Source organism: Mastigoproctus giganteus, chromosome 3 (assembly GCF_048544385.1).
Source record: "Mastigoproctus giganteus isolate SK-2022 chromosome 3, ASM4854438v1, whole genome shotgun sequence".
In the NCBI taxonomy this organism is placed as follows: Eukaryota; Metazoa; Arthropoda; class Arachnida; order Uropygi; family Thelyphonidae; genus Mastigoproctus; species Mastigoproctus giganteus.
Window position 1 is genome coordinate 200,158,600 of NC_143577.1, and position 476,674 is coordinate 200,635,273.

Sequence of the window (476,674 nt, forward strand, 5' to 3'; positions counted from 1 at the left end):
GGCTCTTGGTTTTTTTTATTATTATTATTTTTATTTATATTTTATAATAATATTTTATTATTATTACCACTGGGGCATATCTGCGCGTGTAGCACAGTAGTATCGTCACCGTCCTCCCCAGACCGGGTGGAAAAGGCCTGAGTTCGAATCCCGTCGATGACGCGAGGAACTTTAATGGAATTTTTTCACTCTGGCTGAGTTAGTCAGTCTCAGGCGTAGATAGCAAGTTCCCCCCCGGAAACTGGGGTTTTTCTTCCAGCAAACAGACAAATCGTCCATAGAACACACGCAATTAACAGACATGAAGACACAGCACGGCATATGAATTTAATTATTCGGGTGGCCTAAATATAATAGTTTTGTACCACTGGCTCATTGCGCCCCTTATTATTATTATTAGCCCTCCATGTCCTGCACGGAAACCTGAGGCTTTTGCTTCACCAGCAAAAAAAAAAAAAAATCCTGAATGGTTTACTCTGAGAGAGAGAGAGAGAGAGAGAGAGAGAGAGAGAGAGAGAGAGAGAGAGAGAGAGAGAGAAGTAGAAGGTAATCACCAAGGAAGAGAAGAATGATGATATCCAGCTCTGGAACCTGGGTGTGCCAAGACACCAGATGTGAGCTCATGCGATTAAAAATTCAAGTGCCTAAACAGGATGTCTATACAGGGTGTTTCAGTGAAACGTTTCAGAACTTCTAAGAGGGGTAGGGTACATCCTGACAACTCGAAATCATATAGCAATGTGGGGTCGGAAATGCTTTCCTGAAGCGGTATTGTGCACAGAAGCACCATAAAAAGAAAAGAGACCGTAAGTGAGAAATCGTTTTAATAATACATGAAAAGAAGCAAAAGGTACATGGATTAAAGTAAGTGTTCGAAGTTTCTTCCACGGGCTACAATGCACGCCTCACATCTCCGACGCATGGACATCCGAACATTCTGGAATACTCCAGGCGAATTTCGAATTTCTTCGGCAGCTACTGCGATTCTTGCAACCAGCTCCTCAGCATTGTCAACAGGGGTGTCATAAACTAGCGATTTCATATGACCGTGAAAATTCCTTCACAAGGGAAGGAATTTTCAACACGCATAACGACCATATCTGGGCGGTCGAGAACCCGCATGCAATACGACGTCGTGCAGCACATATTCGATTTTCGGTCAATGTATGGGCCGGTATTATGGGAGATCACCTCATCGGACCTTACCTGTTACCGTGTCGTCTAACCGGACCTATCTACTTGATCTTTCTGCAGCAAGTATTGCCACAACTTTTGAGAGATGAACAGATTTCTGCATCGACGCAACAGACAATGTGGTTCCAACACGATGGAGCCCCTGCCCATTATAGCGGAGATGTTCGTAACTACCTGGATGTCACATTTGGTCAACAGTGGATCGGACGTGGTGGTCCCGTGCGTTGGTCTGCTCGGTCACCCGACCTATCATGTCTTGATTTTTATTTCTGGGGTCATATGAAATCGCTAGTTTATGACACCCCTGTTGACAATGCTGAGGAGCTGGTTGCAAGAATCGCAGTAGCTGCCGAAGAAATTCGAAATTCGCCTGGAGTATTCCAGAATGTTCGGATGTCCATGCGTCGGAGATGTGAGGCGTGCATTGTAGCCCGTGGAAGAAACTTCGAACACTTACTTTAATCCATGTACCTTTTGCTTCTTTTCATGTATTATTAAAACGATTTCTCACTTACGGTCTCTTTTCTTTATGGTGCTTCTGTGTACAACACCGCTTCAGGAAAGCATTTCCGACCCCACATTGCTATATGATTTCGAGTTGTCAGGATGTACCCTACCCCTCTTAGAATTCTGAAACGTTTAACTGAAACACCCTGTATAGACATCAACACGGATCGTTTTGTCCAAAAGATGTAACGTTCCGAGAAAAACCATAAAAAACTGCAGAACACCATGATGCTGCCCCCACTAAACTTCAATGTTGGGACAATACACTCCAACAAGATGCTTCTCAGGGAATCCACCACTATCGGGCACAACCGTCACAGTGTTAGCTCATGTATTATTATTCCTTCATCGAAAGCACAGATTTCCTTTGGTCTGACCTCCAAGAACAGCCTTAGACCAAGCTAGACAGCATCTGGCATTAGTCAGTGTGATTGTTGACTTGAGACCGGCTTGCACGACGGTTGTAACCCACTCAGTGTCCTCACACTGTACTTGTGGCCACATGTGTTCCAATAATCTTCGTGAGCATATGTGAGTGCTGTGACAATGCCGACTTGCGGCTATTCTTTACAGGGGTATTCTCTAATGTTCTGTCCCTTTCGAAGGTTTCCTATCCGTTTCATGGCTGTTTCACCATCAATCGTCGAACTAGCGATCTTCAATTCCGTTGAAATATCACGTAAAGTACACACGAATTACTTATATGGCACCCTATTATAATTCTACGCCAGAAGTCTGTAACTCTGCCCCAGGGGCTCACATCTGGTGGGTATGGGCTTGGCACACCCAGTGTCCTGAGCTGGATATCATCATTCTTCTCTTTCTTAGTGATTCCCCCCACTCTCTCTCAGTATAACGCGGGAATTTTTTTTTGTTGCACCATATCGCTAATAATAATAATAACTACATCGATCGCGGCATCTTGCTTTTGCAAACTTGTACTGTGTACTCAAACGCTTATGTGTCTGATAAGTGGTGGTTGGGAAAGACATGATTAATTGTCAACTGAGAGATGTTTGGATATTAATGGTAGGGCAATAGTGTGTATTACGCAGAACAGTGGACCTTTATAGGATGGAAAATTCCCTCCAGATCAGTTAGAATTAAACTTTCCTTAAGTTGAACAACTTTCCTTTAAACTTTATTAAAGATACTTTTAACCTTAATTTAATCAGTTCAATTACTAATAAAAAAAAAATTCAGACGGAATTTTCCAACAATTTTTTTTTGCATAAAGGCATAAATAGCTTTCAACTTGATTAACAGAATCTTTGTCCATTCTTTTTATATATGATCATGTGATATTATGTGTCCCTACTTTAGTTAACTTTAGTATATATATTTGTTATTTAATAGTTCGATTTGTAAGCAGATTTTTGTTTAATGCTTTTTATGTTCGCCCCTCTTGTTCATGGCTGTTGCAGGGCTAAGCATAATCTTTTAGTGTTCTTTCAGCTTTTCGTTTAAGAATTGTGCTTAAGTACTCATTGATTCCTCAAATATCCAGTCTAAATGATATGCTGGACATTTTGTATGATAAAGTGACTTGAAAAATTTCATCTGGGGCCCCTATATGTGCCAAGCCCTCTGCTATCGCCCTTCGTCGGCAGACGGTTGGGCACAACTCGATTACATAGGTTTCCCCACCTCCTACAGACAGAGAAACGAACCATTGTTATAAATTTGAAACAAAGAAACTCCCTTGGCTACATCCATATAACTTCATTTTAAACAATCAGGACTTTATGGTTATGTTGCAGTCCCAAAACCTTTATCAAAGCCGGAAATCGAAAGAAACGATTAGCTTATGCTAAGAGCCATCAACATTGAAGAACGAACTGTGGACTAATGGATTCAAATTTGAAAATTTTAGTTCAAATCATAGAGTTTATGTGAGACGATCAATTAAAGAAAAATTGACGGTGGTGGTGGTTACATTGTTATCTGAAGTTGCTGTTTTCCAGGAGTAAGTGACATCTTCAGAATTGAAAGAAATTTAAGAAAAGAAAGCCATAAAACATAATGCAGTATACTCTGTTTCGACTTTATGGAAGAAATTTTATATTATAACAAGGTAAAGGCTCGAAGCAACAGCTCTAAGCCGTACTAGAATTTTCTACCAACTGAACATCAGGGAAGGTATTGAAAATTATTTTATAGCTGCCCCAACCGCCTGACTTAAAACCAATAGAAGTTTTATGAGATCATCTACACTGTGAAGTCCGTGAAGTAAGTCTAATGTAACCGAGTGGTCAGGAGCATGAGTGTAGTAGCGACCGCTCTTTGAGTGGACCGGGATTCAAGCCTGACTACTAAATACGATCAACGTTTGTATCGATGATTCTTGTAAACTCCTCTGACCTGGTGGTCATTCTGAAGTGTAAACAAGAACATATTCACAAAATTTGTGGGTAAAATTGCAGATCGCTTGGAATAATGTTAGTCAAGACACTATCATAAAATTTATCGCCGGAATGCCAGTCTGTGGCCCTTGTGGGCCACAGACTGGCATTCCGGCGATAAATTTTAAAAGCAGACTTCATAGAATTGCATCCTTCCCTACACCGTGGGGAAAAGATTTGAGTTCGTGTCTCGTCGATGACATGAGGAATTTTTCGGGCTTTTTTCACAATGTGGCTGAGTTATTATTATTAGCCGTATGGTGCAAGGAAGTCTGAGGCTTATGCTGCACGGGACAAAAAAAAAAAAAAAAAAAAGATCTGAGAGAGAGAGAGAGAGAGAGAGAGAGAGAGAGAGAGAGAGAGAGAGAATCACCAAGAAAGGGAAGAATGATAATAGTCAGCTGAGGACGCTGGGCATGCCAAATGTGAGCCCAGATGTGAACCCCTGGGGTTAATTTAGTCGGTCTCTGGCGAGTGCAGCATGGTCCTTTCTCTTGGAAACTCAGGTTTTTCGTTCAGCAAACAGAAAATCGACCTCAGAACACACGCAATTTACAAATATACATGGAGCAATATGGTCTTAATCGCTTTTGCTCCTAAAACCCTCCTACAACTATCTATGCAAAGCAGTGATAAAATCTCATGGATGGTATTTTGATGAAAATTCAGATTGAAATAATTAATATTATTATTTAAATATTTTAATGTAAATTTTTAAATAAACAATCTTAAAATGCTTTGTAGTGTGTTGTTTTTTTATATTAAATCTTACATTATCATAGCTAATATCAAAAAAAATTAATGAAAACTGTAGCTTAATTTTCAGCACTCACTCTTATTAAGCTAAGCTATACATACGATCAAGTTATTACATTACAGCACATAAGGACTCCTTAAAAAAAGCAAGAGTGAAAACTGTAGTCATTCTCAGTTGCCCTCGTGGGTCACACTTGGTAGGATCGTTGTCCTCCCCACACCGGGTGGAAAAGACCCGCGTTCGTGTCCCGTCGATTGCGGTAGGAACTTTTTTGGGCCTTTTTCACAACGTGGATCAGTTAGTCAGTCTCAGGCGAGAGTAGCGTGGTTTTTTACCTGGAAACTTGAGTTTTTCTTCCAGGAAACAGAAAATCTACCTCAGAACACATGAAAATTACAAACAATATACAGTGAGCAATATGGCTTTAGTTGCTGATTCTCCTGTAAACCGTACTACAATAACATACTCAGTCGTTCCAAACTTTTAGGTGGGTGTACAAGTTTTTTCATTTGTACTAATGTATATGTATATATTTTTTCGAAAGAGAAATATTCTGATTTTGTTATTTGTTGAATGTTTTTATTATTCAGTGTATTGTTGAAAATTAGATTTACGCAGCATCACAGAACCCGAAATGTTTGCCTGAACGCCGTTCTGGATCCCGCCCCGATATAATATCATCTATATGAGTAAACCTACTCCTGCTCTGATTTTCGTGAAGTTCCGTCAAATTTTCGATTTCGATCTTGGGGTTGCCCTAATGTACCTTCTGATTAATATCAAATATTCTTCTGCCGGCCCTATCGTTGTAATGAAATTCATCACACATCGCTGATTGTTGTTGTAGCGCACTCCTTGTGAGAGGCCGTGCCTGCCCTGCAGTAATAGACTTCTGCTGTAGTCCCTTAGCCATGTGTTAATCGTCTGCCACCCGTTCCACCACCACGATTGGAATTTTCTGGACAGTACGTGTGTATGGCTAACTGGTATCATCACGTTGCTATCATCCCGCGTGTGTGTGTGTGTTTTTTTTTTTTTTTTTGGTAAATATCCTATAGCTTGTGATATATGACGTGGCGGTTATGGTTATACTTTAATGTCCATGTGATTATCCCATATCCAATGAGCTTCAGATAAAGTGGAACTCTGTCGTTGATGTTCAGCAAGCTTTCGCGGTGTCTGCACTCGGGGTTTTGGAATCTCGTTTCGCTATCTGGTACAGAGTGCGGCGCGTGTTGTAACTTGGTCGGAAAAATATCTTAATTCACACATAAGTAGTCGAAAGTTAAGTAAGTGGTCTAGTTTCGTTTTTCAATTCTTTTCGTAAAGTTTTTCGTTTCATATTCTTTTCGTAGGCATAGCCCCGTAATTTGACAGCTGTGTTTTTTCTTCAGGAGTAAAACATATACAAATTTAAATTAAATTAAGCAGATAATGCTTAATTTAATTTGTTTCATGTTTTTGTGGACTTTCGAATAATCTTATAGTTTCATGTTAACTTTTTTACTTTATAAAACATTTTTATTATTTATTTATTTATATATTTGGACAGACGATTAAAATTTTTTAATCCATTTAGTATAGTGTTTTAAAAGTTAAAAGTACTCCCGGACACAACTATGGATGTAATTTTATAGAAATTTTCAGTGTGTGTATATATATATATATATATATATATATATATATATATATATATATATATAAATGTGGAAAACATTTTCTTTTTTGAACGGGAGCGGGTGAAAAATTTATAAATCCATGACATGTCATATTCAGCTGTTTCACTTTAAATTAATATCTAACTTCTGTTGTGAGTGACCTGAATGTCAGCACTTTCTTTTTCCCTTCAGAACTTTTTTTTATTATTCCCCTGCACTACCCAGAAAAGAAGTATACCTAGAAAAGAAGTATATTTTGTTGGTACGAAGAAACAAACTATATCATAGCCTTTGGCACTTGTGAAATAGGTGATCGACGTTGTGCGGACGTTGTCTATTCTGACCACGGGTTGAATACGTGAATAGTAGACGTGGCAGTGTCCGATCTGGCCTTGAAGGCACGGCATAGTGACTTATTTAGGTTTCGGGTATTGTAGAATTGTTAGTGTATGTTAAACATAAAAAAAAAAAAAACACTGACAGTATGATTAAACATGAAGAATTAGCTGCTGTGTCCATATAAAAACAGTCTAAAGTGCTTAAAGGAGATGATTTCTCGTTTGTTATTAAAAAATACTATTGGAGCTTTTTAATTTAACCTTAAAAAAAAGTTTCATTAGGTTGACTGGCATCCACTTTTTTAGATATGAATATAGAATTCTTAACCCATGGTGTCCCTCAACCAGTTTACATCGGTTGTTACAATTTTAGAAAATCGCTTATATAGTTTCTATAAAAGATCTTTATAGTTTTAATCTTTTATCATTCAGAAGCCGTTTAAAGTACAGTTAAGAAATATGAATCATATGAACGCCAACTGAAAAAAGTATAAAAAATTTAAACATCAATGCAAGTACCAGATGTTCAGTCTCCTGCCACACTTTTTAGAGAATATTCTGGCTAATTTTTTCACACTCCTGTGATTTACGCGTCTTGAGTGTTTTCAGTGTTTCTGGCAATAGAGAAATAAGAATCTTTACCCCTCCCCCTCTTCCCAAAGAAAACAATTCAGTCATGAGATTTGGTGATATCGAAGTTTGTCATTCTGTTGGATCTCCAGTTCCAATCCATTGATCGGGAAATTCATCCATGTATAAACTTGCTTCACTGTTGAAGTGCAGTGGGGATCACTCTTGTGAATAAATTTTATTTGGTATGTCATCTTTTAGCTTTGGGATTAACTAACACTGTGTTGAGATAGTAGATTCTTGTTGTTTTTGCTAAGGACAGTTAATATATATATATATATATATATATATATATATATATATATATATATATATATATATATTTTTGATATTGCTGCAAAGATATGTACTGTGTAATTGTCCCTTTCACTTTTGATTAACCAATAAGTTTTTTTGCTTTTCTATACCAGCAAATTGTGCCAATTCATTCATCCTGATGGATGAAATATTACATCATCACTGAAGGTCAGTTTATTCATAATCATATCATTAGTCAGTTTTTTGAGCAGTCCTGAACAAAGGTCATGCTGTTCTATGTCTGTTGATTTCATTTGCTCCACAACCTGAAACTGATATGTCCATGTGGAGATGAAGTCATTTTAGAATAACTTTGCCAAATAGTTGTTTTAGGTAGGTTAAGCTGGCTAGGTCGCCACAAAGAATACAGCAGACTGTGCAAAAATTACTGGCTAACATTTTCAACATGTTCTTTGATTGAAGATCTGCTGGTACTTTTTCCTTTACAGACACAACCAATGTTTACAAAGTGGTTGTACCTACCAGTATTGGGTGGGTTACTCTTGAGCAATCTAAAAGTAAATAAGGCACCTGAGGCTTGTGAGAGTATTCTTGCATTCAGGGGAGGTTCCTATAGATTGGAGGTGTGGAAATATCTCTTCTATTCACAAAGGGCAACATGAAAGCTATACGCCTGTAAGTTTGACTTATTTTCAAGGGAAAATGGAGTCAGTGGTTAAAGAAGTACTGCAGGATCACCTTAACAGAAATGGAATTAAACGGAAATCGCAACAAGTTTTTTAAGGGAGAGGGAGGTCCTATCTGACCAATCTGATTAGCTATTATGACATAGTAATAAAGCAACTGAATGCAAACAGTTTTGACATAGCACATTTAGATTTTAGTAAAGCTTTTGACACTATTCCTTACAAAAGACTGCTGTACAAATTGGAGCAGTGTGACATCAGGAGCAAGTTACTGGTATTGTTAAATGTGGGGGTTACCAGATATAGAATTCAAAGGCTAGGACAAAATAGGAAAAACTAGGACATTTTTTAGTTTTAAAAATATGGACAGTTTAGAAATTATATTTATTATTAAAAAATTACAATAAATATTTATCGTTATTGCCAATCATTTTTATTAAGTTTGGATTACAAAGAAAGTAATTATAAAATGTTTCATATTTTACAATCCATTTTCAAAATTATAAGTAACCAACAAAATACTATTAACAGTATTTGGCCCTTGTGGGTTGCACAGTTGGTAGAATTGCTGTCCTCCCCACACTGGGTGGAAAAGATCTGAGTTAGAATCCTGTTGATGACATGGGGAATTTTTATGGGCCTTTTTCACAATGTGACTGAGTTAAGCAGTCTTGGGAAAGGGTACATTGTTTTTTTCCCCAGAAACTCAGGTTTTTCATGCAGCAAACAAAATCAACTGGAGAACACATGCAATTTACAGACAGTATATATGGAGCAATATGGCCTTAGTTGCTGATCCTCTTAAAACCCTATTGCAACAATCACAGTATTTGTTTCCATTTTATTTCTAATATTGCTTCATTGATTACTAATTAATGAAAATACATGTATAGGTTCCAATGTGGGCAAAAATAGAAAATGCATATGAGCAATTTTTAAAATCTCAGAACCTTGCATTGATTAAATATTCAGCCCACTTTCTGTGGGATAATAAGTTTTCACAATTATCATCTTTCTATTTCTCAGAAACAAATTCCTTAATATTCATAAATTGGTCTACTATCATTGATTTAGCATTAGTAGAGGCATATGATGCAAGAAAGCAAGCTTATGCAGCATCAGCCAAAAAATTAAAAAAATACTTCCACTTCATCCCTCCATTCTTTTGAAATACCTGTCCAGCTGAGCCTTAAATTTATTTAGGCTATCAACTTCCACAAAAAGGGATGGAAGTCTGTTCCACCAACCAACTACCCGCTGGCTAAAGGCAAATTTCCGCACATCTGTCCTACATCTGTCTTTCCTCAATTTGAATTTATACCCTCTTAGGTAATTATTCTGAGGAAGAATCCCATCAGATTGAGCATGCTCAAACCATTCAATGCTTTATACACCTCTATCAGATCACCTCGCCGGTGCCTAGTCTCCAGACACTGTAATTTGCAATACTTAAGCCTTTCTTTGTAAGAGTAACCCTTTGTTCCATTCACTAATCTTGTTGCCCTTCTCTGTACTCATTCCAGCAGCTCTACATCCTTCTTGAAATGAGGCCTCCAGACCTGTATACAGTACTTAAGGTGTGGCCTGACCTTATATAATCACCTCCTTATCCCTGCTAGAAAAATTCATGTATATCATTGACAAGACACCATGAGCTACTCTTGCAGTCCGTCTGCACTGCTCAGAGAACTTCATATCTGCCTGCACAATTACCCCCAGGTCCTTTTCATTCTCTATCACTGGCAGTATAGTACCACAGAGTTGATACGTTGCTCTGGGGTTGCTGTTTCCTATATGTAGTACTTTACATTTGTCAATGTTAAACTTCAATTGCCCATCTGCTCAACCTTTCCAGATCCTGTTGCAGCAGCATAGCATCAGTACTGTCCTTAACAACCCTGCCAAACTTTGTATCGTATGCAAACTTGGACATTAAGCTTGATATACCATCATCAATATTATTTATAAATACAGAAAACAATAATGGACCCAACACTGAACCCTGAGGGACTCCACTAATAACATTAGTCCACAATGAGCAGTGTCCACTCTGTCTTCTCCCCCTCAACCATCCCTTTATCCATAGCAGCAATTTGTCTCCAATGCCACTGCTCCAATTTGTGCAGCAGTCTTCCATGTGCAACAGTATCAAAAACCTTTTTAAGATCCAAGTATATAATATCAAAGTTATTTCCTGCATCCAGCTCTTTTGTGACTGCATCATAGTATCCAATCAAATTGGTCAGGCAAGACTTTCCCTTAAGAAAAACCATGCTGTGTCCGAGCTATAACTTAAGTCTTGTCTAGATGATCCTGCAGTGCTTCTTTAACCAGTGCCTCTATTAATTTTCCTGGAACAGAAGTTAAACTCACAGGTATATAATTACTTGTGTCAGCCTTTGATCCTCCTTTGGGAATTGGGGTCACATTTGCATATCTCCAGCCTATGGGTACCTTTCCTGAGTCCAAGGAAGCCCTCATAATTATGGCTAAGGCTGTGCTTACTTCCTTTGCTGCCTCCTTAAATATATAACTGGATAGATCCCATCTGCCCCAGGTGCCTTTCTTATGTTTATCTTCAACAATTTCTCCTCCACTTTACTCTCAGTTATTACAAGATTATCTAGCTTACTGCCAGAGTTAAATACGCCTCTGGCATTCCCCTCTCTGAATAACTCCTCATGTGTGAATGTTGATGCAAAATATTCATTTAGTTTGTTAGCTACCTGAGCAGGATCATCAACAGTTGAACCATCGATATCAAGTGGACCAATCTGATTCAACCCCTTCCTTCTAGAGTTTACAAAAGTAAAGAACTCTTTGCTGTTGTTCTTTGCATCCTTTGCCAAAGATTTCTCATAATCTGCCTTTGCCTGCCTAACTTCCTTTGTGACTTGGTTACAGACCAGCTTATATCTATCATAAGATTCTGTGTCACGTGTTAATTTATATGTATACCATGCATTTTTTCTTCTCTGCCATGTGTCTCATTAGTTCATCTGACATCCATTTAGGCCTAAACCTTGAAAAATATTTCTTAGTTGGTATGTAAAGCCTAGTAGCTTCCAAGATAAGTTCTTTGAATGCTTCCCATTTTCAATTTGCTGTTGGTAGCATCATCAGTTGGTCCCACCGTATAGAATTTAAATACTGTCTCTGACCATCGTAGTTGCCTTTACGAAAGCAGTAACCCTTCCCTTTACCCCTGATGGAAGTTACCTCTTTGAGTAAATCACACTTCAGCACACTGTGATCACTGCCACCTAGTGTTTCCTTTATCTGCAGATTCTTAATGCATGAAGAATCATTACTGATAATCAAATCAAGTATATTACTCCCTCTAGTTGCCTCCCGAACATGCTGCTGTAGAAGACAATCATCCAATAAATCCACAAAAGCCTTGCTAGTGTGTCAGTGACCAACTGACAAATTCCAGTCAATATCTGGGAAATTAAAATCCCTTATTATAAGACTCTCTGATTTACTGGCCCACTCTATTTCCCTGTACATTTTCTTATTACACTCATCAGAGTCATTAGGCCTATAGCACACTCCTACTCTCAATTTTGATCTCCCAATGCTTATGACTCAACACCAAACTGACTCGACACTGCACTGTCCAGCGATGTCGACTGGCTTCACTTCCTTGGATTTTATGTGTTTCTTAACTAATAGCATAATCCCTCCTCCCTTCCTATCCTATCTATCCTTTCTGTAGATGTTCTCCCCAAATTTCAGTTCTGCCTTCCTTATATATGTGTGACACCACATCTCTGATATCCCAACAATATCCGTCTTTTATGCTTTGAGCAATACCTCAAATTCATCAAATTTATTTACCAAACTCCTAGCATTGGCGTACACGCAATTATACATGCACCTGTTCCTATTCTTAGCTACCCTAAAACAGCCTATGTGTTTACTTGTACCGCAATGACTCCCATCAGTCTCTGAAACATCCTGTATCTTGTTTTCCAGGCTTCTGCTCATTTCAATAGAAGCAGTGCAAGAATCACTTTCACCTCTACCAGTGGCTACTGTTAATCTATTAGTCCTTGTATCCCCACCCCCAAGCTAGCAGTTTTCCGAACCACCTAACACTTCCTCGATAGCATCAGCAAATATTCTTGCACCCTTTCTATTTAAGTGTATCCCATCTCTGTAGAAGCAGTCTCTCCTTATTGAGCCTTGCACAATCTTTCCAGGTCCGAATTGATCGACAAGGCTCTCATCATATACTCCCTCCTATCGTGTCTGGGCAGAATTGCAGACACTTTCAAATTCCACCCTAATTCATGGCTTTTTTTTTTCAACAGTGACCTGTACTTTTTAGGTAATTCTGCCAGTCTTCTACTCTTAATATCATTAGTGCCAACGTGTACAACTATATCACCTTTTCTGCCCTTAAAAGATGATATCCGCTCTACAACGTCATCAACCTTTGCCCCTGGCAGACATACCCTGGTCCTGTTCCCCTATCTTTTTACAAAGCATGTTCCCCATTTCCCTGACAGTAGTCACCAACAACTACTAGTTCCTGTGGGACCAGCACCTTCTGCCTTGGGGGTTGCTGCTGTGTTGCATGACCAAGTGCAAGATCTGGCGTTGATGTGGGCAGCTGAGAGCTTGATGGGCCCCTCAATTTAGATCCTTCGAGGGCATACACCCTGTCCTTCAAGCTCTCATATAGTCCCATAACAATGCTGAGTTGTCGCCTGATTTCGTTACACTCTACAAATTTAGTCACATACACCAACCGTTTATAACTGATTGAATAATGAAATAAAATAAAATGAAATGATAAAAAAGGCTGTAAAATAATGACCGGGCGCATAGATTCTGGGACCGCAAGTGGCTGGAAAGTCTGTGGATTGGATCCTCTGGCAACAATAGTATGAATAGAGACAGGGGAGTTAGGCTTCATCCCCTTTTTGAGGCGGTGGTTTTGGCCAGAGATAAGCGTTTTAGTTTTCCACGTCCCCAGACCACTTCCAGTTCTGGTACAAGTGAAAGGAATGCTGAGTATGCGCCTGGTCATCCACGTGTACCGTGAACCTGGTATTTAAGGATGTGTCGCTGAAGTCTCACTATTACTGAGGAAGGAGGTAGACACCTCCGAAAGCTCTAATAGTGTTTTCATCGTCTTTTTATCGCTTTTATATTTTAATGCATTTTAACTTATTTTATTTATTTTATTTTTGTTATAGTTTAGTTTATTGTAAATAATTAAAAGTTTTTTTTTGTAAATATTATTTTACAGCCTTTTTTATCATTTCATTTTATTTTATTTTATTTCATTATTCAATCAGTTATAAACGGTTGGTGTATGTGTCTAAATTTGTAGTATGAATAATCCCAACCTTAGAGGCCTTATTGCAGATATTCGTTACACTCCTTGCATCGCGCGCACACACACAGACATCCCCCATGGCAATATCATGTCCCGTACCCAATTACTCCACAAACATCATGCAAGCAGTGCATTTTAAAAGGCTGTGATTCAGAGGGAAATTGCCCCCGTCAGTTCTCCTCTGAGCCACAGCACTCACCCTTGAGCCTTTTGCTTTGCTGCTCTGGTCTGAGTCATGATTTTGATTTAATTTTAATAAAATTTCAATTTCAGTACAAAAGTATGACCCTAAACTTGTATCCCAACACAGTTATAACGCTACATATATTTTTCAGTATAAAGTATTTTCTACGAGTTCCGTTTATATAACTTCCGTATCAAGTTATGTATTAATTATGTTACTTTTGTAATCTAAGTCGTTATATGTATTTAGTTAAAAGTACAATTTAATTGACAACAAAGTTTAACAAAATTAATAGATTTTACTGATTAATTGACTATATTATATACTATACTTACTAATGCTATCTAGTTCGGGATATAACATATCGTATAACAAAGGCGGCAAGATACGAACGGTAAATCTACGGACACTTAAGTATTAATTAACTTCCAAATCTCGCTGTCTCAGTTCAGAATAAACTAACGATCCTGACTAGTTCTATAAGGTACTTATAGAAAATAATTTGATGTAACAATTGGTCAATAAAGCGGCTAAATATGGCTAAATAACTTCTTGTTCAGCGGAGCTGCAACTTGTAACACGTGGATTTGATACCCTTACCAATACTTTTCTGCAATTACAAGGCTGAGTAAAGAATAAATATATCAGATTAATCAGAAAATCACAAAATAATGCTGTACTAGTAAATTTAAATCAAAAGTTTTAGAAAAACAATAATTTCAAATCAATAAATAAGAAAATCCACTTAACGGCTTTGAACACGTCTGGCTCCCACTAGCCTGATTTTCAATTGTACGAATGATAATGATACAGTCCACTTTGATAATTTTGTGATAATACACCACTTAATGCAACTAGCCCAGAATAATTAATGAAAATTCATTTTATGATGAGATGATCTTTTTAAATTACAAACTAGGACGCAAGTGTAAAATCAGTGAGGATGCCCTTAAAAACTAAGACGACCTCAGAAACAAGGATGTCTGATAACCCTGGTTAAATGGATGGTTGAGTGGCAGATTCTTCTTGGAAAATGTTTCTAGTAGCGTCCCTCAGAGTGCAGTGCAGGTCCCCTCGCTGTTTATATTTGTTAACAATTTCGATGAAGGCATATCAAGCTTATTGTCTAAATTTGCATATGATACAAAGGGTGGTAACGGGGATCAAGATATATTACTGCATCAAGATCTAGAAAAATTAGGCTGAGAAATGCAATTGAAGTTTATTATGGTAAATGTAAGGTAGTAGAGAAAAAAAGAGAAGAGTGGTAATTCTATAGATGACATGAAGTTCTCTGAGTAGTGCAGATGGGCTGCTAGTACAGCTCATGGGGTTCTGTCAGTGATATACGGGAATTTTACCAGCAGGGATAAGGAAGTGATCATCTCATTGTATAAGGCAATGTTTAGGCAACATTTTGTGTACTATGTACGTGTCTGAAAGTCTCATTTTAAGAAAGATGTGGATCTCTTGTAATGGGTTCAGAGAAGAGCAATCAGATTATTCAGGAAAACAAAAGATTCCGCAGTACTCTTACCACAGAAGACTTCAGTTTTGCAAATTGCAGTGCTTTAAAAGGAAATCACCAAGAAAGAGAAGAATGATGATATCCAGCTCAGGACCCTGGGTGTGCCAAGCTCATACTCGCCAGATGTGAGCCCCTGGGGTTATTTTTGAAGTGTTTGAGAGTTTTACATGGATTGAGTGAACTTAATGATGGTGATGGAGTATTCTTTGGTCAGTACACAAGGACATAATTGGAAAATATGGCTGCAGGATAGAATGAAAATTTGCCTTAATCTGGAGAGTAATCGATTGTTGTAACAGACTGCTATATGGTGTTGTGGAAGTGGGTAAGTTGAACAAATTTAAGGAAGAATAGACATTATTAGAAGGGATAAACAAATGAGGTGGGCAGGGTGTTTTTTTTTTTTTTTTTGCTAATATTGCATAATTTTGCTACCTTGTATTATTTGCCACTGCAACTGCTAAAGTAATGACAATAATCTCTTCCATGCAATGAAAGAAGTATTATTGCACTTTCATCATGACAGATTTTGTTTCATGAAATGCTAACACACAGCTGCCATCCCATGCCTGGTTGCCATTTTGCAGTCTTGAGGATTGTAGCTCTACCTAGTGGCAAAATGAACACTAGTCTTCAACTTAGGCAGCAGATTGAAACTTTGTGTTGATCTTTCTAGCTGTTATATAGGTGTTTCCTGATGTATTAGCTGAACTTTAGGGATATCTTCTATAGCTCATTCAGAGTAAAAATATTATATAACTCATAGGTCATTTAACATAATTCAGTTACTGAATTAAGTTCTAGTATAGTGTAACAAGCTGGTGTGGGTTTGGTTGAGTGATGGTATGCTTACTAGGGCTGCCCTTGGTGTTGGTGGGGGGGGCGATTTCCAAATAAGGAAGGTTCCATAAATTCCCAAATCTAAATGAGATTTCTTCTCTCTCCCTCAGTCCTAAGCAGATAAAGGAACCACTAGGTGGCAGTGATCATAGTGAACTGATGTGGGATTTACTTGAAGATATAATTACCATCAGGGGTAAAGGAAAGGGTTTTTGCTTCTGTAAAGGTGACTATAGTGGTCTCAGACAGTTTTTAAATTCTGTACAGTGGGATCAACTGATGACGTTACTAACAGCAAATTCTAAGTGGGAAGAATTAATTAATGAATGAATTAATTAATTAAGCATTCAAAGAATTAATCGTGGAAGCTACTAAAAGTTTTCATACCTACTAAGAAATTTTTCAAGGTTTAGGCCTAAATGGTTGTCAAATGAACTAATGAGACTTGTGGCAGAGAAGAAAAATGCATGGGATGCATTTAATTATCAGCCGACACAGAAGCCTGTGGCAGATATAAGCTAGTCTGTAATCAAGTCACAAATGAGGTTAGGCAAGCGAAGGCAGATTACAAGAAATCTTTGGCAAAGGATGCTAAGGAAAGCAAGTAAAGCAAGGATTCCTTTACTTATATAAACTCTAAAAGGAAGGGAATGAATCTGATTGGTCTGCTTGATATAGATGATTCTACTGTTGAGGATCCTGCTCAGATAGCAAACAAACAATGAGTATTTTACATCTACATTCACACATGAGAAGTTATTAATGATTTTATAACATAAGAAAGGCACCTGGGGTGGATGGCATCTATCTAGTTATATTAAAGGAAGTGGCAAAGGAACTAAGCAAACCCTTAGCCATAATTATGAGAGCATCCTTGGACTGAAGAGAGGTCCTCATGGACTGGAGATGTGCAAATGTATCCCCAATTCACAAAGGGGGATCAAAGGGTGACACGAGTAATTACAGACCAGTTAGCTTAACTTCTGTTCTGGGTAAAGTAATAGTCACTGGTTAAAGATGCATTGCAGGATCATCTAGACAAGATTGCAGCAATAATTCAGACACAGCATGGGTTTGTTAAGGGAAAGTCTTGTCTGACAAATTTGATTGGATATTATGATGTGGTTACAAAGGAACTGGATGAAAAATAATTTTGATATCATATACTTGGATTTCAGGAAAGCTTTTGACACTGTTGCGCATGGAAGACTATTGTACAAATTGGAGTAGAATGGTATTAAGGGTAAGTTGCTACAATGGATAAAAGGATGGTTGAGTGGGAGAAGACAGGGTGGTAATCAATGGGTGCTGCTCTTTGTGGACTGAGTTATTAGTGGAGTCCCACAGGGTTCGGTATTGGGTCCACTGTTGTTTTGTATATTTATCAATGATATTGGTGAAGGTATATCAGGCTTAGTGTCAAAGTTTGCAGATGATACTAAGGTTGGCAGGGTTGTTAATGACAGTAATGGCTGTGTGCTACTGCAACAGGATCTAGAAAATTTGGGCAGATGGGCTGAGAAGTGGCAACTGAAGTTTAACATTGACAAATGAAAAGTACTGCATATGGGTAGAAGTAACCCCAGAGAAACGTACCAACTGTGTGTAGTACTACACTTAAGTTGGTAGAAAATGAAAAAGACCTGGGAGTAATTGTGCAGTCAGATATGACGTTTTCTGAGCAATGCAGACAGGCTGCCAGGGCAGGTAATGGAGTTTTATCAATGATAGACAGGAATGTTGCTGGCAGGGAAAAGGAGGTGATTGTCCCTCTGTATAAGGCAATGGTCAGGCCACGCCTCGAGTACTGCATACAGGTCTGGAGGCCTCATTTTAGGAAGGATGTAGATTTGCTTGAGCATGTACAGAGAAGGGCAACAAGATTGGTGAGGGAAATGAAGGGATCCTCTTACCAAGAGAGCATTAAGTTCTGCAAATTGCAGTGGCTGGAGACTAGGCACCTGGGAGGTGATCTGATTGAGGTGTATAAGGCCTTGAATGGGTTGAGCACGCTGAATTGTGATGGGATCCTTCCACTTGTTCAGATTACAAACCTAAGGGGGCATAAATTCAAATTAAGAAAAGACAGACGTAGAATAGAAGTGCAGAAATTTGCCTTCAGCCAGCGGGTTGTTAATTGCTGGAACAAACTTCCATCTGTCGTTGTGGAAGTTGATAGGTTAAATAAATTTAAAGAGGAACTGGACAAACATTTAGAGGGAATTGTTTTGTAAATTTATTATTTTATTTTATTTTTTGGTTGATGCTGTATAAGCTCATACACTTGCTTTCTTGCATCACTTACCACTACTACTACTAACAAGGAGGGCCAGATAGTTTCAACATTTAATTCTTGCACCTGGATCCCTGTGAGCTCTAGGATGGACCCTGCCATGTACATTTCAGCTAGTGACACATTTTTTATAAATTTACTGTAGTGTAAGCAGTAGGAGTTAAACTGCTGTAGTAGAATGCTAGCAACAATATCCACATCACAACACATTTCGAATGGCAGGAGGCTCGTTCCTATACACGAGTGAATGGCAAACATGAGAAATGATGGTATGGAGAAGACGACTTTTTTTTTTTTTGCATTACAGCAAAGGTCTACGTATACAACTGTATGCTCAATTTCCCTATGACATCTGGCTCTGTTCTACCAGATGTATAAGGGTTTTTTCCCCCCCAATAATGGGTTTTATCTTTTGTTGAAAGAATCTGCTAAGGTTGGGAACTTTTTTTTGTACTGGTTCTGCCGTACATCAACTACAATATATTCAAAAAGCCTTTAATACCAGTAGGAGATCTGTAGACTTATTAAACAATATAGCATTAGGCATATGCCTATGATTATCAAAAACCATTCCTCTAATGTTTACTTGCAATTACCACAGTAGAAATGAGCTTATAACTTGTCTTGATCATCTGAGTGTATTCCAGTACGCACTACAAAACTTGATGCCAGAACATATTATGCTTCAGCTGCCTCAGACCCCATATAATATTCACAAACATAGCAGAATGAGTCTGGTATAACTCACACTTTTGTTTGTACCCATAGCAAACTGCAAAAAAAAAAAAAAAAACCACCCCTTATTACAGTAAACTTTCAGAAAGGGGCCAGATTTTAATATTTTCCTGGTTTTAGAGAGCTATATCTAATGGTTGAGTAGCACAACTCAATAAATTTCAAGCACAAACTAGTGAACATATTTAAGTCTTGTAAACATTTATAATGATTATCGTGTCCTTTTGTCTACATTTGCAGCCAGTAGGATTTAAAGATTTAAACTGTATGGATAATGCAGTGGAATTAAATCTCACAGCAGGGAAAACTTGCCTTTGTACTGCATTATTTTCAATAGCTTTAGTTATATTATAACTTTGAAAACTGATTTCATTTACTGCATGGCAGATCGCATAGAACAACTTCTTTACAACTGTTTTGTCTGCGTGTTAGTCAATAGAGTCCACCTGTTATCTGAGGAGGGACCAGTTAGTCCTGAAAGAGGCTGTATTTTTTTTTAATGTGTTTGTTGCTATCTAAATGTGAGAGAACTCATTCAGTGTGCCCTAGTTTTCAGAATGTTGAAAAAATCAAACATTCTTACACATCCCAACTTGTATTTCAAAAATTCATACATATAATGGTTGAAAATTAAAAGTTTGGAATCTATTACTAAAAGCACTTTTATGCTGAACTATAAATCAGAAAAATTTTTAAATTTTGTAAAAAGTTTATTCATGTACATAAACTAGTATCAACACAAGCAAAAAACAAATAAAGTTTTTATTCATGTACATAAATTAGTATCAACACAAGCAAAAAAACAAATAAAACTATGGGCCAAGTCTATAAACAAAAGTGAAGTATTACAGCAAAGCATTCAATTAGTGTGACTATATCGAGTAGTTATTAATTTCAGGTGTCTTTACGTTTATAGTATTCGTTGGTTGACCACTCATGCATTATGGCACAGTGTTGGATGCATTTTGAATGCAGATATGTTTTGCAGCATGACACTTGTAATAGCATTTTATGCTTATATGTATAAAGGGAACGACAAGTGACCAACCTTTTGGAGAGGTTATCTGTTTGAAAGTAGTGCAGTACAAAGGTAACTGGTTGCAAAGGCAAGTTTGTTCTGCTGTGAGTTTAAGCCATTGCATCATCTGTATGGAAGAAATGTCACAATTTTTTTTTTTTTTTATGGATTCTTAAAGACAAATTAAGAAATATTAAGAAAGCAATTGGCACTCTTTTGTTGATAAGTGTGCTGGATTGCTTTCTTAATATATCCAAATTGTAAAATGCTTTTTTTATTTTTTTTTTATTTTGTAAAATATGCAGAATTTTTTAAATAATTCCGGATTGTGAAGTGCTGGATTTTAGAATTTTCTGTATACAAATACTACTGTTTCTTATGTATCACAGTACTGGTGTTCACAGTTTATGTAATGTACACTGAGTTGACTTTGCATTAGCAAACCTAATACCTTATGGAGGCTACCCTTTGCTGATAATACAGCCGTAGACATCTTGATATGGACTCGATAAGGTGTTGCAGGCTGTCTTGTGGTAGTGCTATCCATGCATTGCACAGTGTGTCCAGTAATGCCCACACATCATTGGGTTGGTGGTTCTAGCATCAAATATCCCTCTACAGTAGCTCCCAAACATGCTCAATTGGGTTGAGATTGTGTGAGTTGGGTGGCCACGGAAGGACAGAGAATTCATTTTCATTATCCCGAAACCAGTTTGCAACCCGCTGGACCTTGTGGTGTGGCTCTTTACCTTGTCGATAGATAACTTTAGTTGTCTAGATGCACTGTCATCATGAGGGGGTGTACTTGGTCAGCAACGATAGAATGGTAGCCATTCCAATCAAGGTGTACATCAACAGTGCTCAGAGGACTCAGGGCATGACACTAAATAACAAACCATACTACCAGTGTCTCCAGTGTGTCAAACATCAATGGGGTATTCATGTGCCATGGCCTTATGTTGCTTTCTCCTCACACAGATATGCACATCAGAACAATAGAGATGAAACAGGGATTTGTTATACCAGGTGACAGATTTTCACATGTTAGTGATCCAATCAGTGTAGTTTCATGTGTTTTGCAGTGAGCATGGGTACCTGTGATGGCTATTGACTGCTATTGTCTACTTGAACTAATATCCAGTGCGTAATCATCCATGTAGATATTTATGCTGTTCTGTCTTGCTGTTCCTACATTGTGCTAGGTGGTTAGCTAGGCCACTGTGTTGCATCGCTGTTATGTTATTAGATGAGATACACTGTGCTCACCATGAGTGTGAACACATGGCTGTCCCAGATGTGACCTCTGGCTGGTTGTTCAACTGTTGTTCCACCTGTTGTGGTAGACTCATGACATCGCAGAACACGAGCACTTAACCACGTTAACTGTTGTGAAGATGTTTGTATGTCTTGCCCACACACAGATTCCATGTTCGAAGTCAGATTTTTTTTTTTTATATGAAAACCCCAAACACGAAAGGTATCAAAACCTATAGTACTTAGTACTGTGCATGCATGGGTTGAAGGAGAAGTATGGGGGGAGGGGGGTGCCGGAAACTTTTTCCTCTAGAGACTAAACATGGGTTTCACCACTTCAAGCCTCCAAGATAGACCTTGATGTTATCCAACCCATTCTTCCTTGCAGACACTCAAAAACTGATCGCCACATGTGCAAATTGCAATCTTATATTAGCTACTCCTTACTTTGAGCCACAAATAAGAGAATGTGGCTAATGCAAAGCCAACTTAGTATACAGGTGATCCCCGCTTAATGCTGATAATTCGTTCCGGAAAAACAGAGCTAAGTGAATTCGCACTAAGCGAGCGCCGCATTCCAATAAGGTAACATATGTATTTGTGAGTTGCGGTCGGTGCCATAGGATATTTCCTAATCAATAATAAACGGTAGTGAAAAGATGCACAAATGTCGGTCAAAATATTTAATATTCAAATATTTGTATATATAAAATATTCTGCATTACATCGTATATAATTATGTGGCAACTACTTACATATCAAAAGTAAACTTAAAATTCCAATTAAAATCATGAATTTAATTGATCTAAATCAATTTAATTTAATTGATGAATTTAATCATGAAAAATGTGTGGATTTTGGGTTGAACTTTGGCCCTCTTCCAAATAAATTAAAAGGGGTATTAATTTTAAATTCCCCGCAGCGTTACCACCCAACAATAAAGTCAACCGATCCTTCGCCGCTTTGAAACCTGGCATGTTTTTTCTTCTTTCAATATGAAACTTCTTTTAGACATTCATTTCCACAAAAGTCCTGTTTCATCTATGTTAAAACTTGTTGAGAAGTATAACACATAATACCCCTCTTCAATAATTTTAAAAAGTTCTTTTTTGAAAGTTTCAGCTCCTTGATCTGCACTAGCGGCTTCTCCCTGGATTTTAAATCTATTCAACCAGCCCTTACCAGTTTTAAACACTTCCACATTTTTTTTTTTTAGGTGAGTTTTCTTCAGATTATCGTATTGGCTAATCTCTCTCTCTTTTTTTTTTTTTTATAATATTTAACTTAACTGAATTCTGCATTGGATATTATCTTCAATAAAATTAGTTTCTTTCCATTTCAATCCTAATAGCCGGCCTAGCCCTAGTTGCTTGCAGTGAAACAGCTATCTTTCCCGCTGCTAAAATTAATTCTTTATTTTTTTTATAATTGTTCTTACAGTTAAACTTGCAAGTCCTAAATTAAGGCACACATCCGCTTGTCTTTGACCAGAATTGATTCGCTTCAAAACGTCTAATTTAATTTTCAAATTCAGTCTTTTTCTTACATTTATAGTCTTCGTACTGCGCCCAGACGTTGCTTTTTCATTCCTATTGGTCATTATTAAAATGTAACTGCGTTGGTTGCATTAATTAAGATACAATGTTCAAGTAAACTGTCCATTAAGCACGATGTCTAATACTGTATTGAGTGATGACTGGACTTTGGATAAATGAATAAATTTTCTGTTTATACTCCGGCACGACAATCAAGTCAGTAGAGTTTACAATAAATCGTCAATACAAATATTTATCGTATTTAGTAGTCACGGGCTTGAACCCTCGTCCACTCAAGGAACGCGTGCGATGCACTCTCGCTCCTCACTACTCGGCTAAATGCATATAACGCAAATATTACAAGCAGTATACTTGATAATTTTTTTAAAATGTTGATCTCAGAACTACGTAACAAGTCACTGTACTGCAATTAAATTAGCGTGCGAGAAAATTTCGCAAATCGGCGTGGGAAACGTTTTAATGCTGTTATGCTATTCATTTTCAAGCTATCGACTCCATCAAATGAAACGATTTCGTTTAAATATGCCAAAAATGCAATCTGTAAAAGAGCGTTATAGTGATCTGTGACAGCGTTATAGTCAGATATGGGTTATAATATAAGAACAGCATTATAGCGAATCAGCGTAAAGCGAACCACATTATAATGGGGGCCTGCTGTATATGAAAATATAAAACCTTCAACTGCTGCCAAAATGTTTACACTAGGGAAGAAACCAACACAGTCTTAGCACAAAAAATACATATAAAGAACAGTTAAATACAAAAAATGTTTTTTGTTTTGTTACATTGTGTTACCTTTGACTAGAAAATTTAATGCTGAGTGGTTTTGTTTATTGTATTGGTGCCTTGTAATGTTCTTGTAGTAAATGGATGGCCATTGCACAAAACAGAAGGAATTGGAAAGTTGCTGGAGAGGCCTTCGTCCTGCAGTGGATTGAAAATGGCTGATGATGATGAATGTTCTTGTTGTAGTCTCTGTTTACTGTAGAACTCCATCTGTTTCAATGAACTGTAGCCAGTATGAAAATTCAAACTGCAGTTGCCAAAGATCTTGCAGAGATCAAAACTATTTGCAGTATCATGTATAACAAGTTTCAGCAGTTTATCAATAGGATAGGAAATAGGTTAATATACATTTTTATTTTTTCAGTTTATCTTTTATATTATTTGATTGTCTCCTGCTAAATACAAAATTTGCTGTTAATTTGTTGAGGTTCAAAATAGTGGGAGGTTTACAAGTGAAGTTGTCGTGGAGCTCCCTAGCATATAATAATTCTTATTGCTATATACCTCCAATGACTTTGTCAAGGGTCAATCAATCAGTATTAAAACATAAAAACAATATATGGGCTCTCTGTTTTTGTAATAATCTGTATGCAAGCAGTAATGTAAGTTATGTACAAAATACGCATTAAATAAACAATACTTTATTGTTACATGATACACACATATTCCAATTCATAAAAAAAAAAAAAAAAAAAAAAAACAGTTTAGCTTTTTTTGGACAGTCTTTTCTAATACACACACACACACGCGCGCGCGCCTGATGATCCAATTCATTTCAGAGGCTGTCTATAGGATCAATGTCAGGACTCTGGGCCCATCAGTCCAAATGCTCATATTCTCAAACCAGTCCTTCACATCACAAGTAGTATAACATGGAGTGTTGTCCAGCTGATACAGGTATGGGCTTTCCTGTATCAGCTGCCATAACACAGGTAATGCATCTAGATAATGGTAATGCATCTGTCCAGGACATCTAGATAGACCTCAGCATTCATGGTTTTGTCCAAAACAATCAGTGGTCCCAGGCCAAATTTCACTGTTGAAAATACCGTCCAGAAGGTAGTTTCCTCCAGGCATCCATCGCATCCAGTCACAACCATCAGACTGGTAAACTATGTACCAAGTCTCATCACTCCAAAGCATTCCATTGGCCTACAGTCCAAAAACAGTGATCCTTGCATGAAGCCAGATGGTGTCTGGCATTAGCTGAGGTGATTAGTGGCGTATGGATAGCTATATGACCATAATAACCCAAATCATGCAAATTTCTGCCCACTGTACTGGTACCAACGTGTTCCAATTGTCTCACTGCAAACGTTTTGTGTGTTACAACAACATCATCATCAAGCTGCATTCCAAGCACATGATTCTTTGCAGGGTTCTCCAATCATGTTCTGTCAGCTTCAGAGATTTCCCGGGTCATTTTGGACATTTTTAGCTCCAGTGTGCTTCCATTTGCAGATTATATCATCAATAATTGACCTAGCGAATTTCGGTGCCATTGAAATGTCATGTATAGACCGAATGATTATGTAGAACCCAATTATCATTCTGTGTTAGAAGTCTGTTAACTCCGTTGAGGTCAGAAACTTGCATTCACAATTGTAGTACTGTCTCCTCGAAAACCTACAAGCATATTTGTGGTTGTGTCTGACACATCGTGCTTGGATAGGATGTGACCAACTATCAATGGAGTGGTGTCTGGATATTGATGGTAGGGCAGTTATATATACAGTAATTTCAGACATTTTTATATCTACAGTAGTTTTGAAAGTTGGCATAGCATGCTGATATTTGAAAGTTGGCATAGGTGCTTAACAAGCTTTGAGATGATATGGACTTGCACAAGATAGGGACGTGATAATCCCATTATATAAGGCGTATGTTAGACCACACTTGGAATACTGTGTTCAAGTATGGAGACCGCACCTAAAGAAAGACATCGAGCTTCTTGAAAGAGTGTAAAGACGGGTAACTCGCCTGGTGAGATCTGCAAAAGGGCGTCCTTATGAAGAAAGACTTCGAATATGTGGGTTGCAGAGTTTGGAAACTAGACATCTTAGAGGAGATTTGATTGAGGTGTTTAAGGCTCTGAGAGGCATCAGTAAAATGAATGAGGACGAAATTTTCAAGATTATAAATGATGCTAGAACTAGGGGACATAAATTCAAGTTACGGGGGAAATGTTTAGATTGGACTGCAGGAAGTTTTATTTTAGCCAGCGAGTTATAAATTACTGGAATAAGTTGCCTTCATGGGTGGTAGAGGCCGACAGTTTGGGGAAATTCAAGGGTCATCTGGATGGTGCCTTCGGGTAGGGGAGGCACGTGGGATGATAGGTTTAATTTTACTTTTTTTTTATTAATTATTATTATTTATTTATTTTTTTTTGTTTTTTGTTTTTATCATTGTTTTGTTCGGATTTTTTTTTTTTTTTTTTGCTGGTGCAGCATAAGCATAGGCTTTCTTGCACCATGCGGCCATTACTAATACTAATATATATTACTTAAGGGTAACTTGGTAAGCAGAGAATAGGGGCTTCAACGTCTCGGGGTGCTGAAATTCAAAATTTTTATTATAATAACATTTGATAAAAGTATCTCAAGGGTGCCTAAAAAAACACTAGTGCCATGCCTGCTTAAGGGATATTTTAAGTGAAATAGAATTTTGGAATAAATAGGATGTGTATGGAATGAATCACTGTACCTGCAGAAGAGGTGGAAGTCCTCTAGAATTGGTTTGCAAATATTGTGTTAGTATGGCCCTTGTGGTTAGTGTAGTAGTTATGATTGCTCTCCCTCCATTCTGTACAGAAAAGGCTTGAGAACTAATCTTAACAGGAGGAATGTTTTTTTATGGGCTTTTTATCATTGTAGTTCATTTGGCCAGTCTTAGACAAGGTTACATGGTTCTCCCTGGAAACTTGGAATTTTTCATTGAAAAAATTGGCGTAAACAATGGAATATTCATCTGCAAACATAGACAACGACACAGACAGCACTATTGCTACAAAGAGGCAGCGAACTGAAATACCATCAGGGCCTGTCCGAAGGTTCTTAATTATACACTCCACCAGCAAAAAGCCAATTGGTAAAATGTCATCCTTCTTTATACAGAAAGGGTTAGATGGGTTAGCAGGTTCACCCAAATCAGTTAAGAGGCTCCGTTCTGGGGATCTCTTAATTGAAACTAAAAATGACAGGCAGTCTGAACAGCTACTCTCCGAGTAACATCAATCGGAGGAATACCAATAACAGTGACACCACACAGAACACTCAATTCATCGAGAGGTGTAATTTCAGAGTGGGACCTTCTCAACATTACCGAGGAGGAAATCTGCTCGGAATTGAAACCACAGGGAGCTATTGCCGTTAAGAGAATTAATGTGCGTAGGGATGGGAAACTTGTTAAAACCAGAAACATTATCCTGACATTTAACTCACCTGTCTCGTGATGAGATTAAAGCTGGCTACATCAACTGTCCATATGTTCCAAACCCTTTACGGTGTTTTAAATGCCAGAAATATGGACATTCTCAAATGGCCTGCCGTGGAGTCCTTGCATGCGCTCATTGCGGTGCAAAGGACCCTGAAACAACAGCATGTTTAGCCGCAAAACCCACCTGCATTAACTGCGAGGGAGAACATCCAGCCTATTCATGAGCATGCCAGAGGTGGAAAGAAGAAAAAGAAATTCAACGGCTGAAGGCACAACTAAATATATCATACCAGGAGGCAAGGAAAGTGGTGAAACCTCTGAATATCAACAAAGCTACTTATGCCCAGAAGGTAGTAGGGAGATGTTCCATTGGAACTCAGACGGACATGACCATCCCTCCAAAAGAATCATTTACTCTCATTGCACGTTATCTTTTAAGTCCTCAAAAACCTGCACAGAAAGACCATTCAGCTGCCACTATTAGTACTCCTAATGCTCCACAAGTAAAAAAAAAGAAGCAATTGCAAAAGAAAAGAATAAGAAAGTTGAAGTATCCCCTAGTACCCAAGAAAACATGGATGTTGAGGAGAAGGAGGTTCAAGAAGATTCAGTCTTAGAGCTCTTTGCTGAGGAGGATATGGACACTGGACAGCATCCAACTTTCCCCAGGAAGGATAAAGCCAGGACTGAAAAAGGTAAGCCCTCAGCACCCCGGAAGCCGCCTGATGGACCCACCAAGCCAAAATAATAGCTAAATTTCTACAATGGAATTGTTGTGGATTCCGACGAAACAATGATGACATCAAGGCCCTTCTGCAAAAGCATAAGCCAGTCTGCTTTTGCTTACAAGAGACATACCTGAAGGCAAATGAAAACCCTTCCCTTCGTAACAATACTATCGTTCGAAAGGACAGAACTGGGGGTGGACCTGTTCATGGGGGGTGTTGCTATACTTCTGGGCAACCATACCCCATTTCAAACTATTGCGCTCACCACCAACATAGAAGCGGTAGCGGTTCACCTTACGGTAGGGTTCTCATTAAACAGTCTGTTCAGTTTATTTTCCACCTGGGACTGATATCTCCCAGAAAGACCTTGATGATCTCATTGTGCATCTGCCTACTCCTGTCTTATTCCTGGGCGATTTCAATGGACATAACACCCTGTGGGGTAGTTAATGGAAGGGGATGTGTCATAGAGCATATGCTCAATGACCTATCCCTTCTAAATGTGGGAACTAACACCTTTTTCCGCATGCCTACCCGTACGTTCTCTGCTATTGACCTCTCTATATGCTCCCCGTCTCTGCTTCCTTCAATCACTTGGGAGGTAGAGGAGAACCTTTATGGAAGTGATCACTTCCCTGTGGTAACCAGCCTACTTAAAGGGATGCCATGCCCACCTTTTTAGGTTCCCGTGATGGAAGATTGATCAGTCTGACTGGAATACCTTTCAACACCTGGTAGACTTTAACATCAGTACAGTCAGTCAGGAGCCTATCAATGATGCAGTAGCGTACATCACAGACAGCATTGTCCATGCAGCTACAACTACAATTCCGAAAACATATACCCGGTTTCCGCCATTTCCAAAACCTTGGTGGAATACTGAATGCACAGCAGCAAAAAAGGCACAAAATAAAGCTTGGGAGATATTCCGATGATATCCTACCACAGCCAATCTCTTGGCCTTCAAACTTGCACACGCGAAAGCATGATATATTTGTCGTCAGAGCCAAAAGGAATTGTGGATCCGCTTTACATCCACTGTTATCTAGTCAACCAGCAGTAAAGCTATCTGGGACAAAATCCGGAAAATGAAGGGTAAATATACATCGCACCTTTCATCGGTCCTGGAGTGTAATGGATGCGTTATTGCAGACCCAACTGCAATAGCCAATGTACTTGGGGAGACCTTTTCTGCCATCTCGTCAACATCTGCTTACTCCCTAGAATTTCTGGTGTGGAAAGATAAACTTGAAAAGCAGCCAATTAACTTTAAATCTAAAAGGTCTCATCCCTATAACGGACCCTTTACCACGGAAGAGTTAGAAACAGCTCTAACTCTTACCAGGGCAAGTGCTGCCGGACCAGATCTTATTCATTATGATATGATCAAACATCTGTCTGCAAAATCCATGGACCAACTGCTCTTTCTATATAACAGAATATTTTAATAAGAGCAGTTTCCGGATTCCTGGCATAAGGCAATTGTGCTTGGCTTTCCTAAGCCAGGAAAGGATCCTAAAGTCCCAATGAATTACCATCCTATTGCTCTGACTAGCTGTCTGTGCAAAATTCTGGAGAGAATGGTCAATGCCGCCTGTCTTATCTGGTATTTTGAGGCAAATGGGCTCCTCTCCAGATTGCAGTGCGGCTTCTGTAGGAATAGGTAAACTTTGGACCATTTAATCAGGCTCGAAACTTCCATTCGAGATGCCTTTTTAAAACGAGAACACCTGGTGTCTATGTTCTTCGATATGGAAAAAGCGTATGACACAACTTGGAGATTTGGAATTTTAAAAGACCTCTACGGCATTGGCCTTAGAGGTAATCTCCCCAATTTTATTAAAAACTTTTTATGTCATCGTTCTTTCCAGGTCCGTGTAGGATCTACTCTCTCTCGCTCCTTTAGCCAAGAGGAGGGAGTACCTCAAGGATTTTTTTTAAGTGTTACGCTTTTTGCCATCAAAGTGAATTCCATCACAGAACAACTTCCTCCAACTGTAAACTGCCCTCTATGTTGACGATTTTAGCATATTCTGTCATTCCTGCAACATGAGGGTAATTGAGAGGCAACTGCAACGTGCCATTGACCATCTGAACTCATAAGGTGGGCAACGAATAACGGATTCAGGTTCTATCCACAAGATACTGTTTGCATGCATTTTTGCAGAAAGCGTAATCTTCGCCCTGAACCTGAACTGAGTCTTGGACAAATGCTATTCCAGTAGTACCTGAGAGTAGATTTTTGGGGCTTATATTTGATAGAAAGTTGACCTTTCTACCCAACACGTCAGCTATGTGCGAAGTGCACGAGAGGCTTGAATATCCTATGTGCAATCTCATGTTCTTGGGGGGCTGACTGATGTACCCTTTTGTGCCTCTATCGTGCACTCGTACGATCTAAGTTAGATTATGGGTGCCAGGTATACGCATCCTCTAGACTCAGCGTACTCCGATGGTTGGATCCATCCACCATCAGATGATCCGTATTGCCACTGGAGCATTTCGAACTTCTCCTGTCCATAGCCTATATGTTGAAGTGAATGAGCCCTCGTTATTGCTTCGCAGGAAACAGTTGTCTCTACAGTATGCTTTGAAACTGAAATCCCTGCCAGACCATCCGACATGGCCACCCGTTTTTGAGCCATGTTGGGAAAATCTGTACAACATTCGCCAGACTGCCAATCAGCCATTCGGTATTCGTATCCAAAGGCTACGCAATGATTTGAATATCACATTAGACAATGTTGCCCCTTCACCAGGGCAACCTTCTTCACCCTGGCATGCTTGTGTCCCAAACTTCAAACAGTACTCCATCCACCGTCTACCTGCAGCCCTTTTTAGCACAGCGCTCCAAACATGCTAATTTCTTGCTGGTCAGAAATGTCTGTTGGATCTGCAGCTGTTTTCCCAGACACCACGGTATCTGAGCAGATCTCCAACGAATGCAGTGTGTTCACTGCAGAGCTGCACACGGTTGAGCTAGCCTTAGATTGTATATCAACCACAAAAAATATATTAAATATACCGATTCTCTGAGTTCATTGCAGGCTTTATCATCGATGAGGTTCAACCCTCATCCTGTCGTGACCCGGATACAGCAGAAGCTGCACTTCCTTGCACAATCTGAATTTGATGTTCGTTTCTGCTGGATCCCAGGCCACATTGGGATCTCAGGAAATGATACAGCAGACTTTGCAGCCAAATCAGCGAACCTCTAACTCTTGCCTGTTAGTCCCCTATACAGACTACAGGCAAGTAATTCGAAAGAAACTGGTATCCCAATGGCAACACTCATGGAATGGGCAGACTGCAAACAAGTTATACGAGATTAAGCCTGTAATTGAACACTGGCAGTCTGGTCTGTGCAGGAACTGAAAAGAGGAAGTTGTTCTATCTCGGCTCTGCATAGGATGTTGTCACTTGACACATTGCTATCTGCTGAGGGCAGACGACCATCCTATGTTTAGAAATTGTGACACCATTTTAACAGTCCGTCATATTTTAATTGAATGTCTGTCTTTTTATAATGACCGCCGTTTGTGTTTTAGCCATTTGTCTGAACCTTATACACTCAGACAGATTATATCGGACAATGACAATGTGTCAGCTATTACAACTTATTAATCTAAATTACTGTATCTAGAATGTTTTATCATTTTATGCTTTATGAATTTTTTATATTGTATACTCTTTTGCAATAATATACAAACAATTGTAATATTATAGTTTTATATTTTACATCTTTTTGACTTGGTGCATTATAGCCTTAGATGCTAATGCGCCATAAAATCCTAAAACAAAACAAAAACTGATAGCCTGGTTGTCCCATAGGTAGGCCATAAAAGTAAGGCAGACATGCAGCAAAATGTACAAGAATGTTGCTCTGCAACACTACAAAATCTTACATGGACCTTGACATCAAGGCTCAACTAAAACAGTACAGGTGGAAATTGCAGAAACATCCATTCTTTGCCCATCACTCTGTGCCCCCTCCCCCAAAGATTGCCTGCAGAGCCCATTACTTTCATTCATGTATAGGTGAAGGGTGTGACACACTGGTTTCACAACAGCCAGCAGAGTCTGTATATCTTTTTGGCATGATGAAACTGATGTCTCGATACTGCAGCTGCTTACATTTTGATTAGCTGCATCTCTGAACTATTTATTTCAAAGGTGTTTCAGACCCTTATATAACTTTTAGAAAACTTATTCAGTATGTTTTTCTTCATGAGTTTTAGGCTTATGCAGTGCTGATTCACTGCATAAACCTAAAACTCATGCTTTTGTTCACATTATTAAAATTTAAACAGAGAGAAAAAAAAAAAAAAAGTAAAGTGCAGCCATTATCAACCCACTGCAGGATGGAAGCCTCCCCAACAATTCACGCTGAGGGAAATGGACCATAATCTGCCACGCTGGTCCAGTGCGAGTTGGCAGATTGACCGTATTCAGCAGTCAGGGGCTTGAACCCTGGTCTACTCAAAGAGCGTGTGCTACTGCACTCCCGCTCCTGACCACTCGGCTACGGAGGCTGTTGCCACTCGGCAACGGCCTCTGTGGCAAACAGAGAGAAAAGTCTGTCATTATATAATCAGACCTTCCAAATTGGTTAACCTTAAGACCCAATCCTTGTTTGATATCAAGGTCAGTAAGAATCTGCAGGTAAAAGACTAACTGGGTGGCACTGACAACAGCGTGCTAATCTAGAATTTAATTAAAGACATAACTACCATCAAGGGTAAAGGGAAAGCCTTTTGCTTTCATAAGGGTGACTACAGTGGTTCCAGACAGTCTTTAAATTCTATGTTGTGGGACTATCTGATGATGTTACCAACAGCAAATTCTAAATGGGAAGCATTCAGGGAAGTAATTGTTGACTTTTCATAAAGACTAAGAGATATACCATTCAAGGCTTAGATCTAAATGGATGTCAGATGAACTATTGAGACACAATGCAGAAAGGAAAAGAGTGTGGGATGCATATAAATTATCAGGTGCCTATGGTAGATATAAATTTGTCTGTAATCAAGTCACAAAAGATGTTAGGCAAGCTAAGGCAGATTATGAGAACTCTCTGGCAAAGAAAAGCAGCAAAGATGTATGCTTTAATTAACAGTAGAGGGAAGGGAATCACATTGGGCCATTTGATGTCAATGGGTTAATCATTAATGACCCAGCTCAGGTTGCTGACAAATTGAATAGGTATTCTGCATCTACATTCACACTTCAGGAATTCTTTATGGAAGGGGATGCCAGAAGTTTATCAAACTCTAATGGAGAGCTAAATGATTTTATAACTGTAAGGAAAGTGGAAGAGAAGTTGTTGTTGTTGTTATTATTGTTATTATTATTATTATTGTTATTAGCTATATGGTGCAAGGAAGCCTGAGGGTTATGCTGCATCAGCAAAAAAAAAAAAAAAAAAATTCAGAGAGAGAGAGAGAGTGAGAACGCGCACATGCAAGAACTCAGGACCCTGGTTGTGCCAAGCCCATACTTACCTGGGGCTAAAGCTCAACGTAAAAAAAAAAAAAAAAAAAAAACCAGCTCAGATGGATGGAATCTGCCCAATTATATTAAGGGAGGCAGCAAAGAAGCTAAGCAAATGCTTAGCTGTAATTATGAGAGTATGCTTGGATTCAGGGGTGTCCCTATGGACTGGAGATATGTGAATGTATCTCCAATTCATAAAGGGAGATCAAAAGGTGACAAGTAATTATAAATTACTTATAAATTATAAATAACAAAATATAGTGAAATCACCGGTTAAAGAAATAATGCAGGACCTCTGGGCAGGAATGCAATTATATTGCAATCACAGCATGGATTTGTTAAGTCTTGTCTAACCAGTCTTGGTCACTGTGTCATAGGCTACTATGACACAGTGACCAAGAAACTGGATGCAAAAAATTTTGTTACCATATACCTTGATTTCAGGCTTTTGATATTGTTGCACATAAGATTGTCAAGTTACTGATATAAATAAAGGGATGGTTAAGTGGAAGAAGACAGTAGTTTTCAATGGGCATTGCTTTCATGGTCTAATGTTATTAGTTGATCCTCCAGGGTTCAGCACTCGACCCATTGTTATTTTCAATATTTATTAATAATATTGATGAAGGTATATCAGGCTTAATTTCCAAGTTAGCAGATAATACAAAGGTTGGCATTGTGGTTAACGACAATAATCAGTGGAGTTACTGCAACAAGATCTAAGAAAATTGGGTTGATGGTCTGAGAAATGGCAGTTGAAGTTTAACATTGACAAATGTAAGGTACTGCATATGGGTAGCAGTAATCCCAGAGTAACTTATTATATGTGTGCTACTAAATTCAGGTAGTGGAAAATGAAAAAGGTTTGGGGGTAATTGTCCAGTCAGTAATGAAATTCTCTGAGCAGTGTAGACTTGCTGCCAGGATAGCTGATGGGGTTGTGTCAATGATATACAGAAACTTTGCTAGCAGGGATAAGGAGGTTATTATCCCTTTGTACAAGTCTGTGGTTAGGCTGTATCTTTAATAATACAGGTGTAGCAGCCTCACTTAAGGAAGGATGTAGATCTGTCTGAATGGTGCAGAGAAGAGCAACCAGATTGTTCAAGGGAACAGAAGGGTGCTCTTACTGAGAAAGGCTTCAGTTCTGCAGATTGCAGCATCTGGAGACTAGGCACTTGCAGGGTGATCTTATTGAAGTGTTTAAAGCCTTGAATGGATTGAGTAAGCTGAATGTTAATGGTGTTTTTCCTCTTGCTAAACCACACATTGGGGGGGGCATAAATTCATGTTGATGAAGGATGGTTGCAAGTTAGATGTGCAGAAGTTTGCTTTCAGCCAGTGAATGGTTGATTGTTGGAACAAGCTTCCATCTGTTGCTGTGGAAGTGAATGGTTTGAATAAATTCAAGGAAGAACTAGACAAATTCTTGGAGGATACGGATAGGTGAAGCGTGTAGTTTTTTTTTGCTGATACTATATAAGCTTGCTTTCTTGCATCATTTGCCACTTCTATTACTGCATTTTGATTACATAAATAAAAGAATTTAAAAAAGCACAAAGGCCTGCATTTGAGTATGAAATAAACTTGAACATGTAAAAATGCATAATTTCATAAAATCAAAAATGCAACTTATTATACTTATGACAGTGTTGTACATTGTATTCTACATTTGATAGAAAAGTAAGCTATAATGCATGGAAAAGTACTTTATACAGTAATGTAAAATCTCATTACAGTGAACTTCTCAAAGGGGGGGGGGGAGTTGGGTATACTAATCATCATTGTACAGTAATTACCTTCTAATTTCATCTGTAAATTATTACAAAATATATATGTGTAAACATATCTAAGTTATTTCAAAAGAACCATTTATTTTTTTAAATAAATTTCGTTGCACTTTTCTAATATATAGAAGTAGCAATTTCTTTTTTATTTTACTTAAATGTCAACTTTATGAAAGTAAAAAATATTTGTTCAGAGTCATTTTTTAAGCATATTCTATTTATAAGGCTTACTTTATCTTATAAAATAATTGTTCACACTTTCAGAAATAAGGCACAATAAATGTAACTTTGTGCTTATTAAATTCGTTGATTTTTGTTTTTAATATTTGATATTTTTTCATGAATCAATACAAAATTAAACTAGTGTTCATTAAAAATGTGTATTCAAGTTGCACCAACTTAAATTACATTACTACTTCTAGGGTTTTTTTTTGCCAAGGCTGTGACCATGCTTAGAGTTCCCCTCCCCTTAGCAAAAAAAAAAGTAAATAGTTATGAGAGTTTGTCATCTCTCACAACATATCATTGTACATAATCTGCTTTTATTTAGGGGAGTTTAATGTATAAATCAGAAAAACTACTGGTGTGCGATACCAAATTGAATTTGGGCAAGTTGCTGAAAACTGTGTAAAACTTATTTAAGAGTTGTGAAACTGAATCCTTATGCTGCATCTTTTAAAATTTTTACATATTTTCTTCATTTGAAATTTCCCATATCCATATCTACAATATGAGGGTTGTTCACAGTTTTATTTGTAATTTTGACATAGGTAAACCAATATATTTCAAGCATAGATGGATATTGAACCACCTATGCTTGAAATAAATAATTCACTCAAATGAGATTTACAAAGCATTACTAATAAGGGAAGTTGGCCAGAACTTGCAAATATTTTTGTTAAAATGGTATTTGTTGTAACTGAATTTTACTGTATAATAAAACTATAAAATAATTTCTCACTTACAAAATATACTGTGCACAGTTGATGAACCAATTCCAAAAGTTTCACACAATTCAACTCCCATTAGACTTTTTTTAATATTGCAATATTTTTTGCAATTTTTTTTTGACTACAGCTACAGTCTGTCGGTCACTCTTCTTTTCAGCAGCATATATAAGGACAAATGCTGTCAAAATTCAAATTTGAAAGAGGTTTATTTTTAAAATAAACCTCTTTCTGCATGCTATTCAGCAATGGGATTTGCTGAATAGCATGCAGTGCTTCTGAAGCCCATATTCTGCAGTTTTGAGTGTTGACAGTCCCATCGAGATAAAAATGGGCCTCATCTCCCCAAAGAATGTTCCATGGCCAGGCATTGTCCACTTCCATTCTGGCCAAAAATGTTAGAGAAAATGCCATTCATTTTCAGGATCATCTCTTTGCAGCTGCTGCTGGCGACTGATCTTGTATGGATAACAGTGAATTAGTTTCAGAAGAATTTTCTACACTATGGAATATGGGATCCAATTGCCTCTCTACTTCCCGTGCACTACTACTAGTTTAGTAACTATATCCATGGATCGGTCAACGATAGCCGTCACGACTTCCTCTGCTACCCGAGGTGAAACAGGCTTCCAGGCTTGACAACAAAGGACCCAGTTTCCTCAAATTTGTTAATCATCCTAACTGCCGCAGCTGATAAAAGACCTTGACATAAATTTTTACAGCATCTAAATTCATGCAGAGCGGCTGCTGCATTGCATCCATTAACGTAAAAGAACTTTGCAATTAGCATTAGCATTAGTAGAGGCATTTGATGCAAGAAAGCAAGCTTATGCAGCATCAGCCAAAAAAAAATAAAAAAATAAATAAAAAATAACCACTTCCACTTCACCCCTCTGTTCGTTCAAAATACCTGTCCAGCTGAGCCTTAAACTTATTTATCCTATCAACTTCCACGACAAGGGATGAAAGTCTGTTCCACCAACCGACCAACCACCCGCTGGCTAAAGGCAAATTTCCGCACATCCATCCTACATCTGTCTTTCCTCAATTTGAATTTATGCCTTCTCAGGTGATTATTCTGAGCAAGAGGAAGAATCCCATCAGCATTGAGCATGCTCAAACCATTCAAGACTTTATACACCTCTATCAGATCACCTCGCTCGTGCCTAGTCTCCAGACACTAATTTGCAAAACTTAAGCCTTTCTTCATAAGAGCATCCCTTTGTTCCATTCACTAATCTTGTTGCCCTTCTCTGTACTCGCTCCAACAGCTCTACATCCTTCTTGAAATGAGGCCTCCAGACCTGTATACAGTACTCAAAGTGTGGCCTGGCCATTGCCTTATACAAGGGAATAATCACCTCCTTATCCCTGCTAGAAAAATTCCTGTATATCATTGACAAGACACCATGAGCTACTCTTGCAGCCCGTCTGCACTGCTCAGAGAACTTCATATCTGCCTGCACAATTACCCCAGGTCCTTTTCATTCTCTACCACTGTCAGTGTAGTACCACAGAGTTGATACGTTGCTCTGGGGTTGCTGTTTCCCATATGTAGTACTTTACATTTGTCAATGCTAAACTTCAGTTGCCACCTCTCAGCCCATCTGCTCAACCTTTCCAGATCCTGTTGCAGCAGCATAGTGTCAGTAGTGTCCTTGACAACCCTGCCAACCTTCGTATCGTCTGCAAACTTGGACATTAAGCTTGATATACCATCATCAATATCATTTATAAATACAGAAAACAATAATGGACCCAATACTGAACCCTGAGGGACTCCACTAATAACATTAGTCCACAATGAGCAGTGTCCATTGATTACCACTCTCTGTCTTCTCTCCCTCAACCACCCCTTTTATCCATAGCAGCAATTTGCCTGCAATGCCACACTGCTCCAATTTGTGCAGCAGTCTTCCATGTGCAACAGTATCAAAAGCCTTTCTAAGATCCAAGTATATAATATCAAAGTTATTCCCTGCATCCAGTTCTTTTGTGACTGCATCATAGTATCCAATCAAACTGGTCAGGCAAGACTTCCCCTTAACAAAACCATGCTGTGTCCGAGCTATAACTGAAGTCTTGTCTGGATGATCCTGCAGTGCTTCTTTAACCAGTGCCTCCATTAATTTTCCTGGAACAGAAGTTAAACTCACAGGTCTATAATTACTTGTGTAAGCCTTTGATCAATCTCCTTCCTCAGCAGCATATGTCTACTGTGCGGCACATCCTTAAATAGCAGATCCACGGCCCACCGGAACCAGAAATGGCTCGGGAGTACGCTAGCTGAAACTGTTCATCATGTCCGAGAACAAGAACAACGGTTTCCAGGAGGGGGTGTATACATACCCCCTCCCGGAAACCCTGTTAATCCCTATTAATAGTATTGCTAGCTGCCCCAATACGTAAGCTCTCAAGCCATTTACGGTCCCAGAACCCTTGTGCATGATCTGTGATGACAGCATCCTCTGGGGAAATTTGATGTTGTTTCTCCCAGAAATGTTCTGCCACAGCAGACTTCCCATAATCTGCGGACTTTATTGCGTTTACATGCTCTCCCAGCCGGTCTTTCAATCGCCGCCCTGTCTCACCCACATAACACACCCCACAATCCAGGCATTTGATTTCTTACACCACACCACTGCTGGCTTCTTTGGATATTGGGTCTTTAACTCGAGATATCGCTGTGTACAACCTCCAACCTGGGAATTGCACACAGCGTGTCTGACACCCCCGATTTATACGCGCAATGTGGTCTGAAAGGCCCGGATAGTAGGGAATGTATTCAGTGCTCACAGGGGCGAACTGCTCATTACGGGTGGACTCTACTCCTCTAATGGCTCTGTCCAACACCCTCTGAGGGTAGCCGCACTTCTTGAAGTCTGCTGTGACCCAAACAATTTCATTATCTTTATCCTCGAAGGTGCTGCAGTGGGACCACACCCTGTCTATTAGAGCCTTGACCACACTGTTTTCGTGTTGGCTGGCCTGTGCCGAGGTATAATGGGTATATTGACCCCAGCACATTGGCTTTCTAAATACCTTGGACTTAAGCCTGCCACCTTCCTTAATAACCAACACGTCAAGGAATGGTAAGGTTCCCTCTGCTTCCACCTCCGAAGTAAATTTGATAAAAGAGGAGCAACTATTAAGTACATTAAGTACCTGATCCTCCGTCGCCCTTTGTATAATGGAGAATGTGTCATCAACATATCTCCTCCATCTGTGCATGGGAAATTCCAAATCCCCAAAAATCCTGACTTCTAACTCTTCCATAGCTAAATTGGCCACTATGGCACTAATGTAAAAGTTAATGCACCTAAATTGTTTAAATAAAAAAAAAACCTACTGCCACAACAATGCATCTACGAATCCATGTCAGCCGAGGCCTATTATATATCATTGAAAAAATGCCATGAGATGTCCTAGCAGTCTGTCTCATATCTGACTGCGAACCACCTCCAGGTCTTTTTCATTCTCCACTATGCTGAATTAAGGCACGATCAGGCAGAGTGAGATGCATTGTTAATAGTAAACTTATAGAATACACTTGCGATGTTTGCATTGTGCCTTTATAGCTCTCTGCTGATGGGAAAATTGAATTAACTCAGATCTACCTATTGAATTAACTCTGAAATTTGCCTAGACTTGTTGCACTCCTGCAACAGGTCTAGGCAGATTTCATTTTTCTTTTGTTAACAGACTTTGGTACCCATTTACAAAATATTTCCTATAATTTAACATGTCTAAAATGGTTAAGACTCTTTGAATATCCTAATGCTTGCATCATTGCATATGTGGTTATCATCCTGCCTTTTTGAATGATTTCATCCAAAATCTTGGTTTTTTTTCTTTTCTATTTTTCTAGTATACACAGACTTTGGTCTTATGCTCCTTGGCTGGTCACAAATGTCAGCGACTCCTCTTTTAAAATGTACATGCCAAATCTATGAACATTACTTATATCAGTAGTGTTGTCGGTATACTTTCCTGAATTTTTCATGAATCTGGACAGATGAGTTTTTCCATGACTGGCAAAGGAAGTTTCTCACTTATTGTTGGTGGAAATGGATGTTCGGTTTGACTATTCATAACTTAAAATTTATAATAGACAGGAACTTTTATTTTAGCATGCTTGTGTTGTAATGTCTATATTAGCAGTATATGAAACTTCATGATGCTAACTTAATTACAAAAAAAGACTGACCATTATAGATCAAAAGTAAAAACTGTATGCTGAATATTCATATTCTTTATTCTGATAGATATTTCATTTTTTTTTTTTTTTTTTATTAGACAACCTACACTAACATGCCCAGTTGATGGTTATAATACATGGTTACAATTACATTAAAAATTAAATAAACAGTTGCTGTGGTGAAGAGTGAATATGAAATTTAACAGTGACGAAGACTAATCATTTAGAATAGCGGTTCCCAATCGGTGGTTTGTGGAAGTGTTCCAGGGGGTTCGCAATAAAAATTCTCTAATGGCGTCTGCTTAGATTTACATAGGTATATTATGGTAAACTACAAAATTATAACTAGTAATAAACAATAAAGTAAAATCAAATTAAATAAAAAGGAAAGAATTGCCACAGAAAGAAACCACATCTCCCACAATTCCTTATTAGTTTACTATCTTACAGTATATCATGTTAAATAAATGTTTTCCATGCAAATTTTTTTTTTTTTCTCAAGGACCATTGTTATGTACAGATACTTTTTTTTTTTTTTTTTTTTTTTAAGAACCTATAGTACTTAGTACCGTGCATGGGTTGAAAAGTTGAAAGAAGATAACTTAAAATTACAGTTGAGATTAGACATGACAACAGACTTGAACTTCTGTTGATTGTAATTTTTCAGGAAATACATAAGAAGGAGGGTTGTTCCAGAAAATGGAAATTGAATGAATAAATGAAGAAGAAGAAAAGTTGGTTCTGTGAGTTTGAAGTTGGACTGTAAAAGGATGTTGACTGGTTGTGGCATATGTTCGGATTGCTTTGAAAGAGAGAGCAGGAATTATAGAAGCCAATTCAGAAGAACAGTGCCTGTGGAAGTATCTATACAAAGGTCTATGAGACAGAGTGGAGAGACTCTGTTAGAGATGAGACTGTTGCACGGTAGCACAATGGTATTATCACGGGCCTTCCCACATTGGGTGGAAAAGGCCCGGTTTCAAATCCCATCGATGATGCGAGGAATTTTAATGGGCTTTTTTCACTCTGTGGTTGAATTAGTCATTTTCAAACACAATAAATACCATAATAAATTTTTTTTTTTTTTTTTTTGTTAGAGATGAGACATTAATTAATCTAACTACCCCCTTTTGAATGGAATCTGGAAGCCTGAGAGAGGTTTTGGGGGTACTGCCCCAGATGTGAGAACAATATTCCGTGGTAGGCCGAATTTGCGATTTCTACTGAGTCAACAACAGCTTGGAAGAAAAGTAATGCCAAGATAAAAAGAGAAAACCAAGTTTATTAGATGCAGAGGAAGCAATATTTGTAATGTGCTTTATTCCAAGAAAGATTAGAAGTCAGGGTAATAACCAAGATCTTGCATAGAACTCAGAGCGTCATCGAAGATAAACATAGGAGCAGAAGAATCCTTTTTGAGAGATATAAGACAGGACTGAGTTTTAGAAGGATTGAAATAAAGTTATCTTTGCCCCACTGGAGAGTTACTTGGAGATCAGCATTTAAGGGAATGGTAGTGGATATTCAAGAAGTTGATGCTGTTTGAGCAGGGAAAGGTTTCCCAAACTGGAAGGTGGAATGCAATGTGCTATTGTGAGAAAAACGATGGATAGGATTTCCAGTCAAAGGATGAAGGTCATTAATATACAAGAGGATAAGGGTAGGAGAAAGAACTGAATCTTGGGGAACACCAGCATTAATGGAGAAGTTAGAAAACAGAGAGCCGGCTACCATTAACCAGTGAGCGGTCAGAGATAAAAATGGATATCCAATTACAAAAAACAGCAGGTAAACCATAGGGTGGAAGCTTATTCAGAAACCTTTATGCCAAACATGAACAAAAGCTTTTGAGATGTCAAGAGCAACTGCTTGTGTTTCACCCAACTTTCCATTGAATTTGTCTATAAATGGGTAACATAAGCCAGAATATCACCAGCGGATCGACACTGACGAAATCCACACTGGCGATCGTTGATTAGACGGAATGTTTCAAGATAGTTTAAGAGTTGGCCGTTAATTGATTTCTCCATTACTTTAGAAAAAGTAGTAATTGCAATAGGATGATAATTAGATGGGAGGGAACCTCCCTTTTTAGGAACTGGCTGGATATGAGCAGATTTCCAAGCAGAAGGAAAAACACCTTTGGAATAAGGAAGTGAAAAAAGTGGCAAAGAACAGAAGTAAGTTCAGGAGCTCAGGTGTTTAGAAGTGGAGAAATACCATCAGGACCTGGAGCTTTCTTAGCATCAGATTCATCAAAGTCCTTCTGACATCCTTTTGACGGAAGACCATAAGAGGCATTGAATGGAGTGTACTGAGAATGGTTTGAGGTGATTTACCGAGATCATCAATAAGTGAGTTGGAATAAAAATAGGATGCCAGCAGGTCCGCTTTATCTTTGGCTGATGTGATAACAGAACCATCTGGTTTTGACAGAAATGGGAACGGAGATGGGCAAAAATTGCAGCCAATAGTTTTGGCAAGAGGCCAGAATGGTCGGCTACCATTGGACAAGAAGCAAGTTTTCTACTCTTAGCCTGTTCGAAATCTAGTTTGGACTGATTAATAACTGTTTTACAAAGTATAAATGATACTTAATAATAAAAATTATTATTATTATGCTATGTTGCTTATATAAACGTATTACTGGAAATATTTTGTAATAAAAATTCAGAAATATAAGATTTCAGAGAATATAGGCTTAGTGGTTCGCTTTAAAAATTTTACGTTGAAAGGAGTTCGCGAGTCAAAAAAGGTTGGGAACTGCTGATTTAGAAGATACATAAAAAAAAAAAGAAAAAAAAAAGTGCTATAAATCTGAAAGATGGTTAATATCCTGATTTTTAGCAAAGCTGCTGTGTATCAAGATGCACTCTAATGTCAAGAGTCTTGGGTTTAAATCTTATCAGAGATTGGAGGAATTCTTGAGGCTTCTGTTCAGTTGAGGATGTATTTAGTCAATTTCAGGTGGAGAGAGAGAGTAGCATTTTATCTTATGAGTTTTTTGGGATTTTCAACTCAATAAGCCAATTTGCACGACAAATCAGCCTGCAAGCACACTTGTACAGACATATTATATAAACAACAAATCATATGAACTGACATACTGTTGATTGAGTTGCTGATGTGTCAGAAAAATTTCCAAGTGAAGTCTGATATTAAGTGCAGTTGAAATTTAGGCCATCCATCCAATGGGTTTATATTAAAACATTTCTTAGATCAGGATGTTATCCAAAGTTTACAAGACAATATCATATATTATTTCATTAATTTATAGGATAGTTAAAAGCAGATTTTTCAACAACTTAGGTGCATGGGAATCATTTTAATTCTATTCACTGGAAAACTTTCGAGTTTTTAATAGAGATACCAAGTTAAAAAAAAAAAAAAACAAATACTGTTAATTTAAGGAAGCCATTGTGGATTGTAGCTGATTGCATCAAGTTGTTTTAGAGCACAGCAAAGGTGGCAGGGGGATTCATGTGATTAACATCAGGTTAATGTTTCTTTTGGTAGATGCTGTGTTTTAAAATGGTATGAATAGGTCCAGTAAAGGATCTATTTGTGCTGAAATTTATTTATTGAATTTGAAGAAAGAATGTAGTGGGAATATATTTTGTAGTTAGAATAGCAGCCAGTTTGGTATCTCTTTATGTAGCTTATTTTTATTATTTATTTATTTTTTTTTTTTGTTATCAGTATGACTTCAGCTTAGCCATGTCTGATATTTAAACTTCTCAGGTGGTTCTGATGCTTAGTACTATTAAATATCAGGTTTTAGGAATGGAATTGGATACCAACTGTAAAGCAGAGGTTTAACTGCCCTTTGTGTCAGATATCTTGAGTTTAAAGATTTCCATTATATAATGGGTAATTTGCTTCTGGAGGGTGTGATGCTTAATTCTTTCATTTCTATTTGTTATTCCAAGCCAGATGTGTGATGAAATAATGAAAACCAATTTAAATTTAATTTCAACTAGTTAAAATTAATTACAATCAAGGCTGCCATTTTAATTTTTATAAATCTAAGGTGAAAATGATATTAATAGTATTTCTGCTATTTCAAAATATACAATTCTACTTTGTTTCTTAACATCAAATGTTGCAAAACAAAACTAATGAAATAGTGTCATCCTTCACTCACATATTGGTAACATGTTACTTGATATTTAACTTTTATTGCCACTTATTAATTCATTTTTTAATAAAATGAATGGAACCTTTTCTTTACTAATTTTAATACCATTATAAATATATCTTAATTTTTCTTAAATTATAAATGTTAAAAACTCAGTAGAAAAACAGATTACTTATTTATAAATATTGAAAACAGCAAATTCAATTTGTAACCAAAATATATATATATATATATATATATATATATATATATATATATATATATATATATTTTTTTTTTTTTTTTTTTTTAAGAAAAATCGTTGTAATTTAAGTGAATAAAATTACAAGTTTGGTAATGTATGCATGATGTTACATTTCAGGCATGTTTGATTATGCTGGCCAATGTGATTTTTACCTCCACTAAAATATCAGCTGTTTTCAGTTCATTTTTATACTTAGATTTTGAAATTTTTATGGACAGATTGTCTTTACTGATAATATGTATATCTTACTAGAATTTAGAAAAATAGATTACCTGCAAATCATAACGTTTTGTATGTGCTCATAGATGGCAGTATTGTTGGTGAGACTTAACAAGTTCATTTGTTTGCCTCTCACCCCTGTTTCAGTAAAAGTATCAGTATATATATACATTTATCTGCATATGTTGCATATTGTTTGTTTCTTGTGTGTTTTGCTTAGCACTGTATTGTTAAAATGCTTAAGTAGAAGCATTTTAACAAAGGAGGCTTTTGAATCCATCCCTCTGGAAATTTCTGCAGAAAATCAGCAATAATAATGTGTGCAGATTCTTTGTACTTTGGTTGCAAATTGGTGAAGATCAGGACAAAACTTGAGCTCCACATTACCTGGACCACAAATGAGGATTTGGCCAAGGGCTCACATCTGGTGAGTATGGGCTTGGCACACCTAGGGTCATGAGCTGGATATCATAATTCTTCTTTCTTGGCAATTCCCTTCTACTTCTCTCTCTCTCTCTCTCTCTCTCTCTCTCAGGATAACTCAAATTTTTATTAGGTGCAGCATAAGCCTCAGGCTTCCTTGCGCTATATGGCTAGTAATAATAACTGAGTAATTTCTCAGTAATAACTGAGAAAATTAAAACTGTCTTTTGCTGTTTCTATGGTGTAATAAGAACTGTGCAGCCATGTTCAAGATTTCTATTTATGCATGACAAAAATATCAGGGATATCCAGAAAAAGCAAGCACAACATCAAATATTTTAACTTACTTTCAATAAGGGCTGTTCCATATAATGAAGACCTGCCAATATCAGATATCCCAAAATCATGGGACAGTGGAACAAATTATTATTATTATTATTGGCCATACAGTATAAGGAAGCCTGAGGCTTATGCTGCACCAGCCAAAAAAAAAAAAAAAAAAAAAAATCTGAATTACCCTGAGAGAGAGAGAGAGAGAGAGAGAGAGAGAGAGAGAGAGAGAGAGAGAGAGAGAGAGAGAGAGAGAGAGAGAAAGGAATCGCCAAGAAAGAGAAGAATGGTGATATCCAGCTCAGGACCCTGGGTGAGCCAAGCCCATACTCACCAGATGTGAGCCCCTGGGGATAAATAAGATGTGAGCCCCTGGGGATTCTTCTATTGTAGAATTTTCTGGACTGTTCACTTCAATAGTTTTGGCATCCCAACCAGAAAATTATTACATGCCATGCCCCACTTAATTACTACAAAGTGTAAAGTTGAAAAATTTGGAGCGTTTGGAAAAGGATAATTTTTTTTGGAAAATAAATCAAATTAAGTCAATTAAGCAAATTGTGTTCAGTAAATAGTTTAGCAGTCCTGGTTGCATTGGTTAGCTTATTTTAAAATTTAGATGGAGATTTTGTAAGTTATGACTTAATATTTGTAGAGCTTTTGTATAGGTGATTTGGTGTGAATATTGTAACTAGTAGTGTAGTGCATGGTAGTAGAATTGTTGAATTTTAATTGTGGTAAATAAGTAGCTCAAGGGTTCTAATCACATAGGTTGGCATTTTTTTTTTAGCTAAGAAATTTTATTTCTATAAGGCTATGACTAATTTAAAACTCTACTAACATAATGTAATACGTATTATTGCATTTAAGTATCTATGAGTTTAGTATAGCATTCTCAAATTACATTGAACTTAAATGGAAATCATGCCTCAGACTAGAGCAGCAAAGCAATGGGCTCAAAGTAGGATTGATGTGGCTCGGTGGAGGACTGAGGAGGTTGGTTCTAGAAATCATGGTCTTAAAAATGTGCTGTTTGTGTGATGTTTGCGAACCTATCAGGAACGTGACATGACACAGCCAGAGAGGATGTCTTTGTGTGTGTTCAGTGCAAAGGGTGTGAACTCAGCATCTTCATGGGCATTTATGAGAGCTTGAAGAATAAGGTGGATACTTGGCCGGTTGAATGCTCTCAACAGTCATGTGTGGATATGTGTACAGTTGGAATGTAGTGTTACACGAGTGTGTGTGTGTGTGTGTGTGTGTGTGTGTGTGTGTGGCCGAAGAATTTGGAACTCATGGGAATAGATAAGTTATTTGGAAATTTTTACTGTATTTTTGATTAATTAATATATTAAATTGTTTTACAAATAGTTTAATAGTCTTAGTTATATTTGTTAGCTTATTTTTAAATTTAGCTAGTGATTTTGTAAATTATGACTTATTATTTGTATCACTTTGTATTGGTATTGTGCAAATATCATATCTAATAATGCAGCGGAATAGTATAGTTTAATTGTGGTAAATAAGTAGCTCGGAGACTTTAATCACTTGTTAGGCATATTTTTATTTTTTTTGTTTTTTAGGTAAGAAATTTTACTTTTTAATAAGGATATGGCTAATTTAAAACTGATCATAATGGTATAGCGTAATGTATATCTTGAACTCGATAGTGTAAGGTATAACTTAAAATTTGATAGCATAATAAGTATCACTGCACTTAGGAATCTATTAGCTTAGTGTAGTATATTAAATTGATTTAATTTTATTAATTTTCACTGTTGATCAATTAAATTGTATTTAAACAGAAATCATACCCTCAACTAGAGCAGCAAAGCAATAGGAACAAAGTAGCTGGAGTACTGTGCATTGGGGAAGGGGTGTTATTCTTCTGTGAATCACAGACCAACAAAATGCACAGCTTGTGCAATGTTTGCTGATCTTTCTGGAAAAGGACATGATACAGCCCAAGGGGATGTCCTTGTGTGTGTTTGATGCAGACAGTGGCACCTCCGTAGCCAGGTGGGAAGGAGCAGCAGTGCATAGCACATGCTTCTTGATTAGACTGGGGTTCGAGCCCGTCACCACCAAATAGGGAGGATGTGGAAAGGTCAGGGAATGACCACCGCATATTCCGGAGCAATATGGCCTTAGTTGCTAATGCTCCAAATAACTAACTAACTAGAACTAGATGCAGACAGTACGAAGAAATTAGGTGCAAACTCAGTGTTCCGCAAGGCATTTGAGAGTTTGAAGAGTAGGGTAGATGCCCTTGAAGAATTTAAAATGGGGTCCCATCAAGCTCTCAGCTGCCCAACTCAATGCCAAAACTCTCACTTGTGCATCAAGTAACACAGTGGCAATCTACTGGTTCCACAGGAGGTGGTTATTGTTGGCGACTCTGTCAGGGGATTGGGAAATATGTTGTGCAAAAAGAATAGGTGGAATAGGATCAGGGTATGTCTGCCAGGGAAAAAATATATGATGTAGGGCAGATATCATCTTTCAAGGACACAAGGTGATATTGTTGTACACGTTGGCACTGATGATATTAATAGTAGTAGATCTGATACTACTCTTAATATCAAAATTGGTCAGAGAGATTTGGACCTCTCCAAAACCAAGGATCATGGCTTCAGCAGTGTAATCTTCTTGAAGAGGGTGTCAAGGTGTCTTTTTATAAGACGAGGCAATCTAACATAATGACCTATTATTCCATGGGTGGCGCTTTGGTTTTTTTTGTACAATGTCCAGGAATTAATGAAAGAGTTACATTTGGAGCATGTCTCTGAGCAGTGGAGGCTTTTCAATAATTCATCCAAGGTCAGGTTGAAACCAGTTTTACTCCATAATGGAAATAAGTATCCATCTATACCATTGGCCTATGCAGTTCATGTGAAGAAACATACGAGAATCTACTGGTTCTTTTGCAAAAAATATGCTATCAAGAATACGAATGGAATATGTGTTTCGACCTAAAAGTGGTAGCTTTGCTGACTGGGTTGCAAGGTGGATACATTAAATACTGCTGCTTTTTTATGAATGGGTCAGCTGAGTGAAGGATTTCCCGGCTGACCCACTACACAAGGCCAGAAAAATGTAGCACATCCTTCTTTGGTGGATAACTCAAAAATCAATCAATTGGTGGATAAGTCAAAAATTGATGTACTTCCATTGCATATCAAGCTATGCTTGATAAAAAAAAAAAAATATTTGTGAAAGTGACGGACAAAAAAAGAGGATTTTCCTATTTGAGACAAGTTTCCTCGAATCAGTAAGGCCAAGATAAAAGGGAATTTTTGTGGGTCCTCAAATCAGATTGCTATTCCAAGATGTGGAATTCATGAAAAAAATTAAATGCTACAGAAATTAGTACCTGGAAGGCATTGGAAAACATCTGCTGTAAGTTTTTAGGCAATGAGAAATCACAAAATTACAGTGAAATTGTGGATGAGCTAAATTTAGTGTACAGAGTTTGGATGCATCATGTCGTTAAAGCTTCATTTCCCACATTCCCATTTAGACTCTTTTCCTGAAAATTTGGGAGTGGTCTCCGATGAACATGGTAAAAGGCTTCATCAAGATATTTCTCTAGTGGAAAAAAGATACCAGGGAAAATGGAGTCCAAATATGTTGGCAGACTGTGTTGGAAACTCATAGTGGAGACACCAATGGAAGATTATAAAAGGCAAAAAACAACAAAATAAATGTTTTGCTATCAGATAAACGATTTTGTAAATAGAATAAGGTTAATAGACCCATTGTTCAATATTTAGTATGTAACATTTTTTAAAAATATATGAAATCTTTTTTTACCATAAACTTAATTAGTTTGACTCTAATCCACTCTCCCTTAAAATTAGTGGATGTTACAGCAATATGGTTACCATATTTGAATTCAGCAATGTCAAATCTATGAGAATCAACCTGAATTTTAACAGGGAGCAAAAAAAATCCTCTTGACTAGTGTAATCAGTGGAACATATTTTGGAAAGGGGTGCATGCATATCCTATCACTTTTTTACATTAGATTCAAATTCAATAATTCCATTAATAATTTATATCACTATTTTTCTGAAATATTTAACATTTAAAAAAGTGCCTATTGAAACTATTGCAATGCTTATTCACATTTATTTTTTTTTTACCTTTTGTAATTGCAGGAATTTTAAAAGTGTAAATATGGATCCCCAGATAGCCATCTTTGGTATAGGCATATTTGTAGTTTCAGCTATAATAGTGTATCTCATTTCTGTATTTGGCACTCAAGAAAAATCCTACGAAGAAGCAATTGCAGAGCAGAAACGACTTAATCAAATGGAACTGCAACAACCGAAATTGGATAAACCAAAGAAAGAAAAGAAATTCAAAAAATGGGGACGGCGAGCAAAAGATAAAAATGAACATGTAGCAGATGGAGAAAGTGAGAAAGATGAACCAATTAACATAGAGTCTGATTTTAAACCTGATGAATCATTTGAAGATGAGTTAGAGATTGAAGTGAAGCTACCAAAGCCAAAGAAGAAAGCCAAAACTACTTCTTCCAGGAGTAGTCCTTCACCAAGAGCAGATTTATCCAGTTCAAGCAAACTAAGTGAAGAGGAAGACCACATATGCAGCAGTTTCAATACTGATTCAACACCTATTTCCAAAGATACAGAAGAAGAAGAAGAGGAAGAAGAAAAAAAAGTTGAAAGTGAACACAATTTACAATTTCATAGTTTGGATAAAATAGACAAAAGAGACCAGGAGAAACCTGAACAAGAGGATAAACCATTTCAAGTGAAACAAAACACCATTGTTGAGAATGTTTGCGCATTCCAGGAAAATATGCAATCAACTGTTCATTCTCCGAGCAAGAGGAAGAAGAAAACTGATCACTTAGAAAAGGGCAAGTTTCTTTCTTTCTTTTTTTTTTTTTTTTACTGATCTTTCTTTCAGTGGAATTAGCAAATAGATTATTTCATGTAAATGATATATTGAGAATGTTAGCTAGTATGTTATCCAGTTTTATTTATTGATATACTGTGAAAGCTCTTTATAGCAACCCCCCAGGGTAACAAAAAAAAAGGTAATGATATTGAAAGGTTGTTATATGAATAGTTCATGAAAACAGCAAAAGAACAAAAGTCTGAACATTTAATATAATTATGTTAATACAATATAGTATAATCCAATTCAGAATATGTACCACAATTTTAAACAAGAAAATGAAAATTGTGTGTTTTGGACTTTAAAATAATCTGACAAAATGTGCTGTTTCAGTAGAAGAGTTTGCTTTAAAAGAGAATTTATTAAGGTATATGATAGTGATACGTTCACTTTCACAGTTGAGCTGTGCTTCAAAAAAAAAAAAAGATGCATAAGCTCCAATCCTTGATAAGCATCCTTCAATGAAATTTCTTTGCTGAACCATAGTAGGTTTCTCTTCATTTGTGAAACATACATCTGCATCCACTTTGGTAGTCTTCAAAACATATTTCCTGTCTAAGTTTAGGCAATGATGCACACCCTCAAATTTCCCTTGAAGAAGCAAGGGAAAAGCTTCATTTGTTGCATCATTCAAGGCAACAAATCCAGCGTGTTTGCAACAGTTGGTGAAGGCTATATTGTGAACTTCATCTTATATGAAACACAAATACATTGGCTGCAGCAAGCCAATTTGTAGTTTTGCTTTCGATACTACAGTAGCCTCTCGATTTTCCAGGATAGATGGTAAAAAAATATTCCTGGATAATCGATTTCCCGGTTAATCCAAAAATATAGTAAATCCTCAAGATATGTAAGAGATACATTCCAGGATTTCCTACTTAAGTCGAGTTTTACGTAACTCAGGAATGACTAATAAAATATTGCTGCTTTATCTGGGGACAGCGGTGAAGTAGCTGGAATGGCACATAAGAAAAGAAAACATAAAAGGAATAAAAAAACGCATGTTATTGTACTGTAAAAACTGGTATGTATTTCATAGCCTTGGTTATTATAGTTGACCTTCATTGGTGCCGACCGCTTCTCGTATTCTGTCTTTCTCCTTTATGATTGTGTTCACCATTGCCACTGACAAATCTGAATTCCCTGCTATACTTGTTAATGTTTGGCCATTTTCATACATCCTTATTATTCTAATTTTGTGATACAACTCGATCGCTTTCCTTTTCTTGGTAGATTTACTAGTAGCGCTGTCACTTATTCTCTTAGTCGGACCATGATAACGGTCAAAATGGCACCTCCGTAGCCAGGTGGGCAGGAGCAGCAGTGCATAACACACGCTTCTTGATTAGACTGGGGTTTGAGCCCGTGACCACCAAATACAGAGGATACGGAAAGGTCAGGGAATGACTACCGCATATCCCCGGAGCAATATGGCCTTAGTTGCTAATGCTCCTAAAAACCAAATAACAACAACAACAACGACGGTCAAAATGAAATTTTCGGAAAAGAACTTCAAGCGAAAACTCACTATTATCACTCACATTTTACTAAAGCACATTTCTGGAGGTCACTGCCATAAAATAATTTGCATTTCCGGGTTATTGGGCATTTTCTGTTAATGCAATCTATTATAAATGGGGTAGTAAACTCGATCTTATTGAATTTGCGATAATACAGATAGCTGGCATTCTGCGAGTTTTTTCATTATGGTGAAATATGTGTCACTTCAGTCATAAAAAAAAAAAAGAAATAACGAACGTAAGTTGGGGACTTACTGTATCGAAAAATGGTAAGCAACCTACATAAAAAGTATGGCGATAGATAAAAAAACAAAAAAAAATGTTGTCTCGCACTACTTGCACGTCCAATATAATGCCTCTGTTTTTTTTTTTGCGATGTAGATTTTAAAACTAATAGCTTTCCTTTATTTTTTACAATGTCGTGTTTGGGTTGGTCACCAACATTATAACGGTTCTTTAGAGATTTAATGGATGCATTGTTCTCAAACTTTTGAATAATTTCAAGTTTTTGTTTAATTGAAAGCACAACTCTTGTGTTTGCCCAACATTTTCATGATTTCTAAACAAAAAAAAAAAGTTACTATAAAAAAAAATTTCGACATGCATAACAAAACAAAATTTGTCCATTTGCAGTGCAATGGAACACAGCAATCGACGCAATGCTCTAAAACAAACTAAACATTTGGTTTCTTTCCTTTTTTTTTTTTGAGCGGTGGGTGTGAAGACAGAAGGGGTTTCAGGATAATAGGTACACTAATCTCCCAATGGCGACTTATAACGCTGCTTCTTGTCGCTTATTTATGTCTTGCAAAACATCTGTTTATACATATTCTATTTATTACTTGAATTTTTTGATTTCTGGTTGGTTTTTTTTTTTTTTTTTTTTTTAATTTGGAATCTTGACGTGTCCTGGTTAATCCGTTTCCCGGTTAATCGAGAGTCTGCCATATTTTGTTTAATAGAATTCTTCATTAGTTTTTTTTAAAGCACTGGATTACACCCTGATCAAGTGGCTGAAGAACTAAAGTCATATTAGGTAACATGTATTCAACAGTGATTGCACGTAGGCCATTTACTAGGCAATGAGGGGTATAGTTATCCACAAACAGCAAATTTTTTCTGTTTTTTTCTGCTCATCTTGTGATCTATGTCTGATCCATTCTTTGTAGATTTTTGATGATATCCAAGTCTTTGTGTGTTCATTACATAGTTGGCAATGTTTTAAAACCTTTAAATTTTAAATTCTCTTTAGCATTGAAGATGTTTTGATTGTAAAAATGTCAACAAAGCATTTTTAAACAATTCTTATTCTATTCCTTCATAGCTTCAGTGGTGATGGATGCACATTTGTCTCAACTTTTATAAAAAGACAGCCTGTGACAAGTCTTCAGCTTGTGGAAACATTTATCGGAAGACAATCTTCAGTACCCATCTGATGTGCAAATGATTCAGTCTTTGTTTTTAAAAGATTTCTGTCTATGGGAACATTTTTTGCTTGTGTTATCATTTGCCAATCCAAGAGTACCCTTTCACGATATGTACTTTTCCATTAGTGCTCTGACCCTGCACTCATGTAGCAGATTTTTCTAAGATTTCATTCTTATTTTGACCTTTCAGAATGGTGAACAGTGTACTCTTAGGGATGCTGAACTGTTTTAAAATGTTGGTCTTAGAAAGCATGCTGTTATCTGCAGAGTCTAAAATCTTAATATTGTCTGTGATTGGCATATTGATAAGTATACATATTGATGAATACACAGAATATGCATACTGTATAATGAAATGAATTTCTAGTTGAAGTTAATTTTATTACTCCAACAACAAATTTGAGAATTTGCTTATGAGCATAGGAAATCACCAATGAATAATTCTCACATAAATGCAAGCTTATTGTTAGTTTCAATAAATTAGCAGTTTTTCATTTTGAAATGCAAATATTATAATAAAACCAGTTAAAAACAAGATAGATAGGTGGAAATTTTTGGGTCTTTATAGAAAAGTTTGGCTTTCTTGTTTGTTATAATGAATGTAAAATAGCATTAGGTTTTTGAGACATTGGCCAGGACTTACCACTAGGGCTTATAATACCGGGATCCCAGTCATTTTTTCCATTATTGAAATACCGATATTGATACAAAAAATACCGGTGTTTCGGTACTAATTAAAAAAAAAATAATAGTTTTTAATTTAATCACATAAAGGTTATAAAATCATCTTTATGTGATTATGGCGTCATTATCTCTACTAGCAAATGTTTGATAAATCATCGATAGGACACCATGCAACATTGCAACCTGTTCACAATTCTCGGACAACTTCATGTCTGACCGTATTGTAACTCCCAAGTCCCATTCCTCCACTACTGACTTTAGTTCAACTCCACCAAGTGTATAATTTATTTTGGGGTTCCCCAGGTGTAAAACCTTGAATTTTGCTGAATTAAAGCATAGCTGCCACTTTTCTGACCATCCTGGAAGTCTTATCTAGGTCACTCTGAAGAAGCTCTGCTAGGCAGCGATCATTAACTACAATACTGATCTTTACATCATCTGCAAGTTTAGGCCTCATGCCCTCCCATCCCTTCATAGATGTCATTTAAGATAATTAAAAACAACAGTGGTCCCAATACTGATCTTTGGGGAACCCCACTTCTTACATTAGCCAGGTGGGCGGGAGCAGCAGTGCGTAGCACACGCTTCTTGATTAGATCGGGGTTCAAGCCTGTGACCACCAAATACGGAGGATGCGCAAAAGGTCAGGGAATGACCACTGCATATCCCCGGAGCAATATGGCCTTAGTTGCTAATGCTCCTAAAAACCAAAATAACAACAACTTCTTACATTAACCCAATCTAAGGAATAACCATTTATCACAACCCTCTGCCTAGTGCCCCCAAGCCATCGTGCTATCCATCTAAGAATTTTTCCTACGATTCCAGCCTGTCCAACTTATAGAGTAACTACTCATGTGGGGCTGAGATCCAAATAAACAATGCTGAAATTATTCCCTAAATCCAGCTCACGAGTGACCTGTCAAAATGGCTACCCAGATTTGTTAAACATGATTTCCCTTTATAAAACCATGCTGTGTATCCTATAGAATTCTATTTCCATCTAAATGATCCTGAATTCCACCCTTGATCATTGGCTCCATGATTTTCTCTACTATTGGAGTTAGACTGGCCGCTCGGTAATTTCCTGTTACACTCCTAGAACTGCCTTTATGTTCCAATTTACACCAATCCAACGGAATCTCTCCTGAGTGCAGTGATGCTCTCATAACTAGCCTTAATGGTTTAACGCACTCACTTGCCATCTCCTTTAAGATAATAGGGTATATGCCATCAACCACAGGAACCTTACTCGCCTGTAGGTGCGAAAGTTCTCATTAAATAATCATTTGAAATTTCAGCATTACTTATTACATTTTTTTCCAACTTCACTTCCATAATGTCTCATTGACACAAAGTTTTTTTTTTTTTTTTTTTTTTATGTAAATAACGTAACTGTTGTTAAACAGCAAAGTAACTGTTGAGTTCATCGCAACTTCAGCTGTGATATCTAATACTGTCCCACGTCTTTAGAACTTTAGAATATGTGAAATTTGTAAATATATCATATGTGGTGCATTATAATCTTAGGAGTTTTGTATCAATAGAAACAGTTAAATTGAACTTATGTTAAAGCAGCATGTTAATTGATTTGCCCACCACCTCAGAATTGCAAGAACTAGCAGGTCTCTTTCACTTGAATTCAGTAATTATATTTTCTACTTCAGCATTACAAAAATAGGAGTTTCACATCAAGATCATGCTCTGTATGCAGCTAAAAAATATATATACGAGGTGCTATCCAAAAGTTCCCAAAATATATTTATAAAATAAATTAGGCTTGCCCTGGGTATTATTCACCACTGTCACTTGAGAGCACAAACACCGATCTCAGCTCTTCTCCCATGATTTGAATGCATCCTGAAAGTCCTTCTTTGTCATAGTGTTCAGCACCGCCTGCGATTCAATTTGGATATCCTCTATGCTGTCAAATCTTTGACACTTCAGCTTGATTTTCATTCTTGGGAAGAGAAAGAAGTCACAGGGGATGATTGTCATGTTGTTGGATGCCAAAAATTGCACCACAGTGAGAGATGTGTGGGCCGACACATTGTCACTATGAAGGATAGTTCTTTGTGCCCCACTTCTCTGGACGTTCTCTCCTGACGGCTTCCCTTACCCGCCTCAGGATGTCACAGTAGAACTTTGCATCGACAGTCTGGCCAGGAGGGATGAATTTATTGTGGATAATCCTGTCAATGTCCAAAAAATAGATCAGCATGGACTTCACATTGCTCCTCACTTGTTGGGCTCTTTCACTGGGATGATTGTTACTTGGTTTCTGGGTTATACCCAACTCTTGTAACCAGTGCTGACCGTAGAAAGGAAGTTTTGATCATTCCTGGCTCATTCTTGAAGATCTCTGCCAACTTTCATGCAATGCTGCTTTTGATCTTCACTCAGTAACTGTGGCACGAACTTGTTCGCAATCCTTCTCATGTTCAACTCGTCTGACAAAATCTGCTGACACGTATGATAGTCCTACAATGCCACAAATATCATGGATGATCAGCCTTCAGGCTTCACGGATCGCTGCCCAAACTTTTGTGACATTTTCAGGGTGGTGCTCAATGATGGACGTCCAGAGCGATCGTCATCATCAACCAACATTAGACCATTTTTAAAATGGTTAAACCAGTAGTAGGTGAGTATATGGCCTAAAGCATTGTCACCAAAAGCTTGTTTCTATTTTTTATGGGTTTCTGGTGCTGTATTGTTAAGAAGGAAACAAAACTTGATGCAAGCACGTTGCTCTCTCGCATCAGATTCACAAAGGATGCATGCAGTGTTACCTAGCGCCACAATCTGTATTAGACGTAGTTCCTGCGCAACATTTAAATTTTGGGTAGCACCTCATATGTGACCCATTGCAATAAAAACAGTTACAGTGTAATTAGTCTGTTGGTTGTGTGTTGTTGACCATAAAAGTATAAATGTAAGTTTATTAAATATATTGGAATGTTTAGAAAAAACTGTTTTAAAATTTGGAATTTCAAATTTTTTTTCCAAAAAAAAAAAAAAAAAGTTAAAGTTATAAGATGCTGAAGCACATCTTTCATTAAGCATTTTATATTCATTCCAACAAATTAGATAATTCCAAAATACCTCTTCCAGCTCTTCATCTAAACAGTGATATAAACTGCAAAGCACACATCTATCCCAGTGATATAAACTGCAAAGCACATGTGGCTAAGCTGTTGCAGCACCATGAATTACAAATATTCTAGAAAACATGATTTAAGATTGCTTTAACCATACTAGATCACTTATCACTGTATGAGACTGGTAAATTCAGTTACTTCAGCTCAAATACAAGTAGAAGGTCTAAAATTGAAATTGGTACCTTCAACAACTTCACTGCTTCAGCTCAAATAAAACGGAAAACAATCTCTAGTACAAAGTTCTTGGCATACTTCACTTATATAATCCAGCTGTTAAAAGGGTTTGGGTATATTCTTCACAAATATATTCATGACTATTAGCACCAGGTTTCAGTCTGCACTTTAGCAAGCATAGCTCTCGAATAACTTGGACAACGTCTAGCATTAGCATTAGTAGAGGCATATGATGCAAGAAAGCAAGCTTATTCAGCATCAGCCAAAAAAAAACAAAAAACACACCACTCCCATTTCACCCCTCCGTTCGCTCGAAATACCTGTCCAGTTGAGCCTTAAATTTGTTTAGGCTATCAACTTCAACAACAAGTTATGGAAGTCGGTTCCACCAACCAACCACCCGCTGGCCAAAGGCAAATTTCCGCACATCTATCCGACATCCGTCCTTCCTCAATTTGAATTTATGCCCTCTGAGCTGATTATTCTGAGCAAGGTGAAGAATCCCATTGGCATTGAGCATGCTCAAACCATTCAAAGCCTTATACACCTCTATCAGATCACCTCGCTGGTGCCTAGTCTCCAGACTCTGTAATTTGCAAAACTTAAGCCTTTCTTCGTAAGAGCAACCCTTTGTTCCATTCACTAATCTTGTTGCCCTTCTCTGTACCCGTTCCAGCATCTCTACATCCTTCTTGAAATGAGGCCTCCAGACCTGTATACAGTACTCAAGATGTGGCCTAACCATTGCCTTATACAAGGGAATAATCACCTCCTTATCATGAGCTACTCTTGCAGCTTGTCTGCACTGCTCAGAGAACTTCATATCTGCCTGCACAATTACCCCCAGGTCCTTTTCATTCTCCACCACTGTCAGTGTAGTACCGCAGAGTTGATACGTTGCTCTGGGGTTACTGTTTCCCATATGTAGTACTTTACATTTGTCAATGTTAAACTTTATTTGCCACCTCTCAGCCCATCTGTTCAACCTTTCCAGATCCTGTTGCAGCAGCATAGCGTCAGTGGTGTCCTTAACAACCCTGCCAACCTTTGTATCATCTGCAAACTTGGACATTAAACTTGATATCCCATCATCAATATCATTCATAAACACCGAAAACAACAACGGACCCAACACTGAACCCTGAGGAACTCCACTAATAACATTAGTCCACGTTGAGCAGTGTCCATTGATTACCACTCTCTGTCTTCTGCCACTCAACCATCCCCTTATCCATAGCAGCAATTTGCCTCCAATGCCACACTGCTCCAATTTGTGCAGCAGTCTTCCATGTGCAACAGTATCAAAAGCCTTTCTAAGATCCAAATATATAATATCAAAGTTATTCCCTGCATCTAGTTCTTTTGTGACTACATCATAGTATCCAATCAAATTGGTCAGGCAAGACCTGCCCTTAACAAAACCATGCTGCGTCTGAGCTATAACTAAATTCTTGTCTAGATGATCCTGCAGTGCTTCTTTAACCAGTGCCTCCATTAATTTACCTGGAACAGAAGTTAAACTAACAGGTCTATAATTACTTGTGTCAGCCTTTGATCCTCCTTTGTGAATTGGGGTTACATTTGCACATCTCCAGTCTATGGGTACCTCCCCTGAGTCCAAAGAAGCTCTCATAATTATGGCTAGGGGTTTGCTTACTTTCTTTGCTGCCTCCTTTAATATAACTGGATAGATCCCATCCACCCCAGGTGCCTTTTTTATGTTTATCCTCAACAATCTCTCCTCCACTTTCCTCTCAGTTATTACAAAATCATCCAGCTCACTGCCAATGTTTACTTTACCTACATCATTCTCCTTCCTGAATAACTCCTCATGCGTGAATGTAGATGCAAAATACTCGTTTAGATTGTTAGCCACCTGAGCAGTATCCTCAACTGTTGAACCATCAATATCCAGTGGACCAATCTGATTCATCCCTTTCCTTCTTGAGTTTAAATAGGTAAAGAACTCTTTTCTGTTTTTCTTTGCATCCTTTGCCAAGGATTTTTCGTAGTCTGCCTTTGCCTGCCTAACCTCCTTTGTGACTTGGTTACAGACCAACTTATATCTATCATAGGCTTCCATGTCACCCATTAATTTGTATGTATCCCATGCATTTTTATTCTCTGCCACATGTCTCATTAGTTCATCTGACAACCATTTAGGCCTAAACCTTGAACAATATTTCTTAGTTGGTATGTAAAGCCTGGTAGCCTCCAAGATTAGTTCCTTGAATGCTTCCCATTTTGAGTTTGCTGTTGGTAACATTATCAGTTGGTCCCACTGTATAGAATTTAAATACTGTCTCAGACCATCATAGTCGCCTTTACGAAAACAAAAACCCTTCCCTTTACCTCTGATGGTAGTTACCTCTTTGAGTAAATCCCACTTCAACACACTGTGATCACTGCCACCTAGTGGTTCATTTATCTGCAGATTCTTAATGCATGAAGAATCACTACTGATAATCAGATCAAGAGTTTTGCTCCCTCTTGTTGCCTCACGAACATGCTGATGTAGAAAACAATCATCCAATAAATCCACAAAAGCCTTGCTAGTGTGCGAGTGACCAACCCACAAATTCCAGTCAATATCTGGGAAATTAAAATCCCCCATTATGAGACTCTCTGATTTACTGCCCACTATTTCCCTGTACAATATCTTATTATACTCATCAGAGTCATTAGGCGTATAGCACACTCCTACTCTCAATTTTGATTTCCCTATGCTTATGTCACACCAAACTGACTCGACACTGCCCTGTCCATCGATGTCGACTGGCTTCACTTCCTTGGACTTTGTGTTTCTTAACTAATAGCATAACTCCTCCTCCCCTCCTGTCCTGTCTATCCTTTCTATACACATTGTATTCCCCAAATTCCAGTTCCGCATTCCTTATATCTGTGTGACACCACGTCTCTGATATCCCAACAATATCTGCCTTTGATGTTTTGAGCAATACCTCAAATTCATCAAATTTATTTACTAAACTCCTAGCATTGGTGTACACGCAGGTATACATGCACCTGTTTCTATTCCTAGCTACCCTAACACAACCTATGTGTTTACTTGTACCGCAATGACTCCCAGCAGTCTCTGAAATATCCTGCATATTGTTTTTCAGGCTTCTGCTCATTTCAATAGAAGCAGTGCAAGAATCACTTCCACCTCTGCCAGTGGCTACTGTTAATCTATTAGTCCTTGTATCCCCCCCAACTAGCAGTTTTCCGACCCACCTAACTCTGCCTCGACAGCATCAGCAAAAATTCTTGCACCCTTTCTATTTAAGTGTATCCCATCCCTGTAGAAGCAATCTCTCCTGTTAACAAGTACAGTCCAGGCTGAAAAAAATTCTACCCCTTGAGCCTCGCACAATCCCTCCAGGGCCGAATTGATTGACAAGGCTCTCATCATATACTCCCTCCTATCGTGTCTGGGCAGAATTGCAGACACTTTCAAATTCAAAAGAAGACTAGACTAAGCCAATTTAATCTCATTTATTTACACACAATAAATAATTAAGTCCGGTATGGGTAAATAAGTAATTTACATATACTGTACTATTATCTGTAGCAATACATTGCAAGTAAGTAATCTTTTCTCTCACACACATTGTACTCAAACAATGTCCTTACTTTGACCATAGTGTGTCGAGAGAGAGAGAGAAAGAAAGAAATTAGAAGCATTTAAATCTAACTGGACTAACCAGTAAATATTCTCTGCTGCTTTTGATAGTTAGATCTAACCCCAAACAAAGTTTTAGCTGTCCATCTTCCTGTGCTATCTTTGGTAGGCCTGCAGAACAGAACCTGTGATTCATTAAATTTATTTTGTTTGATATTTGTATCCAACAAATTCCTACTGTGGAGTTCCCAATTAACACATTTTTTTTCCCTCCCACATTAGGATCAGTGTTGTAGATAATTATTCTAGGTGTTTAGACCTGACGATCTTTCTAACACCAGTTCAGAGTTCTTAAATGTACAGTTTACATTTAAGAACTCTTAGGAATAGTACCATTATTTATAGTATTATCCCCAGTGTCACGAAGAGATATAACCCAAAGTTCCCATAGTTTGTCTTGATTTATGAAATAAAGGCCCTATTGACCTCTTCATTTAATCTGCATATGCAGCCAGGACAAGCCTTAATGACATATTCAAGTTATTAATGAAACCTATGAGTCCTTGATCACATTGCTGAACAAATGCACTGGAGTTAATCTGTGTATTCCCAAGGTTGATTAATCCACTTCTGGATTAGTCACTTGATTCTGCAGGTTATGGATTTTACCCATCATATTCATTGATATTGATTGGAAAATTAAATGCACTAGGTATAATCCTTATGGGTTTTGATAATTAACTATATAATATCGGTGTAAATACACCATAGTTAATCCATAGATTTGAGCTACGATTGTAGCGTAGAAGGCATAGTTTTATTATTATTATCATTAGCCATATGGTGCAAGGAAGCCTGAGGCTTTTGCTGCACCAGCCAGAAATAAAAAAAAAAAAAAAAAAAATTCTAATTTACCCTGAGAGAGAGAGAGAGAGAGAGAGAGAGAGAGAGAGAGAGAGAGAGAGAGAAGTAGAAGGAAATCACCACGGAAGAGAAGAATGATGATATCCAGCTCAGGACACCCTGGGTGTGCCAAGCCCATGCTCACCAGATGTGAGCCCCTGTGGTTGCCTTCACAACAAGATAGCTACTATTGAATTACTTCAAATAAATAACGCTTCTCTAGTAGAGAAGACTACTGTTATTTATTTTCAGCATACCACCACCCAGACGATCGTTTCGAAGCTTTTTGGTTTCGTCATCAGTGGGCGGGTAGGTAATACAACAAGCCATCTCAGTTGCAAAGTTATATCCACATTATGAGAAATGCCAGAAGGGTGTGGTGGTAATGTATTTGGAAAATGCACTAGGCATAATCCTTATGGGTTTTGATAATTAACTATATAATATCGGTGTAAATACACCATAAGTTGGCTTGTTGTATTACCTACCCGCCCACTGATGACTAAGCCAAAAAGCTTCGAAACGATCGACTGGGTGGTGGTACGCTGAAAATAAATAACAGTAGTCTTCTCTACTAGAGAAGCGTTATTTATTTGAAGTAATTCAATAGTAGCTATCTTGTTGTGAAGGCAACCACATTATGAGATAATTAAAACGATGCCTTCCATGCTACAGTCGTAGCTCAAATCTGTGGGTTAACTATGGTGTATTTACACCGATGTTATATAATTGATATTGATTGTAATCGTCCCACTGAACTCAAAATTTGAGCATATGTACATCATATTGAGAATGGCATTTGCCCTTTTAAAATCAACATTAGCCTCCTGACTGTTCTCTTCATCCTGAGTTTCTCAATCTTGATTACGCAAAACCTGAGTATCTAATACTGGAGTTAACAAAAAATTGTGCATGGCCTGAACTTCATGTGCATGTGCATTCAGTGCTGGAGTCACTGACATGTTCTGAAAAACTATTACTTGAGTTTGTTAAGGCTCATTAACGTTTTGCTGTGAAATTAACATTTTAATTGCAGTTTCATCTATATGACAAAGTATTTTTTTCGTCCAATTCAGAAACACGAAACATTCCAAAGCCTTAGCGCCTGTGAGAAAGATTATACAACTTCTTATTATATTCCCTTAGTAATCAAATCATGAAGATCCAATGATTCCTAATTCCATCCAAGCATTTACTGCCAAGATCTTTAGTGATCTCCTCAAGAAGGTCCCTCATATGATTCTTCATCCACACTTACCAAATTTAAAGAATTTAAAATCATTGAGATCATGGGAGACTGTACTAGTCAGACTATCTGATGACCCGTGGCTTTTTTGTCTAAGTATAGACTCATATTCACCTTAAGAAAGGTGCCAATCTGTCTGTAAATTTCTATATTTCTGAAAAGTCTTAGTACTACTAGGATACAATAGTTTTGACCTAGAATGTACCTTCTATTCCTTAGTTGGCCATGTTAGTGAATAGCCACACTACATTCATTATGCTGACAATCTTAAAATTTTTAACTTAATAATTTATATGAACTGAAGCCCCTCCCATTGGAGGCTACCCTGTGATGTTATTACCAGTTCATTGGGCCTAACACACCAGAGCTTAGGAGGAGTGTCACTACTTTATAATTATCTAGGCAGAAGGGCAAAATGGCTGAATTATTGAATTACCTAATAACATCTAAATTGATTAAAAAAATATATTTTCCTCACAGTTTTAATTTCTGATTACACCATCAGACTCTAAATACTCTTAAGTGTCTTAACCCATCTTTTTGCAATAAACTATCCTCTCCTAAGCAACAGAAAAGAAATAGCGATTTTCACCTTGACCTTTTCTGTATTGGAGCCATGCCTTTGATATACAGGCAGCCACTGGATCCCATTATTACAAATATGCTCCAGATATGCTCAGAAAAAACCTGCTGAAGATTATTTCAGAAATTCAGACTACTCACCAAGTTTTTATGCACTAAGTTCATTATTTGTTTGTCCCTTAACATGTTAAAACTGACAAATTTTTAACATCCTGCAGAGTTCAAAAGGAGCACACAGGCTTCAGTTCAGAAGCACACAGTCTTTATTTCAACTTTTTTTTATTTGTAGGGACGGTAACATTCAGATATTTTCTGTTAAACTCTGGCTACTTGTGCATATGACCAAATAGTAAAGTACTGTTCAATTATTAACATATGCTACTTGTTCCTACATATGCATTTTGTTCCTTCTGTAAATAAAGAACTAATGGTCCTGAGCTTGAACTTGTGATACTGCCATTAGTAAATGTTATGCTGAAAAATGTCTTTCTGGTACTATCTGTTGATGAAAGGCAAGTTACAGCAGTTTCATACAAATATACACAACCACTTAAACTTTGGGGTGCATTGACTTCTTAATTACCCTGTGTGTATGTGTCATATGTAGTGGCAGTGCCAAGATTTTCTGGGGGTTCCAGAATTTATTGGTGGCATGGCTCTGGTATTTCAGAGTTATTTTTGGTATATTAGATGATGATATTTTGACAATTTCATTGTTTTGTTGGCATTTTGAGGTGCTGACATTCTACCATGTTTGTATTTTGACCCATTTGGCAGTTTTTACTGTGTCTGTTTGGTTTTTGGTAATATGATTATACTTTTGGCAAGTTAATTGCCTCCTGTCAGAGGCAGATGCTGCTATGAGGAGCATGGTAACTTCATAATAATTACCAATTTTTTTTATGGTTTTTACTGCATTAATACAGTTAAAGAATTTAAGATTACTGTAAAATGTATTTTAATCTATGCTACCATGTTGTTGCATTTAACATAAAAAAAAAAAAAAATGAAGCTTATTACATTTCCTAAATCTACTTGGTGTGTATGGACATTGAGAATCAATATTGGGCCCCCCATCCTAGGGAATACAGCCTTATGGCCTGCCTTTTCCCCCTCTTAATTCTCTAATAACTTTGTCAATAGTTCAATTGTCTCTCTCACTCCCAGTGACCCTGTTGATACCACATACTAAAAGCTTAATGAGAATAAAGTGTAGCAACATTCAATACTGCAATTATTTTTCAAGAAAGCAATGCTGAATTTAGGTAGTCTGGAATCCTATTGTGCACAGGCTTGCAGAGCGTTTAATCTTAGGAACTTACTTGGCACCTTTTTTTTTTTTGTTTTCGTTTTTTAATTTTTGAAATAAAATCAGATCTCGTATACATTTCACCACTAATATTCTTGGTGATACAGTATTTTACATTTTTGTTTCGATTTACAAGAACTATGAGGAGTTAACTGTTTGTTTGCTTTTTGATAGATGCTATGTGAGGTTTTTTTTTTTTTTTGTCTCCTTAATTAGTTGGAGTGTACAAGCCTTGCTCATCCAACAGCCATAATTTGGCCCCCTTCCAACCTGCTTTGAATGGTGAAGTACAAATCTTAGGCAATATATCTGCACCAAAGACATAATGTGGTTGTTTTTGTCTCTCTCGCATGCGTGTGTGCATGTATTTTTCTGAAAGTTGCTCTTTTTTCCATGAAGGATTTGCTAGATGAAAATCGTGAAATTGGGTATGATACAATTTGAGAAATTTCAGACGACAAAAAGTGGGATAAATTATGTAAGTCCAAATTTATAAAACCATTTTCAATTCAATAAAAAGGCCAAAAAGTAAATTAAAAAAAAATTTATTGTGCGAATAAAAACATGGCACTTGTATAAGCATTCAGAAATATTCTGATCTGAGGAAGTGATGCAATGGGAGGAGCATTAGACTTGAGTTCTTCACAGACCATGAGAGAAAATACTTGGGAATGTGTGGGTGAGGCCAACTGAGAAACACACCATGTAAAGGGTGGAGAATCTCAGTGGGCATATATAGAAGTAGCTCTGTTGTTAAGAGCTACTTATGTATAGCTGCTCTTGCGTTCCCATCAGCTGGTGCAGTGTCTTAAAGTGGCAGCATGAGTGTGGACCTCGTGGCTCTTCATTGAAGCATGAATATGTGGTTTCGGCCTCCATAGCAGAGTGGTCAGTTGCGAGAGTGCAGTAGCACATGCTGTTTGAGTAGACCAGAGTTCAAGCCCCTGACTACCACATACAGTTGATTTGCCAACCCGCACTGCAATTTCCTGCAAATAATGATCCAGTTTCCTCAACGTGAATTGTTGAGGAATCTTCCATCCTGCAGTGGGTTGATAATGGCTACAGTTTACTTTTTTTTTTTTTTTTTTTTATGTGGTTTCTATTGCAAAATCAAAAATAAAAAAGTTCAAAAATTCTCACACCATGGGGAAATTATCTGATTGTAATTAAACTATTACATAAGCTTAGCTTTTGATTTATGAAGAAGTGTGTGGAATGGTTCACTGCTATGAGTTCATGGTTCTTACCAATAATGTCTTTGATTATACTGTATGTCTTCCAGTTGTGGGAAACTATAGTGCTCCCATTTGTGGTTACAGATGTTATTGGTATTAGAGTGCTGGCATCTTTCTTTTGGCAAATTGGGCATAGCCAGTCTTTTTTCTCAGGATCATAGGCACCAAATAACCACGAATTTCTTTTATTGAGGTTTTTGCCTCAGTGATATTTGGCTTTCACTAAAACAGTTTCATTGATTTGGGCAGTGTAGCCAGGTACTCCTAACTGAACAGGTTCCTGCAGCAACTTGGAAGAGCATGTTTCGAAGATATTGATAGTAGCACATTGCTGTTCCGTAGTCAAAATGCACTTGGTACACACTTGTTACTGAAGTTTTAGTTTCTCAGTGATATATCACATGCCCAGGGGCTCAAATATGGGCTTGGCAAACCCAGGGTCCTCAGCTGGATATCATCATTCTTCTCTTTCTTGGTGATTCCTTTCTACTCCTCTCTCTCTCTCTCTCTCTCTCTCTCTCTCTCTCTCTCTCTCTCTCTCTCTCTCTCTCTCTCTCTCAGGGTAACTTGGGAAATTTGGCTGGTGCAGCATAAACCTCAGGCTTCCTTTGTGCCATAGGGCTAATAATAATAATAATAATATGGTCAGACAAAGCTGAATAATATGGGCAAACAAAAATGAGCACACTTCTAAAAATATCCAAATTGCATACTTTTTCATTTAATTAAGTGCAATTCTGATAGCATGCAGTACATTATAAATCACTTTTAATTAACTTTTTGTTCTGAAAATATTGTAAAACATTTTCTTTATCTTTACAAATGTTAGCCGAGAACAAAGCAGTCATCTTAACAACGACATGAAGAGGCAACAATAGACAACAGACACTGCAGCTATAAACTTGAATAATGACCGCAATAATTTTACGATCACAACATAACCAGTAGCTCATAACATTTTCAAGTTGTCACATCAGGGCTAGTGGGAAGAGAATTTTATTATTTTCAAATGTTTGGATGGGGGCCACAGTTTACACCCAGAACCAATGAATTAACATAATCAGTAGATCAGAATATTTCTGAATGTTAGTGTGTGTTTTCACTCCTACAGTGTCCAAAGTATTTGTCAGGTGTAATGCAACAGAGTTTGTTCCATTTAGTGGAAGAGTGCATTAAGGGTATCTGTCATATCCTTAAATTGAAATCTGTTTATTTTTATCTTTCGGTTTTTTCATATCTGTAATAACTGCCTACTAGGATAGACTTTTTTTTTTTTCTTTAAAATGAGCACCCTGGTCAGATATGAATGAGATATGAAATAATAGAGGATAGAAAGATAGATTTAAATGCAATAAAGAGAGCAGTAATTGCAGCAAATGAAATTAACACATGCATGCACAGTAATTGCATTAGTCTTGTGCTCCCAGAGCAACTTCTCAGAAAGATGTAATTGTTATAAGCGTCTACCACAAACTATATTAATGCAACAATGTTTCATTTTAAAATCGCTTTTGGTACTAAGAAACATTTTGCTGTTTAAAATAATCAACAGCACAATATGAACTTTTATTTGATATTGTGACAAAGGAAAAAAAGCTTTGTTTTACTCTAATAGATATCCATTGATTTATTCAACTATTGCATAAATCATTATGTAATCCAAAAACCTTTATCTGGGGGAATCATTTTCCATAGAAAATAATGTAATGAAGGCTTGCTTCAATGTAAGCAAAATGCATTTTGCTTACATTGAAACTATATCAGATTTTTTTTTTTTTTTTTTTTACCCTTTTTCCTACCAAGGATACACTTTTATGAATTATAAATAACAGATGAGTTTGACTGTGTACTGTAACTGCACTGTGAAACTCGCTAATTATAACAACAAATTATAGTAGCAAATTAGAACAATATATAAATTGTTCATCAGTTTATGTGCACTTTCATTTCTCTGAAATGTTAACAAAATTCTGAACAATTTTTGTTATTCTAAATGCAATTTTGTAGTCTAGAAAAGGATGTCATGTGCTGTTGTCAAAAACTTAACTGCAAGTAAATCACAAGATATGAGAGAGAGAGAGAGAGAGAGAGAGAGAGAGAGAGAGAGAGAGAGAGAGAGAGAGAGAGAGAGAATTGGAGATAGTGGGGTATGCTAGAATGAACATAATTGGTTCTAGAACCTCGTTTGTTATAGTATCTGTTCATTCTAGCATACATTGAAATATATGTATTTAGGGATGATCTGTTCCAGGCCCACAGTCTAGAGCAAAGTTACCATCCAATACAACAATTTAAACAGGAAAAATATAATACAAAATGAAAAATATGTGTAAAAAATAATATAAAATTAATTTATTTAACTTTTATGCACTGTACATAAAATTTGAGAAGCATAAGCAATGTTTCCTTAGTGAAAAATATGAACAAACTCTCCCTAATAAAAGCATAAACGCACATGAAAGGATAAACAATCTTTCCCTAGTGAAAACTATAATCAAACTTTCCATAATAAAAGCATAAAAAATCTTTCACACATGAAAAGCATAAACAATATTCCCCCAGTGAAAATATAAACAAACTTTCCATAATAAAAATCATAAAAAATCACATAGAGGTGGAAGGAAAGGAGTCGTCATTCCTACTCACTTTGGGTGAGTAGGAACGATGACTCCTCTCCTTCCACCTTTTTTTTTTCCACCACCTTTTTTGTCCACCTTCTTGAAGAATGAATCCAGGGTTGACTGTTTTATCCCAGATTTTTAGACCCTCCAAAAGTGGGCCATCAAGGTGTCATTAAAATGAATAAGGCCCATTTCCACAGCGGAAATATTCGGGTGATAATCTTTTATAAGTTTGGATAGTTTATTCCAGCAAGAGAACACCTCTTTAAAAGTCCACGTCCTCCTCATTGATCTCCAGGCCCATGGAACTGCCCAGTCACAGAATTTCCAGCATAACGGGCTCTTTCTCCAATTATTGAAAACCTTTGAAGTCACTTGGAGCCAAAGTGTCAGGCTACAATGGCCTCCAAGCCGAATTCAAGCACCTAACAGAAACCTCCCAAGTAACCACACTTTTCAAAACATTTCCTGAATAGTGCCTTAGTGTAGAGTTTTTTTTTAAAATTTGCAATCACCTGCTGTTCCATAGGCTGGAGAAGAGGCGTCGTATTAGGTGGCAGGAAGTGAACCTTGATAAAACTGAACTCATTTGGTAATTTTTCCATCAAATTTGGAGGGTGGGCTGGAGCATTGTCCATGGCCAAAAGAACCTTCAATGGAAGAAGATCCTTCTTAAGGTAGTCACAGACAGTGGGGCCAAACACCTCAGTCACCCAGTTGGAGAAAAGACTTTTGGTCACCCAAGCTTTGTGGTTGGAATGCCACAAAACTCCAAGGTGATTTTTCCTGATCTTTTTAAAAGCTCTGGGGTTCTCTGAATGTTACACGAGCAGTGGTTTGACCTTGCAGTGATCCGAAGCATTTGGCACAAAAGAGCAACGTAAGCTGGTCTTTCATTGACTTATGGCCAGGCAAGGTGGTCTCCTCCTCCGTGATTTATGTTCTGCATGGCATTCTCTTCCAGAAAAGGCCAGTTTCGTTGCAGTTAAACATCTGCGAAAGAAAGCCTCCATCCTCAATTATTTTCTTAAATTTCTCACGATATTGCTCAGCAGCATCTCTATCTGCACTGGCAGCCTCACAACATTGTGTAATCCAGTCCTTTTCCTAAATCCGGTAAATCACCCTTTGGTGCCAAAAAAACTCCTTCACAGAACCAGTACTTGTACTAGGAGCCTTAGCACAAAGTTTCTCAAACAATTGTTTGGCCTTTTCACAAATAATCGCCTCACTGCCACTGTCACCTGCCATTTGTTTTTCATTAACCCACACTAATAGAAGAGTTTCCATGATATTACAACGCGAATTGCTTAACCTAGAGATTTCCTTTATGACGTGTGCACTTTTTATTTCTTCCTTGTTTTTTAAAATTGTACTGATTGTTGATTTAGCTATACCATATTCAGCACTTAGATCTACACTTTTTCCACTTTCTCACTTGGAAATTATTTCTTTCTTAATGTCTAAGTTAATTAGAGTGCTTTCTCACTATATTTTGCTGGCTCATAGCTAAAATTATATAGCAGAATAATTAAAAAATATATTTTCACTGCTAAAGGGCAAATAAGCACAAAGCTAAACTAATAACTGAACCTTACAACTGATAACAAAGATGATAACTGACGCTCTAATCAAAGCGGGGGGTGCCTCCGTAGCCAGGTGGGAAGGAGCAACAGTGCATAGCACACGCTTCTTGATTAGACCGGGGGTCAAGCCCGTCACCACCAAATACGGAGGATGCGGAAAGGTCAGGGAATGACCACTGCATATTCCCGGAGCAATATGGCCTTAGTTGCTAATGCTCCTAAAAAACCAACAACAACATCAAAGCGGGAAGGACACATCATGCGCATGCATGTGCTATGTCGGCTGGTAGTATTCCTCCGCATTCGTTGTAGCATCTGTGTTCGTTGTAGAATCCTGATTTTATTGATAAAACCTGTTCATTGTAGCATGCCTGACTGTATTTACTTTTTGTAAGTTTTCCACAAGCAGTTAGCACACAAGCAGTGGTTTGACCTTGCAGTCACCTGAAGCATTGGCAAAAAAGAGCAATGTAAGCCAGTTTTTCATTGCCTTATGGCCAGGCAATCTCTAATTGGGATAATATAGGGGAGAAACTGCACATCTGCTGTAATTACTCTAGGATAAAAATTTTATAATTTTAATTTTTTAATTGAATATACTGGAGAAGGGAATAGAGTAGCTTAGTGGGTTTCAAACTTTATGTAATTGTGCTTTCCATGGTCTTAACATTTTTTTAATTGTATCCTCCTCCGCTTTAAATAAATGAATTTATTAGCATGACTTATTTTTTCCCCCTCTGACGTCTCTTCCTTCCCTTACAGTATATCCCACAGTTTTAAAATCACTGCAGTTCCACTCTGGAAGGTAGGTATAAATCTTTGCTGTTGTTGGTGGCTGTGGTCTAATTAGCAAATGCATTGTCTAATTTGACAATAGACATTGCAATTAGCAAGTAAAATGCATTTTTTATGTCTGTCCTAGTGAAATGATGACACCAACATTATATCCAAAACTGCAATATAAACAAGACTCAGCATTTTGAGGTTGTGCTGTGTTAACAAATTAGATTGTACAAGTCCCGAGAAGTGAATTACTAGTTTGGTATTGTTATGTTTGGTATAATTACTACTTTGGAATTAATAGTATTGTGAATTACTAGTATGCCATGTGGTGTTAGTCAGTGGTTTGTAAAGGAAAAGGATTTACTTCAGCCTATATTGGTTACATATTTCATTTCAGTTTAGATTACATAAACAAGACTTTTTTTTTTTTTTTAATTTAGGCATGTCATTGGGTTTTACAGCCAGTAACTTAATGGCAATTATGAAAGAAGCTGCTCTGAGTGATGAAGAAAGTCAGGGACTCATTGATTTATTATTAAATAAACAAGGTGAAGCGTCTTCATGGACCAAGGTATGTTTTAAATATTATGAGATGTAAAGTTTGTTCCAACTAGGTGAATACAAAGTAAACTGGTTTCACTGCAGTCCTTTAATTCATTATATTTTTGAAGTTAATTCCCTCTTCTTTCCCACAGTATTGTGCTTTTCTGTCATTTGTCCTTTTTTCCGAATCAATTTATTAACTCGTTTTGCTTATTTTTTACAAATTTCTTTGCACATTTATCTTTGGGCTATGTAATTTATTTGGAAAAACATGTGCTTTTTGCTGAGCAAAAAGCAGTTTTTTGGGTGGAGGTTATAGGGTTTTTTTTTCCCCCTAGAAGGAAACCATTTTATCTCTTAAATAACCAAACTGGTTTGTAGAACATGTATATGATGGCATGGTCAAAGACAGAGTTGCCATCTTGGTAATTTTTATTTACTTTTGACATCTACTTGCTCTCAGGAAAATGAAATACAGGGAGTGTCTGCAATAATGCTCTTCAAGTTATGTCCATCTGTGATAATGCACAATAATATGTGTTTCCACATCAATAGTACTGGCAACCATATGAAATAGTAGTGAAATTTGCATTATGAAGTCTCTTAAGTAACAAAAATTTTTGGTGTGTGCCTTTTCTGTGTTGTTTATTTTACATTTTGAAAAACTATTAATGCAACATAACAATAAAAGTAAGAATTATGAAATACAGTAAACCCCCGCTATTCGCGGGGATTACGTTCCTGAGAAATGCTGCGAATACTGAGTTATGGCTCCCATAGTAATAAAGGTGTTCCGTTCCAAAGTATGAAATATATAAGAAAAACTAGTCTAAAATTTTGTCTGTTTGTATTATATGCACCTTCATAATATGACTATGTACATAGACAGCACATAGTGAAATGCAAGCATATGGCATCGAAATGAAAATAAGAAACAATTTAATATTAAATGTAATATTTATTAGAAATTTCAAACAAATCTTTCAAACCAGCGGCTTTGCTAGCTAAAAAACTTATCCCACCAGTGCTATCACCAGTTTCGCTAAAGTGTTGATAAAGGAGTTTTGCCTTTTTACGAATGATGAGTGAACTTAACGGAATTTTATTTTGAGTTCGGTCTTCTATCCATAGATTTGAAGCCTTTTCCATTTTTTCTAATTTAACATCACTAGTTAGAGAGCAAATTTTTGAAGCAATTAGCGCGTTTTCACGGACAGTACGGCGGATTTTTTTTTTCCGATTTTTTGATTGATCGTACGGTTGACTCATTGATTTTATAATGTTTTGCCACTGAGGAGACACTTTCACCATTAGAAATTTTGTCTAATAAGTCAATTTATTCACTAATGTCATCACCTTCTTTGATATTTTCAGATTTCCTTTGTTATTCGTAGCCATATTTTTGTACGGGTTAGAAAGAACTTGTCCACAATAAAGTCACTTTCTTCCGTTAACACACTCGAAAAAGTCTGTTTTACACTGCAAAATGGTAGATTTATCACTTTTGTAAGCATATCAATTTAGAAAAAGATAAATTTTATTCAATTTATAAGCATATAAATTAAAAGCAAACGACGAAATCTTCCATGACAAGCGCATAACACATACTGAACAAGGATTAGCGAGAAATATCCACGCTTGCGATTTTGTCACCCCTCTCTCCCCACCCACTGAGCGCTTTTTTGACTGGGAAAGATAATTTTAGCCATGCCCATGTTTTTTTATGGTGGAAAATGTTCACGGCGCTTTAAAATTTGCATTTTTTTAGGTTTCATTTTATATTAAATCAGCGACCGCGAATACAGATACTGCGAATAGTGGGGGTTTACTGTATTCATTGCTATTTGGCCTTGTTGAAATTTGTGATTTGGAGGGTTGTCTTTTATTTTTTTGCAGCTACCACAATTTAAACTTTTAAGTTAATGCAGTGCTGTTATTGTCCACAATAGAACAAAATTTACATACACAATGCATTTCCCTGGTGTTGCACTATTTTTCAAAGGAATGGCATCATTGAAGGTTAATATGTCGTTCACTTAAAAGATGAGACACTGTTATGACTCCCTCTATCAGGTCTTATTGGCCTCCCTTAGACAGCAGGCAGTTTCTCTTAAATATATACTCTTGTCTGATTATCACCAGTGATTATTCATGCATTAAGAATCTGCAGGTAAAAGAACCACTAGGTGGCAGTAATCACAGTGTATTGATTTAGGATTAAATTAAATATGTAACTAACATCAAGGGTAAAGAGAAGGGTTTTTGCTTTCGTAAAGGTCACTACAGTGGTCTCGGACAAATTTTAAATTCTGTACAGAATTCTGTACCAACTGATGATGTTACCATCAGCAAATCTAAATGAGAACATTCAAGTAATTAAACATAGAAGCTACAAGGCTTTTCATATCAACTAAGAAATACTCTTCAAAGTATGGGCCAAAATGGATGTATAGGCCAAAATAGAGAAGAAAAATGCATGTGATGCATATAATTTATCAGGTTACACAAAAACCTATGGTAGATATCAGTGGTTCTTCAAACAGGCCTCTGAGGTTGGGTATATTCATACTGTAGTTTTTAGTGTTTTGCACCAACCTTGCGTAGAAATAAAAATAAAAACACCAAGGAAACTGAACTTTTGATAACTGTGTTTATAATAAATACAATAACCTGTATTTACAATAAATTTAACTTTACAATAAACTATACATATGGATTATTAAAATCTGCTACATTACAATCAATAAATGCATTAAAATATACTAGATTAAAAGCGATAAAAATCGTAGCTTTCAAAGGCTCCAGCCTTCTTCTTCAGCGGTGTTTTCTTGTTCTGCAGTACATCTTTAAATATCAGTAGGTTAATGGTACTCCTCACGTGTTTTCATTCACACGTGTTCCGTTCTCTTGCGTTGTGGAACCGGAAGTGGCTCGAGCGGAAGTCATACGGAACCGTTCATCCCTTCTGAGGATAGTGGTCTCAAAGATGGGATGAATCCGCATACCTCTATCTCTATTAATGTTAATTGTAGAATCATTTCATATCATTGAAAGCTACGATTTTTATCGCTTTTAATCTAGTATATTTTAATGCATTTTATTGATTGTAATGTAGCAGATTTTAATAATCCATATGTATAGTTTATTGTAAAGTTAAATTTATTGTAAATACAGGTTATTGTAATTTATTATAAACACAGTTATCAAAAGTTCAGTTTCCTTGGTGTTTTTATTTTTATTTCTACGCAAGGTTGGTGCAAAACACTAAAAACTACAGTATGATATCAGTGGTGTCGCACGCTCATTTAGGTTGGGTGTGCTTTTATTTGGGGTGGGGGGGGGGAGTTTTATGCAACTTGTGCTACAAAATTTCACATGTTAATTTGAATGTATGATTGCATTTCTATTGACGTGTGAAAGTTTTAAGAGTGCATAGCGCAGCAGTGCCCTTCTTATTTGATCCAATGCAATTAATTGTAGAATATTTTGAATGCTTTAATTTACCAACTACAGTAATATAATTTTAACTATACAATCCATAATTATGGACAACATAAAGGTTCCCCGTCAAATAAACAATAGCTATGTGTTACGCGTGCCGTTTATGTGAGAAGCACAGAGGGTTTACACTTCATGGTGAGAAGATTAGAATATCATTGGCAAATACTAGAGTGAGGCTTGAATTATGTATTTTGTTGCTTTTAAATACAACCGTATAATATGCACAGAAATCTGAAAAAGTAATCACTTGGGAAAATATTATTTTTCCGGATTGAATCAGAGAAAGGCTTAAAAACCCCACTTATTTATTTATCTATATATCTGTATAGATACACCATAGATAACTCTTAAAGAAAAACTATGGTAGTGTGAAAGTCATCATTTCACCTGTATTTCATATATTGTGCTCATCGTTCACAATGAGTTGCATATGTATTGCACTACCTTGAATAAGTAACACTTCAATAATAAACATGGATATGTGTTTTTGTAACGGTCGGCTCCTAGAACATGAGTTCATCTCTGTGGAGAACAGTACCACTGTAAGAGGGCCAGAAATGTGAGTAGCATAGGTTTGTGTGTGTGTATTCTATTATGTTCTGGCCACTTGGCTACCCAGAAACATCAATCACTTGGACAGATGATTCTGGGTACTCATCCACACCATGGGAAGGTGGGCCAGATTTCTCTGGGGGGGTCCACTCCAGAGGGGAGGAAAAAAGAAAATTCCCCGTGGTGCAAAAAAAATAATAATAAAAAATAAAATGAAATCAATAAAAAAAAATTAAAAAAATTCCCTGTGGTGAAATAAAAAAAAAAAATTACATAATAAAAAAAATTCCCCATGGTGAAAAAAAAAAATCTTCGCTAATAGAGAAGACTATTGTTACTTATTCTCAGTGGGCACTGCAACCCAGATAGCACCGTTTCAAAACTAGTTGGCTTTTCATCGGTGGGTGGACAGGTACCCTGGTATTGCAAACATGATAACCCAACACACAACTGGGTTGTCGTGTTTGCAATACCAGGGTACCTGCCCACCCACCGATGAAAAGCCAACTAGTTTTGAAATGGTGCCATGTGGGTGGTGGGTGCCCACTGAGAATAAGTAACAATAGTCTTCTCCATTAGTGAAGCACTTATTCGAGGTAGTGCAATACATAGGCAATTCATTTTGAAGGATGAGCACAATGAGATACAGATGAAATGATGCCTTTCACACTACTACCATAGTTTTTCTTTAAGAGTTATCTATGGTGTATCTATACCAATATTATATAGATATAGAATCTTAAACTCTTAAAATATTATGCCTAGTTGCATTTAGTTTTATTTACTTATTTATTTATACACCAGTTCCAATCTCCTGTTTTGCGTTAGGAATTGTGTTAGCACATCATCATAAAATGAAGGTTTTTTTCCTTCAGTTCCACCAGCAATGTCTTTTCAATGGTGAGTAAACTTAGGCCACATAACCTTTCCTGCTTTTGTGTTCCTCTATAATACGTATGTATTCTCTTCATAGCCGAAAACGAATGCTCAGCTGTAGCAGTAGAACTCTGACTCGTCATGATAAGTTTTGCTAATTTATAAATTTCCTTGAATGCAACCTGAAGCTGATTTTCTTGTATTAATTTTAATAGGTGATGCACTGGTTTCCTCGCAAATTCATCAAAAGAAAAGAGTATTTTTAGTTCATTTTTCAAGCGAACATAGTCAAAAACTGATCTGTAGAAATACTTTACTTTTTCTAGAATACTATCAGGAAAAGTTTTCACATACTGATCATATTTTGCTACAAAGGAGCTGAAAAAAATTCAAGTTTCGAAAGTGAAGAGTATCTTTCTTCCATCTCCTATTACATGTGATTGACTATTCCTTGGTATAATTGAAGGCATGTGCTCTTCTCCTCTTCTTCAAATCCTTTTAGGCTTTGGCTCCTCAACTGTATGCTTTCTCTTTGCAGAGACCCAAATATTATCAAAACCATGTTCTTTGTCATTCTTAAGATGTTTCATAGTATCATGCACCTTTTCACTACTGTACAATGTCATAGGAGGAAGTTTACAGTATATTAGTCAAGACATCAGTATAGCCAAAAAGAACAGAAAAATTTCTAGCAACAAAATTGTTTGAAAATCTTGCAAGAAATACAAAATACAGAAATACATAACCATGAGTTTTGGTTACAGCATCTACGTTCCATTCCCCATAATTCTCTACAATGTGTTCAAAAAAATTCAATAAGCTGAATTCTGTGATGTTTTATTGTGTTTGCTAAACGGGAAGTAAAGTTCCATCTGGTTGGTACGATGGAGGGTAATTTTTTTAGTAACAAAATCTTGCAAAGCATTTACTCTTTTCGATGATTTAGAAAAATATATTGCCAATCCACTGATAGTTTTGAAAAACAATCTACGTTCCTTGATATTTGAGAGGCTTTGCTTCAGAACTAAGTTCAAAATATGGACTTAGCAATGCACAAATAATGTAGGGTCATCTAGACAAGGCTGCAACTATACTTCAGACACAGCGTGTTTGTTAAGGGAAATCTTGTCTGGTCAATTTGATAGGATATTACAATGTTGTCATAAACGAACTGGATGCAAAAAAATAATTTTTATGTTGTATACAGTCCATTCCAGTTATTTGGTACACATTAGGACTAGTGCATTCTGGCCCGATTAAGCGGCTGCCCGAATTATCCGAAGTTTCATGTAAATAGTTAAAAATACAATGTACTCCCCCCCCCCTTTACAATTGGTTCACTATACAATCAAATCAAGTTAGAACTGATTTGATTGTATACCGTTCACTATATGATGTGCAGTAAGCACCTGTCATTGTGATCACATTTGTGAATTGAATTTTAATTCTATTAAACAGCGATTCTAATTAGCAAAAATAGGAGGAATATTATTCCCAGGCTATAAAAGCAAAGATATATTAAGCACAAATTTACCCTTTATTACCTTACCAATTAAAAAATTAAATGATACGTGAAAATCGGAAGAATATACGTGATAATCGGAATAATTAATACATACTGTAATATGTACAAATGAACTAATTGACATTTCTGTTCACTGACATTTGTGGTTAGGGGTTAAAATTTTAAAACAGTAAAAAGATAAGCAATCAATAACAAAGAACACGGCACACACAAATTGCAAGTAACACAATACGTGCAAGTGAGAATGGAGTAACAAGTTACAAAGCTTTAAAAATAGGAATGAAGAGAAGATCTGAAAGTTAATTTTTTTTATTTGATTGAAGATTTCGTGGAAGTGTAAACACATTTCACCATAATAGCCCACAGAATTCCAGCTGTCGGTATTATTGCAAATTCAGTAAGAATACGTTTACTGTCCATTTACGATAGATTTCACTAACAGAAAAACCCAATAAACAGGTGACTGCTAATTGTTTTTATTGTTTTATGGTTGTGACCTCCAGAATTTTGACCGAACCATGTGGTACCATCGGAGACAATCGTAGGGTAATCGCCAGTGTTGCAGTCTCCTGCCCCGATTAAATGGCATGCTGTCCTAATTAAGCGAAGTAAACCCTGGCTATTTTCTCGATTGGTTTCTGTTTTTTAAGATTTGCCCCAAATAAACGCTGTCCCGATTAACCGGTGGCTCAAATAACCGGAATCCACTGTACTTGTATTTCAGGAAAGCTTTTGACACTGTTGCCCATAAAAGATTGCTGTACAAATTGAACTGCATGGTGTTGCTGCTATGGATAAAGGAATTGAGTGGAAGAATATAGATGGACACTGTTTTCTGTGGACTAATGCTTTTAATGAAATATTAGCCATATGATGCAAGGAAGCCTGAGGCTTATGCTGCACCAGCCAAAAAATATTCCAGAGAGCCTTCCAGTCTGACTGGTTGGTGCATGTAATCATGGCTGTGTATTTCTTTATCTTAGAAGCTAGGTGCTGCAAGTGGGGAAAAATGTTAGCTTCGTGGCTATCAAAATTCTGAGGTATTTAACCTCGGAGTCTTCTTTATTAGCGAAGATTTTTTTTTTTATTTTTTTATTCACCTCTGAGTGGAGCCTGATTGGTCTCTTTGCAATCTTGATTGTTGGAGGTCTTGTAATCTGTAAAGGATTGACTTGGCCATTTTCTCTGGAAATGGGGAGTTGATGTAGGGCAGCCCAGTTCCTGTAGTTTTCTGATTGCATGGTTGGACCTGGATTCCAGCTGGCCCTAGTCTGAGTATGGATTATAAGGACGAGGTTATCAGCATATGCCATTGAGGAGGCTTGCTCAAAGTTTATCCCCAGGAACTCGTCCAGGACAATGGACCAAAAGTATGGTCCCAGGACAGAGCACTGGGGGCAGCCCTGTGTATAATTAGCTTGGTGAAGTGCTGAAACTTTGCAGAAACAGTAATCTTTCTGTTGGTGAGGTATGATTGTATGCTTTTGTATAAGTTGGTTGAGATGTTGTCCTGAAGTATATAGTATATGGTGGCCCTCCTAAGGATGCTGGGCCACCATATACTATCGAATGCTCCCTCGAAGTAATCTGTTATTGCCATAGAGTACTTTGAATATGTGGTTCCAAGTAGTTATTGCCATAGAGTACTTTGAATATGTGGTTCCAAGTACTCTATGGAACCACATATTCACCACCCGATCTCAATTGGGCGGTGAATTGCATCCACTGTACTGGTCCCTTGTTTGAATCCGAATTGGGTTCAAATTGAAGTTAGGTTTGTGGCTATGTAATGGCTGTTGAGTCTGTAAAGTAGCAGTCTCTCCATCAATTTAGCTAGCATGGGGAGGAGCGCTATCGGATGGTATGATTTTGGGTTTTCTGGTGGTTTGTCTGGACTTTTCATGATAATCTAAGATGAGTATTCTTTCAGGTTGCAGGAAACTCTCCTCACTCAGAGCAGTTGCAGTGGGTAGTACTCTGCAAATTTTTTGATATCTACCTCCAGTAGGTCATGGGCTTGAGTCTTTCCTTCCTTAGTCTTGTGGAGGGCAGCTTGAAGTTCATCCATTGTAAATGGTTCTTCAACATTGTCTGAGGAGTAGTCATTGTTCTTTTGGGTTTAGTCATATGTCAGAAGATTACTGTGATTGGAAAAGAGCATGCTTAAAAGATTCTTGATTCAAGTCACGATAATAGCTCCATCAGGTTTTTGTAGGCACATTTAAAGGTATACAAATCTCCAGGGGTTATTATTTCCTGTTGTAGGGACTAATTGTGCCAGGAGGCTCTTCTGCTTTTACATATTATCTCAATATATGTATATCTACAGGTTCTCTAAACTTCTCTGGCTGTGTCCACTTCTGTCTAAGGTAGTGTGGCTTGAATTCTTTGGAATTTGAAATTTCTGGAATGGTGGACAGCCTTTCTGAGATTACCCATTTCTGCATTCCTAAAGGGCTTCCTTTTAGGGATGGATTCAGTGCATGCTTCTTGAATGGCTTTGGTTGGTGTTGCAAAACATTGTTTGGTACATCCTGCGTGATAAGAGAAGTATCTTTAGATAGTTTTCTGTTGAGGACTTCTTGAAAGAGTCCAGTTAGCTTTCTTTGTGCAGAAGCGAAATGATGTCTTGCTGTTATAGGTGGAGTTCTGTCAACAATCAGAAGAGAAAAGGTGATGGCTTGATAGTCAGACCTTGTCCAGGATTCTTGTACTCTCCATTTGGTAAATTTTTGGGCTGTTGAAGGCATGGCCAGATATATGTTTATTGTACTCTCTCAAAGTGTGGATCTGAAGGTAGGGACATTTCCAGGCTGATTGAATACCTGGAAGTTTACTGCAGTGATGAAATTTCCGAGGTCCTTGCTGCTATGGGTCCCAGTCTGATCAGGTGTGGTACTGTACCAAAGTCGAGAGCAATAGTTAGCATTCATAGTGGTGAGAATTTTAGAGCCAGGTAGAGTATTCAGTGCTGTCTGAAGAAGATTTGTGACTATAGCTGGCGCCTCATTTAGAATAGACCAAAAGCACTTGCAGGGATCCTAAGGTTGTGGAAAGTTCTGTGCAGGTACTGATAGAAGTGCAGAGGGATGTTATCTTAGTAATGGTTATTTCAGTATTTTTGACTGCTATTGCAGCCCTGGGGTTTCAGTTGTGTACTGGATTATTCTATAGTAGGACAGGTATCCAATTACATTGCCATTGTATTTATAAAGTTCCTGTGTAAGAATTAACCAGCTCAGCATAAAGCACTTGTGCTTTATGCTTGAGCTGGTCGACTACATGTTTTTACCTTCAAATTAATGTTGCACATTAATTTGAAGAAAATTTACCCTCTGGGTATGTTCTGTTTGTGGGATGCCTATCCATAGTTAGTTCTGTTTCGATAAGTACTCTTTGCTTTGATATTGGTGGTACAGGCTGGATCTCTGATGGCGTGTTTGTGTGGCAGCTTGTTACCCTTGCAATTTGCTGAAATAGTGAGTGGTCCTTGTTAGGGCATGTGCTGAATCCGTGCCTGTGTTGGACACAAGGGCCACAGGTTGATTGCCGTTGTTTTTATCTATGCGTTATGACTTTCGTAGTCCAAACTTTAGGCATTTGAATCACTTTGTGACTGGAATGCGTTCTTTAAACCAATGGTAGCCCCAGCACACAAAGGCTCTTTCCTGTCAGGTAAGAATGCACCAGGCATCCAGAGATAATTCTACAATTCAGTTTACTTTTGATGGCAAATTAGTATTTGGTATAAGTTATGTTGTGTAAGTTATTATTAGTTATGTTGGGATAAGCCCCTGGTCTGTGTGCTCCTCACTCAGGTGGGAGTGGAGGTTTCTATAGTATAATTCTTCTTTTAGCTCTTTGGTATTGATTGTTTTGTCAATGCCAAACGAAACAGTTGATGGTTCCTTATGCTTGGGAACCTCTGCTTTTAAACCGATTGATGTTGTTGTTATTTGGTTTTTTGGAGCATTAGCAACTAAGGCCATATTGCTCTGAGGATATGTGGTGGTGGTGGTGGTGGGGGGGACATTCCCTGACCTTTCCACATCCTCTGTATTTGGTGGTCACGGCCTCAAACCTCTGTCTAATCACCTGGTCTAATCGTGTGCTACGCACTGCTGCTCCTGCCCACCTGGCTATGGAGGTGCCCGGATTGATGTGATGCTTGGGTTCTGCAAAATAGAAATTGCCTCTTCCCTTGTAGTTGTAATGCTGATGGGATTCTTCCTCTTGCTCAGACTACACAAATTGAGGAAGGATGGTTGCAGAATAGATGCCTTTAGCCATCAGATGGTTTATTGCCGTAACAAACTTCCATTTGTTGTTGTTGTTGTGGAAGTTGATTGCTTAAATAAAGTGAAGGAAAAACTTTACTATTGGAGGGAATGAATAGGTGAAATGGGAGTTGTTTTTTGATGTGAAAACATCTATAGTGGTGCCTAACAATGGAATGTAACGGAAATGCAAATGTTGTGGTCAAATTGCACCTATTGTTGCAATCATACTAAGGAAGTATGTTTGTAGAATAGTATGATGATTAACATTTGTATTGACGATTTATTGTAAACTCTACTGACCTGTTGGTCATGCTGGAGTATAAACAAGAACATTGTGACATTGAGACTACATCGGCACAATCATAAGGAAGTGTGATTGCGATGTGACAATCACACTTCCTTAATATGACATCACAGTCATACTTCCTGCAGTTGCTACTGCAGTAAGCATTATTGCAACAATACAAATATTTGACCACAATATTTGCACTTCCGTTACATTCCTTGGCTTTGATTTCGCTGACCTCTTCCAAGCCAGAAATGTTTTCACATAAAACATCTTTTGTGTGTACAGGGTACACATGCTTTAATTTTTTTTTGCTGATGCTCTATAAGCTTTTTTTTTTTCTTTGCATCATTTGCCACTACTAATGCTAAATATATGGGAGTTGAACCTTTTTGGAGATACCATTTGTTTTAAATGGTGCAAATTGTTGTGAAGGCAAAGTTTCTTCTGCCATAAGTGATAAGAGCATATAATCAATGAAAGTCTTGCATTAATATTGTTTAAAAGTGTTGCTATTTATTGTGAAAGATGTGCAAGTTATTTGTTATTCAGGGGAATGAATTATACCTGTCTAATGCCAAGAACTGGAGAAATGAGGAATTCCTCATTGTTAATTATTTACCTGTTGCTAATCTTCAGTTATCTTGAATAGCAGGGGAAATCCCAAGACCTAGCAAATTTATTATGGCATAAATGTAATTACACTATGTAAACATTATAAATTGCCGACCGGGCTAGCCAGGTGGGTAAAGTGCCTGCCTGGCAACCCAAAGGTCGCGGGTTCGAATCCCGCCCCGGCTTGGATCAAAGTACTGCAAAAACCTTGGGAGGTGCACTATGGCCACAGAAGCCGATGCGCCAACAACTACCAAAAAAAAAAAAAAAAAAAACCATTATAAATTATTATTGTGTGTTCACTTTAAAGCAAACACACAACAATTTACAGTGGGAGTGTAAGAATTTTTATGGTTCTGAGCAAAATCTTCATTCTGCCAAAAGCATTTTGGAGGAAGGGGCGGTGCTAAAAAAACTAGACAATCTGGCACTGCCTATTCTCTTAGATACATATTCTTTCAGTATTACATACAAAATTAATATCCATGATATCTAGTTCACATTATGCTCCAAAATTCAGGTAACAGTTAAGCACACAAGGACAGATGTTTTCTGTATTTACTGTGCTAACTTTCTCACACTGGTATTTGTCTGGAGGAATCGGACAAGAATCAAACCGGTAGCTAACCTAACCAGTTTTCCTGTAGATAAAAAAAACTTTCTTATTATAGCAAAAAAGCATTCAAATATATAGAAATATTGAATATTTTGCAGAAAAAAAAGGTGAATCTTGAAATAGTAGAAATAATATGCTGAATTTTGGTCTTGTTTGCCTTTAAAAATCAATATCAGTACATTTTGAAAGTATTTGCATTCAAAATGATCAAAACTATAAAGTGATAACTGGTTCTATAAGGATATAAATACATACTTCAACTATAAATAAGAAAGATAAATTATATACAGAATCAGGTTTCTTGCAAAAAAAGTAAGGAAAAAAAAAATAAAGGCAGCCATTTTTTTGTTAATTTTCTTTAATTAATACAAGAAAGCAAATATAACACAGAAGTATACTGTTATGAAGTTAAATTTGTCTATTCATTGTTAACATTAAGAATATCAGAGTGGGTCTAAAATAATTCCACTATTACAGTTATTATATAACTTTTGGAGGAATTTAGATAAATCAAAATGAAAGGAAGACTTGCAGATTTAAAAAAAAAAAAAAAAAAGTGTTTAATTTGATGTATCATTTTGCTACATATATTCCACCTAACAGTAAATTTCATACAGCACTTAAGTTTTTGTATGCTGTTCAAGTAAAATTCTTTCACCTGAGAAGCCAACCATCTCTTTATAGCTGCTTTAACTTCTTTGTTGGAGTCATATATGTCAATGTTTCTCAAAGGGTGTGCCACGAAATTTAGAAATTTCTTCTTCTATGACTACGTAGGTGTGCCGCGAAATTTTTCTTCTTTGGAAAATGTGCCACGAGGGTAAAAAGATTGAGAAACACTGATATATGTTACCTCAGAGATATTCTTTTAAGTTTTGGAAACAAAAAGAAGTCACTTGGAGCTAAATCTTTTCTTTTAGATAAGGTGACTTTTGTATTATAGCAATGTAATATTTCATACATAGAAATGTTTGAATATTTTTCAGAAAATAAAGGATGAATTTTGGTGTAGTTACACTAGCAAAACTATTTCAAATACCAGTGATGAAATTCTCATGAATGTTGCATGGCTGCACGATAAAGCAACATTGCTGCAATTGTGCAAGGCCTTAGTGAGTTTTTTTTTTTTTTTTTTTAACTTTTCTAGTGTCTCAGCGTGCTGGACTGTTTTTGTAAATATTCAGTGCGGATAAAACCCATAGTCCCAATAAACAGCCAGTGAAGTTCAAGCATTGGCCAGCAATGTGATGTTGACTGGTTGGTGCTTGGATTTTTTTTTTTTTTTTTATGTGAATGTAGATGTTTTATTGGAAAATATTTTGGACTGTCGTATTGTTTTCTGGATTAAAGCAGTAAATCTGACATTAGTCTCCAATCGTAATAACGTTTAAAAATGCATCCTTTTCACATTCAAAATGGGACAGAATTTGTTAAACTCCTGCTCATTTAATTTCTTTCACATATCTTCTGAAGTCTCATCTAGTACATATCATTCTGTCAGTTGACATTTCCAATCATCTGGAAATGCCGATTGACAAAGCTCATGCATTAGCATTAGTAAAGGTATATGATGCAAGAAAGCAAGCTTATACAGTATCAGCCAAAAAAAAAACCCTTCTCATTTCACCAATCTACTAGCTCCAAATGTTTGTTTAGTTCTACCTTGAATCTATTCAAGCTATCGACTTCTACAACGACAGATGGAAGTTTGTTCTAGCAATCAACCACTCGCTGGCTAAAGGCAAACTTCCACACATCTATCCTACAATTGTCTTTTCTTAATTTGAATTTATGCCCTCTCAGGCGATTATTCTGAGCAAGATGAAGAATCCCATCAGCATTGAGTATGCTCAAACTATTCAAGACCTTATACACCTCAATCAGATCACCTCATAGGTGCCTAGTCTCCAGACACTGTAACTTGCAAAACTTATGCCTTTCTTCGTAAGAGCAACCCTTTGTCCATTCACTAATATTGTTGCCCTTCTCTGTACTTGTTCCAGCAATCAAGTTACTTCTTTGACTCTGATCATTGACAACAGCTTCACCAGCTTACCACTTCAGACTCATAAAACCTATTAACACAGTGCTGACATCAACAGTTTCAACATTATATATAGCTAATAATTGTTAAATTTTAAGAGATCCAACATTTTCAGCAGTCAGAAATTGGCTGATGCTGTATTGTTTGCCTTTTCTGTAGATATTTCCTAGGCCTGATCAGTACCTGCACATTTGACATGTATGATCAAAGAATGCTTCCTGTTTAAAAAAAAAAAAAAAAAAAAGTAACTTTTAAGCAAAGAGCAACATAAAAGTGCTATTATCACATACTAACTTTAACTATTAGAATAATAGTTTTTATTTTTTTTAATAAAAAATTGTTTTTAATTTTAAAACAATCATATAACAAAAGTGGCAAAGATAACTCTTGTTAAAATTAACTGTGGAACCTTGCCGTACAGCAAGTTTCCATAGCTAATTAATAGTGTGTTAATTAATGCATTTGAAAATGTGGAGAGAGGCTCTGAATGAATATGCACTAGCATATATTGTTCATAGTAACACACACACACACACACACACACACACACACACACACACACACACACACACACACACACACACACACACACACACACACACACACACCTCCAATATGGAGGCCTTCTAATTGAAGCTTCCAAGTCAGAAAAATTGTTAAAATTAATATTTAACAGTATTCCAGTGTCAGTTACACCCCATAACACTCTGAACACCTAAAGGCGATATCAGCAAATGGGACTTAACTGTCTCTGAAGAAGAAGTAATACAAGAGCTTAGTGAACAAAGTGACTATTGCATGCAGAATAATGACCAAAAAAAGATGGTAACCTACTACCAACCTTCTTTAACTTAAATTTAAGTCCCCTTACATGTGTTGTCCAAGAAAAAGTAAGGATGCTATCAGCATTTAATTTACTCAAGTTAATTATTTAAACACTTCAATCAGATTTCCTCAAAGGTACATGGTTTCCAAGTGATACAATTTGCAGAAATGAAGTTTTTTCATGGTAAGAGTATTCGTTCGTGTCCTTGACTAATTGTACTTTGGTTCTCTATGCTAAGAGATCCATCTTGAATACTACATACAGGCCTGGGCCTGTATGTAGTATTCAAGATGGATCCTTACTATTGCATTATACAGTGGTATAATTACCTCTTTGTCCCTGCTGAAAAAATTCCTGTATATCATTAACAGAACACCATCAGCTGTTCTATCAGTCTGTCTACACTGTCAGAGAACTACAGTTTGGACTCTACAGTTACCCCTAGGTCTCTTTCATTTTCTACCACCTTGAGTGTGATGCTACACAACTGGTATGATATGCTAGGATTATTGATGCTCATATGTTATACCGTAATTTAACAAAGTTAAACCTCATTTGCCATTTCTCAGCCCATTCAATTTTTTTTTACGTCTTGTTGCAGTAGTATGTAGGGCTTACAATACCGAGATCTCGTTAATTTTTTTCCAGTATTGAAATACCGGTTTTTGGGTACTAATTTAAAAAATAATTCTTTATGATTTATTTACATAAAGGTTATAAAATCAATAACAATAAATCATTGATATTACTGAATTTGCAACTAAGTGATTGTTATACACAATACAAATGTAACGGAAACCTGAAAATGCAACGAAACTGATCCGGTTTATGAGACACTTTGTTGCACACAAAAGAAAAAGTAAATATCGCATGTTAATGAATAATTTTAAAGATTTTTGTATTATAAAAATCTAAAAATATTTTTCTGTTAGCAAGGTAGTTTCATAACAACAATGAGTTACGGTGAGTCATGTCATACTTATCACAAACAAAAATAAGAAAAGTAGTTAATTTTTAGAAGCTCACCAACCAAAAATGATAAATATTTATAAAAGTATATTGCAGTAGAATTTCACAAAGAAATTGTCTTGCAATTAGTCCAAGACTCTCTGGAACAGGTCGATTGAAAAATTTTTTGAGTTGAGATGTGTGCAGAAAGCTTTAATTGATTTAGATTATTATTAATTTAATATCTGCAGCCGTATCTACACTAATGACTATAAAGTTAGCGGTAGATGCACTATGCCACAAAGCAAAGAAGCAATCTTTTAACTGCAGATACTGCCATAAAATTTGATGGAAACTCCTGGCAATCAAAATTCTGAAATAGCTATAGAACTGCATATGGCATTGAAACTCCATATTTCACAGAAACATACAAATTATCACAGGTTCTTCAGTATTTGAAAAGTGGGACACAAGATGATAGTGAATTATTTCCCAGACTCAGCAAAGATACTGTAGTGAAATTAATACTTCTCTTAATAAAATGTCTTTCATCTTTCAGAAAATGATGAACAGAATTCAACCTTAGAAGACCAATATGGAACAGAACATCAGTGGTCTGTTCCATGCAAATTCTGTGTAATAATAAGAAACTGCCTGACTCTAATGAGATACAGTCATTAAAAAATAAACTTGAGTTGGCAATTAATGAAAGACTTAACTGTTCCTGCTAAAAAAGTTCAGTCTAGAAAATATGGTTAAAAAAGGAAATAAGATTTTTTGAAGATGAGGAAATAAAGGAGGTAAATCTGCAACTTGTCTACGACTATCTCAGTACAATAACATCATCTAGCATAAAATCCAAAAGGGCGTTTTCTGCCGCTAATCAAATTATATACCAAAATTAAATCCAGTTTAAATGATAGCGCTATTGATTTCTTATGTTTCTTCAGAGCCTACTTTATTCGGACATTTAGTGTGGATGCTTAAACATAACTAAAATTTGCAGTATCAATAAGTATATATTTTTTTTTTGTTTATAGAATAACTATATTTTTAATAATTTTTTTGTCAGAATATTTATTATTGTAATATTTTGATTTAAAACATGAAGTCAAGTAATTACTTTATTGCATCTAGTTTTCATCAAAATTTATTGAGAAAAATGTTTGATTTTGGAATACCAGTATTAATACTAGTATCTTGGTTTCATAAATTGAAACTACCGAAATACTGGTATTAAGAATTTCACCGGTATTGTGAGCCTTAGTAGTATCTCTTGATCCATTAGCTATCCTGCTTATCTTTGTATAATCTTCAAACTTAGTAAGCATATGCCTTCATCAAATCATTAATAAATATTAAAAATAGTAAGTAAGGAATTATATTGGGAACTTAGTATTCAAACTGGAGAGACTGAGGAACTCCACTAATAACATTAGTCCAAGAAGAGCAGTGCCCATTAATAATGACTCTGCGTTCTGCCACCCACCTGCTCCTTTATCCATAGTAGTAACTTGCTGCTAATGTCACACTACTCAAATTTGCACAGCAGTTTTTCATGTGGAACAGTATCAAAAGCTTTCATGAAATCTAAGATATGATGTCAAAATTGTTTTGCTTCCACTTCCTTTCTCAATATCTATAATTTATCAATGCCTATAAATATTCACGACAGAACCTGCTTTAGACACAAAAATACAGTTATTAATGAGCAGATTCTTAAACAAGAGTTACCTCCTGCTACAATAAACCAAATTAGAGTACACGCTAAGGATAGGATACAGAAAACTACACCAACCAACAATAGTAACGTCAAAAAATACTTCAAAATACATCAAAAAAATTTCTGTCCCATATGTTGAACAGTGGCACAAATGGCTTAACAGATTCTTTAAAGATACCGAATTTAAAATTGTGCCCAGTCCAGTAATATGGAAATTACACGCTATACTGAACAATCGCTCAGTCCTTTTCTCTTTTGCAACACAAATAAATGACTTGGTATAAAACATTTCTTGCAGTGATTGCGACTTGTCTTATCAGCTCTCAACTCAATGCACCCTGAATTTGAGAGTAAAGCAGCATGCATCTTCAGTCCATGCTTCTTGTTCAGCAGCATCAGAATTGGCTGTTAATGAAAACCATACATTTTTTTTAATGAGGCCAAAATACTTAGGTGTCCAACGTAATTATATTTTACTATTAATTCCAGAAATCATTGGAATTAAATTACATGGGAATTCTATTAACATTGCCATCCATATCTAATCTCCAATTCGTGGTCTTTTCCATATATGCACGAAGACAAATAATCTCTATTTAAGATTCTGGCTCACACATACTCCGCATTATTTCTATTCCTGTGATCCAAGACATATTTACCCCAGGGACTCGCATCTGGTGAGTATGGGCTTGCCGCACCCAGAGTCCTGAACTGAATATCATCATTCTTCTCTTTCTTGGTGATTCCCTTCTACTTCTGACTCTTGCTCTCTATTTCTCTCTCTCTCTCTCTCTCTCTCTCTCTCTCTCTCTCTCTCTCACAGGGTAATTCATACTTTTTTTTTTTTTTTGGCTTTGGCATCATAAGCCTTAGGCTTCCTTGAACCATATGCTGTTAATAATAATAATATGGTCAAAAAGCCCCGTCAGCTTCAGGAAGGAAAGTAGTTTCTCAAAATTTATGTTAAAATTTATTATTTTTAAATTTATTTTTTTAATTGTTAATTTATTTTATTACTGTAATCACTTTGCATTAATTTGATATTTGTTTTAATTTCTGGAGAGTGTCATACGAAAGTGTTGTTGTATCATATTGAAGTGAATTTCTCTTTTTCTTCTACAAAGTAAAGGAGAAGAATGTAGTTACAAACCTGAAAGTTTCTGTGAACTTTGCAGTATTGTCTTTCACGAAAACCTTTGATCTATATTGGGCTAAAAACTTTTCAGCCCCCTCCCCATATAAGTAATTTTGGCTGAGGTAAAGAAAGCCTGCACGAGAAGCACGCAAAAGTTCGACGAAATTTACTGGTAAAAGTACTTTGCCGTAATGGCATTTGTATTGTTGCTCGCCTGGTAAACAGATGGTGGGTGTTATTGGTCTGGAGTAGAAGTTGAATCCCACGGGAACTTGAAACTCTCCCGAAGTGGAGGTGGGGGGGGTAACCTGACCTTTTTTTTCTTTAGAATCACTAATTGAATCACGAACAGAGTCATATTGGAAGTTCTGGCGTCGTAAAAAATGTTTGTACATAGTTTCACCGGTAAATCTTTTGGAAGTTTGCTGTGCTTATCATGTGGGCTTCCTTTGCCTTTTTTTTTTTTTTTTTTTTTTCTTAATAAACGACTTATCCACTAGTCCACCTAAAGAAAAAAAAAGGTCAGGTTACCCCCTCCACTTTGGGAGGGTTTCAATCTCCAGTGGGATTCAATTTCTACTCCTGACCGATAACACCCACTGTATGTTTACTGAGCAAGCAACAATACAAATGCCATTACAGCAAAGTACTTTTACCAGTAAATTTCATCAAACTTTTGCGTGCTTCTCGTGCAGGCGTTCTTTTCTTCACCGTAATTTTAATTGTGTGTATTGTATATCAAGCAGTACTTTGAAAAAAAATGACAAAGGTAAATTGCTGCTAATATGGAATTTTTTAATGAAAGAAATGTAACAAAAATTTTGACAAAACACATTTTCTTTAGAGGACTATAAAAAATTTCTATACTCCCAATACGAGCAGCCCTTTTTACTTTTGCAAATGATTTAAATTACTTTTAATCTTGTTCTAGAGCAGGAACTTCTCTTGGCTTCTTAGCGATGTCATTTGCATTTGCTTTATGATTCACTTTTTTGGCTGTCATTTTATGTATAAAAAATATGTAAATACAGGTAGCCCTTGTTTTGCACTGATTCACAATAGCGCCGATCACCAACCACAATGCCATTTTTATTTATTTATTTTTGCAATTTTTTTATAAATTTAAAGTTTAAAATCGTCAGCACTGCTCACGTGATTTAGGACAATCTGAGCCAATTAGCGCATTTGTATCAGAGATGAGAAAGATTCCCGCCCTCAAAGTAACCACTCGTGGATGCGGGTAGTAAAGGTCCATGCGGTGAATCATTCAGTTGGTTGTTGTTTACGCTATTTACACTTGTTGAAAATTTATTATGCTAACATTTTTTTTATTAATTGTCCTGTTAATAAATCATGTTATAAAGTTTTTAATTTAATAGAATAAAGACACGCCATGTCTGGTAAAAGTAGTTAATTGAATCCTGGTCATATGAATGACCAGTATTCAATTAACAGAGGATAGAATCTGATGAAAGCCACCCTAATGTGTGTAGGGCTATGAATATGCCTCCATCGACTATTACTACAACTATGAAGAATGCTAAAAATAAAACAATTGATGCAAAGTGGCAGGTAAAATTTTTTGTGCCCGGAACCTAACGCTGTGATTTCCAATTGACTCCATTATATAAAGGGTTCCATTTACGCTTGTCCTCCCAGGAACCTAACCCCGACGTAAATTGAGGACCACCTGTATACATAAGCACTTTTTGTAACTTTCTTTTAAAAATGATTTTTTTTTAATGAATTATTAGAATTAATAAATTTTTCTTATTCAGAAAAAAGATCCTATGGCATTGTTGAAGAAACAGCTTCAAGAAAAAGAACAGGCATTGGAATTGGAACAGAAACAAACTCAGTCTACCAATGCAAAGTTGAAAGAACTACGCCAGGAAATAACACAAGAGAAAACTCGAGCAAGCTCTGCAGAGAGAATATTAAAAGAAAAATTGTCTCAACAGCAGCAAGATATTCAAGCCCTCCAAAGCCATTTGAAGCAATCACAAGAGCAATATTTAAACGAAATTTCATTACTACAAAATAATCTAGAACAGGTAACAATTTTTCTCTCATATTTTTTGTGCATTGTTATTATTATTATGGCCAGCTACATAAAGTTTTAAGGGGGTGGGGAGGATCTTAGAGATCGTAAAGTCGGAGAACCACTGATTTTTAGGTGGTTTCAAAGGTATTTCAGGTCCGTCCATCTTTATTGCAAGTTTATTTACTTTTTTTGTGATTTTAGGTTAATATTTTATCAGTATTAAAAAAAAAAATCTTTCCTCCTTTATGGGATTTTTTTTTCTGCCCTGTGATGGACATCAAAATCCTTGTGCTATTTGTGATTGATTGTGTCCAGTTACTATTATTACTGTTGGCCAAGGAATTCTCTTATTATCCTACAGGTGCTCAGCATCGTGGCTTTCTGGAGTTCTGTGTAGGTGTTCTCTGAGAAGCCTATTGCTGCTAGGTTCTTATGGAGGCTCTTTGGTACCATACTGATGGTTAACACTATGATCAGGATGGTAATTACTTTGTTCATATGTCACATTTCTTTGACTTCCTGTCTTAGGTCTGTTTATTTCATGATCTTTTCCTTGTAGGTTTTCTGGTGGTTGCTGATGTTGGGCATTGTTATGTTGATCAGGCAGGTAGATAGCCATTTCCTTCTTTTTGATGTGTGTTATTATGGCATGGTCCCAATATAGTTTGTGAGTAGGGGGTCTATAATATGACCCGAGGTTTGTACTTGTAATATGGTATGCTTTGACACACACGTCAGCAATGCAGGTAGCATTGTCTGTGTTATCTGTCAGTCCAGGGTCCTTGGTGATGTGGATCCTCGGATGGTGAACATGAATCCTTCCATCTCAGGGAAGAGCCTCCTACTCATCAGCCATGCTTTGTAAGCCATCTTATCTATGTAGTCTTGATGGAGGTTATTGTAGTGTCTTCCATTTACACACTTTCTTTTGTTTGTGTGAGTTGGATCTCCTTGTTAAGGTTGTGCTGTGCGTGTCTTTGTCTATCTTTCTTATGCTGTGGTAGATTGGTGCTGTGTTTTCCCGGAAATAATTCTGCAAGTTTTAATCGCCGTCGCCTTCTGTTCAGTAAGGTCAGGCAAGATCCTCTCTGCTTCTCGGGCTATGGTTAGGTCTCAATGGCAGCTCTTGGTCATCGTTAGTCTTTATTATTATAAAACTCTTTCTCCTTTATGGGATTTTTTCCACCCCATGAAGGGCAATAGTACCAAAGTGCATGAGGTGGTTGGTTGGGTCTGGTTACTATTATTATTGTTATTACTGTTTGTCAAGAAACATCGCTTGCTATCCAACGGATGTTCATAATTGTGGCTTTCTGGAGTGCCATGTTAAGTGTTCTCTGGGAGGCCTATTGCTGCTAGGTTCTTATGGAGGCCCTTTGGCACCATGCTGGTGCCAAAGAACCTGCATAACTTTTGGCCCCTGGGTGCCAGTCGATTTGTGACTGAGCGATTTCTCAGAGATGTCACTGTGATATTCGACAAAACGAATGCTAGTTTTCTTTTACGTTCCTTTCCTTAAGGAATCCTTTTATTTAGTAGCAGTTCTGGTATCAAAAGTGCTGGTAAGGAGCAAGAAAGGAAAGTAACCTTTCTTTATTTTTCATAGTTTTATACTAACTCCTAATCTTTGCTTGGTCACTCCAGGCATTGCTCCAGCCTCCCCGTGGCAAGGTCGATAGCCTTGCAGAAAGTTAATCTGCTAAGGTCTTCATGGACACGAAGAACATTATGCATCTGTTGAGTCTCGGCTCAATTTCTTCAAGGACAGACCAAACTGACTTTGACACAGTCCATCCCAAGAGACAATGAACAGAAGGATCCAAAAAGGAATCGCCGCTGTTTTTAATAATACATTCCCAAACAAGTCAACTGATAGGTGCACTTTCTCCATTTCTTATTCAGAAGTATCTCGAGAATGCTGCTGCATCACCTCAAATGGTGAAAAGACTCCGCTGTGGAGATTCTCTTATAGAGACTACAAAGGGTAAACACTCTGAAGCCCTACACCGAATATCAAACTTGCAGGTATTACTGTCATAGTAATTTCACATGCCACCCTAAATTCCTCTAAAGGTGTACGGCCCCGAGTGCCAAGCGATATTAGTGACCACAGCGCCTTTTCATAGTGATTATCTGATACGCTTTACTGTAAATACGTTTCTCCTGAGTTTTGCAAGTCTGTTAACTCTTGAGCATTATAATTAAATTGATCTTTGAAATTATATAACCCAGAAAGGAAAGTACCTTTCTTTAACCCCCTTTTTTATTTTTCGTTAATACTAACCTTCTCTTCGCTTGGGTCACTAGGTGGCACCGCTCTTGCCTCCACGTGACGGGGCTGGTAACCTGGGAGAAAAAGAATCTCCTGGGGCCAAAAAGAGCACGTCATGAGTAAATCAAACTCTGACTTATCTGGGCTGCCAGACGCACCCCAGACATCAAAAAAGAAAGATAGTTCTATTGCAGGAACTTCAAAACGGCAGAAAACTGACTCTGACATCTATCCTTCTCCAGCTTTCCTGATCATGCACTCAACTGGTGAAAATGCAATTGGCAAAATCTTGCCATTTAGAATACAAAAGGAATTAGAAATCAGAGCTGGAGCTCCTAAGTCTGTAAAAAGACTTAGGTCAGGAGATATTCTGATTGAGACCTCTAATAGTAAACACTCAGAGCGGCTCTTGAATATTAATCTCTTTGCTGGAATACCAGTTACTGTGACACCCCATAGATCACTGAACACCTCTAAAGGAGTGATCTCTGACTGGGATTTAATAGATGTGTCCGAAGAGGAGATGCTTGAAGAACTTAAAGAAGAAGGCGTTATACAGGTCAAGAGAATTTCCACCAGAAAAGGAGTTCTGACTCCTACACGCAATCTCATTCTGACCTTTAATACACCACATCGCCCAGGCATCCATTAAGGCTGGATATCTGGTCTGTAATGTCAGACCTTATATTCCAAACCCACTACGGTGTTTCCGATGTCAGAAGTACGGACATTCCCAGACACTTGCCGGGGAACTCCTGCTTGTGCAGAGTGCAGGTCAGTTGAACACAACTGCGAAGCCTGTACTGCTCTCCAACCGATATGCCCAAACTGCAAAAAAGATCATCCCACTTACGCTAGAACATGCGATCGCTGGAAAACTGAGGAACTTATTCAGGTTTATAAAACCAGTCATAATGTGTCCTATCAAGAAGCAAAGCGAAACGTCTCACCACCAACCCTTGCAAATAGATCTACGTATGCTCAAATCACCAAAAAAATTCCAATCAACCGCATCACAAACTGAACTAACAGTACCCCCAAAAGAGTCTTTCTCGAACTACGTAAAAACACTTACAATGCAACTCAAACTCAGGCAGTCAATACGCCAGTTTCTATACCAATCGAAAATCTCCACTCCCCAGACGAAGGACGCAAAGAAAAACAAATCGTAACTTCTGGTCACCAACAGGAAATGGATACTAAGGAAATACCCCTAGATGACCCGGTCCTACACATTTTTGTTGAAGAAGACATGGAAACAGAAAGGCCCTACTTTCGAAAGAAAGACAAAAACAAGAGTGAAAAACAGAGAACCTCAGCACCAAGAAAACGCTTGGAAAGTCTAACTAGAGATAAACAATGAACACAATAATTCAATGGAACTGTCGTGGTTTCCGTGCCAATATTAATGACCTGTACGACCTTACCTCTAAATACACACCAATATGTCTCTGCCTCCAAGAGACGTATCTCAAACCTCAAGACACACCAAAACTGTCTTATTACAATATCTTTAGAAAAGATAGAACCAATCAAAATACTGCACATGGTGGTGTAGCTGTTATAACAAACCCATATGTTCCTGTCAAACAGGTCTTACTGAACTCTCCGCTTGAGGCAGTAGCGGTCCGTGTAGCTGCTGACATCCATATTACAATCTGCTCCTTATATATTCCACCAAGCTTTTCCATCCAACAAAATGATCTAAACAACCTCATAGCTCAACTCCCCACACCTTTCCTCATTCTGGGAGACTTAAATGGTCATCACACACTATGGGGTAACAACAATATCGACCAAAAAGGAAAACTAATTGAAAAATGTTTAGACGATAACAACCTTCTCCTTCTAAATGACAGGTCACCTACTTATGTTCACCTTCCTTCTGGAACATATACTGCAATAGATTTGTCTATCTGTTCTACAACTTTGTATCCTACTCTAAAGTGGACGGCAAACAGTGATCCACTGCATAGTGATCACTTTCCCATTACAATTGAATTACTAAATAAACCCTCTTATCAACTTACTAGAATTCCTCGGTGGCTAATTGATAAAGCAGACTGGGAGATGTATAAAAAATTAGCTAAACTGGACCCTGAAATTATACAAAAATCCCCAACCAGGGAAGCGGTTTAGTATGTCACAAAAACTATACTACACGCAGCAGGACAAGCTATACCAAAATCCTCCTCAAAATTACCCGAACACCCAAAAATATGGTGGAATGACGAATGCCGTGCAGCAAAAAGAGACCAAAATAAAGCTTGGAATACTTTTAGGCGCTATCCAACCACAGCTAATCTCATTCAGTTTAAACACGTTAGAGCAAGAGCGAGGTATGTTAGACGCAGTAATAAAAAGGCCGCTTGGATTTGCTTCACTTCAACCATCAATCAAGCAACTCCCACACATAAAATTTGGAAAACAATCAGGAAAATGAGTGGTAAATATCAAACGACACCTCAGCCTATCATGAAATGGAGAGGGCAGATCATTTCTGACCCTACCCAAATTGCCAATATACTAGGGGAAACTTTTGCCAAAACATCAGCAACAGAAAGTTACATACCAGCCTTACATACCAGAAGATTCAAAGCAAATTCAGAAAAACAAAAGTTAAACTTTTCTTCAAAAGCAGAAGAACAATATAACTTACCATTCACTATCCACGAACTACATAGAACCTTGTCAACATCTAGGCGTAGTGCTGTAGGACCAGATAATATCCATTATTCGATGATACAGGAACTAAGTGCTGAATCACTGCAGTAACTTCTTGATCTGTTCAATAGGCTCTACCGGGAAGACACATTCCCTAAACAATGGCACCACGCTACAGTCCTTGCATTCCTTAAACCAGGAAAAGACCCGACAAACCCTACTAGCTATAGACCCATTGCTTTGACCAGTTGCCTTTGCAAAATTCTGGAAAAGATGGTGAACCGTCGACTCATATGGTACCTGGAAAATTTCAATCTCATACATTCTGCACAATTCAGCATTCGACAGAACAGATCAACACTAGATATACTAGTAAAACTAGAGAATTCCATTCGGAATGCATTCCTTAGATTGGAACACCATGTAATGGTTTGCTTTGACATCAGCAAGGCCTATGATTCCACGTGGAAGTATGGAATACTCGGTGAATTACACCGCCATGGACTTCGGGGCCATCTCCCGATTTTCATACACAACTTCCTAGACAAGCGAACTTTCCAGGTTCGATTTAAAACTTCACTGTCGGAACTATTTTTTCAAGAAGAAGGAGTTCCCCAGGGCTCTGTACTTAGTGCTACACTCTTTATAATTGCGATAAACACCATTGCTGAACAACTTCCAAACACTATCGATAAGGCACTGTTCGTAGATGACCTTAGTATTTCTTGCCATGCAAAAAACATGAATACGATCGAGAGACAGTTACAAGGGACAATAAATAGGATCAGTACATGGGCACAAACCAATGGTTTTCAGCTTTGTTCTCAAAAAACGTTGTGCATCCATTTTTGCCGACAACGTAAATTGCACCCACACCCGGAACTACAACTGAAGGGACAACCAATAGCAGTTCAACCCAGCATACGATTCTTAGGAATCACCTTAGATCATAAACTTACATTCCTGGAACATATTAAAAGACTAAGAACATCCTGCCAACAAAAATTAAATATCATCCGGGTTCTCTCAGCAACAAAGTGGGGAGCTGATTGCCTTACCTTATTACGGTTATACAGATCTTTAATAAGATCAAAACTTGACTATGGGGCACCAGTGTATAGCTCAGCAAGGCCTAGTGTCCTTCGCTGGCTTGATCCTCTCCATCATAGTGCAATATGCATTGCTCTAGGAGCATATCGCACGTCTCCAATACATAGTCTATATGCCGAAGCTCACGAATCCCCTCTCTCTATCAGAAGGCAACAACTTATATTACGCCGTGCATATAAAATAAGATCTATGCCTGAACACCCAAATTGGGAATTACTTTTCACCCCCCAACACAGCAGGTTATACCATAACCGCCCTACTGCTAACCGACCGTTAGGTATAAGAATAAGACATCTTCTAGAAGAACTTAATCTGAGTTTTGATAATATCTCAAATACCCCTCCACTATTCCTTGCTCCGTGGAGCATTACTCCACCTTTATGTGATAAATACCTTAATAAATGGGATAAATCTGCACTACATAAAGAAAATTTCTTGCAATTGTACCTTGCAGTGGTGGAGCAGTTTCCAAACTTTGTTGTAGTTCATACAGATGGGTCAAAGAATGACACCCACGTTGGAATCGCCGCAGTTTTCCCAAACATAACATTGGCCTACCAACTGCCACATGAGTTCAGTATATTTTCTGCCAAATTATTGGCAATTCAGGTTGCACTGAAGCATATCGAGACCTCCAATATTGAAAACAGTATAATTTTCTCTGATTCTCTAAGTGCACTTCAAGCCCTGGAAAACACCATGAACATCACCCACCCAGTCGTAAAAGAAATAACAAACTCTTTATATACCTTATCTGAGCTTGGAAGAACCATACATTTCTGTTGGGTCCCAGGACATTGGGAATTCCAGGAAATGAATTAGCTGACAATGCCGCAAAAGCGGCCGACTTACCACCTGATGTACAGTGGAGAGTTCCACATCAAGATTATAGACGAATAATACAGGAAAAATGCATGTACCAGTGGCAATCAACATGGCAAAACCAACTTGAAAATAAGCTTCGAAGTATCAAGCCAAATCTTGAACAATGGCCTTCAAGCCTCAGTGCAATTCGACAACAGGAGGTAATACTAGCTCGTCTCTGAATAGGTCACACTAATATTACTCATGGTTACCTTTTAAGAGGGGAGATTCACCCCCAGTGTGATCACTGTAAAACAGTGCTTTCAGTGAAACATATCCTTGTGGAATGCACAAAATTTGCAATAGAACGCCAGAATCACTTCAATCCAGCCACAACTGAAGAACCACTAACGCTTAGTTCACTTTTGGGCAATAAAACAGATGTCTCAAAGATTTTTAACTTTCTCAAAGCAATCAATGTATACCACCTCCTTTAGCTAGTCAACAATCAGTTTCCTGACTCTCGATCCATAAAGAAATAGCATAAATACTAACCTATGTATGGCGCATTATGGCCATAGATGCCCATGCGCCAAAAAAATCCCCAAACAAACAAACAAACAAACAAACAAACAAACAAACTAAAGGTGTGCTGTCTGAATGGGACTTGATAAATGTTTCTGAAGAGGAATTAGTCAGTAGAACACTGCATTCCAACATAGTGTTCTACTGACCTTTTCAACACGAACCCTTCCAGCTACAGTTGAGGCTAGATACTTGAACTGCCATATCCAACCTTTTATCCCTAATCCTCTCAGGTGCTTCAAGTTCCAAAAATTTGGCCATGTAGAAGGGATTCAGTGTGCCCCAACTGTTGATCCAAGGAACACACACACACACATACATACAGACTGCACAGCACAAACACCAGTATGTCCAAATTGTAAGGGTAACCATCCAGCTTTCTCAAAAGTCTGGAAAACAGGAAAGAAAATACAAAAGTATAAAATAGAACACAAAGTGACTTACCAAGAAGTAAGGAAACAAGTTTTACTCGCTGTACCCAAATACATATCGGAAGGAACTCAAACTGAAGTATCCATACCACCAGCTATATCCATTTCCGACTGGGCTTGTGCTGTTCTGGCGAGTCCACAACAGTCCCCTAAAGAACATGTCAAAGACCAAGCAAATAATACCCCACTCACAGTACTGCCAACTATTAATCTATTGTGTTCAGATTCTGAGAGTCTGAGAAACCCTAACCCAGGAGTTGGGTAACTGCGGCTCTTTAACTTTTAGCCCACATGAAGCACAATTTGAAATGGAGTTAGAGGACTTAAAAATCATGGACATGTGTAGTGCAAGACTAAAATGCCTTAAAACTGAAATTGAGGATTTAGAGAGGCAAAAGGCTGCCCTTGCAATTCTATACAAATGGACAGTGATAGATGAGTTGAAAAAGCAAGGCCAAATTGTGTTCAATGCTTGGAGTAGCTTACTGGGCATGTATACAAATTTGAAAATATTTGTGTTTGGACTTCTCTCAGTTTTTGGTTTGATGAATTTCTGCAGGCAGTATTTTCAAACATGAACTATATTAAAAATAAATCAAGAAATGGTCTGAACAGTGCAAGTCTCTCAGCATGTTTAATGATGAAAATTACAGCATATTCGCCCGATGTTGAGAGACTCACTCAAGAAGTTCAGGAGCAAAAGTCACATCAATTCGTATCTAATTGGATGTTTGTTACATTTTTTTCAGTAATAATATTTCAAAATATATATATTTTTAAAAAAGCACCTTCCCACTATTCCATTTTTTTAAAAAACTCTCCCCCCCCACCTCCCAGCTTGAGCTGAGGTGCGGCTCTTTGGATTTTCTTTTTTTTTTTAATTAGATCAAAAATAGCTCTTCACTCAAAAAAGGTTGCCAGCTCCTGCCCTAACCCTTGTAAGACTTGGAAATCAAAGCAGATATGGAAATCGATGACACACCAACAGTGATAAAACCATCTTAGAGATGTATGCTGAGGGAGATATGGATACTCTATGACCCATATTTGCGAGAAAGGATAAACTAAAATTGGAACGCTATAAACAGATTGACTCTAAAATGATGATCAGAAATACTTTATTCAGAGTCAATAAGAATAAGATCGGCCCGAAACTGTGATTTATTATTTTTCTCAATTTTTTACTGTAAAATGTGAATGAAAAGAAAACGTGTAGTTTTAACATTGCAACAAAAAATAGATATTAATAATAGAATTAGAAAAGGTGAAAATTTAGGAAATCTCTCCAGAATTTAATTTGGGGACTTCAACAATTATGACATCAAGAAGATTTCCAATACTATAACAGAATTTGTGTCGATTATGGATAATGAAGGAGGATCTAGCAGGAAAAAGACTATGTTGAAACTTGAAAATGCCGTTTAGAGAGTGCACTTAATTTGTGGTTTCTTCAGAAGTGAAGTTTAGGTGAACCAGTGTCTGGCCCGCTGTTGTGTGGAGGAGCATTAGATTTTAATGGAAAATTAAGAGGTAATAAAGATTTTAAGGTAAGCACGGGTTGGATGAAAAACTTTAAACTGAGACACTGTATATGTGAACTAGATATTCAAGATGAGAAACTTTCTGCAGATGAATCGGCAGCAGTATCCTTTGAAAAGTAAGTTTGCTTCAGTTATATCAAATTACGAGAACGAAAATGTTTATAATGTTGATGAGACGGGCTTATTATAGAAAGCATTACCAAGAAAAATATCTAGCCACTAAAAGAGAAATTCCTGTACCAAGTTTTGAGATGAGAAAAGTGCGAGTTACAATTGCTATGCGTACAAATGTTACTGGGATGCACAGATTGTCCGTGCTCATTATTGGTAAGTCAAAAAACCAAGAGCATTTAAAAATCTTTCTAATTTTCCTGTTTTGTATAAAAATAATAAAAATGCCTGGATAGATATTTCTGTTTTCCAAGGTTGGTTTATAATTTAATTAATCATAATTATTTAATTTAATCGTAACGTAGGATTAAATTTATTTAATCTTACCTTACATTCTTTATCCAGAAAATTTGGTTATCTGGAAGTGGTCTGATGTCAGTTATTCAGGATAACTAATGCTCTACTGTACTTACATGGTAAACTAAAATCAAAATGCACATAAGCAATACATAAAGCAGAACTAACTGGAAATCAAAAGAAACAGCTTTACCAAGCAAGGCTGCTTTGCAGTGTGTAGTTAGAAGCAACTCTCAGTCAGGAAATGACAGTTCCTAAAGTGAAGTTTTATAAACAGCACTTCAATGAACTTTAGGGAAAGGACATTTCCTTTCCCTTAACATTGCTGGACAGGAGGACATATAAAGGATATATTTTTGTAATATGCGAGAAATGCTGCATGTGACTGTCATTTTGTGGCTGTGGACAGGAAACTTGTATCAGTAGAAACAGCTACAGAAAATTAATACAGATATTATTCATATTACTTATGGGCACAATTACCCTTTAGGCAATAAACAGACATTTTAAAAGTTTTACCTTGTCACGAATTGGAAATGCTTTGTGGTATTTCCAGTCTAGCCAACAATTCAGTCGTCTTTTCCTTAATTACACTATTGGTTAAAAGTCAATTTTTAATAGTGAAATAAAAGAACACACTTTTGAAGGCATACACTGTGAATTACAGTTGATTTCCATATTGAATTGAAGAGCATTGAATTTTTTCTTTCAATGGAGTCTTAAATGCCTAAATATCTGCCAATAGATAACTGCTCTCAGAGCATTTGGAATGAATTGTGCTATTCTGAGGGAACAAAGCACAACTCTGGAGAGGGTATCAAAATATACAGACCACTATAGTGAACAAGTGCTGAGCAGACTACTGTTGTGAGGACAATTCTATCTTGTAAAAAGAAGAAGAAGAAAAGAAACATAACATATGCTCCTTACTTATACAATGTTTCACTTCTCAGGCTGGCATGGTTTTTTAATTTATACCTTGTAGTGGAGTTGTTTCTAAATAGCAAATGAGCAAAAGTATAAGATCCTCTTCACATTGGCCGCCTTCGTAGCCAGGTGGGAAGGAGCAGCAGTGTGTAGCACACGCTTCTTGGTTATACCGGGGGTTCGAGCCTGTCACGGGCTTGAACCCTGGTCTAATCAAGAAGGTATCCTGGAGCAATATGGCCTTAGTTGCTAATGCTCCTAAAAAAAAAAAAAAAACCAAAACCTCTTCATTATTGAGAACTTGGAACTATTGAGTTAATCCATATGTTTATTATCCAAAACCTATAAGTAGCCACAACTTTTAAATGCCTCTGATATTAATTCAATGTGTGCGCTACTTAACTTTTTTTTTTAATTCCTCTTGACCATTAATATCCTTGTAAATAAATTTTTTTTTTAGTGCAGATAAATTGATATTAATATTAAATAAAAAATTATATATTTTTTGTTATAAATCAGAATACCCTTTTATTTCTGATAAAACTGTTGAAATTATGTTCTGCTATGAAATTTTATATTTATTTATCATTTTTAGTGTTCTAGTGACAAAAGCAAACCCTTTACTGCCTTTGCTCACCTGGGAGAGTGAATACATTTCAGGGCTTGCTTCCTCCTCTTTGTCTCTGTGTATGTTTGAATTTTCTAAAGATATTTTATAAACATGGGGAAATATTTCAACTACATTTCAAAAATACAACTGCTAACTATTTGTTAAGAAACTCATGTAATTTGTAAAATTACAAATAAAAGTAAATAAATTTAATGATTGTGAATATATGTATCATGTTTACTACTGTAGGCACAAAATGGTATTAGTGAAGAAAAACAGATTGTAAACCAGCTTCAAGAGGAAAATGTGCAGCTCAAAAATATGTGTGGAGGGTTAGAATCAGAGTATGTCCACTTCTTCATTTTCACAATTTTAATTGATGAGATGATTTAAGTGCTTTATTTAATAATATTATATAGAGTTTTTTCCATTTATGCGTTTTCAAACTTAGTAACCATGAATTATGTGAAATGAACTGTGCGGGTAGAATATTTTATTCACGTTCCCTAATGTTTAGTGTTTGTTAAAAATAGTCTTGTTATATGGAACACCATCTTGATAGAAAAACAAACATTCAAGGTTTGGTGGTCATTTCTTTTCTGTTCCATTACTTTCTCTCTCATAGTTTTGCAGGAGAAAAGTTGTTGTGGTTTATATATATAAAATATGATAGTACAGAAGAAATAAAACTGAAAGATATAATGAGAAGACAGAAGTGTAGAGACCATGAAAATAAATTAAATTTAGAAACCAAAATAACAGGCAATAACAAAGAGAAATTTAAAATCAAATAATAAAGCTACTGAAGAGACTAGATTAAAATAAAATACCACATTTTCAATAGAGAACAACATGCCAAATGCTGTTGGAATCCTAATAAGTAAAAACAGAAAGGTCAAAAAATTACATTAAATTGATTAACAGAATGTTGAATCACCAGAACCATCTGAATAAGCTGAGGTATAAATAGTGAAATATCACATATAAAATAAACAGAAAAGAAAGAAGAAAGAAAATGAAGAAATGTTGGCTGTGAATCCCTAACTCTTCAGATTGCAGCTGCGATATCATGACCGACAGATGGGATTCCAGATAATGACGGAATTTGTAAATTGGTCACTCATGCACCATAAAGACTTTTGTGGATTTGCTGAATGATTGTTTTCTACAGCAGCATGTTAGAGAGGCAACCAGAGAGAGTAATACGCTTGATCGGGTTACCAGCAGTGATTTATTCATGCATTAAGAATTTTCAGATAAAGCAACCACTAGTTGCTACTGATCACAGTGTACTGAGTGGGATTTACTTAAAGACGTAACTATCATCAGGGGTAAAGAGAAGGGATTTTGTTTCATAGAGGTGACTACAGTGGTCTCAGAATTCTGTATAGTGGGATGAACTGATGATGTTACCAACAGCAAATTCTAAATGGGAAGCATTCAAGGAAGTTATCTTGAAAGCTATTAGGCTTTTCATACCAACTAAGAAATACTTTTCAAGGTTTAGGCCTAAATGGATGTCAGATGAACTAATGAGACTTGTGGCAGAGAATAAAAGTGCATGGGGTGCATATAAATTATCAGCAGACACAGAAGCCTATGGTATATATACGCTAGTCTGTAGTGGTCGCAAAGCAGGTCAGGCAAGCAAAGGCAGATTACTAGAACTCTTTGGCAAAGTATGCAAAGAGGAACAGCAAAGACTTCTTTACTTATGTAAACTCTAGAAGGAAGGGGATGAATCAGATTGGTTCAATTGATATCAATGGTTCAACTGTTGATGATTCTGCTCAGGTGGCAGACCAACTGAATGAGCATTTGCATCTTCATTCACACGAGGAGAATGCCAGAAGTTTATCAAACTCTTACAGGGACCTAAAGGATTTTGTAGTAGCTAAGAGCAAAGTGAGGAGAAATTGTTGAAGTTAAAAATAAGAAAGACATCTGGGATGGAAGGGATCTATCCAGATATATTAAACGAGGTGGCAAAAGTAGTAAGCAAATCTTAGCCATAATTATGAGAGCATCCTTGGATTCAGGGGAAGTTTCCATGTACTGAAGATGTGCAAATGTATTGCCAATTCACAAAGGGGGATCTAGAGGTGATTACAGACCATTTACTTTAACTTCTGTTCCGGGGAGAATAATGGAGTCGCTTGTGAAAGATGCATTGCAGGATCATCTAGACAAAACTGCTGTAACAATTCAGACATATCATGGGTTTGTTAAGGGGAAAGTCTCATCTGACAAATTTTATTGGATACTATGATTTGGTTACAAAGGAATTGGGTGCAAAAAATAATTTTGATATCATATACTTGGATTTCAGGAAAGCTTTTGACATTGCTGCATATGGAAGACTACTGTACAAATTGGAGCAGTATAGTATTAAGGGCAAGTTGTTACAATGGATAAAAGGGTATTTGAGTGGGAAAAGACAGAGTGGTAATCAATGGATGCTGCTCTCTTTGTGGACATGGTGTTGGGCCCACTGTTGTTTTGTATATTTATCAATAATATTAATGAAGGTATATTTGGCTTAATGTCAAAGTTTGCAGATGATATGAAGGTTGACAGGGTTGATAATGGCAGTGTGCTACTGCAACAGGATCTAGAAAAGTTGAGCAGATGGGCTGAGAAGTGGCAACTGAAGTTTAACATTGACAAATGCAAAGTACTGCATATGGGTAGAAGTAACCCCAGAGTAATGTACCAACTTTGGGTGGTAGAAAATGAAAAAGACCTGGGAGTAATTGTGCAGTCAGATAAGAAGTTTCTGAGCAGATAATAGGATATTGTCCACGATATCCAGGAATTTTGCTAGTAGGGAAAAGGAGGTGATTATCCCTTTGTAGAAGGCAATGTACAGGTCTGGAGGCTTCATTTTAGGAAGCATGTATAGTTGCTTGAGTGAGTACAGAGAAGGGCAACAAGATTGGTGAGGGGAATGAAGGAGTGGTCTTATCAAGAAATGCTTAAGTTCTGCAAATTGCAGCATCTGGAGACTAGACACCTGTGAGGTGATCTGATTGAGGTGTATGAGGCCTTGAATGGGTTGAGCAGGCTCAGTTCTGTTGGGATTCTTCCTCTTTCTCAGATTATGAACCTGAGGGGGCATAAATTCAAATTGAGGAAAGACAGTTATAGAATAGATGTGTGGAAATTTGCCTTTAGCGAGCGGGTTGTTGATTGCTGGAACAAGCTTCCATCTGTCATTGTGGAAGTTGATAGCTTAAATGAATTCAAGGAGGAACTGGACAAATGTTTAGAGGGAATGGATATGTGTTTTTTTTTTTTTTTTTTTTATTTGGCTGATGCTGCATAAGCTTGCTTTCTTGCATCATATGCCTCTACTAATGCTAATTTTGTTAGTCAGCCAGACAAGTGCTAAAGCTATTTATTTGAATGGCTGCAGGAGTTATACTGCCAAGAAAGTAAAGAGGTCGTCATAATGTTAAACAAACCCCAAAACCTGTTGCACTGTAAACTAAAAAGTTTACAGTCCAACAGTTTCTCCTTAAAAAGGCAGAAAATATAAGTTAACAAACATTAAGGGAAAGTCTTGTCTCTTAGGGGAAAATCTGATTTCAGTGTTGGGCCTACTGTTTGTTTTGTATATTTATCAATGATATTGGTGAAGGTATATGAGGCTTAATGTCCAAGTTCTCATATGATACAAAGGTTTACAGGGTTGTTAATGACAGTAGTGGCAGTGTGCTACTGCAACAGGATCTAGAACAGATGGGCTGAGAAGTGGCAATTGAAATTTAACATTGACAAATGCAAAGTACTGCATATGGATAAAAGTAATCCCAGAGAAATGTACCAACTGTGTGGTACTGCATTTAGGGTTGTAGATAATGCAAAAGACATTATTGGTAAGTCAAAAAACCAAGAAATAATAAAAATGCCTGGATAGATGTTTCTGTTTTCCAAGATTGGTTTATAATTTAATTAATCATAATTATTTAATTTAATCGTAATAAATATCATATCTGACTTCATATCTGGGTAATTGTGCAGTCAGATATGAAGTTTTCTGAGCAGTGTAGACAGGCTGCCAAGAGCAGGTCACGGAGTATTGTCAATGATATACAGAAATTTTTCTGCAGGAAAAAGGAGGTGATTATCTCTTTTTATAAGGCAGTGGTCAGGCTACGACTTGAGTACTCTGTACAGGTCTGAAGGCCTCATTGTAGGAAGGATGTAGAGTTGCTTCAGCAAATACAGAGAAGGGCAACAAGATTGTCGAGGGGAATGAAGGGGCGAATCTGAGGAGGCATAAATTCTAATTGAGGAAAGAGTTTTAGAATATATGTGCAGAAATTGCTTTTAGCCATTGGGTAGTTGATTGCTGGAACAAACTTCCATTTGTCTTTGTGGAAGTTGATAGCTCAAATGAATTCGAGGATGGACTGGACAAACATTTAGAGGGATTGGATGTGCGAAATGTTTTTTTTTTTGTTTTTGGCTGATGCCACATAAGCTTGCTTTCTTGCATCATATGCCTCTACTATTACTAAAGTAAAATATATATCAGTTACATAATGAATACCAAATTGAAGAACCAAGTAAATAATTTAAACTTATGAACAGACAAAATAATTCTTAAATAATAGGCCATATAATAATAAAAGTAGCAATAAAATGTACAAGGACTGAGTAAAAAATAAATGATTCCATTGGAATACATATTTAAAGTGTAATAGTATCAAAAAAAAAAACCAATAAAGATATATAATGAGAGGACAGAAGTGTAGTGACCATTTAAAATAAATTAAATTTAGAAAACAAAAAGCACAGGCAATAACCAAGAACAATTTAGAATCAAATAATAAAGCTGCTGAAGAGACTAGTTTAAAATAATTTTTAAAATTTTTATATACGGTGGATTCTGGTTATTTGGGACACATTGGGACTATTGCATTTTGGCTGATTAAGTGGCTGCCCCAGTTATGTGAAGTTTCACATAAATAGTTAAAAATGCAGCTTTACAATTGATTTTCTGTATGACCAAGTCATATTACGATGGACTCACCATAGTAAAGTACCATTCACTATACGATATGTAGTAAGTGCCGGTCTTTGTGAATTGAATTTTAATTCTATTAAACAGTGATTCTAATTAGCGAAAATAGGAGGAATATTATCCACAGGCTATAAAAGTAAAGATATATTAAGTACAAATTTACACTTTATCTTACCAATAAAAAATTAAAATGATATGAAAATCGAAGAATATTTTCCACAGGTTAGCAAAATAAAAATAAATTTGTTTACTTGCATAGCTTAATATGTACTGTAATATGTACATACTAACTAGTTGATATTTCTGTTCACTAACCTTTGTGGGGGAAGGTTAAAATTTAAAACAGAAAAAAAAAAAAAATAAAATAAGCAATCAATAACAAAGAACATGGCACACACAAATTGCAAGTAACACGATATGTGCAAGTGAGAACGGAGTAACAAGTTATGAAGCTTAAAAAATAGAAATGAAAAGAAGATTCTGAAAATTTATTTTGTTTATATGATTGCAGATTTTATTGAAGGGTAAACATATCACCATAATAACTCAGAGTTCCATCTGTCAGTATTATCACAAATTCAAATTCAATACGATAGAGTTTACTATCCATTTATAATAGATTGCACCTAACAGAAAAGCCCAATAAACAGTGGACTAATTGTTTTTATTGTTTTATGGGTGTGACCTCCAAAAATTAGACCAGACCACATGGTATAGTCGGAGACAGTTGTAGGGTAATCTCGAGTGCTGTGGTCTCCTGCCTCGATTAAATGGTATGCTGTCCCAATTAAGCTTTGTAACCCTGTCTGTTTTCTCGATAGGTTTTGTTCTTTAAGATTTGTTCCAAATAAATGGCTTCCCCGATAACCAGTGGCCCAAATAACTGGAATCCACTGTATGTATTATTTGTTCTTTTAAGTCCTAGTTTTTACAACAACATTCCTGGAAAATATATTTAGTTTAAGTTTCTTATTTTAAAGAGTAAGAGATTACCTCAGTCTTTTGAGTAGAATGCTTTTAATTAATTCTTTCACTCACGGTGAAGGTGCCTCTGTAGCCAGGTGGGAAGGAGCAGCAGTGTGTAGCACACGCTTCTTGATTAGACCGGGGTTTGAGCCCGTCACCACCAAATATGGAGGATGCGGAAAGGTCAGGGAATGATCACCGCATATCCCATATCCCAATATGGCCTTAGTTGCTAATGCTCCTAAAAACCAAAAATAACAAATAACACTCATGGAGACATAACCAATTTGATGCACAAGGGAATCGAAAGCTGAGAACTCCGGCTTTCTTAAGATTTTTTACTAATCTTAAGAAACTTCTCTGCATATAAAAATAAATTTAATGTATTAAAAAAAAAAAAAACAACAAAAAAAAAAGAACAGCAGTGGATCCTGGATTTGATTGTATGAGAAATGCTTCAGTCTTTTCTTTTCCTTGTACCACAGTTCTCAGGGTAGGGTGCTCAAAATTATGGCCTTTAGGAATTGAATTAGTAGCTACATCATTGGCATTGATATTGTTGATTGTTTTGTATTGCTAGAATGCATTTTTTATTCAGGTTTTATTCTTTTTTCTGTATATTTGTTTTAATCTTCATTTTTTGTTTTTCCTTTTTTTTTTTTTTTTCTTTTTTGCGAAGTTGTGTGTATATTTTTATTGAAAACACATTGGAACTTTTTGATTTTCATTGCATACAAAAAAAGAAAATAAATAAAAGGAATTTCCACACTATTTATAATTCTTTATTTGAAAAGGTATCATCATCGAAGCTTTCTTGTTTGCCTATTAGAAAGTATTTTGTCAATAAAAAATTATTTTTTGGCAACAGCAATATAAACTCAAAAATTATCAAAAAAAAAAAAAAAAATTGTTTGCCCTATATTGCATGCAAAAAAGTGCCATTATTCATAACGAAGGATGAAATCTGTGTTGTTATAACATCTTTATTTGACATAATAAGAAAATTTCAAAGAAAGTTATTTATTTGAAACTAAAATTAAGACTAATAAAAATTAGTGTCAAGTAGAAATAGGAAATTTTCATTTGGTGCAAATGGTGAATGCTACTCGTAATGGAGTGTTTTTTGAAAAACAGATTATATAATGTTTAGTAATCTTCTGTTTACTTGATCTAGTAAGAAAACTTCAAAGATTACATGTTGACAAAAACTGGGGCCAAATCAAATTTTGTATCCATCTTGCATTTCTGTGCACAAAAAAAAAAAAAAAAAAAAAAAAAAGTAAAGTAATGAATTATTTTTTGAAATTTTTATTGTTATGAGATCTTTCCTTGATTTCTCCTATTAAAAATTTTCCTTGAACCTTTGTATTGGAATCTGCCTTAAAAATCAGAAATCTTCAGGCCGTTTAGTTTCACACAAGGAAGATACTGAGTGCCACTCATGGTAGATTTTTATGAACTGTGTAAGTATGCACCCTTCAAAGGTTATATATGTTAGCATCTGTGTTATAGACTGACAAAAATTGGTCTCAAACAAAAAAAAAACACCACATCCACCTTACCTTCTGTTGCATGCAAAAATAAAGTGTGTATTACACATATTGTTTCTTGCCCACTGTATTGTAATCTTTCTTGGATGTATATTTGACTTAATAGCACATTTTAATGGAAAAATCCAGTTAATGATGGAAGAATCCTTTAGCAGCTGCTTGATTTTTAAATTTCCATAAAATACTGTCAAGTTTCAACCTTTGATTCATTGAAATAGATGTGATTTTTTAAAAAATAACTGCTGTGAATATTATAAGTGAATATTATAAGGTATTTTGGGATTTAAAACTAGATAGATTTTAGTTTCAGAAAAAATCAAAGAAATTTCACAAATGTGAGTGCACTATCAAGTTTTTAAAATTGGGTTCTTGTAGGTGCTATGTGACCAGATATGTAACAACCTGATAATTACTGCTGTCATATGCAATACGTTGCATTTAACATTGCTAAATGCAAGGTGCTGCATATGGACAGCAATAATCCCAGAATAACATAAGAGTTGGGTGTTATCACACTAAGGTGGTGGAGATTGAAAGAGAGCTGGGGTAATTGTATATTCCAGTATGAAGTTCTTTGAGCAGTGGAGAAAGGTTGCTAGGACAGCTGATAGGATTCTCTCTCAACGATATACAGAAATTTTTCCAGAAAGGACAAGTATGTGCTTATCCCATTGTATAAAGCAATTGTTAGGCTGCATCTTGAGTACTGAATACAGGTCTGGAAGCTACATTTTAAGAAGGGTGTGGAACTTTTGGAACAGGTGCAGAGAATACCAGCAAGATTAGTCAAGCATATAAAAAGGTATTCTATCATGAAAGACTTCTGCTCTGCAAATTGCAGTGCTTGGTAAGTAGGCATATGTGAGGAGGTCTGATTGAAGGATTTAAGGCTTTAAATGGATTGAGTAAATTAAATGCTGGTGACATCTTTACCCCTCCTCATACAACACAAATCAGAGGATATAAACATAACTTGATAAAGGATGACTTCAGGGTAGATATGCAAAAATTGCTTTCAGCCAGAGAGTAATTGATTGTCGGCATAAACTTCCATCTTTTTTTTGTACAAGTGGATAGTTTGAATGAATGAAGGAAGCAGTAGACAAATTATTAGAGGCAATGGGCAGAAGATGTGGACATTCTGTTTTTTTTTTTTTTGGCTGATGCTGTTATAAATTTGCATTATTTGCCACTATTAATAGTAATACTAACCTTGGTGGGGCCTTAACAGAACAGAAGCCTCTCAGAGGTTTCTGTTCTGCTTAAGACACCAAGATATTTTTGTTTTGCCGTATGCGAGCAGGCAAATGTAGAGGCTTTTTCCTTATTCTATACTATGAGGGTGAACAGCAAGTTTCAAATGTTAATTTCTCATTTCCCTCCTTTTGTTTCTTCTCCCCATTTCCCTTCTAGGGCAGTCCCCTTTGGAACTTTCCTTACCTTTGGTTCAAGCTGACACCCTCCTCTCAGTACAGATGTTACCAATAAATTTCCATTTTACAAAACTGATTGGCGCCTCCGTAGCCAGGTGGGAAGGAGCAGCAGTGCGTAGCACACGCTTCTTGATTAGACTGGAGTTCGAGCCCGTCACCACCAAATACGGAGGATGTGGAAAGGTCAGGGAATGACCACCGCATATCCCGGAGCAATATGGCCTTAGTTGCTAATGCTCCTAAAAACCAAATAACAAACAACAAACAAAACTGATTACAGTTTCCTCCTTTTCCTAAAAATATCATTCCAATTCCCTAAATTATTTATTGCACCTAGGCAGCCCCCATCAGAGAATCTGTTTGTCTTGACATTATACTAAATGCAAAAAAAAAAAAAAAAAAAGTTAACGAAACAGTATACCCGAAGCAGTATAGTTCTATACATGACACCAAGGCACACTTTGATTTAGCCAAAAGGCCGAGAAGTGCACGGCAGCAATACAATCATTCCAAACATGTCTGTTTATGAGGAGAAGAGAGCAGTCTTACCAGAAGATAAGAAATGATATTGGTTGCTTGAGCCACTACTCATCTCAGTTTCCCTTATCATTCACTGTGTGATTCTTTTCCTTTGTATGATTCCTTTTGCTTCAGAGGCAGTACTTTTGTGTATATCCACTTTAGTATTCCTTGTCAGAGACTTCCTAATTTGGAATTGCCTCTTTTTGATCTCCTCTGGCTTAAATCTTTCTGCCTCATTCTGTCATTCATTTGTTGCCCCTCTCTTTCTGCCAAAATCATCTGTTGTCTCTGTCATTCTGCCAACTCCAATAAGTACTGTTAATTCTGAACTTTGGCAAGTGGGGAGGGCTTTTGCTTTCATAATGATAACTGTAATTGTATGTTTTTCATTCTATATAGTGTGACCAATTGATGAAGTTGTCAGAAGCAAATTCTAAAAGGGAAGCATTCAGAAACTAAATCATAGAAGCTACTAGGCTTTTTATACCCATTAAGAGATAATGTTCAAGTCTTAGACCTAAATGGATGTCAGGTGAACATAAGACTTGTGGAAGAGAAGAAAAATGCATAGGATATATATAAATTATCAGGTGATACAGATGCCTAAAATAGATATAAACTAGTCTGCAATCAGGTTACAAAGGTGATTAGACAAGCTAAGGCAGATTACGAGAGGTCTCTGACAGAATGCAAACAAACGTAGCAAAGACTTCTTTACTTATATAAACATTAGAAGGAAGGAAGGAAGGGGATGAATCACATTGGTCCACTAGATACAAATGGTTTAACAGTTGATGAAGCTACTCTGGTTGGTGACAAACTGAATAGGTATTTTGCACCTATTTTGATACAAGAGCAATTTTTTAGAAATGGAGATGCTTGAAGTGTGCCAGATTCTAACACGTAGTTGAATGATTTTGTGATAACTGAGAAGAAGGTGGAAGAGATTGTTGAAGCTAAATGAACAACAGGCACCTGGGAGTGGACGATCTATCCAATTATGTTAAAGGGGGCAGCAAAAGAAGCAAGCAAACCTATTAGCCATGATTATGAGAGCATCATTGAATTTAGGGGAGGTCCCTGTGGACCTGAAATGTACAAATGTTTCCTTCACAAAGGGGATCAAAGGTGACTTGAGTAATTTCAGACCTGTTATCTTGACTTCTGTTCCAGGGAAAATAATGGAGTTACTGGTTAAAGAAGTAATGCAGAGCTGTCTAGACAGGAATGTGATTAAACTGCAGTCACAAGCGTGGATTTGTTAAGAGATACTGTTGTCTAACCAAATTGATACTTAGGAAGAGGCAGAAGTATAATATAGCTCTGCATTTAGCTGGTGATATGAGTCAAAATAATTCTTACACTCACCTCAATTTCTGTTGCTGCAACAGTTGATGTTGACAAGATGTCCTGAGGGTAGCAACATTTCAAATGAGTAGGAAGATAAAACTAGGATAACAAGTCAAAATAACTTCAAAAGGCGTGTCAGGGTAGTAAACTATAGAAGAACACTTAGTTTTAACTGTGTCTAGAGTAATGTTAGGAGTTTTGTCAATAAAATGGCTGAATTCAAATTCCTGATTAGGACAACTAATACTATGTCTGATTCTATGTTTAATACAACTAATACTGTATTGACGTAGTATTAGTTGTTAAACACACCACAAAGAATACTTTTCTCCGTGGTGCATTTATATCCCAGTCTTATGTGCGACTTCAATCTGCCTCAGATAATTGGAATAACTGGGAGATAAACACACCACAGAGAAAAGTTTTTTTAAATAAACTAGATGATTATTATTTGTACCATCATTTACCACTACAATACTAGTATTCAATCAAATTTCTTTAATTTAGCTATTTCAAATTTCATCATGGAAATTAGAAACAGTGTCAGTTTTGTTTAGTTATTGGGTCTGTTTGATTTAATTGCCTCACTTTGTCCTTTTCATACTACTAAAGTAATTAAGTATTTCATGTTCAAGTGTGCTTTATTAAACTTTTAGTTAGTAGTTTAATTAACCATATCAAATTTTTTTCATAATACTTACGGAAACTGGGTGTATGCATCATAGGTAGCAGTTTATATTTCACACCTTACTGTCAGGCTTTCAGACTAGGTGAGGATGATGTTTGAAAGCCTCTTGTTTTAATCATCAACTCGGAACTAATGCAAAAGTTTGTTCTTTTCTCAAAGGAGATATTAATATTATAAATTATTAATTATTACCTTTTAATTTTGACTACTCCATTCACAGTGGATCATGCATGTTTTAAATTAATTCATAATATAAATAGCCTTTTTTATTTAATTCCATTATTCATTACAAGTCAGTTACAATAAATATATGATAGTCTATTAAATGAAGTACTTTAAAAATGTATTAGTCATTAAAATAATCAGCATTAAAGACAGCACATTAAAGATCTTAGAATAGTTAACTTTTAACTATTAATTATGTTTAATCTCTTTCTTTTCATAAGGATAGAAAAGAATGACCAAGAGGTGAGTCGGCTTCAGAAAGAGTTAGAAGAAACTCATGAAGCTTGCAATCAGTATCAGAAAAGGGAAGCTGCAATGCAAAAAGTTAAGGAGGATCTACAAAAACAAATTACTTCTTTAAAGGAATGCATCAGTAATGAAAAGTCTACCTTTGAACAGCAGCTAAATAATTCTCACATAAAACTGAAAGAAGCAGAAAATAAATTGGCACTTCTAAAACAAGACATCAATAGAGGAAATGTAGAATTAGATAAGTTTAAGAAAGATAAAGATGCTTGTCAAATGAGCTTTGAGAATGCTGAAAGAAGAATTGTTGATAAAGATAAAGAAGTTAAGGAGTTGCAAATAGCTTTAGAAGTAAGTGGAATAGACTTTAGAAGTGTTTTTTTTTTGCATAAAAATGATAAAAAATAAAATTTGTATTTATATATGTTTCGTGCAGACGCGAAATTATGTGCTGTTTTAATCAGTTTGTTCATAAAGGTGTTTGTGTAAAGTTTGGACAAGAAAGTACAGCAGACTCTAGATTTACCAGTATTGGATTAACCGGGACAGTTCAAGACTCCAAATGAAAAAATAAATCAACCAGAAAACTTAAAATTCAAGTAATAACTAGAATAGGTATAAACAGATGTTTTGCAAGTCATAAATAAGCGACAAGAAGGGCGTTATAAGTCGTCATTGGGAGATAATGTACGTACACTGGTGTGCAAAACTTAAGGACCAACACTATTTCTAAAGGTTACAACCACAAAACTTAAGATACTCTTTACTGATGAGTAGTTTGTCTCGGCAACGATTCGGGACGTCAGCTAATCTGACGAGAGGTTGGCACATGGTATCACCCCCGCAAACATCACTGAAAGGGATCGCTTTGGCGGTCGAGGTGTTCTCGTCTGGAGAGGCGTTATCTTGGATGGACATACACAACTCCAGATACTGGAAGGCGGTACTGTAACCGGTGCACACTACTGTACTGAGGTAATCCTTCCCTATGTGCGTCTGTTCCAAGGTGCTATTGGCCCCGAGTTCGTGTTTATGGATGATAATGCCAAGCCTTATCACACTGCAGCTGTTTATATGCTTTTGGAAAGTGAGGACATTGTTCATATGGATTGGCCTGCCTGTTCTGCCAGTCAAAATCCCATCGAACATATATGGGATGCTTTGGGGATACGCTTATGGCGCTGACAGAGGAATGGATATGTTACTGCAAGAACTTATCAACAACATTGTCGTGTGTGTGTGTGTGTGTGTACACTGTGTCGGGGTGGTTCCCAGGCATATGCCCATCTCCACCTAACTCGTTTTTAATACAGAAAATCTGTAAAGTGGGCCTGATAGATAAGATAGCTAAGAAATAGAATATCCAAAACAAGAGAAATTTTGAGATAGTTACAATTTTAAACAAACAAAACCAACAAAAAAAAAAAAAAAAAAAAATTTGTATAGGAAAGATTAAAATGTATTGAAGAAATGTTTGTGTGTAGTGTGTTGTTAATGTCAGGTCACTTTGCCATCAGAAAGCAGCTGACATCAACAGTTGCAACCTGATGCCCATCCCTGGCACGTGGAGCCGGACCTGTTTCTACTATTATTAGCTGTAGTGCCAAAGCACAATTCAACACCCAACAGAGGAAGTGCAATACTATTGGATGCCAGCTAGTATTGCACTTCCTGTCCCTACTTAGGACACTGCCTGTCCTAAGTATGGACAGGCAGTGCAAAGGGTGCCTCCGTAGCAAGGTGGGCAGGAGCAGCAGTTCACAGCACACACACTTCTCGATTAGACCGGGATTCGAGCCCGTGCCCACCAAATACAGAGGATGCGGAAAGGTCAGGGCATATCCCCGCATATCCACCGCATATTCCTGAAGCAATATGGCCTTAGTTTCTAATGCTCCTAAAAACCAAATAACAAATATTTTATTTGGTTTTTAGGAGCCACCCCTAATGTCAAAGCCTGCATTGACATTAGGGGTGGCCATATCTCCTACTGAGGACCACTTCTTCCCTTTGTTCCATTTTTGGCAATGATGCATCTGTATCATTGCAGCCAGTGCTATGTTGTCCCTCTGTACCATTTTGTTTCTGTTGTTGTATCAGTTTTGTTTCCTTCATTTCTGTACCTCACAAGGTTCCTTTGTTATGCTTTTCCCATATCCAGGCCACTCCTATGAGAAGCTACAGGTGAAAGCAAACCTCACTGGTCAGTAAATTTTGCACACCAGTGTATTTTCTTGTAACCTACACTGTCTTCACACCCACTGCTTAAAAAGAGAGAGAGAGAGAGAGAGAGAGAGAGAGAGAGAGAGAGAGAGAGAGAGAGAGAGAGAGAGAAGAAATGTTTACTTTGTTTTAGTGCTGCTGCTGTTGTTGTTATTTGGTTTTTAGGAGCATTAGCAACTAAGGCAATATTGCTCCGGGGATATGCGGTGGTCATTCCCTGACCTTTCCGTATCCTCCATATTTGGTGGTCACAGGTCTAATCAAGGAGTGTGTGCTATGCACTGCTGCTCCTGCCCACCTGGCTATGGAGGCACCTTGTTTTAGTGTGTTGCAGCGATTCTTGTGTTCTGTTGCACCGCAAAAGACAGTTTGTTTCATTATTTATGTAAGGAATGTCAATTTTTTTATAGTAAATATTTTTTTTTGTCTAGAAATCATAAAAATGATGGGTAAATGCATAAGAGTTGCACTTTCAGTTAAAACTTGAAATTATTCATTCAAAAGTTTGAAAACGGTGCATTTTGAAAACGTTTTCAAAAGTTTCAAAACGGTGAAAAACTAAAGGGAACTTATTAGATTTAAAATTGACATCGTAAAAAATAAAGGGAAGCATCGTATTGGACACGCGAGTAGTACATGCATAAGTTTTTTTCGTTTTTTATCTGTTGCCATACTTTTTTTATGCAGGTTGCTGAACATTTTTCGATACAGTAAGTCCCCAACTTAAGTAGATTCAGATTTACGTTACATTATTTATATTTTTTTTTATATGACTGAAGATTTCAATGACGGGGGACACACATTTTGCTATAATACCGTAACTTAAAAACCGACAGAATACCAGCTATCAGTATTACTACCCATTTATAATGAATTGCAGTAACAGAAAAGCCCAGTAACCTGGAAAGTGCAAATTGTTTTTATTGTTTTATGGTAGTGACCTTCAGAAATGTGCTGTATTAAAATGTGAGCTAGTGTGGGGTGATAATAGTGAGTTTTTACCTTAACCCTGTGAACTTCTTTTCAGAAAATTTAATTTTGATTTTTATCATGGTGCCGACTAAGAGAATAAGTGACAGCGGTACTAGTAAATTTATCAAGAAAAGGAAAACGATTGAGTTGGATCAGAAAATTAAAATAATAAGGATGTATGAAAACAGCCAAACGTTAACAAGTATCACACAGAATTCAGATTGTCAGTGGCAATGGTGAACACAATAAAGGAGAAAGACAATATAAGAAGTGGTGAAGGGATTGGCACCAATGAGGTCAACTATAATAACCAAGGTTACGAAACACATCAGTTTTTACAGTACTAACGTGTTTTTTTTTTCTTTTTCCTTTTATGTTTTCTTTTCTTATGTGCCACTCCGGCTACTTCACCGCCATCCCCAGGTAAAGTTTTTAATTGAACTAATTAAAAATATATGACTATTTTTCTTCATTCTTTGGAGGATATTATGTGGGTTTTGTAATTTTGGCATATCGAGGATATAGTAGCAATATTTTATTAGTCATTCCTGAGTTACGTAAAACTCAACTTACATAAGAAGTCCTGGAATGTATTTCTTACGTATGTCGGGGACTTGCTGTATTTTTGGATTAACTGGGAAATCGATTATCCGGGGAAATTTTTTTTTTTTTTTTTTTTTTTACCATCTATCCTGGAAAATCGAGAGCCTGCTGTATAATGATTGTTGTAACGTTCTAATATTGTGCCAACATTTGTGAAAAAATTAATGAAAAATTGTTCATTTTTCATACTGTGATATGTTCCATATTTTGAGGAGCATGAGCAATGAAATACTGTGCTTGCTGAGACAGTTTTGTCTCTTCTACTTAATGCATTGGAATCAGTATTGTTCTAGAAACAAAAACTACAAGTTGGTTATGAAGTCTTTTCCTGCTTTTTTAAAATTAATAAATTGAACTGTAGGTCATTTTGAAAAGCAATTTTTTTTTTTTTTTTTTTTTTTTTTGCATCGTAATCACTCTATGTGGAATTTTAAACAATTATTGCAAAATTTGACCACAGAGGTAAGCATAAAAGTGATTAATTTAGAAATATAATACAATGACAAATTTTTTTACTACTGTTTATTGTCAATTAAATCTCTGCATAAACATAGGGCATTATGTTCTCTCCAGCTGCCTTCAAAGTTTGTTTATACTCTTGGCACAGCCACTGCATCAGAAGCATTTACAATAAATAGTGAATACAATTTTTAACCATATTTAGCAGTCACACAGGCTGGAACCACATTCCATTCGAAGAGCATGTTTTACTGCACTCTTGCTACTGACCACACACCACTGAAATGTTTCCAGTGGAATATTTGCTATCTACCTCCTGATAGATTGTGTCCTTCAAATATGAAAGAGTTGAAGGAGAAACTCTGTAAACACTGCATTTCAGATATCCCCACAATCAAAAGTGTGCTGGAGTCAGGTCAGGCAGTTTTGCGGCCGGGGATGGTATAAATGACTGATAATTCACTCTTTTGTAAAGATTTCTCAGCTGTTTGATGTTATTTTAAGTATGGGATGTAGTACCATCTTTCATTAAAAATTTTATGAAATACCTCTGTGATTTATATACATGATTTACCTTTATGTAAATCATGTACATAAATCATGTTCATTGGGGATGAAAATTATCTCTGAGACAACTTATCTCCAGTAGAATATGATATATTGTGGGCCATTAATTTTGCACGGTTCAAAATTCCTTTGATTGTTGATGGTTTCAAAGAAAAAGGTGCTGATAATAGTTTGATCTGTAAATCCTCGCCTTACCTTTAATGGGTGATTAGAGTGATACATCGACTTGCTTTTTGACTTCAGTAAACCTTTTTAGTCACATTTAAAAAATATTATTATTATAGTTACTTGTTTACTGATATTTATCTTTTAGTTTATACTTGTTTCATACCTTGACTTAGTGACCTAAATCATTAGGCCACTGAAAATTTTACTTTTTATGACCAGGTTTTGGCGCATTATAGCCTTAGTCGCTAATGCGCCAATAAAACCCAAGCAACAACAATAACAACTTGCACATTTTTGCTAGCTTGAATTTAACAATTTGTGCTCTCCAGATCTGTCAAGAAGAAAATGTGCTTTGCCGATCCGCAGGAGGCAAAATAACTATTCTGGAATCTTGCACTATTTGCCAATCATCCAAAAAGTGAAATAACAGCAGCTTTGATAGTCTTGTGGTTCCAGTCAATGCAGATGTTTGATTTTATAAGGAAACAGGTGGGGAATCCATCTTTTAATGGCTCTGTTCCATGTGCGGGAATATTGATGATGTTGAGATGTATGGTGAGCACTAGATAATCTCAATGGACATGATCGGGCTTGTTGTACCTCATCAATTCTTTGAACTACTTCTTTTGATGCTGAGTGTCAACCACTTCTAGGCTTAGCAGTTGGTAATAATCTCTTCAAAATTCTTCATAATATTTAATACAGTTCTTTTCAACAAGGAGGCCTTGAGACATTTTTCTGTCTCTGATACTCTCTACGTGCTGCAATAACACTATTGCCATTTTTTTAAATAAACTTTAAAAGTATTTTGTGCTAAGGCAGCACAAAAACACTCAACTGCACTTGGTTGCTTGTGTTAGAGCTACAGCTTTTATGGTTTTTAGCTTGATGATGAAGGATAAGACCATAATGAGCAAAGGCTTGAATTCTCTGAGCCAAGAGTCATTCCTTTTTATGACAAACACCAAAATTAATTTCTTTATTGGAATGAACTTGGCCTCCTGCTGGTCAAACTTCAAACAATTTTTTATTTTCAAAAATCTCACATTTACTGAATTTTCAAACTTTTAAAAGTGGGAAAGAACTGTAATCACCCCATATTTAATGATGGACTTCTCAAAAATGTTTTCCTGGAGCATTGAGTAAGAACTGATGAAAGTAGCCGTGTAGTTAGTTGGGTGAGCGACTATGAATACTTGGTGGCATAATTTTAGTGGCAGCCATGTTTTGTGCCATGTTCTTAGTTGACATTTATTTTGTAATATTTACAAACAGTATGTATGCGTGTCACCTCAGGCATACAAACAGTATGCCTGTCACCCCAATTTTAGGGCAAGTAATGGAAAAATATTGATCATGTGTTCTGTGCATATCAACAAATAGTGCTGAATACATGAAAGCAATAGTTTCAAAAACTTGGAGTGCTGAAAATGTGCTACACCATTTGTATTTTATTAATATTCCATGCTTAATTCATATTGTTTTTGGCATGCTATGACTTCAGCTAGGAACTGGTTTGAAACACTTGCTCAAACAGTATGATAAATATTTAGCCATATATATGTGTTCTAGATATGATAGAAAAAATATTTATCAGATTGGCATCTAAATCATATTATAATTGGCATTATTTTAAATTTTATATCATTTTATTAATTGGAATTAAAGTGCTAAATTATATAGGGGACTATCGGCTACTGTTTATATCTTACCTTTACTTCCCCCTTCCTGTTTGTTTATTTTTACATTATTTTACGTTAATTTTTCACTCTACATTTTTTGCCATACTACTGGCTTATGTTTTATGTTGTTTTATCGGATATATATATATATATATATATATATATATATATACAGCAGGCCCCCGTTATAACGCGGTTCGCTTTACGCTGATTTGCTATAACACTGTTCTTATATTATAACTAGTATCTGACTATAATGCTGTCACTGATCACCATAACGCTCTTTTACAGATTGCATTTTTGGCATATTTAATGAAATCGTTTCATTTGATGGAGTCGATAGCTTGAAAATGAATAGCAAAACAGCATTAAAACGTTTCCCACGCCAACTTGAGAAATTTTCCCATGCTCAGTGAAAATTTTCTCACATGCTAATTTAATTGCAGTACAGTGACTTGTTACGTAGTTCCGAGATCAACATTTTAAAAAATGATCAAGTATATTGCTTCTAATATTTGCGTTATATCCATTTATCTGAAGTCTAGTCTAATCATCACTCAGTACTGTATTAGACATCGTGCAAAACGGACAGTTTACTTGAACATTGTATCGTAATTAATGCAACCAGGGCAGTTACATTTTTGAAGAGTTAATAATGGCTGATAAGAATGAAAAAGTAACAACGTCTGGGTGCAGTACGAAGACTATAAATGTAAGAAAAATACTACTGAATTTGAAAATTAAATTAGACGTTTTGAAGCGAATCGATTCCGGTCAAAGACAAGCGGATGTGTGCCATAATTTAGGACTTGCAAGTTTAACTGTAAGAACAATTAAAAAAAAAATAAAGAATTAATTTTAGCAGCGGGAAAGATGGCTGTTCCACTGCAAGCAACTAGGCTAGGCCAGCTATTAGGATTGAAATGGAAAGACTTTTAACTAATTTTATTGATAATATCCAATATCCAATAAATAAGATAATATCCAATGCAGAATTCAGTTAAGTTAAATATTATTAAAAAGAGAGAGAGAGAGAGATTGGCCAATATGATGATCTGAAGAAAACTCACCTAAAAAAAAAAAAAAAATGTGGAACCATTTAAAACTAGTAAGGGCTGGTTAAATAGATTTAAAATCCGGGGAAAAGCCGCAAGTGCAGAAGGAGCCGAAACTTTCAAAAAAGAACTTGTTAAAATTATTGAGGAGGGGTATTATGTGTTATACTTCTCAACAAGTTTTTAACAGAGATGAAGCAGGACTTTTGTGGAAACGAATGTCTAAAAGAAGTTTTATATTGAAAGAAGCCGACCGGGCTAGCCGGATGGGTAAAGTGCCTACCTGGCAACCCAAAGGTCGCGGGTTCGATTCCCGCCTCGGGCTTGGATCAAAGTACTGCAAAAACCTTGGGAGGTGCATTATGGCCACAGAAGCCGATGCGCCAAAAAAAAAAATATTGAAAGAAGAAAAAAGCATGCCAGGTTTCAAAGCGGTGAAGGATCGGTTGACTTTATTGTTGGGTGGTAACGCTGCGGGGAATTGAAAATTAATACCCCTTTTAGTTTATTTGGAAGAGGACCAAATTTCAACCCAAAATCCACACATTTTTCATGATTAAATTCATCAATTAAATTAAATCAATTTAGATCAATTAAATTCATGATTTTAATTAGAATTGTAAGTTTAATTTTGATATGTAAGTAGTTACCACATAATTATATACGTATGTAGTGCAGAATATTTTATATGTACAAATATTTGAATATTAAATATTTTGACCGACATTTGTGGATCTTTTCACTGCCGTTTATTATTGATTAGGAAATATCCTATGGCACCGACCGCAATTCACAAATACATATGTTACCTTATGGGAATGCGGCGCTCGCTTAGCGCGGATTCACTTAGCACTCTGTTTTTATGGAACAAATTATCAGCGTTAAGCAGGGATCACCTGTGTATATATATATCTTTATATTTTTTTATTATTTTTTATTTTTTACAAATTCCTCAAGAGCTATTAGAACCTATAGCACATAGTGCTGTGGGTTAAAAGTTGGGAAGATGAAAAAATATGTGTTGATATTAGGCTTGAATTTCTGTAGGTTGTAATTTTTAGGAAAGTATGTATGAAGCGAGTTTGTTTCAGAAGTTGAACAAATAAATGAGGAAGAAGAAAAGTTGGTTCTGTGAGTTTGAGGTTGGATAGTAAAAGGATGCTGACTGGTTGCGGCATATGTTCGGACTGGTTTGTAAAAGAGAGCATGAATTATAGAAGCCACTTCAGAAGAACATTGTCCATGGAAGTATCTAAGAAAAGATATCATGAATGTCTATGAGACAGAGTGGAGGAGACACTTTTTTAGAGATTGTCATTGATTAACCTAACTGCCCTCCTTTGAATGGAATCTAGAAGCTTGAAAGAGGTTTTAGGGAAACAGCCCTAGATGTGGGAACAGTATTTTATGGTAGGGTGGATTTGCAATTTGTAAAGAATGAGCAGCTGTTTGGAACAAAAGTAATGCTGAGAGTGAAATAGAAAACAGTTTTTTTTTTTTTTTTTTTATTGCTTATGCCAAGACATATTAGAAGTCTGGGTAATCTCTAATAGAGATGTGATCTTGTCTAGAAATCTTAGTGTCACCAAAGATAAACATAGCAGCAGCAGAAGAAACCTTTTTGTGACATAAGACAGGAGTGAGTTTTAGAAGAATTGAAATCAACTAAGTTGCCCCATTGGAGAATTACCTGGAGATCAGCATTTAGGGAATTGGTAGGGGCTATTCGGAAAGTTGAAGCTGTTTGTGCAGGGCAAGGTTTCTCAAACTGGAAAGTGGAATGTAATGTGCTGTCATCATCAAAATTATGGATAGGATTTCCAGTCAATGGGAGAAGGTCATTAAGATACAAGAGAAAAAGAGTGGTAGAGAATTGAAACTTGGGGAATACCTGCATTAGTGAAGTTAGAAGACAGAAGGCAGTCTACCGTCACCTGCAGTGAGTGGTCAGAGAGAAAACTGCATACCCAATTACAAAAAACAATTGCCAAACCATAAGATGGAAGCCTATTTAGGAGACTTATGCCAAACATGATAAGAATACCTTGAAATGTCAAGAGCAACTGCTTCAGTTTCTCCAAACTTTTCCAGTGAATTTGTCTATAAATGGGTAACGTAAGCCAATATATCACCAGTGGATTGACACTGATAGAATACATACTGGCGATCATTGATCAGATGGAAGGTTTCTAGATAGTTTAGGAGTTGACAGGTAATAGATTTCTCCATTACATTGGAAAGCGTAGAAGTAAGTGAAATGGGACAATAATTTGATGGAAGAGATTTGTCATCCCTTTATAGGAACTGGCTGGACATGAACAAATTTCCAAGCAAAAGGGAGAACACCAGTGTAAAAAGGCAGTACAGAACAGCCCAGGAGCACAGATTTTGAGAACAAGTGGAGAAATACTATCAGTACCTGGCACTTTCTTGGTATCAAGACTTCAAAATTTTTTGACATCCTTTTGACGGAAGACCACAGGAGGCATTGAATGGAGTTTACTGGAAATAGTACTAAGTAGTTTACCGAGGTCAATACACAAGTTGGAAGAAAAGTAGAATGTTAGCAGATCAGCTTTATCTTTACCTGAGGTGGCAATAGAACCATCTGGTTTTGATAAAGGTGGGAATACAGATGGGCAAAAGTTTCAGCCAGTAGCTTTGGCATGAGACCAGAATGTCCAACTACCATTTGGACAAGAAGCAAGTTTTCTACTTTTAGCTTGTTCAAAATCTAGTTCAGACTGATTAATAACTGCTTTACAATTGTTGCGAGCTTTGGTGTAGGCAGAAAATGAACCTGGAGATTTGGATAAGAGCCAGTTATGATATACAACATTCTTCTCTTGAACAACCTTAGACATTTATTGGAAAACCAAGGTTTACATAAAGGATGAAATTTTAAGATAGAGTGTGGAATAAAGGATTCCATCCCTAAAAGAATAATTTCACTGACATGATCTGAGCAATGTTGACATCAGAAGTTTTTAAACAGTAATCCAACCAAGGAAAAGAAATCCTGCAGATCATCCCCATTTTGTATTCTTGTAATGCCAAACAACACACTAGGTTTGGAATGGCCATGAGAGAAAGGCTCCATTGGAGAAGAGACATGTACCACTCACCTTGACCACGTACTCAGAAGGGTTGTTAGTTAGAAAAAGATCAAGGGTGTTGGCTGTGTTAGAATTGTCTGGTATTCATTTACCTACTAGAATACCAGACAATCCTAACACAAGAGTATTAGGTAAATGAACAATCTGTGCAGAGTCATTAGTAATTGCAAAAGCTTTCGCTTCTCAACCAGCTGGGTCTGTGTGACTGGAAAATGAAAGCCAGCTGGAGTTGTGAACATTAAAATAACCAAGGAAATTTACCTCATCGTTAGGAAAGTTGGAATGCTGAAAGTTAAGTTTCAGATAGAGGAAGTCAACAAATTCCATGTGATAAATAGAGTTGTGACCCCGGGGGCTCACATCTGGTGAGTATGGGCTTGGCACACCCAGGGTCCTGAGCTGGATATCATCATTCTTCTCTTTCTTGGTGATTCCCTTCTACTTCCTAGCCGAGTGGGTAAAGTACCTGGCCGGCAACCCAAAGGTCGCGGGTTCGATTCCCGCCTCGGGCTTGGATCAAAGTACTGCAAAAACCTTGGGAGATGCAATATGGCCACAGAAGCCGATGCGCCAACAACTACCAAATCAAAAATCAAAAAACCCTTCTACTTCTCTCTCTCTCTCTCTCTCTCTCTCTCTCTCTCTCTCTCTCTCTCTCTCTCTCTCTCTCTCTTCAAGGTAACTCGGGAACTCTTTTTTTTTTTTTTCCTGGTGCAGCATAAGCCTCAGGCTTCCTTGCACCATATGGCTATTAATAATAATAATAATAATGATAGAGGCAACAGATGAATTTGACAGAAATGGGGCAGAGATTTTAAGCCAGAGAAGATTAAAAAGAAGAGTTTTCAAATGTCTTTGACAGGGAATATCAGAGCAGACATATGCACATGTACTCATGTGAGCAAAAGGAATTGTACAGCAAATAATTAGGAAAACTAAGATGAGATGGTTGAATCAACTGATAATTATGATTTTGTCAGAAAAAATGTGTGGTATGGCAGACTAAGTGGAAGTGGATGTCATTGAGATCGGAACTGAGACCATGTATGTTTTTAAAATGAATGAGGAAGTTTGACTATTCATGATGACAGGTATTTTCAGCTGCACAGGTATTTTGAACGAACAGAGGGGTGAAATGGAAGTGGTTTTTTTTTTTGGCTGACGCTGCATAAGCTTGCTTTCTTGCATCAAATGCCTCTGCTAATGCTATTGATGTATTCAGTAGTAAGAAAAGGTAGGGAGGACATTGTGTGAAGTAACCAAGTTTTTGATATGATGAACACATGGCTAGAATATACCCAGCTGGTTGACATAACAGAGGGTTAACAGTGTCTCCCACATACACACTATTCAGACTCCATCCAGTCACTATCTGGCAGAGTAGAGGCAGTGAGATTATAATCTCCATATAATTATATGCTAGCAGATCTGGAAGCCTCCTATAGAGTTATCATTAAGTTTGGTCTGGTGGACTATCTAGTGGCTGGCGTGCAAACACCATTTTTGAGCTGTACCCTCGAAATATAGGAAGATTGGATCTCTGTATTATGTTCATCATACCTTCACACACACACACACACACACACACACACGCGCGCGCGCGCGACATCAATCATACTGCATGATGGAAGAGATGGAGAGGTTGCCGAAGCTTTGCACTTAAGACTAAACATGGGTTCCACCACTTCAAGCCTCTAATAAGCAAAGTGGTGGTATTTCACTGGTTGCTGAATCATTGGTACCAATGAATCATCATTGGTAACTCAGAGGGGCAGCAATTCTTCATGTTATGTGGATGCCACACCTCGACCCCTTCTTACATTGGTTTGCACCTGGGTGTTCATATTTTGGGACTTGCACATGCGGTTTATACCCAGAGTTACTAACAGTCCCGCCATTATGAAGGTGCAAGCAGAGGATTTGGTTGTCACAGAATGACCAAACTTTTCTGAAATTCGGTCCACTTGATTTGAGTGTTACCCAAATATCAGTTTCATCAACGTTTTAGACTCCCAGGTTTCAAGCCCAGCTTGACATACCTGAAAGAATGTGTGACAGCCTTAAAGACCATATGTAGCAGTTATAGATGTTTCTAGAGTTAATCTTTTGATGGTTGTATTTATTCAGTGGGCTGCTTTTTACAAATGTTTAAAATGAATAATTTTTTAGCATCTAAATTATTAGCAAATTTGTTAGAAATTCAGAGGTCTCCAATGGCAAAAAAAAAAAAAAAACCAACTGACTTCCAAGAAAGTATTCAGGCATTTAATCAACATGAACTCCTTTTTACTCACTAAAAGTCTTATTTTTCATTAAATGTGTTTTAATCTTAATTTTTAAAATGTAACTTTTTTTTTATTTAGATCCAATTTCATCCTTTTGTGTAAAAAATTAAAAAGCCCAATAACTATGCTTGAAATGCATGCTTTTTAATCCAAACAAGTTATGAAGTGTATACCTTACTTTTAGATTTGTTTGACTTTTTAAATTAATAGCTTTTCCTGTTACCAATTAATTAATAATTGTAAATTAGTAATTAATTGATAATTAATATTTTATCTATAATAATATTAGTGAAAGTTCATTTCTACCTGCAGCCAGCTATTAAGTAACTAGGAATTGGCATCATTAAGTACATCTCATACTGTGAATACCTTCATGAGTTACAATGATATTGCACCACCTTGAATAAGTAATGCTTCACCAATGGAGAAGACTACTTTTACTTATTCTCGGCGGATACCACCACCCAGATGGCACCATTTCAGAGCTTGTTGGCTCCATCGCTGGGCGGGTAGGTACCCTAGAGATGCAATGATGATAACCCAGTTGCAAAATATAACTCCACAAGATGAGAGATGCCTAGTGGTGTGCAAGTAATTAAGATCATAGAGCACTTTACGGTTACAAGCCTCAGATTGCGAAATAGTTAATTGACGTGTAAGTGCACCATTTATACGTGCAGCTAGCTACTAAGTAACTAGATATTGAAATCATTAATTACTTACTTAATTACTTGCACACCACTAGGCATCTCTCATATTGTGGAGTTATACTTTGCAACTGGGTTGTCGTCATTGCATCTCTAGGGTACCTGCCCGCTTACCGATAAGGACCCAACAAGCTTCGAAATGGTGCCATCAGGGTGGTGGTGGTATCTGCCGAGAATAAGTAAAAGTAGTCTTTTTTCATTGGTGAAGCATTACTTATTTGAGGTAGTGCAATATCATTGTAACTAGTTGTGAAGGTATTCACAGTATGAGATGTACTTAATGATGCCAATTCCTAGTTAGTAGTTGGTTGCATGTAGAAATGATGCACTTGCACTAACTTACACATCGGTTAACTATTTCACAACCTGAGGCTTATAGCCCTAAAGTGCTCTATGATATAATAATATATAAAAGTAATTATTTTCAGTTTACTGTATGTACCTCAACCTAGTATTCACTGTACATTTTTTATACTTTTTAATCACAACACATGAAATATAACACATTTCATGTCTGTGTGTAATAATTAAATAAATAGCAACTGTACCTCAGGTCATAGTATGCAGATTCTATGATTTTATAATGTGCTTTATGTATTTCTTCTGGATTTTATTAATAATTAAAATATATATCACGCATTTCAAATTTCTGTGGTGATTAATAGAATAAGTAAGTAGTAATAATTTACGTTGTATATATTTAGTAAACTCAAAGGGCTCTCCTGATTTATTTAGTTAAAAAATACAAGACAGCAATGGTATAAAAATAATGGGCTTCTCAAAGAGCAAATTTTATGCATAAACTGAGAACATTGTTTCTGCACATTTTTCATATTGATCATTCATTCTTACAATCAGTGTATAGCAACAAGCATAATATTCAGTGCTGCAGCTACAGTATAGTCTATGCAGATACATCTACAGGTAGTCGATGCGATGATATGGTATGATAAAGTATAAATAATACTTTCCAGATTTCTTTGTCTGATTTTAATGAAATTTGGAATGTGTTGACAAATCCTTTTAAAAGAGCTAAATATATAAAGTTTCATGAAAATCCATTCAGTGTCTCATCTTCAATATACAATATATGGGTAGCTATGTGATGTGTGTGATAAAAGGAAATAATTGCTGGAATTCTGTTTGTCCAGTTTTAATGAAATTTAGGATGGCTTGAAAGATCTTTCAATAGAGCCACTTTGTTCACTGTAGCAAAGTTATTACATATAAACAGATGGACATGGTGAGGACAATAGGCACTTATGCATATATGTATACATTCAATGATCATTCACTGAATTATGACCACCCATTCTGCAATGCATTATGCTGCCTAGCCCACAATATAAAAAGCCAACAGCTTCCTATGCTGGAGCAGTGGTAATTTTCATCTGGTTGTGCAAGTCAAAGTGATAAAGTAGCAGTATGTAGTAAAGATATCACAGAATTCAAAGGACATGACTGTGGGAGCCCATGCATCGGTGTTGATTGAGTCAAACTATCTCCCACTGACAGAATTCTAAAGGATTAAGCAGCAAAGTGGATGTTCAAGGTAAGTGAAGGGTGTAGCGTGTTGTATGGGCTCAATGGCAGAGTCACTGTGCAACAGTTGACATTGCAATACAATATGAGGAATGCAAGAAGAGTATCCTAAATGATGATGCACCACACACTTAGATGTATGGGGTTCCACAGCAGATGGCCCAAGAGACACCTCTCCTCACCGCAGATCATTGACAGTGAATGCTGTGTTATCAACAAAATGCTGGTCAGGCACTGGTGGACTGGAAATGAGTGTGCTGGACGAATAAGTCCGAATATCTAGTGCAATACACAAACAGATGCCTCTTGTGATGTGCAAGCAACACAGGTCCCATGGATCCCTTGTGCGAGATGCCCACTATCCAGATTCAAGACAGTTGGTAGGTTGCATAAAATGGGGCATGTTTTGCTGGCAAGAACTAGAACTCCTGGTGCGTATGGACTAATGTTTCACTGGTGAGGTCTACCGGCAGCTCTCTGGAGACCATGTGCACTCTTCTGTGTTGCATTTTTTCCTGGACTGAAACAGGATCTTCCAAGATGATAATGTGCCATGTCATTGGGCCTGCACTGTGCATAAGTGGTGCAAGGAACACAGTGAAGATATATCTCCCACTTTGACTGGCCTCCAATTGAACACCTGTGGGATGTTTTGGAACAGGAAGTAAGGTGAATGGATATGCATCCATCTTTTGTTCTGACTTCCATCATTTGTTCAGAAAGCCTTGCAGGCAGCATGGCTTCAGATCCATTCAACCATCTAGTGGAGTCAATGCCTAGGCAAATAGTGGTTGTTATCCATGTAAACAGTGACACAGTATTAGGCAGTTGGTTTGCAATTCAGTGATCACTGAGTGTATGGTAATGTGCCAAAAAAAAAAAAAATTATTACCTTGCTCATTAAGTTAAAAAAATATTCAACTGCGTTCTACACCCAATGTGTAGAGTTTTGCATTGTTTATAAATTGATTTTTAGTTTTTGATGGCCTCTTACATGAACAAGTTTCTCCCTCTCATGTATGTGATGTAGTATAGGGCTGAGGTTTTCAGAGTGTGGAGCATGCTCCCCATTTGGACACACTTGGTTTTTTTTTGGGGGGGGGGGAGCTTGTTTTCAGAAGCACTTTTTTTTTTTAACAAAATATGGACAAACCATCTCAGTAATCTAGATACAAAGAATTATGTATTTATTTCTATTGTTTGTATTTTATTTCTTTGAGATTAAATGTATGAAATATATATTAATTTATATTATGAGTATACATAATATAGAAGTCTATATAATATCAGTGTAGATACACCATAGATAACTCTTAAGAAACTATGATGGTAGTGTGGGAGGCATCATTTGATCTGTGTCTTATATTGTGCTCTTCCTTCACAACGAGTTGCCATGGTATTGCACTACATCGAATAAGTAATGCTTCATTACTTATTCGATGAGCCTATCATTGGTGAGTGGGTGGGTGGGCAGGTACCCTGATATTGCAGATATGACATCCCACACTGCCATTGTAGTTTCTTATGAGTTATCTATGGTGTATCTACACTGATATTATATAGATATTAAACTCTTACTCTTAACGTATTATGCCTTATGCATTTAGTTATTTTTAAATATCATATAAACCTTTTGGCATCTTTCATATTGTGTCATTATCTTCACAACTAGATTGTCATGTCTGCAATACCAGGGTATCTGCCCACCCACCAATGATAGGCCAATAGCTTTGAAACGGTGCTGTCTGCGTGGTGGCACTCACTGAAAATAAGTAACAATAGTCTTCTCTATTAGTGAAGAGTTACTTATTTGAGGTAGTGCAATACCATGGCAACTCGTTGTGAAGGAAGAGCACAATATGAGATACAGATCAAATGATGCCTCCCACACTACCATTGTATAGGCAGTTCTCACTTTACAAGTTCCTGGGTTTACGAGTTTTTTTTCCCAAGTATCAACAAAAATTGAAAATATGAACATTAATTGTAAAAAATGAATGTTAAACATTCATAAATACTGCATTCCAAACCACGTGCGTAGCAATACAATACAGTGTACCCCACTTTATGATATTAATCAGTTCCAGAGACACCATCGTATTATTAAAATATCGTAATGTGAACCCAATAACACATTGTTTTTTGGTAATTCGTTTCAAGATCTTGGAAGTTGAAATTTTCGCTGTATAACTAAGGCCATTTATCTCTCTAAAATGTCATTTTTAAAGTCACTAGCATGACCTAAAGGCCATATAAAAGGTTGTGAACGTGGTTTGTAAATTGTATTAGTTACCAATTCAAATCATTAAAATGCATCGTTATCATATGTTTTGTTATAAGAATCAATTTTAAACGCCTTTGTGATATTTTCTAAAGCACATTTCTGGAGGTCATGACCATAAAACAATTTGCAATTTCTGGTTTATTGGCCTTTTCTATTACTGAAAGCAATTATAAACGGGTAGTAAACTCTATCTTCTTGCATTTGCAAAAATTCCGAAAGCTGGAATTGTGTGGTTTTTTTTTTTACGTTATTTTGGTGAAATGTGTTTCCCCTTCACTGAAATCTTCAATCGTATAAAAAAAATGTAAATAAATTTTCAGAATCTTCTCTTCATTCCTTTTTTTTTTTTAAGCTTCGTAAACTTGTTACTCCACACGAATTGTGTTAGTTGCAATTTGTGTGTGCTATTAAAAAATGCCTATGCATGCAATCGTGAAATTTATAATTAAAAGAGAAGATTATCTTGGAAACAAATGCCTCTTGAAACATTTCTGAAGAAGATGACTCCGTGTGCAACAAACCAATGAGTGCCGAGCCAATGATGAGTGATCAACGAGTGTGCATTTAGTCGATGATGATGAAGAATAAACATTCTTTAACATTTGTAAGTCATAAATAATTTCTCTATTATTATAATTTGCTTGATTTTACAGCCTACGTTTTCATTTCTTTCGATAAATCATCATTGTTTAAACATAAACTAATTAGCTAACTAATTTCATTGTTGAGAACGTAACCCCTATTTTTAACATTGTGTATATGGGAAATAAATTCCAGCTTTACGAGCACGCGCTAGGAACGAATTAACTCGTAAAGTCGAGAACTACCTGTAGTTTCTTAAGAGTTATCTATGGTGTATCTACACCAATATTATATAGATATTAAACACTCTTACTCTTAACGTATTATGCCTTATGCATTTAGTTATTTTTAAATAATATAAAACTATGTATATTCATGGATATATTTTAGGTCAAATCTGTTTATTTGCACTTGTCCTGGAATTTGGGGGGGGGGGGGTGCATGATATTCATGAAAAATTTTACCCTATATCCTCTTTACTCTATGAAAAACTTATGAAAATTTTTACCTAATGCCCTCTTTTTCCCTATACCAGAGGTTTGGGAATCTCTGGTTTCTCTATGTGAATACTGCATGAAAATGAAATGCTTTATTCACCACAGTTTAGAACTGTCAAAGATGCAGAGAGATGAATAAGATATAAATTTGGTGTTGCGTTATTCATTCCTGTTTGTTCTGTGTAGATTTTTCGCTGGATTTAATTATGAAAAATAAAGAATTTCAGTATTTGCATAGAGAAAATATTTCTTACAAATCTTTCTCCATTTGCCCTGTGTTTTAATAAAAGCCCACTTTAAAAGATGTGATAGGAATTTCAGTGTTGATTGCATATTAGTGTGGTACTGTATGGCATCATCATTGAACATTTGTAGGGTTTCCAGGTGCAGAGGAGTGTAGGACTATGTTTCTTTGAGGTATGTATGGTGTATTGATGTTATTTGTATTCTTTTATTTTAATAAATTTATAAAGCATGATTTTCTGCATATCATGATATTTTTATAAAGTATGCCTTTGTACCGCAATTTATTTTGTATTTTTGACTTTATTCAGAAAGCCGAAAAAGAGTCAACAGACTTCAAAAATCAGTTAGATCAAATACAGATCTCCCTATCTGAACTCAAGCAGCAGTGTTCTGATCAGTCAATACAAATGGAGTCTCTTCAGCATGAAAATGTGAGACTTGAAAACCAGTCGCAATTATCTACTCAGAGGATAGCAGGAGATGGAGATGAAATTCCACAACAGAATGGGGATGTTTTTAGCAAGGTATCACTTTTTAAGTTATTGTAATTGAAGTAGTAATGTTTGACTTTTCTTTTTATAATTAGAGAATAAGTAAAGGAGGAAATTTGAATAGAGGATTTTATCAAACAAGTGCCATAATAATAGAGTACAGTACCTCTTAAAACAAATTACCTTATAATTAGAGTAAAAAACTACTCTAGATCTTAGAATAAGTGTTTTGTAATCTAACACTTAGGGTTCTACTCTGAATTCTTAGCTGAATCCTATCAGCCTTATTCCTTTATTTTAATATTCCTTATAATAAACTTTCTGCATAATGTCCTTATTACAATATACAGTAGATAATATGCAGTGCATATTGAACCAAAATTACAGTTAGGAACATTTAACAATCAGAAGACCTTTTCCCCACATGCTAAATGATACAGATTCAAAATTTGAGACTAGTTATAAGTGGTAGGATGGATGTGCTCATAGAATGTCTAGAATAAATAAGATCGGTTTTGGGATAATATGTAGTCAGTGGATTTTTGCATTTCTTGGACTCCATGCCTTGCACAAATTGAGAAAATCATTAGAAGGGTATATTGGTTTGGGAGACTGATTTGTTCCCAGGGAGATTCTGAACTCTGGGTTGGCACTATTTGAGATCATATATGTAGTTGGTGTTGAAAGCCATATATTAGTACTTGGTATATGAGTAGGTACAGTGGCACCACTGTATATTTGATGCAGTGGCACTGCGTAGTGACCATTTTAAAATGTACTCTCAGTTTTATTAAAATTTGGTGGTTTAAAGCATAAAAAACTGAAAATACATCTTACCATAAGGAAGAAGAGGTAAAGATGATTCATTAGACACATATTTTATGTTTGTGTGGTAAATATTTTGGCTCTAAGATTAAAATAAAAGTTTAATGGTTAGCACGTAATAAGTAAGCCATAAGTAATTCGAAGAATACAGAAGATTATGCAGTGGTTAATGCTATATGAAAGGAGTTTAAATTTTGAAATAGGAGCGAATATTTTAAAACATAAGAAATTTATTCATTGGGGTATAAGATTATGTGAATCAGTATGAAAATATGTTTAAGAAAATGATAAGGAAATGTTCCAAGCTTGGTTTGGAGGAAAATTATTTTAAAATATTGACATAATTAATTGAAAATATTGGACATTAGTTAGACATTGAAGAAGGAGGAAGAGGGATAATAGTGCCATCTTATGAGTAAATTCATTGACTGAAGATATAAAAATTAATTGTGTAAATTTAATGAAAAATACATTTTACGATTTGCTAATGCTGCCATCTATAGTCTAATTTGTTTCTATATATTATATATTTTCAGTTCAACTATTGTTTTACTGTAGTTTAGCCATGCAAGTACTAGACTTTATTTTATTATTTTTCACTGCATAAGGACCACTGCTGTGCAAATCTATTGCATCGGCAGTTTGATTTTAGTATCATTACGTCGTTGCATGGATTGCAATGACGTAATGATACTAAACGAAATACTAAACGAAACGTTCAAAATGCAGTGATTCCTTGACTATTACGGGTGTCGTGGTCCTCCATCGAGATGGGTCATAATGGTGAGTCTATTTTATTTTATTAATTATTATTTTTAGTTCATTTGGTCACGTATTGTTGGTAGTCAGTAGGTAGTATAGTCAGCAGTAGGTCAAGATCATGGAATAGCAGTCATAAAATAATTCAATTCAAATCTGCTAAAAATAAAGGTAAAAAACATAATATCAAAAATAATATACAGGTTGACCATCACTAATCCGGCAGTGTTGGGACCTGCGGGGTGTCAGACCACTGGTGGTTATATTAGCACATACAGTTTACCCAACAGCTAACACCTCATCCTACCTTTAATTAACACATTGACTGCCAAGCTAGTTCCCCAGGAGCCAAAAAATATTTAGGAAATAATTTGATTAGTAATTCTAAAATAAATATTGTAATGTTAATGTTATTTTCTTGGTTAAAATATCAAAAAAGTCTTTTGTGTGTGTGTGTCGTATATATGTGGCCAACCTGGCCCAGTAGGTTACTTTATTTCTTGAGAAGCCGTGTTGGCTACGTACATGTGACGCTATTACGGCATACATAGGAAGGTCATTTGTGATTAGTTTATTGCAAGCGCTGCAATAAAACTAATTGCGATAAAATAAATTCTCAAATGTCGCAATAAGTTTGTGAAAACAAGTTTGTTAGCGCACTGTATTATCCATATTGTGTTGTGTTTTTGTGCAAGTTTGTACAAGTGTGTTGTAAAAAAAAAAAAAAAAAAATCTAAAAAGGAATGGCTAAAAGAAAATTACTAAAATAAGAGGAACTGAGAGAAATTGCTGGAATTTACAACTAAGCAGAGAAACTTCTCACAGACACACCGCTGTCAAGTTTTTTCAGAAGTTCAACTTTATCTGTTATGGACAATGTACGGTGTTTGTGATTTACACCACGAGAAGCACTTCCTTTATGCATTGAAACCATGGCTGGGATTAAATGTGAGCAGGTTATAATAATAAATGCACAAAAACAAGTATGAATAGCTTGCCAGTGTTTACAAGTTTGCGGCGACAGCTGATGCTGCAACCAACACCACCAAAACAGTAGTGTTGTCAAATTTCTCTGCCAACCGGAGAAATTTGAAATTACGTTTGCAGAAATTATGTCTGAATTAGCGGTGGAACCAGATTAGTGATGGTTGACCTGTATTAAAAGTATTTAATATCACAATTTCAATGATTTTAACGTCTTTCTCAAGGGCCAGGTTCTACACACACACACATATATGCATATGGACATGGATGGATAGTATGGGAGTGCATGACGGCCCTTAGGTTTAACTGACCGAGACACCTTGAATCGCACTTTATGGCAGGAAAAAAATTCCTACCAGAAAATAACTTGTAGGCTGAGGAAACCCATTGTAAATGGAAACACTCTTGAAGAAGAAGATATGTATGTATATATACCTATATATATGAAGTATGTAAAATATTGGGGTGAAAAGTGAAGTGGTAATGGAGAAATAGAAATAAATATAAAGATCATATGACAAATGCACCCGAGTGCACAAAGTAGCAACAAAAGATTCAGAAGTTTATATTATATGTGTGAGATAGAATTGATAAGTCTGTTAAAAAGTGCTAAGATGGATGTGTAAATTACACAAAATGCCAAACTAATAGGAGAAGTATAGGAGATATTGTAGGCAAGAGAAAGAATGAATATCCTATATGATATAATGAATTAAAATTATAGGCTGAACTGCAAACCCAATTAGAGAAAAGGGAACTGAAAAGCAGTAATGATTAAATAAAAATTATTAAATTAATTTAAGGAGTAATAGCCAGCATCAGATATGGATGGACAGTTTTGATTATAGGTCCAAAAAAAGGGGGTAGAGAAATTATGAAATTAAAATCTTATGTTAGCTAAAAGTAAATATTGATACATAATCAGGTATTTCATCTAGGAACTACACCTGATCATGCATCAAAGAGTGTTTCTATATTTGTCCATACCTGTGGAAGAAAAGCACATTTAAGAATAAAACAGAGTGAGATCAAATAGGGGTTAAAGCAGTATATTTTTCACAAAAATATGGACATGGACAAGGTAGTCCCAATGTAGCGTATGTTTTATAACAAAATAAATTAAGGTGAATTAAGAAGTAAAGTGGTAATAAAATAAAAATAATTGTTTACAGTGCTACCTATATGCAAAAATAAGTGGTTATAAGTGATTTAGAATAAATTTAAGGATAATATGTGTATAAAGTTAGTGTAAGCAAATAGTATAAGACAAAGGTGCAAATTGAGGATAGGGTAAGGATAAAAGTGTAGATAAAGGCGAAAATAGCGATAGATTGAGGACAGTAGGAACGTTCATATCACCCTCATATTGATTTTAATAGATCGTATAGATATTAGTTTCATAATTTCCCTATCCCTGTTTTTTGAACCTATAACCAAAATTTATAACCTGATGCTGGCTACTACTTATATTAATTTAATCATTTTTGCTCTACAGTTCCCTTCTTTCTAATTGACTTTGCAGTTCAGCCTATAATTTTATTTAATTCATTATATCAGATAGGATATTCACATTTTTTCTCACGCCTACAACTTCTGCTATCCTTCTCCTATTAGTTATGGTATTTTATGTAATTTATGCATCCACCTTAGCACTTCTTAACAGATTTATCAATTCTAATCTCTCTCTCTCTCTCTCTCTCTCTCTCTCTCTCTCTCTCTCTCTCTCTCTCTCTCTCTCTCTCTCTCTCTCAAGGCAGAATGCGCTGATCCCACAGGAACTAGTAGTTGTTGGTGACTCTATTGTCAGGGAAACAGGGAACATGCTTTGTAAAAAGGATAGGTGAAACAGGACCAGGGTATGTCTGCCAGGGGAAAAGGTTGATAACGTTGTAGAGCAGATATCATCTGTTAAGGGCACAAAAGGTGATATAGTTGTAATGTTGGCACTAATGATATTAAGAGTAGAAGATGGCAGAATTACTTAACAAGTACAGGTCACGGTTGAAAAAAAGCCGTGAATTAGAGTTGAATTTGAAAGTGTCTGCAATTCTGCCCAGACATAATAGGAGGGAGTATATGATGAGAGCCTTGTCGATCAATTCGGCTCTGGAAAGATTGTGCAAGGCTCATGAGGTAGAATTTTTTTCAGCCTGGTCTGTACTTGTTAACAGGAGAGACTGCTTCTACACGGATGGCATACACTTAAATAGAAAGGGTGCAAGAATATTTGCTGATGCTATTGAGGCAGTGTTGGGTGGGTCGGAAAACTGCTAGCTTGGGGTGGATACACGGACTAATAGAGTAACAGTAGCGACTGACAGAGGTGAAAGTAATTCTTGCACGGGTTCCATTGGAATGAGCAGCAGCCTGGAAAATAAGATGCAAGGAATTTCAGAGACTTCTGGGAGTCATTGTGGTACAAGTAAACACATGAGTTGTGTTAGGGTAGCTAAGAATAGGAACAGGTGCATGTATACTTGCATGTACACCAATGCTAGGAGTTTGGTAAATAAATTTGATGAATTTGAGGTATTGCTCAAAACATCAAAGGCAGATATTGTTGGAATATCAGAGATGTGGTGTCACACATATAAGGAATGCAGAACTGGAATTTGAGGAGTACAATGTGTACAGGAAGGATAGACAGGATAGGAAGGAAGGGAGGAGGGGTTATGCTATTAGTTAAGAAACACACAAAATCCGAGGAGGTGAAGCCAGTTGACATTGCTAGACAGTGCAGTGTCGAGTCAATTTGGTGTGACATAAGCATTGGGAGATCAAAATTGAGAGTAGGAGTGTGCTATAGGCCTAATGACTCTGATGAGTATAATAAGAAACTGTACAGGGAAATAGTGGGCCAGTAAATCAGAGAGTCTTATAATGGGGGATTTTAATTTCCCAGATATTGACTGGAATTTGTGGGTTGGTCACTCACACACTAGCAAGGCTTTTGTGAATTTATTGGATGATGTCAGCATATTCGGGAGGCAACTAGATGGAGTAATACTCTTGATTTGATTATCAGTAGTGATTCTTCATGCATTAAGAATCTGCAGATAAAGGAACCACTAGGTGGCAGTGATCACAGTGTGCTGAAGTGGGATTTACTTAAAGAGGTAACTACCATCAGGGGTAAAGGGAAGGGTTTTTGCTTTCGTAAAGGCGACTACAATGGTCTGAGACAGTATTTAAATTCCATACAGTGGGACCAACTGATGTTACCAACAGCAAATTCAAAATGGGAAGCATTTAATGAACTTATCTTGGAAGCTAGCAGGCTTTACATACCAACAACTAAGAAATATTGTTCACGGTTTAGGCCTAAATGGATATCAGATGAGCTAATGAGACATATGGCAGAGAAGAAAATTGCATGGGATACATATAAATTAATGGGTGACATGGAAGCCTATGATAGATATAAGCTGGTCTGTAATCAAGTCACAAAGGAGATTAGGCAGGCAAAGGCAGATTATGAGAAATCCTTGGGAAAGGATGCAAAGAAAAACAGAAAAGATTTCTTTACCTATGTAAACTCTAGAAGGAAAGCGATGAATCAGATTGGTCCACTGGATATTGATGGTTCAACTGTTGGTGATCCTGCTCAGGTGGCTAACAAACTGAGTATTTTGCATCTATATTCACCCATGAGGAGTTATTTAGGAAAGGGAATGCCAGAGGTGAAGTAAACTCTGGCAGTGAGCTAGATGATTTTGTAATAACTGAGAGGAAAGTTGAGGAGAAATTGTTGAGGATAAACATAAAAAAAGGCACCTGGGGTGACAAAGTAAGCAAACCCTTAGCCATAATTATGAGATCTTCTTTGGACTCAGGGGAGGTACCTGTAGACTGGAGATGTGCAATTGTGATCCAAATTCACAAAGTAGGATCAAAGGCTGACACGAGTAATTACTGACCTGTTAGTTTTCCTTCTGTTCCAGGGAAATTAACTGATTAAAGAAGCATTGCAGGATCATCTAGACAAGACTTCAGTTATAGCTTGGAACCAGCATGGATTTGTTAAGGGGAAGTCTTGCCTGACCAATTTGATTGGATACTATGATGCAGTCATAAAAGAACTGGATGCAGGGAATAACTTTGATATTATATATTTGGATCTTAGAAAGGCTTTTGATACTGTTGCACATGGAAGACTGCTGCACAAATTGGAGCAGTGTGGCATTGGAGGCAAATTGCTGCTATGGATAAAGGGATGGCTGAGGGGGAGAAGACAGTAGTAATCAATGGACATTGCTCATCGTGGATAATGTTATTAGTGGAGTCCCTCAGGGTTCAGTGTTGGGTCCATTGTTGTTTTCTGTATTTATAGATGATATTGATGATGGTAATGTCCAAGTTTGCAGATGATACGAAGGTTGGCAGGGTTGTTAAGGACACTACTGATGCTATGCTGCTGCAACAGGATCTGGAAAGGTTGAGCAGATGGGCTGAGAGGTGGCAAATGAAGTTTAACATTGACAAATGTAAAGTACTACATATAGGAAACAGCAACCCCAGAGCAAGGTATGAACTCTGTGGTACTACGCTGACAGTGGTAGAGAATGAAAAGGACCTCGGGGTAATTGTGCAGGCAGATATGAAGTTCTCTGAGCATTGCAGACGGGCTGCAAGAGTAGCTCATGGTGTTTTGTCAATGATATACAGGAATTTTTCTAGTAGGGATAAGAAGATGATTATTCCCTTGTATAAGGCAATTGCCAGGCCACACCTTGAGTACTGTATACAGGTCTGGAGGCCTCATTTCAAGAAGAATGTAGAGCTGCTGGAACGAGTACAGAGGACAACAAGATTAGTGAATGGAACAAAGGGTTGCTCTTACGAAGAAAGGCTTAAGTATTGCAAATTACAGTGTCTAGAGACTTGGCACCGGCGAGGTGATCTGATAGAGCTGTATAAAGCCTTGAATGGTTTGAGCATGCTCAATGCCGATGGGATTCTTGCTCTTGCTCAGAATCACCTGAAAGGGCATAAATTCAGATTGAGGAGAGAGATGTAGGATAGATGTGTGGAAGTTTGCTTTTAGCCAGTGGGTAGTTGGTTGGTGGAACAGACTTCCATCCCTTGTTGTGGAAGTTGATAGCTTAAGGCTCGGCTGGACAGGTATTTCGAATGAACGGAGGGGTGAAATGGAAGTGGTGTTTTTTTTTTTTTTTATTTTTGGATGATGCTGCATAAGCTTGCTTTCTTGCATCATATGCCTCTACTAGTGCAATGCTAATGCGCGCGCGCGCGCACACACACGCACACACAGCCGACCGGGCTAGCCAAGTGGGTAAAGTACCTGCCCGGCAACCCAAAGGTCGTGGGTTCGATTCCCGCCTCGGGCTTGGATCAGAGTACTGCAAAAACCTTGGGAGGTGCAATATGGCCACAGAAGCCGATGCGCCAACAACTACCAAAAAAAAAAAAAAAAAAAAAACGCACACACACACACACACACACACACACACACACACACACACACACACACACACACACACACACACACACACACACACACACATGGTGGAATTAATAAGTTAGATAAGTGCAAAGATGAAAGCATAATTTTTACAAAATGCCAAAAGCTAATAGGAAAAGGATAGCAGAAATAGGAGATATTGTTGGTGTGAAAAAGAAAGAAAAAAAAAAAAATGTGAATATCTTATACGTTGTAATGCATTAAGCAAAATTATTGGCTGAATTGAAAAGCCAATTAGAGAGGAGCAACCTGTAAAGTAAAAAAATTAAGTCAAAATGATTAAACTAATAAAAGGAATAGTAGCCAACATCAGATATTGGTGGGCAATAAGTCAAAAGGGGGTGCTAGAGCAAATATGCGATAAAATTTGATGTATTTTGTCACTTCACCTTTTTAATCTTTATGCCGAAGATATCATGCATGAAGCTTTGGAAGATTTAGAGACTGGCACCAAAATTGGAGGACTGAAAATAAACAACCTTCGTTATGCAGATGACATTGTGTTAATCAGCAATTCCAAGGATTATTTTAAAGAAACTCAGAGGAGAGTATGTGAAGCAAGTAAGAAAAAGGATTGTTTCTGAATGTGTGTAAAACTAAAATTTTGGTTTTTGGTAATGTCGGTTCCAGTAAAGTTAATTGGCAAAGATATCGAAGAAGTTGATGAATTTGATTAATAGCGTCAAGAATAAATAAAAATGGTGACTGCTCAAACAATGTAAAGAGATGACAGGCAACTGCTAAAACGTTGGTCACTGAACTGAAAATATTATAGAGAGAACAAGATTTGCCCCTAAAGATGAAACTGAGAATCATTGATTTGTTAAAATTTCCAGTTGCCACTTGTATTGTACACGTTGGCACTAATGGCATTAAGTGTAGGAGTTCTGCAGACTTACTTAATAAGTATTGGTCAATTTTGAAAAAGAAGTTGCAAGTTAGAGTTAAATTTGAAAGGGTCTGCAATTCTGCCCAGACACGATAGGAGGGAGTATATGATGAGAGCCTTGTCAATCAATTCAGCTCTGGAGAGATTGTGCAAGGCTTATGGGGTACAATTTTTCTCATTGTGGTCTCTGCTTGTTAACAGGAGAAATTGCTTCTACAGGGATGGGATACACTTAAATAAAAAGGGTGTAAGAATATTTGCTAATGCTATTGAGGCAATGTTAGGTGGTCGGAAACCTGCTAGCTTGTGGGATTCACAGACTGATAGATTAACAGTAGCCACAGGCAGAAGTGCAAGTTTCTTGCATTGCTTCTATTGCAGTGAGTAGCAGCCTGGAAAGCAAGTTGCTGGGGATTTCAGGAACTGCTGGGAGTCATCGTGGAACAAGTAAATACATGGGTTGTATTAAGTAACTGAGAGTAAGAACAGGTGCATGTATACTTGCGTGTACACCAATGCTAGGAGTATAGTAAATTAATTTGATGAATTTGAAGTGCTGGTCAAGACATCAAAAGCAGATATTCTTGGGATATCAGAGACGTGGTGTCACACAGATATAAGGAATGCAAAATTGGAATTTGGGGAGTACAATATGTGCAGAAAGGATAGCAGGATAGCAAGGGAAGTGGGGTTATTCTGTTAGTTAAGAAACATAAAATTTAAGGCAGTTCATCCAGTTGACATGTGTGACAGTGCAATTGAGTTAAGTCAGTTTGTGAAATAAGCACTGGGAAAGAAAAAATGAGGTGTATTAGCAGTAGTAGAGGCATTTGATGCAAGAAAGCAAGCTTATGCAGCATCAGCCAAAAAAAAATAAAGTAAAATAAATAAATAAAAAATAACCACTTCCACTTCACCCCTCTGTTCGTTCGAAATACCTGTCCAGCTGAGCCTTAAACTTATTTAGGCTATCAACTTCCACGACAAGGGATGGAAGTCTGTTCCACCTACCAACCACCCGCTGGCTAAAGGCAAATTTCTGCACATCTATCCTACATCTGTCTTTCTTCAATTTGAATTTATGCCCTCTCAGGTGATTATTCTGAGCAAGAGGAAGAATCCCATCAGCATTGAGCATGATAAAACCATTCAAGGCTTTGTACACCTCTATCAGATCACCTCACTGGTGCCTAGTCTCCAGACACTGTAATTTGCAAAACTTAAGCCTTTCTTCGTAAGAGCACCCCTTTGTTCCATTCAGTAATCTTGTTGCCCTTCTCTGTACTTGTTCCAGCAGCTCTACATCCTTCTTGAAATGAGGCCTCCAGGCCTGTATACAGTACTCTAGGTGTGGCCTGACCATTACCTTATACAAGGGAATAATCACCTCCTTATCCCTTCTAGAAAAATTCCTATATATCATTGACAATACACCATGAGCTACTCTTGCAGCCCGTCTGCACTGCTCAGAGAACTTCATATCTGCCTGCACAACCACCCCCAGGTCCCTTTCATTCTCTACCACTGTCAGTGTAGTACCACAGAGTTGTTACATTGCTCTGGGGTTGCTGTTTCCCATATGTAGTACTTTACATTTGTCAATGTTAAACTTCATTTGCCACCTCTCAGCCCATCTGCTCAACCTTTCCAGATCCTGTTGCAGCAGCGTAGTGTCCTTGACAACCCTGCCAACCTTCGTATCGTCTGCAAACTTGGACATTAAGCTTAATATACCATCATCAATGTCATTTATAAATACAGAAAACAATAAAGGACCCAATACTGAACCCTGAGGGACTCCATTAATAACATTAGTCCACGATTAGCAGTGTCCATTGATTACTAGTCTCTGTCTTCTCCCCCTCAACCACCCCTTTATCCATAGCAGCAATTTGCCTCCAATGCCACACTGCTCCAATTTGTGCAGCAGTCTTCCATGTGCAACAGTATCAAAAGCCTTTATAAGATCCAAGTATATAATATCAAAGTTATTCCCTGCAACCAGTTCTTTTGTGACTGCATCATAGTATCCAATCAAATTGGTCAGGCAAGACTTCCCCTTAACAAAACCATGCTGTGTCCGAGCTATAACTGAAATCTTGTCTAGATGATCCTGCAGTGCTTCTTTAACCAGTGCCTCCATTAATTTTCCGGGAACAGAAGTTAAACTCACAGGTCTATAATTACTTGTGTCAACCTTTGATCCTCCCTTGTGAATTGAGGTTACATTGGCACATCTCCAGTCCATGGGTACCTCCCCTGAGTCCAAGGAAGCTCTCATAATTATGGCTAAGGGTTTGCTTACTTCCTTTGCTGCCTCATTTAATATAACTGGATAGATCCCATCCACCCCAGGTGCCTTTCTTGTGTTTATCTTCAACAATTTCTCCTCCACTTTACTCTCAGTTATTACAAGATTCTCTAGCTTACTGCTAGAGGTGAATACACCTCTGGCATTCCCCTCACTGAATAACTCCTCATGTGTGAATGTCGATGCAAAATATTCATTTAGTTTGTTAGCCACCTGAGCAGGGTCATCAACAGTTGACCCATCGATATCAAGTGGACCAATCTGATTCATCCCCTTCCTTCTGGAGTTTACATAAGTAAAGAACTCTTTGCTGTTTTTCTTCGCATCCCTTGCCAAGGATCTCTCGTAATCTGCCTTTGCCTGCCTAACCTTCTTTGTAACTTGGTTACAGATCAACTTGTATCTATCATAGGCTTCTGTGTCACGTGTTAATTTGTATGTATCCCATGCATTTTTCTTCTCTGCCATATGCCTCATTAGTTCATCTGACATCCATTTAGGCCTAAACCTTGAACAATATTTCTTAGTTGGTATGTAAAGCCTAGTAGCTTCCAAGATAAGTTCTTTGAATGCTTCCCATTTTGAATTTGCTGTTGGTAACATCATCAGTTGATCCCACTGTATAGAATTTAAATACTGTCTCAGTCCATCGTAGTCGCCTTTACGAAAGCAATACCCCTTCCCTTTACCCCTAATGGTAGTTACCTCTTTGAGTAACTCCCACTTGAGAACACTGTGATCACTGCCACCTAGTGGTTCATTTATCTGCAGATTCTTAATGCAGGAAGAATCACTACTGATAATCAAATCAAGAGTATTACTCCCTCTAGTTGCCTCCTGAACATGCTGATGTAGAAAACAATCATCCAATAAATCCACAAAAGCCTTGCTAGTGTGTGAGTGACCAGCCCCGAATTTCCAGTCAATATCTGGGAAATTAAAATCCCCCATTATAAGACTCTCTGATTTACTGGCCCACTCTATTTCTCTGTACAGTTTCTTATTATACTCATCAGAGTCATTAGGCCTATAGCACACTCCTACTCTCAATTTTGATCTCCCAATGCTTATGTCACACCAAACTGACTCGACACTGCACTGTCCAGCGATGTCGACTGGCTTCACTTCCTTGGATTTTATTTGTTTCTTAACTAATAGTATAACCCCTCCTCCCTTCCTATCCTGTCTATCCTTTCTGTAGACATTGTACTCCCCAAATTCCAGTTCTGCATTCCTGATATCTGTGTGACATCACGTCTCTGAAATCCCAACAATATCTGCCTTTGATGTTTTGAGCAATACCTCAAATTCATCAAATTTATTTACTAAACTCCTAGCATTGGTGTACACGCAAGTATACATGCACCTGCTGTTCCTCTTAGCCACCCTAACACGACCCATGTGTTCACGTGTACCCCCATGATTCCCAGCAGTCTCTGAAATATCCTGCATCTTATTTTCCAGGCTGCTGCTCATTCCAATAGAAGCAGTGCAAGAATCACTTTCTCCTCTGCCAGTGGCTACTGTTAATCTATTAGTCCTTGTATCCCCCCAATCTAGCAGTTTTCCGACCCACCTAACACTGCCTCGATAGCATCAGTAAACATTCTTGCACCCTTTCTATTTAAGTGTATCCTATCCCTGTAGAAGCAGTCTCTCCTGTTAACAAGTACAGACCAGGCTGAAATAAATTCTACCCCTTGAGCCCTGCACAATCTTTCCAGTGCCGAATTGATCGACAGGGCTCTCATCATATACTCCCTCCTATCGTGTCTGGGCAGAATTGCAGACACTTTCAAATTCAACCCTAATTCACGGCTTTTTTTCATCAGTGACCTGTACTTGTTAAGTAATTCCGCCGGTCTCCTACTCTTAATATCATTAGTGCCAACATGTACAACTATATCACCTTTTGTGCCTTAAAAGATGATATCCACTCTACAACGTCATCAACCTTTGCCCCTGGCAGACATACCCTGGTCCTGCTCCACCTATCCTTTTTACAAAGCATGTTTCCCGTTTCCCTGACAATAGTCACCAACAACTACTAGTTCCTTTGAGACCAGCGCATTCTGCCTTGGGGGCTGCTGCTGTGTTCTGCAATGACCAAGTGCAAGCTCTGGCATTGGTGTGGGCAGCTGAGAGCTTGATGCGCCCCTCACTTGTAATCCTTCGATGGCATCCACCCTGTCCTTCAAGCTCTCATATAGGCCCATAACAACGCTGAGTTGTCGCCTGATTTCCTTACACTCCTTGCATCACGCACATACAAAGACATCCCCCATGGCAGTATCATGTCCCATACCTGACTTCTCCGCAAACATCAAGCAAATAGTGCATCTTAAAAGGCTGTGATTCAGAGGGTAACTGTCCCCCTCAGTTCTCCCCTGAGCCACAGCATTCCCATTAGCTTGAGCCTTTTGCTTTGCTGCTCTGGTTTGAGTCATGATTTCGATTTACTTTCAATAAAATGAAAGTTATTTGGTGGTGACGGGCTCGAATCCCGGTCTAATCAAGAAGCGTGTGCTGCTCCTTCCCACCTGGCTAAGGAGGCGCTGGAGGTTAGGCAATTTCAGTACAAAATTAAATCCTAAACTTGTATCCCAACACAGTTATAACGCTATTTATGTTTCAGTAACGAGTGTTATCTACGAAATATTTATGTTTCAGTAACGAGTGTTATCTACGAAATATTTATGTTTCAGTAACGAGTGTTATCTACGAAATCTCTTTATAACTTCCGTATCAAGTTATGTATTAATTATTTATTTTTACTAATTATTTATGTTACGTAACCTAAGTGGTTATATGTATAGTTAAAAGTACAATTTAATTGCCAATGAAGTTCGACAAGATTAATAGATTTTACTGATTAATTTTCCCGTAACAATGGCGGCTATTTACGAACGGTAAACATGTGGATTTGATACCCTTTCCGATACTAAGTAATACCTACAAAACCTCTATCTAACTTACTTTAAACTTAAGTACCGTAAATAGGAATATAAAGCTACTCTAGAAAATAAGTTAATATGTCAATTTAAACTAATAAAGCAGAAAATAAATCAGAAAAAACTTCTCTGTTCCAGGAGCGGCAGAAAGGCACGTCAATTATAGGACAAATGACTCTGATGAGTATAATGAACAAATATACAGAGAAATGGAGTGGGCCACTAAATCAGAATGTCTTATTATGAGTGCTTTTAACCTCAGATATTGACTGGAACTTGTGGGTTAATCACTGACTCACTAGCAAGACTTTTGTGGATTTACTGGATGATTGTTTTCTACAGCAGCATATTCAAGAGGCAACAGAGAGAGTAATACTCTTGATCTGATTATCAGCAAATTTACAGGTAAAGGAACCACTAGGTGGCAATGATCACAGTGTACTGATGTGGGATTTACTTAAAGATGTAATTACTATCAGGGGTAAAGAGAAGGGTTTTTGCTTTTGTAAAGGTGACTACTGTAGTCTCAGATTTTTTAAAATTCTATACAGTGGTACCAACTGATGACATTACCAATGGTGAATTCTAAATGAGAAGCCTTCAGGGATTTAATCTTGGAGACTACTAGGCTTTCCATACTAACTAAAAAATACTGTTCAAGGTTTAGGCCCAAATGGATGTCAGATGAACTAATGACTCATGGCAGAAAAGAAAAATGCATGGGATGCATATAAATTATCAGGCGACAGAAGCCTATGGTGTGTGTGTGTGTGTGTGTGTGTGTGTGTGTGTGTGTGTGTGTGTGTGTGTGTGTGTGTGTGTGTGTGTGTGTGTGTGTGTGTGTGTGTGTATAACCCAGTCTCTAATTAAGTCACAAAGGAGGTTAGGCTGTTGTTGGTATTTGGTTTTTAGGAGCATTAGCAACTAAGGCCATATTGCTCCGGGATATGCGGTGGTCATTCCCTGAACTTTCCGAACCCTCCGTATTTGGTGGTGACGGGCTCGAACCCCGGTCTAATCAAGAAGCGTGTGCTGCTCCTTCCCACCTGGCTAAGGAGGCGCTGGAGGTTAGGCAAGTGAAGGCAGATTACTGGAAATCTTTGGCAAAGGATGCAAAGAAAAATAGCAAAGACTTCAGCAGGCTCATCAAAAGAAGTCTTTGATGAGCCTGCTGAGATAGCTGACAAACTGAATGAGTATTTTGCATCTACATTCACAAACGAGGAAGTCTGTAGGGAAATGGAGAACAGAAGCTTATTAAACTTTAACAGGGAGCTGAATGATTTTGTAATGAAACTGACAGCGAAACAGAGGAGAAATTGATGAAGGTAAACATAAAGGCATGGCATCTATTCAGTTATAATGAAGGAAGTAAGCAATCCTTTAGCCATAATTAGAGAGTCCAATGAGAGCATCATTGGACTCTGGGGAGGTCCCTATGGACTGGAGATGTGCAAATGTATCTTCAGTTGACAAAAGGTGACATGCGTAATTACAGACCTGTTAGTTTAACTTCTGTTCCGGGAAAAATAATGGAGTCTGGGTTCAGTGCTGGTTAAAGAAACATTGCGGGATCATCTATACAAAACTGCAGTAATAATTCAGATACAACATGGGTTTGTTAAGGGGAAGTCTTGTCTCACCAATTTGATTGGATACTATGATGCGGTCACAAAGGAACTGGATGGGAAAAAATAATTTTGATATTTTATATACTTGGATTTTAGGAAAGCTTCTGATTCTGTTGCGGATAAAAGGCAACTGTACTAATCGGAGCAGTATGGCATTAAGAGCAAGTTGATACAATTGATAAAAGGATGGTTGAGTTGGAGACAAAGGATAAAAAGTTGCGGATAAAAGGCAACTGTACTAATCGGAGCAGTATGGCATTAAGTGCAAGTTGATACAATTGATAAAAGGATGGTTGAGTTGGAGACAAAGAGTGGTATCAATGGACACTGCTATTCGTGGACTAATGTTGTTAGTGGAGACCCACAGGGTTCAGTGTTGGGCCCATTGTCGTTTTGTATATTTATCAATGATATTGATGAAGGTATATCAGGCTTAATGTTGTAGGTTGCAGATGATACCAAGGTTGGTAGGGTTGTTAATGATGGTAATTACAGTATGCTACTGCAACAGGATCTATAAAAGATGGGCTGTGAAGTGGCAACTGAAGTTTAACATTCACAAATGCAAAGTGCTGCATATGGTAGCAGTAATCCCAGAGAAATGTACCAACTGTGTGGTAGTACACCCAGGGTAGTGGAGAATGAAAAAAAAACCTGCTTGTAGTTGTTCAGTCAGATATGAAGTTTTTTGAGTAGTGCAGACAGGCTGCCAGAGCAGGTAATGGGGTCTTGTCATTGATATACTACAGGAATTTTGCTAACAGGGATAAGGAGGTGATTATCCCCCTTATATAAGGCAGTGGTCGGGCCATACCTTGAGTGCTGCATACAGGTCTGGAGAACTCATTTTAGGAAGGATATAGAGTTGTTATAATGAGTACAGAGAAGGGCAACAAGACTGGTGCAGGGAACAAAGGGATTCTCATATGAAGGAAGACTTAAGTTCTGAAAATTGCAGAATGTGGAGACTAGGCACCTGCGAGGTGATCTGATTGAGGTGTATAAGGCCTTGAATGGTTTGAGGGATCAGTATTGATTGGGATTCTTCCTCTTGCTCAGATTACAAACCTGAAGGGGCATAAACTCAAACTGAGGAAATTTGCCTTTAGCCAGAGTAGTTGATTGCTGGAACAAACTTCCATCTGTTGCTATGGAAGATGATAGCTGTAATAAATTCAAGGAAGAAGTAGACAAACTTTTGGAGTGAATGGATGGATGAAATGGGATTTTTTTTTTTTTTTTTTGTGCCTGATCATGTGTAAGTTGCTTTCTTATGTCATATGCTTGTGGTAATTCTAAAGACACCCTTAACACATTAAGAATTTTGAAAGATTTGATTTGAAATCAGCCAAAAATCTTTCACATTCTCTCTCTCTCTCTCTCTCTCTCTCTCTCTCTCTCTCTCTCTCTCTCTCTCTCTCTGATGGGGGGATAGGTTGTTTTGTTGTACTTAAGGCTCTGCCTGTACATACTTCTTTTTTTGTTCTTATTCTATTGCTTTATGCTCAATGATAAAAAGTTTTTAGTTGTCTCTTTTTGTAATATTGGTATATCTAAAAATTGGCTATCCAAAAACCAGACTTGTATTTGAAAGAAAGCAGGGAATGAACGGGGAGGGGGAGATTAAAATTTGTGTTGCTGTCATATTATTTTCTTGCTAATGTAATACAGGGAAAAAATACTTTTAATGATTTTTGTTATAAAGTACAGTAGACCTGTATCATTATTACAGCCAGAAAATTTCAGAAGTATTTAAATAAATATGGTACAAACTTTCAAATCCAACAACCTACTAGCCAGATCATTTTGGAATGAACCTTATTGATATTTGTATCACTTTGTCTGGCATAGCTAATACTGTACTGTAAATATAAAATGAAGTGAAAATTATGCATTAATAAAGCACATCAATGACATGTAAGGTAAATAAGATTGAGGGGAAAATAGAGCATTCTTCCTCTCATATATATATATATATATATATATATATATAGAAAAATCACTCCCAGATCCATGAGTTATTTCTAAGATGCATTTCACAAAGGGAAAGATTACTGTTTCACTAGTGTGTTTTTCTTTGTGTGCATGTAAGTTTATAAAATAGGAGCATAGATTATTGTACATCTGCATGTTCTTTTTACTAGGATGAACAAGTATTCCAGAAAAAATCAATCAGCTTCAGTGAACATGAAAAACTGTAAGTTATAATTTTTATTAACCACATTTTTCTTTTAATTGAAAAAAAAATTTTAATAGTGCTCTATTCTGTGTTATTTCAAAGATATGTAAATTATTCATATCAGTCCACTAGTTTATTTTCCAATCAGTAGATAGTCAGTATAGTGAAAGTATATTTATAAGAGCAGTTTGGAAATACATAGATATTTTTAAATCTAACTGTACTGAAATCAATTTTTTTGTAGGCTGTATATTGACTACGATGATTCTAAAGAACTTGTTCCTCGGTAGATCAGTGGCTTTCACATTGGTTGTAACATTGAGTATTAACAGAAACGATAATTTTGTTTTAATTTTTTTCCACTTTCAGCTTCTGCTTAGAAATGCAAAATCTTAATTAAGAAGAATCCAGCTGGCCTCAAAAAATACTAATTGCTTGGAGTGCTCTATCATTTGAAGCTCTTTTAAGGCTGTCATGAATAAAACTATTTTGAAATTTTTTTATTATTATTTTTTTTATTTGGTGAGATGCAAATGGATTAAAGTTGCTGTGTGTGTGTGTAATATATATATATATTTTTAATTGCTATAGTGATGTAAATGAGATTGAAGTAAAGGGCTCTCATTGACACAAAAGAATACTTTTCGTATTGACATCCCTGTCATGAACATTTGTGTTATACAATTTGCCAAGAAAGTGGCCTCATCAAAAAATGCAATAAGAACAGGCATATGATGTACATTTGTGTCATTCAGTATATTTTTGAATACACTGAATGGAACTTTTAGCACAGTCAGTGATTGCATGTTGAAAAACAAAATCATACTGATGAATAGTGAAATTATTTCTATTAGAAATAGTGAGAAATAGAAAACTGAAGGATCTATACAAGAGAACACCTCTAAGACAGTGCTGCTGGGAGAGCCACCAATATGGCTTTTCAATCCATATATACATTCAAGAAGGACAACTGACTTCTTCATGCTTCTGCCTCCTGCAAATTATCAGTACATAACTCCAATTTCACAGATATAAGAATTCTTGGAATCCTTCCGCATCCAAACCAACTATTCAGGGAAGTTCAGGTAAACAAACAAACAATACCCCTCCCCACAACTAATTCACAGCTACATTCAACTAGTACCAGCATCAAAGAAATTCATTCCTACAAATGCCCAGCATCTAACCCACCCATCTCACAAATGTCTTTCAGTACCCTCTGTCATTCGTCTTTAGTTTCCAAGAATGACTTTATTCCAGGAAGTCTGCCAGAACTGTCAGCCAGAGGAAGAGACCCAGTCAGACCACCCAAGCAGAACTTTTCTACTGTTTAGCTGAAGGCTCAGTTCCTAGGCCAAATTAGTTTCACTGTTACCCAGAACATTCAACCTTCATGCCAAATCTTTGCTCTTTACATTCACCATATCATTTAGTGTATTGTTAGTTTAATTTCATAAATTATGTAAATTGTTATCTTAACTTTAATGTCCAATGAAGAGAATCCTAGTGAAGGATGCCTTTCCTTTAATGTACAGTTTAATTCTATTGTCTTGGTTACTAAATTAATTTGAACTTAATACAGATCAATAATGAGTATAATAAAAATTCTGAAATGACAGACAGCGAATAAGCCAAGCTGATTTATGTGAAATATGTATATCATGCATTCATTAATAAACTTTATTACTAATTCATAGTTTATTATTCAAAATTTATTTACTGTAATTTTTTTTTGTTTAGGCATGTAGCTCACAGTGATTGTGTTCCTCCATATATATCACTTTTTTGGCCTTTACCTCATAATTTTCAAATTTGTTAATTTTTATGAAATTAGCTATGACAGTGTAAGGACTAATAAAAAAAAAAAAAAAAAAAAAACGAATACACTTAAAAGTATTTTAAGATTTTTTTTTTTTTTTTTATTATTATTAAGCATTGAAAAATTTACACCAAAAGTATTGAAATGAGTAATAAACAATTACAGGCAACTCTCAGTTTACAAACATTTGCTATAACAAACGTCACAACTCATTCAGAATTTCTTGAAAGTCGCCAATAGATAGAATTTCTTATAAAATGAAATGTCAAATGTATAGTGAACATAATTGTAAGATTTAAATAAATAAACCTTTTTTAAAAAAAATTTATTTATTACAATAATTATCAGAAAATTATATGATAATTACGCTGAATCGTTCTTGATTAATAAAATCTAGCCAGTAAAAAAAAGGTTGGTTTGCATGCCATGCCACGTATCATGTTTTCTCATGGGAAAGAAATCACACTGTGAACACACAGCAGAAAATGCGCCCAGCCGATCTTTGGTGTCACACAACACATGGTCAGTTGCTTTATAGACACCAATAAGTGTAGTTCTGCATTTGACAACTTAAAAATATATTTTTAAAAATTTAAGCGATCATTGGTCCAAAGCGAAATAGTGGTGCTGATGGTAGTAATAAAAGACGCAATATTAGTTTAGAAACTAAGCTAGACATCATAAAAAGGACAGAAAGAGGTCAGAAGCAGGTGGACATAGCTCATCATTATGGTGTGAACCGATTGAGTATTGCACCAATTATTAATGCAGCTTTAAATCAATTTCTGAGGGGTTGGCAATCTTTGAAGAAGAAGATGCAAATATGGAAAGAATTGCAAAACTGAAAAGAGGCATTTATGACTGTCTAGCATGATACAGTGAGTTTTGAAGAAAAAAAAAACTAACTGTTCAATCTTCTATAAAAACATATTTTAAAAAAGTGGAAACCCAGCTGTTTTTTCATTATCAGATGCCTTTCCATCTACCTCATCTGCACCTAGTGTCACTTATGTGGAAAATATTGAACTCTGATGAAGATATTGACGAGTAAAAGTTGAATACATATGTATGTACAGTACATATATTAAGTTAGTACTCATCTTCTTTATTTCTATTTTGTAATTATTTGTTTTTAATTAAAATTAACATGTACGATATGTTGTTTTTTTATTCTTTTCTTATTTTATTTTACATATCGTATACAATAAACCAAAATGCACGCATACATTATAATAAAACATATTGTATAGACCATTCGATGTTTAGTGCATGGTTTTAATGCTTTAAAATGGCTGCTAACGTATACAATACGTATCATAAAACCTCTGGAACAAACGTAAAAATGTATAACGAACAATGTCTTGGAATGGAACTCGTTCGTAAACCAAGAGTTGCCTATATATTTATTTTTGAACAAAATACCTCCTGAGATTTTATCACTGCCTTGCACAAATGTGGCATTTTGACAATTAATTTTATAATAGTGTCTTGACTAACATTATTGCAAGTGATCTGTAAGGTCTCCCATTAATATTTTTGAAGATGGGCACACTTTTTAGACTTGATGGTCTAGATGATCCTATAAAAGCTCTAACGGTTTTAAGTCAGGCGATTAGGATGGCCACACCATAATTTGCAATGCCCCATCTTCTTTTAGTTGCTAGAAAGTTCCTGCACCTCTTAGAGCTGTGCTTCAGGTCATTGTCTTGTTGTAATATAACATTTCTTCCCTGAAGTCAAAGTACACAGGATGTATTATGATCAAGAATGTTTTTATAGCCTTCTTTTCTTAAAATTTTTTCAATTCTGATGATGGAACCACCATAGTGCTTTTTTCTGTAGCTGCTAAACAATGCAGCACCATTTTTACTTCAGTTGATCATCTCTCACATAAACTCTACACTTGGATCCAAAAATTTGAAATTTAGATTCATCCATCCACAGTATGTTTTTCCACCCTTCAGTTGTTCAGTATTGATGGCTCTTAGCCCAACCACACATTTCTTTCAATTTTCTGGTTTCAGTAAGGGTTTTCGGACTGCTACCTGACCACAAAGTCCTGCTTGTTTAAGATTAAGTTTTACAGTAGAGGTAGACACAGAAGTTTCTCTGATCCTGTTGAACTTGGCTCAAATTTCAGGTGCAGTGAAGTCATCAGTTGTATTTAGAAATCGATGTTATTGTCTTATCTTGTGCTTCTATAGTTATGCATGGTCATCCTGATCGTGGTTTGTTCTTTAAACTGCCGGTCTCCTTGAATCATCAAAAGGTAGTTTGTACTCCTTTAAATGAAATGCCTAGTTTTTTGCCAGTACTTCTCATGGAATAACTTTTTTTTATAGAGTTATGATAGCATTTTTTTTTTTTTTTTTCGACACTCAGTTCCTTATTTCATGCCATGTTTATCATGAAGCACACAAAACTTACACCGAAAGCTGTTCTTCGAATGATGGGTTTTTGATTTTATAAGTTACAGCTCTTGCTCTTCAATTTATATTATTCAAAATACTCTAAGAACCATCTACAATCTTCTGAAATATAGAAATAGTGCTCCCAATTTCTAGAATATTCTAGAATCAACTGAAACATTCCACCATTCGGGAATTTTCAACACATTTCTAGAATATTCTCAAATACTCCAGAAATTTCTTAAATATTATTTCGGTTTTTTGATTTTTATGCATAATAGAACCTATTTCAATCAAAATTGGTAAAGAAGTTGGTCCTATTTTAATAAAAACTGAAAATTAAGAAAAATGAAACAATTCCAAACTTTAGGGTGTGTGTGTGTGTGTGTGTGTGTGTGTGTGTGTGTGTGTGTGTGTGTGTGTGTGTGTGTGTGTGTGAGATCATGCCCAAAAAGTAAGAATTTGAGAGCCTTTAATCAGTATTGAAAAATTACTTATGTATTATTTCAGTATTGTTGGGATATCAGGGATGTGGTTTCACACAGATATAAGGAATGCAGAATTGGAATTTGGGGCGTACAGTGTGTACAGGAAGGGAGGAGGGGTTATGCTATTAGTTAAGAAACACATAAAATCTAAGCAAGTGCAGCCAGTTGATATGGGTGGACAGTGCAGTGTTCAGTCAGTTTGGTGTGATATAAACACTGGCAAAACAAAATTGAGAGTAGGAGTGGGTTATAGGCCTAATGACTCAGATGAGTATAATAAAAAACTGTACAGGGAAATAGTGGGCCAGTAAATCAGGAAGTCTTATAGTGACTGAAGTGGTCTGAGACAGTTTTTAAATTCTATACAATGGGACCAACTGATGATTGGGGATTTTAATTTCCCGGATATTGACTGGAATTTGTGTGTTGGTCACTCACACACTAGCAAGGCTTTTGTGGATTTGTTGGATTATTGTTTTCTACATCAGCATGTTTGGTAGGCAACTATAGGGAGTAATACTCTTGATCTGATTATCAGTAGTGATTATTCATGCATTAAGAATTCATAGATAAAGGAACCACTAGGTGTCAGTGACCACACTGTACTGATGTGGGATTTACTCAAAGAGGTAACTACTATCAAGGGAAAAGGGAAAGGTGACTGCAGTGGTCTGAGACAGTTTTTAAATTCTATACAACGGGACCAACTGATGATGTCACCAACAGCAAATTCTAAGTGAGAGGCATTCAAGGAATTAACTGTTTAATTAATCAATTAAGAAATATTGTTTGGGCCTAAATGGATGTCAGATGAATTAATGAGACATGTGGTAGAGAAGAAAAATGAATGGGATATATAAATTAATAGGTGACACAGAAGCCTATGGTAGATATATAAGTTGGTCTGTAATCAAGTCGCAAAGAATGTTAGGCAGGGAAAGGCAGATTATGAGAAATCTTTGACAAAGGATGCAAAGAAAAACAGCAAAGAGTTTTTTTTACTTTATGTAAACTCTAGAAGGAAGGGAATGAATGAGATTGGTCCCCTTGATATTGATGGTTCAGCTGATGATGATCCTGCTCAGGTAGCTAGTGAACTGAATGAGTATTTTGCATATAAATTTACACAGGAGGAGTTATTCAGGGAGGGGAATGCCAGAGGTTTATTAAACTCTGGCAGTGAGCTAAACGATTTTCTAATAACTAAGAGCAAAGTGGAGCAGAAACTGTTGAAGATAAACATAAAAAAGGCACCTGGGGCAGATGGGATCTATCCAGTTATATTAAAGGAGGCAGCAAAGTAAGCAAGCAAACCCTTAGTCATAATTATGAGAGATTCCTTTGACTCTGGGTAGGTACCCATGGATTAGAGATATGCTAATGTGACCCCAATTCACAAAGGAGGATCAAAGGGTGACACAAGTAATTACAGACCTGTTGGTTTAACTTCTGTTCCAGGGAAATTAATGGAGAAACTGGTAACAGCACTACAGGATTATCTAGCCAAAACTTCGGTTATAGTTCAGACACAGCATGGGTTTGTTAAGGGGAAGTCTTGTCCGACCATTTTGATTGGTTACTATGATATGGTCACAAAGGAACTGGATGCAAAGAATAATGTTGATATTATATACTTGGATCTTAGGAAAACTTTTGATACTGTTGCACATGGAAGGCTGCTGTATGAATTTGAGCAGGTGGCATTGGTGGCAAATTGTTGCTATGGATAAAGGGATGGTTGAGTGGGAGAAGACAGAGTGGTAATCAATGGACACTTCTGTTTGTGGACTAATGTTATTAGTGGAGTCCCCCCAGGGTTCAGTGTTGGGCCCATTGTTGTTTTCTGTATTTATTAATGATATTGATGAAGGTATATCAGGCTTAATGTCTAAGTTTGCAGATGATACGAAGGTTGGCATGGTTGTTAATGACACTGACAGTATACTACTGCAACAGGATCTAGAAAAGTTGAGCAGATGGGCTGAGAGGTGCCACATGACGTTTAACATTGACAAATGTAAAGTACTGCATATGGGTAGCAGGACCCCCAGAGTAATGTATCAAATGTGTGGTATTATACTCAGGGTGGTAGAGAATGAAAAGGACCTGGGAGTAATTGTGCACTCATATGAAGTTTTTTGAGCAGTGCAGATGGTCTGCAAGAGTAACTCATGGGGTCTTGTCAATGATATACAAGAATTTTTCTAGCAGGGAAAATGAGGCGATTATTCCCTTGTATAAGGCAATACAAGGGGGATAATCACAAGGGGACAATGTATAAGGTCAGACCCCACCTTAAGTACTGTATACAGGTCTGGAGGCCTCATTTTAGGAAGGATGTAGAGCTTCTGGAACAAGTACAGAGAAGGGCAACAAGATTAGTGAATATAACAAAGGGTTGCTCTTACGAAGAAAGGCTTAAGTCATGCAAATTACAGTGTCTGGTGACTAGGCACCTGTGAGGTGATTTGATTGAGGTGTATAAAGCCTTGAATGGTTTGAGCAAGCTCAGTGCTGATGGGATTCTTCCTCTAGCCCAGATTAATTGCCTGACTGGACATAAATTCAAATTGAAGAAAGTTGTAGAATAGATTGTGGAAATATGCCTTTAGCCAGCATGTGGTTGATTTCTGGAACAAACTTCCATCTGTCGTAGAAGTGGACAGCTTAAATAAATTCAAGGCAGAACTACGCAAACATTTGGAGCAAATGGATAGGTGAAATGGGGAAGGTTGTGTGTTTTTTTATTATTTATTTATTTATTTTTTTTGTGATTTTGAAAGATGTTTGTTTAGTGAAATATTTATTAACCCAAAAAACAGTATTATATAAAACATGTCAAGTGAAACTGATTTTGGTTACAGTTAACTGAAAAAAATAAAATAAATAAATAAACTTTTACCATGCGTAGAGTTTTGTAAATTTATTGAAATGTGATCATATCGGTGCATGCTTAATAAGAGATGTTTGGGAATGTTCCAGGCTTTAACAAAAAAAAAAAAAAAAAAACCCTTCAGGCCTAGTAAAGCATTAGTGAAGATGACTAAGCTGAAAAATATCTCATTAAATGTGTATTGAGTTTATTACATGTAAAAGAGTTTTTTTTTTTTTTTTTTTTCCCCCCCCATTAACTTTAGTTAAATTTCAAATGAAACACATCAAATTGCTCTCACTATCGAGATTTTCAGTTATCTGAATTTAAGTTATGCACTTCCATTTTTGTAAATTTAGGGATTGATACTAATACTTCTGCTAAACAATAGAACACACTGGCCATCCTATATGCCCAGGGAGCAATGCGTAGCAGCCTGAACAAATGGTATTTGTAATGATGGTACAAAATTAGTACAGTGTTATATGCCTTCTTAAATGGAGGGTGTCTCCCTAGCAGATTTTTGGGAGAATAGAGAAGGTGTATATGTTGACCACACCACTGTATGTCACACATGACTCTATGATTAGGCAGATTACTGTGAATTAAAAAACAAAAAACTGGAGGATGGCTGTGACCTAGAACAAGCCTGCACAGTTATCAGTGTCAGTCCAAAGCATTTAGGCACCCTGGGTGGAAAGACTTATGTGCCCCTCCCCCTTCATAGGTGGTAAATTTGCACAAGGAATTTTAATTGAATTTTTTTAAGCTTCAAAACTGCAATAACATAATGAACTGTAATTGAACAACATACTACTTTCAAGGCTGTATCATATCTTATCCATTATTTAGTTAATGATCAGAATGAGATTATAAAAATATCAGTATAATTTTTATATTAATTTTCTAATATACAGTAAACCCCCCTGCTATTCGCGGGGGTTACGTTCCTGAGAAATGTCGCGAATACCGAAAACACGAATACGGAGTTATGGCTCCAATAGTAATAAAGGGGTTCCGTTCCAAAGTATGAAATATATAAGAAAAACTAGTCCAAAATTTTGTCTATTTATGTATTATATGTACCTTCATAATATGACTATGTACATAGACAGTACATAGTGAAATGCAAGCATATGACATCGAAATGAAAATAAGAAACAATTTAATATTAAATGTAATATTTATTAGAAATTTCAAACAAATCTTTCAAACCAGCACCTTTGCTAGCTAGAAAACTTATCCTGCCAGTACTATCACCAGTTTCGCTAAAGCATTGATAAGGAGCTTTGCCTTTTCACGAATGATGAGTGAACTTAATGGAATTTTATTTTGAGTTCGGTCTTCTATCCACAGATTTAAAGCCTTTTCCATTTTTTCTAATTTAACATCACGAGTTACAGAGCAAATTTTTGAAGCAATTAGCGCGTTTTCCCGGACACTATGGCGGATTTTTTCTTCCGATTTTTTGACTGATCGTATCGTTGACTCATTGATTTTATAATGTTTTGCCACTAAGGAGACACTTTCACCATTAGAAATTTTGTCTAATAACTCAATTTTATTTGCTAATGTCATCACCTTCTTTGATATTTTCACATTTCTCTTGTTATTCGTAGCCATATTTTTGTGCGTGTTAGAAAGAACTTGCCCACAAAGTCACTTTCGTCCATTAACACACTCGAAAAAGTCTGTTTTACACTGCAAAACGGTAGATTTATCACTTTTGTAAGCATATCAATTTATAAATTGATAAATTTATTCAATTTATAAGCATATAAATTAAAAGCAAACGACGAAAACTTCCATTACAAGCACATAACACATACTGAACAAGGATTAGCGAAAAACGTTCGCGATTTTGTCACCCCCCCCACACTGAGCGCTGTTTTGACCGGGAAAGATAATTTTAGCCACGCCCATGTTTTTTTTATGGTGGAAAATATTCATGGCGCTTTAAAATTCACATTTTTTTAGGTTTCATTTTATGTTAAATCAGCGATCGCGAAACCGCGAATACAGATATCGCGAATAGCGGGGGTTTACTGTACATCATTCATGCAGCCATAGCCTACTGTGATAGCGAATTTCCTTTTGTCTTATTGGCAAGCACTGAGGAGGCTCAGATTTGTAATTAGCCAATGTCACCATGGTATCAAAACACTCATTATTAATAAGGGATTTATTTCAAAAAGATTTTTTTAATATCTTGAAAAATATTGCTTCTAGGATTTCTTACATGAGAGGGCGGGTGCAACACAGTACATTAGATTGGGCAGACCTTCAATGAAACAAGATTGCAGGCGACTGGAGCAAGAAACAGTTCTAGTGGCAACACTATCTTATACGATATACTCATAAGATAAGACACAGCCGCATTTCGGAGATTTCCGAGAAGTACCATGCCTGGCGTACTCTGACAGAGCATGCCTGCTAATGAGTTAATTTTTAGATGAATCAAACAGTCATATATGGTGCCACCCAAAATTTAGCATCCCAGGTGACTGCCCGAGTCACCCTGTCCTCTGGCTGGTACTGACAGCTATCACTGAAAAAAAAATATTGGAAGATTGAAGAATGATCTAGCAAGATAATGATTCCACATTGTCAGTGATGTGAAGGAAGCCATCAGATAATACTACAAAACAGCATACAAAAGACTTCCTATGAGAAGGTTAAAAAAATTTGGTATGCGGATTTTTTTTATGACCATTGAGCTATCCTTACCTAACCTAACGTAACCAAGAAAGACTTTGGGTCTCCAAATTGCCTTGTTTGGAATGGAAAGAAATGGAAACTAGGAGACCTGATTTAAAGACTTAAACTAGGTGTTTAAGTCTTTAAATGTATTGAATAAATTACATGCTATTCTGGCTCATTCCTTTATTGATTTCCACTTTTCCCTTGTTTAGTAGACCTTGTACCATTTCTAAATATACCTTATTTTTCTTTTCCATCTTATATCCTGGATACATCATTTTAGCCTTCCTCTTCAGTTTCTGCTGTTACCCGTAAACCTAGATTTCCATTTGTCATTCTCACTTCCCATTTCTTACCATTGTTTTAATTGGTAAGAAAGGAAGGGCAGAGACGTATGACCAATACTAATATTACGCCATATATCACAGTTCACAATTTGAATTGTTTAGCTAAAACTTGTTGAAGTACTGTAAATTTTTCATTAAATTATTTAGCAAAATCTTGTCATTGCCGTACTCACCTTTAAATCTGTAAATTAAGAAAATGAATTCATGGAAGGTGAAAAGAATTAAAGTTAAACTATTTAAAACATACCCTAAAGAAGAAAAGAACTCTTTCCCAGGTTGTCATCTTTAAAAGAATCAGAATAGCGTACTAAATACCAAGAATTTGACAAGATACTTTTGACATCATCAGTTGGTTTCGTGGCAAGAGAAGACGGTAATAGGCTTTATAGTGATCAACTCCCAGGATGTATCACTATATTGCATATGGGAAATTTAATAGATGTTAAGTGCCACATTGGCAAACAGTTTGTCAGTAATTTAGCTTTCAGCACTTTGTATGATGTTTTGTCGAAACCACTCAACGGCTAAAGCTTCATACTGTATTAATTTATAGAGTTTAATCTAACTAGAGTTGTTGCTGACTCTATTAAAGGAGTGTGATTGCAAGATTGTGTATGTTGACTAAATTCAGTTATGGAGTGGTTTGACTGTAAACTGTTATTGTGGTGGTAAGCCCTCTATTTGCTGTTCTGGATGATCCAAATTTGACAGTTGTGCTACCAATATAGCACGTATCGCAGTTTTGTTGGCATTTAATGAGATATATTATGTTATTTATATTTATGTCCTGGAGATTGTATTTGTATGTTTCTTTGTATCTGTTGAAAAGTTCCCAGTCTATTGTATGAATAGAAAACTAGCATAGTATTAGTGCCTGAAAGGATATTACTAAGTTGTCGAGCGAACTGACTGTGGTGAAAGTGCGACTTTGGTGCACTGTTTATTATTGTTTGTTTTGTTTATAGTAGGAGGATTATTTATTTTATTTCTTACTTCAGATATAGTGTCTTGTATTAACTGTATTGGGTATTTTCTTTTTGTGAAGGTTTTGGTTAGATATTGTAATTCTGCTTCTATATCTTCTGGTGCATGACTATATTTTATTGCATTGTAAATCTGCTTGTATAAAACTGAGGGCATGTTTTGTACTGTATGGATGATGCAAATAAAAATATAAAAATTTTGCTGTGTGCATTTTCTTTCTATATACAGGGTGTTTCAAAAGTGATGGTAAATAATTTAAGGATGAAAAGTACAAACTAAAATAAGCAAAAAAAGTCCCAGTGAACATTAGGCCACAAATGAACTGTTTTTGAGATAATGCATATTTTCTGTTAAGATCCGCCACTGACTATGGGAGCAGTTTAGCAAAAAGCTGTGAACTGCTTGTACTCCATGTGCGAAGCGCCCATGCTCTCTAAGGCATTGATGTACTCTGATGAATGTGCACTGTTGGGCTGCCTTCGCCGGGGAAATGCTTCTTGGTACAAATGTGCAGCCTCGAGTGCACTGCCATTGGCTTTACCATACACGAAGTGCATGTCTGCATACTCTTTGTTGCTGTAACCTCTTTCCATGTTGACTATCCTTTGACAAGTACTAGTATGGCTGCTATGTCTCAGAGCATTGAGAGAGGGAAAAGGAAGGAAGAGAATTAGCATAACCAAACTTAAACAAGTCTGTGGTGGATCCCAACTCTACAGTTCACCTTGTCAGTGGTGGATCCCAACTAGAAATGTGCAATATCTCGAAAACAATTCACTTAAGGACCCATGTTTACTGGACTTTTTTTGCATATTGTACAGTTCGCCTTTAAATTTTTGACCATCAGTTTTGAAACACCCTGTATACATATTTTTAGTTTGTGTTCAAATTTGTAAATGGTCACATTAAGCAAATTAATACTATGGTTTTCTTCCAACTCTAAAGTATATTTAAGCCTATCATGCACAGAACTGAATTTTTTGTAGGAGATTGTCAAGGACAGTTTTGTTGGTGACTAACAATATGTCGCTGGCACAACCTATAAAAAGCTTAATGTCAGAAGGAAAATGGTTAAGGATTTGGTCCTCGACAGCTGCTAAATAGATTTCTGAGAATGAGGTTGACACATCTAGTCCCATGAGGAGTTCATAAATTTGTTTGTAGATCTTGTTTTTGAACCAAAAATGTCCTTTAATGAGAATTAGTTAACTCTAAAATGCTACTAATATTGAGAGATGTGCGCTCTTTCAGTGTGGAGTCGACTGATAATAATTTTCCATTTCCCTAGTGTATAATCAACATCTATGTCTTGTGTATAATGAGACAACATCGTAAAATGCTAGAATATTGTTGTCAGATATGTTGATGTATTAATTAATTTAGACCTGATTAGTGTTTTGCACTCTGAATTTTGAGAATTTCATTAAAGGCAAGATAATTTTGACTAGGAACAATGATAAATTAGCAAATGCAGATTTTCTGTACGAAATTATTGGGTGTAATTTTGTACAGAGAATCTGTATTTGCTAATTTATCATTGTTCCTAGTCAAAATTATCTAACTTTTTTTCAACAGATACAAAGAAACCATACAAATACAGTAGTAAGAAACATACAAGTGCAGGACATAAATAACATCTCATGTTTATTTGTTTTTGGTGCATTATCAACTAAGGCCATATTGCTCCGGGGATATGCGGTGGTCATTCCCTGACCTTTCCACATCCTCCGTATTTGGTGGTCATGGGCTCGAACCCCGGTCTTATCAAGAAGCGTGTGCTACGTACTCCTGCTCCTGCCCACCTGGCTATGGACGCGCCACATATCTCATTAAATGCCAACAAACTACAATGCATGCTATGTAGGCAGCACAACTGTCAAATTCAGATGATCTAGAACAGCAAATACCAGTGCTTACTACCACAGTAATAGATTACAGTCAAAACACTCCATAATTGAACTTAGTCAACATACACAATCTTGCAATCACACTCCTATAATAGATTCAGCAATAACTCTAGTCAGAGTAAACCCTAATTATAAATTTATACAGTATGAAGCTTTAGCCATTGAATTGTTTTGACAAAACCCATTGTACGAAGTGCTGAATTATTGACAAACCTTTTGGCACTATGGCACTTAACTTGTTAAATTTCCCATGAGTGATACAGTGGTTCATCCTGGGAGTTGATCGCCATAAAGTCTGTTATTTTCTTCTCTTGCCATTAAACCAACTGTTGATGATGTTGAAAGTCTCTTGTCAAATTCTTGGTTTTTAATATGCTATTCTGATTATTTTATAGACTGGAAAACATGGGAAAAAGTTGTGCACTTTTGTTTTTCTTAGGGCATGTTTTAAATAGTTCTGTGTATTCATTTTCTTAATTTACGGATTTAGAGTTGAATACTGCAATGATACACTCTTGTTAAAATAGTCTTTTGCAGAGATTTCATCTTTTTGATTTCTTCTGACTTTTTTGATTTGTTATATACAGGATATAAAGTTGATCTGCATTAAGATTTCCTTATTTCTGGTTTCTAAAAGTTGATATTTATATTATTCTTTGATAGTTATATTTTGATGAAATTAGTAAAGTTATAAAAGGATTAATGAGGATTTATTTAACTTGCTTGTGGTTATTGTCACTTAACTCAATGGTAAAGTTAGTCAACAAAGAGATTAATTATGCAAAAATAGGTGAAAGTTTCTTTTATATGAAATATGGACATAACAGATTTTTTTGAAGTTTTATGAATATAAAGTCTTGTAGTTTTATAGTTTTACTTTATTACTCTGTATAACTTTACTACTATGTAACTTATTGCTTTTTATAACTTATAATATGAAGCAAAAAGTAATGCTTTATTATATATTTTAGGCTGGAAGAGAAGGATATAATTCTCAGACAACTACATGATGACTTAAATAATCATAAGACAGAAATTATTTCATTGAAAGAAAGTTTAGATAATGAGAAGAAAAAAAATAATGTAAGTTATCATTATTAGCTTTCCTTACTTTTATTTTTTTAGCATTTTTACTGTTATAGTTTTTCTGCTGAGTTCAGCTGCTTAGGGAATAAGTTTTTGATTTGTTACATGCAAGATATGTTCTTGATTTTATATTCTCTTTTGTTCTCTTACCCAAACGTTTCTGTTCTTTTCAGGTCAGTGGGAAACCATTTTACTATTTTTATAAAATGAAACATCAAAATCTACAATTATTATAAAACTGAAAAGGTTGTTCAGAAATTTAGCCTGCAAGTGGGCATCCCTTTGCTGCCTCAGTGTGTCAGAACCATTTAAATTTGAATGGCTGTCAGTAGTAATTTTAGCATTCCTCATGTAATGTTTTTACTTTCTGTCAGCATCAGTTCTGTTTGAATTGAAGAAGTATAGCCATAAAAAAATCAGATAACAGGCTTCACTGTTATTTTTTCCCTGACTTCACTTTTAGTGCACTTTATGTCAAGTGTGACTGCTGGATATAATAACTGATATTTTCCTGGCATCTCTGACATTTGTTGAGCGTACTGGCTTTGTTACACTTACTTCTTCCCACAGTAATACTCGTCCACTTATGAAGGCAATGCAGACTGTGATCGTCACTGGAAGCAGTGAAAATGATGACTTAAAATCACATGACATATCTGATTGTTTTGAAGCAGAGAAAATGTAATCTCTATACAGAAAAGTATAGAGATTACATTTGCATGCTGCTTATTTTATTTCAAAGTTATTATTTTAGGAAAGGGAGTAGAAAAGTCAGAAAACGACATGTATAGTAGTTACAATTGTTTTTTTTTTTTTTTTTTTTTTTAAGTAAACTACTATACTATGAACGTTATCTATACATTAAAAATGTTTTCCTCCTAGTGATATTTATTGAGGCTAATGGGAGAAGAGGGTGGGGCAGTTATGTCACTACAAATGTGCAGGTAAATAATTACAGTGTTGTTTTCAATTGAAAGACAACTGCCTCTAACGTTCACCAACCTCGTGCACGTGCTTCACTGTCTAATATATGACCACGCCTGGCATCATTTGATGTTCCATTGTAATGTCAGCCAGTGAAGGGACCCAACATAGTTTGTATATTTGTAAATAGTGTAGTATTTTTTAAATATCTTAAATATTTGTAGTTTGTAAATATTTTAGTCCTGCTCTTTCGAATGCAACAGCATTCCTCATGCATTATGAGGAATTCCTGAAGCAAAAGGCCTTTTCCTAGGTGACCTATGTAAACACAGGTAAATAATTACATAGTGATATTTATTCCACCTTGAGAATGCTGTGTGGTGGGGATATAGTAGTAGTAGTAGTAGTAGTAGTAGTAGTGGCATGTGATGCAAGAAAGCAAGTGTATGAGCTTATGCAGCATCAGCAAAAAAAAAATCACACCATTCCCTCCAAATGCTTGTCCAGTTCCTCCTTAAATTTATTCAACCTATCAACTTCCACAATGACAGATGGAAGTTTGTTCCAGCAATTAACCACCCACTGGCTAAAGGCAAATTTCCGCACATCTATTCTACATCTGTCCTTTCTTAATTTGAATTTATGCCCCCTTAGGTTCGTAATCTGAGCAAGTGGAAGGATCCCATCAGTATTCACCGTGCTCAAACCCATTCAAGGCCTTATACACCCCAATCAGATCACTGCGCAGGTACCTAGTCTCCAGCCACTGCAAATTGCGGTGGCTGGAGATATGGGAGAAGAGAAGGGGTTTGCGGGTCATGTGGTACTATTGGGCAGGACAATTGTGTTACTACAAATGCACAGGAAAATAATTGCATAAGTCATTTCCTGATTAGATATCAATCAGTGCGTTTCGACAGGTGTGTCTTTTACATAGAAAAGATTTTTGAGTTACTCGGTCACTCCATGCCTCTACTACATTTTGTACATTTTATGTAGAAAAGTGTGTGCGTGGGTTGGTGAGTCAAGTGAGCAGGGGGTTGAACCCCCTAGTTATTTATTAAAATAGTAATAATACTAACAAGATTTTTTTTTCTTTTCTTCATAAATGTTCACAAGCATTAATGTTAAACTTTTCAAGGATTGTATAAAAACTTCATGGGCGACTGAAAATCAGAACCCGGTTAACAAAAAAGAAAGGAAAAATAAAAAACTGCCACCATTACGACTATAATATTTTAACATTATAGTGCAGAGCATTCCATTTACCAGAAAAAAATTTTAAATTCAGTGAGTATTAAGCTATTTGAACTATAAGCATTTTAAAATGTTTATTGACCTTTTATTTCAGAATTTCACTGTAACACTGGCTAATCAGAGGAAAATCAAAATGTGTTCTCTTAGTCATTGTTGCTTTTATTTTGTGCTTGCCATATCCATTATATTGTTAAAATAAAGAAAGATATTCAAAATCCACAATTGACCTCTTGGATTATTCCAACAATATTGAATGACACACAGTGTGCTGCATGCTCACTTGTGAGTTGTTTTCTTGTAGACATTGCAAGAGTGGGTAGTTGACATACGTGAATAGTGCTAGTAGATGTTTTCCTTTTAAAAAAAATGCATTATTTATGGTTATCGTATAGTTATTATATATTCACAGATATCAGAACAGAGGTATAGCAGAAACTAAAAAGATCAATACCAGCTAAACAGTAATTATAAATTAATTCATTTTGGAAGTAAGATGTGATGTAAGATAAGATATTATTTTAAAGTCCTGTATCAGGACTCCTGTTCTTCCCCCCCCCTTTTGTCTAGTTCAATTTACACAATGACGAAGAATTGGAGAGAAGTGTACTTTTTCTCTCAAGGGGATCAAAAGGTTCCCCCCCCTGTAATCTTTAGACCAGTGGTTCCCAGTCTGTGTGCCCCAGCACATTGATGTGCTGCAAGATTAGGAAAAACACCACCCAGTTCATCCAGTTCAGTATGTGGCCCTGGGTGTCAATTGAAATTTGACAACCTCTTTAAAATTTTATTCATATGTGTATGTAAGTTTCAGGTTTCCAGGCGCCCTTTGATCGTTGGCACCCGGGAGCAATGCACCCCTTGCACCCTTGGAACTGCCCATCCCTGCTTGTCAGGTTAAATGCAGATTGTAAGATGCACAATTTAAGATGGAAAGTTGAATGATGAAATTTGTTTATGCATACAACCAAGTTGAAAGTTCAAAAAACAATGGAGCAGCAGAATATAAAAACAGATTAAAAAAAAAGTTTTGTTTGGGATTTAAATTGGGAAATATCTGTCTCTAGATGCAGGTTAAACAACTGCATTTGTAGGGGTATATTATGAAAATTTGTAGTGAAGTGTATTTTACTGTTATTGTATTACAGACCTAACAATAATATTGGAAGACTACCATACTTTTTCACAAATCATGTACTCCTGTTTGCAAACAGCATTTCAGCATTAAGATAGCCACGAGTTACGTGAAGGAAACATAACTGATTATGTCATTACAGAAAGGGACTTTAACTAATTATTTGAAGATATAAGGGATTTGAGATTTGAAGTGACCATCTTTTATCAAGTAAATTAAAAATTATAACCAATGCCAAAAAAGTGTTAAAAGGGAACAAAAGTTAAATCTCTCATATTTTCTAATAACCATTAACAGAAGATTTATAAATTTTCTTGCTCAAAGGTTAAATGCCATTCCTGATGATAATATGATTTTACATGAAGAACGACAAATAATTTTGCAAATTCTGCAAGAGTGATATAAGGAGGAAGTCTGTAAAGATAATATATTCAAAATTCCACGACATATCCAAGGAATTAATGCAGTAGTTAGAGAAATGTAAGAAATTTTTGCCAAATAAAGAGTAGTAAATCAAGAGAGGTCAACCTTTTCTGCAGTGTACCATATCATGTGGGAAATGCATCATATTGTAGGCACTTACCTTAAAGAACTAAAGATTTTTAAAAAAAAAAAAGTCCCAAAATATGTTAAGTAGCCTTTGTTACCTATCAGCAGCACACCACACTACTAATAAAATAATTGTTATTCTCTCTCCCTGAAACAAAACTGTTACATTAGCAGAGAGCAGCAATCATTGCAGAGAATACTTAAGAAATATGGGACTGGTTCTGTATAATGACTGCACACTTAAATTATAATTTTAAAAATTTAAATATTTCTATGGTCCATATCAGTTTGGTGCAAGAATTTGTAAGACAGTTTCCCATATGCAACAATTTGGGCTATAATAGTTTGGTGTACAAGACAGTCTGGTGGGTGAAGTTTGAGACAGTTTGGTGCATGACATTCAAAAAAGACGTGACAAGGCAAGACCAAATATGCAATCTTTTAATATGCTGTGCTGTTAATGGTCTAGATCGGCGTGTTCCAATCCGATCACTGGTTCAGTCCAGGATTGTGGTCTTTTATGTAGTTGAGTTCCGCGTCCGTTTCTCTAGATTCAGATATAGATATTGTTCTTTGTTAGAACTGCGTAGTCACATTTTGTGATGGCATTTCAGCTTCCGTGATCAGGCAGGCTTAGTTCTGGTCTCCATCCTTAGTCTTGTCATAATATAGTGTTGCTTTGTTACTCCTCTGCAGTTTTCTTTCATGTTATCCAGTTTCAGGCTCTGAGTCTTCATTCGCGTTTTGATTGGGTTGTGGGTTCATTTGTTGAGATTGTATGGTTCGACACCTAGCGAATAATTCCTGGGCATAATTAGTAAAGGCTGTGTATGATTCTCTGTCATCCAGGATATATTGTTCCCGGTCTTTGGGGGAAGTGTTTCAATTTTGTCACCAGTTGACATCGGAGGTCGTCATATTGGTGGCAGTCAAACATTAGGCGAGTCCATGTTTCTTGTTCGCTGCAGGTGCAGTTTGGATCGTCCGCTATTCCCAGTGCACTTAGTTTGGCATTTAGGGTGCCATGTCCTGTGAGCAGGTAAGTTGCAAATAGACTTGGTGCATACCAAGTTGGGAGCTTTGGCTGGAATCTGCTCACAGTGGGGAAAAACATCCAGGTTATCTGGCCTTTTGTAGAGGTGTCCCACGGCATTTGCCACACCTGCAGCAGGTGGGCCTGATGCCTTCTTTTTTCTGCCGCACGGTTGTTTCCTGGGTTTGCATCCAAGTCCTGGTGTGTGCCAGCATTACCCTTACTAAGCTCGTAGAGTATGCCTCTCCTAACCACCTCGAGGTCTATGGGGATAGTTCCAGCTATGATTTGTAGGGCGTGAGTGCTCACTGTGGTGCAAGCATGGGTGGCAGTGAGGAGCATTATTCTGTATATAGAATCTAGAATTCGTAGTTGACAGCAGTGCTGGCCTTTTTGTACCATGCACCCGCTGCGTAGGTCACAATTGGTAGAAATGCTGCTTTGTAATAGAGCATCGTTGTTTGTTGTTTTAGTCCCTAGTCTCGCCGCGCAATCCTGTTTATCCTGGCGGTGCAGCTCCGTATTTTTCTTCTGAGATAATTGAGGTGAGGTTTGAATGATAAGTGGGTATCCAGTATGACTCCCAAGTATTTAAGTTCTGTGCTTAGCTGTACGGTTGTGGTGCCAATCTTTATTTGAGGGTGGCCTGCGGGTGTCCATTGCTCCCTTTAAGAGTATAGAATTTGTTTTTGTTGGTGAAATCTGGAGTAGGTGTAGTCTAGCCCAGTCCTGGAGGATTTTCAGGGTGCGATTTGCAAGTGTTTCTAGTTGTGCTCTAGAATTAGCGTCTATTGTCAGGACGAGGTCATCCACAAAAGCCTGCAAGTGGACCCCTTCCAGGTCTTTATGTAGGAATTCATCCATCAGGAGGTTCCACAACGTTGGTCCTAGGACTGATCCCTGTGGGCAGCCTCTGAAGATTTTCCTTCTTATTTCTCTGTATGGAATGTTGACCTTTATTTCTCTATCAGTGAGGTAGCTCCGGAGCACATTGAACAGGTTGCCAGGCACCTCTGCCTGCCGGAGCCGACCCAGGATGCTCGGCCACCATAAGGTGTCGAACGCTCCGGCAAAGTCAATGGATATGGCTAGGAAGTATTTTTTCTCCTTTTCTTGTGCTTGAGTAATTAAGCTTTTGAGGGCATCAACAGTAGATTGACCTGATTTAAACCCATACTAGTTTGGTGAGGGTAGGTTTGCCAGTTGGTAATGATGGTTTATTCTTGATAGTAATAATCATTCAAAGAGTTTGCTAATGATGGTGAGGAGAGCTATTGGTCTATAGGAGGATGGCTGTTTTGGTGGTTTTGTTGGATTTTTAATTATTAGTTTGACATTGGCCGTTTTCCAATCCTGCGGGTATGATCCTGCTTTCAAACACAGGTTGAAGAGATGGAGCAGTAAGTCTGGTTCTGTTTCAGCAACTTTTTTGATGATTTCTGGGCCAGGAGATTTCTTTGCTGTTATGCGTGAGGCAGCCAGGATGAGTTAGTCTTTGGTGAATTGTGGTTCTTCATTCTCTGTTTGGTAATTGTCATTGCTTATGCAGGTCTGAATTTGTTCCTCCGTTTGTGGTTCTACCTGGTGATGTAAGGTGGCATCTAAGATGTTGTTTATTGATGCTTCCCATGAACAAGTTTCGTCTCCTTGTGGTGTGACAGTGGTTGTAAGTACCTCCCCTCTGGGGAGTTTGTTCATGACTACTTTGTACAAGATACCCCAGGGGTCAGTGTTTCCCATATTTGTCACTAGCCTTTCCCAGGATTCTCTTTTGGTTTTCCGTATAAGGGCTGTATAGGAGTTTCGTGCTTCTCTATATAGATTTCTGAATGCTTCTGCCTCCTGCACAGGCCATGACCGTCTAGCCCTTTGGAAGTTTGTCCTTTTGTTCTGTACTTCCTTGTGGAGTTGTAATTCATTGCTCCATCATGACACAGCCCCTGGTTTCGGCCGTTTTCTTTTGATCGAGATGTTGGCAGCCTCTGTAACGATTCCTGTGATGGTCATCTGTAGGTCATCAGGGTTTCTGGCAGTGGTTAGTTCTTGTATTCTTCTATTCTTGTTCGCTGTCAGGGTTTCCTGGAATAGGTCCCAGTTTGCCTTTTGCAATGCATAACGATATGGAATTCTTTCTGCAGGTGGTTGTTGATGCAAGTTCCTGTTGAGTTGATTGATCAGGACCCTATGGTGGATGTAGTCCAGGCATCCGGATCGTCCAATCAGTGATTGCCTGCTATATTTCGGGTGGTGAGGGAGACTTTTATTGTTGTCTCAAATCGGAGGTTACAGAACGTTGGCAGCTGCTTTGGTCTGTTGAGGATGGCGATGGAAGAGCTCGCAATGAATTCCTCCAATAACTGTCCATTCCTGGTACCTTGCCTGTCGGGGTATGGCTGTACCAAGCCAGGGATTTGCAATTTGCATCAGCCCCAATAATTTTTTCTCCTCTTAGTAGGTTGGTGGCGTGTTCCAGGTATCTAGTAGCTGTAGTGATGTCCTCATCAGGTCTGCAGTATAGGGAAATGACATAAAAGGTGCCAAGTGCGGTTGATGACTTGGGCACAGGTCGTGCACAGGTGGGATATTTTGGATAACTAGGATTGCAGCCCATGGAGTGATTTCTTCTGCCTGTATTAATTTATAGTTGAGTGGATACCCTCTGAGTTTGGAGTGGGTGTGCGGTTCGTGCAGGATGATGATGTCTGCGTTAATTTCGTCAGCCTTCAGCCTAACCTGGTCGGTTACGGCCCTTGCCCTCTGCGCATTTAGTTGGATGAATTTAACTGTTGTAGTATTATAAGGTTTAAGGTGTACTGCCATAATCAATTCTGGATTGGCTTAAGCTTTTGATTTTTATACAGATGGGGCATTGGTTGTCTCTAAGTGAGTGTGCTGCATCCAGTTTTTGGCTTTTGCAGTTGGCACATTTTGGTTCTTCGTCTTTTTTTGGGCAGTCCTTGTAGTTATGGCCTTTATTGGCACAGTGGCCACAAGTTGGGGTGGTTTGGCTGCAAGTGTGGGTTGTGTGGCAAAACTTGCATCACCTGTAAGATTTGGAAACCACTGTGTTCATGGAATCTGTGGCTTTTCCAGTTGATAAATATCCATGTTTGGTTTGCACGGACTTGCCATGCTATTGGGCTGAGTTCCACAACCCAGTTCTTGGAGTTGCCTGTCATGGGTTTGATAGTGTATCTAGGGGTAATTAGGTCCTTCATGTTGGTTTCTCTTTACCAGTAGCGTAGCTATCCTTTTTCGGGCCCGGAGGCAAAGAACATGTTCGGACCCCTACTTAATTAATGAAAATTGCAAAAGGAGGAGACAGCCAAAGACACTGGACCTCTAAAGGCCCCGGGCCCTGAGGCAATTGCCTTGCCTGCCTACATGGTAGCTACTCCACTGCTCTTTACCAGACACCTGTTTGGCAATGAGGAAACTGGATATTTTACTAGACGGGTGTTTTGTAAAACATCCAGTCTATTCTTTTAGCTCGGATGTTTTATAACATTAATACCTATGCTTTTTTTCCAACAATTGAGTTAAGATCATCTATTTTATCAGTGGTTGGTAGGGTTTTAACCTAAGTGTTTTTTAGGGATCTTTTTAGTTGGAGGGGTGGGTGTGGTGAGTGAGAGGAAAGGTTGTTGTTAATGTTTAAGCTTATTTTTAATTTTGTTTAAGGCATTTTTAAAAATGTGGCTATGACTGTTTTCATTCTGTATTTCTTTGTTTTCGTTAGTGTTTACCAAACCTCAATCCTGTTTAATACCACAACCATCGACTTTAGAGAGAAGCATTGTAGTTATGTCCTAAAATGGCTGATACTACATAAGCTCATATGCTTGCTTTCTTGCATCACATGCCTCCATTACTATTACAGATGTCTAGTAATGAGGTTAGAAAGCAAACTCTTCTACAGTATCATAGACACACCTCCAGTAATGAAAGTAAAGACGTCTCACCATTACTAGCCCCCAAGATGCAGGTGCAGTTACCTCCCCTAAGTAGATTAAAGATGATTAATCCATTAACCCCTATTGTTAACAAAGCCTATTGGTAACTAGATTATACAAAAAAAAAAAACAACCTGGTAATGAGTTTTTAAAGCCTCTCTGTGCGTGGGTGCAACACACACACACACCACACACATGACAGCAAGTGAGTATATATTTTTCCCACATTTATTCCCATCTTTTACATAATTACTAAAATTTACTACAAATCTGTCCTTAATGTAATCAGTAAGTAAAGAGGAAGTTTTCGCTACAAACCCGATATCCATGGTGAGCATCAGATTTCAGTGCTGCTTTGATATAGGAAGTGATGAGTGTCACTGTGGAAATGAGTAAAGCCAATGCTCTTTAACAGATGAATGCCACAGAATTTTTTAGCATCACATTCTGTGAATAAATTATGAAAAAAAAAAAAAAAAAACCCAGTTACATATGCAAGTGCAGTTGTATAAAGAGTGTCAAAATTGATATTGACACACTTTATGCAATAATATTTTTGTTAGCCATATTGCATCAATTCCAACACAATCAGTGATGCTGATCAAAATATTATAAGTTAAATGTTCCGTTAATGCTTTTTACCTATAATTTCTGAGTGCTAATTATATTTTTATAGGAACTTAGAGAAAAAAATTGGAAAACTATCGAAGCTGTTAACTCTGCAGAAAAATTAGCAGAAGAACGAATTCAACAGCTTCAAAAGGAAGCTGAAGGAAAACTACAAAGTGTAATTAATAAACAAATTCAAAAGACAGAAACAGATCAAAATTCATTAAGTCAGAAATTAAAAGATACAGAAGAAAAATTAAGGATAGAGAAAGATACTAATGAAAAACTAAAACAAAATGAGAATAAATCTCTGGAAAGGATAAATCAAATACAACAGGACTATCAGAAAAAACTAGAAAAGATGAATGAAATGTCAGAAGTTAAAGTTCAAGAGATACAAAATATTACTCAGGTAACTGTTTCACTGTTTTCTTTATATACTGTAGTAGTATAATTTTATTTACTGTAGAATATAAGAAAAAGATATGCAGTTTTTTTCTTCTTCAGGGAAGTTGTTTTAAAATATTATATAAAAAAAAGAAACAGAAAAATAGGGTACTTTTTAAATAAAAAAAAATTGTACTAAATGAATTTTGAATAATAAATTATTTATTAATAATAAAGTTTATTAATAAATGCATAATACATATATTTCACATAAATCAGTTTGGCTTATTCACTCAGTCATTTCAAAATTTTTATTATATTCATTATTGATCTGTATTAAGTTCAAATTAATTTATTAACCAAGACAATAGAATTAAACTGTACATTAGAGAAAAGGCACCCTTCACTAGTGATTGCTCTTCATCAGTTAAAGTTTAAAAGATACAAAATATTTAAATTATAATATATCTAAATTACCACTCTTATACCACGTGGAGTTTTAATATATTTTTTATTTAGGTGTTACCTAAACTAATATATATTGAGTAATCATTGAATTATGACCACCTACCTAATACTTCGTAGGTCCTCCTTTTGCCCTCAGTACAGCAGCTATCCGATGTGGCATTGATCCAACAAGATGTCAGAAGAGTTCGGGAGGTATGGCCAACGAAGCTGTGTGTAATGCAGTCAGCAATGCAGGTATGGAAGTGATTGGTGTATCCAGATGCCTGATGTGCCTTTTTGTAGTGTCCCAGTGCTCTATAGGATCGATATTGGGGGAGTTCAGAGGCCAATCGATATGATGGAAGTCAGAACTGTGTCCCTCAAACCATTCCTGCACAACAAGTGGCCAATGGCTCGGCGCATTGTCATCTTGGAAGACACACCGTCGCCATTTGGTAAAAAGTGTAACATAGCGGGGTGTACACAGTCAGTAAGCAGTTGACGATAGTGGAGACCACCGATACATTGTTCGACATGCACCAGGGTTCCAAGTTCCTACCAGTGAAACATGCCCCACACCATACAGTCGTCTCCACCGTCCTGCACTTTTGATACCATGCATGATGAATCATGAGCCTCATGTTGTTGACACCAAATCCATACACGACCAAAACCGTGTGGAGTAAATAATGTGACTCATCCGACCAGCACACCTTCCAGTCTTCTAACGTCCAACTTGCATGCTCTAGTGTGCGATCCGTGGTCATGCCAGATATTGTTCCGGGTTGGCCCATGTTTTATTGGGTAGTCAACTCTTCAACAGTGCTGCACCTGTTTGTCTGTACGAGTCATCAGACCCAGCGCTCACCTCTAACATCAACCTTTTGTTGACCTTTGCAGTTTTGTTGTCGGGTTGTTTGACCATTTTGACGTCAGTCCTGGTACACTTTAACTACGGTGGCTCTCAAACACCCCACCAGTTCAGCCTTTCAGGAAATCGAGGCACCAGCTCATCGAGCACCCACAATCTGGCCTTTATCAAAGTCTGATAAATCTTTCCTTTACCCATCACGCTTGGAATTTTACTACCTACTGAACCACTGACACCTTATCTATGCTACGTAGGTCGACTAACTACTCATTCTCGTACCTCACGTGGTCAATGGATCGTATTCAGTTTTCATAGGGGTGGTCATATGATCACTCAGTGTACACTGATGATTTGTATGTGCAAGATACCTGAAATGTAACTCAATGTATATTACTTTAGGTAACACCTAAATAAAATATATATTAAAACTCCATGGTATAAGAGTGGTAATTTAGATATATTATACTTTAAATGGATAGAAACCACGTAACGTCCTTCCCTAACCATATTAATACAAAATATTACTCTGGTAACTGTTTCACTATTTTCTTTATACAGGGTGTTTCAGTTAAACGTTTCAGAACTTCTAAGAGGGGTAGGGTACATCCTGACAACTCGAAATCATATAGCAATGTGGGGTCGGAAATGCTTTCCTGAAGCGGTGTTGTACACAGAAGCACCGTAAAGAAAAGAGACCGTAAGTGAGAAATCGTTTTAATAATACATGAAAAGAAGCAAAAGGTACATGGATTAAAGTAAGTGTTCGAAGTTTCTTCCACGGGCTACAATGCACGCCTCACATCTCCGACGCATGGACATCCGAACATTCTGGAATACTCCGGGCGAATTTCGAATTTCTTCGGCAGCTACTGCGATTCTTGCAACCAGCTCCTCAGCATTGTCAACAGGGGTGTCATAAACTAGCGATTTCATATGACCCCAGAAATAAAAATCAAGACATGATAGGTCGGGTGACCAAGCAGGCCAACGCACGGGACCACCACGTCCGATCCACTGTTGACCAAATGTGACATCCAGGTAGATACGAACATCTCCGCTATAATGGGCAGGGGCTCCATCGTGTTGGAACCACATTGTCTGTTGCGTCGATGCAGAAATCTGTTCATCTCTCAAAAGTTGTGGCAATACTTGCTGCAGAAAGATCAAGTAGATAGGTCCGGTTAGACGACACGATAACAGGTAAGGTCCGATGAGGTGATCTCCCATAATACCGGCCCATACATTGACCGAAAATCGAATCTGTGCTGCACGACGTCGTATTGCATGCGGGTTCTCGACCGCCCAGATATGGTCGTTATGCGTGTTGAAAATTCCTTCCCTTGTGAAGGATGCCTCATCGGAAAACAACACTTCAGCAGGAAAAAGGGGATTTGTAGCACATTTTCCAAGGTATCACTGTGCGAAAGCAATACGAGGTTGAAGAAACTTCGAACACTTACTTTAATCCATGTACCTTTTGCTTCTTTTCATGTATTATTAAAACGATTTCTCACTTACGGTCTCTTTTCTTTTTATGGTGCTTCTGTGTACAACACCGCTTCAGGAAAGCATTTCCGACCCCACATTGCTATATGATTTCGAGTTGTCAGCATGTACCCTACCCCTCTTAGAAGTTCTGAAACGTTTAACTGAAACACCCTGTATACTGTAGTAGCATAATTTTATTTACTGTAGAATATGACAATGTGCAATTTTTTTTCTACTTCAGGGAAGTTGTTTTAAAACATGATTATATAAAACAAAGAAACATAAAAATAGGGTACTTTCTAAATAAAAAAAAAAAAAAAAATTGCATTAAATGAATTTTAAATAATAAATTATTTATAATAAATTTTTTTAATAAATGCATAATACATATATTTCACATAAATCAGTTTGGCTTGTTCACTGTCAGTCATTTCAGAATTTTTATTATATTCGTTATTGATCTGTATTAAGTTCAAATTAATGGTGAGATATAGTCCTCATTCAGATCTGTCTCAAGTTTCGCAGGAGATCCACTCTCTCCATGAACATGAATACGATATCCCCTTCTGCTGGACTCCCAACCATGTTGGAATTAGGGGAAATGATTTGGCTGACACCAAATCAGCAATTCCCAATAATAATTGCTGCATGTCAGTCCCCTATACAGACAGACAGACTACAGGCAAATAATACACCAAAAGATACTCCCAATGGCAGGATTCATAGAATAGACAGACTACATATAAAGCCTGTAATTGAACCATGGCAGTCTAGTCTACGCAGGAATTGTAAGGAGGAAGTTGTTCTTGCATAGAACACAGTCATCTGACACATTAGTATTTTCTGAGGGCTGATGACCCTCCTATGTGCGAGTCCTGTGACACAGTTCTATCTACTAGACACATTTTAATTGACTGTTCTGATTTTAGCATTTTATTGCTTTTTTATCCATCTGACTGAACCTTATACACCAGTAAGATTTTATCGGACAGTGACAGTGTGTCTGATGTCTTTAAATTTTTACACCTTATTAATTTATATAAATGTATGTAAAATTCCGAATATATATACTTTTAATACATATGCCATTTTTTACCATTATATGACTTGTGACGAGGTAACCTTTTTCAAAGGTTACCAGAATTTATTTATTTTTTAAACTGGTATAATTATGTCCTGGCTCATAATAGCCTTAGACTCTAATGCCACAATAAAATCATAATCAAATCAACTTTGTGCCATAAAGTCCATATATAAACATAAACCTAAAATGAGGCCTCCAGACATGTATGCAGTACTCAAGATGTGGCCTGACCATTTCCTTATACAATGCGATAATCACTTCCTCCTCATCCCTGCTGGCAAAATTCTTGTATATCATCGACAGAACCCCATGAGTTGATCTGGCAGCCTGTCTGCACTACTCAGAGAACTTCATATCTCACTGCACAATTACTCCCAGGTCATTTTCATTCTCCACTACTTGGTGTGTGGTCCTACATAGTTGGTATATTAATTTGGGACTGCTGCCCCCCAAAAAAGTACCTTGCATTTGTCAATATTAAACTTCAACTGCCTAATTTGTCCAGATCCTATTGCAGTAGCTTATTCTGATTACTGGGATTAACCACTCTGCTAATCTTCATATCATCTGCAAACTTAGAGATTTAGTCTGATCTTTCCCCGGGGGCTCACATCTGGTGAGTGTGGGCTTGGCACACCCAGGGTCCTGAGCTGGATATCGTCATTCTTCTCTTTCTTGGTGATTCCCTTCTACTTTTGACTCTCCCTCCCTCTCTCTCTCTCTCTCTCAGGGTTACTCGGGAACTTTTTTTTTTTCCTGGTGCAGCATAAGATTCAGGCTTCCTTGCATCATATGGATAATAATAATAATAATAATATGCCTTCATTAATAAATATAATAAACAACATAATGGGCTCAGCACTGAACCCTAGGAGACACACACACACACACACACACACACACACACACACACACACACACACACACACACACACACAGCCATCCATTTACCCATAGCTTGCCTTTAATACCAATTGCTCACATTCTAGGTAAAAAAAAAGTCAAACACTTTCTCAAATCCAAGTACAGTCAGTCCTCGTATAGCACGATAGTTGTGTTCCTAGAAACCCTCGTGCAATATAAACAACAGGCCCTATGGGAAAAATAGGGTTAGGTGCTGACCACCCAAGATTGAACACACGTTTGTAACCAAAACATTACCAAATACAATAAAATATTGCTAATGCTTTTGCTTCTATCGTAAGCAAACTTGTTTTTTGTTTGATTTTCTATCCAAACAGATGACAGCTGTTCCATCTCTTCCAATTCTTTGTGTCTTAATCAAATGGATTTTAATTACCCTTTGAGTTGTTCTTGCTATGAAAGTTTTTATTTTCTCTGCATTCTTTGTAATTCTCGGTGTTGCCTCATTTAGGCCTGTAGCACGTTCAATATCATGTGGTCTTTCATTTCGTTCAAAGCCTTTCACAATTTCATATTTTTTCTCTATCCACAGAGGCGGACTGGCCATAAGCCTTACTGGGGAAACCTCGGTGGGCTGGAGGCCGGTGTTGATTTTGGCCATAAACCATAGTATGAGGCCACTATAAATTTTCCCGGGTAAGAATTTTTGATCCAGTCCGCCTCTGTTTATCGATATTGCTTTTCTTTTTCTCTCTGAATCTGCAGTGTCTTCCCGCTTCCTTTTCACACCTTTTAAGTATTTAACTCATTTTTAGGGAATAAAGCACAATTACAAAACGAGGAGGCACGCTTGACACACATAAACAAAGCTGCGCACGTGTAGCAACTGAATAAACAACACCGTAAAGGCAGAGATACACTATTAACACCTCACATTTTACTAAAGCACATTTCTAGGGGTTACTACCATAAAACAATAAAAACAATTTCCAGTTGCATTTCTGCTAGTGGAATCTGTTATAAACTGGTAATAAACTCGATCTAATTGCATTTGTGATTAAGGGGAAATTTGTGTTATTATGGTGAAATGTGTTTCCCCTTCACTGATATAAAAAAACAAATACATTTTCAGAATCTTCTCCCCTTCACTGATATAAAAAACAAATACATTTTCAGAATCTTCTCTTCATTCCTATCGTGTTGCATTCAGTTGGGGTGATTCCGCGTTTGACTGCCATTTCTTGTAAACACAAAGTCGAATCGTGCATAAGTTAATTCGTTCGTGTTATATAAGATATCGTTCCCCTATTTATAAATCGTGTATGATCGAATTCGTGTAGTGTAAACACGTGTTATACGAGGACTGACTGTACATGAAGTCAAAATTATTTTGCATCCAGTTCCTTTGTTACTGTATCATAGTATCTAATCAGTTTAGTCAGATAAAATTGCCCCTTAACCCAACATTAGCATCCCCCCCCCTCAGCAGAAAATATTTGTTGGTGATTGTAAGTTTGTGTACCTTCTATTTATTGTCTTTGCTCTTGTATTTGCTTCAGCTTGGACTAATTTATATTATTGACTTTGTATAAACTGTGATCCCCTTTGAGAGGCTGCCATGCCCTTTATGTCACCCCCCATCATGACTGGCTGCATACTAATGTAACTAATAAAACACATTTTTTCTCACAATGTTCAGTTATGTATTTTCAGTTTTTTATTTGAATCATTACAAGAGCGGGTCAATAGGTTATGCACAATTACTCACACATGCATACAGATGAGGGGGAATGCATGGTGTACATTTGTGTTGCCAATTAACCATTAACACATATAATATCATTTTTATGGTGTTTTTAGATCTGAAATTTTGGATGGACAAAGTGACAGCTGTTTCCAGCAATGGGGTGTGTGACGAATTGGTCACATCTATTCATCGAGAACTCTTTGTACTCATGTAAACCAGACAAGTAATGTCTTACAAGTGATGTAAGACAAGACAATTGAATTATGGCTGAGAGTTCCAGTGGTCTTGGGAAGATGATTTTGACATCAAGGACAAACATTGGTCTGGAGGCCAATGTCTGTCACAAACAGTAAAAATTAACTCGTTGACTGGCTCATTTGGAATGACAGTTTTAAAGTGGTGGATGCTTAACCTATGAAAATGTCAAAGGGAAGTGGTTTGATCATCATCAGCAGATTGGGGTACAGAAAATTCTGTTCTTAGTGGGTGCCTGAGCTGCTCACACGAGTGTGATGGCTGTGAGGAAAGAGATTTGTGAAGATCTTTTGGTACTGGTGGTCCTGAGTGCTTTAAAGGAGTCATCACATATGATAAAACATGGCTCTTCCATTATGACCCACAAACCAAACACCAATCCATGAAATAGACATACTTGACATCACCTGTAAAAAAAAAAAACCAAAACTTTCCAAATCATCGACAAAACTTATGGCCACCTTCTTCTAGGATCAAAATGACATAATTTTTATCGATTCTTTGGAAGGTGGAAAGAAAGATACTGCTTCTCCCTTGAAAAACTTATTTGAGCTATGAAAACCAAAAGATCTGAACTGAATAGGCAAGATATAAAGTTTCATAAGGATAATGCAATGTGATGACACTGTCAAAGATTTCCCATCATTTTATTCTGTAGACTGAAGCCATACATATCTCTACAAACTTAAATCTGGCAGCTATTAATAGTTCATGTTTCTGTTTTGTGGTACACAAACCTATTTTTAAAATTTTAAGCGTAATTAAAATAATTAATTGGATCAAATACCTGCATAGTAAGGTATTTGAGAGTGATGTGGAACTTATTTCTGACATTAAGCTTTGGTGTAAACGTCAGCCTCCTTATTTTTTACTAAAAGTGCATTCACTACCAGGAAAGAATACTAGAGAAAATGCAGCAAGTAGTTCTTTGTGTGATATATTCACGAAGTTGAAGGATTGTATTTTATGTATGTGAAGTATGGTTACAATATTTCGCATAATGGTGTTACGGCTTATAGTGCATTACTTATTGACCCACCCTTGTACATTAAAATGGATCTTTTGTTTATTATTATTGCTATTATACTGATATTAATCCAAATATTATTGGACAAATAATTCATTTTCCTGCAGTAAATAGGTGGCCACACACAAATAGTTTTTCCCTCCAATTTAATTCTTGCAGTAATTTCTTGCTAATTAATTATTTTTTAAAACTTTAAAAACTGGAAATTAAAAGTTTACAATTTTTTGATTATAGCAGGCCATACATGAGCATTTTTATCAGTGATTTTATCCTGCAGATCGTGGCAGTCCAGTCCTGTGGTGGTGGAATCACTTGTGTATGGCTGCCAAATGCCACAGGAACCTTAAAAAGAATAGAGGAATGATTTTATGTAATTATTTAAGTTTCCATTTAGTTCAGCGTGGAATAAATAACAACAAAAAATTTTTTTTTCTTTAAAAAATGTTAATTTCTGTGTTTTCTGGATTAATATGTAGTGCTGGAATAATCTCAAAATTTTGTGCAATACACATCTCTACAATTTTAAATCTGGCAGCTATTAATAGTTTGTTTTTATTTTGTGGTAGACAGACCTATTTTTAAAATTAAGCATAATTAAAAAAATTAATTAGATTAATATTATAATTAATAATAATAATTTGCATTTTTTAAAACAAGTCAGAAGTTACACAAGTTACACAAACCTGAATTATTCGTTTTTATATTTTAATTTTTTTTTTTAGTTGGAGAAACTCCCCACACTCCATTCCTCAGCATTTTTGATTTATTTTCTGTTAAAGAGATTTTTAGCTGCCATCAGTTGTCCATGTGAAAAACATGGTGATGTTAAGTCAACATCAACCTTAGATAATGCCTTTTGTTTATTGTCATACTAAAAACCAATTTCACAGGAAACTTTGTTGAAAAATGAAGTTATATTCCTCTTCGTTTGAATACATATGAATATGTGGAATATATGCTTTCATTCCAGCTCTGTTCACCTGTGACATGTTCACAAACCAAACATTTCTTTCTTATTTCTACTACATGTAGTCTTGTGATATAAAAGTAGGCATTCATTTTTCGTATCTTTCCTTTCTTAATTGTGAAGCCTTTAACTTATTATTTTCATATTTTTCAATTATTGCTTTGTTTTCTTCGATATCAGGATTTTTAAGTGCTGCTTCATACTCAAGATCTTTTCTTTTCTTCTCAGCCTTTCTGATACAATCTTTTTCTTTTCTATTACTGCCATTATTAACAACATTGCTGATAGCTGAAGAAACTTTTGAAAAAATTGAATCGTTGCCTTGAGACACGTAGAATACTAAAAATTAAAAGCACTATAAATATTCTTTTATATATAGAAAAATTTAAAGACTAAAAAATTAAGAGTTTGTAAAAGTGTCGTTGGGACAGACCTTTTACGGGACAGCATCACTTTTTAGTATGACACCATAGCAGTTAGCCCCGCCTTGAGACAGACCTGTCAATCACTTTGTAGTATGATGCAATAGCAGTTAGCCCTGCCTTGTGGAAAGCAAAAAGTGTGCACGTGAAAAAGTAAAATATTCTTTTATATATATAGATATTATGTTTTAACAAAACTTTTTTGGTTCATTAAAACTTGAGTATTTCTAGTGGCCAAAAAGCATTTAAAAAAAAGTTGAATTATTATTAACAAATAATAAACTTAACAGTTAGTGCAATCTACTGATAAAAGATAAAACATTAGTGTAATATGTGCACAATTTCAAAATACTAAAATACGTTTTTTAAAAATTTAAGGTTAAAAGTCCATCCCCTGCCAGGAAATGCCATACCACTCATGTTATAAAAGTGGGCCATACTACTTCTGGGTTAAAAAAAATCCACGCTGTGATTGCAGTATAGGTGCATTCCTGTATAGATGGTTCTGCATTATTTCTTTAATCAGTGACTCCATTATTTTCCCTGAACAGAAGTGAAGCTAAGAGGCCTGTAATTACTCGTGTTGCCCTTTAACCCCCCCCCCCCCAGTTTTAATTGGGAAACATTTACACTTCAGATTCAGGGGAGGTCCCTTTGGATACTCAAGATCTTTTCTTTTCTTCTCAGCCTTTCTGATACAATCAACTGAAGTTTAACATTAACAAATGTGAAGTACTGCATATGGGTAGCTGTAATCTCAGAGAAATGTACTAACTGTGTGGTACTACACTCAGGGTAGTGGCGAATGAAAAAGATCAGGGGATAATTGTGCAGTCAGATATGAAATTTTCTGCGCAGCGCAGACAGGCTGCCAGAGCAAGTCATGGGGTCTTGTCAATGATATACAATGGTCAAGCCACACCTTGAGTACTGCATACAGGTCTGGAGGCCTCATTTTAGGAAGGATGTAGAGTTGCTATATGAGAGAAGGGCAACAAGATTGGTGAGAGGAACAACGGGGTGCTATTACCAAGAAAAGTAGAAAAGGCAAGAAAGTTCTGCAAATTTCAGCGTCTGGAGACTAGGCACTTGCAGTGTGATCTGATTGAAGTTTAATGCCTTAAAGCTTAATGCTCATGGGATTCTTCCTCTTGCTCAGATTTCGAACCTGAGGGGGCATAAACTCAAATTGAGGAAAGACATTTGTAAAATAGATGTGTGGAAATTTTCCTTTAGCCAACGGGTAGTTGATTGCTAGAACAAACTTCCATCCATCTGTTATTGAGGAAGTTGATAGCTTAAATGCCGACCGGGCTAGCCAGGTAGGTAAAGTGCCTGCCTGGCAACCCAAAGGTAAAGTGTAAAGTGTATTATTGTCATATGGCACCAGGGGGTTTCCCCCATTTCCGCGTTGCTTTCATTGCGAGTGAACCAGTTCGCTGGGAAATGCCAGAGATTTAAAAGTGGGAGGGACTTGTTCATGTGTAGTGTCGTGTAACATTGTTCATCTGGTCATTTAGCCACTAGACCCCTGCTGAGGCCCAACGTTGCCCCACTTACGCCCCACGGAGGCAGACCAGGAACCCAGTAGACTCAGTTTTACTCTGGCAGGTCCTGCCGCTTATTTTCCTGAGATTTCAGCAGCTAGGACCTTAAAAAAAAAAAAAAAAAAATCCATTAGGTTAGTGACGACGCACACACACATGTACAATTACATACACATGTATACATACATATATGCGTTGGCGTGGGGGTATGATCGCTAAGGTTATGCCAAAAAGGATTTTTGGCATGTTAATTTTTGTTGTGTGGGGCTTTTGTTAGCATAAAGATAGAAGTGGGGGGGGGAGACAGAAGACTGGGGGTCAGAGACAGAAATATGGGACCAATAGAGTAGGTAGCCCCAGTTTTCGGTGAGGCATGCCCATGCCCCACTAGAGTAGAACATGTAGGGTGGCGAGAAGGGGAGGGAGCGAAGGTCGTTCCCCCCCAAGGATGTGGGAATAAAAGGTGAAGGGGGCTAGAGTGCCCTCTTCAGGTCGCCGTCAGTCTGTTGGCAGTTATGCTGCTTTTTGTCTCTTCTCTGTCGTCACTCATGGGGTAATCCCTGTCCTAACGTCTCTTCCAGTTGTCAGCGTTCCATTTGGTCGAATCTGGTATCCCGCGAATTTCGATTTTCTGTTTCATCTGGTAGCGTTTCTTGTCGGTCTCTGTGTTGATTGCTATAGATTGCAATTAGCATTTTCCTCCTAGCGAATAGATCCTGCGTGAAGAGTGAAAGCGCCCTGTATTCTTCCTCTGAGTCCAGGAAGTGGGACTCCAATCCCTTCGGAAGGTATCTGATTCTTGTTATGAGAATCCCTCTGAGGTCCTCATATTGTGGACATTCATAAGCTATGTGGCTCCAGCTTTCGCTCTCCCCGCATGTACAGCTGGGATCGTCGGTGAGACCCAGCCCGAAAAGCTTTTCATTGTAGGGGCCATGTCCTGCTAACAGTGTTGTCATGTGGTACCCTGGGAAGTACCACACCGGTTGTTTTGGATATACCTTGCGGATGTCCGGTAGGAATTTTTTTGTCACTTCTCCCTTGGTGGTCTCAGTCCACCTTCTCTGCCAAATGTTTAGGAGGTGGGTCTGTAACCTGACTTTTTCATTCTTTAGGCTGTTCGCTGGATCAGTCGTGTAGCCCTGGTGGGTGGCAGCCACTCCCCTGGATAGCAGGAACAGCAACCCTGCCTGGATAACCTCCAGATCCATGGGGAGCACTCCGGCAAGCACCTGCAGTGCTGGGGTGCTTACTGTGCTGCAAGCTTATGTTATTGTGAGTAATATGGTCCTTTGGATCGTTTCAAGTGTTCTTCTGTTCACAACCAGTGCCGCTTTGGGAAACCACACCGCTGCTGCTGCATAGGTGATTGCTGGTAGGAAAGTTGTTTTGTAACTTTCAATATTGACAGGGTTCTCTTTTTGAGACCCCAGTCTTTCTTTGTGATACTGGCTACCATCCCAGAGTAGCCCCTGATTTTTCTCCGGATGTATTTCAGGTGCTGCTGGAAAGACAAGTTATTATCCAGGATTATGCCTAAGTATTTTAGCTTGCTCGCGAATTTTATGGTGGCATTTTCAATTTTATTTGCGGGGGCCGCCACAATTGTAGTTTCCTTCTGAGGAGGATTGATGAGGTTTTTTCAGGTGAAATTTTTAATCGGTTTTTGGAAGCCCATTGTTGTAGCTGTTGTAGTGCCCGGTTTGCCAACAGCCCCAGTTGGGCCCTGGAGTCTGCCTCCACTGTCAAGGTAAGGTCATCTGCGAACGCATGCGCTCCCACGGGTCCCAGGTCCATTTCTAGGAACTCATTGAGGACCATGTTCCACAGGAGTGGCCCCAGAACCTGCGGACATCCTCTGTGCACCTCTCTCTCTCTCTCTCGTAAGTTTCTAGTACTGCACGTTTATCTCCACTCTTCTTTGGGTTAGATAACTTTTGATGACTTTATACAAGTTTATCAGCACTCGGGCCTTCCTCAGCCTCGCCAGGACACTTGGCCACCAAAGTGAGTCAAATGCCCCAGCAAAATCAATGGAGATGAGCAGCAAATACTTTTGTCTGCAGTCCTGTACTATCTTGAGCAGGGTTTCCAGTGCATCCATAGTTGAGGTCCCTGGTCTGAAGCCATACTGGTTTGCGGATTGGAGGCCTGCTGTTTCATAGTGATTTGTTATTCTTTTATGGAGCAATCTTTCAAACAGCTTGCTGGCCACTGGGAGCAGTGCAATCGGTCAATAGGCCTTGGGGTTTTCTGGATTCTTTGTAGGATTTTTTAGTATTAATTTTAGGTTAGCTATTTTCCATGTAGTTGGGAATAGGCCCTTTTCTAAGCATCTATTGTATAATGTGAGGAGTAATTGTGGCTGAAATTCCACTGTTTTCTTCAATATTTGGGGCTCAATGAGATCAAGGCCTGGGCATTTCTTGTTTCTGATTCAACGTGCAGCCTCCCTGAGTTCATCCAGGGTAAAGGGGAGTTCTATCTCTTGACTGTTGTAGTTGTGGTTTTCATATATGTGTGTTGCTTTGCTGGTAAGATTGGCATTTCTAGTTTTAGGAATATTGCATCTAGGATGTTATTTATCGACTGCTCCCAAGTGGTGGTAAGATTTCCATGCTGGGTCCTGGTGGTAGCAGTCACCTCCCCCCCTGGGAAGCTTATTGGTAGTTACCTTATAAACTACTCCCTAGGGGTCTGTTTCCGGTTGTGGAGACTAGGAGCTCCCAAGGTTGTCTTTTGCTTTTCTTGATGGGTTCGGTATATTGGTTTCTGGCTTGTTTATATCTCTGTCTTAATGCTTCGACTTCATTTGCTGGCAGTGTTCTTCGGGCTCTTTGAAAGTCTTTTCTTTCTTTCATCATTCTCCGCTGGAGGGCTGCAATCTCCCAAGTCCACCAAGGGACCGCTCCCATTTGAGGATGTTTTTTCCTGTTGGTTTGATTGCTTATGTCAATCAGTTCCGTGGTTGCCTTCTGTAGGTCATGTGGGTTGTTTCGTGGATCCAGGGACAGCGGTTTGTTACGAATCGCTGTAGTTAAAAGCTCCTTGTATTTCGGCCAGTCTGCTTTGGCGACAGCATATTTGCTTTACTATTTTTTCCCTTGTCAGTGTTCTAGTTATTTTGCAGGTGATGACTTGGTGGTCCGAGGTGGTCCATGCTTCCTCCACCCTCCAATCAGCCACGTGGTTTGCCAGGTTTCTAGTTGCCAGGGAGATATCTATAGTGGCCTCCCAGAGGGTGTTGCAGTATGTTGGTAACTGGTGCGGCTGATTCAATACTGTGAACTGCGAACCCAGTATGAAATCCTCGAGCTGTTGCCCGTTTGCAGTTCCTCTTCGGTCAGCAGTGGCACTATGCCATAGCGGGGAGCGACAGTTGACATCCGCTCCTATAATTTTTTTCGTTTGGTAGGGTGTTCTGGAGGTGATGTAAGTAGCTAATTGTGGTCTCCATTTCCTGTCCTGGCCTGCTGTAGAGGGCTACAACATGAAGGGAGCCCAGTGCTGTGATAATCTGGGCACAAGCAGCCCAGGCCGTACAGAGTTGGGTTATTTTGGTTGCGGTTATTTTGGTTGCGGTTATGTTTGCATTTCTGATTAGAACCGCTGCCCATGGGGTGTCCTCTTCAGTATGGATTACCTTATGTCGGAGTGGGTATCTCGCTACCCGCCCTGCGTGGACGTATGGCTCTTGCAGAATAATTACGTCTATATTTTCCTCGTCAGCCTTGACCCTGATTTGGTCTGCCACTGCTTTGGCTCGCTGTGCATTTATTTGTATTATTTTGATCATTGTTTTATTCTTGTCCCAATAGTTGATTCTATTTTGGTAGTTGCTCTTGGCTTTGAGCTAGGTCGGGCAATTGGGGTCCCTGATTGAGTGGGTATGATCCAGCTTCATGGACTTGCAGTTTGCGCAGGCAGGCTTCTTTGTCTTTGTGCGGGCAATCCTTAAATCCGTGTCCATTCTCGGTGCAATGTCCGCACGTTGGGACCATTTGGGAGCATACGTAGGAGGAGTGGCCGAACTTGCAGCATATAAAACATTTGGGAACTGCCACTCATTCCTGAAAGCAATAGCTGCCCCATTCTAGCTGCCCCACTCTTGTCCTATCTTTTAAGACTTGCCATGCCTCTGGGCTGAGTTCAACGCTCCAACTATTATTGATTCCGCCTCTTGCCTTTACGTGGAATTTAAGTTATTACATTATGCAGTTCCTTATCTGGTATTTTCTTTTGTATGTTTTTGTAGTATAGTTCTTCCACGAGCTGTGCGGCCGTAACTTCCGGGTTTACATCAAAAATTAATATTGATGGTCCTTTCCTTTTGGGTGGCTGGGCCGTAAGACGAAGGGAGTCTATTTTAGGGTTTTCTATTATGCTCTGTGCTTCTTGTCTGGTTTCTGTTTCTATCACCAGCCCTATGTCTCTTATTTTTCACATTCCTTTAATTCTCATGTGCCTGAGGTCCTCCCACATGTTGTTGATTATCTTTGTTTTAAGCTCCTCGCTTGTGGATATTTTACTTGCCTCCTTAGGTTTAAGGATCACTAGGTTTGGTGTGGTAATAGGGCTCTCTTCCTCTGGTGCCCCTCTGCAGTCGATTGAGCTTCATTTGTTAATGGAGTCCTCAGCGCTTCCGATTATGTCGAGGCATGCTGTGGCACTTGTTTGGCCCCGCATTTCATATAGGCTTGTAGCCTTGTAGTAGTTTTTTGGCTTTCTAGATATGTATCATAGAGGATTGTCTCCATTTTGTAAAATATGGTCACTATTTGGGACCTCAGACCCATAGATATCCTATTTGGGTCTGAAAACGGCCCTAGAAAAATATTCTCTAGGGCCGTTTTCAGTCTGAGGGATTGTTCATAGACTGATCCCTCCAGCAGTGCATGGTGCAGCTGTTGCTCCTGCTGTTTTTCATTGTTTGCATCTCTTTGTGATGCTGTTGGTTCAGGTTGTTCACTTGTTTCGGCCTGCGAGCGGGTTTCCCTTTCGAATTTAGGGTCCACTTCCTTTCAGTTTTTCCTCTTGCTTAAGGTGGTCCCGGAACGGGCCTCCTCCATCTTGTCTGGTTGATCTATTATGGCCAGTTCGTCGCTTTGTTTCTGCATCCGGGAGTCCTTAATTTTTTCGTGTCTCCCTTCCATTGTTACGTATTCCGAATAATCGGGAATGCTTCAGTATATTCTGGTAGCTCTTTTAAAAAGATGGCAGTTGTTACCCACCACAAGTTCGTAGGTTTATCTGTTGCTACACAAACAGTTTTCAAAGATATTGTCTATCCCCCACTTCACTTTGGAGGGGGGGGGACAACAGCCGAATGCAAAAATACCCCTAGAAGAGTGGAACTGCTTCTCTAGGGAGCGGCGAGCACAATGGTGGCATTCAAAATACAGTAGTGTGGTCGAGAAGATAGTTCGTGCCTTATGACAGGAGAGTGGGGGGGGATACACGATATCCCATATTAGCTTTCTTCATAAAATCACTCAGTTTGTTGAAAGGTTGGGACCCAGTCACTGTCCATGGTTACAGTCGCTATAGCACCTCCCTAGTCAAGGTGTCAGGTTGAGACATGGCCGCCACGTTATATCGGCAGCCTCTCTATAGCCCTGCCGTCAGCCACATGGTGACCATGCGGTCTGACAACAAAGGATACAGATAATGTTTCAACCAGACGATGTTCCCAAATAAATGACAAAAATATCTCACCAGCGTGATCCTCTGTTCTTTATAATCCTGTGTGCATACTTTTCTTGGGTTAAATAACACTTAAAACACATATTTAAAATCAAAAATTACGGAGCTGACTAAAACACGTCCGCACGGTAAGACAGCCATATTGGCTTCCAATCCGAAGGTTGCGGGTTCGAATCCCGCCTCGGGCTTGGATCAAAGTAAAATGCAAAAACTTTGGGAGGTGCATTATGGCGCTTACAACCAACACCTAACAAAAAAAAAAAAAAAAAAAAAAAAAGATAGCTTAAATAAATTCAAGGAAGAAGTGGACAATCTTTTGGAGTGAATGGATGGGTAAAAATAGGATATATATTTTTTTTTTTCTTTTTTTAGCTGTTGTTGTATAAGCTTGCTTTCTTGCATCATATGCCTTACTGATGCTAATTCCAATATTTAAATCATTCATATCCAGTGGAATTAAAGAATTAATAGAAAGGAATTAAATATTTACTCAATTAATGAAAAAATTATAGAATATAGACAAAGATGGAAAGAATATGTAGAAAGAATGGAAGATAATAGATTCCCTAAATTAGCTTACACATATAGAGCAAAAGGAAAAAGAGACAGAGGAAGACCGAAGAAAAGATGGGCAGATCTCTTTGAGATCGTAACAGGCGGATCATCTAATCCGTGAAGGAAGCCAAGACATCCAGTGGACCAATGTGATTCATCCCCTTCTTTGTAGTGTTTACATAAGTAAAGAATCCTTCCAGCTTTTCTTTTTGTTTTTTGCCAGAAACTTCTTACAATCTGCCTTAGGTAGCCTAACCTCATTTGTGACCTGATTACAGACTAGGTTATATGTACTGTGGGCATCTGTATCATCTGATAATTTATGTGAATCTCATGCATTTTTTTTCCTGTTATGTCTCAGTTCATCTGGCATTCATTTAGATCTAAACTTTGACCAGTTATCTTTTAGTTGGTATTAAAAGCCTAATAACTTCTAAGATTACATCCCTGAATGCTTCCTATTTAGAATTTGCTTTTTTCTCCATTGTATTGAATTTAAAAACTGTATTACATAAGCTAAAGCCTTTGCTCTGATGGTAGTTACATGTTTAAGTAAATCCTGCATCAGTGTTACTGCCTTATAGTGGGTTTTTAATTTACTGATTCTTAATGCATAAAGAATTAAGAATACATTCTTAATGCTTTTTATGCTATCTTCATCAGTGAAGATAGAATATTAGAGTTGGAAAAGGAATTAGAAAATGTGAATTGTAATATCATCGGTTTGGCTGAAACAAGAAGAAAAAATGAATCACATATACGTTTATCAAGTGGAAATCTGCTGTGCACCAATGGAAACAGTGAAAGGAGTGAAGGTGGAGTTGGCTTTCTGGTCCATAAAGATATAAAAAAACAACATTTTGGAATTCAGAAGTACATCAGCAAGTTTGCCAAGACTGCTTCTCAGGATTTCTAAGAGGTACAAACTATAGGTTACAATGATTTATGCACCAACATCAAACCATGATGATGAAGAGGTTGAAGAAACATACACCGAAATTGAGAGACTTCTAGATGAACAGAAACTCACTACACCATTATTATGGGAGACTTCAGTGGTTGGAAAGAGACAAAACAGCACAGAAAGGGAAACTATAGGAAATTTTGGAATTGGTGTAAGAGATGAGACTTTGCAGGATCTCGAGGAATGTCAGTAATGAACACTTTTTTTTCAAGAAAAAGGTGAACAGAAAGTGGACATGGAAGAGCCCAAATGGATTAACAACTAATGAAATCGACTTCATCCTCACTAACAGAAGATATATCTTGAATGTATCAGTGATACATTCAATTCATACAACAGAAGATATATCTTGAATGTATCATTTTGAACAAGGTAAATTGTTGGAAGTGATCACAGAATGATAAGATGCACACTTAGATATAGATGTAAGAAAAGAAAGTGACTCGAGTAAATAATTCAAAGGTATTTGAGATAACAGAAGAGGAGAAAAAGCGGTATGTACTGGAACTTAAGAATAAGTTTGAGCTTCTGCAGACCTTTCGGGACCAAGATATTAACAAGGAATACAACAAATTTCTGAAAGTGATAAAGCCCAAGAAACGTATAGGTAAAAAGAAATCCAAATAAGAAAAAATTAGTCAAAGTCATTAGGTAGAGACTGAGAGAGGACTTAAGGAGATTTAACACAAGAAAAGTAGAACAAGCATTAAGGGAAAACAAAGGACTTAAATCAGCAGCTATGAGCAGTAATACAGAAAGACAAATGATACTGAAACTGAAGAATAGTGAAGTTGTACTTATAAATAGCAGAGAAGGTATAATTCAAATAGCAGAAGACTACTATAAAGTATTATATAAGGAGCAAGGGAATGATGCCAGCAGTGGGGAAGATGGATCACAAATTAGCAACACATACAACACACCCAATATCCTCCTTGATGGATATCATGTCACTAGCTGTAATAATGATAAAAGGCTGGAAGTGAAGAGAAGGATAAATTTCAGACGGATATAATTCAGGAATTATAGTTGCATACTGAGGAGCAATATCCAAATTTGTCTGAAACGTAAAATAAAGAACCAGCGTATACTCCCCACCATGACTTATAGAAGTAAAACTTGGACACTCACCAAAAGAATTGAAGAGAAGCTGAAAACTACACAGCAAAGGATGAAATGAATTATATTAGGAATCATATTGTTAGATAAGAAGGGAAACACATGGATTAGGCAGCAAACAAAGGACAAATAGAGGACATTCTTATCAAAACTAAAGAACTGAAATGGATTTTGGCAGGACACATGATGACAGATGGACTAAGAAAATGACAGCATAGTCCCCAAGAGGAGCTAAAGGAAACCTGGAAGACAACAGTCAAGATGGACAGATGAAATTCATAAGTTCGTGGTTAGAAAATGGATAGCCATTGCACAAAACAGAAGAAACTGGAAAGTTGTTGGAGAGGCCTTCATCCTGCAGTCTATTGAAAACAGCTGATGATGACTGCACGAAGGGCCACTGCTGATAATCAGATTAGCATTAGTAGAGGCATATGATGCAAGAAAGCAAGCTTATGCAGCTTCTGCCAAAAAAAAAAAAAAAAAAACACCACTCCCATTTCACCCCTCCTTCGTTCGAAATACCTGTCCAGCTGAGCCTTAAATTTATTTAAGCTATCAACTTCCACAGCAAAGGATGGAAGTCTGTTCCACCAACCAACTACCCGCTGGCTAAAGGCAAATTTCCGCACATCTATCCTACATTTGTCTTTCCTCAATTTGAATTTATGCCCTCTCACGTGATTATTCTAAGCAAGAGGAAGAATCCCATCAGCATTGACCATGCTCAAACCATTCAAGGCTTTATACACCTCTATCAGATCACGTCGCCGGTGCCTAGTCTCCAGACACTGTAATTTGCAAAACTTAAGCCTTTCTTCGTAAGAGCAACCCTTTGTTCCATTCACTAATCTTGTTGCCCTTCTCTGTACTCGTTCCAGCAGCTCTACATCCTTCTTGAAATCAGGCCTCCACCTGTATACAATACTCAAGGTGTGGCCTGACCATTGCCTTATACAAGGGAATAATCACCTCCTTATCCCTGCTAGAAAAATTCCTGTACATCATTGACAAGATACCATGAGCTACTCTTGCAGCCGCCGACCGGGCTAGCCGAGTGGGTAAAGTACCTGCCCGGCAACCCAAAGGTCGCGGGTTCGATTCCCGCCTCGGGCTTGGATCAAAGTACTGCAAAAACCTTGGGAGGTGCAATATGGCCACAGAAGCCGATGCGCCAACAACTACCAAATCAAAAAAAAAAAAAAAAAAAACTCTTGCAGCCCATCTGCACTGCTCAGAAAATTTCATATCTGCCTGCACAATTACCCCCAGGTAATTGTGCAGGCAGATATGAATACAATATCATTCTCTACCACTGTCAGTGTAGTACCACAGTTGATACGCTACTCTGGGGTTACTGTTTCCCATATGTAGTACTTTACATTTGTCAATGTTAAACTTCATTTGCCACCTCTCAGCCCATCTGCTCAACCTTTCCAGATCCTGTTGCAGCAGCATAGCATCAGTAGTGTCCTTAACAACCCTGCCAACCTTCGTATCATCTGCAAACTTGGACATTAAACCTGTATACCATCATCAATATCATCTATAAATACAGAAAACAACAATGGACCCAACACTGAACCCTGAGGGAATCCACTAATAACATTATCCACAATGAGCAATGTCCATTGATTACTACTGTCTTCTCCCCCTCAGCCATCCCTTTATCCATGGCAGCAATTTGCCTCCAATGCCACACTGCTCCAATTTGTGCAGTAGTCTTCCATGTGCAACAGTATCAAAAGCCTTTCTAAGATCCAAATATACAATATCAGAGTTATCCCTGCATCCAGTTCTTTTGTGACTGCATCATAGTATCCAATCAAATTGGTCAGGCAAGACTTTCCCTTAAGAAAACCATGCTGTGTCAGAGCTATAACTTAAGTCTTGTGTAGATGATCCTGCAGTGCTTCTTTACCCAGTGCCTCCATTAATTTTCTGGAACAGAAGTTAAACTCACAGGTCTATACTTACTTTTGTCAGCCTTTGATCCTCCTTTGTGAATGGGGGGGTCACATTTGAACGTCTCCAGTCTATGGGTACCTCCCCTGAGTCCAAAGAAGCTCTCATACTTATGGCTAAGGGTTTGTTCACTTCCTTTGCTGCCTCCTTTAATATAACTGGATAGATCCCATCCACCCCAGGTGCCTTTTTTGTGTTTATCCTCAACAATTTCTCCTCCACTTTCCTCTCGGTTATTTCAAAATCATCTAGCTCACTGCCCCAGTTTACTTCACCTCTGGCATTCCCCTTCCTGAATAACTCCCCAGTGTGAATGTAGATGCAAAATACTCATTTAGTTTGTTAGCCAACTGAGCAGGATCATCATCAGTTGAATCATCAATATCCAGTGGACCAATCTGATTCATCCCTTTCCTTCTAGAGTTTACATAGGTAACTTTTCTGTTTTCTGGTTTTCTTTGCATCCTTTGCCAAGGATTTATCATAATCTGTCTTTGCCTGCCTAATCTCCTTTGTGACTGGTTGCAGACCAGCTTATATTTGTCATAGGCTTCCATGTCACCCATTAGTTTATATGTATCCAGTGCATTTTTCTTCTCTGCCATATGTCTCATTAGTTCATCTGACATCCATTTAGGCCTAAATGTCGAACACTATTTCTTAGCTAGTATGTAAAGCCTAGTAGCTTCCAAAATAAATTCTTTGAATGCTTCCCATTTTGAATTTGCTGTTGTTAACATCATCAATTGGTCCCACTGTAGAATTTAAATACTGTCTGAGACCATCGTAGTCGCCTTTACAAAAGCAAAAACCCTTCCCTTTACCCCTGATGGTAGTTACCTCTTTGAGTAAATCCCACTTCAGCACACTGTGATCACTGCCACCTAGTGGTTCCTTTATCTGCAGATTCTTAATGCATGATTAAGATCAAGAGTATTGCTTTCTCTTGTTATCTCTTTAACATGCTGGTGTGGAAAACAGTCATCTAGTAAATCCTCAAATGTCTTGCTACTGTGGGAGCGACCAGCTCATAAGGTCCTCTCAATATCTGGGAAATTAAAATCCCCTGTCATAAGACATTCTGATTACTAGCTCACTCTATATGTCTCTACATTTGTTCATTGTACTCTTCACAATCTTTAGGCCTATAACAAACTCCTCATTTTTGTTTTTTTGAAAATTGCTCTAGCCATCCACATCCACCAGATGCACTGCCGTAGGTTTTATGTGCTTAACTAAGAGTATAACTCCCCCCCCCCCTTTCTATTCTTTCTGTCCTTTCTGTACACATTACTCTCCATATTGAAATTCTGAATTCCTTATCAGTGTGACACTGTCTCTGATATCTCCACATCTGCATTTGATGACTTGACCAGTACTTCAAATTCATCAAATTTATTTACTGTGCTCCTAGGATTAGTGTACATGCAAATATATATGCAACTGTTTTTATTCTTAGTAATCCTAACACAGCCCATGTATTTGTTTGTCAGGGCCTCCATTTGGTCTTATAATCCTTCCTTTCCAGACTGCTGTGCTGTGGCTTTGAGTGGAAGAAGTGCCTACCCAGAACCAACATTTGTGCCCACCAAATATAAAAGGAGTTGGCTAATATAGTCTTTTAGTTATGCCTAGCTCTTTAGTGATGAGGTGACAAACACCAAAATAGTCATATGAAGAGTGGAATTTGGGTTCATATGCTGGTCAATAGTAATCCATTCAGCCAAATTTAGTTTGTACTACTCTTGTTTTTTTAGTGTATCTTGCACTTAGTATGTTAATATACTATTTGTTTGTGCAAGTTCAGATGACAGCACCTTATGTGTATTTTGTGTGATGCTGTCAGAGGATGCATTTCTCCTGTGATAGTTCATGGTTAAAAGCATGAGATTTTTGTCAGGAGAAACGTTTTACAGGGATTGAATACCCTTAAATAGAGGGGGTACAAGAATATTTGCTGATGCTGTCAAGGCAGTGTTAGATGGGTTAGAAAACTACTAGTCTGGGGGGGGGGGGCATATACAGACTAATAGATTAACAGCAGCTGCAGGCACAGGTTAAAATAATTCTTGAACTGCTTCTATTTGGATATATACAAGCCTGAAAAGCAAAGTGTCAAAGATTACAAAGCTTGCTGAAGCCAAAATGCAATAATCATGCAACAAACATGAGTTGTGTTAGAGTTATTACTGAAAGCAAAGCAGGTGAATGTATACTTGGTTATATGTTAATGTTAGAAGTGTAATGAACAGATTTGAATATGAAATGCTTTAAGTCAAAATTCAGACATAGAAGAGATACTGAAAACATGGCACCATTCGGACATAAGTGCTGTAGAATTTGAATATGGTGAGTACAATATATACAGGAAGGACAATGTACAATATGTACTTGTCTAGGTGGTACGTACCGGAAGGTCACCTTCTACTCTGCATAATGTCTCTTTGTTTTAGACTCTCTCTCTCTAAAGCCAGTCGTGTGTAGTGATGTGTTGGGTATGTTGTTCGTCTTGTTTGACTGGCCTCTCAGTTACTGTTAATGTTAGAAGAACTGGAAAGTTGCAATCACCTGGAAATCAACCTCCCAGCAGCCATCCCAGGGATATGGTCCCAGGTCGTTTACTGAACACAATCTATGACAGCCCAGCTTGCCTGATGTACAATTTTTGTTTATGAAGGGGGGAAGGGGTAAAGATTAGTACTGGCAAATGATATATGAAAGCAAGCTTATGCAGCATCAGTGCAAATAAATAAATAAATAAATAAAAAAAAACAACACTACACAGTTCCATCCGGTTCCCCTTTGTTACGCATCATTGTATCCATTGAGATTGGTTAGACAAGATCATTCCTTAACATATCCATATTGTGGCTGCAGTATAATTGTATTCTGTTTAGGTGGTCATGCATTACTTCTTTAATGAGAGACTCCATTATTTTCCCTCGAACAGAGGTTAAGCTGACAGGTCTGTTCTTATTGATTAGCATTAGCAAAGGCACATGATGCAAGAAAGCAAGCTTATATAGCATCAGCCAAAAAAAAACCCCCTATTTCACCCATCCACTTGCTCCAAATGTTTGTCAAGTTTTGCCTTGAATCTATTTAAGCTATCAACTTCTACAACGACAGATGGAAGTTTGTTCCAGCAATCGACGACCCGCTGGCTAAACGCTAACTTCCGCACATCTACTCTACAACTATCTTTCCACAATTTGAATTCGTGCGTTCTCAGGCGATTATTCTGAGCAAGAGGAAGAATCCCATCTGCATTGACCATGCTCAAACCATTCAAGGCTTTATACACCTCAATCAGATCACCTTGCAGGTGCCTAGTCTCCAGACGCTGTAATTTCCAAAACTTAAGCCTTTCTTCGTAACAGCAACCCTTTGTTCCATTCACTAATCTTGTTGCCCTTCTCTGTACTCCTTCCAACAGATATACAGCCTTCTTAAAATGAAGCATCCAGACCTGTATATGTTACTCAAGGTGTGGCCTGACCATTGACTTATATAAGGGGATAATCACCTCTTTATCCCTGCTAGAAAAATTCCTATATATCATTGACAAGACACCAATAGCTACTCTTGCACACAGTCTGCACTGCTCAGAAAACTTCATATCTGCCTGCACCATTACCCCCAGTACCTTTTCATTCTCTACCATTGTAAGTGTGGTACCATAGAGTTGATACGTTACTCTGGGGTTACTGCTTCCCATATGTAGTACTTTACATTTGTCAATGTTAAACTTTATTTGCCACCTCTCAGCCTATCTGCTCAACTTTTCTATATCCTGTTGCAGCATTGTACTATCATTAGTGTTGTTAACAACCCTGCCAACCTTAATATCATCTGCAAACTTGGACATTAAGCCTGATATACCATCATCAATATCATTTATAAATACAGAAAACAACAATGGACCCAACACTGAACCCCGAGAGACTCCATTGATTACCACGCCGACCGTGCTAGCCGAGTGGGTAAAGTACCTGCCCGGCAACCCAAGGTCGCGGGTTCGATTCCCGCCTCGGGCTTGGATCAAAGTACTGCAAAAACCTTGGGAGGTGCAATATGGCCATAGAAGCCGATGCGCCAACAACTACCAAATCAAAAAAAAAAAAAAAAAAATTTGATTACCACTCTGTCTTCTTCCACTCAACCATCCCTTTATCCATAGCAGCAATTTGCCTCCAGTGCACAACTGCTCCAATTTGTGCAGAAGTCTTCCATGTGCAATAGAATCAAAGGCCTTTCTAAGATCCAAATATATAATATCAAAGTTATTCTTTGCATCCAGTTCCTTTGTGACTACATCATAGTATCCAATCAAATTAATCAGACAAGATTTCTCCTTAACAAACCCATGCTGTGTCTGAGCTATAACTGAAGTCTTGTCTAGATGATCCTGCTTCTTTAACCAGTGCCAACATTAATTTCCCTGGAACAGTAGTTAAACTAACAGGTCTGTAATTACCTGTGTCCTCCTTTGTGGATTTGGGTCACATTTTCACATCTCCAGTTCATGGGTACCTCCCCTGAGTCCAGGGAAGCTCTCATAATTATGGCTAAGGGTTTGCTTACTTCCTTTGCCACCTCCTTTAATATAACTGGATAGATTCCATCCACCCCGGGTGCCTTTCTTGTGTTTATCTTCAACAATTTCTCCGCCACTTTACTCAGTTATTACAAGATTATCTAGCTTACTGCCAGAGTTGAATACACCTCTGGCATTCTCCTCCCTGAATAACTCGTGTGAATGTCGATGCAAAATATTCATTTAGTTTGTTAGCTACCTGAGCAGGATCATCAACTGAGCTGTTGAACCATTGATATCAAGTGGACCAATCTGATTCATCCCCTTCCTTCTAGAGTTTACTTAAGTAAAGAACTCTTTGCTGTTTTTCTTTGCATCCTTTGCCAAAGATTTCTCGTAATCTGCCTTCGCCAGCCTAAACTCCTTTGTAACTTGGTCACAGACCAGCTTATATCTATCATAGGCTTTTGTGTCACATGTTTATGTATATGTATCCATGCATTTTTCTTCTCTGCCACGTCTCATTAGTACATCTGACATCCATTTAGGCCTAAATCTTGAACAATATTTCTTAGTTGGTATGAAAAGCCTAGTAACTTCCAAGATTAATTCTTTGAATGCTTCACATTTTGAATTTGCTGTTGGTAACATCATCAGTTGGTTCCACTGTATAGAATTTAAATACTCTCTCAGACCACTGAAGTCACCTTTACGAAAGCAAAAACCCTTCCCTCTACCCTTGATGGTAGTTACCTCTTTGAGTAAATCCCACTTTGAGCACCCTGTGATCATTGCCACTTAGTGGGTTCCTTTATCTGCAGATTCTTTATGCATGAAGAATCACTACTGATAATCAGATCAAGAGTATTACTTCCTCTAGTTGTCTCCCGAACATGCTGCTGTAGAAAACAATCATCCAATAAATTCACAAAAGCCTTGCTTGTGTGTGAGTGACCAACCCAAAAATTCCAGTAAATATATGGGAAATTAAAATTCCCCCTTATAAGACACTTTAATTTACTGACCCATGCTATTTCTCTGCACAATTGCTCATTATACTCATCAGATTCTTTAGGTCTATCACACACACACCTACTCATTTTTCCTTTCCCAGTGCTTATGTCACACCAAACAGACTCAGCATTGCATTGTCCACCCACATCAATTGGATGCACTTCTGGGCTGACCATTGCTTTATACAGGGCGTAATCACCTCCTTATCCCTGCTATAAAAATTCCTGTATATCATTGACAAGACACCATGAGCTACTCGTGCAGACCGTCTGCACTGTTCAGAAAACTTCATATCTGCCTGCATAATTACCTCCAGGTCCTTTTCATTCTCTACCACTCTCAGTGTGGTACCACCGAGTTGATATGTTACTCTGGGATTACTCCCTCTAGTTATATTAAAGGAGGCGGCCAAGATTAAGAAACCTAAAGAACTCTGCATGCTTGAATGTAGATTTAAAATACCTATTCAGTTTGTCATCAACTTAGTCAGAAACATGAACAGTTAAATCATTGATATCAAGTGGACCAGTGTGAATCATGTCACCTTTTGATCCCCTTTGTTGAATTGTTGATATATTTGTACATCTCTAGTCAATAGGGACACCTCTCCTGAATTGAAAGATGCTCTCATACTTATGACTAAGGGTTGGCTTACCTCGTTTGTTGCCTCCCTTAATAGAATTGGATAGATCCCATCGACCCCAGATGTCTTTCATGTTAAGCTTCAACAATTTCTCTTCCACTTCTCTCTAAATTATCACAAAATCATTTAGCTCCCTGTTAGATATTGGTGAACGTCTGGCATTCCCCTCCCTAAAGTACTCTGCATGCTTGAATGTAGATTCAAAATACCTATTCAGTTTGTCATAAACCTAGTCAGAATCATGAAAAGTTAAACCATTGACATCAAGTGGACCAATGTGAATCATCTCCTTCCTTTCACTGTTAATATAAGTAAAGAAGTGTTTGCTGTTTTTTTGCCAGAGATTTCTCATAATCTGCTTTAGCTTCCTTTGTGACTTCAGTACAGACTCCTCTGTATCTACCATAGGTTTCTGCATTGCCTGATAATTTGTGCATCCCGTGTTTTTCCTTGTCTGCCATAAGTCTCAACATTTTGTCTGATATCCATAGGCCTTGGACAATATTGCTTAGTTGGTATAAAAATCTTAGTAGCTCCTATGATTTATTCCCTTAATTCTTGATTTAGAATTTGCTTTGTAACTTCATCAGTTGTTCCCACTGTATAGAATTTAAAAACTGAGACCACTATAGTCAAACTTATGAAAGCAAAACCCTTCCTTTTATCTGCAAGTACTTGCTTCCCTTTCTCTTTACCTGACAGTAGTCATGTCTTTAAGTAAATTCTACATTCTACCCTGTGATCACTATCATCCAGAGAGTCTTTTAGCTGAAGATTTTTAATGCATGAAGAATCACTGCAGGCAACTGAATCAAGGTATCGCTTCCTTTTGTTGCCTTTCTGACATGCTGCTGCTGTAGAAAACTGTCATCCAGTATGTCCACAAAAATCTTGTTGTGTGAGGCTAACGCATAAGTTCCAGTCAATATCTGGAAAGTTAAAATCCCTCATTATAAGACATTCTGATTTACTGGCCGACTCTATTTCTCTCTACGGTTGCTTATTATACTCATCACAACTATTAGGCTTATAACACACTCCTACTTTCATTTTGTTTTCCCAATGCATATGGCACACTAGAATGACTCAACGTTGCACTGGCCACCCATGTCAACTAGATGCACTACTTTAGATGTAATATTCTTAACTAAGAGCATAATCCATTCTGTCCCATCCTGTTCTGTCTGTCCTTTTCGTACACATTATACTCACCATAAGCAAATTTTGCATCCCTTATGTCTGAATGACATCCCAACCCTCCGATATCTCCATAATATCTGTATTTGATGATAATCACTATTTCAAATTAATAAAATTTATTTACTCTACTCTTGCCATTATTGTGCAGCAAATATTCTTGCACCTTTTCTGTTTAAGTGTATTCCATCCCTGTAAAAACAGTCTCTCCTTTTAACGAGCACAGACCTTGCTGGGAAAAATTTTACCACTCCAGCCTTACAGTCTCTCAACAGATGATTGGATTGACAAGTCTTTTAATATGTACTCCCTCCTTTGTATTTGTGATCAAGATTGCAAAAACTTTCGATTTAATCCTAACTCGTGACTTTTTCACAACATTGCCCTGTACTATTTTAGTAAGTCCTCAGATTGTTTACTCATAATGTCATTAGTACCAGCAAGTACAATAATATCACATTTCATGCTCTTAAAGATGATATCTGCCCTATAGTGTCATCTACTACACTAAAGAATACGCTATTGACATTAAGTGTAGGAGATCTGCGGATTTACTTAGCAAGTACAGGTCAGTGTTGAAAAAAGTTGAAAGTTAGGGTTAAATATGAAACTGTCTGCAATCCTGCCCAGACACGATAGGAGGGAGTATATGATGAGTCTTGTCAATCAATTTGGCTCTGGAGAGATTGTGTAGGGCTCATGGGGGTAGAATTTTTCTTAGTGTGTTCTATGATTGTTAACAGGCGAGATTGCCTTGATAGCAACAGCAAATATTCTTGCACCCTTTCTATTTAAATGTATCCCATCCCTGTAGAAGCAATGTTAGATGGGTCAGAAAACTGCTAGCTTAGAGGGATTCACAGACTAATAGATTAACAGTAGCTGCATGCAGAGGTGGAAATGATTCTTGTACTGCTTTTATTGGAATGAGCAGCATCCTGGAAAGCAAGTTTCTGGGGATTTCAGGAACTGCTGTGAGTCATGAAACAAGTAAATACATAGGCTGTGTTAGAGTAACTAAGAGTAAGAACAGGTGCGTATACACCAATGCTAGGAGTACGGTAAATAAATTTGATGAATTTGAAGTGCTAGTTAAGACATCCTAGGCAGATATTTTTGTGGACTAATATTATGATCAAATGGGATATCAGAGATGTGGTGTCACTCAAATATAAGGGATGCAGAATTCGAATTGGGGGAGTACAATGCGTACAGAAATGATAGACAGGATAGGAAGGGAGGAGAGGTTATGCTGTTAGTTAAGAAACACATAAAATCTAAGGAAGTGCATCCAGTTGACATAGATGGACAGTGCAGTGTTGAGTCAATTTGGTGTGACTTAAGCACTGGAAAAGCAAAAATGAGGGCAGGAGTTTGTTTTAGGCCTAGTGACTCTGATGAGTACAATGAACAATTATACAGAGAAATAGAAGGCCAGTAAATCAGTTTCTTATAATGGGAATTTTAACTTCCCAGATATAGACTGGAACTTGTGGATTGTCACTCGCACACCAGCAAAGGTTTTGTGGATTTATTGGATGATTGTTTTCTACAGCAGCAGCATGTTAGAGAGGCAAAAAGAGCAAGTAACGCTCTTGATCTGATTATCAGCAGTGATTATTCATGCATTAAGAATTTACAGATAAAGGAACCACTAGGAGGCAGTGATCAGTGCACTGATGTGGGATTTACTTAAATGTTTAACTAACATCAGTGGTAAAGGGAAAGGTTTTTGTAAAGGCAACTACAGTGGTCTCAGATTTTTTAAGCTCTACACAGTGAGACCAACTTATGATGTTACAAACAGCAAATTCTAAATGGGAAGAATTCAAGGAAGTAATTTTGGATGCTACTAGGCTTTTTGTTCCAACTAAGAAATACTGCTCTAGGTTTAGGCCCAAATGGATGGCAGATGAACTAATGAGATTCGTGGCAGAGAAGAAAAATGCATGGGATGCACATTAATTGTCAGGCAACACAGAAGCCTATGGTAGATACAAGCCAGTCTGTAATCAAGTCATGAAGGAGATTTAGGCAAGCGAAGGTAGATTGTGAAAAATTTTTGGCAAAGGATGCAAAGGCTTCTTTACTTATATAAATGCTAAAAGGAAGGGGATGAATCAGATTGGTCCACTTGATATCAATGGTTTGATTGTAGATGATCATTCTTAGATAGCTGCCGGACTAATTGAGTATTTTGTATCTACGTTCACACATGAGGAGTTATTCAAGGAGGAAAGGATCAGATGTTTATCAAACTGTAAAAGGGAGTTAAATGATTTTGTAATAACTGAGAGCAAAGTGGAGGAGAAATTGAAGTTAAACACTGAACATAAGAAAGACACCTGTGGTAGATGAGATCTATCCAGTTATATTAAAGGAGGTGGCAAAGGAAGTAAGCAAACCCTTAGCCATAATTATGAGAGTATCCTTGGACTCAGGGGAAGTCCCCACAGACTGGAGATGTGCAAATGTATCTCCAATTCACAAAGGGGGATTAAAGGGTGACACGAGTAATTACGGACCTGTTAGTTTAACTTCTGTTGCAGGTAAAATAATGGAGTCACTAGTGAAAGATGCATTCCAGAATCATCTAGACAAAACTGTAGTAATAAGTCAGACACATGGGTTTGTTAAGGGGAAAGTCTGGTCAGACAAATTTTATTGGATACTGTGATGTGGTTACAAAGGAATTGGGTGCAAAAAATAATTTTGATATCATATGCTTGGATTTCAGAAAAGCTTTTGATACTGTTGTGCATGGAAGGCAACTGTACAGATTAGAGCAGTATGGCATTAAGGGCAAGTTGCTACAATGGATAAATGTATGGTTAAGTGGGAGAAGACAGTGGTAATCAATGGACACTGCTCTTTGTGGACCAGTGTTACTAGTGGAGCCCCCCAGGGTTTGGCATTATGCCCATTGTTGTTTTGTATATTTATCAATGATGTTGATGAAGTTATATCAGTCTTAATGTCCAAGTTTGCAGGTGACACAAAGGTTGGCAGGATTGTTAATGATAGTAATGGCAGTGTGCTACTGCAACAGGATCTAGAAAAGTTAGGCAGATGGGCTGTGAAATGGCAACTGAAATTTAACATTCACAAATGCAAAGTAAGTACTGCGTATGGTAGCAGTAACCCCAGAGAAATGAACCAATTGTGTGGTGCTACACTTAGGGTAGTGGAGAATGAAGTTTTCTGAGCAGTGCAGATGGTCTGCAAGAGTAGCTCGTGGGGTCTTGTCAATGATATACAGGAATTTTGCTAGCAGGGATAAGGAGGTGATTATCCCTTTGTTTAAGGCAGTGGTCAGGCCACACCTTCAGTACTGCGTACATGTTTAGAGGTCTTATTTTAGGAAGGATGTAGAGTTGCTAAATGAGTACAGAGAAGAGCATCATGATTGATGAGGGGAACAAAAGGGTACTCTACGAAGAAAGGCTTAAATTCTGCAAATTGCAGCTTCTGGAGACTAGGCAAGTTAGGCAATCTGATTGAGGCATATGACCTTGAATGGATTATTGAGCTGGTTCAGTTCTGATGGGGTTCTTCCTCTTGCTCAGATTACAAACCTGAGGGGGGGGCATAGATTCAAACTGAGGAAAGAGGGTTGTAGAATAGACGTGCAGAAATTTGCCTTTAGCCAGCTGGTAGTTGATTGCTGGAACAAACTTCCATTTGCTGTTGTGGAAGTTAATAGCTTAAATAAATTCAAGGCAGTACTAGACAAAAATTTTTTGAACAAATGAATCAGTGAAAGGGAAGGGTTTTTTTTTTTTTTTTTTGGCTGATGCTTTATAAGCTTGCTTTCTTGCATCATGTGTCTCTACTAATGCTACTGTCCCTGGTAGCCATACCCTGGTTCTATTCCACCTATCCTTTTTCCACAATATATTTCCTGTTTTCATCACAATAGAATCATCAACAATAACTAACTCCTATGGAATTAGTGCATTCTGCTTTGTTGCCTGATGCACAAGTGAGTATCTGGCATGGCATTGGGTGGGCTGCCGAGAGCTTTTTGGTCCCCACCTTGCCAGTTTAATTCCTTTGAGGGAAACCACCTTGTTCTTCAAGCTCTCCTAAATGCTAATGAGAATGCTTGTTCACGCTAAATTTTCTCATACTCCTTTCACTGAACATAAAGGAAGACATGCTCGGTGGCTGTATAAAGTTCCATTCCAGATAGTCTGCATAAGTGGCACATTATGATGTATCTACCATTTATAACTTTTATGATATATAAAATAAAGATAATTTATTTAAAACTATTGTGGACAGTTTTACAATTTATGGAAAAAGCAGCTTGTTTTCAATAAGCTTGCGCTACTGAACATACTCTGTATACTCGGAGCTTCTCGATTATTTTGATAATGCAGAGTTTACAAGGCTGTGATTCATAGGAGAACTTCCCCTTCAGTTCTCCAAGCTACAATCAGAGTCCATTGCTTTGCTGCAGTAGTCTGGGGCTTAACAAGCTTATCTAAGTATGTAGATGATACGGAGATTGGTTAAGCGGTTAATGATGGTAATTGAGATCTAGAAAAATTAGGCAGATGAGCTGAGAAATGGGAAATGAGGTTCAACATTGGTAAATTCAAGGTATTGCATATGGGCAGCAGTAATTCCAGAAAAACGTAAATTATGTGGTACCTCAATGTGGCAGAGAAAAAAAGGTTTCACCTCCTTGCCAACATATTCAGATTATGCAATTCTTCCCAGACACGATAGGAGGGAGTATATGATGAGAGCCTTGTCGATCAATTCGGCCCTGGAAAGATTGTGCAAGGCTCAAGGGGTAGAATTTTTTTCAGCATGGTCTGTACTTGTTAACAGGAGAGACTGCAGCAACAGGGATGGGATACACTTAAATAGAAAGGGTGCAAGAATATTTGCCAATACTATCGAGGCAGTGTTAGGTGGGATAGAAAACTGCTAGCTTGGGAGGGGGATACAAGGACTAATAGATTAACAGTAGCCACTGGCAGAGAAGAAAAATGCATGGGATACATATAAATTAATGGGTTACATGGAAACCTATGATAGATATAAGCTGGTCTCACAAAGGAGATTAGGCAGGCAAAGGCAGATTGCGAGAAATCTTTGGCAAGGGATGCAAAGAAAAACAGCAAAAAGTTCTTTACTTATGTAAACTCTAGAAGGAAGGGGATGAATCAGATCGGTCCACTGGATATTGATGGTTCAACTGTTGATGATCCTTCTCAGGTGGCTAACAAACTAAATGAGTATTTTGCATCTACATCTGCCCATGAGGAGTTATTCAGGGAGGTGAATGCCACAGGTGAGTTAAACTCTGGCAGTGAACTGGATGATTTTGTAATAACTGAGAGGAAAGTGGAGGAGAAATTGTTGAAGATAAATATAAAAAAGGTACCCGGGATGGACGGGACTATCCAGTTATATTAAAGGAGGCAGTAAAGGAAGTAAGCAAACCCTTAGCCATAATTATGAGAGCTTCTTTGGACTCAGGGGAGGTACCATGGAATGGAGATGTGCAAATGTGACCCCAATTCACAAAGGAGGATCAAAGGGCAACACAAGTAATTATAGACCTGTTAGTTTAACTTCTGTTCCAGGGAAATTAATGGAAGCACTGGTTAAAGAAGCAGGATCATTTAGCATTAGTAGAGGCATTTGATGCAAGATGCTGCATAAGCAAGCTTATGCAGCATCAGCCAAAAAAAAAAAAAAAAAAAAAAAAACCACTTCCACTTCACCCCTCTGTTCGTTCGAAATACCTGTCCAGCTGAGCCTTAAACTTATTTAGGCTATCAACTTCCACGACAAGGAATGGAAGTCGGTTCCACCAACCAACCACCTGCTGGCTAAAGGCAAATTTCTGCACATCTATCCTACATCTGTCTTTCCTCAATTTGAATTTATGCCCTCTCAGGTGATTATTCTGAGCAAGAGGAAGAATCCCATTAGCATTCAGCATGCTCAAACCATTCAATGCTTTATACACCTCTATCAGATCACCTCGCTGGTGCCTAGTCTCCAGACACTGTAATTTGCAAAACTTAAGCCTTTCTTCATAAGAGCACCCCTTTGTTCCATTCATTAATCTTGTTGCCCTTCTCTGTACTCGTACCAGCAGCTCTACATCCTTCTTGAAATGAGGCCTCCAGACCTGTATACAGTACTCCAGGTGTGGCCTGACCATTGCCTTACACAAGGGAATAATCAACTCCTTATCCCTGCTAGAAAAATTCCTATATATCATTGACAATACACCATGAGCTACTCTTGCAGCCTGTCTGCACTGCTCAGAGAACTTTATATCTGCCTGCACAACCACCCCCAGGGACCTTTTATTCTCTACCACTGTCAGTGTAGTACCACAGAGTTGATACGTTGCTCTGGGGTTACTGTTTCCCATATGTAGCACTTTACATTTGTCAATGTTAAACTTCATTTGTCACCTCTGAGCCCATCTGCTCAACCTTTCCAGATCCTGTTGCAGCAGCATAGTGTCAGTAGTGTCCTTGATAACCCTGCCAACCTTTGTATGGTCTGCAAACTTGGACATTAAGCTTGATATACCATCATCAATATCATTTATAAATACAGAAAACAATAATGGACCCAACACTGAACCCCCCGAGGGACTCCACTGATAACATTAGCCCACAATGAGCAGTGTCCATTATGTTATTATTATTTGGTTTTTAGGAGCATTAGCACTAAGGCCATATTGCTCTGGGGATATGCGGTGGTCATTTGCTGACCTTTCCGCGTCCTCCGTATTTGGTGGTGATGGGCTCGAACCCCGGTCTAATCAAGAAGTGTGTGCTATGCACTGCTGCTTCTTCCCACCTGGCTACGGAGGTGCACAGTGTCCATTGATTACCACTTTGTCTTCTCTCCCTCAACCATCCATAGCAGCAATTTGCCTCCAATGCCACACTGCTCCAATTTGTGCAGTAGTCTTCCATGTGCAACAGTATCAAAAGCCTTTCTAAGATCCAAGTATATAATATCAAAGTTATTCCCTGCATCCAGTTCTTTTGTGACTGCATCATAGTATCCAATCAAATTGGTGAGGCAAGACTTCCCCTTAACAAAACCATGCTGTGTCTGAGCTATAACTGAAGTCTTGTCTAGATGATCCTGCAGTGCTTCCATTAATTTTCCTGGAACAGAAGTTAAACTCACAGGTCTATAATTACTTGTGTCAGCCTTTGATCCTCCTTTGTGAATTGGGTCACATTTGCACATCTCCAGTCTGTGGGTACCTCCCCTGAGTCCAAGGAAGCTCTCATAATTATGGCTAAGGGTTTGCTTACTTCCTTTGCTGCCTCCTTTAATATAACTGGATGTATCCCATCCACCCCAGGTGCCTTTCTTGTCTTTATCTTCAACAATTTCTCCTCCACTTTACTCTCAATTATTACAAGACTCGCTAGCTTACTGCCAGAGTTGAATACACCTCTGGCATTCCCCTCGCTGAATAACTCCTCATGTGTGAATGTTGATGCAAAATATTCATTTAGTTTGTTAGCTACCTGAGCAGGATCATTAACAGTTGACCCATCGATATCAAGTGGACCAATCTGATTCATCCCCTTCCTTCTAGAGTTTACATAAGTAAAGAACTCTTTGCTATTTTTCTTTGCATCCCTTGCCAAAGATTTCTCGTAATCTGCCTTCACCTGCCTAACCTCCTTTGTAACTTGGTTACAGATCAACTTGTATCTATCATAGGCTTCTGTGTCACGTGTTAATTTATATGTATCCCATGCATTTTTCTTCTCTGCCATATGTCTCATTAGTTCATCTGACATCTTTTTAACAATATTCATTTGACAACCTTGAACAATATTTCTTAGTTGGTATGTAAAGCCTAGTGGCTTCCAAGATAAGTTCATTGAATGTTTCCCATTTTGAATTTGCTGTTGGTAACACCATCAGTTGGTCCCACTGTATAGAATTTTAAATACTGTCTCAGTCCATCATAGTTGCCTTTATGAAAGCAATAACCCTTCTCTTTACCAATAATGGTAGTTACCTCTGAGTAAATCTCACTTCAGCACACTGTGATCACTGCCACCTATTGATTCATTTATCTGCAGATTCTTAATGCATGAAGAACCACTACTGATAATCAGATTAAAAGTATTACTCCCTCTAGTTGCCTCCCGAATATTCTGATGTAGAAAACAATCTTCCAATAAATCCACAAATGCCTTTCTAGTGTGTGAGTGACCAGCCCCCAAATTCCAGTCAATATCTGGGAAATTAAAATCACCCATTATAAGATTCTCTGATTTACTGGCCCACTCTATTTCCCTGTACAGTTTCTTATTATACTCATCAGAGTCATTAGACCTATAGCACACTCCTACTCTCAATGCTTATGTCACACCAAATGGGCTCAACACAGCACTGTCCAGCGACGTTGATTGGCTTCACTTCCTTGGAGTTTGTGTTTCTTAACTAATAGCATAACCCCTCCTCCCTTCCTATGCTGTCTATCCTTTCTGTAGACATTGTACTCCCCAAATTCCAGTTCTGCATTCCTTATATCTGTGTGACACCACGTCTTTGATATCCCAATAATATCTGCCTTTGATGTTTTGAGCAGTACCTCAAATTAATCAAATTTATTTACTAAACTCCTAGCATTGTTGTACACGCAAGTATACATGCACCTGTTTCTATTCTTAGCTACCCTAACACAACCTGTGTGTTTACTTGTGTACTGCAATGACTCCCAACAGTCTTTAAAATATCCTGCATCTTGTTTTTCAGGCTTCTGTTCATTCCAATAGAAGCAGTGCAAGAATCTCTTTCACCTCTGCCAGTGGCTACTGTTAATCTATTAGTCTTTGTCTCCCCCCAAGCTAGCAGTTTTCCGACCCACCTAACACTGCCTCGATAGCATTAGCAAATATTCTTGGCACCCTTTCTATTTAAGTGTATCCCATCCCTGTAGAAGCAGTCTCTCCTGTTAACAAGTACAGTCCAGGCTGAATAAAATTCTACCCCTTGAGCCTTGCACAATCTTTCCAGGGCCGAATTGATTGACAAGGCTCTCATCATATACTCCCTCCTATCGTGTCTGGGCAGAATTGCAGACACTTTCAATTTCAACCCTACATCACGAAATTTTTTTCAACATTGACCTGTACTTGTTTAGTAATTCTGCCGGTCTACTACTCTTGATATCATTACTGCCATTAGTTATGGACAAGTACCCAGTTCCTGATACTTGGTCAGGTGTAGTCTCCTAATGAAATACCTGACTATGTATCAATAGTATCAATATTTACTTCACCTGGCATCAGATTTTTGAATTTTTGTTATCCCTATATTTGGCTTATAACTAAATTTGCTCACCCATATCTGATGATATCTGTCCCACCTTTTATTTTATTTGATTAATTATTTGGTATTAATCATTTTACTTTGCAATTTCTTCACCTCTAATTGGCTTTGCAATTCAGCCTATAATTCTCTTAATTCATCATAACTTATAGGATATTCACATACTTTCTCGTTTTACAAGCCTACATTACTTCTTTTTTTCTGCTATCCTCACCCTTCTAGTACTTGGCACTTCGTGTGTTTTTCACTTCTATCTACACAAACTTTATCAGACTTCAAGTCTTACATACTTATATAAACGTTTGCATCCTTTACTGCTGCTTTGCATGTTTTGGTGCATTTGTCATACCTAGCTTATTTATTTTTATCCATCAACTGAAACTACATGTTTAATACTCATGATTTTATATATTACATTTAATATATATATATATATAATACAATTCCTAATGTTCCTTACCTATGCACAAGTTCTCTTAAATAAGAGAATTTATGTATGAGTTTACTGAAGAATTATACTATTTATAAGTAGCTGGCTCAATTTCTTTCATTTGCTGCATAATAATATGATGTACATATAGTATTAAACTTTGTACCAAAATTTATTATAGGAAGGACCTACTTGTATTAGATCAAGCTATTTTGAAGTTACTCCAACAATTTTCCTTGCAGTAATTTTTCATACATAATTCTGTAATTTTAGGAACTGAGGTTTGAAGTTCATACTGTACAAGGAAAAACAAGGGAGGCTTTAGAGAGGATATTTCCAACCATACAAATTCAGAAGAATCTAGTAAGTGGACTCCAAAAACTGTTTTAAGTTGAACCTAAGAATTAGTTCACCCTGGGTTTTCTTGTGTTATTTATTAATGAAATTACAGTATAAAAGTGATTAAGATACATATATCAAACCTACCTATGAATATAGGTAAATTTAAATTATCGAAGTCATAATTTAAGTCATTTAAGTTGAGTGAAGTTATAAATATATAATGATTGGTGAATTAAACTGAAATTTAATGTAAGTTTTGAAGGTCATTAGATGGGATGGAAAACAAATTATTCAAATAACAACATTGTCAGCTATGTTACCAAAGGTAAAAGCTTTTCCTTTAGTAAGATTCTTTTAATACCCATGCTATGCATAGAAAAATGCATAATTAATAGTAAGGAATGAATAATAAATTTTTAGGGTAGAAAGCCTAAAATTCTGAAAAAATTCAAGCTATGATATTATTTAGTGCAAATGCATCATTACTACGTATTTGAATTTTAAGACAAATTGAATTTTGCCCATTAGACATCATTATTATGACATCTCATATTGTGAAATCCTTCACAATGACTTGCCTTTTTACACTTTGAATAAGTAACACTTCCTCTTATGGAAAGTCTGCTGTTACAAATCATCAGTTGAGTATCATCACCCAGACTGTACCATTTCAAAGCTGTTTGGCCTGTCATTGGTGAGCTTCTTAGACTAATAAAATTTTATTAGTAGAAGTACACCTTCTGGCATCTGCCATATTGTGTAAATAAGTCACAGCCAGGTTGTTAGATCTTGTACCTTGGGTAACTTGTCCACTGATTAGAAGCCAAATAGTTCCCCATTGTTACTCATTCTCAACTGAGAATGAGTAACAATGGGGAAGTGTTAATTACTTGAAGCATAAGAGGAAAGCAACTCATTCTGGAGGATTTCACAATAAGAGATGTTATAATAATGATGCCTAGTCTACAAACTTCAGTGTATCTAAAAATTCGGTTGTGTAGTAATGATGAATTTGCACAAAGCAATGCCATAGTAAGAAATGGTTCTTGCAGTCTCACTTCCTGTGAGATTGTTTGACTCCCCTGCATCTTCTTGGCATAACTTTACTGATAACACAACATGAAAACAGAAATTTACACTGATATGTAAAGATAGTTTCTAAAACTGAGTTTTTGATATTGTGACTCTGATCAGATAAATTACATTACATTGTGACTGTGGTCAGATTTGAAAGTGTAACATGTCAGTGTGCATAGGTTTCTGATAAATTTTGGCTTTAATAATATACACTGATGAGCCAAAGCATTATGACCAGCGAGTCGTTATGCAAATCGAAGCAACAGTTGAACTATGGCACGTGTGCGGATCTGGACACAGTATAAAAAACACCTGATACTGAGCTCCGTTAATCAGTGTTACCCTTGTCTTCAGATGGGAAAGGCAGCGGACTTAAGTGAGTTTGACAATGGCCAGACGACTGGGTCATAGCATATCTGAAACGGCACAGCTGGTGGGATGCTCATGGTCAGCAGTGTTTAGTAACTACTGAAAGTGGTCTAAGGAGGGGAACCCACAAACTGCTGGCGAGGTGTTAGACAGCCATGGCTCATCGATGCTCGAGGTGAATGAAGGCTCTCCCAGATGGTACATTGCAAAGAAAGTCAACTGTGGCGAACTCGCTGGTAATTGGAATGTTGGTGACAGGCGTAATGTAGTAGTAGCAGTGGCATGTGATGCAAGAAAGCAAATGTATGAGCTTATGCAGCATCAGCCAAAAAAAATCACACTATTCCCTCCAAATGCCTGTCCAGTTCCTCCTTAAATTTATTCAAGCTATCAACTTCCACAACGACAGATGGAAGTTTGTTCCAGCAATTAACCACCCGCTAGCTAAAGGCAAATTTCCGCACATCTATTCTACATCTGTCTTTTCTTAATTTGAATTTATGCCCCCTGTCACAACACACACACAGTACATCAAACCCTGCTGAAAATGGGGCTGTGTAGCCGCAGGCCACTCCAAGTGCCCATGCTAAACACAGTTCACCAGCAGCAGCGCCTACAATGGGCATGCGAGCATCGAAACTGGACCTTGAGTGATCGGAAGAAAGTCATCTGGTCCAATGAATCACATTTCCTGTTGCATCATGTGGACGGCCAGGTACATGTGCATTGTTTACCTAGGGAAGTGATGCTGCCTGGATGAACCATGGGATGAAAAAACAAGCAGGCAGCGATATCATGCTTTGGGTGATGTTCTGCTGGGATACCCTGGGTCCAGTCATCTATGTGCCGGGCACTCTGATATATACCACTAACCTAAACATCATTGCTGACCAGGTACACCCTTTCACGGCAACAGTTTTCCCCTCTGGCAGTGCCATCTTTCAGCAGGATAATGCACCATGCCACACTGCCTGGGTTGTTTGAGACTGGTTCGCAGAACATGAGGAAGACTTCCAGGTATTGTCCTTGCCTCCAAATTCCCCAGACATCAATCCCATCGAGCATCTGTGGTTTGTGTTGGAACAGCAACTCCGATCTGCAGCATCTCAACCATCTTACAGGGGTTAAAGGATCTGCTGGTTACGTGTTGATACCAGATACCACAAGATACATTTAGAAATCTTGTAGTGTCCATGCCTCCCTGGGTACGAGCTGATTTGGCTGCACGTGGAGGACCAACATCATATTAGGTAGGTGGTCATAATGTTTTGGCTCATCAGTGTATGTGCAACTGTGTTGAACAAAGCACTGACAAAAGACATAAATTGCTCTTTATGTCAGTTCTTTTAAGGGAATCTGGCCACCACCCAGTGGGGTGGGGTGTGTGTTTGTGTGCGCGTGCGTGTGCGCTGTCGATTTTCTGTGATAGATGGTAAAAAAATATTCCTGGATAATCGATTTTCCGGTTAATCCAAAAATACAGTAAGTTCCCGACATACATAAGAGATATGTTCCAGGACTTTTACGTAAGTCGAGGATTGCGTAACTTGGGTATGACTAATGAAATATTGCTGCTATATCCCCCGATATGCCAAAATTACAAAAACCATGTAATAACCTCAGAAGAATGAAACAAAATAGTTATGTATTTTTAATTAGTTAAATTAAAAACTTTATCTTGCCAATAATGGTCAGGGAATCACTGCATATCGATCGCTAGACAAATCGCCGCAAAGGCGAGTCGATCGAAAGATCAGTCCGCCACCCGATCCCCAGATGAAACCGCCAATGCAGAGGACTTGAATAGCGGTGGAAAGCAGCAAAAATTAAAAAATAGAACAGATACAAGCACTCCAGTGCAAAGCCAGACTACTGACAAAAGTAATCTTAACCAGATTATATAGACGAAAAATGGACTATGGATGGCAGCACAGGTGCAGCGTTAGCAATTTGCCCATTACTGTCATGTGATATAATTATACATATATTTGAATAACGTTTAAAATAGTTAAACTGAATCTTTCGTACTAAAAATAAAATAAAAATGTGTAAAGCAAACATCAGAGGCAGCAAAAAGCATATTCCTCTACATGATGCTTGAAATATAACCATAAAAGTAAATTAGAATAAGAATTAAAAATAAAAATAATGCCAGCAGCATGGCAAGACAAGAGCGAAAATAGTCAAAATTAAACATAACAATCGTGGACTGATCTGTCGATCAACTCGCCTTTGCGGCGATTTGTCTAGCGATCAAAATGCAGCAATTCCCTGACCATTATTGGCCTTGTGGTCCTCTGTTGAGATGGTGCATAATGGTAAGTCTATTTTTTGGTTTATTTTTGTTTTATTTTATTGTAGTGGTTTACATATCTGTTGGTGATATTTCACATAAATTTGGACCTGGTGTCCGTCAGAGGGGTTGCCATTAAATTTTTTACTTAATTGGCTTTCGAAATTAATGAATTATTATTTTATTATCCTTACATTTAGATGTTCTAAATTATCTTAGTTTCTGCTGCAATATTTTTACTCTTGTTACCCCTCTCTTCCCTTCCTGTTGGTTTGATTGTTATGTTTAATTTTGACTATTTTTGCTCTTGTCTTGCCATGCTGCTGGCATTATTTTTAATTCTTATTCTAATTTATTTTTATGGATATATATATATATATATATATATATATATATATATATATATATATATATATATATATTCAAGTGGTTTGTAAGCTATTATTCTTATTGTAATTGTGATCAAATACTTGCTTATCTTGCACAAGCTGCAAAGGTATTTATAAATATTTTTATGTATTGACATTTCTAAGTGTGGGTAGTTTCTGCCCGTATTCCATGACTGGTTATACAGCAAGTGGAAGGTGAAATTAGGTAAGTACTTAGGACAGCAAAAGACACTCCTGCTCTCGTATTGCACTAACAGCATAGAGTGTTGGGGGGGAAAAATTTAAGGGGAAGGATAACAAATAGAATATGATTGCAGAAAATACATTAGTTGCAATTTACCATCCATATTAGTGATGGCCCTGAATTAGGTAGGTATTCGCTATTTGGTTAGGGTTATCTTTGTTTCTTTGTGTATCCAGAATTTTTTATGTCTACTTTTAATTTTGAAATGACCATCAACTCTAATAGCCTCACTAGCCTTAAGAGCTCAATTTTTTGCAATTTAGAATATCATTGACCAACAATTTTATGTTCTGAATGGTATTTACCTTAATCGTCTTATTCATATTACAAACTAAATTTTTAAATTTTAACAAATATTAACCATCAATTTTATGTTCTGAATAGTTTTTACCATATAGCCTCCCTGTTATTAAGAATTCAAATTTTTATTAAAATCTAAAATTTAAAATATTCACCTTATAACTACAGTTTTTATTAGTTTTTTATTAATAGACTTACTAGCTTTAAGAACTCCATATTTATTTTCATACAATTTATTTTCTGAATAGTTTTTTATTCCAAGATTTACTAGCTTTAAGAATGTATTTTTATATACGTTAAATTTAAATTTTAAAATATTAACAATTATACTTACTTTCTGAGTAGTATTACAATAAAATAGGCTCACTGGCCTTAATAACTGAATATTAAATTTAAAACTAATGATCCGACTTACGTTTTTTAAAGGTTTTACCTATGCATTAGAAATTATTAGATAACTGGCAGATATATGCTAAACAGTATCTCTTCAGGATGCCACACCATTTCACTAATTCAGTAAATGTACTGAAATAGTACATATATGCTGCCATTAATGTTTCAATAGTTTCCTGTCCAAATTTTTTTTTTTTATTTTTTTTATTATATAAATTTAAATATTAGTTTTAGGGCCAAAAGTTTACAAACGTAGATTAATTTTAAGTACAGAAAACCGTGGCATCTACGTTAGGATACCTATTCTTTAAAGTTATTGACGGTAGTTGCCATTTAATTTAAGACAAAGGCCAATTACCACGTAATCTTACTGCAAGGACTTGCAGTATAATTGCAGATCTTTAATCCTATAGGAGATTGGAGGTTAAATTTAGGAATGACGATAATCCTCTTTTTCAATGGTGGTAATAAGTTTTGGTATTTTTTGAAAATATTTGACCTAGTTAATTGGAAAAATATTTTCGAAAAATACCAAAACTTATTACTACCACTGAAACAGAGGATTATCATTATTCCTAGATTTAATCTCCTATCAGATTAAAGATCTGCAATTGTAAAACCATAGCAAAATAACTAGAAACAACACAAAATTGTTACACAACCATTCCAGGTACAAAAGATTTATCAATACAGACTATCAACATGTCCTCTCAGGCGATTTAGAAATAATAGAAGATAAAGATTTAAGGACCCTTATGAAACAGGGATTTAAATATAGGCCCAACTACAAAAATAATTGGAATAAAGTAAAAAAAAAAAATGTATACTGTGACCTATTATAGTTTAGTTACAAACTATCCATTAAATATGAAATACCAATCGAAGATTTCAACGGTTCGATTAGAAATGTACTGGACGACAGCACAAACCTTATCAAAAGCACTTAACAAACGGCAACAATTAATTATGTAAACATTAATAGCAAAATTAGAGAATTATAAAACAAATTTATAATTACTGGCGTGGATAAAACCACCAATAACTTTGTGATCATATGTAAAAAAGTTCTATGCCGAAACACTAAAAAATGAAGTAACTATAAGCAACACATACAAAACAATTAGTAATAATATGAGAAGCACATTGAACAAGATTTTAGCATTACACAAAAGAGCAAAAGTTAGAATAGACCAGGGGTGGGCAAATCTGGTCTATTAAGGCTGCATGTGGCCTTCTAAGATCTTATGTGCGGCTTTTGTCACACAAAGATGAAATAAAATCATTAAATAATCCTACTACTTTTAAACTAATATTTTTTAAAATTAAATATTCAAAACGTTTTAATAATAAAAAGCTATATATTTTTTTTTTTCACAATATAGAAACGTTATTCAGATAATTGAAAAAAGGAAAATACAAATTTTTTGATCTAAAAAGTAAAATATATCATGTTTAACTTTTCCTATTTATTTAAAAATCGTTTTTATGTACCACAAATGATAAAAAACAAAAGCTATTTAATAAAAGAAAAAATTCTAATCCTCTGTTAAGTTTGTTAAAATAAAAAAAAATATTTTAACAGAGTTAATAATTTGATGAAAATAGTTTTTTATTTTAAAATTTAAATTGTGACATTGTGATTTTTTTTATTTGTTGCTTTTATGTGCATATTTGTAACTGTGAATATTTTGACAACCGTATGTATTCTTGTCTTGAATTTTGTAATCCTGTAATTTCTTAGGTTTGATTTCACAATTGCTTAATTTTTAGATTGCTCATCATGTCCAAAAATGTTAAAAGAAAGTTGAATGAAGAAAACAGAACATTTAAAGAAGATTGGGAGATGCAGTATTTTCTTATTTCTGTGAAAGACAAAATGGTTTGTTTGATATGTAATACAGCACTAACAACATTAACAAAATACAATGCAAATCAACATTATCTATCTCACAAGGACCATAAATATGTAAAATTAGAAGGAGAAGCCCATAATTTTCTGCACTTCAAAAAATGAAGAAAGAAAAACAGCACCAGGAAAAGGCTTTTGGTGCTTTTATTAAGCAAGCACTTCCTAATTCATTTCACAAATATACATGGTCTCAATTCTAATCTTAACGATGTCCATTTCCACTTGCAGTCTGCCAAACCCCATGTACTTTTTCTGACAGAATCTCAGTTATCGGTTGATTCAACTACTGCTCATCTCAGATGCCCAAATTATTCGCTGTATGATTCCTTTTGCCTCAGAGGTGGTACTTGTGCATATGTCCGTTCTGATATTCCCTGTCAGAGACTTGGCAATTTGGAATCTACTCTCTTTGATCTTCTCTGGCTTAAAATCTCTCTACCTCATTGTGTAAAATTCATCTGTTGTCTCTACCATTCTCCCAACTCCACTTGGAGCTTTTTGACTCCAATCACTTGGAGCTTTTTGACTCCAGTCACTTGGAGCTTTTTGACTACTTCTCTTTGCAACTTGACTTTCTCCAGTCCAACTTCCCTAACAGTGAGGTAATTATCCTTGGTGATTTTAATGTTCACAACTCCAGCTGGCTTCCATTTTCTAGTCACACCGACCCAGCTGGTCGAGATGCTGAGGCTTTTGCAATTACTAATGACCTTGCACAGATTGTTCATTTACCTACAAGAATACCGGACAACCCTAATTCAGCCAACACGCTCGATCTTTTTCTCACAAACAACCCTTCATGGGTGAAGTACTTCAAGTACATGGTTGAAGTGAGAGGTCCTTTAGGCACTTCAGATCACAACTTGGTGATTGTCTCTTCTCCAATGGAGCCTTTATCTCATGGTTATTACCAACCTCATGTTGTTTGGCATTACAAGAATGCCAAATGGGATGACCTGCGAGATTTCTTTTCTTCTTTTCCTTTGGTCAGATTACTGTTTCAAAACTTCTGATGTCAAAGTTTGCTCAGATTGTGTCAGTGAAATTATTGTTGCAGAAATTGAATCCTTTATCCCACACTCCACTTTAAAATCTTGTCCTTTATCTAAACCTTGGTTTTCCAGTAAATGTGCTAAGGCTGTTCAAGAGAAGAATGTTGCATATCGTAATTGGCTTGTTTCTAATTCTTTAGTTTCATTTTCTGCCTACATCAAAGCTCCAACAATTCTAAAGCAGTTATTAATCAGTCCAAACTAGAGTTTGAACAGGCTAAGAATGGAAAACTTCCTTCTTGCCTTAATGGTAGCCGAGCATTCTGGTCCCTTGCCAAAGCTATTGGCCGCAACTTTTGCCCATCTCTGCTCCCACCTCTGTCCAAACCAGATGGTTCTGTTGTCACTTCAGCCAAGGATAAAGCTGACCTGCTAGTATCCCATTTTTCTTCCAACTCATATATTAATGATCTTGGTAAAACACCTCCCACCATTCCCAACACGCTCCATTCAATGCCTCCTGTGGTCTTCCATCAAAGATTGTGCAAGGCTCAAGGGGTAGAATTTTTTTCAGCCTGGTCTGTACTTGTGAACAGGAGAGACTGCTTCTACAGGGATGGGATACACTTAAATAGAAAGGATGCAAGAATGTTTGCTGATGCTATCGAGGCAGTGTTAGTGGGTCAGAAAACTGCTAGATTGGGGGGATACAAGGACTAATAGATTAACAGTAGCCTCTGGCAGAGGTGAAAGTGATTCTTGCACTGCTTCTATTGGAATGAGCCGCAGCCTGGAAAATAAGATGCATGATATTTCAGAGACTGCTGGGAATCATTGGGGTACAAGTAAACACATGGGTTGTGTTAGGGTAGCTAAGAAAAAGAACAGGTGCATGTATACATTGCGTGTACACCAATGCTAGGAGTTTGGTAAATGAATTTTAGGTATTGCTCAAAACATCAAAGGCAGATATTGTGGGGATTTCAGAGACGTGGTGTCACACAGATATAAGGAATGCAGAACTGGAATTTGGGGAGTACAATGTCTACAGAAGGGATAGACAGGATAGGAAGGGAGGAGGGGTTATGCTATAAGTAAAGAAATACATAAAATCCAAGGAAGTGAAGCCAGGTCGACATTGCTGGACAGTGCAGTGTCGAGTCAGTTTGGTGTGACATAAGCATTGGGAGATCAAAATTGAGAGTAGGAGTGTGCTATAGGCCTAATGACTATGAGTATAATAAGAAATTTTACGGAGAAATAGAGTGGGCCAGTAAATCAGAGAGTCTTATAATGGGGGATGTTAATTTCCCAGATAATGACTGGAATTTGGGGTCTAGTCACTCACACACTAGCAAGGCTTTTGTGGATTTATTGGATGATTGTTTTCTACATCAGCATGTTCGAGAGACAATAGAGGGAGTAAACCTCTTGATTTGATTATCAGTAGTGATTCTTCATGCATTAAGAATCTGCAGGTAAATGAACCACTAGGTGGCAGTGATCACAATGTGCTGAAGTGGGATTTACTCAGAGGTAAATACCATTAGGGGTAAGGGGAAGGGTTATTGCTTTCGTAAAGGCGACTACGATGGACTGAGACAGTATTTAAATTCTATACAGTGGGACCAACAGATGATGTTACCAAGAGCAAATTGAAAATGGGAAGCATTCAAAGAACATATCTTGGAAGCTATTAGGCTTTACATACCAACCAAGAAATATTGTTCAAGGTTTAGACCTAAGTGGATGTCAAATGAACTAATGAGACATATGGCAGAGAAGAAAAATGCATGGGATACATACAAATTAACATGTGACACAGAAGCCTATGATAGATACAAGTTGATCTGTAACCAAGTTACAAAGGAGGTTAGGCAGATTACGAGAAATCTTTGGCAAGGGATGCAAAGAAAAACAGCAAAGAGTTCTTCACTTATGTAAACTCTAGAAGAAAGGGGATGAATCAGATTGGTCCACTTGATATCGATGGGTCAACTGTTGATGATCCTGCTCAGGTAGGTAACAAACTAAATGAATTTTGCATCGACATTCACATATGAGGAGTTATTCAGCGAGTGGAATGCCAGAGGCGTATTCAACTCTGCCAGTAAGCTGGAGAATATTGTAATAACTGAGAGTAAAGTGGAGGAGAAATTGTTGAAGATAAATACAAGAAAGGCACCTGGGGTGGATGGGATCTATCCAGTTATATTAAAGGAGGCAGCAAAGGAAGTAAGCAAACTCTTAGCCATAATTATGAGAGCTTCCTTGGACTCAGGGGAAGTACCCGTGAACTGGAGATGTGCAAATGTGACCCCAATTCACAAAGGAGGATCAAAGGGCAACACAAGTAATTATAGACCTGCGAGTTTAACTCTGTTCCCGGAAAATTAATGGAGGCACTGTATAAAGAGGCACTGCAGGATCATCTAGACAAGACTTCAGTTATAGCTCAGACACAGCATGGTTTTGTTAAGGGGAAGTCTTGCCTGACCAATTTGATTGGCTACTATGATGCAGTCACAAAAGAACTGGATGTAGGGAATAACTTTGATATTATATACTTGGATCTTAGTAAGGCTTTTGATACTGTTGCACATGGAAGACTGCTGCACAAATTGGAGCAGTGTGGCATTGGAGGCAAATTGCTGCTATGGATAAAGGGGTGGTTGAGGGGGAGAAGACAGAGAGAGTGGTAATCAATGGACACTGCTCATTGTGGATTAATGTTATTAGTGGAGTCCCCCAGGGTTCAGTGTTGGGTCCATTATTGTTTTCTGTATTTATAAATAATATTGATGATGGTATATCAAGCTTAATGTTCAAGATTGCATACCATACAAAGTTTGGCAGGGTTGTTAAGAACAGTACTGGTGCTATGCTGCTGCAACAGGATCTGGAAAGGTTGAGCAGATGGGCTGAGATGTGGCAAATGAAGTTTAACATTGACAAATGTAAAGTACTACATATGGGAAACAGCAACCCCAGAGCAACCTATCAACTGTGTGGTACTACACTGACAAGGTATGTTCGTGTCAGACCTTGTCAGTGTAGTACCACACAGTTGATAGGTTGCTCTGGGGTTGCTACATATGGGAAACAGCAACCCCAGAGCAACCTGTCAACTGTGTGGTACTACACTGACAGTGATAGAGAATGAAAGGGACTTGGGGGTGGTTGTGCAGGCAAATATGAAGTTTTCTGAGCAGTGCAGACGGGCTGCAAGAGTAGCTCATGGTGTATTGTCGATGATATATAGGAATTTTTCTAGCAGGGATGAGGAGGTGATTATTCCCTTGTATAAGGCAATGGTCAGTCCACACCTAGAGTACTGTATACAGGTCTGGAGGTCTCGTTTCAAGAAATATGTAGAGATGCTGGAACGAATACAGAGAAGGGCAACAAGATTAGTGAATGGAACAAAGGGGTGCTCTTATGAAGAAAGGCATAAGTTTTGCAAATTACAGTGTCTGGAGACTAGGCACCAGCGAGGTGATCTCATAGAGGTGTATAAAGCCCTGAATGGTTTGAGCATGCTCAATGCTGATGGGATTCTTCCTCTTGCTCAGAATAATCACCTGAGAGGGCATAAATTCAAATTGAGGAAAGACAGATGTAGGATAGATGTGAGGAAATTTGCCTTTAGCCAGCGGGTGGCTGGTTGGTGGAACAGACTTCCGTCCCTTGTCGTGGAAGTTGATAGTCTAAATAAGTTTAAGGCTCAGCTGGACAGGTATTTCGAACGAACAGAGAGGGGTGAAGTGGAAGTGGTTATTTTTTATTTATTTATTTTTTTTTTTTTTTTTTTGGCTGATGCTGCATAAGCTTGCTTTCTTGCATCAAATGCCTCTACTAATGATAATGCTAAAAAGGATGTCAGAAGGGTTTTGACGAATCTTGATGTTAAGTAACCTCCAGGTCCCGATGGTATTTCTCCACTTGTTCTCAAAACCTGTACTCCTGAACTTACTCCTATTCTTTGCCCACCTTTTTTTCACTTTCTTATTCCAAAGGTGTTTTTCCTTTTGCTTGGAAATTTGTCCATATTCAGCCAGTTCCTAAAAAGGGTGACAAATCCCTCCCATCCAGTTATCATCCCATTGCAATTACTTCTACTCTTTCTAAAGTAATGGAGAAATCAATTAACCGCCAACTCTTAAACTACCTAGAAACCTACCGTCTAATCAACGATCGCCAGTATGGATTCTGTCAATGTCGACCAATGGTGATGTTCTGGCTTATGTTACCCATTTATGAACTAATTCAATGGAAAGGTTCGGTGAAACACAAGTAGTGGCTCTTGACATCTCCAAGGCTTTCGATCGTGTTTGGCATAAAGGTCTTCGAAATAAACTTCCATCTTATGGTTTGGCAACTGTTTTTAGTAATTGGTTATCTAGTTTTCTCTCTGATCACTCACTGAGGGTGATGGTAGATGGCTCTCTGTCTTCTAACTTCTCCCCTAATGCTTGTGTCTCTCAAGGTTTATTTCTTTCTGCCACTCTTTTTCTCTTGTATATTAATGACTTTCTTCCATTGACTGGAAATCCTATCCATAGTTTTGCTGATAATAGCACATTGCATTCCACTTTCCATTTTGAGAAACCTTGCCCTGCTCAATCAGCTTCAACTTCTTGAATATCCTCTACCAATTCCTTAAATGCTGATCGCCAGGTAATTCTCCAGTGGGGCAAAGACAACTTAGTTGATTTCAATCCTTCTAAAACTCAGTCTTGTCTTATGTCTCGCAAAAAAGGATTCTTCTGCTCCTATGCTTATCTTTAGTGACACTCTGATTTCTAGGCAAGATGATATATCTCTTTTGGGGATTACCCTGACTCCTAATCTCTCTTGGCACAAGCACATTACAAATATTGCTTCCTCTGCATCTAAAAAACTTGGTTTTCTCTTTCATTCTCGGCATTACTTTTTTTCCAAACAGCTTTTCACTTTGTACAAATCGCAAATCCGCCCTACCATGAAATTTTGTTCCCACATTTGGGGCGGTGCCCCCAAAACCTCTCTCAGGCTTCTAGATTCCAATCAGAAGAGGACATTTAGGTTTATTAATGACTCCTCTCTAACAGAGTCTCTCCACTCACTGTCTCATAGATGTACTGTTTCTGCTGCATGCTTCTTCTACAGATACTTCCATGGGCACTTTTCTTCTGAATTGGCTTCTATAATTCCTGCTCTCTCTCTCTCTTTCAAAACAGTCCGAACCCCGTGCCACCACCACCAGCCAACATCCATTTACTGTCTAACTTCAAACTCACAGAACCAACTTTTCATCTTCCTCGTTTATTCATTCAACTGCCATTTTCTGGAACAACCTTCCTTTATACGTATTTCCTGAAAATTACAGTCTACAGAAGTTCAAGTCCAATGTCAACAAATATCTTCTTTCGTCTTCTCAACCTCCAACCCAAGCACAGTACTAAGTACTATAGGTTCTAATACCTCTCGTGTTTGGGGTTTACATAAAAAAAAAGAAAAAGAAAAAAAAAAAGGAACTTCTGCAACCGATGTTACATACAAAATAGTGCATGCACTTGGAAAAAAGCAAACCATTTAGTGACATCGAAATGATAAAAGAATGTATTGTGGAAGCAGTAGTATGTTTAGATCTGGAAAAAGTTGACAAATACAGACAATTACCTCTCTCAAGAAAACCTATAACAAATAGACAACATGAATTAGCTCAGAATATAGGACAACAACTTCAGGTAATAATTCACTCTAAAAATGTATATTTTTCAATAGCGTTAGATGAAACCACTGATAGAAATGACTCTGCTCAAATGTTATATTTTATTCGTGCTATAACTGAAGATTTTCATTGTTACGAGGAACTACTGGCTTTGGTTACGCTCACTGGAAGAACTCGTGGAATTGATATTTTTAACAACTTTAAAGAAATGTGTCTTGAGAGAGGACTAAACCTTGGTAACCTGGTGAGTGTATGCACGGACGGTGCACCTTCTATGAGAGGAAAGTAAGGATTCAATTTCATTGTTAAAAAAAGAAAAGCCCAATTTAGAAAAGTTAATTTCGTTCCACTGTATATTACACCAACAAAACCTTTGTGCTAAATCCTCCACATTGAGCAATACTTTGGACAAAATTATTGCAATTGTTAACTTTATTCGAGTAAACGCTTTAAGACATCGCCACTTTCGAAGCATGCTTATATTGGATGATGAGACATATAATGTTGACTTGCCATATTATTGTAAAGTGCGCTGGTTATCAAAAGGACAAATTTTAGTAAAAGTTTTAGCTTCGCCAGAACAAATTAAAAACTTTTACGAGGAACAACAAGAATGTGATTTATTAGATGAAGAATTTTGTAGAAATGCTGCGTTTTTTCGTGATATTATGGAAAAGCAAAATGAATTAAATGTTTATTTGCAGAGCGAAACACACACACACATATATATATATATATATATATATATATATATATATATATATATATATATATATATAGATATATATATATATATAGATATATATGACATGTGGCAAAAAATTCAGGTATTTCGAAAAAAATTAATTTTTTTCAAAACTCTTTTCTCTAAATCAGAAATATCTGGGGAACATTTCCCTCATCTAAAAAATATGTTAATGGAGCAGAAATATGTTGTATGTGACACTTTCAAAGACTACATAACCGTATTGGACATGCTAATTGAAGAATACAATGATAGATTTTCTGATTTCGAAGAATATACTTTAGAAATGAAATTGGCATATGAGCCACATTTAGTTGATATCCTGACGGCACCCACGGAACTACAGATGGAATTAATCGAATTAGGAGAAGATAATATGATAAAGACTTTTTTTTGATACAAAAAAAGATCCTATTGAAATATGGAAAAATGCAGTTGAATACCCACGATTACGTCAACATGCTCGTCGACTGCTGTCTTGCTTTGCAGCTACATGTTGTTGCGAATCAACTTTTTCATGCCTTACACAAATTAAAAGTCATTTAAGGACTCAGATATCTGATATTCATTTAGAAGACCAACTCAAGTTGCATACAAGTAAGATGGAGCCTAATAACCAGTTGCTATCTAATAAAAAACAAACCCAAAAATCTCATTAGTTAATTATCAAAAAAGATGTTTCGGCTGAAACCAATGCATTCTGATGAGTTTAGCTCATTAAAAATGTGCAATTGAAGTAGTTTTAGCCGAGACATCTTTTTTGGTAAACAACTCAACCACCAAAGCATCAAATCTTCAACTCATTAGTTAACTCATTAAATTATTTTTTACAATAGTACAGTTTTTTTCTAATTATTCTTGTATAATACACAGAGAGAATGTTAAATAATTGCTATAAATTTTCATTTGAATAACAATTTAGAAAATAATTTATCTTTAATTATATTTTTTTAAATTTTGTATTCATATAAAATGTAGGTGGATGTATTATGATGTGAATATTGTAAATATGTATGTTTTATTGAAATTTATTTGCCTTTTCTATAGTTATATATAATAAAATTTAACACTGATAATTAAGTATGTTTTACTTTTGTAAGTAGTGGCTCGAAGGATCGGTGCGGCCTTTCCACTATTTCCGAAAATGAATATGACCTTTTATTCAAAAAAGGTTGCCCACCCCTGGAATAGACAATACTAAGATTCCATTCTTATATATGATACCCAAATTCCATAAAAAACCAGTTAGCTTCAGATTTATTACAAGTGCAAGAAATTGCTACACCAGTGTCATAGCCAATAAATTCAAAAAAAATACTAAAACAAATATACATGAACATTGAAGAAAATTGGATTATAAATAGTAATGCCGAAGTGATAAAGTATATAAAAGAACACCAAAACACAACTAAAATAGAACACATGATTTCTCTAATCTATTTACAGCAATTCTGTTAGACAAACTCAAAATAGTACTTGACACATACTATAGAGAGCATGAGGAAAAATTAAAAATAAAAGACAGCCTTTGGGCAGTATACACAGAGTTCTACCTATTAAATAATTACATACCCGATGGCAAATACATGTATAAACAAGTAATAGGTGTCCCAATGGGATCAAAATTCTCAGTTCAAGCAGCGAACCTCTTCCTACACCACTACAAAAAGGAGTATAACAAAAATAATTATTACAAAATTAAGACATACAGATACATTGACAACATGATTTCCTTTGACAGCAACTTAGAAGAGGTCAAAAAGGATATCTATCCTAATGATCTAACCTTAACAAAACAGAAATAACACCAAGGTAACATTTCGAGACATTAATATTAAGGCGGTTAACCAGATATAAATAGGAATCTATGATAAAAGACAAGAATATAATTTCGAAACAATACACCTTAGCCATTGGAGTTCAAACATACCTATTAAAGTTCAAAGAAACATAATTACCTCACAAGCCATAAGAATAATCAAAATCTGCAATAACAGTAGACTTAAAATGGAAGCACTCAGAATTTTAAAAGATAAGCTTATTAAGAACAATATTTCATACAGGTTCATAGATAAAAATTAAATGACACAATATGGGTAGATTAGCAAACTCAGACAGAACCATTTTGTATATGGTGTATATATTTTTGTAAATAAAATTAATCTTTGCTTACATGGACTATACAACACCTCAGTTGTATAACTTTTTGTAACTAGTAACTAATTTAGTCTTAAATTTTTTTTTTTTTTTTTTGTTCGGCTATTATGAGACTATCTTAGTAGAAAACCATTACCACATTGATAGTTCTTGGACCGTGAGAGGTCACCACCTTTGTTCTTGACTAAGGCAGCAAACTCTGTCTTTCTGATTTTGTGGTTCGTGCTGCCACGGGGAGGATGGCAAGTCCTTGCAGCAAGATTACATGGTAATTGGCCTTTGTCTTAAATTCAACGGCGACTACCATCAGTAACTTTAAAGAATAGGTAACCTAACATAGGTGCCACAGTTTCCTGTACTTAAAATTAATCCACGTTTGTAAACTTTTGGCCGTAACGCTAATATTTAAATTTATATAATAAAAAAAAAAAAAATTGGACAGGAAACTATTGAAACGCTAATGGCAGCATATATATACTATTTCAGTACATTTACTGAAATAGTGAAACGGTGTGCATCCTGAAGAGCATATACCGTTTAGCATATATCTGCCAGTTACCTAATAATTTCTAATTTTTAATGCATATGTAAAACCTTTATAAACGTAAGTTGGATTTTCTACTCAGAAATGCCAATTGACGCCACTTGTGAAGACAGCCTACTATCATTATTTTGGCTGTAAAGTAGGGGATGAAGACAAACCCTGCATACCTCATATATGCTGCAACGCGTGCTGTAAATCTCCGTGGATGGTTGAATAACAAAGGACATTCATTGCTTTTTTGCCATCCCAAAGATTTGGAGGGAGCCTTCAAATCATGTAAATGACTGGTATTTCTGCATGGTGCCTCCTCTTCAGAATGGCTTGTCAAAAAAAAAGGAAGTGGACTGTGGAATACCCCAACTTCCCATCAGCTATCCGACCAGTGGCACATGGGGATGGTCTGGAGTCTGATGAAGATGGGGACAGGAATGATGGTCAACCTGGGCCTTCAACATCACAGGATCCTGATTTTGTGCCAGAACCTGAGTTGCCGAGTGAGTCGCACAGAATCACTCAAGGTGAACTAAGTGAGCTAATTCGAGACCTGGAGCTATCGATAGATAAAGTAGTGCTTCTGGGATAAAGGCTCCAACATCGGAATCTTCTGCAACTAAATGTCAAGGTGTCTGTGTACAGGAGCAGGCAGAACACTTTGACTCCATATTTTAAAAAGTGAAAACAACCTTGTTGCCTGCTGTGATGTCAATGGTTTGATGACAGCTTTGAATTTAGAGCACAACCCACAGGACTGGAGGCTATTCATAGACTCATCAGAGCTAAGTTTAAAAGCTGTTTTGCTCATCTAGGCCATGCTGTCCACATGGAGACTCTCCCACTTTACCTTGAAGTAGCCAAAAGAGGCTTATATTATAGATTTAAAAAGGGCATACCCACAGAATTTCTGGAGATAGCCCTTGATACAGCCAACACCTTCAATGCTAAAAGAAAAAGAATAGCCACAAAGCTCCATGAGCAATGTCAAACAAAGTGGAAGCAGGAAACCAGAGGTCTGGTTACCAAAAGGTTTCTGCCAAGGTAGCAATGGTTAGCCCAAAGCCACCAATGTGGTATGCCCGTGGACTTTTTACATTTATATTGACAGGTCATGTCTCCCTAAAGGTGAAACTAATCTCCTTAGGGCTGACTGATGATCCAAACTGCATCTGTGGTGAGAGTGATGACTGGGCAGATTAGCTGAAAAATATCAGTAAGCTAATAGCAAGGGAATGCAATGTAGAATGTAAGACAGAATGAATAGGCTGGCCACTGAGTGAACTAGGAATTATGGTAAAAGGGGCATAAATGGTAGCTTTGGTGAAAGAAAGAGTGACCTAGCATGAGGGAAAGAGAGAGTGTATGGGAATGAGTGGAAGAGCAAATGTAATTGGCCGAAAGAATACAGAGTTAATAACAGCAACACAAATGCTATCACTGCATTCTGCCCTGGCCTGCAAAAAACTTGCAGCTAGGCCCACACCACAACTGAAGCATAATAGTAAGTTGAGATGCCCAGAGAGAGCAGTGCAGAAAGCAAAAGTTAATAAATGAAATGAAAGCCAGAAGAATGAATGAAAGTGTAAGTTTGTGAGAAAACAAAAAACCATAAATGCGACAGTTAAGTACACACTAACCATAGTTTTAATTAGTATTTAAATTTACACTACACAGCATTGCATCCCCCCCCACTAGTGTATGAGAAAAAGATGAATGAGTGAGTGAAAAAAAAAAAAAATAATAATTACACACACACGCGGTAGACCCTCAATTTTCCGGGATAGATGGTAGAAAACAAATCCCGGATAATCGATTTTCCGATTAATCCAAAAATACAGAAGTCCCCGACATACGTAAGAGATGCATTAGTAGAGGCATATGATGCAAGAAAGCAAGCTTATGCAGCATCAGCCAAAAAAAAAAAAAAAAAAAACCAAGATAATTCACCCTTCTGTTCATTCCAAGTACCTGTCCAGCTCAGCCTTAAATTTATTTAGGCTATCAACTTCCACAACAAAGGATGGAAGTCTGTTCCACCAACCAACCACCCGCTGGTTAAAGGCAAATTTGAATTTATGTCTTTATGTCTTTTCTCAATTTGAATTTATGTCCTCTCAAATGATTATTCTGAGCAAGAGGAAGAATTCCATCAGCATTGAGCATGCTCAAACCATTCAAGGCTTTATACACCTCAGTCAAATCAGCTCTCAGGTGCCTAGTCTCCAGACACTGTAATTTGCAAAACTTAAGCCTTTCTTCCCTTTGTTCCATTCACTAATCTTGTTGCCCTTCTCTGTTCTCGTTCCAACAGCTCTACAGCCTTCTTAAAATGAGGCCTCCAGACCTGTATAAAGTACTCAAGGTGTGGCCTAACCATTGCCTTATATAAGGGGATAATCAACTCCTTATCCCTGCTAGAAAAATTCCTGTATATCATTGAAAAGACACTGAGCTATTCTTGCAGACCATCTGCACTGCTCAGAAAACTTCATATCTGCCTGCACAATTACCCCTTTTCATTCTCTACCACTGTCAGTGTAGTACCACAGAGTTGATACGTTGCTCTGGGGTTGCTGTTTCCCATATGTAGTACTCTACATTTGTCAATGTTAAACTTCATTTGCCACCTCTCAGCCCATCTGCTCAACTTTTTTAGATCCTGTTGCAGCAGCGTATTGTCATTAGTGTCCTTAACAACCCTGCCAACCCTCGTATTGTCTGCAAACTTGGACATTAAGCTTGATATACCATCATTAATATCATTTATAAATACAGAAAACAACAATGGACCCAATACTGAACCTTGAGGGACTCCACTAATAACATTAGTCCATAATTAGCAGTATCCATTGATTACCACTCTCTGTCTTCTCTCCCTCAACCATCCCTTTATCCCTAGCAGCAATTTGCCTCCAGTGCCACACTGCTCCAATTTGTGCAGCAGTCTTCCATGTGCAACAGTATCAAAAGCCTTTCTAAGATCCAAGTATATAATATCAAAGTTATTCCCTGCATCCAGTTCCTTTGTGACCACATCATAGTATCCAATCAAATTGGTCAGGCAAGACTTTCCCTTAACAAAACCATGCTGTGTCCGAGCTATAACTGAAGTCTTGTCTAGATGATCCTGCAGTGCTTCTTTAACCAGTGCCTCCATTAATTTTCCTGGAACAGAAGTTAAACAACAGGTCTATAATTACTTGTGTGTTGCCCTTTGATCCTCCTTTGTGAATTTTTGGTCACATTTGCAATCTCCAGTCCATGGGTACCTCCCCTGAGTCCTAAAGAAGCTCTCATAATTATGGCTAAGGGTTTGCTTACTTCATTTGCTACCTCCTTTAATATAACTGGATAGATCCTGTCCACCGCGGATGCCTTTTTTATGTTTATCTTCAACAATTTCTCCTCCACTTTCCTCTCAGTTATGACAAAATCATCTAGCTCACTGCCAGAGTTTAACTCACCTCTGGCATTCCCCTCCCCGAATAACTCCTCATGGGTGAATGTAGGTGCAAAATACTCAATTAGTTTGTTCGCCACCTGAGCAGGATCATCAACAGTTGAACCATCAATATCCAGTGGACCAATCTAATTCATCCCTTTCCTTCTAGAGTTTACATAGGTAAAAACTCTTTTCTGTTTTTCTTTGCATCCTTTGCCAAGGATTTCTCATAATCTGCCTTTGCCTGCCTAATCTCCTTTGTGACTTGGTTACAGACCAGCATGTCACCCATTAATTTATATGTATCCCATGAATTTTTCTTCTCTGCCACGTCTCATTAGTTCATCTGACATCCATTTAGGCCTAAACCTTGAACAATATTTCTTAGTTGGTATGTAAATCCTAGTAGCTTCCAAGATAAATTCTTTGAATGCTTCCCATTTTGAATTTGCTGTTGGTAACATCATCAGTTGGTTCCACCATATAGAATTTAAATACTGTCTCCAACCACCTTAGTCACCTTTACAAAAGCAAAAACCCATCCCTTTACCCCTGATGGTAGTTACCTCTTTGAGTAAATCCCACTTCAGCACACTGTGATCACTGCCACCTAGTGGTTCCTTTATCTGCAGATTCTTAATGCATGAAGAATCACCACTGATAATCAGATCAAGAGTATTACTCCCTCTATTTGTCTCCCGAACATGCTGATGTAGTTGATTGTTGGGACAAACCTCCATCTGTCGTGGAAGTGATAGCTTAAATAAATTCAAGAAAGAAGTGGACAAACTTTTGGAGCGAATGGATGGGTGAAATGGGAAGGTTTTTTTTTTTTTTTTTTTGCAAACATTCCAGGAATTCTTACTTAGATGAAAACATTCCAGGAATTCTTACTTAGATGAATTTTACATAACTCAGGAATGACTAATAACATATTGATACTATATTATTATTGACAGATCTGAATTCAGCGAGATATTTGTTAATGTTTGACCATTTTCATACATCCTTATTAGTTTAATTTTCAGATCCAAATCGATCGCTTTCCTTTTCTTGGTAGATTTATTAGTAAGCGCTGTCACTTATTCTCTTAATCGGCACCATGATAACAGTCAAAATTAAATTTTCTGTAAAGAACTTCACAGGGTTAAGGTGAAAACCCACTATTATCACCCAGCATAAGCTCACATTTTGCTAAAACACATTTCTGGAGGTCACTACCATAAAGCATTAAAAACAATTTGCACTTTTCCTGTTATTGGGCTTTTCTGTTCATGCATCTAATTATAAATGGGTAATAAACTCAACTTTATTGCATTTTGCAAAAATACCAATAGCTGGAATTTTGTGGGTTTTTATGTTATTATGGTGAAATATGTGTCCCTTTCACTGAAATTTTCAGTCATATAAAAAAAAACCATAAATAAATTGTGAGGATCTTCTCTTCTTTCCTAGTTTTTTGCTTCTTACTCAGTGTCTCACTTGTCAATTTGTGTGTGCCGTGATCGTCATTATTGATTGCTTATTTTATTTATTTATTATTTTTGTTTGTTTTAAATTTTACAATACTAAAATTAAAAAAAAAATAAAAAATTACGTAAATCCATAGTTGCGTAATTCGGGGACTTACTGTATTGAAAAATGTTCAGCAACCTACGTAAAAAAAATTATGGCGATAGATAAAAAACTTACCACGCACTACTCGCGTGTCCAAATACGATGCTTCCCTTTATTTTTTGCGATGTTGATTTTAAGTCTGATAGCTTTCGTATATTTTTTACGATGTTGCATATGGTTTGGTCCCCAACGTTATAATGGTTCATTAGAGATTTAACGGATGTACTGTTTTCAAACTTTTGAATAATTTCAAGTTTTTGTTTAACTGAAAGCGGAAAAAAAAAATTTTTCGACATCCCTGACATAAATAATGAAACAAAATTTATCTTTTTGTGGTGCAACGGAACACAACAATCGACACAACACACTAAAACAAACTAAACATTTTTTTTTTTTTTATTGGCGAGTGTGAAGAGAGCGGGGGTTGCAAGATAATAGGTACACTAATCTTCAAATGACGACTTATAATGCTGCTTGTCGCTTATTTGGACTTGCAAAACATCTGTATATTACTTGAATTTTTTTTTTTTTTTTTTGTACTTGGAATCTTGAAGCGTCCCGGTTAATCTGATCCTGGTAAATCGAGACTCTGCTGTGTGTATATATATATATATAATGGGGGGAATAAAATAAAAAAAAGTATAAAAATTGAATGCAAGTAGAGTGAGAGAATGCAGATTATGAATGAAGTGAATGTGTGTGTCTCACCCACCACTTCGCCTGGTGGGTTCCCCACTGCTAGCTAACATGTCCTACCCCCAGAGCGGTATGGGCAGTTTGACTTTCCTACCGGATTTGACACTACATGGACATGACAATCATCACCTATGAAGACACACTGCGGCTTTGCTGCCGACATGCCATTTGGCGATCTGAACTGCATACTCTAACCTGGTTCCCTTTAAAACCCCATCCCATCTCAGCGGAGGGAGGAGACAGGTTTCTGTCTCCTCTCCACTCACCTCTTTGGGGATGCCTACTCTATCGTTCCCATTCTTCTACCTGTTTCCCCCCCAGGATTCAGTCCCCCCCTCACTAAACTGACAGAGTAGACCCCCTAACAATGCCTCCAAATTCTAATCAACATCTAAATTCTACTGCTTTCTTGTAAATCTTTTTCGGCCAAATAACCCCCCCCCCTTTTTTTTAAGGCCTTGCCACTGAAATCGTTGGAAATTAGGCAGTAGAGCCTACCAGAGTACTTAAATAATCTACTGGGTGCTTGACCTGCCTCCTCGTGGCAAAGTGTGGGTGACAGTGGGCCCAATGGCTAAATGGTCATAGAAACAACAGAACATAACACTACACAACAGACTACTCCCCACACACTTTTTTTAATCTCTGGCCTCCACAGAGTTGTGTCACTTACAAAGAATACAATGCGGAGATGGGGGAAACCCCTGGTGCCATCGGACAACTAACACACTTTACTTTACTTTACTGTCCACGTGAAGGAAACATATGAGAATATGAAATTAATTCTGGAAGCAATGAAGTTACAAAGACCACCAATGGCAGATCTGTGGAGACCTGAAGGTTGGGATATACGAAGTACTCCTGTCTCCTGTGTGAGTGGGACAGTTCGGCTAAGTCCTCACGCTATAAGAGAAAAGTCTGGCCTCTATGGGAAAATCTACGCCCCGGGGAAAAAAATATCCAGCACAATCTTCTGGTTGATCAAAGCAAAATTCTTCTGTCCTCTTTACACATCAAACTGGGACTCAAGAACTTTGTTAAGGGGATGAACCAAGATGGAGAAGCTTTCAAGTACCTGAGAGGGCAATTTCCACTGTTGAGTGATACTAAGGTTAAGGAAGGAATCTTTCTTGGTCTGCAAATTCGTGAACTTTTAAAGGATGAAAACTTTGAGTGAGTCCTCCAGGGTAATGAGAACACAGCTTGGGAAGCCTTTAAAAGTGTTGTGCATGGCTTCCTGGGAAACTGAAGAGCTGGAAACTATGTTGAGACTGTGAACAACCTTCTAGAAAAGTATCATGAATTAGGCTGCAACATGTTTGTTTGTTGTTTTGGTTTTTAGGAGCATTAGCAACTAAGGCCATATTGCTCCGGGAATATGCAGTGGTCATTCCCTGACCTTTCCACATCCTCCATATTTGGTGGTGACAGGCTCGAACCCCGGTCTAATCAACAAGCGTGTGCTACGCACTGTTGCTCCTTCCCACCTGGCTATGGAGGCGCGTCTGGAACATGTAACTGAAAATCCACTTTCTCAACTCTTATCTGGACTTCTTCCCTGACAAGTGTTGTGTGGTGAGTGATGAGCACGGTGAGCGATTCCACCAAGACATTTCAGCAATGGAAAGAGGATATCAGGGTAGGAATTCTTCTATGCTTGCTAACTACTGTTGGCAACTGTGATTTATGTTGTATCAAGAAAATGTAAATATGAGATTGTTTTAATATTAATTTTCAGTCCGACTACTACTGAAATTACCATATTCTTAGACAGTAGTGAAAGTACTGCATCTCAAAAACTAGAGCTAATAAAAATTTCTGAAGTCGCATTCGTTTTTGTCGGAACAAGATAACAAGAGATGCCCCAGAAGTGGATACAAGTGAAAAGAAGGCGCTGTCATGAATAGACCACATTTTGAGAAAGTACTTTCAGTTCCTGTGCAGTTTTCTTGTGTGCTTGTTTTTTTACGTTTTAATTAAAAACAACTGTGATTTATGTTGTATCAAGAAAATGTAAATATGAGATTGTTTTAATATTACTTTTCACTCTGATTACTACTGAAATTACTATATTCTTAGACAATAGTGAAAGTACTGTAAAAACTAGATCTAATAAATCTCAAAAACTAGATCTAATAAAAAATTCCTGAAGGCATATTCATTTTTCTCGACCCAAAATTAATATAGTTCGCCTATTTTGAGAAAGGAAACAAATTCAAAGAATTTTTTTTTTGTTGAATAGTGATAATCTGTTCTTAGGGGAAAAACTGGTATCTAGAATTTAAAATTCACTAGTCTGAAATTTGCTTTTTTTTTTTTTTTTTTTAATGATCTCACACTTCATTTGTATAATCATTTCAGATGTAAATGTGTTTTTTATAATTTGTCTAATATGATATAATGGTCCTTTGTTTTGTACTTCTGCAGCCACATAGTGAATGGTTAAGTGAATTTGAAAAGCAAGCCAGTTTAGTTTTGCAGTCTCTTAATTCTACAAACTCTTCTGAAGAACTTGAAAAGTTACTTAACAAATTAAGAGTGCTAGAAAATGAGAGAGATGGTCTAGTCCATCAGGTGAAAGTTTATAAAGAAACTGTCTCAGAAACAGTAAGTTGGGATTCAGATATTTAATTATATAGGAATTCAAGTCAAGTTTTGAGCTATTTAAAAAAATTAAATGTTATTAATTTTAAAGTTATTTTCAAATTTTATATTTTATAAATATATATACTGTATTTATATAAATTGTGAAGTAAAAGGGATTAAACTTATGAGTATATTCAATTCAAAACACATTACAGTGTATTGTAATCTGGTGATATGCTAATTTTAAATACTTATTACATTCCTTTTTTTTTTTTTGTATCAGATGATATTAGTACTATTCAATGTCATAAAAATGTGTAAAGACAGTGACAATTAGAGCATTATTATGAACCATTGTTATGAATGAAAAATTTCTGTGTATATGATTGCATCTGGAGTTAGTGTTCATTGTTATGCTGAACTATGGAAACGGGGAAGGGAGCAGACAACTAACTTTCTCTTATCCAACTTTTCATTCTCATCCTAGAAAAAAATAAGATACCAGGTGAATGGAGAAAAGGAATCCCTATCTCCACCTGCAAGAAAGGAGAATGGCAGTTGTGATCAAACTATAGACCTGTCTGTCTCCTCAACCATGCCTACAAAGCATTTATTAAAATTTGACAAAACCGACTAAATAAAACAATATGGAGATATCATGGAAAAGGAACATGTGAACTTTAGAACAGGAAGGAGCACTGGTGAGATTCATCAGTGCTGTCTGCCAACTTTGAGTGTTTGTAAGGTTGGCAAACCTAGTTTGGGACAAAAAAAAACCTGTATTGCTTCTTCATAGACTACAGACATGCCCTTTGGCTATGTGAAATTAATCATTTAATAAAGACCCTAGCAGATAATGGTATAGACACTGCCACCATGCCAAACTTCCTAACTGATATTTAATAGAATTCAATATATACAGACAACCCCAGTATAGCACTATACTTCTACAACATGGTTTTGCTCTGATATGATTGATAAATTTGTGGCAAACCTTGCATATCATGGTATTTTTGAGCTGTTACGTGGGGGGGAACCCTGATATTATGCTGATATAATTTTCCACATTTCCATTCTTTTTTGTGAATCTCTGCTGTTGACTTGCTAGTCGTTATGCAAAAAAAATATTATCAGGAAATCCCCATGTTAGGATCTGTGCTATTGAACGTGTGCTTGTTTTAGATCATAAAAATTGTGGTGACTTCAAAGCATGCAGTTCATGACTTTTAAGGTTTTTGTAAGGTTATTTTGGTTTGTATTTGATTGTTTATAAATTTTTCTGGGTATGTTTTACTAAAATTTTTTCTTAAGAAGCGTATTTGAATAATTTCTTTGTTGTGAATTAAATTCCAGCCCTAAATTATGCCTAAGGAAAGTAAAAAAAAAAAAAAAGCACCACTCAAAAGAAACTTTAATTCTCTAGAATCAAAGATACAAATTTTTGATCATCTTAAAAAAAGGGTAAAAGGTATCATACATTGCAGAAAGTTATAATTTATAATTTAAAACAATCTGGACCATAAAGAAAAATGAGCAGAAAATTAGAATTGCTGTTGCTACAGGATCTTTCATTTCTGCAATATGACAGGCCATTCCAAAGAGCCAGTAATTCAGAAAATGGAAGAAGCACTCAGTATTTGCATTGACAATAGCAGTAAAAAATGGATCCCATTAGATGGCAATGTAATTAAACAAAAGGCACTAAAAATTTATGACCATTTAAAAGAAAATGGAGAATCTTCTGTTAACCCAGAGTTTGTTGCCAATAAAGGTTGGTTTGAGCTATTTAAAAACCACTAATCATTACATAACATAACATAAGAATTCATGGGGAAATTCATTTATAATGAACCTGTCAAGGAGTATGCAGAGGAATTTCAAAAAATTTTTGAACAGCATGGATACACACCACATTAGGTTTTCAGTGCTGATGAGACAAATTGTTGGTGGAAAAAAAAATGCCCAACAGAACAGTTTCAAAAAAAAGAAAACTGCACCAAGTTTCAAGGTATCAAAAGATCATGTAACGTTACTTATGTGCAGTAATGCATCAAGAGATTGCATGATAAAACCTGTGCTAGTTTATAGATCCTCTAATCCTCATGCAATGAAAGGTGTAAATAAAAATGTTATATTGGAAAGTAAATAAAAAAGCTTGGGTAACTGCTGATTTATTTAAAGAATGGTTTCTAAATTATTTTGTGCCAGCTATGGAAAACTATTTAAAGCAGAAAAATCTAAATTTCAAAGTTCTATTACTATTGGATAATGTGCCAGGCTATCCAAAAGATTTAAGTCATCCAAACATTGAAGTAATGTTCCTACTATCTAATACAACTTATTTAATTCAGCCATTAGATCAAGGCATTATATTTATCTTTAAATTGTTATATCAGGTTACAGTGGATTTTGGAAAATATTGATTCTGAATCTATTGAAGTGATGGAGTCATGGAAACTTTTTTTTTTTTTTTCAGTTGTGGACTGTATCGGAATCATAGCTTTATCACTCAAAGAAGTAAACCATTAACATTACATGTATGACCAGAGTCAATTCATTCAGGAAATATTGTCGAACCCTGCAGAAAATGGAATCGGTGCGATAGTAGAACTTGCTAAGTTTGTAGGATGTGAAGGTTTTGATGATATGACTACTGAAGATGTTCAAGAATTACTGTTAGAAAAAGAGACTGGTGAAGTGGATTTGGTGAAAATGGTACCTCCGATACCATTTCTACCAAATGATAGCGCAGATAAATTCTGAAGTTCCAAATTTTACAGTAAAATGCATATAACTTAAGGAATAACTTAATCAAGCAATTAGAATCTTATTTTTCGAATGCAGATCCTTTGACTGAAAGGAGCACAAAGTTCAAAAGGGAGCTTAAAACATGCTTAGCTCTGCATCATACACAAAATCTAAATGCTGCAGAAGAAATTCAGAAGGTGAAGATATTCTGCAACAGAGAAAATGTTCTCATTTGATTGTGCTTAGCAGTGATGAAGAGGAAGAAAATTAATGAACATACATTATCTGACATGTGTATCACAGTTTGTAAGATGTTTGTTCAGTTATTACTATTTTTAATAAAAATTAAGTTTCCAATAGTTATAAAAAGAATGTTGTATATATGTTATCTTTTGGAATGTAACCACCCTTTTAGTACTGGTTCCTAGTCCCATATAACACGGTTTTGCACTACACAAGATTTTATAGGAACCTGAATACCATGTTATATCAGGGTTACCTGTATTCTATAAATATTCTATAGTTTTTATTCCGTATATTTCCATATTCTATGGAATTATATGGAAATCATAGCATGGATTCTTTAAAGGGAGACATTGTTTGCAACCTGGCCTGATGAGGCTAGTGGGAGCAGACATGTTCAAAGCTGCTAAGTGGATTTTCTTATTTATTGATTTGAAATTATTGTTTTTCTAAAAACTTTTGATTTAAATTTAGTAGTATAGCATTATTTTGTGATTTTTTTGATTAATCTGGTGTATTTATTCTTTACTTGGCCTTGTAATTGCATAAAAGTATTGGTAAGGGTATCATATCCACGTGTTACAAGTTGCAGCTCCGCTGAACGAAAAGTTTTTTTAGCCATATTTAGCTGCTTTATTGACCAATTGATACATCAAATTATTTTCTATAAGTAGCTTATAGACCTAGTCAGGATCGTTAGTTTATTCTGAATTGAGACAGCGAGATTTGGAAGTTAATTAATACTTAAGTGTCCGTAGATTTACCATTCGTAACTTGCGCCATTGTTATACGATACAACTAGGGCTTGCATAAAACTGAGAAATTTCAAAACCAAGTTTAACAGAAGTTTACCCTTAAAACCAGTTTTAAAACCGATTTTCTCAGACTTAGGAAAAATAATTAAAAGCTTATAACAAAAGTATTTATTTTATCTTGGGTAGATTGTACAAATCGTAATCAAATCTTTTAAACAAAATCTATCACCTCTTATAGTAAAAAAAAAAAAAAAAAAAAAAAAAAAAATGCTCCAAAAAGGTAACCAGCTTGAGATTATACAAAATTACAAATTGTATTCAAATCCTTTGAATAAAAACTATCTTCTTGTATAGTAAACAAAAAAATAATAAGCCCTATAATAATAATAAATAAATAAATAAAAATGATGTGAAAAAAAAACAGCTTGGGGAAATTACTTTACTATTTATTGCTCAGCTTTTTTCTGAAAATGATCCTTTAAAAAAAACAGTATATTAAGCATTTTTCCTGATAGACTTGACCTTATTTTTGTGTTAGAGACCAGTGATCGAAAACACTCTCTCAGATTGGACACTTGTTGGTTTAATGGTCAGCAGTGCTCTATAAACTTTCTCCAGCTTTTCACTTCTACTGCTAGTTGCCTCCAAAATTTTAAATTCTTTGCTGATTTCCAATTTACTAGGATATTTTGAAGGCTCTTCAGTTAATCTCTTTATTACACTATCATACTCTCGCATGAGTGTATCTCCGACATCGAAACTAGATGAGTCTTTGTTTTCTTCTGAAAGAACAGTTCGTTTATTTTCAGTTTCTTCATTCAACGCTCAGAATGTTTTGCAAATAATCTCTGATAAATCTCTTCAGCATGCTTTTTCAAAACTTGCTTACTTGGAAAATCAAAAGTTCTTGAACCTGAATCTTCTTTCCTAAACTTTTTGGAGTTGTGTAGATAGCTCAGCAAAGCCACAGTTTGGCAATTTCATCTTGCATTGTAACGCTGCAAAAGGCTCTGGTGAAACTTTAAAGCAAATGGATTTTCTGCTGTATCAAGCTTAGCAAGCAGAAATTCTATTGAAGACTCTGCTTTAAGTAAGTCTGTCTTCTGAGGTTATAGCTTTCAGAATCATTTCAACTGGTCACAAAGTTTCACATAGCAATTCAAGTGTTTTCCAGTCATCATCAGACACAGCTTCGGTTGACAGTACTGCACATAGAGCATTTGGAATGCAATTTTTCAATTTCAAAAATCTCTCAATCATATAGAATGTGCTATCCCATCTAATCTTGCAATCCAATATAAGTTTATATTCTTTCCCATTAAATTTTGCTTTACCAAAATTTTGTAATATGTCATTTTTGGTAGGCGATTTTCGAAAAAGCTTGCAAATTTTTCTGACTTTGTTAATAGTTTGTGCAATAATGGCCATTGGATTGAAGAAATAAATGAGCTCATCGGTAAAATCGGTTTGATAAAGCATGCCTTGCTGTCTTTCTTCAACTTCTTCATCATCACTACTTTCTTCATTATTTTCATTTTCTTCATTGTCTTTGGGAGACTCAGAGACTGTGGCACCATAATTGATTGTTTTTTCATAAAGTACATCTATAACTGACAGATGTATACAATGGGCTATACATCGTTGATGATTAGGCGTAATTTGCTTGCCAAACTTAATCATCATTGCTGCTCCATTGGTAGTGCAGGCAACAATATCCTCATCCAAGTTCAAACCAAATTCCTTCAAGTGTCCATTCACAATTTGCTCAGTTCTTCTGCTATCAAGTGAACCATTAATCTCAATAAGACCTAACGACCAATGATTGTCTTTTGAATGCACATTTATATTCATATACCTTTTATTTTGTATAGACGTATATTCATCTAGAGTCAATGAATACCGTGCACCCAAAACCAATGAATTTTTGAAATGCTGAATGAGTTCTTTCTTAGTTTTATAATAATTCAGAACCATATTTTTAATTCCATTCACTGAGGCTGGTGGTAATTTATCGTATTTATTTCTCTGAAGGTGAAGGCTTGATTGTATAAACTCACTCTTGGCAATTGAATTAAAAGAAAATCCATCTAAAGCAGCTAATTTTGAAATGTCTTCTTCCATAGATTTTTTAACGATAAAGTTTTCTAATGTTCTTACCATTTTTACGGGAGGTTCACTGTTATTTTGTTTAATGTCAATCTGATGCATTTTCTTTAAATGCAACATCAAAGATGATGTAGATCCTCCAGACGACTTCATTATCTTCTGACATTTAGAACATTGTGCTTCATCTTTGCTTTTTCGAGCAAAATAATGCCATACATTTGATTTCATCTTAGACATATTAAGAGTAATTAATATTAATTAGTAGGAATTTATATCACCGACAATTTTAAATAAAAATATTGAAGATAACAAAGGCACAATACTATGCGTCACTCCCGCAAGCACTGAATGACGAGGCAAGTTTCAAAAGATACAAGTGGGAAGATAAAAGGAACCCCTCCTAGATTTGGGCCACTTGCCCATGAGATTCGTACCTAAATATAAAATAAAATAAAATAAAAAACATGTTTAAAACATAAAGCAGTTGAACGATCCAGACAAACGAACAAACAAAAGAAAATGTGTAACAAAAAACTATATTCGAGGGGTAACTAAAAAAAATATTCAAATCTGGTTTTAGAAGCTCGATTTCGGTTTTAACAACTCAATATGAAAACCGGATTTAACCGGTTTATAAAACCAGTTTGCAAGCCCTAGATACAACGTTATATCCCGAATAGCTATAGTATATTATAGTATATAATATAATATTGTCAATTAATCAGCAAAATCTATTAATTTTGTTAAACTTCGTTGTCAATTAAATTGTACTTTTAACTAAATACATATGATGACTTAGATTACAAACGTAACATAATTAATTAATACATAACGATACGGACGTTATATAAATGGAACTTGTAGATAATATTTGATACTGAAAAATATATATAGCATTATAACTGTGTTGGGATACAAGTTTAGGGTTAGAATTTTGTACTGAAATTGAAATTTTATTGAAATTAAATCGAAATCATGACTCAGACCAGAGCAGCAAAGCAAAAGGCTCAAGCTAATGGGAGTGCTGTGGCTCAGAGGAGAACTGAGGGGGGGCAGTTGCCCTCTGAATCACAGCCTTTTAAAATGCACTGCTTGCATGATGTTTGTGGAGTAATTGGGTATGGGACATGTTATTGCCATATGGGATGTCTTTGTGTGTGTGCGATGCAAGGAGTGTAACGAAATCAGGCGACAACTGAGCGTTGTTATGGGCCTATATGAGAGCTTTAAGGAGTGGGTGGATGCCCTCGAAGGATCTAAAATGAGGGGCCCATCAAGCTCTCAGCGGCCCACATCAACACCAGAGCTTGAACTTGGTCATCGCACAACACAGCGGCAACCCCCCAAGGCAGAATGGGCTGGTCCCACAGAAACTAGTAGTTGTTGGTGACTCTATTGTCAGGGAAACGGGGGTACATGCTTTGTAAAAAGGATAGGTGGAACAACATCATCAACTTTTGCCAGGGACAAAGGTTGATGATGTTGTAGAGCAGATATCATCTTTTAAGGGCACAAAAGGCGATATAGTTGTATACGTTGGCACTAATGATATTAAGAGTAGGAGACGGCAGAATTACTTAACAAGTACAGGTCACTGTTGAAAAAAAGCCGTGAATTAGGGTTGAATTTGAAAGTGTCTGCAATTCTGCCCAGACACGATAGGAGGGAGTATAGGATGAGAGCCTTGTCGATCAATTCGGCCCTGGAAAGATTGTGCAAGGCTCAAGGGGTAGAATTTTTTTTCAGCGTGGACTGTACTTGTTAACAGGAGAGATTGCTTCTACAGGGATGGGATACACTTAAATAGAAAGGGTGCAAGAATATTTGCTGATGCTATCGAGGCAGTATTAGGTGGTTCGGAAAACTGCTAGCTTGGGGGGGAAATACAAGGACTAGTAGATTAACAGTAGCCTCTGGCAGAGGTGAAAGTGATTCTTGCACTGCTTCTATTGGAATGAGCAGCAGCATGGAAAACAAGATACAGGATATTACAGAGACTGCTGGGAGTCATTGCAGTACAAGTAAACACATGGGTTGTGTTAGGGTAACTAAGAAAAAGAATAGGTGCATGTATACTTGCGTGTACACAAATGCTAGGAGTTTGGTAAATGAATTTGAGGTATTGCTCAAAGCATCAAAGGTGGATATTGTTGGGATATCAGAGATGTGGTGTCACACAGATATAAGGAATGCAGAACTGGAATTTGGGGAGTACAACGTCTACAGAAAGGATAGACAGGATGGGAAGGGAGGAGGAGTTATGCTATTAGTTAAGAAACACATAATATCCAAGTAAGTGAAGCCAGTCGACATCGCTGGACAATGCAGTGTCGAGTCAGTTTGGTGTGACATAAGCATTGGGAGATCAAAATTAAGATTAGGAGTGTGCTATAGGCCTAATGACTCTGATGAGTATAATAAGAAACTGTACAGGGAAATAGAGTGGGCCAGTAAATCTGAGAGTCTTATAATGGGAGATTTTAATTTCCCAATATTGACTGGAATTTGTTGGGTTGGTCAATCACACACTAGCAAGGCATTTGTGAATTTATTGGATGATTGTTTTCTACATTATCATGTTTGTGAGGCAACTAGAGGGAGTAATACTCTTGATTTGATTATCAGTAGTGATTCTTCATGCATTAAGAATCTGCAGATAAATGAACCACTATGTGGTAGTGATCACAGTGTTCTGAAGTGGGATTCACTCAAAGAGGTAACTACCATCAGGGGTAAAGGGAAGGGTTATTGCTTTCGTAAAGGTGACTACGATGGTCTGAGACAGTATTTAAATTCTATACAGTGGGACCAACTGATGATGTTACCAACAGCAAATTCAAAATGGGAAGCATTCAAAGAATTTATCTTGGAAGCTACTAGGCTTTACATATCAACTAAGAAATATTGTTCAAGGTTTAGGCCTAAACTGATGTCAGATGAACTAATGAGACATATGGCAGAGCAGAAAAATGCATGGGATACATATAAATTAACACGTGACACAGAAGCCTATGATAGATATAAGTTGATTCTGTAACCAAGTTACAAAGGAGGTTAGGCAGGCGAAGGCATATTAAAAGAAATCTTTGGCAAGGGATGCAAAGAAAAACAGCAAAGACTTCTTTACTTATGTAAACTCTAAAAGGAAATTGATGAATCAGATTGGTACACTTGATATCGATGGTTCAACTGTTGATGATCCTGCTCAGGTAGCTAACAAACTAAATGAATATTTTGCATCGACATTCACACATGAGAAGTTATTCAGTGAGGGGAATGCCAGAGGTGTATTCAACTCTGGCAGTAAGCTAAATAATCTTGTAATAACTGAGAATAAAGTGGAGGAAAAATTGTTGAAAATAAACACAAGAAAGGCACCTGGGGTGGATAGTATCTATCCAGTTATATTAAAGGAGGCAGCAAAGGAAGTAAGCAAACCCTTAGCCATAATTATGAGAGCTTCCTTGGACTCAGGGGAGGTACCCATATACTGGAGATGTGCAAATGTGACCCCAATTCATAAAGGATTAAAGGCTGACACAAGTAATTATAGACCTGTGAGTTTAACTTATGTTCCAGGAAAATTAATGGAGGTACTGGTTAAAGAAGCACTGCAGGATCATCTAGACAAGACTTCAGTTATAGCTTGGACATAGCATGGTTTTGTTAAGGGGAAGTCTTGCCTGGCCAATTTGATTGGATACTATGATGCAGTTACAAAGGAACTGGATGTAGGGAATAACTGTTATATTATATACTTGGATCTTAGAAAGACTTTTGATACTGTTGCACCTGGAAGACTGCTGCACAAATTGGAGCAGTGTGGCATTGGGGGCAAATTGCTGCTATGGATAAAGGGGTGGTTGAGGGGGAGAAGACAGAGTGGTAATCAATGGACACTGCTCATTGTGGAGTCCTTCAGGGTTCAGTTTTGGGTCCATTATTGTTTTCTGTATTTATAAATAATATTGATGATGGTATATCAAGCTTAATGTCCAAGTTTGCAGACTATACAAAGTTTGGCAGGGTTGTTAAGGACAGTACTGATGTTATGCTGCTGCAACAGGATCTGGAAAGGTTGAGCAGATGGGCTGCGTGGTGGCAAATGAAGTTTAACATTGACAAATGTAAAGTACTACATATGGGAAACAGCAACCCCAGAGCAACGTATCAACTCTGTGGTACTACACTGACAGTGGTAGAGAATGAAAAGGACCTGGGGGTAATTGTGCAAGTAGATATGAAGTTCTCTGAGCAGTGCAGATGGGCTGCAAGAGTAGCTCATGGTGTCTTAACAATGATATACAGGAATTTTTCTAGCAGGGATAAGGAGGTGATTATTCCCTTGTATAAGGCAATGGTCAGGCTACATCTTTTGTACTGTATACAGGTCCGGAGGCCTTATTTGAAGAAGGATGTAGAGCTGCTAGAACGAGTACAGAGAAGGACAACAAGATTAGTGAATGGGACAACGGGTTGCTGCATGCTCAATGCTGATGGGATTGTTCCTCTTTCTCAGAATAATTACCTGAGAGGGCATAAATTCAAATTGAGGAAAGATAGATTTGCAGAAATTTGCCTTTAGCCAGTGGGCAGTTGGTTGCTGGAACAGACTTCCTTGTTGTGGCAGTTGATAGCCTAAATAAATTTAAGGCTCAGTTGGACAGGTATTTCGAACGAACGGAGGGGTGAAGTTGAAGTGGTTTTTTTTTTTTTTTTGCAGATGCTGCATAAGCTTGCTTTCTTGCATCATATGCCTCTACTCTAATGCTAAATTTTGCTATATATATATATTTAACAATTTTTTTTTCAGTTATTAATATACTGGCATAGACTGTAATAATCAAATAGACCACAGAACACTTTATTTTGGTAGGCTTTGCACAGAAATATTCTTAGCAATATGGATGATCTAAAATGTCATTCATGCGATTTAGCCTGGTGTACATGGGTTGAAGAGTAGAAGGAAGCGAACCTATATTATAACTAAACTCACTTCCTTATATAAATTTTTTTTGATGATAATTAGTATTTCTAAATATTATTACTAAAATACGTGACCATAGATTTGTGGTCGAAAAAAGAAACTTTAAAACGAGAAGCAAGTACTTCTAGTATTGCAACTGTGGTCAATAAAAACAAACACGGATATTGTCACACTTCAAAGTGGCCGACCGGGCTAGCCGAGTGGGTAAAAGTACCTGCCCGGCAACCCAAAGGTCGCGGGTTCGATTCCCGCCTCGGGCTTGGATCAAAGTACTGCAAAAACCTTGGGAGGTGCAATATGGCCACAGAAGCCGATGTGCCAACAACTACCAAATCAAAAAAAAAAAAAAAAAAAACACTTCAAAGTGAGGATGAACAATTGCAGCCTTTTGTTCTCCAAAAATCTGAAGTGAAAAAATAGGAGCCAACTAATAAAAGAACAAAACGAAAGTATAATGGCAGTTATTTGAATATTGGCCTTTCAGGTGTTGGAAATAAAGGTTGCTCCTGATGCACAGTGCATCATATGTAATAAAATATTAGCAACACGTCTTTGGCTCTTGGTAAACTTGTGTTAAGTTTTCTGTGAATATGTTGTGAGATGAAGTGTTCTGTAACTGAAAAGATTGGGAAATGCTGCATTAGAGAATAATAATAGATTATAATAAATTACTTGTCTCTCTTTTAACAAGGGGGAAAAAAAAAAAAAAAAAACTGAACAGTATGTAGCCAGGGGCTCACATCTTATGAGGATGGGCCTGACTCACCCATATTCCTGAGCTGGATTTCATCATTCTTCTCTTTCTTGATGATTCCCTTCTACTCTCTCTCTCTCTTAGAAAATTTTTCCTGAAAATTTCTTGGAATTTTTTTTTTTTTTAGCTGGTGCAGCATAAGCCTCAGGCTTCCTTGCACTATATGGCTAGTAATAATAATAATAATAAACCTGAATGACTTATGATGCAGTAACAAATAAACTGGATTGAAAAATAATTTTGGCATCATATATTTATAAAGTATATGGTGTCAAAATTATTGTAAAGCTTTTGTCAAATTTGTACAATAGTCTTTCTGTACAAATTTGAGCAGTGTGGCATTTGGGGCTAGTTACTGCTATAAGTAAAGGGATAGTTGAGTGGCAAACAACAGAGGATAGTTATAAATGACACTGCTCTTCCTGGACTAATGTTATTAGTGGCATCGCTCAAAGTTCGGTGCTGAGCTCTGTTTTTTTTTGATATTTGTTAATGATATATTGATGAGAACCTATCAGGCTTATTGGCCAAGTCTGCAGGTGATAAAAAGGTTGGCAGGATGGTTAATTACAGGAATCACGCTATGCTAGATCTAGAGAAATTGGGCAGATCGCCAAAATGGTGCAATAGATATGTAATATTGATAGATGCAAGGTGCTGTGTGTGGGCAGTAGTGCTCCTGGAGTGGCATGCCAATTCGGTGGTGCTACACTTAGGGTGATAAAGAGTGGAAGAGACTGGGAGTGCTTGTGCAATATGAATTTCTCTAAGTTGTGCAAAGTTTCCTGGGACAGCTCATGGAGGTTCTGTCAATGATATACAGGAATATTGCTAGTGAGAATAAGGAGGTGATTATCCCATTGTATAAAGCAATGTTTAGGCCACATCTTCAGTAAAGTCTGGAAGCCTTATTTCATGAAGAATGTGGAACTGTTAAAGCACAAACAAAAGTGAGATTAATCAGGGACATGAAAGGGTATTCTTACATAGAAAGATTTGAGTTTTCTAAATTGCAGCATCGGAACTAGTCACCTGCAAGGAGATCTGATTGAAATATTTAAGACTTTAAATTGATTGAGTAAACTAAATGCTGATAGCACACTACTCTTTCTTGGATGATGCACACATAAGGGGGGTGCAACATCCAAGAAAGAGTAGTGATGCACACATAAGGGGGGTGGGGACAATAAATTTAAATTAAAAAAGGATGGTTGCCCGATACACGTGAAAATTTGCTTTCACCCAGAGAGTAAATGACTGTTGAAATAAATTTACATCTAGTATTATGGAAGTGGATATTTTTAGTAATTTAAGGCAAATTATTAGAGGGCTTGTAAGATGAGGCAGTAGTCCCTCCCCTTTTGGTGATTCTATATAACTTGCTTTCCTGCATCATTTGCCACTATTAATACTAATTTAAAGGATAGAGTACCATGTTTGACTGTTGAGAATGCATTATTGAACTCCAGAAGTAAAACATCCATTTTGTACCCTGGTCTTATATGGTTTGAATGTAATGGCAATTGTAGAAAGTTTTTTTGGAATAAAACTAAATTGGAACTAAAAAAAGGCTGAAGAAAAAAAAAAGGTCAGCTTATTGGCATCCATTATTTCAAGCATTTTTGCTAAACTGTCAAAATCGATTTGGTAGTTTTATATTAAAAAAAAAAAAAAAAAAAAAAAAATATATATATATAATTTTTTATTTGTCTCTATTTTTAACCATCTAGTGCAGTGGTTCTCATACTTTTTTAATGTGAAGACACCCTAAATCCATTATGAAAAATTCCTTGCATCCCCCATCACTGGGTGCAGGCAGAATATTTTGTAAGGTGGTACATGTGGAAGGGCAATGAGGGAATTGTTTTTTGAAAAAAGCATGAAAAAAATGTTTGGCTTTTGGAACAAGATTTTTAAACACATTTTTTTTTTAATTTAAAAATTGGCCTCATACTGCATTTTATGCACATTTTCTATGTTCATTACTGTCTTGTTTTTTTTTTTTTTTTTTCTCTTTTTAATAATAATAAAGTTTTCATTGCCACTGTTTTAAAGCATTTGAAATAGAAATATTAACTAAAACATTAACTTTCAAAACATACTCGAATATATGCACAACTAGGCATGCTGATACGGCAAAGGAGGAATGCAAGCTAAGGGCCAAGGTTCGCTAAGCGAGTATGAGCATTTGCAACAGTGCTGTGCTGTTTCAAATACAGTGTACACGACAGACGGCTCAGCTCAACTCGGCTGTTCTGTATATGTAGGTGTATGTACAAACACTGCGATGAGGTCAGCAATTATTTCATGATGACTTATAATTTACACAGCTGCATGAAAATCAACGACCTTTAGTAGCCACGGCCACGATGTAAGCCGATGCTAAATTTGACTTAGGTTGCCACAGCACCCACTTTCAGAACCACTGATCTAGTGGGTGCGCAAAAATAATGATAACAGCAAGTTTCTGGATGTTTTTACTTCGTCAGTCAGTTTTTTTTAGGGGGAAAAAGTGGGAACTAATTTAAAATGGAAAATATTTTAAAAAATTCTGAATTCTGACATTATATTGTGTAATAATATAAAATAAATCAATCATGAGAAACAACATTCTTATTATTCAAAAAATATATTTCCTACCTTTCTGCCGAGCCAAAAATTGAGTCATGCAGCAGGCGAAAAAGAGAAAATCCAGAACTTTATGGGAAGTTCATTAGAGTTTTGTAGAGAATTTTTATAGTTAAACTTTTTCAATTAAAAAGTAATTAATGGGGGAAGTTAAAAGCAAATGTTTTGCTAGAAAAATACTAAAATTTACACTTTGTAATTCTAATAGACATTTAAATTTATAAGTTTTTTTTGTGTATAGAATAAACCAAGCATGTCACCTAGAGGGTTAAAGATGGCAATGATATGTGTTTGTTTAAACTATGTCAGGTAAGAAGAATATATAGCAAAGAGTAACTAAAAAAGTAATAAGAATAAAGCATATATGTAAAATGTTTATTCATACTAGGTTATGTCTGCTTGTTGTTATAGTAGTCCAGAAGGAATTCTATAGTAAAGTCCATTTGTTTGAGGAAATACTATATGTACTATATTTATAAATATGTGGTACTTCATAAATGTAGAACATTTATTTGCACTAACACATCACATTTTATATTTGATATAGTGAATGAATTTTCAAAGCCACAGTATTTTAAAAACACTAGATGTCAATGGCATGGTTTTTTGGTTTCTTTGAACAAGAAATTAAAAAGAAAAATGCTGAAATGGAATGTACCAGTGCAAAGTTGTGGATACTAATATTATTAAAAGAATTAAATAGTGTGGCTAACATGATAAAATATTGAGTATGGGTTTTTTTCGCCAAGGTAACATACACTTTGAACAGTTGGTTGCCGTTAATTTTGTTAATTAAATTCAATTTTTTATCTTATTTCATAATTTATAATTTGTGGCTTTCAGTACATTAATATGTACACAGGGGAGTACAGATCTCCTTTAAACCAAATCAGTATAGAATGATATATATTTAGATATGAGGATTCCATTTATATAATTCTTTATTTTCTGAATTTTCCTTTTCCTGCAGTATACTTAAATCCTTTGAATTTGCATTGAAATTGTTTTTTTATTTCTGTATAGGAAAATATGATAAAAAAACTACAAAGCAATGCTGAATCAGAGGTTGCAAGCTGGAGACAGAGGTTAGAAGAAAAAGAAATAGAATTGCATAATGTAAGTTGATTTTTATTGCTTCATTTCATTTTGTTAAATATATTGACAAGTTTATATTCTGAAAACTTTTGGCCTTCTTTTTTAGGTGGAAAAACAAAAAGAAGATCTGCTATTAGAAAAGAGAGAATTGGAATCTAGTATACAGCAATTACAGGGAGCAGAAGAGGTAAGAAAAAATGAATATTAATTCATGTACAATTCAAATAATACTGGAAGTTCTATAAAATTCAGCCCATTTTACAAAAAAAAAAAAATAATAACTTTACAATCTGGAAATATTAAGAAAGAAATTCAAAACTCTTAATTATAATTGCATTTGTGTTTATAAATTCAAATAAAAAAGGTGACATTTCTCTCTTTTAGTGCTGTTGCTCATTCAGTGAATTTCTTTTGCACTGGTCATAAAACATTTATATAAGCTGGCATCATCATCATATGTTAATGTATAATGTGGTGGCACCCGGGCAAGCGCCCATCTTCACCCAATATCGTAGTTCCAAAAAAGAACTACTACTACTACTAATAGGGGGGGGGGAAGCCTCATCGTCACCAGGAGGCATACACTCAAGCGGGACTGCCTCTGGTGCTCGTCCCTTGGCACCTGTAGCCAGACCTGGATCAGCTCTGTCGGTATTAAGTACCTTCTCCACGCCCATTGAATGTAGTGCAATCCCAATGGGTGTTAACTTCCCCACCTCCTAGGGGGCCCAACCCAGGAGGTCCTAAACAAAAAAAAAAAACAATAATAATATCAACAGCAATATTAACACTATTAAGAGTAGAACAAAAACTTAAAATCGTCAGGCCACATTAAGTGGCAACAATCAACAATGTCAACCAGTATACAGAATGCTTAAAAAACGTCCACCAACACTTGTAACCTTCTTCTCTTCCGAAATACTAACTCACAAAAGTTACTAAACTTATTAAAATTCGACTTAGTGTCTATGTAATGAGGCCGAAATCCTCTTCCAAAATATAATAATCCATTCCTGAAAAATTGGCGATATTCCTCATACAATAAACATTCGTACAATACATGATCCCAACTTTCCTTATTATGACCACAATTACAATATGGCTAGGTTTCTAGACCAAGATCATATAACTTACTCCTTAAGGATCCATGTCCCATTAATATATAGGATGTCAGCATATTAGGAAGAAACCACTGCTTATTCTGGTATTTAAAATGAACTCTTGTAATAAATAATCTGTTAACCCCCCCCAGGGCGCCTCCGTAGCCAGGTGGGAAGGAGCAGCAGTGCGTAGCACACGCTTCTTGATTAGACCGGGGTTCGAGCCCGTCACCACCAAATACGGAGGATGCAGAAAGGTCAGGGAATGACCACCGCATATCCTGGAGCAATATGGGCTTAGTTGCTAATGCTCCTAAAAAAAAAAAAAAAACTGGTACCCCCCCCCCTCACACTTACATCCCATCTGTCCTGCCATATTTCCAGGAGTTTACCAACAATCTCCTTTTTTCCCCTCTTTAACTCCCACTGTCACATCATTAGTTATTCCAAGACATGATATCTGCATTCTTTTCCTTAAATAGTAACAAAAGGCTGTATGTAACAACTGACAATCTAACGGTGATACTCCTGTAATACTTGCAGAGCATTTGTTGACACTGTCCTGCAAGCTCTTACCATTAACAACAACATTGATCTTTGAAGTGACATCAATTTACTTCTAAATTTGACATTGGATATAATCCCATACAATATCAAAGCTGCATAGGTTACAATTGGAATAAAAATAACTTTATAATATAGCCCTAGAACTCTCTTATTTAATCCCCACTCAGTTCTTGTCATCCTTACAATAGATGCAGTATAATTCTTAACTTTACTTTTTAGATAATCCAAGTGTGGGAAAAAAGATAATTTATCATCTAACAGAACTCCTAAATATCTATTTTGAGATACCAATGGTACCTGCTTCCCATTAATAAGCAGCCTGGGTGGGGGTCGTCTGTAATCAAGTTTCCCTTTGAGCAACATCATTACAGTCTTGCTCGAGGAAACCACCAATTTATTATTTGTAGACCAATATACCAGACTATCAATTATATCCTTAAATTTTAGTTCCAACTAATTTCTGGAATTTCCCTGCACTGCCAAGACCATATCGTCCGCAAAAGCTACTTTGTGGCAAATCTTGTGATTCATTGACAACGAACCAGGCATGTGTTTTGTTGTCAATGAATGTTGTTAACGCTGATGGTCTATGATTTATATCATACACCATCAGGCATCTCTCATATTGTGGAGATATACTTCACAACTGTTTTGTCATCATTACATCACTTGGATACCTTACCCACCTTGTCATCATTACATCACTTGCTCACTTACTTACCCACCGAAGAAGGGCCAAATAGCCCTGAAACGGTGCCGTCTGGATGGTGGTATCCACTGAGAATAAGTAACAACAGTCTTCTCCTTCGGTGAAGCGATACTTATTCGAAGTGGTGCAATGTCATGGCAACTCATCGTGAAGGTATTCACAATATGAGATGTAACTTAAACGATGCCGCCATTGCAAATTTGCTAATCTACAAATGATGCTGTGTATAAATGATGCAAGTGCACTAAGATATACATAGTCTAACTCTTTCGCAGCTTGAGGCATAAGCCCATAATGCATGAGAGTCCCCCTTGTTTCTTATCATACATAAATTCCTTACATTCCTGGGCACCTCCGTAGCCAGGTGGGCAGGAGCGGCAAAGCCAGGTGGGCAGCGCACTGCCGCTCCTGCCCACCTGGCTTTTTGATTAGACTGGGGTTTGAGCCTGTGACCGCTCCTGCTTTTTGATTAGACTGGGGTTTGAGCCCGTGACCACCAAATACGGAGGATGCGGAAAGGTCAGGGAATGACCACCGCATATACCCGGAGCAATATGGCCTTAGTTGCTAATGCTCCTAAAAACCAAATAACAACAACAACTTACATTCCTTATTCAATACAGCAACCACTACATCTTTAATTTCATGACTAGCAACATAGTTAGACTCTTTATCAGCCCTCAAATAATGGTTGTATCAAATTTCTCCTTAAATTTTCTGTTCTTACCTCCAGCTCCAGTACCCTCTTCTACTATTTGGTTATCTGTACCGTCATCATTACTTTTTCTCTGACTAGCATAGTTGCCAACTATACCAGCATATGACTGATGCAGACTCTGCTCAACTACCTTACCCATTCCTGAATATCCTCTGAACAAGGCGTTAAGAAAAGCAACTCTTGTTTGTAACTCTTAATTCTTTACCTTCAGCTTCTCGTTAATGCAGTTGTCACAGCCTCCATATCCAACCATTTGTCTAGTTTGAAGTTTGACTTAGCCTTAGTCACTTTATTAGAATCGTGGGTAGTATAATCTACCACGATTTTCTTTAGTTTAACCTTCAGTTCATAAATGGTGGTTATGTCACCATATCCAACTTGCTGCTCACTAATATTTATAACAATTATCTCACTCTCCCTGACATTTGTAGCTACACTCTTCCGATCACAATCCTCAAAGAAGCTATCAAAACTCCCCGAAGGAAAATCTGTCAATTTGACCATTTTAGGATCGTCAATCATTTGTAACTCCTCAATCCCCTCAGTGATATTCTCAATCAAGGCTCCAGAATCCATACTCAGTCCTGAGCCTTCACTAACTACAGGGGTTCCTACACTCACTGACACACTTTTCTCCCCTGTATCACCAATCACGATTTCCCACACTTCCTGACACATTAATCACACCATTATCTTCACTTACTGGGGGGGGGGGTGAAACCGTATTTCTCCTAGCTTTTGCAACTTTTGACTTCAAATACTTAGCCTCCAACATGTTTTGCGCTGAATCAGCAGATCTAGGTAACCTTGAAGAAGAAGAAGTTGGGGGGACTGGAATCCTCCTCCCTTCCACCCCCTCCACGTTGCGACTTCCTACAATAAGATTTACCTTCCATTATCCAGAATCACCGTAGCAAATTAACCAAATCATCAAACAATATCCCTGTATTTCTCCCACTAGTTCGAATCCAATTCTAATACAGATACACTGTGATTATCAGTAGGAAGAAAAATGCCTAAAACACCTATTCACTGACTATATTTCTATACAATCTCTGCCTCAACTAAAATTAGTATCCCCGTCCCCCTTACACTACACTTGACAAGTATCCGCCAGTACAACACTCACTAAATATTGATAACACTGTTGAAAGATTCCTTCTTTGGCTGTACTAATGCTTAATTCCACTTTGGCAACTGCTGTAATTAATTTGAATTTTATTACTGCCCTTCAGTTAGCACTCCAACTTCATACCTAGAATATCTTTATCAAAATAATGCAATATGACCGCCTCACACTACAGCGCTCTTAAGTGCAACAGTCGCAACACTGTAAGTACAAGTCACAACACTGTTAGTTTGTTGTTAAACTAAACTGAAATCTAATTAATGGAATAAAACAATGGTTAAAAAAAAAACTTAGTAACACAAACCAAAAACGATGGCAAAGTAATTAAACCAAAAACTGATTACACACACACACACGGTCACAAAATACACCAACTGCACTTGCACACTTATCCAGGTGAATAGCTGTACCAAACGTGTGTATAAGCTGGCAGCTGGATGTCACTTTTAAACAGCCAAGAGTGGAGGAGTTGTTGAGAGAGCGGGCGCGAGAGCACAAAATGTGTGCGCTTTTTTTTTTTTTTTTTTTTTTTTTTTAATATCTATGGCTAATTTCTTCCATAAAGGAATTTTTGAGACCTGCAGAAATTAGATTTAATTCCACATTGCCAAGGTAAGATTTCATAACTGTATTCTAAAATGATGTCAGACTGGTCAGCTCTTGCAAGTGCCCTTAATACAAACTGCTCTTCGGCAAGAGCAGTTTGTATTAAGTTGCAAAGTTTAGCTAATAAGCAAAATCACTAAAATGCAGAATTGTCACACGGTATTATATTCTATGTTGTAAATTGATTGGATTTGTATATATGATGTAAATTGATAAAAAATTATGCATACCTTTTAAATTATTCCTTAATATGCATTGAAAACTGAACTTAGCCTGTTACAACGTAAGAATGCTCATTGGTGAAGACAGGATATTAGAGCTGGAAAAGGAATTAGGAAATGTGAATTGGAATATCATCGGTTTGGCTGAAACAAGAAGAAATGAATCACTTATAAGTTTATCAAGTGGAAATCTGCTGTACACCAATGAAAACAGTGAAAGGAGTGAAGGTGGAGTTGGCTTTCTGGTCCATAAAGATAAAAAAAATAGCATTTTGGAATTCAAAAGTACGTCACCAAGGGTGTCAAGATTCAAGGTGTCAAGTTTAAACTCAGGATTTCTAAGAGGTACAAGCTAAAGGTTATAATGATTTATGCACCGACATCGAGCCGTGATGATGAAGAGGTTGAAGAAACATACACTGGAATTGAGTCTTCTAGATGAGCAGAAAACCACAATCCACTATCATTGTGGGGGACTTCAATGCTAAGGTTGGAAAGAGACAAAACAGTGCAGAAAGGGGAACTATAGGAAATTTTAGAATTTGTGCAAGAAATGAAAGAGGTGAAAGACTTGTGGAATTTGCAGAATCTCAAGGAATGTCAGTAATGACACTTTTTTTAAGAAAAGGGTGAACAGAAAGTGGACATGGAAGAGCCCAAATTGATTAATAACTAATGAAATCGACTTCATCCTCACTAACAGAAGATATATCATGAATGATGTTACCGGAAGTGATCACAGAATGGTAAGTGCACACTTGATATAGATGTAAGAAAAGAAAGGAAAAAACCTGACTCAAGTAAATAATATGAAGGTCTTTTGGATAACAGAAGAGGAGAAAAACAGTATATACTGGAACTTAAGAACAAGTTTGAGCTTCTGCAGACTGCTCAGGACCAAGATTTCATATCGACAAAGAATATTACAACTTTCTGAAAGTAATAAAGCCCAAGAAACCTATAGGTAAAAAGAAATCCAAAGAAGAAAAAAATTAGTCAAGAAACATTTGTCATGATGAATTAAAGACGACAAATGAAGAGCAAGATAAACAAGACTGACAAGGAGAAAATTGAGTAAACTGAGTTATGCAAAGTCATTAGAAAGAGACTGAGAGAGGACATAAGATTTAACACAAGAAAAGTAGAACAAGCATTAAAGGAAAACAAAGGACTTAAACCAGCAGCCATGAACAGTAATACAGAAAGACTAATGATACTGAAACTGAAGAATAGCGATGGGGTACTTATGAATAGCAGAGAAGGCATAATTCAAATAGCAGAAGACTACTATAGAGAATTATACAAGGAGCGAGGGATTGATGCCAGCAGTGAGTGGGGAAGATGGTTCGCAAATTAGTAACACATATGACATACCCGATATCCTTCCTGATGAGGTAGAAATGCGTTGAGGAAAATGAAGAATCATAAAGCTCCGGGGGAAGATGAAGTTACTGTAGAGTTGCTAAAATTGGGAGGAAGACATGACACAAAAACTGGCAAGAGACTCTTCACAAAATGCATTAGAAAAGGTGTGGCGCCTGAGGAATGGAATAATGCAATCATAGTTTTGCTGCGTAAGAAAGGAGATAAATCAGAAATTGGAAATTATAGACCAATTAGTTCGTTATCCCACATCTACAAGTTGTTCACAAGGGTCATTACTAACAGATTAGAAAGAATACTTGATGAGAATCAGCTGAAAAGACAAGCTGACTTTAGAACAGAATTCTCAACTATGGACCGCCTTCACATAATATCACAGCTAATGGAGAAAGCAAATGAATATAAAACCATTATGCCTGGCATTTGTGGATTATGAAAAGGCATTTGACTCCACACAGCGTAAGGCAATGTTTCAGGCCTGGAAAGACAAGGCATAGATTCCCCATGTATTATGATTTTGAAGAAAATATAAGAACGCTACCTCCTTTATTAGACTAGACAAAGACAGTAGCAAATTTAATATTGAGAAAGGAGTTTGACAAGGAATCACTATCTCTGAAGTTGTTTACTGCTGCCCTTGAGGAAGCTTTCAGAAGATTAGATTGGTCACAGAAAGGAGTCAATGTGAATGGAGAGTACCTAAACCATTTATGATTTGCAGATGACATTTGACATTGTGATCGTAATCCACGATCCCAAAGAATTTGAGGAAAATCTTAATCAGTCGTACAAAGTTAGTAAGGATTTTGGACTAAAGATGAATATGGTTAAAACAAAAATAATGATGAACAAGTATGCCACAGAAAGGGATATAATTATTGAAGGAGCAGTATTTGATTAGGCGGAGTCATATATTTATATGGGACAAGTCATTAGCTGTAATAATGATAAATGGCTGGAATCGAGAGAAGAATAAATTTTGAATGGATAGCATTCAGGAAATACAGTCACATACTGAGGAGCAATATCCCAAATTATCTGAAACGTAAAATAATGAACCAATGTATACCAAAAGAATGGAAGAGAAGCTGAGAACTACACAGCGAAGAATGGAATGAATTATATTGGGAATCAGACTGTTAGATAAAAAGAGAAACATGTGGATTAGGCAGCAAACTCAAGTAAAGGACATTCTTATCAAAACTAAAGAACTAAAATGGTCTTGGGCAGGACACATAGCTCGAAGACATGATGACAGATGGACTAAGAAAATTGCAGAATGGTACCCAAGAGGAGCCAGAAGACAACGAAGGAGATGGGCAGATGAAATTCAAGAGTTTCTGGGTAGTAAATGGATGTCCATTGCACAAAATAGAAGGAACTGGAAAGTTGCTGGAGAGGCCTTCATCCTGCAGTGGATTGAAAATGGATGATGATGATGATGCATTGGAAGGTGTTTCTTCAAAATTGCTCAACCAATAGATATACATCTGATATTCAGAAAATTATAAAATTTGGCACCTCTTAATACCCAAGGATGCTGTATTTTGAAGAGTTTATTGTAGTAATAGTAATAATTCATTTTATTTAACAATAAATCATCCTTGGGTAGTGTATGTGGACACTTGTAAGCACATTGTGAAAAAAAGCCAGTATACTGCCACAAAAACTGCATGGCCCATTTTACAGTTAAATTGCTATAGTGGCTGTGAAAAGAGTTAAAACAGGAGACCAGATTTTTTTAAAAAATGGAGCACGTCCTCAAAACTGGCAATTGTGACATGATATTGTGTAGAGTGTATATGAATTGTAATCATGTGGTTACTGCATAATTTATTTTATAAATGTATCTGTGTCTATCACAGATGACTTTTGATTTATGTTGCTGTTGTGTATTACAAACTCATGTCGAAACATTATTTTAACCAGAAAACATTACGAAGTACATTAAAAAAGTTTAAATTTTACTATCAAAGTTTGAGTGAACAGTTGGGCTTACTACCCTAATCACCTTCCAAGTACTTTCTTTCTGCTCACACTTGCTCCATTGATCTTCCCAACCTTTGAAACATTCTTTGAAATTGGGTTTGTTTAGCACAAATAGGACTGCTTCAGCATTTTCTTTGATATCATCCAGTGTAGCAAAATTATGACCCTGAAGCCCCATTTTCAGTTTAAGCAACAGCGAAAAGGTCAGACAGTGCAAGATTGGCGGAGTAATAGGAGACTATTAATGACTTTTTTTTTTTGCTGCCAAGAGTTGAACTGTCATCACTGTGACTGGGCACATTATCACCTCAACATAGTAAACAGCAGTAATGCTTTTCCATCTAGTCTCAAGTTTGTGGTGCACCATGCCCTCATTGTCAAAAAAAAAAATGAGCATGGTGATGGATTTTTTTTTTTTTTTTTTTGCATGAGACTTCTTGGGCTGTGGGGACATTTTTGTGTGCCATTCAGATGATTCCACTTTGGTATTGAGATAGTAGGAACTTTTTGAACAGATCACTTGTGATGGCTTTCCTGGAGTCCCTTTGATTGTCTGACAGCAAGTGTGAAACAAAACTTTGTGCGTGTGCACACACACACACACACACACACACACACACACGGTTCATCTTCCAGTGTTGTTTCCTCTCTGTTTTTAAACTGATTAAACCACGTGTAAACTGCTGTTTTCTTCAAAGCATCATCTCCATAAACTCATTTAATGCTGGCAGCATCACTGTAGCACTTTTCCCAAAGTTTAAAGAAGTTGATGGATGTTAGCATACTGCTCAAACTGTGACAAATGAGTGAAACGATTGAGCCCAGTTCCTACTAGTCATGTGTGCACACCAAGGTCAGTGTCAATGTCCCACAAAACTTTATGGTAGCATAAATTTAAATACCAGCGTGTGATTCCAAGAACTTTTTGAATGTACTACATATTTTATTATGAGTTTTCTTTAAATAATTTTAACCTGAAACATTATCCATTGTCTTACTTTTAAAACAAAACATCAGAGATAGGATTTATAAATGTTTCAGTCCCAATAGTGTCAACAGTTATTTCCTGTTGAACAGACAACTTTAGTAACATTTAATAAATTTGATTAAAAAAAAAAAAAAAAAAAAAGTACTACTTTTGAAATGGTGTGTAACATGAAATTTTCATTTAACTTCTAAATAAAATGGCACTGTTGGGTAAAAAATGAGATACCTGGACAGTGGGCTGTCTTGTCACCCTAAGTTACAATTAAGTTGAACTCCTCTGGCTATAGTTGATTGAACAGGGTGTGAAAGTAATTTATATCAGCACAATTATTGTATTCACCAACATTGCTAAATATCTTTAATGGATCAGGAAATGTTACATCATAAGAATGTGAACAAGCTTTTGCGCTAATAAGTGTTCAATTCATAAAGAATTATTAAATATATCAGCCAAATATGTTAATATGGAAGAGAAGTATTCCATTCCTTGCTTTGTTAGTTTTAACTAACAAAGCAAGGAATGAAATTATTTATTTATGTATGGTGGAAATTAGTTTTCTTCCACAAACAATAATTAGCATAATCGTGATCTTGACACCAATAACAATGTAATATTGATATCTGATGTTCCCCCCCCCCCCCCCCAAACATTTTTTGCCTTCAGTGAGTGGGTGGTTGATTGTTGGAACAGGCTTCCAGCTGTTGTTCTGTTATTGTGGAAGTAGATGGTTTGAATAAATTCAAGGTAGAATGAAACAAATTCTTGGAGGGTATGGATGGGTGAAGTGAATGGGTTTTTTTTTTTTTTTTTGCTGATGCTGCATAAGCTTGCTTTCTTGAATAATTTGCCACTACTACTACTACTATGTTTAAAGTGTGAAGCACTTTGGGAAAGTTTACCAAGTCCTGTCTGTAGCCAACTGGTCAGGAGAAGGAGTGCAGCAGCCCAGAGTTCAAGTCCCTGACTGCTAAATACGGTTGATCTGCCAACCGTATTTAGCAGTCCAGGCATGACAGATTATGGCCCATTTCCCTCAGCATGAATCATTGAGGAGGCTTCCATCTTGCAGTGGATTGATAATGGCTGCAGCTTACATTTTACCACAATACACTGTAATTGAAACATTAGAGATTCTGTTGGAATGTTGCATAATCTTTCTATAAGATTATTACAAAGTGGTTTAACAACTTTAAACAATGAGGAAGACAAGCCTCAAATTAAAGAGGATCACTTAAAGTTTTGAGAAGCCTATAGCTACAGATTTTTGATATGGGCACCAGCTCTTATTCAGCAAACAACCCACTGAAAATGAAGCTCCTCCCACAGTGCTTCTGGCCTTCAGTTCAACCACATTTTTTGGTAATGGTTTGATAGACATCTTTCATAAAACTCTAAAGATAGAAATGGTGTTAAGTCTTGGGGCCCCAAATGACCATACTATCTCCCTTGGAAGTGCTGATCAGGCATACTGTCCCTTCTCAATGATAACGAGATAGTCATCCATTGAGACCTTCAATTCTGATTTGTGGTATAAAAATTCTCAAATATATTGAGATAAACAATCCTGTTGATTTCCCCCCCCCCCCCATGAAAAAAGAAAGGCCCATAAACTTTTCCTGCTGAACTCAAAGCATAAAACACAATGACTTTTGGGCTATCATAAACATTTTCAAATAAGTTTCTGGTTTTTTTTGTGTCCCAAACACAAACATTGTGCATGTTGACATAGCCTAATATGAAATGCTGAATTCATCACTAAACATGATATGCTATAGCTGGTCATTGTTGTTGTTGTCATCATCATGCTTTTCCTGGATTTCCAAATGAAATTGTGGAAATGCTTCACTTTGTCTCATTTGTGATTTCTTACACCACTTGAGAGTGGTAAGGTAACAATGTACCAGTAGCGAAAGATGGATATTCATTTGGAAGCCGTGCGAAAGCAATAAATTGTTCTGATTAAGAGTGAACACAAGCAGTGGCTATCACACCTGAGGGAATAGGAAAGAAGAGGATAGAAAAAACTTGCCAGACTATAGATTGAGCATAGCTACCTACTCACATAGGATGACCCTCCATTATGTTGCAACTGTCAAACCCAACTCAAAGTAAAACGTCTTATCACGGAATTTGCAACTTACTTAATTTTCTTATGAGAATGACAAATAGCTTTTCTCTTCTCATCTGTATGCCTATAATAATTAACATTACGACATGTTCTGGGAGGTTGGTGTATTGATTATCTTTTCACTTTACTAAAAATGATAAAAAATATATTATCTTGTTTGAAACTATGTGTTTAATAGAACAAACCTATTCCATTTAAGACTAATCTGTGCATTATGGCCTTATTTTTACCAACAGCCACCAACCATGAACCATTAGGCAAAATTTCTTGTGCAGTATGTTTGAAACCATACTAAATTTACATCTGTCATATATTTTTTGAATTACAGAAATGAAAGCTAGAATATATAGTATATTTTAAATGTCACTAAGTTGGACCTCACTGGCAAAAAACATGCTGCTGTTGGATGAAAAACAGTTAGACCCGCAGCAGCATTCTGACCAATTTCAGTTGAAATTTCCAGCTGTTCATAAAATCCTATGTAGTATAATATGGAGCTTTGTGGAATATGTACTGTTCTCATGCATATTGTTTTGACTACCATATAATTCCTGATTTTCTGATACCACAGATTTTTCTTACTGAACAATGGTAGTCAGTTATTACACAATGTAATTGCAATTTGATAATTGTAGATTTCTTAAAATACCATTTATAATTGACTTAATATGATAGCATAGCTTAATTTATTATGGTACTCACCTTTTTTTATAATCTGCAATTAATGTTTGAATAGGGTGGATGATAATTTTAATTTAAATTGGGAGTAAGTAAGTTGGGGATTTTTAAAAAACAGAAGTTAAAATATGCTCAAGGAAGTAGAAGTGCACGTCTTCGTCCTTGGTTGTTAATATTAAAGTTGAAAATAAATGGTTAACACTGGAGGCCAATAGCAATAACAAGTGGCTTTCGTTATCCACGTCTTCAGTTGGCAATGATGGGTTGAGAGTAAACGCATGTATTTAAGAAAGCTAAGTTTCCGTGATGCTCCTGGTTACATGTGGAAATCTCAGGTGCATGAGATTCCAAGCCGGTGCGATATTGTAAGGTAGTTTGGTATTTAATACTTGGAGATTGGAATGGCGGCGGAACCATTCTATGACTAGGGCTTCATATTGGAAGATTTTAAAACTGGATTTTAATTTGATAATGGGAAGGGCTGAGTCTACTAAGGGGGTGTGATTGTGAGATTGAACATGTGATGCTAGTTCTGTGTTGGTTTGACCTGTCCTAAAGCTGTTGTAGTGATAGTACGCATGTGTGTTTGATGTTTTAATAGAACCATATTTTGAAGTTGTGCTACCAATGTAACATGCATTGCAGTTAGGTTGACATTTTATTAGGTAAACAATATTGTTCATATCGCTGATATGATATTTTTGTGTGTGTCTTTGTATGAATTAAATAATGAGCCAAGTTTATTATAAGTTGAGAATGTGAGGGTGATGTCAGTACCTTTGAATATGCGGCAAAACTGATTGCAAAAATTACTATGGTAAGGAAGGATAATACATAAATTAGTATTAGAGGCATGTTTGGGTGGATTGTTAATATTATTGTGGACGGTGAAAATGGTTTGTTGAATTAATTGAGTGGGGTACCTTCTAGATGTGAATTTTGTTGTAAGATATTGAAGTTCATAGTTAAGATCATTTTGTGTAGAACTGTATTTTATAGCATTGTAAATCTGATTATAAAGAACGGCTTTTTTTATGTTAAGGGGGTGGTACGAATCAAAATGTAGGTACTTTCCAGTATGGGTATTTCTTCTAAAAATTCTTGTTCCGAGGTTCAGAAAATTAATTTTCTGAACCTCACCATATATAGGAATGACACTAAACTCGGAACAAGAATTTTTAGAAAAAATACTCGTACAAAGACACACACAAAAATATCATATCAGCGATGATATGAACAATATTATTTACCTAATAAAATGTCAGCCTAACTGCAATGCATGTTACATTGGTAGCACAACTTCAAAATATGGTTCTATTAAAACATCAAACACACATGCGTACTATCACTACAACAGCTTTAGGACAGGTCAAACCAACACAGAACTAGCATCACATGTTCAATCTCACAATCACACCCCCTTAGTAGACTCAGCCCTTCCCATTATCAAATTAAAATCCAGTTTTAAAATCTTCCAATATGAAGCCCTAGTCATAGAATGGTTCCGCCGCCATTCCAATCTCCAAGTATTAAATACCAAACTACCTTACAATATCGCACCGGCTTGGAATCTCATGCACCTGAGATTTCCACATGTAACCAGGAGCATCACGGAAACTTAGCTTTCTTAAATACATGCGTTTACTCTCAACCCATCATTGCCAACTGAAGACGTGGATAACGAAAGCCACTTGTTATTGCTATTGGCCTCCAGTGTTAACCATTTATTTTCAACTTTAATATTGACAACCAAGAATGAAGACGTGCACTTCTACTTCCTTGAGCATATTTTAACTTCTGTTTTTTAAAAAACCCCAACTTACTTACTCCCAATTAAAATTATCATCCACCCTATTCAAACGTTAATTGCAGATTATAAAAAAAGGTGAGTACCATAATAAATTAAGCTATGCTATCATATTAAGACAATGTAATTGCTTAATGTAATAGTTTATGTAGCTTAGCGTTAATATTTCTATGATACATTTTGAAGATAAGGATATGATAAAGAAGACCACAAGTGAAATACATTGTTTTGATAAATTGTATAAATAATTTCATTGCTATGCTGCCTTTTAAGAATTAACTATTTAATGTTGATTTCTTTTCCTTCCCCCAGGCCACTGTTGAGGTATGTGGAGTATAGACTTTCTTAGAAAAATGTATTTCATCCAGGTAGAAGTTTTTTTATATTATAGTTGCATGCTGAATGATGATCTGGTGGCATTTTAATTTTTATTCTGTAGTGAGACATTAAGGTGACTTAGTTAAATGTCTCAATAGATGCTGATTATAGTTGCCTGTGACCTGCTTGAAATATGTATTTGTAGGAAAGTGTCACTTTCTAATATCATGTTAACTTGATACTTACCTTAATAAACACAAACACTTCCTTAAAATAATACCACCAGAGATGCACCATTCATTTTATTGGCTGATATCTGCCTGGATAGTAACTAGCATGGAATCAAAGGTACACAATATTTCAAAATATCTTTTTTGCATATGCACACCTGCCAGCTGTGGTCTTTGGTTTTGTATTTGGGTGAACATATTGTAAGATTAGGCCCTATAAGCAGTCCCAAGAAACATATGATACATTTTTAGTGGCAAACTAAAAATGCACTGTATGGTTCTCGTATTCAACTGGAAGACCCTTCGTACTGAAGTGGCATATAAATAAAAGTTTATTTATTTTATGAATTTGTTATAAAATTTATGAAAAACAGGCTTTTACAAGTGGTTTTTTTTAATTTTTTAATTTTTTTTTATGAATCTCTCTCGGGTTTGTTTCTCAAATAAATTTTGTTTAATTTTTTAATTGGCATAGTGAATTTATTTCATACAGACATTATTAATTCTAGTCATGATTGATATAACTATAATTATAAAAAAGTACCTGTAGTAAAATTAATAAATACACTGGTTAGCTGTCATATTATCTTTCCTAATCTCTTTTTCTTTTAAAAATATTCTGGTTAAAGCAAGCCAGAACTAAAGCTAGCGAGTCCATTTGCTGAGGATAATTTTGATTAGTTTGAATTAGTTTTGATGTATTTTGCTTCCCAGTGAATAAATTGTTTGTCTAGATATGTGAACAAAGTGTATACTCTGTCTTTCATCTGTATTTTGTTTTCCGGTCTTAGGGAATAGTCAAGTTAATTGTTTATTGCTTCAGATAGCAGAAGGTAACAAGAATGAATGTAAAATATATACATTTCAATTTTAAAATTCAGAAAATTAGGTTTTTGATATGAACAGATACTGAGTATCAATTTCTTCCAAGCAAAGGAAGCCATTGCCATTTTCACATTAAGTTAGTAGATGGTGAACCACATCTCATATTTTTACAGGTGTATATATATATATATATATTTATTTATTCATATTGGAGAAATTTTAAATAAAAATTTATTTTTTTTATACCTTGTAATTTCGATGCATGTCGTCGAACTATCAGCAAAATGAAAATTCACTGCGGAAACCCTTTCTGTAGTTTTGAAATTTTCTTTTTTCTGTTTTATTTTTCTTAGTTTCTAATATTTTTTAAAATTAATTAATTAACGTAGCTGCCAACTTGGATTTTTTTGACAGAGAATCATGTTTTTATACTTGACTTGACCCTTCTCCACCTCACTATCGTAATATAGTTGGCGACAAAGAGTTTCTTCATCTTTTTTTAAAACTTAGTTTTTATTCATATTTTTCTTTTTATAAAAAATAATTAAGCTATATTAAAATTGAGTTTATTTTGTAATTTGCAAATTTCTGCTCATTTTTGTTAACAAATTGGCTGTAAGATGTGCTGAAGTAGTCAACATTGCAAAATAGAAATTCTTGTTGTTCTCTGTTATGCAATCATTTCATAGTATTTGTGCAGTGTGAAGCTATTTATTGTTTTCTCTCAGTAAGGTGCCAAAGGAATAAGACAATTTCAGAAGACATGCAAGATTTTCTATGGTTTGTAAAACCTGAAAAAGTAACATTTACCTATCTATTGTATGTAGATGATGTATGTAATTGGTTTTTAAATTTCAAGTGGTGAAAAATGCAATATAATCAGACATATGAAAACAAATAAGCATAACAGCATGCAGTGCACAGAAAGAAATGGAAAATATAGATGTTGCATTTCATGGTGACAATGATGTCATTCATGCTGAATGTTTATTTGCATCTTTTCTCATAGAACATAATCTTGCTCTGAGTTGTGCATGCAGGCATGCTTTTCAGAAATCTGTTTTCTGATTCCAAAATAAAATGTTGTGGAAGAACAAAAACAACAGGCATTGTTAGTGAAATTGCATGGATAGTGAGGGAAGAGATAGTGAGACTCTGAAAATGGGAATTTTCGCTTGCTGCAAATGGCAGTAATTAGGGACCTTTTGTAATAAAAATAATTATCAAATTGAAAGCAGCTGCTCTCAGTGCCAGCATTGGAAGGTGACTCTACAGGGTACAATATTGGACATCTTCTGAACAACCTGAAAGCATATGGGATTCCTTCAAAACACTTTCTGGAACTTAGTGTTTATGATGTGCTTGCTATGGCTGGAGTAGCAAGAGTATTAAAAGAGGCAATTGAGTACTTGGTGGTAATAGGCTGTCCTTGTCATCTTATTAATTTAGTATTAGTAATGGCCGCATGGTGCAAGATAGTCTATGGCTTATGCTGCACCAGCCAAAAAAAAAAAAAAAAAAAAAAAAAACCCGAATAAAACAATGATAAAAATAATAAATAAATAATAATAATAATTAATAAAAGAAAAGGAAATTAAACCTATCATCCTATGCGCTTCCCTCACCCTATCTTCCCTCACCCTGGAAGGTACTATCCAGATGACCTTTGAATTTCCTCAAACTGTCAGCCTCTACCACCCATGTAGGCAACTTATTCCAGTAATTTATAACACCCTGGCTAAAATAAAACTTCCTGCAGTCCAATCTAAACATTTCCCCCCGTAACTTGAATTTATGTTCCCTAGTTCTAGCATCAGGTGCAGGTATACTTGCGTGTACACCAATGCTAGGAGTTTAGTAAATAAATTTGATGAATTTGAGGTATTGCTCAAAACATCAAAGGCAGATATTGTTGAGATATCAGAGACGTGGTGTCACACAGATATAAGGGATGCAGAACTGCAATTTGGGGAGTACAACGTCTACAGAAAGGATAGACAGGATAGGAAGGGGGGAGGGGTTATGCTATTAGTTAAGAAACAAATAAAAACCAAGGAAGTGAAGCCAGTCGACATCGCTGGACAGTGCAGTGTTGAGTCAGTTTGGTGTGACATAAGCATTGGGAGATCAAAATTGAGAGTAGGAGTGTGCTATAGGCCTAATGACTCTGATGAGTATAATAAGGAACTGTACAGGGAAATAGAGTGGGCCAGTAAATCAGAGAGTCTTATAATGGGAGATTTTAATTTCCCAGATATTGACTGGAATTTGGGGGCTGGTTACTCACACACTAGCAAGGCTTTTGTGGATTTATTGGATGATTGTTTTCTACATCAGCATGTTCGGGAGGCAATTAGAGGGAGTAATACTCTTGATTTGATTATCAGCAGTGATTCTTCATGCATTAAGAATCTGCAGATAAATGAACCACTAGGTGGCAGTGATCACAGTGTGCTGAAGTGGGATTTACTGAAAGAGGTAACTACCATTAGGGGTAAAGGGAAGGGTTATTGCTTCCGTAAAGGCGACTACGATGGACTGAGACAGTATTTAAATTCTATACAGTGGGACCAACTGATGATGTTACCAACAGCAAATTCAAAATGGGAAGCATTCAAAGAACTTATCTTGGAAGCTACTAGGCTTTACATACCAACTAAGAAATATTGTTCAAGGTTTAGGCCTAAATGGATGTCAGATGAACTAATGAGGCATATGGCAGAGAAGAAAAATGCATGGGATACTTACAAATTAATACATGACACAGAAGCCTATGATAGATACAAGTTGATATGCAACCAAGTTACAAAAGAGGTTAGGCAGGCGAAGGCAGATTACGAGAAATCCTTGGCAAGGGATGCAAAGAAAAACAGCAAAGAGTTCTTTACTTATGTAAACTCTAGAAGGAAGGGGATGAATCAGATTGGTCCACTTGATATTGATGGGTCAACTGTTGATGATCCTGCTCAGGTAGCTAACAAACTAAATGAATAATTTGCATCGACATTCACACATGAGGAGTTATTCAACAAGGGGAATGCCAGAGGTGTATTCAACTCTAGCAGTAAGCTACAGAATCTTGAAATAACTGGGAGTAAAGTGGAGGAGAAACTGTTGAAGATAAATACAAGAAAGGCACCCGGGGTGGATGGGATCTATCCAGTTATATTAAAGGAGGCAGCAAAGGAAGTAAGCAAACCCTTAGCCATAATTATGAGAGCTTCCTTGGACTCAGGGGAGGTACCCATAGACTGGAAATGTGCAAATGTGACCCCAATTCACAAAGGAGGATCAAAGGCTGACACAAGTAATTATAGACCTGTGAGCTTAACTTCTGTTCCAGGAAAATTAATGGAGGCACTGGTTAAAGAAGCACTGCAGGATCATTTAGACAAGACTTCAGTTATAGCTCAGACACAGCATGGTTTTGTTAAGGGGAAGTCTTGCCTGACCAACTTGATTGGATACTATGATGCAGTCACAAAAGAACTGGATGCAGGGAATAACTTTGATATTATATACTTGGATCTTAGAAAGGCTTTTGATACTGTTGCACATGGAAGACTGCTACACAAATTGGAGCAGTGTGGCATTGGAGGCAAATTGCTGCTATGGATAAAGGGGTGGTTGAGGGGGAGAAGACAGAGAGTGTGGTAATCAATGGACACTGCTCATCGTGGACTAATGTTATTAGTGGAGTCCCTCAGGGCTCAGTGTTGGGTCCATTATTGTTTTCTGTATTTATAAATGATATTGATGATGGTATATCAAGCTTAATGTCCAAGTTTGCAGATGATACAAAGGTTGGCAGGGTTGTCAAGGACATTACTGACACTATGCTGCTGCAACAGGATCTGGAAAGGTTGAGCAGATGGGCTGAGAGGTGGCAAATGATGTTTAACATTGAAAATGTAAAGTACTACACATGGGAAACAGCAACCCCAGAGCAACGTATCAACTCTGTGGTACTACACTGACAGTGGTAGAGAATGAAAGGGTCTTTGGGGGTGATTGTGCAGGCAGATATGAAGTTCTCTGAGCAGTGCAGACGGGCTGCAAGAGTAGCTCATGGAGTATTGTCAATGATATACAGGAATTTTTCCAGCAGGGATAAGGAGGTGATTATTCCATTGTATAAGGCAATGGTCAGGCCACACCTAGAGTACTGTATACAGGTCTGGAGGCCTCATTTCAAGAAATATGTAGAGATGCTGGAACGAATACAGAGAAGGGCAACGAGATTAGTGAATGGAACAAAGGGGTGCTCTTATGAAGAAAGGCATAAGTTTTGCAAATTACAGTGTCTGGAGACTAGGCACCAGCGAGGTGATCTGATAGAGGTGTATAAAGCCTTGAATTTGTTTTAAACATGCTCAATGCTGATGGGATTCTTCCTCTAGCTCAGAAAAATCACCTGAGAGGGCATAAATTCAAATTGAGGAAAGACAGATGTAGGATAGACGTGCGTAAATTTGCCTTTAGCCAGCGGGTGGTTGGTTGGTGGAACAGACTGCCATCCCTTGTGGTGGAGGTTGATAGCGTAAATAAGTTTAAGGCTCAGCTGGACAGGTATTTTGAACGAACAGAGGGGTGAAGTGGAAGTGGGTTTTTTTTTTTTTTTTTTTTTGGCTGATGCTGCGTAAGCTTGCTTTCTTGCATCAAATGCCTCTACTAATGCTAATGCTAATCATTTATAACCTTGAAAATTTCGTCCTCATTCATTTTACTGATGCCTCTCAGGGCCTTAAACACCTCAATCAAATCTCCTCTAAGTTGTCTAGTTTCCAAACTCTGCAACCCACATGTTCAAAGTGTTTCTTCATAAGGATGCCCTTTTGCTGATCTCACCAGGCGAGTTACCTGTCTTTGACCCTTTCAAGAAGCTCGATGTCTTTCTTTAGGTGCAGTCTCCATACTTGAACACAGTATTCCAAGTGTGGTCTAACAAAAGCTTTATATAATGGGATTATCACGTCCCTATTTCTACTTGCAAAAGTTTGATAGGACACCATGGGCCTTCCTTGCAACCTGTTTACAATGCTCAGAGAATTTCATGTCTGACTGTATCGTAACACCCAAGTCCCTTTCCTCCAGTACTGGGTTTAGTTGAACTCCACCAAGTGAATAAGTTATTTTGGGATTACTGTTTCCCAGGTGTAATGCCTTACACTTTGTTGGATTAAAGCATAGTTACCATTTTTCTGACCATTCCTAAATTCTATCTAGGTCTCTCTGAAGTAGCTCAGCTTGACAGTGATCATTAACTACATTTAGACATCACGCCCTCTATCCCTTGATTGATGTTGTTTATGAAAATTAAAAACAACTGTGATCCTAATACTGATCCTTGGGGGAACCCCACTTCTTACATCAATCCAATCTGAGGAATAGCCATTTATCACAACCCTCTGCCTCCTGCCCTGAAGCCATCCTGATATCCATCTGGATGGATTCAGGGCAGGAGGCAGCAAAGAACAGGAATAAGTTCGGGAGCACAGGTTTTGAAAACAAGTGGAGAAATACCATCATGACCTGAAGCTTTCTTAGCATCAAGATTTGTCAAAAATCCTTCTGACATCCTTTTGACAGAAGACCACAGGAGGCATAGAATGGGGAATGGTGGGAGATCATTAATACATGATCTTCCAACTTATTAAGATCATTAATACATGAGTTGGAAGAAAAATGGGATGCTAGAAGGTCAGCTTTATCCTTGGCTGAAGTGACAACAGAACCATCTGATTTTGACAGAGGTGGGAGCAGAGATGGGTAAAAGTTGCGGCCAATAGCTTTGGCAAGAGACCAGAATGCTCGCCTACCATTAGGGTAAGAAGCAAGTTTTCTACTCTTAGCTTGTTCAAAATCTAGTTTGGACTGATTAATAACTGCTTTACAATTGTTGCGAGCTTTGGTGTAGGCAGAAAATGGAACTGAAGAATTAGAAACAAGCCAATTACTATGCAACATTCTTCTCTTGAACAGCCTTAGCACATTTATTAGAAAACCAAGGTTTAGATAAAGGACGGGATTTTAAAGTGGAGTGGGGATTCGATTCCTACAAGAATAATTTCACTGGCAGATCTGAGCAAATGTTGACATCAGAAGTTTTGAAACAGTAGTCCTACGAAGGAAATGAAGAAAAGAAATCTCGCAGATCATCCCATTTTGCATTCTTGTAATGCCAAACAATACGAGGTCGGGAATAGTCATGAGATAAAGGCTCCATTGGAGAAGAGACAATCACCAAGTTGTGATATTAGGTGCCTAAAGGACCTGTCACTTCGACCGTGTATTTAGACTGGTTGTTTGTCAGAAAAAGATCAAGCGCATTGTCTGTAGCTTTAGGATTATCTGGTATTCTTGTAGGTAAATGAACAATCTGTGCAAGGTCATTAGTAATTGCAAAAGCCTCAGCATCCCGACCAGCCGGGTTGGTGTGACTAGAAAACGGAAGCCAGCTGGAGTTGTGAACATTAAAATAACCAAGGAAAATTACCTCACTGTTAGGAAAGTTGGACTGGAGAAAGTCAAGTTGCAAAGAGAGGAAGTCAAAGAGCTCCAAGTGATCAGTGGAGTTGGGAGAATGGTTGAGACAATGAGATAAAGAGATTTTAAGCCAGAGAAGACCAAAAAGAGCAGATTCCAAATTACCAAGTCTCTGACAGGGAATATCGAAACAGACATATGCACAAGTACCACCTTCGAGGCAAAAGGAATCATACAGCGAATAATTTGGGCAACTGAGATGAGGAGTAGTGGAATCAACCAATAACTGAGATTCTGTCAGAAAAAGTACATGGGGTTGGGCAGACTGCAAGTGAAAATGGACATTGTTGAGATTAGAATTGAGACCATGTATATTTGTGAAATGAACTAGGAAGTGTTTGGGAGGTTTAGATCTTTTCGCAGATAAGTTTACTCTGTTAGTTTGACTATTCGTGGTGTATTCAATAGTAAGAAAAAGTAAGGGGGACATGCTGTATCAAGTAATGAAATTTTTGGATATGGTGTATACATGGTAAGAATATACCCAGCATCGAAAATCCCCCCCCCCCTGCATCACACTACTCTGACTCCCTCCCGTCACGATTTGGCAGAGTAGAGGTTGCAAGATTATACACTAGTTGATCCAGAAGCCTCCTAAAGAGTTACCACTAGGTTTGGTCCAGTGTACTAACTAGCAGCCCACCTGCCAACATCATTTTAGAGCTGTACCCTCAAAATGTAAGGAAGATTGGATCTTGCCACAGTGTTCATCATAACCTCAAAAGTCATCATTCATACTGCATGATGGAAGAGATGGGAAGGGTTGACTGGAACTTAGCTCTATAGACTAAACATGGGTTCCACCACTTCAAGCGGCGCTTCCGTAGCCAGGTGGGCAGGAGCAGCAGTGCGCAGCACACACTTCTTGATTAGACCGGGGTTCGACCCCTGCCCACCAAATACAGAGGATGCGGAAGGTCAGGGAATGATCACCGCATATCCCGGAGCAATATGGCCTTAGTTGCTAATGCTCCTAAAAACCAAATAACAAACAAACCACCACCTCAAGCCTCCAATAAGCAAAGTGGTGGTATTGCACCGGTTGATGAGAGTCATCTACCACCTAGTATTGCCTGGTAACACAGAGTGGCGGCATTCCTCCATGTGGTGTGGGTGCCACACCTCAACCCCTGCTTACAATGGTTCATACCTTGGTGTGAGCCATTGTAAGCAGGGGTTGCACAAACACACAGTCACCCACTGTGTGTTTGTGCATGGAGGTTATACCAAGGATTACTAACAATCCCACCATCATGAAGGTGCAAGCAGAGGATTTGACTGCCACAGACTGTCTGGACTTTGCCGAAATTGGGTCCACTTGACTTGAATGTCACCCGAATATCAGTTCCATCTGCATTTTAGACTCCTAGATAGCAAGTACAGCTTATCTGGCATATCTAAGAAAATGTCTATGACAACCTCAAGGACCAAATGTGCAATTTTATATTACCAGTGGTTTTCAAATTTTCCACTTCCATTTGGAAAACTTTCACTCCCATTTTCCACTTCTGCTGCCATTTCGTTTACCATGTTCATTTGGGTGGACCATTAGATTGTCAGAAGCTGAATTTTCAACATTGCAAATTGCCATTCATGTGGAGTATGATGCCTGAAATTGGGTGCTGTTGGCAATGATGGTTACAAGAAGGTAATTAAATAAGTCTGTGGGGATCTGGTGACATCAGAAAAATTCCAGAACACAATGTTGCTTAATCTGCCTTTTGCACCATTCTGTCTGTCGTGGTGTAGGGAGAAAGCTGCTGCTTGTGGACAAAAATGGTATTGTGTTGATGTTGACTTATGTTTTGCTTTAGGATCCAGTATTGGTTGTTCTGGGGACAGGTAATCCAACCTTTATCAGTAATGGCATACTGGTCCAACACCCAGAATCATATATGGTAAGCCATTGGTTATGATAGCCATTCACTGATGGTTCCCACAACTCTATGATTGGTTCTCTTGTGTCAAATACAGTACCCTGTAAAGGGCCAGATAGTGTGAGTAATATGTTGTTGTGTGGGGTTATGTTGTTCACCTGACCACTTAGCCTAGGGTACCCTGGCCCTATGATTTTAATTCCTTCTCCACCTTAATCCAGGGCTTTGCCCATCCCTCCATAACCACACTTTCACCTGGTGAGCCCTGTGGGACACCACTGATCCCTAGCTACCATACCAGGCATGGGAAGCTGGGTCGGGTTATTAGGGTTTCGATGCTGTTGGTGTAAACACAGGTGTCACCAGTTGGAGGGCTCAATTTTTTTTTTTTTTTTTTTGGAAACAAGCATGGGGGTAACAATGAGTTTTGGGGGGGGGAGAGGAAAGTGAAAAAGAGTGGATGATAGGATGACTTGGAAATGAAGAATGCAGAAACAGGAGCATCCATGCAGAGGCAATTACCCTTTATGGGGGAGGACTGTAAAGAAAAGTGGACAGTATTTAGACTGGTAGGGCTCATCAGGCAAAAGTGAGGTTGTGAAGAGATGGGCAAAACCCTGGATAATGCAGAGAGGGAATTAGTCATAGGGCCAGAGTGCCCTATGTTGAGTTTGTGTCACCATCTTGGCATTTTTTGTCAGAATTTCTACATCTTGCACTGGCCAGACCAGCTGAAATCATCCCATGACATGCCACTTAAAAAAAGGAATCAGCCTAGCATCGGTAGAAGGCAATGGGGGGGGGGGCTTCCTGGATAGGTTGACATCCAATTGCAGTCATGATGGGGGGTGACTGTCTACTACAAAGACACAGCTCATTCACACTAATCAATTATACACCTCTCATACTTACATGCACACAGGACTTTTTTTAACACGTATTACCTTTTTTTTTTTTCTCCCCCACTCACATATTGTTGCATACAGACTAGGCCACAGCACCCTGAATATGGACACCACAAACTTTTTTTTTTTTTTACAGGATCACATAGTTTACATATATGACAAAATTATTCATACTGGAATCATGCATCTTAGCCTACATTTTATTTATATATATTATCCCCAGGGTCTCACATCTGGAGAGAATGGGCTTGGCACCCCCCAGGGTCCTGAGCTGGATATCATCATTCTTCTCTTTCTTGGTGATTCCTCCTTTCTACTCTCTCTCTCTCAGGGTAACTCGGAAATTTTTTTAGCTGGTGCAGCATAAGCCTCAGGCTTCCTTGCACTATATGGCTAGTAATAATAATAATAATAATATACACAGTAGAACCCAGATAAGAAGTTTTCCAAGGGACTGGAGGTTTAGAACTTCTTACGTGGGAAAACGTCTTAGAAGGGAAAATGACCTAAGGGTATGAAATGTTAACTACACAAATAAAAATGAAAAGATACACATACATAAGTTAAAGATGATTTTTAAGTACTATTTCAGAATTTATAAATATTTTACTTTGCCTATGGGAAACACTTTTAAACTGAGGATTTTTAATTGCTTAACATTCTGTTCATTAAACTCATTACCAATTTGGAAGAGTTTCAACATACCTTAAAAGGTCACAATTACAGTAAAAGCAGCAATCCACTAATTAATTCAGAACTGTTCACAACCATCAGAGCTTAATGTGGTTGACGCATCCAATTATGGGTATTGATGAAAACAGTTGCAATACACTTCCATTATATCAAAATGTTTATACTGAACATTTGATTAGAGTACTTTATACCAGAAGTACTCTACTCGAACAAGTTAGTGCATAGCATCAGTTTAGTTCGTAGTAAATCACTGAAGTAGATGAAATCGCATTGTTTCTGTTATATCTCATATTGTGAATGTCTTCACAACCAGTTGCCCCCATATTGAACTACCTAGAATAAACAATGCTTCAACAATGGATTCTCAAATAGGCAACACTTTGTCAATGGATTCTTGGCTGATACCACCACCCCTGGGTGGTGATATTCCCCGAGAATAAGTAACATTAGTCACATTAAACAACACTTTACCATTGGTGAATTGTTGCTTATTGGAGGTAGTGCAATATCAGGGCAACTTGTTGTGAAGGCATTCACAATATGAGATACATGTATATCAAAAAAGATGCCATTTCACCTACTTTGGTGGTTTACAATGAACTAAAATGATGCTTGGCACTAACTTGTTCAATTACCAAATGTTTATTTTGTGTAATTTTTTTTAATATTAAAAATAAATTCTATATTTAAAAAACGCATTAAGTCGGAAAACGTCATTATAACAATACACTTGCATTCTTTATAACGAACTTTTTATGCAAGACAACTTTTTACAAGGGAAACATCTTATGTGGGAAAACAATACATTACAACATATAGAGTAGAAATTGCGACTTAAGAAACCAAACCTAGTACAGGGGAAAACTTCTTATACAGGAATTTCCTATCCAGGTTCTATTGTATTTATTTTATTATTATTTTTTTTTTATCATATTCTGGAAGGCACATGTATAATAAGATTTAGTTGCACAGTCTGATTCATTCCAACATTCATTTTTACTTGTCACAGTACTCCAGATATGAAAGACTCAATTTCCCCCCCCCCTTCTTGCGCAGGCTACATTACTCAGATTCGGCAGTTGCATAAATTGATTTGCACACAGGGTGGGACTAATGTTCTTGCCTATGCAATCAGACAGTCAGAAAAAAAACTTTGACATGTATGTGCTTGTCCCTCAGTCATTTATGCTACCCTGCCACAGATGCCATAGGTTGATGTAGGAACCAGAAGTTGTATACCAGAAGTACGAGAGACAAGGGTAGGACCTGAATTTTAGGTGGTCATAATTCACGATCACTGAATTATGACCACCCCTTCCATAACGGACTGTGTCACATAGATCACAATATAAAAAGCCAAACAGCTTCCAATGTTAGAGCAGTGGTAATTTGCATCTGGTCATGAAAGTCAAAGTGATAAAGGAGCATTAAGGTTATTATTATATTAAAACCACTCTTATACCATGTGAAAATTAATAATATAGCTTATTAACTGTTTACCTATATTACTATACATTAAGGTGATGTTTCAGGTATCTTACTGATAAGCTTGGTTATAAGCTTGATTACAAGTTTGGTCTAATATTGGGTATCAATTTTTCAGCAGCAGCTCCTCTAAACATGCCTTTCTTTCCTGGCCTCGGTGCCACATCTGCATCCTGATCTAGCACCAGCAGGCTTCTTCCTTGGTCCCAAGGTGAAAACTACCCTCAAAGGAAAGATTTCACGATGTTGAGGACAACGAAAAATATAACTGCCAAACTGAACATAATCTCTTTGGACACCTTCGTTGACTTTTTTTCAGAAACATTTAGCATTAGTAGAGGCAATACGATGCAAGAAAGCAAGCTTATGCAGCATCATCTAAAAAAAACCCCTCCCATTCACCCCTACATTTGTTCCAAATGCCTGCCCAGCTCAGCCTTAAATTTATTTAAGGCTGGGCTGGGCAGGCTTATCAACTTCCACAACAAAAGATGGAAGTCTGTTCCACCAATCAACTACCTGCTGGCTAAAGGCAAATTTCTGCACATCTGTTCTACAACTGTCTTTCCTCAACTTGAATCTGTGCCCCCTCAGGTTCTTAATCTGAGCAAGAGGAAGAATCCCATCAACATTCAGCTTGCTCAAGCCATTCAAGGCCTTATACACCTCAGTCAGATCACCTCGCAGGTGCCTACTCTCCAGGCACTGCAATTTGCAGTGCCTGGAGAGTAGCCTTTCTTGGTAAGAACACCCCTTTGTTCCCCTCACTAATCTTGTTGCCCTTCTTTGTACTCATTCTAACACATCTACATCCTTCCTAAAATGACTCCTCCAGACTTGTACACAGTACTCTAGGTGTGGCCTGACCATTGTCTTGTATAACAGGATAATCACCTCCCTGTCCCTGCTAGCAAAATTCCTATACATAATTGACAAGACTCCATGACCTGCACTGCTCAGCAAACTTCATATTGTACTGCACAATTACCCTCAGGTCTTTTCCACTTCCCTGAGTGTAGTACCAACTGTGTGGTTTAGAATGGCAAAATAAGTGCATTCAATCAGGTGGTGATTACTTTGAATAAAAATAAAGCCACTTTTGAGCTCCTTCACTTTGGGTACTTTTTATTGCACCACACCCCATATTTACAGGGAACACATATACAAAATTTTTCAAGTGTTGTAAATCTGGAAAAGGCATGTTGTCTTGTGCTGTATGTGGATGTCATTTTTCAGTTTAAAGTGGTAGGAAACACAATATCATCAGACATTTGTAAAAAAAAAAAAAAGTGTAAGGAAAATATGCAATGCTTGGATAGAAATGCAAAAATAATCTAGTATTTTCTAGAGATGACAATGATGTCTTATGTGCCAAATGTTTATTAGAATATTTTATCATAGAACATAATCTTCCTCTAAGTTGTGCTTGCGTGCTGATAATTCAAGCATGTATTGTTCAGAAAAATATTTTCCAATAGTAAAATATCAAAAAAAAAAAAAATTACGATCATGGAAGAACAAAAGCAGTGAGCAGTGTTATTATTAAATTGTACAAATAGGGAATGAAGAGATTGTAATGGTCTGTTAATAGTAATGGTCTCTACAGGCTACAACATTGGACAACTTCTGAACAACACGAAAGCACGGTGAATTCCTTTAAAATACTGTTCTTCATTATCAACACTAGGTGTTGATAATATCCCAATTATTGGTAGGACTAGAAAACTAACATAGTATCAAGGGTATTAAAAGAGGAAATTGTGCATTCAGTGGTAATAGTCATCTCGTTAATTTATGTGCTGCTGGTGCCTCCGTAGCCAGGTGGGCAGGAGCAGCAGTGTGTAGCACACGCTTCTTGATTAGACTGGGGTTCGAGCCCATGACTACCAAATATGGAGGATGTGGAAAGGTCAAGGAATGACCACCGCATATCCCCACAGCAATATGGCCTTAGTTGCTAATGCTCCTAAAAACTAAATAACAAACAACAATTTATGTGCTGAATGGGGATTTATGTGCCTTCCTGCAAAAGAATGAATATATGGTGCTCATTTACTACTATCTAAAAAGAAATGCTAAAAGGAAAGAAATTTAAATAGTTTCAACTAATGTATGCAACTGAAGTAAAAGATATTTTGAAATGTGAGTACACATTGATTTGATTAAATATATAACTAAACTGGTAGAAAAGTGTCAACCTCTGGCAAGTCAGGGGCTCACATCTGGTGAGTATGGGCTTGGCATACCCAGGGTCCTGGGCTGGATATCATCATTCTTATCTTTCTTGATGATTCCCTTTTACTTCTGACTCTTGTTTTCTCTCTCTCTCTCTCTCTCTCAGGGTAATTCAGAATTTTTTTTTTTTTTTTTTTTTTGGGCTGGTGCAGCATAAGTGTCAGGCTTCCTTGCACCATATAGCTAATAATAATAAAAAAAGGTCTATTTAAAGAAGAGGTTAGAAGTGGTGAGAAAAGCCATATGAGCACTTTTCATTGTTACCAAATTGAGAAGTATAACAAGCAGTCACTAGTGAGTGGAACTGATATAAGGTTAAGATCTAAAAGGTTTGTTTTTTGGTTTGTTTTTGGTTTTTTATTGGCGCATTGGCGATCTAAAAGGTATCCATTTCATGATCCAAAAGAAGTTTTATAAGAAGACAAAGAACACCTCAAGGAAAAAACTTTTGGATTGCAGACTTCTGGTAAAAGCAATACTAAACAGGCTAAGCAGTCTGATAACTCTAGGCATGTTATCCTCACTTGTGTACAAAGTTTGTTCATGTTTCTTTCTTCTGGTTTGAATAAAGCAGTTTGCTTGGTTCTTTTAAATGTTATGCCAGTGTTTGAATTTTCAAACATAGCTCTTTAATCCAACATGCCTCACATCCATGAACTGAGGTCATCACTCTTAGATATGTTGAAGAATGTTATGTGCAAATTTATTTTATCAGCTGTTTTCAAAATTTACACTTCCATTTTGGAAATTATTTATTATATCAGACTAAAGCAGAATGATGTCTGACTTAGTGATAGACATGTCTGCTGCCAAGATTGTGTAGCCATCTGATATTATTTCCAGCTATTACCTTATCTGCGGTTTTTGCTATTTTTTTAGGTTAGTAGTCAATTTATCTGGGATTGTTCTTTATTTTTCGAGGTTAGAAGTGTTTTCCGGTTCCTCTGATTCTATATCATAAATGTTAACCTCAGGTATATTATTATACTCATTTTAGTCTAACTGAAGTTCCAGTTCTAGTTATTTTATTTTTTTCTTTCATTTTCACTTTAAGAAAACAAGAGTCTTCTTTAAAACAAGAGAAGATTCTGTTCTTTTGCTCAGTGAAGAAGTACTTATGACTGCATATAACTACATGGTGCACATGCAGCCATGTAATCACGAAATGATTGTCTTATAAATGCTGAGGTAACAAGTTAATGTGTCAAGGAAAGCAGTGGGGATTACCAGGACTGCTGGGAGTCATAGTGGAACAAGTAAATACATGGGCTGTGTTAGGGTGACTAAGAGTAGAAACAGGTGCATGTATACTTGCATGTACACCAATGTTAATAAATTTTATGAGCTTGAAGTGCTAGTCAAGACATCAAAGGCAGATATTGTTGGGATATCAGAGACATAAGCAGTACAGAATTGGAATTTGGGGAGTACAATGTGTACAGGAAGGGAGAAAGGGTTATGCTGGTAGTTAAGAAACACATAAAATCTAAGGAAGTGCATCCAATTGATGTTGGTAAATAATGCAATGTTGAGTCTGTTTGGTGTGACATAAGCACTGCGAAAGGAAAAAGGTGTGTAGGCCTAATGAATCTGATGAGTATAATGAGCAATTGTGCAGAGAAATAGTGGGCCAGTAAATTAAGTGTCTTATAATAGGGGATTTTAATTTCCCCCCTTATAAGATACTCTAATTTACCAGCATGGGTACTAGTACCAATTTGGATACATGGTCAATTTTGACATTGACCTTGTATCCAAATTGGTACTAGAGGGAGTAATACTCTTGATCTGATTATCAGTAGTGATTCTTCATGCATTAAGAATCTGAAGATAAAGGAACCACTAGGTGGCAGTGATCACAGTATGCTGAAGTGGGATTTACTCAAAGAGGTAACTACCATCAGGGTTAAAGGGAAGGGGTTTTTGCTTTTGTAAAGGTGACTACAGTGGTCTGAGACAGTATTTAAATTCTATACGGTGGGACCAATTGATGAGGTACCAACAACAAATTCAAAATGGGAAGCATTAAAGAATTAATCTTGGAAACTACTAGTCTTTCCATAACAGCTAAGAAATATTGTTCAAGCTTTAGGCCTAAATGGATGTCAGATGAACTAATTAGACATGTGGCTGAGAAAAAAAAATGCACGGGATGCATATAAATTAACAGGTGACACAAGCCTATGATATAAACTGGTCTGTAACCAAGTCACAAAGGAGTTTAGGCAGGCAAATGCAGATTACAAGAAATCTTTGGCAAAGGATGTAAAGAAAAATAACAAAGCGTTCTTTACTTGTGTAAACTCAAGAAGGAAGGGGATGAATCAGATTGGTCCACTTGATCTCGATGGTTAAACTGATTGATGATCCTGCTTAGGTAGCTAACAAACTGAATAAATATTTTGCATCTGCATTCACACATGAGGAGTTATTCCGGGAAGGGGAATGCCAGAGGTGTATTAAACTATGGCAGTAAGCTACTTAATTCTTGTTATAACTGAGAGTAAAGTGGAGGAGAAATTGTTGAAGATAAACATAAGAAAGGCACCTGCGATGGATGGAATCCATCCAGTTATATTAAAGGAGGCAGCAAAGGAAGTAAGCAAACCCTTTAGCCATAATTATGAGAGCTTCCTTGGACTCAGGGGAGGTACTCGTGGACTAGAGATGTGTAAATGTGACCCCAATCCACAAAGGAGGATCGAGGGGAGACACAGGTAATTACAGACCTGTTAGTTTTACTTCTGTTCCAGGGAATTTAACTGGTTAAAGAAGCATTGCAGGATCATCTAGACAAGACTTCAGTTATAGCTTGGAACCAGCATGGGTTTGTTAAGGGGAAGTCTTGTCTGACCAATTTGATTGGATACCGTGATGTAGTCACAAAGGAACTGGATGCAAAGAATAATTTTGATATCATAAATTTGGATCTTAGAAAGGCTTTTGATACTGTGCCACATGGAAGACTGCTGCACAAATTGGAGCAGTGTGGCATTGGAGGGAAATTGTTGCTATGGATAAAGGGATGGTTGAGTGGGAGAAGGCAGACAATGGTAATCAATGGACACTACTCTTTGTGGACTAATGTTACTAATGGAGTCTCCCAGGGTTCAATGTTGGGTCCATTGTTGTTTTCTGTATTCATTAATGATATTGATGATGGTATATCAGTCTTAATGTCCAAGTTTTCAGATGATATGAACATCGGCAGGTTGTTAATGACATTAATAACAGTATGCTGCTGCAACAGGATCTAGAAAAGTTGAGCAGATGGGCTGAGAGGTAACAACTGAAGTTGAACATTGACAAATGTAAAGTACTGCATAGGGAAGCAGTAACCCCAGAGTAATGTATCAACTGTGTGGTACTACACTGACAGTGCTACAGAGTGAAAAGGACCTGGGGATAATTGTGTAGGCAGATATGAAGTTTTCTGAGCAGTTCAGACGGTCTGCAAGAGTAGCTCATGGTGTCTTGTCAATGATATATAGGAATTTTTCTAGTAGGGATAAGGAGGTGATTATCCCCTTGTATAAGGCAATGGTCAGACCACACCTTGAGTACTGTATACAGGTGTGGAGGCCTCATTTTAAGAAGGATGTAGAGCTGTTGGAACAGAGAAGGGCAACAAGATTAGTGAATGGAACAAAGGGTTGATCTTACGAAGAAAGACTAAAGTTTTGCAAATTACAGTGTCTGGAGGCTAGGCACCTGCGAGGTGATCTGATCGAGGTGTATAAAGCCTTGAATGGTTTTAGCATGCTCAATGCTGATGGGATTCTTCCTCTTGCTCAGAATAATCGCCTGAGAGGGCATAAATTCAAATTGTGGAAAGATAGTTGTAGGATAGATGTGCAGAGGTTTGCCTTTAGCCAGTGGATGGTTGATTGCTGGAACAAACTTCCATCTGTCATAGAAGTTGATAGTTTAAACAGATTCAAGGCAGAACTAGACAAACGTTTGATAGAGTGTATGGGAGAAATGAGAGGGGCCTGTGGTTTTATTTTTATTTATTTATTTTTTTGGCTGATGCTATATAAGCTTGCTTTCTTGCATCATGTGCCCTGCTAATGCTAATGTTTCTTAATTGGTCGTGCATCATTTTCAAATTTAAAATATTCTGTGTACAAGTTTCCAGTACTTGGTGTTTTTAAAAATAAAGAAACAGATGAAGCAGCAGATATTTTGCAGCATCAGTTCTGTCAGTTTCACTGTGAGAACCTCCCAGACACGATTATGAAAGAATAAAGAATTGATGTACAGTGGTCCTTGATTGGGGAACTGATAAGTGCACAAAGAAGCTTGAAATATGACAAATTATCCCAAGTTATGCTTGGCATTTTAACAATTTCTCATAGCCATACTGAGCAAGAGAAGCAGTTATGTTAAACAACTAAAAACCAAGTTCAGATCTTCTTTTTTTTGACGTCTTTCTAGACATCTGTCCCATTCTTATGAACAAAAATTTAACTTGTCATTTCTGAAGAGGACAAAGTTTGCAAAAAGATTCTTAAAGCAGTCATAATGAGATGGTTTTTAACAGGTAATAGATACAGAAATCCACAGACAATCCAAGTTAAGCTATTGTTTTGAAGCGTACAGCACTGGTAAACAGTTATTTGGCTGTAACTTAATATAAAATGCATATCTTCTCAGTGAAATTAATTGCCAGTTTAGTGTCAACTTCAAAAACATCCAGCTTTTTCCAAAACATCTAATTTCCTCCTACCTAGTTATCTGATCTCCAGCTTTTCGAGTCTATAGTTTTCAGCCGCTTAACTGTAGTCTGCCGCCTCTGCCTTTGTACTGTCATGAGTAACATACCCCTTATTAAAGTTTCCAACCTCTCCTGATTACTCATTCTCAGATATATATGAGCTTATTTGCATGCCATGGGTTTAAAGTCAAAGATGCATTACAAGATCATCTTGAAGTATAATAATATACTAAATGGATCACAACTCAGAGTTTTTAAAGAGAAAATCATGTTTTACCAACCAACCTAATGAACTACTATGACATGGTCTCACAGAGATTTGGATACATGGTCAATTTTGACATTAACCTTGTATCTAAATTGGTATTATGGGTAAAATTCTTGAGTGATATCAATAAGGGAATGAAATGGTATGATGGCTTTTTTATGACCATTGTAAATTTGATAGCATCAGATAATGAGCATGCATTCCAGATAGTATATTTCTGTTAACCAAGGAACTAAAAAGGATTGGTAGTGCAATGGGAGATGAAATGCAAAATACTAATGCTAGTTCACTGCAGACGCAATGGATGATGTTAGCTTTAGCCAATAAAGAGCCAGGTGGGCAGGAGCAGTAGTGCATAGCACACACTTCTTGATTAGACCGGGGTTCGAGCCCGTGCCCACCAAATAAGGAGGATGCGGAAAGGTCAGGGAATGACCACCACATATCTTCGGAGCAATGTGGCCTTAGTTGCTAATGCTCCTAAAAACCAAATAATAAACAAACTAACAATAGCAAAAGCCAATAAAGTAAAAAGTGACGTGTACTGAAACAAAGGCGCACCAACAAACACAATGCAGTTGATGGCTTCACTGGTGTGAAAACTTTGATATGCACTTTTTCTAGTTATACAGATTTCATTAATCTCTGTTGTTGCAATCAACTCCAACATTAGTACTCTGTTCTCAGAATGACTCACCAATGATCTTCAGCTTTAACAGCTAAAGGTCATTGGTCAGTAATTGTAAAATGATATGATTCTTGTAAAAAGGTTAATAAAGCCTTTCACTTGGAAAATGCTCACTGCTTGCTTCTAGAGTGTTTATCAGTATTAGTAAAGGCCAAGAGATGTAAGAAAGCTAGAATTTGTTGCATTGAGAGTAGCAAAAAAAAAAAAAAAAAAAAAAACCCCTTTGTGTACACAACTTATATCCCTTTTATTGTACTGTTACAAATCCAGTTATCCCTTAAATTTCACTAGACTGTCAACTCAGTCACCCAGGAAGGCAGTTTGTCTTTCAAATCATACTTGGAACTAATATATATATCTGCAGTTTTTCATTTCTATTTTAGTGCCATGTTTCTATCCTATCCCCACTGATGTTCTGATTGAAGTGTTTATGACCTGTAATGCAAGGTGTTCCATCATATACGCACATATCTGTATGTTGTATATACATACAGGGGGGGTGGATAAAATAATGGAAACACCTGATGAATGTAGTACCTTTTGTTAATGGCTGTATGATGTATTTATGAACATGCAATGGTGAATTTTTTCCCCCTTTGTTGCTTCTTGCAGGTGGTGTACTGTGAAGGAAAGGAAATAAAAGCTTATGTTTATTTAGAGGTGATATAAAAAAAAAAAAAAGTACACAAAGAAAATAACCGGTACCTGTCTGAATTCCAAAGAGTTAAAATGATTGGTGCACATTTTACAGGGGTAAAATGATTTGTTTACTGTATCCAGAGCAACTGTATTGAAAGTGATGTCTGCATTCACCAAGTATGGAAAAACAAAATCTGATAGGACAAATTATGGCAGAAAATTGAAGCTGACTGAAAGAGGCCACCAGACACTGAAAAGGATTGTAGCCCAAACACATAAAACTGCTCCCTCAAAAATAATTGTAGCACTTCATGTGTCTTAGCAATCCAGTTTCTAGCAAAACAATTCAGTGAGAGCTTCATAAAGCTGAAATTTATGGTAGAGCTGCTATTGCCAAGCCACTTGTTACTGAAGATAAAGAGAATTTGATGGGGTAAAGAGCTCAAAAACTAGACACTTTGATTAGAAACATGTCATATTTTCAGATGAATCGTTTACACTTTTTCTAACATCAGGTTGAGTTTGTTTGGTGAATGTTAAAAGAAGCGCATCATGCTGACAGTCTTGTGCTAACTGTCAAACATGGAGGGTGGGGAGATCAGCAATAGTTTGGGTATTCTTTAGTTCCTCTCATCACCCTGAATGGATAAATTACTGCCACTGATTGCCTTGATATTACTGCAATAATTAAAGACAAACACCAGCCAAGGAATTAAAAATTTACTATAAAAATAAAATATACAGAAATAAAATATAATGAAAACACTATCGGAAGACTAAAATAATACAATAAATTACGATAAAATAAACTACGATAAAAACGTTAAAAATATAGTCAAAAATACCGAAGCAATAAAATTATCTAAAATAAAATGGATTAAAAGCGATAAAACCTGAAGCTTTTGGAAACTGCTGTCTCCTTCTTCAACAGTATACTATTACTGCAATGACAATATCCTTAAGAAGCAGGCACATGGCACTCATGCACGTGGTCCATCAGACACATGGTCGGCATTCCCCACACGTGTATCGGAAACGGAAGTGGCTCGGGAGCGTGTCAAACAGAACCGGTCATCCCGTCTGAGGACAACCGCCTCAGACGGGGGGTGTAAATGTGTCCCCCTGTCCCTGTTAATAGTAATACGACTGGATGAACCGATTTGCAAGCTCTCGAGCCACTTGCGTTCCCAAAATCCATGGGCACGGTCCGTAATGACCACGTTTTCAGGGGAGATCCGATGCTGCTTCTCCCAGAAATGCTCTGCCACAGCAGACCTCGCATAATTAGCAGTCTTAATAGCAGTCGTGCTCCCCCAGATGGTCTTTTAAACGTCGCCCCGTCTCCCCTACATAACACTCCTCACAATCCAGGTACTTAATCTCATAGACCACACTACTAGTATAGTCCTGGGCTACGGGATCTTTAACTTGAGACACCACTGTGTGCAATCTCCATCCCGGAAGTTGCACACAGCGGGTCTGACACTCCCGCAATGCCCGTACAATGCGTTCTGAAAGGCCCGGATAGTAAGGAATGTATGCGGTAGCCACAGGAGCAGGCGACTCTCTATGATTGGACTCTACCCTATAAATATATTTGTCCAAGACCCTCTGGGGGTACCCACACTTTCCTGAGGTCTGCCGTGACTCTGCAAATTTCCATTTCCTTATCTTTGGGGGTACTACAGTGGGTCCCCACCCTATTCAACAACTCCCTGGCTACACTATTCTTATGATGATAAGCCTGTGCCGAGCTGTAATGAACATACTGGCCACTGCACATAGGCTTTCTATAAATCGTTGTCTTTATTCTAGACCCATCTCTGCTAACCAGGACATCTAGAAACAGGAGGGACCCAATTTTTTCCAGTTACGACTTCTAGAATAGAGACTGCTAGTTCCTTAAGTGCTAATCTTCAGGTAATTGTCCAGTAGGGAACTCCTAAAACTCAGCCCTGATCGAATTTCTGGTAAAAAAAAAAAAAAAAAAAAAAAAATATATATATATATATATATATATATATCTCAGTAATCACTGAATTGTGACCACCTATCTAATACCAATTTGGGCTGCTGTTTGCATGGATAACAGCTGCTGTTTGCCTAGGCATTGAATCTACTAGATGCTGAAGTTGTCTATAGGGATCTCCAACCGTGCTGCCTGTAAGACTTTCCACAGTGTCTGAGTAGATGATGGTTTTGTGTCTGTACACCTCACTTCCAAAACACCCCACAGGTGTTCAGATTGGAGGTCAATCAAGATGGGTGATATCTTCACTGTGTTCCTTGAACCACTTGTGCACATTACAGGCCCAATGATATGGTGCATTATCATCTTAGAAGATTCCGTTTCTGTCTGGAGGAAAAATGCAACATGGCAGGGTGCACATGGTCTCTTATGAGTTGCCAATAGACCTTATCAGTGAAACGTTGGTTCATACACACCAGGGGGGGGCCTAGTGTTTGCCTGCAAAACATGCCTCATATTAATCAAACACTGCCACCTGCTTGGATAGTGGGTACAATGAATGATGGGTTCATGACTTGTGTTGCATGAGGTATTTGGGCTTGTCCACACTCATTTCTAGTCCTTTAGTATCCAACCAAATTGTTGTTGACACCAGGATTTGCATTTGACAATGATTAGCAGTGAGGAGAGTGTATGGAAGCATCCGAAGCACGAGCTCCAACAATCATACATTTCGAATCTCTGTGATATCTCAACTACATTCCACGGCTTCTATTTTATCACTTTGACTTGCATGACCAGATGCAAAATACCACTGCTCTAACATAGGAAGCTGTGCTGTTTAGCTTTTTATACTGCAGGCTATGTAGCATAGTCCATTATGGATGAGGTTGACACAATTCAGTGATCTCTCTCTCTCTCTCTCTCTCTCTCTGTGGTCTGGTTTGGTCTGGTCCCCTTTACATCGACTCATAGTTCACAATATCTTTCACAAATATTCAGAATTTTTTTAGCGGTACTTATTACTCATGGAGCAAGCAAGCAAACCAAGCAGTTATTGCTTTTTCAGTTATGAGAATCCTTTGAAGCTAGTCTGTGGATTTATTCACTTTCTGTGAATATTATCTATAAACATAATCAGTGTTCTCCCCTGGACCTATTGAATGGGTGCACCACCCGGTGAACTTAACTGAACATCCATCTAAAATTTAAGCAGTTCTCTCGGAACCGTACAGTACTGCTCACTGATCTCGATCAGTACAGGCTGACCTCAATTAATGCGATTAATTCGTCCTGCGAAGGCATCGTGCAAAACGGAAATGCATTAATCAAATATAATAATCAATAGGAAAAATTATAATTGGTCCTTGACCTTCAGGAATGTCCATAAAAAAATTTAAAAATACCTTTTAAATAACTTTTTAACTGTATATCATGTAAAAGATAATGAAAATAATTATGAAATTAAATGCTTATTGCATAAAACAGTGGTTCCCACCTGTGCGCCACGGAATATTTTAAATTTTTGAGGGAAACACAGCGATACTCAACATCTGTCGGATACCGCGCAAACTACTAGCTCGAGGTAGTTCACAGTTTCAACATTTCTTATTAAGTTTTGGACTGAACTACTTAAAAATTCTAATTTTTAAATGAGCCAGATGAAAATGTTACCATGAAAGAGATAATGGTAAAAGAACTAGATGGTATTTCTCTTAGTGTAGGTGCATCATGAAAAAATTACTGAGACGCTAAGGGCGCTGTGAACTGAGAAAGTTAGAGAAACCTCTAACATAAAATACACAATGAAGAAACAATTTGTTACGGAAATATTTTAACAGTGTTGACTTTCTCTTTTCATCAATAAATTTCCGATAACCGACAACATTCTTCTCTGGGCCTTGGTGAAATAAATATCGCAGAGAACCTCAAACAAAAGGTTTGAAGTTCTCTGTGATACGAAAGATTTCATCTAGTTCTTTTACCATTATCTCTTTCATGGTAACATTTTCATCTGGCTCATTTAAAAATTAGAATTTTTAAATGCATGTCTGCACTAACTTTATTAGCGGGAGACCTAACCAGTCTTCTTCTGATGGTTGGTGGAACACAGAGGCAGGCAAATGTTTGTTTCTTGCCCATTCAACGTGTGGTAAGCTTAACGCGCGATTCAAATCTTTTTCACCTATCACAAAAAAAAAAGTTGCGTTGACTGGAAATTTGCATTGTGTAAAGCGAAAAGTGGTATAATTTTTTCAAATAGCAGTAACTGAAAAACACGTTAATCGAACTTGCATTATGCGAGGCCTGGCTGTATTAATTCGAACATACTATACAATGGAGGTCAATGCAACAGGAGCATGTAATGTTAAATTATGCAATTAATTTTTGCTCTGGATTGCTTAAGTCACATTTATAGATAATGGAAAATTTTATAATATTGGAAAGTATACACTTCCCCACCCAGCTACTTCATAATGCCACCTGGCTGGAAAAATTTTCAGGGTAGAACACTGATAATTATATCAATCATGACTTTCAGTATATGTTAGATTTTACCATCACATCTGTAATGGACTATGCCACATGGCTAGCAGTATTAGACAAGCTTAACACGGGAATATACATAATCATGTAAAAAGGAAATAGAAAGTTAAACCTTATATCATATATAAATTTTCACATGATTTTTCATAGAATATTATAAAATTGTGTAAAAGTCTTTCAACATGCAAATTTTATGTCTTCTAGAAATTGACTTAAATGATATTTTTCATTTTAGCATTAGCAAAGACACATGATGTAAGAAAGCAAGCTTATATAGCATAAGCCAAAAAAAAAAAAAAAAAAAAACCCTTATTTCACCCATCCACTCGCTCCAAATACTTGTCAAGTTCTGCCTTGAATCTATTTAAGCTATCAACTTCTACAATGACAGATGGAAGTTTGTTCCGACAATCAACCACCCATTGGCTAAAGGCAAACTTCCGCACATCTATCCTACGTCCGTCTTTCCTCAATTTGAATTTATGCCCTCTCAGGCGATTATTCTGAGCAAGAGGAAGAATCCCATCAGAATTGAGCATGCTCAAACCATTCAAGGCTTTATACACCTCAATCAGATCATCTCTCAGGTGCCTAGTCTCCAGACACTGTAATTTACAAAACTTAAGCCTTTCTTCCCTTTGTTCAACCCTTTGTTCCATTCACTAATCTTATTGCCTTTCTCTGTACTCGTTCCAACAGCTCTACATCCTTCTTAAAATGAGGCCTCCACACCTGTATACAGTACTCAAGGTGTGGTCTGACCATTGCCTTATACAAGGGGATAATCACCACCTTATCCCTGCTAGAAAAATTCCTGTGTATCATTGACAAGATACCATGAGCTACTCTTGCAGACCATTGCACTGCTCAGAAAAACTTCATATCTGCCTGCCCAATTACCACCAGGTCCTTTTCATTCTCTACCATTCTCAGTGTAGTACCCCAGAGTTTATATGTTACTCTGGAGTTACTGCTTTCCATATGTAGTACTTTACATTTGTCAATGTTAAACTTCATTTGCCACCTCTCAGCCCATCTGCTCAACTTTTCTAGATCCTGTTCTAGCAGTGTACTGTCATTAGTGTCATTAACAACCCTGCCAAACCTTCGTATCATCTACAAACTTGGACATTAAGCCTGATATAACATCATCAATATCATTTATAAATACAGAAAACAACAATGAGCCCAACATTGAACCCTGAGGAACTCCACTAATAACATTAGTCCACAAAGAGCAGTGTCCATTGATTACCACTCTGTCTTCTCCCACTCAACCATCCCTTTATCCAAAGCAGCAATTTGCCACACTGCTCCAATTTGTGCAGCAGTCTTCCATGTACAACAGTATTAAAAGCCTTTCTAAGATCCAAATATATGATATCAAAGTTATTCCCTGCATCCAGTTGCTTTGTGACCACATCATAGTATCCAATCAAATTGGTCAGACAAGACGTCCCCTTAACAAACCCATCCTGTGTCCGAGCTATAACTGAAGTCTTGTCTAGATGATCCTGCAATGCTTCTTTAACCAGTGCCTCCATTAATTTCCCTGGAACAGAAGTTAAACTTACAGGTCTGTAATTACCTGTGTCTCCCTTTGAACCTCCTTTATGGATTGGGGTCACATTTGCACATCTCGAGTCCATGGGTACCTCCCCTGAATCCAGGGAAGCTCTCATAATTATATTTAAGGGTTTGCTTACTTCCTTTTCCACCGCCTCTAATATAACTGGATAGATTCCATCCACCCCAGGTGCCTTTCTTATGTTTATCTTCAACAATTTCTCCTCCACGTTACTCTTAGTTATTACAAGATTATCTTGCTTACTGCCAGAGTTTAAAACACTTCTGGCATTCCCCTCCCTGAATAACTCCTCATGTGTGAATGTAGATGCAAAATAATCATTTAGTTTGTTAGCTACCTGAGCAGGATCATCAACAGTTGAACCATCGATATCAAGTGGACCAATCAGATTCATCCCCTTCCTTCTAGAGTTTACATAAGTAAAGAACTCTTTGCATCCTTTGCCAAAGATTTCTCGTAATCAGCCTTCGCCTACCAAACCTCCTTTGTGACTTGGTTACTGACCAGCTTATATCTATCATAGGCTTCTGTGTCACCTGTTATTTTGTGTATCTCGTGCATTTTTCTTCTGTAACATGTCTAATTAGTTCATCTGACATCCATTTAGGCCTAAACCTTGAATAATATTTTTTGGCCTAGTAGCTTCCAAGATTAATTCTTTGAATGCTTCCCATTTTGAATTTTCTGTTGGTAAGGGCTCACATCTGGTGAGTATGGGCTTGGCACACCCAGGGTCCTGAGTTGGATATCACCATTCTTATCTTTCTTGGTGATTCCCTTCTACTTCTCTCTCTGTCTCTCTGGGTAAATTCAGAAATTTTTTTTTTTTTGTCTGGTGCAGCATAAGCCTCAGGCTTCCTTGTACCATATGGTTAATAATAATAATAATACAGTAAACTTCCGCTATTCGCGGTATCTGTATTCGTGATCGCTGATTTAATATAAAATGAAACCTAAAAAAATGTGAAATTTAAAGCGCCTTGAATATTTCCCGCCATAAAAAAACATGGGCGTGGCTAAAATTATCTTTCCCAGTCAAAACAGCGCTCAGTGGGTGGGGAGAAATGGGTGACAAAATCACGAGCGTGGATGTTTCTCGCTAATCCTTGTTCAGTATGTGTTATGCGCTTGTCATGGAAGGTTTCGTCGTTTGCTTTTAATTTATATGCTTATAAATTGAATAAATTTATCAATTTATCACTTACAAAAGTGATAAATCTACCGTTTTACAGTGTAAAACAGACTTTTTCGAGTGTGTTAACGGAAGAAAGTGACTTTATTGTGGACAAGTTCTTTCTAACCCGTACAAAAATATGGCTAACGAATAACAAGGAAAATGTGAAAAGATCAAAGAAGGTGATGACATTAGCAAATAAAATTGAGTTATTAGACAAAATTTCTAATGGTGAAAGTGTCTCCTCAGTGGCAAAACATTATAAAATCAATGAATCAACCGTATGATCAATCAAAAAATTGGAAGAAAAAATTCGCCATAGTGTCCATGAAAACGTGCTAATTGCTTCAAAAATTTTCTCTGTAGCTCGTTATGTTAAATTAGAAAAAATGGAAAAAGCTTTAAATCTGCGGATAGAAGACCGAACTCAAAATAAAATTCCGTTAAGTTCACTCATCATTTGTGAAAAAGCAAAACTCCTTTATCAACACTTTAGCGAAACTGGTGATAGCACTGGCGGGAAAAATTTTTTAGCTAGCAAAGGCGCTGGTTTGAAAGATTTGTTTGAAATTTCTAATAAATATTACATTTATTATTAAATTGTTTTTCTTATTTTCATTTTGATGCCATATGCTTGCATTTCACTATGTACTGTCATTGTACATAGTCATATTATGAAGGTACGTATAATACATACATAGACAAAATTTTAGACTAGTTTTTCCTATATATTTCATACTTTGGAAGAACCCCTTTATTACTATGGGAGCCATAACTAAGTATTCGCGTTTTCGGTATTTGCAACGTTTCTCAGGAATGTAACCCCCACGAATAGCGGGGGTTTACTGTAGTTGATCCCACCGTATAGAATTTAAATACTGTCTCAGACCACTGTAGTCCCCTTTATGAAAGCAAAAACCCTTCCCTTGTGGTAGTTGCATCTTTGAGTAAATTCCCTTCAGCACACTGATACTGCCACCTAGTGGTTCCTTTATCTGCAGATTCTTAATGCTTGAAGAATCACTACTGATAATCGGATCAAGAGTATTACTCCCTCTAGTTGCCTCCCAAACATGCTGCTACTGTAGAAAACAATCATCCAATAAATCCACAAAAGCCTTGCTAGTATGTGAGTGACCAATCCACAAATTACAGTCAATCTCTGGGAAATTAAAATCCCCCATTATAAGACACACTAATTTACTGGCCCACTCTATTTCTCTGTACAATTGCTCATTATACTCATCAGATTCATTAGGCCTATAACACACACACACCTACTCTCTAATTTTTCCTTTTCCAGTGCTTATGTCGCACCAAACAGACGACTGAACATTGCATTGTCCACCAACATCAATTGGATGCACTTCCTTAGATTTTTGTGTTTCTTAACTAACAGCAAAACCCCCACTCACTTCCTGTCCTATGTATCCTTTCTGTACACATTGTATTCACCAAATTCCAATTCTACACTGTTTATATCTGTGTGACACCACATCTTTGATATCCCAACAATATATGCCTTTGATGTCTTGACTAGCACTTCAAGCTCATCGAATTTATTAACTATACTCCTAGCATTGGTGTACATGCAAGTATACATGCATCTGTTTCTACTCTTAGTTACCCTAACACAGCCCATGTATTTACTTGTTCCACTATGTCTCCCAGCAGTCCTGGAAATCCCCATTGCCTTGCTTTCCAGGCTGCTGCTCAATTGCATTTCAATAGAAGCAGTGCAAGAATCACTTATACCCCTGGCAGCGGCTACTGTTGATCTATTAGTCCTTGTATCCACCCCAAGAATTTTAGTCGATATTCACTTATTTCTCTGTGTTGAGAGAATGCATCTGAAGGCTTTTCTTTTACTTTCCTTGTTTTACTGACTTTTTCGTATAACATGGCAAGAATGATTCAGGTTCTTCAGTTCATGGTGAAAAAAAATTCCTGAGATTGTAACAAGTAACTTAAGGAAAGCGAAGGCTGTCAACTAGCAACAGCACTGAAAGACATCCAATATCTAATGTTAATGGTGCAGCCAAATGCAACTGAAAATTATTTGCATGTCAACTTGCATAAGACCTCTTTTGCTGCAGGTTATACTGTATCAAGGTGTAGGATCTTGCAGACGTAAAGAGGAACTTTGTCAAGAAATAAGCAATTTATATTCTTTTAATCAAAATCTGCAAGACCCTCTTTTTATCATGTCATGTTGCTTTTTCAATTGAGATTTAAAAAGCAATATGCCATGATAAAAGCGAATTGTTCAGTGTTCGATATGCACTGCAATTGAACACCGAACAATAAAACTAACTGTGATGACAATCAAGGTTCAGCCTGAATAGTGATTCTCAATGGTATTACATCTGAAGAGAAGTTAGTGTGCAATATCAGCTCTCCAAAATTTGGGATAAGGGCAGTTTTTATGATGAAGTATCACCATTAATGGATGCATATCCTCCATGTAGTGAGGGCAGAACCATGACTGCTCATCAATATGGAGATGAACCTTAAAGCCTTGTGTGAGGCTTCACCAGGATGCAGCTGCTCTTTAATTCCATAATGTTTTCCAATAGTCCAGTTGGTTGATGAATTTCTGGAAGCAAAGGTACCCACTGAGGTAGCTTGCAAGATCCTCTGATCACAATCCAATTGATTATGCCAGAGAAGTTCTGGGGGAGGCAAATTTCAAAACCTGCTAAAATATGCCCTTAAAGAGGGCATATTTTATTGTCTGTTGATATCCTGAACACTGGTGAAGGGTATGGGCAAAGTGGGGAATATCCCAGGCTTTGCACCTGTAGAGGCCTTGCAGCTGAATTTTTGAACAAAGAGAACTAGCAGTGGGGAAATGGTAATTAGTTGTGGTTACAGTAGACTGTAAATATAATGGCACCCCAAATAACAGAACATTCGAGCTAATGGCACATTGAGATCGGATGTTTACATATAGCCGAAAAAGAAAACAACAGGTCACATGATTACTGTATTTGTTTATGTTCGCCATTTTGAAAGTGAATTCTATACTGATATCACAAATTATACCAGTGCTTTACATTTATTTTAAATTAAAAACCCCTCACCATGATTCCTAAAGTTAATAAACCTCATACAGAGAAGAAAAGAACAACAACATTAAAGCTTAGTGACAAACTTGATATAATCCAAGCTATTACTTTAGGATCACCCGGAAAGTTAGTTCATATTAAGTCTGTAAATTGCGTGTGTTCTATGGTCATTTTGCCTGTTTTGCTGGATGGGAAACCTTGCTATCTACAGCCGAAACTGACCAACTCAGCCACGGAGTGAAAAAAACCCATAAAAGTTCCTCACATCATCGACGGGATTCGAACCTGAGCCTTTTCCACCCGGTGTGGAGAGGATGGTGATGGATACAACTGTGCTACTCGTGCAGAATAAACTTGATATAATAAAGAAAATAGAACGGGGCGTAGGTAGGAGTGTATTAATGACAGAATATAACTTTGAATCATCAACATGTTTGCTTATGTGTAGTTAATAAAATTGCAATCTTAATCTCTCTATTTCTTATTTAGCCTCATTATTTCTGTATTAAATATATTAAACATAAAACTTCCTAGATAACGCAAAAATTGAAATAACGGCACCTTGAATCCCCGAAAGTGCCGTTATTCCTAAAGTCTGTTGTATTATGATTTATATTACATCCAAAATCATGTTGTGCTGTGTGTGCGTATTATATCTGTAAAATGTGTTTAGTTTGTAAGCTGTTTGGGGCAATTAGCTCATTGAGTTTCTTTTATAATAGAAATTGAAATTTTAAGTTTGATTGTTCTTTAACTGTTTTAAAATCACTAATCAAGACTGGCATCTAAACTGATTGCCAGATGGCCAACAATTTGGGGAAACCTGGTAAGGCTTAGACATAAGGATTTGAGATGCCTCAACACCCCCCTGGTCAGTCCACACTTGCTTACAAACATTGTGTATGTAACCCAAGATTCATTAAGATATACAGTATAATGCTGTAATGAATGCATAATTTTCAAATATTTATTTTTCCCTTTAAATGCAGATGGTTACATGTCACTATATCAAAGCTTGTTTTGCAAACACTACAGTTGAAATTCATTTCACAGTGTTATATGAAGCAGCCTAATGCAAATGTAAAGAAACCACAGGACTAAAATACACTTGAGTTTCCCTACCACTAATTATCACTGAGTTATTAATTTTTAGCCACAAATAGGAAATGGCAATTCTTTAACATTCCAACAAATTTCCCCATGCCATAAATTACAGAACACGAATATGCCTTAATACTAAACAACCTTATGAATTGTACATTGCCATGCTCATTTTAAAGTTTGAACACAATAAGAATTTGTATTCTGTATAGTGAAATCTAAGTATTTAAGGAAAAGAAAGAAAAAAAATGCTTTGTAACATTGTGTTGGCTGGCCCACTCAGATGTGGTTTAACCAGTTTATTAGACTTTTACTATGGTTGTAGGATTTGCTAAAGTTCTAGAACTTGAAGCATGAATTTTCTTAAATGTAGTTTTTTCCCAAATTGTGATCTTGCTAACCCTTTTTGCCCACAGCCTCTGGATTCACTCACAGCCATCAATCTTGAATAACTTGTTGGAAAAGGGCTTGGTGTGAGAGTTGAATAACTGTGAGGAGGTAATCACCTCCATTATTAATCCTTGTGTAACCAATCATACAAATTTCATACCATTATTCATGATAAGAAATGTGTATGATTTTCATGAATTGATGATTATTCTTTCAAGATGTGTTTTGTTGTCTTAGTATTGGCAAATTATGCAAAAAAAAAAAAAAGCAAGCTTGTACAGCATCAGCAAAAAAAACTTCACATATATCACCTGTATACCCCTTCTTAATAGTTTGTGTAGTTCTTTCTTGTATTTATTTAAGCTATCCATCTACATAACACCAGATGGAAGTTTGAGCAATAAAGTACCTGCTGTCTGAAAGCAAATTTCAGCACATCTACCTTGCAACCATCTTTCTTCAATTTGAATTTATGCTCCACATGCATGTAATATGAGTGAAAGGAAGGGTTTCACCTGCATTTAGCTTACTCAATCCATTCAAACCTTAAACACCTTAATCAGATCTCCTCATGTATACCTCTTCTCCACATGCTGAAATTTGCAGAACTAAAGCCTAGAACTATAAAAGTAACCAGGTTCTCCTTTTCTGAAGATATCTTCTATCATTAGAATGTTTTCTTTGATCATCTCAGTCTTAATAATATTTGGCATTAAAATGTGAAATGGGATGAACTGAAAATTTACAATTTTCAGTTCGTCACATGATTTAAAGTTTGCCAAGTCTTCCCTTGGCAGACTAAATCTATGAGGGCTGGTCAATAAAGAATGATCATAATTTTTCATGAACAACTATTACTGCTTGCTATTTCTAGCTGAGCTTCAGAATTTAAGACAACCCAAGCTGCACACACACAGCAACTATGCAGTTGACTCTTGCATGTGGTGAGGCTTTGGCTGTTGGTCATGTTTATACCTATTCAGTTTCTCCTACATAACAATGGACATGGAAACAGTATGCTGCCTTCAAATTTTGTTTCCGTCTCAAAAAATGTCAGCTGAAGCATGCAAAATGTTAAGAGGCTTATGGTGAATCTGTGCATCCATATAGTACAGCTTGCAGGTGGTTTAGAATGTTTAAAGATGGAAGTGATTGAATCACAAAAATTAGCAGTCCTGGAGCACCAACCATTGTTGTCACAGAAACTATAAACATTGCTTCTGTAATTGTGAGGAAGATCGTTGTATAACAGTAAGGCATCTGGCAGAGATATTGAGAATATCAGTAAGAAGCACGCACAGTATTCTTTACAACCATTTGCATATAACACGTGTTTATGCATGCTGGGTTCCAGACTACTCACACCTGAGCAACAGCAAATTTGCATGGAGGTTTGTCAGGAGCTGCAAAAGATGATTACTGAAGATTCTACACAAGGTGAGAATAGCAGATGACACGAGGCTTCTTCATATTGACCCAGAGAGTAACAGCAAAGCTCTTTCTGGAAATCTGTGTCATCACCAACACTGGAAAAAAGGTAAAGTTCTGGCTTCTGCAGGAAAGGTTTTAGTCATCTTTTTTTTTTTTTTTAATTCAGGGAATTTTTTTCCAACAGGTCATGTAAATTCATACAACTGTTACAGGACCTTACTATAGAACTGTACTGCACACTTTGTGAGACCACATTCGTGGCAAACAACCAAAACTTCACACAGGTGGGTGGATGCTTCATCACTACAATATGTAAGGTATATTAGTGTCATGCAACACCAAGGGTTCTCCCCATCTCTGTGTTGTTTTCATTGTGGGTGTATCAGTTTGCTGGGAATGCCAGAGGTTTAAAAGTGTGTGGGTATTGTACATGTGTAATGTCGTGTACCATTGTTCATCTGGTCATTTAGCTGCTGGAGCCCAACTTTTGCCCCATGGAGGTAGACCAGGAACCCAGTAGACTTAGTTACTCTGGCAGGTCCTGCTGCTTAGTTTCCTGAGATTTTGGCAGCTAGGACCTAAAAAAAAAAAAAATATTATATGTATGTGTATATACTGATTTTGCTTGTCTGCATACAGCATACATTGTATGCCCATTCACATACAATGTATGCTGTAGGGGGTTTGATATTATGTAGCTGGATAGGCCGAGACTGGGCAAAGATTATTTTGAGTGTTGTTAAATTTAGTGTGGCGTGTTCACGTTTTTTATAGGTAGAGTAGAAGGGGAGACAGAAGACGGGATTGATATGGGAGCAATAGAGGAGGTGCCCCCAGTTGGTCAGTAAGGTATGCTCATGCCTCACCAGACAGGAAGGGGGTGACAAGGTGCCCCCCCCCCCCCCCCCGCCATGATAGGGTTGAAAAGGAATCAGGTGCTTGATTCTGATTACCAACGAGGCTTGATGGCAGCGAAGCTGCATGGGGTCAGATCCATGTGTCCCTTTTGCAGGTTCAGGGTTGAAGTTAGTCACAGAGTTGTAGACCATGTCCTTTTATTCTCATTGGAGGTGTGAAATTTGCACAGAATAGTAGCTTGTCCCATTTTATATTGTTGTTGTGTTGCTTGTTCCATTCTCAGTTACCTTTTGTTACCTGTTCCTCCTCTACCATTTTGGTCTGCATTTATTACTCCATTTAGTTTCCGGTTGTGTTGTTATTCGCTTGTTGGGCCAGTGTGGCTCGGTGTCTGTCAAACAATTTCTGTGCAAATTCAGTGAATGCCATATATGGTTCTTTATCATCCAGGATGAATTGTTCCTGGTCCTTCGGTGAATATAGTCTTATCACCAGCTGGCAACGGATGTCGTCGTATTGGTGGCAGTTGAACATTAGGTGCGACCAGGTTTTTGGATCACCACAAGTACAATTTGGATTTTCAGTTATTCCCAAAATTGTTAGTTTGCTGTTTAAGGCACCATGTCCTGTGAGTAGGTATGTCACAAACAGACCAGGTGCATGCCAGGTTGGTAATTAAGTTGGAATCTATCTACATTTTGGAAAGAACTTCTTTGTTATCCAACCTTTGATGGAGACATCCCATTGTGCCGGGCACGCCTGCAGCAAGTGGGTCTGGAGTCTCCTTTTTTCTGCAATTCGGTTATTTCCTAGATCTCCGTTGAAGTCAAGGTGTGTACAAGCATTGCCTTTAGTGAACTCATGGAGGGGGCCTCTCCTCACCACCTCTAGGTCCAATGGGAGGGTTCCAGGCGATGCCTTGCAGGGCATTGTGCTTGCTGTGCTGCAGGTGTGAGTAGCATGATTCTATGTATGGAATCAAGTATTCTTAGGTTTTCGGCTGTGCTGGCCTTTTTGTACCAGTCCCCAGCTGCATATGTTGTGATTGGTAAGAAGGCTGCTTTATAATAAAACATCATCATTCTCTGTTTCAGTCCCCAGTCTCTTTGGGCAATTCCGTTTATTAAGGCAGTGCAGTTTCTTATTTTTCTTCTTAGGTAGTTTATGTGCGGTTTGAAGGATAAGTGTGTATCCAAGATGATGCCCAGTTATTTGAGCTCTGTGCTGAGCCTTATTGTTCTAGTGCCAATTTTAATTTGGGGTTGTATGCGGGTGTTCAGTGTTCCCTTTAAGAGTATGGGGTTGGTCTTCGTTGGTGAGATTTGTAGTAAATGGTGTGTAGCCCAGTCTTGGAGAATTTGCAGAATGCGGTTTGCCAGTACTCTGCAAACTCTCCGACTGGGCTACACACCATTTATTACAATGTGTAATAAACCTCATGCTCCTACTGTCATTGAGTACTTAGCTAGCATTAATGTCAAATGTGTTCCACATCTGCCCTATAGCTGTGACCTTGTGCCCCTCCCCCAAAGTTAAAGGAGCTGCGAGGAAAATGTTTCCAGTCATTAGAAGTTGTAAAGACATCAGAAGCGATTCTCAAACAGTTGTCAAAAAATAGTTTCCGCCATATTTTTGAAGAATGGCAGAAACATCAACATAGGTGCATTTCATCAAATGGCACTACTTTGAAAATTACCATCAGATATGGATGATTAATAAAGGTATGTTGTGGAAAAAAAGATTATCATTCTTTATTGAACAGCCCTTTTAATTTATATTTTCTCCTGTTGCAACACTGAAATCATTCTCTTCTGGAATGAAAGCCATTAATTTTCATTCCAATTTAAACCCTTGTCCCTTTTTTAATCCTTTGTTTTTCCTCAAATGTACTTAAGACTGTTCATCATAAGAATTAAGTATACCATAATTGACTTGTTCCTGGGCCTCCTTTCTCAGTCTATAATAAAACTTACATAGTTACAAATGTTATTAATAGATCCATAATTGATTTGACAATTCCAAAAACAAAAGATACTTGTGCTGTTTGTATCATTTGTACTGTGATTAAAGTACTTTTCAAGAAAAATAATGAATAAGCATTCTGATTCTAATTAGGTACTGTGTAGCCACTGTTGATTCAGCTATTCACATGTTTATACTAATCTCTTCTGTATTACTGTGTTTCCAGTTGCAAGCTAAATTAATTGAACTTCAAGCCAAACTTCAAGGTGAAGAAAATGAAAAGAAAAATTTAGTGCAAAAATTTGATGAGGTAGGTCAACCTACATTTTCAAATAGCTTGTGAAGATTGTGAAATTTATCATTAACATTTAACTTTCATGTCACATATTATCTCTTTAATATCCAGGTTATCCTGTTTGAGGATCTTTTGGAAAAGGTAATATACTAGTGAATGGAATATGTGCATGTTCACTATCAGGTTCTGCATGAGGAACATATTTCTGTACTGCATGAAACTAAGGCATGCAATATATTTTTTATTACTTCTGTGTATTCATATTTGGTATTCCCTAAATTTCATAAAAATGGGTGTGCAAATTGAATTTTTTTCTTTACTTTTTTCTTTTTAACTGAAACTTTCACTCTTAAAATAAATGTATGTATCTGTATTTTTACTTGCTGAAAACTGGCTCACACAGTAGAAGCATAAAATAAATACAATAAAATAAAATAATAAAATTGTACATCAATATAAAAAAACTTTAATTAAATATATATTTTAAATATAAGTGAATATTTAACAGCATATACAATATAAAGTTCGAACAAAAGCGCTTAAAGCTGAAATAGCATTTTCTTTGTAATAGAGCTTTAATAACATTCTTTCTTCCTTAATGGTAATTATCATGCTAACAGGTCAAAATTCTACTATACAGAATCCAGATTGCCCACCCTGTAATCACCTGCAATGTGCCATTATGCATAAAATCACTGATTCATCTCTCTCTTCTTTAATGGAATTGTACCATACATAAACATATCATAAAGCAGATTTTCAAGTGTGGGATATATGCGTACTTGATCATCCCAGCTCACAGTATATAATTATGAAAGTTTCAGACCATCTATGGCACTACCACTCTTGCTTCCTACCAACAGATCCCCTATCATTGGCCTTCAACCAGCAGTGAGACTATCAATTGAATGCATGTTGCCATAAAAATAGCAATATTATGCCTTTTATGTCATTCCCACGATGCTACAATGTAGCGATATACTGAATACAGTATCTAAACTTAGGTACACTGTCAAAATGAAAGTAGGGACTTACATCAATGGGAGGAGCTTTCCATGTTAATCCCTTTGATGGGAGCATTACTTTGGAGAACATAGGTGGTTGATGCTCTAGGAGGTGTGAAAATTTAATGATTAGATCTCCAGGACAGGACATACTTTGAATCGAGGAGTGTGAATATTCAAGAATGTGACTGTTTATAAAACTTCTCTTTGGAAACTCATATGAGGTGTGGCAATAAAGTTCCAAGACTGGTGCAATGAAAAGAACACAAAGTGAAGGAGCTCAAAAATGGCATTATTTTTATAAAGTAATCCCACCTGACTGAATGCACTTATTATATATCTAAAAGTTTTTGAAAAGAGTCAGTGAAGGCATCCAAAGAGATGTCCTCGACATCCTGAAATCTTTCTTTTGAGGGCAGTTTTCACCTTGGAAAAGAGGAAAAAGTCTGCTAGTGTTAGATCAGGAGAGTAGGATGGATGGATGGTTGATCTCTGCAGTGCCATGTTTTATCAGAAATGTCTTCACAACAAATGTGGAATGGATGGTTGCATTGTCATACAACAAGAATCAGCTGCCATTTTTTGAAATTGCAGCCTTGCCTGGGAAATGCACTTCAGTAGTCTTTGAAGCACCTTTACATAGAATGCAGTATTGACACTCCCCCCCCCATTCAGGTATAAATTTGTTGTGAACCACACCTTGATTGTCAAAAAAAAAAACTATCAGCATTGTCTTGATTCTGGACTTCTGTAAATGAAACTCTTTAGGGCTTAGTGATGATTCTGAAATGCACTGCATGCTCTAATGCTTTGTCTCTGGGTCTAATACTGAACACCTGACACTAATATCTAGAGAAAATACATTAGAATAAATTAAGGTTGTTTTGACAACTTTGGATGAAGTCTTTATAGGAAAACACTTCTTTGTTGCTTCTGCTCATCTGTGAGGCTGTGCAGAATTTGATAAATTGTCTCCTTATTCATATCCAGTTCAGCCATCATTCTGAAGGTCAAACAATGATCTATTGCCGCAAAATTTCCCAAAGTTTTGCAAACTGTGTCCTCATTTCGAGAGGTTGACAGATGCCCACTTAGTTGGTCATTGCAAACATCCTCACATCTGTCTTTGAACCGCTTACACCATTCAAACACACTTGTATAACTTAACATTTTATCACCATAACAGTTTTTAATATTTCATACATTTCTGTTACAGATTTTTTTATTTAGTTTGAAGCAAAATTTGATATTTGTTCCTTTGCTCCATTGCAAAATCATGATGTGATTTTGCAATGATAGAGTCATTAGCTGAAACCTCTACCTGCCACCTGATCCCCTGCTTCCCATAAGGACTCATTTAGCTGCACAAAGAATTCTGTGGAATAACATAAGATTAATTTTGCTTTACTCAATTATATTCTTATAATGTACCATTTACTACTATCGAACTCAAAGCTATCCAAAATCTCCGAAATACTTCTGCTGTACCAGGTGGCATTTATTACACTATTCTGGCACCTTAACTCCAGTTCAATATCCACATTATTGCAATTTTACAATAAAATTTTTGAAAAGAATGTTTATCTTGTAGTAGTAGCCATAATAAAACTGGAAAAAGATGCTTCCTCACCCAGCAGATATCAGTTATAACAGGTGTGCAGCAAATATCCACATCAAAGCCAGAGAACACATTTAAAATTGTTTTATTTAAAAAAAAACACATTGTAATGATAATTTTTGATATTGAGACACATTCAACACCACCTGGAGATGTCTGATCCTCCAGTACTTCCACAGTTCTTGGCCTCAGAGGTAACCTGCCTCAATTTATTCAAAGTTTACTCCATCTTATATCCTTTTGAGCACGTTTCCAGAATGCATTATCCACAGCATATACACACAAGGTGTACCTCAAGGATTAATTTTAAGTGCAACTCTTTCTGCATCAGTTATGTATCATTTATGTATCAGTAACATAACTTGAGACATTCCAGCAATGATGGAAGATTACATGTATGTGGATGGTTGTGCTATTTGCTATCATTGAAAGATGGCTACAATTGGCAACAACTAAAATAGAAACTTGGACAGAATACAATGGCTATGGATGTACTGAAAGGAAAACTACATCAGTACACTTCTGTAAATTGCAGTCTCCTCTCCTAAAGCTAAAAGTCACAGAAATAACCATATCAAATGCCGTAAGGATCTTAGGTTTAGTTTCAGACACCAAACAGAATTTTCGTTAACATATTACCTATCTGCAAACTATGTGCCTCCAGCAATTAAACATCCTCTGGGCAGTACCCAACATTTTTGGGTGCTTACAGACAGTCAGTACCCAGTTTATACCATATTTTATTCAGATCATGATTAGACTCTGGAACTGTAGTAACAGCATCTTAAAATAACTCAATGCCATCCAAAACAGTGCACCTAAATCTGCACTAGATACCTACAGAATCTCACCGTTCACACGATCCGCCATTTTATCTTAGAAGACAAAGCCTATTCTGCCATTACACTACCAAAATACAAAGTCTTCCATATTACCCTTGTTTGGATATATTGCAACAGTCCTCTTAGGCCAACATTGTACGAAGCTAAGCCCAGTTACCTAAGCCTGCAATATGTCTTTGAGAAATAGTACATAAGTGAAAAATTTATTTCAATAGAATTCATGCCCTTGGGATAGAAATCAGCTAGATGTAGATCTCTACTTTGCCCCATGGTAAAAAAAAAAAAAAAAGATATTCCATTATCTAACATCCATGGCTACATTCTAATCATACTTCGAAACACACAAGCAAACTCCTGGTCTATCAGGATAGTTCTAAGTTCCATTTGCATGTGGATGCAGAAGTTGGTTTCCCTCATATGTAGTATCAAAATTCCACTGTTAAGTGCAGCATACTTTCTCTAGAACTATATGCTATCCAACTTGCATTAATTGAAATATATCAGCTATGCTATTTGGTTTTTAGGAGCATTAGCAACTGAGGCCATATTGCTCCGGGGATATGCGGTAGTCATTCCCTGACCTTTCCGCATCTTCCGTATTTGGTGGTCACGGGCTCGAACCCTGGTCTAATCAAGAAGCGTGTGCTATGCACTACTGCTCCTGCCCACCTGGCTACGAAGGTGCCATATCAGCAATCATCACTTTCTACAGTAATATATTGTGATTCTTTCAGTGCCATCTCTGCAGAAGAGATCAGGATGCTTCTTCTTAAAGGAGAAAACACTCTTCTTATCATCCTCTCCTACAGGAAATCTGCATTCTGATCAACTGCTGTCAAATAAATCTCTCAGAAATAATTCCAGAATTATTTCTGAGAGATTTATTTGACTCAGAGAGTTATTAAACTCAGAAATTTTCTGGATCCCAGGACACTCAGGGACTGTGAACATTGACAAAGCAGATAATGTATCTAAGTCAGCATCACAACCATATTATAAATCAGTAGTAGTACCTTACACTGACTACTGACCATTTGTTAGAAGAGCAAATGAAGGTGAATGGGGGTGGGGGCCCAGGCATGAAGAAACTAAACCCACAGTAAATTACATGAAAACCTAATCCACTAATGTGGGACTCCAGTAACAGACAAAATTACAGAGAAGTGATATTTGCTAAATTGTGAATTTCTCACGTATCTTATGCACTGTTACCAATTAGCCAGTGAAAATCCTCCTTGCTGTACGTTATTCCAAGTTCAACTTTCAGTGAAATATATTCTACTGGCATGCCCTTGGTACAGAAATTCCAGATTACTTTGCTTCCAGAGTTCATTGAATAATCAGAATGCACATGATTTTATACAACAAATTTTGCTTTGATAAACAACTAACAAAAACATGAATTAGATAAAGATACCTAGTTAAGATATGGCTTAGCCTTTGATGCTTTGTTTTGATATTGATCCCTTGAGCAATAATAATTCTGTTTTCTGGGTTAATTTGTTTTAAAGAAGGTACAAACCACAGCACATCATTTGGTACATTGGTTGTTATTTATTGATAATGATTTAATACACTCCATTTCCAACAAAATATGTTTTAGAGTTTCTTTCAGTTAAAAAACCTTAAAACGTTTTGATAATTTCTTGGTCTGATGGTTGGCTTGGTGCTGTTGTATTTGGAGGGATAAAAATGAGTTTAACATTGGTTAATTTCATGTCAGAATGTGACGTAGCATTACAGAGGCATAGCATACATGTAGGAAATCAGTGCAACACTTCCACACCACCAAAGTAGGCCCTTCCCAAACATCCCTTTTATATTGATGAAAGAGCATATAAAAAGTGCAGAATTAACTGTTCTTCACACTTTCAGAGGCCCTGCCAAAGAACATTGTATAGAAAATATTCCAGCTTAGGAAGTTTCTGATAAGGAATACCAAAGTAGACATATGCAAAAGTACCACCTATAAAGCAAAAGGAATCATAGAGGAATAATTAACTCAAATGAGATGAGTGGCTGGGGAAGTCTAACTAAAATTCTGTCGGGAAAAAGTAAATGGAGCTTCAGTTGGAAATGGACATCATTGAGATTGGAATTGAGACCATATATATTTTTAAAGTGAATTAAGACGATTGTGGAAGCTTAAGATATTCGGATCACATGGATGAGTATGTGTAATGTATACACACTACTCAGACTCCCTCTAGTCACAGCTGGCAGAGCAGATCTGGATAGTTTTTAAAGCATTACCAATATGTTCAGTCCAGTTGGGTGCTGTCATGATGCAATATACCTTGTAGTTTTTGTGCCATAAAAAAACCAAATGAAACCAGTGGGGGTATCTAGCTGACCTGATAAAACTATTTTAAAACTGTGTGCTTATATAAGGAATATTGGCATCTCTCTATGATGCCTATCAACCTCAAAAGACATGAACCAAAATATGTAAAAAGATATGGGAGCATTACTTTGGTTGCCAGAGCAAACAAACAGAAGATTTAATTTTTGCAGAACAAGTAAATACATCAAAAGTACTGTAAAAACCTTGGGAGGTGCATTATGGCCACAGAAGCCTATGCGCCAACAACTACCAAAAAAAAAAAAAAAAAAAAAAACAAGTAAATAAAGTATGCTGAAATCCAACCTAGTTGACTTAGAGGTGGAACCTAAGTTGTCCTTTGTTGTCATTAGTGGAAAAACATCTGACAAACCCCAAGGAGCAATTCTGGACTTAATTTACCTATGAGTCTCTGGAGTATGCATGTAAATGCATACTCCTCAGTCCAGTGCATTCATCATTGATTCTTTAGTTCATTTTATTTCCAGGTGCATTTCCCATCCATTCCCTCCAAGACTATGGAAGACTTTTAGAATTACCCTAATTCCAAAACAAGCTAGTAGTAATAACTGTACAGGCTATCATTCAATTGCTGTATCATCATAATCGCTAAAATTATCGATAAGATCATGCTGCCATATCTTCACGATGCAATCTTCGCTAATGCACCTGTCAAATGCATTTTGTTCCTAGAGGACACTCCACAACAAGCCTAGCTGACACCATTGTGTGCATCCAAACTGCATTTCAAAATAAAGCACAATGCTATGTCTATTACTTACACATCAAAGGTGCTTTCAACAACAACATTGATCACAAGAAAGCCGTTTGATATACTAAAAAAAGCATTTCCTGTTGACACAGTGGTTATATCCTATCTACCTACAGTACATCCTAAATCACAGACATCTCCTTTCCCCACTAATACTGATAATATTCTTGTCACAACCACAACAGGCATTTCTGATGAGGTATTCTCTCCAGTACTATATTTTCAGCATCTCTACAACCACTTCTAAAAGAAAATTCAAATCTGCTGGCTTATACCAATGATTTAAAGTTGTTTATTATCTCAAAAGCCTGTGATGACATTTGCGTGGTTAGCCACAATGTGAATTTACAGATGTGTGGAATCATGAAGTATCTGAAGAATCTCAATCTGACTATAAATGCAAACAAATCTGCTCAAATAACTTATTCCTTACAGAAACCCAAACCACATAGAAATTAAAATTGCAGATGTTTCAATTCCAAATGTATATGTTCACAAAGACCTAGGAGTTGTTTTTGACAAAAACCTTTCCTTTAATTCTCACTATTTATATGTCACTAAAAAAATTCAAAAAGCAAAATGGCTAATCAAGCAAGAAACAGCAGCAATTCAAGACAAAAAAAATCATAAATCATGTTCAGAGATGAATCTTTCCCATTCTGGCTTATGCCTCTGAAATCTGGTCTGGGATTCTTCAAGTTACCATCAAAAAATTCCTTGTCCTAGAGCAGTGGTTCTCAAACTTTTTAATGTGAAGGCACCCTAAATTCATTATGAAAAATGCCCGGCACCGGGTGCAACGGACGCTGGCAGAATATTTTGTAAGGTGATGCTGTTTCAAATACAGTGTGCACGACGGACAGCTCGGCTGTTCCATATATGTAGGTGTATGTACAAGAACACTAGATAGTATGAATCAGAGCTGTAATACTCAATATGTTCTATGTTGATAATAATGTTAGAATTCGCATGAATGTGTCTTGACCTATCTGATAATGTTTGCAACTTATTAAAGTGTCTGTTTTTTATTTCTTGAGGCCTGTGCTTCCCGTCGCAAATCTATGGCGTCTTCAATACAGACTAATCGTTCGGATGTGGATAATTTTTTAATTTATCGCGAAGCTTCCTAACTTGGGAAAGGTATTTTTGTTTATTCGAATATCGAGATTTTAAGGCAAGCTTAACAATATTACGCGATGTCGCCAGTGTTAGTTGTTTTATGCCTGAAATTTTTTGATTTAAATTCACCCTGGCAAACTTCGGAACGATGTTTGGGAAAGAAAGAAAGAAAGGCAATATTTTAGGAAAGAAATATAGTAACTTTGGGCCGAGTACCTTAGTGTAGATTTAATGTAATTTTGTACCAAGCCATTCAAAAAATCTCCCATAATTGTGTGTATCGATTGTATACTACTGGAGAGACAGGAAGTGAATGAAATAGTCAATAAGAGTTTAAAAATTAATTAGATAGTATGAATCAGAGTTGTAATACTCAATATGTTCTATGTTGATAATAATATTAGTAAAATAATAAGAGGAGTTTACCTCTATAGTACGTAGAACACTTCCATAAAAAAATGCGTAATTGATATTGAATTTGGACTTCGTAATGTTCCACAAAAAGATGTATTTATTCAACAAGTTAACCAAGTAGTAAATAACATAAAAGAAATGCGAATTCCTAAATTGAATACACATGATAGTTCGGCTATACGAGAACTTCGGGAAAATAAGGACATTATTATACAGAGGGCAGATAAAGGAGATACAGTGGTAATACTAGATAAACATGATTATATTAATAAGTTAGATTCAGTTGTGTCTGATACCTCCACTTATCGTGAAGTAGACCCGGGACTGTTTACCAATTTGGTAAATCAATACAATAAAACGTTAACCACGTATCGTAAAAACGACTACATTACTATGGTTCAGTTGAAGGAATTGAAGTCCAGAACATACAATATTCCTGCACTTTTCTGTCAGGTAAAATTACACAAGACTGGATTTCCTATTCGACCCATTGTTTCCTACAGGAACTCGGCATTTTCAGCCTTAGCCACACATGTATATAACATCATAAAACCTTTTAGACAGGTTATACAATTTGGGATTGAGAACTACGATACATTATTTAATAATCTTAAAGACTGTAGACTCGGCGACAATGACAATTTATTCTCACTAGATGTTACCCCATTATATACGAATGTAAACGTTGAATACACATTAGATATTATTTGGGATATGTTAAATAAAAACTCGACACCGATTAATTATACAAAGCTGCCTATTAAGAAAATTTTTCACTTAATTAAACTGTTAGTTGAGGCTAACTACACACCTTTCGAGACAAGGTGTACAAACAAATTTTTGGATTACCAATGGGTTTGAGCCTGAGTGGCTTAATGTCAGAGATCTATCTCTCAACGATTGAGCAGATACATTTGACACCTTTTCGTCCCCGTATCACATACTATGGGAGGTATTTAGACGATGTTCTAGTTATTACCAATAGTAGTACTATCCAAGACATTTTACATTCGTTTAATAATATTCATTCTAGACTCAAATTTACATTGGAAAGGGAAGATACGGATACAAAGTCATTAAACTTTCTAAATTTCGCGCTTACCCGGGACTCGAATAAAATACAATTTAGCATCTATCGAAAACCCACAAACACCAGTATGCTTCTAGATTATAATAGCTATCACCCATTCACCTACAAAAGATCGATTATCTTTAATCAATTTCTAAATGCCTATAAATATTCAACGACGGATTCTGCTTTGGACTCAGAAATACAAATATTAACTAGCAGATTCTGAAACAGGGGTTATTCCATTACCACAATAAATCGAATTAGGGTACAAGCTAAGGATAGGATACAAAATTTTACACCAATCAACAATAGTAATATCATAAAATACTTTATTTCTGTCCCATATGTTGAACAGTGGCACAAACAGCTTAACAGATTCTTTAAAGATACCGAATTTAAAATTATAGCTAGGCCTATACGGAAGTTACACACTATACTGAACAATTGATCGGTTCTTTCCGCGTTCGCAACACAAATTAATGATCTGGTATACAACATTTCTTGCGGTGATTGCGACTCGTCTTACCAAGGTTCGACGCGGTTTTCTCTTAATATTCGTGTAAATCAACACGAGGCCTCAGTTTGTGCTTCTCGTTCAGCAGCGTCGGAATTAGCCTTTCATGCCATTAACGAAAAACATACTTTTTTATTTAACGAGGCCAAAATACTTAACGTTCAACGTAATTATACTCGACTATTAATTGCAGAAACTGTTGAAATTAAATTACACGAGAGTTCTGTTAATGTTCGGCGGCCATATTTGATCTCCGATGCATGGACCTTTACGCGCATGCACGAAGACATATAATCACTATTTAAGTTGCAGGTTTAACCCGATTCGGTAATTTTCATTCCTGTGATCACGACATACGGTCGAAAAGCGTTGTCAGCTTCAGGAAGGAAAATCGTTTTGAATATTTTCATTAGATTCTTTTAATTGCGTTAATTTGATTTTGAATTGTGTTAAATTGATTATTTAATTATTTATATTTTACTTTAATGTACCGGTAAGTTGTCGATTTTTTTCGTTTTTTCCGTTTTAATTTCTGGAGGGTATCATACGGAAGTGTTCTATTAGTAAATTAATGAGAGGAGTTTACCTCAATATAGTACGTGGAACACTTCCGTATGATACCCTCCAGAAATTAAAACGGAAAAAACGAAAAAATCGACAACTTACCGGTACATTAAAGTAAAATATAAATAATTAAAGTAAAATATAAATAATTAAATAATCAATTTAACACAATTCAAAATCAATTCAAAACAATTAAAATTCAAATTAACGCAATTAAAAGAATCTAACGAAAAAATTCAAAACGATTTTCCTTCCTGAAGCTGATCACAGGAATGAAAATTACCGAATCAGGCTAAACCTGCAACTTAAATAGTGATTATGTGTCTTCGCGCATGCGCGTAAAGGTCCACGCATCGGAGATCAAATATGGCCGCCGAACATTAACAGAATTCTCGTGTAATTTAATTTCAACGGTTTCTGCAATTTATAGTCGCGTATAATTACGTTGAACGTTAAGTATTTTGGCCTCGTTAAATAAAAAAGTATGTTTTTCGTTAATGGCATGAAAGGCTAATTCTGACGCTGCTGAACGAGAAGCACGAACTGAGGCTTCGTGTTGATTTACACGAATATTAAGAGAAAACCGCGTCGAACCCTGATAAGACGAGTCGCAATCACCGCAAGAAATGTTGTATACTAGATCATTAATTTGTGTTGCGAACGCGGAAAGAACCGAGCGATTGTTCAGTATAGTGTGTAACTTCCGTATAGGCCTAGCTATAATTTTAAATTCGGTATCTTTAAAGAATCTGTTAAGCTGTTTGTGCCACTGTTCAACATATGGGACAGAAATAAAGTATTTTTTGATATTACTATTGTTGATTGGTGCAGTATTTTGTATCCTATCCTTAGCTTGTACCCTAATTCGATTTATTGTGTTAATGGGATAACCCCTGTTCAAGAATCTGCTAGTTAATATTTGTATTTCTGAGTCCAAAGCAGAATCCGTCGTTGAATATTTATAGGCATTTAGAAATTGATTAAAGATAACCGATCTTTTGTAGGTGAACGGGTGGTAGCTATTATAATGTAGAAGCATACCGGTGTTTGTGGGTTTCCGATAGATGCTAAATTGTATTTTGTTCGAGTCCCGGGTAAGCGTGAAATTTAGAAAGTTTAATGACTTTATTAAATTAAATTAGATTCTTTTAATTGCGTTAATTTGATTTTGAATTGTGTTAAATTGATTATTTAATTATTTATATTTTACTTTAATGTACCGGTAAGTTGTCGATTTTTTTTCGTTTTTTCCGTTTTAATTTCTGGAGGGTATCATACGGAAGTGTTCTATGTACTATATTGAGGTAAACTCCTCTTATTATTTTACTAGTACATGAACACTGCGATGCGGTCAGCAATTCTTTCATGGCGACTTCTAATATACGTGAAATTCAACGACCTTTTGTAGTGACGGCCACGATGTAAGCCAATGCTAAGTTTGACATCACGGCATCCCTATAAAGAGTAAGTGGCACCCACTTTAAGAACCACTGCCCTAGAGTATTGGGTTCTTAGATGGCTGAATAGTAAACTTAATTTTCCCAAAATATCCAGGCAACAACTTTATGAAAACTTAAAAACAAAGCCTTTGCAACATTGATCAACGAGTCTGTAATCATGCTTCTTGTAAAGTTAATTACCTCTGCAAGCGATTCACCAAACAGCCAACATAATAGCTCCTCCAAACAGAAAATTCAAGAAATGACAACGACAATTCAAATCCAAACTCTCCAGACTCAAATAAATGGACAGAAAGTTCCCCAATGCATCCCTTCACATATATATATATATATATATATATATATATATATATATATAGCTGCAGCTACTTCGAGAGATATCTATTTGTTGGCATTTCTATATGTTTTTTAAACAGCATATGCAAAATTGCAGAGGGCGCTCCATATATTAGAATTAATTATAGTGATTTAGTGATAATAACTACTTTTCCTGGGGGGGGGGGCTTTGGTCGGTAAGCATATATTCAATACGTGCCGATTCATTCGGTCTTTCGTACTTTTGCTTTACGGTGGTAAGCAGTTTTCTTATATATATTTTTAGCTTATACTAAAGGACTTTACCTTGCTTGCCATAACCAGGATCCCTTACTATAAGGGATGGGAATTTATGTTCCCGGTTATATCCGAAGTTAATTTATGATTTAACTTTTGCTGTAAGATCCCTATTTTTCATACCTCATGAACTATTAGAGTAATTCGAGGTGGATTGAGGTACTATATCTATACTTTGACCTTTTCTGTTCGTCTTGGTTAGCTTATGCTTCTACTGTTACTTGGAAATTGCTGATTCTACCGTGATTATATATTATATACTACATACGTATAAGTCTAACTACAGATGGATCTCTTTCTATAATTTAAAATTTGGCTATCCATCGGGCTAACAGTCATCTTGCCAGCTTACTACTAAATTGGGATATATCAACATAAATATCTTATTGTAATGGATGGTTACTTCCTTTGGATGGTTGTTATACATCTTTAATGTTATTTGATTCTACCTGGTTATCTTATACTACCTGACTATCATTTGGACACAGTTATGCTGGACGATGACTACAGAAATAGATAGCTCATTAATTATGGTTGATACATTGAAAGGGTTAGCCCTCAAAGTCCCTTTCAATGTATCTAATTGCCTATAATTAACATTTTAATTTTTCTTTTAATTTTATTGATATGTAAGGTTTTCCTTACTTTATTTGGCATATATATATATATTTTTTCCAGTTTGCATTGGGCACTTGCATAAGGCGTTGGGTTGCTTGAGAAGCTATAACTTACTAGCTTTCGTATTATACATTATAGCCGGCTTAACATTGTCTATTATTGCATTATTAGAACTTACCACTACAACTAATATCTTAAATAATATATATATATATACACACACACGAGGGTAAATCAAAAAATAAGTTACACTTTACCATTGTAGCCCAAGAGACATTTATTGAGATATGTAACGTTATGCAATAGAAAGCACATACCTTGCACTACTTTTCCACATATTCACTGAGTTGGTGACTGATTTCTCGAAACGTGTGACTAAATGTTCGATTACCTGATGATAAAAATCCACTCCTTGGTCTTTCAGTCACTGTCGAACTGCTCTTGCACCTGCTCATCGTTTGCAAATCGTTGTCCCCCTAGATCTTTTTTCAGCTTGCCGAAGATGTGATAGTCACAAGGCGAAAGATCGGGACTGTATGGTGGATGTTGCCATGCCTCCCATCCAAAACTTTGGAGCAAGTATCGTGTTGTGCATGCATTGTGTGGCGTGGTGTTGTCCTGAATGAGAACAACACCTTTGGTTAACTTTCCAGGCCTCTTGTTTTTCATGGCTGTTTGCAAAGACCGTAATGTTTGGCAGTATGAGGCAGCATTAATTGTTGTGCCTTTTGCCATAAATTCCATGTAAACAACTCCTTTGCAGTCGAAAAACACAGTGGCCATGACTTTTCCTGTTGAAGGTGCAACTTTGAATTTCTCTCCGCACCAGCGATGTTGTGTGTCTCCATTCCATAGATGCTCTCTTCATTTCTGGAGTGAAATGGTGCACCGTTTCATCACTAGTGGTGATGCAGCATAAGAAGTCATGGCCTTCCACAGAATAGCATTGAAGGAAGGCTAGCGAAGACAAAAAACGTTGACCTTTGTCATCTGGTAGTGAACGAGGAACCCATCGCGCACACGATTTATGATGGTCAAGATGTTCACGAATGATGGAATGAATGCTGCCTATCGAAATATCCAACTCCTTTGCCATTTCTGCAACTGTCGGTGTTTGATTATTGCGAATCATTTCATCAACTTGAATCATGTCTGCAGTGGTTGACTTTGATGGCCTTCCTTTTGGATCAGCATCCATCAATTCTATGCGATCACTTTCAAACTGCTGGCACCACTTTACTATAGCTGTACGCAACATTGCATTTTTCCCATACACTGCTGTTATTTCATGATGAAAGTCAGAACAATTCAGACGTTTCGGCCACAAAAATGGTACTGTTCCACTACCTTGAACTTGGAGTAACGTTCTAGCTGACATACCATTATGAACACTTGTTCCTACACAACTGTTACCGCTACGTTAAAGAAACTTGCCTATGATATGAACTCCATTCCTTGAGGTGCCATATTTATTGATCAATTATACCAAGAGATGGCAGCAGGTATAATTTATTTTTTGAATGCCCCTCGTGTGTGTGTGTGTGTGTGTGTGTGTGTGTGTGTGTGTGTGTGTGTGTGTGTGTGTGTGTGTGTGTGTGTGTGTGTGTGTGTGTGTGTATTTTTTTTTTATTTATTTATTTATTTATTTTTTAAATCTTGATCATTATAATTCCTATTCATTGTTAAAATGTATATATAAATTCTGCTGTATATTTGTTTTTATATTTATCTCCTTTGTACTGAATTTATTCCCCTAGCCTAGTGCTGTGATGAGCTTGCTGTATTTGTAATAAATGAATATTTTATTTATTTATTTTTAGTTTTGAAGGTTGTTTTAATGCACTGTAAATAAATTACATCACTTTATCTTGAAACAGTTTGTTGTGAAAAAAAAAAGTAAAAACTTTCAAAAGTTTTCAGAAGTGAGTTTGCATAATTGAGAAAAATTCACACTAGACTGGGTCTCCTCCAGTTTACCAGATTTAGTGTTTTTAGACCTTGCTTGTGGGGATGTATCCATGCATGCATAACTGAGGAAAATTCATCCACCCCATCAGAAGTTTAACAGGATATTATTTTTCTTGGCAGAAGTGACTATTTACATTATTGAAATCACAATAGCAAATACAAACTTGTAATATTTAATATAATAGTATGAACCAGAGCTATAATGCTCAATACGTTCTACATTGATATCAATAGTTGTAAAAGAATAAGATAAGTTTACGTCAATATGATACGTAGAACACTTCCATATGATACTCTCCAGAAATTAAAATGAATATAATTAAAAATCAAATGAACACAATTAAAAATTAAGTAAAAAATTAATTTAACAAAAAAATTGCAAAACGATTTTCTTTCCTTAATGCCGAATTTCTGTAGGAAACAATAGGCCGAATAGGAAATCCAGTCTTGTGTAATTTTACCTGACCAAAAATTGCAGGAATATTGTATGTTCTGGCCTTCAATTCCTTTAACTGAGCCAAAAAATCGTTTTGCAGTTTTTTTGCTAAATTAATTTTTTTACTTAATTTTTAATTGTGTTCATTTGGTTTTTAATTATTGTTAATTATTTCTTACTGTAATGTAAGATTTTTGATTTTAATTGTTTTCGTTTTAATTTCTGGAGTGTATCATACGAAAGTGTTAAGTATCGTATTGATTGATCGATATTTTTCATATTTATAACTTAAAGCGGTCCCAGCCAACCAATGGTAACCCCTCTTACGTATCATATTGAAATAAACCTCTCTTATTCTTTTACAAATATTTATCAGCATTAACCCCCACTTAATGCTGATAATTTGTTCCAGAAAAACAGAGCGCTAAGTGAATCCGTGCTAGCGAGCGCCGCATTCCCATAAGGTGTAACTTATGTATTTGTGAATTGCGGTCGGTGCCATGGGATATTTCCTAATCAATAATAAATGGTAGTGAAAAGATGCACAAATGTCGGTTAAAAATATTTAATATTCAAATATATATATACTTTTTTCATATAAAATATTCTGCATTACATACGTATATAATTATATGCATTACACACATATATAATTATATGGTAACTACTTACGTTTCAAAATTAAACTTAAAATTCCAATTAAAATCATGAATTTAATTGATCTAAATTGATTTTAATTGATTTAATTTATTTGATGAATTTAATCATGAAAAATGTGTCGATTTTGGGTTGTCGACTTTGGCCCTGTTCCTGGTAAACTAAAAGGGGTTTTAATTTTAAATCTCCTGCAGCGTTACCACCCAGCAGTAAAGCTTTGAAATGTGGCATCTTTTTTTATTCTTTTAATATGAAACTTCTTTTAGGTATAGATGAAGCAGGACTTCTTTTCCAAAGAAGTCCTGCTTCATCTATGTTAAAAACTTGTTGAGAAGTATAACACATAATACCCTTCTTCAATAATTTTAACAAGTTATTTTTTGAAAGTTTCGGCTCCTTGATCTGCATTTGCGGCTTCTCCCTGGATTTTAAATCTATTCAACCAGCCCTTACTACTTTTAAATGGTTCAACGTTTTTTTTTTTTTTTTTTTTTTTAAGGTGAGTTGTTTTCTTCATTTCATCATATAGGCTAATCTCTCTCTCTCTCTCTCTCTCTCTCTCTCTCTCTCTCTCTCTTTTTTTTTTTTTTTTAATAATATTTAACAACTGAATTCTGCATTGGATATTGTCTTCAATAAAATTAGTTCAAGTCTCACCATTTCAATCCTAATAGCTGGCCTTGCCCTAGTTGCTTGCAGTGGAAATAGCTGTCTTTTCCAATGCTAAAATTAATTCTTTATTTTTTATAATTGTTCTTACAGTTAAATATGCCAGTCCTAAATTATTGCACACATCTGTTTGTCATTGACCAGAATCGATTCGCTTCAAAATGTCTAATTTAATTTTAAGATAGTCTTTTTCTTACATTTATAGTCTTTGTGCTGCGTCCAGACGTTGTTGCTTTTTCATTCTTATCCGCTATTATTAACCCTTCGAAAATGTAATAACTGTGTTGGTTGCATTAATTATGATACAATGTTTGAGTAAACTGTCTGTTATGCACAATGTCTAATACTGTACTGAGTGATGATTAGACTTTGGATAAATGCATATAATGAAAATATTACAAGCAGTATACTTGATGATTTTTTAAAATGTTGATCTCGGAACTACGTAACAAGTCACTGTACTGCAATTAAATTAGCGTGCAAGAAAATTTCACTGAGCATGGGAAACGTTTTAATGCTGTTTTGATATTCATTTTCAAGCTATCGACTCCATCAAATGAAACTATTTCATTAAATATGCCAAAAATGCAATCTGTATAGTGATCTATGACAGCGTTATAATCAGATACAGGTTATAATATAAGAACAGCGTTATAGTGAATCAGCGTAAAGCGAACCACGTTATAACGAGGGCTTGCCGTAGAGTAAAAGCTATATGGCCTAGTTAATATGTATTAGTAATGAAACATTGACTATTTTTTCATGCATTTCGCCTACCCTTGCCCAGTAGAACAAATTTCTGTTTCACAAGCTGCATAGGTATTGCTCTACTTGTAGACAAATAATATCCCTGTAAAGTGTGCCATTTATTTAAAAGAATTTAATTTATTTATTTCAGAGAATTTTTATGCAGCAGTGGTCAACGTATTTCCTAATGGCTGAAACCTTCCGTACCTTCCTAAATATAGAAAATTTTATTTCAGTAATTTTGAAAGTGAACATATAATTCTGCACATTGCTTTTCCAGAATTATATATTGAAAGATCCTGTCGGGTCCAGCTACTTTTGACTGTATTCCTACTTTTGGTTTCAGCATAACACAGATAAATACATTTCTCACCTGAGAGTTGCTGCTTGTTGAGAAATTAGATACTCTGTTTATGTATAAGTTGTATAACCCCAGGGGCTCACATCTAGTGAGTATGGGCTTGGCACACCCAGGGTCCTGAGCTGCATATCATCATTCTTCTTCTTGATGATTCCCTTCTCTCTCTCTCTCTCTCGGGGTAATTCAGAAATTTTTTTATTTTTTTAATAATAATAATAAAATGATTTATCTCTGTTATTATTAGTGATGTCTATGAAAGACATGGGATTTAGGAAGGCTGATTGCTTGCACACACAGAGAGAGAGAGAGAGAGAGAGAGAGAGAGAGAGAGAGAGAGAGAGAGAGAGAGAGAGAGAGAGAGAGAGAGATGGAACGTACATTACATTGTCTTGCATATTCTTCAGTATCATTTTTGACACCGAGTTGGACGGATGTTATTGCTTATATCGCTTCATTTGCGTACTTCTTTATACATATATACATAAGTTAATGTATTTTTTAATTATGAGTTCTAAAGAATTAAAAAGTGAAATAAAAGGAAAACTATTTTTTTAACCATCATTAACAAGCTCAAAGTGATAGAACAATTTGAAAATGATGTTCCTGAAAAAAAAAAAAATTTCTGAAGAATTTGGCATTGGCTAATAGGCCGTGTGAGATATTAAAAAACAAAAGGAATCTATAAAGACATTTCCTTTAAAATCCAATGTGGGGAGTGATAAATGCAGTGTATCAAATAGACAGACATTAAAAAAGCCAAAGGAAGCTGGAAGAAGCTTTATTTAAGTGTTATTCGCAGCAACAATCAAGTGGTGTTAGCGTGCTATGCCAGTGCCACCTGATAATTGTATGAAAAGACAAGAGACAATACATTTATCCCTCTATCAAGGGATAAACATATTGTCTTTTTATAATTTTAAATAAAGGCTCTACAGTGGTTTTTTATATATATATATATATATATATATATATATATATATATATATTTGTTTTCATCAGCACTACCTACTATATTAAATTTTCCATTTATTTGTGTTCCTTAAGTTTTTTTTTTTTTTTTTTTCTTTTAGGACTATCTTTTGCTTCTCTAATTTGGATCATTGCTTAATCCTGGTGACCTCTCTCCAAATTAGCGAGGGTTTACTGTATTTATATATTTATTTATTTAACAAAACATTTTAATATATACAGGGTGTCTCAAAAATATTGGTACAAACGTTTAGGGGAGGTAGGTAACATCTAAAGGAATGCGAATCGCATAGGAACCCATAAGGCGCCTCCGTAGCCAGGTGGGCAGGAGCAGCAGTGTCTGGCACACGCTTCTTGATTGGACCGGGGTTCGAGCCCGTGACCACCAAATAAGGAGGATGCGGAAAGCTCAGGGAATGACCACCACATATCCCCTGGAGCAATATGGCCTTAGTTGCTAATGCTCCTAAAAACCAAATAACAAACAAACAAACAGGAACCCATAACCGGAAACGTCACGGGAAAGTAGTAGCAGGGGCACAAGAAGCAGAAATGACACAAGACAGTAATTAGTGGCAAACATTTATTTGACATAATATTAACAATGGAGTGTGAGATGGATGCATTTCATGATGTTACAACAGATGCTCGAAGGTTCCACCATGAGACACGATGCATGCGTGACACCGAAGCAACATGGATTTACGGACACGGTTGAACACACCTAGAGTTTCTTTGACAGTAGCAGCAGCGCAGACGAGTCTCACCACGAGATCCATTTCCGTCATCACAGGCGATTCATACACAATAGATTTGAGGGGCCCCCCACAGAAAGAAATCAAGGCTCGATAAATCAGGTGAGAGTGGGGGCCAGTCAACGGGTCCACCACGGCCAATCCATCGACGCCCAAAACGCCTGTTCAAATGGTCACGAACACACCTTCCATAATGTGCAGGGGCCCCATCATGTTGAAACCAAATGTTGCGTCTCTCATTTGCTGGAACATTGTCAAGTAACTCTGGTAGAACTTGTTCAAGAAAGATCCGATATTTAGCGGAGTTCATGCGGGATGGTAACAGGTATGGGCTGACTAAGCAGTCACCGACCTACCTGCCCACATTTATTGCGAAGCGATGTTGTGCCGCATGGGGGCGCACACAGTGTGGGTTGTCGTGATCCCACACATGAGCATTGTGCTGATTGAATAAGTCTTCCCGAATGAAATAAGCCTCATCTGTGAACAAAACATAGGCTGGAAAATTCAAGTCTTGAACACTTTCTTGGAGAAACCACTGCGCAAAAGCCACACGTGCAGGATGATCTTGGGGGAGTAGTAACTGAACCTTTTGGAGATGAAAGGGGTGTAAGGAATCGTCGTGCCAGACATGCTGTACATGCAACGAGACACTCCTAAGGCAGAGGGAACAGCACGTGTGCTGGTAGTAGGATTATTCTGGACAGCATTCAACACACTTTCTTCCATGGCGGGAGTTCGCGTTGAACTCCCGCCATGGAAGAAACAGGAGTAGTGCGGGTCTGCCCGCACTACTCCTGTTACCTCTAAATGACCCATAATCGCAAAATTGATGCACACGCGCAAACAAACGGTGGTCCGGTACGTGTCTGTCTGTCTGGGAAACGTTCTCCATAAATTCGTTGAGCGGCTCGACCAATGCCCTCTGCTAATCCATACACTAGGTGCATGTCTGTCAGCTCACAGTTCGTATATTGATGCATGTTCTTCATGCGGCGACTACTGCTTCAACGAGTAAACCAGAAATTTTCTCTCGCGCGAACTGATGAACAGCGCCGTGTAACGACTTACGGTGACGTTTCCGGTTATAGGTTCCTATGCGATTCACATTCCTTTAGATGTTACCTACCTCCCCTAAACGTTTGTACCAATATTTTTGAGACACCCTGTATTATAACACATATAACATATATTATGTTATATATATATATATATATATATATGTATATAACACATGCATAAGTTTGAATTTTTGCTAGGTGAATGGTTTTCTGAATTGGAAAAGCGAAAGGGACTGATTGTTTAAATGTTATGTTTATAATGTTTTCTTTTGATTTCAGCAGCATTATTAAAAATTATTTCATTGACAATTACACACTTTGGAAATTTAATTCATTAAAAATTTTTTTAAAAATTGTATTGAACGTGCATTGCAATCCATTATAAGAGTCAAGCAGTCAGAATTTTAAAAAGTTTAAAAACTTTTCTGAAATATAAAACAATGTTGGGTATCTGCCAGGTGTTGCACAACCAATTTTCTTATTATCAAGAATACAACCACTTCCAGATTAAATAAATATAAATGGCAGACTGGCCTTCCAGTGATGACATTTGTTTGAAAGTAGTGTAATACTTAAACAACTCATATAGGCATTTGCTGTTGTGAGTACTGAGACTATTGCAATGTTCACTGCAGTTTAAAATCTGCTTGCAGAAAAGGCACATGGCATAATATTTTTATTTATATACAGAAGTGAAATGACATTAAGAATGCTTTGTTTTGAAAAGATTCAATTGCTTAAATATTATTATTTTCTTGTAGACTATTTACAATCTTTTAATAAAGATTTATTATGATATAAATAATTTAATTAATTAATGGCTACATTAAACTTATGAATGGCTTTTAGGTTTTCATAAAAGCCATTCATTTGTAGTGTACAGTGATATCTTATATTTTAATAAAAGAACTTTTATCGACCTTGCTGTATTTTCACATGAAATTTATTTTTTATTATCTGATAAAGTGATTTTTATTTTCTCAGCTGGCTTAAAATTTCTGACACAGTTGGATATTTATATACTCAAAAAAATTTCTGATACAGTTGTTTGAATAACAGAGATCAAAACAGGCATCAGTTAAAATATAATCCTCCACATTAACATTTTACCTGTTTGAAGTATTATAGAAGAAACTGTTATATAGATAAATATGACACCCCATGTTACTTATCTTTTTAAAAAAAAACATGTTTTCTCTCTCCATATATGTTCTTCTTCAGATATTTATAAACATTTTCAAATAATTGTTCTGATCTGACTATTTAGTGATTTTGCATTGATAAGTGTCGGTGCTATTCAACTCCAATTATATACAACTGGAGAAATTATCTGTAAACCTGGTCACTTCAATCAACAAGAAGATACATTATGCCTATGTCATTTTCCTCCAGTTTTTGTACGGGCTACTTTAGTGTCACTATTTTTTCTAATTTGTTTTTTTACGAAACTTTGCTTTTGGTTTGCATTTTTGAAAATAAAATCAAGAGCAATGTTCAGTTTTAAAGTCAAAACAGAAAAAAAAAAAAAAAAATGTTTAAAGACATTTATGTAACTATTTTTCAATTTTTTTAAAACTTCACAAATTCCTAAAAAAAAAAAATGGTTGCCCAGAAACTTTCTCGTAAAAGATTAAAGGACCTCTTCTAAGTTTATGCCTAGAAGCTTTTTAGAACTTTCAGACAGCACACTGAGTATTGAAAGTAGTTACATAAAAAATGTGCATGTTGATAAATAATTCCTTTTATATTAATGAAAATAATAAATATAACCTTCCCACCAGGTGTGATTTGTTTGGTACTATTTTTGGAAAGAGGAGATTCTGTTTCCAAACAATTTTCTTGCTTTGTTTCAGATCATAGTTCCAATGTCTTATCACCAGTGATTGCTCATCCTATCAAAGTTTCATCTATAGCAACCATGGTTTTCAGCAATGCACATATATTGATGGTAAATCTTTTGAAATAAGTCATTTGCAGTTTCTGCTGTTCTAATTTATGTCATGGGAAATTGTTTGTTGTTCTTTGTGTGAGATTGTAGTTGTCTAATATATTTAGTGCATTGGTTTCTTAGCCTTATGCTATGAATTTGCTTATTGCAAACAAGGACCAAAAATATACTATGTCTTAATTATTAGTTTTTAATTCCAGTATTTAATGCTCTATTTTTATTTATTTATTTATTTATTTTTTGAATGGGGAGGAATAGGAAAGCAGTGTATAACAACCTTACTCGATGATGATGCAGTCACTTTTTTTTTTTTTTTTAAGTTAATGAAGTGTGCATATATAGTGTAAATGGGGAAATATAAATTTGGGAAAGACCAATATGATTACATTAATATTTATTAGTTTTGTTTAGTTTTGCCCTTATTAAGAAATTAAAGAAAATTTAATAAATATTCAGCATGTTTGTATGCTTTTTTCCTTTTAGATAAATTCCACTGATATGGAATTTTTACTAATTATTGAAGGCTCATCTCATTGTATAGTACTGCTTGCTTGTTTGTATACATTTCTTTCTTTCTTTTTTTTTGGTAGGAATTATATTACCTACTATAATCCACATAATCAGTACTTTTTTATTATTTCATATAAAAATTGATTCTCTTTTTTCTTGAATTAAGTAGTCTGCTTGCAAGTGCAAGTCTTGATATACCTAATTTCTATGGAATAATAGCTTTCAGTAAAGAAGTGTGCATAATTACTAATTTGCATGTTGTATTTTAAAAAATCTTTAATAGACATAATTTGATTTTACTATTATCACACTTGAAGTTGAAAATCTCCAAATATGTTATCCTTAGGTTTGCAAAAACTCCTTAAATTTAAGGAATCAGTTGGAGAACAGAAGTCAAGAACTGGAAGCAGTAATCAAAGAAAAGAAATCTTTGGAAGGCCTTAAAAAGGTATTTCTTATTGAATAGTATTAATAAAGAATTTAATTTTATGTAGAATAAAATACAGTATACTCTTTAAAATCTGGCACCATCAGGGACTAAGAGGTGCCAGATTTTAAAATGTTCTGTATTTTAGAGAGGTATACTTAATGGTGGAACAGCTTTGGAGAAGCACGTTTATTAAGCACTAACGTGAATATCGACCATAACTAATCTTCTGTACATCTGTAAACATTTATACAGTGACTTCTTAATTTATGTGAGCGTTATGTTCCAGAACATTTTAGAACATCATGTGCAATTTAAATTTACGTATAGTGTAAGTAATCACCAAAAAATGTGATAATAGGCCTATGAGAGTAACTCTGACATTTAGCTAAGTTACCTCTACTGGTATATATCATTCACTTTCTTTGGTTGGAAGACTGGGCACTCTAAAGAAAATGAGCAACCAAAGAGATTCATTCATCTTTATTGATTTACTTATTTTATTTATTTATTTATTTTTTTTTTGCATAGTAAGAAAAAGTATGTTCACAATAACCAACATATACAGTGCAATACAAACAACAATTGAGAGAGAGAGAGAGAGAGAGAGAGAGAGAGAGAGAGAGAGAGAGAGAGAGAGAGAGAGAGAGAGATTGGGTGGAGGGTTGCTTTAGGTAGACTGATGAGAGGGATCGTCGAGGTCAGATTCCATTCCCTTGAATTCGGACCAGATAGGTGGGGTGGGGTGTTACACTACCCCCACCCCACCCCAGGAGGTGGAGGGTTCACTTGACTGCTCCCTTTAGTGCTTGAAAAAGGAATTCAGCATTAGTTGCTTTGCATGTTGCCTCTTCTCATGCAGCTTCTGACAGCAACAAACCGCATCCTACAAACAGCATGTCTCGTGCAGTGGAAAGATCTATGGCACATCCAAACCAATAATAAACTATCAGTTGAAACGGCGCCCAAAGCTTTGGCACACTAGCACCAAAACAGTGCGAAGAGAAGTGGTACTTGCACGGGCACGAATGGGACATACGTATCTGACTCACCTCCATCTACTCACAGGAGAGGATCCTCTTCAGTGTCCATGCTGTTCAGCATGTTTATCAGTGAAACATATCCTAATTGACTGCCCAGAGTATCAACAGGACAGAACATATGTCCTGTATTCCCTGACATATCTACGAGAACAGATGACATTAAAGCATATTATTGGCGAGGAAGAAAATATCAATGAATTTCTCTTTTCTGAAAAAAATTGGACTTTATCATAAATTCTGAAAGATCTCCATAACAAAAATGAAGTTATTACAACTGAATTTTGTTTTTTAGCATTTCACTATGAATAGGCGCACTATTGCTCCAGAAGCTTAACACACTCTTCTGATGCAACAACTCATAGAAACAACCAAGTTTTAGCATAACTTTACATTTCACTTTAGAGCCTCATCTATAAGATTTAATGCTTTTAATATTCCTTTCACTATCACACTCCGTTATTCTTTAACCTCTGGGCTTTTGCTTGCTGCTGCATTCCTCTTGAATACAACACTGCTCCAGTGCAAATAGATCTTTATTTGACAGTTCTTGATGATGTGAATCAATTAAATCTTTGACATCAGTTGTTAGTGAACCCTCTCTTTTTAGCGAGTTTCATGCATTTGTCTTTAGTTTGGCATAATCTTCATCGGTATCAGAGCCTTTGAAGGAGTTGCTAAGATCTAGACATAACTTATGCCACAAACTTTGGATACAGTTATGCAGAACTTCACGGCATGCAGCATCAATGAATTTTAAAGCATCTTTTATGTTAAAGACTCATGAATATTGCTATACACTCATTTGTCATGGTTGGTCTTGTCAATTAGATTAGCCAGAATGTGCTTTAAATACTGAGCCTTAAAAGATTTAATCACATGTTGGTCCATAGGCTGAAGTATTGAGGTTGTATTTGCCGGGAAAAAAAAAAATCTTGATATTGGAACACACATCAAGAATATTGGGTGGATGGCTTTTGGCATTATCAAGAATAACTAAGATGTTGAATGGAATTCCTTCTGCCTTGTAGTACACTTCCAATTCTGGTCGTAACTGAGATCCAAGATAACTTCTGAAAATAACAGCAGTACACGGTCACGTATGACAGTAGTACACGGTCACGTATGACAGTGTACTACTGTTATTTTCATGTTCATTTGACAGTACACGGGGATGTATACCTGCCATAACCTTTAAGGGCATGAGGGTTTTGATATAAGGTATGTTCGTGTCAGATGGCACCTGGGATTTGTCCCATCTCCACATGTGTTTGTATCGAGGACAGTAAACAGTCAAAGGGGCTGTACGCTAGATCAGGGCTTCTTAAACTTTTTTCATTCACGACCCCATTTATGATTGCGAGTTTCTTGGCGACCCCATATAAATATAAAAGAAAGATAAATTAATATTTTTTGATGATTTATTTATTAGGTAACAATATACATATGAAAATATATAGTTTTAGAATTCGTTTTGAAACATACAAAAATCTAAAATTAAAAATTGCACAAAAAATTGTAAAATTGTATTTATTATAGTTACAAAAATTATATGCCCTATTTTTCATTAAAATTGCATTTTTTGCAATAACATAAATAAAAGGGGATTCTGACCGTCTTAGTTTGCTCGATTATATTCGAACGCAGTCGTTGAGTGGTAAGTATTAAATTAAAATTAAAGTAAAAAATTTAATGAGATGGATGTGCCTGTTTTTTATTGCATAACAAATTAAATCTTGGTGGAATGTTTGACACTGCTGGACGTAAGACCTCTTCAACATTTTTTAGCGCTGAACGATACTGGGATTTAATGTGTTAAAGCTGAGAAAGTAACTTCACATAAATATGTGGTGTTGAATGGCAGAAGTACATTTAACGCCATATCAGCGATTGTGGGAAATTCAGTTCTAGTTCCGATCCAGAATTCAGTCAAGGACTTTTTTTGAAATTGTAGTTTTAAGTTTGAGTCACTCGAAAGCTCAGCAAATTCCTCTTGAGCTTTAAGTGGCAGGTGATCAATCTCACTTAAGCCAATCCAAAACGGCTTTTGAATCCAAACTATTTTTTGGAAATCGATATTTAATATAAAATATGTACGGAACTGTGTTTCTAGCACTTTTAAGTGATCTACAATAATTTTTGCAATAAAAGTTTTACAATGAATTTTCTCGATTATAAAATTGTCGACACTGGAAAACATTTCGAACGAATTTTTTTCTACCCTACTTTTCCAAATGTTGATCTTTTTGATAAAACTTTCAATTTTATTATTCGAAGTAAATATATCGCAATTTTTTCCTTGGAGAGACAAGTTGAGATCGTTTAATTTCGCAAAAATATCTGACAAATAACACAGCTTGGATAGCCATAAGTCATTTTGAAAAAAAGCAGCAAGTTCACATTTTCGTTCGGTTAAAAATATTTCGATCTCGTCCTTTAATAGCAATAATCTTCTTAAACTTTGACCTCTTGACAACCATCTTACTTCTGCATGTAATAATAAAGTTGTGTAGTTGGAATCCGTATCCTTACAGAGATTTGAAAATAAGCGGCTGTTAAGGGCATGGCTCTTAATAAAATTTATAATCTTAACAGCATCCTGAAGCACATCGTTCAATTCTGGTGCTAATTTTTTTTCTGCAAGGGCCTCTCGGTGAATAAGGCAGTGAGTAAAAGTTATACGATCATAATGAGCAGCTTGAAAAAATGATTTAAAACCAAAATTTTTGCCGGTCATCGCTCTTGCACCATCTGTGCATATTCCACAGCAATTTTTCCATTCTAAACCTTCAGTTTTTAAAAATTCGTCAACTTTACAATATATGTCTTTCCCTGTAGTATGGTCTTCCATAGGACGACAAAATAACAATTCTTCCTCCACGCTTTCTTTATAAACGTACCTGACATATACTAACAACTGAGCCAATTTAGTAATATCAGTTGTTTCGTCCAACTGAATTGAAAATTTTGGGCTTTCTTTAATTCTTGTAATAAGTTGCACTAATTGGTCCTTGGTAATATCAGAAATTCTATTCGAGACAGTGTCGTTCGACAAAGGAATTTTTCGAATATCATCGCCATATTTACTTCCATGTAGTATTTCTACCATTTTAATAGCAGCAGGTAATACAAGATCTTCTCCAATGGTGAACGGCTTTTTATTTTTAGCAATACAGTATGAAACTTCATATGACGCTAGTAAACATTTTTCACTAACGGTTATAAATTTTTCAAAGGATTTTTTTTCTTTATTTAAAGATTTATACAGTCTTTAAAAATATTCTTTTGGTTTATTGACATACGAAACATGCTTTGATTCAAGATGTCTTTTTAATTTTGATGGTTTCATACTCTCCGGAGCCAATAATTCATTGCAGATCAAACAAAGAGGTTGTTCATTACCCTTACAATTTTGAAATATAAAGCCAAATTGAAGAAAAGACTCGTCATATTTTCTTTTTTGCACATAAGATGCCTGTTTTTCAATATTTTGGCCTGCCTGAGAAGAGTTTGTAGCATTATTATCTGCGTCATTGCTATTCTTATTTAAGTTCAGCCATTTATCCATGGCCAAAAATTATTTTGATCCTAAAATACAATAAATATATAAAAATAACATATTGCATATAATAATTGATTTATTAATTACCGAATAAATAAAAAAAACTAAAATCTCGTTACGGCGGAACACTGACAATTGACTACGTTAGAAGAGCGTCAATACTACACTAGTTCACATTACAGTCAGTATTATTGAATCATAGTCTTGCTGCACGTGTGCGCGCACATTCCTCCCTTTGTTTGTGTGCAGGTGTGTGAGTGTGACTCTGCACAAATACACATCTAGATGTTATAAAATCGTGTATTTAAATATTTGACATTAAAATCTCTCGCGACCCCAGAATTTTGCTACGCGACCCCAAATGGGGTTGCGACACATAGTTTAAGAAGGCCTGCGCTAGATGAAAGATAATAGTGGGAGGGAGGGGAAACTGAAGATTGGGAGTAGACGTAGAAGTAAGGGGTTGATAGAAGAGATGGCCCCTGTTAGGCAGTGTGATAGAAGAGATGACCCCTGTTAGGCAGAAAGGGTGCAAGAATGTTTGCGGATGCTATCGAGACAGTGTTAGGTGGGTCGGAAAACTGCTAGATTGGGCGGATACAAGGACTAATAGATTAACAGTAGCCACTGGCAGAGGTGAAAATGATTCTTGCACTGCTTCTATTGGAATGAGCAGCAGCTTGGAAAATAAGATGCAGGATATTTCAGAGACTGCTGGGAGTCATTGGGGTACAAGTAAACACATGGGTTGTGTTAGGGTAGCTAAGAAAAAGAACAGATGCATGTATACTTGCGTGTACCCAATGCTAGGAGTTTGGTAAATAAATTTGATGAGTTTGAGGTATTTCTCAAATCATCAAAGGCGGATATTGTTTGGATATCAGAGACGTGGTGTCACACAGATATAAGTAATGCAGAACTGGAATTTGGGCAGTACAACATCTACAGAAAGGATAGGAAGGGAGGAGGGGTTATGGTATTAGTTAAGAAACACATAAAATCCAAGGAAGTGAAGCCAGTCGACATCACTGGACAGTGCAGTGTGGAGTCAGTGTGACATAAGCATTGGTAGATCAAAATTGAGAGTAGGAGTGTGCTATAGCCGTAATTACTCTGATTAGTATAATAAGAAACTGTACAGGGAAATAGTGGGCCAGTAAATCAGAGAGTCTTATAATTGGGGATTTTAATTTCCCAGATATTGACTGGAATTTGTGGGTTGGTCACTCGCACACTAGCAAGGCTTTTGTGGATTTATTGGATGATTGTCTTCTAAATCAACATGTCTGGGAAGCAACTAGAGGAGCAATACTCTTGATTTGATTATCAGTAGTGATTCTTCATGTATTAAGAATCTGCAGATAAATGAACCACTAGGTGGCAGTGATCACAGTGTGCTGAAGTGGGATTTACTCAAGTAGGTAACTACCATCAGTGGTAAAGGGAAGGGTTATTGCTTTCGTAAAGGCGACTACGATGGTCTGAGACAGTATTTAAATTCTATACAGTGGGACCAACTGATGATGTTACCAACAGCAAACTCAAAATGGGAAGCATTCAAAGAACTTATCTTGGAAGCTACTAAGCTTTACATACCAACTAAGAAATATTGTTCAAGGTTCAGGCCTAAATGGATGTCAGATGAACTAATGAGACATATGGCAGAGAAGAAAAATGCATGGGATACATATAAATTAACATGTGACACAGAAGCCTATGATAGATATAAGTTGATCTGTAACCAAGTTACAAAGGAGGTTAGACAGGCGAAGGCAGATTACGAGAAATCTTTGGCAAGGGATGCAAAGAAAAACAGCAAGGAGTTCTTTACTTATGTAAACTCTAGAAGGAAGGGGATGAATCAGATTGGTCCACTTGATATTGATGGTTCAACTGTTCATGATCCTGCTCAGGTAGCTAACAAACTAAATCAATATTTTGCATTTACATTCACACATGAGGAGTTATTCAGGAAGGGGAATGCCATAGATGAAGTAAACACTGGCAGTGAGCTAGATGATCTTGCTGCACAAATTGGAGCAGTGTGGCATTGGAGGCAAGTTGCTGCTATGGATAAAGGGGTGGTTGAGGGGGAGAAGACAGAGAGTGGTAATCAATGGACACTGCTCATCGTGGACTAATGTTATTAGTGGAGTCCCTCAGGGTTCAGTATTGGGGCCTTTATTGTTTTCTGTATTTATAAATGATATTGATGATGGTATATCAGGCTTAATGTCCAAGTTTGCAGACGATACAAAGGTTGGCAGGGTTGTCAAGGACACTACTGACACTATGCTGCTGCAACAGGATTTGGAAAGGTTGAGCAGATGGGCTTCGAGGTGGCAAATGAAGTTTAACATTGACAAATGTAAAGTACTACATATGGGAAACAGCAACCCCAGAGCAACGTATCAACTCTGTGGTACTACACTGACAGTGGTAGAGAATGAAAGGGACCTGGGGGTGGTGGTGCAGGCAGATATGAAGTTCTCTGAGCAGTGCAGACGAGCTGCAAGAGTAGCTCATGGTGTATTGTCAATGATATATAGAAATTTTTCTAGCAGGGATAAGGAGGTGATTATTCCCTTGTATAAGGCAATGGTCAGGCCACACCTAGAGTACTGTATACAGGCCTGGAGGCCTCATTTCAGGAAGGATGTAGAGCTGCTGGAACGAGTACAGAGAAGGGCAACTAGATTGGTGAATGGGACAAAGGGGTTCTCTTACGAAGAAAGGCTTAAGTTTTGCAAATTACAGTGTCTGGAAACTAGGCACCAGCGGGGTGATCTGATAGAGGTGTACAAAGCCTTGAATGGTTTGAGCATGCTCAATGCTGATGGGATTCTTCCTCTAGCTCAGAAAAATCACCTGAGAGGGCATAAATTCAAATTGAGGAAAGACAGATGTAGGATAGATGTGCGGAAATTTGCCTTTAGCCAGCGGGTGGTTGGTGGGTGGAACAGACTTCCATCCCTTGTCGTGGAAGTTGATAGCCTAAATAAGTTTAAGGCTCAGCTGGACAGGTATTTCGAACGAACAGAGGGGTGAAGTGGAAGTGGTTATTTTTATTTATTTATGTTACTTTTTTTTTTTTTTTTTTTTTTTTTTTTTTGGCTGATTCTGCATAAGCTTGCTTTCTTGCATCAAATGCCTCTACTAATGCTAATGCTAATGCTAATAATTGAGAGTAAAGTGGAGGAGAAATTGTTGAAGATAAATACAAGAAAGACACCTGGGGTGGATGGGATCTATCCAGTTATATTAAAGGAGGCAACAAAGGAAGTAAGCAATCCATTAGCCATAATTATGAGAGCTTCCTTGGACTCAGGGAAGGTACCCACAGACTGGAGATCTGCAAATGTAACCCGAATTCCCAAAGGAGGAACAAAGGGTGACACAAGTAATTATAGACCTTTTAGTTTAACTTCTGTTCCAGGAAAATTAATGGAAGCACTGGTTAAAGAAATCTTGACAAGAATTCAGTTATAGCTCAGACACAGCATGGTTTTGTTAAGGGAAGGTCTTGCCTGACCAATCAAATTGGTCAGGCAAGACCTTCTTAGAAAGGCTTTTGATACTGTTGCACATGGAAGAGTGCTACACAAATTGGAGCAGTGTGACATTGGAGCCAAATTGCTGCTATGGATAAAGGGGTGGTTGAGGGGGAGAAGACAGAGAGTGGTAATCAATGGACACTGCTCATCGTGGACTAATGTTATTAGTGGAGTCCCTCAGGGTTCAGAGTTGGGTCCATTGTTGGTTTCTGTATTTATAAATAATATTGATGATGGTATATCAAGCTTAATGTCCAAGTTTGCAGACGATACAAAGGTTGGCAGGGTTGTTACGGATGCTGCTGCAACAGGATCTGGAAATGTTGAGCAGATGGGCCTGAGTGGTGGCAAATGAAGTTTAACATTGACAAATGTAAAGTACTACATATGGGCAACAGCAACCCCAGAGCAACGTATCAACTCTGTGGTACTACACTGACAGTGGTAGAGAATGAAAAGGACCTGGGGGTAATTGTGCAAGTAGATATGAAGTTCTCTGAGCAGTGCAGATGGGCTGCAAGAGTAGCTCATGGTGTCTTAACAATGATATACAGGAATTTTTCTAGCAGTGATGAGGAGGTGATTATTCCCTTGTATAAGGCAATGGTCAGGCCACATCTTTTGTACTGTATACAGGTCCGGAGGCCTTATTTGAAGAAGGATGTAGAGCTGCTAGAACGAGTACAGAGAAGGGCAACAAGATTAGTGAATGGAACAACGGGTTGCTGCGATCCAAATGATCCTGAATTCCACCCTTGATCATTGCCTCCATGATTTTCCCTACTACTGAAGTCAGACTGACAGGTCAATAATTTCCCACTTTTCTCTTAGAGCCACCCTTATGTATGGGAGATACATTGGCACTTTTCCAATCCAAGGGAATCTCCCCAGAGTCTAGTGATGCTCGCATAATTAGCCTCAATGGTTCAATGCACTCACTTGCCGCCTCCCTTAAGATTATAGGGATTATATGTCCATTATTCTATATATATATCTATTAAGATTATATATCCATCAATTCCAGGAGCCTTACTGGCCTGTAGGCTCGAAGGTTTTTTTCATTAAATAATCTTGCGAAATTTCAGTATCATTAATTACATATTTTTCAACTTCACTCCCACAATTTTTCATTGCCACAAAAGGTTTTTAATTTGTAAATATCAATGCAAAATAACTGTTGAGTTCATTTGCAATGGCGGCTGGTGTATTTAATACTATCCATTTTCCCTTACGTAAAGGTCCGATCTGGTTTGTCCTGCTCTTCTTGGCATTTATATATATGAAGAATTCCTTATTCCCCCTCTTTGCTCTGTTTGCTAGTGAGTTCTCATAAACTGCCTTTGCCTGTCGAACCTTTTCTATGGCTCTATTACAGATCACCTTGTAGCTGTTATAGGCTCCAGTACTTTTTATTGCTCTGTAACTTTTCCATGCCACCTTTTTCTGCTCAAGTAATGTGGCAACTTCACTATTCATCCAACTTGGAACCCTCCTCATGGAGTATTTTTTTTTTTTTTTTTTTTTTTAATGGTATACACGCATTCAAGGCATCTGATTAATGTTTTAAAAGCATACCACAGTTCAAATGTATTCATTCTCTGCGTGATATCTACCCAGTTAATAGAGGCCATGTAGTACCTTAAGGCATTGTAATTTCCTTTTCTGAAATTAAAACCCATTCCTTTGCCTTTTACTGTTGCTACCTCTCTCCTCATCATCCACCGTAGAACTCCGTGATCACTTCCTTCTACTTGTTCCTCTACTGTCAGCCCTGTTATGTCATCTGATTCATGGGTGATGATGAGGTCTAGGATATTCTTTTCTCTAGTACTTTCCCTGACATGTTGATACAAATAACAGTCATCTAGTTGATTTAAAAATTTTGTTCCCCATGTCAAGTTTCCTTCCTATTTACTCCAGTCAATTAGAGGCAAATTGAAATCACCCATAATAAGGCATTGACGCTTACTTGCCCATTCCATTTGCATGTAGAGGCTTTCGTCATAATCTTCACAATCACCTGGTCTGTAGATTACTCCTACTCGCATTATACCTTTGTTTCCAACTATCTCACACCATACAGATTCTATACTAGCATGTGAAACGTCTGAATCCGGGAAAGCTATCGTCACACTCAGGCTGCTTCTGATAAGAAGCATTACCCCACCAACCCTTCTATCTACCCTACCCTTTCTAAATACATTATACAAGCCGTACTGAAACTCGTCATCCCCAATTTTCGAGTGGCACCATATCTCCGTAAGCCCTATTATGTCCGCGTTACTTGTTTTAACCAGCAATTCGAATTCGCTCATTTTATTTACGACACTTCTAACGTTACTGTATAAACAATTAAGACTTGCTGTTCTTGTATATTTAATTACCCTAACACAACCCTTGAAGTTTTTTAGACTCTCTTCTCTGGCATTAGCTACCCGCTCACTTGAAACGTTTCTGTCCCCAGAACATTGGGGTAACAGATAAGAACTCTTGAGGTATGTGCAAGAGTTACTTTGACCAATATTATCAGATAAATGTGTGTCAGTATTACCCACTTCCCCCCCCACCTAACTAGCAGTTTCCCTGAACCTTTAAAGTATCCTCAGTAATACTGGCAAAAACGTGTGCACCACCTTTGTTTAAATGTATCCCATCTGTAAAAAACAAATTCCTTCTACCTACAAATGTGGGCCAAGCTGATAGAAATTTCCCCCCTAAAGCCTTGCAGAGTCCTTCAAGTCTTGAGTTAATCCACAAGGCTTTTAACATATAATCCCTCCTATCGTGTCTGGGCAGAATTGCAGACACATAGACATTTTAGCCTAGCTCGCGGCATTTCCTCAGCATGGTCCTGTATTTTTCCAACAAATCGTCAGATCGTGTACGTTTAATGTCGTTAGTCCCCACATGAATAATAATCTTCTCTTTACCCCCCCTTAAAATCTGACAATCTGTTGATGACATCATTAATATTTGCCCCCGGCAGACATACCCTGGTTCTACTCCACCTATCCTTATTACAAAAAATATTCCCCGTTTCCCTGACAATGGAGTATCCTAATAAAACAATGTCCTTTTTAACCAGAGTAGTTTGCACTTGATTTTTCTGTTTTGAGGCCTGAATCGGGTGTGCATGCATCACTTGGTAGATTGCTGGAGTCTTGAGTCCCTAACAAGCTCCCAGATGCATTATTCTCGAGGGCAAGCACCCTTTTTTTTCAGGGACTCAAATTGTTCCATCAGTGCACCAAATTGTAATTTAAGATTGGTGCACTCCTTACATCGAACACAAAGAAAAGAATCCCCAGGTGAGCTACGGTTAGTCACCAGGTCGACCTTGGAAAACATTCCATAGGTTCCACAATGGATTAAATCATGACTCACCCGTAAATCGCCATCGGCTATTTCCGTGTGAGTCATGTTACCCTGTGACGTGTTTAAGGCAGATCTCATAACTACCATTATAAAATTAGCTAAATATCAATGAAAATTAACTTTAAAAAATTATATCTGTAATATTATTAAAATCAAACTGTTACAGGAAAACCTATAACAAAATAATCCAAAAATATCTAAATAAATCAAATATTTAAACGCACTAATCAACAATCCACTTAACTGAGGAGCCCTGACGGAACGCATCCGCTCACCTCGAATGCCAACATGTTCCCATAATTGATTCTCTCCTGGTGGATGCTCTTGGCTTTCGGGAAGTGGGACAGTTTCTATCACAAAGTGTGTGGGTGGCATCTTCAAGTCCCTGCAGTTCACACAAACCTGATCTTTATCCTTGTTTTTGGCAGGAGTTGAAACTGTCCCTTCTCCCCACAGTTTCCGCAGGTCACAGTTTTTGAACACGTATGTGTTGTATGCCCAAGACAGCTACATGCTCTTTGTATCGATGCGCTCCCCAATTTATGTATATTCAGGGGTGCCTCGTAATGATTCTCCAGGCATCCGTTAGTGTTCAATCACTTAATTTATGGCGCTACTGTTCCTGCTTTTTGTCTGATATTTTGGCTGTACTGCTGTGGCTGGGTCAACCTCTGGTAGGTCTTGTTGCAGGTTTCGCCTGTAAATCTCTGTAATCTTGATTGATGTGCCCTTTTCCAGGGCACATCAATGGACAGGACCTTTTGCCTTGGTGATTGAGCTACCATTCCAAGGGTGGGCATTTTGGCATTTTCTAAGATGCATTTAGCATCATCACTGGTCACAATTTCAGTTATCAATCCCATGTTTTGGGTTTTCCTAATGGACTTTATTCTTGTGCTCTTTAGGTCTTCTGTGAGAGAGTCCATGAAAGCTTAACATCTTCACTTGATTTGTGTGTGCCTGCTGTGGTGGACTTGAGCAACCACTAAGTGTGGTTTGGGAAGTAACATCTTTCTTGGTGGCAGTTTGCCTCTGCTGTCTGGTCGGGAGGCATTTGTCTTCATTGCTGAAGAATAGGTTGGGGAGTGTTGTGGCATTTCATTTTCCCTGCCTTGGAGGAACACTTCCAGTTTAGCATTGGCCTTTTTGGACTCGATATGAGACTTGAGGAGAATAGTTTTCCATAGGGACACAATATCTGCTCATAGCCATGTCGTAATTCGGTTGTTCTGTTCCTGCAGCAAGTTTTCAAGCTCGGTTCTGAGAAATAGGATTTGTTCTGGGACCGGTCCTTCCAGCAGGGTAGGATCATGGAGTCGAACCTCTTCCACTGTCTTTGTTGTTTGCCACTGTCTTTGTTGTTTGGCTTTGTAGCTCAGGTTGGGTCTTGTTGGGGTCAGTCTGAGATCTGGTCTCTCGTTCAGACTTTCTGACCACCTGTTTTTTGTTTCTTTTCTTTGAGGGCGGTGGTTTCTGATCATCTGCGGCTTCTTTGGGGTCATCATTATTGATGGCCTCAGTCACTTGTCCGGCACAGTCCTCCATTTGAGAGAAAATTTCTGCTGGCATTTTGGACAATGTTGAATTTCCGAGATGTTCAGATTAATGAGATTCTATTCTTGGGGGAACAGAACGAAGGTGGTACCTGACACAAAAATCGTGCGGTTAATAGCTCCTGAGTTATGGCCAGATTAAGTTTTGGGCTATCCCACACATAGAGATAACATTGGTAATCAAAATCAGTTGAATAAAATACAGTTTAAACCAGTGTCATAATCTGATCACAGGACTTAGTAAATGCAAACAGGAATACCAATTTATAATGAGCCACGCTTAGACACCTGTAGCTTTCATTCAACTTGTCTAGAAATTTTTCCGAATTGTTCCTTAAATAGAGGGGACCCTCCTCGTTTTAATGTTATATATTGATCAAGTATCCAATTAGTATTTCCTTTCTAAATTCTTCCTCCCTAACCCCCCCTCAATCTTCCCTTTTTGTTTGCGCTAGGCGTCCGTCACGACAACGTGACATGAATGCATTTCGAATTTCAGTATGTACTCCACGTTACAGTTAACTAGAAATTAAAATATCGTTCCTGTATCTATATACAGTTGGCATCAGCAGTAATTACCACTTAGTAGCACCAGACTGTCAATATTGAAAGTTTATGCTGTCGCTCTCGGTACCAATCCAATATGGCAGAGGGTTTTGATAGTGGTAAATGCACCCAGATTTCAGTTTATGACCCTCCATATTAGCACCAAGGCTTCTCCGTAGCCAGGTGGGCAGGAGCAGCAGTGTGTAGCACACGCTTCTTGATTAGACTGGGGTTCGAGCCCATGACTACCAAATACGGAGGATGCGAAAAGGTCAGGGAATGACCACTGCATATCTCCGGAGCAATATGGCCTTAGTTGCTAATTCTCCTAAAAACTTAATAATAATAATAATTACCACCAAACAGAAGTGTTAACTGGTCTTTTGCTGTCTTAAAGCCAGGTGCAGTCTTTACAGCAATGGAGAATTAGGGTTGAATTTGAAAGTGTCTGCAATTCTGCCCAGACACGATAGGAGGGAGTATATGATGAGAGCCTTGTCGATCAATTCGGCCCTGGAAAGATTGTGCAAGGCTCAAGGGGTAGAATTTTTTTCAGCCTGGACTGTACTTGTTAACAGGAGAGATTGCTTCTGCAGGAATGGGATACACTTAAATAGAAAGGGTGCAAGAATATTTGCTGATGCTATTGAGGCAGTGTTAGGTGGGTTGGAAAACTGCTAGCTTGGGGGGAGACAAAGACCAATAGATTGACAGTAGCCACTGGCAGAGGTGAAAGAGATTCTTGCACTGCTTCTATTAGAATGAGCAGAAGCCTGAAAAACAAGATGCATGGTATTTCAGAGACTGCTGGGAGCCATTGCGGTACAAGTAAACACATGGGTTGTGTTAGGGTAGCTAAGAATAGAAACAGGTGCAGGTATACTTGCGTGTACACCAATGCTAGGAGTTTGGTAAATAAATTTGATGAATTTGAGGTATTGCTCAAAACATCAAAGGCAGATATTGTTGAGATATCAGAGACGTGGTGTCACACAGATATAAGGGATGCAGAACTGCAATTTGGGGAGTACAACGTCTACAGAAAGGATAGACAGGATAGGAAGGGGGGAGGGGTTATGCTATTAGTTAAGAAACACATAAAAACCAAGGAAGTGAAGTCAGTCGACATCGCTGGACAGTGCAGTGTTGAGTCAGTTTGGTGTGACATAAGCATTGGGAGATCAAAATTGAGAGTAGGAGTGTGCTATAGGCCTAATGACTCTGAGTATAATAAGGAACTGTACAGGGAAATAGAGTGGGCCAGTAAATCAGAGAGTCTTATAATGGGAGATTTAATTTCCCAGATATTGACTGGAATTTGGGGGCTGGTTACTCACACACTAGCAGGGCTTTTGTGGATTTGTTGGATGATTGTTTTCTACATCAGCATGTTCGGGAGCTAACTAGAGAGAGTAATACTCTTGATTTGATTATCAGCAGTGATTCTTCATGCATTAAGAATCTGCAGATAAATGAACCACTAGGTGGAAGTGATCACAGTGTGCTGAAGTGGGATTTACTGAAAGAGGTAACTACCATTAGGGGTTAAGGGAAGGGTTATTGCTTCCGTAAAGGCGACTACGATGGACTGAGACAGTATTTAAATTCTATACAGTGGGACCAACTGATGATGTTACCTACAGCAAATTCAAAATGGGAAGCATTCAAAGAACTTATCTTGGAAGCTACTAGGCTTTACATACCAACTAAGAAATATTATTCAAGGTTTAGACCAAAATGGATGTCAGATGAACTAATGAGGCATATGGCAGAGAAGAAAAATGCATGGGATACTTACAAATTAACACATGACACAGAAGCCTATGATAGATACAAGTTGATATGCAACCAAGTTACAAAGGAGGTTAGGCAGGCGAAGGCAGATTACGAGAAATCCTTGGCAAGGGATGCAAAAAAAAACAGCAAAGAGTTCTTTACTTATCTAAACTATAGAAGGAAGGGGATGAATCAGATTGGTCCACTTGATATTGATGGGTCAACTGTTGATGATCCTGCTCAGGTAGCTAACAAACTAAATGAATATTTTGCATCGACATTCACACGTGAGGAGTTATTCAGCAAGGGGAATGCCAGAGGTGTATTCAACTCTAGCAGTAAGCTACAGAATCTTGAAATAACTGGGAGTAAAGTGGAGGAGAAACTGTTGAAGATAAACACAAGAAAGGCACCCGGGGTGAATGGGATCTATCCAGTTATATTAAAGGAGGCAGCAAAGGAAGTAAGCAAACCCTTAGCCATAATTATGAGAGCTTCCTTGGACTCAGGGGAGGTACCCATAGACTGGAAATGTGCAAATGTGACCCCAATTCACAAAGGAGGATCAAAGGCTGACACAAGTAATTATAGACCTGTGAGCTTAACTTCTGTTCCAGGAAAATTAATGGAGGCACTGGTTAAAGAAGCACTGCAGGATCATTTAGACAAGACTTCAGTTATAGCTCAGACACAGCATGGTTTTGTTAAGGGGAAGTCTTGCCTGACCAACTTGATTGGATACTATGATGCAGTCACAAAAGAACTGGATGCAGGGAATAACTTTGATATTATATACTTGGATCTTAGAAAGGCTTTTGATACTGTTGCACATGGAAGACTGCTACACAAATTGGAGCAGTGTGACATTGGAGGCAAATTGCTGCTATGGGTAAAGGGGTGGTTGAGGGGGAGAAGACAGAGAGAGTGGTAATCAATGGACACTGCTCATCGTGGACTAATCTTATTAGTGGAGTCCCTCAGGGCTCAGTGTTGGGTCCATTATTGTTTTCTGTATTTATAAATGATATTGATGATGGTATATCGGGCTTAATGTCCAAGTTTGCAGACGATACAAAGGTTGGCAGGGTTGTCAAGGACACTACTGACACTATGCTGCTGCAACAGGATCTGGAAAGGTTGAGCAGATGGGCTGAGAGGTGGCAAATGAAGTTTAACATTGACAAATGTAAAGTACTACACATGGGAAACAGCAACCCCAGAGCAACGTATCAACTCTGTGGTACTACACTGACAGTGGTAGAGAATGAAAGGGACTTGGGGGTGGTTGTGCAGGCAGATATGAAGTTCTCTGAGCAGTGCAGACGGGCTGCAAGAGTAGCTCATGGAGTATTGTCAATGATATACAGGAATTTTTCCAGCAGGGATAAGGAGGTGATTATTCCATTGTATAAGGCAATGGTCAGGCCACACCTAGAGTACTGTATACAGGTCTGGAGGCCTCATTTCAAGAAGGATGTAGAGCTGCTGGAACGAGTACAGAGAAGGGCAACAAGATTAGTGAATGGAACAAAGGGGTGCTCTTACGAAGAAAGGCTTAAGTTTTGCAAATTACAGCATCTGGAGACTAGGCACCAGCGAGGTGATCTGATAGAGGTGTATAAAGCCTTGAATGGTTTAAGCATGCTCAATGCTGATGGGATTCTTCCTCTAGCTCAGAAAGATCACCTGAGAGGGCATAAATTCAAATTGAGGAAAGACAGATGTAGGATAGACGTGCGGAAATTTGCCTTTAGCCAGCGGGTGGTTGGTTGGTGGAACAGACTTCCATCCCTTGTGGTGGAGGTTGATAGCCTAAATAAGTTTAAGGCTCAGCTGGACAGGTATTTTGAACGAACAGAGGGGTGAAGTGGAAGTGGTTTTTTTTTTTTTTTTTTTTTTTGGCTGATGCTGCATAAGCTTGCTTTCTTGCATCAAATGCCTCTGCTAATGCTAATATAAATCTGTTTTATCGAGGTTGAATATCTGTTTGGGTATGTACTTCCCTCATCTATGATTGCTTTCAGTTTTACAGAGAAAGCATCCACAGCATTTTTATCAACTGATGGAACATGTTTCTCTACATGGTTTTCACATTATGAAAATCATGAAAATGAATTTGATGAAAATTCACAAACTATCTTGAACTTGCCAAAAAGGGCTTAACTTTCTCATCCTCGTGTTCTTTTAAATCATCATAAAGGCTCCAAGCTTTCTCTTGCACTTGCACTAGGCTAATGTAAAGGTGTTTTTTATTATGGTCACTCATCCATGTATCAAGAATTTTTTAAATGCGTTCCATCAAACTTGACAGAGCATACAACAACTTTTGTGCAGTTAAGGGCACACCACTCTTAATATTTCCTTTAATTTTATCAGCACTATCTCGAATAGTACGTAATGTTAGTCTCACTCAGACTAAGAGCATGTTTAATGCGTGCCATGCTGTCACCTCGTTCATAGCACTTCCAGTTTAATTTCAAGCAAAATCGATTTCCTTTAGTGCTTACCATTACTTCCACTACAACTACCAGGGCACTTACTAGCCATAAAGGCCCCGGGTGCCAAGCGTATTTCGAGGCCAAGCTATATTCTTGCGATTTATAAAGTGCTCTTGATAAGCAATTGAAATTATATTTTACGTTCACATTTCTTTAAACAGTTTTACTTTAAAAACAGTTCTATACTTGAAAAGTAACAAGTAGAACACAGGAAGGAAATACACCTTTCTTTACATTTTCCTCTATATATATTTTTACTAATTAACTAACACTTCAACCACTTGGCCTCCGAGCGGCACTGCTCTGGCTTCCATGTGGCGGGCCGGTAACCTGGGGGAAAAGTTATCCTCCAGGGTGAAAAGGAGTAACGATGGATATAAATAACTATCCACCACTAGAGCCTTCAAATTGAAGGCCAGACAAACCAAATGATAATGACCTAAACCAACCAAAGAGGCTCCGAAGAGAAGTGCAGAGCAATGAGATGCCAAACTTCCTTGTGATACATTCGCTCTCCAACCAGCCTGTCGGCAAATTATCACCATTTGTCATCCAAAGATTTTTGGAATCCATTGCTGGTACACCGAAAATGGTTAAACGACTGCAATTCAGAGATACCTCCTAATCGAAACAGCCTCCTCAAAACATTCAGAATGGCTGCTTAAAACAACAACCTTTGCTGGGCTACCCATATCTATCACTCCCCACAATACGTTAAACTCATCAAAAGGTGTCATCACAGAGTGGGACATGATTACAGTATCTGAAGAGGAATTAGTACAGGAACTGGGCAATCAAAAAGTAATTAGTGCAAAACGTATAAAGACCAAAAAAGATAAATCTTGTTCCAACCCGATCCATAATTTTAACATTCAGCACCCCAGATTTGCCATCCTCACTGGCTATTTAAACTGCCGAATACGGCCTTACATACCTAATCCCCTACGTTGCTTTAAATGCCAAAAATATGGACACTCGCAACAAGATGTAGAGGTGATGCCATTTGTCCAATTTGTTTCCAAGGAGCATATGCAAACAGACTGTTCAGCCTCAAGTCCCATTTGTCCCAACTGCAAAGAAAGTCACCCAGCCTTTTCCAAATCTTGTGAAATGTGGAAAATGGGGAAGAAAATCCAAAAATATAAAATAGAGCATAAAGTTACGTACCCCGAGGCACGCAGACAGGTTATGTCGACCATGCCCAGTCGTTCATATGCATCTCACACTCGAAGCTTTAATTCAACAGCAGCTTAAACAGATGTATCAATACCTCCCTGCACATCTCTAGCTAACTGGGTTAAAAACACATTATCAAACTCTGTAAAAGACACACATCAAATTAAAATCAGTGAATCGACCAACACTCCAATCAGTATCCCAGTTGAGACTCGGACAGTCCCGCATGACAAAGAAAAACTAAAAACTACTAAACACAACAATAAACCTGAATCATCCACTGGTAGTATGGAAGTAGATGTAAACCCAGATCATGAAGAACCATTACTAGAACTTCACGCAAACGATACTATGGATACCGGTCGCCCTACCTTCCCGAAAAGAGACCGAAAAAAATCCTCCTCAAACAAAAAACAGTCAGATGGATCATCCTCAACTAAACCAAAATGAACCACAGCATCTTACAATGGAATTGCAGAGGCTTTCGTTCCAACACAGACGATATTCAATACCTAATTAATCAATATTCTCCGGTTGCCTTTTGTTTACAGGAAACTTACCTAACCACACAAATTTCTCCTTCGATAAAGAACTATTGCATTTATCGAAGAGATCGAAATACCGCTAGCGCTGCCCATGGTGGTGTGGCAATCCTAGTAAATTCAAAGATCCCAACTAAACATATCCCACTCCAAACTAAAATAGAAGCTGTTGCTGTTCGTATAATTCTCCATAGTGCAATAACACTAGTCTCAATATACCTACCGCCAAACTGTACTAACTCTTTAAAAGATCTTGAAGACCTCTTTATACAGATACCTCCACCTCTCTGTATATTAGGAGACTTTAACGGGCACCACCCATTATGGGGCTCTCCTAAATTGGATAGACAAGGCCGACTAATTGAAAGTTTTTTGGATGCACTAAATCTCAATATACTCAATACAGGTGCACCGACACACGTACACCTTCCAACAGGACACACCTCAGCAATAGATCTCTCAATTTGTTCACCAGTACTAGTCCCAGCCATAGAGTGGTATGTAATAAACGATCCCATGGGCAGTGACCACTTCCCAATAGTATGCAACTTTCTGAAAGCAAAGACTCCTTCAATTCAACCCTGCAGAAAGTGGAAATTTGTCCGAGCAGACTGGGCAAAATTTCAATTATCAATTGACTTCGATGAGGAAAAAATCCGCCTCCAGCACATTGATGATGTGACAGATTACATCACGTCGCATCTTCTAAATGTGGCTAAAGACACAATACCACTATTAAATCCGCGGGGCCGAAAGCATTATAATTACTGATGGAATGACAAATGCACCACAGCAAAGAGAGCAAAAAATAAAGCCTGGAATTTATTTCGGAAATGTCCGAGCACAGTCATCTCATTAATTATAAGAAATTAAGGGCAAAAGCACGCTTCATACAAAAGCAAGCAAAGAAAGAATCCTGGACCCGTTTTGCATCCAGTTTTCACAGAAATACCGATCCCAAAATAATATGGAAAAAAATTAGACAGCTGTCTGGTAAGTTTCCTACCATACCTTCTCCAATCCTCTCCTGAAATGGGAAAGATCTCTCTAATCCTGTAGATATAGCTAATGCTTTAGGCAATACTTTTGCAGAAATCTCAGCAACGTCAGCCTATACTACCTCATTCCAAAGAATTAAAAACACTAAAGAAAACCATGCTATTCATTTTCAAACTACCCGTCTTCTTCCATATAACAAACCTCTGCAATATTCTGAACTTTTACATGTCATTAGAACAGCTCACAATGGTGCTGCTGGGCCAGATGGGATTTATTATGTCATGCTACAACATCTCGATGACAAAGCTTTGCACTTGCTGCTGATTTTTTACAATCGCATATTTTTAGAAAATGTTTTTCCAGCATCTTGGCATCACGCTACAATTTTGGCATTCCTAAAGCCTGGAAAAGATCCATCCAACCCAATAGCTCCATAGACCCATATCTCTCTCAAGCTGCCTCAGTAAAATCCTTGAGAAAATTATCCACAGAAGACTCGTCTGGATCATTGAGTCGGAACATCTAATGAGCCATAGTCAATATGGCTTTCGTCAAAACAGATCATGCTTAGATCTTATGGTCAAGGCCGAATTTGCCATCCGTAATGCTTTTGTCAAACATGAACATCTAGTAATGGTTTCAATAGACATAGAGAAGGCTTTTGATACCACCTGGTGGTATGGTATACTTAGTGATCTTTACCTTCCCGGACTACGAGGCAGTCTTCCTATATTCGTTCAGAACTTTCTACATACTAGATCATTTCAAGTTCGATATCAACATGCCCTTTCCCCAACTTTCATCCAGGAAGAAGGTGTTCCACAGGGATCAGTACTGAGTGCCACTCGTTTTGCTCTGAGAATAGATTCTATCACTAAGCAGCTTCCAAATACAATTGAGACTTACCTTTATGCAGATGACCTTTCCATCTCCTGTCATTCTCAAAACATGAGGTCTATTGAAAGACAGCTTCAGATATCACTTAATAAAATTCAACAATGGGCGAGCCTCAAAGGCTATCGGCTCTCGCAGCAGAAAACAGTTGCCATCCATTTCTGTAGACAACGCAAACTTCATCCAGATCCTGAACTTCAAATTTCTAACATCTTTGTCCCGGTCACCAGCAACATCCGATTTCTAGGATTAACCCTTGACAATAAGTTAAATTTCCTAGATCATATTAAAAATGTACACACTTCATGTCTAAAAAAGTTAAACATACTCAGAGCTTTATCTGCCCAAACATGGGGTGCAGATCGTACCTCCCTTCTTCGGTTATACAGGGCATTAATCAGATCCCGTCTCAATTATGGTGCTCCAATCTATGATTCTGCCAGAAAGAGCGCATTACACTGGCTTGATCCCATTCAGCACAGTGTTTTGAGAATTGCAATTGGTGCATTCAGAACATCGCCAGTACATAGTCTCTACATTGATGCTCATGAGCCCCCACTAACTTTACGCAGGAAAACACTGTTACTGAAATATGCTGTCAAGATACAAAGTTGTGCCTCTCATCCTGTTCGGTCATACCTTTTTAACCCACCGTTAGAAATCCTATACAGAAACAAGCCTAGCATAGTAAAACCAGCTGGTCTTCGCCTTCTTGAACTGGTGCAAGTTTGGAATATTTCTGTCCATTCCGTAAAGCAGGTAGCAACTTATACTCAACCTCCATGGACTCCTCCTCCTCTTCCAATCTGTGACACTTACCTCTGTCAATGGAGAAAGAATTCTTTGCAAGCATCAAATATCAACCAAATTCATGCAGTTCACATTCAAAGATATTCTGATTTCTCCCCAATTTATACGGATGGCTCTAAATCTAATTCAAATGTTGGAGCAGCAGCAGTGTTTCCAACTGCTGCTGCTCCAACAATTAAATTCCAAAAGTGTTTTGGAATTTAACCCACCATTAGAAATCAGCTTCCCTTCCGTCAGAATTTAGTATATTTTCTGCTGAATTATACGCAATAAAACTAGCTTTAGAAAATCTCCATTCTAACTGTTCCTTAAAATCTGTTATTTACACTGATTCCCACAGCTCAGTCATGTTGTTATGTAATTCCTCAGATAAAGTTCACCCTGTTCTAGATGAAATCAGAAGCTTATTACTGCAAATTAAAGAACCCAATCAACAGGTCACTTTTTGCTGGATTCCAGCACATTCCGGTATTTTAGGCAATGAACTGGCCGACACTAGGCTCATAAAGTTGCAAAAAATCCAACTACCTTAGATTTAACCAACATCCCTGTTCCAGCATCAGATTATGCACTAACCATTCATGCTGCTTGCCTATCACAATGGACAGCACTGTGGCACTCTCAGACTAATAATGAACTCTTTCAGTTTAAACAAGACCCGAAAATTTGGCGCTCCAGTGTCCGTACATCGAGACAAGAAGTAGTCCTCTCAAGGGTAAGAATAGGACATACTCATCTGACCCACCTTCATTTACTGATAGGAGATGATCCACCACAATGTACACATTGTTCTACCAATTTGACTGTAAAACATATTCTTATTGTCTGCTCCTATTATAAACCAAACCAGAACTTCATCCTTGATCTCACTGGTTAATCTACATAAACCAATAACTCTTGAAAACCTGATTGGTGATAAGGCAAATATTTCTGAATTTTTTGACTTTCTCAGGCAAACTGGGCTTTTTAATTATTTCTGATTTATGGAAAACTCATGTTTTAATATAATAAATGAATAGGCACATTATAGCCTTAGCAGCTTATGTGTCATTAAGCCTCCATAACAACAACAACTAGCCATAAGAGTAATAATAAAAACAAAATAAGTAAAAATAAGCACAAAAGGAAAATTCTGCACTTCCAATAGATGACCAATCGATAACCTTCAGCAAAACAAAATGAGTAAATGGCTGGCTGACTATCGCTTTGGTCTCCCATGATGCTTTCCATAAATATGGTTACTGCACGTTATTTTAAATTCACATAAAATAAAAAGTCGCCATATTGACTGAAAGATAGTACAAGTGGTAAAAATATAAATAACAGTTCAATTTGTTGAATATTAATAAATGACAGTAAACATAGTCACAGTAAATGTTGTCAGAATATAAGTGAATGTTCCCAGAGAAAAAAATATTTTGCAATGAAGAGTAAAAAAATTATCTATTCTTCTAGAGGAATAATTATTATTATAACAGCAATTGTTATCAGTTTACATGATATTTCTCCAAATTTCTTCTTTGGAGAAATTCAATAAATTTCTTGCACGTAATAACAAAGATTGCTACGTTTTGTTTTGGCCACCATTGCAACTATAGAAGAGGGTGGAAAACAGTAGATGATGCAGCCTTCTCTTTTGTAGCATTAATACAGAGTAGGAAACCAAGTGATTTACCTTTAGTGATTTACTGAAGCCGGTCTTGGCAAGACCAGCCTTTTGTTCCCTTCACCAATCTTGTTGCTCTTCTCTGTGCCCGTACACCACCCTCTAAATAATAAACTCTAACAAGTAGTTCATGATGTCATTGTGTAGAGGCAATAACCCTTTTTTTCCCCCCCATGTGGAGGCACTATGAATTCCCTTATAAATGTGTAACATGTTTATAAGTGTTTTCTCATAATGGAATATTTAGAATATATTTCAATTTTTATACCTTTATAATTAAGTAAACTGATCTTTTTTTTTTTTCTATAAAAAATTTACAATTTTTTGAAAAGTGCTATTCTCATAAACTTGCAGACTGTCCTTTTGTTTGCTAGATTTTTCCCAACATATATCTAAACAATAGTAACTAATTTCTGTATCTACAACAACAAAATTTTCCAGGTGCACATATTTAACTGAAAATGTGTAATAATTGTAAAGGGGACAACATAGAATATGCAAATTTACTTTATTGATAATTGCTTTACAGAAAAACTGCTTTCATGTAGTTGATGACAATTGTATAAAAAATACAATATTGACATTTTTGAACTAATCACACAAATTAATATATTTATTGTGTCTGGAATTAAAGTCATTTTATTATGGTGAACTTCTGGTAGGAATAGAGGCTGATTTCAGTAGTTTGCTGTCCAAGTATTTTGAAGATGGTTAATCTTACTGCAAATAGAAGTAGAAGGAAATGAATTGTTGCACCGTGTAATGGCTGATTGGAAAACTGCTAGGTTGGCTGATCATTAGAACAGATTTCAATATTTCAACAGGGTTAGGCACAGGATGTTTTAATTATAGGCGAGAGTTTTTCCTGCCTGGGCATTAATGCTCAAACCATTTCAGAGAGAAAGAAATCTTGGAGGGTTCTTGTGCTGATAGACTTTAGGCATTGTTGCCTACTTCAAATGGATATACGTCATTCTCTGTATGATGCTATGAATTGTATCTGTAATACTGTATGTATGGTATAGTAAATATACAATGAGGTTGTCCAAATTTGAGCACGGACTGCCTGGTAAAAAAAGAGCCCCATTTTGGAGCAGGAAACCGGCTTGTAATCTGTGTGGGTCTAGCAGGCAGTGCATCAGAACAGATTAATATTTAGAAAACAGGCCTTAGGCAGCAGGCTGCATATCACTGTAATTTCTTGTAACAACCAACAGACTTCATTAAAATAAAATACAATATAAAATATATATACATAAATAAAGCACTAAAACAGTGTAAAAAGATAAAAGCATTAAAATAAAATTAACTTTTGGGGAGAGGTGCCCCTTCATCAGCTGGATAGTGTATGGTGTACTGAATATATATGCAGTGATTGATATGACAGGGCACAACTCCAGTGCTGGTGATGCAGTATTAAGCATGCTTAATGTATGCCAGCACTCATTGCATGTTACCAACATAACACATTCCACAACCCAGATATGTAATACAGTAAATGTGGTAAACCCGCTCAGCAGAAGAGGAGAAATAGGTGTTTTTACTCTGGAAATGGTAGAATATAATTTCCTACCACAGGAATTGTACACACTGTATACGGTAAGAGTGTAAAATTCTAGCAAAGCTCTCGGATGTGTCTATATGGGCTGTAGGCAATGGAGACAGACTCATTATTGCATTGAGGACACAATCGGGTGATGAAATCAGGGCTTGTAACTCACACTTATCCAGAACACCAGGACAATAGCAACAATTAGAAAGCTCCATTCTTACCTTAGAAATCTCCAATTGCTTATCACTAACAGAACTGGAATGTGTCCATCCGTGGGTAAACAAAGTACGGGCAGTACTGCATAAGTGTCCAGGAGCGTGTGCAGACTCATAATTAGTAAATTGGCCTGCATACATAGGTTTCCTGAAGACTGAGGTTGTGTAAAGTGTGTACCCACATGTTGGACCAGAACATCTAAGAAAGGAAGAGTGTTGTTTGTTTCCAGCTCAACAGTAAATTGAATAAAGGTAGTAGAGAATTGAGATACTGTAGGAGTTAAGTCTCTGGATCTCTGAGGAACAACAGCAAAAAAAAAAAAAAAAAAAAAAAAAAAAATCAACATATTGACACCATAGGGCGATAGGAATGAAATGAATAATATATTTACATATTAATGGGAACAAGCAAGTTCAAAAATACACAGCCTTCAAATTCCTCCATAGCAATATTAGCTATGAAGGAACTGATGGGAGGCACCCATAGCTGTCTTGGATCTGGCGAAACAAAGAGTTGTTGAACATGATCATACTAAGAGTCAAATACAAATTAAGGACAGTACAAATATCATCAATAGAGTGAGGTCCTGTCCTTGAAGATAGTATCCCTATCTAAAAGTTGCCTCGTACTAGCAACAGTCCGTTGCACAGGGACGGAAGTAAACAGGGAGACCACATCAGAGGAAAACATGACCTTGCCCTCAGAAATGATGAAATCCTTAATATGTAAAAAGTGTGCACTGCTAGATACGGTATGTTCAGTCCTCCCAACAAGGGGCTGCTAACAGACTGGTAATATACAGGCATACCTCGGTTAACGTTACCTCTGATAACGAAGCTTCGATATAACGAAGTCGGCAATTTCAAGCCCCATTTAACATAAAAAAAATATATTCCAGTTTAATCACCTGAAATCTAAACAAACTGAAGAAATTACAGAAACCTTTGGGCCTTCTCGTGGTTGGTTCGAGAAATTTAAAAAACGGGCCAGGATTCATAGTGTAAAATTAACAGGAGAAGCTGCAAATAAGTTTCCAAAAAAACTAAAGGAAATAATTGAATGTGAAAATTTTCAAATTTGGTGTTCAATGTTGACGAAAGCGGTTTGTTCTGGAAACGGCTACCAACAAAAAGTTTCATATCTATTGAAGAAAAATCAGCTGCTGGGTTCAAAGCAGCCAAAGACCGTTTAATGTTACTCTTTGGATCAAATGCCTCTGGCGATTATAAATTAAAATTGTTATTAGTTTACCATTCAGAAAATCCGAGGGCGTTAAAAGGTAACATAAAAATGAATTCACCTGTAATATGGAAAGCAAATAGAAAAGCGTGGGTTACCAAGGAGTTATTTACTGATTGGTTTGTTAACCACTTTTGTCCTGAAGTAAAACGGTATTGTCAAAAAAACAACTTTGAAGAAAAAGCTCTTTTGTTGTTAGACAATGCTCCGGGACATCCTACTGATCTTAACACGTTGCATTCCTGTCAAAGTTGTGTTTCTTCCAGCAAACACAACTTCCCTGATTCAACCATTGGATCAGGGAGGAAAAGCATCATTTAAAGCTTATTATCTGCGTCGAACATTAAGCAGTTTAACTGAACTAGAGGATAAAGAGGAAATGACAGTTAAAACTTTTTGGAAAAACTACACCATTAAAAACGCAATTGAAAACATTGATAGTTCTTGGAAAGAAGTCACTAAGAAATGCTTAAATGGAGTTTGGCGCAAAATATGGCCAGAAGTTGTACTAGAAGAAGAAAATAACATCCAAGAAATTGGAAATGAAGTTATCCAGATGGCTCAATCAATAGGTTTCGAAAATGTCAATGAAGAGGATTTTAGAAATTTATTGAATGCAGAAGATAATGGTTTTTCAGTGGAAGATTTAGAAAACCTTGTTAGCAATGAAGACGAAGTTAAAGACGTTCCTGCCGAAAAAGTGTTAACAACCAAAGATTTAAAAAGGTGCTTAAATGACATTGAAAACGTTAAATTTTTTTAGTGAAAATGATCCTGATTTAGGAAGAAGTATTATTGTTAAGCGATCAGTATTAAATGCAATAACTCCGTATAGGCAATTGTTAAATGAAAGAGAAAAAGAGCATAAACAATCAACTTTAGACTTGTATTTTAAAATGTGATTTCACTTTGTATATAAGTTGACTGTTTATTTAATAAAACTTTTCTTTGTCCGAAAAAAAAGCTTTTCATTTTCTTTACGTAAGAACGTATCCCTATTCTGGCCATAGTATTTTTACCTCTGAAAACGAAGTTTCGCTTAACGAAGTAATTTCGTGGAACGCATCCTATTCGTTATTCGAGGTATGCCTGTATTTGGAAAGTTCATATGTGGGTGTATTACAACAAGAAACAATAGGTCACAAGGGAATACCAAGTTTATGAATTTTTGGGAGTCCATAAAATTGCAGGAGCTGGCAGCCTGTTGCATGAAGTTTCCAATGTATGTTTTTTTTTTTTTTTTTTTTTTGCAATCTTGCTGGAAAGAAACTGGGCACGCACAAGCTTATTGACTTTAGATTCCAAATTCTCCAAAACCTTAGTGGGAGAATCCTGTATGGGTTAACAGACTTCACGATCTTGAAAAAGAGAGAGGGCATTGCGTATGTAATCAGATTTATCCATGACATTAGTGTGCCGGCCTTTATCGTCGGGTAAGGTTACAATGTTATCATCCTTGCATAATGAGGTAAGGGCTTCCTGTTGGCAATGCTTGAGATTGGAAACAGCAGGTCACACATGTTGTAAGATAAAGCAGTTCTAAAGCAAACTTCATTTGCAGTGTCTTTGCAGCTTTACTTAGCTGATTACCAAGGGTTTCACCTTGGACTACATTCTGATTTAGTGATCATATATACTTGATGGACTGCTGATGATGTGTGGGCTTTATTTGGTTTATCTGGGCTTGCTGCTAACAGTGTTTGTAGTCTGCCAAAATGTACCTCACATGGAGAGCACATTTTTGGTGAACCCATCACTTCTTGATTTCATTGAATTAAGTCAGCTAATGTGGATTCTTCTTTCTGATGGCATCTTCATTAAGTTTGAACTTGATCAGTGTGAACTTTTTATAATTGATAGCGGTTTAGTGAGATTCCTCTCTAATGGGATTGTAGTTCCTGAGCATGTTTTACTGTACTGGACTAACTGGATCTGTTTTAAATTTATGTATATTGTATAAGTGGATTCGTGTATCTGTCTCTAAGTAAGGAATTGTATGATATGGCTGGGATGCCAATTTTTGGCAGGTAATGCCTAGATTATAAAAAAAAAAGAAAGTACTCTTCTGATTAAATTACTGTCCAAAGAAGCAACCATCTCTCTCTCTGTGTGCACCTAGAATTCTTTATAATCATCACTTTAGCGTCTTTTAAAGTGAATAACAACAATATCCAGCAATGTATGTTTAATACAGCTAGATTGGGGAAAATGTTGAGATCATCTTCATCAACTGAAATACCAAGAAAAATATTAATTGCATCATCATCCTTAACAGTTTCATTATCATCTGTGTCAAGACATCAATGTTAAGTTTCTTTGAAGTGGATATTAATGACACCTGTAATAATGTTAACAACTGTAATTTTTTTCCTACTTCAAATGTTTGTCTGAAACATTGTGCTAGGATCCTGAACAAACAGCTTATGGTAACAATGCTTATTTGTAACAGGTAAAATTATAATGTTTATTAAATTTTCAGCATATGTTTGATTACATATTAAATCATTAGTTGACTTATTCAAATTGTTTCAATGAAATAAATAATAATTTATATACTGATTTTAAACACTTTTAAGACATGTTGGTTACAGAATATAATGTTAGTGCTATACATTAATATTTCAGTTTAAGAAAATTTAGAAAACTTTAATAATTAAGTGGGAGAAAAAATGCAGTAAATCATTCATTCACATTTTACAAAAAGACACATGAGTTGATGCGTTTTTGTTTTTTTGTAAACAAAAAAACCGCATAAACTTTGTTGTCAGTATGTTGGATCTACAGGTATCTGTTTATCCGCGCTCGCTCGCTCACACACACACACACACACACAGGGTGTCTTTGAAATTGACGTTGATGTTTATTTAAAGAATAGTTCATTAAAATACAAAAATAAAAGTCTACACTTAGTTTGAAGTAGGAGCAACAGGTTTTGAGTTAGAGCATTAAATTAGTGACATCATTTCTGCTTTTTGTGTTTTGCAGACATCACAAAGTGGGATATGTAAATCAGATTGTTCACAAAATGTTATTTAAGTAAAATTAAATGCAACAAGGAGATCTATAAGAGATCTATCTTTAAGAGTATAATAATCTATATAATATTGGTGTAAACACACCATAGACGACTCTTAAATAAAAAAAACTATATTAGTAGTGTGAAGGGCATCATTTTATCTGTATCTCATTGTGCTCTCCCTTCACAACGAGTTGCCATGTATTGCACTACTTCGAATAAGTAACACTTCACTTAAAAAAAGACTATTGTTACTTCTTCTCAGTGGGCACCACCACCACCCAGACGGCACCATTTCACTGCTTGTTGGCCTTTCATCGGTGGGTGGGTGGGCAGGGAAGATAATCTTCACAACTGGGTTGTCATGTCTGCAATACCAGGGTACCTGTCCACCCACTGATGAAAGACCAACAAGCCTTGAAACGGTGCCGTCTGGGTGGTTGGTGCCCACTGAGAATAAGTAAGAGTAGTCTTCTTTTTTCAGCGAAGCCTTTCTTATTCGAGGTAGTGCAATACATGGAAACTCGTGAAGGAAGGGCACAATATGAGATAAAGATAAAATGATGCCCTTCACACTACTAACTTAGGTTTTTATTTAAGAGTTGTCTATGGTGTATTTACACCAATATTATATACAAAATGTTATGTAATTGTCATACTGTATTTTGTATAAAATGCGTGATAAAAATCTAGGGCTCCAATGAATGGATTGTTGCTGTGGTACAATAACTTCATTATGTGTATTATGAGTAGAAGAACATTAATGTTAGCAGAGTATGTAGAAATTCACTTTGTGTATGGTGTATGTTAAAGAAAAGCATTAATGGTAGAAGAACATTAATGGTTAAAGAAAATGGTGCAGCAACCGAATACTAGCTTTTTTTCCAACAAGGCAGTACCCTAATTGGCATGTGTTTTTCAATGTCCGCCATAATTTGAGGGAATAGAGTAGAGTGAAAGGACAATCAAGGCCAGCCCCGATCATATTCTTCACAAGCAGAGGTCCTGGATATTGTGACATTAGATCCCATCAGCACACAAAGAGTTGCTGCAAGAATGGTTCATCCCAAAATCTTTGTTTGGCACATTCTGTGACATGTTGAATACCATATACAGAGAGTTAACCCATGCAAGCAGGAGGTTCACTTTGGTGTGAGCAGTTTTATTTATGGATACTTAATTGTATTAACAACATCCCTGACTTCTTTGTCAATATCCTTTTCACCAATGAGGCAACATTTACACAATATTCAACATGCATAATCTCCATACATGGTCAATGGAAAATCCTCACACCATTTGGCAATTCTGTTTTAAAATTGTATTTAGTGTCAATATTTTGGGCTGCTATTGTAGGAGATAACTTTATTCATCATGACTTCCCTGTCTGCTTAAATGTTTATCATTTTCAATGCTTCTGGAAGATGTTCCTTTTAGTGTACGTGCCAATATGTGTCTCCCCATTTTGGGTGACAAGGACATTTTGAAATAATTGTTACCGAAATCATTGAATTGGTCACATTTCTTGGCCGCCATGCTCTCCTGATCCATTGGATTGGATAAAAATCCATTGAATTTTTAGGTGTGCAGTCACATGAAACAAATTGTTCACACCACAGAGTTACAAGATGACTTGTTGATTTGCATCCATGAAGTTGCTGCTGCTATTAAAAACAACCTAGTGCCACTTGCACTGTGTTGTCTTTAATAGATTACCTCTCATGCCATGTTGAAGCCTGTCTCCCATCACATGGCACTCATTTTGAACATCTTTTGTGATGTTTCCTTTGATAATGCTTCAGTTTGGCAGCACTAATAAAATTAATTTACTCCTGCTGTACGATGTTATTGAGTTTCTGACAGACATTTATTGTTCTGGATTTACTGTTAACCATGTACAGTACAAGTAACATCATTCAGATACTTGATAATAATTCAAATAAAAACGTTTTTACATAAATATAGCATTTCTAATTAAAGTAAGCTTTTTCATGTTAATTGCTTTCATAAATTTACTAATTATATGCAAAACCCTAGAAGTGGAAATGTCACTAATCTGTTTAATGCTCTAACTGAAAGCCCGTTAAGCTCCTACTTCAAACTGATTGTAAACTTTTCTTGTATTTTAATGAACCATTCCCTCAATAAATATTGATTTCAAGGAGTGTGTGTGAAAATAAAGAAAGAAATATAATATATATTGATTTTTGCACATAATACTGATATTTCATATGTTTAATCAGTGAGTTAAATCTAGACTGTTCTGTTTTTTCTGCATTAAAATATGTGGGAAGGTCTCTTTTAACATTTCATTGTAAAAGTTTACACAAAATAGCTCTTTATTTTCCATTTTCATATATAGGAGCTAGAGGAAGTAAAAACACAGCTGGAGAAAGAAAAGAAAATTACAAAAGATCTTTCTGCACAGACAATAAGGTTGAATTCGTTAGTGAAAACTAATCAAGATGCAGTCCGAATAGAAAAAGAATTAGTGAAAAAGTTAGATGATGAAATCAAGATTTTAAAGGTACATTTTATTTTTAATGAAAAATAAAAGGTGTCCAAAAGTTAAGTTACACTTGTGTTTTGGCTTGTTTTTTAAACATAATTGAGTAAATTTTTACTTAATTTGGCAATCTTATGTAATTTAACATAATAAATACAAATATTGGTATTAGAAAAGGATTTTAACTTCTGAAAAATGTAAAGGAGGTAGGCTGTAAAAGTGAATGCTACATCAACACCATTAACTTATAATTCAATGCAGTGCAGAGCACATCTGATTAAATTTTCTCTTTCTGTAGGATGCAATGTAGTTGTTTGTAAGATTCAAAGTGGAGAAAGCCATTAGAAGATGAGAGCAGAAGAGTCACTAGTTCAGGTGGCCAGAGCCTTAAACATGTCAAGAATTCAAGGTTATGACAGCATCATGAGGAGACATGAGAGAAGTGTCTTGAAGGCAAGTTCAGGGTCTGCCAAGACCTTTGACCTTACTTTCAAGGTTACGTTTTCAGTCTGCAGGCAGCTATTTTCAAGCTCATGACGACAGAAATTAAGTTTAAAGAGAGCTCTTGGAAAGGAGACTGTGCAAGATGGCCTGTGGTTTGTGTTCCCTTCATCCCTTCACAGGAGAGCCTGTCTGACCAGGTGCAGAGAATAGTCTCTCTCTCTATGAGGTGCCTCTGTGGGCAGGAGTGGCAGTGCATAGCACACGTTGATTAGAGTGGGGTTCGAGCCCGTGATCACCAAATACGGAGGATGCGGAAAGGTCAGGGAATGACGCATATCCCCAGAGCAATATGGCCTTAGTTGCTAATGCTCCTAAAAACCAAAACAACAACAACTCTCTCTCTGATCCATTGTTTTCTTTACAGATAAGTCAAGATTCAGTATTGAAACTGATTCTGGACATCTTGTTAAGAGAATATATGAAATGTGCTCATCCTGCTAACATTAGAGAAAGGAACTACTTTCATGGCAGTGGACTGATGGTTGGGTAGACATGATGAATATCTGCACTTGTCTTCATTCATCTTATAGGGAGACACTTGTACTGTTCAAAAGTATAGGGGGGGGGCAAGGATAGTGTTCCCATATCTGCCAATTATCCAGGTTTACAAATGAGAATTAGCCTTTTTTTACTTGGTTTGCCCCTTCTCACCATTGTAACATAGTTGGTAACAAAGAGTTTCTTTTTTCTAAATCTGTGTTTTATATAAAGAAACTTTTGTAAAGTGTTCTGTGATAGTCTAAGTTGAAAAATAAAGTGTCATATCAGTATTGTTCTGTGTAGTGTGTGATATTTTATTAGGTTTGTGTGGTTCAAAGCTGATTTACAATGTATTTCAGAAAGGTACCAAAGAAATATGATGTAAAATTTCAGAAGGCATTATGCAAGATTTTCCATGAGTCATAAAATCTGAAAAAGGCAAAAAATAGTCAATGTTATTTTTCAGGTTCAAGTGGCAGGAAATGCAGTGTAATCACATTGTCAAACAATAAGTGTAATGACAGCATAAAGAAATAGGAAGAAATGCAAAAATAGATATTGGACTTTGTGATGGTGTATGTGCTGAATGTTTATTTGCATCTTTTGTCATAAAACATACATTTCCTCTGAGTTGAGCTGATGATACAGGCACATTGTTTAGAAATATGTTTTCCTGATAGTGAAATAGTAAAAACTACAGTTTCTGAAGAATGAAAGTAGCAGCAGTTTTATTGAAATTGCATGGATAGGGAAAGGAAAGGTAGCGATGACTCTGAAAAATGGGCCATTTTCTACTGCTGCAGATGGCAGTAATGAAAGTGATTCCAAGCTGTAGCTGGTTGTGGTGGGCTTAGGTAATAACAATAGTAACGAGGGGGCTTCGCCCCTGCTCACTTTACTCACCAACCCCCACACATGCTTTTCTACATAAAATGTAGAGGTATGATGGAGTAAGTCAAATCTTGTCGAAACGCAATGTGTAATTATTTACCTGCACATTTGTAGTGACGAAATTGCCCCCCCACTTGTACCACATGACTCATATCCCTTTTCTCCCATTGGCTACCCCACCACATGGCATTCTCAAGGTCGAATAAATATCACTATGCAGTTATTTACCTGCGGTTACATAGGTCACTTAGGAACAGGCATTTTGCTTTCGGTTCCATAATGCATGAGGGATATTGTTGCATTCAAAAGAGCAGGACAAATATTTAACTAAACTATTTACAAATATACAAACTATATTGGATCCCTTCATCAGCTGACATTACAATGGAACATCAAATGATGCCAGGCATGGTCGTGTATTAGACAGTGAAGCACGTGCACAAGGTTGGTGAATGTTACGGAGGCACAGTTGTCTTTCAATGGAAGACAAGGTAATTATTTACCTGCACGTTTATAGTGATGTAATTGCCCTGCCCTCTTTTCCAATTTGCTAAAATAAGTGACGTAATTTCCCCGCCTTCTCCCATTGACTCAATTAAATATTGCTAGGAGGAAAACTATTTTTAATGTATAGTGATAATAATAAAAAGTCAGTCAAAAGCAGCTTGCTGTCAGTATCAATATTAGAAGAGGACACATCATTGAGAATTTTCTTCTGTGCAATCTGAAAGCATGTGGGATTCCCTCAAAAAATTGTCTGATGTGTACTGTTTATAATGCACCTGTTATGGTAGGCCAAAAAGTGTATTATCAAGGGTATTAAAAGAGGAGTTGAGCACTTGGTGGTAATATTGCTGTATTTGTCATCTTGTTAACTTTGTGCTGAAAAGAGCTGCATACCTTTCTCTAAAAATGGATGAATACTTGGTGGACATTTACTACCCTCTAGAAAGAAGTGCTAAAGCTAAAAGGAAAGATAGATTTAAGCAAATTCAACTGATGCATGCTGCTGAAGTAAAAAGTAATTTTGAAGCATGTGTGTACATGATTGTCTTTGGGGTGCCACTGTTATATTCTGCAGTAGGTGTTCACTTTAAAATAGAACAGTGACAACCTTTGACAAATGGTTAGAAAAGCAGCAAGCACTTGTCAGATACCAAATTGATAAGAACATCAATCACTGACTCACATTCAAATCCAGTTCATGATTCAAAAGTTTGAAAGAAGACAAATTGATAAACTCAAGAAAAGGGACTTTTGGTGAAAGCAATCATAGAGGCCAAGCAAGCTAATAATTCTAAGTGTATTATCCTCATTTGTGCAGAAATTCTCTTCATGTTTCTCTCTTTTGGCTTGAATAAAGTAGTTTGCTTTTTTCTTTTAAATATGAACACAGAATTTGAAAATCCAACCATAACTGTTCAATCCACTGTACCTAACATCTATGGATTGAGGGCATTACTCTTACATATATTGAAGAATATTATTTGCAAATTTATTTTACCAACAATTTTCAAATCATTCACTTCCATTTTGGAAGTTGATTATCATAGCATACTAAACCAGGATGATTCTGACTGGGTTGTTGGCATTTCTACTGCCAAGGTCATGCAGAGTCTAAAACAAGAGGAAAAGATTCTGTTCTTTTTCTCAGTTAGGAAGTACTTTATGGCTACATGTAAATACATGGCACACAAGTTTCCATTGAAAAATTATGTTCGTATTAATGCTGAGGTAGCACAAATTATCAATTGGCAGTGCAACGTCAAATTTTTAAATTCGAAATTTTTTGTGGATAAGTTTCCAGCACTTTTTGGTTTTGTTAAAGATAAAGAAATAGATGAAGCAGTAGATGTTTTGCATCATCAGTTCTGTCAGTGTCAGTATGCAAACCTACTAGATCCTAATGAAACAAATGATATACAATTGTCTTTGGCTGGAGAACTGACAAGTGCATAAGGAAGCTTGAAATATGACAAATATCCCAAGTAATGCTTGGCATTTTAACAATTCCTCATAGAAGTGCTGAGTGTGAGAGAATATTCAGCCAGGGAAGAAAAACAGAGTTCAGATCTCTTTCTGGTGAAGCTTTGGAAATGTTCCTGACAACAGAATAATTGTTATGAACAAAACCTTTCTGAAGGGAGCTTGGTCTGCAATGGTATGTTTCTTGAAGCAATCAAAAACACAAAATTTACAGAGAAAAATATTAGGTAAGCTAATGTTTAAAAGCATACTGTACTCATAAATAATCCTAAGCCTGTATTTTAATATAAAATGTGTATTTTGCCAGTGAAATTTAATTTGTACTGCTTTAAGAAAACCCCCTGCTTTTTTCTGAAATATCTATCTTCTTTTTTTTTTTAACTTATTTTTTACATTTAATAATTAAATGTGAATATTTAATACAGTAAACCCCCGCTATTTGCAGTATCTGTATTCGTGGTTTGTGAACATTTTCCGCCATAAAAAAACATGGGCGTGGCTAAAATTATCTTTCCCAGTCAAAACAGCGCTCAGCAGGTGTGGGGAGAGGGGTGACAAAATCGCGAGCGTGGATGTTTCTCACTAATCCTTGTTCAGTATGTGTAATGCGCTTGTCATGGAAGATTTCGTCGTTTGCTTTTAATTTATATGCTTATAAATTGAATAAATTTATCAATTTGTAAATTGATATGCTTACAAAAGTGATAAATCTACTGTTTTGCAGTGTAAAACAGACTTTTTCAAGCATGTTAACGGAAGAAAGTGACTTTATTGTGGACAAGTTCTTTCTAACCTGTACAAAAATATGGCTACGAATAACAAGGGAAATGTGAAAATATCAAAGAAGGTGATGACATTAGCGAATAAAATTGACTTATTAGACAAAATTTCTAACGGTGAAAGTGTCTCCTCAGTGGCAAAACATTATAAAATCAATGAGTCAACCGTACGATCAATCAAAAAATTGGAAGAAAAAATCCACCGTAGTGTCTGGGAAAACGCGCTAATTGCTTCAAAAATTTGCTCTGTAACTCGTGATGTTAAATTTGAAAAAATGGAAAAGGCTTTAAATCTGTGGATAGAAGACCGAACTCAAAAAAAAATTCCGTTAAGTTCATTCATCATTCGTAAAAAGGCAAAACTCCTTTATCAACACTTTAGCGAAACTGGTGATAGCATTGGCGGGAAAGCAAAGGTGCTGGTTTGAAAGATTTGTTTGAAATTTCTAATAAATATTTACATTTAATATTAAATTGTTTCTTATTTTCATTTCAATGCCATGTGCTTGCATTTCACTATGTACTATATATGTACATAGTCATATTATGAAGGTACATATAATATAAACATAGACAAAATTTTAGACTAGTTTTTCTTATATATTTCATACTTTGGAACGGAACCCCTTTATTACTATGGGAGCCATAACTCAGTATTCGTGGCATTTATCAGGACCATAACCCCCGCGAATAGCGGGGGGATTAAACCAGACAACAAATTAAGCTTTTGATTTTTTAACTCTCAAAGTACAGCAGGCCCTTGTTATAATGAGGTTCGCTTTACGCTGATTCACAATGACGCTCTTCTTATATTATAAACTCTTATCTGACTGTAACACTGTCACAAACCACTATAACGCTCTTTTACCAGCGTACAGATTGCATTTTGGGCATATTTAACGAAAATGTTTCATCTGATGGATTCTAACTTGAAAATGAATAGCAAAACAGCATTAAAACATTTCCCATGCAGACTTGAGAAATTTTCCCATCCTCAGTGAAAATTTTCTCTCACGGTAATTTAATTGCAGTATAGTGACTTGTTGCGTAGTTCCAAGATCAACATTTTAAAAAATAATCAAGTATATTGCTTGTAATATTTGCATTGTATGCATTTATCTGAAGTCTAGTCATCACTCAGTACAGTATTAGACATTGTGCATAATAGACAGTTCACTCGAACATTGTATCATAATTAAAGCAACCAACGCAGTTACATTTTTGAATAGTTAATAATGGTGGATAAGAATGAAAAAGCAACAACATCTGGATGCAGTACGAAGACTACAAATGTAAGAAAAAGACTGAATTTGAAAATTAAATTAGACGTTTTGAAGTGAATTGATTCCGGACAATGACAAGCGGATGTGTGCCATAATTGAGGACTGGCAGGTTTAACTGTAAGAACAATTATAAAAATAAAAAAATTTATTTAGCACCGAGAAAACAGCTTTTCCACTGCAAGCAACTAGGGCTAGGCTGGCTATTAGGATTGAAATGGAGAGACTTTAACTAATTTTATTGAAGATAATATCCAATGCAGAATTCAGTTAAGTTAAATATTATAAAACAAAAAAAAAAAAAAAAAAAACAATTAGCCTATATGATGATGTGGAACCATTTAAAACTAGTAAGAGCTGGTTGAACAGATTAAAATCCAGTGAGTAACCACAAGTACAGATCAAGGAACTTTCAAAAAAGACTTGTTAAAATTATTGAAGGGTATTGTGTGTTATACTTCTCAACAAGTTTTTAACATAGATGAAGCAGGACTTTTTTGGAAACGAATACCTAAAAGAAGTTTCATATTGAAAGCAGAAAAAACATGCCAGGTTTCAAAGCAGTGAAGGATTGGTTGATTTTGTTGTTGGGTGGTAACGCTGCATGGGATTTTTAATTAAAACCCCTTTTAGTTTCCCAAGGAGAGGGCCAAAGTACAACCCGAAATCGACACATTTTTCATGATTAAGTTCATCAATTTAGATCAATTAAATTCATGATTTTAATTGGAATTTTAAGTTTAATTTTGATACGTAAGTAGTTACCACATAATTATATATGTATGTAATTCAGAATATTTTATATGTACAAATATTTGAATATTAAATATTTTGACCGAAATTTGTGCATCTTTTCACTACTGTTTATTATTGATTAGAAAATATCCTATGGCACCGACCGCAACTCACAAATATATATGTTACCTTATGGGAATGCCGCGCTCGCTTAGTGCGGATTCACTTAGCGCTCTGTTTTTCCTGAACGAATTATCAGCGTTAAGCAGTAAATTTACCTGTACAGTAAATCTCATGGATTTTGAACTCTATCCAAATTGAACCCAATAACTTGGAACTTTGAACAAATGGCACATCTGCCGAGATCAAATCTAGTAGATGTGCCAATTGTATTTATTGTATTGTACTCTTCTTAAAAGAAATTTCATATTCTCCTAGGCTTCTTTTGTGTTTCCATTTTGAAGTAGCACAGGTTTTATACTGAATTTCAGAAACAGAGGCACCTCCGTAGCCAGGTGGGAAGGAGCAGCAGTGCATAGCACATGCTTCTTGATTAGACCGGGGTTCGAGCCCATCACCACCAAATACGGAGGATGCGGAAAGGTCAGGGAATGACCATCGCATATTCCCGGAGCAATATGGCCTTAGTTGCTAATGCTCCTTAAAACTAAATAACAAACAAACATCAGATTAAACGTAAAAAACTCCATTCTTTGGTTTATGTTTTCTCCCAAGGGCATCAAGATCATTACTATAGCAAAATATGAAGAATGTATATAGATATAGTTGTATCATTTTGCAGTAAATTCTATTCCTTCAGCCTATATTCCAAAAGCTTTGCCCATGCCTTAGCTAGGTTTAAATCAAGCACATGATCATTTAATTCACTTTGATAAAATTTAGTAGCGTAGTGTTTTTTTGTGATTTCCTGCTTAATTTGGTGTATTTATTCTTTACTTGGCCTTTGTAATTGCATTAAAAAAACACAGCCAACTTCTGCCGGCATTGTATCGATAGGAGCAGTGGTGGGATTTAGCCAGTTCGTTCGAACCTGTTCCTAGAATTTCACCGAACCAGTCCCTAAAGGCTGTTTCATGCCGAACGGCATGTGAGCTATGCTACTTTTGGTCTATGTTTGGTTTTTCTTTTTTACCTTGAAAAGGGGAGTAAAGTGATAGAGAACCAGATTTTACAATTTTTGCTTCCCACCACTGTATAGTAGCATTTGAATTCTGCCACTATTGTTTTTCATATTGATTTAGCAGATATTGGAAGTTTCTATGTGACTTGTACAGCATAATAAATATCAGCAGAGGATTCTAAACTATAATTTTTACCACTACTTAATTTAACTTTATCTTTTAGTCCATAATATTTGTAGAGCTATTAGAATCAGTGATTTAGAGTAGATATAGTATCTCAAATAGCTCGTGCGAGAGTTTGAATCACATAGGTATTGGCAATAGATAGTTAAATATATTATCTATTATAACTACTTTGAATTTACAAACATAACATTCTAACTTAATACATATAATTTAAACTTGATAAGAGATATGGAATTCATATAACATAAACTTCGTAGGAGATACAAAATACATATACCTTAAGCTCAATACTGAAATATATATATATATATATATATATATATATATATATATATATATATATATACAGCCACTCTCCAACTTACATAAGGGTTGCATTCCATGGAACTCTACATAAGTCGAATTTTACGTAAGTCGGAATTTCCCTAAATGCAGCACTCACAACTATGTGCACTGAATTTGATTGAAGCAAAAAAGAAATGTTTGCTAAACATGTAAATAGAATTATTTATTTAGTTTTTTTTTATTTCATGTGCAAGAAAAATTACAGAGAGAGAGAGAGAGAGAGAGAGGCATAACATCAGCAAATTTTACCTTTCGAGCATCATTGCCAGAATTATCTCTCCAGCTGATAAGCATGCCACTGTGGAATTTGAAGGCTGTGGAGATTTAGAAGGGTTTTTTCCAACACATCAAATTTCTGCTGCAGCTGCAGAATCGGCACTGGCGACTTCACCACATACTTTAATGTCCTTGGAAACCAGCACGATGCTTAAACCTATTAAACTAGCCGTTGCTTGCCATGAATTTGGCTTGCTGTTCACCGTACTTATCCTTAATATCTTCATAAATGCTTCTTGCTTTGCTCGAATGGCCATTGGACTCAGGGGCACTTGCTTCTAAATCTGATTTTCCATCCATATTATTAATAGCTTTTCCACTTCGATATAACACCTGAACACAAGAATATTTGCCGATGCTATTGAGGCAGTGTTAGGTGGGTTGGAAAACTGCTACCTTGGGGGGGGATACAAAGACTAATAGATTAACAGTAGCCACTGGCAGAAGTGAAAGTGATTCTTGCACTGATTCTATTGGAATGAGCAGAAGCCTGAAAAACAAGATGCAGGATATTTCAGAGACTGCTGGGAGTCATTGCAGTACAAGTAAACGCATGGGTTGTGTTAGGGTAGTTAAAAATAGAAACAGGTGCATGTATACTTGCGTGTACACCAATGCTAGGAGTTTGGTAAATAAATTTGATGAATTTGAGGTATTGCTCAAAGCATCAAGGGCGGATATTGTTGGGATATCAGAGACGTGGTGTCGCACAGATATAAAGGATGCAGAACTGGAATTTGGGAGTACAACGTCTACAGAAAGGATAGGAAGAGAGGAGGGGGTTATGCTATTAGTTAAGACACACATAAAATCCAAGGAAGTGAAGCCAGTTGACATCGCTGGACAGTGCAGTGTCGAGTCAGCTTGGTGTGACATAAGCATTGGGAGATCAAAATTGAGAGTAGGAGTGTGCTATAGGCCTAATGACTCTGATGAGTATAATAAGGAACTGTACAGGGAAATAGTGGGCCATTACATCAGAGAGTCTTATAATGGGGGATTTTAATTTCCCGGATATTGACTGGAATTTGTGGGTTGGTCACTCATACACTAGCAAGGCTTTTGTGGATTTATTGGATGATTGTTTTCTACATCAGCATGTTTGGGAGACAACTAGATGGAGTAATACTCTTGATTTGATTATCAGTAATGATTCTTCATGCATTAAGAATCTGCAGATAAAGGAACCACTAGGTGGCAGTGATCACAGTGTGCTGAAGTGGGATTTACTTAAAGCGATAACTACCATCAGGGGTAAAGGGAAGGGTTATTGCTTTCGTAAAGGCAACTACGATGGCTGAGACAGTATTTAAATTCTATACAGTGGAACCAACTGAAGATGTTACCAACAGCAAATTCAAAATGGGAAGCATTCAAAGAACTTAACTTGGAAGCTACTAGGCTTTACATACCAACTAAGAAATATTGTTCAAGGTTTAGGCCTAAATGGATGTCAGATGAACTAATGAGACATGACAGAGAAGAAAAATGCATGGGATACATATAAATTAACACTTGACACAGAAGCCTATGATATATACAAGTTGATCTGTAACCAAATTACAAAGGAGGTTAGGCAGGCGAAGGCGGATTACGAGAAATCTTTGGCAAGGGATGCAAAGAAAAACAGCAAAGAGTTCTTTACTTATGTAAACTCTAGAAGGAAGGGGATGAATCAGATTGGTCCACTTGATATCGATGGATCAACTGTTGATGATCCTGATACATGAGGAGTTATTCAGCAACGGGAATGCCAGAGGTGTATTCAACTCTGGCAGTAAGCTTGAGAATCTCGTAATAACTGAGAGTAAAGTGGAGGAGAAATTGTTAAAGATAAATACAAGAAAGGCACCTGGGGTGGATGGGATCTATCCAGTTATATTAAAGGAGGCAGCAAAGGAAGTAAGCAAACCCTTAGCCATAATTATGAGAGCTTCCTGGGACTCAGGGGAGGTACCCACAGATTGGAGATGTGCAAATGTGACCCCAATTCACAAAGGAGGATCAAAGGCCGACACAAGTAATTATAGACCTGTGAGTTTAACGTCTGTTCCAGGAAAATTAATGGAGGCACTGCAGAATCATCTAGACAAGACTTCAGTTATAGCTCGGACACAGCATGGTTTTGTTAGGGTGAAGTCTTGCCTGACCAATTTGATTGGATACTATGATGCAGTCACAAAATAACTGGATGCAGGGAATAACTTTGATATTATATACTTGGATCTTAGAAAGACTTTTGATACTGTTGCAAATGGAAGACTGCTGCACAAATTGGAGCAGTGTGGCATTGGAGGCAAATTGCTGCTATGGATAAAGGAGTGGTTGAGGGGGAGAAGACAGAGAGTGGTAATTAATGGACACTGCTCATCATGGACTAATGTTATTAGTGGAGTCCCTCAGGATTCAGTGTTGGGTCCATTATTGTTTTCTGTATTTATAAATGATATTGATGATGGTATATCAAGCTTAATGTCCAAGTTTGCAGACGATACAAAGGTTGGCAGGGTTGTCAAGGACACTACTGACACTATGCTGCTGCAACAGGATCTGGAAAGGTTGAGCAGATGGGCTGAGAGGTGGCAAATGAAGTTTAACATACTATATATGGGAAACAGCAACCCCAGAGCAACGTATCAACTCTGTGGTACTACACTGGCAGTGGTAGAGAATGAAAAGGACCTGGGGGTAATTGTGCAGGCAGATATGAAGTTCTCTGAGCAGTGCAGACAGGCTGCAAGAGTAGCTCATTGTGTACATACAGGAATGATATACAGGAATTTTGCTAGCAGGGATAAGGAGGTGATTATTCCCTTGTATAAGGCAATGGTCAGGCCACACCTAGAGTACTGTATACAGGTCTGGAGGTCTCATTTCAAGAAGGATGTAGAGCTGCTGGAACGAGTACAGAGAAGGGCAACAAGATTAGTGAATGGAACAAAGGGGTGCTCTTAAGAAGAAAGGCTGAAGTTTTGCAAATTACAGTGTCTGGATACTAGGCACCAGCAAGGTGATCTGATAGAGCTGTATAAAGCCTTGAATGGTTTGAGCATGCTCAATGCTGATGGGATTCTTTCTCTTGCTCAGAATAATCACAGAAAGGGCATAAATTCAAATTGAGAAAGACAGATATAGGATAGACGTGCGGAAATTTGCCTTTACCCAGCGGGTGGTTGGTTGGTGGAACAGACTTCCATCCCTTGTCGTGGAAGTTGATAGCCTAAATAAATTTAAGGCTCAGCTGGGCAGGTATTTCAAACGAATGGAGGGGTGAAGTGGAAGTGGTTTTTTTTTTTTTTTTTTTTTTTGGCTGATGCGGCATAAGCTTGCTTTCTTGCATCATATGCCTCTACTAATGCTAACACTCTGTTGTGATCACTATTGATCTTAAATGCTTTGATCCTTTAACATGTTCTTTTATATGCGCACTGTCCCTTAAAATAGTATTCACTATTGAAGCAGCAAGACCTAATTCCATGCAATTGAAGACAAATTTTGTCCTGCTTTGTACTACTTAATTAATCATCTTCATTTCTAAATCAATTTTGTTTGGTTTCCTAACACTGCTAGCACTTGCACTTTCTGTTGGTCCAATTCCCTTCACCATTGTAATAAGTAAATAGGAATGAAGAGAAGATTCTGAAAATTTATTTGTTTTTTTATATGATTGAAGATTTCAGAGAAGGGGAACTCATTTCACCAAAATACCATAATGAAAAAAACCCACAGAATTCCAGTTATCAGTATTATCACCAATGCAATAAGATTGAGTTTACTATCCATTTATAATAGATTGTGCTAAAAGAAAAGCCCAATAAACTGGAAAGTGCAAATTGTTTTTATTGTTTTATGGTAGTGACCTCCAGAAATGTGTTTTAGAAAAATATCATGATGCATTCAAAATTAATTCTTATAACGGAACACATGATAACGATGAAAGTGTAGTGCAGTTTCCATTATAAAAATGTCCTTTTAGAGAGATAAATAGCTTAGTTGTATAAGCAAAAATTTCAACTTCTGAGGTCTTGGAACAAATTACCAAAAACAATCTGTTATTGGGTTCACATTATGATATTTTCACGATACCTCCATTTATTCCTACTGGATGCAAAATATGTTTGCACCAGCCAGCAATTATGTAAGCCGGGGAGTGCCTGTATAGTGTAATTACTGCATTGGGATATAAGTTTAATGTAGTATTTTTAATTGTAGTGAAAGCGAATCGAAATCATGCCTCAGACCAGAGCAGCAAAGCAAAAGGCTCAAGGAAATGGGAGTGCTGTGGCTTGTCCTCTGAATCACAGCCTTTTGAAATGTACTGCTTGTTTGATGTTTGTGGGGCTATCAGGAATGGGAAATGATATTACCAAGGGGGATGTCTTTGTGTGCTCGATGTAAGGAGTGTGAGGGAGTTAGGCACCAACTCAGCATTGTTATTAGTCTTTATAGAGTTTGAATTACAGGGTGGATGTCCTCAGAGGATTGGGGAGCAGATCAAGCTCTCAGCTGCCCACAACATCTCCACAGTTTGCACTTGATCTGATGGCAACGTAGCAGCAATCCCCAGGGCAGAATGCGCTGGTCCTACAAGAATTAGTTGTTGTCGGTGACTCTATTTTCAGGGAAATGGGAACTATATTGTGCAAAAAGGATGGGCGAAATAGGACCAGGGCATGTCTTCCAGGAGAAAAATTTGATTATATTGTAGAGCAGATATCTTTTAAAGGCGCAAAAGGTGATTTTTTTGTACTCATTGGCACTAATAACATTAAGAGTAGGAGACCTGTTGAATTACTTAACAAGTACAGGTCAATGCTGAAAAAAATTCATGAGTTAGGGTTAAATTTGAAAGTGTCTGCAATTCTGCCCAGACATGATAGGAGGGAGTAAATAAGAGTCTTGTCAATCAATATGGCCCTGGAGAGATTGTGTAAGGCTCATTGGGTAGAATTTTTCTCAGTGTGGTCTCTGCTTGTTGACAGGAAAGACTGCTTCTACAGGGATGGAATACACTTAAATAGAAAGTGTGCAAATTATTTGCTGATGCTATCGAGGCAATGTTAGCTGGGTTGTAAAACTCTGCTAGCTTGTGGGGATACACAGACTAATAGACTAACAGTAGTCACAGATAGAGGTGGAAGTGATTCTTGCATTGTTTCTATTGGTCTGAGCAGTAATCTGGAAGGCAAATTTCTGGGGATCTGAAGAGCTGTTGGGAGTCATCATGAAACATGGGCTGTGTTAGGGTAATTAAATGTAAGAACAAGTGTATGTATACTTGCATGTACACCAATGCTTGGAGTATAGTAAATAAATTTGATGAATTTGAAGTACTGGTCAAGACAACAAAGGCAGATATTGTTGGGTTATGAGACATGTGGTGTCATACAGATATGCGGAATTGGAATTTGGGGAGTCAAATGTATACAGAAAGGATAGGAAGGGAGGAGAGGTTGTGCTATTAGTTAAGAAACACAAAATCTAAGGAAGTGCATCCAGTTGCAAAAATGAGGGTAGGAATGTATTATAGGCCTAATGACTCTGATGAGTACAACAAACTACATTACAGAGAAATGGTGGTCCAGTAAATCAGAATGGCTTATAACGAGGATTTTAACTTCCCAGATATTGACTGGAACTTGTGGGTTGGTCACTTGCACACTAGCAAGACTTTTGTGGATTTATTGGTTGATTGTTTTTCTACAGCAGCATGTTCATGGGGCAGCCAGAGGGAGTAATAATATTGACCTAATTATTAGCAGTGATTATTCGTACATTACGAATTTGCAGATAAAGGAACCATTATCTGACAGTGATCACAGTATACACATGTGGGATTTACATAAAGATGTAAATAACATCGGGAGTAAAGGGAAGGGTTTTTGCTTTCGTAAAGGTGGCTACATTGGTCTCGGACAGTTTTTAAATTCTATACAGTGGGATCAACTGATGATGTTACCAATGGTGAATTCTAAATGGGAAGCATTCCAGGAATTAATCTTGGAAGCTACCAGTCTTTTTATACCAACTAAGAAATACTATTCGGGGTTTAGGCCTAAATGAATATCAGATGAACTAATGAGACTTGTGGTAGAGAAGAAAAATGCATGAGATGCATGAAAATTATCAGGTGACACAGAAGCCTGTAATAGATAAGCTAGTCTGCAATCAAGTCACAAAGGAGGTTAGGCAAGCAAAGGTGGATTATGAGAAATCTTTGACAAAGGATGCAGAGGAAAAACAGCAAAGACTTATTTACTTATATCAACTCTAGAAGGAATAGGAAGAACCAGATTGATCCACTTAATAACAATGGTTCGAACTGTTGATGATCCTACTCAGATAGCGAACAAACTTAATGAGCATTTTAGAATCTACATTCACACATTAGGAATTCTGTAGGGAAGTGGAGCCCAGAAGTTTATCAAACAGAGCTAAATGATTTTGTAAAAGTTATACATAAGAACGCACCTGGAGTGGATGGATATATTCATTTATATTAAAGGAAGCAGCAATGGAAGTAAGCAAACCCATAGCCATAATTATGAGATCATTCTTGGACTCAAGGGAGCTCCCCATGGACTGGAGATGTGCAAATATCCCCAAATTCACAAATGGGGATCAAAGGATGACACAAGTAATTACAGACGTGTTAGTTTAACTTGTGTTCTGGGGAAAATAATGGATTCCCTGGTTAAAAAAGCATTGTACGATCATCTAGACAAGACTACAGTAATAATTCAGACAGAATGGGTTTGTTAAGGGCAAGTCTTGTCTGACTAGTTTGATTGGATACTATGATGTGGTCACAGAGGCTTAGAGGGGGAACAGGCATTCTGTGTATTATCAGATACTCAGTCTGAAACATTGATGGATCCAATATATTTATATCTCAGAAGATTTAGAAGTCCAGTTGGTCTGCCTCTCTAAAATCTACTCATGCACACCTCGATGGTAAGCCCTGTTATGTCACTTAGGTGGCAACGAAAGTGTAGGATGATTCTCTTCAAGATGCCTCGTCAGCATGAAGAGGAAAAGACCAAACCCTCCAGTACATGGCAGCACAACAAAACAAATGGCCCTCAGTCCCCAGCAGCTTTCACTCAACCTCTTACGGCAGCGAGAGGATCAGAGTGGAAGCAGCAGAGGGTGCTAAGAATCTCTGGGTACGACCAGGCTGCCATGCACGGAAACTGAACTTGGCGTGTTACAACGTAATATAGCTCATCGGTGAAGACATGATATTAGAGCTGGAAAAGGAATTAGAAAATGTGAATTGGAATATTATTGGTTTGGCTGAGACAAGAAGAAGAAATGAATCACTTATAAGTTTATCAAGTGGAAATCAGCTGTACACCAATGGAAACAGTGAAAGGAGCAATGGTGGATTGGCTTTCTGGTCTATAAAGATATAAAAAACAACATTTTGGAATTCAAAAGTACATCACCAAGGGTGTCAAGACTACTACTCAGGATTTCTAAGAGGTACAAGCTAAAGGTTATGATTTTTGCACCAACATCGAGCCATGATGATAAAGAGGTTGAAGAAATGTACACTGAAATTAAGAGTCTTCTAGATGAGCAGAAAACCCACTACACTATCATTATGGGGAAGTCAATGCTATGGTTGGAAAGAGACAAAACAGCGCAGAAAGGGGAACTATAGGAAATTTTGGAATTGGTGAAAGAAAGAAATGAAAGAGGTGAAAGACTTGTGGAATTTGCAGAATCTCGAGGATTGTCAGTAATGAACACTTTTTTTCTAGAAAAGGATGAACAGAAAGTGGACATGGAAGAGCCCAAATTTATTAACTAATGAAATCGACTTCATCCTCACTAACAGAAGATATATCGTGAATGATGTTGCCATCCTGAACAAGGTAAATGTTGGAAGTGATCACAGAATGGTAAGATGCACACTTGATATAGATGTAAGAAAAGAAAGAAAAAAAACTGGCTCGAGTAAATACAGCAGACTCTCGATTTACCGGGATCAGATTAACAGGGACGCTTCAAAACTCCAAATTAAAAAAAAAAAAAAAAAAAAAGAGAGACCAAATGTTTAGTTTGTTTTAATGCATTGTATTGATTGTTAAGGACAAATTTTGTTTCATTATTTATGTCAGGGATTTCAAAATTTTTTTTATAGTAAATATATTTTTTTTTTTTTGTTTAGAAATCACGAAAATAAAAGTTAAATGCAAAAGAGTTGCACTTTCAGTTAAACAAAGACTTGAAATTATTCAAAAGTTTGAAAATGGTGTATCCATTAAATCTATAATGTTGGTGTGGTCACCAAACCATACACGACATTGTCAAAAATTAAGGGAAGCAATTAGATTTAAAATCGACATCACAAAAAATAAAGGGGAGCATCGTACTGGACACAGGAGTAGTACGTGGTACGTTTTTTTTATCTATCAGCATATTTTTTACGTAGGTTGCTGAACATTTTTCGATACAGTAAGTCCCTGACTTATGCAACTATGGATTTACTTTTTGTTTTCACTCAATTTTTTTTTTTTTTTTAGGATTGTAAAATTTAAAATAACAAAAAATAATAATAAGAAGAAATCAACAATGACGATCACGGCATGCACAAATTGCACAAGTGAGTTCGGAGTAACAAGCAAAAAAATAGGAAAAAAAGAAAAGATTCTTACAATTATTTATGGGTTTTTTATATGACGTGAAGATTTCAGTGAAGGGGACACACACTTTAACATAAAAACAAACAGAATTCCAGCTATTGGTATTATCGCAAATGCAATAAGATAGTTTACTACCCATTTATAATAGATTGGGCTAACAGAAACTCCCAATAAAATGGAAAGTGCAAATTGTTTTTATTGACCTCCAGAAATGAGCTTTAGTAAAATGTGGGCTTGTGTGGGATGATAATAGTGAGTTTTATCCCTATGAAGTTCTTTACAGACAATTTCATTTTGACAGTTATCATGGTGCCGACTAAGAGAATAAGTGACAGCGGTACTAGTACATCTACCAAGAAAAGGAAAGCGATCGATTTGGATCAGAAAATTAAACTAATAAGAATGTGTGAAAATGATCAAACATTAACAAGTATTGCGCTGAATTCAGATTTTCCAATAATAATATTGTAGCAATATGTTACTAGTCATTCCCGAGTTACATAAAACTCAATGAAGTAAGAAGTCCTGGAACGTATCTCTTACGTATGTCGGAAACGTCTGTATTTTTGGATTAACTGAGAAATCGAGAGTCTACTGTAATACGAAGGTCTTTGAGATAACAGGAGAGGAGAAAAAGCAGTATGTACTGGATCTTAAGAACAAGTTTGAGCTTCTGCAGATGGCTCAGAACCAAGATATCGACGAGGAATATTACAACTTTCTGAAAGTGATAAAGCCCAAGAAACGTATAGGTAAAAAGAAATCCAAAGAAGAAAAAATTAGTCAAGAAACACTTGTCATGATGAACCGAAGACGACAAATGAAGAGCAAGAAAAACACTGACAGGGAGAAAATTGAGTAAACTGAATTATGCAAAGCCATTAGAAAGAGGCTGAGAGAGGACATAAGAAGATTTAACACAAGAAAGATAGCACAAGCATTAAGGAGAAACAAAGGATTTAAATCAACAGCCATGAGCAGTAATACAGAAAGACAAATGATACTGAAACTGAAGAATAGCGATGGTGTACTTATAAATAGCAGAGAAGGCATAGAAGACTACTAAAGAGAATCATACAAGGAGCGAGGGAACAATGCCAGCATTGGGGAAGATGGATTGCAAATTAGTAACACATACGACATACCCGATATCCTTCCTGATGAGGTAAAACATGTGTTGAAGAATCATAAAGCCCCAGGGGAAGATGAAGTTACTATAGAGTTGTTAAAATTGGGAGGAAAAGAAATGACACAAAAACTGGCAAGACTCTTCACAAACTGCATTAGAAAAGGTGTGATGCATAAGGAGTGGAATAATGCAACCATAGTTTTGCTGCATAAGAAAGGAGATAAATCAGAAATTGGAAATTATAGACCAATTAGCTTGTTATCCCACATCTAAAATTTGTTCACAAGGGTCATGACTAACAGATTATGAAGAATACTTGATGAGAATCAACCGAGAGAGAAAGCTGGCTTTAGGACAGGATTCTCAAGTATGGATCACCTTCATGCAATGTCACAGCTAATGGAGAAAGCAATGAATATAAAACACCATTATGCCTGGCATTTGTGGATTATGAAAAGGCATTTGATTCCATACAGCATAAGGTAATGTTTCGGGCACTGGAAACACAAGGCATAGATACCCCATATATTATGATTTTGAAGAAAATATATGAGAACGCTCCCTCCTTTATTAGACTAGACAATGACAGTAGCAAATTTAAAATTGAGAAAGGAGTTTGACAAGGAGACAATATCTCCAAAGTTGTTTACTGCTGCCCTTGAGGAAGCTTTCAGAAGATTAGACTGGTTGCGGAAAGGAGTCAATGTGAATGGAGAGTACCTAAACTATTTACGATTTGCAGATGACATTGTGGTCATAATCCATGATCCCAAAGAATTAGAGGAAAATCTTAATCAGTTATGCACAGTTAGTAAGGATTTTAGACTAAAGGTGAATATGGCTAAAACAAAAGTAATGATGAATAAGTATGCCATAGAAAAGGATAGAATGATTGAAGGAGCAGTAATTGAAAAGGTGGAGTCATATACTTATCTGGGACAAGTCATCAGCTGTAATAATGATAAATGGCTGGAAGTCAAGAGAAGAATAAATTTTGAATGGATAGCATTCAGGAAATATAGTCACATACCGAGGAGCAATATCCCAATTTGTCTGAAACATAAAATAATGAACCAATGTATACTATTGACATGACTTAGTGGAAATGAAACTTGGGCACTCACCAAAAGAATGGAAGAGAAGCTGAGAACTACACAGCAAAGAATGGAACGAATTATATTGATAATCAGACTGTTAGATAAGAAGAAAAACACATAGATTAGGCAGAAAACTCTAGTAAAGGACATTCTTATCAAAACTAAAGAACTAAAATGGTCTTGGGCAGAACACAAAACTCAAAGACATGACAGATGGACTAAGAGGATAACAGAATGGTACCCAAGAGGAGCTAGAAGAAAACCTAGATGACAACAAAGGAGATGGACAGATGAAATTCATGAGTTTGTGTGTAGTAAATGGATGTCCATTGCACAAAATAGAAGGAACTGGAAAGTTGCTGGAGAGGCATTCATTCTGTAGTGGATTGATAATGGTTGATGATGATGATGGTCACAAAGGAACTGGATGCAAAAAATAATTTTAATATCATATACTTGGATTTCAGGAAAGCTTTTGCACCATTGCACATGGAAGATTACTGTACAAATTTCAGCAGCATGGAATTAAGGGAAAGTTGCTATAATGGATAAAAGGATGGTTCAGTGGGAGAAGACAGAATGGTAATCAATAGGCACTGCTCTTTGTGGACCAATGTTATTAGTGCAGTCCCCCAGGGTTTGGCATTGTGCCCATTGTTGTTTTGTATACTTATCAATATTGATGAAGGTATATCAGACTTAATTTCCAAGTTTGCAGGTGACACAAAGGTTGACAGGGTTGTTAATGAAGTAATGGCAGTGTGCTACTTCAACAGGATCTAGAAAATTTGGGCAGATGGGCTGTGAAATGGCAACTTCACATTCACAGTTGAACATTCACAAATGCAAAGTACTGCATATGGTAGCAGTAACCCCAGAGAAATGTACCAATTGTGTGGTGCTACACTCAGGGTAGTGGAGAATGAAAAAGACCTTGGGGATAATTGGGCAGTCAGATATGAAGTTTTCTGAGCAGTGCAGACGGTCTGCAAGAGTAGCTCATGGGGGTGTTGTCAATGTCATACAGGAATTTTGCTAGCAGAGATAAGGTGATTATCCCTTTATTTAAGGCAATAGTCAGGTCACACCTTCAGTACTGCGTACATGTGTGGAGGCCTCATTTTAGGAAGGATGTAGGGTAGCTACATCTTTCCTACAGAAAAGGGCAACAAGGTTGATGAGGGAAACAAAAAGGTGCTCTTAGCAAGAAAGGCCTAAGTTCTTTGCAAATTGCAGCATCTGGAGACTAGGCATCTGCAAGATAATGTAATTGAGGTATATAAGGCCTTGAATGTTTGAACAGGCTCAATGCTGATGGGATTCTTCCTCTTGCTCAGATTATGAACCTGAGGGGGTATAAACTCAAAATTTTAGAATAGATGTGCCAAAATATGCCTTTAGCCAGCATGTTGCTTTAGATTGCTGGAATAAAGCTCCGTCTGTTGTGGAAGTTGATAAAGAATTTTTTTCCCTGTCTTTTCCTTTTCATCCTTCAATTTGCATTATGCAAAAATAGCAATGGTTGGCATGATTAGTTGGCTCCGTACACACCATGGAAAAAAGAGTCGCAGTGATGCTTTTTTTTTTTTTTTTAACTGTACTCTGAGATGTGAAGTGTAGCACGTATATGAAACCCGTTTCTTGTCCACTTTGCAGCCAAAATAAATTCTTTCTTTAATAGGATCATTGTAGACTCTCTGTATGTTAATTATCTAGCTGTCTTCTGGCACTTAACCATGTTTGAGCAACAGTCTTTTGTGGAGAACAGCATTAAAAGCATTGCTGGATTCTAACTGTATGATATTAAAATTATTTTTTGTATCCAGTGTCTTTGATACTAAATAATAGTAGCCAATCAGATTGGTCGGACAAGATCTTCTATTAATGAATGCATGCTGTGATTGCTCTATAACTGCATTCCTGTCAGGATGATCCTTGCATTACTTCTTTATTTGACTCCATTATTTTCCCTGGAACAGAAGACAAGCTTATAGGTCTATAATTGCTCATGTTTCCCTTTAGTGATACCATTTCTACATCTCAAAATCCATAGAGACCTCTCCTGAATCCAAGATGCGTAATTATGGCTAAAGGTTTATTTACCTCTTTTGCTGCTCTTAATATAATTGTATAGATTCCATCAGCCCCCAGGTACCTTATTTACTTTTAGCCTCAACAATTTCTCTTCCAATTTCCTTTCAGTTATTAGTTATTATATTTCTGGCATGCCCATCCCTGCTGGTAAGAAAAGCCTAGTAGTTTCTGTAATTACTTCTCTGAAGGCTTCCCATTTAGAATTTGCAGTTGGTCCCATTTAAAAGAATTTAAATACTGCTTAAAACCTTTATAAAAAATCTTTATGAAAGCAGTCCCTTCTCTTTACTCATAACAGTAGTTATACATCTTGTCTTTACATAAATCCTACATCAATGTGCTGTGACTGCTGCTATCTTGTGATTCTTTCATCTGCAGATTTTTAATGTATGTAGAATTGCTGCCAATAATCAGATAAAGAGTATTGCTTTTCCTTGTTGCCTCTCATGCTGGTGTAGAAGCCTGTCATCCTATAAAGCCAGAAGGGTTCTGCTACTGTGGGAGTGACCATTCCATAAGTTTCTGGTAAATATCTGGAAATTTAAAATTTCACTGTTATAAGACATTCTGATTTGCCAGCCAGCCCACTCTATTTGTCTGTATTGCTCCTTACTATTACTCGTTATAGTCATTTGGCCTATAATGTACTGCTACCCTTATTTTTGTTTTTTTGCCATGATACTTTTACTCATAATATCATTACTCATAATACTGTTTTTCATTATATATCTATATATATTATGCTAACAGCTACATTTGTAAAGTTGTTTGCTTAGTTTATAGCCTTATTAAAAACAATGATAAATTAACACTTATAAATTAGGTTGCATGAATTGTGAATCAACATGTACAATAATTTTTAATGTAAAAAAATGAAAGTAAATGGAATGTTAATTTGTTTATCATTTGTTAATTATAGGGAACAAATTCCAATGGATCACCTGCACTTTCTGACCAGAGTAATGAAGTAAGCATAATATTCCTTTGTTAATGGCTTCTTTGTTAGTCCATGTAAAGTTGAATATTTTTCATTAAATGTAAATATTTACATTTGGGGGTAAATTATATAAACTTCATATATATTAGCTTAAATAATTTTTACCAGCAATATTTTAAGCCCAATTCTAATTTAAATTAAAGAAAGCAAATTATAAATATGAGGTTAACCATTACAGTAAAGAGAATAATATTATAATAAATATACCTCTATTGTTATGCATTGGTGATTTGTCATCTACTTCAAAGTAGTTTCCTTTATAAAGTTATAGACTCTAAAAACATTGTTGGTAGTCTATCCCCTCTAATAATTTGTTTAATCCCTCTTTAAATTTATTGAAACTGCCCACTTATGCAACACCAAACAGAAATTTATTCCATCAATCACTCTCTGGCTGAAAGTGAATTTTCACATCTAACTTCAGCAATTCTTTTATACAAGTTAAATTTATGTCTCCTTGTGCACATTGCCCAAGAAAGTGTAAAGATGCTATCAGCATTTAATTCATTCAATTCATTTTAAGCCCTAAACTCTTCAGTCAGGTCTCCTGTCAGATGTTTAGTTTTTGGATTCTACACTTTATAGAAATACTTTTTTTTTGGTCAGAATTCCTTTTTTGTGACCAGCCTTGACTAACCTTGTTCTTCTTTGAATCTGTTACAACAGCTCACATCCTTCCTAAAATGAGCCTTTCATATCCATATGCCATATACTCAAGATATGGCTTAACCAATGCATAAAACCTCCTTTTTCATGTTTGTACAATTAGTCTTTTTTTCATTCTCCACTGCCTTGAATGTGGTTCATCCAGTTGGTATGTTATTCTGGAATTACAGACACCCAAGTGCTGTACTTTGCATTTATCAGTGTTAAACCTCAATTGCCACTTTACAGCCTACCTTTCTAATTCATCTAAGTCTTATTGAAGTGGCATATCTTTCCAACCTTTGTTGGAGAGATATGTTACTTCAAAGTAGCATATCTTTGTTGGAAAGATCTGCTACTTTATTATCAGAAAACTTAGGTATTAAACTTGACATTCCTTTATCAGTATCACTAATAAATATTTAAAACAATGAGGCCCAGTACTGAACCCTGGGGGACACCCCCTAATTAAGTTTAGTCCAGAAGAGCAATGCTCATTAATAACCACTGCGTAGGATGCCTCTCTGTCGACAAGAGTTTGGAATAGAGGTGCCCTGCCTTGAAAATTTCTTGCTTATATTTGTTATGTGACTTTATTCTCACTTATGCTCCATGATTTTCAACTTTATTCTCTATATTTTATATCTATTTTTTATTGCTTTTAGTATATTGCTTGTGTTAATTCTTAACTTATTTTTACTTATTTATGTATATTTATTTTTATAAAGTTCAGTGATTCAGTTCAAGTAATTTTATTATTGATATGAATCCCGATGCACAAAAAAGAAGAAAAGGAAAAAAAAAAAATTTGTATCCAATTCCCTTTTTTCACTGTATCATAGTAGCTAATTTGATTGGTCTGACAAATTGTCCCTTAAAGTAGAGATATTTGCACACCTCATCTGTATAGACCTTCAAATCGAAGGTACTCTATAATTATGGCCGTAGGTCTGACTTCTTTTGCTTCTTATGGCCGTAGGTCTGACTCTTTTGCTTCTTTTAATATAATTGGATAGATTCCATCAGCCCTTGGTGCCTTATTCACTTTTAGCTTCAATTTCTCTTTCACTTCCCTCATTAAAAATTATTTAGTTATAAGTTAGAATGAGGTATATTTCTGGTACCTTATCCCTAAAAATTTCATGTGAATATTCAAAATATTTATCCAGTTTGTGAGCGACCTGAACACGAGTAGGGTTTCCATGAAAATTAACCCGTGCTTTTGTCTAAGTTGCTGATGCCTCTAAAACCCATTGTCAACAACATCCTTCTAGTGTTAACATAAACAAAGACTTCTTTGCTACTTTTCTTTGGATTCTTAGCGAGGACTTTTTTCAATGTCTTAGCTTACTTAATCCTCTTAGTGACTTTATTGTGAATACGTTTATATTGACTATAGGCTTCTGTAACCATTATTATAAATAATAATGGTTACAGAAGCCTATAGTCAATATCATCCCATGCATTTTTCCTCTTTCCCATCTTGTCTCATAAGTTCATCTGACATCCATTCAAGTTTTAACATTGAACAATATTCAATACTTGGTATGAAAGGCTTAGTAGCTTTTATGATCACTTCCCTGAACATTTTCCATTTAGTAGTTGCATTTATTAACATCAGATTGTCACCTTTTTGAAAGCAAAATCCTTCCCATTTACCCTTGACAGTAATATCTTTAAATCAATCCTACATCAGTATGTTATAATCACTTCCACCTAATAATTATTTTAATTGAATTCCTAATTCATGAAGAGTCACTTGATCAAGAGTATTTCTTTGTTTTGTTGTCTCTCTAACATTCTGGTATAGAAAAGTCATTCAATAAATTCAATAATCCTTCCTAAAATGAGGCCTCCAGACCTGTATGCAGTACTCAAGATGCTGCCTAACCATTGTATAATGGGATACTCACCTCCTTATCTCTACTAGCAAAGTTCCTGTATATCATTTAACAACTCCCTGAGCTCTGCTGGCTGCCTGACTACATTGCTCAAAGAGCTTCACATCTGACTTCACAGTTAGCCCCAGGTGTTCTTCATTTTCCACTACCCTGAGAGCAGTACCGCATAGTTGGTATGTTAGTCTGGGATTACTTCTATCCATATGCAGTACTTTGCAATTATCAATGTTAAACTTCAACTGGCATTTCACAGCCCATCTGTCTGATTTTTTTTTTTTCATCTCATCACAGTAGTTTACCCTGGTTACTGTCAATCTCCCTGCTAAACTCTATACCATCTGCAAACTTGGACATTAAGCCTGATGAACCTTCATCAGTATCATTACTAAATATAGAAAACAACGGGCCCACCAATGAACTGTGAGGAACTCCACTAATAACATTCATTCATGAAATGCAATTAACATTAATAACCACTATCTTCTCCCATGATGGTTGAGTGGGAGAAGATAGTGTGGTTAGCATCAGCCAAAAAAGAAGAAAAAAAAAATACACCTCCCATTTCATCTATTCATTCCCTCCAGTAGTTTATCTAGTTCTTTCTTGAATAGACGTGTGGAAGTTTGCCTTTAGCTAGTGGATAAAGGCATATTTCGGTACATCTATTCTGCAACAGGCCTCGTTGCAGGACTAGTCACCTCGCAGGTAACTAGTCTCCAGACATTGCAATTTGCAGAACTAAAGCCTTTCTTGGTAAGAGCACCCCCTTTGTTCTGCTATTCAATTTCGTTGCCCTTCTCTATGCTTGTTCCAGCCACTCCACTAATAACATTAGTCCACAAAGAGCAGTGTCCATTTATTATCACTCTCTGACTTCTGCCACTTAACCATCCCTTCATTCATTAATGCCACACTGCTCCAGTTTGTAGAGCAGTCTTTTATGTGCAACACTATCAAAAGCTTTCCTGGAGTCCAAGTATATGATATCAGAATTATTTTTTGCATATGTGTCACCTTTTGATATCCTTTTTGTGAATTTGAGATACATTTGCACATCTCCAGTCCATGGGGACATCCCCCTGAATCCTAGGACGCTCTCATGATTATGGCTAACAGTTTTCTTACTTCCTTTGCTGCCTGCCTTAATATAATTGGACAGATCCGATCCACCCCAAGTGCCTTTCTCTTCCAGGTGCCTTTCTCTTCAACAGTTTCTCTTCCACTTTCCTCTCAGTTATTACAAACTCATTAGAGCTCCCTGTTAGAGTTTGATAAACTCCCAGCATCCTCTTCTCTAAAGAATTCCTCATGCGTGAATGTAGATGCAAAATACTCATTCAGTTTGTCAGCAACCTGAGCAAGATCATCAACAGTCAAACCTTCGATATTGAGTGGACCAATTTGATTCATCTCCTTCCTTTTACTGGTTACATAATTAAAGAAGTCTTTGCTGCTTTTCTTTACATCCTTTGCCACAGATTTCTTGTAATCTTCTTTAATCTGTCTGACTTCCTTTGTGACTTGATTGCAGAATAGTTTATATCTACCTTAGGCTTCTGTGGTATCCATTAATTTATATGCATCCCATGCACTTTTCTTCTCTGCTGTGAGTTTTCATCTGTTATCCATTTAGGCCTATACCTTGGAAAGTATTTCTTAGTTGGTATGAAAAGCCTAGTAGTCTCTATGATCAATTCCTTGAACGTTTCCCATTTAGAATTTGCTGATGGTAATATTACACTAGTGAACACATGAAATCTTACAAAAAAGAAAATACCCAATCTTGACTAATTTTATGCTGCTAAACATGAAAATGACATTAAATTTATCAATTGGCTCTTGTTTTCGAATTACAGATGAGGTCTGATAGTAGCAAGTTACTCTACATTATCAACTACTGTGTTCAGCAAAATGCATGGCAACACTGCAGTTTCAGTATCACCAGACTCTTATCACGTGATCGGCAACTGTCACCTTGCTCTGCGTCACATGATAAGTTGTTACTTAAAATGCATCTTAATCCTCAATATGTCTCAGTACTGGGTGATTTGTTCTCTGTGAGGTTCCTACTTTTTGCGCAGTATTTATATTGTGTAAGATTAATATGCTGCATAATTGTATGATTAGTCTGGATGACTACTGTTACGTATGTGGAGACACGTTAGCTTCAAGAAAGCATCCCTTAACTCGAGCCATAAAAAAGCCTACTTCTTGTACTTTGGAGGTAAAGTTGATGACCAGAACCAGAACTGGGCTCCATGCATATACTGCACTACCTGTTCATCAAAACTCTATGGTGTAGGTGAATTGAAAGGGACATTTTATGCCGTTTGCAGTGCCCATGATATGGAGGGACCCGACAAATCACGAAATTGAAAGGGACATTTTAAGGGACATTTTATGCCTTTTGCAGTGCCCATGATATGGAGGGAGCCAACAAATCACGTCACAGACTGTTACTTTTGTATAGTGCCTCCTATTAGAAAAGGGATGACAATGAAGAAAAAGTGAACAGTGACTTACCCAAATATACCATATGCAATTCATCCCGTGACCTCACAGTAAAGTACTACCTATTCCTGAACCACCCAACTGTTTTTCTGTACACTCTGATGAAGATGAAGACACTGATGAACATTAACTTGATATACACAAAGAAGTACAATAGCTGTCTACGTCAAGGAATCCACCATTTTGTCCAAACCTTTATTCTTCTGAACTACATAAGATCACAGAAAATGAGCTTAATGACCTCATCAGGGATCTCGAACTTCTCAAGAATAAGGCAGAGCTTTTGGCTTCAAAGCTACAACAGTGGAATCTTCTAGATCACTCTGTGAAAGTGACATTTCATACTAAAAATAAAGATTGATAAATTCTATCAAACAGAAAGTGAACTCACTGTTTGTAAGGATGTTGATGGTCTAACGGCAGTAATGAACATGAGGCACATTCCCAAAGAATGGTGACTATTTAATACACGTTGCTAAGGTTAGCCTTAAGGCTGTTTTATTATGTATGCTGTCCACAAAAAAGAAACATATGTAAACATGGAGAACATCCTCTTAGGTGTACACTACTAGAAGTATATGTGGTGATTTTAAGGTAATTGGCATTTTATTAGGACTACAAAAGGGTTACACTAAGTATTATTGCTTTCTCTGTGAGTGGGATAGTCGTGCCAAGGATATGTACTACGAGAAGAAGAGTTGGCCTTGACGAAAATCATCAATGCCTGGAATGAAGAACAGCATTTGAACCTCTGGTAGATCCAAATAAAGTTTTGCTTCCACCACTCTACATCAAACTGGGGCTCATGAAAAATTTCATGAAGGCTTTGGAAGGGAATGGTGCTGCATTCACATACTTGCAAGAGGAATTCCCAAGACTTAGTACAGAGAAAATGAGGGCAGGTGTTTTCACTGGTGCAAAAATAAGGCAACTTTTCAAAGATGAACAGTTTGAATGTGGCCTTAGTGATAGGGACAATCAGCATGGAAAGCCTTCTGAAATGTTTCGACTGGTTTTCTAGGAAATGTTAAAGCCAGTAACTACAGGCAGCTTGTTGAAGATCTCATTCAACAAACTGGGGTGCAACATGTCATTGAAGATGCATTTCTTGCACTCTCACCTGGATTTCTTCCCACCAAACTGTGGTGGCATCAGTGGCAAATGTGGTGATCGCTTCCATCAAGACATTACAGTGATGAAACAAAGATAAAAAAATAAAATGGCATGCCATTATGTTAGCCGATTATTGTTGGATGGTGAAATGGGATGCTCCCGAAGCTGAATACAAGTGAAAAGCGAAAAGGTTCCTTGTTTGATACAGGTATGTTTGTAGCTACATCATACTGCCGCCATTTTAAGCACTATTTTCATGTTTAGCACTCCAAAATCTAAAAAGTAAACTTACTTTCATGACTGTAACAAGATATGACCCAAAATTTATTGTTCAGTGTTATCATTTGTTTCCATTGTATAGAATTAAGACACTGTCTGATATCACTGTTTGTCACTTTTACGAAAGCAAAGAAATTCTCCCTTAACCTCGATGGTAGTTACATCTTTAAGTAAATCCCTAATCAGTACACTGTGATCACTGCCACTTAGTGGTTCTTTTATCTGCAGATTCTTAATGCATGTATAATCACTGCTGATAATCAGATCAAGAGTATTATTTCCTCTTGTTGTCTCTCTAACATACTGCTGTACAAAACAGTCATCCAATAAATCCGCAAAAATTTTGTTAGTCAGTAAGTGACCAACCCACAAGTTCCAGTCAATATCTGGAAAGATAAAATCCTCCATTATAAGACATTCTGATTTACTGGCCCACTCTATTTCTTTGTACAGCTGTTTGTTGTACTCATCAGAGTCATTAGGGCCTATAACACACTTCTACTCTCATTTCTGCTTTCCCGGTGCTGATGTCACTCCAACCTGATTCAACATTGTACTGGCAACCCATGTCAACTGCCTTAGACTTTATGTGCTTCTTAAGTGAGAGCATAATCAGTTTCCCTCCTATCCTGTCTGTCCTTTCTGTATACATTGAACTCCCCATATTCAAATTCCACATCCCTTATATCTGAGTGACGCCATGTCTGCATTTGATGTTATGACCAGCACTTCAAATTTATTTACTGTACTTCTAGCATTGGTGTACATGCAAGTATACACGCGCCTGTTCTTACTCTTAGTTACTCTAACACAGCTTATGTATTTACTTTTCTTGATGGCTCTCAGCAGTTCTTGAAATTCCCAGCACCTTGCTTTCAAGGCTGCTGCTCCTTCCCCAAGCTAGTAGTTTTCCAACCCACCTGACACTGCCTTGATAGAATCGGCAAATATTCTTGCATCCTTTCTATTTAAGTGTATCCCATCCCTGTATAAACAGTCTCTCCTCTTAACAAACACACACCATGCTGAGTAAAAATTATTAACCCATTACTGGCTATTATTGTAATATACAGTTATACGGCAGTATGGCATTAAAGGCAGTGACTTGTCTTTACTGCCAAACCGCTCCAATTTGTTCAGCAGTCTTTTATTAGCATTTTAGCATTAGTAGAGGCACATGATGCTAGAAAGCATATACAACATCTGCCAAAAATAAATAAATAAAACTCTTCCTATTTCAATGATCCATTTGTTCCAAATGTTTGTCTAATTCTGCCTTAAATTTATTTAAGCTATCAACTTCCACAACAACAGATCTAAGTGTGTTCCAGGATTCAACTACCCACTGGCTAAAGGCAAACTTCCACACATCGTGAGTTACGGTTAAATTTGAAAGTGTCTGCAATTCTGCCCAGACATGATAGGAGGCAGTATATGATGAGAGCCTTGTCAATCAATTTGGCTCTGGAGCAATTGTGCAAGGCACAAGAGGTAGAATTTTTTCAGCATGGTCTGTGCTTGTTAACAGGAGAGACTGCTTCTACAGAGATGGGATAAACTTAAATAGAAAGGGTGCAAGAGTGTTTGCTGATGCTGTTGAGGCAGCATTAGATCACAACTTGGTGGGCTGAGAAGTGGCAACTGAAGTTTAACATTGACATATGCAAAGTACTGCATATGGGTAGAAGTAACCCCAGAGGAACATACCAACTGTGTGGTACTACGCTTAGGGTGGTAGAAAATGAAAAAGACCTGGGAGTAATTGTGCAATCAGATATGAAGTTTTCTGAGCAATGCAGACAGGTTGCAAGAGCAGGTCATGGGATTTTGTCAATGATATACAGGAATTTTGCTAGCATGGAAAAGGAGCTGTTTATCCCTTTGTATAAGGCAATAGTCAGGCCACACCTTGAGTACTGGGTACAGGTCTGGAGGCCTCATTTTAGGAAGGATGTAGATTTGCTTGAGCATGTACGGAGAACTGCAACAAGATTGATGAGGGGATAGGATAGCAGGACCCCTGCTGTCCCCTCAATTGAAATGATTGAGGTGTCTATGGCCTTGGATGGGTTGAGCATGCTGAATTCTGATGGGATTCTTCTGCTTGATCAGATTACAAACCTAAGGGGTCATAAATTCAGATTGAGGAAAATTTGCCTTTAGCCACCAGATGGTTAATTGCTGTAACTAACTTCCATCTGTTGTTGTGGAAGTTGATAGCTTAAAAATAAATTCAAGGAGGAACTGGACAAACTCTTAAAGGGTTGTGTGAATTTTTTTATTTATTTATTTTTTTTTGGCTGAGGCTTGAGTATCCATTGATTACCACTCTGTCTTCTCCCACTCAACCATCCTTTAATCCATTGTAGCAACTTGCCCTTAATGTATACTTCTCCAATTTGTACAGTAGTCTTCCATGTGCAACAGTATCAAAGGCTTTCATGAAATCCAAGTATACAATATCAAAATCATTTTTTGCATTCACTTTCTTTGTGACCACATCATAATATCCAATGAAACTGGACTGACAAGACTTCCCCTTAACAAATCCATTCTGTGTCTGAATTATTACTGCTGTCTTGTCTAGATGATCCTGCAATGCTTCTTTAACCAGTGACTTTATTTTTCCCTGGAACAGAAGTCAAACTAACAGGTCTATAATTACTCGTGTAATTACCCTTTGTTCCCCCCCCCCTTGTGAACTGGAAATACATTTGCATATATCCAGTCCGTGGGGACTTCCCCAAAGTCCAAGTTTGCTCTTATAATTATGCCTAAGAGTTTGCTTACTTCCTTTGCCACCTCCTTTAATATAAGTTTCAACAATTTCTCCTCAACTTTCCTCTCAGTTATTACAAAATCAGTTAACTCCCTGTTAAGAGTTTGATAAACATCTGGCCCTCTCCTCCTTGAATAACTCATGTGTGAATGTAGATGCAAAATACTCATTTTGTTCGGCAGCTATCTGAGAATGATCACCTACAGTTAAACCATTGATATCAAGTGGAACAATCTGATTTATTCCCTTCCTTTTAGAATTTATATAAGTAAAGAAGTCTTTGCTGTTTTTCTTTGCATCCTTTGCCCAAGGTTTTTTCATAATCTGCCTTCGCTTGCCTAACCTCCTTTGCAACTTGATTACAGACTAGCTTGTATTTACTGTAGGCTTCTGTGTCGCCTGACAATTTATGTGCATCCCATGTATTTTTTCTGCCACAAGTCTCATTAGTTCATATGACATCCTATTTGGACCCAAACCCAGAATTACTTCCTTGAATGCTTCCCATTTAGAATTTGCTGGTGGTAACATCATCATCAGTTGGTCCCACTGTATAGAGCCTAAAAAATCTCTGAGACCACTGTAGTCACCTTTATGAAAACAAAAACCCTTCCCTTTACCCCTGATGGTAGTTACCTCTTTAAGTAAATCCCACATCAGTGCACTGTGATCGCTGCCTCCTAGTTGTTCCTTTATCTGTAAATTCTTAATGCATGAATAATCACTGCTGATAATCATATCAAGAATGTTACTCCCTCTTGTTGCCTCTCTAACATACTGCTGTAGAAAAGAGTTATCCAAGTAATCCACAAAACTTTGCTAGTATGCGAGTGACCAAACCACAAGTTCCAGTCTATATCTTGGAAGTTAAAATCTCCCATTTTAAGACACCCTGATTTACTGGCCCACTCTATTTCTCTGTATAATTGTTCATTGTACTCATCAGTCATTAGGTCTATAACAAACCCTACCCTCATTTTTGCTTTCACAGTGCTTCTGTCACACCAAACCAAACTGCCTCAACATTGCACTGCTCATCTGTGTCAACTGGATGCACTTCCTTAGGTTTTGTTTTTCTTAACGGCATAAATCCCCCCACACACTTCCTATCCTTTCTGTACAAATTGTACTCCCCAAATTCCAATTCTGCATCCCTTATACCTTATGTGTAAGAGTATAAAAAGTCTTCCTGAAATCCAAGTATGTGTTATCCAAGTTATTTTTTCTGTCTAGTTTCTTTGTTTCTGCATCATAGTATCCAGTCAGATTAGTCAGAGAATACTGCCCCTTAACAAATCCATGCTGTGACTGAAATATAATTGTATTCCTGTCTATGTGGTTCTGCATTACTTCTTTAACTAGACTCCATTATTTTCCTTGGAACAGAAATTTAGCTAAGAGGTCTGTAATTACTCATGTAACCTTTTGATCCCCCTTTACAAATTGGAGATACATTCTCACATCTCCAGTCCATTGGGCCCTCCCCTAAATCCAAAGATACTCTCATAATTATAATTATGGCAAATGGTTTCCTTACTTCCTTTGCTGCCCTCCTTAATATAATTGGTTTAGATTGCATCCACTCTAGGTACCTTTTTTAATGTTAAGCTTCAATTTCTCTTCCACAATCCTCTCAGTTATCACAAAATCATTTAGCTCCCTATTAGATTTTGATGAACTTCTGGCATTCCTTTCCTAAAGAAGTCCTCATGTGTTGATGTAGATGAAAATGTCTATTCAGTTTATCAGCAACCTCATCAGGATCATTAACAGTTAAACCATTGGAATCAAGTGGACCAATGTGATTTAACTCCTTCATTCTACTCTTAATATAAGTAAAGAATTTGCTGCTTTTTTGGCATTCCTTGCCACAGATTTCATTTAATCAGCCTGAGAAGATTGCCTAACCTACTTTCTAACTTGATTACATGCATTTTTTTTTTTTTTTTTCCCTCTGCCACAAGTCTCATCAGTTCATCTGACATCGATTTAGGTGTAAGTACGGAACAGTATTTCTTAGTTCCTTTGAAAAGCCTAGTTGCTTCTATGATTACTTCCCCGAATGCTCTCCATTTAGAATTTGCTATGATAACATCATTAGATGATCCAGCTGTTGTCATCCTTACTTGAACATTTGAACAAAGCCTTTTTCCTTTACCCTTGCTTATACCTTGAGAGTAGGTATAAGCAAATCCCACATAGCGCACTGCGATCATGCCACCCAGACAGGTTTTTTGCCTGAAGATTCTTAATGCATGAAGAACTACTGCTGATAATCATGATGTTCATCATAACCTCAAAAGTCATGCAGTATGACTGATGACTTTTGAGGTTATGAGTTGCAAGTCATAAATAAGCAACAAGCGGCATTATAAGTCGTCACTGGCACCCATATCAACTGTGGATGTACTCTTCTGTACTTCCATTGTATTCCCCACTTAATCTCATTTTAATGGGATTAAGTCGTCAAATCCAGACATTGTAGAAAATTAAACCTTCTAGGCATCTACCCCTTCAATCTCTCATAAATGCTGAGTTGGCAGCTAATTTCTTCCCACTCTCTGCAGTGGGAAGAATGTGCAACTTGTGAAATGTCACAAACATTTCACAAGTTGCACATTTTTTTAGGATCTGGTACACTGGACCAAACCTGTTGGAAATTCTTTAGAAGGCTTCTGGATCAGTTAGTGTATAATCTTGCTACCTCTACTCTGCCAGATAGTGACGGGAGGGAGGGAGTCCGAGTAGTGTGATGCAGGGGGACATTGTTGAGGCCACGTTATGTTAAGGATCTGGGTATATTCTTACCATGTATACACGATAACCAAAAATTTCATTACTTCATACAGCATGTCCCTCCCACTTTTTCTTACTATTGAATACACCATGAATATTCAAACTAATAGAGTAAGCTTATCTGCGGAATGATCTAAACCTCCCAAACACTTCCTAGTTCATTTCACAAATATATGTGGTCTCAATTCTAATCTCAATGTTCATTTCCACTTGCAGTCTACCAAACCCCATGTACTTTTTCTGACAGAATCTCAGTTATCAGTTGATTCAACTACTAATCATTTCAGTTACCCAAATTATTTGCTGTATGATTCCTTTCGCCTCAAAGGTGGCACTTGTGTATATGTCTGTCCCGACATTCCGTCAGACACTTGGTAATTTGGAATCTCCTCTGGCTTAAAATCTCTCTACCTCATTGTGTCAAATTCATCTGTTGTCTCTACTATGTTCCCAACTCCGCTAATCACTTGGAGCTCTTTGACTTCCTATCTTTGCAACTTGACTTTCTCCAGTCCAACTTTCCTAACAATGAGGTAATTTTCCATGGTGATTTTAATGTTCACAACTCCAGCTGGCTTCCGTTTTCTAGTCACACTGACCCACTGGTCGAGATGCTGAGGCTTTTGCAATTACTAATGACCTTGCACAGATTGTTCATTTACCTACAAGAATACCAGACAATCCTAACCATACAGCCAACACGCTTGATATTTTTCTCACAAACAACCTTAGAACTTCAAAGTACATGGTCGAAGTGAGTGGTCCTTTAGGCACATCAGATCACAACTTGGTGATTGTCTCTTCTCCAACAGAACCTTTATCTCATAGCTATACCCAACCTCGTATTGTTTATCATTACAATAATGCAAATTGGGACGACCTGCGAGATCACTTTTCTTTTCCTTGGTTGGATTACTGTTTCAAAACTGCTGATGTCAATGTTTGCTCAGATCGTGTCAGTGAAATTATTCTTGTAGGAATGGAATCCTTTATTCAACACTCCACTTTAAAATCTCATCCTTTATCTAAACCTTGGTTTTCCAATAAATGTACTAAGGCTGTTCAAGAGAAGAACATTGCATATCATAATTGGCTTGTTTCCAATTCTTCAGTTTCAGTTTCTGCCTACACCAAAGCTTGCAACAATTGTAAAGCAGTTATTAATCAGTACAAACTAGATTTTGAACAGGCTAAGGGCAGAAAACTTGCTTCTTGTCCTATGGTAGCCGAGCATTCTGGTCTTACCAAAGCTATTGGCCGCAACTTTTGCCCATCTCTGCTCCCACCTCTGTCAAAATCAGATGGTTCTGTTGTCACTTCAGCCAACGATAAAGCTGACCTGCTAGCATCCCATTTTCTTTCCAACTCATTTATTAATGATCTTGGTAAAGCATATCCCACCATTCCCAAAATGCTCCATTCAATGCCTCCATGTGGTCTTCCGTCAAAAGGATGTCAGAAATATTGACGAATCTTGATGCTAAGAAAGCTCCAGGTCCTGATGGTATTTCTCCACTTGTTCTCAAAACCTGTGCTCCTGAACCTACTCCTGTTCTTTGCCGCCTTTTTTCACTTTCTTATTCCATAGGTGTTTTTCCTTCTGCTTGGAAATTTGCTCATATCCAGCCAGTTCCTAAAAAGGGTGACAAATCACTGTCATCCAATTATTGTCCCATTGCAATTACTTCTACTCTTTCTAAAGTAATGGAGAAGTCAATTCACCGCCAACTCTTAAACTACCTAGAAACCTTCCATCTGATCAACAATCGCCAGTATGGATTCCGTCAGTGTCGATCCACTGGTGATGTTCTGGCTTATGTTACCCATTTATGGAAAAATTCAATGGAAAAGTTCAGTGAAACACAAGCAGTTGCTCTTGACATCTCAAAGGCTTTCGATCGTGTTTGGTATAAAGGTCTTCTAAACAAGCTTCCACCTTATGGTTTGCCAACTGTTTTTTGTAATTGGTTATCCAGTTTTCTCTGATTGCTCACATAGGGTGATGTAGATGGCTCTGTGTCTTCTAACTTCTCCACTAATGCCGGTGTCGCCCAAGGTTCAGTTCTTTTCCTCTTGTATATTAATGACCTTCTTCCATTGACTGGAAATCCTATCTGTGCCGATGATAGCACATTGTATTTCACTTTCCATTTTGAAAAACCTTGCCCTGCTCAATCAGCTTCAACTTCTCGAATATCCGCTACCAATTCCTTAATTGCCAATCTACAGGTAATTCTCCAGTGGGGGAAAGACAACTCAGTTGATTTCAATTCTTCTAAAACTCAGTCTTGCCTTATATCTCACAAAAAGGATTCTTCTGCTCCTATGCTTACCTTTGGTGACACTCCAATTTCTAGGCAAAATGATATATCTCTTTTGGGGATTACCCTGACTTTTAATCTCTCTTGGCACAAGCACATTAAAAATATTGCTTCCTCTGCATCTAAAAAACTTGGTTTTCTTTTTCATTCTCGGCATTACTTTTCTTCCAAACAGCTGTTCACTCTGTACAAAACGCAAATCTCCCCTACCATGGAATATTGTTCCCACATCTGGGGTCGTACTCCCAAAATCTCTCTCAGGCTTCTAGATTCCATTCAGAAGAGGGCAATTAGGTTAATTAATGACTTCTCTCTGAGTCTCTACACTCGCTGTCTCATAGATGTACTGTGTCTGCTGCATGCCTTTTCTCCAGATACTTCCATGGGCACTGTTCTTCTGAATTGGCTTCTATAATTCCCGCTCTCTTTCAAAACAGTCCGAACACTTGCTGTCACAAGCCAACATCCATTTACTGTCCAACTTCAAACTCACAGAACCAACTTTTCATCTTCCTCATTTATTCATTCAACTGCCGTTTTCTGGAACAACCTTCCTTCATACGTATTTCCTGGCACCTCTGTAGCCAGTAGGCAGGAGCAGCAGTGCGTGCACACACTTCTTGATTAGACTGGGGTTCGAGCCCGTAACCACCAAATACGGAGGATGCGGAAAGGTCAGGAAATGACCACCGCATATCTCCATAGCAATTTGGCCTTAGTTGCTAATGCTCCTAAAAACCGAATAACATAACGTAACGTATTTCCTGAAAATTATAGTCTACAGAAGTTCAAGTCTAATGTCAACAAATATCTTCTTTCGTCTTTTTAACCTCTAACTCAAACACAGTACTGAGTACTATAGGTTCTAATACCTCTCGTGTGTGGGGTTTTCATTAAAAAAAAAAAAAAAAAATCAGATCAAGACTATTACTCTGTCTGGTTGCCTCTCTAACATGCTTCCATAGAAAACAATCATCCAATAAATCCACAAAAGCCTTGCTAATTTGTGAGTGACCATTACACAACTTTCAGTCACTATCCGGAAAGTTAAAATACCCCATTATAAGACATTCTCATTTACTGGCCCACTCAATTTTTCTGTATAGTTTTTTGTATAGTTCTATATATAGTAGTTTTGTTATACTATAATAGTCATTAGGTCTATAAAAAAATTCCTACTGTCATTATTGTTTTCCCAGTGCTTATGTCACACCAAACTGACAATGTTGCACTGGCCACTCCCTGTCGATTAGATGCACTGGTTTTTGTTTGATATTCTTTTTAACTAGAACATAGAAGATATTTGAAGACACTTCAATCGGGTCTTCTCGCAAGAGCCTAGTTTCTAGGTGCTGCAATTTGCAGAACTGAATTTTTTCATAATAAGAGTATCCTTTTGTTTCTTTGACTAATCATGTTTCTCTTATCTGCACCCATTTCAACAGATCCCCGTCATTGCTTCAAAAATGAGATCCCTAGACTTGTATGCAGTTCCCAAGATGTGCTCTAAACATTGCCTTATACAGTGGAATAATTGTATGAGTTATTCCTGCTGCATTTTATGTGAAATTTAGATTTTTTTTATTTCTGAGAAATCCTGTGTAAGTAGGTGGGGAGGGGAAATTGCGGACCATATATGTTACATACAAAAGTTATTTAGTTATTCCTTTAGTTATTAAAAATAATTCCTAGCAACAGTACTCCTACCTCCCTGTAACAGAGCCAATAATCCATGAGGAAAAGTTCTCACTCTTTGACCTGAAAGGAGTAACCATGGAAAATATAAACAGCCAGGCCTATGAGCCTTTAGCTGCCAAATAGCAAAAGACAGATGGGACACCAACCACGTTTCCTCTTTCTTCTTGTGCATTCTCTATCAGAGCAATCAGTCAGCGAGCTCTCTCCACTCCTAGTATAGAAACGTTTAGAAAAATGCTGCCTGGCTCACCAAAAATGATTTGACATCTAAAACCTGGAGATTTGCTAATTGAAACTACAATTGCAAGACATTTAGAATGATTACTCTAGCTAAACACCTTCAGAAGAATACCAGTTAAGATCTCCTCTTTTATCACAAAAGGGCCTGGTGTACTGGAGTCCATGGTTAAGAAAAATATGCTATATTCCGGTAAATGTATTTAATAACACAATAAATACAATAAGATACAGTAGAAGCTTTCGAGACTGTTGGGTCTCTTTATCAACTAATAGACTGGAATTTGAATACAACTGATATAGTTATGCGTGCAGTGAGCTGAGAGTAAAGTCACATTATTCATTCAAGCTGGTTTCCTATTGTTGTCGCGCGGACATGCGCTGTTTTACTCCAGCGTTTGTCGAGGTGTAAAATGGTTGTCTCTAGGATAGGGTGCATTCTCATGCCTTTACAGCGGTTTATGGCCTTTGGATTGTTCAATATATTAAGTGACTCTAGCCATGTGCGGTGGCAAAAGTGTCGTGAGTGGTCCACTATTTCGAAGTCACGTTTGGGATCGAGATCGTGGTTGGTGGCCCAAAAATGCTCCGCGACTGCGGACTGGTCAGTTTCGGCAAGCTGGATTGCTCTGTCATGCTCCGTAAGGTGATCTTGAAGACGTCTTGATGTCTCACCTATGTAGCAGCTGTCACAGTCTCCAGGTGATGCGGTATATTACATTTCTGCGTAAGAGAGGTGTGACAGGGGGTTTTCACACTGGAGACAAGCGAACGTGGGTTTCTGCAGGGTAACTGTATGCATTTGATGTTGTAATTTCTGAGGATTTTTGAGATCCAACCTGACAAGTCTGGATAGTAGGGAATGTAAGCAGATTGTATACTGTCTTGGTTTGGGGATCTTGGGTGGGATGCGAGTTCTTGTGCTTGTAATAGGCATCTGTCTAGCACATGGGATGGATATCCACATTTGGTCAGGTCTGTCCTCACACGGGAAATCTCATTGCATCTGATTGCATCAGTGCTGGAATGGCTCGAAGCCCTGGAGAATAGGGTGTGGGCAGTGCTGTTGAGATGATTGGGTGCATGGCCGGATCTGTAGTTTGTAAATTGTCCACACCACATAGGTTTACAGTATACCGAAATTTCTAGAAGTGGGCCTACTCATTGCACTAAGACATCCAGGAACGGGAGCGCCTCGTTGACTTTTAACTCTAGAGTAGACTGTATGAAATTAGACAGGGAATTAAGGTATTCTAGTAATGCTGTTTCAGAGCCACGTGGTATTACAGTGAAAATATCGTCAACATATCTGCACCATGTTGTAATAGGTACAGGTGGGTTCAGGTGTATCTGCTCCTCTAAATCTTCCATGGCGATGTTGGCTACTACAGAACTGACAGGGGCACCCATGGCAGTGCCATGCACCTGTTTTTAGACTGAATCCTCAAAGGTGAAGATGCTGCTTGATAAGCATAGGTTGAGGGCAGTGCAGATATCATCAGTGGATAGTAATGTTCTTGTTGGAAGGCTTAAGCCCCCTCTTTTTCCACCCTGATACATCAAAGGGTGTCATATCAGAGTGGGACTTGCACATCACTGATGATGAAATTACTCAAAACTGCAGGATCAAAGTGTCATTCAAGCCAAGAGAATCCTGACCAAACAAGATGGCTCAATCATACCAACTAGAAATGTTATACTGATTTTCATTTCACTTAATCCACTGGAAAACAGTGATGGCAGGCTACTTAAATTGTGAAGTATGACCATACATACCAAATCCTATTACATGTTTCAAATGCTGAAAGTATGGGCATAAACAGACAGTCTGCAAGGAATCTGCAATTTGCACTTCCTGTGGATCTGCAGACAGGGCTGACACAAGTAGCGAGGTAAGTGTCGCTTACGGGTGGCAGTTCAAGAGGGCGGCAAATTTTTTTTTCTTTATTGTTTGCTGATTGGTTAATGCTTATCAGTATTCAACATTTTGGGCTGCAAATAAGAATGCAATAATATTGTCTATAGAATATATGCACTCAGTATTATCCCACAAAATCCCCCCAATGTCCAAACTGCAAAGGTGACCAGCCCATATATTCAAAGGACTGTGACATCTGGAAAAAAGAAGAAAAAAAAAGATCCAAAAGTACAAAACCGATATTAGTTACCTACCTAGAAGCAAAAGTGCAGGTTCCATTGACCACAATTAAGTATTCCTATGCAACTTCTCTTCAAAAAACTGAAGCAGAAAACAGTCTTGGTTCAATGTCTCCTCTCCAAATATATCCATAACAGAACCGACTCGCTCAATACAGTATCCACTTGTTTCTTTCATCTCCAGTCAAGCTACCAACACTCCAATGACAGCTCTACCAGATGCATCCTCAATTTTTGCACCATTAAAACTAAATCAAATCAAGCAGCCTCAACATCTCAGTTTATTCCAAGATCCAAATGCACTAACACAAGTAGCAAGAAGCTGCCTCTGATAGAAAATATGAATACCGATGACAGCATGGATCATGATGACACAATTCTGGAAATACACCGTGAGTATGACATGGATACTCTCCTATTTTTCTCAAAAAGAAGGTGAAATTTGTTTAGCACAAACAGACCACATCTGAGAAACAAGCTGATGTAAATCCTAAAACTAAACAATACACACACTCATACAATAGAATTGCCATGTTTTACACAGTAGCATAGATGACATCCGTGACCTTGATCAGTACCATCCCACAGTTATGTGTCTTCAGGAAATAAACCTGACTTCAAAGGTAAACATTATTATAAAAGGCTACATCATTTATAGAAAAGGTCACATGGCCTCAAATAGTGCTTCTGGTGCACAGTGCAGCCTAAGTAGGCCTTCTCATAGAATGTTTTCTTCTATAAAACAGTCTTTTAATCTCAATAGGAAATAGCAGTACCTGCTGACCTTAACACATCTGTAGGAGAAGATGCAGCCGATGACAACGTGTTCATATTTCTAAAAAAATAATAGATCTGTTAATCGTAATTTTATAAGCTGTTAGTTATGATTACATAACTAACAGCTTATAAAATTACGATATCTTTGATATCATTTGTTAGGTGCCATAGGCCCTAAGCTGCCTCTGTGCCGTAAATCCCCCCAGACAACAATTCATTTTGTTGCCTACTTGAAATTCTTGTGTAATGCTCAACTGACTGTGTGTGCACTCATGATAAAGGTTTAAAAACTACATCATTGTCAGATTGTAGTTGGTTCTTTGCATATTCAGTATTCATTTGTTTAACAGTATTTATTTTACAACTAGTTATAGAACATAGTTACATTCAAAAGGTGTCGGGGAAAACTGTTTAAATGTTCTCGGGACATTGGTTTTAAATTAGGTTTTGCCATTTCATGATTAAAGACAATGCCTTTTACATTTCTATTTAACATGTAATCTCTAACAACTTGCCTGTTCTTTCTCTTTTTTTTTTTTTTTTTTTTTAAACTTCCAGTCTCATGTGTTGCAGCTAAAATATGACAAATCTAACAAATTGAAGAAACTGGTAAGCACCAATTTGCATGTGACCACCACCACAGCATTTGCTGTTACTATTATTGCATGACCTCTTAATTGCCAGATCTTTGAAAACTTTTCTCTCAGCATTAATATTAATAGAAGAAAAGAGAATTCTTTTATTGCCATATTTCTGTTGTAACCTGTTATATTTAGATATGTGCAAGGTGTGGTAAAACTAAAGTGCAAAGTATTTTTGTATGGATCTTGAACTAAATAATAATAAACTGTTGAACACATAAGCATGCTTTAAATAATGCTCAAGATAAATAAATGTATATATAGGGTAATTGAAAAGTAATTAAACTTTATAAGCCTCTAACGTTGTTTATTTGAACTTGAACTTTATCATTATCAGCCATATGGTGCAAGGAAGCCTGAGGCTTTTGCTGCATCGGACAAAAAAAAAAAAAAAAAAAAAACTTACCCAGGGAGAGAGAGAAGGAGAAAGAGAGAAAGAAATCACCAAGAAAGAGAAGAATGATGATATTCAGCCCAGGACCCTGGGTGCCAAGCCCATACTTATCAAATGTGAGCCCCTAGGGCCAACTTAGTATACTAAGAACTAAGTGAAGATATTATTTTGTGTGTGTGTGTGTGTCCATAACATATAAATGTGCCATGCAACATATGAAAGTTGGTTTTCTAGTCAGTTTTTCCACTCTGAACATGTCAGATGCTAAATAATCAGTAGCAACTCTGATTGGTCTAGTAATAGCAGTTCATAAATCTGATCTTTAATGAAGCACCTGAGGTTCAGAGATTGTGCTGACCATTGAATGAGACCACCTCATTCCATCCATAAATTTGAAAGTCATATCCAAATTGGTGAATGTGATGTGAAATGCCACTAGTGAAATGTATCACATCAAAAATCCATGGTGTTGTAAGATGAGAAGTGAGAGGAATGTGCCATCTTGTTGGTATATAGACTGATTTGAGTTTTCTTCAGTGAATTGTTGTAAAATAAAGTTTTCTAGCATGTCAAGATATACAACATTAGCAATGCTTTTTTTTCACCAAGTAAAATGTACCATACATTTCTGTGTGAGTGAGAGCAAAAACATGTGCTTACCATTAGGATATCACACAGAAGTTTTTACATAATTACATAGAAGTTCCACACAGTTTCCCAGCTTGTTTATTCACCTATTCTATTCAAATGAAAAACACCCTCATCATTAAAGTTGAAAACAGTTCACAAAATCTTTTTTTGTTATTATTCACACCTGTACCAAATTGTTGTCCCACTAGTGGATTATGCATTTTCTATTACCATCAATGATGGCTTGTAGCATTTGCAGTTTGTATGGTTATAAACTGTTTTCTCAAAATTTTCTGTGCAGTAGGAATAGTTTGACTTGACGTGTTAATTTTATAGGACTTTGAACAGATGCTGTCCTTATGTTTTCTCATTGTTTTATAACTTGCATCTGATATCTTCTCTCTCTCTCTCTCGCTCTCTCGCTCTCTCTCTCTCTCTCGCTCTCTCTCTCTCTCTCGCTCTCTCTCTCTCTCTCTTGCTCGTGTTTTTGCATATAGCAAAGAAACCTATATAAAAGTATTCCTGTGCCAGTTGTAAATGGAATGTTTACTGAGAGACTGTTTTTCATGTTTTTGGCAAAAACTTTGCTGAACAGGTTGCAGAACATGCACAGTGCCATTTTGAATGTTACGATTTTGTTTACATCAGTGTTGCCCAATCTAGGGTCCACATAACTTATAAAGTAGTCTGCAGGATTTGACAATAAAACAGTGCTTTTTTTGTGTGGCAGATGATGCCTATTAACAAGCAAACTAAAGTATACTAGATAAATGTGTACATATCATTTTATTTTAAAAAAAGTTACTAATATATTTGCATATATAGTTTAATATTTTTTCTAGACCATATCTGAAAAAAAAAAATGTTGGGAAACATTGTTTCTGACAACTAATGGTGAAATGTGTAATTACAAGTTTCCAATAAAAATTTCAAGAATGGCATTCATTTGGTGCTTCATCATCATAACTTAATCACCATCAAGCACCAACCCCATTTGGTGCTTGTTTTATTATTATTAATTTGCTCTTATATTATTTCTCCCTGATTGGAGGTTCCACTTTGTGACAGGTATTGCTACCAGGTACATAGGGTGGTTATTATTATTAAGTTCAAAATATACAAAGTTATAAGTTTAAAAATAGGATGCTAATTTTGGTCTATTCTGTGTGAATAAGATATAAGCAGTTCTGCATTCTTCATAAATAATTTAATAGATCAGAAGCATAAACATGAAATATCCTGTACAAATTACTGCTTTCAGATTTAAAGTCGGTATGTAATTTTTTGTCCTCTAAACTTTTGCCCTAGCATAGCTTAACAGTTAACTTTTCTTTTAGGTTAAGTAGCATCTGCACGGAAATTAAAGGTGTAGATTGAAAGAAAATTAAACAGAGTTTGAAGGTCCCCTCCCCCCAGTTATTGTATTATGTATTGTTGCGTATTTTATTAATATTGATCCTAAAACCCACATGTTAACTACCAGTCCATCCATTGCTTTCCAACCCCAAACATGCTGATTAAACCTTTCTTCCTTGTTTCATTTCCAAATTTTGAAATAAAGAAATGTAGATGTTGGAAATATCTGTAGATTGTAATTTTCAGGATATACATAGGAAGGAAGGTTATTTTGAAATGTTATGGCAATGTGCATATAGTTGTACTGTGAATGGATATTGACTAATTAATGTACATATTTGGACTAGTTTGAAAGAAAGAAAGAAGTCAAATTATGAAAGCCAATTTAGAAGAACAGCAAATTTAACCCTGGGGGCTCACATCTGGTGAGTATGGGCTTGGCACACCCAGGGTCCTGAGCTGGATATCATCATTCTTCTCTTTCTTTGTGATTCCCTTCTACTTCTCTCTCTCTCTCTCAGGGTAATTTGGGATTTTTTTTTTTTTTTTTGGCTGGTGCAGCATAAGCCTCAGGCTTCCTTGCACCATATAGCTAATAATAATAATAAATAATAATAATAATAACCAAGAAATACTCAGGTAAAAGGCATGGCATGGGTGAAGTGTGTGTGTGTGTGTGTGAGAGAGAGAGAGAGAGAGAGAGAGAGAGAGAGAGAGAGAGAGAGAGAGAGAGAGAGAGAGGTCACTAATTAACTTTTTTGTCCTTTTTAGATAGCCTAGAAGTTTTAAGAAGTTTTGGGGACACCACTGTATATGGGAACAATATTCCATGGTAGCGTGGATTTGTGATTTATACAGTGTCTGGGGCTGTTAAAAGAAAAGTAACATAGAATGAAAAAGAGAGAACCTAGGTTTTTCTGTGTATCAGAAGTAATACTTAGGATATGCTTATGCCAAGAAAGGGTATAAGTCAGTGTTATCCCTATTTAAAAAATGTGATCTGTCTAGAAATCTAAATATTACTGAAGATGAGAATGAAGCAGCAGATCAGATTTTTTTTTTTTTTTTTTTTGTAAATATAAGATGGGACCTGAAAAACCAGTGTTTAGGGAAATGTCAGTGTATATTCAAAGAAATTAAAACTGCTTGTGTAGAGAAGATTTTTTTCAAATTGGAAATAGAACATATAACAAACTTCCATCTTATAGTCTACCTTGTTATTTTTGCAGTTGGGTAGCTGGTTTTCTCTCTTTGACCACTCACTGCATGTGATGGTAGATGGCTATATTCTGATTTTCAACTAATGCTGGAATTCTCTAAGGTTCTGTTCTTTCCCCCACTCTTTTATCCTGTATATTAATACAATTTTTCTTGTCTTTGCTAAGCAAGGAAAGGATTCTAAAATTCTATCATCCTATCGCTATGACTAGGTGTTTGTGTAAAATCCTGGCATGATTCATGCTCAATTTTATATTTAGAAACAAATAACTTCCTCTCCAGAATGCAGTTAAGGAACAAGTACACATTGGACCATTTAATTAGATTGGAAGCATTTATCCAAGATGTTTCCCTTAAACAAGAGGACCTGGTTTCCATCTTTGATATGAAAAAGTGCATGACACAATTTGAAGGTTTCATATTTTAGAAAGACCTTTATAGCCTCGGTCTTTGAGGTCACCTTTCTGCTTCTATCCTGTTGGTCATTCCAAGATTGTGTAGGGTCCACCATCACTTGTTCTTTTTGTCAAGAGGAGGAGTACCTCAAGCAACTCTATCTCAGTGACTTTGGAGTGTTTTCCCACTAATGCAACATATGAGGATCATTACTAAGATAACAGGACTAAGCCATTGATCATCTTAACTTTTGAGCACTGGTTAATGGCTTTAGATTATCACTGCAAAAAACTGTTTTGTGTGTTTTTGTTGCAAGTAGTATAAACACAGAGGATAATAAAGAACCCTCTGAGGAATACAGAGAGGGTTGAACCCTCCCTGTATTCCTCAGAGGGTTCTTTATTATCCTCTGTGTTTTCTCTCTCCTCTACTTAATGTAAATCAATGCACCTTACTTCACCTTTGTATACTTTTGTAATCTAAGTTAAATTATGGGTCCAGGTATATGCTTCTGCTAAAAACAATGTAGTTTCTCATCCGGCTGGATCTCATCCACTCATTGTTATTCACTGCATCTTGAACATCTGTCCCAACTCTGTATGTGAAAAGAAATGAGTCATTATTTTATACAGGATAAACAATGGCTCATACAAGAGAAAATGAGTGGGGAAAGAATAACATCGGAGAACTCCAGCATTAGTTGAGAAGTTAGTATATAGCTGCCTACTGTTGCATGCAGTGAGTGCATAACAGAGAAAACTGGCTACCCAACTACAAAAATGAGAGAATTAGATAGTATGAATCAGAGATGTACTACTCAATATGGTTTACGTTGATAATAATATTAGTAAAATAATAAGAGGAGTATACCTCAATAAAATACGTAGAACACTTCCGTATGATACCCTCCAGAAATTAAAACGGAAAAAACGAAAAAATCGACAACTTACAGGTACATTAGAGTAAAATATAAATAATTAAATAATCAATTTAACACAATTCAAATCAATTTAAAACAATTAAAAATCAAATTAACGCAATTAAAAGAATCTAATGAAAATATTCAAAACGATTTTTCTTTCCTGCAGACTGTAAATGGAAGTTTGCTTAGAAGATTTTTATTCCAGACACTATTAAAAGCCAGAGAGAGAGAGAGAGAGAAAAGCTGCTGTAGTTTCTTCAGACGTTTTTGTGGAATTTATATAAATATTGAGTAATTTATCTAAATTACTCAATTTGTGGAATTTATCTAAATATTGAGTCAAGATAATATCATCAACGGATTAACACAGTATGCATATTGGTGGTGATTAACCAGATGGAAGGTTTAGTGATAGGGTAAGAGTTCACTGTTTTTGAATTTCTCCATTAATTAAAAAAAAAAAAAGAGCTAAGTATAATAGGACAATAATTAAAATTCTTTGTGTAATAGCATTAATCTTAAGAACACCCCCCCCCACACCAGTAACTGAATCTTAATAAATTGCTTCTGTATTTCACTACTTCAAGTAAACAGCATTTCTCTGGTGCAAAATATTGCTGCAATGGTATAGCATGTATTAAGAATTAGTTTTATGCAGCTGTTATGTATATATTAAAGAGGATTTAGCCAAAATTGGACTGTTTTTATATAATATACATATACAGTATTTAAAAAATAATACCTCATGGTATTATATGTTTATGTATAGTTAACTATTCATCATTTTGCAGTTGAACTTCCTAGATTATCAATTCTAGGGGGTTTGGTTTAGTTTTTTTTTTTTTTTTTAGGAGCATTAGCAACTAAGGCCATATTGCTATGGGGATATGCGGTGATCATTCCCTGACATTTCCGCATCCTCCGTATTTGGTGAGCACGGGCTCGATCCCTGGTCTAATCAAAAAGCGTGTGCTACGCACTGCTGCTCCTGCCCACCTGGCTACGGAGGTGCCGTTTTTAAGGGGGTACTCAAGTCATAGCTCCTGACTCCTTATAGACATCTTAAAAGAGAAATGTCTTAAAAGGTTTTAAATATTTTTTTACCAAACTGAATATTGATGCTCAGAGCAGATTATGATTACACTAATCATTGTTTATATTATTAGGTTTAAACTAGGAAAAGGATAACCCTAGTGTAGGATTAGCTTATCATAATCCTTTTTTTTTTTTTTAATTGGGGTTGGAAAATTTTTTTTTTTTTTTTTTTCTGTAAATGACATACATACAAAGCATGATTCACCTACACAAGTTGCCTCAATATTGCCCTTTTTTAGTGAACAAACTGAGATTTGTATACTAGCCAATGAAAAATATATATTTTTTATTTTGTTATTTTCTTAAAAAATATGATAGTATCTCTTGAACACATGAACTTCACAGATGAGTTGCCTTAGCTTTGCACAGCTTCACTGGCACTTCTTTTATCAAAAGGAAATTGCTGCTTGTGAAGTAATGTAGTATTAAGGCAGCTTTCTGTGCAGGTGGAGTGTGTTATGTATTCAAATTAAGTTTTTTATTTTAGTACTATTTTAGTAGATAAATACTACTATTTTAGTAGATAAGCACTGATTATTTCAAACAATGTAACAGCGAGGTAATTCTCCATGTATAAATAGATAATACATCTTTAAATACTGTTTATTTTAAATAAACAGTACTTCCCTTCTGAGAAGTAAATATTTACTTCACCCAGATATTTATAACCTATTTATACATGGACTCTCCACCTTCACTCATTGTGAAGGTGGAAAGTGCATTAGCTCTTGGGGGGAAAAGAAATGGATGTAGTAATGCTGGGACACTTGAGATTGTGGGGAAGTTGGCATTTTCTTGTTTGCATCTGAGTGCTGAAAAGACAGGAATACATGGCATCGTGACTATAATGCACACTTGTAGAGACATTTTGAGTGAATAAAATGTCAGTTCGTAAAAATCAAAATGGCCTTCTTGGGTGACGTATCCTTTTAATCCTGCAGTGGGTGTGTGCTATTGCTTGTTCTTAGCCACTCTCTTAAATTAAGATATTAAAGTGTCTATTATAATTATGTCAGTGCATTGCATTTCTTTTTTTTTTTTAACATTTCCCAATAACTCTTCACTTTTGGCCAACATCATTGAATACCTTTTTTTTTTATTGAAAAAGTCTAGCCATAAAAAAAATCACCATTGGTGTACAAAATGTGCTTCATGCTGCATGTTTTAATTTTCCTGTAGAGTTGTTGTTCCTATTTTGATTTTGCTTGTTCCACTGTGCTGTGCATTAGAAGTGAGGTATTTGGGAAAGTTTTTTTTTTTTTTTTTTTTTTTTTTTTTTGTCAACAAGACTGCTATTTCCAAATATGTTATTTGTGCTTACTATCTGAAAACTGCCAAAATTAAGAATATAATTTTTGAATGTACCATTTTATTATTTACATCAACAGAATTTTTGTAAGTGATATGACTAAAATATCAGACTCATGATGAATTTGGGGCCCCACTGCAAAAAAAAAAAAAAAAAAACCAACAACTTGCTCACTACAACAAGAAGTTTTTGTTTTTTTTTAAAGGAAGCAGAAGTTCCTTAATGATGTTTTTCAAAACTGCAGAAAACTTTCCTGTAGCTCTCTTCTTATCAGTAAGTAGCTTGACATTTATTACATATGAATATGTGGTGGGAAGTTTATCTGCCAAAATGAATTATTTGTTGATTGTCCCCTTATTAAACTGCAGATAATCCATGATATATACTGTATTTGTTAGTCAAAAAACTAATTTATTAAACCATAGATTTGTGTAAGTTAAGAACTATATAATGCCAATATTTTAATTCCTTCAACACCATAAGGGTGTGACTTTTCACATTAAATTTCATATTTATTATTACCACACCTTGCATTTTTTTGTTTTCTTCCATTAAAAAGGGTTGCTGGTGCTTAACTTTTGATTGGTTTTTGGAGATGGCGGGTGGGGGGTCAAAATAAGTCTCTGTTGCATGTCCATTTGAACTGCATTGCTAGATTTTATTCAGGTTGACTGAAAAGCATGCCAACAATTGGAATGACCTTTTTTTTATATATTTGTTATATTGCTAACAATTAAAAATACTTAAGAGTTTACCTCAATACTTCTTCATAGGATGGCCTCTGCACCATACTCTCCAAGTAAGATCGACTTAAAAATGTATAATAACTTCTTTAAAATAATTTGTGTTCACCACTCTTAGCACATGAATGATCTGACATGCCAGGATCACAGTCAAAGGCCCCAACCCGGCCCCAGACCTATCAAACCCTCCACGAAACCTTGCGTCTTATATTTAACTTTTATTTTACTATATAGTTTTATTGGTGTTTATTTTTAAACCATGATTTATTTGACATAATGTCTTCAGTCACTCTAGGTTTCGTGGAGGGTTTGATGAGTCTGGGATCAGTTTCGGCCTTCAGCTGTGATCCTGGCATGTCGGATCATTCATGTGCTGAGTGATGAACACATTAAATTATTTTAAAGAAGTTATTATACATTTTTAAGTCAGTCTTACTTGGAGAGTATGGTGCAGACATAGTAGCTCTTAGTTTCATAAGTAATTATGTTGCTAATGGTAAATTATATAAAAATGAACCACCGTGTTATCCATCTTTGGAAGTTTATAATGCACATGAATAAGATCTTCTTTTTCCCATTAAGCACACTGCTTATTGGGTTTAGGATAGATCATCTCTCCATATTCTTCTTGGCCTTTCTCTACTTCATTTGCTGATGGGTTAATATTTTTATTCATCCTGTCTATATATTTTTCTCATTCTTTTTTTTATTATATATCCACTAATTAATAGGTTGTACTTTATATATGTGAATAAGTTATAAAAATTCTTTGAGACACCAAGTAAACAGATAAATAGAACTTCAATGTAAAATCAAATATAATATTCTTATTCTAAGAATCAGATTTTTAAAAATGTAAATTTTGGTCAAATGATCAAGTTTATTGAAATAAAGTAAAAAATTTAAAAAAAAATCTTGTAAGCTGTCCAGTAATACAGCCATTTTTAATGCTACTTTTGATTGTTTCTAAATCCTTGTGGAGATCATTGCCAAGTCTAGAAGTAATAAAGAAGTTGTTAGAAAATTTATTAAAGAGCTAGTCATGATAAATACTTTGCTACTTTCAAATTATAGTAATTCTGAAAATTAGAAGTTTTGTGACTACCCATATGCTATCTCAGTGTACTGGTGAGGGTTAAAACATGGACCCATGCATACACAAATGGTTTGGTTCTTACATACAGATTATAAAAATAGATAGGGTTCTGAGTTAGTGAATAAATATAGCTTTAAGAATATTCACTAATTAGATATTAAATAGTGATAATTAGAAGTTCTGCCTTGTTGATTTTAAAATGTGCACAAAATTACTTAATTTTGTGCACATAGGAGTACCAACAACCACCTGTGCATTTGATAAAATTATCATGTCTAATATCTTGATGATAAGTTATGCATTAATAAATTACACTGTCATATCTAACAACTGTGTAATTAGATGCCTAATTAGTAACTTGCTTTAGTTCACTTGGATTGTTGGTCATTTTGAGATATGCTGCAACTTCTAAGATAGTGATAGTTGCTGGTAAAGCAGGAAGTGGGATTCTCTTCAGTTGACTGAAGTGATGTTTTATCGCTTGGGAATTGTGGATATATCATCTTGTCCTTGTGGTGACAGTATCACAGAAGAGGAAGCATGCTTGCTTGATGTTGATGTTTTTTCCTATGAATTGATGTATCTCTGGCATTTGGAATAGCCTTCTTTAAATTCCCTCCTGTTATAGTTGGAATCTGGAATGCAACTGTAACAGATGCATTCCAAGGCATGCAGAGCTGGTTTACATTTGTCCCCACTTCCATGTAAACAAATTTTTGTAGGCAATTCTTTTACTTCTATAAGGTATGCCTATTGTAGGCTTGTTTGCAGCTACAGGTTAGTTTATATACATAGCCTCTTGGATTATATTCATATTGGCTGGAGTTGCATAACAGGCTTTTTAGTGAGGTTGAGCCTTTTTAGTATATTGAAAGATTTCAAGGATTTAGCTGTCCAAGCAGAGCAGTTACTTTGCTGATCACACGTATATGTGAACACACGTATGTGTGATCAAAGGATGATGAGGGTGCCAACATTTTATGATTTTTCTGTTCTGCTGTAATACCAAATGTCACTATTCATTGAATGCTATGCACATAAAACAACAGGCCAAACATTAATAGAAACAAGGGTACTAGGAAATGGCATGCTGATGCTGCTGAAAAGTACCTATACCATCTGTAGCCAGGTGGCATAGGTACCTCCTGACTTTGTGCTAATGAATGAAATGGCCTACTAAGGAAATAGCCTCACTCTCCCCAAAGATATACCTTTAGGGGATTGAATTCCAGTTTAACAATTTTCTTTCTTTCTTTCACTTCATGTTAATTAATGCATAAAGCCAAATGGAGTTGGAGGTGAGTTGTCTTATCCTAATATTGTTGGCTGTAATAGAAGTATCGGCTGTTTGACCTACATGTATACATTAATAGAATCATAAAAAGAATATTTAATAGTGTTTATGACAGCAGAAATACTCTCATATTTGAGCAAGTTCCAAGTAAGAAACAATTTCACCTACTTTATCAGATAAATACAAATGATAACTAATTTTAACAGAACAATGAAAAAAAAAAAACCTTTAAGAAATATAGTCTACTTAGTGGATCTGAAAATGGTTCCAATGGAGTCATTAGCTTTGTTCCCAACTGCGTATCCAAGTCCAGTTTACAGGTAACTCATACTGATATTTCTTGTCCTTGATTGCCAGCATTCTGGCTATTGAAAAACACGAAAAGAGGGGAGACCTCATTGACTTTCAGAATTATTCCAACCTTTAATAATGTATTGTCTCTCCCAACAACCAACAACTGGATAAATCTTTCCCTTTCCTTCCCTCCCTGCCTCACAACCTTTTCTCTTCCTCCCCTCTCAAACCAATGAAATAAGAGCCGAAGTATTTCTTAGTCTTAGCTGACAGTCCTACTTCCACTTGAAACAAGAATTATCATTTCTAATGGATGTACAGCTCCACACTAGGTCACTTATTCAGTATATTATCATGACATCACCATCTTTAAGAAATATAAAAATAAATATATCTGGCTTGTCAACATCAGTCCAGCCTTCTGTGGTTGCCACATTTTGGTATTTTAAAAATTCTTACTTAGGAGAGTAGTTACTTATTTTAGGAGAGTTGGAAAAGAAGCTTCCTATATCTAAAATAAAGGTAATCCCTGTTGATTTATAATTACTTAATGCATATAAATTAGTGCATCCAAAATACTTGACCTACACAGTAAAATGCATCTCTACTATATAGCTGTATTCTCTCCAAGAGTTGTAAAGTTGTTTCCTCTTATACTAATGCATATCAAGGATATACTTGCAATAAAAACAGAATAATATCTCTCAGAAACAACTGAGAGGCAAACTGAAAGATTTTGAGTATAACATACATACTTTACCTCTCATTAGAACAAATTAGAGTAAAATGTGACCATATAGCTCTCTTCATCTTCCTTTGTTTACAGTCTTCAGGAACAATAGTTCTGTCATGCCTTATAGTAGTAAGGTTTAATAAAAATTATGAGGTGGAGTTAAGCAGTTTTGCTTTGAATTTCGTACAATACCTATGCATCATCAACAGTAAAAAGATATCATTCTACAGATAAATAAAACACTTTACAGAAATAATTTTGCTAGCTACCAAAGAATATATAGTTATGTATATTGTTTCAGAAAATATTGAACTAATATTGAAACAGTTCAGTTTCCTAATGAAACTGAACTTGTATGATGAGAGCCTTGTTGATCAATTTGGCCCTTGAGACATTGTGCAAGGCTCAAGGAGTAGAATTTTTTTCAGCCTGGCCTGTGCTTGTTGACAGGAGAGACTGCTTCCACAGGGATGCAGTACACTTAAATAGAAAGGGTGCAAGAATATTTGCTGATGCTATCGAGGCAGTATTAGGTGGGTCAGAAAACTGCTAGCGTGGGGGATACACAGATTAAAGGTTAATTGGCTGCAGACAGAGGCAAAAGTGATTCTTGTGCTGCTTCTATTAGAATGAACAGCAGCCTGGAAAGCAAGGCAATTGAGATTTCCAGGACTGCTGGGAGTCATATAGTGTAACAAATAAATACATGGGCTGTGTTAGGGTAAGCAAGAGTAGAAACAGGTGCATATATACTTGCATGTACACCAATGCTAGGAGTATAGTTAATAAATTTGATGAGCTTGAAGTGCTAGTCAAGACATCAAAGGCAGATATTGTTAGGTAATCAGAGACGTGGTGTCACACAGATATAAGCAGTGCAGAATTAGAATTTGGGAACTACAATATGTACAGAAAGGATAGACAGGACAGAAAGGGAGGATGGGTTATGCTGTTAGTTAAGAAACACATAAAATCTAAGGAAGTGCATCCACTTGATGTTGGTAGACAATGCAATGTTGAGTCTGTTTGGTGTGACATAAGCACTGTGAAAGGAAAAATGTGTGTTATAGGACTAATGAATCTGATGAGTATAATGAGCAATTGTGCAGAGAAATAGTGGGCCAGTAAATCAGAATATCTTATGATGGGGGATTTTAACTTTCCAGATATCGACTGGAACTTGTGGGTTGGTCACTCACACACTAGCAAGACTTTTGTGGATTTATTGGATGACTGTTATCTACAGCAACATGTTTGAGAGGCAACCAGAGGAAGTAATACTCTTGATCTGATTATCAGCTGTGATTATTCATGCATTAAGAATTTGCAGATAAAGGAACTACTGGGTGACAATGATCATAATGTACTGATGTGGGAATTACTTAAAGATGTAACTACCATCAAGGCTAAAGGGAAGGGCTTGCGTTGAAATAATAAAACAAAAAACAAAATTAATAATTTAATTTGATAAAATTAAACTGGTATAACTAATTTACAATAAGTATATAAAAAGAAAGAAAAAGAATACCATAAAATACAATAAAATATACAGAATTAAAAGCGCTAAAATCTGAAGCTTTCAAAGGCTCTGCCTTCTTTCTTCTCAACAGTACGCTTTATTTTTTCAGTGCAATCTTAAATACCTGCAGATTCACAGCACATATCACGTGATCCAATAACACATGCATTGTTCTCATGCGTAACGGAACCAGAAGTGGCTCGGGAGTGCGTCAGGTGAAATCGTTCATCCCCTCTAAGGATCACTGTTTCAAAGAGGGGATGAATCCGCATACCCCTATCTCTATTAATGTTGCTCCCAATGGAACTAATCCACAAGCTCTTAAGCCACTTGCGGTCCCAAAGCCTATGTGCCCGGTCGATGATAGTAGCTTCGTCCGGGGAGATTTGATGTTGCTTCTCCCAATAATGCTCCGCCACGGCTGATTTTTGCATTCCTTAATGCCTTCGTGTGCTTCCCCAGATGATCCTTTAGATGCCGCATAACATTCCCCACAATCTGGGCACTTAATACTATAAACGACCCCACTTACACTTTTTTTTGGAATGGGATCTTTCACTTGTGATAACACTGTGTGCAACTTACGTCCTGGCAGCTGCACACAGCGTGTCTGATGACCCCGTAATACATGGGCTATTCACTCGGTTAGACCCGGATAATAGGGAATGTATGCGGTGGCTATCGGCGTAAATGCCTCACCTCCCCTCTGTTCTCCTCTGATATACTTATTTATGATCCTCTGGGGGTAGCCACACCTCCGGATATCTGCCGTGACATGGTCAAACTCTCTTTTTATCCTCTGAGGTGCTACAATGTGGAGGACATTTGTAAAGGTATAGAATTATGTCTATCAAGCACCACTATGGTGTTTTGTAACACTATATATAAGCAGGTTCACGGGGCAGCAATGGGCTCCCCCATTAGTGCGATTATTGCTAATTTAGGAGCTCGAGGCTAGAATATTTAGTGATATGGTTCTCCCTATGCGTCTTTGGAAATTATATGTAGATGATACGTTCTCAATTATTCGAAAAGGGAATGAAGATGAGATTTTGAATTTTCTTAATGGCTTCTCCCCATTTATACATTTTACCTCGGAGGTGGAAGAAGGAGGGGTTTTACTGTTCTTGGATGTGTTGGTCTACAGAGAAGGCCCGTGTTTAAAGACTAGGGTTTACAGGAAAACTATGTGTAAAGGTCAGTATTCACACTATAATTTAGCTCAGGCCAACCATCTCACAAGAGCAGTGTGATTAGACAGGGCTAAATCATTGTAGCACCTCAGAGGATAAAAAGAAAGAGTTTGAGCACATCATGGCAGATCTTCTGAGGTGTGGCTACCCCCAGAGGATCATAAATAAGTATATCAAAGGAGAACAGAGGAGAGGTGAGACATTTACACTGATAGCCACCGCATACATTCCCTATAATCCAGGTCTAGCCGAGCGAATAGCCTGTGTATTACGGGATCATCAGACATGCTGTGTGCCGCTGCCAGGACATAAGTTGCATACAGTGTTGTCACAAGTGAAAGATCCCATTCCAAAAGAAAGTGTAAGTGGGGTCGTTTATAGCATTAAGTGCCCGGATTGTGGGGGAGCACATGAACGCTATAAGGAATGCAGATTATGCAAAAATCAGCCATGGCGGAGCATTATTGGGAAAAGCAATATCAAATCTCCCCGGACGAAGCTACTATCATTGACCGGGTGCATAGGTTTTGGGACCGCAAGTGGCTCGAGAGCTTGCGGATTAGTTCCATTGGGAGCAACATTAATAGAGATAGGGGTATATGGATTCGTCCCCTCTTTGAGACAGTGATCCTTAGAGGGGATGAACGATTTCACCTTGCTCCCGAGCCACTTCCGGTTCCGTTACGCATGAGAACAATGCACGTGTTATTGAATCACGTGACATGTGCCGTGAACCTGCAGGTATTTAAGATTGCACTGCAAAAATAAAGCGTACTGTTGAGAAAGAAGGCAGAGCCTTCGAAAGCTTCAGATTTTAGCGCTTTTAATTCTGTATATTTTATTGTATTTTATGATATTCTTTTTCTTTCTTTTTATATACTTATTGTGAATTAGTAATGCCAGTTTAATTTTATTAAATTAAATTATTAATTTTGTTTTTTGTTTTATTATTTTAACGCAAGATTGGTGTAAACTACTAAAAATTTATATTATGAATATGTCCAACCCCAGAGGCCTATTTGAAGAAATAAAGGGAAGGGCTATTGCTTCGTAAAGGTGACTACGGGGGGTCTCAGACAGTTTTTAAATTCTGTACAGTGGGATCAACTGATGATGTTCCCAATGTTGAATTCTAAATGGGAAGCCTTCAGGACTTAATTTTGGAGGCACTGGGCTTTTCATTCCAACTAAGAAATACTGTTCAAGGTTTAGGACTAAATGGATGTCAGATGAAATAATGAGGCTTGTGGCAGAGAAGAAAAATGTATGGGATGCATATAAAGTATCAGGTAACACAGAAGCCTATTGCAGATATAAACTAGTCTGTAATCAAGTCACAAAGGAGGTTAGGCAAGCTAAGGCAGATTACAAGAAATCCTTGGCAAAGGATGCAAAGAAAAACAGCAAAGAGTTCTTTCTTATGTAAACTCTAGAAGGAAAGGGATTAATCAGATTGGACCACTTAATATAGATGAGTTTACTATTGATGATCATGCTCAGGTAGCTGATAAACTGAATGAGTATTTTGCATCTACATTCATACATGAGGAGTTATTCAATGAGGGGAGTGCCAGAATTACCAAACTCTAACAGGGAGCTAAGTGATTTTGTAATAACTGAGAGCAAAGTGGAGGAGAAATTGTTGAAGTTAAACATAAAAAAGGCACCTGGGGGTGGATGGGATCTATCCAGTTATATTAGAGGTGGCAAAGGAAGTAAGCAAACCATTACCCATAATTATAAGAGTATCCCCGGACTCAGTGGAGATGTATCCCCAATTCACAAAGGGAGATCAAAGGGTGACATAAGTAATTACAGACCTGTTAGTTCAACTTCTGTTCCAGGGGAAAATAATGGACTCACTGGTTAAAAAAGCATTGCAGGATCATCTATATAAGACTGCAGTAATAATTCAGGCACAGCATGGGTTTGTTAAGGGAAAGTCTTGTCTGATAAATTTGATTGGATACTATGATGTGGTCACAAAGGAACTGAATGCCAAAAATAATTTTGATATCATATACTTGGATTTCAGGAAAGCTTTTGATACTGTTGCGCATGGAAGATTACTTCAATGTGCAACTGTACAAATTGGAGAGATATGGCATTAAGGGTAAGTTGCTGCACTGGATAAAGGAATGGTTGAGTGGGAGACGACTGAGAGTGGTAATCAATGGACACTGATAATGTATATTTATCAATGATATTGATGAAAGTATATCAGGTTTAATGTTCCAGTTTGCAGATGATATAAAGGTTGGCAGGGTTGTTAATGACAGTATGCTACTCTAACTGGGTCTAGATAAGTTGGGCAAATGGGCTGAGAAGTGGCAACTGAAGTTTAACATTGACAAATGCGAAGTACTGCATATGGGTAGTAATAAACAAAGAGAAACATACCAACTGTGTGGTACTACACTCAGGGAAGTGAAAAATAAAAAAGACCTAGGGTTAATTGTGCAGTCCAATATGAAGTTCACTGAGCAGTGCAGGTCATGGAGTCTTGTCAATGATATACAGGAATTTTGCTAGCAGGGACAGGGAGGTGATTATCCCGTTATACAAGGCAATGTATACACCTAGAGTACTGTGTACAGGTTTGGAGGACTCATTTTAGGAAGGTGTAGAGTTTCCTAGAACAAGTACAAAGAAGGGCAACAAGATTGGTGAGGGGAACAAAGGGATGCTCGTACCAAGAAAGGCTTAAGTTCTGCAAATTGCAGAGCCTGGAGAGTAGGCATCTGCAAGGTGATATGATTCAGGTGTAAAAGGCCTTGGATGGCTTGAGCAAGCTGAATGCTAATGGGATTCTTGCTCAGATTAAGAACCTGAGAGGGCACAGATTCAAAATGAGGAAAGACAGTTGTTGAATAGATGTACAGAAATTTGGCTTTAGCCAGCGGGTAGTTGATTGGTGGAACAGATTTCCATCTTTTGTTGTTGGAAGTTGATAGCCTAAATAAATTTAAGGCTGAACTGGACAGGCATTTGGAACAAATGGAGGGGTTTTTTTTTTTTTTTTTTTTTTTTTTTTGGCTGATGCTGCATAAGCTTGCTTTCTTGCATTGTATGCCTCTACTAATGCTAATGAAAGTTTGTTTCCCATTGCAGAATGGAGGAATATCTTCCAAAACAGCTTAATCAGCACTTGTTTGAAGAGGTCCGGGTTTGATTTTCAGCAACAGCTGGAGGAATTTCTGAAGTCCAACTGAGGCTGTAGGTAACTGATCTCAGGAAGAGAGAACAGGGTTTCCCTGTGAGTACTCCCCTCCTCAACGTGGGCACCTGTACATGGTGAGGGGGCTCCCTCCCAGGTTCAAGGGCATAGGAATTCTGCATTTGCAGCTGTATGATGTGACTTGTGGAAACTCGGAAAGTAGGGATCCTGTTGGGTGAGGGGGGCCCACTCCTAATACACCTTTTTGGCCTCTTTGACAAGACAGGAGATCCTGGACCAGCCCAACTGGGATAAATTGGCAGGTGGTTTTACTACTTGGGTCAATTGTATTCCAATAGGTCTCCTTCCTGTTGGTCCTGGGAAAGGTTCGAAGCTTATTGAAAATGTAGGTATGCTGCTCTAAGCGAATTTGGCATTCAATTCGCGTATGCAGTACATGCTAGTTTGCCAGTGGATGCCCTTCGTAGGGCTCTGTATTGTGTGAGGTATTTAGGGCACCAGACATTTTATTTTACTCTTATGAGTAATTTAAATTGTTCTTCCCAACAAGGCCCCTACCTAATTGATAAGATGATACTGACTGCTGTGAAAAAAGACCTAGAAATTAAGGATACATCAGAAAAGATTCGAATTGGCAGGATCTCCAAAATCCATAAGAAGGCTGTATTCTGGAGACCTTTTATATGAAGCCTCAAGTGCAAAAATGTGTCCAGAAAATTCTGAAAGCCATATCAATAGGGGGAATACCTATCATCATAACCCCCTTAAAACTCTGAACTCTTCACATGGTGTCATATCAGAGTGGGATCTTTCCATGTCTAGAAGAAGGGGACTGCTCTGAATTGAAATATGAAAGTTTGACAGCTGTCAAGCAAATATCGATGCAGGCTAATTAAACTGCCCAGTAAGGGTTTACATTCAAAATCCACTGAGGTGTTTTAAGTGTCAAAAGTATTTGCAAACATCATGTCATGACAATACTGCCTGTGCTCAATGTGGTACCAAAGACTGAGAGCAAGGAATGTCCAGTTTCTACGCGAATTTGTACAAATTGCCAAGAACACTTTGCACTGTCAAGCATGCCAGTGGCAGAAGGTAGAGAAATTCAAAAACTGAACATTTTCTATCAGGAGGCCAGGAAATATTCAACCAGTAAATAGCGGCAGGTCCTCCATATGTCCCCTTTTCTGGGAAGTGAGATAACCATCAGACTAAGCTTGCAAAAACCCATACAGGACCAATCAGCTGCCACGTCTGTATCTGTGACTCTTAATTCTCTGCCAGTAACAAATGAAATCTGTTAGAGAAAATAATAAAAAAACCTGAAGTACACTCTGTAACACAGGAAAACATTGATATCGAGGTAAAGGAGATAGCAGATGATTCAGTCTTAGAACTCTTTGCCACGGAAGAAATGAACACAGGACAGCCTGTGTTCATTTCCCCAAAAAAGATAATTCCAAGTCTTCAAACTCAAGAAGCTGTCCAATAGACCCACAAGCCCAAATAATGGCCAAATTTATAATGTGGATACAAAGACAGAATTAGGGGTAGACCTGCTCACAGTGGAGTTGCCTAGGTGCTCCTAGTGGGCAACTATACCCTTTCCAAGTAATCCCTTCTATAACCATCTTGGAGGCAGTTGCTGTTTCCCTCTTTGTAGGGTTTCTTCTAACAATTTATTCAGTATATATGCCACTTGGGATTGGCATCTCCCAGACAGACCGTGATCTCATTGTGCAATTGCCTATTCCCATTCTCTTAGAGTTTAATGGACATAATACCCTGTGGGTAGTGCAGACACTAATATGAGAGGACACGAAATCACATGCTCTCTCTCTCCTAAATGTGAGAATGAACAACTTTCTCCATATGCCTATTTCTGTATTTACTGCCATTTAATTTCTCTGTCTACTTCCATTCTCTCTTCCCTTTGTTCATGGGAGGATGAAGAAAATACCTCTAGGAGTGATCACCAAATTCACTTTGTGATATCTTTTCTGACTGAAAAAAGAAGTCCACCATCAAGGATATGTCAGTTAAAGTTTCATAAGGCTGACTAGAATGCCTGGCACAGTTTGATATCACAAAAGTCACCCAGGAGCCCATCAATGATGCAGTTATATACATTACGGAAGGTATTAGCCATGCAGCAGCATTTGCAATTCCTTAAAGCGTCTACACAGTTTCCATTTCCAAAGCTTTGGTTGAATTTAGAACGCACAGCAGCAAGAAAAGCCTGAACAAAGCATGGAGGATATTCTGCCAATATACCACTACAGAAAATTTAATATCCTTTAAACGTGCACATGCCAAAGCATGCAATATCTGATGTCAGCGCCAAGGGGGAATCTTGAATCCATTTTACCTCCATAATCCAGGCTGCTAGCTCAAAAGTACTAGGATAAGATTTGGAAGGTGAAGGGAAAATATTCACCGAGCACTTCAGTGATCCTAGAGCACTGTGGATGTTCAATTGCAGACCCAACTTCAGTTAATATTAGTATTAGCTAAACAGTGCAAGGAAGCCACAGACAGGCTTTTGATGTATCAGCAAAAAAAAAAAAAAAAAAAGACAAGAAACAAATTATGTACTTCCCCCTTCATGAAGGTAATTCTCCTGTTGAATTTCTTCAAACTGTCAGCCTTGGCTACCTTTGAGGCAACTTGTTCCAATAATCAACAACTCTCTGGCCAAAAGAAAACTTCCTGTAATTTGAATTTATGGTCCCTAGTTTTCGAATTCTCTATAACAGTGAAAATTCTGCCTTCATTCATTTTACTATCCCCTCTCAGAGCCTTATAAACCTCAATCAGGCCCTCCCTTTGAAGTGCCTGGTTGCCAAGCTCTGTAACTCACATAATCAGAATCATTCCTTGCATGGTCACCATTTAGCCAATCTCACCATGTGAGTTGCCGGTCTTTGGTGCTCAATGTCTTTTTTTCAGATGTCTTCTTACAGTATTCCAAATGCAGTTTTACAATTGCTTGATATAGTAGGATTATGACCTCCCTATCTCTATAAGATAATGTTTGATAAATCATCGATAGGACAGCATCTGGATGCCTGTTTACACTGCTCAGAAAACTTCATATTTGCCCATATCATAACTCCCAGATCCCTTTCTTCCTGTACCGTTCTTAATTCAATCCCACTAAGTGTAAAATTTATTGGGGTTGCTATACCCCAAGAATAAAACCTTTTCATTACACTGCATTAGAATTTCATTTTACTACATAGCTGCCACTTTTCTGAACACTTTTGAAGTCTGTTCAAGGCATCCTGAAAGAGCACCACTTGGCACTCCTTATTAACAAATCTACCAATCTTTACGTTGTCTGCAAATTTTGACATCACGGCTTCTATCCCTTCATTGATGTCATTTATGAAAATCAGAAATAACAATGGTCCACAAACCAGTGTTTGGAGGACCCCCCCACTTCTGATGTTACACTAATCTGAAGAGTATCCATTAATCACAGCCCTCTGCCCTGCAGGCACCCATCTTAGAATCTTTCCAGTAATCTCAACATGTTCTAGCTTATACAGTAACCTCTCTTGAGGGATTGAGTCAAATGCCTTGCTAAAATCTAAATAAACTAGGTCAAAAGTGTTCCCTACATCCAGCTCATGAGTAATGTGTCAAAATAGCCTTCTAGGTTATTACAAAACCACGTCGTGTGTTCTTCAGAATGCCATTTCTATCTGAACATTGCACTCTTAATCATTGCCTCTAAGATTTGCCTACCACCGAAGTCGGACTACCCGGTCTGTAGTTACTGACTTCACTCTTAAAACTGCCTTTAAGTATTGGCAATTCTCCAGTCCAGAGGAATCTCACCTATGCCCAACGATGCCTCCATAATTAACCTGAATGGTTTGATAAACTCTCTGACAACCTCCTTCAAAATTACTGGCTATATGCCTTCAACTCCAAGACTTAATTCCCTTTATGCTCAAAAGTTTTTCTAATAAACAGTTATCTTTAATTTCAAATCACTAATTTTGTATGGCTCAGCCTCATTCGCACACTTTTCTCAGCATTGAAGGGTCTTTCATCAGTAAAGACTAATGCAAAATATCTATTCAATTCATCAGGCAGTTGTAAGGACAAACTTTCCCACACCCAGTACACTGAGGTCCGATCTGATTCAGTTTCTTCTTCGTTGTGTTTACATACACGAAAAATTCCTTGGCCCCATTCTTTGCTTTCTTAGCCAGTACTTTCTCATACACAGCATTGGTCTCCCTAACCTCTATACATGGAACCCATTTAACTTGACAGCTGAAGGATTGAGTCATTTATGTCGACATGATTGGTTATCGACATAACTGTTCCCCTCCAATCTGCCTCCTCCCCCACATCAAAAAATTACTTCAGGTATCCCCGTTACACGTTGGGCAATAATTCAGTACATTGTATAAAATTGACCAAAAGCATTTATTTCTCAAAACAACACCAGAAACAAGCTGAAATTAATATAAATTTAGGCATAAAATTATATAAACTAGTTTACATAAAAACTGATTAAAAAACCCAAAATGGCCTCTCTTAAACTGGTAACTAGTATTCTATAGAAAAAAACTGTCTAACATGTAAAACAGTAGTAATGTCTCTGCTTGGTTTCTTCAGCTGTTCTTTTTCAATTCCATTCACCACAGCATCGGTATGGCCAAGAATACTTTCATCACCACTTAACAATATGAGGTACTTTCTGAGAATGTCGAGGACATGCAAAGCTTCCTTTACAGTTCGGATGGATTAGATTCATCCTCTTCCTCATTTTTCTCACCCCTGGGTGTGTGGATGTTGGCCAGGATTTCTTTGTCACCACAAGGTGCAGAACATTCAATTCTCATCAGCTCAGCCATTTCTTTCTCGAACTGTTTCTTCTACATTCCAATGGCCAAATAGAATTCTAGGTCATCATGATTGTCAATCTTGGATGGATTGAAGCCTTCAAATGAATTACCATTGGCATCTGGAAGGAAGACATGCATAAAACAATTTCAAATGGTGTCTGTCTTTGCCATACCCCATGCTTACATAACAGTGCCTGTCAGCTTAGAGATAGGACAGTTTCTTCCTTGTGACATCCTGTGGTAGTAAAGCTTTAGATTCCAGATAATTCCTTGGTCCATGAGCTGCATTAAACATGTTGAGTTGGTGGAAGAAAAATCAGTTTGACTGCTTTTGAGCCTTGAAAATGGAGGTGCACGCAGCAGTTGTTAACAGTTAAGGCCACCTCACAATCAAATTAGTGCAGCTGTGCTGTGAATACCACAACGGTCGTCCAAGCCTTTGTATTGTCTCTTAAACCAAGGGCAAGTATTGCAGATTCTTCAAGCACTTTGGCTTTTTGAATTCACCGACGACAAGCAAACTGGCTTTATCACTCATGTCCATGTTTGTAGCCACTAGGACTGTTACATGGTCTCTCAGTTGCTTCCTCCAACTGCAACAGTTCTTTTTGAGTATGTAGGCCTTATCAAGGGTGTGCTGGAAGAACAAGACAAGGATTTCATCGGCATTGTAGATCTGCATGTTGGTAGAGTAGTACTGTGCTAGGTTAGTTTGAAGCCTTTCTTTCCAACCTTCTTTGTCGACATGTCGGCATGCTTCCCTTTACCACAAATACACTAAGTCAAATTATAACATTGCTTAAAACCGATTAATGATCCATTCCACAAAGTAAAATTTGTGACTCCAGATTTTTGGCAAACTGTTCTGCCTTTTCTGTAAGCATGTTACACCATGGGGAAGGGTCATTCTTGATGGCATCACAGTACCACAAATACACGGCTTCTTCTAGGTTTGGATTCTTGGCAAGCTTTATCTTCTTGGCCTTAGCAATTTATGCTTCCATCCTCGCACTGCTCCTTAATCTTTCTTAATTTGCCACCCAACCATTTGTGCTTGAAATTAAATTGACTGCACACATCTGCATGCTTTTTTTCAATCTTCCAATGCTTTAATTCTCAGAGTGTGTAGTTCTAGCTTTTGTTTTATTCCTGAGCAGACTAAATGCTACAGACAGGCAAACTGAGACTCAGGGAAAAAATGTCAACAAAAGCGGGATGTCAATATAAATGAGATTGTCTTAAACAGGTTCCACTGTATGTGGTACTAGTACAGATTAACTTGTAGCTGTTGTAGGCTTCATTACTTTTCGTCACTATGCAACTATCCCATGGTATCTCTTTCTACTTTATTAGACCTGGCCAGCTTTGCATTCATGCATTTAGGTATCCTCCTCATGCAAAGTTTTCTTAATGATATATAATTATGCATATGTGGCTTTTATGATTTTTGCTTTAAAGGTATTCCATAATTCAAAGTTGTAAATACTCTAGGGGAAATTTTTACAAAAATCTCTGCAGTAACATCGTTCCCTCCAGAACTTAGGAACTCCAGAAATTATCATTAAACGTCCCTTCAAAAGGGCTTGAACCATTCAACAAGCCCTTTACACACGAAGAGTTTAAAACTGCAACCTTTCTCTCTCAAGCAAGTGCTGTGATGCCAGATGACGTTCACTATAAAAGGATAAACCACTTTCAATACAAAGTAACAATCTTCTTTTTGTTTTATTTAATAGCATCTTTCTTGGCAAAGAATTTCACTTCTGAATTCCTGGAGAAAGATACTCATTCTTGCCTAACCAAAGCCAGGAAATTATCCCAAATATCTAAGTAACTATCATCCTATTGCTCTAAAAAGCTGTTTGTGCAAGACTCTGGAAAGAATGGGTAATACTTGCCTTATATGTGGTATTTATAAACAAAAGGCCTTCCTTCCAGGACATGTATAGCTTCCAAAAAAATAGGTCCACTATGGATCATTTAATTATATTAGAAATGTACATTACTGATGCTTTTATAAAATCAGAGCGTCTGGTAGCATTTTCTGTGATATCAAAAAAAAAGCATATGCCGCATGTATATTATCTTCTGTAGCAGCTCCAGAACATTAGTTCAGCTCTGCCAATGTGTTCTGTGAAGATACAAGCCATAGAATGGCCAGAAACGTGTCTGTGTGTTATGTTGTTAGTTGTTTCTGGCCACTTTACCACAGGGAAGGCAGTATCTCCTGGAGAGCCTACCTGGTACCGTCTACACCATGAGGAGGTGGACCACAACTAAGTATGTCCATAGTCCCATAGAGGTTGATCAATACAATCTTTGTCTGCCCTAGGAAGGGCGAAATCCCACACCCACTGGAGGTTGTGCTATACCAGTGGGTGCCAGCAAAAAAAAAAAAAAAAGATATACTTGAGAGGGGGAAAAAATAATAAAATAATACTATAATTACTTTTAAAAAAATGAAAAGTGGGGTGGGAAGATGGAAGAGGGAGTGACTATCTTTGTGTTTTAGAGACATGAGATCCCCTAGAAATTTAAGGCAGAAGATTCTTAAAGTTCCATAATTTAAGTTCTTCATAGTAAACAGTGGTACAAGGGGTCTCTGCTATTCTAGGCACGTTGATTTGAATTTGTGACTGGTTGGTTTGCCAAAAGTTTTCTTCTAGAAAATAGCTCAGTTGAGAACTGCTGGAACGCTTTGAAATTGGTGATGGATTCTACTAAGAGTGTCTCGTTCCCTGGAGAAAGGCTGGGAATTTGTGCTTTCAGGATGTTTCTAATGTCCATGTAGAGCGGGCAGTGGTACAGGATGTGGATCCAATCTTCTGTTTGTTGGCATATGCAGGAATCAGTGTTAGCTAATCTAAACTGATGAGGAGAAATGCTATGTAGATATTAGGAGTGAACCAGGAGAAGTGCTTTGGTTTGCTGTGAAGGAGACTTCTGGGATGAAGGTGAAAGTCATTCTGCCTTTAGTTGATATGTTCCAGAATGTTTGCCATTGTTTCATCAATTCTGTCCAGACTCTGGTCTTCTCAGATTTTATATCTGCAAGAGTGTTAATTGTTATTCCTCTAAATGTCATGGGCTTGGCATGCTTGATAGAACAGCAAAAAGCACAGAATGTTAGATGGTCTAGAGAAGGGGTCGTCAACCTTTTAATACCTACCGCCCACTTTTGTATCTTTGTTGATGGTAAAATTTCTTTACCGCCCACGGGTGCCGCAGTAACTCAATTTAGTGCAAGTGCAAAGTAATTTTTAGATGTGAGGGTTTGTAAAAAATATGTACTTAAAATTATCTTTTTATTTATACTTTATGTATGTTTATACATAGATAATTTAATGAATTTCTGCACCTCCATTGATATAGCACCTACTACTGCAGGAGCTGCTTAAATTGGAAAAAAAAAAAAAAAAAAAAAAGAGGAAGTTAAATGTGAAAACAAAGTTTATTGAAATTACCTTTAATTAATGATTAATGAGATCTTTGAGATGAATTATTATCTATATTCAAAGTTTAGAGATGGAATTCAAAAGTAAATTGCAAAAGCATATTTTAAAAAGTCAAACTTGCAAAGTTGTTAGCAATGTATGTGATATATGAAGGAAGAACAAAATTTGTAACAATGGACAAAAACCCCCACCACGAAAGCTTGAATCGCCCAATTGAATTACCGGTAGGGACGAGGTTGACAACCACTGGTCTAGAGGCATGACGCCTGCAGGGCATTGGTTGAGACATTTTAGTATTTTTGGTTCTGTTGTACCACACTGAGGTAGCATAGGTTGCTGTGGGGATAAAGACTGCCTTGTAGTAGAGCATAAGGGTTTTGTGGTCTAGTCTCTAGTCAGTTTTTGTAATAATTCTAATGATGGCCATGGTTAAATTTTTAATTTTCTCTGTTATGTGGGTTATGTTGAGCATGTTCCTCTTGTCTAACGTCAGGCTCAGGTATTTAGTGTTCCTGACATAGGGAATTTATTTTCCGTAAATTTTCAGGAGTGGGGGATGCTGTAAATTGAGTTGTCCCTTAAAGGTCATCATTTGCATTTTGGCAGTTGATATTTTTAACTTATTTCTGGTTGCCCATTCTATACGGTTTCCAAGTACTGAAAAAGCTCTTACTTCCAACTGGGATCTTGAGTTCCCAGGAAATATGAGGACCAAATCATCTGCATATATGCTATAGGATAGGTATACTCGAGTTTTTTGGACAGCCAGGAGTTCAGTACGATTTTCCAGAAGAGGGGTCCCAGTACAGAGTCTTGAGGGCACCCTCTTGAGATGGATGTGATGCTGGTTCTTTCTTAGGACCTGTATATATCTATGTCTAAAATAGTCACAAACTACTTGGTATATCTGGGATGAGCAGTTGGCACAGCAGAGACTATCAAGAACGGTCTCCCACCAGAGGGAGTCAAAGGCGCCCTCGAAGTCTATAAAAATAGCCAGTTCATATTTAGCCTTAGTCTTGGACCTGATTTCTGAGCATAAGAAGAGCATCCCCACATTACTTGCCCTTGACGAAACCAAATTGCTCCGATGAGAGTAGGTTCTGATTTTGGAAGAAGTCCATAATTCTGACTTCCGACAATCTTTCGAAAAGCTTTTGGATCTGATGGTGGTTTGTTAGTCTTCTTTATTAGTTTTACAAGGGCTTTTTTCCATAGGTGAAGGAAACTGCCATTGATTAGACATTTATTGAATAGGTTTAGCAGTATGTTGGGATATATTTCTCCAAATTTGCTGATGATAATGTTTTCCAGCAGATCTGAACCTGGACATTTGTTGGTTTTGAGTTTCTCTAATGCTGTGTATAGTTCTGTGAGGTTGAATAATTCTGTATCCCTGGTGTATAATCGAGATTAAGAATCCTTAGGGAAGACTGCAAAGGTGAGTCAGCCATAGTGTCATCTTCAGGAAAGTTTTTCCAGGATTGTGTTGACTGTGTCCTTCCAGTTTCTTGTTTCAGTATTGTTGCCCTCAATGGAATTGTAGATTTCATTGGTGGGTAGTACTAATTTTATAGAGAAGGCCCCAGGGATGTGAGTTACCATCTGCCAAGTGGTGCTTTTTTGCTGGGCGATTTCCACATTGTATTGACGTTTCAAGGTACAGTAGTCGTTTCTATATTTATCAACTTCAGCTTGACACTAGGAACGTCTACATTGGTAGTTTTCTAGCTTGATATGCTTTTTTTCTCAGCTCTGTCAGGTGAGAATTCCACCAGGGGACAGATGTATTCCTTGGTGTTTTGTGTTTAGCTGTGGCCCTTATTAGTGCTGCTTGTATATGAAATGCATACTCTTCTGTATTTAGTTGATTTAAGGAGTCAGTCATGTCTTTATGAAAATCTTGTTTTATGGAGTTTATGAAGGATGTCCATTTTATGTGTTTAATGGAAAATCTTAATTCTTGAGGAGGTGGAATCCTTGCAGGTTGGTTGGCAGAAACTTTGAAAGAGATGGCCTTGTGGTCACTACATTTGTAATCTTCATGAACAGTCCAGTCTGAAATCTTGTTGGTTAATCCTAGCATACAAATTGTCAGGTCAATGTTTGACTCGCCTAGAACAGTAAAGAAGGTGCTTGGTTGGTTGGGTTGATTCAAGATGTGCAGGTTGTGAGTAAGGATAAATTCTTTCAGTTTATGCCCACAGGGATCACAGGTTTTGCTGTTCCATGGTGGAGATTTGGCATTCAGATCTGTTGCGATTACTATTTGAGACGGACAGAGTTTATCAAAGGAAAGTTCTAGATAGTTCAGGGAATTTTCGATGTCATCAGATGGTGGGCAGTAGAGAGAGATTAATAGAAGGTATGGGAAGCAGATGAAAATGTGAACACGTAGCATTTTGGGTGCACAGGGAGGATATTGCAGTAACATCGAGAGAATTATTGAAGACAATGATGGCTGTCTTTGGAAGCCCTCTGCTAAATGTATGATTCTTGAGGAAATTGGAAATCCCATGGCCTTTGAATTTTGTCTGGAGAAATAAGGCTCCTGTAGACAAAATGTTGTAGGAGTGTTTGTTGATGATCTTGGCATGGGCAGAGGTCATTGAGGGATTTGGTGAGTTATTCATTGATGGTCCTTGTTCTTGCCTGTTCCAATGCTCTTAGGTATTCTGTGAAGGTGGAATCCCGGACAGATGATTGTGGTCTTTATTGCGTCTCTTACAGTTGTTGGCATAGCTTGGACTTCGCATATTGTAAGACCTCCATAACTTTAGTCTTGGTGGTAACCTTTTTTTAAAATTATTACTAAATTATTAAAAACTTTCTTCTAATCGCCGATTTGAAGTTCATTTAGGATCCACACTCAAATGTTTTGCCAAGAAGAGGGAGTTCCACAAGGATCCGTTCTAAGTATCATGCTGTTTGCTATCAAAATATGTCCAGTCTCCAGAGTAAAGCTCCGGCAGTCCTCCCATCATGAAGAATGATTGTCTTTTGAGGTTGATGGACCTTATATTACAAAGGGTACAGCTCTAAAACAGTGTTCGCAAACCGGCTATTAGATAGTCCACCAGACTGAACCTATTGGTAACTCTCTAGGAGGTTTTTGGATCAGCTAGTTTACAGTCTCGATTCATCTATTTTTTTTTTTTTATTTTTTTTTTAATCCTATTATGTGAGCAATACACGAAGGAAAACCAGTTTTTTCCTGCTTCCTTCATGTACCATGGCTGTGAGATCCAACCGGATAGTGCAGCACCATCGTGATATCCAATATCGACGTGGGATTCGAACCCGCGACCTTTGGGTTGCCAGGCAGGCACTTTACCCACCCAGCTAGCCCGGTCGGCTCATCTACTCTGCCAAATAGTGATATTTGTTTTTTTTTTTTTTTAATGTAATCCCAAACATCAGAGGTATTAGAATCTTTAGTACTTAGTACCATGCTTGGGTTGCAGTTAAGAAGATGAAAGAAGATATTTGTTGATATTGGATTTGAACTTCTGTAGACTAATTTTCAGGAAATACATATGAAGGAAAGTTGTTCCAGAAAACGGCAGTTGAATGAATAAATGAGGAAGATTAAAAGTTGGTTCTGTTGGTTTGAAGTTGGACAGTAAATGGATGTTGGCTGGTGGCGGCAAGTGTTCAGACCGTTTTGAAAGACAGTAGGAATTATAGAAGCCAATTCAGAAGAACAGCGCCCATGGAAGTATCTGGAGAAAAGGCATGCAGCAGACACAGTACGTCTATGAGACAGCGAGTGTAGAGACTCAGTTAGAGAGGAGTCATTAATTAACTAATTGCCTTCTTCTGAATGGAATCTAGAAGCCTGAGAGAGGTCTTGGGAGTATCACCCCAGATGTGGGAACAATATTCCATGGTAGGGCGGATTTGTGATTTGTACAGAGTGAACAGCTGTTTGGAAGAAAAGTAACGCCGAGAGCGAAAAAGAAAACCAAGTTTTTTAGGTGCAGAGGAAGCAATATTTGTAATGTGCTTGTGCCAAGAGAGAGATTAGAGGTCAGGGTAATCCCCAAAAGAGATATATCATTTTGCCTAGAAATCGGAGTGTCACCAAAGATAAGCATAGGAGCAGAAGAATACTTTTTGCGAGATATAAGACAAGACTGAGTTTAAGAAGGATTGAAATCAAGTAAGTTGTCTTTGCCCCACTGGAGAATTACCTGGAGATCAGCATTTAAGGAATTGGTAGCAGATTTTCGAGAAGTTGAAGCTGATTGAGAAGGGCAAGGTTTCCCAAAATGGAATGCAATGGGCTATCATCGGCAAAACTATGGATAGGATTTCCAGTCAATGGAAGAAGGTCGTTAATATACAAGAGGAAAAGAGTGGGGGAAAGAACTGAACCATAGGGGACACCGGCATTAGTGAGGCAGTTGGAAGACAGAGAGCCATCTACCATCACCCTCTGTGAGCAATCGGAGAAAACTGGATAACCAATTACAAAAAACAGTTGGCAAACCATAAGGTGGAAGCTTGTTTAGAAGACCTTTATGCCAAACACGATTGAAAGCCTTTGAGATGTCAAGAGCAACTGCTTGTGTTTCACTGAACTTTTCCATTGAATTTTTCCATAAATGGGTAACAGAAGCCAGAATATCACCAATGGATCGACACTGGCGGAATCCATACTGGCGATTGTTGATCAGACGAAAGGTTTCTAGGTAATTTAAGAGTTGGTGGTTAATTGATTTCTCCATTACTTTAGAAAGGGTAGGAGTAATTGCAATGGGACAATAATTGGATGGGAGGGATTTGTCACCCTTTTTAGGAACTGGCTGGATATGAGCAAATTTCCAAACAGAAGGAAAAACACCTTTGGAATAAGAAAGTGAAAAAAGGAAGAACAGGAGTAAATTCAGGAGCACAGGTTTTGAGAACAAGTGGTGAAATACCATCAGGACCTGGAGCTTTCTTAGCATTAAGATTCGTCAATATTTCTGACATCCTTTTGACGGAAGACCACATCGAGGCATTGAATGGAGTGTTTTGGGAATGGTGGGAGATGTTTTACCGAGATCATTAATACAGGAATTGGAGGAAAAATGGGATGCTAGCAAGTCATCTTTATCCTTGGCTGAAGTAACAACAGAACCATCTGGTTTGGACAGAGATGGGCAAAAGTTGCGGCCAATAGCTTTGAGAAGAGACCAGAATGCTCGGCTACCATTAGGGAAAGAAGCAAGTTTTCTACTCTTAGCCTGTTCAAACTGTAGTTTGGACTGATTAATAACTACTTTACAATTGTTGCGAGCTTTGGTGTAGGCAGAAAATGAAACTGAAGAATTAGAAACAAGCCAATTACGACATGCAATGTTCTTCTTTTGAACAGCTTTAGCACATTTATTGGAAAACCAAGGTTTAGATAAAGGACGAGATTTTAAAGTGAAATATGAGATAAAGGATTCCATTCCTGCAAGAATAATTTCACTGACACGACCTGAGCAAACTTTGACATCAGAAGTTTTGAAACAGTAATCCGACCAAGAAAAAGAAATCTCGTGGGGCATCCCATTTTGTGTTCTTGTAATGCCAAACAATACGAGGTTGGGAATAGCCATGAGGTAAAGGCTCCATTGGAGAAGAGACAGCCACCAAGTTGTGATCTGAGGTGCCTAAAGGACCTCTCACTTCAACCGTATACTTAGATGGGTTGTTTGTGAGAAAAAGATCAAGCGTGTTGTCTGTATGGTTAGGATTGTCCGGTATTCTTGTAGGTAAATGAACAATCTGTGCAAGGTCATTAGTAATTGCAAAAGCCTCAGCATCTCAACCAGCTGGGTCAGTGTGACTAGAAAACAGAAGCCAGCTGGAGTTGTGAACATTAAAATCACCAAGGAATACCTCACTGTTAGGAAAGTTGGACTGGAGAAAGTCAAGTTGCAAAAAGAGGAAGTCAAAGAACTCCAAGTGATTAGTGGAGTTGGGAAAACGGTAGAGACAACATATGAATTTTACACAATGAGGTAGAGAGATTTTAAGCCAGAGGAGATTCCAAATTACCAAGACTGACAGGGAATATTGGAACATACATATGCATAAGTACAACCTTTGAGGTGTAAGGAATCGTACAGCAAATAATTTGGGCATCATAACTGAGATGAGGTGTAGTTGAATCAACTGATAACTGAGATTCTGTCAGAAAAAGTACATGGGGTTTGGCAGACTGCAAGTGGAAATGGAAATCGTTGAGATTAGAATTCAGGCCAAGTATATTTGTTAAATGAATTAGGAAGTGTTTGGGAGGTCATGCTGTATGAAGTAATGAAATATTTGGATATGGCGTACAGTTTACGGAAAAGTGGCCCCCCACATTTTGACCCCAGTAGATAGAGTAGGCTACAGAAATGTAAATACTGTACAGTCAATTCTCGATAACTCTAATTTTTATTGAAGTCCCAGCCCCTTTAGCGTAGATTCCATGTTAAACTCTCGATTACTCGAACTGAACTTCCGATAACTAACTTTTTCGAACAAATTTTCAAAATGACATTCGTGTACAAATTGTCACAAAGCTTTTTTTTAAACTAATTTCTCCCCTTTTGTATATCTTCAGCGTTCTCTTTCCATTGTGAAAGGATTAACTGGAACTGTTAATCCTTTCACAATGGAAAGAATACATACTCAACCACGAGGGCGATAGTCACGTGGTTAGTGATGGACTTGGGGGAAGGGAACAGTGACTAATCTTATAGGAGTCTTTTCAGTAACAAGTGAATCTTGTTCTGATTTGTCTAAATTCAACAATAAAAGTTCCTGCATCTGGCTTTCCTCACATTTCGTGGTGCTGTCGCGTCCACAGAGAAGTAAGATACAGAGTGGGCTCTTGCTCAATTCAAAAATGTTCCACCTGCGAAGGGTTTGGACAGAGGGTTTGGAAGGCCCAGTTGTGAAAGTCATAACTAAACATAACCATGCAGCTCAAGCTGCAAGGTCGGAAGCATTGCAATTGATTGGTCAAATACGGCAACATGCAACAACCATGAACGAACGGCCACAGAAAATTGTTGCATCAGTTATTGCAGAGGCGCATACCAATGTCACGGCATTACTTCCTAAAAAGGATTCACTTAAACGAACCATTCGTGATGTTTGATGCAACAATGGTACTCCTGCTTTACCGAGCAATCTCTAGGACCTAGTAATTCCACAAAATTATCAAGAAATTATTATCGATGGCAATGTACAACAGTTTTTAATTATATTATAAATCAACAGGGATTACCTTTATTTTAGATATAGGAAGCTTCTTTTCCAACTCTCCTAGTCCAACTCGCTAATAATTTTTGAGGATTATTATAGAATATTATAGGATTATTATATAGAATATAGGAATTATCGAGCACTTAATAGCTCTCAATTATCAAATCTATTAAACAGTTTTTAATGTATGATTCTCAGGACGAACTGCTCCCAGGTTGCATGCTTATTTTTTCCACTAGTAACAATCTTCAGTTATTGGTGCATAGCCAGGAGTGGTTTTCTGATGGAACAAGAAGTATGCTGCAATTTCTGCTAGAATCAAAAGAATAGTCCAAGATTTTCAAAATCGTAATGTGATTGATTACCTTAGAGGCACTGCATACAACTTCGAGTTTTATACAATAATAATGTGCATTTATTCTATGATTGATTACCTTTAATTTGATTACCTTTGATTGATTCATTCTATTAAAACAAAATAAATTAGAATTAATAAAAAATTAGGTGTATTATTTACATTTCTATAGCCTATTCATTATCTACTGGGGGTGAAATGCAAGGGGCAACTTTTCCGGATCCCATGGCGTACACGTGGTAAGAATATACCGAGATCCTTGATATAACGTGGCTTCGACAATGTCCCCCATATACACGCTACTCGGACTCCCTCCAGTCACTATCTGGCAGAGTAGAGGTAGCAAGATTATACAATAGCTGATCCGGAAGCCTCCTGGAGAGTTACTAATAGGTTTGGTCTGGTGTACTAACTAGCGGCCGGCCTGCGAACTCCGTTTTAGAGATGTACCCTCGGAATGTAAGGAAGATTGGATCTCGCCATAATGTCCATCATAACTTCAAAAGTGATCAATCATACTGCATGATGGAAGAGATTGGGAAGGGTTGACCGGAACTTGGCTCTGGCGACTAAACATGGGTTCCCCAACTTCAAGCCTCCAATAAGCAGAGTGGTGGTATTGCATCGGTTGATGTGAGTCATCTACCACCTAGTACCGCCTGATAACACAGAGGGGCGGTATTCCTCCATGTAGTGTGGGTGCCACACCTCGACCCCTTCTTACGTTGGTTCACACCTGGGTGGTCACCTACCATGTGCTTGAGCATGGAGGTTATACCCAGGATTACTAACAGTCCCACCATTGTGAAGGTGCTAGCAGAGGATTTGGCTGTCACAGACTGTACGGACTTCGCCGAAATTGGGTCCACTTGAACTGAGTGTCACCCGAATATCAGTTTCATCAGTGTTTTAGACTCCCAGGTAGCAAGTACAGCTTGTCTGGCATATCTGAGAGAATGTCCGTGACAACCTCAAGGACCAAGGGAGGTTTTTGGATCAACTAGCTTACAGTCTCAGTTCATCTACTTTTTTTTTTTTTTATCGTATGATGTGAGCAATACACGAAGGATCCAGTTTTTTCCTGCTTCCTTTGTGTATCGTGGAAGTGAGATCCAACCGGATAGTGCTGCACCATCGTGATATCCAAGGCCAAGGTGGGATTCGAACCCGCGACCTTTGGGTTGCCAGGCAGACACTTTATCCACCTGGCTAGCCCATTTGACTCATCTACTGTGCCAAATAGTGACTGGAGGGAATCCGAGTAGTGTGCATGGGGGGGAGGGGACTTCATTATCTAGGCCATGTTATGTCAAGGAGCTGGGTATATTCTTACCATGTGTATGCTATGTCCAAAAATTTCATTACTTCATACAGCATGTCCTTGCCATCTTGTCTTACTTCTGAATATGCCATGAATTTTCAAAATAATAGAATGAATTTATCTGTGAAAAGATCTGACCCTCCCAAGCACTTCTTCCTTAATTTCACAAATATACATGGTCTCAGTTCTAATTTCAATGATGTTCATTTCCACTCAATTTCAGTTGTCCAAATTATTTGCTGTATAATTCCTTTCGCTTCAAATGTGGTGCTTGTGCACATGTCTTTTCTGATATTCCCTGTCAGAGGTTTAGTAATTTTAAATCTCCTCTTTCCAATCTTCTCTGGCTTAAAATCTCTTTACCACATTCTGTCAAATTATCTGTTGCCTCTATCATTCTGCCATCTCCCACTAATCATTTGACTTTCTCCAGTCCAATTTTCCTTGGTGATTTTAATGTTCACAATGCCAGCTGGCTTCCATTTTCTAGCTACACAGACCCAGCTGGTTGAGATGCTGAGGTTTTTGCAATGACCTTGCAGAGATTGTTCATTTACCTAAAAGAATATCAGACAATCCTAACTAGCAGCCAACACACTTAAATTTTTTTCTCACAAACAACCCTTCTAAGTACACAGTTAAGATAAGTGGACCTCTAGGCACCTCAGATTACAAATTGGCGATGGTCTCTTCTCCAACGAAGCCTTTCTCTTGTGGCCATTATCAACCTCGTGTTGTTTGGCATTACAGAAATTCAAAATGGAATGATCTGCAAGATTTCTTTTCCTTGCTTGGACTAAGCAGTTACTAATCAGTCCAACTAGATTTCAAACAGGCTAAGAGTAGAAAACTGCTTTGTGTCCGAATTTGAAGCCGAGTATTCTGGTCCGTTGGCCACAACTTTTGTCCATCTCTGTCAAAACCAGATGGTTCTATCGCCACTTCAGCCAAAAATAAAGCTGACTTGCTAGCATCCTATTTTTCTTCCAATTCATGTATTGATGATCTTGATAAACCACCTCCCACCATTCCCAGTATACTTCATTCAATGCTTCCTGTTGTTTTCCATCAGAAGGATTTTGATCATTCTTGATGCTAAGAAAGCTTTCAGGTTTTGATGGTATTTATCCAATATTTCTTAAAACCTGTGCTCCTGAACTTACTCTTGTTCTCTGTTCTCTGTCTCCTTTTTTCACTTTCTTATTCCAATGGTGTTTTTCCTTCTGCTTGGAAATTTGCTCATATCCAGCCAGTTCCTAAAAAGGGTGACAGATCCCTCCCATCACATTTTTCATCCAGTTGCACTTCTACTCTTCCTACAGTAATAGAGAAATTACTGTAGGAAGAGTAGAAATCAATTAACTGCCAACTCTTAAACAATCTAGAAACTTTCCACCTGATCAATGATTGCCAGTATGGATTCTGTAATGGAAAAGTTTGGGGGAACTTTTTCATCAATGTGCTACAGGCTTTATCAACAATGAGGTATAATCCTCATCCAGTCCTGTCCCAGATTTAGGATATGCTTAATTTCCCTTTTCGAACTTGAATTTGACATCCACTTCTGCTGAATCTCAAGGCACATCGGAATCAGAGAAAATGATCTAGCTGATAATGCTGCAAAATCAGCAATCCCCTTGAATAACTATTGTCCATCAGCCCCTTATACAGATCATTGGCACAAACAGGATGCAAATGAACTACAGCAGATTAAGCCTCTAATTAAGTGATGGCAGTCCAGTCTACACGGTGTCTGAAGATAAATTGTTCTTGCTCAGCTCTGCATAGGTCACAGTCATCTGACACTCTTTTCTGCTGAGGATGGATGGCCCACCTAATTTGTGAGCACTGTGATTACTGTTTTAACCATTATTCATATTTTTATGGAATGTCCCATTTTTCCCATTGCGTGACTTATTTTATAGATTTTTCTTAATCTGGCTGAACCATTTTACACTCAGCCAGATTTTAGATGACAGACAATAAGTCTGGCATTTTTATATTTTTACAGTTCATTAATTTATACACGTCTATTTGAATTTATCATTTTATATTTTTGATATATATTTACTGATTTTGACACGGTAATGTGTTTAGAGATTACCAAATATATATATTTTTTCTTTATCTTGTTGTGGCACATTATGGCCTTTAGCAGCCAGTACGCCATTAAACACCACCTAACCAATCAATGTTGAGTTATTTTGAGTTTTTCAGCTCATACACCATGCAGATTGTGCACACACACACACACACACACACACACACACACACACACACACACACACACACACACACACACACACACACACACACACACACACACACAACAGCTTTTGAGCTTTGTCACATGCGTGACAAAGCTCAAAAGCTGTTGTAATATTGTGAATTTGAATTTTTGTATACTAGAACTGTAAAAAACTGTCAATTGGGCTGTAGTTAATTTGTCCTAACAGATAGTTTTCTTCTCAGAAAATTTGGAGAAAAAGTGACAGGTATTTTTTAGCATGGTTCTTGATCTCATGTCATTGTTTACCAATTAACATGTGGAGTTGAATTAAACACAGTGGAGGAGGAACGGGATCTGGGACAAGCAGGTATGAAGTTTTCTGAACGGTGTAAACAGGCAGCTAGGAAAGCTCATGGTGTCCTATTGATGATTTACTGAACACTATCCTGTAGAGATAGGGAAGTTATAATCCCACTGTTTTTTTTTTTTTTTTTGATTTGGTAGTTGTTGGCGCATCGGCTTCTGTGGCCATATTGCACCTCCCAAGGTTTTTGCAGTACTTTTGATCCAAGCCCGAGGCGGGAATCGAACCCGCGACCTTTGGGTTGCCGGGCAGGTACTTTACCCACTCGGCTAGCCCGGTCGGCAATCCCACTGTATAAGGCAATTGGAATATTGTGTTCAAGTATGGAGACCTCATCTGAAAAAAGACATCGAGCTTCTTGAAAGGATCCAAAGATGAGCAACTCAAATGGTGAGATCGTCAGAAGGATGACCATATGAGGAAAGACTCAGATTATGTGGGCACCTCTGAGGGATTAGTAAAATGAATGAAGGTCAAATTCACACCATTTTAAAGAACTCTAAAACTAGGGATCATAAATTCAAATTACAAGGCTTAGATTAGGTTGTAGGAAGTTTCTTTTAGCTGGCGAGTCATTGATAGCTGGAACAAGTCACCCTTGCAAGTAGTTGAGGCTGACAGTTTGAATAAATTCGAAGGTCAACTGGATACTTACCTGTATAAGGAGGTAAACATATAATTTGTGTTTTCTTATCTACTTGGTTGCAGGGGTTTTTTTTTTTTTTGCCAGTGCAGTTTTTTTTTTTTTTTTTTTGCCAGTGCAAAAGTCTGTGGGTTCCTTGCACTATAAGGTGAATGCTATTACTTAAACAACGGCATTAATCTTAATAGTTTAACATGGCAGAATGGCATTTAAAATAGCAATGATGGCATTGCTATTTTAGTGATGATGAGGATACAGTAATCCTGTATGTGATGATGAATTTAGTGATGATGAGGATACAGTAATCCTCACCATCTCAACTGTTATACTAATGCAATTTTCATAACAGTGAATCTTTATCAAGTAGATTTTAAAAAAAATGCAGAGGCCTTAAATTCTATACTGGAATTCTAGAAACTGAGAACTTAGCTGTGAAGCACAAATGAACAAGGCAGCCAGTGCAAATTCTTAACTTTTCGACAGTGTTTACAAACTTTGCTGTAAGATAAATCAAGGAAAAAAGTTAACCAGCAACCCTTTAAATGTGTTATATTCTGTATGCATGCAACATACAATACTTGCCACTGTGGATCTATTCTGAAATATTATTTTTATTTTCCTTTGCTGCCCTAGGGCAGGCGAAAAACAACAGGTATGTGCCTGTTCTAGTGATTTTAATTTTCTTAAGATAACTTCTTAATTACTTGGTCTTGTCTGGTGGTGGTGGCGGCGGATATAAAATTTCAAATAATGGTGCTCTTAGGAAGTATCAAATGTATGCTTTTGTTAAAATATTTTAAAGCTAAGTATTTATGTTAAAATACTTTTCTTTGATATATTTGGTTGAATTTTACATTGATTTCTCTGTTTTAAATGAAACAAAATATTTGTGCTATTAAGTTTGTCATAAGCTACCACAGGGGAACACAGTTTGGAAAAATAAATATACCTTAAGCTAAACAAGGTTGAAACTGACAATTTGTGTTTCATGGCAAAACTGAAAATTCTGAGCAATGCCCAACTGTCCAGATAAATTTTTGCCTCTTGAAGTAAAATTTAAGATGAACAGTGAACTATTTTACAGTTTAATATCTTAAAAAGTAGAATACATGCAATGATGGAGCTTGTAAAATCTTAAAAACATCAAGTTTGCATATTATTAACAAGTTTACAATACATGGTAGGCAAAAAGGCCTCCATCTGCCATATTTTAATCATTTCATGAGTACACACAATATTTATGTTTAAATATATACCTTGAAAAAAAATTTTAAATTACCTTCAAACATTTAAAATATATGTTTAATGGGTAATTTCATATAATGTGTCCATTTATGTATGAATTGGCTAGAAATCTTTGGATAGGTTAGTGCTGAGCAATCTTTTTTTTTTTTGTACAGGGCAATTTAGAGGGGGAATGTTTGCTGGGTTCTGTTATGAATGACAGCTATAATTTTTATATATTTGTCATTAATAACATTACAAATTGTGTCAACTAGGCAATATCAAGGTGGTCACTATTATTATGTATAAAATAAGAGTGTGAAAATCTTGAAAAGAAAATAATAAAACTTTGGTAAAATGTTAACTAAAGACAAAGCAAAATAAAAAAAAAAATCAATAATGATTATTAATAAGTAACCATATTATAATTGTAAAGAGTTATAAAAACAAACGTAAAACTAAAAATTACAAGTAAAGAAGGTAATGGTGCAAAATTTATAATGATAACCAGAACACTTTTTTTTTTTGACTATTTTATTTAGTTGAGTTTCATAGGGGTAAAAAGTGCACATCTTTATAAACTTAGATTGCATGCTTCATAAAAAAAAAAAAAGAATATCAGCAAGGAAATTAGAATTGCTATTTGCCACAAAATGTCAATATATGGGCACATTTGAGAAGTAGCATCATTCGTTGGAGGTGGCTCTCTAATTTTTCATCATTGAATTGATTTCTGTATTTATTCATAATAATGCATACTGCTTATTGCACTCACAGGTAAAGTTAATGTTATCACTTTTATGATGTCCCCATCAGACATACATTAATACATCGGAAAAAATATTTATTGTAATCAGTACTTAGTTTGTGTTATTTCTATTTTGCCTTAAAGCTGTTTATGTGTAGCAGAAGTAATTACATAAGTCTGACAGGACCACCATAACCAAGTAGTCAGATGAAACTGTGCAAAACTAAGTATGCTGCTTTGAACGAACATGGTTCAAGATTGTGTGGCTGCTAAATACAGTGATTTCTTGCATTATCTGTCTTGTGAACTCTTCTGACTGTGTAGTCCACACAGAGTATAAACAGAAAATTTGTTTATTTAAGTTTATTTAGTTGCATTAAGTTCCATTTATTGATGCTGCTTCGTTCATCATATGGTTGTCAGTGTCATTACTCCAGGAAAAAAAGTGGTAGGAGTATACAGTACTTTCCTTTCAATATACATTACTCGCAATAACCCCTTTCTAATTTTGAGTTTAATTATTTTCTTTATTTGTTTTAAATGGTTTGTATGGATTTCCAAAACACTGACAGTTTCATTTTTATTAATGACTTTCTTGAAGAAATAGTGGACGGTCAAATTAAAGTATTTTATATTGCTCAATTTAATGTGTTATTTCTGTCCAATTCCAACTTTTCATGTACACGTTTCCACTGTGAATCAATAAAGAAAGCTGAACAGCTGCATTCTTGTTTCTTTTTCTTTATTTTTATCACTTTAGCCCAAAGTGATCACAATAGATGAATTTGTATTTGAATTCTGAGCATTGTAAACTTATCTTCCACCAAACAGAGCTTACAGAAGTCAGGAAGTTTAATATCTCAATTTACTTTTTAATTCACCATAATCTGTATTTTCAATTGAAATTCATCTGGAATATTTTTGATGTTAATATCATATGGAGTCAAAATAAACTGAAAGCAGGCTCTTGTTTTTTCTAAAATCTTGAAATTGAGAACTAAATTCTTCTTCAAGAATTTGAATTTCATTTGCATATTTCTTAAAATTGAGAAGTGTGCCATATTCAAATGGAATTAGAGTTCCCACAACTAAAGCTTATTCACAAATGCTCTTAATTTAGCAAATGTTGATGAGTTGGGTCTCTCCTTTCAGACTAAACCTTTGTTTTCTAATAAATATGCTAAGACTGTTCAAGATAAGAATGTTGCATATCACAACTGGCTTGCATCGGATTCTTCAAGTTAATTTTCTACATACACCAAAGCTCGAAACAATAATACCTGTAAAGCAGTTATTAATCCGTCCAAACAGTAGTTGAGCAGTCTGGTGTCTTGCCAAAGCTGTTGGACACAACTTTTGCCCATCTGTACTTCCACCTCTGCTGAAAGCTGAGGTGGAAGTACTCTGTTGCCACTTCAGCTAATGATAAAGCCAACTTACTAGCACCTTGCTTTTATTCTAACTCTGGTATTTGAATCTCTTGGTAAACCACCTTCTACAATTCCCAGTACATTCCACTCAGTGCTTCCTGTGGTTTTCCATCAAAGGGATATCAGAAGAATTTTGAACAATCTTGATAACAAGAAAGCTTCATTGTTATTGTTGTATGTTTTACGGCGCAAAGGCAGCTGTAGGCCATTATGCGCCAGAAAGCTTCGTGTCCTGACTGCATTTCCCTACTTGTTCTCAAAACCTGTGCTCCTGTTCTGTTGCCTTTTTACATTTTCTTATTCCTTCCCTTGGAAATTTGTTCATATCCAAGCAGTTCCTAAAAAGGGTGATAAAATCGCTCCCATCCAATTATTTTCACATTGCCCTCACTTCTACTCTTTCTGAAGTAATGGAGAAATCCATTAACCACCAACTCCTGAACTATCTCAAAACCTTCCATCTGATCAGTGATTGCCAGTATGGATTCTATCAGTGTCGATCCATAGGTGATATATACTGGCTTATTTTTTCCAGCTATGGACAAATTCAGTGGAGAAGTTTGGTGAAACTCCCAGTTGCTCTTGACATGCAAGGCTTTTGATGGTATTTGGCATAAAAATCTTCTAAATAAGCTTCCATCTTATGGTTTGTTGACTGCTTTTTTGTAATTGGGCAGCATAAGCAAAGAACATGTGAAACTGTGAACCAAGTATACAGCTTTTATAGTGCTCAAGACAGTGCAATTGAAGCTAAGCAGAATCCCAGTTGAAAGGGGGGAGTAATTTCCATGGTCCAATCAGTGTGCCAATATTGCTCAGTTGTTCATTTTGTTTCCCTTTCCTTTTACAGTTCATTTATTGACCACAATTGAATGGATGTATGTTTTGATTCACCTGGCAGTGAATATCATATTTCAGGAGCAGCTGGACAGGAATGTAATTATATGAAAGAAAAAGCATGGGTTTGTTGGTGGGGTATTGTTTGTAATCTTAAATTGAGAGAATATACTTGAACTTTAAGGATTTTGATACAGTCCCATATGAATACCTTAATTATAAACTGGAACAGTATTGATATATTATTTGTGAAAGGATATGCTTTTTTATCCACATTGGATAAAAGGTTAGATAAATGATAAAGACAAAGGGAGCTATGAATGAATACTTCTCTGAGTAGACCAGAATCAGAGGTAAGGTCCTGTAGGGATTAACTTCTGTTGTTTCAGAAAGTATGACAGGCTTTATGTCAAAGTTTTCTGATATTAAAAAGGTTGGAAGGTTGGTAAACAATTATTAACCAAGGTATGCTACATCAACTAAGCTTCATAAATTATTCAGTTGGTTTGAAAAGTGGAAGTTAAAGTAGAATGTTTTGGAAATAAACATAATGGCCAAAAAAATGTGAACCTTTGTATTAAGTCACAAACAGAAGAACTGTAAATAGGTGCAAAGGAAACTGATGTGGGGTGAGGATGTGCTGCCTCATTCAGTATAAAGATTGTACAGGCTGTTTGATTGCAGTAAACTGAAGCCAGAATGGGGGGGGGGACGTGATCTATCAGACTTTGAAAAAGGTCTTGTCCGTGGGTGCACATTAGCAGGAACCATGCTTCAAGAAATGAAAGACATAACTGGTTTCTCAAAAGCATCCATCTCAAAGGTTTTTAATGACTGGAAAACAAATGGTTCTTCCAGATTTCAAAGGTGTAAATGTGACAAGAAAACATTGTACCCTTAAGGACTGTATGGAAAATTTTCAATTCCCTGTACCATGCACCAGGAATTGAAAAAAATTAGGTATTGGCAGTCACCTGCTATTTGCAAGCATTTTTTTTTTAGAGAAAAACAGAAAAATCCACTTGCAGTAGTGCAAAGAGCATCATAATTGGAGAGAGGAACAATGGAAGAAAGATGTGGTCAGACGAATCATGATACGCTTTGTTTTATGCTGATAGTATGCAGAGGCTATAGTTAGAATCACACAAAGCAGTGGATTTTGCTTGTCATGTTAAGAAACCTAAGCATCTGGAGGTGGTATTATGGTATGGGGAATGTTTTGCTGATATGGACTGTGTCCATTGATGTTGGCAGAATGTCATCTAAGGAGTACCTGAATTTTGTATCAGGTTTCCTGCACCCTGCAGTGTTACTTTTATCCTGAACGTGATGGCCACTTTATGGACAATGCAATAGCACATCATGCCAGAATCGTGCAAGAATGGTTCAGTGAATATGATATGGGTTTCCTCCATCTTCCACCCTCCCCTCCCATTCACCTGATCTCAACACTATTGAGAATGTGTGAGATAAGACAGAGAGAGCTATTTGGCAATGAAGTCCTTTTCCTTTAGCTATGTTGCGGCTGCATGATATTTTCTTGGTAGAATGGACTACAATTAAACCAAAATGCACTTATAGAATCCACGCCATGCCACATACTTGCTGTTATTCAAAACAAAGGCAGCCCAATTCGATACTGAATAAAGGTTCATATTTTTGGCCAGTCTATTTTAATACTTGTAATCTCAATTATATTGTATTGGAAAGCAACAAACGTAAGGTTAAGACTATGTATAAGTATAGTGCAAAAGCATCAATAATACATAGCCAAATCTGAATTAACAGAATGTTAGCAAATCGGCATCATTTTAAGTTATATTTCATATTGTGAATACCTTCACAACGAGTTGCCATGATATTGCACTACTTCAAATAAGTAATGCTTCACCTGAGGAGAAAACTAACGTTACTTATTCTCAGATGGATACAACTACCCAGACGGCACCGTTTCAGGGCTATTTGGCCCTTCTTCAGTGGGTGGGTGGGTAGGTAACCGAGCGATGCAATGATGGCAAAACAGTTATGAAGTATAACTCCACAATATGAGAGATGCCTGATGGTGTATGATGTGGAGTTACACTTCATAACTGTTTTGCCATCATTGCATCACTCGAGTACCTACCCACCCACCCACTGAAGAAGGGCCAAATAGCCCTGAAACGGTGCCGTCTGGGTAGTTGTATCCATCTGAGAATAAGTAACGTTAGTCTTCTCCTCAGGTGAAGCGTTACTTATTCGAAGTAGTGCAATATCGTGGCAACTCGTTGTGAAGGTATTCTCACAATATGAGATAACTTAAAACGATTCCGTTTTGCTAACATTCTGTTAATTCAGATTTGGCTATGTATTATTGATGCTCTTGCACTATACTTATACATAGTCTAGACTTTTCCATAGCTTGAGGTTTCAGCCCTAAATGCTTTATAACTTAAGGTTAAGATATTGAAAAAACTTGGGAGTAATTGTACAATCAAGCAATTGTGTCAGCAGTATCTTTCTTTTGCCGTAAACTAGTAATGCCCTTAGAGAAAATGCACTTAAATTAAAGAAAAGTTATTGTAGAACTGGACATAGAAAGGTTTCTTTTAGCATAAAGATCATTAGCTGTTTTAATATTTTTGAAATGAAAGATGTAAATTTAAGGAAGAGATTGAAGATACTTGGATTAAAGCAGGAAACTTTTTATTTTATTTATTTATTATTATTATTATTATTTTTTTTTTTTTTGTGGAAAGTGATGCTGAATAAACCAACTTCTTTATATCAAATGCCTTTATTAATACAAATACTATTACAGTGCTACAATAACTGCAGTCCATTCAAGTGAACTTTGCTATTTGCTGCATCTTGTGAACTCTTGTAATCGTGTTCATCCCAGAGTATAAACAGAATATTGTTTGTTTGCATGGATATTTCATTCTCTTATAAGCATTTGAACGATTTCCTGTTAATCAATGATGATTGTGAGAATGGTACTGTCTTCATATCACCATGATCAGTTAACGTTAAGAGACAGAGCATTTTGTTGTCTATCAAAATGAAACAACAACAACTAAAGTGTGAGATGCTGTGTTTGGTAGTTTCATCTTACTACAGAATTTAAGTTCCTTTTGTTGTTGTTGGAGGTTTTACGGCGCAATGGCAGCTAAAGGCCATTATGTGACAATTAAGTTCCTTTTATATCCAAAGTATCCTGGATAGGTGCATAGTGCATCCATCTTAATCTGAGAGACTATTATGTAATAGTTTATCAAAAATTGTTTGTTAGAAGTACTATAAATACTTGGTATACTAAAGGTAAATGCCAAGGGATATATTAAGATGGAAGCCCTATAAATGAAAAATGAATGGTATCATTGGGAACTTTTCATGTAGTGGGGGCAGCAACACAATATTTACATACAGTATTTACATCCAGAATATATATATATATTCTGAAGCCTGTCTAGAGGCTATAAGATAGCAGCCTCACCACTAGACTTACCCGCGAAAGGCTGGTAACCTATCCGGGGGACATTCTAAATATTCGAAATAAGCTCAAGGGAAAAAACTGGATGGATCTAAATGGACATAGGACTATGATTAAGGAACTTAAAGTAGCAATTTGGAACGTTAGATGAATAAATCACAAATTAGATGAATTGACCATGGAACTAGAAAATAGAAATATTGACATTAGTAGTCATTATTGAAACAAAAAAGAACAAAGGATCCAAAGAAAGAGGTAACTTCATAATGATATACTCCGGCGTACCAAGTGAAATGTGGGCATCATCGGGAGTTGCTGTTATAGTAAAGAAAGAATGGGAAAACAAAATATTAGACTACTCTTGGATATCACCCAGAATATTGAAATTAAGACTAAAAATTCTATCTTATACAATAACAATCATTGGCATCTACGCACCAGTAGAAGGCAACATTGATGAAACCACAGAATTTTATGACGAATTACAAGAGATCATAGACCAAACTAACAAAAACGAGTATCTCATACTAGCAGGAGATTTTAATGCAAGGGTTGGTGCTCAACCAGTAGACAAATGTATAGGATCAGAAGGCAAACCCGTGGTCAACAATAATGGAAGATGCTTGATAGACTTCTGCATTTTTAATAAACTTAAAATTACAAATATTTTTTTTCAGACAAGAATATCCATAAATGCACATGGGAAGCAAGAAACACAGTCTATAACAGATTATATTATCATTAATGAAAATTTAAATGACAAAATTAGAGACTCTAGAGTATTCAGAGGCAGTGAAATTGACAGTGATCACTACCTAGTAGAAAGCACTTTCAAAATAAAAAGAAATTATCTTAATAAAAAGAAGAAGATACCAACAAAAACTAAGAAATAATTAAAAATACATTTGTTGGAAGACGGAAGCACTAAATTCCTGTATGAAAGTCGATTGAAAGGTAAACTCAAATCAGATAAAAGTAGATAATGTTGAGGAAATCTGGTCAAACATGAAAAAATCAATTCCGGGAGCTGCTGAAGAAAGTCTTGGATATAAACCTATAAAAAATAAACACTGGCTAAGAACTTGGAATGAAGAATTGAAACAAATAATCAACAAGGAAAAAAAGACCTACATCTACACATAAAATATAAAAAGCTTAGAGCAGAAGTCAGAAAACTAACCAGAAGAATCCAACTAGATGACTGGGATAAATTTGTTAAATCTTTAGAACGTGATATCATGGCCCCACAGAGAAGAGGTTTTAAAATTTTTAAGAATTACAACTAGACACAAATGATCAAATAAAAACCAACTCCATCTCCCAAGCAGAATGGAAGCAACACTATTCCAAACTATGGTATAACCCAGGCACTAGGGAATTGGAAGATGAATCTGTGATAACCAAAGATGAAGAAAATATAACAATGGAAGAACTAGAGTTAATATTTCAAAAAACCGAAAAAGCCCAGGCATAGACAATTTGAATGTAGAACTATTTAAATATGGGGGCACCTTACTAAAAAACACTACTAAAATTATTTAACATCATATGGCATAAGCAACAGATACCCAAAGATTGGGAAACAGGAATAGTAATCAATTTACACAAAAAAGGCTCCAGAAATAACCCTAACAAACATTGCTGTCAACTGCTGCAAAGCTATACTCTAATATACTAAAGAATAAACTTAATAAATACAGTGAACAATTCTTAGAAGAGAAGAACAATGTGGGTTCAGAAAAGGGAGAAGCACAATAGATGCCATTTTCTCACTACAACAAATTTTGGAGAAAAGAGGAGAATTCAGTCTACCAACATTTCTGCTCTTCATTGATTATGAAAAAGCATATGACAATGTAAAGCGGGAAAAAACTTTGGCAGATTCTTTGCATTCAGGGAGATATGCCATGTTAGCAAAAATGTGGCATAGAGCCCTGGGGCATACCAGTGAGGTGGTTTGGAGGAAACTAAGGTTACCTGGGGCAGGAACTTCCCCTTTAAGTGTGTGCTTCCGTCAACTCTGCCATAGTTGGTAGTGTGGATAGGATCCTTTTCTTCAACTATTATGTTACACTCAGTGTTTATTGCAATCCCTAAGATGTTAGATGAGATTTGCTTCTTCAGGCTGTAATAGAGACCTTTTCTAATTACTTCTAAGTCTGTGTCCCTGCCAGGACTTGTGATGGATGTATTGATGGTCCAGTGTGCCATTGTGATAGTTAAGAATATTATCCTCTGTAGAGAGACTCTAGTTTCTTTTTATTTCTGTCTAGAGTTACTCTCTGGTACCATATGCCTGTGCCATAGGTAATGATTAGGAGGAAGATAAGTACATAAGTCCATACATATGTCCCCTTTTTAGCCCCAGTCAGCATGGCTGATTCTAGTAATCATACCAATGTAGTCCCTAACTTCTTCTAGCTATGTTTATGAGATGTGGGTAGAAGGTTAACTCATTATCAGCATGAATTGTTGGGAGGCTTCCATCCTGCAGTGGGTTGATAATGGCTGCACTTTACTTTTTTTACAAATATTATACCTATGTATTTCGATTCAGTGACCAGAGTTATGTTTTTTAGCCTGTTATTTTAATCTATGGATGTCTGTTGAGGTTACCTTTTAATATAATTGATTTAGCTTTGTTGCTGGATATTGTTAGTTTGGTATACTTGCCCATTGCTGGAGGGTATTGATTGCTAAATTGACATGCTGTTCCAAAACAGCCCTGGAATTTTATCCCCTCCGAAAACACCACCATGTTTCTCCTCTAGAAGAGAATATGTGGTAATCTTCTGTTTCCATATACCCCAGAAGATTCCACAGCAACACATTCATTTTCTTCTGCAGGTGCATATGGAATTCTTTAGCCTTACTCTCAGTTATCAGTGAGTGTTTTAGAAGAGAGGATATGTGGGAGTACCGTCCCTCTACACCAGCAAATTTTTGCCATCATATTTTCTTTTTGATGAAAATATTTCTTTGAAAGTTATATCGCTATCACAGGATAATGCAAACCATAAGAAGTCATCCAGACTGGCAGATCAAAGAAATAAAAGCACAATGTATGCTCATACTGAACATTATGAGACCCGTTCAGTCTCAGACCAACTAAAATCTTTTAATTTAAACTGTTGCTATACTACTAACGACACTCTGTTATACCCTTTTCAATACTCTGCTAGGTGTAGTAGTAGTGTTGAAAGGTTTTTAGTTTCCATAATTATACATACATTCTTTTTACTATAAACTCATCTTAAAAGTCACCCCTATAATAAATCTTCTTTTATTATGCAATGCAGTATTTTTCAGAATCTATAATTATTTTTTTGAATCTATAATTAATTATTCAGAATCATTAGCAGAGGCATATGATGCAAGAAAGCAAGCTTAAAAATCATTAGCAAAAGAAAAAAAAAAAAAACCTTTTCCATTTCACCCATCCATTCACTCCAAATGTTTGTCTAGTTCTGCCTTGAACTTATTTAAGTTGTTGACCTCCACTACAACAGTTGGAAGTTTGTTCCAACTATCAACCACACTCTGGCTAAAGGCAAATTTCTGCGTCTTTCCTCAATTTGAATTTGTCTCCTCAGGTGAGTAATTTGAGCAAGAGGAAGAATCCCATCAGCATTGAGCTTGATCACCTTGCAGGGGCTTAGTAATCAAGTCTCCAGACTCTGCAGTTTGCAGAATTTAAGCCTTTCTTGATAACAGTGCCCTTTGTTCCATTCACCAATCTTGTTGCCCTTCTCTCTCTCTCTCTCTCTCTCTCTCTCTTTTTGGCACACAATAGCCTTAGATGCTGATGCACCATAAAACTCCTAATAACCAACCCTTCTCTGTACTTGTTCCAGCAGCTCTAAACCCTTCCTAAAATGAGGCCTTCCTTAAAAATGTAAGGAGATGATTGTCCCCTTATACAAGGGGACAATCACCTCCTTACATTTATAAATACAGATTAAGTGAAACATTCTTATTTAACAAAATGACTGTAATAACACTCACTTTAAATTTATAAATCACTTCTATGATAGAATTAAGTTTTTACTTGCTCATTCAGAAAATTGCAGTATTTAAAATAACTTTCATCAGCGATTTATTTAGTATGCAATATAAACAGTACGAAACTTGCTAATATGACATCTCCCTGCCTCTTATTCCTATAAATTAGAATATTATTTATTCCTAGTGAACACTTTAACTAATTGCAAAGTAGAAGTAACCCCAGAGAAACGTACCAACTGTGTGGTACTACACTTAAGGTGGTAGAAAATGAAAAAGACCTGGGAGTAATTGTGCAGTCAGATATGAAGTTTTCTGAGCAATGCAGACAGGCTGCTAGGGCAGGTCATGGGGTTTTGTCAATTATATATAGGAATTTTGCTAGCAGGGAAAAGGAGGTGATTGTCCCTCTGTATAAGGCAATGGTCAGGCCACGCCTTGAGTACTGCGAACAGGTCTGGAGGCCTCATTTTAGGAAGGATGTAGATTTGCTTGAGTGTGTACAGAGAAGGGCAACAAGATTGGTAAGGGGAATGAAAGGATCCTCTTACCAAGAGAGGCTTAAGTTCTGCAAATTGCAGTGGCTGGAGACTAGGCACCTGCACAGTGATCTGATTGAGGTGTATAAGTCCTTGAATGGGTTGAGCATGCTGAAGGGATTCTTCCACTTGTTCAGATTACGAACCTAAGGGGGCATAAATTCAAATTAAGGAAAGACAGATGTGGAATGGATGTGCGGAAATTTTCTTTTAGCCAGCGGGTAGGTAATTGCTGGAACAAACTTCCATCTGTTGTTGTTGTGGAAGTTGATAGGTTAAATAAATTTAAGGAGGAACTGGACAAACATTTAGAGGGAATGGTTGTGCGAAATTTTTTTTCTTTTTTGGCTGATGCTGCATAAGCTCATACACTTGCTTTTTTGCATCACATGCCACTATTACTACTACTACATAATTCCAGGTAACACTAATATAATATTTTATAGAATTGAAAAATATGAAATCAGAATTCAAATTCAGAGTAACGTATACAAGTCTAGTGCTAGCAGGAATTTTTGGTTTTGAAATTAAAAAAGATTCAACTTTGGATCTTAGATTTTATTTATTATTTATTTAATTTAATCTTTTTATTTCTAGGATGTTTCTGGTAAAAACTAAGAAGACATCAACAAACTCTGAATTTCAGAATAATAAAGGGGGGGTGCATACTGGTGTGCACACACACCTTAGTGCATATATAGTTTGAATATACATTTTCTTTTTGATGAGAACATTTCTTTGAGTGTTATATGTTCATCATGAAGAATGTCCTAAATATGAAGTGGAGTTTTTTTCACAAAGCTGGAAAATAATTTTTTGTTGTAACATTCCCTTTCAGTCTTTTAAAAATATTTTGATACTTTCCTTTTTTTTTATATGGTTTTACAAGTATAATGCAAAGATATTTATCATTTACTTCAAATTGGCTGCTCAGGGCTAGATGAGTATGCAGATATGTATTTCAGAAAGTATTACTTGCTATTGTTAAAGCTGTTGCCACATGCTTCACTAGTATAGAACTATGTTAATGTTAAAAAACAACTGAGGAAGGCTCTGGTGCAGTATATAAATATGAATTGTAGAATATAAAAATTACTAAGTGAATTTTATTGTAAAAATTTGGGAAATGATAAAGGCTTTCAAAGCAATAATTTCATAGTATCAAACAAGTTTTTTTTTTTTTTTTTTTTCTGTTATGTAGACACATTGTCTTGGCTTTTATGAAGTAGAGTGTGTTTATGAAAGCCGTAAACAGCTTTCATAAATATACACCAATGGAAACTATTTTTTTTTACTATCAGCTTCTCTTTCTTTCTATTTTTTTTCCCCCTGCTTGACGAAGCAGAGAAAGAAAACATTCTTTCTGCAGCTTAAAATTGTTAACGCTTCTTCCTGTATAGACCTTTACTGAATTAAAGATGATGGTTGCAGAGCTGGCAATTGTAACCTTAAAAATTGACTGAAATAAATTTTTTCATTACTGTTTTGTTGCCAGTCTCAAATTGTTATAGAAAAGTAACTGAACTAATTACAAGAATTAATAGTCTAATTCTATGAGGTGCTGCTTGACAAAGACCACTTAAAAATTACTTTTGTCCTTATGATATTGGTTAAAATAATAGCTGCACACAAACAGAAATCAACAGTTGGTCAAACCAGTGTTCTTTTATGTATATATAAAATTGAAAATAATTTAAATGAACAATAAATAATGAAAAGTATACAAAGATAAGCACTGGTAGCTGCAGAGTGGATAACCCAAGTAAGATGCAAATGCAACTTAGTAAATACACTTAAAGAACAAAGGGTGTTTCTAAAATATAACTACAATTAAGAGTAGGGATGCTGCTGAAGGAATATGGACCTGACAATTTGCAATGTGTTAATTAAAAGCAAAAAACTACAAATTTAAGAGTTAATTCTCAATTTTCAAGAGGCCAGTCCCTTTTGAAAATTGTAACTGAAACAAAAATAAATTAAAACAAAGTGACCATTAAGTCCCACCTCATCAGTAGGCAATAACACGGTGTTTGTCAAATTGTCTTTCTGTACTTTTTTTTTTTTAATCTTTTAAATTATTCTCAAATTATGTAACATCGATAATAGTGGGCTCTAGTTGTTTTTTTGCAGAAAATATACATAAGTACAAAAAAAAAAAAAGCAGTAGATAAGAAAATACAAGTTATGCACTTCCATTTTCATGGAGATAACTATCTGGTTGACCTTTGAATTTCTTGAATCTTCAGTCTCAACTACCTGTGGGAGGCAATTTGTTTCAGTAATCAACAACTCTCTGGCTAAAAGAAAACTTCCTACAATCCAGCCAAATTACATAATCGAAAAGTAACCTCTTGCCCTATAATATTAATTTTTGGCCTCCTAGTTCTGGAATTCTTTATAACAGTGAAAATTCAGCCTTCATTCATTTTACATTTCAGAGCCTTATTTTTGATATATAGGAACATGAATGTAAAATTACTTCTGAATATCTATAAATAAAATGCATTAGACAGCAGCAGTAAGTTTTGAAATCCACAAACTATGTGGTTTAGATGGCCTTCTTAATTTTTATTGGGCTTTATCTAAGAATGGAGAAATATATATTACATTACAGTCTATCATTTGTTGCCAGAAAGTTGACCTAGGAAAGTGAAGTCAGATGTGGTCAAAGCAACCAAGGAAGTAGACTACATGTTACTGAAGTGAATGGCAGTGTCATCAATGTGAAGATGTGTCCTGATACTTTTTTTTTTTTTGCAGAGTGGTGTATATTACCTTAAAGCAAATAACTATTCTAACAAGAGCATGGCTTCTGAGAAAATTAGTTCACTGGCCCACTTGAATGGATTGCAAACAGTACCCAGCTCACAAGTCTATTCTGCAAGAAATTCCATTTGGTGTGGCTTAATGCAATCCATCACCAGACCATTTGAATTGCTACTGGAGCATTTATATTTCTCCTGCCCAAACAGAGCCTTTATATGAAATTATTGAACTACCACTGATGCAAGCAGTTGTTGCAATCCCTGCCAAACAACCAATTGTCCCTTTGGTATGAAAGATCCCAGAGCTGGCTCAAGGTCTACGCTTTATGATAAATAATGCATTTGCTTCAGCTAGGTAAATCCTTCCTCCTTGGAATACTCTTCTTCCATGTCATGACTTCAGAATTGGCTGAAAGCTGAGACATCTGTAAATACTCGTAGATAAGTGGATATTTACAGAGCCATCTGTAAATCTGCATGCAGCAAAACTGGGCTTGAATCATATAAGAGTCCACCTATGTGTATGGTATATACACTTTGGTACTGGTGAGTTTTGGTTTGATATTAGACCCTATCAGAAATGAAATAAACTTCATATCCAGTGTGGTCTTGGATACAACAAATGCTACTTTTTTATGGGATTTAACATCTTTGATAATCTCTCTGGCTGATGTTGCAGACAAGTAGCTCAGAATGCCATCCACTTTTAAATCCCCTATATGGGCTACAACTTTTAATACATAATAAATTGCTTTCTCAAAGGCAAGAATCTTGAGATGGGCACACAACAAATAAGCTGTATCAACTTTACTGATATCTAGGTATACAATGTTGATATTGTTTCTATCATCTAGCCTCAATGCAATGACTCTTTATAGTAATTAACCTAATTTATCAGGCAACTTTCCCTTCATTCATTGTAATTCCTTTAGGATTCTCGTCCCCTGCATAAAGTTCAATATTTGTCCCCTCTCCATCCTTTTTTTTTTTTTTTTTTTAATTTCAGTGAAGCAACTGAAGAGACAGTTTAAGGTATACCCAGTTTATTAGCTCGACGTCTGACGGAAAATTACATTTTACTTCACCTTTGAGCTTAGGAAAGAGAGAAAGTGACAATGAACAAGATCTCATTATATAGAGGATGGGGAATGTTTTTATGCTTAACCACATTTCCTTAATAATTGAGGCTGTTCACTGTTAAATCATGTCATTTCTGATCCATTTCCTGATTAAATTTTTTTTTAGAACTTTATTGTAATATTGTCCTAACAGCATGTTTTTTCAGAGTATGAGTAAATGCCTTTCTCAAAAAAGGTGGTGATCATACGATTACCAGGAGACTTCCCTGACCATGCTTTCTTTGATGATGTGTTTAAACTTTCACTGCAAACTTTGTTTTGATTTAAGATTGGGGTAGTTCAATCAAATGCTGGCACAGCATTTAAAAGAAGCAAGCAAATTGCTTTATTCAAGCCAGAAGTTTGCTATTCAGAAGTTTTTTTCTTGAGTTCATAAGTTTTTCTTACAAAACTTTTGGATCATGAACTGGATTTGATCATGAGTTAGTGCTCCAGTAATCACTTGTACTTTTCAATTTGTTAACTCCAAATATTGCCTTTCTCACAGCTTCTAACTTCTTGAAACACTTGTCAAAGGCTGCCACTGTTATGACAGTCTTCTTACATGTTGAACCAAAGATAGCCAATGTCTACACAATGCTTCATCTTTTTTTTTTTTACTTCGGTGGCATGTATCAGTTGAAACTGTTTAAATTTATCTTTCCTTTAATACCCTTGGTACTTCCAGGTTTTAGGCCCAACATAGCAGAGTATTATTAACACTAAGTGCCAGGCAGTCTTTTTGAAGGAATCCCATATGTTTTCAGGCTGTTCAGATGTCCAATGTTGTACTCTGTAGAGTCATCTTCCAATGCTGCAACAGAGCAAGCTGCTTTTGATATGTGTTTCTTATTATTATTACAAAAAATGTCACTACAATGGAATATAGCTTGGAATTACTTTGATTAATGCTATCTGTGCAATTTCACTAATGTCCGTTGTTTTTATTGTTCCATAACTATATTTTTTTGCTATTTCATTATCAGGAAACATATTTCTGGACATGCCTGTATGAGCAGCACAACTCTGAGAGTAGATTATGTTTTACAACAAAAGATGCAAATAAACATTAAACAGGTATGAAAACTGCTAGCTTGGAGGATTCACAGACTAAAAGGTTAATAGCAGCTGCAGGCAGAGGTGAACGTGATTCTTGCACTGCTTCTATTAGAAGGAGCAGTGGCCTGGAGGATGGGTGCTGGGGTTTCAGGGACTGGTAGGAGTCATCATGAAACAAATGAATATATGTTTATTCATTTGTTTAATATATATGTGTTAGGGTCATCATTGCCATGAAATGCAACAACTGTTTTTGCATTGCATGCTGTCACTATGCTTATTTGTTTGAAAATGTCTGATTACATTGCATTTTTGGCGTGTGAAATTGAAAAATCACATCTATGTGATTTTTCCCTTTCACATGCCAAAAATGCAAAAAGCATCACCTTTTCAGATTTTATAATATGTGGATGGAGAAAACATGTGCAAGATTGCACATCTTTTGAAATTAAGTTTATCTTACTGAAAGGCAGTATTATTAGTATTGCCTACAAAAGTACAGTGGATTCTGGTTAATTGGGGGCAGCCGTTTATTTGGGACAAAATTTGAAGAACAAAAACAAAAGTATTTAGCCTGAATTTGTTCCGCTTATTTGGGCCAACTCGCCGCTTAATTGAGGCAATGAAGGTCATGATTGAACTATAAACTATATGTAGATGGCACGCACGCTTGTAACAAAGAGATCATGTGGGCAGCAGCCGAGTCAGTTATTGCGAAGTCAAGCTGTAGAGTGGTTGTTTTACGTTTGTTGTGTTAATCGGATTCTGGAGAAATTTTGCTTGCAGTTGTTTATGATCACACTAGATACATGTATATACATCTTCCGTGTTAGCATAGATTGAAAACTGTACCAAACAGTGCACTGACTTTTTTTTTTCAGTACATTTAAAGACCCCTGTCAAGTTGCCACATAAAGATTTGTCGCTTTCAGAAAAAAATCGCTATTCTTGACAAGATAAAAAGTTAACATCAGTCATCGTCTGTTAGCGGAGATAATCATCATCATCATCAGCCATTTTCAATCCACTGCAGGATGAAGGCCTCTCCAGCAACTTTCCAGTTCCTTCTGTTTTGAGCACTGGCCATCCATTTACTACCCAAAAACTCATGAATTTCATCTATCCATTTCCGCCTTTGTCTTCCAGGTTTTCTTCTAGCTCCTCTTGGGTAACATTCTGTTATTTTCTTAGTCCATCTGTCATCATGTCTTCGAGCTATGTGTCCTGCCCAAGACCATTTTAGTTCTTTAGTTTTGATAAGAATGTCCTTTACTTGAGTTTGCTGCCTAATCAATGTGTTTCTCTTCTTATCTAACAGTCTGATTCCCAATATAATTCGTTCCATTCTTCGCTGTGTAGTTCTCAGCTTATCTTCCATTCTTTTGGTGAGTGCCCAAGTTTCACTTCCATAAGTCATGGTGGGGAGTATACATTGATTCATTATTTTACGTTTCAGACAAACTGGGATATTGCTCTTCAGTATGTGACTATATTTCCTGAATGCTATCCATCCAAAATTTATTCTTCTCTTGACTTCCAGCCATTTATCATTATTACAGCTAATAACGTGTCCCAGATAAGTATATGACTCCACCTTTTCAATTACTGCTCCTTCAATCATTATTTCCCTTTCCGTGGCATACTTGTTCATCATTACTTTTGTTTTAGCCATATTCATATTTAGTCCAAAACCCTTACTAACTGTGCATAACTGATTAAGATTTTCCTCTAATTCTTTGGGATCGTGGCTTATGACCACAATGTCATCTGCAAATCGTGAATGGTTTAGGTACTCTCCGTTCACATTGACTCCTTTCTGCGACCAGTCTAATCTTCTGAAAGTTTCCTCAAGGGCAGCAGTAAACAGCTTCGGAGATATTGTGTCTCCTTGTCGAACTCCTTTCTCGATTTTAAATTTCCTACTGTCTTTGTCTAGTCTAATAAAGAAGGTAGCACTCTCATATATTTTCTTCAAAATCATAATATGTGGGGTATCTATGCCTTGTCTTTCCAGTGCCCGAAACATTGCCTTACGCTGTATGGAGTCAAATGCCTTTTCATAATCCACAAATGCCAAGCATAATGGTGTTTTATATTCATTTGCTTTCTCCATTAGCTGTGATATTATGTGAAGGTGATCCATTGTTGAGAATACTGTCCTAAAGCCAGCTTGCTCTTTTGGTTGATTCTCATCAAGTATTCTTTCTAATCTTGTTAGTAATGACCCTTGTGAACAACTTGTAGATGTGGGATAACAAGCTAATTGGTCTATAATTTCCAATTTCTGATTTATCTCCTTTCTTATGCAGCAAAACTATGATTGCATTATTCCACTGCTTAGGCATCACACCTTTTCTAATGCACTTTGTGAAGAGCCTTGCCAGTTTTTGTGTTGTCTCTTGCTCTCAATTTTAACAACTCTACAGTAACTTCATCTTCCCCCGGGGCTTTCCGATTCTTCATTTTCTTCAATGCATGTTCTACCTCATCAGGAAGAATATCGGGTATGTCGTATGTGTTGCTACTTTGCAATCCATCTTCCCCACTGCTGGTATCATTCCCTCGCTCCTTGTATAATTCTCTATAGTAGTCTTCTGCTATTTGAATTATGCCTTCTCTGCTGTTTATAAGTACACCATCACTATTCTTCAGTTTCAGTATCATTTGTCTTTCTGTATTACTGCTCATGGCTGCTGATTTAAATCCTTTGTTTTCCCTTAATGCTTGTTCTACTTTTCTTGTGTTAAATCTTCTTATGTCCTCTCTGAGTCTCTTTCTAATGGCTTTGCATAACTCAGTATACTCAGTTTTCTCCCTGTCAGTGTTTTTCTTGCTCTTCATTTGTCGTCTTCGGTTCATCATGACAAGTGTTTCTTGACTAATTTTTTCTTCTTTGGATTTCTGTTTCCCTATAGGTTTCTGGGGCTTTATCACTTTCAGAAAGTTGTAATATTCCTCGTCGATATCTTGGTCCTGAGCAGTCAGCAGAAGCTCAAACTTGTTCTTAAGTTCCAGTACATACTCCTTTTTCTCCTCCTCTGTTATCTCAAAGACCTTTGTATTATTTACTCGTCAGTTTTTTCCTTTCCTTTCCTACATCTATATCAAGTGTACATCTTACCATCAAAATGGCAAGATGTACACTTGATGTACATCTTACCATTTTGTGAATATATTGTGAATGATGTTACCAGGATGGTAACATCATTCACAATATATCTTCTGTTAGTGAGGATGAAGTCAATTTCATTAGTTGTTAATCCTTTGGACTCTTCCATGTCCACTTTCTGTTCACCCTTTTCTTGAAAAAAAGTGTTCATTACTGACAGTCCTTGAGATTCTTCAAATTCCACAAGTCTTTCACCAATTCCAAAATTTCCTATAGTTCCTCTTTCTGCACTGTTTTGCCTTTTTCCAACCTTAGCATTGAAGTCCCCCATAATAATAGTGTAGTGGGTTTTCTTCTTATCTAGAAGACTCAATTTCGGTGTACATTTCTTCAACCTCTTCATCATCATGGCTCGATGTTGGTGCATAAATCATTATAATCTTTAGCTTGTACCTCTTAGAAATCTTGAGTATTAGTCTTGACACCCTTGGTGATGTACTTTTGAATTCCAAAATGTTGTTTTTAAAATCTTTATGGACCAGAAACCCAACTCCACCTTCACTCCTTTCACTGTTTCCATTGGTGTACAGCAGATTTCCACTTTATAAACTTATAAGTGATTCATTTCTTCTTCTTGTTTCAGCCAAACCGATGATGTTCCAATTCACATCCTTTTCCAGCTCTAATATCCTGTCTTCACCGATGAATGATCATACACTATAACAGGCCAAGTTCAGTTTCCGTGCATGGCAGCCTGGTCATACCCAGAGATTCTTAGCACCCTCTGCTTCCACTCTAATCCTCTTGCTGCCGTAAGAGGGAGAGTGAAAGCTGCTGGGGACTGAGGGCCATTTGTATTGTTGTACTGTCATATGCTGGAGGGTTTGGTCTTTTCCTCTTCACGCTGACCAGGCGTCTTGAAGAGAACCACTCTACACGTTCGTTGCCACCTAAGTGACCTAACAGGGCTTACCATCGAGAAGGTGTGCATGAGTGGATTTTAGGGAGGCAAGCCAACTGGACTTCTAAATCTTCTGTAATAGAGAGATATTGGATCCATCAGTGTTTTAGGCTGAGTGTCTGATAACACACAGGATACCTGTTCCCCCTCTAAGCCCCTAAGCAGAGATAATAAAGGTGCCAAAATCTACAATTTCATGACTGCTATAGCAACAAGAAAAACTTAAGAGGAGTGGACATTGCACGTGGGTTTAAAGAAAACATCTCATAAGTGAAAGAGGGAAGGCAAAGATCCAGACGTCGAGGATGCTTTGAATCAATGATTTTCCACTGTATCTAAATGAGGTGTGCGTGTAAGCAGCCCTATGCTAAAAACCAAGTCAGAAGAGTTGGACAAAAAGCTAGGTCACGTAAATTTAAAAGCGACTGATGGTTGGGTATCTCGATGGAAATGTATACATGACATAAGCACATGGCAAGCTGATGCTACAAGTGCTGAGCAATGGAAATCGGAAAAACTGCCAGAGTTGCTTAAAAATTTAGTGGGGATGACATTTACAATGCCGATGAAACTGTATTATCATGCTATGCCAGATGGTTCCCTCAGCTATCAACACATAACACTGTCCGGTTCAAAGAAAGTAATGGATCGTGTAACAGTGTTGTGCTACTCAAACATGTCACAAAATGATAAACTCAAACTTTTGGTTATTGGTAAAAGTGCTAAACCTCGTTTCAAATGGGCTTATAATAGGCAGTTTTCCAGTTTCGTATTATGCCAGTAAGAAGGCGTGGATGACCACATATATTTTTAGCAATGAACTAACCAGGATGCCAGGAAATGTATTGCTGAATTGAGATGCTATTTCATGCAGGAAGGCAGTCCTTTATCAGCATACCTGCGCCGACTTTGTTCAGTTGCAGTCCATAAATCATAAAGAGAACACGTCAGAGTACACTTCATAATTTTTTTTCAAAGTAAGAATCCTTAAGTAATGTGTAACCTCTCTTTTTAAATAAATGTTTATGTAATATAACTTAAATACAGTGTGCTTTCTTTAAATGCCACATCCCCTTTATTTTATTCATACCTTTTTGCCTCCGTTAGAATGTGCTTTTCAGCTCATTAAAATTTCGCTTAATTGGACTAAAGTGATCTAGTCCTGACATGTCCCAATTAACAGGAATCGACTGTACTATGCACATAACAACACCATTATCCAAAACATTTCTATTTTTCAATAAAATTGGCCATCACATCTGATGGCCAATTTGATAACAAAATTAAGCAGAAAATCTAATTTTTTTTTAAACTGCATTTTTAACATTTTTTATTCCTTTCTGTGAAAAGAAAAAGGAGAAAACTAAGTTTCTACAAAAAAAAAAAAAAAAAAAAAATACAAACTCGTTTTCTCTAAATGCATTATGATGGTGATATGGAAAATGGTCAAATCAAACAAACAAAAAAAAAAAAAAAAAGATTCTCTGTCATAAATCTGGAGAGTTTGCAGCCATGCAATAATACCGTGTTCTTGTAATGGAAACCACATGTTCAGCTATGTCACGTGTTTGACCATTCTCTATCTCACGTGTTGAGCACTTCAAGTTATAGGTAGTCACTCTATTATTCTCCAAGTGCATCATGGTTTACAAGCAGTACAGAGTGAATCTAGTAAAAATGGATTTATACATAAAAATAACCAATTAAAAATATAAATGCATAAGGGATGATACGTTATGAGCTATAGAACTTCGGTGAAAATACACCATTCTTTGCTCATAATAGTGAACTACAATTGTAGTGTAAAAGGCATCGATTTAATTGCATCTCATATTGTGACTACCTTCACAAGTTACCATGTGTTGCACTACCTCGAATAAGTAATGTTTCATTTCTTATTTGAGGTAGTGCAATACATGATCAGCATTATCTGAGTACATGTAGACCTAGCTCATCTATTTTCTTGGTTATTTTTATTATAAAACTTCAGTGAAAATACACCATTGTGCAATAAGTAACAGTGAAGCATTACTTATTCGAGGTAGTGCAATATATGGTAACTCGTGTAGGTAGTCACAATATGAGATTGGTAGTCTGCTGGACAAAACTGCCTATGCAAGTTTATTCATACAAATATATTTCACAAAGGTATAGGAAGTGGTGAGCTTTCCAGCATATAAATTTTGGAAGGGTGAATGTTTATTCATTAACCAATATCAAATGTATTTTATAAATGTACAATAGTCTTTCTTTTTTCACCATAAAATTTATTTATGCAGTTAACAAAAACATTTAGTGGCACTAGAAGCTGATTATTGGAAATCAGGGGGGGGGTGATACTGATTAGAGTAACTTCTGCACCCACCACAGATGGCAGTTTAACATATTTAGCACACTGCAGGTTAAATGTATATTCATTGGGCAAACTTTTAGGAGTTGGGCAGAAAAATAAAACTGATCTACACTGAAAAGTATTTAAAAAAATAACTAATCATATATTCATAATAATAAATATGAGAGTTACCTCAATATCTAAAATAGATCTTATATATTACATTAATAAATTACATTAAGTTAAAAACACCAAATTCGAATAAATAACCTAAAATACCCCAATATGCTCATACTTCCCGTACTCCCCTCCAAGCACCAGTACATCCGACATCAACCAGCTGCAGACATCAGATAACCCACGCACTAAAGAAGTTTTGGTTCCACATTTCTTAAAAATAAACCTTATTTTGAAATGCGTCAATGCATTCTAAAATAAGGCATATGTGCCTGTTCAAGGATGGAGGGCATATTAACTTATATCAATGCTTGGTCAAGGCTAATGTACAGGTAGTCTGGCGTACATAACATTCGACTTACGGAAATTTGCTTTTGAGTTTGCGTAAGTTTTTGATTTATCCTGTAGGAATAAATGGAGGTACAGGCTGACCATCCTGGCAACCCAAAGGTTGCGGGTTCAATTCCCGCCTTGGGCTTGGATCAAAGTACTGCAAAAAACCTTGGGAGGTGCATTATGGCCACAGAAGCCTATGCGCCAACAACTACAAAAAAAAAAAAAAAAAAAACGCTGAGATTTTTCGCATGGAGAAAATATTACTTGAAAATGAAATTATTACATTTCGAAACGATATCTTCCTAAAAGCCAGATCATCAGAAAAAGACTTTTGGAAATATGTTTGCCAAAAAAGTACTCAAATGTAAAAAAATGCAGCGAACTTTTAAATTCCTGTTTTGGTTCCACATATCGATCTGAATCAGCCTTTTTTGTATTTGAAACAAACAAAGATGAAGAATTGCTCTACTCTTATGGGATCTATTCTCTATGGTTGACCTTATCACAGTATTATCCCCGATTTTGAAAGCTTGGCAGATGACACAAACATCACATAAATTAAAAATTTATGTATGTATGAATTTAAAATAAGAATTCTGAATTGTATTTAATTTTAAAATTTATAAACAACATTTTTCAATAAGTGTTGATTAATTTTTTTAACCATGAGCAGTGAAATTCTTGAGATAGCAGATCGTGGCACATTTTGAAGAAAAAAAGTATATCACATCAGAAATTAAGCTGGCCACCCCTGGCATAGTGAATTAGAAAATGCCATTATTTACTAGTGCTATAACTTGAGAATTTTATATCACATGAATCATGTTTAATTTAACAAATTTTATTTATACTTTTAAAAAAATTGTGTAATTTTTATTCCTTAAATTATAGCATAGGATGAGATAGAGTAAATTTGTGTAGAGGATTCGTCAAATTTGAAAAGCTGGAAAAGAAAAGCACGTGTAAAGTTTGCAACAAAGTCATAGTTGGAGATCATGCTGCCAATTTAAAGAGCCACCCTAAACAGGAATTCAATATGGTAAAAAAAGAAGATAAAAAAAAGTAATAAGAAAGTCAGAATAAACTGCAGCAAACCACAGAAAAATTCCCTGCAGCAGACTTAAAGAGAAATTAGATAAGAAAATGATTGTTAATGCTTGTGTGGAGTTCATTACTGTTAACATCGCACATTTGAGCTAATGAAGTACTCAGGATTCCATAAAATTTTAAACCCTAATATTACAGCAATCAATGCAGAGAATATAAAACTAATTATACCAGAGACGTCCTCAAATTTTCTTAAGAATGCACAGTAAAATGGAAAAGAGAATCAATTCTTTGAAAGTGGATGTTGCCACTAGATTAATCTATCTCTCCTCAGAATAAATACTCAGTTTATGAAAGAGGGCAAAAACACACCTGTTTACATTGAGTATGAAAGAACAATAATACATGAATGTACAGTAATGCCCCAACTTACGCGAACTCAGAGTTACGCAGTTCTTGATTTTTTCGATTGGTGTATATCTAAAATTAGCTTACCAGTGATTTGGAAGTCAAATCATAAAGCTTGGGTGACAGCTTCCGTTTTTGAGGACTGGTTTGGTCACCACTTCATACCCGAAGTTGAACGTTATTGCAAGTTTAAACAGATTCCATTTACAGTGATGCTTCTTATTGACAATGCGCCCGGTCACCCTCCTACCACCCTAATTAATATCGACCCACGTGTGAAAGTTGTTTTTGCCTCCAAACACAACCAGCTTGCTTCAACCGATGGACCAGGGAGTCATCAAAACATTCAAGGCTTACTACACGAGGCGTTCGTTTGCACGTCTGAATGAAGCTATGAGACAAAATAGTGGGATATCTGTTAAAGACTTTTGGAAACAATTCAATGTTTTAGATGCTGTAAGAATCACTGAAGAATCTTGGGATGAAATTCACAAAAAAATATTGAATGGTGTCTGGAAGTAACTTTGTCCATATTTTTTTTTTTTTTTTTTCAAAACCGAGATGAAAACAACGCCAGAAACTGATAATGTCGCCAATGTGATAGAAGAAGTTGTTAATCTTGCCAGGCAATTAGATTTGGAAGTCAATGGTAATGATGTCAACGAGCTGTTGGATTCACATAGGAGCTGACAATGAATGAGCTCATAGAGATGCATGAGCAAAATGTCACTGAAGTATCCGACACTTCAGACCCAGTTCCACCAGAAAAGCACATGACAATTGCAAGCTTGACAGAAGGTCTCAGCTCAATTGAAAAGGGCTTAAAAATTTTAGAACCTGCGACATTTGGGTTGCCAGGCAGGCAACCCAAATGTCGCAGGTTGCCAGGCAGGCCCTTTACCCTATAGTTCCCCTTTACCCACCCTGCTAGCCCGGTCGGTTTTAGACAACTGTATGAAATTTAGTCAAGCTATTGCTAAATAGCATATGATAGGGGCTTAGAGGGGAACAGGCATTCTGTGTGTTATCAGACACAAATCTAAAACACTGATGGATCCAATATCTTTCTATTTCAGAAGACTTAGAAGTCCGGTTGGCCTGTCTCCCTAAAATCCACTCATACACACCTCGATGGTAAGCCCTGTTATGTCACCTAGGTGACAACGAACATATAGAGTGGTTCTCTTCAAGTCACCTGGTCAGCATAAAGAGGAAAAGACCATACCCTTCAGCACATGACAGCACGACGAAACAAATGGCCCTCACTCCCTCTCTTACGGCAGAGAGAGGATCAGAGTGGAAGCAGAGGATGCTAAGAATCTCTGGGCATGACCAGGCTGCAATGCACAGAAACTGAACTTGGCCTGTTACAACGTAAGATTGCTCATCGGTGAAGATAGGATATTAGAGCTGGAAAAGGAATTAGAAAATGTGAATTGGAATATCATCGGTTTGGCTGAAACAAGAAGAAATTAACCGCTTATAAGTTTATCAAGTGGAAATCTGCTGTACACCAATGGAAACAGTGAAGGTGGGGTTGGCTTCCATAAAGATATAAAAAACGTTTTGGAATTCAAAAGTATATCACCAAGGGTGTCAATATTACTCAGGATTTCTAAGAGGTACAAGCTAAAGGTTATGATTTATGCACCAACATTGAGCCATGATAATGAAGAGGTTGAAGCAATGTACACCAAAATTGAGTCTTCTAAATGCACAGATAACCCACTACACTACCATTATAGGGGACTTCAATGCTAAGGTTGGAAAGAGACAAAATAGCACAGAAAGGGGAACTATAGGAAATTTTGGAATTGGTGAAAGACTGTGGAATTTGCAGAATCGTGAGGATTGTCAGTAATGAACACTTTTTTTTTCAAGAAAAGGGTGAACAGAAAGTGGACATGGAAGAGCCCAAATGGATTAACAACTAATAAAATCGACTTCATCTTCACTAACAGAAGATATATCATGAATGATGTTACTGTCCAGAACAAGGTAAAAGTTGGAAGTGATCACAGAACGGTAAGATGCTCACTTGATATATGCTGCCGTAGCCTAGTGGTCAGGCGCATGGGTGCATAAGTACACGTGCCTTGAGTGACCGGGGTTCAAGCCCGTGACTGCTGAATACGGTGCTGTTTCTTGTATTCTGTGTATCTTGTAAAACTCCTCTGACCGTTTGGTCGTCCCGGAGTATAAACAGAAAATTTATTTATTTATTATATAGATGTAAGAAAAGAAAGGGAAAAAACTGACTCGAGTAAATAATATACTCTTAGCTTGTACTGGAACTTAAGAACAAGTTTGAGCTTCTGCAGACTACTCAGGACCAAGATTTCATATTGACAAAGAATATTACAACTTTCTGAAAGTGATAAAGCCCAAGAAACCTATAGGTAAAAAGAAATCCAAAGAAGAAAAAATTAGTCAAGAAACACTTGTCATGATGAACCAAAGACAACAAATGAAGAGCAAGATAAACACTGACAAGGAGAAAATTGAGTATACTGAGTTATGTAAAGCCATTAGAGACTCAGAGAGGACATAAGATTTAACACAAGAAAAGTAGAAAAAGCATTAAGTGAAAACAAAGGACTTAAATCAGCAGCCATGAGCAGTAATACAGAAAGACTAACGATACTGAAACTGAAGAATAGCGATGGTGTACTTATAAATAGCAAAGAAGGCATAATTCAAATAGCAGAAGACTAACTATAGAGAATTATACAAGGAGCAAGGGGATGATGGACACGCGACATACCCGAAATCGTTCCTGATGAGGTAGAACATGAAGAATCATAAAGCCCGGAGGGAGATGAAGTTACTGTAGAGTTCTTAAAATTGGAAGAAAGAGACATGACATAAAAACTGGCAAGACTCTTAACAAAATGAACTAGAAAAGATGTGACACCTAAGGAGTGGTATAATGCAATCATAGTTTTGTTGCATAAGAAAGGAGATAAATCAGAAATTGGTCCCTTGTTTCCCTACATCAAGCTGTTCACAAAGGTAAAGCTAAAGTTAAATTTATTTTGGAATCTTTAAAGCCTTTGAAGGAAGTAACATTGAGATTACAAACTGAACAACTTTGAGTAAATTTTTTTGGTCTCTGGGGGGGGGGGAACTAAATTCAAAATTTAATAAATTTATTTGTTAGGTTTTTGGTTTAAATTTAGAGAAAAACTTATAATAGAAAATGAGTGTTAGGCACAGTCTATTTGGATCTGCACTATCAAATTCTACTTAATTCTCAACAAAAAGTATAAAGGATTAATAATTTAATAAAAGGTTTGAAGGAAAAAAAAAAAAGATTCCCCAACATCAATCCCATTGAACATTTGCCGTATGTGGTGGAAAGTAGCATTTACCAGTTCATGCCAGTGCCTCACTCCATTGCAAAACTTCTGTCCAGCTACCTGAGGACTACAGTGGTCTCAAAGAGTTTATGCCATGCTGGGTGCAACTGGTTATGACAAAAGGTGGCCCAACGTGCTTTTAGGTACATAGTCATGTTTTGGCTCATGAGTATGCATATCAAATATATAATTTACAGCCTGATGGGGATTCCTTGAAATAAAATCTGGTCTTCCAATTAAAAATAATTCCCTACCACTGCATTAGATGATTCATTATCTACTATATATCTGCTGCTGCTGTAATGAATGCATCAGCTACGTATAACAAAAACTTGCATACTGAAATTATCTTGTTGCTTACAATGTGGATAGGCATGGAAGAGTCCTGAACATATGGCTAAAACAGTAAAATAAATATTTTGACAAACTGAATGTGAAAGTAACATATGATAGTACTTATTTAGATTGTTATTTCTTCTCTGGAAGGGGGGGGGGACTGATAAAACCTCTAAAAAAGAATTCTTTTAGGTCTTGGTGATTCCCATTTTTAGACTAGTTAATAAATCATAGTTACACAATATGGAGGCATTCATGTTTATGTAATTTAAATAAGGATGACTATCTAAGAGTTGACAAAGATGTAATTAACAAAAATTTTGTTTTCTCAAAACTGAGTGCTAATTTATTATCATGTAGCCAACTCTGCAAATGAATAGGATCCTGCTGTAAATCATAAGTCATATTGGTTAAGTTTTTTCCAAACTGTATATAAGATTATATTATCTGCATAAATTTTTATAAAAGATCTCTTAATTATTTCAAATATGTAATTTATACAGTTATTGGCTCTGCATGAGTGCCTTGAGGTACCCTCTCCTTACAATGTGGCATTCAGACATGAATCTATGGGTATCAATGGACCCAACATGTGCCAATAAAACATTCCCCACACCATAACACTGCCCCCCACCACCTTGCACAGTAGTTGTCAGACAAGATGGGTCCATGGATTCATGTTGTTTTCGCCAAATTCTGAGCCTTCCATCAGCATGATACACCAGGAACTTCGACTCGTCAGAGCAAGCAACTGTTTTCCAATCCTTGATAGTCCAGTGCTGGTGTTGCTATGCCCACAGCAGACGTGCTCTCTTGTTCTTCATTGATAACAAAGGTATGCGATGTGGCCGTCGGCTGTAGTAGCCCATTCGCGACAAAGTGCGACCAGTGGTCCATTGCGATATTTTGTTCTGGCACCAAGGTTGTATTCTGATGTGATGTGCCACATTGTGGCCCATCTGTTTGCTTGCACAATTCTAGCCATCCTCTTCTGACATCTCTCATCAACAAGCGATTTTCTTCCACAGGAGTGCTGTTGAGAGGATGTTTTCTGTTCGTTTCACCATTCTCGATACACCCTTGAAACTGGTGCATGAAAAGTTCAGGAGAACTGCTGTTTCATAGATGCTTTGTCCAGCACATCTTGTACCTACTACCATGCCATGTTCAAAGTCTGTTGGATCACTCCTTTCCCCCATTCTTGCTATGGTTTGTATGCTTAACTGATACTAGAAAGGTTGTTCTGCTGCATTTATATCCACAACTGTGGTCATGTGACTTGCAATGTTGTGGGACAAACATTTGTGTGTGCAAACTAGGGGTCTACCTCATAAAGTGGCAGGACAGTGTATATGCACAAAAGAATTTCTTGAGTCTAGGAAAATTTATCGCCAGCAATTTACCACCATGTCAGTTTATCGCATTATAATTTTTTAATAAGGT

General features: G+C 37.0%; 1 protein-coding gene across 5 annotated transcripts; it reads left to right on the plus strand.

The window, feature by feature from the left end:
* The first annotated feature begins 5,970 nt into the window (after positions 1 to 5,970).
* LOC150088570 (uncharacterized) lies at positions 5,971 to 459,046 on the plus strand. Of its 5 annotated transcripts, XM_090369575.1 has the most exons (22): positions 5,971 to 6,149; positions 50,080 to 50,807; positions 72,145 to 72,275; positions 92,953 to 93,228; positions 104,880 to 104,974; positions 116,615 to 116,990; positions 135,936 to 136,151; positions 154,095 to 154,147; positions 168,626 to 168,737; positions 178,265 to 178,609; positions 217,055 to 217,144; positions 242,425 to 242,604; positions 257,828 to 257,920; positions 258,006 to 258,086; positions 309,663 to 309,746; positions 309,843 to 309,872; positions 333,109 to 333,210; positions 365,566 to 365,730; positions 388,204 to 388,251; positions 408,054 to 408,104; positions 446,606 to 446,624; positions 458,822 to 459,046. In XM_090369575.1, the coding sequence occupies exons 2-22, from the start codon at positions 50,099 to 50,101 to the stop codon at positions 458,833 to 458,835; spliced, it is 3,270 nt and encodes a 1,089-aa protein (XP_090225701.1). In that variant the 5' UTR covers positions 5,971 to 6,149; positions 50,080 to 50,098; the 3' UTR covers positions 458,836 to 459,046. The 5 variants fall into 5 exon arrangements, 4 of the variants coding, with proteins under 4 accessions (XP_090225701.1, XP_090225702.1, XP_090225703.1 ...); XR_016546740.1 differs by lacking the exons at positions 408,054 to 408,104; positions 446,606 to 446,624 and adding an exon at positions 415,662 to 415,729; XM_090369576.1 differs by lacking the exon at positions 446,606 to 446,624.
* Positions 459,047 to 476,674: the final 17,628 nt, after the last annotated feature.

Excerpts from the sequence above, each read along its gene's own strand:
- LOC150088570 (XM_090369575.1), top strand. The coding sequence starts at position 50,099 with ATGGATCCCCAGATAGCCATCTTTGGTATAGGCATATTTGTAGTTTCA. Across the intron at positions 168,738-178,264 it reads ATGAGAAGAAAAAAAATAAT|GAACTTAGAGAAAAAAATTG; the intron begins GTAAGTTATCAT and ends ATATTTTTATAG. Across the intron at positions 257,921-258,005 it reads AAGAAATAGAATTGCATAAT|GTGGAAAAACAAAAAGAAGA; the intron begins GTAAGTTGATTT and ends CTTCTTTTTTAG.